Source organism: Scomber scombrus, chromosome 11 (genome assembly GCF_963691925.1).
Source record: "Scomber scombrus chromosome 11, fScoSco1.1, whole genome shotgun sequence".
Lineage (NCBI taxonomy): Eukaryota > Metazoa > Chordata > Actinopteri > Scombriformes > Scombridae > Scomber > Scomber scombrus.
In genome coordinates, this window is record NC_084980.1 from 195,075 (window position 1) to 771,790 (window position 576,716).

The window sequence follows — 576,716 nt, forward strand, 5'->3', positions numbered from 1 at the left end:
AATTTTCTCAAAACGCCCCAACTGTGCTTGATTTTGCTCATTTCTGACTCAGTCCACCCCCTGGCACCTTTTAGCAAGGTTTGTGAAAATCCCCATTTTTGACTTTTTCGACACTACCGGCCCTGTCGGTTTTTTTCAATTTTTGCCCACTTTGGAAAATCCTTCACAATTTTCACAAAACGCCCCAACTGTGCTTGATTTTGCTCCTTTTTCATCCAGCCCCCCCATCTGGCCTCTTTAAGCAAAGTTTGGGAAAATCCCCATTTTTGACTTTTTCGACACTACCGGCACTGTCGTTTTTTTCAAACTTTGCCCGGTTTGGAAAATCCTTCACAATTTTCCCAAAACGCCCCAACTGTGCTTGATTTTGCTCCTTTCTGACTCAGTCCGCCCCCCTGGCCCCTTTTAGCAAGGTTTGGGAAAATCCCCATTTTTGACTTTTTCGACACTACCGGCCCTGTCTTTTTTTTCAAATTTTACCCGGTTTGGAAAATCCTTCACAATTTTCCCAAAACGCCCCAACTGTGCTTGATTTTGCTCGTTTTTCAATAAGCCCGCCCCCTGGCCCCTTTTAGCAAAGATTTGGGAAAATCCGCATTTTTGACTTTTTCGACACTACCGGCCCTGTCGTTTTTTTCAAATTTTGCCCGGTTTGGAAAATCCTTCACAATTTTCTCAAAACGCCCCAACTGTGCTTGATTTTGCTCATTTCTGACTCAGTCCACCCCCCTGGCCCCTTTTAGAAAGGTTTGGGAAAGTCTGCATTTTTGACTTTTTCGACACTACCGGCCCTGTCGTTTTTTTCAATTTTTGCCCACTTTGGAAAATCCTTCACAATTTTCACACAACGCCCCAACTGTGCTTGATTTTGCTCCTTTCTGACTCAGCCCGCCCCTCTGGCCCCTTTTAGCAAGGTTTGGGAAAATCCCCATTTTTGACTTTTTCGACACTACCGGCCCTGTCGTTTTTTTCAATTTTTGCCCACTATGGAAAATCCTTCACAATTTTCCCAAAACGCCCCAACTGTGCTTGATTTTGCTCGTTTTTCACTCAGCCCCCCCCTCTGGCCTCTTTAAGCAAATTTTGTGAAAATCCCCATTTTTGACTTTTTCGACACTACCGGCCCTGTCGTTTTTTCCAAATTTTGCCCGGTTTGGAAAATCCTTCACAATTTTCCCAAAACGCCCCAACTGTGCTTGATTTTGCTCCGTTCTGACTCAGTCCGCCCCCCTGGCCCCTTTTAGCAAGGTTTGGGAAAATCCCCATTTTTGACTTTTTCGACACTACCGGCCCTGTCTTTTTTTTCAAATTTTACCCGGTTTGGAAAATCCTTCACAATTTTCACAAAACGCCCCAACTGTGCTTGATTTTGCTCGTTTTTCAATAAGCCCGCCCCCTGGCCCCTTTTAGCAAAGATTTGGGAAAATCCGCATTTTTGACTTTTTCGACACTACCGGCCCTGTCGTTTTTTTCAAATTTTGCCCGGTTTGGAAAATCCTTCACAATTTTCCCAAAATGCCCCAACTGTGCTTGATTTTGCTCCTTTCTTACTTAGTCCGCCCCCCTGGCCCCTTTTAGCAAGGTTTTGGAAAATCCCCATTTTTGACTTTTTCGACACTACCGGCCCTGTCGTTTTTTTCAAATTTTGCCCGGTTTGGAAAATCCTTTACAATTTTCTCAAAACGCCCCAACTGTGCTTGATTTTGCTCATTTCTGACTCAGTCCGCCCCCCTGGCCCCTTTTAGCAAGGTTTGGGAAAATCCGCATTTTTGACTTTTTCGACACTACCGGCCCTATCGTTTTTTTCAATTTTTGCCCACTTTGGAAAATCCTTCACAATTTTCACACAACGCCCCAACTGTGCTTGATTTTGCTCCTTTCTAACTCAGCCCGCCCCCCTGGCCCCTTTTAGCAAGGTCTGGGAAAATCCCCATTTTTGACTTTTTCGACACTACCGGCACTGTCGTTTTTTTCAATTTTTGCCCACTATGGAAAATCCTTCACAATTTTCACAAAACGCCCCAACTGTGCTTGATTTTGCTCGTTTTTCACTCAGCCCCCCCCCCTCTGGCCTCTTTAAGCAAATTTTGTGAAAATCCCCATTTTTGACTTTTTCGACACTACCGGCCCTGTCTTTTTTTTCAAATTTTGCCCGGTTTGGAAAATCCTTCACAATTTTCACACAACGCCCCAACTGTGCTTGATTTTGCTCCTTTCTCACTCAGCCCGCCCCCCTGGCCCCTTTTAGCAAGGATTTGGGAAAATCCCCATTTTTGACTTTCCGACACTACCGGCCCTGTCGTTTTTTTCAAATTTTGCCCGGTTTGGAAAATCCTTCACAATTTTCCCAAAACGCCCCAACTGTGCTTGATTTTGCTCCTTTCTGACTCAGTCCGCCCCCCTGGCCCCTTTTAGCAAGGTTTGGGAAAATCCGCATTTTTGACTTTTTCGACACTACCGGCCCTGTCGTTTTTTAAAACTTTTGCCCACTTTGGAAAATCCTTCACAATTTTCACACAACGCCCCAACTGTGCTTGATTTTGCTCCTTTCTTACTTAGTCCGCCCCCCAGGCCCCTTTTAGCAAGGTTTTGGAAAATCCCCATTTTTGACTTTTTCGACACTACCGGACCTGTCGTTTTTTTCAAATTTTGCCCGGTTTGGAAAATCCTTCACAATTTTCTCAAAACGCCCCAACTGTGCTTGATTTTGCTCCTTTCTGACTCAGTCCGCACCCCTGGCCCCTTTTAGCAAGGTTTGGGAAAATCCGCATTTTTGACTTTTTCGACACTACCGGCCCTGTCGTTTTTTTCAATTTTTGCCCACGTTGGAAAATCCTTCACAATTTTCACACAACGCCCCAACTGTGCTTGATTTTGCTCGTTTTTCAATCAGCCCGCCCCCTGGCCCCTTTTAGCAAAAATTTGGGAAAATCCCAATTTTTGACTTTTTCGACACTACCGGACCTGTCGTTTTTTTCAAATTTTACCCGGTTTGGAAAATCCTTCACAATTTTCTCAAAACGCCCCAACTGTGCTTGATTTTGCTCCTTTCTGACTCAGTCCGCACCCCTGGCCCCTTTTAGCAAGGTTTGGGAAAATCCGCATTTTTGACTTTTTCGACACTACCGGCCCTGTCTTTTTTTTTTTCAAATTTTACCCGGTTTGGAAAATCCTTCACAATTTTCACAAAACGCCCCAACTGTGCTTGATTTTGCTCGTTTTTCACTCAGCCCCCCCCTCTGGCCTCTTTAAGCAAATTTTGTGAAAATCCCCATTTTTGACTTTTTCGACACTACCGGCCCTGTCGTTTTTTTCAAATTTTGCCCGGTTTGGAAAATCCTTCACAATTTTCACACAACGCCCCAACTGTGCTTGATTTTGCTCCTTTCTCACTCAGCCCGCCCTCCTGGCCCCTTTTAGCAAGGATTTGGGAAAATCCCCATTTTTGACTTTTTCGACACTACCGGCCCTGTCGTTTTTTTCAAATTTTGCCCGGTTTGGAAAATCCTTCACAATTTTCACAAAACGCCCCAACTGTGCTTGATTTTGCTCGTTTTTCAATCAGCCCGCCCCCTGGCCCCTTTTAGCAAAAATTTGGGAAAATCCCACTTTTTGACTTTTTCGACACTACCGGACCTGTCGTTTTTTTCAAATTTTGCCCACTTTGGAAAATCCTTCACAATTTTCTCAAAACGCCCCAACTGTGCTTGATTTTGCTCCTTTCTGACTCAGTCCACCCCCTGGCACCTTTTAGCAAGGTTTGTGAAAATCCCCATTTTTGACTTTTTCGACACTACCGGCCCTGTCGTTTTTTTCAAATTTTGCCCGGTTTGGAAAATCCTTCACAATTTTCTCAAAACGCCCCAACTGTGCTTGATTTTGCTCATTTCTGACTCAGTCCGCCCCCCTGGCCCCTTTTAGCAAGGTTTGGGAAAATCCTCATTTTTGACTTTTTCGACACTACCGGCCCTGTCGTTTTTTTCAATTTTTGCCCACGTTGGAAAATCCTTCACAATTTTCCCAAAACGCCCCAACTGTGCTTGATTTTGCTCCTTTCTGACTCAGTCCGCCCCCCTGGCCCCTTTTAGCAAGGTTTGTGAAAATCCCCATTTTTGACTTTTTCGACACTACCGCCCCTGTCGTTTTTTTCAATTTTTGCCCTCTTTGGAAAATCCTTCACAATTTTCACAAAACGCCCCAACTGTGCTTGATTTTGCTCCTTTTTCACCCAGCCCCCCCCTCTGGCCTCTTTAAGCAAAGTTTGGGAAAATCCCCATTTTTGACTTTTTCGACACTACCGGCACTGTCGTTTTTTTCAAATTTTGCCCGGTTTGGAAAATCCTTCACAATTTTCCCAAAACGCCCCAACTGTGCTTGATTTTGCTCGTTTTTCACTCAGCCCCCCCCTCTGGCCTCTTTAAGCAAATTTTGTGAAAATCCCCATTTTTGACTTTTTCGACACTACCGGCCCTGTCGTTTTTTTCAAATTTTGCCCGGTTTGGAAAATCCTTCACAATTTGATTCAGTCCGCCGGACCTGTCGTTTTTTTCAAATTTTGCCCGGTTTGGAAAATCCTTCACAATTTTCTCAAAACGCCCCAACTGTGATTGATTTTGCTCGTTGTTCACTCAGCCCCCCCCTTTGGCCTCTTTAAGCAAATTTTGGGAAAATCCCCATTTTTGACTTTTTCGACACTACCGGCCCTGTCTTTTTTTTCAAATTTTGCCCGGTTTGGAAAATCCTTCACAATTTTCACACAACGCCCCAACTGTGCTTGATTTTGCTCCTTTCTCACTCAGCCCGCCCCCCTGGCCCCTTTTAGCAAGGATTTGGGAAAATCCCCATTTTTGACTTTTTCGACACTACCGGCCCTGTCGTTTTTTTCAAATTTTGCCCGGTTTGGAAAATCCTTCACAATTTTCCCAAAACACCCCAACTGTGCTTGATTTTGCTCCTTTCTGACTCAGTCCGCCCCCCTGGCCCCTTTTAGCAAGGTTTGGGAAAATCCCCATTTTTGACTTTTTCGACACTACCGGCACTGTCGTTTTTTTCAAATTTTGCCCGGTTTGGAAAATCCTTCACAATTTTCCCAAAACGCCCCAACTGTGCTTGATTTTGCTCCTTTCTGACTCAGTCCGCCCCCCTGGCCCCTTTTAGCAAGGTTTGGGAAAATCCCCATTTTTGACTTTTTCGACACTACCGGCCCTGTCTTTTTTTTCAAATTTTGCCCGGTTTGGAAAATCCTTCACAATTTTCCCAAAACGCCCCAACTGTGCTTGATTTTGCTCCTTTCTTACTTAGTCCGCCCCCCTGGCCCCTTTTAGCAAGGTTTTGGAAAATCCCCATTTTTGACTTTTTCGACACTACCGGACCTGTCGTTTTTTTCAAATTTTGCCCGGTTTGGAAAATCCTTCACAATTTTCTCAAAACGCCCCAACTGTGCTTGATTTTGCTCATTTCTGACTCAGTCCGCCCCCCTGGCCCCTTTTAGCAAGGTTTTGGAAAATCCCCATTTTTTACTTTTTCGACACTACCGGCCCTGTCGTTTTTTTCAATTTTTGCCCACTTTGGAAAATCCTTCACAATTTTCCCAAAACGCCCCAACTGTGCTTGATTTTGCTCATTTCTGACTCAGTCCGCCCCCCTGGCCCCTTTTAGCAAGGTTTGGGAAAATCCGCATTTTTGACTTTTTCGACACTACCGGCCCTGTCTTTTTTTCAAATTTTGCCCGGTTTGGAAAATCCTTCACAATTTTCACAAAACGTCCCAACTGTGCTTGATTTTGCTCGTTTTTCAATCAGCCCGCCCCCTGGCCCCTTTTAGCAATAATTTGGGAAAATCCCCATTTTTGACTTTTTCGACACTACCGGCCCTGTCTTTTTTTTCAAATTTTACCCGGTTTGGAAAATCCTTCACAATTTTCACAAAACGCCCCAACTGTGCTTGATTTTGCTCGTTTTTCAATAAGCCCGCCCCCTGGCCCCTTTTAGCAAAGATTTGGGAAAATCCGCATTTTTTACTTTTTCGACACTACCGGCCCTGTCGTTTTTTTCAAATTTTGCCCGGTTTGGAAAATCCTTCACAATTTTCTCAAAACGCCCCAACTGTGCTTGATTTTGCTCATTTCTGACTCAGTCCGCCCCCCTGGCACCTTTTAGCAAGGTTTGGGAAAATCCCCATTTTTGACTTTTTCGACACTACCGGCCCTGTCTTTTTTTCAAATTTTGCCCGGTTTGGAAAATCCTTCACAATTTTCCCAAAACGCCCCAACTGTGCTTGATTTTGCTCCTTTCTGACTCAGTCCGCCCCCCTGGCCCCTTTTAGCAAGGTTTGGGAAAATCCCCATTTTTGACTTTTTCGACACTACCGGCCCTGTCTTTTTTTTCAAATTTTGCCCGGTTTGGAAAATCCTTCACAATTTTCCCAAAACGCCCCAACTGTGCTTGATTTTGCTCCTTTCTGACTCAGTCCGCCCCCCTGGCCCCTTTTAGCAAGGTTTGGGAAAATCCGCATTTTTGACTTTTTCGACACTACCGGCCCTGTCGTTTTTTTCAATTTTTGCCCACGTTGGAAAATCCTTCACAATTTTCCCAAAACGCCCCAACTGTGCTTGATTTTGCTCATTTCTGACTCAGTCCGCCCCCCTGGCCCCTTTTAGCAAGGTTTGGGAAAATCCCCATTTTTTACTTTTTCGATACTACCGGCCCTGTCTTTTTTTTCAAATTTTGCCCGGTTTGGAAAATCCTTCACAATTTTCCCAAAACGCCCCAACTGTGCTTGATTTTGCTCCTTTCTTACTTAGTTCGCCCCCCTGGCCCCTTTTAGAAAGGTTTTGGAAAATCCCCATTTTTGACTTTTTCGACACTACCGGCCCTGTCTTTTTTTTCAAATTTTGCCCGGTTTGGAAAATCCTTCACAATTTTCCCAAAACGCCCCAACTGTGCTTGATTTTGCTCCTTTCTTACTTAGTCCGCCCCCCTGGCCCCTTTTAGCAAGGTTTTGGAAAATCCCCATTTTTGACTTTTTCGACACTACCGGACCTGTCGTTTGTTTCAAATTTTGCCCGGTTTGGAAAATCCTTCACAATTTTCCCAAAACGCCCCAACTGTGCTTGATTTTGCTCATTTCTGACTCAGTCCGCCCCCCTGGCCCCTTTTAGCAAGGTTTGGGAAAATCCGCATTTTTGACTTTTTCGACACTACCGGCCCTGTCTTTTTTTCAAATTTTGCCCGGTTTGGAAAATCCTTCACAATTTTCACAAAACGTCCCAACTGTGCTTGATTTTGCTCGTTTTTCAATCAGCCCGCCCCCTGGCCCCTTTTAGCAATAATTTGGGAAAATCCCCATTTTTGACTTTTTCGACACTACCGGCCCTGTCTTTTTTTTCAAATTTTACCCGGTTTGGAAAATCCTTCACAATTTTCACAAAACGCCCCAACTGTGCTTGATTTTGCTCGTTTTTCAATAAGCCCGCCCCCTGGCCCCTTTTAGCAAAGATTTGGGAAAATCCGCATTTTTTACTTTTTCGACACTACCGGCCCTGTCGTTTTTTTCAAATTTTGCCCGGTTTGGAAAATCCTTCACAATTTTCTCAAAACGCCCCAACTGTGCTTGATTTTGCTCATTTCTGACTCAGTCCGCCCCCCTGGCACCTTTTAGCAAGGTTTGGGAAAATCCCCATTTTTGACTTTTTCGACACTACCGGCCCTGTCTTTTTTTCAAATTTTGCCCGGTTTGGAAAATCCTTCACAATTTTCACAAAACGTCCCAACTGTGCTTGATTTTGCTCCTTTCTGACTCAGTCCGCGACCCTGGCCCCTTTTAGCAAGGTTTGGGAAAATCCCCTTTTTTGACTTTTTCGACACTACCGGCCCTGTCTTTTTTTTCAAATTTTACCCGGTTTGGAAAATCCTTCACAATTTTCCCAAAACGCCCCAACTGTGCTTGATTTTGCTCGTTTTTCAATAAGCCCGCCCCCTGGCCCCTTTTAGCAAAGATTTGGGAAAATCCGCATTTTTGACTTTTTCGACACTACCGGCCCTGTCGTTTTTTTCAAATTTTGCCCGGTTTGGAAAATCCTTCACAATTTTCTCAAAACGCCCCAACTGTGCTTGATTTTGCTCATTTCTGACTCAGTCCGCCCCCCTGGCCCCTTTTAGCAAGGTTTGGGAAAATCCGCATTTTTTACTTTTTCGACACTACCGGCCCTGTCGTTTTTTTCAATTTTTGCCCACTTTGGAAAATCCTTCACAATTTTCACACAACGCCCCAACTGTGCTTGATTTTGCTCCTTTCTGACTCAGCCCGCCCCCCTGGCCCCTTTTAGCAAGGTTTGGGAAAATCCCCATTTTTGACTTTTTCGACACTACCGGCCCTGTCGTTTTTTTCAATTTTTGCCCACTATGGAAAATCCTTCACAATTTTCACAAAACGCCCCAACTGTGCTTGATTTTGCTCGTTTTTCACTCAGCCCCCCCCTCTGGCCTCTTTAAGCAAATTTTGTGAAAATCCCCATTTTTGACTTTTTCGACACTACCGGCCCTGTCGTTTTTTTCAAATTTTGCCCGGTTTGGAAAATCCTTCACAATTTGATTCAGTCCGCCGGACCTGTCGTTTTTTTCAAATTTTGCCCGGTTTGGAAAATCCTTCACAATTTTCTCAAAACGCCCCAACTGTGCTTGATTTTGCTCGTTTTTCACTCAGCCCCCCCCTTTGGCCTCTTTAAGCAAATTTTGTGAAAATCCCCATTTTTGACTTTTTCGACACTACCGGCCCTGTCTTTTTTTTCAAATTTTGCCCGGTTTGGAAAATCCTTCAAAATTTTCACACAACGCCCCAACTGTGCTTGATTTTGCTCCTTTCTCACTCAGCCCGCCCCCCTGGCCCCTTTTAGCAAGGATTTGGGAAAATCCCCATTTTTGACTTTTTCGACACTACCGGCCCTGTCGTTTTTTTCAAATTTTGCCCGGTTTGGAAAATCCTTCACAATTTTCCCAAAACGCCCCAACTGTGCTTGATTTTGCTCCTTTCTGACTCAGTCCGCCCCCCTGGCCCCTTTTAGCAAGGTTTGGGAAAATCCCCATTTTTGACTTTTTCGACACTACCGGCCCTGTCTTTTTTTTCAATTCATGCCCGGTTTGGAAAATCCTTCACAATTTTCTCAAAACGCCCCAACTGTGCTTGATTTTGCTCATTTCTGACTCAGTCCGCCCCCCTGGCCCCTTTTAGCAAGGTTTGGGAAAATCCGCATTTTTGACTTTTTTCGACACTACCGGCCCTGTCGTTTTTTTCAATTTTTGTCCACGTTGGAAAATCCTTCACAATTTTCCCAAAACGCCCCAACTGTGCTTGATTTTGCTCCTTTCTGACTCAGTCCACCCCCTGGCACCTTTTAGCAAGGTTTGGGAAAATCCCCATTTTTGACTTTTTCGACACTACCGGCACTGTCGTTTTTTTCAAATTTTGCCCGGTTTGGAAAATCCTTCACAATTTTCCCAAAACGCCCCAACTGTGCTTGATTTTGCTCCTTTCTGACTCAGTCCGCCCCCCTGGCCCCTTTTAGCAAGGTTTGGGAAAATCCCCATTTTTGACTTTTTCGACACTACCGGCCCTGTCTTTTTTTTCAAATTTTGCCCGGTTTGGAAAATCCTTCACAATTTTCCCAAAACGCCCCAACTGTGCTTGATTTTGCTCCTTTCTTACTTAGTCCGCCCCCCTGGCCCCTTTTAGCAAGGTTTTGGAAAATCCCCATTTTTGACTTTTTCGACACTACCGGACCTGTCGTTTTTTTCAAATTTTGCCCGGTTTGGAAAATCCTTCACAATTTTCTCAAAACGCCCCAACTGTGCTTGATTTTGCTCATTTCTGACTCAGTCCGCCCCCCTGGCCCCTTTTAGCAAGGTTTTGGAAAATCCGCATTTTTTACTTTTTCGACACTACCGGCCCTGTCGTTTTTTTCAATTTTTGCCCACTTTGGAAAATCCTTCACAATTTTCACACAACGCCCCAACTGTGCTTGATTTTCTTCCTTTCTGACTCAGCCCGCCCCCCTGGCCCCTTTTAGCAAGGTTTGGGAAAATCCCCATTTTTGACTTTTTCGACACTACCGGCCCTGTCGTTTTTTTCAATTTTTGCCCACTATGGAAAATCCTTCACAATTTTCACAAAACGCCCCAACTGTGCTTGATTTTGCTCGTTTTTCACTCAGCCCCCCCCTCTGGCCTCTTTAAGCAAATTTTGTGAAAATCCCCATTTTTGACTTTTTCGACACTACCGGCCCTGTCGTTTTTTTCAAATTTTGCCCGGTTTGGAAAATCCTTCACAATTTGATTCAGTCCGCCGGACCTGTCGTTTTTTTCAAATTTTGCCCGGTTTGGAAAATCCTTCACAATTTTCTCAAAACGCCCCAACTGTGATTGATTTTGCTCGTTTTTCACTCAGCCCCCCCCTTTGGCCTCTTTAAGCAAATTTTGTGAAAATCCCCATTTTTGACTTTTTCGACACTACCGGCCCTGTCTTTTTTTTCAAATTTTGCCCGGTTTGGAAAATCCTTCACAATTTTCACACAACGCCCCAACTGTGCTTGATTTTGCTCCTTTCTCACTCAGCCCGCCCCCCTGGCCCCTTTTAGCAATGATTTGGGAAAATCCGCATTTTTGACTTTTTCGACACTACCGGCCCTGTCGTTTTTTTCAAATTTTGCCCGGTTTGGAAAATCCTTCACAATTTTCCCAAAACGCCCCAACTGTGCTTGATTTTGCTCCTTTCTGACTCAGTCCGCCCCCCTGGCCCCTTTTAGCAAGGTTTGGGAAAATCCCCATTTTTGACTTTTTCGACACTACCGGCCCTGTCTTTTTTTCAAATTTTGCCCGGTTTGGAAAATCCTTCACAATTTTCACAAAACGTCCCAACTGTGCTTGATTTTGCTCGTTTTTCAATCAGCCCGCCCCCTGGCCCCTTTTAGCAATAATTTGGGAAAATCCCAATTTTTGACTTTTTCGACACTACCGGCCCTGTCTTTTTTTTCAAATTTTACCCGGTTTGGAAAATCCTTCACAATTTTCACAAAACGCCCCAACTGTGCTTGATTTTGCTCGTTTTTCAATAAGCCCGCCCCCTGGCCCCTTTTAGCAAAGATTTGGGAAAATCCGCATTTTTGACTTTTTCGACACTACCGGCCCTGTCGTTTTTTTCAAATTTTGCCCGGTTTGGAAAATCCTTCACAATTTTCTCAAAACGCCCCAACTGTGCTTGATTTTGCTCATTTCTGACTCAGTCCGCCCCCCTGGCACCTTTTAGCAAGGTTTGGGAAAATCCCCATTTTTGACTTTTTCGACACTACCGGCCCTGTCTTTTTTTCAAATTTTGCCCGGTTTGGAAAATCCTTCACAATTTTCACAAAACGTCCCAACTGTGCTTGATTTTGCTCCTTTCTGACTCAGTCCGCGACCCTGGCCCCTTTTAGCAAGGTTTGGGAAAATCCCCTTTTTTGACTTTTTCGACACTACCGGCCCTGTCTTTTTTTTCAAATTTTACCCGGTTTGGAAAATCCTTCACAATTTTCCCAAAACGCCCCAACTGTGCTTGATTTTGCTCGTTTTTCAATAAGCCCGCCCCCTGGCCCCTTTTAGCAAAGATTTGGGAAAATCCGCATTTTTGACTTTTTCGACACTACCGGCCCTGTCGTTTTTTTCAAATTTTGCCCGGTTTGGAAAATCCTTCACAATTTTCTCAAAACGCCCCAACTGTGCTTGATTTTGCTCGTTTTTCAATCAGCCCGCCCCCTGGCCCCTTTTAGCAAAAATTTGGGAAAATCCCAATTTTTGACTTTTTCGACACTACCGGACCTGTCGTTTTTTTCAAATTTTGCCCACTTTGGAAAATCCTTCACAATTTTCTCAAAACGCCCCAACTGTGCTTGATTTTGCTCCTTTCTGACTCAGTCCACCCCCTGGCACCTTTTAGCAAGGTTTGTGAAAATCCCCATTTTTGACTTTTTCGACACTACCGGCACTGTCGTTTTTTTCAAATTTTGCCCGGTTTGGAAAATCCTTCACAATTTTCACAAAACGTCCCAACTGTGCTTGATTTTGCTCCTTTCTGACTCAGTCCGCGCCCCTGGCCCCTTTTAGCAAGGTTTGGGAAAATCCCCTTTTTTGACTTTTTCGACACTACCGGCCCTGTCTTTTTTTTCAAATTTTACCCGGTTTGGAAAATCCTTCACAATTTTCAAAAAACGCCCCAACTGTGCTTGATTTTGCTCGTTTTTCAATAAGCCCGCCCCCTGGCCCCTTATAGCAAAGATTTGGGAAAATCCGCATTTTTGACTTTTTCGACACTACCGGCCCTGTCATTTTTTTCAAATTTTGCCCGGTTTGGAAAATCCTTCACAATTTTCTCAAAACGCCCCAACTGTGCTTGATTTTGCTCATTTCTGACTCAGTCCGCCCCCCTGGCACCTTTTAGCAAGGTTTGGGAAAATCCCCATTTTTGACTTTTTCGACACTACCGGCCCTGTCTTTTTTTCAAATTTTGCCCGGTTTGGAAAATCCTTCACAATTTTCACAAAACGTCCCAACTGTGCTTGATTTTGCTCCTTTCTGACTCAGTCCGCGCCCCTGGCCCCTTTTAGCAAGGTTTGGGAAAATCCCCTTTTTTGACTTTTTCGACACTACCGGCCCTGTCTTTTTTTTCAAATTTTACCCGGTTTGGAAAATCCTTCACAATTTTCACAAAACGCCCCAACTGTGCTTGATTTTGCTCGTTTTTCAATAAGCCCGCCCCCTGGCCCCTTTTAGCAAAGATTTGGGAAAATCCGCATTTTTGACTTTTTCGACACTACCGGCCCTGTCTTTTTTTCAAATTTTGCCCGGTTTGGAAAATCCTTCACAATTTTCACAAAACGTCCCAACTGTTCTTGATTTTGCTCGTTTTTCAATCAGCCCGCCCCCTGGCCCCTTTTAGCAATAATTTGGGAAAATCCCAATTTTTGACTTTTTCGACACTACCGGACCTGTCGTTTTTTTCAAATTTTGCCCACTTTGGAAAATCCTTCACAATTTTCTCAAAACGCCCCAACTGTGCTTGATTTTGCTCATTTCTGACTCAGTCCACCCCCTGGCACCTTTTAGCAAGGTTTGTGAAAATCCCCATTTTTGACTTTTTCGACACTACCGGCCCTGTCGTTTTTTTCAATATATGCCCACTTTGGAAAATCATTCACAATTTTCCCAAAACGCCCCAACTGTGCTTGATTTTGCTCCTTTCTGACTCAGTCCGCCCCCCTGGCCCCTTTTAGCAAGGTTTGGGAAAATCCCCATTTTTGACTTTTTCGACACTACCGGCCCTGTCTTTTTTTTCAAATTTTGCCCGGTTTGGAAAATCCTTCACAATTTTCACAAAACGCCCCAACTGTGCTTGATTTTGCTCGTTTTTCAATAAGCCCGCCCCCTGGCCCCTTTTAGCAAATATTTGGGAAAATCCGCATTTTTGACTTTTTCGACACTACCGGCCCTGTCTTTTTTTTTTTCAAATTTTACCCGGTTTGGAAAATCCTTCACAATTTTCACAAAACGCCCCAACTGTGCTTGATTTTGCTCGTTTTTCAATAAGCCCGCCCCCTGGCCCCTTTTAGCAAAAATTTGGGAAAATCCCACTTTTTGACTTTTTCGACACTACCGGCCCTGTCGTTTTTTTCAATTTATGCCCACTTTGGAAAATCATTCACAATTTTCCCAAAACGCCCCAACTGTGCTTGATTTTGCTCCTTTCTGACTCAGTCCGCCCCCCTGGCCCCTTTTAGCAAGGTTTGGGAAAATCCCCATTTTTGACTTTTTCGACACTACCGGCCCTGTCTTTTTTTTCAAATTTTGCCCACGTTGGAAAATCCTTCACAATTTTCCCAAAACGCCCCAACTGTGCTTGATTTTGCTCGTTTTTCAATAAGCCCGCCCCCTGGCCCCTTTTAGCAAAGATTTGGGAAAATCCGCATTTTTGACTTTTTCGACACTACCGGCCCTGTCGTTTTTTTCAAATTTTGCCCGGTTTAGAAAATCCTTCACAATTTTCCCAAAATGCCCCAACTGTGCTTGATTTTGCTCCTTTCTTACTTAGTCCGCCCCCCTGGCCCCTTTTAGCAAGGTTTTGGAAAATCCCCATTTTTGACTTTTTCGACAGTACCGGCCCTGTCGTTTTTTTCAATTTTTGCCCACTTTGGAAAATCCTTCACAATTTTCACACAACGCCCCAACTGTGCTTGATTTTGCTCCTTTCTGACTCAGCCCGCCCCCCTGGCCCCTTTTAGCAAGGTTTGGGAAAATCCCCATTTTTGACTTTTTCGACACTACCGGCCCTGTCGTTTTTTTCAATTTTTGCCCACTTTGGAAAATCCTTCACAATTTTCACACAACGCCCCAACTGTGCTTGATTTTGCTCCTTTCTGACTCAGCCCGCCCCCCTGGCCCCTTTTAGCAAGGTTTGGGAAAATCCCCATTTTTGACTTTTTCGACACTACCGGCCCTGTCGTTTTTTTCAATTTTTGCCCACTTTGGAAAATCCTTCACAATTTTCACACAACGCCCCAACTGTGCTTGATTTTGCTCCTTTCTGACTCAGCCCGCCCCCCTGGCCCCTTTTAGCAAGGTTTGGGAAAATCCCCATTTTTGACTTTTTCGACACTACCGGCCCTGTCGTTTTTTTCAATTTTTGCCCATTATGGAAAATCCTTCACAATTTTCACAAAACGCCCCAACTGTGCTTGATTTTGCTCGTTTTTCACTCAGCCCCCCCCTTTGGCCTCTTTAAGCAAATTTTGTGAAAATCCCCATTTTTGACTTTTTCGACACTACCGGCCCTGTCTTTTTTTTCAAATTTTGCCCGGTTTGGAAAATCCTTCACAATTTTCACACAACGCCCCAACTGTGCTTGATTTTGCTCCTTTCTGACTCAGCCCGCCCCCCTGGCCCCTTTTAGCAAGGTTTGGGAAAATCCCCATTTTTGACTTTTTCGACACTACCGGCCCTGTCGTTTTTTTCAAATTTTGCCCGGTTTGGAAAATCCTTCACAATTTTCACAAAACGCCCCAACTGTGCTTGATTTTGCTCGTTTTTCAATCAGCCCGCCCCCTGGCCCCTTTTAGCAACAATTTGGGAAAATCCCACTTTTTGACTTTTTCGACACTACCGGACCTGTCGTTTTTTTCAAATTTTGCCCACTTTGGAAAATCCTTCACAATTTTCTCAAAACGCCCCAACTGTGCTTGATTTTGCTCCTTTCTGACTCAGTCCGCACCTCTGGCCCCTTTTAGCAAGGTTTGGGAAAATCCGCATTTTTGACTTTTTCGACACTACCGGCCCTGCGCCCCAACTGTGCTTGATTTTGCTCCTTTCTGACTCAGTCCGCCCCCCTGGCCCCTTTTGGCAAGGTTTGGGAAAATCCCCATTTTTGACTTTTTCGACACTACCAGCCCTGTCGTTTTTTTCAATTTTTGCCCACTATGGAAAATCCTTCACAATTTTCACAAAACGCCCCAACTGTGCTTGATTTTGCTCGTTTTTCAATCAGCCCGCCCCCTGGCCCCTTTTAGCAAAAATTTGGGAAAATCCCAATTTTTGACTTTTTCGACACTACCGGACCTGTCGTTTTTTTCAATTTTTGCCCACTTTGGAAAATCCTTCAAAATTTTCACAAAACGCCCCAACTGTGCTTGATTTTGCTCCTTTTTCACCCAGCCCCCCCCCTCTGGCCTCTTTAAGCAAAGATTTGGGAAAATCCGCATTTTTGACTTTTTCGACACTACCGGCCCTGTCGTTTTTTTCAATTTTTGCCCACTTTGGAAAATCCTTCACAATTTTCACACAACGCCCCAACTGTGCTTGATTTTGCTCCTTTCTGACTCAGCCCACCCCCCTGGCCCCTTTTAGCAAGGTTTGGGAAAATCCCCATTTTTGACTTTTTCGACACTACCGGCCCTGTCGTTTTTTTCTATTTTTGCCCACTATGGAAAATCCTTCACAATTTTCACAAAACGCCCCAACTGTGCTTGATTTTGCTCGTTTTTCACTCAGCCCCACCCTCTGGCCTCTTTAAGCAAATTTTGTGAAAATCCCCATTTTTGACTTTTTCGACACTACCGGCCATGTCTTTTTTTTCAAATTTTGCCCGGTTTGGAAAATCCTTCACAATTTTCACAAAACGCCCCAACTGTGCTTGATTTTGCTCGTTTTTCAATCAGCCCGCCCCCTGGCCCCTTTTAGCAACAATTTGGGAAAATCCCACTTTTTGACTTTTTCGACACTACCGGACCTGTCGTTTTTTTCAAATTTTGCCCACTTTGGAAAATCCTTCACAATTTTCTCAAAACGCCCCAACTGTGCTTGATTTTGCTCCTTTCTGACTCAGTCCGCCCCCCTGGCCCCTTTTAGCAAGGTTTTGGAAAATCCCCATTTTTGACTTTTTCGACACTACCGGCCCTGTCGTTTTTTTCAAATTTTGCCCGGTTTGGAAAATCCTTCACAATTTTCCCAAAACGCCCCAACTGTGCTTGATTTTGCTCCTTTCTGACTCAGTCCGCACCCCTGGCCCCTTTTAGCAAGGTTTGGGAAAATCCGCATTTTTGACTTTTTCGACACTACCGGCCCTGCGCCCCAACTGTGCTTGATTTTGCTCCTTTCTGACTCAGTCCGCCCCCCTGGCCCCTTTTGGCAAGGTTTGGGAAAATCCCCATTTTTGACTTTTTCGACACTACCAGCCCTGTCGTTTTTTTCAATTTTTGCCCACTATGGAAAATCCTTCACAATTTTCACAAAACGCCCCAACTGTGCTTGATTTTGCTCATTTCTGACTCAGTCCGCCCCCCTGGCCCCTTTTAGCAAGGTTTGGGAAAATCCGCATTTTTGACTTTTTCGACACTACCGGCCCTGTCGTTTTTTTCAATTTTTGCCCACTTTGGAAAATCCTTCACAATTTTCACACAACGCCCCAACTGTGCTTGATTTTGCTCCTTTCTGACTCAGCCCGCCCCCCTGGCCCCTTTTAGCAAGGTTTGGGAAAATCCCCATTTTTGACTTTTTCGACACTACCGGCCCTGTCGTTTTTTTCAATTTTTGCCCACTATGGAAAATCCTTCACAATTTTCACAAAACGCCCCAACTGTGCTTGATTTTGCTCGTTTTTCACTCAGCCCCCCCCTCTGGCCTCTTTAAGCAAATTTTGTGAAAATCCCCATTTTTGACTTTTTCGACACTACCGGCCCTGTCTTTTTTTTCAAATTTTGCCCGGTTTGGAAAATCCTTCACAATTTTCACACAACGCCCAAACTGTGCTTGATTTTGCTCCTTTCTCACTCAGCCCGCCCCCCTGGCCCCTTTTAGCAAGGATTTGGGAAAATCCCCATTTTTGACTTTTTCGACACTACCGGCCCTGTCGTTTTTTTCAAATTTTGCCCGGTTTGGAAAATCCTTCACAATTTTCCCAAAACGCCCCAACTGTGCTTGATTTTGCTCCTTTCTGACTCAGTCCGCCCCCCTGGCCCCTTTTAGCAAGGTTTGTGAAAATCCCCATTTTTGACTTTTTCGACACTACCGCCCCTGTCGTTTTTTTCAATTTTTGCCCTCTTTGGAAAATCCTTCACAATTTTCACAAAACGCCCCAACTGTGCTTGATTTTGCTCCTTTTTCACCCAGCCCCCCCCTCTGGCCTCTTTAAGCAAAGTTTGGGAAAATCCCCATTTTTGACTTTTTCGACACTACCGGCACTGTCGTTTTTTTCAAATTTTGCCCGGTTTGGAAAATCCTTCACAATTTTCCCAAAACGCCCCAACTGTGCTTGATTTTGCTCCTTTCTGACTCAGTCCGCCCCCCTGGCCCCTTTTAGCAAGGTTTGGGAAAATCCCCATTTTTGACTTTTTCGACACTACCGGCCCTGTCTTTTTTTTCAAATTTTGCCCGGTTTGGAAAATCCTTCACAATTTTCCCAAAACGCCCCAACTGTGCTTGATTTTGCTCCTTTCTTACTTAGTCCGCCCCCCTGGCCCCTTTTAGCAAGGTTTTGGAAAATCCCCATTTTTGACTTTTTCGACACTACCGGACCTGTCGTTTTTTTCAAATTTTGCCCGGTTTGGAAAATCCTTCACAATTTTCTCAAAACGCCCCAACTGTGCTTGATTTTGCTCATTTCTGACTCAGTCCGCCCCCCTGGCCCCTTTTAGCAAGGTTTGGGAAAATCCGCATTTTTTACTTTTTCGACACTACCGGCCCTGTCGTTTTTTTCAATTTTTGCCCACTTTGGAAAATCCTTCACAATTTTCACACAACGCCCCAACTGTGCTTGATTTTGCTCCTTTCTGACTCAGCCCGCCCCCCTGGCCCCTTTTAGCAAGGTTTGGGAAAATCCCCATTTTTGACTTTTTCGACACTACCGGCCCTGTCGTTTTTTTCAATTTTTGCCCACTATGGAAAATCCTTCACAATTTTCACAAAACGCCCCAACTGTGCTTGATTTTGCTCGTTTTTCACTCAGCCCCCCCCTCTGGCCTCTTTAAGCAAATTTTGTGAAAATCCCCATTTTTGACTTTTTCGACACTACCGGCCCTGTCGTTTTTTTCAAATTTTGCCCGGTTTGGAAAATCCTTCACAATTTGATTCAGTCCGCCGGACCTGTCGTTTTTTTCAAATTTTGCCCGGTTTGGAAAATCCTTCACAATTTTCTCAAAACGCCCCAACTGTGATTGATTTTGCTCGTTGTTCACTCAGCCCCCCCCTTTGGCCTCTTTAAGCAAATTTTGGGAAAATCCCCATTTTTGACTTTTTCGACACTACCGGCCCTGTCTTTTTTTTCAAATTTTGCCCGGTTTGGAAAATCCTTCACAATTTTCACACAACGCCCCAACTGTGCTTGATTTTGCTCCTTTCTCACTCAGCCCGCCCCCCTGGCCCCTTTTAGCAAGGATTTGGGAAAATCCCCATTTTTGACTTTTTCGACACTACCGGCCCTGTCGTTTTTTTCAAATTTTGCCCGGTTTGGAAAATCCTTCACAATTTTCCCAAAACACCCCAACTGTGCTTGATTTTGCTCCTTTCTGACTCAGTCCGCCCCCCTGGCCCCTTTTAGCAAGGTTTGGGAAAATCCCCATTTTTGACTTTTTCGACACTACCGGCACTGTCGTTTTTTTCAAATTTTGCCCGGTTTGGAAAATCCTTCACAATTTTCCCAAAACGCCCCAACTGTGCTTGATTTTGCTCCTTTCTGACTCAGTCCGCCCCCCTGGCCCCTTTTAGCAAGGTTTGGGAAAATCCCCATTTTTGACTTTTTCGACACTACCGGCCCTGTCTTTTTTTTCAAATTTTGCCCGGTTTGGAAAATCCTTCACAATTTTCCCAAAACGCCCCAACTGTGCTTGATTTTGCTCCTTTCTGACTCAGTCCGCCCCCCTGGCCCCTTTTAGCAAGGTTTGGGAAAATCCGCATTTTTGACTTTTTCGACACTACCGGCCCTGTCGTTTTTTTCAATTTTTGCCCACGTTGGAAAATCCTTCACAATTTTCCCAAAACGCCCCAACTGTGCTTGATTTTGCTCATTTCTGACTCAGTCCGCCCCCCTGGCCCCTTTTAGCAAGGTTTGGGAAAATCCCCATTTTTTACTTTTTCGATACTACCGGCCCTGTCTTTTTTTTCAAATTTTGCCCGGTTTGGAAAATCCTTCACAATTTTCCCAAAACGCCCCAACTGTGCTTGATTTTGCTCCTTTCTTACTTAGTTCGCCCCCCTGGCCCCTTTTAGAAAGGTTTTGGAAAATCCCCATTTTTGACTTTTTCGACACTACCGGCCCTGTCTTTTTTTTCAAATTTTGCCCGGTTTGGAAAATCCTTCACAATTTTCCCAAAACGCCCCAACTGTGCTTGATTTTGCTCCTTTCTTACTTAGTCCGCCCCCCTGGCCCCTTTTAGCAAGGTTTTGGAAAATCCCCATTTTTGACTTTTTCGACACTACCGGACCTGTCGTTTGTTTCAAATTTTGCCCGGTTTGGAAAATCCTTCACAATTTTCCCAAAACGCCCCAACTGTGCTTGATTTTGCTCATTTCTGACTCAGTCCGCCCCCCTGGCCCCTTTTAGCAAGGTTTGGGAAAATCCGCATTTTTGACTTTTTCGACACTACCGGCCCTGTCTTTTTTTCAAATTTTGCCCGGTTTGGAAAATCCTTCACAATTTTCACAAAACGTCCCAACTGTGCTTGATTTTGCTCGTTTTTCAATCAGCCCGCCCCCTGGCCCCTTTTAGCAATAATTTGGGAAAATCCCCATTTTTGACTTTTTCGACACTACCGGCCCTGTCTTTTTTTTCAAATTTTACCCGGTTTGGAAAATCCTTCACAATTTTCACAAAACGCCCCAACTGTGCTTGATTTTGCTCGTTTTTCAATAAGCCCGCCCCCTGGCCCCTTTTAGCAAAGATTTGGGAAAATCCGCATTTTTTACTTTTTCGACACTACCGGCCCTGTCGTTTTTTTCAAATTTTGCCCGGTTTGGAAAATCCTTCACAATTTTCTCAAAACGCCCCAACTGTGCTTGATTTTGCTCATTTCTGACTCAGTCCGCCCCCCTGGCACCTTTTAGCAAGGTTTGGGAAAATCCCCATTTTTGACTTTTTCGACACTACCGGCCCTGTCTTTTTTTCAAATTTTGCCCGGTTTGGAAAATCCTTCACAATTTTCACAAAACGTCCCAACTGTGCTTGATTTTGCTCCTTTCTGACTCAGTCCGCGACCCTGGCCCCTTTTAGCAAGGTTTGGGAAAATCCCCTTTTTTGACTTTTTCGACACTACCGGCCCTGTCTTTTTTTTCAAATTTTACCCGGTTTGGAAAATCCTTCACAATTTTCCCAAAACGCCCCAACTGTGCTTGATTTTGCTCGTTTTTCAATAAGCCCGCCCCCTGGCCCCTTTTAGCAAAGATTTGGGAAAATCCGCATTTTTGACTTTTTCGACACTACCGGCCCTGTCGTTTTTTTCAAATTTTGCCCGGTTTGGAAAATCCTTCACAATTTTCTCAAAACGCCCCAACTGTGCTTGATTTTGCTCATTTCTGACTCAGTCCGCCCCCCTGGCCCCTTTTAGCAAGGTTTGGGAAAATCCGCATTTTTTACTTTTTCGACACTACCGGCCCTGTCGTTTTTTTCAATTTTTGCCCACTTTGGAAAATCCTTCACAATTTTCACACAACGCCCCAACTGTGCTTGATTTTGCTCCTTTCTGACTCAGCCCGCCCCCCTGGCCCCTTTTAGCAAGGTTTGGGAAAATCCCCATTTTTGACTTTTTCGACACTACCGGCCCTGTCGTTTTTTTCAATTTTTGCCCACTATGGAAAATCCTTCACAATTTTCACAAAACGCCCCAACTGTGCTTGATTTTGCTCGTTTTTCACTCAGCCCCCCCCTCTGGCCTCTTTAAGCAAATTTTGTGAAAATCCCCATTTTTGACTTTTTCGACACTACCGGCCCTGTCGTTTTTTTCAAATTTTGCCCGGTTTGGAAAATCCTTCACAATTTGATTCAGTCCGCCGGACCTGTCGTTTTTTTCAAATTTTGCCCGGTTTGGAAAATCCTTCACAATTTTCTCAAAACGCCCCAACTGTGCTTGATTTTGCTCATTTTTCACTCAGCCCCCCCCTTTGGCCTCTTTAAGCAAATTTTGTGAAAATCCCCATTTTTGACTTTTTCGACACTACCGGCCCTGTCTTTTTTTTCAAATTTTGCCCGGTTTGGAAAATCCTTCAAAATTTTCACACAACGCCCCAACTGTGCTTGATTTTGCTCCTTTCTCACTCAGCCCGCCCCCCTGGCCCCTTTTAGCAAGGATTTGGGAAAATCCCCATTTTTGACTTTTTCGACACTACCGGCCCTGTCGTTTTTTTCAAATTTTGCCCGGTTTGGAAAATCCTTCACAATTTTCCCAAAACGCCCCAACTGTGCTTGATTTTGCTCCTTTCTGACTCAGTCCGCCCCCCTGGCCCCTTTTAGCAAGGTTTGGGAAAATCCCCATTTTTGACTTTTTCGACACTACCGGCCCTGTCTTTTTTTTCAATTCATGCCCGGTTTGGAAAATCCTTCACAATTTTCTCAAAACGCCCCAACTGTGCTTGATTTTGCTCATTTCTGACTCAGTCCGCCCCCCTGGCCCCTTTTAGCAAGGTTTGGGAAAATCCGCATTTTTGACTTTTTTCGACACTACCGGCCCTGTCGTTTTTTTCAATTTTTGTCCACGTTGGAAAATCCTTCACAATTTTCCCAAAACGCCCCAACTGTGCTTGATTTTGCTCCTTTCTGACTCAGTCCACCCCCTGGCACCTTTTAGCAAGGTTTGGGAAAATCCCCATTTTTGACTTTTTCGACACTACCGGCACTGTCGTTTTTTTCAAATTTTGCCCGGTTTGGAAAATCCTTCACAATTTTCCCAAAACGCCCCAACTGTGCTTGATTTTGCTCCTTTCTGACTCAGTCCGCCCCCCTGGCCCCTTTTAGCAAGGTTTGGGAAAATCCCCATTTTTGACTTTTTCGACACTACCGGCCCTGTCTTTTTTTTCAAATTTTGCCCGGTTTGGAAAATCCTTCACAATTTTCCCAAAACGCCCCAACTGTGCTTGATTTTGCTCCTTTCTTACTTAGTCCGCCCCCCTGGCCCCTTTTAGCAAGGTTTTGGAAAATCCCCATTTTTGACTTTTTCGACACTACCGGACCTGTCGTTTTTTTCAAATTTTGCCCGGTTTGGAAAATCCTTCACAATTTTCTCAAAACGCCCCAACTGTGCTTGATTTTGCTCATTTCTGACTCAGTCCGCCCCCCTGGCCCCTTTTAGCAAGGTTTTGGAAAATCCGCATTTTTTACTTTTTCGACACTACCGGCCCTGTCGTTTTTTTCAATTTTTGCCCACTTTGGAAAATCCTTCACAATTTTCACACAACGCCCCAACTGTGCTTGATTTTGCTCCTTTCTGACTCAGCCCGCCCCCCTGGCCCCTTTTAGCAAGGTTTGGGAAAATCCCCATTTTTGACTTTTTCGACACTACCGGCCCTGTCGTTTTTTTCAATTTTTGCCCACTATGGAAAATCCTTCACAATTTTCACAAAACGCCCCAACTGTGCTTGATTTTGCTCGTTTTTCACTCAGCCCCCCCCTCTGGCCTCTTTAAGCAAATTTTGTGAAAATCCCCATTTTTGACTTTTTCGACACTACCGGCCCTGTCGTTTTTTTCAAATTTTGCCCGGTTTGGAAAATCCTTCACAATTTGATTCAGTCCGCCGGACCTGTCGTTTTTTTCAAATTTTGCCCGGTTTGGAAAATCCTTCACAATTTTCTCAAAACGCCCCAACTGTGATTGATTTTGCTCGTTTTTCACTCAGCCCCCCCCTTTGGCCTCTTTAAGCAAATTTTGTGAAAATCCCCATTTTTGACTTTTTCGACACTACCGGCCCTGTCTTTTTTTTCAAATTTTGCCCGGTTTGGAAAATCCTTCACAATTTTCACACAACGCCCCAACTGTGCTTGATTTTGCTCCTTTCTCACTCAGCCCGCCCCCCTGGCCCCTTTTAGCAATGATTTGGGAAAATCCGCATTTTTGACTTTTTCGACACTACCGGCCCTGTCGTTTTTTTCAAATTTTGCCCGGTTTGGAAAATCCTTCACAATTTTCCCAAAACGCCCCAACTGTGCTTGATTTTGCTCCTTTCTGACTCAGTCCGCCCCCCTGGCCCCTTTTAGCAAGGTTTGGGAAAATCCCCATTTTTGACTTTTTCGACACTACCGGCCCTGTCTTTTTTTCAAATTTTGCCCGGTTTGGAAAATCCTTCACAATTTTCACAAAACGTCCCAACTGTGCTTGATTTTGCTCGTTTTTCAATCAGCCCGCCCCCTGGCCCCTTTTAGCAATAATTTGGGAAAATCCCAATTTTTGACTTTTTCGACACTACCGGCCCTGTCTTTTTTTTCAAATTTTACCCGGTTTGGAAAATCCTTCACAATTTTCACAAAACGCCCCAACTGTGCTTGATTTTGCTCGTTTTTCAATAAGCCCGCCCCCTGGCCCCTTTTAGCAAAGATTTGGGAAAATCCGCATTTTTGACTTTTTCGACACTACCGGCCCTGTCGTTTTTTTCAAATTTTGCCCGGTTTGGAAAATCCTTCACAATTTTCTCAAAACGCCCCAACTGTGCTTGATTTTGCTCATTTCTGACTCAGTCCGCCCCCCTGGCACCTTTTAGCAAGGTTTGGGAAAATCCCCATTTTTGACTTTTTCGACACTACCGGCCCTGTCTTTTTTTCAAATTTTGCCCGGTTTGGAAAATCCTTCACAATTTTCACAAAACGTCCCAACTGTGCTTGATTTTGCTCCTTTCTGACTCAGTCCGCGACCCTGGCCCCTTTTAGCAAGGTTTGGGAAAATCCCCTTTTTTGACTTTTTCGACACTACCGGCCCTGTCTTTTTTTTCAAATTTTACCCGGTTTGGAAAATCCTTCACAATTTTCCCAAAACGCCCCAACTGTGCTTGATTTTGCTCGTTTTTCAATAAGCCCGCCCCCTGGCCCCTTTTAGCAAAGATTTGGGAAAATCCGCATTTTTGACTTTTTCGACACTACCGGCCCTGTCGTTTTTTTCAAATTTTGCCCGGTTTGGAAAATCCTTCACAATTTTCTCAAAACGCCCCAACTGTGCTTGATTTTGCTCGTTTTTCAATCAGCCCGCCCCCTGGCCCCTTTTAGCAAAAATTTGGGAAAATCCCAATTTTTGACTTTTTCGACACTACCGGACCTGTCGTTTTTTTCAAATTTTGCCCACTTTGGAAAATCCTTCACAATTTTCTCAAAACGCCCCAACTGTGCTTGATTTTGCTCCTTTCTGACTCAGTCCACCCCCTGGCACCTTTTAGCAAGGTTTGTGAAAATCCCCATTTTTGACTTTTTCGACACTACCGGCACTGTCGTTTTTTTCAAATTTTGCCCGGTTTGGAAAATCCTTCACAATTTTCACAAAACGTCCCAACTGTGCTTGATTTTGCTCCTTTCTGACTCAGTCCGCGCCCCTGGCCCCTTTTAGCAAGGTTTGGGAAAATCCCCTTTTTTGACTTTTTCGACACTACCGGCCCTGTCTTTTTTTTCAAATTTTACCCGGTTTGGAAAATCCTTCACAATTTTCACAAAACGCCCCAACTGTGCTTGATTTTGCTCGTTTTTCAATAAGCCCGCCCCCTGGCCCCTTATAGCAAAGATTTGGGAAAATCCGCATTTTTGACTTTTTCGACACTACCGGCCCTGTCATTTTTTTCAAATTTTGCCCGGTTTGGAAAATCCTTCACAATTTTCTCAAAACGCCCCAACTGTGCTTGATTTTGCTCATTTCTGACTCAGTCCGCCCCCCTGGCACCTTTTAGCAAGGTTTGGGAAAATCCCCATTTTTGACTTTTTCGACACTACCGGCCCTGTCTTTTTTTCAAATTTTGCCCGGTTTGGAAAATCCTTCACAATTTTCACAAAACGTCCCAACTGTGCTTGATTTTGCTCCTTTCTGACTCAGTCCGCGCCCCTGGCCCCTTTTAGCAAGGTTTGGGAAAATCCCCTTTTTTGACTTTTTCGACACTACCGGCCCTGTCTTTTTTTTCAAATTTTACCCGGTTTGGAAAATCCTTCACAATTTTCACAAAACGCCCCAACTGTGCTTGATTTTGCTCGTTTTTCAATAAGCCCGCCCCCTGGCCCCTTTTAGCAAAGATTTGGGAAAATCCGCATTTTTGACTTTTTCGACACTACCGGCCCTGTCTTTTTTTCAAATTTTGCCCGGTTTGGAAAATCCTTCACAATTTTCACAAAACGTCCCAACTGTTCTTGATTTTGCTCGTTTTTCAATCAGCCCGCCCCCTGGCCCCTTTTAGCAATAATTTGGGAAAATCCCAATTTTTGACTTTTTCGACACTACCGGACCTGTCGTTTTTTTCAAATTTTGCCCACTTTGGAAAATCCTTCACAATTTTCTCAAAACGCCCCAACTGTGCTTGATTTTGCTCCTTTCTGACTCAGTCCACCCCCTGGCACCTTTTAGCAAGGTTTGTGAAAATCCCCATTTTTGACTTTTTCGACACTACCGGCCCTGTCGTTTTTTTCAATATATGCCCACTTTGGAAAATCATTCACAATTTTCCCAAAACGCCCCAACTGTGCTTGATTTTGCTCCTTTCTGACTCAGTCCGCCCCCCTGGCCCCTTTTAGCAAGGTTTGGGAAAATCCCCATTTTTGACTTTTTCGACACTACCGGCCCTGTCTTTTTTTTCAAATTTTGCCCGGTTTGGAAAATCCTTCACAATTTTCACAAAACGCCCCAACTGTGCTTGATTTTGCTCGTTTTTCAATAAGCCCGCCCCCTGGCCCCTTTTAGCAAATATTTGGGAAAATCCGCATTTTTGACTTTTTCGACACTACCGGCCCTGTCTTTTTTTTTTTCAAATTTTACCCGGTTTGGAAAATCCTTCACAATTTTCACAAAACGCCCCAACTGTGCTTGATTTTGCTCGTTTTTCAATAAGCCCGCCCCCTGGCCCCTTTTAGCAAAGATTTGGGAAAATCCGCATTTTTGACTTTTTCGACACTACCGGCCCTGTCGTTTTTTTCAAATTTTGCCCGGTTTAGAAAATCCTTCACAATTTTCCCAAAATGCCCCAACTGTGCTTGATTTTGCTCCTTTCTTACTTAGTCCGCCCCCCTGGCCCCTTTTAGCAAGGTTTTGGAAAATCCCCATTTTTGACTTTTTCGACAGTACCGGCCCTGTCGTTTTTTTCAATTTTTGCCCACTTTGGAAAATCCTTCACAATTTTCACACAACGCCCCAACTGTGCTTGATTTTGCTCCTTTCTGACTCAGCCCGCCCCCCTGGCCCCTTTTAGCAAGGTTTGGGAAAATCCCCATTTTTGACTTTTTCGACACTACCGGCCCTGTCGTTTTTTTCAATTTTTGCCCACTTTGGAAAATCCTTCACAATTTTCACACAACGCCCCAACTGTGCTTGATTTTGCTCCTTTCTGACTCAGCCCGCCCCCCTGGCCCCTTTTAGCAAGGTTTGGGAAAATCCCCATTTTTGACTTTTTCGACACTACCGGCCCTGTCGTTTTTTTCAATTTTTGCCCACTTTGGAAAATCCTTCACAATTTTCACACAACGCCCCAACTGTGCTTGATTTTGCTCCTTTCTGACTCAGCCCGCCCCCCTGGCCCCTTTTAGCAAGGTTTGGGAAAATCCCCATTTTTGACTTTTTCGACACTACCGGCCCTGTCGTTTTTTTCAATTTTTGCCCATTATGGAAAATCCTTCACAATTTTCACAAAACGCCCCAACTGTGCTTGATTTTGCTCGTTTTTCACTCAGCCCCCCCCTTTGGCCTCTTTAAGCAAATTTTGTGAAAATCCCCATTTTTGACTTTTTCGACACTACCGGCCCTGTCTTTTTTTTCAAATTTTGCCCGGTTTGGAAAATCCTTCACAATTTTCACACAACGCCCCAACTGTGCTTGATTTTGCTCCTTTCTGACTCAGCCCGCCCCCCTGGCCCCTTTTAGCAAGGTTTGGGAAAATCCCCATTTTTGACTTTTTCGACACTACCGGCCCTGTCGTTTTTTTCAAATTTTGCCCGGTTTGGAAAATCCTTCACAATTTTCACAAAACGCCCCAACTGTGCTTGATTTTGCTCGTTTTTCAATCAGCCCGCCCCCTGGCCCCTTTTAGCAACAATTTGGGAAAATCCCACTTTTTGACTTTTTCGACACTACCGGACCTGTCGTTTTTTTCAAATTTTGCCCACTTTGGAAAATCCTTCACAATTTTCTCAAAACGCCCCAACTGTGCTTGATTTTGCTCCTTTCTGACTCAGTCCGCACCTCTGGCCCCTTTTAGCAAGGTTTGGGAAAATCCGCATTTTTGACTTTTTCGACACTACCGGCCCTGCGCCCCAACTGTGCTTGATTTTGCTCCTTTCTGACTCAGTCCGCCCCCCTGGCCCCTTTTGGCAAGGTTTGGGAAAATCCCCATTTTTGACTTTTTCGACACTACCAGCCCTGTCGTTTTTTTCAATTTTTGCCCACTATGGAAAATCCTTCACAATTTTCACAAAACGCCCCAACTGTGCTTGATTTTGCTCGTTTTTCAATCAGCCCGCCCCCTGGCCCCTTTTAGCAAAAATTTGGGAAAATCCCAATTTTTGACTTTTTCGACACTACCGGACCTGTCGTTTTTTTCAATTTTTGCCCACTTTGGAAAATCCTTCAAAATTTTCACAAAACGCCCCAACTGTGCTTGATTTTGCTCCTTTTTCACCCAGCCCCCCCCCTCTGGCCTCTTTAAGCAAAGATTTGGGAAAATCCGCATTTTTGACTTTTTCGACACTACCGGCCCTGTCGTTTTTTTCAATTTTTGCCCACTTTGGAAAATCCTTCACAATTTTCACACAACGCCCCAACTGTGCTTGATTTTGCTCCTTTCTGACTCAGCCCACCCCCCTGGCCCCTTTTAGCAAGGTTTGGGAAAATCCCCATTTTTGACTTTTTCGACACTACCGGCCCTGTCGTTTTTTTCTATTTTTGCCCACTATGGAAAATCCTTCACAATTTTCACAAAACGCCCCAACTGTGCTTGATTTTGCTCGTTTTTCACTCAGCCCCACCCTCTGGCCTCTTTAAGCAAATTTTGTGAAAATCCCCATTTTTGACTTTTTCGACACTACCGGCCATGTCTTTTTTTTCAAATTTTGCCCGGTTTGGAAAATCCTTCACAATTTTCACAAAACGCCCCAACTGTGCTTGATTTTGCTCGTTTTTCAATCAGCCCGCCCCCTGGCCCCTTTTAGCAACAATTTGGGAAAATCCCACTTTTTGACTTTTTCGACACTACCGGACCTGTCGTTTTTTTCAAATTTTGCCCACTTTGGAAAATCCTTCACAATTTTCTCAAAACGCCCCAACTGTGCTTGATTTTGCTCCTTTCTGACTCAGTCCGCCCCCCTGGCCCCTTTTAGCAAGGTTTTGGAAAATCCCCATTTTTGACTTTTTCGACACTACCGGCCCTGTCGTTTTTTTCAAATTTTGCCCGGTTTGGAAAATCCTTCACAATTTTCCCAAAACGCCCCAACTGTGCTTGATTTTGCTCCTTTCTGACTCAGTCCGCACCCCTGGCCCCTTTTAGCAAGGTTTGGGAAAATCCGCATTTTTGACTTTTTCGACACTACCGGCCCTGCGCCCCAACTGTGCTTGATTTTGCTCCTTTCTGACTCAGTCCGCCCCCCTGGCCCCTTTTGGCAAGGTTTGGGAAAATCCCCATTTTTGACTTTTTCGACACTACCAGCCCTGTCGTTTTTTTCAATTTTTGCCCACTATGGAAAATCCTTCACAATTTTCACAAAACGCCCCAACTGTGCTTGATTTTGCTCATTTCTGACTCAGTCCGCCCCCCTGGCCCCTTTTAGCAAGGTTTGGGAAAATCCGCATTTTTGACTTTTTCGACACTACCGGCCCTGTCGTTTTTTTCAATTTTTGCCCACTTTGGAAAATCCTTCACAATTTTCACACAACGCCCCAACTGTGCTTGATTTTGCTCCTTTCTGACTCAGCCCGCCCCCCTGGCCCCTTTTAGCAAGGTTTGGGAAAATCCCCATTTTTGACTTTTTCGACACTACCGGCCCTGTCGTTTTTTTCAATTTTTGCCCACTATGGAAAATCCTTCACAATTTTCACAAAACGCCCCAACTGTGCTTGATTTTGCTCGTTTTTCACTCAGCCCCCCCCTCTGGCCTCTTTAAGCAAATTTTGTGAAAATCCCCATTTTTGACTTTTTCGACACTACCGGCCCTGTCGTTTTTTTCAAATTTTGCCCGGTTTGGAAAATCCTTCACAATTTTCACAAAACGCCCCAACTGTGCTTGATTTTGCTCGTTTTTCAATCAGCCCGCCCCCTGGCCCCTTTTAGCAACAATTTGGGAAAATCCCACTTTTTGACTTTTTCGACACTACCGGACCTGTCGTTTTTTTCAAATTTTGCCCACTTTGGAAAATCCTTCACAATTTTCTCAAAACGCCCCAACTGTGCTTGATTTTGCTCCTTTCTGACTCAGTCCGCCCCCCTGGCCCCTTTTAGCAAGGTTTTGGAAAATCCCCATTTTTGACTTTTTGACACTACCGGCACTGTCGTTTTTTTCAAATTTTGCCCGGTTTGGAAAATCCTTCACAATTTTCCCAAAACGCCCCAACTGTGCTTGATTTTGCTCCTTTCTGACTCAGTCCGCACCCCTGGCCCCTTTTAGCAAGGTTTGGGAAAATCCGCATTTTTGACTTTTTCGACACTACCGGCCCTGCGCCCCAACTGTGCTTGATTTTGCTCCTTTCTGACTCAGTCCGCCCCCCTGGCCCCTTTTGGCAAGGTTTGGGAAAATCCCCATTTTTGACTTTTTCGACACTACCAGCCCTGTCGTTTTTTTCAATTTTTGCCCACTATGGAAAATCCTTCACAATTTTCACAAAACGCCCCAACTGTGCTTGATTTTGCTCGTTTTTCAATCAGCCCGCCCCCTGGCCCCTTTTAGCAAAAATTTGGGAAAATCCCAATTTTTGACTTTTTCGACACTACCGGACCTGTCGTTTTTTTCAATTTTTGCCCACTTTGGAAAATCCTTCACAATTTTCACACAACGCCCCAACTGTGCTTGATTTTGCTCCTTTCTGACTCAGCCCACCCCCCTGGCCCCTTTTAGCAAGGTTTGGGAAAATCCCCATTTTTGACTTTTTCGACACTACCGGCCCTGTCGTTTTTTTCTATTTTTGCCCACTATGGAAAATCCTTCACAATTTTCACAAAACGCCCCAACTGTGCTTGATTTTGCTCGTTTTTCACTCAGCCCCACCCTCTGGCCTCTTTAAGCAAATTTTGTGAAAATCCCCATTTTTGACTTTTTCGACACTACCGGCCATGTCTTTTTTTTCAAATTTTGCCCGGTTTGGAAAATCCTTCACAATTTTCACACAACGCCCCAACTGTGCTTGATTTTGCTCCTTTCTCACTCAGCCCGCCCCCCTGGCCCCTTTTAGCAAGGATTTGGGAAAATCCCCATTTTTGACTTTTTCGACACTACCGGCCCTGTCGTTTTTTTCAAATTTTGCCCGGTTTGGAAAATCCTTCACAATTTTCTCAAAACGCCCCAACTGTGCTTGATTTTGCTCCTTTCTGACTCAGTCCGCCCCCCTGGCCCCTTTTAGCAAGGTTTGGGAAAATCCCCATTTTTGACTTTTTCGACACTACCGGCCCTGTCTTTTTTTTCCAATTTATGCCCGGTTTGGAAAATCCTTCACAATTTTCCCAAAACGCCCCAACTGTGCTTGATTTTGCTCCTTTCTGACTCAGTCCACCCCCTGGCACCTTTTAGCAAGGTTTGTGAAAATCCCCATTTTTGACTTTTTCGACACTACCGCCCCTGTCGTTTTTTTCAATTTTTGCCCTCTTTGGAAAATCCTTCACAATTTTCACAAAACGCCCCAACTGTGCTTGATTTTGCTCCTTTTTCACCCAGCCCCCCCCTCTGGCCTCTTTAAGCAAAGTTTGGGAAAATCCCCATTTTTGACTTTTTCGACACTACCGGCACTGTCGTTTTTTTCAAATTTTGCCCGGTTTGGAAAATCCTTCACAATTTTCCCAAAACGCCCCAACTGTGCTTGATTTTGCTCCTTTCTGACTCAGTCCGCCCCCCTGGCCCCTTTTAGCAAGGTTTGGGAAAATCCCCATTTTTGACTTTTTCGACACTACCGGCCCTGTCTTTTTTTTCAAATTTTGCCCGGTTTGGAAAATCCTTCACAATTTTCCCAAAACGCCCCAACTGTGCTTGATTTTGCTCCTTTCTTACTTAGTCCGCCCCCCTGGCCCCTTTTAGCAAGGTTTTGGAAAATCCCCATTTTTGACTTTTTCGACACTACCGGACCTGTCGTTTTTTTCAAATTTTGCCCTGTTTGGAAAATCCTTCACAATTTTCTCAAAACGCCCCAACTGTGCTTGATTTTGCTCATTTCTGACTCAGTCCGCCCCCCTGGCCCCTTTTAGCAAGGTTTGGGAAAATCCGCATTTTTTACTTTTTCGACACTACCGGCCCTGTCGTTTTTTTCAATTTTTGCCCACTTTGGAAAATCCTTCACAATTTTCACACAACGCCCCAACTGTGCTTGATTTTGCTCCTTTCTGACTCAGCCCGCCCCCCTGGCCCCTTTTAGCAAGGTTTGGGAAAATCCCCATTTTTGACTTTTTCGACACTACCGGCCCTGTCGTTTTTTTCAATTTTTGCCCACTATGGAAAATCCTTCACAATTTTCACAAAACGCCCCAACTGTGCTTGATTTTGCTCGTTTTTCACTCAGCCCCCCCCTCTGGCCTCTTTAAGCAAATTTTGTGAAAATCCCCATTTTTGACTTTTTCGACACTACCGGCCCTGTCGTTTTTTTCAAATTTTGCCCGGTTTGGAAAATCCTTCACAATTTGATTCAGTCCGCCGGACCTGTCGTTTTTTTCAAATTTTGCCCGGTTTGGAAAATCCTTCACAATTTTCTCAAAACGCCCCAACTGTGCTTGATTTTGCTCGTTTTTCACTCAGCCCCCCCCTTTGGCCTCTTTAAGCAAATTTTGTGAAAATCCCCATTTTTGACTTTTTCGACACTACCGGCCCTGTCTTTTTTTTCAAATTTTGCCCGGTTTGGAAAATCCTTCACAATTTTCACACAACGCCCCAACTGTGCTTGATTTTGCTCCTTTCTCACTCAGCCCGCCCCCCTGGCCCCTTTTAGCAAGGATTTGGGAAAATCCCCATTTTTGACTTTTTCGACACTACCGGCCCTGTCGTTTTTTTCAAATTTTGCCCGGTTTGGAAAATCCTTCACAATTTTCCCAAAACGCCCCAACTGTGCTTGATTTTGCTCCTTTCTGACTCAGTCCGCCCCCCTGGCCCCTTTTAGCAAGGTTTGGGAAAATCCCCATTTTTGACTTTTTCGACACTACCCGGCCCTGTCTTTTTTTTCAATTCATGCCCGGTTTGGAAAATCCTTCACAATTTTCTCAAAACGCCCCAACTGTGCTTGATTTTGCTCATTTCTGACTCAGTCCGCCCCCCTGGCCCCTTTTAGCAAGGTTTGGGAAAATCCGCATTTTTGACTTTTTCGACACTACCGGCCCTGTCGTTTTTTTCAATTTTTGCCCACGTTGGAAAATCCTTCACAATTTTCCCAAAACGCCCCAACTGTGCTTGATTTTGCTCCTTTCTGACTCAGTCCGCCCCCTGGCACCTTTTAGCAAGGTTTGGGAAAATCCCCATTTTTGACTTTTTCGACACTACCGGCACTGTCGTTTTTTTCAAATTTTGCCCGGTTTGGAAAATCCTTCACAATTTTCCCAAAACGCCCCAACTGTGCTTGATTTTGCTCCTTTCTGACTCAGTCCGCCCCCCTGGCCCCTTTTAGCAAGGTTTGGGAAAATCCCCATTTTTGACTTTTTCGACACTACCGGCCCTGTCTTTTTTTTCAAATTTTGCCCGGTTTGGAAAATCCTTCACAATTTTCCCAAAACGCCCCAACTGTGCTTGATTTTGCTCCTTTCTTACTTAGTCCGCCCCCCTGGCCCCTTTTAGCAAGGTTTTGGAAAATCCCCATTTTTGACTTTTTCGACACTACCGGACCTGTCGTTTTTTTCAAATTTTGCCCGGTTTGGAAAATCCTTCACAATTTTCTCAAAACGCCCCAACTGTGCTTGATTTTGCTCATTTCTGACTCAGTCCGCCCCCCTGGCCCCTTTTAGCAAGGTTTGGGAAAATCCGCATTTTTTACTTTTTCGACACTACCGGCCCTGTCGTTTTTTTCAATTTTTGCCCACTTTGGAAAATCCTTCACAATTTTCACACAACGCCCCAACTGTGCTTGATTTTGCTCCTTTCTGACTCAGCCCGCCCCCCTGGCCCCTTTTAGCAAGGTTTGTGAAAATCCCCATTTTTGACTTTTTCGACACTACCGGCCCTGTCGTTTTTTTCAAATTTTGCCCGGTTTGGAAAATCCTTCACAATTTTCCCAAAACGCCCCAACTGTGCTTGATTTTGCTCCTTTCTGACTCAGTCCGCCCCCCTGGCCCCTTTTAGCAAGGTTTGGGAAAATCCCCATTTTTGACTTTTTCGACACTACCGGCCCTGTCTTTTTTTTCAATTCATGCCCGGTTTGGAAAATCCTTCACAATTTTCTCAAAACGCCCCAACTGTGCTTGATTTTGCTCATTTCTGACTCAGTCCGCCCCCCTGGCCCCTTTTAGCAAGGTTTGGGAAAATCCGCATTTTTGACTTTTTTCGACACTACCGGCCCTGTCGTTTTTTTCAATTTTTGTCCACGTTGGAAAATCCTTCACAATTTTCCCAAAACGCCCCAACTGTGCTTGATTTTGCTCCTTTCTGACTCAGTCCACCCCCTGGCACCTTTTAGCAAGGTTTGGGAAAATCCCCATTTTTGACTTTTTCGACACTACCGGCACTGTCGTTTTTTTCAAATTTTGCCCGGTTTGGAAAATCCTTCACAATTTTCTCAAAACGCCCCAACTGTGCTTGATTTTGCTCCTTTCTGACTCAGTCCGCCCCCCTGGCCCCTTTTAGCAAGGTTTGGGAAAATCCCCATTTTTGACTTTTTCGACACTACCGGCCCTGTCTTTTTTTTCAATTCATGCCCGGTTTGGAAAATCCTTCACAATTTTCTCAAAACGCCCCAACTGTGCTTGATTTTGCTCATTTCTGACTCAGTCCGCCCCCCTGGCCCCTTTTAGCAAGGTTTGGGAAAATCCGCATTTTTGACTTTTTCGACACTACCGGCCCTGTCGTTTTTTTCAATTTTTGCCCACGTTGGAAAATCCTTCACAATTTTCCCAAAACGCCCCAACTGTGCTTGATTTTGCTCCTTTCTGACTCAGTCCGCCCCCTGGCACCTTTTAGCAAGGTTTGGGAAAATCCCCATTTTTGACTTTTTCGACACTACCGGCACTGTCGTTTTTTTCAAATTTTGCCCGGTTTGGAAAATCCTTCACAATTTTCCCAAAACGCCCCAACTGTGCTTGATTTTGCTCCTTTCTGACTCAGTCCACCCCCCTGGCCCCTTTTAGCAAGGTTTGGGAAAATCCCCATTTTTGACTTTTTCGACACTACCGGCCCTGTCTTTTTTTTCAATTCATGCCCGGTTTGGAAAATCCTTCACAATTTTCTCAAAACGCCCCAACTGTGCTTGATTTTGCTCATTTCTGACTCAGTCCGCCCCCCTGGCCCCTTTTAGCAAGGTTTGGGAAAATCCGCATTTTTGACTTTTTCGACACTACCGGCCCTGTCGTTTTTTTCAATTTTTGCCCACGTTGGAAAATCCTTCACAATTTTCCCAAAACGCCCCAACTGTGCTTGATTTTGCTCCTTTCTGACTCAGTCCGCCCCCTGGCACCTTTTAGCAAGGTTTGGGAAAATCCCCATTTTTGACTTTTTCGACACTACCGGCACTGTCGTTTTTTTCAAATTTTGCCCGGTTTGGAAAATCCTTCACAATTTTCCCAAAACGCCCCAACTGTGCTTGATTTTGCTCCTTTCTGACTCAGTCCGCCCCCCTGGCCCCTTTTAGCAAGGTTTGGGAAAATCCCCATTTTTGACTTTTTCGACACTACCGGCCCTGTCTTTTTTTTCAAATTTTGCCCGGTTTGGAAAATCCTTCACAATTTTCCCAAAACGCCCCAACTGTGCTTGATTTTGCTCCTTTCTTACTTAGTCCGCCCCCCTGGCCCCTTTTAGCAAGGTTTTGGAAAATCCCCATTTTTGACTTTTTCGACACTACCGGACCTGTCGTTTTTTTCAAATTTTGCCCGGTTTGGAAAATCCTTCACAATTTTCTCAAAACGCCCCAACTGTGCTTGATTTTGCTCATTTCTGACTCAGTCCGCCCCCCTGGCCCCTTTTAGCAAGGTTTGGGAAAATCCGCATTTTTGACTTTTTCGACACTACCGGCCCTGTCGTTTTTTTCAATTTTTGCCCACGTTGGAAAATCCTTCACAATTTTCCCAAAACGCCCCAACTGTGCTTGATTTTGCTCCTTTCTGACTCAGTCCGCCCCCTGGCACCTTTTAGCAAGGTTTGGGAAAATCCCCATTTTTGACTTTTTCGACACTACCGGCCATGTCTTTTTTTTCAAATTTTGCCCGGTTTGGAAAATCCTTCACAATTTTCCCAAAACGCCCCAACTGTGCTTGATTTTGCTCCTTTCTTACTTAGTCCGCCCCCCTGGCCCCTTTTAGAAAGGTTTTGGAAAATCCCCATTTTTGACTTTTTCGACACTACCGGCCCTGTCTTTTTTTTCAAATTTTGCCCGGTTTGGAAAATCCTTCACAATTTTCCCAAAACGCCCCAACTGTGCTTGATTTTGCTCCTTTCTTACTTAGTCCGCCCCCCTGGCCCCTTTTAGCAAGGTTTTGGAAAATCCCCATTTTTGACTTTTTCGACACTACCGGACCTGTCGTTTTTTTCAAATTTTGCCCGGTTTGGAAAATCCTTCACAATTTTCCCAAAACGCCCCAACTGTGCTTGATTTTGCTCATTTCTGACTCAGTCCGCCCCCCTGGCCCCTTTTAGCAAGGTTTGGGAAAATCCCCATTTTTGACTTTTTCGACACTACCGGCCCTGTCGTTTTTTTCAAATTTTGCCCGGTTTGGAAAATCCTTCACAATTTTCCCAAAACGCCCCAACTGTGCTTGATTTTGCTCCTTTCTTACTTAGTCCGCCCCCCTGGCCCCTTTCAGCAAGGTTTTGGAAAATCCCCATTTTTGACTTTTTCGACACTACCGGCCCTGTCGTTTTTCTCAAATTTTACCCGGTTTGGAAAATCCTTCACAATTTTCTCAAAACGCCCCAACTGTGCTTGATTTTGCTCCTTTCTGACTCAGTCCGACCCCCTGGCCCCTTTTAGCAAGGTTTGGGAAAATCCGCATTTTTGACTTTTTCGACACTACCGGCCCTGTCTTTTTTTTCAATTTTTGCCCACTTTGGAAAATCCTTCACAATTTTCACAAAACGCCCCAACTGTGCTTGATTTTGCTCATTTCTTACTCAGTCCGCCCCCCTGGCACCTTTTAGCAAGGTTTGGGAAAATCCCCATTTTTGACTTTTTCGACACTACCGGCCCTGTCGTTTTTTTCAATTTTTGCCCACTATGGAAAATCCTTCACAATTTTCACAAAATGCCCCAACTGTGCTTGATTTTGCTCGTTTTTCACTCAGACCCCCCCTCTGGCCTCTTTAAGCAAATTTTGTGAAAATCCGCATTTTTGACTTTTTCGACACTACCGGCCCTGTCGTTTTTTTCAATTTTTGCCAACTTTGGAAAATCCTTCACAATTTTCACACAACGCCCCAACTGTGCTTGATTTTGCTCCTTTCTGACTCAGCCCGCCCCCCTGGCCCCTTTTAGCAAGGTTTGGGAAAATCCCCATTTTTGACTTTTTCAACACTACCGGCCCTGTCGTTTTTTTCAATTTTTGCCCACGTTGGAAAATCCTTCACAATTTTCCCAAAACGCCCCAACTGTGCTTGATTTTGCTCCTTTCTGACTCAGTCCGCCCCCTGGCACCTTTTAGCAAGGTTTGGGAAAATCCCCATTTTTGACTTTTTCGACACTACCGGCCCTGTCGTTTTTTTCAAATTTTGCCCGGTTTGGAAAATCCTTCACAATTTTCCCAAAACGCCCCAACTGTGCTTGATTTTGCTCCTTTCTTACTTAGTCCGCCCCCCTGGCCCCTTTTAGCAAGGTTTTGGAAAATCCCCATTTTTGACTTTTTCGACACTACCGGCCCTGTCGTTTTTTTCAAATTTTGCCCGGTTTGGAAAATCCTTCACAATTTTCTCAAAACGCCCCAACTGTGCTTGATTTTGCTCATTTCTGACTCAGTCCGCCCCCCTGGCCCCTTTTAGCAAGGTTTGGGAAAATCCCCATTTTTGACTTTTTCGACACTACCGGTCCTGTCTTTTTTTCCATTTTTGCCCACTTTGGAAAATCCTTCACAATTTTCACAAAACGCCCCAACTGTGCTTGATTTTGCTCCTTTCTGACTCAGTCCGCCCCCCTGGCCCCTTTTAGCAAGGTTTGGGAAAATCCCCATTTTTGACTTTTTTGACACTACCGGCCCTGTCGTTTTTTTCAAATTTTGCCCGGTTTGGAAAATCCTTCACAAATTTCACAAAACGCCCCAACTGTGCTTGATTTTGCTCGTTTTTCAATCAGCCCGCCCCCTGGCCCCTTTTAGAAAAAATTTGGGAAAATCCCCATTTTTGACTTTTTCGACACTACCGGCCCTGTCGTTTTTTTCAAATTTTGCCCGGTTTGGAAAATCCTTCACAAATTTCACAAAACGCCCCAACTGTGCTTGATTTTGCTCGTTTTTCAATCAGCCCGCCCCCTGGCCCCTTTTTGAAAAAATTTGGGAAAATCCCCATTTTTGACTTTTTCGACACTACCGGCCCTGTCTTTTTTTTCAATTTATGCCCGGTTTGGAAAATCCTTCACAATTTTCACAAAACGCCCCAACTGTGCTTGATTTTGCTCCTTTCTTACTTAGTCCGCCCCCCTGGCCCCTTTTAGCAAGGTTTTGGAAAATCCCCATTTTTGACTTTTTCGACACTACCGGCCCTGTCGTTTTTTTCAAATTTTGCCCGGTTTGGAAAATCCTTCACAATTTTCTCAAAACGCCCCAACTGTGCTTGATTTTGCTCATTTCTGACTCAGTCCGCCCCCCTGGCCCCTTTTAGCAAGGTTTGGGAAAATCCCCATTTTTGACTTTTTCGACACTACCGGTCCTGTCTTTTTTTCCATTTTTGCCCACTTTGGAAAATCCTTCACAATTTTCACAAAACGCCCCAACTGTGCTTGATTTTGCTCCTTTCTGACTCAGTCCGCCCCCCTGGCCCCTTTTAGCAAGGTTTGGGAAAATCCCCATTTTTGACTTTTTTGACACTACCGGCCCTGTCGTTTTTTTCAAATTTTGCCCGGTTTGGAAAATCCTTCACAAATTTCCCAAAACGCCCCAACTGTGCTTGATTTAGCTCCTTTCTGACTCAGTCCGCCCCCCTGGCCCCTTTTAGCAAGGTTTGGGAAAATCCGCATTTTTGACTTTTTCGACACTACCGGCCCTGTCTTTTTTTCAAATTTTGCCCGGTTTGGAAAATCCTTCACAAATTTCACAAAACGCCCCAGCTCTGCTTGATTTTGCTCGTTTTTCAATCAGCCCGCCCCCTGGCCCCTTTTAGAAAAAAATTTGGGAAAATCCCCATTTTTGACTTTTTCGACACTACCGGCCCTGTCGTTTTTTTCAAATTTTGCCCGGTTTGGAAAATCCTTCACAAATTTTCCCAAAACGCCCCAACTGTGCTTGATTTTGCTCCTTTCTGACTCAGTCCACCCCCTGGCACCTTTTAGCAAGGTTTGTGAAAATCCCCATTTTTGACTTTTTCGACACTACCGGCCCTGTCTTTTTTTTCAATTTTTGCCCACTTTGGAAAATCCTTCACAATTTTCACAAAACGCCCCAACTGTGCTTGATTTTGCTCCTTTTTCACCCAGCCCCCCCCCTCTGGCCTCTTTAAGCAAAGTTTGGGAAAATCCCCATTTTTGACTTTTTCGACACTACCGGCCCTGTCTTTTTTTTGAAATTTTACCCGGTTTGGAAAATCCTTCACAATTTTCACAAAACGCCCCAACTGTGCTTGATTTTGCTCGTTTTTCAATAAGCCCGCCCCCTTGACCCTTTTAGCAAGGTTTGGGAAAATCCCCATTTTTGACTTTTTCGACACTACCGGCCCTGTCGTTTTTTTCAAATTTTGCCCGGTTTGGAAAATCCTTCACAATTTTCCCAAAACGCCCCAACTGTGCTTGATTTTGCTCCTTTCTTACTTAGTCCGCCCCCCTGGCCCCTTTCAGCAAGGTTTTGGAAAATCCCCATTTTTGACTTTTTCGACACTACCGGCCCTGTCGTTTTTTTCAAATTTTGCCCGGTTTGGAAAATCCTTCACAATTTTCTCAAAACGCCCCAACTGTGCTTGATTTTGCTCATTTCTGACTCAGTCCGCCCCCCTGGCCCCTTTTAGCAAGGTTTGGGAAAATCCCCATTTTTGACTTTTTCGACACTACCGGCCCTGTCTTTTTTTTCAATTTTTGCCCACTTTGGAAAATCCTTCACAATTTTCAAAAAACGCCCCAACTGGGCTTGATTTTGCTCCTTTCTGACTCAGTCCGCCCCCCTGGCCCCTTTTAGCAAGGTTTGGGAAAATCCCCATTTTTGACTTTTTCGACACTACCGGCCCTGTCTTTTTTTTCAATTTTTGCCCACTTTGGAAAATCCTTCACAATTTTCAAAAAACGCCCCAACTGTGCTTGATTTTGCTCCTTTTTCACCCAGCCCCCCCCTCTGGCCTCTTTAAGCAAATTTTGTGAAAATCCCCATTTTTTACTTTTTCGACACTACCGGCCCTGTCTTTTTTTTCAAATTTTGCCCGGTTTGGAAAATCCTTCACAATTTTCACACAACGCCCCAACTGTGCTTGATTTTGCTCCTTTCTCACTCAGCCCGCCCCCCTGGCCCCTTTTAGCAAGGATTTGGGAAAATCCCCATTTTTGACTTTTTCGACACTACCAGCCCTGTCGTTTTTTTCAAATTTTGCCCGGTTTGGAAAATCCTTCACAATTTTCCCAAAACGCCCCAACTGTGCTTGATTTTGCTCCTTTCTGACTCAGTCCGCCCCCCTGGCCCCTTTTAGCAAGGTTTGGGAAAATCCCCATTTTTGACTTTTTCGACACTACCGGCCCTGTCTTTTTTTTCAAATTTTACCCGGTTTGGAAAATCCTTCACAATTTTCACAAAACGCCCCAACTGTGCTTGATTTTGCTCCTTTCTTACTTAGTCCGCCCCCCTGGCCCCTTTTAGCAAGGTTTTGGAAAATCCCCATTTTTGACTTTTTCGACACTACCGGACCTGTCGTTTTTTTCAAATTTTGCCCACTTTGGAAAATCCTTCACAATTTTCTCAAAACGCCCCAACTGTGCTTGATTTTGCTCCTTTCTGACTCAGTCCACCCCCCTGGCCCCTTTTAGCAAGGTTTGGGAAAATCCCCATTTTTGACTTTTTCGACACTACCGGCCCTGTCTTTTTTTTCAATTCATGCCCGGTTTGGAAAATCCTTCACAATTTTCTCAAAACGCCCCAACTGTGCTTGATTTTGCTCATTTCTGACTCAGTCCGCCCCCCTGGCCCCTTTTAGCAAGGTTTGGGAAAATCCGCATTTTTGACTTTTTCGACACTACCGGCCCTGTCGTTTTTTTCAATTTTTGCCCACGTTGGAAAATCCTTCACAATTTTCCCAAAACGCCCCAACTGTGCTTGATTTTGCTCCTTTCTGACTCAGTCCGCCCCCTGGCACCTTTTAGCAAGGTTTGGGAAAATCCCCATTTTTGACTTTTTCGACACTACCGGCACTGTCGTTTTTTTCAAATTTTGCCCGGTTTGGAAAATCCTTCACAATTTTCCCAAAACGCCCCAACTGTGCTTGATTTTGCTCCTTTCTGACTCAGTCCGCCCCCCTGGCCCCTTTTAGCAAGGTTTGGGAAAATCCCCATTTTTGACTTTTTCGACACTACCGGCCCTGTCTTTTTTTTCAAATTTTGCCCGGTTTGGAAAATCCTTCACAATTTTCCCAAAACGCCCCAACTGTGCTTGATTTTGCTCCTTTCTTACTTAGTCCGCCCCCCTGGCCCCTTTTAGCAAGGTTTTGGAAAATCCCCATTTTTGACTTTTTCGACACTACCGGACCTGTCGTTTTTTTCAAATTTTGCCCGGTTTGGAAAATCCTTCACAATTTTCTCAAAACGCCCCAACTGTGCTTGATTTTGCTCATTTCTGACTCAGTCCGCCCCCCTGGCCCCTTTTAGCAAGGTTTGGGAAAATCCGCATTTTTTACTTTTTCGACACTACCGGCCCTGTCGTTTTTTTCAATTTTTGCCCACTTTGGAAAATCCTTCACAATTTTCACACAACGCCCCAACTGTGCTTGATTTTGCTCCTTTCTGACTCAGCCCGCCCCCCTGGCCCCTTTTAGCAAGGTTTGTGAAAATCCCCATTTTTGACTTTTTCGACACTACCGGCCCTGTCGTTTTTTTCAATTTTTGCCCACTATGGAAAATCCTTCACAATTTTCACAAAACGCCCCAACTGTGCTTGATTTTGCTCGTTTTTCACTCAGCCCCCCCCTCTGGCCTCTTTAAGCAAATTTTGTGAAAATCCCCATTTTTGACTTTTTCGACACTACCGGCCCTGTCGTTTTTTTCAAATTTTGCCCGGTTTGGAAAATCCTTCACAATTTTCACACAACGCCCCAACTGTGCTTGATTTTGCTCCTTTCTCACTCAGCCCGCCCCCCTGGCCCCTTTTAGCAAGGATTTGGGAAAATCCCCATTTTTGACTTTTTCGACACTACCGGCCCTGTCGTTTTTTTCAAATTTTGCCCGGTTTGGAAAATCCTTCACAATTTTCCCAAAACGCCCCAACTGTGCTTGATTTTGCTCCTTTCTGACTCAGTCCGCCCCCCTGGCCCCTTTTAGCAAGGTTTGGGAAAATCCCCATTTTTGACTTTTTCGACACTACCGGCCCTGTCTTTTTTTTCAATTCATGCCCGGTTTGGAAAATCCTTCACAATTTTCTCAAAACGCCCCAACTGTGCTTGATTTTGCTCATTTCTGACTCAGTCCGCCCCCCTGGCCCCTTTTAGCAAGGTTTGGGAAAATCCGCATTTTTGACTTTTTTCGACACTACCGGCCCTGTCGTTTTTTTCAATTTTTGTCCACGTTGGAAAATCCTTCACAATTTTCCCAAAACGCCCCAACTGTGCTTGATTTTGCTCCTTTCTGACTCAGTCCACCCCCTGGCACCTTTTAGCAAGGTTTGGGAAAATCCCCATTTTTGACTTTTTCGACACTACCGGCACTGTCGTTTTTTTCAAATTTTGCCCGGTTTGGAAAATCCTTCACAATTTTCTCAAAACGCCCCAACTGTGCTTGATTTTGCTCCTTTCTGACTCAGTCCGCCCCCCTGGCCCCTTTTAGCAAGGTTTGGGAAAATCCCCATTTTTGACTTTTTCGACACTACCGGCCCTGTCTTTTTTTTCAATTCATGCCCGGTTTGGAAAATCCTTCACAATTTTCTCAAAACGCCCCAACTGTGCTTGATTTTGCTCATTTCTGACTCAGTCCGCCCCCCTGGCCCCTTTTAGCAAGGTTTGGGAAAATCCGCATTTTTGACTTTTTCGACACTACCGGCCCTGTCGTTTTTTTCAATTTTTGCCCACGTTGGAAAATCCTTCACAATTTTCCCAAAACGCCCCAACTGTGCTTGATTTTGCTCCTTTCTGACTCAGTCCGCCCCCTGGCACCTTTTAGCAAGGTTTGGGAAAATCCCCATTTTTGACTTTTTCGACACTACCGGCACTGTCGTTTTTTTCAAATTTTGCCCGGTTTGGAAAATCCTTCACAATTTTCCCAAAACGCCCCAACTGTGCTTGATTTTGCTCCTTTCTGACTCAGTCCACCCCCCTGGCCCCTTTTAGCAAGGTTTGGGAAAATCCCCATTTTTGACTTTTTCGACACTACCGGCCCTGTCTTTTTTTTCAAATTTTGCCCGGTTTGGAAAATCCTTCACAATTTTCCCAAAACGCCCCAACTGTGCTTGATTTTGCTCCTTTCTTACTTAGTCCGCCCCCCTGGCCCCTTTTAGCAAGGTTTTGGAAAATCCCCATTTTTGACTTTTTCGACACTACCGGACCTGTCGTTTTTTTCAAATTTTGCCCGGTTTGGAAAATCCTTCACAATTTTCTCAAAACGCCCCAACTGTGCTTGATTTTGCTCATTTCTGACTCAGTCCGCCCCCCTGGCCCCTTTTAGCAAGGTTTGGGAAAATCCGCATTTTTTACTTTTTCGACACTACCGGCCCTGTCGTTTTTTTCAATTTTTGCCCACTTTGGAAAATCCTTCACAATTTTCACACAACGCCCCAACTGTGCTTGATTTTGCTCCTTTCTGACTCAGCCCGCCCCCCTGGCCCCTTTTAGCAAGGTTTGTGAAAATCCCCATTTTTGACTTTTTCGACACTACCGGCCCTGTCGTTTTTTTCAATTTTTGCCCACTATGGAAAATCCTTCACAATTTTCACAAAACGCCCCAACTGTGCTTGATTTTGCTCGTTTTTCACTCAGCCCCCCCCTCTGGCCTCTTTAAGCAAATTTTGTGAAAATCCCCATTTTTGACTTTTTCGACACTACCGGCCCTGTCGTTTTTTTCAAATTTTGCCCGGTTTGGAAAATCCTTCACAATTTTCCCAAAACGCCCCAACTGTGCTTGATTTTGCTCCTTTCTGACTCAGTCCGCCCCCCTGGCCCCTTTTAGCAAGGTTTGGGAAAATCCCCATTTTTGACTTTTTCGACACTACCGGCCCTGTCTTTTTTTTCAATTTATGCCCGGTTTGGAAAATCCTTCACAATTTTCACAAAACGCCCCAACTGTGCTTGACTTTGCTCCTTTCTGACTCAGTCCGCACCCCTGGCCCCTTTTAGCAAGGTTTGGGAAAATCCCCATTTTTGACTTTTTCGACACTACCGGCCCCGTCGTTTTTTAAAATTTTTGCCAACTTTGGAAAATCCTTCACAATTTTCACAAAACGCCCCAACTGTGCTTGATTTTGCTCGTTTTTCAATCAGCCCGCCCCCTGGCCCCTTTTAGCAAAAATTTGGGAAAATCCCAATTTTTGAGTTTTTCGACACTACCGGACCTGTCGTTTTTTTCAAATTTTGCCCACTTTGGAAAATCCTTCACAATTTTCTCAAAACGCCCCAACTGTGCTTGATTTTGCTCCTTTCTGACTCAGTCCACCCCCTGGCACCTTTTAGCAAGGTTTGTGAAAATCCCCATTTTTGAGTTTTTCGACACTACCGGCCCTGTCGTTTTTTTCAATTTTTGCCCACTTTGGAAAATCCTTCACAATTTTCACAAAACGCCCCAACTGTGCTTGATTTTGCTCCTTTTTCACCCAGCCCCCCCCTCTGGCCTCTTTAAGCAAAGTTTGGGAAAATCCCCATTTTTGACTTTTTCGACACTACCGGCCCTGTCTTTTTTTTCAAATTTTACCCGGTTTGGAAAATCCTTCACAATTTTCCCAAAACGCCCCAACTGTGCTTGATTTTGCTCCTTTCTTACTTAGTCCGCCCCCCTGGCCCCTTTTAGCAAGGTTTTGGAAAATCCCCATTTTTGACTTTTTCGACAGTACCGGACCTGTCGTTTTTTTCAAATTTTGCCCGGTTTGGAAAATCCTTCACAATTTTCTCAAAACGCCCCAACTGTGCTTGATTTTGCTCATTTCTGACTCAGTCCGCCCCCCTGGCCCCTTTTAGCAAGGTTTGGGAAAATCCGCATTTTTTACTTTTTCGACACTACCGGCCCTGTCGTTTTTTTCAATTTTTGCCCACTTTGGAAAATCCTTCACAATTTTCACACAACGCCCCAACTGTGCTTGATTTTGCTCCTTTCTGACTCAGCCCGCCCCCCTGGCCCCTTTTAGCAAGGTTTGGGAAAATCCCCATTTTTGACTTTTTCGACACTACCGGCCCTGTCGTTTTTTTCAATTTTTGCCCACTATGGAAAATCCTTCACAATTTTCACAAAACGCCCCAACTGTGCTTGATTTTGCTCCTTTCTGACTCAGTCCGCCCCCTGGCACCTTTTAGCAAGGTTTGGGAAAATCCCCATTTTTGACTTTTTCGACACTACCGGCCCTGTCTTTTTTTTCAAATTTTGCCCGGTTTGGAAAATCCTTCACAATTTTCCCAAAACGCCCCAACTGTGCTTGATTTTGCTCCTTTCTTACTTAGTCCGCCCCCCTGGCCCCTTTTAGAAAGGTTTTGGAAAATCCCCATTTTTGACTTTTTCGACACTACCGGCCCTGTCTTTTTTTTCAAATTTTGCCCGGTTTGGAAAATCCTTCACAATTTTCCCAAAACGCCCCAACTGTGCTTGATTTTGCTCCTTTCTTACTTAGTCCGCCCCCCTGGCCCCTTTTAGCAAGGTTTTGGAAAATCCCCATTTTTGACTTTTTCGACACTACCGGACCTGTCGTTTTTTTCAAATTTTGCCCGGTTTGGAAAATCCTTCACAATTTTCCCAAAACGCCCCAACTGTGCTTGATTTTGCTCATTTCTGACTCAGTCCGCCCCCCTGGCCCCTTTTAGCAAGGTTTGGGAAAATCCGCATTTTTGACTTTTTCGACACTACCGGCCCTGTCTTTTTTTCAAATTTTGCCCGGTTTGGAAAATCCTTCACAATTTTCACAAAACGTCCCAACTGTGCTTGATTTTGCTCGTTTTTCAATCAGCCCGCCCCCTGGCCCCTTTTAGCAATAATTTGGGAAAATCCCAATTTTTGACTTTTTCGACACTACCGGCCCTGTCTTTTTTTTCAAATTTTACCCGGTTTGGAAAATCCTTCACAATTTTCACAAAACGCCCCAACTGTGCTTGATTTTGCTCGTTTTTCAATAAGCCCGCCCCCTGGCCCCTTTTAGCAAAGATTTGGGAAAATCCGCATTTTTGACTTTTTCGACACTACCGGCCCTGTCGTTTTTTTCAAATTTTGCCCGGTTTGGAAAATCCTTCACAATTTTCTCAAAACGCCCCAACTGTGCTTGATTTTGATCATTTCTGACTCAGTCCGCCCCCCTGGCACCTTTTAGCAAGGTTTGGGAAAATCCCCATTTTTGACTTTTTCGACACTACCGGCCCTGTCTTTTTTTCAAATTTTGCCCGGTTTGGAAAATCCTTCACAATTTTCACAAAACGTCCCAACTGTGCTTGATTTTGCTCCTTTCTGACTCAGTCCGCGCCCCTGGCCCCTTTTAGCAAGGTTTGGGAAAATCCCCTTTTTTGACTTTTTCGACACTACCGGCCCTGTCTTTTTTTTCAAATTTTACCCGGTTTGGAAAATCCTTCACAATTTTCCCAAAACGCCCCAACTGTGCTTGATTTTGCTCGTTTTTCAATAAGCCCGCCCCCTGGCCCCTTTTAGCAAAGATTTGGGAAAATCCGCATTTTTGACTTTTTCGACACTACCGGCCCTGTCGTTTTTTTCAAATTTTGCCCGGTTTGGAAAATCCTTCACAATTTGATTCAGTCCGCCGGACCTGTCGTTTTTTTCAATTTTTGCCCACTATGGAAAATCCTTCACAATTTTCATAAAACGCCCCAACTGTGCTTGATTTTGCTCGTTTTTCACTCAGCCCCCCCCTCTGGCCTCTTTAAGCAAATTTTGTGAAAATCCCCATTTTTGACTTTATCGACACTACCGGCCCTGTCGTTTTTTTCAAATTTTGCCCGGTTTGGAAAATCCTTCACAATTTGATTCAGTCCGCCGGACCTGTCGTTTTTTTCAAATTTTGCCCGGTTTGGAAAATCCTTCACAATTTTCTCAAAACGCCCCAACTGTGCTTGATTTTGCTCGTTTTTCACTCAGCCCCCCCCTTTGGCCTCTTTAAGCAAATTTTGTGAAAATCCCCATTTTTGACTTTTTCGACACTACCGGCCCTGTCTTTTTTTTCAAATTTTGCCCGGTTTGGAAAATCCTTCACAATTTTCACACAACGCCCCAACTGTGCTTGATTTTGCTCCTTTCTCACTCAGCCCGCCCCCCTGGCCCCTTTTAGCAAGGTTTGGGAAAATCCCCATTTTTGACGTTTTCGACACTACCGGCCCTGTCTTTTTTTTCAATTCATGCCCGGTTTGGAAAATCCTTCACAATTTTCTCAAAACGCCCCAACTGTGCTTGATTTTGCTCATTTCTGACTCAGTCCGCCCCCCTGGCCCCTTTTAGCAAGGTTTGGGAAAATCCGCATTTTTGACTTTTTCGACACTACCGGCCCTGTCGTTTTTTTCAATTTTTGCCCACGTTGGAAAATCCTTCACAATTTTCCCAAAACGCCCCAACTGTGCTTGATTTTGCTCCTTTCTGACTCAGTCCGCCCCCTGGCACCTTTTAGCAAGGTTTGGGAAAATCCCCATTTTTGACTTTTTCGACACTACCGGCCATGTCTTTTTTTTCAAATTTTGCCCGGTTTGGAAAATCCTTCACAATTTTCCCAAAACGCCCCAACTGTGCTTGATTTTGCTCCTTTCTTACTTAGTCCGCCCCCCTGGCCCCTTTTAGAAAGGTTTTGGAAAATCCCCATTTTTGACTTTTTCGACACTACCGGCCCTGTCTTTTTTTTCAAATTTTGCCCGGTTTGGAAAATCCTTCACAATTTTCCCAAAACGCCCCAACTGTGCTTGATTTTGCTCCTTTCTTACTTAGTCCGCCCCCCTGGCCCCTTTTAGCAAGGTTTTGGAAAATCCCCATTTTTGACTTTTTCGACACTACCGGACCTGTCGTTTTTTTCAAATTTTGCCCGGTTTGGAAAATCCTTCACAATTTTCCCAAAACGCCCCAACTGTGCTTGATTTTGCTCATTTCTGACTCAGTCCGCCCCCCTGGCCCCTTTTAGCAAGGTTTGGGAAAATCCCCATTTTTGACTTTTTCGACACTACCGGCCCTGTCGTTTTTTTCAAATTTTGCCCGGTTTGGAAAATCCTTCACAATTTTCCCAAAACGCCCCAACTGTGCTTGATTTTGCTCCTTTCTTACTTAGTCCGCCCCCCTGGCCCCTTTCAGCAAGGTTTTGGAAAATCCCCATTTTTGACTTTTTCGACACTACCGGCCCTGTCGTTTTTCTCAAATTTTACCCGGTTTGGAAAATCCTTCACAATTTTCTCAAAACGCCCCAACTGTGCTTGATTTTGCTCCTTTCTGACTCAGTCCGACCCCCTGGCCCCTTTTAGCAAGGTTTGGGAAAATCCGCATTTTTGACTTTTTCGACACTACCGGCCCTGTCTTTTTTTTCAATTTTTGCCCACTTTGGAAAATCCTTCACAATTTTCACAAAACGCCCCAACTGTGCTTGATTTTGCTCATTTCTTACTCAGTCCGCCCCCCTGGCACCTTTTAGCAAGGTTTGGGAAAATCCCCATTTTTGACTTTTTCGACACTACCGGCCCTGTCGTTTTTTTCAATTTTTGCCCACTATGGAAAATCCTTCACAATTTTCACAAAATGCCCCAACTGTGCTTGATTTTGCTCGTTTTTCACTCAGACCCCCCCTCTGGCCTCTTTAAGCAAATTTTGTGAAAATCCGCATTTTTGACTTTTTCGACACTACCGGCCCTGTCGTTTTTTTCAATTTTTGCCAACTTTGGAAAATCCTTCACAATTTTCACACAACGCCCCAACTGTGCTTGATTTTGCTCCTTTCTGACTCAGCCCGCCCCCCTGGCCCCTTTTAGCAAGGTTTGGGAAAATCCCCATTTTTGACTTTTTCAACACTACCGGCCCTGTCGTTTTTTTCAATTTTTGCCCACGTTGGAAAATCCTTCACAATTTTCCCAAAACGCCCCAACTGTGCTTGATTTTGCTCCTTTCTGACTCAGTCCGCCCCCTGGCACCTTTTAGCAAGGTTTGGGAAAATCCCCATTTTTGACTTTTTCGACACTACCGGCCCTGTCGTTTTTTTCAAATTTTGCCCGGTTTGGAAAATCCTTCACAATTTTCCCAAAACGCCCCAACTGTGCTTGATTTTGCTCCTTTCTTACTTAGTCCGCCCCCCTGGCCCCTTTTAGCAAGGTTTTGGAAAATCCCCATTTTTGACTTTTTCGACACTACCGGCCCTGTCGTTTTTTTCAAATTTTGCCCGGTTTGGAAAATCCTTCACAATTTTCTCAAAACGCCCCAACTGTGCTTGATTTTGCTCATTTCTGACTCAGTCCGCCCCCCTGGCCCCTTTTAGCAAGGTTTGGGAAAATCCCCATTTTTGACTTTTTCGACACTACCGGTCCTGTCTTTTTTTCCATTTTTGCCCACTTTGGAAAATCCTTCACAATTTTCACAAAACGCCCCAACTGTGCTTGATTTTGCTCCTTTCTGACTCAGTCCGCCCCCCTGGCCCCTTTTAGCAAGGTTTGGGAAAATCCCCATTTTTGACTTTTTTGACACTACCGGCCCTGTCGTTTTTTTCAAATTTTGCCCGGTTTGGAAAATCCTTCACAAATTTCACAAAACGCCCCAACTGTGCTTGATTTTGCTCGTTTTTCAATCAGCCCGCCCCCTGGCCCCTTTTAGAAAAAATTTGGGAAAATCCCCATTTTTGACTTTTTCGACACTACCGGCCCTGTCGTTTTTTTCAAATTTTGCCCGGTTTGGAAAATCCTTCACAAATTTCACAAAACGCCCCAACTGTGCTTGATTTTGCTCGTTTTTCAATCAGCCCGCCCCCTGGCCCCTTTTTGAAAAAATTTGGGAAAATCCCCATTTTTGACTTTTTCGACACTACCGGCCCTGTCTTTTTTTTCAATTTATGCCCGGTTTGGAAAATCCTTCACAATTTTCACAAAACGCCCCAACTGTGCTTGATTTTGCTCCTTTCTTACTTAGTCCGCCCCCCTGGCCCCTTTTAGCAAGGTTTTGGAAAATCCCCATTTTTGACTTTTTCGACACTACCGGCCCTGTCGTTTTTTTCAAATTTTGCCCGGTTTGGAAAATCCTTCACAATTTTCTCAAAACGCCCCAACTGTGCTTGATTTTGCTCATTTCTGACTCAGTCCGCCCCCCTGGCCCCTTTTAGCAAGGTTTGGGAAAATCCCCATTTTTGACTTTTTCGACACTACCGGTCCTGTCTTTTTTTCCATTTTTGCCCACTTTGGAAAATCCTTCACAATTTTCACAAAACGCCCCAACTGTGCTTGATTTTGCTCCTTTCTGACTCAGTCCGCCCCCCTGGCCCCTTTTAGCAAGGTTTGGGAAAATCCCCATTTTTGACTTTTTTGACACTACCGGCCCTGTCGTTTTTTTCAAATTTTGCCCGGTTTGGAAAATCCTTCACAAATTTCCCAAAACGCCCCAACTGTGCTTGATTTAGCTCCTTTCTGACTCAGTCCGCCCCCCTGGCCCCTTTTAGCAAGGTTTGGGAAAATCCGCATTTTTGACTTTTTCGACACTACCGGCCCTGTCTTTTTTTCAAATTTTGCCCGGTTTGGAAAATCCTTCACAAATTTCACAAAACGCCCCAGCTCTGCTTGATTTTGCTCGTTTTTCAATCAGCCCGCCCCCTGGCCCCTTTTAGAAAAAAATTTGGGAAAATCCCCATTTTTGACTTTTTCGACACTACCGGCCCTGTCGTTTTTTTCAAATTTTGCCCGGTTTGGAAAATCCTTCACAAATTTTCCCAAAACGCCCCAACTGTGCTTGATTTTGCTCCTTTCTGACTCAGTCCACCCCCTGGCACCTTTTAGCAAGGTTTGTGAAAATCCCCATTTTTGACTTTTTCGACACTACCGGCCCTGTCTTTTTTTTCAATTTTTGCCCACTTTGGAAAATCCTTCACAATTTTCACAAAACGCCCCAACTGTGCTTGATTTTGCTCCTTTTTCACCCAGCCCCCCCCCTCTGGCCTCTTTAAGCAAAGTTTGGGAAAATCCCCATTTTTGACTTTTTCGACACTACCGGCCCTGTCTTTTTTTTGAAATTTTACCCGGTTTGGAAAATCCTTCACAATTTTCACAAAACGCCCCAACTGTGCTTGATTTTGCTCGTTTTTCAATAAGCCCGCCCCCTTGACCCTTTTAGCAAGGTTTGGGAAAATCCCCATTTTTGACTTTTTCGACACTACCGGCCCTGTCGTTTTTTTCAAATTTTGCCCGGTTTGGAAAATCCTTCACAATTTTCCCAAAACGCCCCAACTGTGCTTGATTTTGCTCCTTTCTTACTTAGTCCGCCCCCCTGGCCCCTTTCAGCAAGGTTTTGGAAAATCCCCATTTTTGACTTTTTCGACACTACCGGCCCTGTCGTTTTTTTCAAATTTTGCCCGGTTTGGAAAATCCTTCACAATTTTCTCAAAACGCCCCAACTGTGCTTGATTTTGCTCATTTCTGACTCAGTCCGCCCCCCTGGCCCCTTTTAGCAAGGTTTGGGAAAATCCCCATTTTTGACTTTTTCGACACTACCGGCCCTGTCTTTTTTTTCAATTTTTGCCCACTTTGGAAAATCCTTCACAATTTTCAAAAAACGCCCCAACTGGGCTTGATTTTGCTCCTTTCTGACTCAGTCCGCCCCCCTGGCCCCTTTTAGCAAGGTTTGGGAAAATCCCCATTTTTGACTTTTTCGACACTACCGGCCCTGTCTTTTTTTTCAATTTTTGCCCACTTTGGAAAATCCTTCACAATTTTCAAAAAACGCCCCAACTGTGCTTGATTTTGCTCCTTTTTCACCCAGCCCCCCCCTCTGGCCTCTTTAAGCAAATTTTGTGAAAATCCCCATTTTTTACTTTTTCGACACTACCGGCCCTGTCTTTTTTTTCAAATTTTGCCCGGTTTGGAAAATCCTTCACAATTTTCACACAACGCCCCAACTGTGCTTGATTTTGCTCCTTTCTCACTCAGCCCGCCCCCCTGGCCCCTTTTAGCAAGGATTTGGGAAAATCCCCATTTTTGACTTTTTCGACACTACCAGCCCTGTCGTTTTTTTCAAATTTTGCCCGGTTTGGAAAATCCTTCACAATTTTCCCAAAACGCCCCAACTGTGCTTGATTTTGCTCCTTTCTGACTCAGTCCGCCCCCCTGGCCCCTTTTAGCAAGGTTTGGGAAAATCCCCATTTTTGACTTTTTCGACACTACCGGCCCTGTCTTTTTTTTCAAATTTTACCCGGTTTGGAAAATCCTTCACAATTTTCACAAAACGCCCCAACTGTGCTTGATTTTGCTCCTTTCTTACTTAGTCCGCCCCCCTGGCCCCTTTTAGCAAGGTTTTGGAAAATCCCCATTTTTGACTTTTTCGACACTACCGGACCTGTCGTTTTTTTCAAATTTTGCCCACTTTGGAAAATCCTTCACAATTTTCTCAAAACGCCCCAACTGTGCTTGATTTTGCTCCTTTCTGACTCAGTCCACCCCCTGGCACCTTTTAGCAAGGTTTGTGAAAATCCCCATTTTTGACTTTTTCGACACTACCGGCCCTGTCGTTTTTTTCAATTTTTGCCCTCTTTGGAAAATCCTTCACAATTTTCACAAAACGCCCCAACTGTGCTTGATTTTGCTCCTTTTTCACACAGCCCCCACTCTGGCCTCTTTAAGCAAAGTTTGGGAAAATCCCCATTTTTGACTTTTTCGACACTACCGGCACTGTCGTTTTTTTCAAATTTTGCCCGGTTTGGAAAATCCTTCACAATTTTCCCAAAACGCCCCAACTGTGCTTGATTTTGCTCCTTTCTGACTCAGTCCGCCCCCCTGGCCCCTTTTAGCAAGGTTTGGGAAAATCCCCATTTTTGACTTTTTCGACACTACCGGCCCTGTCTTTTTTTTCAAATTTTACCCGGTTTGGAAAATCCTTCACAATTTTCTCAAAACGCCCCAACTGTGCTTGATTTTGCTCCTTTCTGACTCAGTCCGCCCCCCTGGCCCCTTTTAGCAAGGTTTGGGAAAATCCGCATTTTTGACTTTTTCGACACTACCGGCCCTGTCTTTTTTTTCAATTTTTGCCCACTTTGGAAAATCCTTCACAATTTTCACAAAACGCCCCAACTGTGCTTGATTTTGCTCCTTTCTTACTTAGTCCGCCCCCCTGGCCCCTTTTAGCAAGGTTTTGGAAAATCCCCATTTTTGACTTTTTCGACACTACCGGCCCTGTCGTTTTTTTCAAATTTTGCCCGGTTTGGAAAATCCTTCACAATTTTCTCAAAACGCCCCAACTGTGCTTGATTTTGCTCATTTCTGACTCAGTCCGCCCCCCTGGCCCCTTTTAGCAAGGTTTGGGAAAATCCGCATTTTTGACTTTTTCGACACTACCGGCCCTGTCTTTTTTTTCAATTTTTGCCCACTTTGGAAAATCCTTCACAATTTTCACAAAACGCCCCAACTGTGCTTGATTTTGCTCCTTTCTTACTTAGTCCGCCCCCCTGGCCCCTTTTAGCAAGGTTTTGGAAAATCCCCATTTTTGACTTTTTCGACACTACCGGACCTGTCGTTTTTTTCAAATTTTGCCCACTTTGGAAAATCCTTCACAATTTTCTCAAAACGCCCCAACTGTGCTTGATTTTGCTCCTTTCTGACTCAGTCCACCCCCTGGCACCTTTTAGCAAGGTTTGTGAAAATCCCCATTTTTGACTTTTTCGACACTACCGGCCCTGTCTTTTTTTTCAATTTTTGCCCACTTTGGAAAATCCTTCACAATTTTCACAAAACGCCCCAACTGTGCTTGATTTTGCTCCTTTTTCACCCAGCCCCCCCCCTCTGGCCTCTTTAAGCAAAGTTTGGGAAAATCCCCATTTTTGACTTTTTCGACACTACCGGCCCTGTCTTTTTTTTGAAATTTTACCCGGTTTGGAAAATCCTTCACAATTTTCACAAAACGCCCCAACTGTGCTTGATTTTGCTCGTTTTTCAATAAGCCCGCCCCCTTGACCCTTTTAGCAAGGTTTGGGAAAATCCCCATTTTTGACTTTTTCGACACTACCGGCCCTGTCGTTTTTTTCAATTTTTGCCCACTATGGAAAATCCTTCACAATTTTCACAAAACGCCCCAACTGTGCTTGATTTTGCTCCTTTCTGACTCAGTCCGCCCCCTGGCACCTTTTAGCAAGGTTTGGGAAAATCCCCATTTTTGACTTTTTCGACACTACCGGCCCTGTCTTTTTTTTCAAATTTTGCCCGGTTTGGAAAATCCTTCACAATTTTCCCAAAACGCCCCAACTGTGCTTGATTTTGCTCCTTTCTTACTTAGTCCGCCCCCCTGGCCCCTTTTAGAAAGGTTTTGGAAAATCCCCATTTTTGACTTTTTCGACACTACCGGCCCTGTCTTTTTTTTCAAATTTTGCCCGGTTTGGAAAATCCTTCACAATTTTCCCAAAACGCCCCAACTGTGCTTGATTTTGCTCCTTTCTTACTTAGTCCGCCCCCCTGGCCCCTTTTAGCAAGGTTTTGGAAAATCCCCATTTTTGACTTTTTCGACACTACCGGACCTGTCGTTTTTTTCAAATTTTGCCCGGTTTGGAAAATCCTTCACAATTTTCCCAAAACGCCCCAACTGTGCTTGATTTTGCTCATTTCTGACTCAGTCCGCCCCCCTGGCCCCTTTTAGCAAGGTTTGGGAAAATCCGCATTTTTGACTTTTTCGACACTACCGGCCCTGTCTTTTTTTCAAATTTTGCCCGGTTTGGAAAATCCTTCACAATTTTCACAAAACGTCCCAACTGTGCTTGATTTTGCTCGTTTTTCAATCAGCCCGCCCCCTGGCCCCTTTTAGCAATAATTTGGGAAAATCCCAATTTTTGACTTTTTCGACACTACCGGCCCTGTCTTTTTTTTCAAATTTTACCCGGTTTGGAAAATCCTTCACAATTTTCACAAAACGCCCCAACTGTGCTTGATTTTGCTCGTTTTTCAATAAGCCCGCCCCCTGGCCCCTTTTAGCAAAGATTTGGGAAAATCCGCATTTTTGACTTTTTCGACACTACCGGCCCTGTCGTTTTTTTCAAATTTTGCCCGGTTTGGAAAATCCTTCACAATTTTCTCAAAACGCCCCAACTGTGCTTGATTTTGCTCGTTTTTCAATAAGCCCGCCCCCTGGCCCCTTTTAGCAAAGATTTGGGAAAATCCGCATTTTTGACTTTTTCGACACTACCGGCCCTGTCGTTTTTTTCAAATTTTGCCCGGTTTGGAAAATCCTTCACAATTTTCTCAAAACGCCCCAACTGTGCTTGATTTTGCTCATTTCTGACTCAGTCCGCCCCCCTGGCACCTTTTAGCAAGGTTTGGGAAAATCCCCTTTTTTGACTTTTTCGACACTACCGGCCCTGTCTTTTTTTTCAAATTTTACCCGGTTTGGAAAATCCTTCACAATTTTCACAAAACGCCCCAACTGTGCTTGATTTTGCTCGTTTTTCAATAAGCCCGCCCCCTGGCCCCTTTTAGCAAAGATTTGGGAAAATCCGCATTTTTGACTTTTTCGACACTACCGGCCCTGTCGTTTTTTTCAAATTTTGCCCGGTTTGGAAAATCCTTCACAATTTTCTCAAAACGCCCCAACTGTGCTTGATTTTGCTCATTTCTGACTCAGTCCGCCCCCCAGGCACCTTTTAGCAAGGTTTGGGAAAATCCCCATTTTTGACTTTTTCGACACTACCGGCCCTGTCTTTTTTTCAAATTTTGCCCGGTTTGGAAAATCCTTCACAATTTTCACAAAACGTCCCAACTGTGCTTGATTTTGCTCGTTTTTCAATCAGCCCGCCCCCTGGCCCCTTTTAGCAATAATTTGGGAAAATCCCAATTTTTGACTTTTTCGACACTACCGGACCTGTCGTTTTTTTCAAATTTTGCCCACTTTGGAAAATCCTTCACAATTTTCTCAAAACGCCCCAACTGTGCTTGATTTTGCTCCTTTCTGACTCAGTCCACCCCCTGGCACCTTTTAGCAAGGTTTGTGAAAATCCCCATTTTTGACTTTTTCGACACTACCGGCCCTGTCGTTTTTTTCAAATTTTGCCCGGTTTGGAAAATCCTTCACAATTTTCCCAAAACGCCCCAACTGTGCTTGATTTTGCTCCTTTCTTACTTAGTCCGCCCCCCTGGCCCCTTTCAGCAAGGTTTTGGAAAATCCCCATTTTTGACTTTTTCGACACTACCGGCCCTGTCGTTTTTCTCAAATTTTACCCGGTTTGGAAAATCCTTCACAATTTTCTCAAAACGCCCCAACTGTGCTTGATTTTGCTCCTTTCTGACTCAGTCCGACCCCCTGGACCCTTTTAGCAAGGTTTGGGAAAATCCGCATTTTTGACTTTTTCGACACTACCGGCCCTGTCTTTTTTTTCAATTTTTGCCCACTTTGGAAAATCCTTCACAATTTTCACAAAACGCCCCAACTGTGCTTGATTTTGCTCATTTCTTACTCAGTCCGCCCCCCTGGCACCTTTTAGCAAGGTTTGGGAAAATCCCCATTTTTGACTTTTTCGACACTACCGGCCCTGTCGTTTTTTTCAATTTTTGCCCACTATGGAAAATCCTTCACAATTTTCACAAAATGCCCCAACTGTGCTTGATTTTGCTCGTTTTTCACTCAGACCCCCCCTCTGGCCTCTTTAAGCAAATTTTGTGAAAATCCGCATTTTTGACTTTTTCGACACTACCGGCCCTGTCGTTTTTTTCAATTTTTGCCAACTTTGGAAAATCCTTCACAATTTTCACACAACGCCCCAACTGTGCTTGATTTTGCTCCTTTCTGACTCAGCCCGCCCCCCTGGCCCCTTTTAGCAAGGTTTGGGAAAATCCCCATTTTTGACTTTTTCGACACTACCGGCCCTGTCGTTTTTTTCAAATTTTGCCCGGTTTGGAAAATCCTTCACAATTTTCCCAAAACGCCCCAACTGTGCTTGATTTTGCTCCTTTCTTACTTAGTCCGCCCCCCTGGCCCCTTTTAGCAAGGTTTGGGAAAATCCCCATTTTTGACTTTTTCGACACTACCGGTCCTGTCTTTTTTTCCATTTTTGCCCACTTTGGAAAATCCTTCACAATTTTCACAAAACGCCCCAACTGTGCTTGATTTTGCTCCTTTCTGACTCAGTCCGCCCCCCTGGCCCCTTTTAGCAAGGTTTGGGAAAATCCCCATTTTTGACTTTTTTGACACTACCGGCCCTGTCGTTTTTTTCAAATTTTGCCCGGTTTGGAAAATCCTTCACAAATTTCACAAAACGCCCCAACTGTGCTTGATTTTGCTCGTTTTTCAATCAGCCCGCCCCCTGGCCCCTTTTAGAAAAAATTTGGGAAAATCCCCATTTTTGACTTTTTCGACACTACCGGCCCTGTCGTTTTTTTCAAATTTTGCCCGGTTTGGAAAATCCTTCACAAATTTCACAAAACGCCCCAACTGTGCTTGATTTTGCTCGTTTTTCAATCAGCCCGCCCCCTGGCCCCTTTTTGAAAAAATTTGGGAAAATCCCCATTTTTGACTTTTTCGACACTACCGGCCCTGTCTTTTTTTTCAATTTATGCCCGGTTTGGAAAATCCTTCACAATTTTCACAAAACGCCCCAACTGTGCTTGATTTTGCTCCTTTCTTACTTAGTCCGCCCCCCTGGCCCCTTTTAGCAAGGTTTTGGAAAATCCCCATTTTTGACTTTTTCGACACTACCGGCCCTGTCGTTTTTTTCAAATTTTGCCCGGTTTGGAAAATCCTTCACAATTTTCTCAAAACGCCCCAACTGTGCTTGATTTTGCTCATTTCTGACTCAGTCCGCCCCCCTGGCCCCTTTTAGCAAGGTTTGGGAAAATCCCCATTTTTGACTTTTTCGACACTACCGGTCCTGTCTTTTTTTCCATTTTTGCCCACTTTGGAAAATCCTTCACAATTTTCACAAAACGCCCCAACTGTGCTTGATTTTGCTCCTTTCTGACTCAGTCCGCCCCCCTGGCCCCTTTTAGCAAGGTTTGGGAAAATCCCCATTTTTGACTTTTTTGACACTACCGGCCCTGTCGTTTTTTTCAAATTTTGCCCGGTTTGGAAAATCCTTCACAAATTTCCCAAAACGCCCCAACTGTGCTTGATTTAGCTCCTTTCTGACTCAGTCCGCCCCCCTGGCCCCTTTTAGCAAGGTTTGGGAAAATCCGCATTTTTGACTTTTTCGACACTACCGGCCCTGTCTTTTTTTCAAATTTTGCCCGGTTTGGAAAATCCTTCACAAATTTCACAAAACGCCCCAGCTCTGCTTGATTTTGCTCGTTTTTCAATCAGCCCGCCCCCTGGCCCCTTTTAGAAAAAAATTTGGGAAAATCCCCATTTTTGACTTTTTCGACACTACCGGCCCTGTCGTTTTTTTCAAATTTTGCCCGGTTTGGAAAATCCTTCACAAATTTTCCCAAAACGCCCCAACTGTGCTTGATTTTGCTCCTTTCTGACTCAGTCCACCCCCTGGCACCTTTTAGCAAGGTTTGTGAAAATCCCCATTTTTGACTTTTTCGACACTACCGGCCCTGTCTTTTTTTTCAATTTTTGCCCACTTTGGAAAATCCTTCACAATTTTCACAAAACGCCCCAACTGTGCTTGATTTTGCTCCTTTTTCACCCAGCCCCCCCCCTCTGGCCTCTTTAAGCAAAGTTTGGGAAAATCCCCATTTTTGACTTTTTCGACACTACCGGCCCTGTCTTTTTTTTGAAATTTTACCCGGTTTGGAAAATCCTTCACAATTTTCACAAAACGCCCCAACTGTGCTTGATTTTGCTCGTTTTTCAATAAGCCCGCCCCCTTGACCCTTTTAGCAAGGTTTGGGAAAATCCCCATTTTTGACTTTTTCGACACTACCGGCCCTGTCGTTTTTTTCAAATTTTGCCCGGTTTGGAAAATCCTTCACAATTTTCCCAAAACGCCCCAACTGTGCTTGATTTTGCTCCTTTCTTACTTAGTCCGCCCCCCTGGCCCCTTTCAGCAAGGTTTTGGAAAATCCCCATTTTTGACTTTTTCGACACTACCGGCCCTGTCGTTTTTTTCAAATTTTGCCCGGTTTGGAAAATCCTTCACAATTTTCTCAAAACGCCCCAACTGTGCTTGATTTTGCTCATTTCTGACTCAGTCCGCCCCCCTGGCCCCTTTTAGCAAGGTTTGGGAAAATCCCCATTTTTGACTTTTTCGACACTACCGGCCCTGTCTTTTTTTTCAATTTTTGCCCACTTTGGAAAATCCTTCACAATTTTCAAAAAACGCCCCAACTGTGCTTGATTTTGCTCCTTTTTCACCCAGCCCCCCCCTCTGGCCTCTTTAAGCAAATTTTGTGAAAATCCCCATTTTTTACTTTTTCGACACTACCGGCCCTGTCTTTTTTTTCAAATTTTGCCCGGTTTGGAAAATCCTTCACAATTTTCACACAACGCCCCAACTGTGCTTGATTTTGCTCCTTTCTCACTCAGCCCGCCCCCCTGGCCCCTTTTAGCAAGGATTTGGGAAAATCCCCATTTTTGACTTTTTCGACACTACCAGCCCTGTCGTTTTTTTCAAATTTTGCCCGGTTTGGAAAATCCTTCACAATTTTCCCAAAACGCCCCAACTGTGCTTGATTTTGCTCCTTTCTGACTCAGTCCGCCCCCCTGGCCCCTTTTAGCAAGGTTTGGGAAAATCCCCATTTTTGACTTTTTCGACACTACCGGCCCTGTCTTTTTTTTCAAATTTTACCCGGTTTGGAAAATCCTTCACAATTTTCACAAAACGCCCCAACTGTGCTTGATTTTGCTCCTTTCTTACTTAGTCCGCCCCCCTGGCCCCTTTTAGCAAGGTTTTGGAAAATCCCCATTTTTGACTTTTTCGACACTACCGGACCTGTCGTTTTTTTCAAATTTTGCCCACTTTGGAAAATCCTTCACAATTTTCTCAAAACGCCCCAACTGTGCTTGATTTTGCTCCTTTCTGACTCAGTCCACCCCCTGGCACCTTTTAGCAAGGTTTGTGAAAATCCCCATTTTTGACTTTTTCGACACTACCGCCCCTGTCGTTTTTTTCAATTTTTGCCCTCTTTGGAAAATCCTTCACAATTTTCACAAAACGCCCCAACTGTGCTTGATTTTGCTCCTTTTTCACACAGCCCCCACTCTGGCCTCTTTAAGCAAAGTTTGGGAAAATCCCCATTTTTGACTTTTTCGACACTACCGGCACTGTCGTTTTTTTCAAATTTTGCCCGGTTTGGAAAATCCTTCACAATTTTCCCAAAACGCCCCAACTGTGCTTGATTTTGCTCCTTTCTGACTCAGTCCGCCCCCCTGGCCCCTTTTAGCAAGGTTTGGGAAAATCCCCATTTTTGACTTTTTCGACACTACCGGCCCTGTCTTTTTTTTCAAATTTTACCCGGTTTGGAAAATCCTTCACAATTTTCTCAAAACGCCCCAACTGTGCTTGATTTTGCTCCTTTCTGACTCAGTCCGCCCCCCTGGCCCCTTTTAGCAAGGTTTGGGAAAATCCGCATTTTTGACTTTTTCGACACTACCGGCCCTGTCTTTTTTTTCAATTTTTGCCCACTTTGGAAAATCCTTCACAATTTTCACAAAACGCCCCAACTGTGCTTGATTTTGCTCCTTTCTTACTTAGTCCGCCCCCCTGGCCCCTTTTAGCAAGGTTTTGGAAAATCCCCATTTTTGACTTTTTCGACACTACCGGCCCTGTCGTTTTTTTCAAATTTTGCCCGGTTTGGAAAATCCTTCACAATTTTCTCAAAACGCCCCAACTGTGCTTGATTTTGCTCATTTCTGACTCAGTCCGCCCCCCTGGCCCCTTTTAGCAAGGTTTGGGAAAATCCGCATTTTTGACTTTTTCGACACTACCGGCCCTGTCTTTTTTTTCAATTTTTGCCCACTTTGGAAAATCCTTCACAATTTTCACAAAACGCCCCAACTGTGCTTGATTTTGCTCCTTTCTTACTTAGTCCGCCCCCCTGGCCCCTTTTAGCAAGGTTTTGGAAAATCCCCATTTTTGACTTTTTCGACACTACCGGACCTGTCGTTTTTTTCAAATTTTGCCCACTTTGGAAAATCCTTCACAATTTTCTCAAAACGCCCCAACTGTGCTTGATTTTGCTCCTTTCTGACTCAGTCCACCCCCTGGCACCTTTTAGCAAGGTTTGTGAAAATCCCCATTTTTGACTTTTTCGACACTACCGCCCCTGTCGTTTTTTTCAATTTTTGCCCTCTTTGGAAAATCCTTCACAATTTTCACAAAACGCCCCAACTGTGCTTGATTTTGCTCCTTTTTCACCCAGCCCCCCCCCTCTGGCCTCTTTAAGCAAAGTTTGGGAAAATCCGCATTTTTGACTTTTTCGACACTACCGGCCCTGTCTTTTTTTCAAATTTTTGCCCACTTTGGAAAATCCTTCACAATTTTCACAAAACGCCCCAACTGTGCTTGATTTTGCTCCTTTCTTACTTAGTCCGCCCCCCTGGCCCCTTTTAGCAAGGTTTTGGAAAATTCCCATTTTTGACTTTTTCGACACTACCGGACCTGTCGTTTTTTTCAAATTTTGCCCACTTTGGAAAATCCTTCACAATTTTCTCAAAACGCCCCAACTGTGCTTGATTTTGCTCCTTTCTGACTCAGTCCACCCCCTGGCACCTTTTAGCAAGGTTTGTGAAAATCCCCATTTTTGACTTTTTCGACACTACCGCCCCTGTCGTTTTTTTCAATTTTTGCCCTCTTTGGAAAATCCTTCACAATTTTCACAAAACGCCCCAACTGTGCTTGATTTTGCTCCTTTTTCACACAGCCCCCCCCTCTGGCCTCTTTAAGCAAAGTTTGGGAAAATCCCCATTTTTGACTTTTTCGACACTACCGGCACTGTCGTTTTTTTCAAATTTTGCCCGGTTTGGAAAATCCTTCACAATTTTCCCAAAACGCCCCAACTGTGCTTGATTTTGCTCCTTTCTGACTCAGTCCGCCCCCCTGGCCCCTTTTAGCAAGGTTTGGGAAAATCCCCATTTTTGACTTTTTCGACACTACCGGCCCTGTCTTTTTTTTCAAATTTTACCCGGTTTGGAAAATCCTTCACAATTTTCTCAAAACGCCCCAACTGTGCTTGATTTTGCTCCTTTCTGACTCAGTCCGCCCCCCTGGCCCCTTTTAGCAAGGTTTGGGAAAATCCGCATTTTTGACTTTTTCGACACTACCGGCCCTGTCTTTTTTTTCAATTTTTGCCCACTTTGGAAAATCCTTCACAATTTTCACAAAACGCCCCAACTGTGCTTGATTTTGCTCCTTTCTTACTTAGTCCGCCCCCCTGGCCCCTTTTAGCAAGGTTTTGGAAAATCCCCATTTTTGACTTTTTCGACACTACCGGCCCTGTCGTTTTTTTCAAATTTTGCCCGGTTTGGAAAATCCTTCACAATTTTCTCAAAACGCCCCAACTGTGCTTGATTTTGCTCATTTCTGACTCAGTCCGCCCCCCTGGCCCCTTTTAGCAAGGTTTGGGAAAATCCGCATTTTTGACTTTTTCGACACTACCGGCCCTGTCTTTTTTTTCAATTTTTGCCCACTTTGGAAAATCCTTCACAATTTTCACAAAACGCCCCAACTGTGCTTGATTTTGCTCCTTTCTTACTTAGTCCGCCCCCCTGGCCCCTTTTAGCAAGGTTTTGGAAAATCCCCATTTTTGACTTTTTCGACACTACCGGACCTGTCGTTTTTTTCAAATTTTGCCCACTTTGGAAAATCCTTCACAATTTTCTCAAAACGCCCCAACTGTGCTTGATTTTGCTCCTTTCTGACTCAGTCCACCCCCTGGCACCTTTTAGCAAGGTTTGTGAAAATCCCCATTTTTGACTTTTTCGACACTACCGCCCCTGTCGTTTTTTTCAATTTTTGCCCTCTTTGGAAAATCCTTCACAATTTTCACAAAACGCCCCAACTGTGCTTGATTTTGCTCCTTTTTCACCCAGCCCCCCCCCTCTGGCCTCTTTAAGCAAAGTTTGGGAAAATCCGCATTTTTGACTTTTTCGACACTACCGGCCCTGTCTTTTTTTCAAATTTTTGCCCACTTTGGAAAATCCTTCACAATTTTCACAAAACGCCCCAACTGTGCTTGATTTTGCTCCTTTCTTACTTAGTCCACCCCCCTGGCCCCTTTTAGCAAGGTTTTGGAAAATTCCCATTTTTGACTTTTTCGACACTACCGGACCTGTCGTTTTTTTCAAATTTTGCCCACTTTGGAAAATCCTTCACAATTTTCTCAAAACGCCCCAACTGTGCTTGATTTTGCTCCTTTCTGACTCAGTCCACCCCCTGGCACCTTTTAGCAAGGTTTGTGAAAATCCCCATTTTTGACTTTTTCGACACTACCGCCCCTGTCTTTTTTTTCAAATTTTGCCCGGTTTGGAAAATCCTTCACAATTTTCACACAACGCCCCAACTGTGCTTGATTTTGCTCCTTTCTCACTCAGCCCGCCCCCCTGGCCCCTTTTAGCAAGGATTTGGGAAAATCCCCATTTTTGACTTTTTCGACACTACCAGCCCTGTCGTTTTTTTCAAATTTTGCCCGGTTTGGAAAATCCTTCACAATTTTCCCAAAACGCCCCAACTGTGCTTGATTTTGCTCCTTTCTGACTCAGTCCGCCCCCCTGGCCCCTTTTAGCAAGGTTTGGGAAAATCCCCATTTTTGACTTTTTCGACACTACCGGCCCTGTCTTTTTTTTCAAATTTTACCCGGTTTGGAAAATCCTTCACAATTTTCACAAAACGCCCCAACTGTGCTTGATTTTGCTCCTTTCTTACTTAGTCCGCCCCCCTGGCCCCTTTTAGCAAGGTTTTGGAAAATCCCCATTTTTGACTTTTTCGACACTACCGGACCTGTCGTTTTTTTCAAATTTTGCCCACTTTGGAAAATCCTTCACAATTTTCTCAAAACGCCCCAACTGTGCTTGATTTTGCTCCTTTCTGACTCAGTCCACCCCCTGGCACCTTTTAGCAAGGTTTGTGAAAATCCCCATTTTTGACTTTTTCGACACTACCGCCCCTGTCGTTTTTTTCAATTTTTGCCCTCTTTGGAAAATCCTTCACAATTTTCACAAAACGCCCCAACTGTGCTTGATTTTGCTCCTTTTTCACACAGCCCCCACTCTGGCCTCTTTAAGCAAAGTTTGGGAAAATCCCCATTTTTGACTTTTTCGACACTACCGGCACTGTCGTTTTTTTCAAATTTTGCCCGGTTTGGAAAATCCTTCACAATTTTCACAAAACGCCCCAACTGTGCTTGATTTTGCTCCTTTCTGACTCAGTCCGCCCCCCTGGCCCCTTTTAGCAAGGTTTGGGAAAATCCCCATTTTTGACTTTTTCGACACTACCGGCCCTGTCTTTTTTTTCAAATTTTACCCGGTTTGGAAAATCCTTCACAATTTTCTCAAAACGCCCCAACTGTGCTTGATTTTGCTCCTTTCTGACTCAGTCCGCCCCCCTGGCCCCTTTTAGCAAGGTTTGGGAAAATCCGCATTTTTGACTTTTTCGACACTACCGGCCCTGTCTTTTTTTCAAATTTTTGCCCACTTTGGAAAATCCTTCACAATTTTCACAAAACGCCCCAACTGTGCTTGATTTTGCTCCTTTCTTACTTAGTCCACCCCCCTGGCCCCTTTTAGCAAGGTTTTGGAAAATTCCCATTTTTGACTTTTTCGACACTACCGGACCTGTCGTTTTTTTCAAATTTTGCCCACTTTGGAAAATCCTTCACAATTTTCTCAAAACGCCCCAACTGTGCTTGATTTTGCTCCTTTCTGACTCAGTCCACCCCCTGGCACCTTTTAGCAAGGTTTGTGAAAATCCCCATTTTTGACTTTTTCGACACTACCGCCCCTGTCTTTTTTTTCAAATTTTGCCCGGTTTGGAAAATCCTTCACAATTTTCACACAACGCCCCAACTGTGCTTGATTTTGCTCCTTTCTCACTCAGCCCGCCCCCCTGGCCCCTTTTAGCAAGGATTTGGGAAAATCCCCATTTTTGACTTTTTCGACACTACCAGCCCTGTCGTTTTTTTCAAATTTTGCCCGGTTTGGAAAATCCTTCACAATTTTCCCAAAACGCCCCAACTGTGCTTGATTTTGCTCCTTTCTGACTCAGTCCGCCCCCCTGGCCCCTTTTAGCAAGGTTTGGGAAAATCCCCATTTTTGACTTTTTCGACACTACCGGCCCTGTCTTTTTTTTCAAATTTTACCCGGTTTGGAAAATCCTTCACAATTTTCACAAAACGCCCCAACTGTGCTTGATTTTGCTCCTTTCTTACTTAGTCCGCCCCCCTGGCCCCTTTTAGCAAGGTTTTGGAAAATCCCCATTTTTGACTTTTTCGACACTACCGGACCTGTCGTTTTTTTCAAATTTTGCCCACTTTGGAAAATCCTTCACAATTTTCTCAAAACGCCCCAACTGTGCTTGATTTTGCTCCTTTCTGACTCAGTCCACCCCCTGGCACCTTTTAGCAAGGTTTGTGAAAATCCCCATTTTTGACTTTTTCGACACTACCGCCCCTGTCGTTTTTTTCAATTTTTGCCCTCTTTGGAAAATCCTTCACAATTTTCACAAAACGCCCCAACTGTGCTTGATTTTGCTCCTTTTTCACACAGCCCCCACTCTGGCCTCTTTAAGCAAAGTTTGGGAAAATCCCCATTTTTGACTTTTTCGACACTACCGGCACTGTCGTTTTTTTCAAATTTTGCCCGGTTTGGAAAATCCTTCACAATTTTCACAAAACGCCCCAACTGTGCTTGATTTTGCTCCTTTTTCACACAGCCCCCACTCTGGCCTCTTTAAGCAAAGTTTGGGAAAATCCCCATTTTTGACTTTTTCGACACTACCGGCACTGTCGTTTTTTTCAAATTTTGCCCGGTTTGGAAAATCCTTCACAATTTTCCCAAAACGCCCCAACTGTGCTTGATTTTGCTCCTTTCTGACTCAGTCCGCCCCCCTGGCCCCTTTTAGCAAGGTTTGGGAAAATCCCCATTTTTGACTTTTTCGACACTACCGGCCCTGTCTTTTTTTTCAAATTTTACCCGGTTTGGAAAATCCTTCACAATTTTCTCAAAACGCCCCAACTGTGCTTGATTTTGCTCCTTTCTGACTCAGTCCGCCCCCCTGGCCCCTTTTAGCAAGGTTTGGGAAAATCCGCATTTTTGACTTTTTCGACACTACCGGCCCTGTCTTTTTTTTCAATTTTTGCCCACTTTGGAAAATCCTTCACAATTTTCACAAAACGCCCCAACTGTGCTTGATTTTGCTCCTTTCTTACTTAGTCCGCCCCCCTGGCCCCTTTTAGCAAGGTTTTGGAAAATCCCCATTTTTGACTTTTTCGACACTACCGGCCCTGTCGTTTTTTTCAAATTTTGCCCGGTTTGGAAAATCCTTCACAATTTTCTCAAAACGCCCCAACTGTGCTTGATTTTGCTCATTTCTGACTCAGTCCGCCCCCCTGGCCCCTTTTAGCAAGGTTTGGGAAAATCCGCATTTTTGACTTTTTCGACACTACCGGCCCTGTCTTTTTTTTCAATTTTTGCCCACTTTGGAAAATCCTTCACAATTTTCACAAAACGCCCCAACTGTGCTTGATTTTGCTCCTTTCTTACTTAGTCCGCCCCCCTGGCCCCTTTTAGCAAGGTTTTGGAAAATCCCCATTTTTGACTTTTTCGACACTACCGGACCTGTCGTTTTTTTCAAATTTTGCCCACTTTGGAAAATCCTTCACAATTTTCTCAAAACGCCCCAACTGTGCTTGATTTTGCTCCTTTCTGACTCAGTCCACCCCCTGGCACCTTTTAGCAAGGTTTGTGAAAATCCCCATTTTTGACTTTTTCGACACTACCGCCCCTGTCGTTTTTTTCAATTTTTGCCCTCTTTGGAAAATCCTTCACAATTTTCACAAAACGCCCCAACTGTGCTTGATTTTGCTCCTTTTTCACCCAGCCCCCCCCCTCTGGCCTCTTTAAGCAAAGTTTGGGAAAATCCGCATTTTTGACTTTTTCGACACTACCGGCCCTGTCTTTTTTTCAAATTTTTGCCCACTTTGGAAAATCCTTCACAATTTTCACAAAACGCCCCAACTGTGCTTGATTTTGCTCCTTTCTTACTTAGTCCGCCCCCCTGGCCCCTTTTAGCAAGGTTTTGGAAAATTCCCATTTTTGACTTTTTCGACACTACCGGACCTGTCGTTTTTTTCAAATTTTGCCCACTTTGGAAAATCCTTCACAATTTTCTCAAAACGCCCCAACTGTGCTTGATTTTGCTCCTTTCTGACTCAGTCCACCCCCTGGCACCTTTTAGCAAGGTTTGTGAAAATCCCCATTTTTGACTTTTTCGACACTACCGCCCCTGTCGTTTTTTTCAATTTTTGCCCTCTTTGGAAAATCCTTCACAATTTTCACAAAACGCCCCAACTGTGCTTGATTTTGCTCCTTTTTCACACAGCCCCCCCCTCTGGCCTCTTTAAGCAAAGTTTGGGAAAATCCCCATTTTTGACTTTTTCGACACTACCGGCACTGTCGTTTTTTTCAAATTTTGCCCGGTTTGGAAAATCCTTCACAATTTTCCCAAAACGCCCCAACTGTGCTTGATTTTGCTCCTTTCTGACTCAGTCCGCCCCCCTGGCCCCTTTTAGCAAGGTTTGGGAAAATCCCCATTTTTGACTTTTTCGACACTACCGGCCCTGTCTTTTTTTTCAAATTTTACCCGGTTTGGAAAATCCTTCACAATTTTCTCAAAACGCCCCAACTGTGCTTGATTTTGCTCCTTTCTGACTCAGTCCGCCCCCCTGGCCCCTTTTAGCAAGGTTTGGGAAAATCCGCATTTTTGACTTTTTCGACACTACCGGCCCTGTCTTTTTTTTCAATTTTTGCCCACTTTGGAAAATCCTTCACAATTTTCACAAAACGCCCCAACTGTGCTTGATTTTGCTCCTTTCTTACTTAGTCCGCCCCCCTGGCCCCTTTTAGCAAGGTTTTGGAAAATCCCCATTTTTGACTTTTTCGACACTACCGGCCCTGTCGTTTTTTTCAAATTTTGCCCGGTTTGGAAAATCCTTCACAATTTTCTCAAAACGCCCCAACTGTGCTTGATTTTGCTCATTTCTGACTCAGTCCGCCCCCCTGGCCCCTTTTAGCAAGGTTTGGGAAAATCCGCATTTTTGACTTTTTCGACACTACCGGCCCTGTCTTTTTTTTCAATTTTTGCCCACTTTGGAAAATCCTTCACAATTTTCACAAAACGCCCCAACTGTGCTTGATTTTGCTCCTTTCTTACTTAGTCCGCCCCCCTGGCCCCTTTTAGCAAGGTTTTGGAAAATCCCCATTTTTGACTTTTTCGACACTACCGGACCTGTCGTTTTTTTCAAATTTTGCCCACTTTGGAAAATCCTTCACAATTTTCTCAAAACGCCCCAACTGTGCTTGATTTTGCTCCTTTCTGACTCAGTCCACCCCCTGGCACCTTTTAGCAAGGTTTGTGAAAATCCCCATTTTTGACTTTTTCGACACTACCGCCCCTGTCGTTTTTTTCAATTTTTGCCCTCTTTGGAAAATCCTTCACAATTTTCACAAAACGCCCCAACTGTGCTTGATTTTGCTCCTTTTTCACCCAGCCCCCCCCCTCTGGCCTCTTTAAGCAAAGTTTGGGAAAATCCGCATTTTTGACTTTTTCGACACTACCGGCCCTGTCTTTTTTTCAAATTTTTGCCCACTTTGGAAAATCCTTCACAATTTTCACAAAACGCCCCAACTGTGCTTGATTTTGCTCCTTTCTTACTTAGTCCACCCCCCTGGCCCCTTTTAGCAAGGTTTTGGAAAATTCCCATTTTTGACTTTTTCGACACTACCGGACCTGTCGTTTTTTTCAAATTTTGCCCACTTTGGAAAATCCTTCACAATTTTCTCAAAACGCCCCAACTGTGCTTGATTTTGCTCCTTTCTGACTCAGTCCACCCCCTGGCACCTTTTAGCAAGGTTTGTGAAAATCCCCATTTTTGACTTTTTCGACACTACCGCCCCTGTCGTTTTTTTCAATTTTTGCCCTCTTTGGAAAATCCTTCACAATTTTCACAAAACGCCCCAACTGTGCTTGATTTTGCTCCTTTTTCACACAGCCCCCCCCTCTGGCCTCTTTAAGCAAAGTTTGGGAAAATCCCCATTTTTGACTTTTTCGACACTACCGGCACTGTCGTTTTTTTCAAATTTTGCCCGGTTTGGAAAATCCTTCACAATTTTCCCAAAACGCCCCAACTGTGCTTGATTTTGCTCCTTTCTGACTCAGTCCGCCCCCCTGGCCCCTTTTAGCAAGGTTTTGGAAAATCCCCATTTTTGACTTTTTCGACACTACCGGCCCTGTCTTTTTTTTCAAATTTTACCCGGTTTGGAAAATCCTTCACAATTTTCTCAAAACGCCCCAACTGTGCTTGATTTTGCTCCTTTCTGACTCAGTCCGCCCCCCTGGCCCCTTTTAGCAAGGTTTGGGAAAATCCCCATTTTTGACTTTTTCGACACTACCGGCCCTGTCTTTTTTTTCAATTTTTGCCCACTTTGGAAAATCCTTCACAATTTTCACAAAACGCCCCAACTGTGCTTGATTTTGCTCCTTTCTTACTTAGTCCGCCCCCCTGGCCCCTTTTAGCAAGGTTTTGGAAAATCCCCATTTTTGACTTTTTCGACACTACCGGACCTGTCGTTTTTTTCAAATTTTGCCCACTTTGGAAAATCCTTCACAATTTTCTCAAAACGCCCCAACTGTGCTTGATTTTGCTCCTTTCTGACTCAGTCCACCCCCTGGCACCTTTTAGCAAGGTTTGTGAAAATCCCCATTTTTGACTTTTTCGACACTACCGCCCCTGTCGTTTTTTTCAATTTTTGCCCTCTTTGGAAAATCCTTCACAATTTTCACAAAACGCCCCAACTGTGCTTGATTTTGCTCCTTTTTCACCCAGCCCCCCCCCCCTCTGGCCTCTTTAAGCAAAATTTGGGAAAATCCGCATTTTTGACTTTTTCGACACTACCGGCCCTGTCTTTTTTTCAAATTTTGCCCGGTTTGGAAAATCCTTCACAAATTTCACAAAACGCCCCAACTGTGCTTGATTTTGCTCGTTTTTCAATCAGCCCGCCCCCTGGCCCCTTTTAGAAAAAATTTGGGAAAATCCCCATTTTTGACTTTTTCGACACTACCGGCCCTGTCGTTTTTTTCAAATTTTGCCCGGTTTGGAAAATCCTTCACAAATTTTCCCAAAACGCCCAAACTGTGCTTGATTTTGCTCCTTTCTGACTCAGCCCGCCCCCCTGGCCCCTTTTAGCAAGGTTTGGGAAAATCCCCATTTTTGACTTTTTTGACACTACCAGCCCTGTCGTTTTTTTCAATTTTTGCCCACTATGGAAAATCCTTCACAATTTTCACAAAACGCCCCAACTGTGCTTGATTTTGCTCCTTTCTCACTCAGCCCGCCCCCCTGGCCCCTTTTAGCAAGGATTTGGGAAAATCCCCATTTTTGACTTTTTCGACACTACCGGCCCTGTCGTTTTTTTCAAATTTTGCCCGGTTTGGAAAATCCTTCACAATTTTCCCAAAACGCCCCAACTGTGCTTGATTTTGCTCCTTTCTGACTCAGTCCGCCCCCCTGGCCCCTTTTAGCAAGGTTTGGGAAAATCCCCATTTTTGACTTTTTCGACACTACCGGCCCTGTCTTTTTTTTCAATTTATGCCCGGTTTGGAAAATCCCTCACAATTTTCACAAAACGCCCCAACTGTGCTTGATTTTGCTCCTTTCTCACTCAGCCCGCCCCCCTGGCCCCTTTTAGCAAGGATTTGGGAAAATCCCCATTTTTGACTTTTTCGACACTACCGGCCCTGTCTTTTTTTTCAATTTATGCCCGGTTTGGAAAATCCCTCACAATTTTCACAAAACGCCCCAACTGTGCTTGATTTTGCTCCTTTCTGACTCAGTCCGCACCCCTGGCCCCTTTTAGCAAGGTTTGGGAAAATCCCCATTTTTGACTTTTTCGACACTACCGGCCCCGTCGTTTTTTAAAATTTTTGCCAACTTTGGAAAATCCTTCACAATTTTCACAAAACGCCCCAACTGTGCTTGATTTTGCTCGTTTTTCAATCAGCCCGCCCCCTGGCCCCTTTTAGCAAAAATTTGGGAAAATCCCAATTTTTGAGTTTTTCGACACTACCGGACCTGTCGTTTTTTTTCAAATTTTGCCCACTTTGGAAAATCCTTCACAATTTTCTCAAAACGCCCCAACTGTGCTTGATTTTGCTCCTTTCTGACTCAGTCCACCCCCTGGCACCTTTTAGCAAGGTTTGTGAAAATCCCCATTTTTGAGTTTTTCGACACTACCGGCCCTGACGTTTTTTTCAATTTTTGCCCACTTTGGAAAATCCTTCACAATTTTCACAAAACGCCCCAACTGTGCTTGATTTTGCTCCTTTTTCACCCAGCCCCCCCCTCTGGCCTCTTTAAGCAAAGTTTGGGAAAATCCCCATTTTTGACTTTTTCGACACTACCGGCCCTGTCTTTTTTTTCAAATTTTACCCGGTTTGGAAAATCCTTCACAATTTTCACAAAACGCCCCAACTGTGCTTGATTTTGCTCATTTCTGACTCAGTCCGCCCCCCTGGCCCCTTTTAGCAAAGATTTGGGAAAATCCGCATTTTTGACTTTTTCGACACTACCGGCCCTGTCGTTTTTTTCAAATTTTGCCCGGATTGGAAAATCCTTCACAATTTTCCCAAAACGCCCCAACTGTGCTTGATTTTGCTCCTTTCTTACTTAGTCCGCCCCCCTGGCCCCTTTTAGCAAGGTTTTGGAAAATCCCCATTTTTGACTTTTTCGACACTACCGGCCCTGTCGTTTTTTTCAAATTTTGCCCGGTTTGGAAAATCCTTCACAATTTTCTCAAAACGCCCCAACTGTGCTTGATTTTGCTCATTTCTGACTCAGTCCGCCCCCCTGGCCCCTTTTAGCAAGGTTTTGGAAAATCCCCATTTTTGACTTTTTCGACACTACCGGACCTGTCGTTTTTTTCAAATTTTGCCAACTTTGGAAAATCCTTCACAATTTTCTCAAAACGCCCCAACTGTGCTTGATTTTGCTCCTTTCTGACTCAGTCCACCCCCTGGCACCTTTTAGCAAGGTTTGTGAAAATCCACATTTTTGACTTTTTCGACACTACCGCCCCTGTCGTTTTTTTCAATTTTTGCCCTCTTTGGAAAATCCTTCACAATTTTCACAAAACGCCCCAACTGTGCTTGATTTTGCTCCTTTTTCACACAGCCCCCCCCTCTGGCCTCTTTAAGCAAAGTTTGGGAAAATCCCCATTTTTGACTTTTTCGACACTACCGGCACTGTCGTTTTTTTCAAATTTTGCCCGGTTTGGAAAATCCTTCACAATTTTCTCAAAACGCCCCAACTGTGCTTGATTTTGCTCATTTCTGACTCAGTCTGCCCCCCTGGCCCCTTTTAGCAAGGTTTGGGAAAATCCCCATTTTTGACTTTTTCGACACTACCGGCCCTGTCTTTTTTTTCAATTTTTGCCCACTTTGGAAAATCCTTCACAATTTTCACAAAACGCCCCAACTGTGCTTGATTTTGCTCCTTTCTTACTTAGAACGCCCCCCTGGCCCCTTTTAGCAAGGTTTTGGAAAATCCCCATTTTTGACTTTTTCGACACTACCGGACCTGTCGTTTTTTTCAAATTTTGCCCACTTTGGAAAATCCTTCACAATTTTCTCAAAACGCCCCAACTGTGCTTGATTTTGCTCCTTTCTGACTCAGTCCACCCCCTGGCACCTTTTAGCAAGGTTTGTGAAAATCCCCATTTTTGACTTTTTCGACACTACCGCCCCTGTCGTTTTTTTCAATTTTTGCCCTCTTTGGAAAATCCTTCACAATTTTCACAAAACGCCCCAACTGTGCTTGATTTTGCTCCTTTTTCACCCAGCCCCCCCCTCTGGCCTCTTTAAGCAAAGTTTGGGAAAATCCCCATTTTTGACTTTTTCGACACTACCGGCCCTGTCGTTTTTTTCAATTTATGCCCGGTTTGGAAAATCCTTCACAATTTTCCCAAAACGCCCCAACTGTGCTTGATTTTGCTCGTTTTTCACTCAGCCCGCCCCCCTGGCCCCTTTTAGCAAGGTTTGGGAAAATCCCCATTTTTGACTTTTCGACACTACCGGCCCTGTCGTTTTTTTCAAATTTTGCCCGGTTTGGAAAAATCCTTCACAATTTTCACACAACGCCCCAACTGTGCTTGATTTTGCACCTTTCTCACTCAGCCCGCCCCCTTGGGCCCTTTTAGCAAGGTTTGGGAAAATCCCCATTTTTGACTTTTTTCGACACTACCGGCCCTGTCGTTTTTTTCAATTTTTGCCCACTTTGGAAAATCCTTCACAATTTTCACAAAACGCCCCAACTGTGCTTGATTTTGCTCATTTTTCACTCAGCTCGCCCGTCTGGCCCCTTTTAGCAAGGTTTGGGAAAATCCCCATTTTTTACTTTTTTCGACACTACCGGCCCTGTCGTTTTTTTCAATTTTTGCCCACTTTGGAATATCCTTCACAATTTTCACATTACACACCAACTGTGCTTGATTTTGCTTGTTTTTTAACTCAGCCCGCCCGTCTGGCCCCTTTTAGCAAGGTTTGGGAAAATCCCCTTTTTTAACTTTTTCGACACTACCGGGACTGTCGTTTTTTTAAATTTTTGCCCACTTTGCAAAATCCTTCACAATTTTCACAAAACGCCCCAACTGTGCCTGATTTTGCTCCTTTTTCACTCAGGCCCCCCCCCCTGGCCCCTTTTAGCAAGGTTTGGGAAAATTCCCATTTCTGACTTTTTCGACACTACCGGCCCTGTCGTTTTTTTCAATTTTTGCCCACTTTGGAATATCCTTCACAATTTTCACATTACACACCAACTGTGCTTGATTTTGCTCGTTTTTTAACTCAGCCCGCCCGTCTGGCCCTTTTAGCAAGGTTTGGGAAAATCCCCATTTTTGACTTTTTTCGACACTACCGGCCCTGTCGTTTTTTTCAATTTTTGCCCACTTTGCAAAATCCTTCACAATTTTCACAAAAAACCCCAACTGTGCTTGATTTTGCTCGTTTTTCACTCAGCCCGCCCGTCTGGCCCCTTTTAGCAAGGTTTGGGAAAATCCCCATTTTTGACTTCTTCGACACTACCGGGACTGTCGTTTTTTAAAATTTTTGCCCACTTTGCAAAATCCTTCACAATTTTCACAAAAAACCCCAACTGTGCTTGATTTTGCTCGTTTTTCACTCAGCCCGCCCGTCTGGCCCCTTTTAGCAAGGTTTGGGAAAATCCCCATTTTTAACTTTTTCGACACTACCGGGACTGTCGTTTTTTAATATTTTTCCCCACTTTGCTAAATCCTTCACAATTTTCACAAAACGCCCCAACTGTGCTTGATTTTGCTCATTTCTCACTCAGCTCGCCCGTCTGGCCCCTTTTAGCAAGGTTTGGGAAAATCCCCATTGTTGACTTTTTCGACACTACCGGCCCTGTCGTTTTTTTCAATTTTTTTCCCACTTTGGAAAATCCTTCAAAATTTTCACATTACACACCAACTGTGCTTGATTTTGCTCGTTTTTTAACTCAGCCCGCCCGTCTGGCCCCTTTTAGCAAGGTTTGGGAAAATCCCCATTTTTGACTTTTTCGACACTACCGGGACTGTCGTTTTTTAAAATTTTTGCCCACTTTGGAAAATCCGTCACAATTTTCAAGAAACGCCCCAACTATGCTTGTTTTTGCTCATTTTTCACTCAGCTCGCCCGTCTGGCCCCTTTTAGCAAGGTTTGGGAAAATCCCCATTGTTGACTTTTTCGACACTACCGGGACTGTCGTTTTTTAAAATTTTTGCCCACTTTGGAAAATCCTTCACAATTTTCAAGAAACGCCCCAACTATGCTTGATTTTGCTCATTTTTCACTCAGCTCGCCCGTCTGGCCCCTTTTAGCAAGGTTTGGGAAAATCCCCATTGTTGACTTTTTCGACACTACCGGGACTGTCGTTTTTTTAAATTTTTGCCCACTTTGCAAAATCCTTCACAATTTTCACAAAACGCCCCAACTGTGCTTGATTTTGCACCTTTCTCACTCAGCCCGCCCCCCTGGGCCCTTTTAGCAAGGTTTGGGAAAATCCCCATTTTTGACTTTTTCGACACTACCGGTCCTGTCGTTTCTTTCAATTTTTGCCCGGTTTTTGAAAATCCTTCACAATTTTCACACAACGCCCCAACTGTGCTTGATTTTACTACTTTTTCACTCAGCCCGCCCGTTTGGCCCCTTTTAGCAAGTTTTGGGAAAATCCCCAGTTTTGACTTTTTCGACACTACCGGCCCTGTCGTTTTTTTTTAAATTTTTGCTCACTTTGGAATATCCTTCACAATTTTCACAAAACGCCCCAACTGTGCTTGATTTTGCCCATTTTTCACTCAGCTCGCCCGTCTAGCCCCTTTTAGCAAGGTTTGGGAAAATCCCCATTTTTGACTTTTTCGACACTACCGGGAATGTCGTTTTTTTTTGTTTTTGCCCACTTTGGAAAATCCTTCACAATTTTCACAAAACGCCCCAACTGTGCTTGATTTTGCACCTTTCTCACTCAGTCCGCCCCCTTGGCTCCTTTTAGCAAGGTTTGGGAGAAACCCCATTTTTGACTTTTTCGACACTACTGGCCCTGTCGTTTTTTTCAATTTTTGCCGACTTTGGAAAATCCTTCACAATTTTTACAAAACGCCCCGCCTATGCATGATTTTGCTCCTTTCTCACTCAGCCCGCTCCCCTGGCCCCTTTTAGCAAGGTTTGGGAAAATCCCCATTTTTGACTATTTCGACACTACCGGCCCTGTCGTTTTTTTCAAATTTTGCCCGGTTTGGAAAATTCCCATTTTTGACTTTTTCAACACTACCGGCCCTGTCATTTTTTTCAATTTTTTCCCACTTTGGAAAATCCTTCACAATTTTCACAAAGCGCCCCAACTGTGCTTGATTTTGCTCCTTTCTCACTCAGCCCGCCCCCCTAGCCCCTTTTAGCAAGGTTTGGGAAAATCCCCATTTTTGACTTTTTGACACTACCGGCCCTGTCGTTTTTTTTAATTTTTGTCCACTTTGGAAAATCCTTTACAAATTTCACACAACGCCCCAACTGTGCTTGATTTTGCTCCCAGGACCCAGGACACGCTGGAGAGACTATGTCTCTCGGCTGGCCTGGGAACGCCTCGTGATCCCCCGGGAAGAGCTGGACGAAGTGGCTGGGGAGAGGGAAGTCTGGGTTTCCCTGCTTAGGCTGCTGCCCCCGCGACCCGACCCCGGATAAGCGGAAAGAAGATGGATGGATGGATGGATAAACCGGACTGTGGTCTGACAAGTCCATTATCCCAATTTTACATGACCTTACAAAAAAAACTAAAAAAAATTATCAATCCTTGAATAAGTTTTGTGTGGTGAGGAATAAAAGGTGTAGTCTCTTGTTGTAGGATTGAACTCTCTCCACACGTCACAAATGCCCATCTCTCTTATCACCTTTCTCACCTTTTTGCCTACTGTGTTATACTGAGTCTGAGTTAATCTTGACACATCGCACTTTGGGTTCAGTCTTAGATTAAAGTCACCACCGTCTGAGTTAATCTTGACACATCACACTTTGGTTTCAGTCTCAGATTAAAGTCACCACCACAAATCACCATTCCCTGGGCTTTTGTAATCATTACATTAAAGAATTTTTCTATAGAACCCCCACGTCGCACCTGGAGGTGCATATATATTTAAGAGAGTGATTTCTGATCCTTCTAATGTTCCTATAACCATACTATACCTTCCTTCCTTGTCCATGAATTCTGCTGTCTTTTCAAAAATTACCCTTGTTGATATCAGTGTTGCCACCCCCCTTCTATGTCCTGTTTTATAAGACGCTGAGTGAACCTGGTTAAAGCCCTGCCTTTTGAGTTTAGCATGCTCGGAATTGGTTAAATGGGTCTCTTGCAGGAATATTATATCTACTTTGTCTTTTTTCATTTTGCCCAGAATCTTATTTATTTTTACCGGGTTAAATACACCCTTCACATTGCAAGAAGCCAACCTGCAGTGGGGAGAACAAGTATTTGATACACTGCCGATTTTGCAGGTTTTCCCAGTTACAAAGCATGTAGAAGTCTGTCATTTGAGTGACGGAATCTACAACTAAAATCCAGAAAATCACATTGTATGATTTTTAAGTAATTAATTTGCATTTTATTGCATGACATAAGTATTTGATACGTCAGAAAAACAGAACTTAATATTTGGTACAGAAACCTTTGTTTGCAATTACAGAGATCAGAGGTTTCCTGTAGTTCTTTACCAGGTTTGCACACACTTCAGCAGGGATTTTGGCCCACTCCTCCATACAGATCTTCTCCAAATCCTTCAGGTTTCGGGGCTGTCGCTGGGCAATATGGACTTTCAGCTCCCTCCAAAGATTTTGGGTTCAGGTCTGGAGACTGGCTAGGCCACTCCAGGACCTTGAGATGCTTCTTACGGAGCCACTCCTTGGTTGCACTGCCTGTGTGTTTTGGGTCGTTGTCATGCTGGAAGACCCAGTCACGACCCATCTTCAATGCTCTTACTGAGGGAAGGAGGTTGTTGGTTTCGGTCCCAATGCGCGATGTGCCCGCTCAATCTTGAGGTCGTTGGTGTGAGGCAACAGATTTTCCACGTATGTTATCATCGACGTGGAGTTGTTCTCCGACCCTTCCTCTATTCCGTGAATTCTTACATTCTCCCATCTTGCTCTTCCCTCTTGATCTGTAAGTTTATCCTCCAGTTTAGCCTGTAGCTTAAGCAGTTACCTCGTATCCTCCTCCAGCCCCTGCACTCTTTCCTCTGTCTCTGAAATTCGCATTTTGGCTTCGTATCTGCTAATAGTTGCCTTAATGTCCTCTCATATTTCTTGGAGAGTGTCTGCATTTTCACGCTGAAACTCTCTCAGTTCTTGCATAGCATCAAAAATTGCAACACTATTATTTAGTTAAAATTATTGAGAGTCTAATTTTTTACTTAAAATAAAGAACAGCAGGGGGCAATACATCCCATCATGGAGGTAAATCCCATTTCAGAAGTAGCCTTGCCTTCATATTTCAAATGATCCAGATGGTGATTGTTTGTTTGAGGCAAGTCTCATTCAACACTCGACAGAAATACGCAGATTTTCACTCGGGATCACCGCAAAAAAGAAAATTTTTACCTCAAATACCTTTTGTTTACCAGTAAAATAACATATACTAACTTAATGGGCCCACACACTCACACAAGCCGGCAAAAAATGACAATTAAATAAAATAACCCCCACGTTGCAGGCCTGGATGAATTCGGGATCGTGGTGGCCAAAACAGGTAGCCTCTTCACTCTAGCCGAGTAAAACAATGGCGAATACTCACAATTGGTTCAAGTGTCAGTGTCTGTGGCTGTGTCTCAATTCAGGGGCTGCATCCTTCGAAGGATGCATTTTAAGGCCGATTATGTCACAACGCCGCGCGAATGCTGTCCCAATTCGAAGACTCCTCAAACGCATGCTCAAACGCAGCCTTCAAATGCGGCCTTCTTTTCCCTCTTTTTGAGGATGCACCGCTACTATCCTTCGCGGCCTCACATATCCCAAGATCCTTTGTGCGCCGCTGTTCAGTCCCATAGATATATATAGAACATGTGTTCAATATATATCTATGTTCAGTCCCGCGAAAAGAACAATGCTTGTTATTATTAATAAATGTTTATGTTTTTATATGGTATTGTTATAAAATAAAAAATATTGTTAATTGTTACACGTTGTCTTTTCCATTTAGTATTTTCAACTTAAGTGCAATTTATAACAGGATTAGCAAACGGCATAAAGTGCTACTGTTCAGGAACAACAAGGGATTTAATATTTTCTCTAATATTTTCTTTTATTAGCAAAGGATGAAACTTAACTCTACAAGGGGGCAGTCTTAACATTTAACTATTTACAAAAAAATACATCAGAAATAACAATTTACAGATTATTATTAGAAAATTATGTACAATTATGAACAAACTATTAACAAAATATGTATTATTAAATACAAAACTACTAAAATTCCAAATGATTTACATAATAAAAATAATAAATTAATAAATAATAACAAATTAATAATTAAAGCTGCGAGCAGCGTTGGGCGGGACCTCGCCCCCTTGCGCACGTCGGGCCGCAGCGAAGCGGAAAGATTTCCGTCAGTTGCATTCAGACGCATTCAGACCCGGGCATTTATTGGACACTGCAATAAGTAGATACACGTTACACACACAATCTCTCTCTCTGTCTGTGTAGACATTTAGACTGAGCAACTGAAATGAACTGCCACTTTGATGAGTCAAACACGAGAGGAACTTATTTCCAGTGAAACCTGTAGATAAGTTTGTAGTTCATGCTCATGTTACTCACGATAATTAACATGAGGAAGCATCTCATTAAGATGAAGATGCACCTCATTAACATGAGGAAGCATCTCATTAACATGAGGATGCATTTCATTAACATGAGGATGCACCTCATTAACGTGAGGATGCACCTCATTAACGTGAGGAAGCATCTCATGGGCGCACAGGTGGTTGAGTGGTTAGAGCGCATGCCACGTACGCAGTGGACCCCGGTTCGAATCCCGGCCGGTGGACCTTTACTGCATGTCACACCCCCCTTCTCTCTCCCATGTTTCCTGTCTGGCAACTATCAAATAAAGGTGTCTATGCCTGAAAAAAAATCTTTAAAAAAAAAAGAAAAAGAAAAAAGGAAGCATCTCATTAACGTGAGGATGCACCTCATTAACGTGAGGATGCACCTCATTAACGTGAGGATGCATTTCATTAACATGAGGATGCACCTCATTAACGTCAGGATGCACCTCATTAACATGAGGATGCATCTCATTAACGTGAAAATGCATCTCATTAATGTGCTCATTAACATGAGGATGCATCTCATTAACTTGAGGATGCATCCAATTAGCGTGCTCATTAACATGAGGATGCATCTCATTAACGTGAGGATGCATCTCATTAACATGTGAGGATGCACCTCATTAACGTGAGGATGCATCTAATTAACGTGCTCATTAAGATGAGGATGCATCTCATTAACGTCAGGATGCATCTCATTAACATGAGGATGCATCTCATTAACGTGAGGATGCATCTCATTAACTTGAGGATGCATCTAATTAACGTGCTCATTAACATGAGGATGCATCTCATTAACGTGAGGAAGCATCTCATTAACGTCAGGAAGCATCTCATTAACGTCAGGATGCATCTCATTAACGTGAGGATGCACGTCATTAACGTGAGGAAGCATCTCATTAACGTGAGGATGCATCTAATTAACGTGCTCATTAACGTGAGGATGCATCTCATTAACGTGAGGATGCACCTCATTAACGTGAGGAAGCATCTCATTAACGTGAGGATGCACCTCATTAACGTGAGGATGCATCTCATTAACGTGAGGATGCACCTCATTAACGTGAGGAAGCATCTCATTAATGTGAGGATGCATCTCATTAACGTGAGGATGCATCTCATTAACGTGAGGATGCATCTCATTAACATGTGAGGATGCACCTCATTAACGTGAGGATGCATCTCATTAACGTGAGGATGCACCTCATTAACGTGAGGAAGCATCTCATTAATGTGAGGATGCATCTCATTAACGTGAGGATGCATTTCATTAACGTCAGGAAGCATCTCATTAACGTCAGGATGCATCTCATTAACGTGAGGATGCATTTCATTAACGTGAGGATGCACCTCATTAACGTGAGGAAGCATCTCATTAATGTGAGGATGCATCTCATTAACGTGAGGATGCATCTCATTAACGTGAGGATGCATCTCATTAACATGTGAGGATGCACCTCATTAACGTGAGGATGCATCTCATTAACGTGAGGATGCATCTCATTAACGTGAGGATGCACCTCATTAACGTGAGGAAGCATCTCATTAATGTGAGGATGCATCTCATTAACGTGAGGATGCATCTCATTAACGTGAGGATGCATCTCATTAACATGTGAGGATGCACCTCATTAACGTGAGGATGCATCTAATTAACGTGCTCATTAACGTGAGGATGCATCTCATTAACGTGAGGATGCATCTCATTAACGTGAGGATGCACCTCATTAACGTGAGGAAGCATCTCATTAATGTGAGGATGCATCTCATTAACGTGAGGATGCATCTCATTAACGTGAGGATGCATCTCATTAACGTGAGGATGCACCTCATTAACGTGAGGAAGCATCTCATTAATGTGAGGATGCATCTCATTAACGTGAGGATGCATCTCATTAACGTCAGGAAGCATCTCATTAACGTCAGGATGCATCTCATTAACGTGAGGATGCACGTCATTAACGTGAGGAAGCATCTCATTAACGTGAGGATGCATCTAATTAACGTGCTCATTAACATGAGGATGCATCTCATTAACGTGAGGATGCATCTCATTAACTTGAGGATGCATCTAATTAACGTGCTCATTAACATTAGGATGCATCTCATTAACGTGAGGATGCATCTCATTAACGTGAGGATGCATCTCATTAATGTGCTCATTAACATGAGGATGCATCTCATTAACTTGAGGATGCATCTAATTAGCGTGCTCATTAACATGAGGATGCATCTCATTAATGTGAGGATGCATCTCATTAACATGTGAGGATGCACCTCATTAACGTGAGGATGCATCTAATTAACGTGCTCATTAAGATGAGGATGCATCTAATTAACGTCAGGATGCATCTCATTAACATGAGGATGCATCTCATTAACTTGAGGATGCATCTAATTAACGTGCTCATTAACATGAGGATGCATCTCATTAACGTGAGGATGCATCTCATTAACGTGAGGATGCATCTCATTAACGTGAGGATGCACCTCATTAACGTGAGGAAGCATCTCATTAATGTGAGGATGCATCTCATTAACGTGAGGATGCATCTCATTAACGTGAGGATGCATCTCATTAACATGTGAGGATGCACCTCATTAACGTGAGGATGCATCTAATTAACGTGCTCATTAACATGAGGATGCATCTCATTAACGTGAGGATGCATCTCATTAACTTGAGGATTCATCTAATTAACGTGCTCATTAACGTGAGGATGCATTTCATTAACGTGAGGATGCATCTCATTAACTTGAGGATGCATCAAATTAACGTGCTCATTAACATGAGGATGCATCTCATTTACGTGAGGATGCATATCATTAACGTGAGGATGCATCTCATTAATGTGAGGATGCATCTCATTAACGTGAGGATGCATCTCATTAACGTGAGGATGCACCTCATTAACGTGAGGAAGCATCTCATTAATGTGAGGATGCATCTCATTAACGTGAGGATGCATCTCATTAACGTGAGGATGCATCTCATTAACATGTGAGGATGCACCTCATTAACGTGAGGATGCATCTCATTAACGTGAGGATGCATCTCATTAACGTGAGGATGCACCTCATTAACGTGAGGAAGCATCTCATTAATGTGAGGATGCATCTCATTAACGTGAGGATGCATCTCATTAACGTCAGGAAGCATCTCATTAACGTCAGGATGCATCTCATTAACGTGAGGATGCACGTCATTAACGTGAGGAAGCATCTCATTAACGTGAGGATGCATCTAATTAACGTGCTCATTAACATGAGGATGCATCTCATTAACGTGAGGATGCATCTCATTAACTTGAGGATGCATCTAATTAACGTGCTCATTAACATTAGGATGCATCTCATTAACGTGAGGATGCATCTCATTAACGTGAGGATGCATCTCATTAATGTGCTCATTAACATGAGGATGCATCTCATTAACTTGAGGATGCATCTAATTAGCGTGCTCATTAACATGAGGATGCATCTCATTAATGTGAGGATGCATCTCATTAACATGTGAGGATGCACCTCATTAACGTGAGGATGCATCTAATTAACGTGCTCATTAAGATGAGGATGCATCTAATTAACGTCAGGATGCATCTCATTAACATGAGGATGCATCTCATTAACTTGAGGATGCATCTAATTAACGTGCTCATTAACATGAGGATGCATCTCATTAACGTGAGGATGCATCTCATTAACGTGAGGATGCATCTCATTAACGTGAGGATGCACCTCATTAACGTGAGGAAGCATCTCATTAATGTGAGGATGCATCTCATTAACGTGAGGATGCATCTCATTAACGTGAGGATGCATCTCATTAACATGTGAGGATGCACCTCATTAACGTGAGGATGCATCTAATTAACGTGCTCATTAACATGAGGATGCATCTCATTAACGTGAGGATGCATCTCATTAACTTGAGGATTCATCTAATTAACGTGCTCATTAACGTGAGGATGCATTTCATTAACGTGAGGATGCATCTCATTAACTTGAGGATGCATCAAATTAACGTGCTCATTAACATGAGGATGCATCTCATTTAAATGAGGATGCATATCATTAACGTGAGGATGCATCTCATTAATGTGAGGATGCATCTCATTAACGTGAGGATGCATCTCATTAACGTGAGGATGCACCTCATTAACGTGAGGAAGCATCTCATTAATGTGAGGATGCATCTCATTAACGTGAGGATGCATCTCATTAACGTGAGGATGCATCTCATTAACATGTGAGGATGCACCTCATTAACGTGAGGATGCATCTAATTAACGTGCTCATTAACATGAGGATGCATCTCATTAACGTGAGGATGCATCTCATTAACTTGAGGATTCATCTAATTAACGTGCTCATTAACGTGAGGATGCATTTCATTAACGTGAGGATGCATCTCATTAACTTGAGGATGCATCAAATTAACGTGCTCATTAACATGAGGATGCATCTCATTTACGTGAGGATGCATATCATTAACATGAGGATGCACCTCATTAACATGAGGATGCATCTCATTAACATGTGAGGATGTGTTGGGACTCTCGTTGGACTTTGGGCAACTGTATGTGATGTTGCTGTTGGTGTTTCTATGGTAATGTGTGTGTGTGTGTGTGTGTGTGTGTGTGTGTGTGTGTGTAGGTCCAGCTCACATGTCTCGGATGTCTCGGAGGAGAACCGGTAAGCTGAGTGATGAAGATGATGAAGAAGATGATGACGTGTGTCTAACGTGTTTTTCTGTCTCAGGGTCACATTAATCACATCATGGGCGTCTTATCAGCTGATCACATCATGGGCGTCTGATCAGCTGATCACTCCTCAGGACGAAGACCATGCCTCACAAACCGTCCAGTTTCTTCTTCAGGTGTTTTTTAAAGTGTTCACTCCTATCTGATGATGTCACGGTCAAAGGCCAAGATAAAATCCCACGTCCTCGCATCCGCTCCGTCGTCATGGAGACCATGATGGGGCATTAATGTGAGGATGCATCTCATTAACGTGAGGATGCATCTCATTAACGTGAGGATGCATCTCATTAACATGTGAGGATGCACCTCATTAACGTGAGGATGCATCTAATTAACGTGCTCATTAACATGAGGATGCATCTCATTAACGTGAGGATGCATCTCATTAACTTGAGGATTCATCTAATTAACGTGCTCATTAACGTGAGGATGCATTTCATTAACGTGAGGATGCATCTCATTAACTTGAGGATGCATCAAATTAACGTGCTCATTAACATGAGGATGCATCTCATTTACGTGAGGATGCATATCATTAACATGAGGATGCACCTCATTAACATGAGGATGCATCTCATTAACATGTGAGGATGTGTTGGGACTCTCGTTGGACTTTGGGCAACTGTATGTGATGTTGCTGTTGGTGTTTCTATGGTAATGTGTGTGTGTGTGTGTGTGTGTGTGTGTGTGTGTGTGTGTAGGTCCAGCTCACATGTCTCGGATGTCTCGGAGGAGAACCGGTAAGCTGAGTGATGAAGATGATGAAGAAGATGATGACGTGTGTCTAACGTGTTTTTCTGTCTCAGGGTCACATTAATCACATCATGGGCGTCTTATCAGCTGATCACATCATGGGCGTCTGATCAGCTGATCACTCCTCAGGACGAAGACCATGCCTCACAAACCGTCCAGTTTCTTCTTCAGGTGTTTTTTAAAGTGTTCACTCCTATCTGATGATGTCACGGTCAAAGGTCAAGATAACGTCCCACGTCCTCGCATCCGCTCCGTCGTCATGGAGACCATGATGGGATTAACACGTGAAATGTGATTGGTTTAAAAATGTGTGTCCGGATTCACGTAGAACAGCTTGAAACACAGACCTGCAGGACAGTGAGACGGGTTCAGGGTCAATAACAGATCAATAACAGATCAATAACGGATCAATAACAGATCAATAACGGATCAATAACGGATCAATAACAGATCAATAACAGATCAATAACAGGAAGGACCGACCGGCTCCTCTCAGGTTGATGCCGCTGTTGATGGCGGTCTTCTTAGCGTCGCTGTAGACCGTTAGCTTCCCGTTCAGAGTCACGTCGAACGGAGCCAGAACATCAGAACCATCACTGCACACGATATACAAACCCTGGTGGCTCCGACTGCCCCTGCAACATCATCATCATCACCACCTTCATCATCATCACCACCATCATCATCACCATCATCACCACCATGTAATAATAATAAATCACATGTATATAGCGCTTTATATGGTACTCAAAGTCGCTTTACATATTTCCTTATTAAAACTATGAAAACAAATCTTTATTAATACAAGGGTTAAAAACAAAACAGAGGTTAAAACATGAAGAGTACGGTGGGAGCTAGGAGGGGAAGGCTAGTGGGAGCTAGGTGGGGAAGGCTAGTGGGAGCTACGTGGGGAAGGCTAGTGGGAGGGTTGGGGAGACTTTGATGTGAGGGGGGAGTGATTTCCATCGGGTGGGGGCAGCAGCTGAGGAGGCCCGATCACCCCAAGTCCGGCACTTTGTCCGGGGGACTTGCAGCAAGTTGGCAGAGACGGACCTGAGGGATCGGGAGGGGGCTTGGTGATTTAGTAGTGTAGTTCTGTAGTTGTGTAGTAGTGTAGTAGTGTAGTTGTGTAGTAGTGTAGTTGTGTAGTAGTGTAGTAGTGTAGTTGTGTAGTTGTGTTACCGGCGGGCTCCGTAGTGTCCCTGTCCCCAGGTGTCTGACGTCCTGCGGCGGTTTTCGGGGTTTCCACTGCACAGCTGACCAAACTTCACTGCATCACACACACACACCACAGCTACAATAATACAATCTCTTAACAGAGCTGCTAAAACAGCCGTTTTATGAACAGAAACAGTTCAATGCGGTGAATTCTGCATTATCTGGCTTTTTACTGGATTTCCAGACAGAATAAGTGATTCAGTGTGCATTTGGATGATCTTGGTGAAAAAAGACGATTTAAGCCATAAAAACATATTTGTAATACATTCTTTTAACAGAGCTGCTAAAACAGCCGTTTTATCAACAGAAACAGTTCAATGCGGTGAATTCTGCATTATCTGGATTTTTCCTGGATTTCCAGACAGAATAAGTGATTCAGTGTGCCTTTGGATGATCTTGGTGAGAAAAGACGTTTTAAGCCATGAAAACATATTTGTAAGCCATTCTCTTAACATAACTCCTAGACATGCTGTTTTATCAACAGAAACAGTTCAATGCGGTGAATTCTGCATTATCTGGCTTTTTCCTGGATTTCCAGACAGAATAAGTGATTCAGTGTGCCTTTGGATGATCTTGGTGAGAAAAGACGTTTTAAGCCATGAAAACATATTTGTAAGCCATTCTCTTAACATAACTTCTGGAAACGCTGTTTTATCAACAGAAACAGTTCAATGCGGTGAATTCTGCATTATCTGGCTTTTTACTGGATTTCCAGACAGAATAAGTGATTCAGTCTGCATTTGGATGATCTTGGTGAGAAAAGACGTTTTAAGCCATAAAAACATATTTGTAAGCCATTCTCTTAACAGAACTGCTGGAAATGCTGTTTTATCAACAGAAACAGTTCAATGTGGTGAATTCTGCATTATTAGTGCCACGGGTGCTATGCTCCGAGGCACTCTCTCAGCAGTAACACTGCAGAGAGAATGCATCTATTATTCTTCACCATACTTCTTCTTCTTATTATTAGTGCCACGGGTGCTACGCTCCGAGGCATCTCTTATTCTTCACCATACTTATTAGTGCCACGGGTGCTACGCTCCGAGGCATCTCTTATTCTTCACCATACTTATTAGTGCCACGGGTGCTACGCTCCGAGGCATCTCTTATTCTTCACCATACTTATTATTAGTGCCACGGGTGCTACGCTCCGAGGCATCTCTTATTCTTCACCATACTTATTAGTGCCACGGGTGCTACGCTCCGAGGCATCTCTTATTCTTCGCCATACTTAATTAGTGCCACGGGTGCTACGCTCCGAGGCATCTGTTAATCTTCGCCATACTTATTATTAGTGCCACGGGTGCTACGCTCCGAGGCATCTCTTATTCTTCACCATACTTATTAGTGCCACGGGTGCTACGCTCCGAGGCATCTCTTATTCTTCACCATACTTATTAATTAGTGCCACGGGTGCTACGCTCCGAGGCATCTCTTATTCTTCACCATACTTATTAATTAGTGCCACGGGTGCTACGCTCCGAGGCACTCCCCTCAGCAGTAATACTGCAGAGGGGAGTGCCTCGGGGCAAAGCCCCGAGGCATCTCTTATTCTTCACCATACTTATTATTAGTGCCACGGGTGCTACGCTCCGAGGCACTCCCCTCAGCAGTAATACTGCAGAGGGGAGTGCCTCGGGGCAAAGCCCCGAGGCATCTCTTAATATTGCTCATACTTATTCTTTTTATTCTTCCGCCAAATTTCGGCGCGTAACTCCTCCCACAGCTTTGAGAAAACCCCGACAATATATACATCAGAACGTGCGGCTCGATCAGGAGATGGGTGCTATTATTCAGAATGTCCAGAATCCAAATTTTCCCAGAGTTATTCCCAAATTACCGGAAAATTTCTCCATTGAAAATGAATGGGAATTTTTTTTTAAAACCACAAAATTTCACCTTTTTTCAGAGTCACCTAGCTCTCTCATACCTGTACGTAGAAATGTGATTCAAACTTTAAAACGGAGGAAAACTTGTGCTCTCTCCAAAACACCAAACAGTTTTTACATAACATGTAAACTTTTCAAACTATGAGCAGTCAAACGAGGAGTGGAAATCACTTTTTCTTCAAAGTTTGAGTGGAAGCGTCAGTTAGCTTGAGTGTGAGAAGCAGTAAAATATGAACTTAATTTTTATTTTTAACTCGAGCTCACGGCCAAACCGTGAAAAGGAGACAAATAATTCTTTGTCAAAATGTAGACATAGGTGTTGGGATTCATAAAATGTGACATTGACAGGCGGGGTCTGCACAAAATTTAAACGGGGGGGCCGAGTCCGGCGGCAATACCTGTCTTGCTCCCCATTGACTGTAATGTAATCGTCTGTTTTTTTTCAAAAGAATCTCACTCTGTCTTCGCACTGAGCTTACGCGCTCATTTTAAGGAATATTTGAATAAAATAAACACTGTCAGAATCTGCCGGCTTCTGTGTCTCTCACAGTGTTTTCGGTTTTTGGACAGGAGTTACGGTTTTCTCACAGTTTGCAATTGTTCGGGACCTTGTCAGAAGCCAAATTCTGGGGAATTTTGAGAATTTTTTCCAAGCAGATTCTCAAATCACCGTAGCAACCGTAGAACCTCTGCTGTCCTTGACAGCCTGTTGCTGGGCGGAAACTGACCTACTTTTCTGTGATTGGCTAATTCCTGTCTGTCTATTTTGTCAGTTAACCAAGCTGGCTCTCAGCAATAGCATCCATGTTTAGGGTAGAGGTGGTGACTTTGACTGACAGGTGACACTGGGAAGGGGGCGGGGCTTCAGCGAATTTGGCGGGAACGCCCACAGAGACAGAGGCGGATTTTTACACAACTTTGAAGCCTAATTTCACATATTTAGCCATTTTTTTTAATCATTCACATTTGGCAGGGTGGTTAACAACACACTCTTCTGTGGCATGTCAAACTCAGAACACATATTTATTCTTTCTTTACAGGGACTTTAATTAGTTTAAATAAATATTATTTATGCTTAAATATGATTACCTGGAATATTGGAATTGAAATACTGGAATATTTCCAGTCAATTTCCAAGCAGAATTCCAGTCATAAAAAACTATAATAAAATCTAATTTCTTAATGATAAGATTTACTTATTAATTTCATAACAGTGATGTTCCTGTCTGTGAAAAAAATGAAGTAGACTTTAATTAATTAGTTTAAATACATATTATTTATGCTTAAATATTTTATTTATTGATTTACTTAATATTTTCAGTTATGTTAAGTTGAGAATAAAGTACATTACACTTGATACTGACTAGTAAGATGTACTTAATACTCGAAACCAGAATATGATCAGGGTGACTTTTGAACACTGGAAATAAATCGTGTACTCGTTCCGGCAGCAGTCCCGTGGCACTCAAAATTTCCCTGGAATTTTCTAGTTCTTTTTATTCTTCCGCCAAATTTCGGCGCGTAACTCCTCCCACAGCTTTGAGAAAACCCCGACAATATATATATCAAAACGTGCGGCTCGATCAGGAGATGGGTGCTATTATTCAGAATGTCCAGAATCCAAATTTTCCCAGAGTTATTCCCAAATTACCGGAAAATTTCTCCATTGAAAATGAATGGGAATTTTTTTTTAAAACCACAAATTTTCACCTTTTTTCAGAGTCACCTAGCTCTCTCATACCTGCACGTAGAAATGTGATTCAAACTTTAAAACGGAGGAAAACTTGTGCTCTCTCCAAAACACCAAACAGTTTTTACATAACATGTAAACTTTTCAAACTATGAGCAGTCAAACGAGGAGTGGAAATCACTTTTTCTTCAAAGTTAGAGTGGAAGCGTCAGTTAGCTTGAGTGTGAGAAGCAGTAAAATATGAACTTAATTTTTATTTTTAACTCGAGCTCACGGCCAAACCGTGAAAAGGAGACAAATAATTTTTTGTCTAAATGTAGACATAGGTGTTGGGATTCATAAAATGTTACGTTGACAGGCGGAGTCTGCACAAAATTTAAACGGGGGGGCCGAGACCGGCGGCAATACCTGTCTTGCTCCCCATTGACTGTAATGTAATCGTCTGTTTTTTTTCAAAAGAATCTCACTCTGTCTTCACACTGAGCTTACTCGCTCATTTTAAGGAGTATCTGAATAAAATAAACACTGTCAGAATCTGCCGGCTTCTGTGTCTCTCACGGTGATTTCGGTTTTTGGACAGGAGTTACGGTTTTCTCACAGTTTGCAATTGTTCGGGACCTTGTCAGAAGCCAAATTCTGAGGCATTTTGAGAATTTTTTCCAAGCAGATTCTCAAATCACCACAGCAACCGTAGAACCTCTGCTGTCCTTGACAGCCTGTTGCTGGGCGGAAACTGACCTACTTTTCTGTGATTGGCTAATTCCTGTCTGTCTATTTTGTCAGTTAACCAAGCTAGCTCTCAGCAATAGCATCCATGTTTAGGGTAGAGGTGGTGACTTTGATTAACAGTTGACACTCTGTAGGGGGCGGGGCTTCCGCGGAGTCGGTGGGAACGCCCACAGAGGTGGTGACTTTGATTGACAGGTGACACTGGTTAGTGGGAGGGGCTTCCATGGCTGATTTTTACACAACTTTGAAGCCCAATTTCACATATTTGGCAATTTTTTTAATCATTCACATTTGGCAGGGTGGTTAACAACACACTTTTCTGTGGTATGTCAAACTCAGAATACATATTTATTCTTACTTTACAGGGACTTTAATTAGTTTAAATAAATATTATTTATGCTTAAATATGATTAACTGGAATATTGGAATTGAAATACTGGAATATTTCCAGTCAATTTCCAAGAAAAATTCCAGTCATAAAAAATTATAATAAAATCTACTCTCTTAATGATAAGATTTACTTATTAATTTCATAACAGTGATGTTCCTGTCTGTGAAAAAAATGAAGTAGACTTTAATTAATTAGTTTAAATAAGTATTATTTATGCTTAAATATGATTAACATTTACTTAATATTTTCAGGTATGTTAAGTTGAGAATAAAGTACATTACACTTGATACTGACTAGTAAGATGTACTTAATACTCGAAACCAGAATATGATCAGGGTGACTTTTGAACACTGGAAATAAATCGTGTACTCGTTCCGGCAGCAGTCCCGTGGCACTCAAAATTTCCCTGGAATTTTCTAGTTCTTCTTTTTATTCTTCCGCCAAATTTCGGCGCGTAACTCCTCCCACAGCTTTGAGAAAACCCCGACAATATATAGATCAAAACGTGCGGCTTGATCGGGAGATGGGTGCTATTATTCAGAATGTCCAGAATCCAATTTTTCCCAGAGTTATTCCCAAAATACCGGGAAATTTCTCCATTGAAAATGAATGGGAATTTTTTTTTAAAACCACAAATTTTCACCTTTTTTCAGAGTCACCTAGTTCTCTCATACCTCCACGTAGAAATGTGATTCAAACTTTAAAACGGAGGAAAACTTGTGCTCTCTCCAAAACACCAAACTGCTTTTACATAACATGTAAACTTTTCAAAGTATGAGCAGTCAAACGAGGAGTGGAAATCACTTTTTCTTCAAAGTTAGAGTGGAAGCGTCAGTTAGCTTGAGTGTGAGAAGCAGTAAAATGTGAACTTAATTTTTATTTTTAACTCGAGCTCACGGCCAAACCGTGAAAAGGAGAAAAATAATTTTTTGTCAAAATGTAGACATAGGTGTTGGGATTCATAAAATGTGACGTTGACAAGCGGGGTCTGCACAAAATTTAAACGGGGGGGCCGAGACTGGCTGCAATACCTGTCTCGCTCCCCATTGACCCTAATGTAATCGTCTTTTTTTTTCAAAAGAATCTCACTCTGTCTTCGCACTGAGCTTACGCGCTCATTTTAAGGAGTATCTGAATAAAATAAACACTGTCAGAATCTGCCGGCTTCTGTGTCTCTCACGGTGTTTTCGGTTTTTGGACAGGAGTTACGGTTTTCTCACAGTTTGCAATTGTTCGGGACCTTGTCAGAAGCCAAATTCTGAGTCATTTTGAGAATTTTTTCCAAGCAGATTCTCAAATCACCATAGCAACCGTAGAACCTCTGCTGTCCTTGACAGCCTGTTGCTGGGCGGAAACTGACCTACTTTTCTGTGATTGGCTGATTCCTGTCTGTCTATTTTGTCAGTTAACCAAGCTGGCTCTCAGCAATAGCATCCATGTTTAGGGTAGAGGTGGTGACTTTGACTGACAGGTGACACTTTGTAGGGGGCGGGGCTTCAGCGAACTCGGCGGGAACGCCCACAGAGGTGGTGACTTTGATTGACAGGTGACACTGGTTAGTGGGTGGGGCTTCCATGGCTGATTTTTACACAACTTTGAAGCCCAATTTCACATATTTGGCAATTTTTTTAATCATTCACATTTGGCAGGGTGGTTAACAACACACTTTTCTGTGGCATGTCAAACTCAGAACACATATTTATTCTTTCTTTACAGGGACTTTAATTAGTTTAAATAAATATTATTTATGCTTAAATATGATTACCTGGAATATTGGAATTGAAATACTGGAATATTTCCAGTCAATTTCCAAGAAGAATTCCAGTCATAAAAAAGTATAATAAAATCTACTCTCTTCATGATAAGATTTACTTATTAATTTAATAACAGTGATGTTCCTGTCTGTGAAAAAAATGAAGTAGACTTTAATTAATTAGTTTAAATAAGTATTAGTTATGCTTAAATATGATTAACATTTACTTAATATTTTCAGGTATGTTAAGTTGACAATAAAGTACATTACACTTGATACTGACTAGTAAGATGTACTTAATACTCAAAACCAGAATATGATCAGGGTGACTTTTGAACACTGGAAATAAATCGTGTACTCGTTCCGGCAGCAGTCCCGTGGCACTCAAAATTTCCCTGGAATTTTCTAGTATTCTTATTATTCTTCCGCCAAATTTCGGCGCGTAACTCCTCCCACAGCTTTGAGAAAACCCCGACAATATATACATCAAAACGTGCGGCTCGATTGGGAGATGGGTGCTATTATTCAGAATGTCCAGAATCCAATTTTTCGCAGAGTTATTCCCAAAATACCGGGAAATTTCTCCATTGAAAATGAATGGGAATTTTTTTTTAAAACCACAAAATTTCACCTTTTTTCAGAGTCACCTAGCTCTCTCATACCTGCACGTAGAAATGTGATTCAAACTTTAAAACGGAGGAAAACTTGTGCTGTCTCCAAAACACCAAACTGTTTTTACATGACATGTAAACTTTTCAAACTATGAGCAGTCAAACGAGGAGTGGAAATCACTTTTTCTTCAAAGTTAGAGTGGAAGCGTCAGTTAGCTTGAGTGTGAGAAGCAGTAAAATATGAACTTAATTTTTATTTTTATCTCGAGCTCACGGCCCAACCGTGACAAGGAGACAAATAATTTTTTGTCAAAATGTAGACATAGGTGTTGGGATTCATAAAATGTGACATTGACAGGCGGGGTCTGCACAAAATTTAAACGGGGGGGCCGAGACCTGCGGCAATACCTGTCTTGCTCCCCATTGACTGTAATGTAATCGTCTGTTTTTTTTCAAAAGAATCTCACTCTGTCTTCGCACTGAGCTTACGCACTCATTTTAAGGAGTATCTGAATAAAATAAACACTGTCAGAATCTGCCGGCTTCTGTGTCTCTCAAGGTGTTTTCGGTTTTTGGACAGGAGTTACGGTTTTCTCACAGTTTGCAATTGTTCGGGACCTTGTCAGAAGCCAAATTCTGAGGCATTTTGAAAATTTTTTCCAAGCAGATTCTCAAATCACCATAGCAACTGTAGAACCTCTGCTGACCTTGACAGCCTGTTGCTGGGCGGAAACTGACCTACTTTTCTGTGATTGGCTGATTCCTGTCTGTCTATTTTGTCAGTTAACCAAGCTGGCTCTCAGCAATAGCATCCATGTTTAGGGTAGAGGTGGTGACTTTGATTGACAGGTGACACTCTGTAGGGGGCGGGGCTTCAGCGGAAACGCCCACAGAGGTGGTGACTTTGATTGACAGGTGACACTGGGTAGTGGGCGGGGCTTCCGCGGCTGATTTTTACACAACTTTGAAGCCCAATTTCACATATTTGGCAACTTTTTTAATCATTCACATTTGGCAGGGTGGTTAACAACACACTCTTCTGTGGCATGTCAAACTCAGAACACATATTTATTCTTTCTTTACAGGGACTTTAATTAGTTTAAATAAATATTATTTATGCTTAAATATGATTACCTGGAATATTGGAATTGAAATACTGGAATATTTCCAGTCAATTTCCAAGAAGAATTCCAGTCATAAAAAACTAATAAAATCTACTCTGTTCATGATAAGATTTACTTATTAATTTCATAACAGTGATGTTCCTGTCTGTGAAAAAAATTAAAGTAGACTTTTATTAATTAGTTTAAATAAATATTATTTATGCTTAAATATGATGAACATTTACTTAATATTTCCGGGATGTTAAGTTGAGAATAAAGTACATTACGCTTGATACTGACTAGTAAGATGTACTTAATACTCGAAACCAGAATATGATCAGGGTGACTTTTGAACACTGGAAATAAATCGTGTACTCATTCCGGCAGCAGTCAGTATCAAGCGTAATGTACTTTATTCTCAACTTAACATCCCGGAAATATTAAGTAAATGTTCATCATATTTAAGCATAAATAATATTTATTTAAACTAATTAATAAAAGTCTACTTTAATTTTTTTCACAGACAGGAACATCACTGTTATGAAATTAATAAGTAAATCTTATCATGAACAGAGTAGATTTTATTATAGTTTTTTATGACTGGAATTCTTCTTGGAAATTGACTGGAAATATTCCAGTATTTCAATTCCAATATTCCGCCAAATTTCGGCGCGTAACTCCTCCCACAGCTTTGAGAAAACCCCGACAATATATACATCAAAACGTGCGGCTCGATCGGGAGATGGGTGCTATTATTCAGAATGTCCAGAATCCAATTTTTCCCAGAGTTATTCCCAAAATACCGGGAAATTTCTCCATTGAAAATGAATGGGAATTTTTTTTTAAAACCACAAATTTTCACCTTTTTTCAGAGTCACCTAGCTCTCTCATACCTCCACGTAGAAATGTGATTCAAACTTTAAAACGGAGGAAAACTTGTGCTCTCTCCAAAACACCAAACTGTTTTTACATAACATGTAAACTTTTCAAACTATGAGCAGTCAAACGAGGAGTGGAAATCACTTTTTCTTCAAAGTTAGAGTGGAAGCGTCAGTTAGCTTGAGTGTGAGAAGCAGTAAAATATGAACTTAATTTTTATTTTTATCTCGAGCTCACGGCCCAACCGTGACAAGGAGACAAATAATTTTTTGTCAAAATGTAGACATAGGTGTTGGGATTCATAAAATGTGACGTTGACAGGCGAGGTCTGCACAAAATTTAAACGGGGGGGCCGAGTCCGGCGGCAATACCTGTCTCGCTCCCCATTGACCCTAATGTAATCGTCTTTTTTTTTCAAAAGAATCTCACTCTGTCTTCGCACTGAGCTTACGCGCTCATTTTAAGGAGTATCTGAATAAAATAAACACTTTCAGAATCTGCCGGCTTCTGTGTCTCTCACAGTGTTTTCGGTTTTTGGACAGGAGTTACGGTTTTCTCACAGTTTGCAATTGTTCGGGACCTTGTCAGAAGCCAAATTCTGAGGCATTTTGAGAATTTTTTCCAAGCAGATTCTCAAATCACCGTAGCAACCGTAGAACCTCTGCTGTCCTTGACAGCCTGTTGCTGGGCGGAAACTGACCTACTTTTCTGTGATTGGCTGATTCCTGTCTGTCTATTTTGTCAGTTAACCAAGCTGGCTCTCAGCAATAGCATCCATGTTTAGGGTAGAGGTGGTGACTTTGATTGACAGGTGACACTCTGTAGGGGGGGGGGCTTCCGCAGACTCGGTGGGAACGCCCACAGAGCTGCTGAGGGGAGTGCCTCGGAGCGTAGCACCCGTGGCACTAATAAGTATGGTGAAGATTAATAGAAAACTCCCGGTGGCCCCAATGGCCAGTCCAGGCCTGCTGCTGAGGGGAGTGCCTCGGAGCGTAGCACCCGTGGCACTAATAAGTATGAGTTTGCAAAAGTGATCATTTCTTTATTGAAAACAAACCCATAAATCACATTCATTATAGTCTCATTTCCAAAGACAGGGCTAAACAAAGGCATCAGATATACCAAGCACATACTGTAGAGACATGTCTATCACGTAATTGCCTTATTTCGCTACAAACTACACTTCTTTTGGCCGCAGTTGTGATAATTACGTAACAAACGTTAAACTTTCTAAGACACTTACCTTTGCTATAATTGCGGACGTACACTTGTGTGTATATGCATATTATGACCGTTTAATCCAAAGAAAATCAGACATTTTAGCGCTACTGCTCAACGGGCTGCTGTGCGCGCTCCCGTGACCAGAGATCAGATTCTGGCAGACGATCACTTTTTGGCACCACACCGCCATAGTAGCCACTACATTACCCGAACTGCCGCGCACAGAGCCATTTCCGGGTTACGTAAACCCCACCAATTAAATATTCAAATCTACTCCTGTCCTGGTGCCCGTTTTTCCATTTCGTATTTTTGATCTGAGCCTAAAATTGAAATATGAAGAACCAGGCATTTTTTGAAAAACAAAATAACCACTCAATTTTTCATTATTTGATTTTTGATTGCCAATTAAAAATGGAAAGAACGAGTGATACACGGATTCGTGTATGTTTTGGTCATTGGATTTTCCGTTCAGAAAAGGATTTTAAAAAACAAAAAATGAGTGGTTATTTGATTTTCATTTTAAAATTCAAAAATTGAAATTGAAATTCAAGATATTTTTCTTTATCAGGGTCAAGAAGGGATAAAAAAAACTTTAAAAACCGGTTGATTTTCATTTCCTGTTTCTAAAAACAAAAAATAAAATCGTTAGAAGACAGAAACAAAAAAGCGCCCGTTTTTTAATATTGTGTGACCGGAAGTTGCCGTTTTCAAAGTAAGAACGCATATGAGGACGGTGCTGTGTTTCTGGTAAGAACGCCAAAATATATGACTTCTACCTGTGGTTTCCCATAACCGAGGTATGAACCTGCTATATCTCCCCTTTGCTATGTGTGTGTGTGTGTGTGTGTGTGCGCTTATGGAGAGAGGGGAACCTTAGCAACTTTAACTGGCATTTTTTATGCCCACACAATTGGTGGATCAAGAGGAATTAGACATGGACAACAACCTTGTCAGATACTGTGTGTCCAACCTGACTGTACAGTTATGTCAGATTGGTCTTACCAGGGTGCTGGAGTCGTGGAACGCTCACCGAATACTAGGTGAAATAAACCAGTGTAGTGAAGATTAAAATAATTACAACAGGCATTCATAAGTTTCATACTAAACGACTTGGCTGGCAGTGGTTGTCCCAGAAAAATCCCACAGGAGCTGCTGCCTCATTCATTTGAAGCAGCAGACCTGTACAGGCAACAACTGGGATCCGAACTAACCACACATTCTACTTTTGGAGTTGATCCATTTTCAACCGAACAGGACAAACTTACAGTTGAGAATCAGTTTGCAGAGAAATATCAGACTTGTTCTCTAGAGCAGTGAACAATGACTTTGCTCCATACAAAGAGGCCTTGCTCTATCTCATAACTACAACTCAGCACAATGTGTGAAATGCCATTTGTTCCATTTGAACTTACAGAATGGAAATTAGGAACAGCAACAGGCAGTAGGTGTTTGGTAAAGAAAAAAGGTTAATGAAAAAGTTAATGTCAATGAAATAGTGATGTCAATAAGAACTGTGGTCAAATTTTCAACTTCCTTCTTTATGCTAAGTCAACTCTGAACAACAACTCTAACCCATATTTTCAGTTAATAAAATAAACTCAAATACACCATGGCTTTCTGTGAGTATAAAAGTGCAAAATGTTATTCTTCTTCAAAAAGGGATTTCAGAACAGAAACTGTCTCAGCCAGACCATTAACCTCAAATACATTGCTGTGTGTGGAGTCCCCCCTACATTTTGCACAGTAGTCAGAGGTCTCTGCCACTGTTCCACACAGCCAATGATGCTTTTGCAACACTGCATGAAGACTGGCTCTTCTATGAACTCTAAAATACAAATTGAGAAAAAAACTTGTCAGTCTCTGTATGTGTGTCCCCCAGTGGTGGACAGTAACAAATCAAATTTACTTGAGTACTGTACTTAAGTACAGTTTTTGAGTATCTGTACTTTACTTGAGTATTATTTTTGGAGGATACTTTTACTTTCACTCCACAACATAAAAAACTTTGTACTTTTTACTCCACTACATTTCTATTGATGCTCACGTTACTCGCTACTGTTGAGCTTACGTCAGCTGATGATTTTATTTTATTTTTTTGCAAAATTCTGAGAAAATAAACTGTTTCTGCTGATTTGTCTCAGTCGTATTGCCGTACCTGTACTACGTCATGCCATACGAAGAAATGGAGGAATAAACTGGAGAAACTCCCACAGAGCACCCGTGGCCTTATCTCAAACCCATGTTTGAGATGTTGTTTGTTGTGCTTACCGCAAACAAATTATATCACGGCCTACAAAAACTCGTCTTCCAAGCTGAAAAAGCACGTTGCGGTATATAAAGTAGCTACTAACGTTAACTAGCTTAATGTTTGTTAAATTGCAGATGAACATTTTAGATGTAATTGTATGTGCTTGTAGTATCATAGTTAGTTAGCAAAATATGGAAACTGTTGCAGTGCAGTTGAATGATTAAGTTGACTTTCTGTTCATGTTTTTTATACAATTCATATCAAAGAGTCCAAGGTAGGGGTTAAGTTTATGTGTGTGTGTGTGTGTGCGTGTGTGTGTGAGAGAGAGAGAGAGAGAGAGAGACAGAGACAGAGAGGGAGAGAGCGAGAGCGCGCGTTAATGAGGTGCTGCTGTCTTTGATGTGGGTTATCCGGTTCATATTTGGCTGTGACTATGATGCATGATATAAGTAAAGTAAACTAACCAATAAGTTGTTTATCCATAAATCCACTGAAGATATTCAGTTCATATTTTCTATCTTTTTTTTAATGTAGAATGACAATAAAGCTACTTTCCTTTCCCGTATTTCCTGAGTTATTTTTTAAATACTTTTACTTAAGTACATTTTTAAGCAATTACTTTAGTACTTTTACTTAAGTAATATTTTGACTAAGCTACTCTTACTCGTATTGGAGTAATATTTGACAAGGAGTATCTGTACTTTTACTCAAGTAGTGAAGTTGTGTACTCTGTCCACCGTGGTGTCCCCATTAAATGGTTTGAAGTGTACTAGGTGACGGTGTTTTCTTTTACTCAACTTTAATGCTTTTAAAAATGTCTGTTTTTACATCATACTATTGCCTGTTACACAAGGGTCTCCATTAGCAATTAATTGTAGTAGATGAGACAAAAATGAACTTGATTAGAGAATGTAAGAACATGTATTTGATAATCTCAAATTCTGGCACACACCAAATATAATGGACTCATGCGCTCTTACTTTGAAAACGGCAACTTCCGGTCACACAACTGGGATTTTAAAGTTTTGTTTATCCCTTCTTGATCCTGATAAAGAAAAATATCTTGAATTTCAATTTTAATTTTTGAATTTTAAAATGAAAATCAAATAACCACCCATTTTTGTTTTTTAATATCCATTCTGACCGGAAAATCCAATGACCAAAACATATATGGACCAAAATGCATTTCCATTTGAATAAAGATGCAAGAATACCATGTTGAAAATGGAATTCACATAATTTAATTTGAATTCCTAGTTTTCATTGAGATAAATAAAACTGTATTGAAGATTGCATTATCACTTTGCATATTGAATTGTGAATTGCCAAATGCATTTTCAAATTGCATTACAAAATTGAAGGATGAATTGCCATTTTGCAAAATTTATTTTGAATAAAGGTGCAGATACGCTTCCATCTATTTAAGATATTTTGGCCTGTTATTTAAAGAAGGAGAGAGAAAGAAAGACTCTCCTCATTATTGCCTGATCACAACTCGTATAATGGGTGGATTTGGTAGGACCCAATTATAGTACAAAACACGATAGCTATAGTTGGTAATGACTTTGTGCTGACACACATGACAAAGGTGACAACACAGTAGGAGTCTCTGATGTTGAGTAACCCACAGGAATGGTGGCAGTGAAACTCACACTGTGTAATAGATGCAGGAGAACGCCAGGAGGCCATGGGGACAGGCAGACAAAAAACAGAAAGTACAGAGGCTGAACTCGTGGTGGGGGATAGAAGGCTGAGGCGTTTACCAGGGCAGAGACGAGGCAGGAAGGTCAGAACAGAACAGATTTGTAACTAGAAAGTCAAATCAATAGTGCTGCATGAGGACGAAAACCAATCAGGCAAGGAGTGAGCAGGCAGGACAGGCTTAAATAGTGACTTGATCACAGAGGAATTGCAGCTGAGAGTCCAAGTTAGAGTGATGAACTGACGAAGAGGGAATGGCTGGCAGGCAGAGTGGAGCAGAGGTGGGGTGAATGTGAAGCGTAACAACTCAAACAAATATTGACTTTTCAACTGCTTATTTCAACTATAAAAACATCCTGCCCTGCACATTTCTCGGTCATAATTGTTAAAAAAACAAATGCAAGTGAAAATCTTCATTTATGTAATGTGTTGTGTAATGAAAATAATATTACATTAAAAAATATTGGATGTTTATACATATATCAATATCGGTATCGTCATATCTTTAATAATTACATTTAATATGTTTTACTTATGTAAAAACACAAACATCAGCTGAGAAACTCTTAAGTACTGACATCAGTTTTGGCCTCAGAAAATTCGTTATTGGTCAGATTATATAGTATTAACATAAAATTACAGTACAGTGGTCCATTGTCTATTGCAAATTCTTGATTGGTGTTAAACACTAAAGCAGGGAAGAACAGGGTTATTAACTGGATGTGCTATAGTTAATAACCTGTAAATATATAAAATGTGTATTCATGAATGATTACTTGGTATTTGACGGTGAAGACTGCTGCTCCTGTGCTCACTGGGATATTTATGAATGGTTCAGTCTCTCTCACTGAGTGTGTGTGTGTGTGTGTGTGTGTGTGTGTATGTGTGTGTGTGTGTGTGTGTGTGAGTGTGAGTGTGTGTGAGTGGGATACATACTGCAGTGGCCAGTGATGGAGGGGGAGGAGGATATAGGAGGAGATGAAAGATGTGTGAGCTGTTTGATGGTAGGAGTGAAACAAGGCAGAGGAAGACATTAAGGGAAGAGAATAGATGAGAAGAAATAAATTATCTTATGGATGGATAAGTCTATAGCTCCCCCTCTCTCTGTTTCCATCCTCACATTGGTGCATTTTGCCTCTGCATATTGATCACCATATGTACACACACACACACACACACACACACACAGACACACACACACATACACTGACACGTTCACAGAGACAGCTCCGCCTCCTCTGCAGTGTAGCGACAGCTAGAGAGGGCAGCAATGGAGGAGCCAGCAGTGCAGCAGGAAAAAATAGAGGGATCATGGGAAGGAGGGCATGATGGAGGGAAGGCAGACTGGAAGAATGAGTGCTCCCTCTCCTCCCTACTTAAACACTCCTGTCTCCTCTGCTGGTCATCTCCCAGGGACACTGATGCCATGGAAATGGATGAAAGAGTCCTCACCAAAGCATCCGAGATCAGAGTAAGAAGACCGCAGTACCTAGCGCTGGTGTGTGCGTGTGTGTTTGTGTGTGCATGGTGGGTTATACATCTGTATGAATGTGTTTTACCATAGCATCAAATTCTTTGTTGCATTTTTTAATATTGACAATATAGACATATTGTTTTTATGTGTAGTGTGTAGTGTTTCCACTTTGAGATGCTCACGAGATAAGTGGACATTGCTCATTTAGGGGAGTCTGGAAGGGAAAGTTTATAAATCATATGCTTAAGATGCCATGCAAAATAAAGATTATGATGTGGTAAAGAAAAATGTGCTAGTGGCATATGAGTTATTACCGGAAGCGTACCGCCAGCAGTTCTGGTCCCTAAAAAGGAGAAGCAATGAATCTTTTCTGGGGTTAGCTAAGAGAGTTGGTGTTTGGCAGGTGGCTGGCCTCTACTGGGACCACCAGTAGACCACCAAAAGTGTGTACCCCAGCCTATAGAAATATGTCTTAATGAGCGTGATGAAAAGGATATTAGAAAAGCAGCAACCTCAGCTGACCAGTATGAGCTAACCGCAGCATACCTGATAGAGGAAGATCTTTCAGGCAAGACAGGGAAGCTGAGCAAGATCCTGATGCAGGGAAGAATATGTATGGTTTGAAGAGGTTTTCTGACCAACCCTAGCGGGTCTTGGTTAGGTTTGAGCATGTCAGTCCTCCTCCTGAGTCAAAAAGAGTTTGAGTGACCTCCTTGAATCGAAGTTTATTGCTTCTATTGTAAAAAGCCTGGCCACACAAAGGGTACATCTCAAGTCTCTTAATTGATGTTTTCTGGCTCTTCTTGGCGAAGCATCGAAATTGTCCACGCTGCCACGCCCACCAGGTGAGATTTTGATAAGATTTCATCTCCAATCTCTCAAGATGTTTCTGAGTGAATTTGAAGTCGGTCGGATGAAACCTCTAGGAGGAGTTCGTTAAGTACAATGCTTGGATTTCCTGTGTCCAGTAGGTGGCGCTGTGGATATGACACAGTATTAGTACTGATTAAATCTGTAGGAGGAGTTCGTACGAGGTGCAGAAATGGGGAAATATTGCAACTCTGAATCAAAATGGCCGACTTCCTGTATGACTTAGGTTATGGGTCCAAGAGTCTTTTTTGTGTGTCTTGACATGTTATACAAGTGTACCAAATTTCATTTGTCTACGTCAATCTGGGGCGAGGGGCTCAAGTATGAAAATATTATAGGGGGCGCTATTTAGCCATTTAGGCCATTTCTGCGAGCCATAAAATATCGAATAACATTTTCGCCAGGTCTGTGTGGGCGTTCTCTAGCTTATCAGCTGCAGACAGGATAGCGCTCCAGACGTTCATCACCACAGCCCAAAAGATTATCGGCTGCCCGCTCCCCTTGCTCTCTATATCCTTCAGGGCATTGAAAGTACACAGTAACAGATTAAAAACTGCTTTTATGCTAAAACCATAAATGCACTTAACTGCAGCAAATAATGTGTTTTTGGTATTGGGCATTCTGTATATGGTGGTTGGTTAGTGTTTGTGAACATGGTGCTCTAAAACAAAAAGCAACCACTTGATGTATGTCACCTCTGCCTCATCTTCTCCTCATTGGTCACCTCGGCTTCGTGAGCCAGTTAACACAAGGCATCAGGAACATGACAGAACAGTAACAAGGCAATGGGGCTGGATGGTGTACCAGGTTGGGTATTGAAGGCTTGTGCCGACCAGCTTGCTGTGGTTTTCAGAAACATAATTTCTACAACAAGCTACAGTTCCTTCCTGCCTGAAAACTGCCACCATCATCCCTGTACCCAGAACATTTGCAGTCACAAGCCTAAATGATTACCAGACAGTAATCAAGAAATGCATAGAGAGACATGTGGTGCTGACCCACATCAAGGCTTGCATCCCTCTTGGTGTCGAGCAATACCAGTTTGCATACAGACCCAACAGATCCAAAGACCATTATTCAACAGCATCACTTATTAAATTCCGTACGCAACCTGCTTTAAATAGAACCGAAACCCGACATGCACCCTTATTAAAATCAGTCTACTACATCAGATACAAAAAAACTCTCCACTTGCTATTCTTTTTCTCAACTTCTCACGATCCATTTCAACGACTGTAATTTAAGTGGATGTGATTTTTTAAGCAGAGTTCTAGGAGGACACATGCATGAAAAAACTACATGATTTAAAAAAGCTTTTATCATCTTGAATTGCAAGCATATTGTTGTGGATGTGTTACAAAAAATATATATATTTTCAAAAATTATGTTTTATATACTTTATTGATCCCAAGCTGGGAAATTACAGTGTAGCAGCAGCTCGACGGGAGCTGCGGCTACAGGCAGCCACCTGGACGGCGCCAAATTTGAGCAATTTGGGGTTAAGTGTCTTGCCCAAGGACACATCGACATGTGGACTGGAGGAACCGGGAATCGAACCGCCAATCTTCCAATTGGAAGACGACTGCTCTACCTCCTGAGCCACAGCCCCCCCCCCCCCCCCTCTTTTTTATTTTTTTTATTTTTTTATATACTTTATTGATCCCAAGCTGGGAAATAGCATAGAGCAAAAGACCTGCGGTCTGCATATGTCCAGCCTGGCTCGTACCCGCAAATTACACAGTAGGCTATATTCCATCCATTTAATCAAATTTCATCAATTTGCGGGTCACCCGTTGGGTGCCTGAACCCATGCAGAACTATGCCACAGATAATGTCATTTCTTTCTTCTTTTTTTTTCTCGCTGTAATTGTACCTCCTGTTTTCTGTTGTTCTGCTGTTTTTTAACTTATGGTTTATTAGTTCTCATTTCTACAATACAACAAACAGAGAGAACACAGTAAACCATGGTCTCTATCATGAGGATAGATCCATTCAGTCTTTGTGATGGGCTTTATAGATAGTCCATTTTTTCCATCTGTCTTCACGTGCAGATTGTTGTATTCTGTATGTGTAAGTCTCTCCATAATGTGAATCTCTTCAATAATGTCCAGTCAACTCCTCCGAGTAGGGGGGGCCTCTTTGTGCCATTTCCTTGTGATAGCTTTTCTTGAAGCTGACATTGGGGCTATTGAGAAGGGGAAAAGTGCATGGATTCTACACTGGTATCCGTTATTAAGTCAGAAAATACTATGTGCCCATGTATCGATTTCAGAAAGGTCAATAGTGTGACTAAGACAAATGATTTTCCCATCCCTTAGTTAGAGGATTATATTGATCAAATTGGTCAAGCCAGCTTTGTATCCAAGTTTGATCTTCTAAAAGGATACTGGCAAGGGCCATTAACTCACTTGCTTTTTGTACTGCTGAACAGTTATACCTGTGTCAATGCTACCCTTTGGCATGAAAAACGCCCAAGCAACCTTCCAAAGGTTGATGGTATTCATCACAACAGAGCTAGTCAATGTGGTAACCTACATTGATGATGTTGTTATGTATAGCTTGTCATGGACAGATCACATTATGCATACAAAGGTCAAAGGTCAAAGGTGCTTTATTGGCCAAGTAGTCAAAGACATACAAGGAATTTGCTTTGGTAGTTACATACCATAACGAGGAAGTAAAAAGCTAATACAGAAAAAAAAGACATAAAACCAGACAAGTTAAAAATACAAAGATGACATATAGTAAATACAATACATATTGCTACATTGCAATTAGTGCAATCCATTAAAATGTTCAGTGTTATTAAGAAGGGACACAGCTCTAGGATAAAAAACTGTTTGTGTGTCTGGTCCTGTTGGTCTTGATGGACTGAAGTCTTCTTCCTGATGGGAAGAAGCAGAAGAGACGGTGGCCTGGATGCAAAGGGTCCTTTAAAATCTTATTTGGCCGTCTAGTGACCCTGCTGTTATAGATATCCACCAGTGCTGGCAGACTGCAGCCGATTATCCGTTCCGCGGTCCTAATCACTTGCTGGAGTCTGGACCAGTTCAGCTTGTTAGTTGACCCAAACCAGGAGGTTATAGATGCGGTGAGGACGGGCTCAATGATGGCAGAGTAGAACTGGATCATGAGGGCCTGTGGCAGTTTATGTTTTTTAAGCTGTATACTGATACGCTTTTTGAAAGGTTGGAAGCTGCTGGCCTGGGTGTGAATCTCCCTAAGTGCAACTTTCGGAAGGGCCAAGTTACTTACCTACTTACCAAGTTACTTACCTAGGCCACTTAGTAGGGAGAGTATCAGTAAGACCTAGACTAGGTTAAGGCACAGGTGATTCAGGATCGCCCCTCTCCCACAACAAAGAAGCAGTTAATGTGCTTACTTCGGATGAGTGGATTTTAATGGCATTATACCAAACTTTGCAGATGGGGTGGCTCCCCTAAGTATCTTCTTGAAGAAAGGTGTAAAGTTTGTGTGGACGCCTGAGTGTAAAAGTGCAGAAGAGGAAGTGAAGGCTAGTATGGCATGCTCACCGGTGATAAAGGCCCCTGATTTCTCCATTCAGGTTGGCAACTGATGCCTCAGACCTAGGAGTTTGGGCCATCCGTCTGGATTAGTTTTTGACCATCCTCTTCAGCATACTTAGTAACTCCGCGAGAAACTGTTGTACGTTCAGGAGCAGAAGCTGTGTAGCATCTACACGGCCAGCCCTAGCACCGACATCAATCAAGCCTTGTGCTAATGCAACCTTGTACTGTCTCAAAAGATCTAATATCCTTCCATACAAATGTAACACAGGTCCCATGTAGCTATGTTATATTTATCTTGTGTGTGTAGTACAATGGGACCTGAGTTTGTTGTTGAACTGTTATGATATACTTTATTTATTTAATTAGACTCCAGGTACATTTAAAAGAGACAAACAAACACACACCTAAAAATTACAGGAGACAGTCATACCAGTGTTTCCACATGGCTGACTGATATCTCACATCACTGAGACCAGGATTGGATAACAGCACTATGACAGCATTATGAGAAACATTCAATCAACAAATGAATTTGTACATTAGTTTCCTCAACAGAGCATGAAAAGAATGAACTCGCACTTGACAAAACAGCTCACTCGCACTGCACCACCTAGGTTTTCTCATCAGAATTTGTATACAGTCATTATAGGCAACCTGAAGTGTGCGAATACTAGCCTTTTTAAACTTAACCCACAAGGGGGCAGCATAAAGAGGGGTACAGTAAGCTCTGAAGAGATTAATTTTAACATTGTCTAAACACCAGAAGAATTTACATGCCAGCACATTGGCTTGTGTATCTAACACATGGCGTTGCCTGTACATGTCATCAGCATCAGATAAAGCATCAGTGATATGTGTAAAGATACTTTACATTTTTACAAACAGGTAGCACTTGACCAGACAAATAAAACAATGGGAACATCAATTCTTTACCATTTTTAGGTCTACAAACCATAACAGAGCTCTTTTTGGCGTTATAATTCAAAATTGAATTTTACCCCATAGTCTGAACATATGTTCAGCAGCTCCTGAAACCCAGCACTAGATGGAGTAATGATTGCCAAATCATCAGCATACTTAATATGATTAACAATAGTGTTACCCACCACACATCCTGTTTTACATCTTCTCAGCTGGTCAGATAGATCATCCATATAAATGTTAAACAGGCAAGGTGACAATATCCCTCCCTAACGGACCCTATTACCCCTCAATTCCACCGGGTCCAGATCCGCTCCGGAACAGCTGCGCTGCGTTCTGGCTCCGTCCTCCGCCGTCCGTCAACACCCACGCCTCCGTCTGTGTTGCAGGTCCGCCCGGCGGGTAGCAGGAGCCATGAGGACCCACAAGATCTCACGAATTCACGGATAATCGCAGGATTTACTTTCTATATAGATAACCACAAAACCAACAGTAGGGGTGCCTGAAAACCGTGACTTCAGGTCTGGCTCCGCCCATTATTACATTTTCAAGGTATAGTGATGGGAAATATAATCCGCCGTGAACACGGTGTATTTTATTTTGAAACCGGACGTTTTTTTATTTTGTATTTTCTGCTCGACTTCCTGTCCCGCACGATCTGCTCTGTGCTGAATTGCTGCGCCGTGATCCGCTGTGACCGCATCCGTACCCGGTGGAATTTAGGGGTTACTCTGCCCAAAAGGAGCAGAGACTACATTTCCCCATTTGATTTGCATGCACTGATTAGCATACCAATAGACCAGAATCCTTAGGACACTGTCAGGCACGCCCCTCTGACTCAATTTTAAAAACAATCCATAATGATTTATACGGTCAAATGCCTTGGATGCATCTATAAAACCAATTAAAACAGAAGAATTCTGTCTTCTATATCGATCAACAATTTCCTTTAAAGCATAGATACACTGTAAAAAAAAAAATCCTAAAAAAACGGTAATTTTCCGGCAGCTGGGGCGCCAGAAAAATACTGTGAAATAACGGAAAATTACTTTCTCATAAAAATACATGTTTTTTCCATAATTAAAATACAGTTTTTAGTTGTAATTTTAACAAGATTTTGCCTCATTTTAAAAACATTTTCACATTTTAAAACAATTAAATTACCTAAAAATATGGTAAGTAAATGCTGGATTACGAATAATAATGCTTAAATTTACAGAAATGTGCTGTTTTTAATTGGTTTAATGACATTATTTTATGTAAAGAAGTTGTATAATAATTTGTGTTTGATGTAATAAAACAGTATATGACACAAAAATAATGTGATTCATCTTTCAAAATATATCAAAAAACTGTAGAAAAACTAGATATTGGGTTTAAAATTGCAAGAATTTACCATTTTTAGATCATATCAAATGTTATTTTACGTTGTTTTTAACGTTTAATTACAAACATTTTACGTTTTAAAACAATTAAGTTACCCATAAAGATGGTAAATTAACATTGTAATATGAATAATAATGCTTAAATTTACAGAAATGTGCTGTTATTAGTTGGTTTTAATGGCATTGTTTTATGTAAAAAAAACTGTATATTACTTTATATTAGATGTAATATGACAGAATACAACACAATAATTTGATTAATCTTTCAAAACATGCCAAAAAGACTTAACTCCACGTTGGGTGTACATTTTTTTCCTTTTACATTAATTTCCTGAATATTTAAAAGGACGTTCAACTAAAAATTCCTCACCTAATAACACCAGAATTATTTTTATTTTAAATGGTTTAAACTGTTTTTTGGCCAGTGGGAAAAGGGGCTTAAATGAATTGTTGTACTCAAATGAGAGTAAGCTGAACAAGAACAGCTACAATTTTCCATTTTCAGTATTTTTATTGTAACAGGTAACCATTATTATAGCAATATGGCTCTGAAACAACTGATTTGGAAATGAAAGAAAAGTTAAAAAAAAAAAAGTTGAGTTACCAATTCAGTGTTATTTCTATCCAAGGTATCCATAACTTGGTCAAGTCACTGTACTGTACATCCACAACATGGATTACAAGCCTACATTAAACCTCACTGTAAATTAATCCACACTATCCAAGTCATCCATAACCTGGTCAAGTGACCATACATTCAAAACATTGATAACAATCTTAGTCAAACCTCACTGTAAATGAATACACACTCTATCCAAGTCATCCATAACCTGGTCAAGTGACCATACATTCAAAACATTGATAACAAACTTAGTCAAACCTCACTGTAAAAGAATACACACTCTATCCAAGTCATCCATAACCTGGTCAAGTAACCATAAATCCACAACATTGATTACAGACTTTGTCAAACCTCATTAGAACATTGATAACAAAGCTACATAACAAATAGCTTACATGAAACCTTACTTGACATTAATCCACAATAGTCTGTGACTTAGACAAAGTATCCATAACTTGTGAGCACTTCTTATTCCCTCCACTCGTAGTCTGCAATTTTGGTGATGAGTGTGAGACCCTTTGGACTGACGGCAAGTTGTTTTTTGGTGGCGTTCCGCTCCACTTTTGATCCCTTGTCTGTATTTATCTTGAAGAGGCACCTGTCAAATGAAAAAAAAAAACAACTTTAGTAAGTGTGGACTGTACTGTAATGTAATGTTGTCATACATTTGCAAAAAAGTTACACAACAGTGTAGACAGAGCTTGCTTGTGAAAGAGTATTTGGACATACAGGAACTGTGGAACAGTGATGTAATGAAAAGATTAACATGTGAGTACTGTGTATGTGAATTGTGTATGAATGTGTTTGAATGTGTTTGAATGTTTGAAGGTGGTCAGAGGGGGTTTGGTGTGAAATGGCAGCAACGCTTCCCTCAGTCTGAGGGAAGTCTTGATTTTATTATTTTGTTATTGTGGCCTTTTGATAAATTCAGGAAATGCCTGGAGACTTGTGGAAGTACAGGTGCTTTACTTTCAGCCTACATGCACAGCAGGAAAGCCTGACCGGAGATCTATCTGCCAACTGCAACTACTCATGGCAGGAAACGGGTCTCCCAGACCGGACAGGACCCAGCACCATCTTCAGTAAAGTTCCTCCAGCCTCCTGAGATTAATAACATTATCCAACAGCTGAGCAGAACAGTAAACTAACTTCAGCCCACAGAAATATCCACAACACAGGTCCATCTCGGCAGCTCCACGCTGCTTCTCTCCGCGACCCAACTCCACCTCCTAGTGGGGCCTCCTCAGTGGCAGTGCTGGCTCCTGTCTGGTCTGAGTGATTCCTGGCATGAGTGCTCATGCACAGTCAGGCTTTCCTGCTCTGCATGTAGGCTGAAAGTAAAGCACCTGCACCTCCACAAATCTCTAAGCATTCCCCCAAATAAATATAATATCCAAATAAAATAAATTGATGGGTGGATCATGAACTTAAAGGTGTGAGAATGTACCACATTGTGACCAACAGGTGAGTATTTCAGCATTTCAGCACTTGAGCAGTGCTCAGTTTTACAGTATGTGCATTATATATCTTATTTTGATGTATTGAATTGACTAGTGGTGTCTTACCTCTGTAAGAACTCCAAAGTTGATGCTTGGGCTGCTGGGTAAGATATGTTCATACAGTAGTACGAACCAAACATCAGCAAAAGAGCATCACTGAAGATTCTGATGTGGCCATTCACAATGGTCTGGTCAACAGACAGCATGAAATTCTCTGCCGCCAAAGTCGAGTTTCCTGTTGTGTACAGGGACAAGAGAAAGACAAGAGAAAAATACAATTAAATTATCATCTTACAACTGAGTCCAGTACAACAATAACAAAGTAATAGTACTAATAGTTTTCTGTTTTTTGGTTTTAATTTATTGTGGTGGAGAAAGATAAATATTCATACCGCAAACAACAATACATGGTGTACTTGGAAGTCCAGCACAGTCCACTTCAGAGGGCAGGGTTGTTTGATCCACTTTGTAGAACATCTGTTCTTCTTCTTCATTGAAGTACTTGAGGAGTAGTGGAAGAAACTTCTTGAAATGTGAGATTTTAGGTGACAGAGAAGGTCGATCAACTGTTTCTGACAATGTGGAAGCTGACATAGAAAGGGTGCCTGCAAAGTTTGAGACTGTGACACGGTAGATGACCGCCGATGATGGCGGTAAACATGACATTTAAAAGCATTGTAATTTCTGAACCGAAACTTACAACTTTCCATACAACATGCATACTGATAATGTGGCTCATTTTTATGAAGCCCTTGATGCATCACGTACCCTTTTAGGGTATTCACTGAAGCACCACAACTATGACAGGTGTAATGTTTTGACATCCTTAACTGCAGTGCAGTACTCACTTTTTCAGTTTACTCCATGAAATCAACTCATCATTTATCTGCAGAGAGAAAGAAAAAAATAAAAACACATTTATGAAACATGAAATTTGCCAAAATCAAAATAAATGCTATTGACTGTGAAATAGTTAACCTAAACTGTGTTCGCCAATCTCCCCTCAATTAACTAAAAGATGACCATTAGCTTATCCTTTACATATTTTTCAGTATTGTTTGAATTTCATGTTGACCAGTGACTAGTGTTGCACCAAAATGAAGATTTGAAAAACCTTGAAAAAGGCAAGAGGAAGATCAAAATATTTGTTTTAAGAAAGAGTAACTGGTTGAAATAAACTATTACCAAATCTCAGTATCATTTATAAAATATCTGTTCTCTCTTCTTTGGAAGAAAGTACACTTAAAATTGCTCTGAGCACTCGTGAAAAGAAAGGAACAGGTGGGGGCTAGAAGAGTTTTTTTGTTGTTTTTTTTGCTATAGTGGATTATTGACATTAGAAAAAAATTCAAAACCAGATATTGAAAAGTTACATAAAATTAAGCTTCCTATTCTAGCCAAAAATCATGCCATTTCAAGTCATACAGTGGAAGTTATGGACAAAAAAACTAGTGAAAATGTATCTGTTCATTGTTGCAGCTCTAAACAACTGTTCATCTTTTTCTCCGCCTGTGTCAGTTAGTTCGCAAAAGCAAACGCAATGGCAAGCTAAAGTTAGTAGCTGGTCTGGCTGAATACTACAGTAAATGCAGCTGGCAGACAGCGGCCATGCTTTTTGGTTAGCTAACATTTCAATTGACAACATGCCGGCGTATTCTGTGCCTTTTGCGGAGTGAGTAAACTCAGAGGCACGGTGGTAAATAAAACTAATGCTACTCAGCTTCAGTTTGATACTTGCCGTCTACCGTCGTCCTTCCTCGAGCCTCGACGTTAGCTGCTGTCCGCACAAAGTTCTGTCGGGCGAGCAGGAAGTCTGGAACCGCAACCGCGGCGCGTTGGTTGTTGATCTTGCTCGAGTCAAGTTTCACGTCGAAACAGACAGTTTCTGACCAACCCAAACGGGAACCGCGCTTTTTAAAAAATTTTTTTTTAACTTTATTCACAGAAATGTCCAGAACAATACTGTTGTGCCAGGGAAGAAAAAAAAAATGCTTTATTGAAAGCATTTAATTGCAGCTCACTTAGTGCTGATGCTGCATCAGTTCAAGTCCAACTCTTTATTATTCACCCTCTCAAGCTTTCCCCTTTCCCTGTGTCTCTTTAGATGTCCTTTCAAAATAAATATAATTTATTAATATAATGTTACCATCTAGAAATGAGAATAATTGTATTTATTTTCAATGAAAATATTAGTCAAATAACAAAGAAATTATAGTAAAATTACAAATTTTTACTATTAATTCCTCAGTAATTTTAAATTATTTTTTCCTCTTTTTTAGGGTTTTAAAGTTGAATTTTACAGTTTATTCCCTTAAATAACAGACAAATATTTGTGAATTTACGATACATTTGTGAATGTATTTTAACAATAAATATATGTATTTCTAATGGTTTTTTTTTGTAAAAGAACAGAAATATAGTGTATTTTCACAGTTACAGTTATTTAATGTTATTTTACATTTGACATGTAAAAACACAGTCTATTTTTGTAAATTAAATGTTATTTTAAAAATACAGAAAAAATCTGTAAAATAGACAGTAAAATTCTGTTATATTACAATTTTTTTTTACAGTGTACCCAAATCAGTGCCGTGTTTAGCCTTAAAGCCAAACTGGTTATCAGAAGTGCATATAAAAAAGCCGACAATCTTTCTAATAAAATGCTCTCCAGGACTTTAGACAGTACACTGACTAAAGCAATAGGTCGATAGTTGTCCATGCTGCCCACCTTGCCTGCTTTGACCTTAATGACCGGCACCAGAGTGACAGACAACATTGAATCAAGTAACAATCCATGGGACATAAAAAGAGTAAAACAAATGGCAAGAAGAATTGCTACTTTAGGGCTTGCATATTTAAGATGTTCTGCTGAAATTAATAAAGTCACTTGCCTTATTATCAGCCAACAGTGAAATCGCTTGTAATACTGTGATTTGCACATTATCGCTGCTGGAGATTCTTCCTACGATGTAGGGGTCACTCTTGACACAGTTAAAAAGCTCGGAATAGTGCTGCCTCCATAGTTCAGCTATGTTGTCGCCACCAGAAACCCCCTCTATGGTACAAGGTAATGATGTATTGTTCCTGTTCAGAGCTTTTACCTCTTTCCAAAAAGCAGTGACATCATTATCAAGGAGCTTTTCAGCCATGGAATCTGCTTTCATTCCTTGCTCATGTTTGTTAATATATATCGAACTGCATATTTATATTTAACAGTAGTGAATTTTTTTAGATCAAGAACAAGCCCTTCTCTTGGTCTGCCTGCCTGAATCCAAGCCCTAAATGCACTCTTAGCCTCAGCATGATAATGAGACATGTTTGTTCCACCCGTGCTTAATATTGAGTCTTCTCTCTGAGTTGGTACAGTATGGTTTACTGGCCTTACATAAAGATCCCAGAACACAATCATACAAAGCACATATATAGATGTTATGTGTAATATTACCCTTTAATTGACCTCTTTTGATTATCACCACAATTTTGATTTTGAAACTTCCTCAACAAAATTAATAAGGACACCACACAACTGTACTTTAAATGCAATAATCATTTTACAGATATTTATTTACAAAATGAGATAAACTAAAATTTGGTAACTCTTTCTTTGTGAAATAAAATATAAACAATACACAAAATAGTTACCTATCAAATGCCTCTTAAACGAAAAGTTACCTTTTGAATATGGTTGATATTAACAAAACACAGTTTCAATCACATACAAACTCGATGTATACCTGTGGGCCCACACATACATTCACTCCTTAATCATGAGATGTAATCCTGTTGCAGGCCTAAAAACTTCAATGGTCGCTTCACTCTGACATGAGCAGAAACAAAAAGCACGTGTCCAGTTAGTTCAGTTAGTACTCACGAATCTCAAACGAGTTGTTAGTGGGGATAGCAGTCACAGTTGAGCAGTTAGTACACAGCATCAAAGAATCACAGGAAGAAAACAGTAGAGTCCGTCCACTGGGAAGACCGGGAAAACCGCTCCGACCTCTCTCCACATCTCCTTTAAGCATATTAACTCAGTTGAGCCACAATACCAAACGCTATTTCATGGCCAATTACACAGACTTTAGATCAAACAAACTCCTTTTTTCCTGAATAACAGATTTTTAAAGGAACATAAATCTTTTTACAAATATTTATTTAACTTTTTAAACTGTACATATGATATTTATGTAGCCTGGCTAACACCAGACCGCGTCTCAATCTCATATGAGATTGCGGTAGGGTCTGGTGAGGAGCCGTTCATTTCCTCGTATTTGAGGCGGGATCAACGAATGTCGATCAAATGTTTCTGTACGCTACTGGACAAACTTACAGCCAATCATATCAACGATAGATGATGACGTATTCAGAGCCTTTAGGGAGCAGCGCTAACACATCCTTTTTATGAAGGAAAAATCATGTAGCGCAAGTTTTTGTTCTATTTTCAAAGTGAACCCAGGCTAATATTTATGCATTTTTCATATTTTAACCAGTTTTAGTATTATGAACTTTTGGGTTTTTATACAACAATTTATATGCTGTGTTACTGACTTTATGCACTGTAGTCTGAATGATTTTAGACAGGGCTACACAAAGATCCCAGATAGCTTGGTTATGGTGTCCCTATCTTTTCATCTGGGTACCTTTGTGAGATACTGTTCGATAGAACTGCTTGGTTTGTTACCATCTATCCGTGTGTTTCTTCAATGATAAAGGCCCACATTTGTGGCTATTATAAACTAAAACTTTATGACAGCCTCTGCATACAGCAAATCGTTTAACTATATTGTTCTCATTATCCATGACTACTCCACATTTCTCCCAGACACCAGACTTGATTTTAGATGAGGTGTTGTCGATAACTTTAAAATCTCAATTTGCTATTCCTCTTTTCAGCTTCTCAGGATCCATTTCAACAATTGCTGTGTAAGTGGACGTTTTTTGTTTAAAAAAAAAAAAAGTGCAGAGAGGGTGTCCTGGGAGGACACATGCACGAATGAACTACTTTTTAAAAAAGCTTTTTATCAACTTGAGGGACTTGATGTGTTACTAAAATAGCTTAATGTTTGCACTTTAGACCTGCGGTCCACATGTGTCCGACCCAACCTGTACCCACAAATTACACAGTAGGGGATTTTTCGTCAAATTTGCGGGTCACCCGCGGGTACACAGACCTGTGCAGGCCTCTGAGCTCTGCTTACTTTGTAACATTAGGCTATTCAAACTATTCTACCACTAGGAGGATGTGAATGTTGTACGTTTGTACATCCACATGCCTGATTTTTCATTCTAAAAATGGAGCAAACTTTAATCCTAAACGTGCACATGTGTGTGTGTGTGTGTGTGTGTGTGTCCATAGGAGCTGGAGAATGAAGTGGCAGTGGAGAACATGGAGCTGCAGGAGCAGCAGTCAGACCGCAAAGAGCTGGAGGAAACTCTAATTAAATTGGAGACACACAAAGAGAAGCTAGTACAACAGATAAAGAGCACCAGGCAGCTCTGCTACGATGAGAGTCAACAGGTAATAATAAACTGTTACTATGAGACTAGTTCTCTTCCATCTAAAACTGCATTAGTACTTGTTAAATCAATTAAATTATGCGTCTTCTTACAATGTCTCTGGGTGGGTGGCCGGTTTGGTTGAGAGACAGAGAAGAGGAGGGAGAAAGACAGAGCAAGTGAGAGGAGAGAAGCAGTTCTTTAAATTTGTTTTGAGTGGGCAGGAAGAGTGAACAGTATTAAAATGAACATGCTCCCCAAACTTCTTTATCTGTTTCAATGTATCCCACTTTACCTTCCTAAATATTTCCTTAAATCTATTGATAAGGCCTTCATTTCATTTATATGGGATGGTAAGAAACCTAGAATACGATTAGAACTGCTACAGACGCCTAAATTAAAAGGCAGCTTAGCTCTTCCAAATCTTTGTCATTACTATTGGGTAAATGTTCAAAAAATAATTTATTGGCTCCACATTCCTGATACAGACTGGTGCCACTTTGAAACCACATCTTGAAACCTAACCCTAATCCTCTCAGAGCCCTGGTCACCTCCAGTCTTCCCCTATCTATTTCACAATTTACTAACAATCCAATTGTCATAAATACCCTCAAGATATGGTTAGGCGGAACTTTGGATTTAAAAATGTTCTCAATGTAAGTCCTACAAATAGTAATCAGCTTTTCCCCCCGGCTAGATTAGACTGTGAATTTACTCTTTGGCAAAGACAAGACATTTATAAATTTAAAAATATGTACATGAACTTTATTTTTGCAAGCTTTGATGAATTATTACACACATTTGGCCTCCCTCTGTCTAGCTTATTTCAGTATTTCCAAGTCTGCCACTTTCTTCAGCGTCATGACCCTAACTGCATATCTTCACTCTGCATATCTTCACTGATAGAAATTACTTTCACCTCAAAAAGACTCATTTCAAGAATAAATTAAAGGTGCAGGCAGCGATGAAGCGATGATGAGCTATGACTGTCACTAAATATGACCCTGTACATGTCTTCAGACCGGGACACGGGACCGGGAATGACGAAAAGTCACCATTTCCATAACTTTTCATCTCCCAGGTCTGTACATGATACTGACTGAATTTGAAGTCACTGAGGTCAAATATAAAGGAGGAGTTCGTTAAAGTATGCAGGCTGGAAATGGCCAAAATGGACTCTTGGACTTAAGGTATAGCTCCAACAGACTTTTTGGTGCGTCTGGTCATGATATATATGCATACCAAATTTCATTCTTCTACAACAATCTGTGCCCATAAAATATCACATTTTTCACCGGAATTGATGCGTTTGCCAAGTTTCATCCGTTTTGGGATATGATAAAGTCGTGAAAAAGGCAATTGTTTTGGCGAAATGATAATAATAATATTAATCTTTACAAATACAATAGGGTCTCGCACTGACAAGTCAGTGCTCGGGCCCTAATAACCCCACCGGATATAAGGACTTGTTCGTTTATGGCAACCATCAACTGCCACACCCACCAGGTATAATGCAGGCGAAAGCTTTATACAACTTTTCATCTTCAAGGTCTGAGGATGATACTGACTGAATTTGAAGTCTGTGGAGTCAAATTTCTAGGAGGAGATAGTTAAAGTACGAGGTATGGAAAGGTGGGGTTTCAACTTTTATTGGTCCAGGGGGTGCTGTCGAGCCATCTTGCAACTTAAAAGGCCCAGACCATATCAGAAATCAATATTCTTGACTCTTGATGAGTGTGAAATTTGGCAGGTGTAGGAGTTTGTCAGTACATACAAAATGGGAAAAGGCATTAGGGGGCCCTACTGACATGAAAATATATTGCCCTAATAATAATCCTTACAATCGTAAGGATTATTATTAGGGCAATATATTTTCATTTCAAACAATAGGGCCTTCGCACCACTCAGTGCTCTGGCCCTCATAATTCAATCAGGAACAATAGGGCTTTCGCGCCTGTCAGCGCTCAGGCACTAATAATAATTCTTACGATTACAATAGGGCCACTCAGTGCTCAAACCCTAATAATACTGGGAATAACAATAGGGCCTTTGCACTGGTCAGTGCTCCGGCTCTAATAATAATAATTCACTCAGGAACAACAGGGCCTTCGCGCCTGTCAGCGCTCGGGCCCTAATAACCCACACAGAAACAATAGGTCCTCGTGCCAGTCAGCACTCGGGCCCCAATAATAATCCTTATGATTATCATACCACTTGGTGCTCGGGCCCTAATGACTGTATAACCTCTTTTAAAAAACACAACCCTTGCTAAGATCAGAGCAGACTAGGTGGATGAGCTGGGCGAGGACTTGGAAGAAAACATTTGGAACAGCGCTTTACAAAGAGTGAATGACAATACTTGTAGGTAGGCAGTTATTACTTGTGTGAATACAATTAATAAAACAAGGGAGGAAAATAATAATGATAATAAGTGAGCATTGTTCCAAGGATTTTTCCTATGTTTTATGTATATGTACTTACCTCATATCATTGATGCTCAATAAAAAATATACATGTATATTGTTTTAAGTGGCTGATAAAGGACATCACAGCTGGATTCATTACAGTGGTGCTGGAGGCCAGCATAATGCCATCTAGAGTAGTTATATCATAAGATAATATGTTTCTAATGTGTTAGGGGCCAAACCAGTAACTTTAGTTTTGTCTAAGTTAAGTAATGGGAGTTGCTGGTCATCCGGGCCTTTATGTCCTTATGGCATGCTTGTAGTGTAGTTGACTGATTGGTTTCATCTGACTTCATTGATGAATATAATTGGGTATCATCAGTATAACAACAACATTTCATGTACTGTTTCCAAATAAAATAAAATGAAACAGAATTATTTATTTTTCCTTAATTTATAACTGGATTGATTTACAATCAGCCCTCTTTGTACGTGCAAGATCCTGTATCTGCAGGCTGAGGAGGTGCAAAAGGAGAGCCAAGTGGAGGAGTATGAGAGGGAGCTTGCCAGAGCCAGGTGGAGGCTGAGGAAGCTCAGAGAGGAGGTGAAACAGACCAAGAGAAAAGTGGATGAGGCTGGAGAGAGGAACAGTCCTCTGCAAGACTCCATCAGACAGTCCTATGAAGAGATCCTGCAGGTACGGGAAGTGTATGTCTGTGTATTGGATGTGTGTGTTTGTGTGTAACTGGGATAGCAACCATGGGCCTTTCTAAATCGAAATGAACTTGTGCCATCTCCTGATTATGTAACAATATATGTTTTGTTCCATTTACGGGATACAATTAAAGTAGTCGGATACAAAAGTTCTTCTTTTCATCTATTTTTACAGAGTATATTATTCACTAACAAATGTATCTAAAATAGGTAAAAATGTTTTCAGAGAATGATGATGACTGAGCTCTTATTCTGAAAAAAATGCATTGAAAGAGTTTGTTTAAACCATTTACAATCATAAAATAGTATAAAATCTGTTATGGAAAACACTTTCCTTTGAGGAAGTGGGGCAACATAAAGTCAAAAATGTTCCACTACGCATCTGTTTCTGGGAAACACCCCGGTATTGTTCACTAGGTTTAGGTAAATAAACAGAGAACATGTTGGCATGTTAATTTCTCCAGCAATGGTATAGTTTTTATACTAAAATGAAGGGGTATGAAGATACACTTAGCTCAAGAGACGAGACAAGACACGACATTGGGTTCATGAGATCGAGACGAAACAAGATTTTAACACTTTTTTAAAGAAAACTTCAATGAGGAAATATATGACTGTTCTTTCATTTAAAAGTCACACAAATGCAGTAGCATTTTGATATGTTTTAACTAATCATCTTGTAATGAATGTCACTTTAGTTCTACTTTCCTAAGTATGAATTATCATACACAGTATGCAATATGCAAGCAATTCTGAAAGGTTTCCCCATATAGATAGATATTGGTATTTATTGAAATAACAACCATAAATACCTAAATTATATACAATCACAAATAACAAAAAGTGAATTATAAAAAATAGAAAGAATCCTACTATATAAATATAAATGAGATAAAGAGTCAAGTTATCACAAATGATAACATATTGCTAATAAAAAACACAGAAATAAAAGTAAATTGCACAAATCCTGTATCACACACATACACAAGTAGAAAAACATAAATTGTGTACTTATTTTACTTTTTGCATCATTAGACTCCCATACCTGCACTAGATTCCCCCGCTCCTCCTACATCAGGCTTTCAGTGTAGACCTCAGGTCAACCTACCCCTGCTCCTCTCCTCAACTCCTACTTCTGTGAGATCTTCTCAGCAGGTAGAAGCTGCAACAATGTTAATGATCCACACGTGACATTATAAAAAGAAGACACAACGTGCAAATGAGCGACAGAAAACCGATCGTCTTTTTTGTTTCTTTTTGTCACGAGACAACATTCACCTTGACAAGAAATATCGGCATGTTTTAATCTAGAGGCCCGAAATGTTGTCACACCCCTACTAAAATGTTTGCTGAGATCATGTCATATTTCACTTTACTGCTACGGTCAATGAGATGAGTTAGATGAATTGGAGAGAAAAGAAAATTGATGCATGTGACCGCAGCAAATGCAGTATTGAAATGTTTTAGGATATAACATAACACAGGAAGTGTTATTTGTTAACTTTGGTTTTTATAAAAATAAGGAAATCACCCTAAATCAACCACTGTCTCCTCACTCTTCTCTCTCTTTTAGGAGGAGCACACTCTGTGTTCTCTCTCAGGAGGTGCAGTCACCCCAGAAAGCCAGTTGGAGGAGTCAGCATCTGATGCAAACACCAATGACGATGAGCTACTTCCTATGAGGCCATGGGGAAGGAGCCAATCACTTCCCGCCTATGCTGACCTAGTTATGGTAAATCAGTCATGATGTTTAGTACTAAGAGAAAACATCACTTTACTTACATTTTTTTTAGCAGTTACCACTTTTGGAACTTTGTGTGGTGGTGCTGAAGGTTTGTGAGAGACTAGATATGATAAAGGACCAACTATGCCACCTGGGAATAACCCCCAGTAAATATGGACAACTGAGCAAGCAGTTTTACTAATAACCTTGGGTTCACAACTAAACAGGGAACACAGACTTGTACACTGAAGGGACAGGGGATAGGTTCAAAATAAATATTATCATCAAATTATCAAAGTGAGCAAAAAGTAATTGATTAAAAGACAATATGAAGTTAAAGGGGCTACATACAAAATACAGCTTTATGATCTTTCAGAAAACATTTTTTTGCTATGTAAACAACTAGTGGTGTATTGACGTCTGGAGTAGAGAGTTACATGACATGCCCTCTGTGTGCTTTGTTATGGAGCTTCTGTTTTGGGAGCCGGGTGTGCGTGCACGTTAGTGCATGTGAAACCCTTCCTCCTCTCTCCTCTGAACAGTTAGTCCACATCCCCTATATAACCGATGCAGCGAATGAGGATCAGCGGTGCACATTTTGAAAACGACATGGCAGAGGAAAACCCAAAAAAAGAGACCAAGTTTGTTGGCCAAGAAAATTTCTGATAAAGAGAGGGATAAGACCCGGGTCAAACTTGGTCTTACATTTTCATGGTGGAGTGCCCTGCAAGATGCCAAAGGACTGCAATTTGACTCTGAGTTAGCGCTTCTTCTCTTGGACTAGTAAGTAACTTTATGGGTATATAACGTCACATATCTGTGTTAGTTAGTATTAGACTAATATACTGTGATAGGATGCCACCTGTGCAACAAGTCCAGTTGTGAAATTTCCTCGCTCCTTAATATTCCACAGTCAACTGTCAGTGGTATTATAACATAGTGGAAGCGATTGGGAACGACAGCAACTCAGCCACGAAGTGTTAGGCCACGTAAAATGACGGAGCGTGGTCAGCGGATGCTGATGTAAAAAGCTCAGGCCTGCTAGATAAAAAGAACAATTTCAACTAAAATAACACACAATTAAAAGAAATTAGGCTAAAATTACTAAAAATGGCGGACGCCACCTAGGATTAATGAGCCTAGGACTCTAAAACAGGTTCTTAAAATCAGGAGGAGCAGAGCTTTAATAAAATAACCAAACAGATACCAGCGTGTACAAATAAGTGGGTTTATTACTATAAAAAGTATCTTGTATGCAGCTCCTGGCTCTGTGTAGTCCTCATGCTGCCCACCGTCTTACGGCTGCTGTCTTGGACCGGAATCTGAGGAAGGAAAAAAGGAAAACTCGGAGAGTAGGGTTTCTAAGAGACAGGTACAGACACACTTCTCAACTTTAGCTTCCAGGTACATTAGGCTTGTGCCGCCGCGGATTAGTCAGTGTACTCACATATTTTTTGGGTTGTAGCAGAGCTAACGACCCAGGCCGGAGTAAAACGGCGTTGGTGGACACTATTGTAGCTCTGGTCCTTCCTCAGCTGGCCACTCCTCGTCAAGGGAAACCCCTTCGCCGCGACTCGGATGCTGGCTGTCGACCTTGGGCACCGTGTCCTCTTTCACTGCCGGTTTGTTGCTCCTCCACACCGAGTACCTTGTCCTGCTGCCTGTTCCACGCCAAGTCCTCTCGCTCTCGCTCTCCCTCTCACCTGTCCTTTTCTCCCGTGGCCCTCCCGCAGCCACTGATTGGCTGCAGCAGTCCTGTTGTCTCTCTCAGCGGTTGTTGCAACTGTCCATCAAAACAAGCGCAGCTACGGAGGTGCAGCACATCTTCAACCACAGTAATTAAGGCAAGAGGTAATAAAAAGAATTAAACTCTAGCATGCACAAATAAAATCCAGCAACAATAAAAACATAGCAATCAATAAAACCCAAGTTAAAATTAAAACTGCAAGCAGTGTCGAAGGGCCCTCGCACCCCCCAGCTTTACCCCCAACTGTAACGTGCGCCTTACGTGCACGTCGGTGCGTGCAGCAGTGGCAGGGCTGTCAAAACTGGCATGTAGATGTCTTTGCTCCTGTGCCTTTAAGTGAACATTGTGTAATGGGGTTAATGTCTCCACTAGATGGCAAACTAAGACCACAAATGAGTCTGGGTGACTTCTCAGCACAAAGGAATGTGGGTGAAGGACCAAAAAATCATTAAGATCGAGCACTTTTGCCTGAATAGCCGACTTCCTGTTGGACTTAGGCTATGGGTCCAAGAGGCTTTTTAGTGCGTCTTTACACAATACATGTGTTTCGCGAATGTGGTTTGTCTACGTCAATCTGAGTCAAGGAAGTCGAAGAAGGAATTTTAAAATTTTCTAGGGGGCGCTATTAATCCGTTTTTGCGTCGGCCATTTCCGCGATCCTTAAAATATCAAATTTTTCGCCGGATTGGACATGATTGCAAGAGTTTTGGGGCATGTTTAGGCTGTCAAAAAGGCGTAAAACTATAATAATAATAAATATCATCCAGATTGAACATTTTAGCCTGGATGGCCGACTTCCTGTTGGACGTAGGGTATGGGTCCAAGAGGCTTTTTTGTGCGTCTGGACATAATACATAGGCCTTGGCGATTTAATTTTTCTATGTCAATGTGGAAGGCGGGGCTTAAACTTTGAAGTCTTCCAGGGGGCGCTGTGGAGTCATCTTCTCACTTAAAAATCCCAAACTTTGTCAGTAGTCAATATGTGTGACTGTTGACGTATGTGTACAATTTGGTGAGTGTAGGAGTTTGTGAAAATGTACAAAATGGATAAAGGCATTAGGGGGCGCTATTGAGCTGTTGTGCCACGCCCAGGGGCAGTTATGGTCTCAAATTAAAGTGCTCCTGAGTGTGAACCTATGTGGGCAGTTTGGTGATTCTGTGAAGACGGGAAAATCCTCTAAACTATGTGGGAAAATCGGAAAATGGACGCAGGAAATGCACAATAACTGACTTCCTGTTAGAGCGAAAATTTTGAAAAAATTTAAAATTGGGGGTTTACCCATGAGTGCTATGAGTCCTGTAAGTTTCACGAAGATCAGACAAATTTTTTGGTCACATGACCTGCTGTTAGGGGGCGCTATGGAGACCCCTTGCCACACCTTCCCCCAATGATGTTGAAATTGAAACGGCTTCACCAGGTGTGACATTTCATGCGCTGCATGTATTAACATCCAACAATGTATGGAGGAGTTATAAGGAGTTGTTTGTTTATACAAACAAACGACTGCCACGCCCACCTGGTATAACGTAGGTAAAATCTGTTGTCAAGTTTACATCATCAAGGTCTGAGGATGATACAGTTCCAATCTGAAGTCTGTGGAGTCAAAACTGTAGGAGGAGTTCGTTAAAGTACGAGGCCTGGAAATGGTGTAAATGGCCGAAAAAATGCACCTGTGATCCAACATGGCAGAACTCATGATTTGAAACTTACGTGGCAGGTTTCATGATTCTGTGAACATCGTGAAGTCCTCAAAACAGTGTTGGAAAAATGAAAATCGGTGCACGCCACGCAGCGTGGTCGACTTCCTGTTTGGTAAAAAAATTCCACAAAATTAATTTCCCAATGATCCGATGAGACCTATGACATATTGAAATTTCATGCAGATCCGAGATGATTTGTGGTCACATGACCCGACGTGTGGGGGCGCTAGCGAGTCCCCTTACCACGCTTGCGTCCAATCACGTTAAATTAAATAAATGTTCACCAGATGCGACGTGTGTGCAGAATTTCATGTATGTTCAGGCCGCCAAACATGCGATTCATTTGGCGGCATAAGAGCGTGAAAAATAATAATAAGAATCTTGGCAAAAGCAATAGGTCCCTCACTGACTGGTCAGTGCTCGGGCCCTAATAATAATTATAATTTTGGCAAAAGCAATAGGTCCCTCACTGACTGGTCAGTGCTCGGGCCCTAAAAAATCATGCATAGACACTGCAAAGAATAAAAAACACGCAGTGCGCAGAGGTCGCAAACTTTCTGCAGAGTCAATCGGTACAGACCTCCAAACTTCATGTGGCCTTCAGATTAGCTCAAGAATAGTGCGTAGAGAGCTTCATGGAATGGGTTTCCATGGCCGAGCAGCTTCATCCAAGACATACATCACCAAGTGCAATGCAAAGCGTTGGATGCAGTGGTGTAAAGCACATAGCCATTGGACTCTAGAGCAGTGGAGACGCATTCTCTGGAGTGACGAATCGTGCTTCACCATCTGGCGATCTGATTGAAAAGTCTGGGTTTGGCGGTTGCCAGGAGAACGGTACTTGTCTGACTGCCTCAACCTGGTAGAACACCTTTGGGATGAATTAGTGCAGAGACTGAGAGCCATGCCTTCTTGTACAAAATCAGTGTGTGACCTCACAAATGCGCTTCCGGAAGAATGGTCAGAAATTGCCATAAACACACTCCTAAACCTTGTGGAAAGCCTTCCCAGAAGAGGTGAAGCTGTTATAGCTGCAAAGGGTGGACCGACGTCATATTAAACCCTATGGATTAAGAATGGGATGTCACTTATGTTCATATGCGAGTCAAGGCAGGTGAGCCAATACTTTTGGCAATATAGTGTATGTCCAAGTGCCTTTAACCACAGCAAACAGTCCTCATCCAGGGTGACTAGCCTCCCCCGGAAGAAAATCAAAGACGCAAAAGAACTACAAACCAATTAAACAAAATACAAGTCGGGTCCCAGCACTTCAATATTCAGAGGGCACACAATTATAACTATTCTAAACGAGGAGACGTTGGGTTAATATCTTCCACCTGCATACATAATAAATCACCTCAAAGTGGTCCGGGCCCTACGTTTACCACTGTGGTAGGGAAAATGGGCAGGAGGACCAACTGGAGGCACTAGCAGGGAAGCTTTAAACCATAACCAAAGTTAGCCATCTTAGAGTATAGCTTCTTTCTGTCAATCAAATGTCAGCCTACATATCTATGACCAGGGCAAAAGGCAAGAGCAAGAGGGAGAGCAAAGCAACCACATATCTTATGTAATTAGGGGATGGATGAAAGGAGTCAAGCCTGGGGCTGTGTTCACCACCACTACATATGAATGTACCTACACTAGGGAAACATTCTCCACCACATTTGCATGTTTGAGCTTGCAGTATATATCTTTTTAACAGAAGGGCTCTGTCCCAGCTAATGAGGTTCTAACGAAGTTGTGCTATCAAGTTGAATTATGGGAAATGTAGGGTCCAGTGTTTTGGATCTTGACCCAGGAACTAAAAGTCAGGATATTTCAGCTTTGATTTAGACCATTTTAAAATACTGTATGCATATGCCATATAAAGACAGATTATGTAGACTGTAGTTTTCTCTTGTGTGAATGAACATTATTAAAAGCTTTTTCCATGTTACAACTCTCTGGCTGACTTTGTCTCACTGTCTATGTGGGGGACTCTGCCAGGGGACGAGTGGCTCATCCTTCTGCAATAATCTAGCAGATACCAGAGAGGAAGCTGATGAGAATGGGAGGAGCTCACCAAAGGTACCATCATTATCAGGGAATACTTCCCATTATGTACTCCATGATCTACATGTAACTGCTACAGGAGAATGTATGACAAAAATATCTAAATTGCTTTTTTGAAGAATGGTACCATGATTTTGAATTTATGATCACACATCTAAAGTATGGCTACGAGCCAGAAGAGGGTACTGCTCAACTAACCTGTACTTCTTGGTTTGTGTTGTCTTATTCCACAGATGTACAGATCCAACCTGGAGGATGACCCAGAGGAAGACAGCATCAACAATGGGTGGGAAGAAGACGGAGAGAATGTAGAGTGCACTGTCAACCCAAACCCTTTCAACCAACTGGATTTCTACCAAGATGACCCCTTTGCCCACTGTCAGAGCGACCGTATGTTTCAGACAAGGAGCCTAAGCCATTGCCTGACTAATAATATATCTTACTGGATGCCTTGGCAAAAAGAAAAAAAAAAGAGCTTGGTTGGTGTACTGGTTTGAATGGAATGATTGAATTCATCCACCTCTATATGAGATCTTAGACACTGTCACAGTTCTGTGTTTACAGAGTAACACCCGCTAGAGGTCCAATAACGCAACGTGCAACAGTTAAACATTTAAATCAACATGACCAATCAGATAAGGATTGATAAAGAGGGAGGAACCCTCTTTTTCCAGAAATATTTGTCCAGAAGCTTGTAACTGTGGCTTTTAAAAAAAAATCAAAGATGCATATATTTTCTAACATAGTTGTTCATCTTTTGTACGATGATTCAACCAGGAGAGTTGTCCATCCAAGACCTGACATTCTCAAACTGTGAGTCAGCTAACATTGTCAGTAATGGTACTCTCCATATCACTACTCTACTCTATATCACTACTCTATATCACTTGAAAGCTAGACTGACATCAAATTTGGCACAGATCCTCTCTCACCATCACTGCTCTACAAATGAGTTTACATCTTCAAAAGAGTACTGCACTATGTGTATGCCTGACACATGCTTGATCTGACAGCCGACCATACACTGTATTTATGCTGTAGCTGCTTTATTTTTTCTTATTTTGCCACATTGTGTATTTGGTTATATATATAGCCTGGTCATAAATAATGGGACCAGACAGGGTTTCACAATGAAAACAATATTATTTTTCTCTCGTTTAACATCAGAAAAACCAATAAGGAAGCACATATGTCTCCTATGAACAACTTTTCCGGAAATACCTTTCCCAGTCAATGCTTGACTTTTAGCTCCTAAATGTCAAGTTCTAACAAACATATGTACAGATAGGCCACTGTAATGGTACAGTACACAGGCACTTCACAGTAGACATGCATTAGCACACTGCTTCTACAGAAAACTCAATATAATAAACTCTAGACATCATAAAGTATCTATAGACAAGATTATATAAAGAAAATAGGTAATAAAACATTAATACATTTGTTCAACACCCAATTTACTGTTACCTTACAGTAAATTATATTAGCTCTATTAGTATTAGCTATATTAAGCTATATCTATTCATAAACAAAATATATTTTACAAGCACTCTTACTTTCAAAATACATTTTTTAGAAGAAAATCATGAACTCACTCACACCCTGGTGTGTAGTTAATACATGCGCACATGGAACTCAATTCATGCAGAAATGGCCACAGTTAAATCAAATATTCAACATCCAATGCAATGATTCTATCAATTAGTGTACTTTATTACCACTTACAGTGCCCTCAATGTTTTACATTAAATCTACAAAAATGTGCAAGAAAACTAAATCACTAAAATCTACTAGATTAATTATAATCTCACCTACTAATGCTGCTAATCATTTTTGTGTTTGAACAACATTTATCATGACACTTTTACTGCAGAAAGGCAAAAAACTACATCTCAGCAGTCACTAGTTTAATGGCAAACAACTTCCTGTTGTGTAATGATTCAGGGGAGCTCCGCATTCTCGAGAGATCTACCCTTAAGGTGATCTTAAAGTGACAGTGTTACCTCAACAAAAAGAACAGCAAACAGCCCAGAAACAATCTACCCCATGTTCAGCTGGTTACACATAAGACAATTTTCTAATTTGTTCCCACTTGATTTACAGATGACCTGTTTAATGAGGACCTGTTCCCTAAAACTGACTCATCTGGTGAGTAATTGTTCAGTAGTAACCTACTTTTAATTTTACCTGAAATTTAAAGAGGCTGTTGCCCTAGATATTTATTTGATTCTCACTCTTTCTTTAAACTCTCTGAACTTAAACGAAATTACAGTCTCATTGGTGTTTTATGTAGCACACAAATATCAGCATAAAATATGATCAAATCAAAATAATTTCCAAAAATGTTGTTGTATATGTTATTATAAGTTACTTGTGTCAAGTTGCTTAGTTTCTGATTTTTCTTTTTGCTTTAAATATGACGGAAATAATTAAATTGAATTGTGATGGATATAATATTTTACTGGCATACCAGTAAATCTAAGTGATTGTTAAATTATTTTCTCTCCAGATGGATTTGCTTCAGATCCTTTTAAAGGAAGTGACCCCTTTGCAACAGATATTTTGTTCCCAGAGGTGAAATTCTGTCCTGATGAGGGGGTAGTAAATGTCGTTAATGAGGCAGACACTAGTCTTTCTTGTGCTGAAAATAAAGCCTCAACAGGAACTCAGTGCTTCGAGTCTGAGTTCCAAGATGAAGACAGTGACATAGAGATCAGCTACACCCAAGAGGACCTGGTCGCAATTGCTGGTAATGTTGATTCTCATGGATTTAAACCTATCCAGAGCTCTTCTGAGGATTTGGGTCCACAGGCCTTCCGGGCCTGGAGGTCCCAGGGTCAGTACTCTGTGGAATCAGACCCTGATGGATATGAGCTGGACCTAGGCACTGTCTCCCCTCTAACAAGTGAAGTAACTGCTGAGGCAAAAGCAAGACTGGAACAAGGTAATTTATCTTAAAATCCATTCTCACTTTAAACATTTTACCCTATTTTTACACTTTTTTTCATTTTGTGGACTAATACTGCAGTTTATTTTACATAACTTTCCTATTTAATATACATGTACAGATATCGTTAGGACTCAGGAGCAAGTTTGGATTAATATCAATAGTTAATTATTCAAGATAATTATTAATTATTAAACATCAACACTTATTTATATGAATTAATAATAACGACCCACGCTGAGGTCAGCAACCAAACAGTGAATATCATCTACAGAAGGGGTGTTCACTTAAAAGTGTTGATTAACATTAATAAGATGAACAGTGAAGGTTTGAATTTGAGCACTGAACCTGTTTTTGAGCATACTGAGCTACTATCACAGTATGTATTCAAACAATCACAGAAAACTGAGTTTATTAACTTTAGCAGTATCAATTATCTTCCTGCTCGGTTGCATAGGAAACAGCTGGAAGGTTGAGAGAGAGTGTCAGGTGTTTATACTCTCAATGATGTCATGGCTGGGTAGGGGAATCCTTTGTGTGATCCTGTGGGTCTTGTGCATTGGTAGCTGACAGTTTGACTCTGACCATTTTGGACTTATTTTGCGTTGTTGCGAGTTGGCACTGTTGTTATCAGGCTTCAGTCAGGCTTTAAGAAAATGTGCAGGCCTGACTTTTTCTAATATACAGAGCATATGAGGCCCAACAGAATTGTTGAGTACTACAATGACAGCATCTGAGATATGCCGCAAATATCGACCCTCTTTGACTCAGTTTGTGCCATCCACTTTGAGGTTTTGTCTATTAACTAATACTGTGGTTCCCATTTATGTTAAAATGTTGATTTCAGTAAGACAGCCATTCTAAAATTAGCATCAAATATAGATTTCTTATATGCTTCATTGTCTAAATCCTTATGTACCAGGACACTGTTCACTTTTAAAGTTGCTTTTGACTATAGTGTGTATTTAATTTAATTCACTGTTTAGTTTGCAAGATTAAAATTCTTGGGGCCTGATTTACTAAAGGTTTGCGTGTGTAAAAACTTGACATCACCCGCAAAAAAATTTGCAAGCTGATCTACTAACGAGGTGCACTGAGGCTTGCGTCTTTCAAATGTGCAAGATAATATGCGCTGTCCATTTAGTATGTTTTCCATAATGAATATGTAATATGGGGCGTTTTAACCCCAGTGTGCAAAATACAGGGATGAGAAAATGCAAATATGTTAATTTAACACAGGCATTCTGATTGACCAAACTTTGTTTATGTATGAGCTATTGGATACATGAATTTCTCCTATGGGGATGAATAAAGTCTATCTATCTATCTATCTATCTATCTATCTATCTATCTATCTATCTATCTATCTATCTATCTATCTATCTATCTATCTATCTATCTATCTATCTATCTATCTATCTATCTATCTATCTATCTATATAGTGGGTTTTCTGGTAATATTTTTTTGCTGTAACTCAACAATATGTTTGTCAACCTCTTGCACTAGAAAAACTAATTCCATGGAATCAAATTTCATTTTGCATTTGTGTGCTTTCTGCTCATCCAAACTCTCCATTAAGACAAGCAAATCCTCATTTAAATGCTGCTGTCTGCACCTGCTGTCATTTGCACAGTTATTCTTAGTAGATCACCCGCAAAACACACGCTAACCAAACATGCAATCTGTTGCACTGCACATGCAATTTAGTACTATTCATTTGGGATATTAGGAAATCAGGCCCTCAGTGTATTCTTAGTTATTAGTGTAATTGTATTTTTTCAGGCTCCAGAAAAGTCTTTCCCCTGATGATTTACAGTTTTATCCTTGACCCTTCATTATTTTCTTTCAGCTCAAGCTGTCCCTGAGCTTAGCCACAAAGCCATGTTGGAAGCAGATTGGACAGACAGCAAAGAGCAAACTCTGTCCCTTGGTGTCATCTCCAGTCAGGGGCCGGAATGGGTTAGTAACACTGAAGAGGAACCTCAAAACCCTGTAACTCCCCAAAAGTCACTAGACTCCCAGAACCTCTTCATCCAGCCTGATTCAAATCAGAACAGAGACCTGAGCTTTGACTTGAGTTATGAACTGACCAGTCAGTCTTCATTCGACCCATATGGATTTAAACTCAGTCCAGAACATTCTAGTCATACCCTTTTAGACCCAGATGAAGTTGAACTTAGCCCAGAACCCACTGACCACGATCTGACCCTTGACCCTGAGCCCTCCTTTTCTCAACCAGACCAAGTGAATTTTGATCCCTATGGGTTTGACATCACTTCCTCCAAGATGGTACGGGACTCTGATCCCTACGGCTTTAAACTCAGCCCTGAGGAGAACCAAGAAGTACTGGACCTCTGTCACCATGGTAACCAAGGAGCAATGGACCGTTGTAGCTTTGACAACAAGGAGCAAGTAGAACCCTCAAACTATAGAAACCAGAAAGTACTGGAACCTCATACCCATGAAAACCAAGAGGTGCTTGAACATTGTAGCCACAATAACCATGAACTGCTGTTTTTGTGTAACAATGGAAACCAAGATGTACTTGAAACTTCAAGTTTTGATAACAGGGAAGTCAAGGAAATGGTTAGCAATGCAAACCAGCGCATTCTGGATCTCTGTAGTCATGATACCCAGGAAGTGGTGGAACCATATCGCTTCAGCAGTGATGAAGGACTTGAAGCCTATAACTATGGTAACCAAGACAATTTTAGCCATGGCAATCAGGAACTGTTGGATTTGTCCTGTCAAGAGAATGAGGAAGCGCTGCATTTAGATAACGATGGCAACCAAGAACTACTGGGTATCAGTAGCAAAGAAAATCAGGAAGCTATAATTTTAGGTAGCCACAGCAACGTTAGTAGCAATGAAAATCCGGAATTGCAAGATTTAGGTAAACATGAGGTGCTGGACTTCTTCAGTAAGGATGTTCTACCTGAAGCGAACAACAACCAATGCATCTTGGAACCAGAGCTCCATGTCAGTCCCACCAGTGACAGCTCAGACAGTAATGTGGCATCAGAGGACCTGTTGGGATTAGACTTCAGTAACACCAGTATCTGCACTACCAACACCATAAACACCAATAATGCTGACACCCTCAACATAGCCTACACGAACATCCCTACCAACCAGGACCTCACCAGATTCAATGCTTCCACCAGTCACAACCTGTTAGAAGGTGACCTGGGTTCAGTGTTTGGGGCAGGAGGATACATTGGTTGTCCTGATGTTGCTGATGACCTTGAGCCTCTGGACCGCACACAGGTTAACACAGTAGCAGAGCCAGTACGACCAGTCAGACCAGTAAGACCTCCTCGGCCTTCACTCAAGGTAAGTCGGGAAACCTCCATACACAAGTGCCATACACTGAGGTCATGCTCACAAAGATTACTTCTGAGTGATTTTCAAGGGTGCACAAGGTTCCTATCATAGAAGCCCTGACTTTGAACTAGAGTTGAAGCAGGTCTTATCTAGTTGCATCAGGCCCTGTTGTATTTCAGTCTGAACTTTCTCATTGGGTCTTAAATGGTTTGGGCAAGGCTTATATGGGTCTGTTTCAAGTTGGGTCCTAAATGTCTACTTCTGAGTTTAGCTCCTCTGTAAGTGGAAGTGTTTCAAATGGATTAAAATGAGTTGCTGTGGCATGTCACCTAGAGTGTCGGGGTCTTGCTTATTTTTTTAGCTTGACCTGTGGTTCTCAGCCCAAAACACAGTGAAAATTATCTGTTGATAGTTTCAATGTCTATATCTGTAAAATATATCACAGACATGAACTGTGGGTCAGCCTGCATGGTGCAGCCAGAGTTCCCCGAAGAGAATCGATGACACAAGGAGCTTCTTTATGACTCCTTGCTTTGATATTAGTTAAAAACAGGACTTCTGCCTGTTGTTTTACCTGCTTCCAGACAGAGATTTGGTGTTATTACTTACTTCTTTTATGGTTTTATGGTCCTGAAACTTAGTTAAAGTTTATTGTCTTATAGGTTCTTATGTGTCAGATATTGTCTTATCTGACACAGAAGTAGCTCCAACCAGAGACATGAAAGAAAGCTGCTTTCAACTCATATAGTGTTTATTTTTTCATAACTGACCACACACTGTTTAACCTTATTCTGTCTCACCTAAATACAAAATACATTTACATTAAAATGATATGAAACATTCTATAATTGATGGCCATTATCAAAGTTAAAGTAATGTAGAAAGATAGGGCTGGCAGCTGCAGCAACCAGCAGCAATGCAGCCTGTGTGAAAATAGCACAAGGACACAAACCATTGTTCAGCGATACACATGCACTGCTGATGTAGACTTATCCAGTGTGGACTGTGCCGCCCCTGCAAGATGACGGCTGCTCATGTTGTTCATATATCCAAATCTGCCACTGGTAGTAGGAAATGTACCTACATGAGTGACGTGATAAAGATCATGTAGTGTACAAAAATGGGAGTTCTTCAAATTTAAAATCAGAATATTAGCCATTAAAGAACTAAAAAGTTACAATATCAAAGAAATTGAAACTATTAAAACAAACGTAATACCTTCATAAACAAAGGAACTCTTATAATAGAGGAAATTGACAGGTCTGAAAGAATAGCCCAATTAAATAATAATAATGATAATAATACTGATAATACTACTAATAATCAAAGCCGCAAGCGGTGATGGCGGGCCCTCGCTCACCCATGCCACCGCGGGGCCTGAGGCAAGGCGGGGCTGTGGCGTGAAGCAGAAAGTGAGAAAAAACCTGGAAGGAGGCCAAAAATGCAATGTTTCGTTCATCCAGTAGGGGGCAGTCACAGGTAGTTACACATGGTCTGGTGTGGTCTGGTGTGTTCAGGGCGGCCACTCATCAGTCATGTGAAGTTTGGAGTGAATTGGACAAAGCATGAAGGAGTTATGAGAGGTTGATGGTTCATCCACCAGGGGGTAGTAGAGTGTAACAAAACACAAGCGGTTGCGTTCAGGGTGGGACAGTGATTACACATGTGAAGTTTTGTGGAAATCGCACAAAAAATGTGGTAAAATATGGCACTTCCTGTTTCCACTAGGGGGCGACACGAGTGAGATCGCCTATGAGCGAATGGAGACGTTGAGGTCGGCACCCGGGACCTGTGTACCAATTTTCATGATGATACGAGTTCAATAAAGCCATCAAAAAGCCAAACGTATTTTCATGGCGAGGAATTGATGGTCGCCGCGTCGCCACACGGACGCCATTACTCGTAGCTTCACAGTCTTCATAATGTAGCTTCACCAACTGGTTCTGAATGAAATTGATGGGGCAAAGTATGTAATTTTAATGAATCTTAGTTAACTTCCTGTTACCACCGGGGGGCGCTATGAGTTACGTGGGAAGTTAATATATCGGGACGTTCAGGGCGGAGCCATCATCATGTCCAGCAAGTTTGAAGCAGATTGGATGAAGTATGTGGGCGTGAGAGCCACTCGTATGTACATGGCGAGCACGCCAAAGTTAGTTGAGCCCTGGCAGACACGCCCTTTGACCTACGGATGCGCAGAGCACAACTTAAGCTCAGCTAGGTCTGGAGATGTTGCGTACCTAATTTGAACTTGATCGGGCGAACGCTGTGGGAGGAGTTCATTTTAGGCGGGAAAAATCAAAACCAAAATGGCCGACTTCCTGTTGGGTTGAGGTCATGAGGTCAAGAGGCTTTTTTGCATATGTGGGTATAATACATATGTGTACCGAATTTTGTGAGCATAGGACAAAGTTAGCAAAATTCCCTATGGGCATTTTTGGACTTTGTAGGGGGCACTATTCCGCCATTCTGCGTTGACCATGTGCGACCACCCAACAATATCGAATTTCGGATGAGGCCGGACGTCCGTGCAAAAGTATAAGCATTTTCGCATTTGGGAAAGGGGCGAAATTTGGGCACGAAATGTCGGAAGAATAATAATAATAATAAACATTACAATTTCAATATAGCATTTTTCCCCGGGGGTCTTCCATACCACATGATTACTTGATTACTTGATTACTTTGGGGTCACTTGCACTTTGGGGTGACTTGCACGTTGGGGCATGAACGAATTTCAATAGGGCTTTCGCCAGGCGACTTGCAGTCGCCGCTCGGGCCCTATTAATAAGTGATTTGAGAATGGGGGAGATCGACTTTTGGAAGTTGTAAGGATATAGTGTCCAGTGGGCAAGTGGTGGGTCTGTTTGATAGGATGAGTTTGGAAACGTCAGTCTCTGGGACAGGTGTGAATGAGGAGTGTGTAGCCATGTGGAAGGATAGTCTGATAGTAGAATGTGTGGATAAGGTGTAGAGTACTGGCTAATGATATTTTTTCTTAAATACATCTTACGATGCACCCAGACACATCATCAGTAATGTTTCCCAGCGTTGTTGGTTGTTTCATGTATCAAAGCATCAGATAACCTCTCCTGGGGGACCCAGCCAAGGTGACCAGGCCCCAACTTATGTATGAGTCCATGGCTCACTCGTTCTCAACTCGAGCCATCTTGAGGCCCTAATTTCTGCCTCAGTGCTGTTTTTGATGGCCTGTTTCTTTAGGACACCTGTGATGCATAGGATATGAAATGCCTTGCAGAGGGATCGACCATCAAATCCTCTGCAGCCAATTTATGGGTGGCTGTGGCTCAAAAAATTAAACATAGCAATACAAATAATAGCCAGAGCCCTGTCACATGGATGTTCAGCATATTAAAGGTTTCTTTGCCCTAACTGGCTTCACAACACACAAAGGTGATTCCGGAAAAACAGTCATTCAAAGCTGGCTATCATGACATCACTTATTTAAAAAAACTAAATGAAACAAGCAAATCACACATTCACTTACTTCATACATTTAGCTGGAATGAAAGTAATATGTCTAGAATAATCATTAGCTACTGTTCAACAACTAAAGATGGATCCAATGCTAATCCAATGTTTGTTAAGCTTAGACACAATTGAATTTCAATGTAGATTTAATATTTCTGCCAAAAGTATAAAACAAACACCTCCTGAGGTGAAATGGGGAAAGGCACAATCTCTTTGTAAGTTAAGCTCATTACTGCTCCATGGAATAAATTGCAGTCTTGCAATCTTAAAAGTAAAGTGGAGGACGAACTGCTGTCTCAGGCTGCCACTTGCTGCAGCGCCAGGTTCGCCACATGGGCTGCTAGCCCTTGCTACTCCATGTGCCATCTCTCCAAGCTGTGCACTGTCTCTACCGCTGTCACCACTTGTGGACGTCATCCAGTCTATTTCTGGATACCACTGGCCTAGTCAGATTGTGTAGTTTCCTAAATACATCTTGTGATACACACAGACACAGTGATGTGATCTCCACTACAGTTAAATAAGTTGGGGGTTGGGGTGTGGGTCAGGGAGAGTTGAGAAATCATTCATATTTAATTATTAGAACTGATCAAGAAGGGGAAAGGAGGAAGGCACAAGGGAGGAGTACAATGCACTGAAACACAAGGAGGCGAAAACATGGCAAAATTGTCAAATAATGAGTTAAACATAAATAGAAGTAATCCTTGTGACCAAAGTGCTGAGGCCTTAGCTCTGAACACTTGGTTTCCAACATGTTTTCTATTTTCAGCGTAAACCAACATTGGATAGTGACTTTTTTGCATGGTCATCTGCTCCACAGACAGCACAGGTTGAGTCAGCCAAGAAGGCTGATGTGACTTCTTACCGAGTAACAAATGCTCTCACAGATTGTTTGCAGCAGACACTAGTCAGCGGATTCAGCTGATATATGCCTTTTGGAATCTCACCAACAGTGATTTCACAGTATCATCCCCCCGGAGTGCACCTCTACTTCATGCAAAGAACTGCAGCAGAGGACTGCACAAAACTAAAATCACATCCCATGTATTGACTGGTGAAACACACAGCTAGTGTTTTTTGTGGTCTTTTAAAATTAAAATAGAGGCCTGTCCTAGCAATTTTTTTATTTTTTATACTCACATTTGTATTGAGATTTTGTACATTTAAACAAAGAGATATACATATTTGAATATGTATTCCATTGCAGTCCCAGATTTGAACAGAAAGATGGGACAGATATGTTGAGCAAAAAACAAAAACATAACAGACATGGTTACAGGCATCCATTATCAAAATACATAGTACTTCTTTTTTAGAATATTTTATTTAAGGTTTTTCCAGTATAACATATAAACATGACATATTAAGACATTGACATTAAAACTAGACAAATAAAAACAAAAATAAATAACAAGACAGAAAATATAATTAGGGACAATACATACTTCAAAAGCGACTACACAGACCATTTAAAAAACCCCAGCAACAAACAAAAAAAACAAACAAAAAACCCCACAAAAATCCGCAAAATAGTAATGAGAGATACCGTTAATTAAATTGTGATGCAAGAGATAGATAATACAACCAAACTGACATGAATCTGTACATGGGCAATAAAAGGAGTCAGTCACTCAATCAGGTGTCGGGGGGGGGGAGATTTTCTAAGTGGGTGATAACAGGCTGCCATATTTTATGGAAAGTATGTATTCTGTTCCCTAGTGAGTATGATATCTTCTACAAAGGTATACAATTGATGATTTCTGAGAACCACAGTCCAAGAGGCAATGGGTGGTGAGACTTCCACTTCAATGCAACACATTTCTTAGCTATTGCCAATAGAGTCTCTGTCAGTTTAATAGAGTGTTTGTGTGTAAGATTATATTCTGAAAGGTTGCTCAGAAGGCAAACCCCTGGATCCACTGGGAAAGTGGGTTCCAAAAGTCCTGTAGTTTGCTGCATTGCCAAGTGGAGTGGAGAAAAGTACCCTCCACTGAGCCACACCTGAAACAGAGAGGTGAGATGCTGGGGTTGAACCCGTGCAGCTTGGAGGGAGTTAGGTATGTCTGGTGTAAAAAGTTGAACTGAATTAATCTATATCTTGAATTTAAAGTGCAAGTGACACCGTTTTCACACAGGTCACTCCATAGACTGGGATCAATCTCTATGCCCAAATCCTTCTCCCATTTTAGTCTGGATCTTTCTGATTTGGGAGTTGACAAGGCAGATAACAGGACTGCATAAGCCTTAGAAATTGTTTTCACCATAGGTTGGCTCTGATGAAAAATTAATTCAATAGGGGATAGCTGGAGAGTTTCCCATTGGTTCTTTAAGTTGACTCTTACAAAGTCTCTTATTTGTAAGTACTTAAAAAAGTCCTTATGAGGTAGTAGATATTTCTGTCTCAGCTGATCAAAAGACATAAAGGTTCCTTTTGCAAAGAGATGCTCCAAACGAACAATGCCCTTTTGAGGCCACAATTCAAAGTGCTTATTTTGGTGTAGAATGGGGATCAGTCTGTTTCCCCATAGGGGAGATAGAAGAGATAGAAAACCATTTCGCCCCAACATCTTATGTATTTTAAACCAAGTTTGGACAGAATGAACGATGAAAGGGTTGCGAGTCGTTCTTTTAATTGATTTTTCATCCCATTTATATACAATATCAGACAGAATGGGCTCATTCATTTCAAACATCTCAATGTCTAACCAGGAGGGTGGGCTGTTGTCATCAAAAAGCTGAGCCAGAAATCTTGATTGTGCTGCCATGTAGTACAACCTAAAATTAGGAAGTTTCAAGCCTCCTCTTGCATAGTCAAGGGTGAGGTGGTTTAGGGAGACCCTTGGAGATTTATTTCTCCAGATAAATCGTCTTGTTAATTTTTCCAACGAAGAGAAAAAAACAGAGGGGATCTGAATTGGGAGGGATTGAAATATATATAAAAATGTAGGTAAGACGTTCATTTTTACGACGCTGATGCGGCCTAGTAATGTAAGGGGCAGATTCATCCAATTGTTTAAGTCATCCTCCACTTTTTTTAACAAATTCAATGGGTTCAGTCTATATAAATTCTGTAGATCCTTATCAATGATTATACCCAGGTATTTAAACCCTTTTGGTGACTCTTTAAAGGGGAATTTGTGTTGAATCGAATTGTAACAAAGATTTGACAGAGGTAAAACTTCACTTTTATCGAGATTGATTTTGTAACCAGAAAATGAACTGTAAACTTCTAAAATATTTAGTAATTGTGAAAGGGAGTTTTCCACTTTAGTCAAAAAAAGAATGATATCATCCGCAAAAAGGGATAATTTATGAATATGGGGACCAATTTTGAAGCCACTTATCCCGGGGTCAGCTCTGATGGCCTCAGCCAGTGGTTCAATGGCAATTGCGAAGAGAGCTGGGCTGAGGGGGCAACCCTGCCTATTGCCCCTAAAAATAGGGAAGCAATCCAAACTAATCCCATCAACTGAAATTTTAGCCTGTGGGGACCTATACAGAGATTTAATTAAATCAATAAAATGATTGCCAAAACCGAATTTATCTAGAACTTTAAAAAGATAGGGCCATTCAAGCCTATCAAAGGCCTTTTCGGCATCCAGAGAGAGTGCAATGCTGGGTATGTTGTGTTCTTGAGCAAAATGGATTATGTTTAAAAGCCGTCTTATGTTATTAGAGGAGAGTCTATTAACTATAAACCCAGTTTGGTCAGAATTAATTAGTGAAGGGAGGAGTAATTCCAATCTCTTGGATAATCAGTATTCAGGAGGGAAATCGGCCTATAGGAGGCACACTTCGATGGGTCTTTTCCTGTTTTGTGAATAACTGATATGATAGCCTGAGAGAAAGACTCTGGAAATCGTTTCCTTTCACTAGCCAATTCTAAGACCTCCAATAATAGAGGAACTAAGAGGTCTTTAAATTCTTTGTAGAATTCGGGTGGAAACCCGTTTTCTCCCGGAGATTTGTTTGAAGGTAAGAGTTTAATAGCTTCAAATAATTCAATCGCAGAAAATGGTTTGCTGGAGAATTCCCTATCTTCATCGGACAAACATGGGAGATTGAGTGGAGAAAGGAATGAGTCAATAATTGATGAATCGTCATTTGACTGGGCAGTATACAAATCACTGTAATAATTCTTGAAAGCAGTGGTAATTTCAGCAGGGTTATTAGAGATTTTGCCTGGGGCTATTTCTATTTCATTCACTATCCTCTTGCTTTCTTCTGTTTTCAATTGCCAAGCTAGCACTTTACTTGGTTTTTCTCCTAGCTCGTAGAATGTATGTCTTGATCTTATGATGGATTTTTCAGTCTGATACGTATTTAAGTTGTTATATTCAATCTTTTATAAGTCCTGTATAGTTCTTTGTCCGCTACTCTCTGATACCTTTTTTCTAGTTCCTGAATTTCCAGCTCAAGGGAGTGTAGCTCAGAACAATATTTTTTTTCAGCCCTTTCGTGTATGAAATAATTTGTCCTCGTAAGTAGGCTTTGAGAGTATCCCAAAAGATAAAGGAATTTGGGGCCGTGTCTCTATTAGTTGCCACGAAGAAGTTTATTTGGTTTCTTATAAAGGCACAAAAGTCTGGCCGCTTAAGTAGCAGGGGGTTGAGCCTCCATCTGTATGATAGTTTCACTTTATTAGGAATGGATATGGATAAGGTCAAAGGGGAGTGGTCACTCAACAGGCGAGCTAGGTATTGAGTATCCAACACTCTATGGCACTTCTGTGTAGAGAGTAAAAAGTTGTCGATCCGTGTGTGGGTGCCATGAGGGTGTGAGTAAAAGGAATAGTCCCTTTCTCCTGGGTGAAACCGTCTCCAAACATCTGTTAGGTTGAGATCTTTCATAAAAGAAGTTGTTAGCTTAGCTGCTTTGGTTAGGGAGGCAGAGGATCTATCCAGAACAGTGTCTAGGCAGAAGTTGAAGTCTCCCCCAACTAGAAGCACACCAGACGCCCGCGCCACATGGAGAAAAACATCTTGGATAAATGCAGGCTCGTCAAAATTTGGAGCATAAATATTCAATAGTGACCAACATTCTGAGTACATATGTCCCTGGACTAATACAAACCTACCCCTGGAGTCGACAACTTTATTAGTAGCAACAAAAGGAATGTTTTTGATTGCAGCCCCTCTGGCTTTGGTGTTGAAAGAGGAAGCAAACACTTGGCCAACCCAGTCTCTTTTAAGCTTTATATGTTCCCTGTCTGAGAGGTGTGTTTCTTGCAGAAACACTATATCTGCATTGAGCTTTTTCAGATAAGTGAATACTTGTTTCCTTTTAATTGGGCTATTCAGTCCTTTGGTGTTAAATGTTACAAACTTAATGGGATTCATCATAGGATACTAAACGTTTTGTTGTAGTTTTTGCCCATGCACCACAAAACAAAAGTACACAAAAGTAGTTATGTAAAAAGTCATAAGGAAATGTTGGCATCTCTTGAAATGAAACAAAAACAAAAAACACAGAAGTATACATCACATAAAACATGTAAACAATTACCCTAGAGTCTGCCTCCCCAAATGAGGCAAGCTTCATCCCCCAACTTGACTATTTGTCTTCCAACTAAGCGACCTTGCTGCCAACTTACACATCAGGGTCCCTGTCTCTCCCTTAAATGTTAACATCTTATTATAACTATGCATATATAGCAATATCTGTAACCAAGAACAAGCAACTGGGCAACACACCACCCAAAGTGGTCCAAGATACCCATAACATGAGTACAGGTGAGAAATAAAAAGTTTATGTCAGAAGGAACAATCCGACCTTAACAACAAAGTAGGTGGGAGTCGGGTGTTAGTAGCTACCCTCCACACGAAACTTAGAACAAAGAATCTACTGGATTATAATAACACCTAGTGATTGTTAACTGAGACATCTGTCCAAATAGGCTGAAACATAAGGAGATGAGAAAAAAATAAAATAAAATAAAAAATAATACTAATAATGGTAACATATAAATACCACTCACCCCAAGTCAGTCACGTCAGTTATGAATATTGTTACCTTGATGTTATGGTCCGTGACGACTGATATGAGAAGAAGCAGCCGTGTGTGGTGCAGTGACCATGTCCGTGCACCTCGAGCGCCAAAAAAGGGGGGAGTGGGGGTCACAGTGTCCAAGTTTAGGTCACGCGCGCGGGGAAAGGGCTCCTGCTGCGTCCCCATCATGTCAGTAGTAGTGAAGATAGGTGCGCGTTGTCATCCAGACATCAAACAGATGATTATTTGAATCGATCACTGCAAAACGCTTTGGCTCCGTCAGGAGTGTCAAAAGTTATGTTCTCTCCATCGCCGAGGGTGTTACGGAGGCGGGCCGGGTGCAAGAGTCTGAAGCGTATGCCTTTGTTGTACAGCTGGGCTTTCACTCCATTAAACGCGGCACGTTTCTTTGACAAAGCTGCACTGAAGTCAGGGTAGACTCGCAGGATGTTGTCCCGGTAGCGGAGCTCGTGTTGCCTCGCCCACCGCAGGGCACGCTCCTTATCCTGGTGCCTGTGGAAACACACCAAGATTGTTCTGGGCGCGTTACCTTTTGCGGGCTTGGAGAGGAGTGATCGGTGGGCTCTTTCGAGTTCGGGGGGCTTGGTGAACCCCTCCGGACCCATGACCTCCATCAGCATCTCGGATGCAAACTGGACAGGATCCCGCCCCGATTCACTACCTTCAGGTACGTATATTATCCGTAGGTTATTTCGTCTTGATCGATTTTCTAAGTCGTCCAGTCTTTCCAGGAGGTTTGTGTTATCCACCTCCAGTCTGCGAATGACTGCCTCTGCAGCGGCCAGTTTGTCGAAGTTGTCGCCTGCGGTGGTTTCCACGCGAGCAAGACGATCTTGAAAAGCGTCGACTGTCTGTTGGAGTGTGTCCACGGAGGCTTGAAGGGGTGAGATGGAGCTTTGAATCAGGGCAGACATATCCTCTCTCAGACTTGTGCGCTGTTTGTCCAGCTCTGCTACTAGCTTACTCACGGAGAGTTCGCCGCCGTTGTCATCAGGAGTCGCAGGGTTAGCATTGCTGCTAGCCGTCGCCATCGAGGCTAACTTGCTGCTGATGGAGCTCGCCCTTGTGGAAGGTGGCGGGTGACCGGCTGGGTGTTTCTGTTTCGAGTTGCTCATTTTGTCGTCAAATTTATTCTGATTTGAGTAACCGTACTGCGTAGTGGGATGATGTAAGTAGATAGTCACAAATGTGCAAAACGGGAGAGACCTCAACCTCGCGTCCTTCACCTACGCCGCCATAACCGGAAGTCCATACATAGTACTTCTGAATCAGTTAGTGTTTAAACATCTTTCACTGTTTGTTGTGTTTCGGACATATCATGCCATTCTTCCAGAGTAATGTTGATGTTCAGTTCCCTCTCCCACTTCTCCTTTATGTACAGAGTAGAAGCAGCTTCTGAGTCTCTTAGGCTTCGGTACAGTACTGAGATTGCCTTGAGTTTGGTTCCACTGTATGTCATGGCCATTACATCAAGTACACCATTCAAAATTTCCACAGTTTGTACTTCCTTTATAAAATAATCCCTTAACTGTAGGTGGGTGAATGACGTGACGCCTACATTTTCAGTCTAACTGCATTTTTTTCAGTTAGAAAAAGGTTTACATTGATTAAAAAAATACCATATATATGTAGTACCTTTCCTTTATATGTAATCACTTTAACTTTTCAAAAACCACAAGTTATTAGTAATTTTTCTGTTATTTAAAGTGACAAAATATCATGTGGTGCGACCAATAATACCAATAACTGTATTAAATTCAGAGTAAAATATCAATTTTAATATTAATCACTGATACAGTATACTTAACTAATTGTATTTTTTAAATGTTTTCAATCATTTTTAAGCAATTTACAGGAAAAATAAGTCTTACATACATTTCAGAAGGCAACTGTGACATTATAGAACATAAATATGAGATTATTATTTACAAAAACTTAAAGGAAATGCAAATAATTTGTTTCGAAACACTTAAATTCATTTATTTTAAGATAGATAATGGTCGTACCACATGACTTTTTTAAGGTCAGTTCTAATTCATCGAGATGGAAAAACACATAAAACACCTAATTTACTATATTCATATGTATTTATGTGTACTCAACATTCTTAATGTTTGAATTACTGCAATAGATATTCCCATATTTTTTTATTTTTAAATAAATCCTTATACGTCATTGACCCAGGTATCTAAAGTGTTCCCCTTTATCTAATCCATAACTCGTTTTCAACTCCTGGAAGTTCATTACATATCCTTTCTTTGTTAATGTACACATGGCTGTAAGCCCTTTCTTACTCCAGTCCCTGAAGCGGCGATCACTTAAACCTGGCTTGAATCTTTCATCATATGCAAACCAACTTAACAATTTTATATCCCTTTCTAATTTGTATTGTTTTACAAAATCAAACCAGATATTCAATGTATGTAAAGTTATTGGATCTATCGAGTTTTGTAATGACTTCATCAATTTAGGATTACCAATCAGGGACTGGGTTGGAATACCTGCCACCGCCCTCTCAATGTCTTTCCACTTTGCACAGTAGTCCTTGTCCCACCATTTGACTATCGTTCTGAGTTGTGCTGCACGATAATAGTCTTTCAGGTTTGGAAGTGCCATACCTCCCTTATCTTTTTCCAATTGTAGTGTACAATATTTTATCCGTGGTCTTTTACCGTTCCATACAAATCTGGAAATCATTTTATCCCAGAATTTAAACTTGTCTTGTGGAATCCTAACAGGCAGGGATTGAAAAAAAAATATAGAAGTAGACTTCTGGATTTTAATTACTTCTACTCTTGAGTTGAAATCTTATGGCAGGGTTGACCATTTTTCTATGTCTCTACTAATCTGGAGATGGATATGATCATTATTTGCTTTATAAAGATGAGTGAGCTGTTTTGTTAGAGTCACGCCGAGATATTTAATAGTTTTTGAATGCCATTTTAATTGGTAGGTTTTCTTGATTACTGGGAATGGGGTATAATTAAAGGTCAAAATAGGTGTTTTATTTACATTTATTCTGTATCCTGAGTGTTCACTGAATTTGTTTATGAGATGCATCAGTTGAGTGAAATTTGAATTGGGGCTGTCGAGGTATATAATATTATCATCTATAAATAGGTTTATTATATGTTCCTGTCCATTGATATTAATTCCTTTTATTTCCTCACTCTGTCTGATCGCCTTTGCTAATGGCTCAATATATAGAGCAAAGAGGAGCTGGGATAAGCAGCATCCCTGTCAGGTACCTCTTCCTAACCTTATTCTCTCTGTTAGGCTTCCGTTAACTTTTATTCTGGCTGTAGGGCTTTGATAGATAGTTTTAATACAATTAATTGAGTCTTTATTAAATCTGAATCGTTCTAGTACTAAATATAGGAAGTTCCAATTAACACTATCGAAGGCTTTTTCAGCATCAAGGCTTAACAAAACAGCACTCTTTTTATTAGTTTGTATTGTGTTAATTATCTGTATAGTCCTCCTAATACTGTCTAGTGTTTGGCGTCCTGTAATGAAAACAGTTTGGTTTTCTTCAATTATTATTATTAAAAGTCATACATAATAGGGTTGGGCGGTCTTAAAAGTCAGTTTCAATACAGCCATTTAAAAAAATGCAATGCACTTATACAAGAGACAAGGATTAAATATTAAATATAATTTATTTAATGCCTAAAAATGCTTATGTGTGGTTGTCATCACGTGACAGTGTGGAGGAGAAAGAGAGAGAGAGACGGGGGGGGGGGGGGGGGGGGGGGGGAGATGGCAAGTCGCGCACTGAGTGACCTGGTCTCAAAGAAGAACACAACTTCTGTAGTTTGGCAGTATTTCGGGTTCCGACCTAATGAGAAGGGAGAGGCTTTAAATACTGACGAGGCAATTTGTAAATTGTGCAGTAAAAAGGTGACCGCGAGAGATGGAAACACCTCTAACCTAAGGACGCATCTCTGAAACAACCACCCACTCACTGCTTCGAGGATGCATTTGGCCCCGAGTTCACTCAGTGCAACACTTTCAACGCCTCCCGCTGATACCGATGCAGGACCAACAACAACTAGGTCCATCACCATTTATACGCAGCCGACGATAATGGGGGCCTTCGGGAAAACAACAAAGTACAAAAGCGATAGTGTCCGTTGGAAAACCTGTACTGATGCAGTGACAAAATACTTGGCGAAGGAAATGGTCTCTTTCCACAAGGTGGAAAACATTTCCTTTAAGGACATGGTAAAGGTCCTAGATGCCCAGTACGAGCTGCCTGGATGGAAACATTTCTCACAAACAGCCGTCCCACATTTATATAATAAAGTCAGAGACAAGGTTCAAGTGCTGCTGTCAGAGGCAGACAGTTATTCCTTAACAACTGACATGTGGTCGTCAGTTAACGTGACACCATATATGTCCCTGACTGTCCACACCATTACACCTGAGTGGAAACTTGAATCCAAATGCCTCCAAGCAACAATCTTGCTGCTGCACTCAGAGCTGCACTTCAGGACTGGCAACTTGACGAGAAAAAACGTTCAGCCATAACCACTGACAACGCTGCCAACATTTCTGCCGCAATCAGGTCCCTGCATTGGCCGTGGCTTAGCCGGAGCTGAAAGAACAGCCCGTTATTCAAGGAGACGAGGTCACTTCTCTGGTGGAAATGTGCTGCCGGGTACTTTTCCCCAGATGTCACGAGTGGCCCGAAAGAACCTGTGCGTCTGTGCCACAAGCTCACCATCGGAGCGGGTTTCAGCGTGCCCTGTTAAAGCCGGACAAAGTAAACATGCTAGTTTTTCTGGCGAAAAATCTTGAATAGGTTTGTTGCCACTTGCCACACAGTTCCTATTTGCACTGTGTGTGTGTGTGTGTGTGTGTATTTTTTTAATTTAATTGTTTCACATATTTTTTTTTGGTTTTCGTTAAAAACTATTTTGGAAAGAAGACTGGACTATGTTTTAATTTAGGCCTATTGATTTGCAATAATTGTTATAATATGGATGTTTATGTTAATTCAACTCTGGTTGACTGTTGTGGGTCTATTTGCACTTTTTATAAGCTGCTCTTTGTTATTAAAAGTTGTTCGGGCTGTGATTTAATTTAATTGATTTGTGTGTGCGAAAACTGTTCTGGATGTTTATGTTAATTTAATTCTGTTTGACTGTTGTATTTGCACTTTTTTATAAGCTGCTATTTGTTGCTAATAAAAGTTGTTTATATTGGGCATGTTATGTTGTTATTGTTTCAGTATTAGTGTTTGGTATTCAGTTTCTGAACGGTGTAGGCCCAAGCCAACAGTTTGGTGGCGCCGTCTGAGCCTTACGTCATAATTTTTAACTAGTCACGGTAATGCTGTATACCGCGGTAAAATAGGGAGGAGGTTTGACGGTATCAAAATTTGGATACCGCCCAACTCTAATATATAAATGTCTCATATCTTTGTGCTGTAATAGATGTGTATATGTTGTAATCCACGTTAAGAACCGATATTGGTCTAAAATTGTTACAATATTCTGTGTCTTTTCCTTCTTTGGGAATTATTGAAATGATTGCCTCTTTCCAGGATGGTGGTAAGTGACCTTCTTTGAGAGTCCAATTGAAGGAAGCTGCAAGAAGAGGTTCCAGTTCCTCCTTAAAAGTTCTGTACCACTCCGATGGGAAACCATCGCCTCCAGGGGTTTTATTAGCTTGAAGCTTGGCTACAACACCTTGGATATTTCCTCAGGTGTTAAAGGAGCTGTGAGGTTGTTGTTTTGTAATTCTCCAATTGCTGGTAAATCGAGTGAGCTGAATAACTGTGTTTTCGCCTCCTCACTAGATGAGGGTGGTTGTGTATACAGGTTTTTGTAGTAATCTTTGAATATATTTTCCATTTCTGCAACATTATATTTTAATTGGCCTGATTGGGGATCTCTGATTTTGTGTATTGTATTTAGCGCCTGTCCTAATTCTCCTTGCCAGTAGTCTAGTAGCTTTAGGGCCAGTTTCATAATATTTTGAAGTTGAATGTTTTTGGGTGTTTTGATATTTTATTTCCAGGTTTTTTAATTTTTCAGTCAGATTGAGATAGGCCGCTTGTTTTAGTTTCTTCTGATTTGTTGTTATAGCTATTAATTTTCCTCTAATTACGGCCTTTACAGTGTCCCACAGGATAGCCGGGTTAATTTCATCTGTAGCATTTTCTCCGATAAATCTTTCTATTTCCTTTCTAATTTGCTCAATTGTTGCTTTATTGTTCATTATGCCACTGTTCAGTTCTGGTAGTTTGAGTTCTTCTTTCATTTCTTTTTTGATTTCCTCTTTGAATGTGCTCGTATCACTGCGGTCGCCTCGGTTTCCATGTGTTCTTCCTCACCCTCAATGTTGCGCGCCAAATCGCCTCCGTCTTCGTCGATCAGTTCAGGTTGTTTTATCGGTTTGTTGGTCTTCTTGGTATCATCACCTACAAAATTGTTAGTACTTTTGTGTTGCTCACAATATGTTTTTCTTTCAAACAAAGAATAACATACAGAACATAACTTTTTTAACCCCTTAAAGGTCCTGCATGGAGCTCATAGAAATGCAATAAAATAGCAATTGACAGATTTACAGATAAATTACCTTGATGATGACTCATTATCATCACCTTTAATCATCATATTTTCTTTTGCCTTTTATGTGTTTTAGGCCAAGGAGAATGCTCAGTCCCAGACTCAGGCCATTGATCTGAAGTGACCTTGATGCAGGGTAACCATGTGATCTGGGTTCCTGTAACAGCAACGCAAGAGAAGAGGACGAGTAGAGAAGTAAGAGGATGGGCAATGAAAAAGACGAGGATGGAATGGAGAATGAAGTTGGAATGGAATGGAGTTTAGAAGGGAAATATAAATGAAACGAGGGAAACATGGGAAATAAGTGAGGTGTAAAAAGTGCAAGGTCTGGGAAATCTGATGGGCACATTGTTTCAGTCTATCTTAAGTGATTTACTGTATAGATTGTATGTTTAGGAAACATGAACTACATGAAAATAATGAACATTCCCTGGGATTGATCTTAAAAGAAATGACTCTAGATGATGCTCGTCACTCAAACATCACATTAATATTGTCTCTCATTCATACACAGTATTAGCTGCCAGTACACTCCCATATCCTCTGAGTCTTTTATTTTATTTCCCTACTCTCTTTCACAGGGCCATTTGGTCCTCAGTGAAAATAATCTCCCCCATTTTGATTTGAGCTTGTTGTTGGAACCTGTGTTAGTGAACTTTGTCAGCCAGATAAAATATATATAAATGATATACTCTACAACAGCCTATTGTGATTTTCAGAATATCCAGTGGATTATTAGTTGTAGGTATAATTTGTGCGCTGTAGAGAGTTTGATCCGGTTGTATGGTGAATCCATATCTGTGTTTTTAGTCATAAGATACTTTAAGGTGCTTAAGAGATGAACAAATGGACCATCACTGAGAAAACTGTCACTTGTAACAGGCCTTTATACTTCATTATTCCCAGTTCCATACTATATACTAATATTACACACAAGTATATACTCATACACAAGTATAAACTATTCACTTATATTGACTCTGCTCTACTTTGGCTCAAACTGTATACAAGAAATCATTGTGCTTTACTATTTTGTACTAACAGTAGCTGTGACAGAGAGATAGTCTACACAGACACAGTTAATGTACAAATCACAATACATCATGACTGAAAATGTAAAATATGAAAACAGGACAAACAAGCAAGAATACAGATGTGGAACAATTTGTTGGTGCCCTTACAGCTCTTTGGGCCTCATTCACAAACTGTACGTACGAACATTTGATGCACAAATCTCGGATTCGTAAATATGTTCTTACCTAAATTTGTTCGTACTCTGCAAACAAATTTAGAACTGGCAAGGCTGTAGTGCTATTCGCCTTAACGCAGCATCTTATTACAAAATCTATACTGAATACATTTGTCAAATAATTAACTTTTCCTACGGGTTTATCTTCATTTCTCTAAAGCAAATCACACACACATACACACACACACACACACACACACACACACACACACACACACACACACACACACACACACACACACACACACACACACACATTAAATCATGTACTTATTTATTTGCAAGTACATTCAATAACTGTTCCAGTGTTTCATTAATGTTTTTTGTTGCATCATCCAGGCCTACAAATAATATTCTTAGCCTAACTAATTAACTTTTGCAAGCAGCAATGCTATTTTCATTTAAATAAAATGTTTTCCTGATTGAATAATTACAAATAAAATAGCAAATGTCATCTTAATAATTATGAAATAAGTGTCATCTGGGTGACGATCCTTGGTGATGTCATCACTTTCTCCCTCATTCCTTGAACAAATTCCTATAAATGATAACTGTCCAATAATTGCTGCCTGTCTCTCATACTGGGCTGTCAGATCCGGTGCTCCTTTCCTTTTTTTTTCTGGTCTGCGATTCATTTTTTGACATCAACTTTGATGTCAAATCTTTTTTTTTTACTTGTGCCACCTTCTGAACCCTTTGGAGACACTGTATTCACCGCCTCAGTTATTGCAGCCTAGGCTTAAGGGTTCAGGGTTTTGATCTTTACCTTTTGGGTTATCTCTTATGACTCAACTTCTTTCAACTTCTCTGTTCAGCACAGTGCTCCCTTCATGATACACAAAATGGATGTCCTTATATAAAAAAAATAGAGGCATGGCATTTTGCTGATTGCAGATTGCAGACACACGCCTGTCAGTTTAGAATGATTCTGATTCACAAACATACGCACAGTGGTGAGAACAAAATACATGTCATGAATCCGACTGTGATTTTGCGAAAGCACTTATTTTGTGCAGAAAGAAAGAACATTTCTGCGCACATATTAGTGAATGAGGCCCACTGAAACTGCATTTCTCCTGAAAACTGATCAAGTTAAAAGCAATTGTCTCATTTATACCTGTACGCCTTTGATATGCCACAGAGTAAAGCAAAGAAAGTGTAAAAAGACATCAATTTTTGCTTATTCTACAAAAATATTCAGAAATGGCCTGGACAGATTTGTGGTACCCCCAGAAAAGATTCTAAATAATTGGATTATAATGATACTTCAAACAAACTTTTCTTTGTTTAGTGTCACATATGTCGTCAATCTTCACTCATCACTCATTTAACCTATTTAAATGGAGAAAAGTAAAAATCACACTGCTTGTTTGGTATCATCGTGTGCATCACACTGAACATGGACCAGAGAAAGCAGAGGAAAAAGTTGTCTCAGGACATCAGAAAGAAAATGATAGACAAGCATGTTAAAGGTAAAGGCTATGAGATCATCTCCAAGCAGCGTGATGTTCCTGTGACTCATAGTTGCAAATAGGTGGATGGGACTGTAGTCAACCTTCCTGGACACAGCCACAAAAAGAAAATCAACCCCACATTGAACAGAAGTATAGTGCAAATGGTCTGCAAAGAACCAAAGAAAACTTCCAAAGAGTTTCAGGCTGAACTTCAAGGTCAAGGTACATCAGTGTCTGATCGCACCATCCAATCACTTTTTAAGCAACAGTGGGCTCCATGGAAGAAGACCCAGGAGGACTCAACTGTCGAAAGAAAAGCATAAAAAAGCCAGATTTGAATGAGGTAAAAGGTATATTGACAAGTCACAATGCCACCAATGTCGTTTTGACTGATGAGAGAAAAAACGTGAGCTTTTTGGCAAGTCATATCAGCTGTGTGTTCATAGATGAAAAATTGAGCTTTCAAGGAAAAGAACACCATACCTACTGTGAAACATAGAGGAGGCTCGGTTATATTTTGGGCTGCTGGTACAATGAAATCTCAAGACTATCAAGGTATATTGGAGAGAAATGTACTGCCCAGTGTCAGACAGCTCCATCTCAGTGGCAGATAATGGGTCTTCCAAAAGCATAACAACCCAAAACATACAGCTAAAAGCACTAAAGAATGGCTAAAACCAAAATATTGGAATACTCTGAAGTGGCCTTCTATGAGCCCTGATCTGAATCCTATCAATGGAAAGAGCTGAAACATGCAGTCTGGAGAAGGCAACCTTTAAACCTGAGACAGCTGGAGCAGTTATTTCAGGAAGAGTGGGCCAAATTACCTGCAGACAGGAGCAGAAGTCTCATTGAGGGCTACAGAAATCACTTGTTTGCAGTGATTGCCTCTAAAGGTTGTGCAACAAAATATTAAGTTAAAGGTCCCATCATTTTTGCCCCTGCCATTTTATTTTGCTTTATTATTTAAATATTCTGTTGAATCAAAAATCAAAAGGAATGTCTGATTTCTATTAAATATGGAATAAACAATGATGAATGCCAATTACTTTTGTCAGTGGGAAGTTATTTCAGAGAAAATTGTAGGTCTTTCTATTTTTATGGAAGGGTAGCAACAAATTTGTCCACGTCTCTACAAATCTCCAGGGTTTGTTTTCTCAACTGCCACTTCAATCTTCACGCCACTGTCCATTAACACAGCATTCAAAAATAAATAAATACTAGAGTGCATTTTGGCTTTATACTTCAAGGCAAGGCAAGTTTATTTGTACAGCACATTACACAATTAATCATTAAAAATTAGTGGTTTACAAAATGTATTAAAAAAACCAAATGAAATATGGTATAAAAAGTTAAAAACTGAGAAATTTCACTCTGCTAAGACCATAAATCTAACACAGTTAGAATTAGTGGTTACTAGATCAAAACTGATAATCAGATCAATGTATCAGCAGAAATATCAGCAGATATATTTTAGATAGTCGAAACAGTGTCTCTATTACATCGTTTGTAATGGAATTTTACATTGTGAAATGTCCTGTTCACAATATTGCACAATGCAAAACACTAAGGGAACTAAGCAAATGGGATCTTCATTAAAAATCCTTGTTATGCATTTCTATATAAAAATGATTGGCCTATTCATTATATCTCATTTTAAAACTCTGAATAGCAATATCCATATCAGCCTCACAAATCCAGTATGAGTAGGACTACAGTAAACTATACGCAAATGTATGTATATCATATTTTTTTGCAGCTGGAACACAAGATATTACCAACAGGAAATGATTTAAGAAAATAATTAGCAAATATTATTTGGCTTTCTGGTGTGGGTTTGAATTTTCCTTATTTATTTCTAGCTGTGAGCAGCTGCTCAATTTTCTTTGTGCATTGCATTCTGGGACAACAGTTTACATCACCAGTTCACATACACACATACACTTTTTAGCATAAGTAATGTCTGAACATACTTAATACCCCCAAAGAATTACAATAGTATGCAATATGGATTTGGGACCAGGCTAGAATCAGACACAAGTTAAGATCCTGCAGGAGATCTACTGGATTTCATTTCAACACACCATAGGTTCTGCTGTTCTCCCAGTTCAAACAGGCAGGAGGAATGGATATGCTGGAAAGGATTTTTAATTTTAATTTTATTTTATTTTTTGACTTCCAGCATGTTTATTCTCTCAAATGATTCTCAAATCAAAAACGGAGAGGGTAGTCACTGCAGTGGGGTTTTATTGTAAAGGTGGTCCTAAACTGTACAACCATTTACTAAGTTGACAGTAATATATAGATGTTAAGAAATAACAGTGTACATACAGTAATAATGTCCAACCTGTCTTTATAGGGGGTTTTGGGTTAGGTGAGGAGTGTAGTTGAAACCCGCTGGTTGGAATGATGTAAGCTCAAACTGCATGAAGTGAAACATTCATTTCCATCATTTGTTTGTTAAGAAGATTGTTATCTTATTATACATTTCCCAAAAATAAGGATATATACATATTGAGCGATGATATTCATGGATTATGAATATATCGTAGCATATATATATATATACACAGACATACATACATACACACATGTATATATATATATATATATATATATACACAGACATACATACATATATATAGCATGCACATAGCATGCATAAGCATATAGGGCTTAGTGTGTGTGTGTGTATATATATATATATATACATACTAAGCTCTAATGTAGATTTTTCATAGAATATGTAAGTGAACCAGTTGTCATACCTGTCTTATCTACAAAACTATAAAACATGATATGTAGAGGTAATATATGTAAATAATCGCAATTGATCTCTGACATAATTTTACACATTATCACAATTTTCAGATTTTCAGAATCATATTTGTGTTAAAATACTTTGAATTCAAAGAATTCTAAATGGCTAAATCAGATCACAAAAAAGTATCTACTGTGGTGGAACACAGCCATAGTTTCCAGTTTATTAGATGTACACAGTCACTCTAACTAATGCCTGATGCCTGACTCACATATTGGCATCCACAGTGATTTGGAATTTGTTGTTTTTTGGAGGCAGTGGTGGCCTAAAGGTTAGAGAAATTAGCTTGTGACCGGAGGGTAGCCGGTACAATACTCTGGACCGGCAGGATGAATTTGGGTGGGGAAAAGTGAAGAAGCAGCACTTGTCCCTCCCTCATTACCAACGCTGAGATGCCCTTGAGCAAGGTCCACCTGCTCCAGTGGCCGTCAGATCAGACTGCGGTTGTACTGGGCAGCTTTCAGGTGTAAATATGTGAATTTCAGGAATTTCTGAATAAACAAATTTCAAACATTTTGGCCATCCTTCTTATCCAGTCATCATTCTACTTTGCCTCATTCAGGTTAGAAACAAAACCCGGGGTTCTAATATGTAAATGAAAACAAGTACAATGGTAAAATGATTACTGTCCATTGCAAACATTCAACACAGTTTAATATGAATGAAGGAAACTGAATACTGTGTTCCAAGTGCACAACATTCATTTCTATTTCAAAGGCAAAAAGGTTTGTCGGGCTTTTGTGTTTTTTGGCCCATAGGGCATTAGGCTTCTTTTCTTGCCAAGTTGACCTTCTGCTAACTTCTCACACATGAGAAACAAAAAAATAATTTATTGAGAAAGTTCTATTACATTTTTCAAAATTTGGCCCAACTGTCCCAAATTCTGTTGATAAGATGACATTTCAGGGTATTTGTGATGCTCAGAAAAATTAATTTAGCGTTTTACAGACTTTATCTTTTAATTAATTTTTATAATCTTATTTTAATTGATTATTTTAAAAGATAGGGAAATTTATTTTTGGGACAATATGCGTCACACAACCTCTGACCATTTCTTAAAACTCACCTTCCAGCCTTGAGACACATTTCTGGTTCAACTTTCACCCTTTCAGTGATGTCAGCAAGTATCCTGATGTCTGTAACTACCCATGGTTCAAACCTTCAAAAATACAATGCTGTGTATTTTTCCTGCCACAGTTGAACATGCGGAGAAAGGCTTTACATGCTTACTGATAAATAGTTATGGTTCCTAAGCAATGATTGGGCAATCACTGTTCAAAGGTTTGGTATTGCAAAATGATCATAACTGATAAAATTGTTGCCAATTATGTCATATAGTTTTGTGTACAATACTAATGATGAATACATAATAATTATTCAGTGTTATTAGTCATCAGATGGAGAAAAAACTGTGTCTGTTTTATTTTTGTTGATATTTGGAAATGTTTTTGTGTTTTTGAACCCCCTCTTAAGATGTATTCTATGTAATCTTTTATTTATACAGTAATTAACAAAGTCTTGCCATTGTGATAAACAAATGATATCACTGAGCAAGAAACCTCAAATTTCCTGTTTTACTTGATTTTAAAGTGTGTGTGTTTTCACTACAAATTCTACAGTTCACTTGTCAATCACATAATGTATTCAGTGCTTTGAAATCTTTCATTTGAGCTTATCTGGGACATAGTGTCTATAGATGACGTTGTTAGATGTCATGATAACCAAATGATTATTGTTCTGTTCATTCAAATATTAAAAATAATACTTCCTGTTTGAAGCAGCAAAGTTTTGCTGCATTTCCAATTGTATACTTTTAGTTTTTGCCTTTAGTATTAGGGCTGGGCGATAAAACGATAGCGATATATATCGCAACAGACATAAAATCAATGAAAAATAAATTTGGTAGAACGTTGGTTGCATTGAACAAACCTAGTCGCTCCCTGGTAACCTAGCAACGTAAGGAGTGACAGGCTAAGAGTGAATCATTTAACAGTTTCAGGTTTGGTTGCTATTCTCGTCGCTTCGTGTTTTCATTCACTTGCTATAAAGGTGCGTCTTATACACCAGTGTGTCCTATTCACCAGTAAAATACAGAGAGAGATCGGATCTGGATATGATCATAGGTATGTAAAGGTATGTAAAAGGCTGTCCACACTAAGAATGATAACTACAACTCTAAAGATAACGATGTGAGTGTCCACACATGAACTATGACATCCTATAAACAGCGGTGTTTAAGCACACGCTGCACGCTTAAAAAAAAAGATTGTGTTGATCAGAAGTATTTCAGACACTAGTTGCTGGGGTGCAGTAGTGCACACTGACAGCTCTGATGAAGAGTTTTTGGGACTCGAGTAGCTAGGCACACAGGTACACTCTGTATTGAATAAGTAAAGTTACTGTGTTCTTTTAAAAGGTTTAATTGAAAGCCTAACCCGAACCCGGTCTGAGTTAATATACTGGTCCAGTTCAGTTAAGCAAATCATTACCGGACCATTAACCATTAACCTGACTCACTGTTTCAGGTGTAATATGTGTGTTTGATTGTGTTTCTAATAAAAGTAAATTGAGAAAGTTTTGGAGTATAAAATATGTGTTTATAAATGAATAACTACTGGTGCATTCAAATGAACCAGTCTTTAATAGAAAAGTGTTTTTTCCCAGCATGAGACCCCCCAAAATAGACTGCGTCTTATATACCGTTGCGTATACATTTATTTATTTGAGTGTTTACATGGTTGTGTTGACATTTCTTTTCCCTGCCTTGATTGATAACTGAGGTTATTAAAATCAGAGGAAGTTTACAATAAAAGTGTTTAAATCGCCCAGCCCTATTTAGTATGTACTGCAGGTGCCCTAACAAGGTCATGATGTTGCATGAGGTATGCACACAATTGTCATTGCAGCTTGTGTCACTGCACTGGCCTATGTCATTGCACTGTCATTGGTCGTCGGTCTCCTGCCTGCTCAGTCGAAGTGACATATCTTCCACAGCGCAGAAGTTTGTGGGTCAGATGGACAGGACATTCTGTTACTTTTGGCATTCTGCATTTGACACACTATGTATTTTTATTTTGGACACACTTTTTTTTTTCTGGCATACTAAGTAGTATGGTAGGTATCGGAACACATCCCTTGTCTAAGCAAAAAAGTTACATTTAAATCATATTTAGTATTTATAGGGTGACATTACAGGTACTGTACTTGATTGATCTGTGTGAATAGATTAACAAAGATTTAAGAGAACCCAAATGTACAATTGTTCCATATCTGATTCTAGAAAAATCTACCTGCCACACTCCAAAGCTAGCCAACAGGTTTTTAACTGTGAATTGTATATGTTTTCTTACTTTTAAATTGATGTTGGTATTGTATCACTGTACATAGTAACATGTACTACGCTGTAAAATATAAAGATTAGCAAGCAGTTTTATTATTTAAACGTGGAAGTTAAATCATTTGTTTTTTGCTGACATAACAGGGTTTATTAGGGTCCAAAATTTCGAATGCAGCATTGTGGGACTGAGATATACATCCAAAATATCTTCTCAATCTTTTCCAATCACACATTTTGAGCAATCTTGATGAAACTCACTGGAAAGGTCCTGCACAATGCCCCGAACTAACTGTGCAATTATTGAAATGCCACAGCCTTTCTGATGATAAAACAAGCATGTGATTGGTATCATTCCTTCCTTAAACAGAAAATGATTTTACTGAAGCCTGAAACCCGATTTTTTTTTAATTTTGGAGGATTAGACTGCTTCCTTCTATTGAGTGTTAAAAGGTTTGATCCTACAAATTATCACTTACTGTATGTATTTACAGCCTGTTTATAATTTATTTTATTATATGATGAAGACTTGATCAAAATATCATTGAAAGCAGTTGTAGGAATAGTGTTTGCAGAGAAAAACAGTGAATATAAAATTTTTTCAAGAGTTTTTCATTTTTTGCAGCATGTGTTTTTATGCACTTCAAAAACCATGGTTGAGTAAGACAACTTTATGTTGCGATTGTTTCTTGTGATAATGACTTAATGTGTGATGTTGTATGTGTTGCTGTGTAAATTTGATGTTCTGTGTTGGGGGAAAAAATAGAAATAAAACGTATCCATAATTCCAATATGTGATGTAGCAGTAGTATTTTAGTCTTGTTTCCCCATCAGCTATTTATCAGCAAACTTTGACTGGGCAACTTTGTGCTACAGCATAACCCTTCATTCTTGGGTTACCAGACAACAAGGGTAAAAGTCATGTTCTGATTTGAACAACAAAAATGCACCTCCTTCTCAAAATTATTTGATGATTATTTTCTAACCTAACACCTCAGTACTTCAGGTCTTGTCAAGTCTAGATGTGAAACCAACTTGGTTATGGTTGGGAAGAAATTGTAAAGCCTGAGGGAACAAAAAACAGCATTGCTATTTGAAGGAAATGTTTGATGACACAACCATCCTTGCCTGATGTGTGTTTCTTTTTATTTGTATTGTAGTATTGTGTAAATTTACAACACAGGGGAAGGCTCCTTTGACCAACCAATTTCTACATGGGGTAGAGCACCTCAGTAAGGGGAGGAGCAGACCAACAAAAATGACTAGGCCAATTTATTTAGAGAATTCTGTAACAAGAGACCATAGTAAAATGCACTATTCAGTCGCAACTGTAGCTGGTATGGTGTCCTTCTAATATATAAATAAAATAAAATAAAGAATCAAATGATCACAAATTAAAACATGAAATAAAATGTATTTATAAAGCACATTTTAAACAACAACAGTTGACCAAAGTGCTATACAACCAACTGCGTAAAAGTAACATAGCAAGAATACAAAAAGTGGTGAAACAGACAGAAAGTGAACTCTCATACTGAGTTAAAAGACATAGAATAAAAATGTGTTTTAAGATTTAATTTAAAAACAGGCATTGAGTGGGATGGTCTGGCATGCAGCTTTTTCCAGAGTTTGGGGACTGAAAAAGCCCGGTTTCCCCTGTGCTTCAACCCAGATCTAGGCATAACAAAAAGCAAATGCTCAGCAGACCTGAGAGTTTTTGATGGTATATGTACCAGCAAAAGATCAGATTGGAGCTAACGATTTGTAGGCAAAGATTAAAATTTTAAAAGCCAGTGAAGGGAAGCTCCTGGTTGCCTGTTCCTTTTAAAAGATGAGATGAAAGGGGTTCTGGTTAACACCAACATAAAGGGCATTACAGTAGTCAAGATGGGATGAGATAGAAGCATGTATGACTCACCTTTGATAAAAGCCTCAGTTGGAAAAAGCTTGACCTCACAACTGAATTTATCCGCTTGGGCAATTTAAAATCACTGTCAATAACAGATGTCGACCGATTATTTGGGCCGATTATTGGCATTTTTAAAATAATCGGCCAGGCGGTCAACAGAAGAGTCTCAGCTAAGTTGTTCCTTGGAGAAAATGGTAAGGCTTAAACTTTTTCACTTTCAAAGGAAGCCCTATATATTTGCCCTATAGGTTTGCTATGAAATGTTACTTTCAACTTAGAGACAAAACATGAATGTATAGCCTACCGTAGGCTACTTTGTAACTGTATTGATAGTGAACCTTCAACAAGCTGTAGCTTACAGGTAGGGATGGGTATGGAAACTATCAGCTGTGGGGTTAAGTTATTATCCGACGTCATATCCAACGTTCTCAATTCTTTTGTTGGTGTCTGGGAATTTATCTCCCTCAGAGACTGTGTTCAGGGCAGAGTAGGTTCAGACACACACAGACAGCAATGGAGGGGTCAAAGGAAGGAGATGAGATGTCAACAATAAAACATATTGCTGGGGGTCACGTGACGATGGCTGACTTCAGTGAAGCTTGGCTCCCATCTTTCCTCCTCCCTCACACTCAGCACTGGCTCACCTCAAGGTGTGCTGTGTCCACTCCTATATGCATTGTATACTTATGACTGTACCCCCTCCAATCCCTCCAACACCTTCGTCAAGTTTGCAGATGACACCACTGTGGTCGGGGTCATCACTGATGGAGACGAGACTGACTATAGAGAGGGGGGTCCAGCAACTGGCAGAGTGGTGCTCCAGACTCACTAAGAGTTTCTTTTCCCGGGCCATAATAACTCTAAACAAACAATAATCCTTGGCAATACTCTTGACAGCTGCTTCTATTTGTTCTTTTATTTATTCTTTAATTCTGTCTTTTTTAGTTGCCTGTGTGTCTTGTTTTTATCTGGTTTTAATGTTTTTATTTATTTATTTATTTTTTGAATATTTTATTTTCACTTTTTTACATTTTTTACAAAAAATAGAAGGAAGAAAAAAACAACACAAAAACCTATATACAAAATAGACATACACCACCTGACATTGTTAAATGAAATAAATGAAGTAAAGAAAGAAAAGTAAAGACAAAGGCTATATGAGGATATATACTATAAGCAAAGTCGTCCAGTGCCTTCTGTCTCAAAATACCATCAGGGGTATGAATAGAAAACAAAACCAAACACAAACAAACACCAAAAAAAAAAAGAAAAAAAAACCCTGAGAGGAATATCAAAGCCTTGATCAGTACTGCAACAGTACAGGAAAAATAATTGAATTACAAATACCACATAGCAGCCTGATTCTTCTTATTATTGGTCGTTTAAGTCTCATCCAGTAAAGCCAAAAATGGTTTCCATGTTTTCTCATAATATTTAGGTATATTCCCCCTACTGAGGAGAATCTGTTCCATCCTCGAAACAAAAACCATTTCATTAAGCCACCTCTTAAAGCAAGGGGATGATGGAGATTTCCAGTTAAGTATAATTAATTTTTTGGCTGCTACCATGCCTGTTTTGAGAGCCTGCTTACAGTGGGAAGGGAGGGTCGATGTCCTTTCAGAGGAACCAAAAATCGCCAGGTTACAGTCTGGTTGAATATTTATTTTATATTGCTTAGAGAACCAACTGAATATGTCGCTCCAAAAACTGTCCAGTACTGGGCAATACCAGAATAAATGTGAGAGTGAACCTTCGGCTGTGTTACATCTATCACACATGGGAGATCAAATATTCTATTAAGTTTAATTTTGGAATAATGCAGTCTATGTACGACTTTAAATTGAATCAACCGATATCTTGAATTTATAGAACACTTCTGTATACTGGACAGGCTCTCCTCCCATAGTTCCTCTGAAAGTGGAACTCCCAGTTCTTTTGACCATGTATCCCTAAGATGACTGGAACTCACTGGCGACTCAAAAGCAGTGACAAAGCGAGAAATCAAATGTTTAGAGTTTGGTTGTAAGAGAAATGTATCATAAAAATTATAATTATGTGGTCTTAATGGGAAATCAGAAACATGTTCTCTTACAAAATGTCTGATCTGTAAATACCGATAAAAATGCGACTGAGGGAGGTGATATCTAGCCTGGAGCAAAGGGAAGGAAGCAAAATTGTTATCTATATAAAGATCTGAAATGTAACGTAGGCCTCTCTTCCTCCAGTCCAGAAACACCCCATCAGTCAAGCCTGGTTTAAACAAATGATTACCTGTTATTGGGGCATTTATTGAAACATTTGGTAATCTAAGGACTTTTCTTATTTGTTTCAATATCTTCAAAGAATTACTAAGAACAAAATTGTCACCAAATAACTTGTGGGAAGGCTGTGCAATTGAAAAGAGCAACGCTGGGAGCGAAGTTTGTGATACAGACATGGATTCAATCTTTAGCCAGAGCGGAGAGGAACAGTCATCATGAGGAGATCCCCCCTTCCAGAAAATGAGAGCCCTTGCATTTGCAGCCCAGTAATAATGCCTAAAAACCGGGAGGCCAAGACCCCCGCTTTTTACGTTCTTCTGCAGATGGGCTTTAGAAATGCGAGGGGGTTTATTTGCCCAAACAAATGACAGGACAACTGAATCTAGTTGTTTAAAAAATTGTAACGGCAAATAAATGGGGAGGTTTTGAAAAAGATACAAGAACCTTGAAAGTGCAACCATTTTAATGGCGTTAATACGGCCAATCATTGAGAGAGGGAGCAATTTCCAGTTCTTAATATTAGCTTTAAGTTTATCGACCATATCCAAAAAATTCAATTTCAGTAAGAGTTTGGGGTTTCTGGAAATCTTAAGGCCAAGATAATTAATATGGGTAGTAACTAATTTAAATAGCAAAGATTTCAAGAAAATAGGGCACATGTTAGTCAATGGCATGAACTCACATTTGTCCCAGTTAATTTTGTACCCAGATAATTTACCAAATGATTTTATATAATTCAGGAGGTTGGGAACTGAGACCACTGGGTCTGATAAACATCAATAAATCATCAGCGTACAGATTAACAAGGCTTTCCACATTACCAAACTTTATCCCATGAATACCTGGGTGACACCTTATACCTATTGCAAGTGGTTCCAATGTAATGTCAAAGAGAAGAGGAGAAAGAGGGTCACCCTGCCTTACACCCCGCTGTAACTCAAAGGGTTGGGACCTATCTGAATTAGTGAGAATAGAGGATACTGGTTTAAGATAAATTATTTTCACCCATTCAATGAAATGTTCCCCAAATCCAAATTGCTTTAGCGTCTTCAGCATGTAAGGCCATTCGATCTGATCGAATGCCTTTTGGGCGTCAAGAGATAAAATAGCAGCCTGTGTATTTTTCCCATGTACTGAGTATACTGTGTTTAAAAGCAGACGGACATTACTAAAAGAAAACCGACCTGGAATAAATCCAGTCTGATTAGGGTGTACAATTGTGGAAATATGCCTACCTAATTTTGTAGCCAAAACTTTAGTTATTATTTTCAGATCACAATTTAAGAGAGCAACCGGTCTGTAACTTGCAGGATCCACTGCTTCCCTTCCCCCCTTCAAAAGCAAGGAGATATTCGCCTCATATAATGAGCTGGGGAGCGTCTTATTTCTCATAGAATTGTTCACCATTCTCAGCATGAGTGGAATTATTTTGTCATGAAATGATTTATAAAATTCACAGCCAAAGCCGTCTGGGCCAGATGTTTTTCCCGAGGGGCAGGCTCGAAGAGCATTTAAGAGGTCAGCTTCAGAAAACGGGGCATCTAAGTCATCTCTCGCCACACTATCTAATAGGGGAACATTTAAATTAGCAAAAAAGTTACAGAAATCAGCTTCAGTGGCCTTTACTTTACTAGAATACAGTTCCTTATAGAAGTCCCTGAAGCAATCATTTATCTCTCTCGGATTGGTTAGGAGACTGCCTGATTTGGATTTTATTTTATGAATGGCCTGTTTAGCCCTTGCGCCTTTAAGTTGACTAGCTAGCAGTTTCTCTGGTTTATCTCCAAGTTCAAATTGTTTTTGTTTAATTTTTAATAAAAGATTACCAACATGTTTATTAAGAATGGTGTTATATTCATATTTCAATTTCAAGATCTTGTTGTAATCAGCAGATGAGAGGGAAGATTTATAAGCCTCTTCTAATGCAGGAAGCATTTTTTCAATGACTTTAAGGCGGTTGTTAAGTTCTCTTTTCTTGGCTGATTCAAATGAAATAATGTGGCCCCGCATAACTACTTTGAAGGTCTCCCATAAAACAGTATCCGAGACTTCCCCATTATCATTTGTAACAAGAAATTCGTCTATACGTGCAGTCATATGCTCAATAAAAGACTGGTCCTCAAGAAGAAGAGGGTTGAAGTGCCAGCTGTATTTGGGACTAGATAGGATATTTCTGAAGTTAAGAGAAACTGGACTGTGATCAGATATTAAAATATTATGATACGTAGAATTAGTAACACTAGGTAGTAATTCAGAAGCTATCAGAAAGTAGTCGATCCTAGTGTAAGACTTATGGACATGAGAATAAAAAGAAAACTCCTTATCTGTAGGATGCTGGAGATGCCATATTTCGACCATATTTCTTGTTTTAATTAAATCATTCAGAATTCCCACTGAAGCTATAGTGGGAGGTGGTTTTGTAGAAAACCTGTCTAGGACTGGGTCCAGATAACAATTGAAGTCACCCCCAATAATAACATTCGTGGTAGAGTCTGGTATCATATCAAATACTTTTCGGAAGAAATCAGGATTATCAATATTTGGACCATAGATGTTAAGCATTGTTATTGGAAGGGAGTTTATGTGTCCAGATATCATCAAATACCTGCCATATGGGTCTGCTGTCATACAATCAAGACTAAATGGTATATTTTTTCGGAAAAGAATAGCAACCCCCCTAGACTTGCGGTTAAAAGGTGCTTGATAAACTTGGGAGATCCAATTTGCTCTCAACCTGCGCTGCTCGTTTACACCAATGTGCGTTTCCTGAAGAAAAATTACGTCTGGTTTTAATGACTTGAGATGCGAGAAGACGCGACCCCTCTTAATCACATGACCCAATCCCTTTACATTCCATGAGACCAATGTAAATGTATCATTTATGCTGCTACGTGTTACGTTATCTGATACTGATATTATTCCTGTTATAAAAGCAATCTGTTACCCTCTCAAAAGTGCACAAAACATAATAAAACACAAAGATCATCCATTGTAACCTGAGGTAACACCCTCAAACAAACCCATGAACCTGAGCACCTTGTTGCCTTTGTACTGTAGTTGTCGTTCCCTCCGGAGGCGAAGTATGAGCTCCTTCTCCCGATAGTAGTGGACCCTGGCGATGATGGCGCGAGGCTTGTCTCCAGCTGCAGGCGGCGGCCGCAGGGTCCGGTGCGCCCGGTCGATAACCACCGGTGACTGAAAACTGTCCTTGGAGAAAAGCTTCGGGATTAATGCCTCGATGGATTATGTTGGTTTACCACCCTCTTCCTGCTCAGGAATGCCGATAATCTTAATATTATTGCGGCGCGACCGGCCTTCGAGGTCATCCACTTTTAACTTGAGCGCGTTGTTCTCATCTTTCAGGCCAGAAACGGTCTTCTCCAAGCAGGTTATGCGGCTCTCATGGTCCAGCACTTGTTCTTCCACTGTTTCCACCTTCTCCAATAGTTCCCTCTGGGATCTCTGCACCACTTGAAGTGTTTGCTCTAACTTGTCGAATCTGCCGTTCATGTGTTCCAGTATCTTGTCGGAAACTTTCTCCCAGATTAACGGCAACACATCCGTGTCGCTGTCGCTGGAGTCATGGTCAGGCTGGCTAGCGCTAGCACTGTTAGCATTAGCGTTAGCAGAAGCAAAGGGTGGTTTTTCGACTTCCTCGGCATGTCGTTGCATAAACTTCACTGGTTAGGTCCCTAATGTGTACAGTTGTTCCCGAGGCCGATAAAATGATGTACGAGACTGTCAAAATATAAATTTTACATGTTGGCAGGGAAGAGCCCCTGAAAGCACGTCTACTCCATGCGCTGCTCACTAGCGCCCCCTCTGGTTTTAATGTTTTTATTGTCTTTAATGCACAAATGGAGTGGTACCTGTAATCTCATTACATGTTAAATATAATGACAATAAAGCTTTATATTTGTAAGGCTATGTTTTTGCAGAGCCCATGCAACATTTATGGCAATTATTTAGACACAGTATTATTTTCTAGCCCATATCCTTTTTTTCCTGGTTTCATCCATGATGTTGAAGTCAGTTAGACAACAGCAGACACAAAAATCCTCTAAGCAGAGACACTCTCTGACCACACTTCCAGACTAGCTACGGCTACACAAATAGCTAGCACCATGACCAAGGCAAGTTCGTCGGTTTCTTTCCTGCATCGACATCGTCAAGTTACGGTAAGAGTATGAATTGTTAAGTGTGTAGTCATTAACAGCATCAATTATAGCACAGCTGATATATGTTACGTTAATCTTGTAGGCGGTGTGAACCAAGCAGCAGCCACCACCACAGGTTCGCCGATGCAGACAACCCCATTCACAATCGCCAGATGACAAATGAAGATGACACCAGAAAAAACAGAGGAATGCCACAGGGTCGTTACAAAGTTGAGTGAAGGATCATTCTCTACACATTTTCAATTACAGTAAACTCTAAATCTACCCAGATTAACATTCAAGTGTAACAGAACCCATGTTTCGACCTCAGTTCGCTTGGTCTGTTACCAGTCCCTTTTGTTTACAGTACCAGTCCAATATGTTTTCCCTTACAGTTAATCTCAATCCACTCTGTTTCTCAGTGTCCATTTCACTGTTACCTTTTTTTTTTTGTGTCTTGCTAGAGTGTGACTCACACTCGTTAACTCAGTGTCTGATACCATCCAAGGTCGCCACAGTCTTTTGTAGGCTGGAGACATTGTCACTTGCAGGTTCTCGACACCAACTTCTACCACAGTTGGTTCATCCAGAGCTCCGTAGGTCAGCATCCTCGGTCGGCATCGCTCCCTTTGTGGGTGGTTGACAGCAGGCATTAGCCCTGGATCATCTTCCTCTGATGCTAGTTCCTCTGATGAATCCTGCAAGCTCTCTCCAAGCTCAGCAGTATTGTCCTCACCATCTGCCTCTGATACAATGTCCATGATGTCTGCCTCCACTTCCTCTTGTTCCGGCTCTCTCTCCTGGTTCCTCAGACTTGGTACAAATGTCTCTGCATCGTGGCTCAGTCCCACAGCTCTTTGACTTGGTTGCTTGTAGTGTGGGAATCGGCACACCAGCTCAATGTCCTCATTACTTTCACTGTCTGAACTCTCCACTTGTCTGTTGGTGCCATGTTGTTTTGTTCTTGTATGTGTCCGATTTCTCCTCCGTTCCTGTTTTGCTTCTGTTTCAGATTTGTCCAGAGGCAGGTTATCACATGGGAGTAAGAGGTTCCTATGTAACACACGACTTTTGCCCCCTCCCTCTGGCATAACCTCATACACAGGACTATCACTGCTCCTTCTCTTCATGACCACATGAACTTTTCTCTCCCAATATGATCGCAGTTTACCTGGACCTCCTCTTTCTGACAAGTTGCGAACAAGCACTCGTCCACCAGGTTGAAGGTCAGCCCCTTGAACTCTTTTGTCATATCCTGTTTTTCCTCTAGCAGCTTCTCGGGCAGATGTTTTGGAGGCAATCTTATAGGCTTGCTGCATCCTAGTTTGCCAGTTCAGGACATACTCTGCATAACTTTCCTGTGACTCACTGGGCTGTAGGTTGAAGAGCAGATCTATTGGCAAGCGGGGGGAACGGCCATTGAGCATGTAATATGAGGAAAACCCTGTGGTTGCACTGTGGGAGCAGTTATATGCATTCACCATCTTGGGGAGTGAGCTCTTCCAGTCTGACTTTTGTGTGTCTGTGAGTGTGCGAAGCATTGACAGTAGAGTCCAATTAAAGCGCTCTACCTGCCCGTTGCCTTGTGGGTGATAGCAGGTCGTGTGGGAGCCTCGTACATCACAGCACTTCTGTAACTGGGCCATCAGCTGGTTTTCAAATTCCCTGCCCATGTCGTGGTGAATTCTCTCTGGGAATCCAAAGCGGAGGGCAAAATCATTGAATAGTTTCTCAACAATAGTTTTTGAAGATTTGTTTTTAGTAGCATATGCCTGCGAAAAACGACTGTACTGGTCCATTACTACAAGAATATTCTCAAACCCTTGCTTGCAGGCCTATAAATGCAGAAAGTCTATAGAGACCAGCTCAAATGGATGTGTGGTCAGGATGGAGGTTAGAAGGGGTCTAGTTGTCTTGTGTGGTCGCTTTGCTTTTAGGCACTCACACACTTTGGTCATAAAATGTTCAGTGTCCCTCTGCATACAGGCCCATTAAAACCTGTCCTGAATCACATTTAAAATCTGTTCAACCCCCAGATGTCCCATTTCTCTGTGCAACTCATGAAACACTGTCTGCTGGTGTTCTTTTGGTAGGACCAGCTGGCATTTATCCCCTGCTTTTCTGTAGAGGATCCCCTTATCATTGAGATTCAGTTGTTGCCACTGCCTCAGTAAGGTTCTTACATCTGCAGGCTCAGATTTCAGAGACCTCCTGAAAGGAAGCTGGTTGTTACTTCTGTACCGCAGAACTGGACCAATGACAGGGTCCAGTTCAGACTTAATTGCTTTTTTCATGATGATGATCGTTAGGGAGATGACCAGAGCCCTTAACCCAGGTTACACCCACACTTCCAGAGAAGTGTTGTCAGGCACCCTCCTACCAGCTTGGTACGGAGTTGAAAAGAAAAATCTAATAGCTGAGCTTGCTAACGTGTCAAAAGTGGCCATAACCAGTGATGGGTGGACAAGTATCACACAGGATCACTATGTCACCGTCACACTCCATTATGTAAATGAAGGCCAGTTAAAGCAGAAATTACTCTAAACCCAGGCGGTATATGAGTCACAGAGTGGTCCAGTTGTGGCTGAAGAGATAGGAGAAGTGCTTGTAGAGTTTGGTGTTAGAGCAAAAGTCGTAGCCATGACAGTTGATAACGCAGCTAATATGGAAGTGGCTGCACGTGAGCTCCAAATCAGAAAGCTTGGATGCTGTGCGCACACTCTCAACCTCAGTGCACAAAAGGTCTACACCATCCAAACTATCTCCAAGTGGTCTGCGAGGATCCGGGACTGTGTTGTGTGGATCAAGAGATCTTCCATTGTGAAGAACTTGGTTGCGAAGAAGCAGAGACTTCTGGGTAAGAAAATAAGCCTCAATGTTTCAGTATCATCAGTCAGACAGGAGCCACAGCAGGACTACATATCTAAATTGATTTCAATGGGTCTTTCCATATGTTTCAGGCATGACTGTCCATACTGTTGTCCTGGATGCGAGGACCCGCTGGAACTCGCTATATCTCATGGTTGAACGATTTATTGAGATGTGCCCAGCCATTCAAGCAGCATCCACCAGGAAGAGCCTAACTGCTAAATTCCACCGGGTCCGGCTCTGTCCTCAGCCATCCGTCAACACCCACCGCCTCCGTCTGTGTTGCGTCTCCGCCCGGCTCCGGCGGGCAGCGGGAGGGGTGAGGACCCACGAGATCTCCCGAATTCACGTATAATTGCGCAATATAGCGTGATGTACTTTCTATATAGATAAGCACAAAACCAATATTCAGAGGAGTAGTAGGGGTGACTGAAATGGATTTCTTCAAGAATGAACTCTGCCATCTCCACTGCTAACACTGCCGCACATAACTCCAGCCGGGGAATCTGACTGTGGCGCCAGCTTCGCCTTGCCCCATGATGAATCTTATGTCACTCTGACCTTCTCTATTAGCAGCTCTGAGATAAGCCACTGCACCGATGGCCTTAGTGGATGCATCAGAAAAGATGCACAGCTCTATATGTTCTGTTTGGAAAGAGAGATGGCCGTGTAGGGGCAAGGAATGTGAAGCTGTTTCATGTCCTGGAGTGAATCTATCCATGTTTGCCACTCAGTGAGTCTGTCCTCGGGAAGTGCTTCGTCCCAGTCATGGACGTCTTTTGTCTTTTTCTTTCAACTGAATGAAACTCTCACAGGGAGTGAGGAAGGACGGCCTTCCATTCTCTAGCACGTTTGTCTTAAAAGTGCTCACAACTGGTCTGTGTGCACTTCCGAGGCATACTTCGCCTATCAAAACCCAACCGAGGTCCAGCCGCTAAGCAAAGGGGGCACTGTGGGGTCTGTTGATCTGTTGTCGGACCTTGTGGACCCTAATAATGTCCCTTCCCAGCAGGAGAAGAATCTGGGCCTTGGTGTCTAGATGAGGGATGTGATCCACTACTTTTTTCAAATGAGAGTGATGACAAGCTGCTTTTGGTGTTGGTATTTCATATCTGTTGTTGAGTATTTGGTTGCACTCAATAAGTGGTGGTAGAGGGAGACAAACTGTTTTGTCCACAGACTCAATTTGGAAGTCCTCTGCTTTCCTTGCAGACATGTCAACTTGACCAGCGCAAGTTCTAAGTGAGTAAGAGGATGGAAGACTCTGGATGTGAAAGGTCTCGAAGAAGTCTGACCGAGCTAACGAGCGGTTGCTCTAGTCATCCAGAATGACGTACATGTTCACTGCCTTTTCAGGTTGTCCATGTGGGTATACTCCTACTAAGCATATCTTCGAGCAAGACCTGCCTGTTCGACCTGGACTGCAAACCTCGGTGCACTGAGAGTTTACTGTGGTTGGAGTCTCTTCTTCCTCCCCACCATCATTCGGAGCCAATGAGGATCTCTGAAGTGTGTTTGGAGCTGGACCTGGATGCATTGCTGTAAGGTGCTGTTCGCTTTCACACTCGCCACACTTCACCGTCACCTTACAAGCTCTGGCCAAGTGAAAAGTTGAGGCACAGCACCTGTAGCATATCCCACTCTCCCTGAGAAAGGCCCTCCTCTCTTAAATCGGTTTTGCTCTAAACCCCCGACATTTCCGCAGTGGGTGTGGTTTGTTATGAATTGGACAAGTTTTATCTACTCCAGCACTCTTCTTAGTAGTGGTGTTCCCACTCTGGTCTTCGGCCCCTCAGACTTCTGTTTTATGGGCAGATATGAGAGTCCTGGACTAGAAATACCTGTTGTTGGGTTTTTTCTCCTCTCATAGGAGTACTGCTGTTTATGGGCAACACAAAGCTTGGGTCATTTCTGGTGCGAGCCTCAGAGCAAATGAATTCAGAAAAGTAGGTGAATGGAGGGAAATTACCTCCATGTTCGTCCTTGTATATGACACCCATTTATCTTGGAGACCATAGGGCAACTTTTCCACTATAGGACCGATGCGGCAAGCAGTATCCAGGTAAACTAACCCCGGTAAGTAGCCGTCTTCTTTTGCAGCACTAAGTTCCATCAGAAGATCACCAAATTCCCTGAGCTTATTATAGTCTTTGTTGGAGATTTTGGGAAAACAGTCTAATTTCCTGTACAATGCACATTCAATAACTGCTGATGAGGCGTAGCACTCGTTGAGTCTGGCCCAGGCTTTCCTGAGAGCAGTATCAGGGATATTGATATGGACTGCACGTATCCTTCTGACATGCTCGGCTGATTTTTTGCCTAGCCACTTTACCATCAAGTCTAGCTCTTCACTACATGTAAGCCCCAAGTCTCTGATGGTATTTATGAATGATGACTGCCATGCCCTGTAACTCTCTGGCTGGTCATCGAATTTAACAAGGCCTGAACTGAGCAGCTCGCGGCGAGCTAAATACCTTGCAAAGTCTTCCATACCATGTGTCTGATGTGTTGACCCACCTGAAGCCATAGTTGGTCCGGGAACAAAGGCATAGCTCTGGGGTCCATTGGCTGGCTAGAAAACCTTGGTTCTGTCCAGAGCCTAGGATGGGTGTAGGGAGATAGTTTGACTGCAGTTGGTTCAGGGAAGGAGCATAGACATCAATATCTGATTCCCGTGCTTCAGGCGGCTTGATATGAGGTTATCATCAGCTGAAGAGACCCTGGTGATGGGCCTTTCTTCCTTAGTTTGTGATGCAGGTGGGCTTACCCTCTGAATGTGGGTCTCCGATACTTGAGTATGTAGCTTAGACTGTGCTTCAACGTTCTGACAAGTGTGTTCGACAATTACCTCTTTGGCCGGGGGTTTACTTGTCGTGGGGTTGAGTATTCCAGTCTCCTCTTTTGCTGCGGCTTCTAGAGCCTCTGCCTGAGCGATAGCTGCAGCTGCTTCCCTTTGCAGAGTCAGTGCACCTACCTCAGCATCCAGTTTGGCTTCTTCTAACTGTAATTTAGCTTTTCTCTCTGCTTTTTCCAGTTTTAGTTGCACCTCCTTTTCCGCAAATGCTGCACGTGCCCGTGCTGCTTCGGCCTTGGCTGGGGCTTTTGCTGCCGCACTAGTCGTCGTCGATACATATGAGGAGCTACTCGTCTGGCTGCGTACAGATGATTTGTCATTGTTGGCTCCCTCCATGAAAACGTTTGATGCACCGTACCTCTGATGATGTAGCAGTTGTAGCACCCTCTGATTTAATGTCCTTTCACTATACTGTCCTCCTTAGGTGTAACAACCCAATTCAACAGTTAGCCAAACTCCTTATTCACTGAAGAGTCAGGATGCTCGTTTTAACTCCTTTTATTTATGCATTGCAAATGTGAACATGGAGTGAAAGGACAATGCTTCCTAGGGCGCAAGAACGGCCAGCATCGACTGAAAGTGTCTTTCCTCTGCTGTCATCCTTAGCATGTGTGTGAGTCAACAATTCAGGCTTCACCTGTGCAATCTAATCCAATCCAATGAAACAGCTCTAAATCTACATTTATGAAGCTTATACTACATTTTTTGACAAGAAGGTGAAAATTCTGCTTTATGTTTATTATTTAGTGATTGTGGTGTATTAGGATGCAATGTAATGCACCCAAGTACACCACCACCACTTAGTATGACCTCAGTAATAAACAAAGTAGAATTATCACTTTTTTATAATAGCAGAGCTGTTGTATTGGATTGAATTATATTGCACATGTGTTCCTAATAAAGTTGCAAGTGACTGTAGGTCAGAGAATAAAACTACTAATGTACTAAATAACTAATTACTATATAATATAGTTCAGAGAATAAAACTACTAATGTACTAAATAACTAATTACTATATAATATAGTTCAGAGAATAAAACTACTAATGTACTAAATAATTAATTTAATAAACACATTTCACTATGCCATCTCTTAGCACCTGGTTCTGGTATACTGTGAGTGTGGCACATCGATCATAGAGCTCTGTATATCTCAAAGATTTTACTTTGGGTCTAAGCCCCCCTAAACATAAAATCCTAGTGATGTCCCTGATACAGACTAATAAACAAAATGGAAAGCTTTAATTTGAAATGGGAGCGATACTTGTCCAACATGAAAGAGCCTGATTAGGAGATATGGCAACCAATCTGAACACGACACCTAACATCGCTGAGCATGTAACACGTTATGATTTGTTATTATTTTTTGTCTTCATCCCCATCTTTATCCCTCTTTAATTGTGTTTTTGTTGTGCCGTCCTATTTTATTTTTTTGTTAGATTGTCTTGTCTGTTTCTCTTTGCCACTGTATAATATAGATATTTGTTTATTTTCTGTATACAAGTCTCAACATTGTTACTCAACCAACATTTGCTACATGTAGACTTATGTAATGTAATGTGTGATATTCAAAATCTCAATAAAATATTAATCATACTGAAAGTCAGTATAGAATTTTTCACAGGTTACAGCGTTACAGGTTATAGTGTTATTGACCCTAAGACATCCACTATGTATGAAGTGTAAAAAAGATGTCGGGTCTTACTTTCACTGTATCTGGCAGTGTCCCCTCATTGAGTTATGAGGGGTTTTTATTACATTATTATGAATTATTATATTATCTGGATATTATTACATTTTCAGGTTCTACAAGCTCTGTAGAACCTGATAATGTCATAATTCCCAGATAATGTACCTGATAATGTAATAATTTTCCAATAATGTAAAAAAAAACAACCTCATAACTCAATAAAAAAATGTAATAAAACCTGATAATATAATAACTTCCATATAATGTAATAAGGTGCATTTCCCAATAATGTAATAATCTCTCTGCCAGGAGGTTCTTGTGTCGGACATCGTGCTCATGACTCTTCCAGTGACCACACTCTCTGACCAATCATTGGCCGGCAGTCTGTTGACGTCACATTTTAGTATCGGAGTCGACTCGAGTGGTGCTAGAACTGTATAATGGCAAAGCCCCATTAAACCCTAATTAACATTAAATCTGCTTAGAGCTTAGGACAATAACCTGGTAAACCATGCAGTTTAGGACTCATCACTGCTTGCAGCTATTATGTTTTTTTTTTTTAACATTATTTTTATTGAGCATCTTTTATGATACAGAACAAAGCAGTCCAGCTGCTACAAGCGAGAAAAACAATCAAGTATGTATGTAAAAAACAAACAAAACCAAATAAAAAAATAAAAAACAATCAAACAAACAAAAATCAAAATGTCAAATAAAAAATAAAAAATAATGTGCATTTTTTAAATACACAGTATCTCCTCCAGATACATTTCACATAATCACTGCCATATCAGCACAAAAGGAAAACAAAGAAATTGATAAAAAGAAAGAAAGGAAAGAACATTTTACATGAATGGTGCTGATGGAAACAAAAGTAGTGGTGGTGCAGTACAGGTTTACTATGGAATTAGATATGTGCCAATTATGAAACAAACAAGAAATAAAAATTTGAGAGAACATAAAACTAATTTCAAAAATAAAACTTATAACTTGCAATCAAATAATTTTTCAAAGAGTGTAAAATATTGGTCATTATTTTGTTTACGGTTCCCTCTGCTTCTCTCTCTAAGCTCAGACTTTTGCGCTGACTCTCGGCTTTGCGGTATCTCTGCTGCTCTCTCGTTTGCGCTCCCTGATTTTTTGTTTGCAGTTTTGGCACAAACCTCTCGGGTGGGCGGGCTTCTTCAGCAGAGCGTCCCCATTGGCTAATTAGTTTTTGATAGACAGCCTACTGACAGCTCCGAAGGCTCAGTGGCCTGGAAGTTACGTGTAGGTAGCAAACAGCGCGAAAACGGAGAGAAAAAGAAGAAGAAGAAGAAGAAGAAGAAGGGGGGGGGGTCGGGCAAGATGGCGACCGAGGCAGAAGCTTGTGTCCGTGGCTGAGCAGTGTTTCTGACTTCTATCCCTTACCTTCATCCTTCGACTCTTAATATGCTGCAATAATCACGAACACTGTGTAGACAATCTCCCAGCCTTTAAAATACCGGCCCTTCATTTAATACTGAGTTAATTGCCCTTTCTGCCGGCCGGAACACACAAACATAGCTAGGCTAAAAATAGTTACATCGCTACTGTGCGTGGAGCCTCAACATCCGTCATCATGAAGCCAAATGAACAAGGAAAGAAACGTAAAGAGAAAGAACCTCCTGTCCACAAAGAAGGTATGATTTTTGGAGTACCTATACATATTCACAAGACTCCAGCAAGCTCCTCAGCTACTACTGCATCTACTGCTGCTACTTCAGCCAACAGCGATCACGATTATACACACTCTGAAATTCACGCTTGTGATCAAGATGCTGATCTTATACATCTGCCGGTATCTGCCCCTGATGCACTGGTCAAGCCAAAAGATAAAAAACAAAAAGCTGAGATATCTTTAGCAGACTTACAGAACAACATTGTTGCCGCAATTAATGAGCAAGCAGATAACCTGGAGGGCATGATCACCAGGAACGCAGTGAGCATGGAAGCCCTGAAGAAGTCCATTGATTTCGCCTTTGCAGAAGTTGAGTCGCTAAAGACTGATATGAGAGAGGTCAAAACTGCCAGTGAAAGACATGACCAGCTTATAACAGAACTGCAACTTAAGCTTAATGAGACTGAAAGGTACGGACGGAGATGGAACCTGAGACTCCATGGTGTCCCTGAAGGTAACCCAGAAGATATCAAGGCCAAGGTTATCAACATTTGCTGTGCTATGGTTCCTGGCTCTCAGCAAAAAATTAAGGATGACATTGACATTGTCCATCGCCTAGGAAGATACCAGGGGACATGTACCAGGCCCAGGACAACTATTATCCGCTTCACAAATAGATCTACAAGAGACCTTCTGTGGAGGACGGCAAAAAATAGTGAATACCTCAAAAACAATAAGCTGAGATTCGCTGAAGATTTAACTGCTGATGACAAAGCAATACGAAACAAGCTGTGGACCATGAATGAAGCTGAAAAGAAAGAAGAAAGAAGGCACATTTTGCAGGTACCCGTGTCATCATCGATGGAAAGGAGGTACGTCCAGAGCAGATTGATCGATCCCAAATGGTCACATCATACACTGGTACGGCTTCCCACACTTAAAATTCCCTGTGACTTCCTCCAAGATGACCAGTTAAAGGTTTACTGAAGACATATCCTTCGAGCACATGGTGACGTGATACAGTAATTGAGAGATGACTATTAATGAATGTTGAAGATGCAACTTTTTAGTTCAACGCAACGCAACAGAGTTTTGGAATTGTTTCATGTGGACACATCACCTTTTATTGCACTCCAGACTCAAAACTGTTCATATCCTCCTTCAAGAGGACTATTAAGGGCTACTGAAGATCTAACTTTGAGTTCAAGGTAATGTGATATAGACTGTGGCTTATTACTATAGCGAGGGGGGACAAAGAAAGAAGATAAAAATGAAAAAGTGTATAATTTATTTTTTGTAATTGAAAGATATTTAAGCCTTTTATTTTTTCCCCCTTCTTAATTTTTACGGTCCTTATTATTATTATTATTATTATTTTTAAATATATATACTTATAATTTAAGAGCCCGAGTCAATGAAGCCACTTTTTGCTGGTATTGTCTACCTCATGAGGAGATTGTCTAACACTAGATCATATAGTTTTATTGTTCTCTATCATTAAGGGATAGAGACTGTTCTCTGTATTCTTCTAGTACTTGAGATTTTCTACTTTTTATAGTACTTGTTCCTAGTACTTTTTTGTTACATTGTCTTTTTCAGTTTTGTCTCTTAATGCCAGGGGGTTGAGACAGAATATCAAACGAAAAGCTTTATTTTTATTTGCAAAGCAACAAAAATCTGACTTTTCTTTTTTTCAAGAGACACATTCAGTTAAGAACGATGCACAGTTATGGAAAGCGCAGTGGGGCAATGATATTTGGTGCTCTGCTCTTTCTCAGAAAGAGCAGTAGGAACCGCTATTTTGAAGAACTCCTTCATTGGGGGCATTCTACATTCTGAAGGTGATCCTAAAGGTCATCTCTTTATTTTGATTATTAATATCAATGATACTGTAATCTTGCTAGTTAACTTGTATGGGTATAACTCAAAGTGCGAAAATTATATATTGCTTGATGTTTTAGAATCTTTTTTTCTACATTGGATTTCTAAATATCCAAACGCAATGATAGTGATGGGGGGGGACTTTAATATTGCTCTGGATGGTTTTCAAGATAGGTGGCCTCCGCGAGCCAATTATTCTATGGCCTCTAATTTGATACAATTTATGCATAAATTCAATATAACTGAATTAAGTATGTGAGTTCATATACTTGGAGCAATAAAGCACGTACTTGCTTATCACGCATAGACTTTTGGTTAGTTTCCAATTGTATTGATAGCAATGTTATCAATGTCAATATCCTCGCTACTCCTTTAACAGACCACAAAGCAATTTCAATACAAATCTCTCTAAATCCTAATATTCACCATAGAGGTTCATATTGGAAACTGAACAGCTCTATTCTAACACACAATGTTGTGTCTAAAACTGTCCATTCGTTAATTGAAGACTTTTGGCATGAATCTTTATTAGAAAAATGTTTTTGTAGTAATTTGGAACTCTTAAAATTCGAATTATCAAAATTCTTGAGAACATATGGAAGTTTGGTCGCTAAAGCTAGAAAAGCTGAAGAAGAAAATCTAATCTCAGAAATAACATCAATAACACAAAAAATACCTGGAAATTTAACTGAAAGTGAGCATCGACACTTAATCAGTCTGCAAAACAAATTGGATGACATTTATAGATTGAAAGCTGAGGAGGCCTTTGTGAGAAGTAAGAGAAGATGGTTGGAGGAAGGGGAGCAAAATACTGCTTATTTTTTTCGACTTGAAAAATCGCATGCTAAAAATAACACAATACAAAAACTAAATTTTTTTTCTTCATTATTTTTATTGCAGTTATTGTTTCCATTCAACAAGACAGTGTCTAAACATACACAACAGCTCTTACATGAGAGATAAACATAAGGCATAATACAAGAGGTGGTGAGTCAGTCTTACAGTACCCGAATGTCGTTCAAGTGCGCATCAGTCCTTTTAATAGAGTGGAGGAAAGGTCCGGTCCAATATAGTCCAAAAACGGGCGCCACACTCTGTAGAACTGATCTACGCTGTAATGTATGACGTTGGTAAGATATTCTAGAGGGATCAGTTCAAAATGTATTTTACGCCAACCACAGACAGAGGGAATCTTGTCACTGACCCACTGCAAGAGAATATTTTTCCTAGCTGCAAACATTAGAATATTATACAATCTTTTGTTAACTGCTGTTTTTAGACGGTCACTTGGAAGACCTAGAATCAGGGACATGGGATCCATTTCTATATTGATATGAAAAATTCTCTCCATTTCACTTATAATCTCAACCCACAATCTTTGAAGTTGGCAAGACCAGAAACAATGAGTTAAGGTTCCCACATCAGTTTTACACTTGAGACACAAAGGGGAAAGAGAACGGTTGAAGAGGTGCCTGCGATGAGGGGATATATGTAATCTGTCTAAAATCTTAAATTGTATTGCTCTTGTCCGAGTGCAAATTAAAATCCTTTTAGCAAGAGACCAAATGGTATCCCACTTTTCTTCATCTATGGTGACAGACAGCTCCTTCTCCCACACACCTCTGACCCCCTGCGCATCAGCAGTAGAAAAACCATTAAGTACATGGTAAAATGAGCTCCGAGACACTTTCAACTGTTGTTTAAACAGAATTTTCTCAACAGCAGATATTTCAGGGTGAACAACAAGGGTTGTGTTATGAATGAAAAAATGCCTAATTTGCAAAAAGCGAAAGAAAATCTTGTTTGGCCAATTTGTACCTTTTAGCAAGCTGTTCAAATGACATAAGTTTATCATCTGAGAAAAGGTCACTGAGACATTTAATATTCTAATTACACCATTGTTGAAAACCGGGTTCTGAAGAACCTGGGGGAAAAGCAGGATTATTTATTATTGGGGTAAAGATGGATGTTATATTTGATCTTCCCTCGAGACGGCGGACAAGCCTCCATGCTTTTAGAGTGTTGATTGTTACAGGATTTGTACAAAAGGCTTTAATTTCTTTAAAATTATTACAGAATAAATAGGTCACTTAGTTTGCACTGTGATAATGCTGTCTCAATATCCATCCAGATTGAAGTTCTACCCTCAACCCAGTCGTTTACAAATCTTAAGTGGGCACAGAGTTGATACATTTTAATATTGGGTAAGTCTAAGCCACCCATTGAACTTGGTAAATGTAATACTACCACCTTTAGCCAAGGTCTACACTTGTTCCAAATAAAAGAGCTGAGCCATCCATTTATGTCCTTCAATACCCTTTTAGAAAACAGAATAGGGATCATTTGGATAGGATACAATAGTCTAGGTAACACATTCATTTTGACCAGGGCAATGCGTCCTAACCAGGAAACAGGAAGTGACATCCATCGCACTAGGTCCTGCTTAATTTTATAAAATAAGGGTGTAAAATTGGCTTTGTATAGTTGATCGAAGGATGGGGTGATGAAGATTCCCAGGTACACAAACCCATTGGGTGACCATTTGAAAGGAAAGGAAGGAACAGTAGTTGGTAGTGTTGAAAGAGTACCAAGAGGCATGACCTCTGATTTAGCCAAATTGATTTTATAGCCAGAAAAACAACTAAATCTGTCAATCAGACCTGAATCCATTAGTCAGGACTGCTGCCTGTGGAGTAGTATAAATAATTTTGACCCATTTTATAAAGTTCTCCCCCAAACCAAATTTGCCCAGCGTATATAGTAAGTAAGACCATTCAATTCAGTCAAATGCTTTCTTTGCATCGAGAGAAAGCACCAGACCATTAATAGATTTTTGTTTTAAAGCTAAGATGGCGTTCAACAAACGTCTAACATTAGTGGCTGAATTCCGGCCCCTTTATAAAACCTGTCTGGTCCTCCTTTATCAGTACTGGTAAGAGATTTTCTAAACGAGAGGCTAAGATTTTAGAAAGCAGCTTCCTATCCACATTTAAGAGGGCTATGGGCCTGTAGGATCCGCAAAAGTCAGGACACTTCCCTTTCTTTAGAATTAAGGAAATATTGGCTTCCCTCAGTGTCTATGGGAATTCTCCTGTAGTGAAGGAATGGTTGAACATATCAAGAAAAGGTTCTACAAGAATATTTTGGAACTGTTTATAAAATTCACAACAGAAGCCGTCAGGTCCTGGTGATTTTCCATTTTGTAATGTTTTAATAGCTTTAATCACTTCAGTTTTAGTTATGGGACTATTAAGGGCAGTCTTCTGCTCTTCTGACAAATTTGGTAAATCAAATTGAGCAAAGAAATTGTGCATTAGTTGCTCCCCCTCTGGAGCTTGTTCGGAAGAGTACAGGTTTTTGTAAAAATTCTTAAAACAGTTATTTATCAGTTAATTTTCGTGTACCTTGTGGCCTACTTCATCAGATACAGCTGCGATGGTGATAGATGGTCTTCTCTGCATCTCTAGTGAGAAGGCAGTTCAGCACTGATCTGAGTGCAGTGATTTCTTGCCACAATGGTGGTGACGGAGAAGCAATATATGCTTTTTCTTTATCCATCAATTCACTCTCTAAAGATTTTTGTTTCTCCAGTCCTTGGCGCTTCTTTGTTGCAGAATACGAAATAAGTAACCCTCCTGCATAAGCTTTGCATGTTTCCCATAAAACAGAGGCATTACTAGCTGATGAAGTGGTGATTTTCAGAAATGCTTTAAGTTCAGTAGAAAAGTTGGAAATAAATTCCTCATCTTTAAGAATAATGGTATAAAGTCTCCAGTACGAGACTGATGAAGCACTGTTTTAAGATTAAGGTCCATGATTACTCTAGCGTGATCTGAGAATTATACTGGTTATGTCACATGAAAAAACTGAATACAAGTCAGTTTTTGGGGAGCCAAGAAAAATGTATATTGTTTATCAGAGGGGTGGGTACACCTCCAAGCATCAATGAGCCCAAACTCCTCACATAGAGCATGGAGCGTGTTGGCCTGAGGAGAGGGGGGTGCAATACTATGTGGAAATTTGTCGATAAGCTGATTTAGTATTAAGTTAAAATCACCACCAACAATTACGGTGGAGTTAGAAAGGAATGGAGCTACAGTAAGTCCAGAAACATTTTGGTAAGGAAGGTGGTTGGGTGGGAAGGTGGAAAATACACATTCATCATTACAATATTTTTACCTTGCAAAGTTCCCTTGATTATCACATAGCGGCCCTTCAGATCTTTAACACAGTCAGATATAATAAGAGAAAGATTTTTTCTAATCAACCCAACAACTAACCCTAACCCACTCCCCTACTTCTTGTTGTAAAGGATGAGAAAAATACTTGCCCGAATGGCCCTTGTTGTAGCTTTAAATGCTCTGAGTCATCAAGATGTGTCTCTTGTAACATAGCAACAGCATCTATATTGTCCTTCTTTAGACATGTAAGTATTTTTGTCCTTTTAATAGGGCTGTGGACACCCCATACATTCCAGGTGCATACTCGCAGCTTATTCGTTATTAGTATTATTCATGTATCATACAAAGCGTATTGAGCCAAAAGATTCACCACTCTCTGGGTAAGAATAAAACAAGCATATAAAGAAAGAAAAGGAAAGAGCTGTGTAACAAAACATTCAAAAAACAGTAATTTGGCAACAACCCTACTGAACATGTAGGGAAAAAACGACCTTCTCCTGCCTGCCGGTGAGAACCGACAGGTGCAACATGCGCTTAACTCACGCCTACTCATAGACAAAACCACAGTCTGTCAAGCTCACGATAAAGTGGGACATTTCACCTGGTTGATCATAAGCAGTAGGGGGAAAAAAAGGGGCAGAGTCAAACACCTGAATTTGGCAAATACTGACATAGTTTTATAAAGCACAGTCCAGGCACAATGTTATGGCGCACTCACACTAGGGCCAGTTGTTCCGTACCGTGCTGAAGCACGGATGTCCCCCCTCCCCTGTCCCCCGCTGGCCCGCACTCACATTACTCAAACCCAAGTGTACTCAAGCACAGTTACCTCCGACACATTGCGCAAAAACATATAGACAGTTTACTCTCATAAAACATGCACAGGTGTGTGTTCGCGTGCTGTGCGCCGGTAAAACACAACACAGCCGATCAATTAACACAACACACTATGATTATAAAGTCCAAACTTGTTCTTCTGAGTCATGCCTGTGTAGTATGCAGTACTACAGATACTTGTATAAAAAAGACTCTGTAAAAGCAGACGTCCTGATTCAACTCTTTACTCCAGTAAAAGTAAGACTTAGTTTAATGACTTAGAAGTCGCCAAATGACTTACTTTAACGAACTTCGTTAGTTTATATAATGCAGTTTTGTAAAATATTACTTTTATGGGGGTCACAGTCACAGACAATATTATATATATATATTTCATAATTGTGGTAGCAGCCGTGCACCAAACGCTGGATGCAAACTAATATTAAGCCTTTAGCTTATTCATTATAGTGTCGATGGATATAAATGGATTTCTTTTTCCTTAATAATGATAAAATAATACACAAAAAATGGTCAGATTGGGAACGCATACATACATAATGTAACCGCGTTGCATTTAGTGTTTCTTGAAATGACCAGGGCTCAGCTAGTGTTGCCTTTTAAAAATCGTCGATTTCCCGGGTTTCCCTGGAAAATTGGCTTCTTTTCCCGGGATTTAAAATGTCTTATTTTCGGGAAAAATATGAATCCCTAGTGCGCATGCGTGACCAAGTGTACCGTGCTCAATCACACCTCTTCCAACCGTACCGTGCCAGGGAAGTGTACCGTACTCAAGCACGGTACACTTGCACTCACACTAGCCAAATATTTCGGATTTCAGGGGGCAAACGTGCTTGGGCACGGTACGATTGTGTAACCCACATGGCAGAGTGAGTTCCAGAATGAGAGAGGAAAAAGGGAGAGAAACGGTTTGGAGACTATGGTCAATTTGTTTTTGCTCAGAGTGATGAGTATCACCTGGAAGGGAGGATCTTTGATATTGTTCCATACTACATATGGAACAATAAAGACATCATATATAGAAAATCCTTATTTTACCCTAATTGGTTTACTCACAACATACTCTTGGTTCGTCAGTTGTTTAACTCAGATGGATCATTAATGACATATCAAGAATTTATCTTAAAATATAGTATCGTAATCCCTATTAATTAATTTAATATTGTTATAAATGCAATCCCTGATGGAGTAATTAGGTTATTTAAAAGTACAGCAGGACTGAATCCAACTTCACCCACTGATCCAACCAAACTTGAAATTGGTCAAATTTGTTTCTCTTCAACACGCAATAGTAATCGTCGTATACACTCATTATTTCAGAAAGATGTCGAATCAATTCCATATGTGGTAACTTATTGGAACACCTTTATTAATAACCTTGACTGGAAAAAGATTTGGAACGTGCCAGCTAGATATATGATAAATAATAAAATGAAAGAAGTGTCTTTTAAAATAATTCACAGATTTTACCCATCAAAAGTTTTTTTTAACAACGATTCAAAAAGGTTATAGATGTGAGTTGCTCCTTCTGTGAAGAAAACCCTGAAGATGTTTTTCATTTATTTTTTTCTTGCCCCTCCTCTACCAAATGATGGGAAGATATTTGCAACTTGATTTCTTCTTGTATTTAACCACATTTTTCCTTTTGTTTTGAACATATATTGTTTGGTTTCATTAATTATCCATCTGCGCAAAAAAAACAATTTTATATCATCAATCTTATTATACATTTAGCCAAATGGCATATGCACAAATGTCGATACATTAATCAGAAACCTCTCTTTTCCATCTTTGACAATGAGGCCAAACAATATATTAAAACTATTAGACATTCCACTAATTTGAAAGCCATCAAGACTACTGATTTATGTGCTTTCTTTAATGTATTTGTGTAATTGTAATATGATATTCTGAAATATTGCCTCTGAATGTATGTAGCCCCCTGGCGGTTGTCGTTACATTGTTTTATATTGCACTGTACTGCATTGTATTCTTAATAAAGATTTTGAACAAAAAAAAGAAGAAGAAGAAAAACTAATTAAATGTAAGTATTTATTACGTGCATATATTGTCTTTGAGTTACATTTAGTTGATTTTGCACCCCAGTACAGGAGTGCATGCTGCGGGACTGAATGTCGGAAGAGGGTCTGGAGATGCGGAAGACTCCCGTCTCCCACCGGGACAGCGGGATAAATATACGTTGCTGTTCTCTTCTGTATATCATATAATAATTTCTGTCCGGTGAGATCTATCACTTCCCGGCGTGAAAAAATGTCAGGTGTGGCATTTTAGCGTGAGAGCAGCTTGAAATGCGTGTCTCACGGCCTGAGACTTCAGAGGTCTGAAATTTCTATTTGGTATCCATAGCAACCATAGAATTATCTGTGAAGATTTGATTTCCATCATATAACAACCTGAAGGTTTTAATTCAGATATTTTCGGGTTGTATGAATTTACTTAACAAAGTTATGAAAATGTTGCAGAGTTTTTCCGCTGAAAACATCAATAAGTAACTGCTGCTGCAAAGACTCGAACCCGGGTCTCCTGCACTAATGACGGACATTACGCTACCGCTTCAGTGCTATGTAATGATGTGACAGCCCAATATGTTTGCTAATACGGAAGATAGATATTGGCGACAAATTATTTCTAACTGACAAACTGATGCCTGTATGCATTCACTGAAGAAAGATTATGAAAATATAATACAACTTTGCCCTTTTCTGTTGGCGTGGAAGATGAATGTCTGCCATGTTTTCACATTGTTATACGTCTAGGGTGCAAATAGTTCCGCTGTGTGGCTGAGGCTATTTGTACCAGGGTGCAAATAGACACTCCGTATTACTAATAAACTACCGAATAAGAAGAAGAGTCGGTCGTTACCACGGCAACGTCACGTCACTCTTCTTACCGGGAATCCCAACGCTGTCATTCATTTAAATCACTGCCACTGACGTATCTCAACCCGAGGCATATCAATTTGTTCAAAACTCAAAAATGTAATACTATTATTCCATCCATTGTTGCCCAGTCTCTGTATCATTTCTTCTCTGAAGATTAGGTTGAATCTGTTAATGTTGGCTACCTGCCAACTATTTTTAATGTGCAGTTTTTAGCTGTCATGTCAACTAGCAAATTTGAGTTATTGTTATCTAGGCAGCTAAAAGGACAATCTCAGCTGGCTTTCAAAATCAGTTAAAGGCATGACGTTATTTTTTCAAGTGTTGTATAGACAATCAGAAACAGATTTGTGTGCTTTATTTAGTGCAAGGCAAAGATTACCGCCATCAGGGATGGATTGTAACAAAAAGTGGCCCTGGAATTTCTCCAGAGGATCGGACTGGTCGCTCATCCTGCGGTCAGACCCATAACAATAAATTCATAATCAAATAAAAAGAAGACCCGCAACCAATCTACAGATAGAGTATCCTGCGCACACTATGATGCTATATTTTAATGAAACTCACTTTACTCATCATTTGATAAAATGGAATATACAACAACAGATAAACCATAAAAGCACTACAAGCACTGCAAAAAAAGAAGACATTATGCCAGTTTCCATTATTTTTAGTTACTTGACTGTGTACAGCAATGGTTGTTTTTATTAGATATATAGTAATTTCATTAGATACAGATGTAATCAATAGTTACAATGTTTTGGTAATAGAAATGAAAAAATAATCATTTATTACAAATGCTATAATAATCATGTTTCTCTGCTTCCTGTTTTACAGATTTTTGCAACACTTTCATACCAGACACACTCACAAACACATACCCACACTCACAGCCATTCTCTTGCTCTCTCTCTCATAAATTCCTTTTTCTCAATTATTCACTTTCTCTCTCTCAATCACGCTCGCTCTCTTTCGCTTTCACTCTCACTCTCTTCATTGTTTTGTTTGTATTTGTATATCATGTCTGTCAATCCTGATGTGAGGGTCTTTGAGGATCCAAATGAGGCCAGGATCCATATAGCAGCATTAATTAGTAATGCTCATCTCTGTGAGGCCAAGGTGAGGCTTTTCTTGATGAGCAAATACCCAAGTCTGTAATATAATCATTGCTAAAGCTGTTTATTGATGTAATGTAAAGGTTCAGTTTGACCCCCTAATTGTTGATTAATGCTTGATTATTATATAATTACATATACATATAATGTAAATATACAGTATATGTGTGCATGTGTGTATATACATACATACATCCATCCATCTTCTTTCCGCTTATCCGGGGTCGGGTCGCGGGGGCAGCAGCCTATAGCAGGGAAACCCAGACTTCCCTCTCCCCAGCCACTTCGTCCAGCTCTTCCCGGGGGATCCCGAGGCGTTCCCAGGCCAGCCGAGAGACAGTCTCTCCAGCGTGTCCTGGGTCTTCCCCGGGGTCTCCTACCTGCCAGGGACCTGCCCTGAACACCTCACCCGGGAGGCGTCCGGGAGGCATCCTAATTAGATGCCCGAGCCACCTCATCTGGCTCTTCTCAACGCGGAGGAGCAGCGGGTCTACTCCGAGCTCCTCCCAGATGACTCATCTTCTCACCCTATCTCTAAGGGAGAGCCCAGCCACCCTACGGAGGAAGCTCATTTCGGCCGCTTGTACCCGCGATCTTGTTCTTTCGGTCACTACCCAAAGCTCATGACCATAGGTGAGGGTAGGAACGAAGATCGACTGGTAAATCGAGAGCTTTGCCTTTCGGCTCAGCTCCCTCTTCACCACGACGGATCTGTGCAGAGCCCGCATTACTGCAGACGCCGCACCGATCCGCCTGTCGATCTCCCGCTCCATCCTTCCCTCACTCGTGAACAAGATCCCGAGGTACTTGAACTCCTCCACTTGGGGCAGGATCTCATCCCCGACCCGGAGGGTGCACTCCACCCTTTTCCGGCTGAGGACCATGGACTCGGATTTGGAGGTGCTGATTCTCATCCCGGCCGCTTCACACTCGGCAGCGAACCGATCCAGTGAGAGTTGGAGGTCACGGTCTGATGAAGCCAACAGGACCACATCATCTGCAAAAAGCAGTGACCCAATCCTGAGGTCACCAAACCGGAACCCCTCAATGCCCCGCTGCACAATCCTCATCAACAGAGAATGCGTTTGTGAAGAAAAGACCATTCAATCATTCAATCATTCATTCAGTTGATCATTCATTGTTCATGCATACATGTGACTATTATGTGCAGGATTCATCTGTACTGCTGCCATTGAACTTTATATAAAGCATCTGAACTGTTCTCCGTGTGTCTGCGTCCACTCTTTGACCGGAGTTGTGCCGTACTGGATAAAGTGGTCCCAGCAACATAAACACACAATCTTCAATAGTTACACACCTCTCCTCCAGTGCTTGAATTCACTGGGCTTGCAGCTCGACATGGGATTCTAATGAGTCCATTTGCTGACCATGCTGTTATCGTTGACTGCATTTTTTCAAGTCTCGTTTCCAGAGCAGCAAATGTAGCTTTAAAGTCGACCCAAACCGGAAGTCTTCCAAGAAGCCAATCTTTAAGGAGAAAGGGCTGCGATGCTAGCTGTAAAAGCGAACCCGTCCTGGCAGACAATCCAGACGAAGAGGAAGAGGATGAGGATAAGACTGTCTTCTTTACCCCAGAACTTTTTGAGGGTGATGTAAAGGAAGGCAGCCCGCACAAAGAGACAAAGACAGAGTCAACTACCAGGATGGTTTTAGATGCAGAGAGCCCATGAGTCTAATGTTATCTCATGCACCTCATACACATTTTTTACAGCTTGCCTGAAGTCCTCGGTAAATTAGCTAACATGTTAGCTTGGTATTGTTCATAGATAATGAATTAATTATGTAGTTAAGTTAGGCATGCTGTATTGTGATGGTTTTGTAAATGTATTTTGCTTTTTCAGACTTAGTGTTTGTGTGTGCTCAGGACCTGAAGACAACTTAGAGAAGTATCAATCAATCAATCAATCTTTATTTGTATAGCGCCAAATCACAACAAAGTCATCTCAAGGCACTTTACACATAGAGCAGGTTCTAAACCGTACTCTTCAGGTTTTAATTTTAAAGAGACCCAATATTCTCACATGAGCAAGCATTTAGCGACAATGGCAAGAAAAAACTCCCTTTTAACAGGAAGAAACCTCAGGCAGAACCAGGCTCAAAGTGGGAGAACATCTGCCTCGACCGGTTGGGGTAGAGAGGAGAGAGAGCAAGAATAGGAGAGAGAGAGAGAAGCACATAGTTCATAAACATTGAAGCTAGAAGGTCCGGGACTGGAATCTGTCATCCGGACGTCTACAGGCCCAGATTACCTGTGAGACGAGAAAGCACAGACAACTCCGGGGAAGAAGTTTAGGTTATTGAATGCATTAATAGTACATGAATGTTAATGGATATAAATGGATGGATAGAGAGAGAGAAGAGGAGAGAGGCGCTCAGTGTATCATGGAGGTAGGAGTCCCCCGGCAGTCTAAGCCTATAGCAGCATAAACTAGGAGCTGGCTAACTATAAGCTTTATCAAAAAGGAAAGTTTTAAGCCTACTCTTAAAAGTAGAGAGGTGTCTGCCCTCTGGACCGAATCTGGGAGATGGTTCCACAGGAGAGGAGCCTGATAACTGAAGGCTCTGCCTCCCATTCTACTTTTAGAGATACTAGGTACCACAAGTAGGCCTGCGTTCTGGGAGCGCAGTGTTCTAGTAGGTACATAAGGTACTATAAGCTCTTTAAGGTATGATGGAGCCTGACCATTAAGAGCTTTAAAAGTGAGGAGAAGGATTTTAAATTCTATTCTTGATTTTACGGGAAGCCAATGCAGTGAAGCTACACTGCTGAAGGTGTCTGACAGTATCTGTCACTCAGTAACTGTTACTATGAGGAATAGCATTGTTGTATTAACCTACAGTATTTAGATCATTTTGAAGGAGCACTGTATAGTAGTTGAGTAACGTTACAGTATCACTGTCTTGAATATCAGATATCTAAGATATGGGTATTAGATATCTGTGAAGGCCAGCAAAAGTATTACCTCTGTGTGTAGATTTAAATTATTAGTAGTTTGTTTCCTACTTCTAGGACTGGCTAACAAATCAATTTAAGTGCCATGTCTGCCATTATGATGAGGTGCCATCAGATGGAGACTACACCAGCTTTGATGCCACAGTGCGTGTGGATGTCCGCACTGTGGATCAAGCGAAGCAGTGGATCCAGTTTTTGAAGGGGTCATCGGGGGTGACTATAACTGTATTATAAGCTATTTATCTGCCAGAAAAAAAAAACTTTTTAGTTGTAAAGTTTTTACAACTAAAAAGTTGTGCTTCATAGATTCCTCAGGGAATATGGACAGGGAGGGCTGCAGGGTGTTTCTCCTCCTGACCCACAGCTGTGCTGGTGGCCTCCGACTGGGCATTCTCCTCTGCCAGTCAAAGGATCAGCAAACTATTTTTTAAGGACTGGAGCTTCTAAAAAAAATAGTTGGAGAGAAGGCCTTTGCTGGCAGGGGACAGGCAGGACCACAGACCTTCTTAACCAATGACTGTAGGGCAGAATGGGGAGCTCTGTTGCAGGCATTTCCTGATGCCACATGTCTCCTGTGCTCCTTCCATCTGCTTCAAGCAGTTTGGAGATGGCTATGGAGCAAGGAGAGTGGTGTGGACCACAGACCCAGACCGACTCTGTTTACAGTGGTGAAAGACATGCTGTACTGCAAAGAGATAGCCAGGGTGGATAGGCTTTACACTGAGGCAGGAACAACACAAACAATTTTGCAGTAGCGGCAATGCGTGTCCTCAAGGATAAAGGCCTTCAATCCTCCACAGCTCTTCGACCTCTTGACATCAAGGCTGGAAACCTACTGTGAGACACGCATTGTTGATGTTGCCCTTGGACAGTGGGAATCATTCCAGAGATCCAGATTCCTTCCCCAAGATGGCAACATTGCAGCTTCGCAAATTCAGCAGGTAATGGATCTTAATAAGTGTCTTTTTGTTTTTTAAAGATTTTTTTCTGGCACAGACACCTTTATTTGAAAGTACATAGACAGGAAATCATGGGAGAGAGAGGGGGAGTGACATGCAACAAAGGACCTCTGGCTGGGATTCGAACAGGGTCCGCTGTGTACGTGGCATGCGCTCTTCACCACTCAGCCACCTGCGTGCCTAATAAGTGTAATTTGTTAAAGTCCTACATGTTTGTCAAAGGAATCTATATGCATGTTAAGGGCCGGCCGATTGCGTCTTTTACTGGTATTGGCATCAGCCGATGCGCGGGTGCGTTCGCCGATATATATATTTTTTTTTCGGTCTGAGTTACAGACAGACGCTCCCACAGGCAGCCCTGTGTTGTTGGTTGTTGTTGTCCAATTAAGTAAAATCTTTTCCTTCTAGGGTGAAGGATGGTGCCCCTGATTAAGAGACTTTTAATACCTAATTAGCGAATTAGGATTCATATTCCGCTACAATCCATCAACATTCATGTACTATTATTGCATTCAATAACCTAAACTTCTTCCCCGGAGTTGTCTGTGCTTTTTTCTCACAGGTAATCTGGGCCTGTAGACGTTCGGATGAAAGATTCCAGTCCCGGAAGTACTAGCTTCAATGTTGATTTTCTATGTGCTTCTCTCTCCTATTCTTCCTCTCTCTCCTCTCTACCCCAACCGGTCGAGGCAGATGTTCTCCCACTTTGAGCCTGGTTCTGTCTGAGGTTTCTTCCTGTTAAAAGGGAGTTTTTTCTTGCCACTGTCGCTAAGTGCTTGCTCATGTGGGAATGTTGGGTCTCTTTAAAATGAAATCCTGAAGAGTACGGTTTAGAACCTGCTCTATGAGTAAAGTGCCTTGAGATGACTTTGTTGTGATTTGGTGCTATACAAATACAGATTGATTGATTGATTGATCATGGAAAACCATGTCTGATGTACAATGTACCTGAGCTGTATCACGCACAAGATTATTTGCATCCAGTACAGTATGAAAGAGTGGGGATTGAGGACATTTGTCTGTGGAAAACAGACATTCCCTGCAACCATGAGCTGCATGAGCTCTGTTTGATGGTGATGGAAGAGAACAACATAGCACAGTGTCATAACGCTGCAGAGGCAATACGACTTTACAAAGACCTGAGGCCTTTAATAAGATCACTCCTGCCAGAACCACATCACTGATGTAGTTGTAGCAGACATACAGATGCACTGTCTATGGTTCTATTAATGATGATGATGGCATCTCCAGAAATAAGGCCTTTCCAAAAGTTTACATTTCTCAAGTATCATTGGCCTTTGCATGAGTTGATACTGTGTTGACATGTTTTACTAAGATAATGTGATTTCTGTGTAGTAGGCCAGGTTGATAATGTTGGGTCTTGGGACCAGCAAGGGCACTTTAGGGTTTTTCCAGTCATGGAATTCTGGACAAAATCATATATAGGTTTAATAAAAATATTCTCAGATTTGGGTCCTAAAGACACATTTACATAAAATGAGCGTCTGTGCCCCTTAAGTGTATCAAATGTGGGGTCCATGTTATGAAAATGTTGAAAATCAGTGTAACGTAGGGCTGTCCTAGACTAAAGACATTCTTAGCCAACTAATAGACATAGAATTGATCGACTGATTAGTTGATTTCATCGACAAATCTGTAAAGTTTGAGTTTTCCACATGCAATAATTCAAAAGGACCTCCTTAAATATAATGCTTAACATAGATGTCCTTGTAATCTTCCAGGAAATTACTAATTCAGCATGGTAATAAAGCATTAGAACTGACAGGCGGGGAGTTCTGGTCCTCTGAAATGATGCCAACGTGCAAGTAACTTAAAACTGCATTCTATCAAAAGGCCACCAGGCGGCAACCATTTTGGTGTAAAAAAGGACTTCTGTCTCTATACAAGTCAATGGAGAATTCACCAACTTCTCACTTGATTTCTAACCTCAGTAAACGTTTTCGAAATGTGTTTATGGTCTCAATCGCTAGTTTAAAGCCTTTTTCAATGCAGTATGATGTTCATTTGTGAAATTTTGGCTTCCCTGATTTTATATTTGACGATAAAGCAGGGTATGCATTAGGGCGTGGCTACGTTGTGATTAACAGGTTGATTGGCTCACAGGTTCAGGAGGGCGCCTGATGCCCATATAAGTAGAATCCGTGTTTTTATTTTTCCCGGCATGCACCGGAAATGTTCAAGATGTCGCTGCCCAGATCCGAAACTATTTGCTTCCGAGCAGCAGTCCACAAACCAATGGGTGGCGTCACGGATGTTACGTCCATTTCTTATATACAGTCTATGAGAACTGACTAATTGACTAACAAAATCTTAGTCGACACATTAACACAATTAAAAAAAGACAAACTGTTGAAACTTTTTAATTGCAAACATTGCAAACTCATAAGCCAGTGCTTTCATTTCAATAACATGAACTTGGAAAGTGCAGGGTCCTTTTTTTTGGGGGGGGGGGGGGGGGGGGACTGCAGTAATCTAAATCAAATAAAGCAAAACAAAATCATTTCTCAAATTTGGCATATAAATGAAATGCATATAGGCCAATATATGAGGTGCGTCAGAAAAGAAACAGGACTGGGGTCACAAACAATGTATTTCGAATCTAAACTACAAACTTTCCCCTTCAAAATAATCCCCCTCAAGTCTAACGCACTTTCCCATCCTTCTCTTCCTCCATGCAGTCTAGGAAGGATTCTCCCAGGATTCTCTGCAGCTTCAGTCATGGCCCTCTTGATGCTTCCATGGCCGGAAAACGTGTCCCTTTGATGATACCTTTGAGCTTGGGGAAAAGGGAACAATCCTAAAAAAACCTCCCTAATCACCTGACCTGGCTCCAGGTGATTTTCTCCCCAAGCTCAAAGGTATCATCAAGGGGACACGTTTTCCGGCTGTGGAAGCATCAAGAGGGCCGTGACGATGGAGCTGCTTATTTGTATAACTTTAGATAGAGGTAAGACTGCTGAAACTTGTTCTACTTAAGTCAAATATTCCTATAAGTATGGTTAGAAAAATGTATACATAGCACTTTGAATTTGACACTGACAACATAGAACAGTACTGGCAATATAAACTCTTCCAGGTTTGAAGATCTGCATAGCATTACAAACACTGTAATTTATGAACTATGTTTAGGTTTAATTTTAACAACAATGGAAAAACATTAACCACAAACAGTTGGCCAGTTTTTATATACAACTTTTCCAAGAATACAGTGTCACATTTCTATTTTTTGTAAATAAATTGTCTTTATTGAAATATTAACTCAAGTGTGACTTTTTTTCCACAGTGCCTTCAGCTGTCATATTTGAATTTTAAAGAGATCATAAATTGAAAACAAAAATCTACCTCCTTCTACTACAACGATGCATCTGCCCACCGCATGTAGAACTTGTGGATTATATAAAAGATGTCGCTGCTAAACTTCTGAATGTGTGTGTGTGCGTGTGTTTGTGCAGTTTACATTTGCTGTCTAAGCAAACAAAGCCTTTTAAGGCCAAATCCATTACCCACACTCAACTCTTCAACACAGAGATGAATTCTGTTCTAAAATCTGCAGTCTTTGTAGTTAGATGCCAGTTCCAAAGAACAACTACAGGTGTGAGCCAAAGGCGCCCTTGCGATCTGTGGCTGTTCTGCTGTGAATGTGACTTTAATGGTCTTAGATAGGAGCAAGTCAGACCCTGTGCAGTACCTGAGGAATAGGCCAAGCTCCTTATCATCTCTTTCTGTTACAAATCTCAAGAGATGATTTGAGGTAGTTTGTTCTTCCAGTGACATAGATCCTGGGAACTTGACGGTTTTGGTAATGTTTCTTGCCTTGGGTTTGAGATCATCCAGAATCTTCTTCAGTCCTTCCCAACTCATGGATTGTCCAATAGACCTGATAATTGACTTCCAACACTTTGTGGGCTATTTCCTCCACCAGACGTGGCAGATTTTCTTCAGTTGGGAGCACACAGCAGTTGTGACTGCTGAGTATGCTGAGGAGTTCATCCATATATGCCCCTTTGAAGTTGCTAAGTGCCTCAGTTAGCACATCCTTCTCAGTTGTGCTGATATAGTTGAAGAAAGCCTCCAGTAGATTGTCTGAACAGGAGAGAGATAGAGCCTCTGTAAGGAATGGAGGGGCAAGTTTGACTGGAAAGAACTGAAATTTCGATGCAAGCAACAGCAGTCCACTCTTTGTCCTGGAATTTGTGGTGCAAAAATGGGATCTTGTAGTTGGTTCCACAGGTCTTTGTTGCATAAAACATATCCCAGAAATCAGTGAGGCAGTCTCTGGTGACCCCACTCCCAACTCCAGCCTCATCCTCGCCACGTTCAAGCACAGGCCTGATTGAAATATTAGCATCCAGTATGCAGTTGTCTGTAAATGCTTCTATCATGTCCACAATACAGTGTGCTTTACGGTTCACAATGATTTGCTTCTCCACTATATGGTCTGGATCTGCAAAGAACTCAATGGCCATCGTGCTGGTGGAACTTGAAGCCTGCTCAGAATCCACAATGTGAATAATATCTTCTTCCATCTCAGCTACCACTTCTGCTTCTATTTGATTTTCAAAGACTGTGTTTGCGCCGCTTTCTTGTTGGCTGTTAACTGGCCAGGAATCTGGACTTACTGTGGTCTTGACGTGTAGAGGTGAGTATATCAGAGACCATCGACAAGTTCACAAGGCATGTTGGTGTCATATCCAAGTACAATAACTTCATCATCACTGGATAGATGTATAATAGGCTGGCCTGATGTTTGAGAAGCAGGAGTAGCTTGGAGTGTTGAGGTAGTATTGGGACTGCTCCAAGAGAAAGGCCTACTGCCATACCGAGGACTTTTGACAGGGGTGGGGGAGATCAGTGATGGGCTGGATGAGGATGGAGATCCATGTATACTAACTCAGTTGTCCCTGCTGCTGTTACCAGGACCAACAGATGCATCTTCAAGTTCAACAGCCCTGACCCCTCTTAATAATGAGCCAACCATAATTCCGACTGAAGGAAAAGATGAGCAGCATCATGTTGAATGACATATCACTTAACATTACTGAAGGACGTCCGTGGGAATTAATTTTGATATTATTATGAAAAAAATAATTATTGTTAAATCCTTCTAAGTGGTAAGAATTGCTTGTATACTTAATTGATATGTATACTTGGTTAATAAATCTACTGCTGATTTTATTGCTAATCATTCTATAAAAACAATTTCCCATTTAAGAATTGTAACATTAAGATTACATTAAGATTATAAAAGCTAGCCTTCAGCACATCACTTATAGATGGTGTCAGTATTATATCAAGTAGTGAATTTCACTGTATGCAGAATATTGCATGCATGTCTGCACAGTGTTATATTTTCACAGCTTAATGTCAGTAAATATTGTACAGTTAGTATAAGACTGCAGGAGAGTTACAAGCCTGCACAGGTAGTTACAGAAGGTGGTTACAGCAGTTGCGTATGTTTGGTGTGGCTTATGTGTGTGGTGGTGGGACCAATAATATCTTTTTATGGGGCCCAAAATCCCTGGCGGCACCCCTTGCTACCCCTGGGGCAAATCTTGCGTAAGCACAGCATTGAATGACACCCAATTGTATGTCCCGTTAAAGCCTGGTACCTCCGATGTTTCGTGTGTCATGTCCTGCCTTACCGAAATTAAAAATTGGATGCATAAGAATTAGTTGCAATTAAATGATTCCAAAACAAAAGTCACCCCCTTAGGCCCCAGCACTAGCAGCGTCATCAATCTCCTCCTTTAGTCTGGGTACCTTATCCAATAGCATTCGCACAGAGGCCAGCAACCTGGGTGTTATTTTTGACTCTGTTTAGTCCTTTGATGCTCAGGTGACCAAAGTACTGCAATACTGCTTTGCCCAATTTAGACAGTTGACCAAGATCAGGTCATTTCTTTCATCTGCGGATTTAGAAAAGGATATCACTGCTTTCATTACTTCCAGACAGGCCTGGACTGGGACAAAAATTTGGCCATGGACTTTTTGGTCCAGACGGGCCCACTACAATCCGCGCGCAGATACTGTGCCAACTCGCCCCGTTGATGTAAACACACAAGCCCTTAATAACAGTAGTATACTGAACAATATCCCTTATATTCTGGAGCCTTGAATAAAATAAATGATGTCTACACAGTATGTTGCTCACTTGCTCTTAAGAAGGATACTGGAGACAGGATTTAAGATTCAATAGTGTTTATTTATCACTCACTCATATACTAATACAATACAAAGTGCAACTATATCCAAGGAATAGTGTGGAATAAGTTTGAACAAGATTACATGCAAAAAATGAGTCTGCATGCAATCAGTACTTTGGCTGGCTGGCTAAAGTATGGAAAACAATAGTATAATTAAAGCCGCAAGCGGCGATGGCGGGCCCTCGCTCACCCATGCCACCGCGGGGCCTGAGGCATGGCGGGGCTGTGGCGTGAAGCAGAAAGTGAGAAAAAACCTGGAAGGAGGCCAAACATGCAATGTTTCGTTCATCCAGTAGGGGGCAGTCACAGGTAGTTACACATATGGTCTGGTGTGTTCAGGGCGGCCACTCATCAGTCATGTGAAGTTTGGAGTGAATTGGACAAAGCATGAGGGAGTTATGAGCAGTTAATGGTTCATCCACCAGGGGGCAGTCAGCACGTGTGGTGCGTTCAGGGGCGGCCCCTCATCACTCATGTGAAGTTTGGAGTGAATCGGACAAAGCAAGAGGGAGTTATGAGCATTTGATGGTTCATCCACCAGGGGGCAGTAATGGGATGCATGCAGGTGTGTTCAGGGTCAGTCCCTCATCACACATGTGAAGTTTCGTGGAAATGAGACAAAGCATGAGGGAGTTATGAGCAGTTGATGGTTCATCCACCAGGGGGCAGTAATGGGATGCATGCAGGTGTGTTCAGGGTCAGTCCCTCATCACACATGTGAAGTTTCGTGGAAATCGGACAATGTTGATGCAAAAAATGGCACTTCCTGTTTCCACTAGAGGGCGACATGAGCGACACCCCTATCAGATGGAAGAGGTCTCCACCCTGGACCTGTGTATCAATTTTCATGATGATACGTGTTCAATAAAGCCATCAAAAGCCAAACGTATTTTCATGGCGAGGAATTGATGGTAGCCACGCCCCCACAGGGACGCCATTACTCGTAGCTTCACAGTGTTCATAATTTTTGAAATGTTACGCAGATGAAAATAGGCAGACCTTGAAATTTGTTTTATGTGGGAATTAAAGGACAGATCCTGGTCAAATATAACTCCTAGGTTCCTTACAGTAGTACTGGAGGCCAAAGCAATGCCATCCAGAGTAGTAATATCATTAGATAATGTGTTTCTGAGGTGTTTAGGGCCAAGCACAATAACTTCAGTTTTTTCTGAGTTTAACAGCAGGAAGTTACAGGTCATCCAGGCCTTTATGTCCTTAATACATGTCTGTAGTTTAGTTAACTGGTTGATTTCATTAGGCTTTATTGATAGATATAATTGAGTGTCATCTGCATAACAATGAAAATGTATTGAGTGTTTCCGAATAATGTTTCCTAAAGGAAGCATATATAAGGAGAATAGTATTGGTCCAAGCACTGAACCCTGAGGAACACCATGTCTAACTTTTGTTTGCATGGAGGATTTATCATTAACATTTACAAACTGAAATCTATCTGACAGATAGGATTTAAACCAGTTTAATGCTGTTCCTTTAATACCAATTAAATGTTCAAGTCTCTTTAACAGGATTTGATGATCAATGGTATCGAAGGCAGCACTAAGATCTAACAGGACGAGGACAGAGAGAAGTCCATTATCTGATGAAGTTAAAAGGTCATTTGTAACTTTTACCAGTGCAGTTTCTGTGCTATGATGAGCTCTGAATCCAGACTGAAAATCCTCAAATAAGCTGTTATTATTTAGAAAGTTACAGAGCTGATTAGCAACTGCTTTCTCGAGGATCTTAGAGAGAAAGGGGAGGTTAGATATGGGCCTATAGTTGGATAAAACCTCTGAATCAAGAGTAGGCTTCTTAAGAAGTGGTTTAATTACAGCTACTTTAAAGGACTGTGGTACATATCCTGTCAGTAAAGACAGATTGATCATATTTAATAAGGAAGTACTAACAGAGGGAAGGACTTCCTTAAGCAGCCTAGTTGGAATCAGGTCTAAGAGACAGGTTGATGGTTTAGAGGAAGTGATCATTGAGGTTAGTTCTATAAGGTCGACTGGAGAGAAACAGTCTAAATAAATATCAGGTTTAACAGCAGTTTCTGAGTTTCCTATGTTAAAGGATGAATCAGTGTGTATTGAGGGCAGGAGGTGATTAATTGTGTCCCTAATAGTTAAGATTTTATCATTAAAGAAACTCATGAAGTCATCACTACTGAGAGTTAAAGGAATACATGGATCAGTAGTGTTATGACTCTTTGTCAGTTTAGCCAAAGTGCTGAAAAGAAACCTTGGACTATTTTTATTCTCCTCTATTAGTGATGAGTAGTAGGCAGCTCTGGTGTTACGGAGGGCCTTCTTATGTTTTAAGACTGTCTTGCCAGGTTAGGTGAGATTCTTCTGATTTAGTGGAACGCCATATTCTTTCTATATAAAATATGGGGCCCTTACTTGAACATAATATTGAATTAATTATTAATTAATTAATTAACTGATTGACATTGGTGTAATACAGTTAAGGCTCTTTCTCTTGTTCTTTTGGTGCTTTATTTCCTTCCTGTGAGGCCTGGATGGTGTTTTCTTTGTGATGATGTCTGACCATGTGGGTTTATGCAACTTGTGAATGAGGTCTTATGTGAATAGCGAGGTTTTATAAGGAAAATGTGATATGCATTGCATTTGATGATGATACTGCTTACCCTGTGACTTCTTTTTCTTTTATTTATTTACTTATTCATTTATTTTTTTGTTTGTTTGTTTTTGTTGTTTTTTTAAAACTTACTTTTATTGGTAGGTTCTGTTTTTTCTTTTTCGTCTTTGTGCTATTTCACTTGTATTGTACATTTCTTATCCTATGTTGTATGTCATTGTTTGTACTAAGAAACAATAAATAAGAGAATTACAACAACAAAAAAGAAATGCTGCAACCAGGCTTTTAACAGTGTAGCGAATCATGGATATTATAAGATATTAAAAATATCTCTCGTAATCAGGGGCACCACCTTCACCTAAGGAAAATATTTTACTTAATTGGTTGTTTATTTGATTAGCCAATTAATAAATCAATAAATCATAATTAATAAATCAATACATTTCTGAATCAGTCAAATATCTAAAGTTCATGGCTCTACGGTTCAATAGATCCCCTGTATCACTTCAAAGAATAGACAGACACAATTGATTGAGTTTTATGGATTTGATTAACTACACACTACTAATAGCTGTCCGTCTTTCAGAACCACGCGTACACACACTAAGTGGAAGATCTCAGAGAGCGTCGCAGGTCCGGGCGGGGTGCTGTGAGGATGACTAGGGTCGGCTGGCCGTTTCTCCGACTGCCTGGTCCGGTGGTTGTCTGCCTGCAGACTTTGTCCCTCTCGATTACGATGAGTCGTAGGTTGACAGACGTTTATCTGCCCAAAAAGCTCTCACAGGTTGATGACAGAAGGAAGTAAAAGTCCAATTTAGCTAGTTCACTGTTTAATAACTTTCTGGAGAGATCTCAGCGTTAGCCACACGTCAAAATCCTTTAAAATGTCAAAACAGGCTGAATGCAAAACTTAATGACGTGTTTACTTAAAGGGCCTTTTCTCTGTACGTTTGCTGACAAAAGTTACAAGATTACAAAAATGTAAGATTACTTAGATAAAGAATAAGATAAGGTGACTAAGGTAAGAAGGTGTGAGGTGAAGAAAAGAAAAGTTGGACAAAGCAAAACCTGAAGCAACGCAAAGCCGGTTTCAGATGGGTGCAGCTGGTTTTTGTCCTGGGGAGGGCTCATGTGTCAGCCAATCAGGTTCATCACAGCTACTTTAAGGATCTAATTTCCAGCTTTTTACCGTGAAACTTTTCATCATCATCATTCATTCAGTATTTAATCCTGATTATAAAATGCATACTATAACATAGTAACACAGAACACAGGATGTATCATTCTGGCATTAATATGACATCAGCTTGATTCCTCAAACTGCTATTCATTAAAACCTGAAAAGGATTAATATGATCAAGCATGATCACATTGTTATTCTATTTATTCCATGATAGTTAATTGATTATCACCATATGTGAACATAACATCAATGTAACATTGTACCCATTTATCGGTGATCGCTGTTACAATGGAGGTTTCTTTAGGCAATTTATACTGATATAAGTAATTGGTATTGTTTAAACCCATTGGTGTGCAGTCAGGGGCAGCAAGGCTAGCCCTGTCAAAAGTCAATTTTTTCTGTTTTTTCCATAATTAAAATTAATTCTGAAATGTATCTGGAGTCAATTACTTGTTCATACTGAAAACGAATGGTTATATTTTGTGGAGCTCAAATCTCCTATGTTCTATAAACGCATCACAGCTCCTTTCCTCTGCTGGGGCCAGCAGTAGTTGCATTGCTAGCCTCTGATCGAGCTGGACGCTGCTATTGGTTGCGTAAAGTTGAGTGACCGTATCATCAGCCAATCAAATTTTGATGTGTTATTTGGAGCATGTTTGTGTCTGTTATAGAAATTGATTTTATTTTTGAAGTGATTTAGAAGTTTCCTCTAAGGGTGCAGAGCAGTCGGGCAGTATGTGCTGTTTTTGATGTTGTGTCACATGGTATGTGCATTGTAAAGTGGGCAGTGACCTAAGGGAAGATGATCTGATGGCGATGTTGCACAGTGGTGTCTTGATGTGTTGCGGATGTTGATCAGCTGTCATGTTGGTGTCGATTAAGTACTGTTGCATAATAGTGGCCTTACGATTTTGGTGCTTGCCCTGACTGAAACACCACCGCACGCTACTGTTTAAACCATACTATTTACTAAGATGTTCTTGTCTAAGTTTTTAACACTAATTTTCTCACTTTCATGCTCTGTGTGGTTTCAAGAGACACAGAGGGGGAAGTCAGGAATGTGCAGTGTCTTTAAAATTATGACAGCGGTCTGTGTGACTCTAATCTGATGGTAGAAGTCTCTACGTCACACCACTGCTTATCGAGCTCCACTGGTTACCTGTAGCTGCTCGCATCAAGTTCAAGTCTCTTATGTTTGCCTACAGAGTGATTGTTGGGAATGCTCCCACCTACTTAAATGCTCTTTTAAGATAGGCTGACCAAACGTCCTCTTTTCCCCGGAGACTTTTTACGTCCCGTCCGGGGCGTCCAGGGTTTTTTATTAATTGATGATAAAAACCACCAGAGCAGGGGCCTCCCTCTCTGTCTTTAAGAAGCACTTGAAGACCCAGCTCTTCAGAGAGTACCTCCTCTCTTAACTTACAATTACTTAGCACTCTTAACCAGGCCAGCTGACAGTCTTGCCTGGGCCCGGGACGAGATAATCTTAGATGGGCCCCCACGCACACCCGGATCTCTCCTTTTCCCTTGCTCTTCCTCTCCTCTGCTCTTCCTCTCCTCTCGTCGGTGTTGGGGAAGCTACTTTGCAAGCATAGCTTGTAAAACTACATGTAGTTCAGCCTGACAGTAGTTTGAACAACTTTAGCAACTACTTATACTCATTATACTCATTTAACTCAGCGTTAAATAAATCAACATGTGGTGTATATGAAACTAAATATAATAGCCTACAAAGAATTCACATTCCAGCAGAAATATGCCTCAACTCAGTTTTATTTTTTTAAAGAAAAAAAGCTGGTCAACATACTGTAGGTTCACCATAGACATGTAATCTATAGACATGTTGGGTAATCTATAGACATGTTGGGTAATATAAAGAGAAAATGAAAAGCCTACCCCAATACCCACATGTAAATCAGAAATGTAAATCAGTCAACAAAAAATGTAATAAAAAACCCAAAGAGGTAGATATATTCTAGATCGGTGTGTCTTCAACAACAATGTTGGCTTGTCATGACATGATTATAGGTCTTTTTTTAATAAAAAATATTTCATGTGCAGGTGGTTGAGTGGTTAGAGCACATGCCATATACGCTGCTAAATAAAGGCGTCCATGCCAACAAAATCTTAAAAAAATAAAATAATAATATTTCATGTTATTGACCAAAATTGTAGTTTGTAAATTGAGTTTAACTACAAAAAATGACCCAAAAAGTAGTTGAAATACTTGATGCAGCACAACATATGAATGTAGTTTAACTACCAGCAAGTTAGAGCTAATTGTAGTTAAGCTATGTAGTTCAACTACATGTAGTTTAAGTCTAACCAACACTGCCTCTCCTCTGCTCTTCCTACTCCTACTTTATCAGACTCGGTCATTTTAGTTGGCCATGATGCAGGATCGCTGAAATTAAATGTCTGATCAGTCTCTGATCCATCCTGCTCTGACTCTCTGACGGGGGAGCGGACCCCTCCCGCTCCACTGTGACTCTCTCTCTCTTCTCTCTCACCGGTAGCCTGACTCTGTCCCTCCGTTGCGGGGCAGCTCTCCCGCATCACTCTCTCTGTCACCTGACTGCAGCTGGATCTCTCTCCTCTCTGACGGAGCTACCAAACTCAACTGTTTCTGTCAAAGATAACGTGTTGTGTCAGGCTTTTATACAAGCTAATGGACGTTAGCATTAGCTGACCTGTTAGGTAACGTTACAAGGCTGCCGGTAAACGTTGGCTGCGCTGTTTCTTACCTTGCTCTACGTTGACTTTACTAGTTCCAGCTTCACCGTCACCACCTTTTTTTAAATATTTGTTTAGAAAATCTCTAAGGCCTCTATTTTCTTTTTCTTCTCTTCTTCTCTTTTCTTTACTTTTCTGAGCACCGTACTTGGGCTGACCGGACATTTTTAGCGTACTGAACTTCACATGACAACATCAAATTTTGATCAGTGGCCAAACCATTTTTGTGTTGGGGGTGGGGGGGTTCTTGACCACTATTTCAAGAGCGATTAGGAAGAAAACAATTAAAAGCTTTTATGTAACTCAAATATTACAATTTTTTTCTACAAATAGGCCTATTTTGAAAAAATTATTCCATAATTTAATGTGGGCCCAGTTCTGGGCCCCCCCCTATCGGCGGGCGTGCTCTTAACTTACAACTACTTAGCAGTATTTATTTATTGTCACACTAATGTCTCTGTTGCAATGTAGCTTGAATGTTATTCTCCCTTGTAAGTCGCTTTGGATAAAAGCGTCTGCTAAATGACTAAATGTAAATGTACAATAAGGAGTCCAAAGGAGACACCAAAATTTATTTATGTAGTTCTTGTCACTTTGGGTTGCTCCATGGAATGTTAATGGATCTTTGTTTGTCCAAGAGAGAGACCATGCCAGTCTCTATATCAAACCTGGTTGCATGTTTAACTTGAATTATCTGTTTTTACTGTAAAGCACTTTGTAACTTTGTTTTGCAAGGTGCTATAAAAAATAAAGTTATTATATAGGTTTTGTGCAGCAAGAACTACATTCAAAAAAACTAAACAAAACAAAAACATGTTTACACCTCCAAACATTTGGTGATAAATAATTTATAACTGAAAGCCCATTGATTTTTCAATCACATCAGACCTTCTGCAATATTTCCACTGCCACACTGGAAAAAATCTCACTTTCTCTCAGGAACAGTATACATTATGGCAGAAGATAAAGTACTGATATCATGTAACAAGTCTGAGAATAATGTGAGCAGAAGACCTACAGGTTAAAATCAGCACTCACTGTCTGTTGTGCAAACTGTGCATGGTTGTGATCACTGTCTTAGCACAGCAGATAAAAACTTTAAAGAGTGAAGAAGCAGGTTTAAGATTTGCATTATATCAAATCAGGTCAGTGGTGACTGTTTTCACAAAAGACAATGACAGGGTTTGGTGCTTAAATTTTGTATTTGTGTATTTTATTGCTTTATTGATCAACAAAAGTTTTTTTTATTTACACAAAAGAGAAACAAAATAATCTATCATAAAAAAGTTATATCACATTAGGATACAAATAATAGTATATATTTATGGAAAAGTGTTTGTGGATGTAATTATAGTTAGCCACTAGATGTTACTAAATAGCGTTAACACACACACACACACACACACACACACACACACACACACATACCTGTGCACACACATGCATGCACATACACACACACAAACACACAGTCATAGACTAAACGACTGTAGAGGACTGAGAAGTTTGTAGGGTTTTGTTTCTTTGTCGGCAGCATTTGCAGCAAAGGATGGTCACAGTGACGATGATGATCAGGACTATAAGCAGGATTAATAGTCCACCTACTAATGCTCCAAGATTCATCTCTAGAAGGATAATGAGGGTCAGAGTTAGGCAGAGGGGTTTGGCATATGTTACACTTAAAAGGCATAATTTGTGCGTACCTTGTTCAGGTGTACACTGCAGAATGCTCCAGGCTCCGTGCTGGAAGGTTTTGGGTCTGGAGGGGATGAAAGCTGCCACCATAAAGCAATATCTCACTCCTGGATCCAGTCCTGACACTTTTGCTATACTGGAGTCAGATATGATGTCTCTCTGCTCGGTAGGAATAGAAAATATTACAAACACTCACCTAAACATCTCTACATTTATCTAAGTTACCATTCTGACATTTAGATGCTGAGAAATTCTTGATGTGACTACTGCATTTATATGAAAAAAATAAAATTGAAATGATAGTATGTTTACTATATTAGTTTTTTTTTATATTAGCATTTTAGTATGAACCTTTTTATTTTTTATTTTTCAGTATTTAGCAGCTTTCCATGTGTGTGTTTCCCAAAGGCAATGCTGGATATATACTGTATATCAGTAAGTAGTTACAATGCTACAGTTACTATACATGAATTAACCTAAAAATATTTTCAATAAATGTTTTCAGAATTTAAGCAGGTTAATATGTGAAATTCAGCATTGTTTGCTGCTATTGTTGTTGTTGCTATTGTTCTTTTTATTTCAGAAGTGATTCATGTTTACAATGATGTCAAGAGAGGATCTGTAATTATTAAGAAATAAAAGAGATTAAATGTTAAGTATTTTGGAAAATGAAGTAGAAGTTTGTAGTTTTTAAGACATGGAATATTGTATTTTGGAAAAAATAAGTTGGAATTTGTTTGCAATATATGTTAGCAATATAATATGTTTGCAAAATGACTAAGACTGTAGCCTAATACACGCACTGATATACCCTCTTACAGGTCCTAAGATTCAATTATTAATGTGAAGCTGAGTCACCTTTACATTCATTTTTGGAGGCTGCAGTTTATTCTCCTGTTAAATTGCGTTATACTGAGAGGTGTTTCTAATATTTAGTCTACCCTATATGGGGTGGACAAAAGAAAGAAAGACACCTGTCAGTATTACCTTTATGAAAGGTGGACTTAGACTGCATTAGTTTTAACCAGGTTTGGGGAGTAACAGCGTACATTTAACGGCTTACATAATTAGGATACAAAAAAAGTAACTGTATTCCGTTAAAGTTACAGAAAAAAAAGATGTAATCAGATTACACGTACATTTAGTAAAAATGGGGATTATTTAGCAGGATTACAATTTTAAAATAAATTTGATCTACATCGATACATCGATTTAATGACCCACGAGCATTGATGCAAATTACCCTGGCACGTCTGTGCCCGCCTGAGCGAACAAACAAAATGCCATGGCAACGGACAGAAAAAAAGTCAGTGAAAGTTTTCTTGAGCAGCTTTTTTCCACAAAAACTAAAAACCATAACTGTAAAAGAGCGACAAGTTTCATGTCTGCAGTCGGATTAGAGAGACAGTCTATCATTGGATGCTTCAGACATCACGTTACTGTAAACACACAGAAACACTGAAATGTGCCGCTCGTCTTTTGTCGTAAGAGAAGCATAAATCCTGCTTTAATGTATTAGAATAGTGACTTAATGTTATTTCAGTTTTCTTTTATAAGATGTGAAAAAACTGTGTGGTAGATGCACACATCCACAGCTCCCAATGCAAGTAGATCCCAGTCTACCTGCATTAGGAGCTGCAGTGTGCAGACTTTTTGTCTTGCTTTTACAGATTTAGTTTTTTGGTCCAGCTCCTGCTTTCAGACTGTGGATGTGTGTGTCTACCACTCAATGTTTTTTTTTATAGGATGTGAACATTTTAAAGCTCTATATGAAAATGTGGCACTTTATGGTGAACAGTAGGTATATTTTTTATTGAAAAAGAATTGTTTTCTTTTTAAATGTCTGGTTGATCTCAGAAATAAAAATGTCAAATGATATTTTAGTAGATTTTTGTGATTTGATATGAATGGAAGTAATTGTGTTACATCAGCTATCGGAGCCATCAGATATCGTCTCATATCGATCGCTGCCTCTTGAATCGAATCGAAATCGTATCGTGACAGACTTTGTGATATCGGCAAACATCGAATCGTTGTTCATTGAATCGATATAATATCGTATCGTGAAGAAACTTGTGATTTACACCCCTAGTTGTAAGGTACAGTTAATTTGCAAGAGGTTATCATAGTCTTTTAATGCATTCTCTGGTCCCCCTCAGGGTTCACTTATTTAGGCATCCACATTACCCCTTCTCTACCTGGTCTGTATAAGGCCAATTTTGTTCCGCTTATTAGCCATATTAAACAAGATCTCACTGGTTGGTCCAGTCTCCTGCTCATTTCTGGACAGAATACACTTATTTAAAATGAACATTCTACCACATTTACTTTACCCCTTCCAAATGATCCCTATATTTATGACACGTACATCCTTGTCAGAGTTAAATAGTGCTCTAATAGCCTTTCTGTTGCGAAATAGGGGATCAAGACTGAAACTAGCCCGCCTGCAACTTCCACTACAGAGGGGCGGTCCTAACATTAAATTGGGTTAACTCAGCTGTTAAAGGAGACTTTTTCTTACAAAACACTCTCAAAGTCTGGAGCCTAACAAGAAAATGGGAGGGCCTGGACAATATTACATCCCCACACCCTAACCCTAACACTGTTATATCTGAATCCAGATTTCCCTCCTGGTCTTGAGCAGAACCGCTTCGGCGTGTGGCATGACAAGGGCATTAGGACTCTAGGAGACATGGTGGTAAATGGATCAGTTTTCAGTTTTCAGCTTTGATCAGTTGAAAAGTAGATATGAAATTCCAGCCACCCAATTTTTGAGGTATTTTCAGTTACACAGTTATGCTGCATCTACCCTTAAATGGTCACAATATGGATACACATCTTCTCCGTTAGAAGACATATTACTTGACAATACTGATCCTACCAAACTAGTTACACAAATCTATGCAGCACTCTGTAAGATAATGAAAGAAAACACAACCAACATTAAATCAGATTGGGAAAAGGACCTTGGTGCTGAAATAAAAAATGAGGAGTGTGACGACTTGTGGCTTCATTTGTCTGTTTTGTCACTACTAATAAGGCCAGAGAACTACTATCACAGTTTTGCAATAAGTGTAAGATCGAGGAAGGTTCATATGCCCACTGTCTATTAGACTGCATTCACATTCACAAATGTTGGGAAGATGTACTTAAAGAAACCAATAACATCATGGGACAGACACTGAACATCTCTCCTTTTTTTTGGTCAGTTTTTTATTCGTTTTGAAGCATTTTCTTACATACATCGGATTCACGCCAATATACACTGACAAGCGTATCTCATATCCACATAGATAACAAAACAGGAATAATACAAAACAAAAACAGAAACCAAAAGGCAGCCCATGAACCCCTGCAGCACCCCATCCCCAATACACACGCTTACAATAGTTTAAGTTTCATTTACACCCCTCTCCAGTGTTCACTTATATTCTGTATGCTTTCTACACGTTTGTGTCCATACTGTAGTCAAAATATAACCATGCTTGGCTGGTTTTACTTGAATTACCCTGCACCCTTCCTATCACGAGTTCAAAAGCGGCTATCTCCGACATGAGCTTGAGCCACTCTGCAACTTCTGGACTGTGTGGACTCTTCCACTTGCGTAAAATAATTCTGGCTGCCACCATGAAGCCTGTTATCATCACTCCAGCTTCTGCTTTAGCCAAGCCTGGAGGCAATTGAGATCTGTCCCCTAATAGGCATAAGTGAGGATTCTGGCAAGGGCTGCCTGATCCAGCTTTCAAACTTTCGCAACACCGCCTTCCAAAAAGGCAATACTAAAGGACAATCGCATAGGGCATGTAGAAATGTGCCCACTTCCTTGTTACACTTTCAGCATTTGTTATCTTTGGTTAAACCCATTTTATACAACTTATTAGGAGTACAATAATACCTATGAACAATTTTATAGTGTATGCATTTATTTCTAGCATCTCTGGTTATCCCTCCAACATTTGAAATGACATACTGCCAGATGTCCTCACCAATATTCATAGATCTTTCTGCCATATTATTCTCAAGCCATCACACAGCTTAGTCTCCATGTTAGATATCTTCTTATAAAACATTGAGGCAGATTGTAGGGCCTGTGGAGCATTAAGAAATTCTTGCAACACATTTTCGTTCTCCTCCTCCCTCCTCAATCCAAAACCAGCTCCCACAGTGCTCCTTAGCTGTAAATATCTCCAAAAGTCACCTCTATCAGTTAGATTAAACTGTTCCTTAAAGTCCGCAAATGACATAAATAATTGTTTTATATAGATCTTGAATTACTTTTATGTCTTTGGCCAACCATGATTGCCAATGAATACCTTTTTCCCAATACATACTGAGGGGTTATTCCATATTGAGGAATATCTTTGTTTGTATTGTGAAATTCCCAGTAGTTTATGAGCTCTTGGCCATGCCCACAGAGAGTGGCGTAAGATTAAGTTTCTTTCTACTATTTCTGTATTTTTTTGGGACATTAAATCCCTAACATTAAATGGGTATGCCAGTCCCTCTTCTACCTTAACCCACCAAGAATTAGATGTACAGGTGCTCCAGTGCTTTACTAATTTATGAATTTCAAATGCAATGCTGTAGAGTTCCACATTTGAAAGTGCTAATCCACAACAATCTCGTAAGGCCCATAATTTCTTAAATCTAATTCTGGGCTTTTTCCCATTCCATAGAAACTCTGTGATTAACTTGTTATACTGCTTGAAGATTCCATCCGGAATTGTTACTGGAATCATCATAGATATATAATTGAATTGTGGAGTCACTACCATCTTAATTATATTAATTTTCCCCCACAGAGTTAGAATAATCAGCTTCCATTTGTCCAAATTCAACTTCATTTTCTTATTTAAAGGGAACATGTTAATAGCTATTGTATTCTCCAATTCTGGACACAGACTAATGCCTAAATATTTCATTCCAGTTTGGACCCACCTAAACTGAAATGTGCTTAGTACGGATTGATTGCATTCTTTGGATATTGGCATGCATTCACAGGGGCGGGTCCAGAGAATCTTCTGGTGGGGGGTACAGGGGGTAACAACGATTAATCTGGGAGGGCCGCCCAAAAGTAACAAAAATGAAGGCTACCACTGATTGCCCACTTCAATATTTATAATTATATTGTACAGTTACACACTGTTTATGTTTTCATCTTGCTTTTCTTGACCACATTAAATCTGCTGGGTGTACTCTTACCAAGTGGTAACACACAGAACACTAGGATGTTTGCTGTACAGAGTTAGTCAGAAGTTAGTGCTTCTAGCTCTGTACAGTGAACATAGCAGTGTTTTGTGTAGTAATCAGTTTTAAGCACCACTTAAATTCTTACAATGTAACAACAAAATCCTATAATAATAAAAAATAAATTAAATAAAAATGTAAAATATAACTTTAAAAACAAATAGAATAAAAACCTCAGTGTTCTGTGTAGTTATCAGTTTTAATAAGACTAAGCACAATCATCACAATGAAATTTAGAACAGTAACAACAGTATCTTAACATCAGTAGTGCTCAGCTTTGTACAGTAAACAGTGTAGCAAAAGTAGGATGAACTGGGAGGTTCCTGTTGCTGCTGGAGCTGACCAGGGTCAGTCCTCTCCCTTTGTGCATCTGAAAGTATTGATTGACACAGTCAACACTTCATTAATTCTATTTTTAATTGAACATACATGATTTAATTTAATTTAAAAAAAAAAAATAATATATAGCATGAATTGCAGATATTTAACAAATACACAACTTTAAGTGCATAGTGCCAGTTTGATACTGTGATTAAAAAGGAGGTATTAAAAGGAGGTATTTAAATTCCTTCATTCACTGAATAACTGTAAAATTGTGCAATATACCACATTACACATTTTAAAGCTTTTCCCTAATACCTGCATTTTCACCTGGAGGTCCATGAGTGCTGGTCTGGCCCTGGAAATGTTGGTCTGTTTTAGCTGACTGGCTGCATTCAGCTTGACTCTGACTCTCACACTCCTGCTGGTCACCTGCACTTTCCCTGCTAATTTTCCTCTCAGTGAAGAAATTGGAGATATCTCCTTGCCTCCGTTTCATACTGTAGTCTACATTGAAAAAGTGTCCACAAACACAATGAAAAGCAACATGTTATTTGCACTGTACCAACATCACAGTAGCAACAATGATATGATACTCTGTTGTTGACTGTTAATTCATGTCGCAAAATGCAAAACACACGACAGATGCTAACGTTACTGAAATAGTGGAGATATTTTTATGTTTATCCAGATGGAGAGCTAACTAAAGTAAAATACACCTGCAGTGGTGTTTAAGAACAGATTTCCATGCAAATTGAACCAAATTAGGCCCAAATGGAACAGAGGTTGGCAAAACATTGTTGTGACTGTCTTAAAGAACCTGTAGTGTTCTTTTCTTACCTTAACTCGGCGCACCTAGGAGCATCACGTTGCAAAAAAAAGTCTGTGACTGGTGAACTTACATGAGTTCATTAGCGAAGCCGCGGAGCCACTTCCTTTGTATTTTTTTCAAAATAAACGTTCTTAACACAGTGTAGTCACACAAGGTTTCAGCTTTGCATCCGTTTTAATGTTGGTAAAGAGCTTTACACAATGATTGACATTACCACGAGTCAATGACCATTGGGGGGGCACACGGGGTGGCCAATCCGATTGCGGGGGGGCGGGTGCCCCCCCCGTGCCACAATGGAAGCCCCGCATCTGTGCATTCAGACTTCTGCCAATTTATTTTATAGCCCGACAGCTTTGAAAAGGATTCTATAGTGGCTAGAATATGTGGAATTGACTGGAGGGGGTCTTCAATAACCAATAAAATGTCATCGGCGTAAAGAAACATTTTGTGTTCCTCCTTGCCATAAGAAATCCCCTTAATATTGTGCTCGCCCCTTATTGCAGCGGCTAAGGGTTCCAGAAATAATGTGAAAAGGAGTGGGCTGAGAGGATCTCATTGTTTAGTCCCACGTTTTAAGCCAAAGAAAGGTGATATCATGCCATTTGTCATCACTGCTGCCCTTGGTCAGAATAAATCACATTCACCCACTTAATAAATGCATCTCCACATCCAAATTTCTGCAGAGTGTGATGGAGAAAACCCCATTCCACTCTTATCAAATGCCTTTTGGGCATCTAAAGATATGGCAGCTACTAGCGTATTAGCATTGTTCTTAATCTGCATGAGGTGTAGCAGACGCCTAACATTATCTGTGGATGACCTGCCTTTTATAAAACCTACTTGATCATTGTGTATTATATGTGGTAGTATTTTCTCTAGCCTGGTAGACAGGACTTTTGTTAGGATCTTGCAATCCACGTTAATAAGACTGACTGGCCTAAAACTCCCTGGATCAGTAGGGTCCTTATCTTTCTTAAGAATTAGAGATATTAAAGCTTCATTAAAGGTATATGGTAGTTTCCCAACAGAAAATGCTTCCTTATACATCTCTGTTAAGATAGGTGCCAGAATGTCAATATATTTTTTATAGTATTCTTTTTTTTTCCACTTTAATTTTTATTGAGAATTTTTCCTTTACAAAGGTGCAGCAACTCAATCAAAATAATATTAAAACAAGTTAAAAAAAAAAAAACATTAAAAAAACACATGGGAGTCACTTTCAAAGCAATCTGTCCATATTCCATTTTCTTTTCCTCAATCAAGTTTTTTGTTTTGTCGTTGTTCAGTCATAAATATTGTCCATCTCATCCATTTCTCTTTGAACTGAGCTTCCTGTAGCCTTAATCGGTGTATAATTTTTTCCATTGTGTAGATTTCCTCTACCAGGTGAGTCCATTGTTCTTGTGTAGGGATGTCTTCCCTTCCCCATTTCTTCGTGATAGCTTTCTTAGCTGCTGTTAGTAATATTTTTACCATGTATCTGTCCTTCGTTCTTATATTTTCTTCACATAGGTTACACAAATACAATACCATACAAGACATTGAAATCTTATATCCAAGTATTTTCAACAATGCATTGTGTAACATTTTCCAGAACCGTCTGATTTTATCACATTTCCAGAAAATGTGCGAGTGATCCACATTCATTATTCCACAGTCTCTCCAACAAGGCATATTTTTGTTCAACTGTTTACTCTTGATTTTGGGTGAAATAAAAAAACGTATCAGATTTTTCCAGGAGAACTCCCTCCAGATCTGTGAATTAGTGGATGTGTGGTGTATTTTCCACATGTTTAGCCACTCTTCATCTGTGATTTTTATCTTAAATTCTGATTCCAATCTTTCTTTTATGTATTTAGTTGAGTGTTTATTTGATATTAATTTTTTATATAACCCGGAAACAATTCTAACTTTGTTTTCTTTGTATGTATTGATTATGAGTTGGATCACACCATTCACTTCTCTGGAGGGGTCCATCCTGATCTCTTTCAGAAAGTAATCTCTAAGTTGTAGGTACCTATAGAATTCCTGTTTATCCAAATCAAATTTTTCTTTTATATTTTGGAAACTCTCCAGCTGCCCGTTCTTCACACACCACGCTGTGATTCCCTTGGTTGTCCACTGCTTAAACCCTTTATCATATCTAGCTGGTTTGAATTTGCTATCATATGCTACCCATTTTAATGAATTAGCGTCTTTTTGGATCTTATATTTTTTTATTATGCTGAACTTTAATTTTAGTGTGAACATCGTTATTGGGTTTATTTGGTTTTTAATCACCTTGTATGTGTTTTCATCTCCTATAATACTCTGTACTGGGTATTCACCAAGCTGTGTTTCCAACTCTTTCCACTTTGCAGTGTAATCTGCTGGGCTGCATGGAAGTATGCTTTCAAATTGGGAAGTCCCATCCCACCTTCTTCTTTTGGCAGCTGGAGAGTCTCCAATCTTATTCTAGGTCTTTTTCCACCCCAAACAAACCTTGAAATTATTCTATTCCAGCTCATAAACTGAGACTGTGGGACCTCTACTGGTAGGGATTGGAACAGGTACAAAAGCCTTGGTAAAACATTCATCCGGATTATCTGAATTCGTGAGCTGAGATCTAGTGTTAGTGTAGACCATCTTTCAATATCTTTTTGTATTTCCTGATTTATCTTACCATAGTTTGATTCATATAATTTAGATAATTCTTTTGTGATTGTGACCCCCAAATATTCAATTCCCTTAAGTTTCCAATTAAGTTTAAATCATTCTTGGATCTCTTTTGGTGGACTATAGTTAAGCGCTAATATTTGTGTCTTTGCGACATTTATTTTATATCCTGATAAGTGTCCAAATGCTTCCAAAAGTTTCATCAATGCAGGTAATGATTCATTTGGGTGTTCGAGGTAGTTTATGACGTCATCTGCGAAAAGTCCTATTTTTTGTTCTACGTCATTTACCACCACTCCTTTGATCTCTTGTTCCTGTCTTATAGCCTACGCAAGCGGCTCTATAAAAAGGGCAAATAGAGTGGGTGATAGACAGCATCCTTGCCTCGTTGATCTCTGTAATTTAATTTTGTCTGTCAGGCTCCCATTGACTTTAATTCTTGCAGTTGGTTGTTGATAGAGTGTCTTTATGCACTGTATTGATTTATTACTAAAGCCAAATCTCTCTAACACTTTATATAGAAATTTCCAATTAACACAATCGAAAGCTTTCTCTGCGTCAATACTTACTAATACAGTGCTCTTTTTGTCTTTTCTTATTGTTAAATAGAGTGGGTTATGGTCTGACACATCTGCGCCCCCTATCCTGCACTCTCGTACCATATGGTTATCTTCTACATTCATGAAAAAGTAATCTATCCTTGAATGGACTTTATGTGCTGCAGAGTAATGCGTGAAGTCTTTTTCTAGGGGGTGTAGATTCCTCCAAACATCAATCATCCCCATCTCCTCCAAGGATATGTTTATGAATCTTGTCAAATGCATTTTATTCTTTTTGAGACTAGTTGTATCTATTTTTTGGTCTCTAATAACATTTAGGTCTCCCCCACAGACCAAAATACCTCCTGTTTCTGCTATGATGTCATCAAATAGACATTTAAAAAAGGATTTTTCACTTTCTGGAGGTGCATATATGTTTACTAGTGTTACTAGTTCATTCTCTACTCTTTCTTTTATTATAACGTATCTTCCTTCCTTATCCCTGCATTCCTTCTCAAGGTCAAACTTAGTTGTATTTGGTATCAGTATCACTACTGCTCTTCTACATCCTCCTTTAAATGAACTATGGTATAAGTTCCTGTAGCCATATTTTTTAAGTTTATTATGTTCTGATTGTGACAGGTGGGTCTCCTGAAGAAAAATTATTTGTGCTTTTTCTTTTTTAAGTTTTGTCATGACCTTTTGTCTTTTAATTGGACTATTTAGACCATTTACATTCAACGACATTATTTTGATATGATTAGTCATCAGTTTGTTTTGCTATTAATTTGTAAGTATACTCCCAAACATTTCTGAACAAAACACTCATGAACAGTAAATATAACAACATGAACCAAAACAATTGTGACTTCAGACAATGGGGTGAACTGTGCCCCGAGTCCCCGTTGGTGGGTGAAGGGGAAATCCTCATCTCTCATGGGGGCCCCTTCCTAGACTTGATTAGTTCCTAATTGAACTCAATAAGGTCTAGATGTGTCCAACTATAGAAAAGAAAACTAAACATCTCCTGGTCGGATATGAATATTATCAGTGTTGAAGTCTATGTTTTACTGCTACCTTTCTCCAGTGCATGTTCATGTTTTCCTGTGGTATTCCTGTAGCTTCTCTCTGGCACGGTGCGCTGCTTCAAGTGTCGTATCCTTTCCTCTGACCCGCTGCCATTCCGGTGTTACTCGTGTCTTCTCCCTCACCGCCGGTGTGCTGTCATCGCCCGGTGGGTCTGTGATGAATCCCCTCTCTCTCATAGCCCGTGCGGCTTCCACGGCGCTGTCGTATGTTTTCACTACGTTGCTCCAGTGTATCCGTATTCTAGTCAGCGGCGTCTGGAAACGTATTTGTTTTTCTTTGAGCACCTTTTTAATGCCCACATATGACCTCCGTTTCTGGACGACTTCAGCAGGATAATCGTGATCAAAAAAGATCTGCTTATTTCCTACTATTTTTTTCTTCCATGCCGTCTGCAGGATCATTTCTTTTGTCTCAAACTTGAGAAAGTTGACTATAATGGACCTGGGTGGTGCATTCGGGCTTGGTTTCTGTGCCAGAGCGCGGTGTGCTCTCTGGATGTGGAACTCTTCAGGTAGCTGTAGCTCTGTTTTTAGCAGCTGGTCTACGTACTTGCTAGTGGAGTTCTCCTCCGTCTCCTCTGGAACGCCGAAAATACGGATATTGTTCCTTCTTGACCTCCCCTCGAGGTCGGTTACCTTTTCCTGCATCTTGCGTGTCTGCTCCTGCATTTCCATCATCACTTCTCCCGCGTCTATTTTCCACTCTTCCAGCTCTGCTATGCGCTCCTGGGCCTCGGCCATAGTCGCCTTCTGTGTCTGTAGCTCGTTTATATTATCTGTTAGCTTGCTCTCGATTTCTTGTTGAAGAGTGGTGATTTCTTCTTTCATTTCTTTTTTCAACTCGTCTTTTAGCGTGTTCAGTTCGTGTCGTATCTCTTGTTTAAGGTCTTTCATATCTTTGCTAATTGTAGCCAGCCCTTTCAGAGGTCGTCTCGGGTAGCTTCTCAGTTTCGGGTAGTTTCTCAGCTTTTTCTTGCTTCTGGTTAGTTTTTCCTGTCCTTCGGTTACCTTTCCCACCCATAATATACCTTTCAGTCGTCGAGTTAAACCTTATGGTGGGTTTTTTTATGTCCGACTTGGGAGAGTAGTTGACTACACGTCTGCTCACTCGGCCATCTTCCCGGAAGTCTTTTATAGTATTCTGATGGAAAACCATCCAAGCCAGGAGATTTTCCAGCTCTCATAGATACTATAGCCCTTTTAACCTCTTCAACTGATATTTGATGGTCTAGTGATTCTCTCTGGTCATCTGATATCTCAGGCAGTTTAATTTTGGAGAAAAAAGCATCATATTCACTCCTCTCTGGGTTAACCTCAGACTCATACATTTGTTTGTAAAAATCAGCAAACACTTTGTTAATCTCTCTTGTGCTCGTCTTCAATTCTCCATCACCACTTTTGACAGCTGGACTCTCTTTGGTGTAACTGTCTGGCTAATAATTTACCATATTTTTCCCCCACTCTCATAGAAATTGCCTTTTAGTCTAAATAGGGCATACTCTGCCTTTTTATCATATATTTCATTCAGCTGAAATTTCAGTTCACATATCTGTTTCAGCAGAGGGTGGCTATGTGTCTTACCGCTAAATTCCACCGGGTCCGGATCCGCTCCGGAACGGCTGCGCTGCATTCCGGCTCCGTCCTCCGCCGTCCGTCAACACCCACCGCCTCCGTCTGTGTTGCGTCTCTGCCCGGCTCCGGCAGGCAGCAGGAGGGTTGAGGACCCACGACATCTCGCGAATTCACGGATAATTGCGCGATATAGCGGGACGTACTTTCTATATAGATAACCACAAAACCAACACATCCATTCGGAGGAGTAGTAGGGGTGGCCTGAAAACCGTGACTTCAGGTCTGGCTCCGCCCGTTATGATACGTTTTTAAGGTATAGTGCTGTGAAATATGATCCGCCGTGAACACAGTGTATTTTATTTTGAAACCGGACGTTTTTTATTTTGTATTTGTGCTTGACTTCCTGTCCAGCACGATCTGCTCTGTGCTGAATTGCTGCGCCGTGATCCGGCGGAGGCCTCCGGACTGCCGGAGCTGTTCCGCAACCATGACGGAGCCGTTCCGCAGCCGGTGGAAGTACACACATTGACTAGAATGGAAACTGATCGGATCCGCCGCCGTGCCGGAGCAGAGCCAGACCGGTTCCGGACCCGGTGGAATTTAGGGGTTATCCAAAGCATTCTCCAAGTCTTTAAGTTGAGACTCTAGCTTTTTTATTAATAGTTGTGTTTGCTCCTTTTTCTTCTTACTGGAGTATGCTATGAACCTTCGCCTAATATAAGCTTTAGCAGCTTCCCAGACGGTGCCTACTCTATCTGTTGTACCAGTATTCTCCAAGAAGAAATATTTAAGCTCTTCCTCTATTTGACTACTAAATACAGGGTCCTGGAGCAGAGATACATTCATCCTCACCTACTTCCCTTGCCGCCACCTTGTCCCAATACTAGGCCTAGATGCACTATTGCATGATCAAGTCTCTGCTAATCAAGAAATAGTCTATCCTACTATGTGATTTATGTTTATGAGAATAAAATCTATATTGTCTGTCTTTTGGATTAACCAGCCTCCATATATCAGTCAACCCTACATCCTCCATAAGCATGTCAATGGCTAATCTATCCTTAGGTATATTACTACAGAAAGTGGTTTTATCTAATGCTCTATCTAGTACTTGATTCAAATCTCCAGCTATAATTGTATACCCATTAATCGTATTCCCAATCACTTTGTTAATTATGAAAGAAACCCGGGTCCTCTACGTTTGGAGCATAGATATTGCATAGATTAATCTTAACCCTGTTAATCTTTGCTTCCACATATATTACTCTCCCCTCTTCATCCTTTTGCTCATTTAAAAGAAGAAAATTGAGCTATGACAGATCTGACCAACCCAGTCTCTTTTTAATTTAGCAGCCTCAGACTCAATCAAATGAGTCTCCTCTATACACGCAATGTGGACTTGTTGAGACTTAAGGTATGATAAACATTTATTTTTCTTAATGGGGTTTTGTTATCCATTAACATTCCAGGACACTATCCTTATGCAATTACTCATATTTTAAGATAAAGATGGATTTGGCATATGGCCATTCTCCACACATGTTCAAGGCTAGACCCATAGGCCAAAAGGTTATTCACAGAATGCAGGTGATTAACACAAAACAGAAGAAAATAAAAGGGGGGTGCTGCCCAGCTGCCATACAAATGCAATAACATGTAATAAACTACACAAAGAACATCTTTAGAACAAGGAAAACCAAAAATAATCCCATACCCGACCCCTCCAACCCCTCTCTCTTCTTTGAGAGACCCTCCACAAAAACGGTCCATGAGGCACACTGAATTGGTCAACATCAGAACCTCACCCTACCCGTCAAAGCATTCATTTCTTAAAAGCAAAAGAAACATGCACTTCATAAACCCCTATTTAACTAGGCCTATCTGTTTACTGATTTGATCAAGAAATAAGGAATATCCATGGCCGTAGTAGCCTAAAACATTTAACTCACTGTCCTTGGCAGAATATCCATTTGTCGAAGAAAAAAGAACAAAAAAAGAGAGAGAAACAAATGGGCCTGAAGGACAAGAAAAAAAGGGGAAACGGGTAGCCTCTCCTAGCGTCACTGTCCACTGTTAATTCCCGCTTTCCTGCAAATAAACTCACATCCCTGGTCAGTCCCCATCTGTAGCTGTTGGCTCCTGCTCATCCAACCTGCCCCGTGAATTCCACTCCTCTGAGTTTTCGTTGAGAAAAACCATGGCCTCTCTGTTGTCGGTGAACTTCATCCTTTTCCCTCGCCATGTAAAGCGCAGCTCCGCTGGATATGCTAGTGTGAAGCGCACGTCGAGTTCCTGTAGCCGGCCCCGCACCTCCTTAAACTTTCTTCTCTTCTCTGCCGTCTCTCTCGTCATGTCTGGGAAGAATGACAGCTTGCAACCTTTCCAAATGACTTCTTCTTATTCCTGTACTTCTGCATTGCAGCCGCCAGCACCTTTTCCTGCTCCAGGAAACTCAGAAAACGAATTATGATTGGTCTTGGTGGTTGATTTTCTCCCGGTATTGGAGCAGGGGCACGATGTACTCGTTGTAGCTGTGACCCATCAAGTTCGACCCCCAGAGCTTCGGAAATAAAGGTCTTGATACATACTGACGGGCAGTTTTATCCACTTGTATGTGGAGGTCCTGATTTTCATCCTCCAGCTGAGAGATTCGGCTTTCTGCTTTCTGTTCGTAGACCAACATTGGCGCTCTTAATTTCCAAAATATCGGCTTGCAATTTTGTCAGGAGCTTCCCAACTCTTCCCATCTCTTCCATGGCTTTCTGCAAGGACTGTTGCATAGATGTTAGCGCATTGTCACTCTCTCCTTTGCTAGCCCCCGCATTGGCCGTTAGCTTGCCAGTAGCCCTTTCAGTATTTATCTTAGACGACGCCATAATGCTCAACTTCCGGTCAATTATATGTTAAAACCGTGTTATTATGACTTTAAGACAAAAAGTATGCTCACAGATAGTTAGCGAATTTCGGGTAGTTTTGGTGGGTATATGGGTGAGCTCCCACCATGCGACCATCTTGCTCTGTGATCTCACGTGACTCCCATCTCTCCCTTTTTTGTATTCTTGGTAAGAACATCCTCCAGATATTGCTTTTAATCAGCTAAAACTTCTTAAGATCCTGCTCTTCTGTGCTAGAAGATGTATTTTATTAAAGTGGGTGTCAGAGGAACCCCCTAGCATTGCACAGTGGATAAGCAGTGTAATGGAATTCATGTCCCTCGAAGCCCTTAGCTTTTATTTGAGAGAGGAACCGTTTCAGTTTCATAAAGTATGGGGTCCATTAAGAACTTCCTATGGGCCTGATTGTCTGCGTACAATAACAGGAGAGCTGTATAGGTTGGCTTGGGGAGAACAGATCTTTGGTGTGTAATTTTATGTGTGTGCATTCCTGATTTGTATTGTATAATGAACGATTGTACCTTCATGTGGAACTGTCATACTCTGTAAATCTGTCAATGTTCAATAAAAGAAAGAAAGGAGATTTCATGGCAAACCGCAACAAACCTCTGACCATCACAGCCCTTGGAGGGCAAGCTGCTCGCAACTCTGACAAAAGCTGTCACGTGGCTACCCACGATGTACAGTAGTGAAGAACATTGATACTTTTAGCTTTAGCTAGAGCTTAGTGACATGCAGTCTACCTGCAAAAGTGAGAAGATGAACAATTGTCACTGGACAATATAGGTTAGCTGGGGTCACAGTTGACTTTGTTATCATAAAAACTTGACCTGCGCATGCGCAAGATGGAGACATTCAGTGCTTCAAGCACCGACTCTGGCCGTCAGGAAGGATGAAATATAAATCATGTTTACTTTAAACACAGTTTAAACACAAATTATGCACTTTAATATTATGATTAATGAATTAAAATGTGCCATACACTCTTCCTTGCCTCATTGTCAGCCATGCTTTCTGAAAAAAGGGTGTGGCTCAACTGCAGCCCACTTTAGACTACGTTGAACACTGTGATTGACTTGTACATCCAATTAAATAAGTTGACATTAACCATAGGTGCAGACATCCTAGAAAAGTTACATCCATTGGAATGGTTGGGGGATTTGAATGGGCTACACCTTCAATCAATCCTATAAGTAAACCAAAGTTCTGCTAAGCTTTATAGATTTTCAAAGCATAATTATAATAATTAAAATGTTTAATTAGGGAATTAGGACCCAAGCCACGGAAAATGCGAGGCCAGGGTCCTAGCAATTTCAGTACCCAAGCATGAAAGTGCCATTATTGTTATTATTAGGGCCCGAGCACTGACAAGTCAGTGAGGGACCTATTGCTTTTGCCAAAATTATTATTATTATTATTATTAGGGCCCGAGCGGCGACTGCAAGCCGCCTGGCGAAAGCCCTATTGAATTTCTTTCCTGCCCCAACGTGCAAGTGACCCCAAAGTGCAAGTGACCCCAAAGTAATCAAGTAATCAAGTAATCATGTGGTATGGAAGACCCCCGGGGAAAAATGTTATATTGAAATTGTAATGTTTATTATTAGGGCCCGAGCGGCGACTGCAAGTCTCCTGGCGAAAGCCCTATTGAAATTCGTTCATGCCCCAACGTGCAAGTGACCCCAAAGTAATCAAGTAATCAAGTAATCATGTGGTATGGAAGACCCCCGGGGAAAAATGCTAAATTGAAATTGTAATGTTTATTATTATTATTATTATTCTTCCGACATTTCGTGCCCCAATTTCGCCCCTTTCCCAAATGCGAAAATGCTTATACTTTTGCACGGACGTCCGGCCTCATCCGAAATTCGATATTTTTGGGTGGTCGCACATGGTCGACGCAGAATGGCGGAATAGCGCCCCCTACAAAGTCCAAAAATGCCCATAGGGAATTTTGCTAACTTTGTCCTATGCTCACAAAATTCGGTACACATATGTATTATACCCACATATGCAAAAAAGCCTCTTGACCTCATGACCTCAACCCAACAGGAAGTCGGCCATTTTGGTTTTGATTTTTCCCGCCTAAAATTAACTCCTCCCACAGCGTTCGCCCGATCAAGTTCAAATTAGGTACGCAACATATCCAGACCTAGCTGAGCTTATGTTGTGCTCTGCGCATCCGTCGGTCAAAGGGTGTGTCTTCCAGGGCTCAACTAACTTTGGCGTGCTCGCCATGTACATACGAGTGGCTCTCACGCCCACATACTTCATCCAATCAGCTTCAAACTTGCTGGACATGATGATGGCTCCGCCCTGAACGTCCCGATATATTAACTTCCCACGTAACTCATAGCGCCCCCTGGTGGTAACAGGAAGTTAACTAAGATTCATTAAAATTACATACTTTGCCCCATCAACTTCATTCAGAACCAGTTGGTGAAGCTACATTATGAAGACTGTGAAGCTAAGTAATGGCATCCGAGTGGCGACGCGGCGACCATCAATTCCTCGCCATGAAAATACGTTTGGCTTTTTGATGGCTTTATTGAACTCGTATCATCATGAAAATTGGTACACAGGTCCAGGGTGCCGACCTCAACCTCTCCATTCGCTCATGGGCTTTCTCACTCGTGTCGCCCCCTAGTGGAAACAGGAAGTGCCATATTTTACATCATCATTGTGCGATTTCCACAAAACTTCACATGTGTAATCACTGTCCCACCCTGAACGCAACCGCTTGTGTTTTGTTACACTCTACTGCCCCCTGGTGGATGAACCATCAACCTCTCATAACTCCTTCATGCTTTGTCCAATTCACTCCAAACTTCACATGACTGATGAGTGGCCACCCTGAACACACCAGACCATATGTGTAACTACCTGTGACTGCCCCCTACTGGATGAACGAAACATTGCATTTTTGGCCTCCTTCCAGGTTTTTTCTCACTTTCTGCTTCACGCCACAGCCCCGCCATGCCTCAGGCCCCGCGGTGGCATGGGTGAGCGAGGGCCCGCCATCGCCGCTTGCGGCTTTAATTATTATTATTATTTTTCACGTTCTTATGCTGCGTAATGAATCGCATTTTTGGCGGCTTGAACATACATGAAATTCTGCACACACGTCACAGCTGGTGAAAATGTATTTAATTCGACGTGATTGGACGCAATCGTGGTAAGGGGACTCGCTAGCGCCCCCAAACGTCGGGTCATGTGACCTCTCGGATCTGCATGAAATTGCAATATGTCATAGCTGTCTTGGGGAAATTCATTTTGTGGAATTTTTTTACCAAACAGGAAGTCGACCACGCTGCGTGGCGTGCACCGATTTTCATATTTCCAACGCCGTTTTGAGGACATTATGATGTTCACAGAATCATGAAACCTGCCACGTAGGTTTCAAATCATGAGCTCTTTCATCTGATACCACATTTGCCCAACATTTTGCCCCAACAGCTCAGTAGCGCCCCCTAATGCCTTTTCCCACTTAGTATGTACTGACAAACTCTAAAACTCACCAAATTGGACACACTCGTCGAGGCTCACCAATAGTGTTTTTTGGTATAAGCGCAACCTTTTCAGAGCCAAGATGACTCTACCATCTAGAACATTAAAAGTTGAAGCCCCGCCTTCTACATGCACGTACATGAACGAAAATTTAGGATTCATATATATCATGACCAGACGCACAAAAAAGCCTCTTGGACCCATACCCTAAGTCCAACAGGAAGTCGGCCATGTTGGATCACAGGTGCATTTTCTCTGCCATTTTCCCCATTTCCAGGCCTCGAACTTTAACAACCTCCTCCTACAGTTTTGACTCCAGAGACTTCAGATTGGAACTGTATCATCCTCAGACCTTGATGATGTAAACTTGACAACAGATTTTACCTACGTTATACCAGGTGGGCGTGGCAGTCGTTTGTTTGTATAAACAAACAACTCCTTATAACTCCTCCATACATTGTCGGATGTTAATACATGCAGTGCGTGAAATGTCACGCCTGGTGAAGCCATTTCAATTTCAACATCATCGGCCGTGGATGTGGCAAGAGGTCTCCATAGCGCCCCCTAACAGCAGGTCATGTGACCACAAACTTTGTCTGATCTCCAGGAAATTTACAGGACTCATAGCACTCATGGGTAAACCCCCAAATTAATTTTTTCAACATTTTCGCTCTAACAGGAAGTCGGTTATTGTGCGTTTCCTGCGTCACCTTTCCGTTTTTCCCACATAGTTTAGAGGACTTTCCCGTCTTAACAGAATCACCAAATTGCCCACATAGGTTCAAACTCAGGAGCACTTTAATTTGAGACCATAACTGCCCTTGGGCTTGGCACAACAGCTCAATAGCGCCCCCTAATGCCTTTATCCATTTTGTACATTTTCACAAACTCCTACACTCACCAAATTGTACACATACGTCAACAGTCACACATATTGACTACTGACAAAGTTTGGGATTTTTAAGTGCAAAGATGACTCCACAGCGCCCCCTGGAAGATTTCAAAGTTTAAGCCCTTTGAGCCTTCCACATTGACATAGAGAAATGAAATCGACAAGGCCTATGTATTATGTCCAGACCCACAAAAAAGCCACTTGGAACCATACCCTAAGTCCAACAGGAAGTCGGCCATCCAGGCAAAAATGTTCAATCTGGATGATTTTTATTATTATTATTATAGTTTTACGCCTTTTTGACAGCCTAAACATGCCCCAAAACTCACCAAAACTTGCAATCATGTCCGATCCGGCAAAAAATTTGATATTTTAAGGATCGCGGAAATGGCCGATGCAAAATGGATTAATAGCGCCCCCTAGAAAATTTAAAAAATCAAGCCCCTCGACTCAGATTGACGTATACAAACAAAATTCGGTAAACACATGTATCGTGTCCAGACGCACAAAAGAGCCTCTTGGACCCATTTCCTAAGTCCAACAGGAAGTCGGCCATCCAAGCAAAAATGCTCAATCTTGCTGATTTTTTGGCCCTTCACCCACATTCCTTTGTGCTGAGAAGTCACCCACACTCATTTGTGGTCTTAGTTTGCCATCTAGTGGAGACGTTAACCCCATCACACAATGTTCACTTAAAGGCACAGGAGCAAAGACATCTACATGTCACTTTTCACAGCCCTGCGACTGCCGCACGCGCCGACGTGCACGTACAGCGTTACAGTTGGGGGGGTAAACTGGGGGGTGCGAGGGCCCTTCGAAACTGCTTGCAGTTTTAATTATTATTATAATTATTATTATTATTATCATAATTATCATTGTTATTATAGTACGCCATTGCATTTTTGAGGAGCTCAAATTGTTTGAATAGTTTTGCACTTTTAGTTTTTGGGATTCAAACATTCCTCTCCATTGATTTTCCATTTTCCATTTTAATTTAAAAGAAAATATATAAAAACACTATGAAAGAAAGAAGAAACATAAATGTTCTTAAACATTTGTTGATGTTGGAATGTGTCGGTGAAAGTATGGATGAGTAAAAATAAATAGAAAAATGCAGTTTCTGCAGAAACTGCATTTTCATAAAAATGTCTGATTAACAATAGTATGCTTTTAATAATTTTTCCTTGAAACTTTAATGTGGATAATAGACTTGTATGTCATGGTGACTGTTGGCAGTGGAGTACCTTTCTTGTGCTTCCAGACTTGTAGTAGCTGATCTTGTACTTGAGGTCATCTTTGAGAATATCTCTGATTGTGAGTTGCCTCCCTTGTTTATGGATACTGGTCACAGGATCACTGATCATCACAGTCACATTGCTCTCCTCTACAACCTCCACACTGAACTTGACTGCACTGATCTTACCTGACAGAGAAGAAAACACAGTGGAGTTCAAACTACGTGGCAAGATTATTATTTATAAAAACTGAAAGTGTTTTATTCATAAAGCTGAAAGATGTGAGTTGGTTTTTAGTGGCACCATTAAACAGATTGTGGTGCTGTGTGGGTATATCCCAAACTGCTTTTAAATGGATTTCCTCATGTTGTAATTGTGGTACATGATTTTGGACGCACATCATTCATAAAATTGCATCTCTTCCACAAAGATGCAGATGATACTCAGTTGTACCTCTATGTTATGCCCGCCAACTATTAGATGCCTTTTAGACTATATCTAAAAATGTCCCTTATGACGCATTAATACATTTTTGGGGCATTTGTGGGCAGCAGGCCATCTTGTAAACACATATAACATACTGTCATTTTATGAAGTAATTATGACAAATATTTTAGCATACTATTGTCTTATTGCGTAGTGACATTAGCATCCATCTGGAGTTGTGTTTCTGGCCACCAGACAAATGTAAGTCATCTTCTAACTCTGGTTTAGTCTTCATCAACTCCTGAGAAAGATATATGTCTTATTGTAACTGTTAAATGCTCCATCATGTTCACCAGCTGCAGTTTAATGTTGGGTAAGTAGTGTACAACGTTATGTGCTTAATAAAAAATGTTTTTAAATAAATTTAAAAAACTGAAAAAAACTAAAAATGCTATGTAGGGCAGAGGTGAACTATGTAAATAACTATGTGGATTCATCACTATATAGGCAACAGTTTTCACATTACACGTGGTCATTTGATCATGTTTTAATAGAAAAATATTAATTAATTATGAATTAATTTAAAACTTAATACTACTAGGGCAGAAATCTGGGTTATTGGCAAAAATCTTTGTTATGGGGTCTCTATATCAATCAATTTGTGTGTGTGTGTGTGTGTATGTGTGTGTTACCTACTCTCTTCATAAGGGTTGATGTGTGGGGAATAAGTGTGAGGGGACTCGTCTTGGTAATCGTCATAGTCCATGGTAGCAGCTTCTGTTTTGATGTCAGCAGAGTACAGCCTGTCAAAATAGGAATACATCAATATGGATTGGAGAGCAAGCAATATGATACACATATACTTTTTAAAGACGTTAGAGTCATTGGTATAAAATGAGGACAAAAAATTAAATCAAAGTTCTTTGGTCAAAATGGAAATCAGACAGTGTGTTTTGTGTGAACGCCATTCATGAGAGTCCATTTTGTTGTGGTTTCTTCCTGTTGTTTTGCACTTTCCCAGACCACCAAGCCAAACCAGTCAGCCTACTGAAACTAAAAATATTTATAAAGACAATAAATGGATAATGGATAAAATATTGAAGTGCTCCAAATATTTTTTTCTGATGTTTGAGCATGATAATACCATTAATGATTATACATCACAGAGAAACTAAAGTCAATTGCCCATATTCTATAAGACCTTACAAATAAAATTTCATGGTCATTCCAGATGTCTTAATATTGAACAAAAGATAATCAACTGTGCCATAACAGGAAGTGTAAATGAGGCAAAGCAAGGTAAAAACAAGTTTTGGGAGAATGAACCTCCTCTATGACACAGGGATTAATTACACAAATACCAAATCCAGCATTCACTTTGACTGTTATCAGCCTATTGAATAGGTGTTACCATAACACATCTGTGCCAAATGTATGTTCTACTGGGGACCTAAGTCTTTCAGTGAACCGATGCTGGTGGAGCCCAGTAGGTGCAGATTAGGCCTGTTATCAGGTATGTGCTGTCATGTGACTGTCAAGATTCTCTGTAAAAACAAACACAACATCTGTCATTCCTTTTATTCTCAGTTGAAATTGCAAAATGTTATTTTTTAGTCTTGCCATTAAAATGGATTTTGATAATTACTTTGCAAACCGAAAGAAGTGCAACTATGGTGGTAGGTTAATTTAGTGATATGAGGAGTAAAGTTCACACAGGCACTTTGGGCAGCTGAGGCAGAGTCCTGCACGGTTTTGTAAACCCGCCCATACCCACTGTGCTTAAAACCACACCCAACCCGTTATCAGAAAAGCATCACAAATTATATTCACTTAAAATCAGTCTACTGGTAGGGATACAAAAAAAACCTCTACTATTCTCTTTCGCAACTCCATTTCAACGACAACAGGGTAAGTGGATGTGATTTTTTAAATGAAAGCAAGAGTTCTTGCAATTGATTTACTGATCACTGTTTCCCAACCTGATTTAAATTGATCTAAACTACTGTCCTGTTTGAAAACATTTAGTTATGTAACGTAAATAATCTCAAACAATTATACACCTGCAGCACAAATACGTAAACTTTGTGACTTTAACTGCGAGAACAATATTATAAATTACAAAGACTTATTCAATTTTTATGCTATGAATTACTTACCAGCTACTAAACAAGTAAGGTGGACCTTATTACCATTGGGCCTGTTTAATCAAATTGACATAATTAAAATGAACATTTTACCACAATTATCTTTTCTCTTTCAGTACCTATAGAAATATCCTCAAAACTATTTACTGAGTCAATGAGAATGTTTTCTGGATAAACGGAAAAAATTTGATTTAAACCAACTGGACCCTTCAGACATTACTAGGTGTGTGGTGGCTGCTTCAGTTGGTTAGTAATTTTGGTTACTCTTTCTTTACAGACATTTTCATATAAATACATATATATATATTATATATATTTATATATTATATATATATAATATATATATATATATTTATATATTATATATATATATATTCATATATTACACTTTATTTCATTAGACAGGTTTTTGTTTTGTAATTTGGGTGCACACAATTTAGTTAACGGTCTTCTTGCTGTGAGTAATTACTTTCTTGGTTCTCCTGAGCTCCTGGCAAAGGGCCGGAAAGGGAGCCTCCTATGGACTGTCTGTGGGAAGTGGGAAGCACCCATCTTGAAGATGGGGAACAGGGGAAGGCTGGAAAAACACCAGAGCCTAAAGTTTTGTTTGCTTTGTTAATGGACTATTTATTTTGAAATATTATTTAATTTCTTGGTGAGTTAACTTAGTTAGTTAGTTAGTTTAGTTTATTATAGATTATGTGATGGTTTAATTGTTAGTCAGTGTCCCCCTTTCGTGTCTGTGTTGGACTAGTCCACTTGTGTTTGTGTGTATATAACCCCTTAGTTAGGTTAGTTTTGATTGTGTTGCCTTACGTTGAAGCCTTAGTTTCATTCTTGTTTATTTGACCTCAGGTTTTTGGGTCCAGTTTTGTTCTTTCTCTAGTTGTTTGATAAGTACTTTTGTAACCTTTTTGGATTTTTGGTATACTTTAATTAAAAATGTTTATTGCTTGGACAAGGTGACAGAAATCAATATTCACTGCAAAAAGACAACCTAAATTGCTGGACAAAAATACCCTTAGATATTTGGGTTGGTGAATGTTACAAATTGAAATTGGAAAGATTGTAAACCTGCCCAGATGGATCGGAGATATAAACATTTGTCCTATAAAGGTATCACAACATACTGTCTCATCTCTGATAAAGGGGGATAGCATAGTTTAAAAAAAAAAAAAAAAAAAAAAAAAAAACATTACTTAGAAAAACAAGACTTCTTCAGATACCTTCAGGTTAGAGCCCACTTTAATAGTAAAATAAACAACAGAGTACAAACAAAGTATATAACATAGATCTGATTAATATCTTGATCGATGCATATAATTCTAAGCTCAACAGAAAACTGATTGCTGGAATTTATTCATGTTTAGTGAATAATGGGATTTCTACACTTTATTTACTTTACTTCAATCTTAATGGGAGAAAAGTTACCATCTCAGAAGAGGATTGGCTGAATATTTGTAAAACCCAACTGAACACTTCAAGTTCAGGTCATTGGAGGTAATTTACATGGATTCATCACCCCGAAAATAAAACAACTTCAGAATGGTCAGCCAAGATTAGGACAATGCTGGAGGGAATGTGGAAATACCCTGGCAGATCACTTCCACATCTTCTGGGACTGCCCAACTATCCAACGTTACTGGCTGGAATATGGAGCCATGACGCAAGAAATAAAAGAAAAAACTTTGAAACTTTGTTTGAAAGCGTACAAAAGATTTGAAACTTTGAAACTAAGTTTTGAAGGTGTATATAGTGTTTTGATAGACTGAAAAAAATTCAAATCTCTGAAAACATTATTTTGTATTTGAATTTTCATTTCAAATCTCTGCAACTTTTCTTTTTTTTTTTCTTTTCATTCTTCACAACTACAGCACTGTTTTTACAGTGTTTCCACCACACATTTTCAGAGTTTCAAATGTGGCACTGTTCTCCCACAGTATAATTTTGTTATCCAATTTTGAAACCTTATAAATGGTGAGTTTCAGATCTGCTTTTCAGAGTTTCAAATCTTTTTTTTTTCAGAGTTTCAGATCTGTTTTTCAGAGTTTCAGATCTGTTTTTCAGAGTTTCAAATCTTTTTTGCAGAGTTAAATTTTTTTTTCTCCAGAGTTACAGATCTATTTTTTCAGTTTCAGATTTTGTTTCAGTTTCAGATCTGTTTTTTCAGAGTTTCATATATTTTTTTCAGTTTCATTTCTGTTTTTCAGAGTTTTAGATCTTTTTTTTACAGAGTTTCAGATCTTTTTTTCAGTTTCTAATCTTTTCAGAGTTTTTTTTTTCAGATCACCATTTACAAGGTTTCAAAACTGGATAACAAAATTAGATAAGATAACAAATTTGAAACTCTGAAAATGTGTGGTTTAAACACTGTAAAAACAGCTAACTTAATCACTGAACGTATGTATGGACACATTTTCCAGTTATTGGAGGAAATGGACAACTCTCTTTGATGCAGTGGCTCCTCAACATGATAACTTGTAATTAATAGAGATGTATGAATGTATGTATAGATATGGCTGTACATAAGAATGTACGTAATGTAATGTGTATGTATACATGTATGTGCCTAGATAGATATGTATGTATGTATGTATGTATGTATGTATGTATATATATATTTATAGTATAAGAGGAAATGTTTTTTTTGTGAACAACTTTTTTTATTGAACCACTGCAGGAGAGATATACAGTTGCATCCATACAATTGTTATAAACACCCCCCCCCCCCCCCCCCCCTCCCAGCAAGAGATTGGATCGCATGTAATGGCGGTGTAATACCCGGCCCCAAAAGGCCTGAACAGAGGGACATTCCCACATCATGTGTCTGTAACATCCTATTGTGTTAGGTTGGCACATACTACAGTTTGGACTTGGTATCAGTTTCATGCGAAACCTAGTGACAGATGTATAATAAAGTCTGTGACATACGAAGCCCCTGGAGGTAAGAGAGTGTATCCAGTCTATCAGAGGGTGTATGGGAAGCCTCGCCCCCAGTGGCACACCATGTGCTTTAAGTGCTGATCTTATTTGCAAATAAAAAAAGAAGGAAGAGTCCTGTAGGTCAAAGCGGTCCTTCAGATCCTGATAACTAAGCATGCCCTTGCAATCATACAAGTCCACAACAACATTAATACCTTTCAAAGACCATGGTTTAAAGTCCAGTGGCTTGTTTCCAATCAGTACATTCATGTTGTGCCACAAGGGGGCATCATTGTGCCACTTCAAGTTCTCCTTCAAGTCTTTCTCAACAACCCTGAAATTCCTGATTGTGTTGGCAATAACGGGGCCACAGTGCAACATACAGTGTTTATCTTTTATGCCAGAAAATAAAATGAGATTCTTCTCTAAAGATTTCCATGAGACACATGAGCGGCCGTCGAACCAAGCCATGACAGGACGTAGCTGAAAGGATTGATGATACACTTTGAAATTTGGGAGGGTGAGCCCATCCTGATCTTTGGGTCTCTGTAGCACAGAAAAGTTTTGGATGGCCGTTATTCCAAATATATCTACGTAGCAGTTTATTGATTTTAACCAGGTAGTCTGGAGACGGAGAGCGCGGAATCATCATACTCAAGAAGTTAAGGCGAGGCAAAACATTCATTTTAATAACAGATAGACGCATAGGCATGAAGCCTGGTCCAATTTGCAAGATCACGTTCAACTTCCTTAAAACAAATTTCATAATTGCTCTTAACTATTTTCTGGAGCAAAGGGTGTATCTGTATGCCCAAGTATGTGATTTGAGTTACTATGGGGATCTGGCTTGATATTTTGATCTTAAAGCCTGACTGCTGTTTGAAATCCTAAAAAGCCGCTAATAGAGAGCTAACAGAGTTTTCTATGTCCGTCATGTATATGAGGACGTCGTCCGCAAAGGCCGACAGGGTGTGAGATGTCTGTCTAATTTGGATAGGGGACATGACAGAATTTTGCCTCAGGTGCTGTGTAAGCGGTTCAAGAGAAATGTGAACAGACTCCAGAGAACAGAGACCGCAGCCCTGTCTCGTACCACGGAAAATGGGAAAGGGGTTAGAGTTCAATCCGTTTGTGTTGACCATGGCCGAGGGGTTAGCATACAGAACCTGTATTCTTGATAAAAGCTTCACCTAGTTGAAATTTTCGCAATACAGCCCATAAATATTGCCACTCAACTCTATCAAAAGCTTTGGCAGCGTCGAGTGACAGAATCACGCATGACACCTGAAGCTGTTTAGATTCTTTGATTACGTGCATTAAACGCCTAATATTGTCAGCAGCAAGATGACCCTTCATAAACCCAGCTTGGTCAGTGTGAATTAGTTTATCCATATAACACTCCAGGCATAACTAGCAACTTTCAGATCCGAATTTATCAGAGATGTAATTAGAGCATTGTAATGGGTCCTTGCCCTTCTTTGGGAACAGTGAAATTAAAGCTACATTGGTGTGTTTGTGAAAGGCACCCTTTTCTAAGGCAGTCTGAATGGAGCTCAGAAGAACCGGTCCAAGGAGGAGAGGAGGAGATTTCCCTCTTAATATTTTACCCAGTGCAATTTTCAATTCCTGCAAAGTTACCTGGTGGCCCAAGTCTGCTGCCTCTTCTCCCTGTAGGGTGGGCAGATCCACCCGTTGCAGAAAATTGTTATACACTTCTGAGTCGAAAATGCCAGGCGACTTGTATAAGTTCTCATAGTACGCCTGGAAGGTGTTATTTATATCTGCTGGACCAAAAAAATCCTAACAAGCAGAGTGAATATTTCATTACTAACTCCATTACTAATTATTCTATCAATATTTAGTGCAATGGTGTTCCTTACCTCTAACAGGATTCACTCGTTTTTCATTAAAAAAATACATGTTCAAAAAGATCTCAGTCCAGATGACACAAATGCATTGTAGGCTGATACATCTATCATGTTATAAAAGATGACCAATGGCCAGCACGCAGTCACGCCCCCCCCCCCCCCCCCCTTGTAGCATTGTAATCAAGGATCATGCTTGGTTTCTGGTCCTCTCTTTTGCTGATTTCAGCATTTTTGTGCAGAGTGCTCATAAGCACAACATGTTTTCCCTTTTTGGGGCAGTAAGACATCAGGGCTGTGGTGTCTGTGAAGGCAAACATTGAAGATTGAGGGGCCCTGTCCTTGATTACCAGCAGCTCAGCAGGGAGTTCAGCCCTGTTCTTTCGGACAGTTCCGACCATTGTGAGCTTTCTCTTTAGAAGCTCCTGACCCAAATTGTAGTTTTGAAAAAATTGTCACAGGTTATGTTGTGCCCCCTGAGACCTTGTGCCATGTCGAGCACAACCCTTGTGCCCTGATTCTTCTCTGGGGCTCCTCCAACCGGCTTCCCAGTGTAAACCTGCTTGTTCAGTGCATAGCTGGTGTTTGCATCACATGCTGCCCAGATTTTTATCCCATATTTAGCTGGTTTGGAGGGCATGTATTACCTAAATGGGCAGCTACCTCTGAATGCCACCAGCCTTTCATACACTGTGATATTAGGGCCTGGGTTGTAGAGTAGTGGAAGTTGCTCTACCCACTTGTCCCACACTGTCCTAATAGCTGCCAGCTTGTCTCTCTCCCATCTACCAGCCCTTGTCTCTCAATTATCAAATCGGATTACTCTGGAGAAAATGTGAAAAGTCTCCAGAGACATTGTGGCTCGAAATATAGCCCTGCCTGTCTCTGCATCCCACAGACTGGCTGTCGATTCATCCTTCGACTTATAAACCCCAGCCAGGATGAGGAGCCCCAAATACGCATCTAAATGTGTTTCCAGCTCCTTCCACTTCTCCCCAAAAACACGCCTCCCTTCTAGATTAGTCATTTCCAGAATGATTTTCTGTACTGAATCTGGCATGACCAGCTCAAAAGCTGACTTGGTGTCAGTCACATGACTCACTGCCATCCTAGTGGGCCCTGGCACTGTCTTTATTATGTTTTCTGCAGACAGTTTTGCCTGACGCATATTTGGGGATGAAGACCACTGTATTTCACCATTTTTTGACATGAATGTCTTGCTTGGAGGAATAGGAATAGCAATTCCCTCATCTGGTTCAAAATCAGAATCATTAGATTCAGAATTAAGCTCAAGATAGTCTTCGTTTTCAGACACATCCTCCTCTATTTCACTGTCCGTAACATATCAGGAGGGTTAAGAGCCCTCTCCAGACATAAGCATTTTCCCTCCAATTCTTTGATCTTAAGATTCCTAACCTTTTTTTCACAGATAAAACCCTTGCCATCCACACTAGCCTAGCATCCTCAACAGAGCCTGTATTGTCTTGGAGAAATGTGGACAATTTAGTTCTAAACTCAGAGATAAATGCAGTGTCATTTAGAAGAGAGGTGTTGAAGCGCCATGTCTGAGATTTGAAGCCCATGTGGCTGGGAGAAATCTAACAGGTATTGTGCAATCTTTCAAACCACTTGAAATCCTATATGGTTCGCACAACAAAATAAAACACTGCTGAGGTCCTAGAAATCAAATTATCAGTAAAAGTGTGGATACCACAAGGGAGCTCTAGAGTCTTCCGACCATTGTGCTTGCTGTTCACATGACCCCTTTTTGAAGTACAGCCCCCTGTGCACTGTGGACTTCTGTTTTGGATTTGTAATTATGCATTCTCAATGGTCACACAAGAGGAACTATTTCTTGAATATAAGGACACAAACAGGTGTGTATAAAAGTCTGTCAGTGAAGTCCAAAATGGCTCGTCCAGTGCATGGTCCTGGCTAGGGCTGCACGATTTGGTGACACAGCCATATTGCACTTATTGTGGGAAATATTGTGATTACGATTTCAGTTGGGATATAATAAACAAAATGATATGAAGAGTGTATCATTACTGATGATTTTGAGAATCTAAGCACCACTAGCAAGGTGAAGTCCAAAACACTGGAACCAAGTCCATTGATTAAGCTCCACAGCTTTCACAAGGTTAGTGTTGTGATAATTACTTTATGCTCCTCTCACAGGTCCTGCAAACACATTTGTAATTATGCTTTGTTTACAGACTGGTCTTCACTTGTCATCTCTTTATTAGTTAGCATTTTCACTGCAATGTGTTCATCACATCTTTTTCTTTGTGCTGTTTAAGGTTCTGATTGCCACGTGACATAGAGAGTTTCAGTTGCGATGTTTTACAGAGTATCTCTTTCTGCTCGATGTCACTGAGCTGATCCAAAATATTTCCATATAGCAGAGGTTGCTTTCTTTTTTTTTTTGGGGCCACCACTTCAGTGTCGTCCTACTCATTAGCATCCATTTGCATCTGGTCTGTGGTCTGCACTCTGGCAAGTCATGTGACCATGCACTGCATGCGCTTCAGTGACTAGACAGAGAGGAGGGCAGTCTGTGAAGTATCTCCGCTCATAGTGCGTAGATGACCAAACTTTCTCATGGACACATTTTGTAAATGTACGTAAATCGCAGTCTGTTTTGCTGTTACATAATTGCACAGGCTGACATCGCGATTGCGATTACATTAATCATGCAGCACTAGTCCTGGCTGTGCCATCCTCGTTCCTGAAGGGTTGCGGTCGCTGGTTTATTGATTGGCAATGGAGTCAACTCTGTCAGAAAGCAGCGGGGCACAAAAGTTATCCGCTCCTCCCTGAGGAAATCCTTCCTGCTTCAGGCAACATTGAGATTTATGGGTTGCAACAGAGATCTCTCTCTGGGATCCAGTGATTGTGTTTGGCTGAACAGTGAGCGGAGTCTCCAAACTCATTGGGGAAAAGTACACAATCACAGTTTTCTCGTCAGTAATTTCTTTTTTTAATATGGGCAATTTCTGCCCATATGTCTTGGTTTATTTCTACATGACGTCCTGTCACTGAGGTTGGTTGTGGAATGATTCTGAGGACATCTTCAAAGATATACCACAAAGTATCCTCACGGTTTGGCCAGAAAAGCAGTTTTGCCCCACTTTGTGTGACTTTTGCATGTCCATTGACCTCAATAATAGTCCCAGGATAAATGTCATCATCATATTTGATGACACACCACTGTCTAATGATTATACATGTCCATTCATTCCTAGTTGATTTCATCTTAATTTAAAACAATGGGCCAGATGCAAGAACCACTCGTACGCACAGATTCGTTCTTAAACCATGCGTACGAGTGATTTACGAGGATTTGCCGCATTCACCAATTTCCTTGTATTTTGGATTTTCTCTTAGGTAAGAAAATGTACGAGTGGTGCAGACCTGTCGTACCTCTCACGCACAACCAACCTGCAGTCCTCCAAAGCAATAAAACACGACTGTTACTGTCTAATTGTCTAATGGCAGTGTGCCAACGATATCATGTCTTTTGGGGGAACTCCATTTCTTTCGGGGGGGGGGGGGGGGTTTGACATCATATACTATAAGCAAGATATGATAATCACTTAATGAACACATAACACCTCCACACGGGTACCCTCATCTCCAGCTTCTTCTGCCTGCTTGCCCTGCGTTGTCATCCTGGGTGTTAGCAGGTCTGTGCTGACAGCAGTCCAGCAGCAGGTGTAACATCAGCAGTTGAGCTTCAGAATCAACTGACTTGGATTTTCTTTTTAACATGCTGACTACCACTTCACATAGAAATGAATAATGACGATCTGCAGGCTGAGCGATTATTATATTGTCAGTATTTTAGAGACCTCTGAGTAATGGGTGTGAACTACAGGGGATGTAGAGAAGGGGGGGAAAGTGTATACTATGTCCCGTTCATTAAATTGCACTTCTTAATCCATAATCATGATGACATTACTCTGTTTGTAAAGTTATTAGGCTATTTAGTATAAAGAAGTAGGTTATTTAACAATTTAGGCAGATATATCAGTCATTTAAATTGACAATAGAAACTATGATATAATGCAAGCGTACAATATAAATATTAGCGGCCGAAACTACAAAGCGACTTGTCCACAGTTACTTTTCCACAATATAAACTGACTATTTATTAATAACTGTTATTCATTTAATTGAAATATTGCTTATCTTAGTAATAGTTTAACTCCCTGGCTGATGACATCCTCTGGTATAATTCATGTTCAGTCATTTTTGTTTTTATTTCTGTAACGGTGCAACAGCTGAGACAGCGTTCACAGCACGGGTCATTTTTCCTCATTCTTTGTCTTTCTCAGGACCTTTAATTCCACTAACACTAAATAATAATCGGTGTTTCTGTTGATCTATTTCTGAGAGTAGGACCTCAGTCTGAGAGTTCGTAAAGTTCTTATTCTTAGTCTTTAGTGCCATTTTCATGAATGGAGCTTCTCCACAACCTGCCGGTCGTCTGACCTTATATGGTATTTTGGGGGCGTCATTCATGTTAATTTACTATTCTCGGGAACGCGCGTTCATTTAGAACAGGTGGGATTCATCATGTTTACGAAGGTCATTTACGACTGTTTCCTGGTGATACGAGTGTTTGGTGAATCAGACGTGGCTCACTCGTAAATTCCACCTCACGAGAAAAGTACGACAGATTTAAGAAGAAAAATACGAACATATTCTTGCATCTGGCCCATTGTGTGTTGTGGAATGTACACTCAAAAATCTGCTTAGTTGAGCAGAGACAGCTGATATCTCTGTAAATTACTTTTCCTGGTGTAAGAGTGATTATCCGATACAGACGCATTGTTGAGGGAACCACCAGGAGTCGTTTTGGCATCCTCTGTACAGCTTTGTCCACAGCTTCCTCGTCAACACAGAACAGCTGTACAGAGGTCCGGACATTCAGTAGATGGTCGTACAATTGCTTGGCATTTGCAATGTCTTTTCCCTCACTCACCAATCTGTCTGCTGTTCTTTTTTAAACACCACCCAACGCATCTGTAGGACCTTTATCATGTCCAGCTTCAAAAAAGCTCCACGTGCCAGAGTTACCTGCTGCTGAGAGGATGCGAAATGAACAGCCTGAATTTCTTTTCTTTTTCATGAGCTCACAGTAGTGGATGTATTACATTTGAATGTTGAATTGATTCATTGTGAAAACTCTCAGCTCATTCTGGAACATGTCAATCATATCTCCTAGAGAGCACGTTGTATATATTCTTATGCAATGACAATAATCTTACTCTTACTCCATCTCCTTTTTCACAGGCATACGGACTGGTTGTGATTCTTTCTCACTTTCTTTGTTTTTCTTCCTCTTTTTTCCCAGTTCAGTTGTCCACTAAACAAATTTCACTGGAGCCTCAGGATTATCGTTAGAGTTGAGCTGAAAGGCATTACTGCTGCATTCACCCAACATCACTTCTAGTCCTGGTGACTAGAAGTGATGTTATATATATATATATATATATATATATATATATATATATATATATATATATATATATATATATATATATATATATATATATATAATGTGTAGGAAGTAGCTTCATAAATTCCTGTAGTACAGTTAACAGTAACAAAAAATAGCAAAAAAAGAACAGTCAGTGAATAGCAGCAATTTCAGTCTGTATGGTATGTAGTGATAGTAATAATAATAGTGCTGGGGGGGGTTGGGGCAGTGGTGTAGTCCAGGGTATACGCGGGTATATGGCGTATACCCCTTTTATTTTTCAGTCAGCATTGCGTATACCCACTTCTAAATCTCCCCTGATGCGCACCATTCAGTAGTATCTGCGAGCCAAATTGCCCATATTTTTCCTAGGATGGTCAAGCCATGACCCACGCTACTCTGCCTCTAATTGGCTAGTACTCGCTGTCAATCTAATCAGTAAACTGATGAGCCAATCGGATGCAGGGAAGCGTGGGCCATGCCGAGGTAAATATTGCTAACAGACAAGTTTACTTTTACAAGTTTACTTGCATTTAGGATATGCAATGAACTGGTAAGTTTAGGTAGATTGCTAGTTTGGGTAACTTCTGAAACAGTGGACACAGAGAACAGTGCAATACAAATAATACAACATGTTGCCGGTGAGATGCAGAGCAAAATCGTCAGTAGCATTATAGCATCATCCTTAAATTAGCTGTCCTAATTGACGAGGCATCTTCTTTAAGTCACAAAGCAGTCATGACAGTTTCTATTAAAGCATCAATTCAAAAAGAAAGCACTTTTAAGTTTATCTGATTGATTTTGATGTGTGGAAGAGAATGATATGTGTGGTTTTTTTAATCTAAGGTGAAATATGAACAAGGATGCATTGTCAAATTCAGATCTGAAGTATTTTATTTAAATAAATGTTCAAAAAATAACTGAAACACCATGTTTGCATTCATGCAGGCTTGCCTGTGTGACCATTAATACCTATAAATTGCTCCTGATCAAGTCATGTTAATTTTATGATAGTGGCACATCTGGCCCACACTATCTGTTGCAAATCAGCTGTTCAAAGAGACAGTTTATAAAAGAAACTACTGACTTGCCAAATGAGAGAATAGGTGTCATTCCTTATTCCACAGTGTAGATGGACTAATAGTTCACTCAAAATGCATAGTGCTTCCGGTAACGTCATGACCAAGGCAACAGCCTGACTTCAAAGCTCCTGAGGAGAGTCTTTAAAAAACTAGCCAAAACGTAATTTTACTTTTCTTTTTAATTAAAAACAATCACACCAAGTAATCATTATGGCGAACCTTTGAAAAGAATCGGAAAAGAAGGCCAACAAACCACTGAAGGCGTCTAAATACCATCAAACTGATTCTGGGCTAAGTGAGGAAAGCGTGGCGGCAGTGCTAGCCAAGCTGCGCACGTTAAGGAAGGAGCACACTGAAGCTTCTAAGGATACCAAAGAATCCTTAACGAGGGTAGAAACTGCTCTTAGTGAGGTGGCGGACAGGACAACACAACTTGAACAACGAATGACAGACTATGAAGAGAGACTGGTGGACACGGAGGAATAAACTCGACGAAATGAAAGAGCCCTCCACCACCTGCTCCATCAAGAAGCTAGCGTGGCTGCCAATTGTGAGGATCTCGAATCGAGAGCGAGAAGGAACAACCTACGCATCTATGGAGTGAAAGAGAATGAAGAAAACAACAGCAACATGTTGGATTTCATAACCAACGCTCTCTAACCATGAAGCCGAAAGCTGAGGACCCCATCGTCCATCATCGTCCGACTTTTGGACTACAGGGATAAGGAGATGGTTATTCAAGAAGCGTGGAAACGTTGTGGAGGAGTGCCATATAAAGGTCAGAAAATATTCTTCGACCAAGACTACACTGCTGACACTCAGAAGAAACGCAAAAAAGTCAGGGACATAATAAAGCAACTGAAAGAGAAGAACATTAAAGCGCAATCGCCATTTCCAGCATCTAGATTCCCGCGTGAAGACCTTCGCAACCCTCGGGGATGCAGCTGAAACTCTCAAGGTCCTGGGTATCCATGTTGAATGTGATGAACGGGAAACTCTTCTCACTGAACTTTTACAGAACAACTGGACGAATACAGCACACAGGCATAACTTGATGACCAACGCAGACCTTAAAAGTTTTCTTCACAAAGACTAACACCTGTAAAGATATCAAGTGCAGTAAGTAGGTCTTGGTTAATTCAGGCAGGGTATGATTCATATCCTAGCTGTAAGATGGACACATTTTGGCTAGTGTATTCATAGAAAGCTATGGTAATATGTGTAAAAACAGACTCTCCTCATTGGAGGAGTTCTTGTGTCCACCCCCCCCCCCCCCTCCTGCAGCCTATAGGCCATAGCAAAGACGTTTGATTTGCGTATAGCCTCTCGCACATAGTGCACACCCCCGGAGAGACAGGTCACAACTCTCCGTCCTTGTTGAGACAGATGCGTTTTGAATCAGTCGGGCTTTTGGAAGTCAGTTCTTTCTTCCTGTTGATTGTGTGTTCTTGTTCTTTATATTGTTTGATTTTACATGTAAACGGTATATCTGTTTAGTCATATAAGGTGCATTATGTTTATATAGAAGAAAGGGTGTTTATTTTAAAAGTTATGAAGGGGTACAGACGTCTATATGAATAAGTTAAATATAGTCAGCTATAATGTCCATGGTTTGAACCATCCTATAAAACGGGAAAAAAATATTCAATCAGTTGAAAAAAACACATTGTTCAATTGCTCTGCTGCAAGAGACTCATTTAAATGAAAATGAACATGTGAAACTAAGAAGAGAATGGGTTAGTCTAGTGTACAGTGCTTCCCATGGAAAGAAAAGAGGGGTGGCCATTTTAATAAATAGATCTTTGGCTTTCAGTACTGAAAAGGTGGTACAGGACAAATTAGGAAGATTTGTAATGGTGGTGGGAAGTGTGGGGGAGCTTGAATTCTTGATTCTAAATGTTTATGCTCCAAATGAGCACGACCCAAGTTTTTTCAAAGAGCTGGCAAATACAATAACAGACAGCTCCAGAGGAATGTTGATAATAGGAGGAGACTTTAATGCAGTACAAGATGGAAAGATGGATAGGACGCCAATGGAAAAGGGACCTCCAAGCCCTAAAACACATACATTAAATAATTTCATTTCTGAATTAGGTCTTGTGTCTACAAGGAGACATGGAGCCCCAAGGGGAAAGACTTCAGTTTTTTCTCCAATGTGCATAACAGTTATTCTAGAATTGACTTTTTCTGTATTCCCCCACAATATATGTATAAGGTAATTGATTGTCATATTGAACCTATAACCTTAAGTGACCATGCTCCAGTAATGCTGAAACTACACTTAGGAACGCACCCTTTCTTCAAGTACTGGAGAATGAATTTATCAATACTGAATAACACTGAAAATGTTGAGGAGTTGAGGCAACATTTAAATGAATATCTTGAAACAAATGATAATGGATAAGTCAACCCTACAATACTATGGGAGGGAGCAATAGTAGTTATGAGAGGGAAAATAATACAGGTTTCATCCAAACTGAAGAGAAAGCGACTGGAGGAACAGCTGAGGCTAGAAAATAAAATAAAGTTGTTAGAGAAGCAACACAAGGGCACAGGTTCAAGCAATGTTATAACTGAACTTAAAGAAGCAAGAAAAACCTTAGATAAACTGTTATCACTGAAGGCAGAAGGAGCTCTAAGATTCACTAAACAGAGGTATTACGAGACTGGGAACAGAGCTAGCCGTCTTTTAGCTTTTCAACTTCGCAAAGCCCAAGCTAACCGAACTGTCGCTGAAGTAGTTCATCCAACAAAGGGTACAACAGTATCACACCCCAAAGAAGTGGTAGAGGCATTGGCAACATTCTATCACAATTTATATAAGGAACCCAGGTCACAAATGACAACCGATAACACCAACGTCTTCCTTAAAAATGTAAAGCTCGACACATTATCAGAGGAAGCATCATCACAAATGATATCACCCATAACAGATGTAGAAATAAGACATGCAATAAAGAGATTAAAAAATAATAAATCCCCAGGAGTTGGCGGCCTCTCTGGAGAATATTATAAGTGCTTAATTAACGACCTAACACCAGTGTTAACTGAGGTGTTTAGTTATGCCTCTCTGAGGGTAACCCTCCTGAGACCTGGTCACAGGCCATCATATCGGTGATACACAAGGAAGGAAAAGATCCAACACTATGTGAAGGATATAGACCAATTAGCCTGTTATGTAATGACCAGAAATTGTTGACAAGCATCTTAGCACAAAGAGTTCAGAGACATATTGGATCACTTATTAAGTCAGACCAAACAGGGTTTATTCCATGCAGACAGGGTGCTAATAATATAAGGAGAGCTTTAAACATAATTACCTATGCAAAGAAAAATAAACAGACGTCAATGCTTATAAGCTTTGATGCACAGAAGGCATTTGACGCTGTGAATTGGGAGTTTTTGTTTGAGACATTGTCTGGGATGGGCTTTCATTCAAAATGTATAAGGTGGGTAACAACTATATATAAACAGCCAAAAGCAAGAGTCAGAGTGAATGGATGCTGCTCGAAGTTCTTTGACCTGCAGCGAGGGGTGAGACAGGGAGATTGTCTTAGCCCCCTGCTTTTTGCCATAAACATTGAACCCTTGGCAGCATCTATAAGACAGAATAAGAATATAAAAGGGATAATGGATATGGGAAATACAGAACATAAAATATTATTATATGCGGATGACATTTTAACCTGCATAAGTGATGCTATTGTTTCTGTACCTGCTCTAATGAACACTCTTAAAGAGTATATACTCTGGATATCAGATTAACGAGTCCAAGTCTGAAGCTATGATGTTAAAGGGGCAGTGGCCTACACAATTAACAGGAAGACTTAATTTTCGCTGGTCACAAAGATTCAGATACTTGGGAATATTTCTCACTACTGATCTATCAAAAATGTTCACAGTCAATTATGAGAAGTTGATGAATTGTATAAAAGCAGATCTTATTAGATGGGAAATATTACCACTCTCTTTGATGGGAAGAGTGGAGACTATTCGAATGAATATCCTCCCCAGACTGCTTTTTCTTTTCCAATTTTTGCCTATTCTTGTCCCCTCAGCTACTTTCACCACTATAGAGAGATGGTTTTCTAAATTCATATGGCAAAGCAAACCCCCTAGACTTAAACTCAGAAGATTACTATGTACAAAAATCAATGGAGGCCTGAATTTACCTAATTTGAAACATTATTACTGGGCAGCCCAATTATGATCCATGGTTTCCTGGGTATCTCAAGAAAAAGATACTGTTTGGGTAGGAATGGAACAGTCCGAATGTCTAGATCAGTGGTCTCCAACCCTGCTCCTGGAGAGCTACTGCCCTGCATGTTTTAGGTATCTCCTCACTCTAACACACCTGATTCTAATAATCAACTCGTTATCAAGCCCTTTGACGAGCCTCAGCTGCTTGATAACGAGTTAGAGTGAGGAGATACCTAAAACATGCAGGGCAGTAGCTCTCCAGGAGCAGGGTTGGAGACCACTGGTCTAGATGTTCCATTGAACTCCCTTCCATTCCTTAACTTAGACACCGATAGGATGAAAAAGCTTACAAACATATGGGTTAAAAATAGTCTGAGAGTTTGGTCTACTGTAAGAAAAAAAATACAATCACCTATGACCATATCCAGAGCCATTAGCATAGCTAAAAATATAGAATTCACTCCAGCAAGACTAGATAAGGGTATTGAAAGATGGAAAGACAAGGGTTTGAAGGTCTTGGACCAATTATTTGAGCGAATTGTATTAAAGTCATTTGAACAAATTAAAGAAAAGTATGATTTAGCAACTGAAGACTTTTTCAGGTTCTTACAAATAAGAGACTATCTAAAGAAACATAAAGAATGGGAAGAGCTTTGTTCCCTACCATCTAAAACAGAGTATATTTTCATTTCAACTATACAGGGAACAGTGACAAAAAACATTCATAATCACATTTATATAAGGCACTACAAGAAAATCTGGGAGAAAATAACCTGGATATTAGAGAAAAATGGGAATTGGAGATGAATACAATAATATCTGACAAACAGTGGGAAACTTCATTTGAACAGGGGCATAAGGTAACAAATAGCCTCAATTGGAGGGAATATGGTTGGAAGCTGAGAATGAGATATTTTAGAACACCTCTGGTTACATCAAAGTGGAGTAATACTTCACCTGAGTGTTGGAGGGGTTGTGGCTTACTGGGGGACCACACACATATTATGGGATTGTCCAAAAGTATTAGAATATTGGAAAAATATACAAAGAGAAATAAAGCAATGCTTATCTGTAGACCTACCGATGGATCCAATACATTTTTTATTGGGCATAGTACCTGAGGACTTTCTGGAATATAGCCATACAAAACTGTTAAGGACAATTCTGCTAATTGCAAATAAAGTCATAACGGCCTCCTGGTTGAAGCCACAGCCCCCCACGATAGTCGATAGACTATCTAGACGATAGTTTTACAGCTAAAGTCAGAAGCATTCCTCAATAACTGGACCTCTATTGTGTTGCATCTCCACTTAATATAGCCTTATATATATATATATATATATACCTTTATCTTTGTTTTTGTTTTTGTGTCTTCTCTGCTGGAACCGGAAGACAGGTCCAGGAATAACAATGTATTAACCTATTGAAGGATGTCGATCAGTCTTTAAGTATTTGACCCTCGTGGGCTATGCCTTCAAACCATGGACTACCCGTCTGAACCCCCTAAGACTGACATAATTGGTATTCATCTTTATGCCATATAAGAATTTGTTTTGATGCACTGTATGACTGATGTGAAAACAAAATAAAAAGAAGTTCAAAAAAAAAAAAAAGTGCATGTCTCTCACTAGTCTGTGGGTCAGTATTGGTTTAGTAATTTCATAATCCTTCCTCCCTGAGATCAAGCAGGAGAAATTATGTGACAATGAGCAAATACTACTGACGGATTTTTGGGTAAACTAAATAGAGTAGTCTTACATGTCACTGTTACTAAAACAGGGCATTTTTCTGGGCTGCGTTAGAGAATTTAGCTTCCTGACAGCTTGGTGGATGAAGCTGTTTGTCTCATCGTTCTTGGTGATGAGACCCACCAGAGTTGTATCATCCGCAAACTTCACCATGTGATTGGTGCTGTAGGTTGGTGTGCAGTCGTGAGTAGGCATGGGCTGATAAAAAATTCTGACGGTATGATAACTAGGGCTGTAATCAACCAAAGAAAATCTTGGTCGACTGAAGTCCTGAAATTTCGACTAAAAGTAGACTGGGGGGGGGGGGGGGGGGGGGGGGGGGGATTAATTAGCTGCGCAGTACTTGGTAGCCTTGTCCGCCTAAATGAATTATTAAAAAAAAAAACATAAAAAACTAGTAGGCTATTTTGCAGTATATTAAATTGTTTTTGACCTAATTATTTTGCACTGAAATGACACACTCGTGTCTGTCGGCTCTGACAGCGTTGCATCACGTGCAACTGCTCAATATCATAACCTATGATTTCCGAAAATAGTACTATGTCAACTAGTCATATTAGCACAAGAACTGTTGAGGAATATGCAACATCATTTAGACAATTGTTTTTGTCATATGTTATAATAACTGACAGACACTATCATTTCAGCCGTTGGAGAGGCTGAACATAGGAGCTCAGCTTCATCTGTCTGGGGATGCTACTGTCGTTGTGGGCGGGTGCGCCTGCAGTTCTAAAACGATTATTAGAATAAAACATTGAAATATGCCGATTCTGATATGTTCATATAGCCTACTCAAAACAGACGGGTCAACATAACGCAGACAAGTTAGCATACCGTTTTTAGGTGATATGCCATGTTCAGACATCCCAACCTGCAGAAAGTCATTTCAGGGAGGTCCATTCCGGGGGGTGGGGTTACACTAGGTGTCTGTCCGGGGGCGGGAGCGGGGGGGGGGGTGCGATTGGTCTAATCAGCGGCAACACACAAGTTATTAGAACGCTTTGCTCTCACTCGCTGCATTTATAGTCACACAAACACACACACGCGCGCTGTCACTCACTGGTGCCCACTCTTGCTCGTTCACTCCACATTCCGGGAGAATACGTCTCATTTGCAGGCGTCAGTTATCTATTTTTGTAAAATGCTGCCACACTGCCGATGTGTTTGACATGGTAGAGGAGGACGCTCACAATTAAATAAATATTCAGCAAACCACCAGACCAAGGCCTTCTAGTACTTTCTTCAATCTGTCTCCATTGGGTTGGGCTTATCCAAAAAAAGTGAAAACAAGGGGGTTGTTCTGAAGACAGACTGTTACCTGTGAAACAGGGGTGCTCTGAAAACACCCCCATTAGCAATTGGTGCTTTCTAACCTGATGAAATTAACACAGAAAAAAATCGACCAATCAGAATTTTGGTTGACACAACTCTTGATATCATCTGACGCACTCCTCTGGAGGGACTTAATTTTTTTCTATTTGTTTCCACGTTTTTGATCGAGGGGATTCAGATGCATGGGTCAGGAGGCTGGGTCTCTGGATGCGTTTCTGGTATTCCTTTTTTTTTTTTTTTTGTGGGGTGTGACATGCAGCAAAGGACCTCTGGCTGGGATTCAAATCAGGGTCGGCTGCCTATGTGGCATGCGCTCTAACCACTCGCCCACCTGCGCGCCTGGTATTTCTTTTTTAGCAAAATCTTTTAATATTTGAATTTTCTGTATAATTTGGAATTTGCCTGTTTTATTTTTCTTTGTCCTGACCTCCATTGTCTGAAACAATCAAATCTGCTTGTCTGCCCTGCATTTCTCCTTTTGTACCACCTATTTCTGTTTTTCTGGAAATTTTCTGCCCTTTTCATAGGGTGGGCATCTCGCCGTGCCCTGTATTGCCGTTGCCTGTCTGCTGCTAACAGCTTCATCCTCCTAAAACAGAAATGATTAAATATACTTAACCTATCTGTCTAAAAACAGAATTTCATGTATTTTCCTCATATTATTATTATTATTATTTTTTAATTGAAATAGAGATTCCCTTCAATATCACAAAAACAGATTTGACCCATAATGAATCTGCTGTCCGTGTATTCTCAGCATTTTTACTAAATAATGACAGAAGAAAGCTTGCGTACTCCAGAAGTTTCCTGCCAAAGGAAGTGACATCACTTGGTGCAGGTCATACGTGTTTTTTGAAAGTCTTTGCAGTTTTTTATGCAGTTTTATAACAGAGGTAACAGAGTTGACAAGAACATTGGGACAGATACAAAAAAATGTATTACTGAAATTTGATATTATACCGAAAAAAGATATTCTAAACAACTGATTTTATAAATACAAGAAAACCTAAAAATTAGCCTGAATTATTTTATGTTAATTCAAATTGAATATGTGAATCAAGAGTCGAAGACAGTCAATAATGTGTGGGGTACTGTAAGAGTCATTTAGTTAATATTTGATGTATAAATTGTCCTTAAAATATTATATATTATTATTATTATACATTATTATCAGTGAAAGGTTAATGTAATTAGGGCCCGAGCGGCGACTGCAAGTCGCCTGGCGAAAGCCCTATTGAAATTCGTTCATGCCCCAACGTGCAAGTGACCCCAAAGTGCAAGTGACCCCAAAGTAATCAAGTAATCATGTGGTATGGAAGACCCCCGGGGAAAAATGCTATATTGAAATTGTAATGTTTATTATTATTATTATTATTATTATTATTATTAGGGCCCGAGCGGCGACTGCAAATCGCCTGGCGAAAGCCCTATTGAAATTCGTTCATGCCCCAACGTGCAAGTGACCCCAAAGTAATCAAGTAATCAAGTAATCATGTGGTATGGAAGACCCCCGGGGAAAAATGCTATATTGAAATTGTAATGTTTATTATTATTATTATTATTCTTCCGACATTTCGTGCCCCAATTTCGCCCCTTTCCCAAATGCGAAAATGCTAATACTTTTGCACGGACGTCCGGCCTCATCCGAAATTCGATATTTTTGGGTGGTCGCACATGGTCGACGCAGAATGGCGGAATAGCGCCCCCTACAAAGTCCAAAAATGCCCATAGGGAATTTTGCTAACTTTGTCCTATGCTCACAAAATTCGGTACACATATGTATTATACCCACATATGCAAAAAAGCCTCTTGACTTCATGACCTCAACCCAACAGGAACATTACATTAACTAGTCTACCCCCCCAAACTAAACTGGTCTTCTGGAACTTTTTAACTTTTTTGTTGTGATGTCTGTTCATAGTCAGATTATTGAACAGTCACACTGCAAGTTGATGTTAGTATGCTCCAAATATTTTACATCCAGTAACTAGGCCATGCATGGAACTAATCTGTTCTTAACCTGGCACCTCATCCTACACAAATGAGCCTTTTACATAGACACACATCTACACACTATTTGTCTTGACCAACATGTGTTCAACACACCAAGGCAGAACAGTGAGGTCACACTCTCTTTGGCCTTTGGCTCTTTTGTCTTACCTTGTTCATAGAACAAAGGAACATGTTGTTCCAGCACCACCTCTCCCTCAACCCCAACCGGTAACTATTAATCAGATATCCAAATTGACTTAATCAATCTTTTTCCCTGAATCCAAGGTGGTGCCCCACTATTATTCTAAATAATTTCTATTGGTTTTACTTAGGGCTGTCATTGGAAAAAAAATTAAATTGCGATTTATGCATGATTGTCATGAGTTAACTCACGATTAATCGCAAATTTTAATCTGTAATTGTATTTAAATAAATAAATGTACTTCAAAGGTATATTTTTCAAGTTTTTAATACTCTTATTAACCTGGGAGTGGATACATATGTTTGTTTATGCAAATGTATATTTATTATTATTGAAACATCCAGAACAATGAAATACTGCATGCTCCAAAAATCTGCTGTCAGGTATGATATCTGTTAGGAACTAGTTACATTCACTCACCCATTTACACACACAGGGCCCTATTGTTAGTTTCAGACGTATTGGTCTCAAAATGAGGTGGTTTGGTGCGTTGTAGGCACATTGCTATTTTAAGGCAGAGGAAATCGATTGCACTACTAACCAAAAAAAAAAAAAAAAAAGGTCTGAAGTCACTGTTGTATATTTCACTGTTATTTTAAGGGTGCATTGACAAGATTTTAATAGGCTGTTAAAAGGAATTTGCGTTAATGCGTTATTAACTTTGACAGCCCTAGATAAGTATTACTGACAGCAAAACCTGTAACCAAAGCCCAACAATAGAGAAATGGCTTTATGATGGCTCATAAAAAACATACCCTAGTTCACGTCGCTTCATTATAGATTGTTACAATGAAATTGATAATAGTTGACTGCTTAAACTGGATAATCTGTTTTAAGGTTATTCAGTATAACAACACTGTTGCTCATCTGCATGTAGATGGTATAGGCCTCTATTTTCATAGTAGTAAATTGAAACCTGCTGAGTGTGGTCACCCTGGTCTCATTACCACTGGTCCACACTACTGAGCTAGGTGTGATGATCCTGATATGGGTGTGATATGAATAATTTATCTACTCTCCATTTTTTTTCTGAAGAGGCTGGACAAAACACAGTCCATAGAATATTATACTTTATCATTATTGAACTATCAAAAAATAATAATTTAATAGTTATAACCCAACATGTGACTATATGATTTGATAAGTAAGAACTAAGAAAAAGTTGTGAAGTCAAGATGCATAAATATGCTTAAGTGTTTAAATTGAATAAGATTAGATTTAATAAGAAGACTTTAATCAGTATTTTCTGATTTTTTTTCATTCGAAATCAATAAAATGTGCATACAATTTAAAGTGAGTTATGTCAATGGGGATTTAAGTCACTAATACTACCACATAGTAATATTATATAGGACTATAAATGATGAACAAAGAACAAGAACAAACAACTTGACTAAAACAGTGTAATTTTCCTACCTGTTGAGGGGATCAAGGCAGTTGGTCAGATCACATTCTGATTCTGATACTCGGATGCAGTCAGGACTCTCCTCCCAGTTACTGTCATCCCTGAGAGTCACATGACAAACCAGACAAAACATAATAATAATACTTTAAATAAAAATTAGTTAAAAAAAACTAAGGACGGCTGACATTCTAAAATGTTCTATCCCTGACATACTGACATGACTTGACACCTTTAAAGATAAATACAGTTTTTAAAAAAAAGATTAAATGTCACTGGACACAATGACACACTGTGATATTCAGTGTAGGAGCACACTAAAAATAAAAATATAGATTAATATAAAAAAAGGTAAGAGTATGTCATAACTGTGTTCTTTATAAGACAAATGTGTGCAAACACATTCCAGACTACTTTGTAATTAAAATGTGCATCATGTAGGAATATACTGATTATTGTCTAGAATGAGCAGAAAATAATGTACAATACAAGTTAAAGGACACACCTCCTGAATGGGAAAGTGAACTACTCTCAATTTGGTTTCTTCCTTAATTAGTCCACTTCTCCAGTAACACATACAGGAATGCATATGAACTCACCAAGAGTACAGGACAGTGTATGTGTCGTTAGATGAAGTGGTAGTCCAGGTGAGGATTGTTTTAAAGTCCAGAGACACCCAAAGTACGTTCTCTGCTTTGGGCAGAGAGACACCATCTATGAATGACAGTAGGACATTTGAAGGATAGGTCTGAGTTAGACAAATCAAGTAGGTATTTTCCAAGGTAGCTGTGTTTTTTAGAACAAAACATCCCTTCCCCCTTTTTTTCCCTGGAGGTTCCTTGATTTGTGTATGTTAGACTGCTGGAGCTTCACATAAGCTTCAGCTAAACTTTAGTCATTCTTACACATAATCAGGTCTGTAAGTTTAGTCCATGATCACTTACATCAAAATCATTTTAAAAGGAGATCTCTTTGCAGCTTTCTTGTATGAACATGAAGAACAAATACAACTACCATCAGTGGTTTCAATGCACATGTGAATATGTGAGCATTGTATTAGGACAGTTCAAAAGATGTGAACTTGCCCTTTAACACCAGGGCTAATGGGTCACATTTTAAATGGTGGTCGAGTGGTTAGAGCACATGCCACGTACGCAGCCGACCCCGGTTCGAATCCCAGCCGGAGGTCCTTTGCTGCATGTAACAACCATGTTTCCTATCTGTCAACTTCTGAATAAAGCATCATCTGTGAGTATCTATGTTATGTACTGTTACATTTTCATTACATTTCATGATATTTGTGATTAGGATGCTTTAGTGAACTTTGTTAGATATGTGTCGAAATGACTTGTGCTAACCTGGTTTGTAATGGTAATTGGTATTGACTAAAATGAAGTGCAAGTGCATAATTATAATCTAATAGACATTTATAATAACATTTCATACATTTTGGTTAATTTAAAATGTATATGATAAGCTATGTAGCAGTAAGCCATAGTTACTTTGTCATAGTACCTCTTATGTTTTTGTTTTGAAGGATGGGGCTTTTTGTATTCCACATGTATCTCCTTTATTGCATGACAGACTTGTTTACATCATGCAGACCTGCCAACCTGTACACATTTTTGCGTACCAGGCCCGCATTTTGACATCAAAGTACATTTGTTATTTTAAAAGTAAGCAAAAAGCTCGACAATGCCCTGTGAAATATGTTCACAGAAATATGTGACAATGTCAATACGTGACTTGTGTACAAACTCTTAAGGTCAAATTCCATGGTGGGGACACGTAATGTGTCTAATTTATGCCCCCCCATGGAAACAATACCAATGTAAAATAAACAAGTTGGTTGGATTCATCTGGCTTTTTTGACAGATATAATTGAGTATCGTCCGCATAACAATGCAAATCCGAATAATATTAATGGAAGCATATTTAAGGTGAATAGTATTGGTCCAAGCACTGAACCCTGAGGAACACCTTGTCTAACTTTTGTTTGGATGGAGGATTTATCATTAACATGTACAAACTAAAATCAATCTGATAGATAGGACTTAAACCAGTTTAATGCAGTTCCTTAATTGCCAATTAAATGTCCAAGTCTCTGTAACAGGATTTAATGATCAATAGTGTCGAAGGCAGCACTAAGATCTAACAGGACGAGGACAGAGAGAAGTCCATTGTCGGATGAAGGTAATTTGTAACTTTCACCAGTGCTGTCTCTGTGCTGTGATGAGCTCTAAATCCAGACTGAAAATCCTCAATTAAACTATTACTATATAGAAAGTCACACAGCTGATTGTTCTCAAGGATCTTAGAGAGAAAGGAGAGGTTAGATATACTGTAGGTATACAGTAGTTGGCTACATCCTCCGAATCAAGAGTAGGCTTTTTAAGAAGAGGTTTAATTACAGCTACCTTAAAGGACTGTGGTACATATCCTGTTACTGAAGACAGATTGATCATATCTAATAAGGAAGTGCTAACTGAGGGAAAGACTTCCTTAAGCAGCCTAGTTGGAATCGAGTCTAAGGTTTGGATGAAGTAATCATTGAAGTTAATTCTGTAAGGTCGACTGGAGAAAAACAGTTTAAATAAATATTGGGTTTAAAAACAGTTTCTAAGTTTCCTATGTTACAGGATAAATCAGTGTCTATTGAGCAGGATGTGATTCATTTTGTCCATAATAGTTAGAATTGTATCGTCTAGTTTGGTGGAATGCCATATTCTTTCAAATTTTCGTGAAGTTTGCTTTTATTGTCGAGTTTGAACAATATAGTCGATCTGGGAGGGACTAAAATCAGAATAAGAAATCTCTGTTCTATTGAGACATGGTATTGAATTCAGTACTGATGGAATTATTTCCTTAAATTTAGTGACAACACTATCAGACAGACATCTAGTAAGAACATTGTTTGTCTAATGGCGGTCTGATAAAAAAGGATTTTGAGGGAAAAATATTAAATGTTCAACTTTAATACCATATGTCAGGACAAGGGCGAGGGTGTGGTTATGACAGTGAGTGGATTCATTCACATTTTGAGAGAAGCCAATTGAATCTAATAATGAAATAAATTCAGTGTTAAGGCTATCATTATCCATGTCCACATGAATATTAAAATCACTTACTATAATTACTTTATCAGTACTGAGGACTAAATTTGATAAAAACTCTGAGAAGTCAGATAAAAATTGGGCAAACGGGCCAAGAGGACGGTAGATTACAACAAATAAAACTGGCTGTAAGGTTTTCCAGGTTGGGTGCGAAAGGCTGAGAACAATACTTTCAAATGATTTATAATATATTTGTATTGAGCATCAATGATACAAGGAATGTACACAAGAATAAAACATAGGAAAAATCCTTGGAACAATGCTCACATATTATTTTCATTATTTTCTACCCTTGTTTCTACCCTTTGTATAACAACTCCGCTGCCCGTCCGTCCCACCCACCTGGAACATGTAGGACACCCACCCAGATGAGAGGAGAAAACATATATATTAGTCCGGTTCAATATATGTTTTTGTGGGATTTTTCTAGGGGATTTGCTAAACTATACATTTTTGGAAAGGTTATGGTATAAGGAGTCAGAAAATCAATGTTTGCATTTGCACAGATGTTTATGTGGCGGCCATATTGAATTTTTAAAAAATGGCCGACATAAAACTTTAAATATTAATATCTCGGCTTCTGAATAAGCTGAACTGTTGATTTTAACTGCTATACCCACATTTTCAGGGTCAGGGAATCCAAATGGTACTAGTTACAAAGATTCAAGACTTTACCAAATTAACCCATAGATGCATAAGTGGGTCAAAAATGAGCCGGTGTGGTTGTTTTCTTCATTGTAATGAAAGGTTGTTCACATTTAATATTCCATGTTCCTCCAAAACCATGTTTTTTTAATCATCCCATTGAAATACATACACAATATGACTAAAACAAACTATACACATCACAAGCAGTTGGTCAGATAACTCAGAGATCCTTTTATCGAAGAGTTTAAAATTAGCTAACATAAAACTTAGAAGTTGGATGTCGACGTGCACATTTAGACCACAGTATGATTACAAAACCTTTTTAATTAGACAGTTTCTATACATCATCTTAATCATCATCATTGCTTTCATACATCACAGCTTGGGAATCATCATCATTGTGGCACTGGCTGCTGCACTGACACATGTCAGTACAGGCAAAGTCCTTAGCTCTGCAGGAGCACCTCCCAGAAGAGCAGTCAGATTTAATCTTGCATTGGACCAACCCAAGGATGGCGTTTGGGGCTGGGAGGACCTCTGTGGTCACTGGTTTGAGTATGCCATCCGAGTGTTGGTAGTATCCATTTTGCAGAGGATCCAGCTGTGGATCCTGCAGAGCAATGGCTGCCTGTGCCCATACTGTTGTTTGGACATGGACTCTCAAGATGTGCTGCTTCAGAGCTCCAAGTGTTGGAGGGAGCTTGTCACTTTCTGCCCTATGTGTGCAGAAGAGATGCCATCGCAGTTGAGGGATGCCTTGATGTTGATCCCCGTGGGTGAGTAAGCTGCACATACAAGGGATTCCAGGGCTGACAGCATTCCTTCGGTCACATCTGCTTCATCCAAAAGCATCTGCAGAGCTTTGACAATATATTCATCTGCTTTGAGGTAGACCTGCAAGCCAGGTTGCCTTCCTGTGTTGTCAGCCCCAGTAAATGCATGAAAGCCTTTGCTCTTTCTTTACCTAGAGCTAGCCACAGTGGTTCAATTTGCACAACAACAGAGGCCATAGAAATGGACGTGTTCTTCAACTTGAGATCATAGTTTGCTGTGACTAGCACCAAAACATCTGTATCTGGTGAGAAAAACACCAACTGTGCATCATGTGGGTTTCGCTGTGAAGCCAGCACAGCCTGGTAGATCAGCAGTGCGTCTGCTTCTTCGTGGTTGTTTTCCTCAAAGACAAGGTCTTCTTTGCTCCTAGTGAGCCCAGAAGCAGATGTGATGATCAGCTTGGAGGATCCCTGGTTGTACTCCAGAATTTTTTTAGCAAGATATTTAGTCAGATCACTCTCTTGTGATGAGAGAGGAATCTGCTCAATGGGATGTGCTTGATGTTGGTGTCATCGCTGACTTGATACTGAATAGAAGCTTGTCCTTGTCTTCTTTTATCTCTAGTTGCACTCTTCAGAGAATCTGCCCTATATGTATCAAACACGAGGATGATTTTATCATAATCTCTTGTAGTTGCATCAGTCTGTTATTGAAGCAGTCACTCAGATCCTTGACTGTCTATACAGTCGCTAGTTTTTTGCTCAGCTTCTGCACAAGCACCATACCGTCCACCAGTGCTATCTTCCGGCTGGGTTGATCAGTAGATGTGAGGTCTTGAGTTCCTGTATCTCCTGCATCTTGGTGAGTAGAACTTCCAATTTGAGGCGGCTGATGGTCTTCATGGGGCATGTCTTCTTTTGTCGGCTTCCCAAGTAGATGGATTAACTTTGACTTGTCGTGGCATTCATATTTTCCTATGGCCTCTTTGTAGTTGATGTCTCGGTTTGACCTGGCAAGTACCATCAGCCTTGCAAACAGGTCCTTGGTCTCCTTCAGATCCATAGTATTGCTTCTGAGCTTCACTGTAATCGTCTTGTTCCCAGACAGGAACATCGTTCTCTTTCTTCGCAGGGGCCCAGAGGCTGACATCTCCATATATATACCCTCTGATACATAGTCTTCAAACAACTTCTGGCCAGTGACATCAGCATTCAAGATATGTTGTACATACTCATCTGGGATGTAGGCTTGTGTGATCACATTGTGCAGTTTGTCACCTTCAGTGATAAAGGGGTTTCCATGGCTGAGTATGGCTGCCTTGATTTTGTCGATTGTGTCATGTGCCCTCTTGACTTCACTTGGCCCAAGCTCATGATGCTCTGTGATTCTGTCAGCTTCCATGTCAAACTGACTCTTGAACTCTTTCGCCAAATGAGATAGTTCTGGTGTGACCATGAAAAATCACTGTCTGGCATTGGCATTGTTGGAGATGCCAATGATCCCAGAGCTAATCTTCATTAGTTTGTTCAGGTGTTCGCATGCATGGTCTGCCCCAACAGACACAAAGGGAATGACACTCTTGGTGACTGATATATTGCCTGTTCGTAGTTCCTCCCATGTCCGAGGGTGATTGGTCCTCAAGTCATGCATGTCTGCGATGTATCTTGGCCAGAGTCGCTTGTACTTGATGCGGTCCATGGCAAAGAACAGCTTGCTCAGTGCTTCTCCAGCTTGTAGATGGAGTTCCAGGTCAGCATTCCGAGTGGCCGCTATAAAGGATAGGATTGTTTCCACACAATGTAGGTAATTAATCATGGCCTTGAACATTGCATTCCGGGATTTCTGTTCCTTCCATTTCTGAAATGCTGTGATGACCTCAGCTGTCAAGGCTTCCAGGAGGGTTAGGGTTAGGAGGGTGCTGTTTGCTTGCTTGGTGGATTCAGCCTTTGTGTCCTTGCCTTCAGAACATGTAGCTTCTACTCCCTCTGTAGCCTTTAGGCATACATCTTTCAGTTGTGAGTTTTCCTTGAAGAACTCTTCCAGAGCCATTTCATAGAGTGCTACATATGAGTAGAAATGGGCATGGAGAGCTCGCTTATAGTGTGTGCATTTCAGGATTTGCCTTGTCGTGGCAGGACCATACACATCAGCTTTTATCCAGGCATCATCTATGCCCGAGTTCTCCATGGAGGCACCAAGAGCTCTGAGGGCTGCCATGACAACATGCAACTCACCCAGTCTGGGAACAACCATTTGTTTCAAGTCTATATACAGTAGCCTAATGTCAGCTAGCTAGTTAGTTAGTGTTCTCTAACTATAAAGTAGGCAAGGCTAGTTTGTATGGGAAAAATACTCTTTCAAATAATCATCATTTATGACACTGATGGCATACGTACTGCACAGTAATGTTAGTGACCTGTTAGCAGCAGTCATACATGTATATATTGTTGAAATATAACATTCTGAGGTAAAAGTTAAGATAATAGGCTACTTACTATACTGTAAAGGTACTAGATGCTTTGTAAAACAATATTCTCGAGGGATGACACCGCTATTACACCGATAATATGGTGTGTGTTCCACATCAACTATCTCAGTAGGCCAATATCAGAAGTCTGAGGAGCAAAAGTCATATGATGCACACTATACAGTAATATTATCTAGCTTAGTTAGCTGTAGTGATTAATGTATAAATATGTTGTTGAAATGTATAACACATTTAATACTTACTGTGCATGTGTTAGATGCTCTGTAGAACACTGCTCTTAAAGCTGAAGTCGGTAACTTTGAGGAGAGAGGGGACTTAGCGTCAAATTTGAAGAAGTACAACTTTCAGATCCCTCCCCCTCCCTCTCCGCTGCACTCCTGCTCTGCCTCCAAAGTCCCTCCCGCAGAGGAGGCTGACGTGCGCGGGACGGCACGCAACCGTGTATGCTGTTGTGGGTAACGGAGGTATCGGTAGTTTTGTCCTCGCTGATTGTTGTTGCTGCGCCATTTCTTTCTCTACGCTCCTGAAGCCGCTGTCCTGAGCTGAGGAGGAAGGGGGAGGGGCTGTGTGCGCGTGAGCAGTGATTGACAGCTGTCAGACACTCCATCAGACACCATCCTTGATCTGGTTGGTTCTTGTTGTCCGGTCGCGTTGGATTCTGGCAATTTGCCAATTTGCAGTAGGAGCAATAGATGGGGCTAAATGAGCCGGTTTTTTTTTTTTTTTTTTTACAGATTACTAGTTTCATGTAATGCTGTCTTTACATAGTGACAGTCTTAGCAAATATGACAAAAAGTTACTTTTATAAGACCAACTGCAGCTATAAGGGATGACACTTCTGATATAGCAAGTCAGAGGAAGAGCCATTGGCTCAAAACATCACTGTAAATAAAATCTTTCAACTGGAATTACTTTGTGTGTGGATAACTCAGCACCAATTATAGTAGGCTTGCAATGTTGCAATCATTCCCACAATAAATATTAAATGTTTTAGTGAATGTTATCAAAAATCTTTATTTTTTGAAGAACAATTGGAATATGAAATGATAACTTTTCATTACAAAGATATTGCCAGAAAACAACCACACGGGGTAATTTTTTACCTACTCATGCATTGAAGGGTTAATATGGTGAAGTGTAACTAACACCATTGGATTCCCTAACCCTGAAAATGTGGGTTTAGCAGTTAAAATCATCACTCAAGCTTATTCAGAAGCCGAGATATTAAAATGTTAAGTTTTAGGTCAGCCATTTTTTAAAATTCAATATGGCCGCCACATAGACATCTGGGCAAATGCAAACATTGATTTTCTGACTCCTTACACCATAACCTTTCCAAAAATGTATAGTTTAGCAAATCCCCCAAAAATTCCCACTGAGGTTACAATTTGACAATTAAAGCTGCAAGCAGCGATGAACGGGCCCTCGCCCCCCCATGCATGTCGGGGCTGTGGTGCAGACGGAGGGCGCGCATGTAGAAGTCTTCATACGCAGGCTTTTATTTGACGTTGCATGATGTGGTGAAATATCACTGCCTGTTTCCACTAAGTGGCACTAGAGAGCACCCACCAATTATATGTCATGTTGTAGTATGTGATGTGGAGAAGACATCCTGTAAATTTCATATAAATCGGATGTTTGTCATATGAGGCTGACTTCCTGTGTCCAGTAGGTGGCGCTAGAGGTCACCCACCAATTATATGTCATGTTGTAGTATGTGATGTGGAGAACACATCCTGTACATTTCATATGAATCGGGTAATGTTTGTCATATGAGGCTGACTTCCTGTGTCCAGTAGGTGGCGCTGTGTATATGACACAGTATTGATGCATAGACGTGTACAGGGCAGGACCCTCTACATGCGTGATCAATTTGGTGTAGATCGGACGATGTCTGTAGTAGTTATAAGGATTTCCTGCTTTTTGGCGAAGGATCGAATGGCGAAGGAAATTGTCGGCACCGCCACGCCCAAACCGAATCCCTAATCAGAAAGTTTTTGATAACTTTTCATCTCCAATGTCTCAAGATGATTCTGTGCAAATTTGAAGTTGGTCGGATTAAATCCCTAGGACAAGTTCGTTAAAGTACGAGGCGTGGAAATCGCACATATTTTTCAAAATGGCCGACTTCCTGTTGGAGTGACGTCATGGGTACCCTAGACTTTTTTGTGCGTCTTTACACGATACATATGTATACCGAATTTCGTTTGTCTACGTCAATCTGAGTCGAGGGGCTCTATTTTTAAAATTTTCTAGGGGGTGCTATTGAGCCATTTTGCCACGCCCATTTCCGCAATCCTTAAAATATAAAATTTTAAAAAACGTGCAAAATTTGGTGAGTTTTAGGGAACCTTTAAGGGGGGAAAAAGGCCGTCGAACTCGTAGAAAAAGTATAATAATAATCTGTACAGATACAATAGGGCCTCGCACTTTTAGTGCTCGGGCCCTAATAAGGGACCGGACTATATAGGTTTATCATTATTGAAGCTGTACACCGTGAACAAATTATCATAAATGGAAAAATGTTGCTATGTGGTACTAAGTGGGCATGGTTTTAAGTCCGCTTAAGTATGTCAACACAGGATCCCAGATAGAGAAGAATTTGTCCCTGGACCCCCTGAGTGTGTATTTTACCTTCTCTGAATTGCATCAAGTCACTCAGCCACACAGACACATTAATGGTAAATGGTAAAAGGCCTGTACTTATATAGCGCCTTTCTAGTCTTTTCGACCACTCAAAGTGCTTTACACTACAACTCATTCACCCCATTCACACACATTCATACACTGATGGCAGGAGCTACCACGCAGGGTGCCAACCTGCACATCAGGGGAAGCTAATCATTCATACACCGTTGGCACAGCAACGGGAGCAATTTGGGGTTAAGTGTCTTGCCCAAGGACACATCGACATGTGGGCGGAGGAGCCGGGAATCGAAGCGCCAATCTTCCAATTGGTGGACGACCGCTCTACCTCCTGAGCCACAGCCGCCCCATTAGTGGCCACCATTAGGAGGATTTTTAGATTTCCAATGTAGTAATATTCTTCTGCGTGCAAGCAGTGTTGTGAAAGCGATGATGTTTTTATGTCTTTTCCTTATTACAGAATGTCTTCTATCTGTGATACCAAATATGGCAGATGCTGCATTTGGTTGGAGATCAATATTAAGTACTGTACCTCTGATAGTGTTTTAAAGATCACAGACCAGTAAGTTGTCAGGGCTGGGCATGACCAAAACATATGGGTTAAGTTAGCAGGGATGTTTCGACACCTGTCGCAGCTTGCATCTGTGTTAGGGTATATTTTAGCCAGTCTTGCTTTAGAATAGTGAGTGTGATGTAAAACCTTGAATTGTATTATACTTAGTTTCACACAGGAAGTACTGTCATTCAGTAGAGCACTGTTCCAAGTATCCTCTTCCAAGTCTTCCCCCAGCTCATCCACCCAGTCTGCCCTGATCTCTGCAAGGGTTGTGGTTTTAAAAGAGGTTATACAGTCACTGATTCTTGTATTTAGTCTTTTGGAATTGAAAGGAATTTCTAACAGACCAGAGAGTGAAGATATGTGTGGAAAGTTGGGGTCATGATGCTGAAGAAAGTGGCGGACTTGGATATACCTAAATAAACTAGACCGAGGGAGACCGAATTTGTGTGATAAATAATCAAAGCTTGCAAAAATACAGTTTATGTACATATCTTTAAATTTAAAAATGCCATGTCTTTGCCAAAGAGAATATTCAGAGTAAAATCTAGCCGGGGGGAAAAGGTGATTATTATGTATAGGACTTGCATGGAGAAAATGTTTAAACCCAAAGTTCCACCTAAGTTGAAACCATATCTTGAGGGTATTTATGACGATTGGATTGTTAGTCAATTGTGAGATAGAGAGGGGGAGACTGTAGGTGACCAGGGCTCTGAGAGACGTTGAGATGCAAGATGTGGCTTCAAAGTGGCACCAGTCTGTATCAGGAGTGTGGAGCCAGTATAAGTATTTTTTGAACATTTGTGGCCCAGTGGTAATGACAGAGATTTGGAAGAGCTAAGCCACCCTGTAATTTAGACCTCTGTAGCAGTTCTAATCGTGCTCTAGGTTTCTTAACATCCCATATAAATGAAATAAAAGCCCTATCAATAGATATGAAGAAAGATTTAGGAAGATAAAGTGGGATACGTTGAAACAGATAAAGAAATTTGGGGAGCACATTCATTTTAATACAGTTCACATTTCCTGCCAAGGAGAAGTGAAGTGTTTTCCATTTCTTCAGATCTAATTTGACTTTCTCAAATAGTGGACAGAAGTTTTTCCTGATAAAGCTTCTGCATGTCACTTGTAATATTAATGCCCAAATATTTAAAGCAATTTCTAGACAATTGGAACGGTAAGGCATTGTCCTGTATTTAAAGAGCAAGGTCATTAACAGGGTAGCATTCACTTTTACTAAAGTTCAGTTTGTACCCAGAAAATTTGCCAAACCTCCTCAAAGCATGGATAATATGAGGTGCACTTGAAACAGGGTCTGATACAAACATTAATAAATCGTCTGCATATAGAGATACTGTATGCTCCTTTCCCCCTCTATGAATTCCATTTATTGATGGCAATGATTTGAGTGTAATGGATAAGGGCTCCATGGCCAAGGCAAATAGTAGTGGACTGATAGGGAATCCCTGACGGGTCCCCCTTGACAGCTGAAAGTAATGTGATTGCTTGCCATTTGTAATTACAGAGGCTTTGGCTGAGACATATAAGAGGTTTATCCATGAAATAATATTAGGACCATATCCAAATATCTTGCATGCAAATAAATATCCCCATTCAATCCTATCGAAAGCTTTCTCTGCATCCAGTGCGATAACCACCTCGGGTACCACACCGGATGCAGGAGAGTGAATAACATTCAGGAGCTGGCGGATATTTGTAAACGAATGACGTTTCTAGGCATTCAGTGTTAACTTTACCTGGCTTAAGCAGAAGGATAGTTGATGCTTCAGTCAGTGTATGTGGAAGTGAGTCATGGGACAAAGAGTGATTGAACATATCAAGTAAAATTGTGGATAATTTATTGGAAAACTTTTTAAAGAACTCTATAGGGTACCCATCAGGGCCAGGCGTCTTGCCATTCTGCATTGCCTTTATTGCATTAATGATTTCTATACGTCTTAATGGAAGTTGTATCAACTTCCATTAAGAAGTTGATACAAAATTGTATTTATAGAAGGAGCCTGGAGATTACTGAAGAAATGTTCCATGTCTGCATTGTCATTTGTCATTTCTGACATATGCAGATTGGAGTAAAATGAGGTAAATGTTTCATTAATTTCTTCTGGGTCAAGAGTTAATTCTCTTTCCTTATTTGTGGGATTTGTTGACTGAGTGGCATTTAAGTTGGTGTGCTAGCAGACGGCCAGCTTTATCGCCATGTTCATAGACGTACCCCGTGATTTTAACAGGAGACGTTCCGTTTTTTCAGTTGATAACAAATTATACTGAGTTTGAAGGTCCAGCGTCATTTCAGGGGAGGCGGAGATAGAGTACTGAGCATCCACTATAGTTATTGATTTAGTGAGCTCCTCTTGTTTAATTCTCTTCATCTTATTTATTTTTTCGGAATACGATATAATCTCACCCTTAATCACAGCTTTTAGTGTTTCCCAAAGAAGGGAAGGGGAAATGTTATCTTTTTTGTTGGATTCTATAAAGTCATCAATTTTTTGGGATATTAGTTCACAAAAGACATTATCAGCCATTAAATTCCTGTCTAATTTCCAAGGGGGCGTTTCAATTTGTAAAGAGGAAATGCAAGATCTAATAATACAGGGGAGTGATCTGATTCAGTTATAGTTAAGTATTCAGCTTTTGTGACAAAGAGAAGAAGGGTCCTGTCAATAAAAAAGTAATCAATTCTACTATATGAGTGATGTACAGGGGAAAAGAAAGAAAATGATTTACTTTGTGGAAATAAAGAATGCCAATGGTCAACACTTCCTATCTTTTCATAAAAACTGATAGTAACTTGGCCTTTTTTGAAAGGTTTGCAGATTTAGGATTGGAACGGTCTAGTGCCGGATTAATTACACAGTTTGGATCTCCTCCAAAAATAAATTGTTGTGAGTTCAAATATGGAATTAATGAGATCATTTTTCTTATGAATTTATCCTCATCCCAATTTGGGGCATAAATATTAACCAGAATAAAAATAAAGATAAAGAAGCTTTATTGTCATTGCACACAGGATACGATGAAATTTCGTTTGGCAGCAATCCTTGTAGCAGCTACAATCAGTATAAATATAAATAAATATGTATTAAATAAATAACCATGTATCTAAAAATATGTATAAAATCAAGAACAACAAGAACAAATTAAAGTGCAGGTAAAATTGCAGTATGTTCATGGTTCCTGCAGCAGTGTTTTCACCGCCATGGGGAAGAAGCTGTGTTTGAATCTGTTTGTACGGGCTTGCATTACTCTGAGCCTGCCAGACGGGAGTCTGGTGAACAGAGAATGACCTGGGTGAGTGGGATCATTCTGTATCTTTTTGGCCCGTCAGAGGAGACGTCTCGACTAGATCTCATCTAGGCTAGGGAGTGGGGAGCCAACGATCCACTGAGCTGTCTTGATGACTTTATTCAGCTGTCTCCTCTCTGCTGCAGTGCAGCTGGCGTACCATACCGTGCATCCGAAAGTAAGGACACTCTATTGTGCAGTGATAGAAGTTCCTCAGTAAAGGTGGAGGGAGTTTGCTCCTCCTCAGCGTTCTCAGGAAGAAGAGACGCTGCTGGGCTTTTTTGATGATGTGGGTGGTGTTCACAGTCCAGCCCAGGTCCTTTGAGATGTGCAGGCCGAGGAACTTGAAATCCGTGACACACTTCACCTCCTCCCCGTTGATGCTCAGGCCTGAGTGCAGTGTGGTCCTTGACTTCCAGAAATCAATGATGATTTCTTTAGTCTTCCTGGTGTTGAGGTTGAGGTGGTTATCACTGCACCAGGCGGCCAGCGTCTGGACCTCCTCTCTGTATGGTGCCTCATCATTGTTGCTGATCAGTCCCACAACGGTCGAGTCATCCGCAAATTTGATAAGGGTGTTGGAGCCGTGGATGGCGACACAGTCGTGGGTGTACAGCATGAACAGGACACAGTCCTGAGGAACACCAGTGTTGAGGAGGATGGTGGAGGATGTGGAGGTGCCCATCCTGACGTGCTGGCGTCTGTTCGTCAGAAAGTCCTTGATCCACAGACAGAGGGGGGTTCCGAGTTGCAATATCTGCAGTTTGTTGACTGTCGGCTGGGGCTGATGGAGTTGAATGCCGAGCTGAAGTCAACAAACATCATCCTGATGTATGTGTTAGGGCTTTCCAGGTGGCTGAGGGCAGTGTGGAGGGCGATGGAGATTTTGTTGTCTGTCGATCTGTTGGACCTGTAGGCAAACTGATGTTGGTAAAGGCTGGGAGGGATATGGGCCTTAATATGCTGCAACACCAGTCTCTCCATGCATTTCATGATCACCGGCTTCAGGGCCACAGGCCGGTTGTCATTCAACCCTGTGATGGCAGAGGTTTTGGGCACAGGGATTATGGGGGCAGTTTTCAGGCAGGTGGGGACTGTGGCTTGCTGCAGCGAGTGGTTGAAAATGTTAGTGAATACTGCAGCAAGCTGATAAGCGCATGATTTCAGCACCCTCCCTCGTACTCCTCTCTCCTAATCAGACCAGTTCTTCCCCAGTAAGTCTGCCAATTAATGATTATTATGAAGCCCACATCGTTAGCTGGACACCACCTTCACAACCAGCGGTTGAACGATGACATGCGGCTATACATGTCATCACTGGTCAAATTAGGCAGGGGCCCAGAGAAAACTCTGACATTGTCTTTGCAAATGTGTACACCGACTCAATATTAATTTTTGTGACCTCTGATTGCCGTAATCTGGTGTCATTTCCACCGGCATGTATCATAATCTTACTTTACCTACGTTTATCCTTAGCCAGCAGTTTTAAATTTGACTCTATATCGCCCGCACCTGCCCCAGGAATACATTTGAGTATGGTCCCTGGTGTCGCCAACTTTCTGACTACGGAGCTGCCAATAATCAGAGTCTGTTTCTCATCAGGTGTGTTGCTAAGTGGGGGTTGGCTCACACCGGCATTGGCAAATCACTGGAGCTGACTGGCTTTTCATGGTGCAGAGCTGCGCTTCTAACTTAATAAGCCTCACCTCCAAGGCTACAAACAAACTACACTTAGTACAAGTATCATTATCGTCAAAAGAGGCAGAGGAGTAGCTAAACATGAGACACACCGAGCAAGACAGAGCAGGAGAGTGAGAAGGAGAGAGAAGCCATGGCTAACCAAGACTCACTGTGAAGCTAACAAAGGAGCGAAAATAGCAAGTAGATTTTGAATTAGCGGGAGATCACTAAAATAACGGGAAAGCAAGAAGTGCTTTAATCCAAACTAGCGTATACTTAAGTGCACAATGGATAAATATCCACAGGAATGAAGAATACATCAAGATGAGTAGAGAGCAACAGAACAGTAGAAAACCGGAATGAAGGAATACGCTTACCGCAACAACGTCACACAGTGGCTCTATGTGTAAAGTGCCTTGAGATAACTTTGTTGTGATTTGGCGCTATACAAATAAAGATTGATTGATTGATTGATTGAGTGGGTGGTGATTCATATTGTTTTCTAATCTATAAATCTTTTATTTTATCATTATTTTTACACGTGATTTGACAGAATTTATTATAGTGCATTAAACACGATTTTTTGTTGTCTATAAAACATTAAGTTGTGTGTGATATATATGTGATTTTGGTGTAATGACGTAGTTATTATAGTCATTGCTGCTGGATATTTTGTTTTACGTTATTAAGCCATGAAAATTGTCCTTGATAACTAAAAACTATTCAAAAACTACTGAAAACTACCTCCTTTTTGTCCATTCAAGTCCTTATTTTTTCAGAAACCTGTGTTACTGATTTTGCTACTTTTATTTTGCCTATTTACTTAATATTTTTTATTTATTTATTCATGACCCATTTTACCTTAGTTGACATTTTACTTTATAAAGAGTCACTTTTACTTTATTATGAGTCACTTTGCATTGAAGCACTGTTGTTCTGACTGTTCAGTTACCAGTTTCGTCCAGTTATTCTGATATGACAATAAATCAGTTGGATATTCAAAATATATTGGGTTATGTCCATTTTTGCTGCACATTTGTTGGGTTTTTTCGGGCATTACACTAGGTGTCTGTGCGGGGGAGGGGGGGTGCGATCGGTCTAATCAGCGGCAACACAGAGTTATAAGGACGCTTTGCTCTCACACGCGCTGCATTTATAGTCACACAAACACACACACACATGCGCTGTCACTCTCTAGTGCGCGCTCTTGCTTGTTCACTCCAGATTCCGGGAGAATGCAATGTTCCTAGCTGCAGCTCAGTGGCAACTGGCAACCTGGATGCTGAAATGCTACTGACTTCGTGATTGGTAGATAGGTGGTGGGTCGCACATCAGGCCAAAACACAAAATGACAACATAAACATTACAAATGTGAATATTCTGGCTGGACTACTACTGTCAGTGATATCAGTGTTTGAAATTAACATGATTCCTTAATGTCTGCTGACATATTAGGGCCATTTTATGATTACTTGGAATATATTTCTTACATACGGCTACTTTAACTTACCTCACTTAAAATTGTAGCATACAGGTGAAAAAGTGGTGTAATGTATTTGGAAGCAGCTAAAAATGAAATAAAAAAACATAATTCAGAAAAGTAAGGAACATTTTGCTGGGCTATGATTGTACCTCACTTTGATCTCATCTAATATCCTGCTTAGTAGATTAACATTTTACACAATTTAAACACTTTTATTTAACACAGTTTTACAAATTATGCATATTGGAGTCATTGATTTTAAGACTTAAATGTGACGATGTGTACATGAATATTAAATAAAATACTTCCTAAAAATAAGATGAACAAAAAGGCAGATATGGCCGGACAATGTTAAGAAATGATTGAGTGTAATGAACAGTGATACCGTTCTAACAGATATTCATCTCGGAATGAAAGCACATCCAATTGAGCGCTGAATACATCTCCCGACATAAGGCATTTCAAATTTATTCTGCCTTGATATCTATCAGATTGTGAAGAACGGACAACCCATGTCTGGCAGCTTGCTTCAGGTAGGAGGAGACAGGTTTCTTATAGAAACCTGTTTGCGACAAAATGAAGAAAAGAAAAACCGGAGCGGGTGGTTAGATAGACTGCATGGTGCATATGACGCTAGGTCAAAATTACGCCGAACCATCGCTTTAATTTACTCTGAGTTTTCACATAACCCGCTTTCTGGAATACCCCCCAGCTCTAACATTAAATGGTAAATGGACTGTACTTATATAGCGCCTTTCTAGTCTTTTCGACCACTCAAAGCGCTTTACACTACAACTCATTCACCCCATTCACACACATTCATACACTGATGGCAGGCAGCTACCATGCAGGGTGCAAACCTGCACATCAGGAGGAAGCTAACCATTCACTCGTATTCATACACCGTTGGCACAGCAACGGGAGCAATTAGGGGTTAAGTGTCTTGCCCAAGGACACATCAACATGTAGACTGGAGGAGCCGGGAATCGAACCGCCAATCTTCCAATTGGAGGACGACCGCTCTACCTCCTGAGCCACAGCCACCCATTATTGCATTGTTTATGGTTTTTTTGTTGTTGTTTTTTCTGGCATAGTCGCCTTTATTTGACAGTAGAGATACAGGAAATTATGGGAGAGAGAGGGGGGTGTGACATACAGAAAGGTCCACCGGCCGGGACGCGAATCGAATAATTAGGATGAATTATTGATTAAAAACAATTACATTTATTTGTGGCAGTAAGGTGCACCCTCCTCCTTCCTCAGGTGTTGAGGGCGGGGCTTAACCTTTAAGTTTTGAAGTTTGAGAGGAGACGCGGGATTGGCAGCCGGAAGCAACAATACTGTCATTGACTGCAGTATCATCAGATGAATGGAGTCAAAATAAGCATCATATTTTGATTTAAAGACTGTGTAAAGTGAATTCAGACATTTTCTTCTAAACACATTAAAAAGGTCATAAATGTATTTCTAAAAAAGGTGTAAAAAGCATTTCAACCATTTAGATTTGAATTGTGGAGCTAGGCTTCACAAACTGTGTTTCAAGATTTGTGTGTCTGGATTTAATGGGCGGGTCTGAAAATGTGATTGGCATAAACCCGCCCCTGCTGCTGTAGAGGTATAAATACATTCAGCGCACACTACTACTACAGTCTACAGTTAGCCAGTTAGCTAAGTTAGCCGCCAAGCAAGGAGCCGAGTTAGCCGCCGAGCTAGCCGCTGAGTTAGCAGCAGAAAGCTCTCAGAAGATGTTTCTAGTAGAGGTGGTGACTTTGATTGACAGGTGACACTTGGCTGGGGGCGGGGTTTCAGCAAACTCGGCAGGCACTCCCACAGCGTTTGGGAGCAGAGAAAGAAGCCGAATTTCATATATTTGGCGATTTTTTTTTAATCATTCAAATTTGGCAGGGTGGTTAACAACACACTTTTCTGTAGTATGTCAAACTCAAAACACATATGTATTCTTACTTTACACAGCGTCAGACACACTGCTCATTCCACTTTGGTAAAAGTTAAATAAGAGAGGAGTTAAAGGACACACACATCTGGAGGTTTTTTGGCCACTACACTGACTCTCATTTATTGGACAGAGTTTGCCTTGCTGTTAAATTGTATTGCCACACAATGAGAACAGTACAATCAGTATAGGTATATCATTTTTCCACACTTCTATAATCTCTGAATATTCTCCCTTCCTGGGATTGTATTTTGTTTTGTTTTGTTTTCAGTGAATCTTTCTTTGAAATAGATCAAAGAAGGTCTAGTTACCTGTGAGTACTGTAACAATTAGGGAGGCCTATGTGAAGCCAAACTTCCAGCAAGAAGCCCCCGCAAAGTCCCATTGTTGAAAAAACGACATGTACTGAAGAGGCTGCAATTCGCCAAAGAACACATTGACTGTCCTAAAGAAAAATGGTGCCACATTCTGTGGACTGATGAAAGCAAGATTGTTCTTTTTGGGTCCAGGGGCCGCAGCCAGTTTGTCAGACTACCCCCAAAAACTGAATTCAAGCCACAGTACACTGTGATGACAGTGAAGCATGGTGGCGCAAGCATCATGATATACGGATGTTTCTCATACTATAGCGTCGGGCCTATGTATTGCATAACAGGGATCATGGATCAGTTTATATACATCAAAATACTTGAATGACCCCAAACACACCAGTAAGCGAGCAGCATCTTGGTTCAACACCAACAAGATTAACGTTATGGAGTGGCCAGCACAATTTTCAGATAATGACAGTTTATACAGTAAATGTTTGAGTTTGTAAAGAAAAATGCAGACACTGCTATTTTTTTGAACAGCATATTATTTCCTTTTTCTTCACTTCCTGTAAAGGAATGACAAATTTGATCATTTTTTGGTCATGTTTTGATTTGGAATAGAATGTGCAGTGTTCCCAATGCATTTGCATGTATGGAAATAAATGCTTTTATAAGAATTATGAGCTTTTCTCACTTTTTTACACACACTGCTATTATTTTGAACGCAACTGTATACCCAGCAATCACCCCACATTAGTTGTTGTATTAATAGTGGATATTATCATTTTAATCATTTTATGGCATTTGACTGTATTTCAAAGTTATCTGTATACTGTAGACATCTTAAACATCTTGTCCTGATTTTTAGACCGTTTTTAACTTTTAAAAAAAATACTGGTGCTGCTGCAGATAATTGCTCATAGGATCATTATTGTTGTTGCTAAAGGAAACACATTTAATTAATATTTTGGGCCATTTTGATATGTGTCATTCGGTGTAACGAAATATTGTCATACAGTGTAACACCAATATCTTATATTTAAATACAGTAATTTGTCTTTTTTGACTCACAGTGACAAAAAAAAAAATCTTAAAGGATGTAGTAAAAGGTATTTATATTATTATTTTTTTTAAATTCAGTGCAAGGCAGTAAATGTTTGTTAAAAACCTTCAACAAATTCAGAGTTGTACCAATGACACCTCAAATATGTGATGTTCAAAATGAAATAAAGTAATTTTATTTGAGAAAAATATAGTTTTCATGTGTGTACCACTGTTCAGAACTGTTATAACTAACCATGTGCTGTCTAGCATCTGTGAGATAGACTCAAAAATATATATAAAATTGTCACAACTGAAACAGTCACACCCGAAACATATGGTGAAATTTCGGGCTGTGACATGGTTGTTTTTGAAGTGACAAACGGGAACACTTCATGCATTAATTGTGGGATATAATTAAAAGTTTAGTGCAGTTATGCAAATCAAAAGTTCTTTAGTCTAAACTCCATGTAGTTCCAATTCTGTGAAGTGACATAGTTTGAATACCTGCTGAAATATAACTTCAAGGTGAAGTCCGCAATTCTAGTAGGAGGTTGTTGATTTGAGCTCAACAGCCAATCAAATGATCACCCCTCCATTCTGTGCTCCTGGAACAGTTTATGTTTCAGTCTGGGCTGCTTTTGTCATGTTTACAGAGCCAGGACTGTGTATGAACACCAGTGTTTCTGAGCACACACTAGAGCAGAGGTTCCCAACCTTTTTTGTCTTGTGTACCCCCTGAGCCTTTTTTTGTCATACCATGAGTACTCCCTCACTCATGCGTGTTGATGATTCTCCAAAAGTGGTCATATGGAACGTTACACAACTGATTATTAAATGAAAATCTTTTTATTTCATCTCCTTAATTTGAACATTTAATTTTCCAGAATTTTCTTCTTTTTAACTAAAATTAAACATAAAAATAAATAATATGTTTGCCTTGAAAATAAATAAGTAATATAAATAAACAGATAAGAAATCTAAATAAATAATAAACTTGCCTTTGTTATATAAAACTCTTAACATTTACCACAAAAAACTGAAACTCCGTTGAATAAGTCCCCTTTAAACAGGCATTTAATAAAAATCAGGAACAAAACCCCTGGTTGGAACCCACTGCACTAGAGGATCAGACTATCAGAAAAGTTTAACATCGGCCACGTTGTGTTTCCAGAAGATGAGCTGTGAATCAAACACTGAAAATATCATGCTTGTCTTTTACACTTAAAATGACTTACAATAAAATAATGTATCCATTAATCTGTTTATTATATGGATAATCTACTAAAAAAATAAACCTGAAAGCAGTGGCGGTTATAGCTTGAATGACGCCCTGGGCGAGGCCCCCCTCGAGCACCCCCCCCCCCCAGGAATTTTATTTAATATATATATTATATGTCCACAAGGACATCTAAAAATATGTTAAATATACAAAAAATGTACAAGATCTGTGGAAAAAAATAGAAACGAAATAAGAATGAAAGTAATATTTCTCAATTGCACAAATCCTTCATCAGAACAATGGAAAAACACACTTAAGAGAATCCAGTTATTACACTATTGCACTTACAACAGGAAACAGACTATTTAAAGTGCACAATCACCACCTCCAACATTGCTACAAGACAACGAACACAATTCTGCACAAACTATGACTGTATACGTTATCAGAACTTAGAGAACCCCAAGGACAATTTTTTAAATATTCTTGTAGGGGGGGTCACGTGGCAAGGAAGATGGCAGCGCAGTAGGAGAGCTCCCCACGACCATCAGCTAATTAAGTAAATTTGAAGACATACACTTCGTCCCTAATCTGAAAAGTGAGACCCTGTGTTCGGGAAAATAACTACTACTAGTTTCCGACCAGAAATTTGTACTTCCTCGGCGAAATGTCAAACAACAGCAAAGCTAACTTTTTAAAGGTGTGGCTACGAGAAGTAAGCTAGCCTCAAAAACTAGATCAACACGTGAACGCACCTCCACGTCGCCAACAGCGGCATGCGACAGCAACCGTACACCTGGAGAGTCTGACGAGAAAACGTGTTGGAGGAAATACGGAATATGAGTGCTACTCTTCAGCTGGTGGCGACGGATGTTGTCTCAATTAAGGAGACAACGAAAGAGCTTAAAGATGCGGTGCAGAGCATACAAGTGAGACTGGGAGAGGCAGAACAACGGATATCGGATGTGGAGGACGTAAACAAACAAATGGAGAAAAGTATGGAGAAATGTGACAAGAGACTGGAAACACTGTGGACGCGCGTGGAGGACCTGGAAAACCGCAGCAGGAGAAATAATGTAAGAATGGTGGGCTTGAAAGAGGGCAAGGAGGAGACGGGCAAAGTTATTCAATATGTGGAAAAGATCATCTCTCAGGGGCTCGGGCTGTCCGGCAGTGAGTTTGAAATTGAACGTGCCCACCGCTCTTTGGCGCCCATACCGGACCCGAACCATCCGCCCAGGACCATACTGATGCACTGTTGGAGTAAGGTAATTTTGATGATGGTTTGTGGGAGGCAGGAAAGGCTGTGCTGTCACGAGCTGACAGGATGCGCCTCACGGACACGGTTAATTTAGATCAGGTTAATCGGGGGGCGGGGTGGGGGTTAGTTAGAAGCACCGAGTTCTGGGTTGCTTTAACCGGGGTTATATTTGGGTTTTTCATGTTTTATCTCAGCACCAAGATAGTATATCTGAGAACACACAACGTTTTGAACAGCCTTTTGAATATGTGTTTAGTTATTATTGAAACCATGTTGAGAGAACTGAGGACTAAGAGCATTTACATGTTGAGAAATGATGGCTAACAGATACATTAATATAATATCGTGGAACATAAATGGATGTGGGAACCCCACTAAAAGGAGGAAGGTTTTGGCATATTTGAAATCTAAAAATACAGATATAGCATTTATTCAGGAGTCTCATATAATGGGAGATGAAGAGGCAGGAAAACTTAAAAGAGGCTGGGTGGGGAAGGTTTTTCATAGTTCATATTCTAGTAAACAGAATGGGGGGATGATACTCATTAATAAAACTTAAGCTGTATTATATTGAAACAACACAATGATAAGGAGGGTAGAATTATTTGTATTGAAGCCTTGATCAATGGAATTAGGACAGTATTATGTAACATATACGCCCCAAACAAGGAGGACCCTGATTTCTTCCATGAAGTTAATAGAGTGATAGGAGACATGCAGGGACGGGTCATACTGGCCGGGGATTTCAACCAGGTATTGGATGGACTACTTGATAAAAGTAAACCCAGTGGTAGATCTTCGCCCAGGGACAGAGCTGCGATTCATATGCTGGCAGAGGACCTGAGTTTGGTGGACATATGGAGATGGTAAATCCACGTGAGAGGGAGTATACCTTTTACTCCCACTGTCACAAATCCCATTCAAGGATTGATTTTTTTCTGATATCTGACTCATTAATAGACTCAATAGTAGAATGTGAGATAGGGGCTATTGCTCTTAGTGATCACGCCACAGTAGAGCTACATGTTGACCTGAACACAGATAAGGTGAAAAGAGGACGTTGGAGGCTTAACACTATGTGGCTACAGGATGTGTCATTTAGCAATACGTTATCAGAAGATATTAAATCTTTTTTTGAAATTAATATTGGTTCTACAGAAACAATTTCCTCAGTTTGGGAAGCATCGAAGGCTTATGTAAGAGGGAAAATTATTGCTCACGCCTCGAAAATGAAAAAGGAAAATATGAAGAAAGAAAAAACATTGGACAAAGAGATCCGAAAATTAGAGAAAGAATTGGCAAGTCACTATACAGACAATTTATACAAAACAATTTGTAATATGAAATATCAACTACATGATATATATATATATATAACAAAAAGGCGGAGTATGCCTTATTTAGGCTGAAAATTAATTTCTATGAGGGGGGCGAAAAGAATGGCAGAATATTAGCAATACAATTAAGACAACAGGACAATTCCAACAATATCCCAATGATTAAGAAGGATAATGGGGTAGTAACCTCATCAAAAGAAATTAATCAGGTTTTTAAACGTTTTTATGAAAATCTTTACACATCCTCCTGTGCTCCTAACCCAGGAGAAATAACAACTTTTCTTTCAGGTATCCATCTGCCTTCCATATCTAATGGGCAAAAAGACATGTTGGATGCTCCAATAACAGAGGAAGAGATTAGGGCTGCTATTTCATCCATGAAAACCGGGAGGTCATCTGGTTTGTATGGCTTCCCGGTTGAATATTATAAGAAATATATCGATATCTTGGCCCCTATATTGCATAAGGTGTACATGGAAGCATTTGAGAGGGGTTCGCTACCTGGTACGTTTAATGATGCTTTAATCTCTCTTATCCCGAAAAAGGACAGAGATACCTCTGATCCGTCTAATTTCAGGCCTGTGAGTCTACTTGGGGTGGATTGTAAGATTTTGACAAAGACATTGGCGTCACGTTTAGAGAAAATATTGCCAGACATTATACATGGGGATCAAGTAGGTTTTATTAAAAAAAGGTCCTTGGTGGATAACATGCGAAGGCTCATACATCTGATGCATATGAATCGATCTAACCCAGTACCAGTAGCATAGGGTGACCAGACGTCCCCGATTTCCGGGGACAGTCCCCGTTTTGAGTGACCTGTCCCCGTTCAAAGCTGTACCCGAAAATGTCCCCGATTTTGACACTGAATGGGTGCAAAATGCGCGCAGACTCAAACACCAGTTATTACGGTAGCCATTTAACGCATCGCCAGAGAAGACGTCGTATGACGTACAGACGTTATCAGGACGTACGACCAGACGCGTCAGCGTCAACAACAACAATCTAGAGGTGGCAAAAGGAAAGAAAAGAAGACCAGCGGTCATTAATGGTATGTTGTGTATGAACTTATTTATTTTGTGTGAATTGGCAGTAGATTTGGCTGTGTGTGTGTGTGTGTGTGTGTGTGCGTGAGTGAGAGTGAGAGAGAGAGAGAAGTGATGTAACGTTAAAGTAAGTTGTTTATCTGAATTGAAGACCTAACGTAACTTTATAAAAGTCAGTGGACGTTAACATTATGACAATGTTTTCATATCTGTCATTAGTGACGCTGTAACGTTAACATTAGCATGAGATTACCAGGTGATGACATTGTATGTGGCCCTGTTTTGGAAGAGGGGGAGGTGGAAGACTGCTTTGGTAACATATGATTTTCCTGTAGGCATAGGAACATGAGACTCTGTTAAAAATAATAAATTAATTAATAATAAATCAATGGTTGATAGTTGTGTGTGTTAGGCTAACTTCTGTATTTTGTGTCGGGCTGTGTGGGTAACTAATGACTGTAGTAGTTATAAATACAGACCATCTGATTAGCTGATGCCCTGAGTCATGTATAAAATTAATATACTCATATGTTTTGACTTGGTAATTATTATTAATAACATCTTGATGATATTTACTAGCTACTGGTCTGGCAGCTGTCTTTGCACATGACACTTAACTTTGGAAGAGAGATGTTTTTTCTAAAGTATTCTACATTTGTGTTTTTGACACTGCTGCGCGCTACTGATACATGATATTTGTGGGTGCTGATATTTTGATTTATTAACCAGGTCCTTTTGTGTGAAAAAGTACTTTTCCCCATTTTTTATTTCATGATGATAATATTTAATGATTTTTCACCGCCGCATTGAAAATGTCCCCGATTTTCATTTCAGAAATCTGGTCACCTCACAGTAGCAGCTTTTTCACTTGACGCTGAGAAGGCTTTTGACCGGGTGGAATGGGAGTTCCTCAGGTTGACGCTTTCAAAATTTGGGTTGGGTCCTGGCTTTTGTAACTGGGTGAAGATAATTTACTCTGGCCCGAGAGCAGCTGTTCTAACAAATGGGCTGATATCAGATTTTTTCTGTCTTTCCAGAGGGACGAGACAGGGGTGTTCTCTCTCCCCATTGCTCTTTACTATGGTACTTGAGCCATTAGCTGTAGCAATCAGAGCTGATGTGAGGATTAAGGGTGTGAGGGCAGGGGGTGGAGAGCACAAGCTATTTATGTATGCCGATGACATCTTAGCAGTGTTAGAAGATCCTGGGGAATCCCTGCCAGTGTTACTTGAATGTATTGAATCGTATTCTAGATTATCAGGTTACAAAATAAATTGGAATAAATCCGAATGTAGGCCAATATCACATACATGTCACTCTGGGGTTATCACTTCATATGGCTTTAAGTTTCTACCTTCAGATATGAAATATCTAGGCATTCAACTAAACCCTAATCTTGATGAAATAATGCTCTCAAATATGGAACCACTCCTCCAGAAAATAAAAATGAACCTGGATAAATGGGGGAAATTGAAGCTCACATTATCGGGAAAAATTAATGTAATTAAAATGGTGGTTGCACCACAATTCAATTATGTTTCCATGATGTTACCAGTCAATATAGCACCAGTTGTTTAAACATTATGATAGAATCATTAAAGATTTTTTATGGGATAAAAAGAGACCAAGGATTAATATAAAGAAGATGTGGTCGCCTAGGGAGATAGGAGGTATGGGTCTACCCAATGTAAGATTATATAATATATCATTTGAAATGTCTAGATTGATAAAACATTGGAAGGGGATAGATCAGGAACTGAGTTGGATCAAAATTGAAAGGGAACTAACTAGCCCATTTGAACCTCTGGAGGTTCTCTCACATGGTGTAACAACTTCTGGACATAGTTATTTTTCAAACCCAGTGTTGTCCTATTCTAAAACAGTTTGGAGAGAAATTCATAAAATGTATAGTATCTCCCACTTGAGACAACCTTACGCCTCTCTATGGCATAATCCGGCCATCCGTATTGGGAAGAAATCTGTTTATTGGAATCAATGGCTTGTAAGGGGGATACGCAAACTGAGGGACCTGTGTGTGGATGGAGTATTAATGTCGTTTACTGATATTATGCAAAAATATAATCTGGAATATAAAGGTAATTTTTGGAAGTACTTGCAAATGAGGGACTGTATCACAAAGGGTAAATTTAGTCACAATAAGAATACATTGATGGAAGTTTTGGACCTACCCAGTATTACACACAGAACAGCCATATTTTACAAAACATTTAATGGTTTACGAGGAGATGCATGTCAAACTCTTAGGATCATTTGGCAGACAGACCTAGGGTGTGATTTAAGTGAGCAGGACTGGTTAAATATATTATCAAACACAGGGAAACAAATGAGAGAGGCGAAAGGGAAATTTATTCAGTATAAGATAATCCATAGATTTTATTTTACTCCTTCAAAGCTACATCGAATGGGCTTAATAGGAAATAATTTATGTTGGAAATGTCAGAGTGAAATAGGGACTTTTTTACATGTGATTTGGGGATGTAAACTAGTGTACCCGTTTTGGGAGAAGGTACTGAGCCATGTCAGTAAGTGGCTGGGTGTGGCGGTACCTGCATCACCAAGATTGTGTCTGTTAGGGGACCAAACAGAAATGCTAAATATACCTAAATATGAAAGAGGGGTTTTAAAAGTTGGAATGGTAACAGCTGCTCGAACAATCCTCAGAGTATGGAAGAGTACAGTCGCCCCAGATGTTAAAAAGTGGATGGAAATGATGTCAGATTGAAATTGTAATGTTTATTATTATTATTATTATTCCGACATTTCGTGCCCTGATTTCGCCCCTTTCCCAAATGCGAAAATGCTTATACTTTTGCACGGACGTCCGGCCTCATCCGAAATTCGATATTTTTGGGTGGTCGCACATGGTCGACGCAGAATGGCGGAATAGCGCCCCCTACAAAGTCCAAAAATGCCCATAAGGAATTTTGCTAACTTTGTCCTATGCTCACAAAATTCGGTACACATATGTATTATACCCACATATGCAAAAAAGCCTCTTGACCTCATGACCTCAACCCAACATGAAGTCGGCCATTTTGGTTTTGATTTTTCCCGCCTAAAATTAACTCCTCCCACAGCGTTCGCCCGATCAAGTTCAAATTAGGTACGCAACATCTCCAGACCTAGCTGAGCTTAAGTTGTGCTCTGCGCATCCGTAGGTCAAAGGGCGTGTCTGCCAGGGCTCAACTAACTTTGGCGTGCTCGCCATGTACATACGAGTGGCTCTCACGCCCACATACTTCATCCAATCAGCTTCAAACTTGCTGGACATGATGATGGCTCCGCCCTGAACGTCACGATATATTAACTTCCCACGTAACTCATAGCGCCCCCCGGTGGTAACAGGAAGTTAACCAAGATTCATTAAAATTACATACTTTGCCCCATCAACTTCATTCAGAACCAGTTGGTGAAGCTACATTATGAAGACTGTGAAGCTACGAGTAATGGCGTCCGTGTGGCGACGCGGCGACCATCAATTCCTCGCCATGAAAATACGTTTGGCTTTTTGATGGCTTTATTGAACTCGTATCATCATGAAAATTGGTACACAGGTCCAGGGTGCCGACCTCAACGTCTCCATTCGCTCATAGGCGATCTCACTCGTGTCGCCCCCTAGTGGAAACAGGAAGTGCCATATTTTACATCATCATTGTCCGATTTCCACAAAACTTCACATGTGTAATAAATGTCCCACCCTGAACGCAACCGCTTGTGTTTTGTTACACTCTACTGCCCCTGGTGGATGAACCATCAACCTCTCATAACTCCTTCATGCTTTGTCCAATTCACTCCAAACTTCACATGACTGATGAGTGGCCGCCCTGAACACACCAGACCACACCAGACCATATGTGTAACTACCTGTGACTGCCCCCTACTGGATGAACGAAACATTGCATTTTTGGCCTCCTTCCAGGTATTTTCTCACTTTCTGCTTCACGCCACAGCCCCGCCATGCCTCAGGCCCCGCGGTGGCATGGGTGAGCGAGGGCCCGCCATCTACGCTTGCGGCTTTAATTATTATTATTATTGGGGGTTTTTTGGAAGGTTTTTTTTTTTTTTGGAGGAAATATCGATGTGCAGAAGATCTTTGTGTGCATGTCTGTAAGCTGGTTATACTGTCTGTTGATGTTGGTGTCTGTTTGTTTTGTTTTCTAGTTTGAATGTATGTTTAGGTGTGTATTAAACCTTTAAATAAAATAAATAAATCCATAAATAAACACTATATACATATATATGCCAAAAATATATACAATCAGAAATGTAAGAAGAGCAGAAAGCAACAATAATAATATAATACAAATAAGATAGAGAATAAACATTCTTAATAGCACAAATCCTTCTTACACAAATGGGAAAACACACTGAAGAGAATCTAATTATTACACTATTGCACTTAGAACAGCAAACACACTGTTTAAATGGTACAACAGCCAACTAAAACCTGACTCTTCTGGCCTTCCTTGATGCAAAATTGTCAATGATGTCATCATATGAAATCTGCTCCCCTATTTCATGATTGATACTAAGACTAGACCAATTCACCTTGGAGGTGCACAGATTCATTTTGTAGTAACTTTTTATTTTTAGCCATTTCACACAACCCAGAAAAATAAAAATGTGCATGAACTATAGGCCTGTATTTATAATACTATGAATGAAATGTGCGTTATTTGGGAGAAAGTCGAGGTGTGACTGACTTTAGCCCACTAATTCCATTAGAGTATTGCTCTATCAAGTGGATCCCCCGTTCCCCCTGCCTGTTCCAGTAGGGAGACCCAGAGGTGACCTGCCCCCCTCTCCCCTTCTCTCACAGCTTCTGTGCGCGCAGCACCATCTCAGCAAGCATGGGCGCGTGCACAACAGAGTGATAGATTGACTTGACGTGCAAATACGCCTCGCAGTGTAAAGGATTTTAAAAAAAATACAATTTCTGGCCTTTATTTGAGAGACAGGAAATTACGGGAGAGAGAGGGGTGTGTGACATGCAGAAAGGCCCACTGGCCGGGACCCGAACCGGGTCCACTGCATATGGCATGCGCTCTCAACCACTCGACCACCTGCGCAGTGATCACCAGGATTTTTGTCAAGCTCTTGCTGCGCCCCCCATGAGTCATGACAAAATGCTGGGGGACCGCTACTGCCTGAAAGGGATTCTGAAACTGTCCAAATTTTTTTATGTAGAATAATCAATGTGTGGGTACACCCCTCCTCACTTACACCCTCCTCAAGACCCAAACTATCCATTAGAACATCAGTGAGGTGTAATCTGAAATCTAAGTATAATTACTAAGGCCGGGACTCGATTAAAAAAAATAATTAATCTAATTAATTAGAGGCTTTATAATTAATTAATCGAAATTAATCGTATTTTAACCGCATATAAATATTTGACCTGAGAACAGTGAGAAGTAATTTTTTTCACATGGATTTTTAGTATCATTGAATAATGACTGAATACATAAGCTTAAGCAACACAAATATTGTTTATTTTTGTTCAAGTCCAACAGACCAGTGCAATTTTTGCCATTAAGTGTAGCAATAGCATATTTAGAAATATAGTACATTACTAGCTACCACACTAGCGTCCGTGCTAGCTGCTATATGTTTTGCATTGAGGTGATACTTGAGGCTCGATGTGCTGCGGTGATATGCGAATTCCTTGTTGCATAGCTTGCACACAACCATGCTCTTATCCACACTCCCATCCACAGGTCCAACCAAAGCGGTCTCATCAGCTACTTTCATGTTCACTGTGGTTTGTTGTTGTCTGAACTACGCTTGTTAGAAAGCCCACATTGTTTTGAGTGATATTTACCTGTTTATAGTCTGTTTGCATTATAGGTTTCATTTGTCCTACGTTATTGAATGCAGCTGAGTTTTACCGACGTTCTTGAACGCACCACACCTGTGCAATTCTCCTTCTCCATGCTCTAGACTCTAGAGCATGGAGTCTAGAGAGCTGACGTTTTTTCCTTTGCCTTTTTGCATCTTGCATCCTTATTGCCCTGATTTCCTGCTGTGTGTGAATGTATAAGGACCACAGCTGTAATAAAGCTGATAACTCCGTACATCTGTATCCGTGTTCTTTAATCGGGACACACTCACCATACCTTGCCACTCTAAACCAGTTAACTTCCTGGAGACCCCCACTATCTCCTTTTTAACGCTAGTTGGTGCTCCAGTATAATCGGTCCGCCTGAAACTCATCCAGTTAGAAACGTTCCGCGGTGCAAAAATAAGTGTGATTAAAATGCGTCCATTTTTTAACGCGGTAATTATTGTGTAATTAATTCATCTTAATTAACGCGTTAAAGTCCCGGCCCTAATAATTACATATTCTTTTGAGATATTTACTGTAAGATGTGTGTCTGCTATACTTGCAGGCTGTATATTTGCAACATTTATTAGTTACTATTCATCATTTTTATTAAAATTACATGGTCTGTCACCACCGAAACATGGGATGTTTTGTCAAAAATAAAGTACATTGAGTTATCAACTAAGATATTATGGTAGGGTTTGGTGTATTAAAACTAATGGATCCTGAAGTTTGAAATCAGTATGATCAACTTTATGCTCTTTACAAAGAAAAAACATAATAAATCCAATGAATTAAAAAAATTACATTCAAAATATTGTTAAAATAATAATTATTGTTTGACCTCTGAAACCTTTTAATAAAATTGCAAAAATTGACATTAATAAGATAAATGTTGATGTTTCCAACCCTGACTTTGCACCAATTTGGTAGAATGGCCCATATATGTACATTTATTTTTAAAAATCTAAACTGTATGTATCAGTCAGATTCCTTACCTGTAACATTTAATAGATTTTTCATTTAATAGACAAACATGAAAATGAATAGCATCTTCTCTCTATCTAATTCTATGAAAACTTTACAGAGTGGGGTGTGTGGACAGAATTCATCGACATTGTATTGAGGTGGAGACAAAAATCTCAAAACCTGGACAAATAAAATTAAACCCTGCAGCATGTTAAGGCAGAGCTGTCTGCCTTTTCTTACACAGGCCTGAAATACTGTCATATTATCATAACCAGTGGTGGAAGAAGTATTCAGATCCTTTACTTAAGTAAAAATAGAAATACAGATTCCATCACAAGCAACAAAAGAATGAAAACTATTAGTCTATCTATTGTATGTTTTTACCTGCAGTAGTTATAATCCAAGCAGACAAGCAGACTCCCAAGTAAAATGCAGTTTTCAGAGACCCCATGTTAGTAGAAAGCCAAAATCCTTTCTGCTTGCTGTAGATAAGATTTTTCTCTGGGTTTAGGCTGCAGTTTCTGTTCAACAGGACAAAGAGTGTGAGAGCTGCAGATGGGGAACTGGGGGTTACGCCTGTGTTCCGCTGGCTGATCCCTCCCACATGCCTGCCTGGAAGGTTCCACAACAATTTGCTCATCTTGAACTCTGCCTTCCACCAAAACATGGATTAAGACTGTCTATGGGCCAACACCACACTCCCCTTTAAAACTTGGAATGTTTCCTTCTATAACTGCCCAGTGTTAGACAGAAACATGAGTCATTACTTAGAAATAGTTACACCCACCCTGACAGGAACCAAATAGTGGAGTCTTTCTGGGAATGAGATTCTCAGCATCAAGATGTTCACTGACTCAACTGTGTTTTTGTGAAAAGCAAACAGTTTGATGTCCTGTTGTCTTGGTGGCAATGGGCATCATTCCAAGTGGTCAAGTTCAAATTCTGTAGCTCAACAGGGAACCTTTTCATCACTTTCCAATCTCACACACAACACTGGTGAAAGTGTTGTCACATTTTAATCGAATGAGGATAATACTTTGGAGAATGTCATTTACAGCAATATATGTACACATATGTCAACGATTTGGTGCAAGCTGCAGTCACCCAACAAAAAAACAAATTTAAAAAGCATTTAAGTATACCAATCTTAAATGTTTACAAAGAGCCTGCTATTATGTATTGAAACCCAAAATAATAGTTGAGATAGCCGTAAGTTTAATATATATAAAATCATCATTTTTAGGGTACTTTCTTTTTTTTCTTAAAAAAAAAACACAACATGATTTAATCACGATCATCATGGAAACATGAAATTATATTGTACAAAATACATGTTACACTAGTGAATGTAACAGATAGCCAATTTCCATTTTTTTCCAATGATGCCTGTACACAGTGTAATTCCCATGCTCTGTCTTCTGTCAGTTAGTCCCCTGAGAGAGAGGAGAAAAAAAAAAAAAAGCTAAAGAATGTGGGACTGGAGAAAAGTAAAAACTCGAGATCACAGCTAAAGCAGGGTTTTTTGAATGAATGTGGGAAAGAGAGATACCAGTATTTTTAAAGTAATGGCATTTGGCTCCATCACAGTACAGCCGTAAATGTTTGAGGCTTGTTTAGACAGATATCAAGGCATTGAGCAACTATGGGAACATTGCAGAGTTTGAGCATGTGGCAACCCTCTGGTAGTAATTACAAACCATCTGACTAGAGGACACACATGATCATGTAAGACCACTCCCCTCCATATACACAGACTCTCAGAGAAACACACAGACATCCACAGAGAGCAACTGAGAAAGTAAGTTTGTATAACGCAAACCTGCTTCCTAAAAAATTACATTCATATGCAACTAATTTGCATTTACAAATATGTTTTGCATTACAAATAATGCTGCCCAGATCATGTTTTTAACAACATAATGAGAAAATGTTTTGAGCCTACAAATCTTCATTGTTTGAAGTACAGTGTTTACATTGAATCAACAAATCCTCCAAATGACTAAGGAGTGCATGGAATGACCATGTGACTCTAGAATGACACACAGGAGAAGTTTTAAAATCTGGCTTTAGGAGGATTGGGAGTAATCAGCAGGATAATATCATTTGTCTGTGCTTTCTAAAACCATTACAAACTTCTGTTAAATTTTTTTTAATGATATAACAAGGCTATGGTTAAGGTTAAGGTTATAGAAACACTTGGTGTTGGTTACAACTTCCTCAAAGTTAGGCCACCTTCATTTTCATGGCTGCAGTAATAAGCACAGGGTTAAAGTTAAGGGACAGTTTTTTAAAAACAGCAAACAGCAAAACTGTTTGCTGTTGAAAATGTGACACTCACAGCTGTAAACTGGAAACGAACAAGCAGTCTCCTGCTGCAAAGTCCAATGTTGGGTTTACTGTCATGTCAACAGTGAAAACCGCGATAAATTGACAGTCAATTAGTTTTTAAATGTCGGCTTCGATTATATTTCTATTACTTGCCCAGCCATAGTGCTTTGTATAGTATTGTTTATTTCCATAAACATATATCTTTACTTTTTTTGTAGGTGCAGTGCGATTCCTGCAGTAATGGGCACATGATTTTATTTTTTTATTAACGTGTCATGCACCAGAAGTGCCCAACCCCACCAAACAAAAGAAGAAAGGAACACATAATATATTAATATATTAATTGTTTTATACTTTTATTTAAAAAAAAAAATCTCTAATATTATTTTATTTTTATTTTCCTATTTTGTCTTGTTGTTTTTTTTATCTTCTGTAACTGGCATTTTGTTGTTGTTTGTGTCTTTACTTTTATTTATTATTATTATTATTATTATTATTATTATTATTATAGGTATTGTTATTATTATTATTATTATTATTTTATACATATCAATCCAAATGTTCATCTGAAGTTTTACAAATCTGTCTATCTATCTCTATCAATCTATGTTTGAAAAATTGAATTAAAATAAATCTCTAATATTATTTTAATTTTATTTTCCTATTTTGTCTTGTTGTTTTTTTATCTTCTGTAACTGGCATTTTGTTGTTGTTTATGTCTTAACTTTTATTTATTTATTATTATTATTATAGGTATTGTTATTATTAATATTATTATTATTATTATTTTATACATATCAATCCAAATGTTCATCTGAAGTTTTACAAATCTGTCTATCTATCTCTATCAATCTATGTTTGAAAAATTGAATTAAAATAAATCATTTAAAAAAATGAAAACTGTGAAGAACTGCTGGAGCCCTGGATTCTGGATGTAGTATGTGGTTTAGCAAATTGGTATTTTATGAATGCATTGAGTAGCGGGAGCATTATTTGATTGGATTTTGTTGGACTATCAAAATATGCTACCCCTGAAATATTAATTAAAAAATGTTAAAGAGATATGTCTAAATAGATAGATAGATAGATAGATAGATAGATAGATAGATAGATAGATAGATAGATAGATAGATAGATGTAAACTTTATTGATCCCCTTGGGGAAATTTAGGGTCCAGCAGCTTAATACACAAAGACATCAAAGAACAATATACTAAAACATTAAATACTAAATACTAAATAAGAAGAAAAACTAAATACAAAATAGTAAAAACTAAAATACTAAAATAAGAACAACAAGGTCTGAGGATGAGGCTGTGTGATAAAGTGCAGAAATAAAATAAAAGTAAAAATAAAAATAAACCTAAAAATAAAGTGCAATATACAATTTAAAGTGAATTTAGTGAATATACTTTTTACTACATTCACGTACGGTCTTGTACGGTCTCCAGCTGATCGTGCTATTCTGCTGGATGATGGTGTTGTGAAGTGGATGACCTTCATTGTCCATGATGGTGAGCAGTTTGTTCAGGGTCCTTTTGTCTGTTACTGAAGTGAAGCTCTCCAGTTCAGCTCCCACAACAGAGCCAGCTTTCTTTACCAGCCTATCCAGTCGCCCGGCATCCCTCTTATTAGTGCTTCCTCCCCAGTACACCACCGCATAGAAGAGGACGCTGGCGACCACAGAATGGTAAAACATCCCGAGGAGTTTGCTGCATACATTGAAGGACCGCAGCCTCGTCAGGAAGTACAGCCGGCTCTGTCCTTTTTTGTAGATGGCGTCAGTATTGGCTGACATGTCAAGTTTATTGTCCAGATGTACCCCCAGGTACTTATATGTGCTTACCACCTCCACATTGACTCCCTCAATGGAGACTGGTAGCAGCGCGGGCTTAGACCTACGGAAATACACCACCATCTCCTTGGTCTTAGCAGTGTTAAGTTGTAGGTGGTTGAGTTTGCACCATTGCACAAAGTCCTCCACCAGGCTCCTGTACTCCCCCTCCTGGCCATCTCTGATACACCCCACAATTGCAGTATCGTCTGAAAACTTCTGCATGTGGCATGACTCTTTGTTGTATCCGAAGTCAGACGTGTACAGAGTGAACAGGAAAGGAGAGAGCACAGTTCCCTGTGGTGCTCCGGTGCTGCATACCACAGTGTCAGAGAGGCAGTCCTTTAGTCTGACGAACTGTGGCCGCCCTGTCAGGTAGTCAGTAATCCAGGATACCAGGTGAGCGTCCACACTCATCTGCAAGAGCTTGTCTCCTAGCATGAGGAGTTGAATGGTGTTGAAAGCGCTGGAAAAATCAAAGAACATGATTCTCACAGCGCTTTTCCCCTTGTCCAGGTGTGATGATGGGGGGTGTTGGGAGATGGGGGTGTGTGTGAGAGAGGGGATAGGTGGTATGGGTGCTGAATGGATCTGCACGCCAACAGAGACTGGAGAGGGGGTGGGGTAGGCCGCCGCAGATGGGCAGTCGAACCGGTTGTAGAACTTATTCAGCTCATTTGCCCTGTCCCGACCTCCTTCAACGCATCTGCTGCTCTTCCTCATGCCAGTCATCGTCTTCATCCCATCCCACGCCTCTCGCACGTTGTTCTGCTGCAACTTCCTCTCTACCTTCCTATATATGCAGCCATTCATCCTACAGTGGCAGTGAGGTGATTAGTAGTCTTACTTGAATGCATTGAAGTAGCGGGAGCATTATTTGATAGGATGTTGTTGGACTATCAAAATATGCTACCCCTGAAATATTAATTAAAACATGTTAAAGAGATATGTCTAAATATGCAGCCATTCATCCTACAGTGGCAGTGAGGTGATTAGTAGTCTTACTTGAATGCATTGAGTAGAGGGAGCAGTTTTTAATGCTAAGTATTTGATCCATCAAAATACACTACCCATGACATACATTTCATTACACTTTTTGTACATTAGACAAATGAGAGAAGAAAACACTTACATTATGCCTTTATTTGATATACAGAGGTAGACAACCATAAAGTAGCATTTTTTGATAGAGTAGCGTGAATCGATAGACAGACCTATCGGTTTATGCGGCGGTAGCAATTTTCGACAAAGCAGCAGAAATTGACAGAACACCGGCGGGGGCTCTTGGGCTTAAGAGGATAAATAAATAAACTGTAAACCTCCCTACCTCCATTTAAAAAGCCGTACCGATGAGGTCAGGATTGTACCGGCGCAAAATTTTAGTCTTTTCGGGGGGGTCGGCACCACTTCTGTCTTAATTTTTTTGTTTAAAAACATTTCTCCATCACTTTTGCTACAGGTGAGCGGCTAGTTTTCTTTTTTTTTTTTTTTTAAACTTTTTATTTATCTACGTACATGAACAAAGAACATGAGATCATCATGGGAGGTACAGTTAAAAACAAAATATTCTATTACACATACATACACACACATACATCATAGTCAAATGTCACACTATTCAAGGTGCATATTCAATCCATTTTTCCCAGCGTTCCATACACTTCTCCAACTGAGGTCTTAAAACAAAAGTGAGTCTCTCCATACAGTAAATTTCGTGAATGATCCCGTGCCACTGGATCAGTGTTGGAGGATCTAGTTGCAACCACTTTCTGGTTATGGCTTTCCTACCACTTGCCAGAAGAATCTTAAACAGGTACCTGTCCGTATGCAAGACTGTTTTTGGAATTTTACCGAGATATAAAATAACAAACGAAAAATCTAAATCCACCCCTATTATTTTATTTATCTCGGTTGACACCTCCTTCCAAAATAGCTGGATTTTCGGACAGGCCCAAAAAACATGAAAATGGTTAGCCATAGGGGTTCCACATAGTCTCCAACAAAAGCCTCGGCTCTGTGTGCCTGTTCGTAGTGCTGTTAATTTAGGAGTTATGAAAAATCTCACTACATTCTTCCAGCCGAACTCTCTCAAAGATCTCGAATTTGCAGTGGTCGCTTGTGTCTCACATATTTCTATCCAGGTCTCTTCTGATATTTGTGTTTCTGACTCCTTCTCCCATTTTTGTTTAATGGATAACGTAGAGTGATTCTTAGAAGCTTGTATACTTCTGTATATTCTTGAGACCAACTTTTTATTATCTTTCTTTTCATATGCCTCATGAAATATAGAAATTAAATTGTATTCCTTCTCCTCCTTGATTTGTAATTTTTTATTATAATAGTCTCTGACTTGCAGGTATCTATGAAAGTCCTGCTTCTCCAGTCCAAATGTGGCTGAAATTGACTCATAACTCTGAAATGTACTGTTTGAGATGAGGGAACAAAAGGACGTGATCCCTCTCCTAACCCACTGTTTAAAGCCCCCGTCCAATCTAGCAGGTTCAAATACTGGATCATACGCTATCCAATTCAAGACTCTAGCCTGTTTCTCTATTTGTAACTTCCTCAAAACCTTAAACCATAGTTTCAGAGTGAACACAGTCCACTGATTCAAACTGTTATAATATTTTTCTGCTTGGTTTTTGTTTCCTATTATAGATTGTATTGGAATTTTTAACTGTGTAGTTTCCAAGCATTTCCATTTAGATTCATAATTTGGAGAGCACCAGTATACTAAGGGTTTCAACTGTGCAGCATAATAATAATCCTGTAAACATGGTAAAGCTCTCCCTCCCTTCTCTTTTTTTAGCTGCAGAGTCTTGAACTGAACCCTAGGTCTTCTACTGTTCCAAATGAACCTGGAGATCCAGGCATTCCACTCATCAAATTGTTTTTGGGGTACCTCTAGAGGCAGAGACTGGAAGAGATAAAGAAGCCGTGGCAACACGTTCATTTTAATGATTTCTATTCTATTACTCATATCCAGTGGAAGGAGGGTCCATCTAGAAATATCAGATTTGATCTCTTTATTAATGGGGCCGTAGTTATTTTCAAAAAGTTTTGACATATCTTTAGTAAGGTTTATTCCTAAATATTTTATTTTGGACGAGTCCCATTTAAAATTGTATTTCCCTGTAATATCTGGGTGGGGAATATAGTTAAATGTGAGGGTTTGGGTTTTTTGAATATTAAGCTTATACCCAGAGTATAAATTATATTTTTTTAGCAGGGACATCAATTTAGGGATGCTTGAGTCTGGGCTTGTAATAAAAAGCAAAACATCATCCGCGAACATACAAATCTTATGTTCTTCTCCTTTAATCATAGTCCCCTTTATCCCAGAGTCCTCTCTAATTGCTTGAGCGAGGGGCTCAATAAATAACGCGAATAGGGTCGGACTCAGGGGACAGCCTTGGCGTGTCCCTCTTTCCAAATGAATAGTTCGTGACAGGTGTCCATTTACCCTGATCCTGGCCGTTGGAGTAAAGTATAGCGCTCTAATACATTTAATAAAACCATCTTTGAAGCCAAATCTTGCAAGTACCCTGTATAAATATTCCCAACCCACTGAGTCAAATGCCTTTTCAGCATCTAGGCTGACTAACATTGCACTGATATTTTCTGATGTAATATGACTCACCACCTGTAGTGTTCTCCTTAAATTATCCTGTGTCTGTCTGTTTAATACAAAGCCTGTTTGGTCCAAATCAACCAGCTCAGGGACAATGGACTCCAGTCTCCTAGATAGGATTGAAGCAAATAATTTATAGTCTACATTTAAGACTGATATTGGTCTGTATGAGCTGCATTCATTTTTATCTTTTCCTTCTTTCAGGATGATAGAGATAACTGCTTCCTTCCATGATTGGGGGGCTTCTCCTGTTCTCAGTGTATGATTGAAACAATTAAGCAGAACAGGTGTTATCTGTTGTTTAAATGTTTTATACCACTCAGACGGATAGCCGTCCGAACCTGGAGCCTTATTAGCTTTCAATCTCGAAATGGCTTTGCTCAGTTCTTCTGCTGTTATCTCAGCCATAATTTCTTTATTTTGTTGTTCTCCTATAGATGGTAAATCTAGTGAACTTAGAAAAGTATCTATTGTTGTAATATCTACCATGGCCGGTTGGTTATATAGTTCTTTATAATATAGTTCGAAAGCATGTTCTATGTCCTCTGATTCATTGCAAACCTTTTGTGTCTTGGGGTTTCTAATCTTATAAATCATATTTTTCCCACGTTGTTTTCGAATCCTCCAGGAAAGTAGTTTCATTGCCCTATGCCCTGTCTCGTAATACTTTTGTTTGGTAAATTTAAGTTGTTTTTCAATTTCTTCATCATATATGCCATTTATATCCTGTTTAATTTTGTTTATTTTAATTAATATTTGTGGATCTCTTTGTTCCATGTGTCTAGTTTCTAATGACTTCATTTCCGCTTGTAGTTCCACAAGTCTTCTCTGTTTTTCCTTTTTACGAAAAGCTGTGAGGGCAATAATTTTGCCTCTAACAACTGCCTTTGCTGCGTCCCATAAAGTATTTGGAGACACCTCCCCATTATCATTATTTTGTAAATATGTTTCAAATTCCTGTTGAATCTGTTTCTGCACCGTTTTGTCATTTAAAATGCTCGTATTAAGTCTCCAAAGTGTATTTTTCCGTTGCTTAGTTAGGTGCAGGGTTAGGTACACCCCTGAGTGATCAGATACATCTTTAATCCCTATTTTACAATCCCTGACTCTGTGCCAGTCTGATTTATACATAAACAAATAATCAAGTCGTGAATATACCGAGTGACACGGGGAATAATATGTGAATTGTTTTTCTCCTGGATGAGACTCTCTCCACACGTCAATCAGACCCAGCTCCGTAAGCATCCTCTGGACTAGAACGGCATTAGGACTTTTCTTTTGGCGCTGATTAGATGTATCTAATTTTGGTTGCAGGTGGACATTAAGATCACCACCACAAATTAGAATTCCTTGTGTTTCCAAAACTATCAATTCAAATAATTTTTTGAAAAACATTTTTTTGCTCCCTGGGGGGGCATACACATTAAGTAGAGTTACTTCTTCATTGTCTAATTTACCCTTTACTAAAACAAATCTCCCTTCCTTGTCTTTCACTTCTGAAATAAATTCAAAATTTACTGCATTAGGGATCAGTATAGCCACTCCCCTCCTACGGGCTGATTTATGAGATGAGTAATAGGTATTTTGAAATCCCAGTTTTTTAAATTTTTCATGTTCTAAAGAGGACAGATGAGTCTCTTGCCAAAAAACTACCTGCAGCTTTTCTCGTTTCATTTTAGCTATAATTTTACTCCTTTTAATCGGGTTATGCAGCCCATTGACATTTAGTGTGACTATCTTATATTCCTGATGATGCATATACTCTTTTCAACCTGTGTACAACTGTGTAACATTACCCATGATATCCCGAACAAGAACAGTGAACCAAAAAACAGAAAAACAAAAATCAAAGACTTCCAAGTCCGAAGTTCAAATAAAACTTCAAGTTGAGAGGAAATCCTCGTGCTCGTCGAGGGCCTCTCATCAGTATCAGAGGAGATACTGTGTACCGGTGACATTCTTTCTGAGTCAGTTTCTCCAAAACCGGTATAAAGTTTCATCTTGTCAAGTACAGTAAATAATAATATGTATTCTCTTTGTAAATTGGCAGAGAGTTGAGAAACACAGGAATTATCTTCTCAGGTAAAAGGATATAATGAAAACTTTTAGCAAAGAAAAATCTAATTCCTTAGAAGATTGAAAATTAAGTTGTAAAGGCATTTACTTTCGGGTGTTAAAATTCAAAATAAGTGGGTTTGGGTAATTTCTTAAACTCTCCTTATGTAAGTAAACAAAAATTAAAGGCTCAGAAGCCCAAATGTTGCCATCTTACGTAGGCTATATAATTCAAATATAGGTAAATTTAAGTAGAAATGGCAAACTGTAGTATTTAACTCTTAAATATAAGGTTCGGCCTAAACAAATCTGGGTAATTATTATAGTCTTACCTCACCTCGTAAACTGACTAATGATAAGTCATCCACTTTACATGGGGGCTAATAACACTTTTGTTTTGAAGCCCAGTGTAATTCAAAAATAAAATAAAATAAAATAATAAAAATAAAGGGGATGGGGGGGTGGAAGAGGGGGTCCAAACGAGGAGGTCGGACCCAGATCATCACAGGATGATATTTCAATTAACAGTCACTGGGCTCAACTTCTGTACAGGCACATGGCTCCAGTCACTCACCCCACAATGTGTGAATATGTTTACCCTCAGGTGTTTTCACTGGCCAGCAGCAGTTGCTCCAGGTGGAATACGCTGAAAGCTCCGTAGTCTCTCTTTGATCCGCCCTTGGTCCACTACCTGTCTGCGGCGATCTGCACCTGCTCTCTCCCACGTCGCCAATCTCCGCTGCTTCAGCGCTGTAGAGTCAGGCTCCTTGACGTTCTCCATAGGAAATCCTCTCCTCTTCAGGTCTTTAGCCGCCTCTGCTGCGCTCTCGTAGATCTGTGTGCCGCTGTCAAAAAACACCTTCAACTTGGCTGGATGTGGCGTTTGGAAGCGGACCCCTTTAGCTTTAAGCTCTCTCAGTATCCCCACATATGCCTTTCTTTTCTTCAATATTTCGGGGGGGTAATCTTGATCAAAATAGATCCTTTTTCCCTCGTAACGAACATCTTTCTTTCTCCACGCCGTACGCAGTACCTGTTCTTTCACTCTGAACTCGAGGAAGCAAATCACCAGTGATCTCGGCGGTGCGTCTGGGGGAGGCTTTGGGGCGAGCGCCCGGTGGCAGCGCTGTATTCCGAGGTCCATGTCCGCGGCCGGCGGGCCGACTTCTGATTTTATTAGCTTCGTTATAAACTCCGACACATTGGACCCCTCTGATCCCTCCGGTACTCCGTAAATACGGAGATTGTTGCGGCGCGAGCGTGCTTCTAGCTCGGTTAGCTTAGCCTGCAGGGCCTCTTGGCTCTCCAGCGCCTGGGTGAGAGCCTCCTTCGCTGCCGCGTCCCAGTCTTCAATGTCAGATATGCGCTGTTCGGCCTCGCCCACTCTTGCTATGGCAGCTTGTAGCCCACCTGTAGCTTCTTCGAGTTTTCGGTTGATTTCTCCTCTAAACTCGTTCAACTCCTTCTTCATGTCGTTACGAAAGGAAAGTCGAAATTCACTCATTTCACTTTTAACATCCGCCCTGAGCGCACGAATTTCGTTGTAGATGGCCTGCATGACGGGGTTAGCTTCTTCCTCGCCAGCGCCGCCATTGTTCTCGTAGCTGTCCTCGTCGCTGTAGTATTTTTCTTCGACATTCTCTCCTCTATCACGTCTTGAGCCTTGTTTACTTTCAGTCTTTTTTTGCTTATCCCCTTCCATGTTAACTTTCTGTGCAGTTTTTTTAAATCTAATGTTCTTCAAAAGGGGATAAATATCCAACCGGTTGGGAGCGGGGTGTTTAGGCTGCCATTCGCTTCAGCGTCACCACCGGAAGTCCGAGCGGCTAGTTTTCTTATGTTCTTCTGTGAGCTTGTTAAACAACTGACTGACGCATTACCGCCACCATGTGGTCGGAAGATGCATTGTAGCGTCTCATGAATAACATAACCTATCTCTGGTATCTTCAGTTGATAACCTATGCAGTCCCGTGGCCCACAGGTGCAAAACTGAAAGTTTTCTGCTGCCCTCTAGGTTGCACTTGCGGCCCAAATTTGGTTGAGAATCACTGCTCTAAACGATGTGGGAAAAACAGCAAATTGACACAGGAAATGCACGATAACAGACTTCCTGTTTGAGCGAAAATGTCAAAAAAATTAATTTGGGGTTTACCAATGAGTGCTATGAGTCCTGTAAATTTGACGAAGATCAGACAAAGTTTTTGGTCACATGACCTGCTGTTAGGGGGCGCTTTGGAGCCCCCTTGCCACACCCACGCTCAATGATGTTAAAATTGAAACGGCTTCACCAGGTGTGACATTTCATGCGCTGCATGTATTAACATCTGACAAAGTATGGAGGGGTTATAAGGAGTTGTTTGTTTATATAAACAAACGACTGCCATGCCCACCAGGTATAACGCAGGCAAATGCATAGTACAAGTTTTCATCGTCAAGGTCTGAAGATGATACAGATCGAATCTGAAGTCTCTGGAGTCAAAGCTGTAGGAGGAGTTCGTTAAAGTGCGAGGCCTGGAAATGAGGAAAATGGCACCTGTGAATCAACATGGCCGACTTCCTGTTGGACTTAGGGTATGGGTTCAAGAGGCTTTTATTGTGCGTCTGGTCATGATATATATGCACCTTAAATCTCGTTCATGTAAGTGCATGTAGAAAGCGGGGCTTCAACTTTTAATGTTCCAGGGGGCACTGTAGAGTCATCTAGGCACTCAAAAGGTTGCACTTATTCCAAAAAAAACAATATTTGTGACTCTTGACGACTGTGCCCAATTTGGCGTGTGTCAGAGTTTGTCAATACGTACTATATGGGAATAGGCATAAGGGGGCAATACTGAGCTGTTGGGGCAAACTTCGGGGAAAATGTGGCATTAAATTAAAGAACTCATTAGTTGAAACCAGTGTGGCCGGTTTCATGACTCTGTGAACATCGTAAAGTCCTGAAAACAGTGTTGGAAAAGCTATGACATATTGAAATTTCATGCAGATCCGAGAGGATTTTTGGTCACATGACCCGATGTTTGGGGGCGCTATTGAGTCCCCTTACCACACTTGCATCCAATCACGTTGAATTATAAAAATTTTCACCAGATGTGACGTGTTTGCACAATTTCATGAGTTTTCATGTATGTTCAGGCCACTAAAAAAGCGATCCTTTTGGCTGAAAATAATAATAAAAGAGAAGTCTTGGCAATAACAATAGGAGAATTCACCAACTTCTCACTTGATTCCTAACCTCAGTAAACGTTTTCAAAATGTGTTTATGGTCTCAATCGCTAGTTTAAAGCCTTCTTCAATGCAGTATGATGTTCATTTGTGAAATTTTGGCCTCCCTGATTTTATATTTGACGATAAAGCAGGGTATGCATTAGGGCGTGGCTACGTCGTGATTGACAGGTTGATTGGTTCACAGGTTCAGGAGGGCGCCTCATGCCCCTCCTGATGCCCATATAAGTAGAATCCATGTCTTTATTTTTCCCAGCATGCACCAGAAATTTTCAAGATGGCGCTGCTCAGATCCGAAACTATTGGCTTCCAAGCAGCAGTCCACAAACCAATGGGTGACATCACTGATGTTACGTCCATTTCTTATATACAGTCTTTGGAATTAACTTAGCATTAGCTACCTCAGAGACAGTTGATGAATCAGACTTCAGGCTACATTACACTAGCAACACATGTCTTGGTCAATATTTTTACAATTGCACGAAAACCCAAATGTCACAGCCGTTTGCCAGCAGTGCTCACAGAATCCAACAGAAATTATCAATGTGAAGTTGTTAGCTTGGCTACTATGTTCAGCTTGTTAATTTTCAACTACTAGCAGTTAGCTAACGTTAGCATCGGAACGCTAGAAAGCTAATAACAACTGTTACACTACATTACAAATACGTTACTGATGTTACATTATGTACTTACTTCGTTACTTGACATCACAACGGTCCGTTGTTTCCTCAGTCAGCTGTTTCGTCAGTGGATGGAAAGTGCTTCACTGAAAACAGGCAGGTAGAGGGGGAGGAGCGGACGGAGATGGAGGGGAAGGCGAGCGGAAAGGGGGGGGTGTGCCCCTGAGCCAGTTTTGTTTTGGTTACATGCAGTCCAGAGCTGCGATGTCTAGCGGTGAAATTGAAATCGCATTTAGCCCCTTTAAAGACACCACCCTAATGACTAATAACACCTCTTCGTGTGTGAAAAAATCCCTGTCTCTACAGATTAGTAAGAAATGCATTACTGTTTTTTATAGAGCCCTGAACTCCAAGTCTCCTCTTACCTCTCAAACCACCAAGCAAGCTTGGGAGAAAGATTTAGGTGTTGCTATAGATGACTGGCAGGAGGTCTGGTCTCAGGCTATGAACATTTCTGTGTGTAACTGAACCAAATCCACACAGTTTAGAATTGTACATCGCACGCATATAACACCTGTTGTCAAGAACAAAATGGATGCTACTGGAAATGTAATTCTGAGACTGGTAATTATGTTCACTGCCTCTGGTCATGTATGAAGTTACAAAGGTATTGGTATGGTATTGTGAATGAACTGTCTGATACTTTTGGTTTCTCAATACGGATGGACCCTACGCGCCTTATACTTGGTCTCCCGGATGGTCAGAGCACTGACAGTAATCACAGGAGACTTTTCAATATACTGACTTTTGCTGCTAGAAAGAACATTCTGCTCTTCTGGATCAAGGATGCTGCCCCAACAAAAAAATCATGGCACAACATTATTATGGACTGCATTCCTAGTGAATACATCACATGCATGCTTCACTCCAAAATAGATGTTTTCATTAAGGTCTGGGACCCTTACTGGCAGCATATTGGGCCCTTGCTGTCATCTTCTTTGCTACGTGGATTCCCCAGATCAGCTTAGCCTGTCTTTTTGACTTTGTTATAATGTGATCACTATCTAACAACAAGCACCTTGTAGCCTTGCTATGTTTGTATGCTCTGTATTGGTTGTCATCTGGATACTGCCTTGTTCTGCTGCGGGAGATTGAAAGGGAGGAGGCAGGATGGTAATTATGCCGACTGTTATTTATTTATTTTTTATTTTATACTTACTGTACCTACATGCCCACATTCTGCTGTTTTTCTTTTTCTGTCGTGTCTGAGCAGTTCTGTGTTTTTTATGAAAAATGTAAATAAAAATATTTTTCAAAAAACAACAACAAAAAAACCCAAAAGACAGTCAACTTCACCAACAACAATATACTGAGCAAGAATGAGTTGCCGGCAGGCCTGGACTGGGACAAAAATTTGGCCCTGGAGTTTTTGGTCCAGACCGGCATTCGCACCATTGATGTACATATAAACACAAAAGCCCTTAATAACAGTAGTATACTGAACAATATCCCTTATATTCTGGAGCCTTGAATGAAATAAATGATGTCTACACAGTATGTTGCTCACTTGCTCTTAAGAAGGATACTGGAGAAAGGATTTAAGATTCAATAGTGTTTATTTATCACTCACTCATATAATAATACAATACAAAGTGCAACTATATCCAAGAGTATTGAACAGATTGTTTAATAATGGATAGTACTTGTAAGAGACAGTTGGATTTTAGAATTAAATGTGTCTGTATATGGCTCAGTGTGACCACAAGGGTGCAGTATTTAGGTTCTGTTTACATGGTTTTAGCCAGCACAACAGGTGTTTTAAACGGTTTTGCAAATATTCACCTTGTTCCAATGAATGGGTACACCACCCAAAAAAGAACAGTCTTTGACATTGTTTGGTGGAGAGTCTTCCTCAACCTGCTCCTGCACCACCATAGCAGCGGGAGCCTCACTTGACTCACTGTCGGACTGGTTTGCCGAAACCTGCTGCTGAGAGGGAGCCACTGCTGAAGCAGCAACATCACTGCTGCTAGCTCCGGCCACGCTAGCCCCCGCAGGAAACATTTCTGAAATGTTTTGCTCTTAGCAGCGTCGGTCGCGAGATTCTCCATTTTGTAATTCTCGCTTTGTTTTTTGTGTGGTGGTGTGTTGTTGTTTCTCTTACTCTCTCTCTCATCATGACTGCTTGTCATCAAAGGTGATTGGACGATGGGGGGGGGGGGGTCTAGAACATGCGTGGGTTGGACTCCTGGGCCTCTGTAGCCTATCATAGGGCCATTGGGCCAGGTATTCTTTAGACAGACAAGCCAATGGGCCTCGGCTGTGTCTGCAGACTGCAGCGCAGCTCTGTGGGCCGGTGCATGTCTCTGCCCCCTGGGCCTGGAGAGATACCATGGCAAGGCGCAGCAAAAAATAAATAAACAAATAAAAAATAAAAAACGGGCAGCCATCGGCTCATTATTGATCGGCCCACCGGGAAAAATCTGGGTACTCCCAATGGCCACCGATCAAATCCACTTATCTGGCTTATGTAATCACACCACTCGGCGACGCACAGCAATCAAAACTATTACAGCTCCGCTGTCTTAAATCTGCTCTGTCATTCAAGTTGCGAGAAATGGAGGGACAGAAGAAAAGGAAAGGTGGAGCAGAGAGGGAGAGGGACAGAAAACACAAAGCCCTGCCACTGATGCAGCTAATTATTGTAAAATGAGTGACATGTTCAACAGGAGGGCAGGTCATTAAAGAAGGTTATAGCTTCTAGTCAGGGCATATTGCGAAAATCTGGGAATAAATTCCTTACCAAGAAATGTTTTCACCAATGTGTTTGTAAAGGTGTCTAGTAACACCAGTAGCGTGCGGTGGTGTTTCAGTCAGGGCCAGCACCAAAATCCAACCCCCCCCCAAAAGAAAGTATTGTATGCCGATAGAGCCAACAGAGCTGCCGCACACATATAGGCCTATGTCCTATAATATATACACATTGCGAATCCAATGTAAGGCCCCTATTATGCAACAGTACTTAATCAACACCAACATAACAGCAGATCAACATCCGCAACGCATCAAGACACCACTGTGCAGCATCGCCATCAGATCATCTTTCCTTAGGTCACTGCCCACTTTACAATGTACATACCATGTGACACAACATCAAAAACAGCACATACTGCCCGACTGCTCTTAGAGGAAACTTCTAAATCACTTCAAAAATAAAATAAATTTCTATAACAGACACAAACATGCTCCAAAAACGGTTCTAAATTTACTTCACAAAGAGAGAGAGAAAGAGAGAGAGAGAGAGAGAGAGAGAGAGGAAGAGAGAGAGATATTAGCCCCATAGCAGCGCCAATCTGGTCCAGAGAAAGTAAAAAAAAAAAACTAGCACTCACTTAAATCCATCCTGCACCCGAAGCAGGTCCGCAACCATATCTTTATCTACCGATCTTGCTGTTATATCAACCGCCATCACCTTTCCAGAATAACAGCCAGTGCGTCATCACGCACCTGCCCATGGGCCAATCAGACAAGCTCATTTGAATGAGGACACCCAGACCAGCACTAGAAACTCTGCTAGGCTTAGGGCGTTCTGTCAATAACACATCACATTTTTTATTGGCTGATGATACGGTCACTCAACGTGACACATCCAATAGCAGCGTCCAGCTCGATCAGAGGCTAGCAATGCAACTACTGCTGGCCCCAGCAGAGGAAAGGAGCTGTGATGCGTTCATAGGACATAGGAGATTTGAGCTCCACAAAATATAACCATTCGTTTTCTGGATAAAGTTGCATACTGAACAAGTAATTAACTCCAGATACATTTCAGAATGACCTTTTAATTATGGAACAAACTGAAAAAATACATTTTTGACAGGGCTAGCCTTGCTGCCCCTGACTGCACACCACTGAGTAACACATATAAAATATTTAAACTCAACTCCTGTGGCAAAATCTGTGACAGCTGCTGAAAGTTGGGGTACCTGGAACCTTATCGGTGAAAAACTGAAAAAAATTGAAAATGTTTACCTCTGCCTTAAATTCAGGATCCTGAATTGATTGGAAGCATTTGTTTTGCACTTAAAACAGCCACACCCACTTTCTCCACTCATCAATTTTTTTTGTGTGTGTTTTTTTGGCTTTTTTTTGTAAATATAAATATTGCCGTGTGCATATGAATTAAAAAGTTGCTTTATGGTTTTATTTGTTAATTTATTTGCCATGGTAAATACTTATTGTTTACTGGTAACTGATGTAGTTGCTTGGCATTCACAGTCACTGAGTAAGTTTGGAATGGCAGGTGCCAGTCGAGCTACTGTGTGGCTCATGGACATTATAGATTCCACACATGTCAAATAACGACGTTCACCACTCAACAAGATACTACAAGACTATTCTTGCATCCAAAATTCAAGTATTATCTACTTTTTTTTTTTTTTTTTTACAACTGGAAATATTTCATGTTACTTCATTGATAATATGCATAAATCATTTACAGTGCCTATAAAAAGTATTTATCCCCTTGGATGTTTTCCCCTTTTATTGCTTTTATATACTGAATCATGGTCAATATAATTTAAAAAAAATAATTACAAAAATTAGCTCTTTAATGTTAAAGTGAACACACATTTCTACAAAGTAATGTCAATTAATTAAAAATATATAATGTAAAATAAGTGACTATCTAGTACAGTGGATCTCTAACCTCTTAATATTGACTTGATTGTGGTCGCAGCTTATATGTTAATGAAATGCATAGAGACATTAAATATGTGGCATGTTTTTGTTTGCTATCAACAGAGATAGCAGATGTTATTCCAGGAAGGCTGGATGCACAAATCAAAACATATATTGGATATACTGCCTATTTTTAAATCCCATTTTAAATGTAGTTTCTAAATACATTTTAGTTGAGTATATACCATGTTATATTTGTAAAGTAACAGCATTATAGGAGGGTAGCCATTTACTGAACTTAGGAGTGGCAGTTTTCTCAGTTACTGGCGTTTTGTTGTTGTTGCACGAATCACACTCTTTACTGCAATCATTTTCGTCATTATGAGTTTGCCCATATTTTGCGCGGATTCTCCCTGATGCTTCCCGTTTCTCCCTGTTTACGTTGCTAGCTAACCTCAGTGTATGCTGCAGGAGGGATGTTCCCATTACACACACCCTTATCCTCACGATATATATTAACACATTAAAATGATTACACCCCTTAAAATCAAGAGGGCGTTCCCCCCGTTGGGAATCACTGATCTAGTAGATGCACCTTGGACCGCAATCACAGCACAGCATAGAGTCTGTGTGGATAAATCTCAATCATGTTTGCACATCTGGACACTTCAATTTTACTCCATTCTTCTTTGCAAAACTGCTCAAACTCTGTCAGGTTGTAAGAGGATCAAACGTGAACAGCATTTTTCAAGTCCAGTCACTTTATTTTCTACACACAGTTACACACATCGCACATTAACTTTGCACTAAAATCAACACTGCCATTCTGTTGTATATACTTTTGTACATTACATTTTATTTACTATTGCTATTTTGCTATTTTATTATGTACAGTTTGTTTTTTTATATTCTTATTCTTTATATCCTTATACTATATGTTGTTATCGTCACTGTATCGTCACTATGTGTCTGTGTAATGCTACTGCTACACTGTAATTTCCCAGCTTGGGATCAATAAAGTATATCTATCTATCTATCTATCTATCTATCTATCTATCTATCTATCTATCTATCTATCTATCTATCTATCTATCTATCTATCTATCTATCTATCTATCTATCTATCTATCTAAATAATCTATTGGATTGAGGTCTGGCTCTGTCTTGGCCACCCTAGAACATTCACCTTGTCTTTAAACCATTTCTGTGTAGCTTTCGCTGTTTGCTTCAGGTCATTGTCTTTCTGGAAAATAAATCTTCTCCCATGCCGTAGTTCTCTTGCAGACTGAATCAGATTGTCATCCAGGATTTCTCTATATTTTGTTATATTAATTTTACCTTCTACCTTTACAAGCCTTCCAGGGCCTGCTGCTGAGAAGCATCCCCACAGCATGATGCTGCCACCACCATGCTTCATGGTGGGGATGGTGTGTTTGTACTGGTGTGCAGTGTTTGGTGTCTGCCAAACAAAGCGTCTAGTCTGATGGCCTAAAAGCTCCATTTTGGTCTCATCAGACAGTCTCCTACACGCCTGTGGATGAACTCTAGTTAAGATTTAATATGAGTTTTCTTCAACAGTGTTTTTTTTGGACGCTCTCCCATAAAGCAACAGTTGTTGTATGCAGAGTCTCTCCCACCTCAGCTGCTGAAGCTTTTAACTCCTGCAGAGTAGTCATTGTAGTCCCTCACCAGTCTCCTTCTTGCATGGTTTCTCAGTTTGTGAGGACGGCTCTAGGCAGATTTACACATGTGCCATATTCCTTCCATTTCTTAATGATGGATTTAACTGAACTGAAGGGGATGTTCAGTGACTTATTATTTTTGTATCCATCCTCTGACTTCTACTTTTCAATAAGTGTGAGTGAGTTTCTTGGAGTTTTCTTTTGTCTTCATGGTGTAATTATAGCAGGAATACTGATGATTAACCACTGACTGGACCGTCCAGACACAGATGTTTTATACTATAATCACATGAGACACATTTTCTGTACTCAGGTGATCTCTATTTCACTATTTGTGAGAATACTAGCAAGAATTGGCTGGACCTGTATTATTTATCCAATCACCTATTTTACATTATATATTTTTAATCACTTGACATTACTTTGTAGAAATATGTCTTCACTTTGACATTAAAGAGTTGTTTTTTGTAAAAAAAAATTTTTTTATAAAAGCCAAATTGTATTGACCTTGATTCAGTTTATAACAGCAATAAAAGGGGAAAACGTCCAAAGGGGTGAATACTTTTTATAGGCACTGTATAAGGAATGAACTATCATCAGATTAGCTTACTTGCTAGACAGCTTGCTAACACTAGGTGACCTGGTTAGTTAGCTAACTCCCACTTGTGTATTACACACCGTAGTATGTGGAAGTATGGAAGTGTATCTGCACCTTTATTCAAATGGCAATTCAAGGTGCAATTCAATCATGCAGTTTGGAAAAATATTGCAGTATGTATTTCAATATGCAAAGGGGCAATGTAATCCTCAGTACAATCCTCAGTTTTAATTATCTCAATAAAAATTATGAATGGAAATTTAATTAATTAAATTCCATATTGCAATGGTATTATTGCACCTTTATTCAAATGGCAATTCATTTTGCAAAATGGCAATTCAATGTTCAATTTAGTCATGCAAAGTGACAATGCAATCCTCACATCACCACGATTTCTATCAACCAATCATCGGTCATTTGTGTAAGCACTGTGCCTGTTGAGTGACCTTCCCTATAAGCATACTGATAATGACTAATCAAATTGTTAACAGAGAAATAGCATTGTATCTGGTCGAATGCAATTTTTTCAAATAACTTACTATGAACAGGGGACAAACGTATTGGTCAATTGTTAGTGCCAGTAAATGCAGCCCTATTGTTCTTGGGTAATGGGATGACTTTAGCTGCTCTTCATGTTTGAGGAAAACATTACTTAATGAGACTGAGATAAAAAATATAACAAATAGGAGTAGCAATGGTCTGCAGCCATCCTCAATGAAATAAAATTAGTCAAATTAACTTTTTTTTTTTTTTTTCACATGTGGAAAAAGTTTTTTTTCACATGTGGAAAATATTTCACATGGGAATTTCACGTTTTTCACATGTGAAATTTGCATGGCTTTTCTGTAAGGGTAGGAAATCTTGTTGAGAAACAGTTTTGTTATCCGTTTTAATTGTCTTACATTCCCATAAAAACTGAGAGTTCATGTGCTCTGAAAGAAAAAGAGAAAATAATCCAATATCTCTGGCTTCAGATATGACTATAACAAGACAACCAATCATTTGATTCAGTCCACATTGAATGATTGGTTGATCAAAGGAGGGGGTTGGATTTTTTCTTACTTTCAAAACTTTTTTCCAAAACTGCCTGTCATGGCTTTAAAGACATCCTTTGTCATGTGGACAAATATCTTGTCTCTAATGTGTTGTATTTTGGAGAAAGGTAGGGGGTCAGATTTACATTAACTGCAAAAAGCCCTAGGGAAACCAAGACAAACCACTGTAAGCTAGATAGATATATAGTTAACATTAGTATGAGGCAGTTAGCTAGCACTGAAGAAAGTAAATAAACAAGTGGGAGTTAGCTAACTAACCAGGTTACCTAGTGTTAGGAAGCTGTCTATAGCAAATAGTATCTCTAAGAGTAGAATGGGAGGCAGAGCCTTCAGTTATCAGGTTCCTCTCCTGTGGAACCATCTCCCAGATTCGGTCCGGAGGGCAGACACCCTCTCTACGTTTAAGAGTAGGCTTAAAACTTTCCTTTTTGATAAAGCTTATAGTTAGCCAGCTCCTAGTTTATGCTGCTATAGGCTTAGACTGCCGGGGGACTCCCACTCCCATGATGCACTGAGCTCCTCTCTCTTCCTCTCTCTCTCTCTATCCATCCATCTATATCCAATAACATTCATGTACTATTAATGCATTCAATAACCTAAACTTCTTCCCCAGAGTTGTCTGTGCTTTCTCGTCTCACAGGTAATCTGGGCCTGTAGACGTCCGGATGACAGATTCCAGTCCCGGACCTTCTAGCTTCAGTGTTGATTTTCAATGTGCTTCTCTCTCTCTCCTATTCTTCCTCTCTCTCCCCTCTACCCCAACCGGTCGAGGCAGATGTTCTCCCACTTTGAGCCTGGTTCTGTCTGAGGTTTCTTCCTGTTAAAAGGGAGTTTTTTCTTGCCATTGTCGCTAAGTGCTGCTCATGTGGGAATGTTGGGTCTCTTTAAAATTAAAACCTGAAGAGTACAGTTTAGAACCTGCTCTATGTGTAAAGTGCCTTGAGATAACTTTGTTGTGATTTGGCGCTATATAAATAAAGATTGATTGATTGAGATTGATTCCTTGACTATTTCGTTTATATCATTCAATCACATCCTTTACAGTATTTTTTGTCATTTGAAGTCTTTATGTTTTTAAATGACAAGTAAGAAATGAGTTAAGTTGCTGACAACTCTCCACCACTGCCTGTCTGTGTCTCAGGTGTACACACGGAGGGCTCAGCTCTGCTCCCACTGAGAGAGAGGAAAGGAGCAGTTAAAATTAGTCTCCGCTGTAGTTTGCTGTCATTAATAGTCATTTTATTCATTTTCCACATATACAGGGAGGACTGAAATAGGCCTGCATATAGCTCTGTTTGATTTATTTTAGGGTTCACCCATTGCTATAACATACAGGGTTTTCAATCAAAATACTGTATTCAAATAAAGAATTTATTGGTCACTCCCAAATATATTTTAACCGTTATATCAACAAATAGGGTTAGAATACAAAATTAGAAGTCTGCATGAAAAGGGTGGCCTGGAATGGCGTCAAATTCCCGGCCTGAATTATTGTCCCATTCCGCTCCTGCCCCCCTCTAACAACATGAGATGATGATACATCTGGTCACAAATGCACCAGCACTTTAATACTTAGCATTACCTGTCCTCCATAGACACTTTAGCACATTATTTTCAAGGTTGCTCCTTTTATGATTTTATGTTTTTATGTTGTAAATATGTCCTTTGTCTGTCTTTATGTGGAAATGACTGATCGCTTCTTTGTATGCTCAGAGTATATTTGGAAGTGACAATAAAATTGATTCTGATTCTGATTCTGAAATGGTGTTTTGGATAGATTGGATATAGTTTTGAAGGCAGACTTGAAGTAGTTATCGCAACTAACGATTATTTTAACAATCAATTAATCGGTCAATTATTTTTTCGATTAATCGATGAATAACTAAATGTTGATGTCAGATAGCTTAAAAAATGTAAGCCCCCCCCTCCACCATTTTTTAAATTCATAAACAGTACTTAGAAAATGTCATTGGGCCAGCATATTCAGTGTCATTTCATGTTGTATTCTGATCGGTTCGTAACACAATTACTGGAATACTCTTCTACTTACCGGTTTAAAAAATCCTTTATGTAGGTGTCTTCTCAGCTGTTATTTTCAATGGAATGATCCACCTCTTTTGCTATGATAAAAGAAAAGCTGCCAATGTGGACTGGTGAGCTGTCAATGATAAGACAGGCACTGGCCCTTTAATGACTGGACCACTCCATTCATATTGACAGGGGATAACTGACTGGCTAACAATTAGATCTTCTTAAATTTCACAAAAAATGTATAGAGTCATGAGGAAGTCCCAAAGGGAATTCGATTGAAAGTTTATATATCCGAGTGATAATGCATGAGGTGGATGTAAAATGCGGTACAGGAATTGTCAGTCCCTGTCTCCTCTCCCGTTTAGCTGCAACTATCTGTCTGTTTGCAGAGACTAGGCTGCTGGCAGCTACATAAAGCTAGCGTGTGTTGGGACGATAACATCCGGAAATAGATGAACTCATTGAAATGCTGTACTGCTGTTGTATGCTTGTATTCACTACAGATACAGCTGACAACTCTCCCACGATACGAAGCTTTTATTCCTATTATATACCCCATTAAGATATAATGAAATAATAACATTTGATAAATATTTCACATTTTTAGTTGGATGTTTTCACATTGCTTTCTCTCTCTCTTTTTTTTTTCTTGTTGGTATTTAGAAGTTGATGTCAAAAAGTTACTTTTTTTTTAATCTAACGGGAGAATTCATTAGGACTACACAATTATCAAAAAGATACTTTTTAAAATTCGTTTAAAATTAATATTTATAGATAGATAGATAGATAGATAGATAGATAGATAGATAGATATATAGATAGATAGATAGATAGATAGATAGATAGATAGATAGATAGATAGATAGATAGATATATAGATAGATAAAACATATGCTTAATATATATATAAAAAAACAACCCACCTCTACCTTGTTATTCTGTTTTCTGTATTCTGGTCAGCAAAGTAAATGTTATTGTAAGCGAGTATTCCAGACAAATTCGACCGTTATTGTGGACGCTGTGAGCGGAAGCGTCTGTCTGTATGCAATACGACTTGAAAGTGCTGCTGCTGGCTAGGAACAGGATGCTGTCAGGCCGAACAGACGCACTGATCTAACGGATAGGAATTGCAGCAGCATCTTTTTTTTTTTTTTTTTAGCTGGACATCAAGGTAAGAACAGCAAAGTAGCTCATGTATGATGCTAACCTTGCTGTCTGTCTACAGTTACTGGTCAATTATGCGGTTGACAATACGCTTGTCTTTTTGATTCATTTCCAGCTATGTCGAAAACATGGCTATTGTTCGACATACTGTCTCAGAGGCAAGAGCAAACTCACATGTATTTAATGCAGCTGTTGTCACTTTAGCTAGAGAGGTAATGGGAGTGGTTGGTGTATGCTATCGTGTTGAATAAAGAGCTGTTTTAGTGTTAGCTTGGTGGTACAGAGCTAGCTTCTAGATGAGGAACGCACAGACATAGTCCGTGCTGTAATAACGCTTCATCCATGGCTGTTTACTTTATTGGTGGGGGTTTAGCACTGCACCACCAACAGCGCACTCACGCAGACATGTATGCACGCACGCACGCAGTTATACAGTAGTTGATATTTGTGTCAGCCGCTCACGTGCAGCTCCTGACACGTCCATCCTGCACTCATCATGTAGACACTGTGTTTTGGTGGTGTAGTGTGGGTGTAGGTAGCAGTAATCTTATGTAATCAACGGATTCTTCATTTACATTTTCAGGGAATGTACTATTAAGTGCTTAGTTGACTTTTGCATCCAGTCTCTTCTAGTTTATAATTGATCTTCCATGTGGCTGTTACTAGGCCAGGTGAACAACATCTGACATACTGTTACCAATACACGTGCTTCATGTGAAATAAGGCCTCCCTATAGACCATCAGTTGTGTGTCAAATTATTTGCTTGTATCTTCTTTAGTTTATATAATGTGGATGCTTTAAAAGGGGCATGGCCTGCCAAGGGTTAGGGTTAGTTTAGGTTCATTGGTTACTCTAAAATGCCCATAGGTGTGACTGTGAGTGTCAATGGTTGTCTTTCTTTATACTATACATTAGCCCTGTGATTGACTATTGACCTGTCCAGGGCGTACCCCGCCTCTCGTCTAGTGTCAGCTGAGATTGGCTCCAGCTATACTGTGACCCTCAAGAGGATGAGCCGTAAAAGAAACGGATGGATGGATAGAAATATGCTATTACTGATTTTGCCACTTGAACGAACCTTAGAAGCATTTGGTACAGCCCTAGTTATAAATTACATCATAAAAACAAAAAAATTAAGCTAAAACATATTTAATGTTAGCCTAATTTAATGTAACACAGCAGTTCAAGCATTTCAAAAGTTGATCCTATTATAAAGACTCATCCCGACTCACTGTTGTGAAGTTTTTTATATCTGAATTCAGAGAGTATTCAGACCCCTTAACTTTTTAGGCCTTCATGACAGATTGGTTAGGCTGAAATCAATACGACCTACATTTTGTGAAAGGTTCTAGATAGGAATTAGAAATTCTGTCTTATTAGTAACACAGGTGTAGGGCTGGGCGATATGACCAAAATCTCATATCCTAATACATCTCATTTTATATGCTGATAACGATATCTATCCTAATATAGCACATTTTAATTAATTGAATAAATAGTTTGTCTGTGTGCAGCACACACACATAGAGGGTTCAGCTCTGTCCAAGCGATCCAGGACTCTATATATAGAGATAGCCTCATGGCCATACAGAAGATATTTCTGAAGCCACCTTTGCTTTTTTACACTGCATACAGCATTAAATTCGGCCCCCACATAACGTCAGTAAGCACATTATAGAAATCTGCATTAAACTGGTTAGGTGCATAAACTGATACTAAGGCAATTTTCCTGTTAGAATATTCAACTTTGGCAATAGTTATCATTCCCAGCGAGTCTGCCCATATGTCCAAAACTTTAATATTTAAATTACACTTAGCCACTATGGCCACACCTCGTACCTTGGTACCAGCAGAGGAGGATGCTATGACATGATAGAATTTGTCGGCCAGTCTCCTAACATCAGCCTTCAGGAGGTGAGTTTCACTCAGTAGTGCTAAATCCACCTTTTTTCTCCTCAATAAGCCAAGTACACTAGTGAGTTTATGTGGAGCGTTAAGGCTGCCAGTGTTCCAAACCAGTGTATTTAACTCAGCCATAAATTAATGCCATGAATGATTGTGTATCTGGATAGTAATAAACATGAATATGCAGCAAGGTTCTGATGGAGCCCATCCCCATCCACCCACAATAAACCGGAAACAGGAGAAAAAACAAAACACTCAAAGCAACATCAACATTAACCCCCCTCCCCAACAAACAAAACAGTCTGCAACCACAATCAATTAAGAAGTCAGTGCCAGAAATTCCAGAAACAAACAAACAAACAAAAACAAAACAAATCTTACTGCAGGATTTGGTAATCCAGCTATAAAGTCAAACTAAAAAACAGATTAATCGGGTGCTCACGCTGCACAATGAGAGCAAAGCACTGTGAAAGCACCAAAAGGGCGAGGTACATAAGACTGACGAATAGTAATATATGGTCGTCAGGACATGCATAAAACTAAGTTATTTAATATAAACTGAACAGCTTGCATATAGTAAACATAACATTACGCTGAGATGATTCTGCAATGACGACAATGTTAGTTATAATCGCCCGTACTAGACAGATGAGGCAAAATGAGCTTATAGCGCCAGGACTCTAAACTTAGAGTCCCAAAACAGTAACCCAATTACAGTAAGCTGGGCTTGCCAGCCGGGAGGGTTACACCTGTTAAACGTCGCCACACATATGAGGTTAAATGTCTGTAGAGGGCGAAGCCGCCAGAGATTGCTCAACCATGGGCTGGTCCTCCACTGCATCACTGGTGCGGTCCATAGAAGTATGCTGGTCCAAAAACTTCTGCTCTGCGTCAGCCAGTGAAGAAAAAAGATGAGTAGCGTGTCCAGTTTTTATCTTTTTTTTTTCCCCCATTATACTTTTATTTTTATTGTTTCCTTTTAAAGCAGTGACAAATCAAATGATAATTACCAGCACTGTGTACATCTGATATCATAACGAAAGTTACATACAAATATTATGAAAGAGATATTCAAAACATGGACATAAAAAGGCATAAGCAGGTATAACCAAGGACTTAAAAAAAAAATAAAAAAATAAATAAATACATATATATATAAAAAATTAAATAAGTAAATAAATGAATAAATTACACACATACATATATGCATACAAATGCATACACACACATATATACATGTATATAGAATACTAAAATAAATAAATGAAATAAAATAAAGATAAGTAAATGGATAGAGAAAAAAATATACATATAGACATGTATAAATAATAATACAAAATAAGAAAATAAAAACTCAAAAGGTCCATATGGACAATATGCTTAATGCAAAAATCAACATTAGATTGAGATTTAACAAAGCCATAAAGGAGACAATGTTTTATAATTACAGCCCCCCCCCCCCTTAACCTGAACCAGTACCACCTGTCTGAACCACTGGGCTGTAACTAAAGAAAGAAAAAAACCCAACTAGCTAGACGCTAATCTTGTGTTTATATATAAGTTTGATAATGTCCAGGAACCAACTACCAAAGCTGAATGTTTCAAGAGTGTAGTTCAAATAGTCCCAACCAACTCGGTCGAACGCCTTTTCGGCATCGAGGGACAGGGCCGCGACCGAGATTGGAAGATCCTTGGCATTCCACATTATATGTAAAAGGCGTCTAAGGTTATCGGATGATTTGTGACCTTTTACAAATCCTGCTTGGTCCGGCTGGACAATAGATTTTATAATGCAGTTGACTCTTATCGCCAATAATTTTGTGAGCAATTTTCCATCACCGCATTCCTGTGGGTCTTTCCCCTTTTTTAGAATTACTGAAGTCCCGTTTTTATCTTAAGGGCACTGACGCTTTCCTACTGTATCCTGCCACATACAGTAGGAAAGCGTCTGTGCCCTTTTCATGTGCAATAGCCATTGCCTGTGAGAATGATCTGCTATGTTTAGCTGTGTAATCACTGAAGTCAGCGGCGAACCGGAGCACTTGGAACCTTCTCCGCTGCCTCAGGCATAGCATAAACCCGAATGTTACATCTCCTACTCCGGTCCTCCAAATCCTCAATCTTTCAATTGAAATTCTGCAGCTTATCTAGCATGTTGGAGAGGACGGCAGAGACTTTCTTGGTGTCCTTTTTCAGGGTAGTAAGCTCATCTTCAGCCAAAATAATCCTCATGTTCAGTGATGTTAGCTGTCTGCACAGCATCAAGCCTGTTAGCCATGCTAGCTTCCAGCTCCTCACGTAGCAAAGCTCTGACGACTTCAGCGATGGATTTAATACATTTGTCTTTCAGAGTTTTAGCTGCCTTTCCCCTTTTGAATCTGGCATTGTAACCGACCGTTGATGCATTTACCACAAAACGGTTCTTGCTTGGCGTGAAATTACTTAATATTCAGCAATAATGGGATGTTGCCGGAGAGCTCAGAACTCAGGCAGCCTTCAGGTCCACGCGGTTTCCGGAAGTCCGGGAAGTTAGATTCTCAAAATCTTCAGTAATTCAGATAATGGGGTGGTGAGTTCTCAGCCCAACCCTCTAGGGGGGTCCGGGTGAGCCAAAAGAAAAGTTTGTACATTTTTAAGTCAAATGGTGCACTCTGAGAGCAACATTAAGAGGTTATGTGCGGAATTTTTTTGTGCTTTGGTAATTTAACTGCTGTTTGAACTACTGGTATGAATGGTGATGACACACCCACAAAGCACAAGAAAGACATTTTACCAGTTAATTTAATGTTCCAATCAAACAATCTAAAAAGACCAATGCCCATATTTCAGCTCTGAAACAAAGAAAGCAGAAGTGATTATCTATGTTCAACTACTTAATTACTTATGAATATATTAAAATATTATTTCAGTAAATATATTTTTCTACATTGTGTTTCTTCAAATAACTAAATTAACTGTCCGCTGATCAATAAAAGACTTCCAGATGACTTAGAAGTGGATCAGGATCAGAGTTGATTTATTTTACAGATGGAAATAAAGAAGATCTTTCATTAAAGCTGCAGTCTGTAACTATTTTTGTGTTATATTTGCTAAATTTGTCATTATGATTTGACAGTAGAAAAAGATACAGATAAGCTGTGACCAAATCCACTGTCTCTGGGCCCACCCAGTGGTCGTAATGTGATTTACAAGAATCCACCCTTCCCGAATCAAAACAACCAATCAGAGCCTGGAGGAGGGTCAATGAGCTGTACACACGTTGCTGGCAGCCCCCCTCCCCCCTACCTCCCCTGCACAGCACGTGCTCACACTCGACAGCGCTCCTCCTCCGTTCAGCGTCTGCTTTGCTTTAACTCGGTCAAACATGCTTCCTCTCTAAAGGTGCGTTCAGACCAAGCGCGATGCGGCGCGTCGAGATTACATGTTAAGTCAATGCAAACACGCGATTGGACGCGAATTGTCACCGGGCGATGCAATACACGTGACGCGATGCTGCGAAACTTGCGTCACGATGCCGCGAAAACTTGCGTCCATCGCGTCTATCAATCAATCAATCTTTATTTGTATAGCGCCAAATCACAACAAAGTTATCTCAAGGCACTTTACACATAGAGCAGGTTCTAAACCGAACTCTTCAGGTTTTAATTTATAAAGAGACCCAACATTCCCACATGAGCAGCACTTAGTGACAATGGCAAGAAAAAACTCCCTTTTAACAGGAAGAAACCTCAGACAGAACCAGGCTCAAAGTGGGCGGTCATCTGCCTCGACCGGTTGGGGTAGAGAGGAGAGAGAGGAAGAATAGGAGAGAGAGAGAAGCACATTGAAAATCAACACTGAAGCTAGAAGGTCCGGGACTGGAATCTGTCATCCGGACGTCTACAGGCCCAGATTACCTGTGAGACGAGAAAGCACAGACAACTCTGGGGAAGAAGTTTAGCTTATTGAATGCATTAATAGTACATGAATGTTAATGGATATAGATGGATGGATAGAGAGAGAGAGAGGAGGAGAGAGGAGCTCAGTGCATCATGGAGGTAGGAGTCCCCCTGCAGTCTAAGCCTATAGCAGCATAAACTAGGAGCTGGCTAACTATAAGCTTTTTCAAAAAGGAAAGTTTTAAGCCTACTCTTAAAAGTAGAGAGGGTGTCTGCCCTACGGACCGAATCTGGGAGATGGTTCCACAGGAGAGGAGCCTGAAAACTGAAGGCTCTGCCTCCCATTCTACTTTTAGAGATACTAGGTACCACAAGTAGGCCTGCGTTCTGGGAGCGCAGTGTTCTAGTAGGTACATAAGGTACTATAAGCTCTTTAAGATATGATGGAGCCTGACCATTAAGAGCTTTAAAAGTGAGGAGAAGGATTTTAAATTCTATTCTTGATTTTATGGGAAGCCAGTGCAGTGAAGCTAAAATAGGAGTAATATGATCTCTCTTTCTAGTTTTTGTCAGAACGCGTGCAGCTGCATTCTGGACCAGTTGGAGAGTCTTTAGAGACTTGTTAGGGCAGTCAGATAATAATGAATTACAATAATCCAGCCTAGAAGTAACACATGCATGGATTAGTTTTTCAGCATCATTTTGAGACAGGATGTGTCTGATTTTTGAAATGTTACGCAGATGAAAATAGGCAGTCCTTGAAATTTGTTTTATATGGGAATTAAAGGACAGATCCTGGTCAAATATAACTCCTAGGTTCCTTACAGTAGTACTGGAGGCCAGAGTAATGCCATCCAGAGTAGTTATATCATTGGATAATGTGTTTCTGAGGTGTTTAGGGCCAAGCACAATAACTTCAGTTTTTGAGTTTAACAACAGGAAGTTACAGGTCATCCAGGCCTTTATGTCCTTAATGCATGTTTGTAGTTTAGTTAACTGGTTGATTTCATTAGGCTTTATTGATAGATATAATTGAGTGTCGTCTGCATAACAATGAAAATGTATTGAGTGTTTCCGAATAATATTTCCTAAAGGAAGCATACAGTTGCAAGAAAAAGTATGTGAACCCTTTGGGATTACTTGGATTTCTGCATAAATTGGGCATAAAATGTGTTCTGATCTTCATCTAAGTCACAACAATAGACAAACACAGTCTGCTTAATCTAATACTGCACAAAAAATTATATGTTTTCATTTTTTATTGAACACAACATGTAAACATTCACAGTGCAGGGTGGGAAAAGTATGTGAACCCCTACGCTAATGACTTCTCCAAGAGGTAATTGGAGCCAGGAGTCAGCCAACCTTGAGTCCAATCAATGTGATGAGATTGCAGGTGTTGGTTAAAGCTGCCCTGCCCTATAAAAACACACACCAGTTTTGAGTTAGCTGTTCTCAAGAAGCATTGCCTGATGTGAACCATGCCTCGCACAAAAGAGCTCTCAGAAGACCTACGAACAAGAATTGTTGACTTACATGAAGCTGGAAAGGGTTACAAAAGTATCTCTAAAAGCCTTGATGTTCATGTGTCTACGGTAAGACAGATTGTCTACAAATGGAGAAAGTTCAGCACTGTTGCTACTCTCCCTAGGCGTGGTCGTCCTGTAAAGATGACAGCAAGAGCACAGCGCAGAATGCTCAATGAGGTGAAAAAGAATCCTAGAGTGTCAGCTAAAGACTTACAAAGATCTCTGGCACATGCTAACATTTTTGTCGACGAATCTACAATAAGGAAAACATTAAACAAGAATGGAGTTCATGGGAGGACACCACGGAGGAAGCCACTGCTGTCAAAGAAAAACATTGCTGGACGTTTGAAGTTTGCAAAAGAGCACCTGGATGTTCCACAGCACTACTGGCAAAATATTCTGTGGACAGATGAATCCAAAATTTAGTTGTTTGGAAGGAACACACAACGCTATGTGTGGAGAAAAAAAGGCACAGCACACCAACATCAAAACCTCATCCCAACTGTGAAATATGGTGGAGGGGGCATCATGGTTTGGGCATCTGCTTTGCTGCCTCAGGGCCTGGACGGATTGCTGTCATCAATGGAAAAATGAATTCCCAATTGTATCAAAACATTTTGCAGGAAAACTTAAGACCATCTGTCCGCCAACTGAAGCTCGATAGAGCATGGAGGATTTATCATTAACATTTACAAACTGAAATCTATCTGACAGATAGGATTTAAACCAGTTTAATGCTGTTCCTTTAATACCAATTAAATGTTCAAGTCTCTTTAACAGGATTTGATGATCAATAGTATCGAAGGCAGCACTAAGATCTAACAGGACGAGGACAGAGAGAAGTCCATTATCTGATGAAGTTAAAAGGTCATTTGTAACTTTTACCAGTGCAGTTTCTGTGCTATGATGAGCTCTAAATCCAGACTGAAAATCCTCAAATAAGCTGTTATTATTTAGAAAGTTACACAGCTGAATAGCAACTGCTTTCTCGAGGATCTTAGAGAGAAAGGGGAGGTTAGATATGGGTCTATAGTTAGCTAGAACCTCTGAATCAAGAGTAGGCTTCTTAAGAAGTGGTTTAATGACAGCTACTTTAAAAGACTGTGGTACATATCCTGTCACTAAAGACAGATTGATCATATTTAATAATGAAGTGCTAACAGAGGGAAGGACTTCCTTAAGCAGCCTAGTTGGAATCAGGTCTAAGAGACAGGTTGATGGTTTAGAGGAAGTAATCATTGAGGTTAATTCTATAGAACTAACCTCCAGGTCGACTGGAGAGAAACAGTCTAGATAAATATCAGGTTTAACAGCAGTTTCTGAGTTTCCTATGTTAAAGGATGAATCAGTGTGTATTGAGGGCAGGAGGTGATTAATTGTGTCCCTAATAGTTAAGATTTTATCATTAAAGAAACTAAAAAGTCATCACTACTGAGAGTTAAAGGAATACATGGATCAGTAGTGTTATGACTCTTTGTCAGTTTAGCCAAAGTACTGAAAAGAAACCTTGGACTGTTTTTATTCTCCTCTATTAGAGATGAGTAGTAGGCAGCTCTGGTGTTACGGAGGGCCTTCTTATATGTTTTAAGACTGTCTTGCCAGGTTAGGTGAGATTCTTCTGATTTGGTGGAGCGCCATATTCTTTCTAGTTTTCGTAAAATTTGTTTTAATTGTCGAGTTTGGGAATTATACCAAGGAGCTGTTTTCTGTTGTTTAATTATCTTCTTTTTTAAAGGAGCGATGGAGTCCAGAGTTGTTCTCAGTAAGTCTGCAGCGCTATCAACAATACAGTCAATCTGGGGGGGACTGAAATCAGAATAAGTCATCTCTGTTGTATTGATACATGGCATTGAGTTCAACATTGATGGAATTTTTTCTTTAAATTTAGTGACAGCACCATCAGTCAGACATCTAGTAAGAACATGTCTCTCCAATGGTGTATAGTCCAGTAATAAAAATTCAAATGTTATTAAGTAGTGGTCTGATAAAGAAGGATTATGAGGGAAAACTATTAAATGTTCAACTTCAATACCATATGTCAGAACAAGGTCGAGGGTGTGGTTATAACAGTGAGTTGGCTCATTCACATTTTGAGAGAAGCCAATTGAATCTAATAATGCAATAAATGCAGTGTTAAGGCTATCATTCTCAACATCCACATGAATGTTAAAGTCACCTACTATAATTATGTAATCAGTACTAAGGACTAAATTTGATAAAAGCTCTGAGAAGTCAGATAAAAATTGGGCGTACGGGCCAGGAGGACGGTAGATTACAACAAATAAGACAGGCTGTAAAGTTTTCCAGGCTGGGTGAGAAAGGCTGAGAACAAGACTTTCAAATGATTTATAATTAAGTTTAGGTCTAGGGTTGATTGTTAAGTCTGAGTTAAAAATGGCTGCAACTCCACCTCCTCGGCCGGTGTCTCGAGGGATGTGAGTATTGATATGACTGGGAGGAGTAGATTCATTTAGACTGACATATTCATCCTGACGCAGCCAAGTTTCAGTAAGACAGAATAAGTCAATATGATGATCTGATATTATATCATTGATTAATACACCTTTAGAGGAGAGAGATCTAGTGTTTAGCGTGTCTGTGTTATGCTAGCGGGAGGTGCAGAGAGAGCTACAGGTGTGTTCAGGGTCGAAGACAGTCGGACACAGCGGTTCCGGCCAGTCGTCCTGCAGTAAGCACCGCTGCTTTGGTTGAACATTAATATACATCGCTGTAAATGTGTGTGGGAATTTAAGAATTTATTTATTTTTTATTTTGTTTTGGTTTGGTTTTTTTGAAGACGTTAGTTAAGGCGGCAGGCGTTTGTTGCTGTAAAGTGCTGTGGGAAACCCTGGCGTGCAGCTGCATTCTGGACCAAGCAGCTTATGTATATGCAAAAGATTTTGGGAACCATTGTAATTTGAAAAGAAGGTCAAACAGATTTGTTGTGCTTGTCCATGGAATTTTGTGGCAATATTATGGCAATTCCTTATTTAAAAATGTATAAAATATAAGCAACTGCACAGTAATAAACCCACAATAATTTTAAGTCAGGTGTCAGGTGACCAAGACCAAGATGGCAGCTTAGCGGGAAAGCTCTGAACAACCTTGCACGATTTTGATCATCACCATTCATATATTCTGCTAATTTGTCAAACAAGACCTCAGCGTTGATAATAATAACTGCGCCAAGTCCACCGCGTAGCACAACAGCTAGCATCGTAGCTAACATGGCAGACACGGCGGCAGTTTTAAGCGAGCTGAAATTACTCCGGCCGGAGTTCGGGACAAAGTTCCAAATCATTTTTTGAAAGGCTATTTCTTACAGTGTCTGCCTTTGAGGGACTATATATTGTTGGAGGAGATTTTAACTGTGTCCTGGACCCAGTGTTGGATAGATCTACCCAAACTGATACAACGCATGTACAAACTAGACAAACACTTAACTACATGAAAGATCTTGGATTACTTGAAGTCTGGAGGGCACAGAATCCTAATAAAAGGGAATACTCATGTTATTCAAGTTCATATAAAACTCATTCACGAATTGACTACTTTTTAATTTCTATGGAACTGTTAGGTAATGTAAAAACTCGCTGGTACAATAGTATAGTGATTAGTGACCATGCAACAGTATCCATGAAAATCTATCTAGGCAGGCTGAGCATTGCTCAAGGTGGAGGCTGCATGTTTATCTGTTACAAGATCCAGCCTTTATTAAATTTGTAGGAAAGTGTATTGATAAATATTTTGAACTAAATACAACAAAACCACGACCAGCGTCAGATGCGAAGCCTCTAAAGCCTATATAAGAGGAGAAATGATTAGTTACACAAGTTCTATAACTAGACAGCACAGCCAAGATTTACAAACATTAAAAAGTCAAATTAAAAAATCTGAGACTGAAATTTACAATGACTACAACCCAGAAAAATTACTAAATCTATCTGTTATGAGAGCTAACTATGATACATTGACAACTGACAAAGTGGCTAAAAGTTTAATGTGGACTAAACAATCATACTATAATCAAGGAGAAAAAGCTGGAAAAATATTTGCCTGGAGGGTAAAGAAAATGCAAACTGAAAGAACAATGAATGCTATAGAGTCAATATCTGGCAACATAACTGTGGACCCATTAGGGATAAAAAATATTTTCAACGATTTTTATGAATCGCTGTACAAATCAGAATATACAGAAAATAGAAATGCTCAGAGGATATTTCTCGGTCACTTGCAATTTCTGACTTTTATCAGATGATGAAAGAATAACACTAGATAACCCATTGACAACAAAAGAACTATGTGAAGTTATTGGAGACATTAACAGTGGTAAAGCACCTTGACCAGACGGGTTACCAATAGAATTTTACAAAATATTTAAAAAACAACTGGTAAGGCCGCTTCTTGACATGTATGAAGAATCTTTTATTAAAGGAACACTTCCGGATTCATTCAGATTAGATATCATAACTCTAACATTAAGACCAAACAAGCCCCAAACTGAATGCTCATCTTACAGACCGATTAGTTTAATGGGATGTGACACAAAGATACTTTGTAAAGCAATTTCTAGAAGATTAGATAAATACCTCCCTCAGCTGATTATTGATGATCAAAAAGGGTTTGTACAAAAAAGACAAGGTTATCACAATATCAGGAGAGTCCTGAATATACTCTATGAGAAGCAGAATGCAAAAGACAGCACTGTTATCAGTAGATGCAAGTCAAGCATTCGATAGAATAGAATGGGGATATCTTTTCAATGTACTCCCAAGATTTGGATTAGGTCAGACTTTTCTCAAATGGATCCAGTTATTATACACTAACCCAACTGTAGAGATCCTGACTAACAATAACATTTTGAAACCCTTTAGTCTACAGAGATCCACCAGACAAGGCTGCCCTTTGTCTCCACTGCTATTCACGTTAGCAATGAAACCTTTAGCCATGGCAGTAAGGGCACATGCCAGAATATCAGGCATTACAAGCATTTCTTTATATTGTGATGATATCATATTTTATTTGACAAAACTAAAAAATAATATTCCAAATCTGATGAGATTAATTGAAAATGTTGGAGTTCTCTGGATACAAAATTAACAATTCTAAATCAGAATTAATGTTTCTCAATAAGGAAGAAAGACAAATAGTACCTATAGTAAATACTTCATTTGTAACAACTACTGAAGGTTTCAGGTACTTAGGCGTGAAAATCACACCTGAACTCAGTGAGGTTATCTCGGCAAATTACGACCCCTTGGTAGACACAGTAACTGAAGTACTGAACCGTTGGTCAAATCTGCCAATATCTATGATTGGACGAATAAATCTAATAAAAATCTTCCCAAATTCTTATATTATTTTCAAGCACTCCCAGTGCCACTAACAAACACATTTTATGATAGAATTAACGAATTGTTTGGCCATTTCATCTGGAATAATAAGAAAGCCGCCTTAAGCTATTAAGCTATAACTATACCTGCCTTATGAGAGAGGGGGCCTTCAACTTCCTAATCTCACGTGGTATTATATGGCTGCCCAGCTGACTTCAGCATCTTATTATTTCTGTACCACAGCACCCCCAGCCTGGGTAAACATTGAGCAAGAATCTATTCCAGATCTGCCACTAAATCTGTATCTTTACTCTGCAGATATTAAGACATCGAGGAAACGCATAAAAAAAATAATAATAATAATTTTATTAAAAATTTTATTAAAAATACAGTTTCAGTCTGGCATGCTGCACACAAACACATAGGTGACCTGCCCCTATTGTCTCTCTTTACTCCTATTTGGGGTAATGAACAGTTTACACCTGGAAAAAAGGATGGAGGATTTAGGTCATGGAATATAAAAGGCTTTCAGAAAATGATGGACCTTTACGAAGTAAAGTACGAAGTTTTGCTTACTTTTGAACAATTATGTCAAAGATATCAAATCCCTAAAAAACACTTCTTTAAATACTTACAGCTAAAGAACTACATGTCATCAAAATGCAAACAAATAATGAACAGTAAATAAATACAAGATTTAAATTACTCCAATATAAGTGGTTAATTAGAATGTCACTGTCAAGTCACATCATATAAGATAAGAAGCTTTATTGTCATTGCACACGAGATACAATGAAATTTCATTCAGCAGCAATCCTTGTAGCAGCTACAATCAGTATAAATATAAATAAATATGTATTTAAATAAATAACGTATCTAAAAATATGTATAAAAATCAAGTAACAACAAGAACAAGTCAATTTACTACACACTCATTTTAAAATTGTTTCTAGTTTTTTCCTTTGATATATTATTAATGTCTTACCCTATTCATTGTTGAAAAATCCCTCTCACAGTTCACACTCGGTTTTTGGGCCACGGTTTCGGTTTGGTTTGGTACGTGTTTTGTGCGTAAAAAGAACAACTTTTTTTTCTCCCAAAATGATCTCTTTATTTTGCTTGTCAGCAAAAACTGCAACACTTTCAAATGGTAAACTGCCTCTTATTCCTTGACTACTTATATACGCTATACAGTATAAATTATGTATAAAACATTACACTGGGTTGGGGAAGGGGGGCGCGATCGGTGTCGGTCCAGTGGGGGGATTGGTCTAAGAAACTGCAACACACAGCTGTAAGGATGTTGTGCTCTCATACGCGCTGCATTGATAGTCACACAGACACATTCCAGTATTTTTGACAAAATGGGGAGATTCAAGATGGGCCAGAAATTGCTGAGGGTATCCAGGTTGAATCCAGGTCAGGAGTGACGGCAGCCTGTATGAGTGTCAGGGGACTGAATCAGAGCGGAAAGAGGAATTTAATGATTTCTGATGGTATGGAGAGAGCTGGGAGACGGTCCTTAAAATCTAGAACATAATTGGAGCTTCTCATTCCTACCATAAGGTTGAAAAGCTCCGTTAGGGAGAACTGAGACAAGGGCTGAGTAGTAGAGGGGGGAGAGAGAGGTGGGGAGGGGGTCGGGTTGCTGTAAAGGGTAGAGGATTTGGAGGTGTTATCTTTGGATTTGAAAAGTTTGTTTATTGTGGAAAAGAAAGCTGTAGGGTTAGTGGAGACAGAGTGTATGAGGTATGAGTAGAAGTTAGACTGGACTGACAAAAACATTTAACTTTTAACTAACACTAAAGAGCTGAGGGGGAGATTTTTTGTGTATCTTGAAAAAGAAAATATATAGAGAGATTACGTCTAGACCTGCTCTATGTGAAAAGTGCCTTGAGATAACTTTTGTGACTTGTTCCTATATAAATACAAATTTATTTATTCATTTATCTTTTTGGATGGGTCATAGGGATGTCAATGTCCATTGTAATTGTGTCACTAGTCAATGTGACCTAGGTGGTCAGAGATATTGAGGTTGAGGCTGGAAACTTGATGTGTTGTAAGACCAGTGGAGCAGACCAGATCCAGGGATGTGACTGTGGCTGTGAGTGGGGAACTTGATCTGTTGTGTGACGTTGAAGCTTTTTATCAATTCAAGGAATTATGTCCAGCAATGTGGATATGAAAGTCACCCATTAAGAGAAGAGGATGGTAGATAACGGCAGTGACCAAAGGGGTGGAACCAAAAGGTTTTATTTAAATTTGTAGTACAGTTGTACAGTGAAATTCAGTTTTGCACTTTAACCGATCCACCTGGGGCCAACTCCAGATCTATGTTGGTTTCTCAGCAGATATGTCACTGAGTACATAGAACCTGTTACAAACTTGAATTGGTCGGTGGTGAACCATGGGCCCCTGCTAAGAGATATGCTTTGTTTGGACAGTCACCAAGCCACTCTGGTTTCATGGAAGCTCGGGAACTACAAATGGAGTAGGAGCTAAGTTAGGTCAGTGCACACCGGCTATGGGGGGCTGACTAACCGTAGGTAACGATTGGGTTTCCATGGTGCAGAACCGTGCTTCCAGTTCACTGAGCCTTGCTTCCAACACTGCAAATAAACTACATTTATTACATGTGTCATTATCACTAAAGGAGGCAGTGGAATAGTAAAATATGACACACTGAGCAAGAGGGAGAGACATAAACCATTGTTAACTGCTAAGCTAAGTTAGCTGTTAAGTTAACTACTGAGCTAGAGTAATTAACAACTGTGAGATTAGTAAGAAGTTGCCAAAGGAAGGAAAGAGCTAGGAATGCTTGAGCAATGTAATTATCTGCAGAAATGTAGAATATAGCAAAAGTGTGGCAGGGTGCATTATCTTGCTGAAAAAGGGCACTGTCATTAGGGAATATCATTGTCATGGAGGGGTGTTCTCGGTGTGCAACAATGTATAAGTAGGTGGAACATATCAAAGTGACATCCACATGAATGACACGATCGAAGATTTTCCAACCAAATATTGCTCAGAGTATCACACTGCCTCTGTCAGCTTGCCCTTTTCCCACAGTTCATCATGGTGCACACACAGGTAAACAATGCACACACAGAGCGCCCTGGTGGTCGAGTGGTTAGAGCGCATGCCACATCGTCCCTGGTTCGAATTCAGCCAGAGACCTATGCTGCAGGTCATTCCCCTCTCTTCCTCCCTGTTTCCTGCCTGCCTCTCTGCTAGTAACTACCTAAATAAAGGCAGAAAAAAAAGCCCAAAACAAAATGTTTAAAAACATACACCCAGCCATCCACATGATCTAAAAGTAAACCTGATGTATCAAACCAGGCCACCTTCTTTCATTGCTCCATGGTTCAGTTCTGACACTAATGTACATTGTAGGTGCTTCTGGTGGTGCACAGTGGTCAGAATGGGCACTCTGACCGGTCTGCAGTCACACAACAAGCTGCGATGTGCTGTGTGTTCTGACACCTGTCTATCATTGCCAGCATTAACCTTTTCATCAATTTATGCTACGGTAGTTCTTCTGAGGGATGGGACCAGATGGACTTGCCTTCATGTCCTACATGTATCAGTGCTCCTTGGGCCATTGGTTGTCGTTCTGTGTGCCACTTTTGATATGTGGGTCAATGACGTATAAGGATTTTCAACAACTCAATTTTAGAATAAAAAAACAAGCATATCTAATGCAGTAGTTCAAACATTCAGAATGTTGTGTACCTGAAGATCCATATTACAATTTGAAAGTGATTTTAGTGGGTTTTTCAAGATTAATTGGCACTGTCATTTGGTGCGACCATGATTCATCTTGAAATGTCTTATATAAATAAAAGACCATCATTTACAAAACTTTAAAAAAAATGCAAATACTTTGTTTCCAAACACTTTATATTACTGAAAACTTGTAAAAAAAAGATGTGAAGCGTGTTAAGTAAATTAATTTATTTCAAGATGAATCATGGTCGCACCACATGACTCTTTTTAAGGCCAGTACCAATTAATCTTGAAAAACCCACTAAAATCACTTAATTTCAAATGTATAATATGGATCTTCAGGTACACAACATTCTGAATGTTTGAACTACTGCATTAGATATGCTTGTTTTTATTATTCTACAATTGAGTTGTTGCAAATCCTTATACGTCATTGACCCATGTATTGACCACTGCATACTGGGAAGAACGCACAATACTTGCTGTTCTGGAGATGCTCTGATCCAGTCATCTAGCCATCACAATTTGGCCCTTGTCAAAGTTGCTCAGATCCTTAAAGTCTGTGTAAAGTCAATTCATTGATTTACTTCTAAACATATTATACATGTTGGGAAATGGTTACAGAAAACATGTGAAAAGGCTGATAACTATGCAGTACTGAATTGTGGAGATAGAGCCTTAAACTCTTTCTAAGCCTCTCATTTTTCCTGATTTTCTGAGCCTGCAATAAACAGGTATTCCGTGACGTAGTGGCGTACCTGTGTGACCTTGGCTCGTCCCCTACTAAATAAGACCGTGAGTCCGCTCTCCTCAGTGGTTAACCTGCCTAGTGGCAAGTTGTTGTTACTACATCTAACACTACTACTACTACAGTCTACAGTTAGCCAGTTAGCTGAGTTACCCGTCGAGTTAGCCGCTGAGCAAGCGGCAGAAAGCTCTAAGACGTAGCGTCCATGTTTCGGGTAGAGGTGGTGACTCTGATTGACAGGTGACACTTGGTAGGGGGCGGGGTTTCAGCAAACTCGCCGGGCACGCCAACAGCGTTTGGGAGTAGAGACAGAGGCTGATTTTTACACAACTTTGAAGCCTAATTTCATATATTTGCGATTTTTTTAATGATTCAAATTTGGCAGTGTGGTTAACAACACACTCTTCTGTGGTATGTCAAACTCTGAACACATATTTATTCTTACTTTACACAGACTTTAAGCTTGAACATTTTCCCTGCTTCCAACACATCAACTTCAAGAACTGAGTGTTCACTTGCTGTCTAATCTACTGCTCAAAAAATTAAGGGAACACTTGAATCACACATTTGATCTTGATGAACAAATTATTCAAGTGTGAACTCTTTACTGATGTACATTATATAATTTGTTGCAAACAAAATGACGTGAAAATGGTCAGTGGTAACCAAAATCATCAACCCATTGAGGGTTGGATTCAAAATCACACCAAAAATCAAAGTGAAAAATTTAAATCATAGCTGATCCAAGGTGAATATCATCACAGCAGCTCATAATGTGACTCAGTGGTGTATGTGGCCCCCGTGTGCCTGTATGCACTCCTGACAACATTTGGGCATGCTCCTGATTAGTCGGTGGATAGTGTCCTGGAGGATCTCCTCCCAGACCTGGATCAGGGCATCAGTGACCTCCTAGACAGTCTGTGATGGTACTTGGCGGTGTTGGATGCACTGTTACATAACTTCCCATAGGTGCTCAATTGGATTTAATTATTCATTATAAAAGTAATTATTACTTATTAACAGGAAATTTAAAAATGATCTATTTCTAATTATTAATTTGGGGCACCACCGGAAACAACAACCAAACAGTCTAATTAGCCTTGATAAAGAATAAACCATAGAAAATTGAAGGAGTGAGATCTGAGCTCTGACTATTTTGATCAGCCTCTTATCACAATAACAAATACACAATAATCAAAGGAAACTTCTCTTTAAATCTATGACAATTTATTAACAAGAATCAATTGTGTGTGTGTGTGTGTGTTTTAGAGAAGGAGTGTGAGTGTGTGTGTGTAAAGGGGTGAGTGTGTTTGTCAAAAAGGGTGTGTGAGAGATAGGAAGGTTGTGTGTGTGTGTGTGTGTGTGTGTGGGCGAGTGGGCGTGTCCAGGAGTGTGGGAAGTATGGTGGCCGTTTCCGCTACTCAAATTACACAGTGGCACCGAGTAGTGGTCAGTCCTTCAACAACTCCGCAAGACCTCGGCCACGCAGCAACCCACGTGGCCGAGGTCAAGGTTTACTAGGATACAGCATTGCTATACCCCGAGCCTCCTCATCAACAGCCGTGTGATGCGTGTTTATGAATGCATGAGTGTATGTGTGTGGTTAGTAAAAGGACAGGGAAAGATGAGAACAAAGGGAATCCGACCCACGGGGGGGTCTTGGGATCGGAGGGAGTGAAATGGCGGTCTTATCCACAGTTAAAATGCGGTACAGCTAAGTGGCTGTGCCCGCGTTAGCTGATCCTTTAACTTGATAAGCAGCCACACACTGACTCGGATGGCACCAACACACGGTCCTCCTAATCCACAAGCAGCTTGAAAGAATAACCGAGGTAGTGTGCCGGTTCAGCGGTTCACAATTGTAGAGGAGAAGCAGCAGCAACTTTGCTTCCAGATAAGGCACAATACAGTGAAGCTCTGGCGGCTTTATCTACTCAGCAAAGCTGAAGGTTCACCTTCCCCCACGATAGTATAGCACTGAACTAGGCGAAATAACATAGCAGCTTAACATACAATTATGCTGACTCCTCGGAGGACAGCATAGACACGGACACAGTGGTCCCAAAAATACAAATCAAACAGCAGCAAACACAAATTAATACTGAACTAGTATTACATATCCTCAAAACTCGAAACTGATTGTCGGTCCGGGGGGGGAAGGGTTGTGATTGGTCTAATAAGCAGCAACACAGAGCTATCAGGACGCTTTGCTCTCACACGCGCCGCTATCTTTTCCAATAAAAGATGCTCTTGTTTCTCGGTTTACATGCATCCATGTCCGACGTGCTCCAGCGCTGTCAGTGACCAGGAAATCCAAACACTCTTCTCTGGTTCAATATATTTATTTCCAAAAACTTAGGTTGCTTACCGCAGCATGGAGTGACAGACAGATCAACTCAGTTCACTTCTTTCTTTTCCACTCGTTCAAACAAAAACAAAAATCAACACTTAGCAGCGGTCTAAAACTGTATGCGTGCCCAAACCGAGAGCTACGCCGGCCCCATTAGCCAACACTAATATACCCAGGTGCTGCAGTCACCTGTCAATTAAGAATAGTCATGTCAGCCTCAAATAAACAGACTTAACAATAAATCACATAAATCAAGCATATGACTCCAACAGCTGTTTTAATTTAGTTTTAGTTTTATTGTGAACTTGAATATCATCTAATATGAAGACTGAACACTGCAGTTACAAAAGTGTCACTACATGATTCTTTCGTTTACAGTAATTTTCCAATTGACTGCTGAAACAAGTTATTGTTACATTATATTGCTAATAAACTATTTAATTTTGACAGTAAGGCCTTAGTGTGATACATTACAAACAACTGATGGAGATTATATCACTCATGACTAGTCTATAGATGGCATAGGCATCTGTGCTAAAAGGACCAAAAAAAAGGATTGAGAATCGAATTGAATCGTGACCTTAAAATCGAAATACAATCGAATCAAGGATTTGGAGAATCATGACACCCCTAATAATGACCATATATAATTATTTTTCAGTCTCTTAATTAGAATTCAACCAGAAAATACAGGAAATGTATATGCTGTATTAAAAAAACTGATGAAAAGAAAATGGAAAAGAAAACAGCTGCTATTGGCTAAAGTGGCAGGTGTTTAGTGTGACCTCCCCTTACACTTGAGTAATAGCAGGAACCTGGCTCTCTTAAACCTAAATGGAATTTAACCTTAATTAATAATAATATTTAATAATTAATGTTACATTTGGTGTTCATAGTTCCTGTATTTTCTGATTGTATGATGGTGGTGGCCTAAAGCCCAATTTCCACTGGGTCCGTCAGCAGCACGTTACGGCTGCGCCGCGGTCACCGGAGCTGATAGGTACCACTATACTCAATGAGAGTATTTCCACAGGGAGCGTGTCAGCAACGTCTCAGCAACGTCTCAGCAACGTCCCAGCAGCGGCTCTCCGCGCCGCAGCACTATCAATCCGCAGCATTTCTATTTTTCACGGACACGTTTCTAACTCGCGACAAGCTCAACAGAGCAGATTGCACCAGACAGGAAGTCAGACACAGAATCGGCATAATAAAACTTCCGTCCCCTTTCAAAATAAAACACAATGCGCAGATCACAACCTCACATCCACATTACGTCATAACCGGTGGCCCCAGGTCAGCAGTCAATCAATCACAGGGTCTCGTTTCACGTCCGAGAAGCAAAGAAACCTGTTGTTTCTTGTTGTTGACTTTATAGACCCAGTTCGCGGGATCTCGCAGTCTCGCGATTATCGCGTGATCTCGCGGGAATACCGCTGGCTCGCAAGGCACCGCTCCGCTGCTGTAACGCTCCCGGTGTGAGTTGACGCTGGGCAGAGGACGGAGCTGTCAGACACAGAATCGGCATAATAAAACTTCCGTCCCCTTTCAAAATAAAACACAATGCGCAGATCACAACCTCACATCCACATTATGTCATAACCGGTGGCCCCAGGTCAGCAGTCAATCAATCACAGGGTCTCGGAGAATAAAAAAACAGACAAATATAGAAACTGACTAGCAAACTTACCCATGGTAAAAGCAGAAAATTGAGGAAAGATGACAAGATGAACTACTTTCACGTCCGAGAAGCAGAGTAACCAGTTGTTTCTTGTTGTTGACTTTACACACCCAGTTCTCGGGATCTCGCGAATACTGCTGGCTCGCAAGGCACCCTCCGCTGCTGTAACGCTCCCGGTGTGAGTTGACGCTGGGCAGAGGACGGAGCTAAACTGTGGTGCAGCTGTAACGTGCCGCTGACGGACCCGGTGGAAATCCGGCTTAAGACTTTTGCACAGTAATAATAATAATACAGTTTATTTTTAAAGCACTTTACATTTCCAAAACACTGTGTATATACAAAGTAAATATATAAAACATATATAACAAGTGAAAAATGTACATAAAAATATATTCACATGGTTTATTTAGCATTTATTAACCCTTTTTCTTCTATATATATTTATTATGTTGTTAGCACTGTTTTCCTACAATGCATCTGTGTAGTTTTAGCGCTATAATGGAGTTACACATGGTGACATCATGACTTTGGAGTTTAGGAGATATAATGGTCATGAGATTTCTACAACTAAATAAGAATCAGTTAGGAAGGATAAGGAGAGAGCAATTGTCTGTGGACACCACATGTAAAACCATTCCCTTTTGGGGGTTGTTTTGCTTTTGCCTCTCCATTGCTCCTGTTGTTGCTTTCATTTGCACCAAGGCAGGGGAAATTGTTTCACAATCACTTGTGCTTTCTAAGCGGACTGTGATTATTAAGTGTTCCTTTCATTTTTTATTTAGGAGTGTATATCCAACCCTTTGACGGATGAAATTTTAATTAGATAATTAATGTTATTCAATTTTCCTCTGTCAGTTGTTTTAATGTTCCTCTGGAGGATTAAGGGGGTGGGATGGAGATGATGGTGCCGTATCTTGCTCTTTAGTGGAATTAGTATGTGACTGAATGAGCTGCCCATTAGCCACAGTTCACCATAGAGTGGGTGAGAGAAGTTGTCAGAGATGGCATTGATTTTGTCCCTGTCTCTGCCACTACCTCCAGACTATCAACACCAGCCCAACCACAGATTTGGCCTTCCTGACCAACTTATTAAGTTTGCTGGCATCACTATCCTTAATGCCTCCACCCAAGCACGCAACTGCAAAGAGCAGTGCACCCCCTACCATACACTTATAAAACTTGAACAGTTTTACAGGCAAATGCTTTTTGGGTCACAGGAGATTTTGTTTAGTTTTGTTTCAATACCACGAGTGGCCACTGGGAACATTGGCAGGAAGGCTGAGTGGCGCTGCCATATCCAGATCGTGTGTGTGTGTGTGTGTGTGTGTGTGTGTGTGTGTGTGTGTGTGTGTGTGTGTGTGTGTGTGTGTGTGTCTTGCTAGCTATTACTGCTATTGTTGCTACCTGAATGATGTTACAGCCTGACTCTACCCCAATTGGTTGTTTCTTTCTTTCTATTTCAGATAGTGTGCTGAGCTGAAATGAGAGCTGAAGGGATGGTGGAGAAGCTGTGGGGGTTTCCTTTCCCACCATCCTCTGTTTTTTCATCAACCCTATGGAAGTACTGAAAACACTGGTCACTCCCTTACATTCTGTCAGTCCACTCATTCTTTCATTTTCCATCCATATATGTGTTTATTTTGCCTAATGAATTGGTCAGTGGAACATCACAGAGCAGAAGAGACCTCCCAGTAAAGACTAGTGAAGCTAGTTCTTTTAGTGATAGGAATGCTAACAAAAAGAGAGTATTTTACAAGGCAGTAGTGTTATTAAGGTGTTGAGAAGCCCCAGCCCCTGTCCAGAGTCAGACCTAATCACACAGGGCCCCTCAAACAATGTGGAGGGCCAGGTGGTTTCTCTCTTTCTAGGTTTTCTCTTCTTCACCTTGTGTCTTCATGTTTTGGGGGTCCTCCAGTGCCCCCGCCCTCTATCGACCCCCCCACACCCACTGCCACCACGGCCGGCCACCCCAGTCGCCTTGTTGCCATGCCTACAGAGACACTGGCTCCAGCCCTGCCAGATAGCAAGGCTGCTGGCCCTGCAACGCCCTTCAGTTCCACTGTACCCCTCCGCATCCTTAACAAGGGCCCTGACTACTTCAGGAGACAGGTACTGTTCGATCCCTGTATAATCAGCTGTGTGTGCGTGTGTGTGTGTGTGTTTGTATGCATGTACTTGTATGGTTATCATTATAAGAACCAATTTGAGATTTATACCTGGGAAGTGAGGATATTTTGTCTGGTCTTCACTTTTTGAAAAACCTTCAAAGGGCTGTTGGTTTTAAGGTTAGAATTAGATTTAGATTCAATTTAGTGTAAGGATTCGTGTTAGGCATTTAGTTGTGATGGTTAAAGTTAGGCTTAGGGGCTAGGGAATGCATTATTTCAATGAATGTCCTCAGTAAGATAGCTATACAAACATGTGTGTAACTGTGTGCATACTGTACACATTATAGTAGAACTTGAACTGATACAATAAGGGCTGTAAACGAGTCAGAATGTTTTGAATCTTCAGGGACTTTTATTCAGTCAAGGTGAAGCATTTAGGCACATTTTTGAACACTTTACAGCCTGCATTGCTGTTATCCTGTGATGTTAAGTGTACAATGATACAGCAAAAAGGAAAATAAGTAAAACTCAAAATGTAATAGACAAAGACAACTATAAAGTTACTTGAAATTGAATACATTAAAAACATATAGAATAAACTGAAAGTAGAATGTTGTATGGGTCAATGACAAATGAGAGTTGGTAAGATGAGCACTTAAAAATATCTTAAAATTGTCTTAAAAGTAGCATCAGGTTTGTTAAAATGTACATTTTGTATTTTTGTTGGTTTTATGTCATTTGAAATGACGTTTGCACCATTAAAAACAAAAAAAAGACTGAATGCTCCTGAAAATGTCAAATAGTGTAACCACTACAGATTGATACATATTAAATAATTTATTTTTTTTAAACATAGTGTTATAGTGGATTACATTCAATCCATATTATTTCCCTGTATACTATAATCAGATTTTTATGAAAAAGTACTGCTTGCACCAACTGGACACTAGGTTGCATCAATGGATGTAACCAGTATTCTTTCATAAAAATCTGATACACTGCCTGACCATGTTCCTTCTACAGTCAAACACCATTGTTTGTTGACGAAATGGACACTGAAAATCAAATATGGCAGTCAACAAGGCTCAGTGAACTCGGTTTAAAAACATTTTTCATTTCAGTTTCAAAAAAGGAACATCTGACAACAAGAATTTATAGGGTAAACTCTTGTATTATATTGTAAATTCAGTCAAGATACAGAGAGGGAGAGCGAGAGCGAGATAAACTGGTACCAGTTCTCCATCATGAGTTTTGAATGTCGCGAGTTTAGAAGTTCTGTCTTATATTATAAAGGTTGAGGCCAGGTGACAACATTCTTCCCACCCAGTTATTTCATGCAGCAGCATTAGCTTTCACACATGCTCTGTGATGATCGAGTTTTTCCTTGTTAGAAGTTAGCATCTAATTGGGAAAATCCATTTTATTTGTTTAGTTTGTTTGTGTTAGTTTTGTTTATATTTATTATATAATGGTATTGAAATGGCAGAAATGTAAATAATTATATTTTACAGATGTACATTTTAATGTTTGTGTAACATTGCTCCTTTAAATGAATTTTTTATGCATTTTAAAGCAACTGTACATGTTCAAAAGTAGGTTTTTTATAATACATTTTTAATTAGCATAATAAACAGTTGATATCTAACAAAATTAGCAACATAGCTACTGATATTTGACAAAATTGTCCTCAAACTGTTTTAATTGGACTCAAATGGTGTAACCGGTCACACCATTAGACATTTCATTTTAAAATCAACTTTGACAGGCATTACAATGGACACCTGTGTAAGCACATGGCTTTGGTCTCAATATTTCAAGTGTAAAAAGTAACATTTTTATGGTTCTTATGAATTATCAATGTTTTTCTACAGTAATACCACTTGACATGTAAACTGAGCAAACCTGACGAAGTCCTAGAAACATCCATTTATGAGTAATTGTTAAGAGCTTCTAACCGTGTCAGGCAGCAGTTGTGATCATCAGGGGTCCTTGTCTGTAAAACCACTTCCTGTTATATGGCCTTCTTCACAATTTTAACAAAGTGGCCTCTTAAATGGTGGTTACACTACTATTCATGTAGTTGACTTGACTTGACATGATTCCATAGATTACATTTAATATTAGAACAATTGTATTCCATTACCTGTATTTAATATACAGAGTTATAATAAGATAATGTAAGATCATGCCAAAATAGTTGATATGGTGTTTTATCTAGAATTTGAGGGTTTTAAGCAAGTTAGATTATTTGCTGTTTTTATGGTTACACCACTTTGACATTTTTGCCATAATCCTCTCATATATTCTCTCAAAATGGATTAAAAGCAAAAATGTTATACTTGGCCTACAAAAAATGAAGGTGTGCAAGATATTCATGCGTTTATATTCACATTTTAACCCATTTAAATTTTACCATACCACATGACTCCAAAACAAAATGGTGTCATGTCATTGACCCATATACACTATAATATCTATCTATCTATCTGCACTATAAAATTAAACCAGAATTATTGCCTTGCAATTCTGATTAGTTCATCCTTAAGTACAAGTGGACGTTTGTACCAAATGTTTCATTCCTTCAACGGATGGACAGACGAACCACTAAAGACCATAATAAGACTGAGTACAGTATACATTTACTGTAGTACAGGGATGATGTGTAAAATGACAGAAATAACAGATATTCAGTGTGAACAAAGAACAATTGGAGAAATTGTATGTTGTAATTGTCCATAACATTTTGCAGAGCTACTTCCTGGGTAAATTTTACTTGACCCATTTACCAATGCTGTGTGTGCAGGAATATCTGTGTTTTGTTTTTATGATAAATTATTGTTTAAATCAGTTAGTTGGAGACCCCTTCAAGGAGTCACAAGATAAACCACAGAAGTTGTAAGATAATTAACAGGGTAAAAAATACATTTCCTAGGGGGCTGTGGCTCAGGAGGTAGAGCAGTCCTCCACTACTCAGAAGATCAGCAGTAAGATTCCTGCTTCTTCCAGTCGACATGTCGATGTGTGCTTGGGGTTTACCCTAAATTGCATGATGGCTGCGCCAACAGTGTTTGAATGTGTGACTTAGAACGTTAGTCTCCCTCCTGATGAATGTAATGAAATCATGTCTTCTGACTTTTATCCTTTTTTTCTCATGACATAATGGTTAGTTTTACCTCTTCTGGCTTTTGAAAGTTATGCAAATGCCTCTCAAAAGGGAAAATGGCTATTTGTTGTAATGCTTATAGCATATTCTCATGTGCAACATGTGACGGGGGCAGACCTTGCTTAATTTTGTAGGGGAAATGTTGGGAACCACAAGTTTATATAATAAATACAATATGTATTTGTAAATAGCTGAGAGAAATTCTGTTAGATTGGATATGTACAAAGAGCGAGAGGAAAAGTAATAGTGAAGATATTTCACATAATTTTGAACTGTGTATGTTTTAGGTTGAACCTAACCCAAAGCGCCTCAGTGCTGTTGAAAGACTTGAAGCTGACAAGGCAAAGTATGTCAAGAGCCAGGAGGTAATCAACGCCAAGCAAGAGCCAATCAAACCACCTGTTCTGGCCAAGCCTCCCGTTGGTCATACCCTTCTGTCCAAGAGGGGCTCTGGAATTGGTGGAGGCGGAAATGGAAGTGGGATACCTTTCAAACCGTCCAATAACAACGCCAAGTCAGACACGTGTGCAGCGAGCAGCAGCAGCAGCAGTAAACGGGGGAATTTAAATCTAGAGATCCTAAAAAACCTCTTGAACTCATCTTCCTCTTCAGGAGCAGGTTCTGATGGGCTCGGGGGTGGAGCTAAGAGTGCTGTGCTGATGAGGTCATCAGGTGGAATGGCAAGGAGTTGGACACCATCAGGGTAAACTGTTACACTATGTTCAAATCTCTTCAGCTTTGCCTTTTACTTTGTATGTTCGTTTTTCTAATGCCAGAGTGCAGGACATTTCTTTGATCCATTGTTTAGAATGTGGTCTCTCACAATCCTTCCAGCTTAAAGCTATTACTTGTTTGGCTTGTAAAAGACAAACATTTATTAGTTTCCGTTTCTTTGCATTTATGTGGCAATCTTTAAGATATATATGTAGTAGACACTGTTCTGCCTTTATAGAAACAGCAATGCCTGTCAATTCAGAAACCAGGTCAAGAACTTCTCTCCAGTATATTTGGAGCTTTTGACACTCCCACATAGTGGAAGAAGGTACCAGTTTTGTTTTTACAACTAATACAACTGTCGGAAATATTAGGGTTGAACTGGTGCAGTTTGACAGGTGTAATGTATGTCCTAAACCACCACTTATATTGGATGTAATATATTATAGTTTATGGTTGGAGTTTGAGCCAAGAGGCATGCCTTCTCCCACTGTTCAACTGTGTGATGTCTAACTGAAAGCCATTCATCCAGGCAGACAAATAAGAGTGTGAGTTTTCTTTTAAAACCTGTTAAGAGCCTGTTATAAAACATGGACATGTAGATGATTTATTGTATACTGTTCAATGTCAGAAAGTAGCACAGTAGTTTTAATTTGCAAATATATGAAACTCCTAATTTGAAAGGGTTGTTTTTTTTAAATTAATAATTATATTTTCGCACTAGTTGTTGGAATGACATCAAATTGCCTTCACTGAAAACAAATCTCTTTCTTTTTTGAGCCCAAGATCCATTCGGTGTTTTAAGCCTATATCCTGTCTCCCTGGTTTGAAATTGACATATAGGAGCCCCAAATAGGAGTAAAATATGAAAAAGTAATAGTCTGATTGATCAGGACATGAGCCTCATACCAGATTGGTATTGGATTTCTAAGAAAAGGGTTATGTGTGTTTCTCTTAAGTTCCTTTACTGTTTTATATACATTTTAATCTAAATAAAAATGACCAGTAAATTATAAAATGGATGAAATGCAATATATTAATATGGCAGTATGAAAAGAAAAAATTGTGTATGCTACAAAAAGTTATTAAATAGATCAATTTTGAAACACGGTTTTCCTTATTAGATAATCCTTTCTTGTGAACCAAACTTTAAAGAACTGATAGAATATTAAGCCACTGACATGGGAAAATTAATGTCATTATCTTTATTTGAACTTGCATACTTCTTAGCTTATTTAGGCATCGTGTAGCTCAGCACATGCAGTCTGCAAGGGCAGAGTCCATATGATTTGATGAATGTAGAACTTGGACAGCCCTAGGCCCCTGTGGACTTTCAGTTGCTTTTTCAGAACTGACCACTTTGCAAAAGTGTTTGTAGTTGTCTAGAATGGCTACTATCGAAAGGTGGAGTGAAAAGTCAGTCAACATAGAAAGGGAGTGACATCTCTCACAGACAGCCATAGTGCAGCACTCGGTTGTTCACGTAAAACGTGACAGTAATAGTTGTATCAGGAATAAAAAAGGAAGCTAGAGAGGCAAGTTCAAGCCTGGATCCTTTCTTACTTCCACACAGCTGTCCAATCGTGGTACGAAGTGGGTGTAAATGTTAGAGTGTCAGTTTCAGAAAGGTACAGAAATGGTCCTACACAACCTCCCTAATCCAGTGTCAAAAAGAGGTGAGGGGGTCTTGACATTTGGATTCAATTTAATGTTAGTGTAACTCCAAAGTCTCTGAATCAGTCATCACTTTAATTGTTCAGTCTTCCTGCCTTGTCCTACTTCACAGTGTTCATGTATTTATTTTTTTGTCTTCTACTCCTAGGATGCCATTAACCTATCGATCCACAATGACACTTAATGAGCAACCACTAGACTCTGCACAGAGTCCAAGCTCCTCACATTCCCTGCGATCCTTCTCCCATTCCTTGAAGGTCCCTCCAGTCAACAGTGGGGGACGTCGCAGTCCACAGCAGGGAGGAAACCTCAACCTCAGCAGACGAGTGCTGGATGAGAGAGGAAGTGAAGCAGGAGTTAAGGATCATTCCCGCTCCCAGCTGCTGCCTCTGCTCACTTCCCACTCCTCTTCTGACCTCCTGCGACTCTGCAACGGCAAGCCGCTCCGTACGGCCCGATCAAGCAGTTCCTCGGCTCCACCTCTCCCTCCGAAACCAAACCCTGCTTCCCTCCCTCCCCCTGCCCTCTCATTGGCGCGTCCTCCTTGTCCAACTCTGTCCCCCTCAGCCTGTGACAATACTACCCCTCAGTCACTCTTGTGTGATTTTGGAGATCCTTCAACTGATCCCAACCTGGAGCTTGGTTCAATGGTGGCTCGACGCTCCTCACTACATAGGTCTAAATCTGATCTCTCAGACCGGTATGCCCGGGCAGGAGCTGATGTGGAACGCTTCTTTAACTACTGCGGCCTTGACCCAGAGGAACTGGAGGCAGTTGGTCCAGAGAACTTTGCACGGGCCAACTCCGACATTGTCAGCCTGAACTTCCGATCAGCTTCCATGATCTCCTCTGACTGTGACCGGTCACGACGATCCTCTAACGACGGGCTATCAGACGGGGACGAGGGTGAGGACGACGAGGAGGAGGTCGGGGAGCGAGTTCCATATGGTATCTCAGCTGTTGAGCGCAATGCAAGAGTCATTAAGTGGCTGTACAGCATCAAGCAGGCAAGAGAGACGCAAAAAGTCTCGCATGTTTAGGAGAAGCACTACAGTGGATTGAATGTACAATAAATTACAGACCAATTGCCCTAAGTTTCAGAATTGATTGATGGACCAGCATTTCTCACAGGTTTAGAGACTGAGATCTTGAGGCTGAACTGATTACTTGTCAAAATGTATAGATGGATGGAAGAGAAAGTCTGACAGTTTGGTCATGAACTAGATAAGAAAACATTTTCCTAGGTTTAAAACACAAAGAATAGAAAGGAATAAAACTTGTACAGTCATAAACAAACAGGGGACATGTATGAAAACTGTGATTAAAGGTTTCTCTATGGACACTGTATAAATTAACAGACAAAGCCTGTCCACGATTGTCCGAGGACCCATAATGTGACTCACAATGTGAGAAAGGGCCCCCAAGTGAACATTTTCATTTGTCAAACATACATTTGACAAGCACTCCATTTTGGTGTAGCCTGGTTCTAGATCATTGAATCACCTCCCATTTCGTTGATTACTCCAACAATTCAATTTTCCTAGTTGGAGAAACAGCTGACTAATCAAAGCTATGTCGGAATAAAAAATGTGGGCATCATAGCTACTTCTGTTCAAAAAAAAAAGCAACATAAAAATCACAAAAAATGGCAGCAGGTGGCTTCAGATTTGTTGTTGTGGTAATGTAAGCTTTTTAAAAGCATTTTCTTTTCTCTATTTATGGTGTTAAAACCAAAATGTTTCCTTGCATTACTTCTCAGGTGATTTGGTTTTGATTATCTGTTCAGCATGGTTCACTAGTTTTCTCAGTATCATGAGAAATAGCCTGGTAGTTTTCTCATGAGACTACCAATAGCCTACTAGGACAACAAGCTAGCAATCAAACATCAAGTAATTATAAAAATCACAATTATGAATATGATGTTTGACTTAAACTGAATAAAGTGACACGAATTGTTAGTTAGGCTATTAAGGTGTTCTATTTCCATGCATTTGGTATTGTTCATGCTGGCTCACTGGCATGGCTTAATAGCTCACCTAAATGGAGCAGAGCCATCGCTGACATCATTAGTTTGCAGTAGCGTGCGGTGGTGTTTCAGTCAGGGCCAGCACCAAAATCCGAGAGAGAGAGAGATATTAGCCCAACAGCAGCGCCAATCTGGTCCAGAGTAAAAAAAAAAAAAACTAGCACTCACTGATGACTTAGATCCTTCATGATGAAAAAGTCACCCGAAGCAGGTCCGCAATCATATCTTTATCTACAGATCTTGCTGTTAAATCAACCGCCATCACCTTTCCAGAATAACAGACAGTGCGTCATCACGCACCTGCCCATGGGCCAATCAGACAAGCTCATTTGAATGAGGACGCCCAGACCAGCACTAGAAACTCTGCTTGCCTTAGGGCGTTCTGTCAATAACACATCAACATTTGATTGGCTGATGATACGGTCACTCAACGTTACACATCCAATAGCAGCGTCCAGCTCGATCAGAGGCTAGCAATGCAACTACTGCTGGCCCCAGCAGAGGAAAGGAGCTGTGATGCGTTTATAGGACATAGGAGATTTGAGCTCCACAAAATATAACCATCGTTTTCTGGATAAAGTTGCATACTGAACAAGTAATTGACTCCAGATACATTTCAGAATGACCTTTTAATTATGGAACAAACTGAAAAAATACATTTTTGACAGGGCTAGCAGTGCTAGCCTTGCTGCCCCTGACTGCACACCACTGTTAGTTTTCAATTACAAGTGAAAATGCCCACTTTGAGAAAAGCCTATGTCACAGTGTTGATGTCTCTATTTAAAGAAGCATTGAAAAACATCCTGACATCTTGACAAAACTGATACTGAACTAGAATTCACTCTGGAAGGTGCACTGTGCAACCATAATCAGTGAGGAAGTTCACACAATGCTGATCTATCACCGCCAGATACATTTCTCTGTATTTTACATTATACAGAGTTTCTAAATCTCATGTCATGTCCAGACTTTCCAAATGTTAAAAGTCAGAATGGATCATTCTAATAGTGAAACGAGTCATTTCATGGGGCTGTGTGACACTCGAAACATTGTTCTAGTTTTAAAGCCACAACAGTAGGTCATGGCCAGTGGTATACTGGCCATCAGGCATGCTGGGAAAAATCCCATTGGTCTGGTGGATCGTCAAATATAAGCTTTTGATTATGGGATGTCAATTGTAAAATCTGGGTTACAGTTTTATAGCTGATATATTTTGAATATTTAGCTCACATTTAGATCATTTTTCTTTCATTTAAGACAGAAATTTGTGTAAAACAACACGTTATATATAAATGTTAAAAATCTGTATACGTAAAAAAAATGTATCTAAATCTTAAATGTTAATATTAAATATAAATGTAAATGTTAAATATAAATATCAAATATAAATGTTAAATATAAATATTAAATGTAAATATAAATGTTAAATATAAATATGAATATTAAATATAAATGTTAAATATAAATGTTAAATGTAAATTTTAAATATAGATATACATTTTAAATATAAATGTAAATGTTAAATATAAATCTAAACGTTTAATATAAATCTAAATATTAAATATACATCTAGACCAAGGTACGTTTTATCAGTTAGTTTTCTGGGAATAATTGACACAAGAAGAAAACAGAAACAAGTTGTTTTTTGGTTTTCGAAAATCAAGGAAACAGTTTGTTTTTTAGTTTTGGGGCAAAAAATGAAAATCGGAAATTCAGCTCAATTTCTTTTTCTCTGTTCCTATCACCAAAAACAAATGTACCACTCCATGTTTCGTTTCATTGGTGGGCGGCTCCTCTGATTGGCTACTGTGCTTTTTTCCCCGTTACTCTTCAAAATAAAAGTTCTTCCGTTTGACAATGTCGACAGAAATATGACTGTATTATAAACACTTTAGCTTTCAATAATTGATCATTATTGAAAAGACTCTTTGGGGGACTCTTGCGTGATAAATCGGCATTTAACCTTTTGTTTTGATTATGCAACGTTTTATTGTAGGCTATTGTCTGTTCATGTGCAGCTGAGTGACCATAACTCATCAAATGATTATTTTGAAGATGAAAACCTTGAAGTCTTCGGCAGGGTGTACTTTGACAGTCTGTAAACGTCCACTGCACTAGTTATTGGAAAATTAAATGTCATATATAACCATATTATCTCACAGCAAAGACGCCAAAAGTAGTTACAAAAACTGTTTCTGGTTTCTTCTCGTGTCAATTATTCCCAGAAAACAAACTAATAAAACATACCTTGGTCCATCTAAATGTTAAATTTAAAAGTTTGATCTAAATCTAAATGTTAAATCTAAAAGTTTTAATCTAAATCTAAATGTTAAATCTAAAAGTTTTAATCTAAATCTAAATGTTAAATCTAAAAGTTTGATCTAAATCTAAATGTTAAATCTAAAAGTTTTAATCTAAATCTAAATGTTAAATCTAAAAGTTTTAATCTAAATCTAAATGTTAAATCTAAATCTAAATATTAAATCTAAAGATAAATCTAAAAGTTTAATCTAAATCTAAATGTTAAATTTAAATGTTAAACAGGTTGCCAAGTGCAAAGCTAAATATTAAGAAAATATGCAGATTATGTAGGTCAGCGCTCTGGTCCTCGCCCCTTGCAGTAGCCTCAGCTCACACAGCCCCACCCACACTACTGACTGTGGATCAGTAGCTGAGAGCGTAACTCCGCTGTGATTAAGGCAGTCTTCATTTTCTCTCTGGAGCTGTTAATAAGCCACTTTATTAACATTTAATGTTTTTTCAGGTGAGAAAGTAACTATGTAGATTCCCAATATGTGCTCAGTTTATCCAAATAACGCCTGTTTGTAAATCTGCTGCGACGCTTTCGGACATGTGAAAAGCCAGCCGGTCACCTCAGCTGTCTGCAGGACTCTGAGATGATCAACCGGTCATCTGAGAGAAAAAATGTTCTGATGAACTGATCTGTGCAGCTCTTTGGTGTTTTACCGCTAGCTGTGTAGCATTTTGATATATGATATAATTCATTTTGGTGCAGGTGCAGCTGCCACATGTGTTGGTCTGAATGTAAAGTGAAGCTTCATTTTTTTTACTTGACAGAACAACAGCGAGGCTGTATGTGTACAGATATCATAAGCTTTACACAAATATGAATGTATTATTTTATAAGCGTCCTCCGGTGACTCCAGTGAATCATCAGATGATTTTCCAATAGCTGCTGCTCCTTGTTTTCAAACCGTATCATTCGCCAAAAATGAGCAGAGGAGGGAAGTAACAAAGTATCTGTACTTTATTATTGTACTTAAGTAAAGATTTCAGGTATCTGTACTTTACTTGAGTACAGTGACAGACTGGGACAATAATCCAGGCTGGGAATTTGACTTCATTCCAGGGCACTCTTTTCATGCAGATATCATATACATCATGATACAGTTATTTTAATTATTATGACTTATAACATATTGCCAATAAAATAAAAGTAATTTGCAAGAACAACAGAAATAGAGCCACTAACGTCTAATTTTATATTTACACATCCAGTGGCCCAGTGTTTCCCACAGAATTTTGAGATCTCAGTCCAACCCTCTAGAGGAGTCTGGTAGCATGCTCCCCTGGACATTTTTTTGGACATTTTTAAGTCAAATGCATCATTCTGGTGCACTCTGAGAACAAACAAACCATCAAAAAAGACTAATGTCCATATTTAATTTGCATAAGTGATTATCTAAGTTCAACTAGTTCATTTCTGAGGAACATAAAATACTGTTAGATTTTGACATTTTTCCGTAAATATCTTTTTACACATTGTTTCAACTATGCATTGTGTTTCTTTAAAGAACTAAACTGTCTTTACTTAATAAAAGACTTCCAGATGACTTAGAAGTGGATCAGCATCAGAGTTGATTTATTTTACAGATGGAAATAAAGAAGATCTTTCATTAAGACTTTGCTTTTTCTAAACTGAATCAACTAAAGCAGCTTAAAGCTGCTGCTGTGTTTTAAACAGCACACCAGTGTTTCAGATTAAGAAGTTTGAGGCTGAGCTGCAGGGTTTAGTGGAGATGTGTGGGGAAGTTTATTTGTGCTGTTGAATGTAACCGCTGTGAAACAATCAGAAAATAACATTTTATTGATCTGATTCACCAGCTTTCTTACTGTCTCCCTCGCTTCACTCACTCTCTACCTCGCTCGACCACAGCTAACACAACAGCGTCCTGTAGCCACTTACTGACGGAGCAACTCTGTCCGCCATTCAGTGTCCGGACCTTTTATACAGAACACTGAGGAGGAATAAAGTAGTAGTATTCCTGCATTGAACAGACTCTCTGAGAGTAGAGGAGAGCAACGCGACGAGAAGTGACAGCAAACTATAGCAGAGGCTAACGTTAGCTGCTCCTCTCCTCTGTCTCAGCGGGGCGGAGCTGAACCCTCCATGCAGCAGACACAGAGAGAGCATTTTTTGTTTGTTGTTTAAGTCAGGCCAGATTGACTATCAGGCCACCAGGAATTGTCCCGGTGCTCCCGATGTGCAGTCTGCCAGTGCTTGAGTATTTATTAGTCTGATGACTTTTTACTTTTCCTCCTGACATTTGAATACAAATATTTGTACTTTCGTCTCCTTACATTGTCAAAACAGGCTTGTTAGTTGTTTCAACCTCGATGACATTATAAAAAGAAGACATGATGTGCAAATAAACGATAGAAAGGGTATCTTTTTTTTCCTTTTCGGTGTGTGCTCCGTGTCCCCCAGTAAGACGCCGCCCTGGGTGACTTCTCATATCCAAATCTGCTACTGGAAGGAAAGTCTCAGAATGTGCAGACTGCAGGAATATGACAGCAGCAACAAGACTCCTACCATATGAACACATGCTGTGCACTGTGCACAGTTTACAGAGTTCCATTATAACAGCAATCTGAGACAGTTAGTGAGTCAGTGAGGAGGAATTAATAAGATTAACACGTTAACGCTGACAATCCTTATATTTATATTATATAAATATATATATATATGTTCTGTCTGAAATTTGGCTTGCAGCAAAACTACACTATGTCCAGTGTTTTTTTCTTCTTCTGCGCAGGTTAACAAAAGAGGAAAACAAAGAAGATCGTCAGCTCAACTATTACATATTTTGGTTCGTTTAGAAAAAAATATGCATATGTGACACCCAACCATATACCAAAGTCTGTATGCTACATTGTAAGAATTTATTGCCTGCGGACCAAACAATCAAACTACAGGTCTGAACACGCCCTCAGAGTCCTGCAGACAGCTGAGGTGACCGGCTGGCTTTTCACATGTCCGAAAGCGTCGCAGCAGATTTACAAACAGGCGTTATTTGGATAAACTGAGCACATATTGGGAACCTACATAGTTACTTTCTCACCTGAAAAAACATTAAATGTTAATAAAGTGGCTTATTAACAGCTCCAGAGAGAAAATGAAGACTGCCTTAATCACAGCGGAGTTACGCTCTCAGCTACTGATCCACAGTCAGTAGTGTGGGTGGGGCTGTGTGAGCTGAGGCTACTGCAAGGGGCGAGGACCAGAGCGCTGACCTACATAATCTGCATATTTTCTTAATATTTAGCTTTGCACTTGGCAACCTGTTTAACATTTAAATTTAACATTTAGATTTAGATTAAACTTTTAGATTTATCTTTAGATTTAATATTTAGATTTAGATTTAACATTTAGATTTAACATTTAGATTTAAATCAAACTTTTAGATTTAACATTTAGATTTAGATTTAACGTTTATATTAAGAAATAACATTTAGATTTAGATTTAACATTTACACATATATTTAACATGTACATTTATATTTAACATTTATATTTAGATTAATTTTTTTTTTACGTATACACATTTTTAACATTTATATAGAACCTGTTTTTTACTTAAATGAAAGAAAAATTTGCTAAATGTGAGAAAAGTGAGCTAAATATTCAAAATATATCAGATATAAAACTGTAACCGAGATTTTACAATCGGCACCTTATATGTGAGCTGGTGGACCATCACAGCATATCTATTTTTTACTGGCAGGTAATCACAGCTGAGTGCACCCCTTTACTCTCACTGCCAGAAGAGGGAGACACAAGTCCTGTACTCCATCTTTAAGCCGGAGTACAGGAGTAAATTACTAATTGAAGGCCTTGGACTGTGTGATTACTGAATAAAGTGGAGGACACAGTGATTGGGGTAGATGCATACATAAAATATATTCCCTCAAGTATACTCATTCATACAGCATTATGGTTACACTAGCATTTTGCTGATATACTAGATCAATGTTGGCCTATTTGAAGAAATATTTTATCAACCTGTTCATGTCAGCCAACATATACCCTTTCTGTGCTCTGTAATGTTTTAATTCATAGGCTTTTCCATCCAGACAAGAATTTATATTCAAATATCGAATGTCATTGTGGAGGAATAATTTGCATTAAAATAATCAAATTTGGTCAAATCTTCAAAGTTAAAAAATATTGTCATAGAATATTATATTACATATCACGAATGGTGCTGTCTGATAGTGCTTCAACACTTGATTTGTTCAAGCTGTTAACACTGTCTTTAAAACACTGCTACTTCCAAAATTTGATATGAATTCAGAAACTAAACTACTATTACATTTCCATAATACAGTTCACAGCTTAGAGCTATATAAGCATGTTAAGCTTTCTGTTCCTTTGCAACATTCAACATTTGAAAGGTTATGTTTGTATTCCACTTTCTAACTTAAGCATTGATTCCCACTAGATATTACTAAGCATTTTTGTTTTTCAACACCTGCTGAGTCATTGGCAGTCCCTGCACACTCAGGTCTGTATTCGTATAGAAAGCAGGGGTTCTAACTAACATTAGTTTAAGCTGAATTTGTGGTTCCCCTGAAGATGCATGTAAACATGTCTGTGAATGTCCAGTTAAGGGTGTTATGGGTATGGGTACACTTTGCGACTGCAAAGAAACACACAAGTCCAAATGCAAACAATGCATAGTCTAGAGTCTAGACTTATTCGTAATGCTAGCTGGTTGCTGGATTCAGTTTTGTCAGGTGGCTGGACTGAAAAGGAGACAAAAACAAACATAAATGTGCTGCATACAAGTATTAAAGAAACAGCCAAATGTCTCAGAGCAAGTCCGTGTACTTTCATTTATGTGCAGCTCAGAGAAAAATAATTCCACCTTTAGTCCCATTCGTGACCGGAGAACTCTGTATGTTCATCTGTGATTTGGTCATATAAAGTTCTCTATGTAGACCTAAGGGGAAAATATTCCATCATTACACTCAGGCAACAGACATTTGTGAAATCACAAGTTTTTACCATACCCCCAAGGTTTGCCTAATGAACATTTATTTGACAAAATCCTGTAGTGTGAAGTAGTGGATCGAGTGCGATCATAAATAGGGAGTGTTAGGTATCTCTCTTAACTGGGTCCAAATGTGGTGATAGCAAATGACTAAAATTTCAAAAGTAATAACAACGGTTAGTTTGTCCAAGATCATTTGGTAATCATGTGAACACATATTGGGCCTGATTTACTACACATGTGTAAAAATGTGTGCAAACTTGACATCACCCTCAAAAAAATGTGCAAGTTGATCTACTAACACAGAGCACTGAGGCTTGCGTCTTTTAAATGTGCAAAATAATACACACTGTCCATTTAGTACGGTTGCCATAATGAATATGTAATATTTTAACCCCAGTGTGCAAAATACAAAGAGGAGAAAATGAAAATATGAAATTTTAGCACACGCATTGTGATTGACCAAACCTGAAGGTAATTTTGCTGTTAACCAGCTGTGCACTGAGCACAGATGACTTCTGTTACTGTGGTAAAGAGGAAACGAAGGCACAATGACAGGACAGAGTTTTTCCACCCATGTTAATATTTTGGAGTGTAATATTTGTGGTTTTACTAACAGCATTGACTTTGTCACTAATACTCTCCCATATGTGGGTTTTTCTGGTAATATTAGTTTTAGTTATAACTCAATATATGAGTTAACCTCTTCCACTAGAACCTGATCACATTTCATTTTGTTCTTGCAGCTTTCTGCTCGTCCAAACTCTCCATAAAGACACAAAACCCTCATTTAAATACTGCTGTCTCCACCCTGTTGCACCTTGCTAACTAAACGCGCAATCTATTGCACTGTGCACGCCATTTAGTACCCTTTATTTGGGATGTTAGTAAATCAGGCCCATAGACTTAAACATTTGATTGCAAAGATTTACCATAAGTAACATCAGAATAAGGCTTTAAGCTTTAAGTGTCATTCCTCATTAAAGATCTTGTGAAATGTAGCGGTATGTAATATAACAGTAACTTCCTCCACGTACAATTATCGTACAAGACATCTTGTTTTCTACTTGTCCATTACGATTCATGACAGTGTTGACTGTATGTAATATTGAATACTATCAACTAGATAAAGTTGTGCTTACCTTTACGCATCAGCTCTGGCTCAAACTCCTGGAGAGGGGCTGGACTCTTTTCTGTGTGTGGGGATACTTACGAGTCCCCCTGCTATGTGACTGAACCTGAGTGGCATAGAGAATGGCCATGTTTGAGCATAAGGTAGTTCATAAATGTACCTGGTACCAGAACACTTTAGGCCAAAGATAGATGATTGACTTTGTAGTTCTATCACCAGATGTTGGGCTGTATATTTTGTACACTCAACTGATTACCATCTAGTGTTGAGTTGGATCAGGTGGCAGGGAAGTCTGCTGGACAGAGCTGGTAAACCCAAACATGTAGTAACGGTGAACTAGGAACGTGGCAAAGCCCCCTGTCTGCTGGATTTTAAACTCCCACTTCCAGAGGAATATTTCCTGTTTAAACCTTATGGCAGGTGACAGGTGCTCTGCAATCTTGGCAGGAAGTCATACATGTTTGTGTGGGTGTCAGGTTACTGTCGATATGGACGTAACGTATACAGTGTGCTGCCATTGTGACTCAATCCCAGATAAATGGCAGAGAAAACACGACACTAGATCATGCAAGAATACATTTTGTCAGCTGTTTTTTTGGTCAGGCTTCAATTATACACTTGTGTCCAAATGACCCAGAATTCTTGTAAAGTTTCACAAATCCAGCTTCCTTGCAAGGTAAGACCCGCTAAATACATTTTGAAAGTGCCTGCCCTTTTCCAAACAGTTTCCAAGGACAGCTTGGTTCAGGTGGTTCTGTGTAACACCTATAGGATGCAAGTCACCACAAGTATCCAATGAATGAATCAGTCAGTTCACATCTCATCTGTCCATTCATGTTTACACCTAAACGTCATTTTTTCAAGTGCATGGATGACATTGTTAGTGAAGGTCTGCGATTTAATAACACCAGACACAAACCTACACTGAAAGCAATACTAATGAAATTGTTTGTTCACTTTTACAGGACATGTTACAGTGCAGCAGAGGATAGGAACATGAAAGGGAAATTGTGGTTATGTTTTATGTCTGTTTTATGCCAATCATGGATTACAGTCTTTATAGTTGCTTATACTGTATATGACATCCTACAATCACACACACACACACACACACACACACACACACACACACACACACACACACACAGAACGACATAATGCAGAAGCACTACTGGAGTTCAAAGAACACCATAGGCTGTATTCAAGATAAATACCTTGTTGATGCCCTCAGCCCTTACTTTTTCTCTCTCAGCCTGGAGTCAGTCCGAGGAAAAAGTGTGCTTGTGTTTTGTGATAATGATGGGGGAAAGTTCAGCTCCAGTCTTGCCCTCACTCCCTGCCTACATGTCTGCATGTTGCTGACATAAGTCAATGCCCGCAGCCATATTTACAGTAAAGTGTGAATGCAGAGCCCCTTTTTGTTTTTAATTTTTACTAATTTGCACAATAGGCTATGTTAGACAAGACACTACTTTAAAAATGCGTCCACATGTCCAAATGTTGCTACAATTTAGGTTGCTACCTAAATTGTTTTATGCACACCTATTCTCCTTTGACCTACCATGATTTATATCAAAGAGACAGATGTAATCATCAGTCTTTCCGTCTCTTCACAAATTAATGTATGGACCTACAATGGGTCTATGTGGATATGTGCAATCGTAATTATTAAATAGCATTTTTTAGGCGGATATGAGACAAGTGTAAATAGGGTCTAATACAAAACATGAATTGTATATTGTCAGATTATGAGGTGCTTAAAATGTACCCTTTCAGCTTAGAATATGGCCAGAAAAAGTTGCTAAACTTAGCTCTGGGCTCTCACCACTCTTAAAAACTGATAACCAGCAAACCTTTAGTGTGTTGTGTAGCTTTAGTCCATAGTCATAAACCATATTTATTGTTCAATCACTTGAATGTACTGTAGCTACAAACACATAGGAATAACATCATTAAAACAAATATTTTACCCTGGTGGCTTGTTACAGATTTTTAATGGTCAAATGACACAAATTTGACATACCGTCAACACTGACTGTCTCATCGTACACCACTCTCTCCTACATGGTATAGATTTGTAGTTAGATTTACAAACTCAAAGAGAAGAACAATTTGAACAAAACGTATTATTTAGAGGAAATAAGAGTCACTCAGAGGAACTGAAGTAACATACAAAGTGGAGCTGGCATAGCATAAACATGTTCAGCCACATCTCACAGTCTTTTTAAGAGCAGGTTTAGATTTTTATTTGTCAAACTACTATTTCCAAGGTCAAGAATGAATTTTCACACTGAAGCCTTGAAATGTCTTGAATACAGTGATCTCAGACCTGCCACCACTGTTTGGAAAAAAGCGAGCTAGTTAAGTGAAGGAAGAATCTATCGTCTCACAGCTTAACAGCTTTCTGGAAAATGTAAGAAGTTTCAGTTTTTGTAATTTGAGGCAACAGTTCCTCTCTGGAATTGAAGGTACTGAGACATTTCCCCCATCTTCCTGCTCTGAACTCAGGGCTGTGTTAGCATGCTCCAGTCCAATACCCTGATCTGTCTTTCCTATGTGTCTTCCCAGTGAAGTCCCAGAAAACCCTGCTGCTTCTCACTGTCAGCATTAATGAAGACACTATTATATTGTTCTGGCAGTGTTACCATACTTTCATTTCTGTCTACATGGTGTTGATTTTATTTTATTTATTTATTTTTTATTTTATTTTAATCCTTTGATTAACAGAATTCTTCTGTGGTACTTGCTTTGTTTTTTTTTTATGTGTAAATGCTATAAGACAAAAATGTATATATTTGATTTGACTTGAAAGGCAATCTGTTATGGATTATTTTTTTCTCTCTGTCTGAAGGGTTGTGTGTTACAAAAGATTCAGAACATAAAAAATTGTAATTGTTTTGCTTATTGCTCATGGTACATAACTGTCTGATCAAACCCGGACAGGATTGTTTCAGATATTTAGTGTTGACTGTGTTTTTTGATGTGGAAACCGTTACATTTTGCTTGATTGGAAAAAAGTGTCCATGTTTAGTTTCTTTTGCATTATTCCAATAAATGGCTTTTTTTGCCATTTCTTGCCAGTTTTTGTAGTGTTAATGTGTCCACACCAGGGTTATTATAGTTAACTAAAACTAAGACTAGGAGCGAAAGAATAATTTAGTTAACTGAAATTTAAAAAAGATAGTTTTTTTTTTTTTTAAACTCAATAAAAACTACAATGAACAAAGCAAAACTAACTAAAACTAAAGTGAATTGCAGATAAAATCAGTTTAGTTTTAGTTTTCCTTTTATTTTTTCCCTCCATTTTTGCTGTATTCTGTTCAGTTTGACTTCTTGAGATAACAGGCTAGTACCAGTAGGTGGCAGCATAGTGGCTGCTGTGTAACGCACAATAAGAAGATGCTCAACGTGTAATTTATGATTTTTTAGAAAGAAGAAGTTGTTCCAGGCAGGAAACATCACAGCCCAATATGGGAATATTTTGACTATGAACTATGAAGTGTGGTGATGGGAACATTTGTGGGATACAGCTAAAAGGGAAAAATCCCACTAATTTCACATTAGTGGGATTTTTTCACCTTGGAAGTTCTCCCAGAGAAGCAGGAGACCACAATCACAGCAAATGTTGCCTCAGTCACTGAGGCTCAGTGTCAGTATTGTTTCATCCTTTTCAGCTTCTATTAATCAAGATTTAAAAACTATAATAACCTCGGTCCACACTCACTCCCTCATTCAATCATTTACTTTTCCCATAGACCCACAACAGATTACTATTACTATTAATATTATCATAATTATAATTATTATAACAGGGCCATTTGGAACTACCTGGTGGAAGAGTTCTTGCCTGAATCAACCATGGATGACTGGCAGTGTTTCAGTTAGAAGCGGTGGAACTTCCCTATCTATGGGATCCATAGATGGGAAGGACTTGAATTTCCAGGTTCCCCCAAGGTCCAATTCTTAGTTTCACAACTGCAAAGGGAACCTTTCTTTGATCCTTTTTGACAGTGGTGGATCCATCTTTGGTCAGCATTTCACATATTGGCTTCTCTAAAGACTCCCTCCTCCCTGGAGCAGAGTACATGGAACCCCCAACCCAATGTCCTTGTAGGATATAGACGTTTCCTCTGCAGCAGAATGTCGTGCAGCCTTTCCCTGGTCGACTATCCAGGAGGGTCTTCAATTACAGTTGCTCTCCTGTGCAAGTTTGGTAGTGGAGTTTGTTTTCGGGAATCTTACAGGCCAGTGGTGGATGTACCAGTGTGCCAGAATAACTGTTGGCTGAATTAACTGGTGATAGATGCAGATGTTTCGTAGGGGTGGCTTTTGAGGACCCCATGTTGACTTTCCAGGAAATAAACATTCCGCTTACTTCATCTCTCCACCACATTAATTAGTCTGTGTCTCTGACACCTTACTAATGTTACAGAAACAACATTCTGGAACATTTATTTAGGCGTCGAGACAACTACATGAAAATAGTAGACCTCTCACTAAAAACATATCATTTGCTGTCTGGTCATAAAAAAACAACAAAACTATCTGTGTTGGAGTCAAAGCACTGATACTATAACTATAATGACTATGAGTGCCTTTGCCACCACTGTTGTGCCACACAGACATCAAGGAAAGAGAGGATATAGTCACAGAAACACTTCACAGTAACAAATCCTGAATGCATCTAAAACAACAGTGAATTGTGGTATTATTTATTGCAGCCATGTTAAATAAAGTGTCCCAATATTTTTTTTAAATACTGGCTGGCTTTTTTTACATTTCATCATTTACAAATCAAATCTTTAAAATAGGCAACACACCAGCTCTGGTGTTGAAAACACATTGGTGGAGTCTAACAGGTGATATTCCGCTGCATGCTGCGCTGAATAATCTAAAGCATATTGTTGTGATTAGAAAGATAAATGTGTGCAGCCTTAACATAAAATATGATCAATGGTTTATACACACGGCACAAGTTATATCACAAGTTAATCTGGACATATCACACTTTGCCACAGGTGAATCAATGCTGCTTTCCTGTTGGGTGTGAACATATTCCAGACTGTATGTTACACACTGTATGAAAGTATCAACACTTCACACATCGACTTTACACCACATTAATAATGACATTTGATACAAAACACAAGACCGACAACAAAAACATATTATTAGAAATGTATGGACGTTTGAAGTTACTGCCACTGTTCGGCACCTGCAGACACTTATCACTGTTTTGTAGCTGAAACGACATTTCGGGCTGAAGTGGGGCATAGAACCACAGTTCAATACCTGCCGCCACACTTCACTAGACACTGAGCAATCAGCACAGAAAAATGTCAGCTATATGACATATGATATGAAATTAGTGCAACAGAATCCATGATGAAGACTCAAAATAACCCTTTAAACATGGTATAAGCAGGCAGTATCAGCATGAACATGCACAGGGCAGCTGCACAACATTGGTCAGTGTTACATCCGTTACATACATTTTCAAAAAACCTGCAAACCTGTGTCATGTTAACCTCATTTATATGGACTATTGTACCCCCGTAGTGATTTAAGCTTTCCAGACCTGTGCGTAGAATTTATCCAAAATCTGTTAGTTAACAGTCATGTCTTTAATTGATTAATAGATGTGCTGAATCATGTGTAAATATCCATGTGACAACACAACAGGATCATTTTGTAACCAACTTAATGCTACTGATTTTTGCAGTATTTTTAACAGGCATCACCACAGGGAATATCACCAGTAAATTCAGCCCCCAGTTAATCTAAACCATTACTCAACCAACAATATAGAAGTCTACGCAAAGGCCACTCAATGTCCTCCACAACTTCATGAGGGCCAACCAGTAAACAAGGACTGGAAATGGACATGCTGGAGAGCCAGGAATGGACCATTTTATCAGATGAATATTAAATATCCTCCTTGGGTCAAAACACGCAGTGAGGCTCTAACATTCATCTGAAGCAACAACTGATTTTTGAGTGGAGGGCGACTTTAAATTCCTTATCATTGAAATAATTTTAGATATCCAGAAGCACCAATAAGATTTAACAGAACAAGGGTGGATGAACTGTTCCTTGAACAATATTTCTATATTTGTGATCACTTTTCTGTATTAAATATGGTTGAAATATGGGAAGAATATTTTATTTAATTGTATTTTACACCAAAAACAAACAATAGCACACTTTCTAAATACATACACACGTGGCAGTGTTATGACATCTTTATTCAATGTATTTCATTGGCTGAAAGCTTTTCAGCTGTACATTATTAAACCAGCTCTAAGAAAAATGGACTATGAAACAAAAGAAAGAACGCTTATTTTGTTTTTTAGTTCATTTCATTTTGAGTTCAGTTCATTTTCAAAAATTCAACAGGAACTCAACAGGCATTAACGAAAGAGTAATGTTGATGCATTGCAGTAAATGGTGGATTTCTATTAAATAAGTCTATAAAAAAATAAATTCCCACATAAAGTCACGTAAATAATATAAACACAACCCTGAACTGGACAGGCTGGACATTGCAGACATTGAGCACACTAGCCTGTGCTTAACTTGAATTTTAAAGTAAACGAGGAAAATGTTAGTTTTTGAGAACTAAACAGAAATAATACACTACAGTAGGCTGATTATGTTATCAATTCTCTGTCACATTTTCAGTTGCCTACAGCATAGGCTTTGCTTCAGAAACAGTCTGATGAAAATGAAATTTGACCATGGCTTTTATAGCTACTGTTATCATTGTAACTGCAGGCAGTAAGTTCATCTGGGTCAGTGATGGCACAAGACACATGGAGCTTGTGTTGTGAATGACTCTCAGTATCTCCAACTCAAACTCACTCAACTGTGGCTGGTTTGCATGCGTAGTGGCGACGCACTTGCAGAGGAACAGCCATCCTCATTCTCCTCCCCTCCCACCGCTGCTGACTCATCCTGATCATATGCTTCCCCCACCTTCTACCTCCAGGACACCACCAACCATTGCTCCTCTCAACCCAGCTCGCCTCATCCTTGGTCTTCTCCTCAGTAGTCTCCCACCTCCTCTCACTACAGCCCTCATGTTGCTGCTTGACTCTAGCCATTGTGAAAGGCTTCAGAATATTATTAATAATGACATAAATCCCCATTGTTGAGCAGGCAGATGAGCACTGCCAGTCATTCTTCGCTCTGCCTCTTTGGTTTTCTACTTTGAGGTATTTTCACCTCTTCATATATTCATCCGCAAAAACACCAGAAGAAGAAGACAGGGTCCCAACATTGCAAATACACTACACAAGTATAGTTTCTCTGTGAATTTTCCACATTTGTCTTAAATGTCCAAACAAGACCAGCACTTAGTATATATAACCATTGACTGTTATATTGTCAAAAGTTTGGATCGCCACTATATTACTTATTCACATAGTAAACTAATGAATGTGAACAGAAGCCAGGAATCAATCATTACAACTGAAAACGTCACCTCAATCAATGGCAGCTTTATTTATTTTAAACATGTGACTTTTTACTGAATCTCTTGACATTAATGCAATTCTGTCTCCCTTTGGCAACCTCTCACCAACAAAGTTTTTCCCTTGTGTGGACAGTCATGTGTTGTGTCAGATTTCCTCTTTGTGCAAATGTTTCACCACAAACAGGACAACTACACAGTCTTTTCTGTGTGTGAACTATCAGGTGTTTTGTCAGATTGCCCTTCTGAGTAAATCTTTTCCCACAAAGTGTACAACCAAAGGGTCTCTCCCCAGTATGACGTCTCATGTGTGTCTTAAGATGGTGCTTTTGGCCAAATCTTCTACCACATTTACAGCAGCTATATTTAGTGCCAGTATTACATCCTATATTGTTTACAGATGCATTTTTTTTCATAGTATTTATGTCCGTCTGAGATTTCCTGGTCTCCTTCCAATCACCAGCATTATCTTCAGTTTCAGCTACAGATGAGTATGAAGTCTTGTCATCAGATCCAGATAGACATTTAAAACCAGACACTGACATCCTGGCTGTTTCTGGTCCTCCACAGTCCTCTCCATCAGCTTCTGTTATTTTCATCTGTTCAGTTGAGCTGCTGCCTGGGGGCTCTGACTCACTGCTCTCTTCAGTTTGTCTTTGATGAAGCTGTGACAACTGAGATTTCTCTTCATCATCATTCTGCACAGGGAAATGAGTAAGTAGGAACGCTTCCCCCTCCTCTTTAATGTTTGGGTGCTCCTGGACCACACTGGAGCTCAACCCCTGATGCTCTTCTTTTATCACCAGCTCCTGCTGCTGGACATCTGCTGGAAATACAAAAATACAAACACATAATCAAGTTTAACCACTTACTCCTTAGGTCTCTGGCTCAGGGTCCTACTCGAAAATGACATGCTCAACATGAATATAGTATATATCTGCAACTACAAGGTCTATATGAATAATAATGGTATCACAGGGATTAAAGCAAAAAGAAATCTTCTGACTGAAAAATGTTTTCAGTCAGAAGGGGAGGAGGAGGAGGGGCTCTCTCTCACATCCCCACTCTCTACCTTTCCTCTAAAAAATCCAAACGCCAAATGTAAATGTATGGATAAATATTAATTTAACAGTTCAACATAGAGTATATCACCATCAGTGATAGGCTGCCCATGTCTGCTTTGTGTTGTTTTTGTGATAATAATGTAGGTAGGGTATCACATTGTATATAATTATTATTCCTCTGTCATTCTCATCAGATCTGCATTGATCTCATATATGGCCTTTCGGCAGTCCAATTGACGGAAATCAGTCAGCGACCGAGTACTTTAATCACTGTAGTATCATAATAAAGGTAACACTTGTGAGATACCTGTAGAGGTGAAAGCATAAGCATATATGTTACTGGGTCACACTAAATGAAGATTGAACATAGCATAAATGTAATATTTAATCTCCCCTGACAAAAATTAGCATTTTTATAGTAAATAACACCTTCTGAATTATGCTTCTGTAGACAAAAACCTCTACAAACTGTAGCATAACATCTGAACATTATCTGTTCCAAGTGTGCCATCTCCACTCACTCCCTGGCGCTGAAATAGTTACATTACTTATCCCATTTTGGAGCCCTGAACAAGTATGAACTTGTTTGGTCCGCCTCAATAAATAGTTCCAATCTAGTATCATAGACTATAAGAAATGGACGTAACATCCGTGACGTCACCCATTGGTTTGTGGATTGTTGTTGTCACTACCCGATGTGAGTCACACATGCGCAGTAGCGTCCTCCATCGTCCACCATCTTTGACAGTTATGTACGGCAACTCCGCTTGGAAAAAACACATTATTCACCCGACTAAATCGCGATTCGTGAGAAATATGAACTTTTGAGTGCTTATTACATCTCTAAGGTTATAGTTTATCTCGTATTTTATATATTGTTTTGTCAGCTGCAGCACTGTGAGAAGAGTTATTTCTGTGTTTCCTCATGTTTATGTGTATAATCTTAATCTAACAGCAGCAGTAGTGTTGTGTAGTAACTGCAGGGCTCCAGCAGAGGGAGTGTTGTCATAGTAACTGCAGGGCTCAAGCAGAGGGAGTGTAGAGCTGTCAGTCATTACACACGTGACCCGAGGAAAGTTTGTGTCTGTGTATTTTTCACATTAATACTCATAAATACTTCCTTTAAGGGCTTTTAAAAATATATATAGAGTCTAAGTAAAAAGAAAAAAGTCCCAGTCACATCAGCGGCTAACTCCGATCAGGATATATCAATAACGTTTTTTGTTTTTTTTTAAACTAATGAACACTGCGCATGCACGACTCACATTGGCCGCTTGGTCGCACTCACATTGGGTAGCGACATTGCGCATGCGCGAAAAACACGCTTGTGTATTAATACTTCCCCGGTTACATACAGATGTACAAACTTGTGTTGAACTTCTTTTGTTTCTATAATTTCTTCGGACTCGCATCCAACTGCTGAAACATGTATGAAATACATCTATCCAACATATAACAGTAGTTTGTCCAAGTGGTGTTGCCATAAGTAGCTGTCCAAGATGGCCAACGATGTCGGACGCTACTGCGCATGTTAGCTTTACCTAACATCGGTAAGCGACTCACATTGGGTAATGTCAGTTGTCACTGTCACTGCCCGATTTCCGGAGCTTCCTGATTTTCTGTACGGACCGTCCATGCATTCGCGAACGAGCCGCCATCTTGTATGGCAGAGGTCACTAACTGGCGGACCGCGGTCCGGGTCCGGACCCAGAAGCTGTCCCATACGGACTCGGACCTACAACCAAAACAGAAGGTTATGAATTGTTTCGCTTCTATTTTAACCCGGCGCAGCTTCTGTAGTCTTTACGGTAGTGGTTTAGTGGATAAAGAAACGCACAGACCAATTACATGCGAGTTAAGCCATCCCACGTGATACCACTAAGCCAATCAAGTCTGGACATTCAAGGCGGTAAACATTGCGACTCTACAGAACAAACAGATGAGAGAGTTAGAAAGAGTTAAAAAGACGGTAGAAAGAAAAAGAAAGGAAGCGATAGAAAGTTGAGAATAAGGCGAGTGAGACGGAGAAAGGGAGAAGTTCACTTGTAACAGAAGCAAAAAGATGTGTAATATACACTACAGAAAAGAGTATGGGCATCCACAACAAACAGAAACCCTTAAACATACAATAAATAAACAAGTGATAGATGTAAAGTGACCAGAATATAAATAATATTGCATATGATAAACAGTTTGCAATGTGAAAAATATGTTGAGTAGTGGTGAGGACTGAGAGAAGAAACTACAGCATGTTCAGGTTGTGCAGGTGTTGTAGGAATGAAAGATCATAAGCAGCTTATATTTAGTTTTCTTGTGTGGACATTAAATATTAGACTACTAAAATGTGTTAAAACAGTTGTGGCATATCTACAAAATAAATTAAATACTACCAGAACATTTTAATATTGTCACCGTAGTTTCTACAATAGATATTGTCAAAAAGTTTTTGAATTGTACTGAATTAATTTGATTTGACAGTCTGTATTGAACACATGCAGATGTTGATACAACTACTAGGCTACTTAAATATATATCACACTAAATAGTTAGACATTATGATCTTCCGGACCTTTGCTTCAAGACATTTTCTCCAACTGGACCTCTTTAAATTTGAGTTGAATATCCCTGTTGTATGGTAACTCCACTTGGACAAACTTCATTCCGTCTCTGCCCGATTTCTTTGTTGTGATTACTTTATACACACACATAGATATATCTATATATATATATATATATATATATAGATATATATATATATATATATATAGATATATCTATAGATCCATTGACTTGTCCATTGACTTGTATAGAGACAGAAGTCCTTTTGACACCAAAACGGTCGCCCCCTGATGGCCTTTTGATAGAATGCAGTTTTAAGTTACTTCCGCGTTGGTCTCCGCTCAGAGGACCTGAACTCTCCGCCTGTCTAGTATACAGAGTTTAGAACAGTTCGGTTTCACATACGCATATTTCTTAACAAACCAAAATATGTAATGACTACTCCTCATAGGTCACTTTGGGGTTTATCTTCTTCATTTTCCTCTTTTGTTAAAAACCTGGACAGAAAAGAAAAAGCCACTGGACACAGTCTAGTTTAGCTGCGAGCCAAAGTTCAGGCAGAATATATATAAATATATAATATAAATATTAGGGCTGTCAATCTGCAGACCCTCGAATCTCGAGTCAAGTCATAGTAAAGAAGAAAACTAAGAGGACTCAAACAACTATTTATTTGATTTTTTAAAGAATTAGATAAAGCAAATTTGATTGCGATAAAGAAAGTGGGGATTTTTCCCAACAGGGCAACTCAAAAATCATGTTTATGAACGGTTTGCAAATTATTTATTAAGTAATATAATGACTTATAAACCATCAATGAAGCTATTCATTGGTGCTTATCAACGATTTCATCACATTTGATACAGATTAAGTGGTGCAAAAACAGAGAATCAGCCACTAAATATATCATTATTATATAATTATTTATGATATTACATTTCCCCCTAACTCCCAATCAGGAACTGACTTCAGCGTCGTAGAAACCCGAGCAAAAACTAAACCTACATTTTACCCACTGTGGTGGTATATTATTATTATTAATATTATTATGATAAGAGTTTACAGACCTGTTCTGTGTAACTTTATCTCAGGTTTCCAAACGATATCCAGCAGTCTGCGCTGGCGGTTGATCTCTGCTTCGTACTCTGAGATCATAGTTTGAAAATGTCGGAAGATTTCTTCAGCAGCAACAGTTAGTTGCTCGTTGATTAACTCTCTGAAATGTTGAACTGAACTCATTGTTGTCTAATTACCAATCAAATGTCTCCGTGTCCTGCTCAGAGACACACCGAGCAACTACTAGCACGTTTTGCTACCCGATGTGAGTCTTCTTCTTCTTCTTGTTTTATGGGGGTTGGCAAACAACGAATTACCGCCACCTACTGGAATGGAGTGTGGATCAAAGTGGCTATAACACCCTCTCCAAAATAACTAAATAAATACAAAAAAACCCCACATACCTTATATCCTCCCCATTAAACCACTCACTCTAAGAAACTCTAACATTAATTGCCAACACCTACTTCCAGCGTGTTCCTGTAACATGGTTCTGAGGTCATACTGTATCTTATTGTCAGTAAGCTTTCTAATCCACCTCTGTATTTCGGCTTCATACCCCCGACAATGCACCATAACATGCTCTACTGTTTCAGGTTGACCACATTTCTCACATTCCCCCGTGTTATTTTTCCCTATTTTAGCTAGTGTACCATTAAGTGCAGTATGTCCAAACCTAAGTCTCGATATTATGGTTTCCTCTCTTCTGTCCCGTCCTGCACTTTTCATGTCACCCACTTTCCTTTATATTGTGTAGAACCACCGTCCTGTCCTCTCTTCCTCCCATTGCTTTTGCCACCTACTCCTCAATCTTTGTTTGATTATGTTCTTGACTTCCAGCTTACTGAGGCTAACTGCCAAGTCAACAACACTATTCTTTGTTGCCTCCTTCGCAGCCTCATCTGCCGCCTCATTCCCTTTTACCCCAATGTGTGCCGGTACCCATAGAAACACCACTGTATCCCCCATCATTTGAATCCTGTATAGTGTTTGTTGCACCTCAATCAAAATATATGGTCTGCTGTGTGAGTGACTGTACTGAAGACTCTTGAGTGATGAACTTGAATCAGAACAAATAACTGCTCTGAGGGGCCTTACCTCTTCAACCCACTGCACTGCTAATAGTATTGCCACCATTTCCCCTGTGTACGTCACAGACACTTCCCCACTGATCCTTTTCCCTACTGTTACCTGAAACTCAGGAACAATAAAAGCTACTCCTGCCCTTTCTGAATTCTTGGATGCATCTGTATACAGTTGAACGTAAGAATTATATCTATCAATATACAGTATGCCTGTACATTCTGTACATTATACCCTAACTCTCCCTTCTTGCTCTTCTGCATTAGTATTGTAAAATCTACTGTGGCATTTGGCAATACCCAAGGTGGAACGATTGACAATGGTACTGTCGGACTAACATCTAAATTTGCTATTTCAATCTCTTCTGTTTCCTGTGTTATTGTCCAACCAAAACTTTTACTGTCCCTTTTTCCCTTTTCCCAACACGGTTCTAAAGTGCATTTTGTTGGATGATCTGTCACATGACCCTGCAAATTAACCCAATACACCAGCGATAATTGCAACCTCCTCATATCTAATGGCATTTCCCCCATTTCCACCTGTAATGCTGCTGTTGGAGTTGTTTTCAAAGCCCCTGTACATAGCCTCAATGCCTGATATTGAATAATGTCCAGCTTTCTCAGGGATGTGCTTGCCGCCGATCCATACGCCACACATCCATAATCTAAGAGAGACGTAATCAACCCACAATATATGGCTTTTAGCGCACTCCTGTCTGCCCCCCAGGCATACCCCACCAAACACCTCATCACATTTAAGACTTTTTTACATTTATCCACCACATTTTGAATATGCACCGCCCATGTGAGTCTCTCATCAAACCGTATTCCTAAAAACTTAAACTGTTTCACTCTCTCCAGTTCTTGATTGTACAATGTTAATTTAACTGTGTCACCAATTCTTTTCCTTGTAAAGACCATTATCTTTGTCTTATCAACTGAAAATTTGAATCCCCATTTATAGGACCATTCCTCTATTTTTGTGATTGCACTCTGTACATTCTTTATGATAAACTTCAGATTCCTTCCCCTCTTTCAAATTGCCCCATCATCTGCGAGAGAGAGACCCCCATTTCATGTCCTAATCTCATAAACACATCACTTATCATTATAGAAAAACATAATGGACTCACTATGCTCCCTTGAGGTGTTCCATTGTCAATACCCATTTTCCCTGAATATTTAGTCCCTATCCTGACTTGTATACATCTTCCAAATAAAAAATCCTTAATCCATCTGAACATACGACCTTTAACACCTAATTTCCAAAGTTTTATCAATAATCCATCACCCCCCACATCATATCATACGCCTTCTCTACATCTAAAAATACTGCCACTATACTTTCTCGATTTATTTGTGCCTTTCTCACCTCATGTTCTAGACATACAGCTGGATCCATAGTATTCCTCCCTCTTCTAAATCCACTTTGATATTTAGACACATATCCTTTATGTTCTACATAATAGGTAAACCTGTCATTTACCATTTTCTCCATTATTTTACAAACGTTGGATGTTAAAGCAATTGGTCGATCATTTCCTGGATTTGTGCAGTCTTTCCCTGGTTTGCGTATTGGAACTACCACCGCCTCCGTCCGTCTTTGTGGCAACTTCCCACCCTCCCACACTTTATTATATAACTCCAATAAAATGTCCTTGGCCGATTCACTAAGATGCTTCAATTTTATAAACCAAATCTGATCCTTGCCTGGAGCTGACATCTTTGTTTTGTTGAGAGCGCGGTTTAGTTCGGCCTTTGTAAATGTCTCGTTTAATAAGTCATTAGTATCTTCCTCAGACTGCACCACTCCCACATTGTCCACTATTGTAGCTTCCCTTCCTCTTGCCCCTTCCTCAGTGATATTCCCTGAACTGTGTAATTTAAGCCTTCACCAACCTCTCCGCTTTCTCTTCATCTTTTACCGCTGTCACTTCACCATCCTTTAATACTGGATACCCATAGTCTCTTTTAATACCATTCAATCTCTTTATCATACCCCAAATTTTCCCAATTGCTGTTTCCCTCCCCACCGAATCACAAAATGCCCTCCAATATTCCCTTTTTGTACTTTTTATGACCCGCCTTACAAGTGCCTGCATTCTCTTATATTCAATCAGATTCTGAAAACTATGATTTCTTTTCAACATTTTAAAAGCTTTATTTCGAGATTTAACTGCCTTGTCACACTCCTCCGTCCACCATGGAACAATCTTCTTCACATGCTTACCTCCCTTCTTCTGAATGGCCTTCCTTGCTGCCTCTAAAATACCTGCACACACAGACAGATTTAATGTGTCAACATCTGTATTAGTGTCAATTGCTTTCATTCCTATATCACATATATACCCAAACTTTTCCCAATCAGCCCTCCCAAACGCCCACGTCTCCACTCCTTCATTATCACCTCGCTCTAACCCCACATCTAACACCGTTTTAATCGGATAGTGATCACTGCCAATGGTAGAGTCTCTGATCACAGTCCATGAACAAATACCTGCCAATGAATCAGTTACAAGTGTAAGATCTATAGCTGACTCTGACCCCGTTCTAATATTAATTCTTGTTCCACTCCCATCATTTAAGCATACTAAATTTCTACTCTCCATTAGCTCCTCAACCACTATACCATTATCATCATTCCTACCACCCCATAACGTACTATGTGCATTAAAATCCCCACACCATACCACTTTCCCCCCTAAATGTACACTTATTTCATCAAACATCTCTATTGTCATTCTATTACCTGGGTTGTAAAAATTAACTATCTTTATATTCCCAACTTTTGTCCAGATTTCAATTATTAAACACTCCAACCCTGTCCCTTTCCCCAAAACTCTATATTGTAACCCTTGCTTCACAAATCTAACACATCCCCCTCCACTCCCCTCTCCTCTATCTCTACGGATACTATCATAGCCCGTAATTACAAAATCCAATGACGGCTTGAGCCAGGTTTCTTGAACACATATGACTTCTGGTTTCTTTTCTAAGTCTTTAATGAATCCTTTGAATTCTTGGTCATTTGCTATGAGACTTCTTGCATTCCATTGTAGAACAATCAGCTTGCTTTATCACTTGAAGCACCTGGTTTCCCATCTATTTCAAGTCTTTTGTTAATTTGTTCCCAAGACACACCTGTCATGCCCAAAAACTTCTCAGCTCCCCTCACAATTATTTTAATCTTCTCCGTTTTCTGTTTTACTTGGTCAGTGCAGTTAACTACATAAGCCATGAACAATATCAATTTCATTAGTTTCCTCTGTTCGGCCTTCCTCTGCTCTTGGGACAAGGTTCACCATGTCAGCCTTTCTCTTTTGTCCTTGCACCTTCTTCACTGCTTCTACATAGTTTATGTTGTTCACTGCTTTCACTTGCTCAATTTCTACAGCTTCCTTCCTCACTTCACATCCACCGAACGTGACCCTGTGTTGCCCACCAAATCGATCGCGATTTTATTTATATATTTATATTATTTTACATTACATATAATATTACATATTATTTTATATTACATATATACATATATAACATATATATATATATATATATATAAGACAGATATTTAATGCCTCTGTTTGATACACTAGTACAAGACCATTTCAAATGTACTGGAGATAAAATGAATGCTCAAGCCAATACTGAAAGTGTGTGTGTCTTTTATTTAATAACTTTGAAGGACCAAACAATTCCATTTTGAACATGAACCCAACATTTTTATCTAAAAATACAAAAATATCTTTTCATCAAATTGATGTCAGAGCAGGCTATAAATCCATGTTAGCAGTAAAGATGGAGGAAAGGAAGAAGAAAAGTAATGTATTAACAACACAGACAAGATGTTTAAAAGATGGACTCAAACTACTGACATGAGCTTCTTACCAACAGTGGAGACCTTGCTCAGGAATGATTCCTGCACTGTGAGAGTGATGTTTCCTAACATCAGTAGGAATGTCTGGACTGAATTTAACACATTTTTTGTTAAAGAAAGTTAAAGAAATTCATATTAAACTCCTGCATAGATACTATCCCTGTAATGAATTCATTAACAAGTTTAGAACCGATGTGTCACCTTTATGTTCCTTCTGCAAAGAAGAGGTGGAGTCTTGTTCTCATTTATTTTATGGATGTCCACATTCTTCTAATTTTTGGACTCAAATATCTTTATTAATTTGGGAGTTTTAGAGGGTCTTTTTTTTGTGTCGAATCTAACAATAAGAAAATTGATAATGTAATTAAATAGCTGTGTCTGTTGGGTAAATATCATATTCATAAAGCCAGATGTCTTCAGTTTATCCCAAATGAAATTTCGTTTCATGTTGATCTTAAGATTTTTTATGATTCTGTATGTAAATTACCTAAAAACAGAAAAGCTTTCAAGACATCCAGCCTACTAAAAGATATTGTAGAACATACTGCCAGATAAAATATTGTTCCTGCTATCTATTTTTATTCATTTGTTTATTTTTTTGATGTATTAATTATTTACTTTATATGGTAGTTTTTATATAATTTGCAATTATGGTCTGATTGTGTTTTTTTATGTGATATATATATAATTTTTATATTTAACACTGTACTTAAAAAAAGGGTTTTATAACATTACAAACTTTTAAGGCATCATTTGTGAAATCATATTCGAAAATGTTGAATCAGCATGTAAAATAAGAAGTCAATACAATAAAACAAAATAAAAATTAAATAACAATAACAATGTGAGGGTCTCAATCAAGAAGGGTAAATAAGTCCAATAAAGAAAGTAGTTTCTGGGCCTTATTGTTCGACATGTAATACTGTACAAGGATTTCTTGCATAGCTTGAGATCGTTCTTCCCACCGTTGATGTGGGGTTTCATCTGGAGGTATTTACATTTGTGAATAAAATGTTTCCCAAGTGAGATTAGATTGTTCACCAAAAAGTCCAGTTAAAAGGGTGCACTGTTATTTTTGTTTAACAACAGTTTTGAAATGAAAACCAAAATTCCCCAACATGATCACATTCAAAGAAAATATGCTCTACTGTTTCAATGTCACTCACAAAATCCACATAAATTGTTGTCCCAATTAAATCTTACATGTAAGAATTGATTAGATGGAGAGATATCATTTAATATTTTAAATGTCACCTCTTTAGCTTTGTGAGGGATCGGATAAGATAAATATCTTTTTCTTATTTGTCTTGCCTCAACATCATTGTAATCACACAGAACATATTTTCTTTTTAGCTGACAGGGATAGAACTGTGTGTTTAAAACGATTCTAATGAATTTATCAGAGAATTGTGTACTACCTAAATAGACTCCTTCTACACAGAGTGATCTCATTTCCGAAACAGTTGAATGCACCACCAATTGTTGCGTCATTGCTTTAAAGGGAATTGGAATGGCTTTGATTACTTTATTGTACTCTTTTAGTGAGCATTGAAGATTAAACTTAATGCAAAAGTTCTCATTATTTAAGAAATGACCATGGTCATCCATTAGATGTGATACAGCCTAAATTCCATTATCCAACCACGTTCCCAAAAACAATGACTTTCAATTGAACAGATCATATCTGTTATTCCCAAGGGTGAGTTGTGAGGAGTAAAGTTGTGTTTGTATACCAGGTTCCAGTAAAGGAGAACTTGTGGTAGTTGAGCTGGTGATAGTCTGATCATTTCACAGGCAGTTTACATATATCATAGTCACATCGCAACAGAAAATCAATGCCTCCCACTTGTCGATTGCACTGGGGATGCTAAACCAAAAGGAGTCTTTGTGCAGAAAAAACGAATTGAGCCATTTTAATTTTAGCACACCATTCATAACCGAGAAATCTATAGCATTTAACCCACCCTCTTCAATAGTCTTGACCACATCAGCTCTTCTAATATATTGACATTTGTTTTTCCAAATAAATTTAAAATGTATACTGTTGATAAGTTTAGTCATTTTATCTGAAATTTCAAGTGAGAAAGCAGGGTAAAGTAGCTCTTGATATACTTTCCATTTTTGATAGCAGGACCCTTTATCCACATTTTTACAAACATTTTCTCTCTACCTTATTTCTTTATTCTTGGTGATAATAATAACCAGATATTTGACTTGTGTTTTCACCGCAATGTTACAAATTGAGTGTGCCAGCTGGTTATGCAGAGCAAATATTTCACATTTATCAATATTTAGTTTCAAGCCTGCTGCTTTGGAAAATTGGTTAATGGAATCTAAAACTTTAGGAATTTGCCTTTCTTTTTTTTTTTTTTAATAATGTTGTATCATCCGCAAATTGACTTATTATAATATTTCTTTCCAAAATGTTTATGCCTTCGATATCATTATTTTTTATCATAATCGATAATAGCTCAACTACCAGGATAAATAGTAAGGGAGAGCTGTTGCAACCTTGTCTAATACCCCTGCTGACATTAAATCTTGGGCAGGTATGTTGCATGACCATGTCCAAGATAAGTATGATGCAAACACCAAATTACCAATCCACACTGTGTTGAAACCCATGCCAACATTCTCAGATACAACTCACCATATCCCTAAGCCAGATAGTCAGGGGCAGGTTAACAAACGAGCTAAAAGATACCTTCTCGAGTCCATACTTCCATGGACAACAATTAATAAATTAAATTGGATTAATTGCACACATTACAACCAACAGAAATATGTCAACTACACTACTGATGTCTTTAAGCACTTGGGTCAATAACTGCATGAAACCAGTGCCATGGAATGTCAGATAGACAAGTATTTAACTGGATGTTAGCAGAAAAGGGGGGAGTGTGTAAAATGTTTAAGACGCTCTGTCGCACGTATATTTCAAATAACACGGCAGCTGATGGAACATTTTCGGTTGCAATAAGAAAGCTTGAAGTGTTAAAATCTGAAATGACTGACAATGCTGGTAAGGGTGGAAGCATTAAGTGGGATGGGCTAGAGGAAATCTTTGGGTTACAATAACCCTGCACTTGTAAGACCTTGGAAGTGATGGAGGGGACTCTCCAATTATATTCAAAAGAAAAAGGCTATTTAAATTTTTTATTTTTTTAATCTGTGGTACACATTTGAAAATTGTCTGATTTTTAATGACATTATTTAATTGTTGTTAGACGCAAGAACATTTCATTCCCTGGGGAGGAAGATGATGACGACATTAAGAAAATAACAAAGTCCAGAAAAGGGTAAGAAGCATCAATCCCTAATTTAATCATCATGCATTTTGTTATAATGGATATTACTAAGATTTGATTTGTATTTTTTAGCAGATTCATTGCCCGATGCTCCAAAGATCCCTATGCATATCCACCCTGCTGGCAGTCCTGACCTCCATCCAAGCAACCACGAAATATTTTAACAAAGCAGGAAATGATGATGGAGCAACTGAGAATTATCTTCAAGACCCTGCAGGGTTTGAAAACCACTGATGAGGTCGAGATGGGCCTTGATCGAAATCTGTTGCCGCTCAGAGATATAGATTCTCTTCAGAGCCTGGAGGAAGAGCTGCGAAGTAGCCCTGACCTTCAGAAACAGTTGGTATGTTGGCGTATCATATACAGTGACCACATCTCAAGCTGACACTGCTTCTATAAATGCACTTTCTTATCTTAAAATTTTGTTTAACAACCTTTTCAGTGTCTGTATTTATTCCTCTGAAAAAAAAGAAAAAATAATAAAGATGTGATGATATGATTTCAGGTAAACACACTGGCTCTCAAAGGTGGGGTCGATATCTGCGAGTGTGTGTGGAGGATCATGCATGCGATGATCACAAACTCCCTGGCAAAAAATATAAACATGAGAGGGATAAATGGAAAAATTGGCTTCCAGCACCTACAGCTACGAAATATTGTTATTGGTATGTTGGCCTTGATACCTGTTGTGTCATACGTATGTTTAAAGAGTCTGATAGGATGTTCCTAAAAAACTAAATAGAGGCTTATACAAAATAAATCCTGCTTAATCGTCACCTAAGGGGTTGTACTCTGTGTGGTGGTGACTATGTTTGCACATATTTTGATGTTTTGGTGTGTTTTCCCCAGCCAATGACAGAGTGCAGGTGAAGTTGAGTGCATTGAGTGTGTTGAGTGGATACACACTTACCAGTGAAGGAAAGGAAATACAGTTTGAGTGAGCTGCTGGAATGTTTGGCGCCGCTGGGAGCGGGAGCCTGTAAGGGTACACCACCACAAGTAGTAGGGCTGCCACGGTGAGAACAAAAGGGTGCAGGCCCTGCAGTGGCGCCAGTATGGGCCCATCACTCCAGCACTTCACTCAGACTGTATTTCCTTTTCTCCGCTATGAAGAGTGTATCCGCCATTTCTCCCAGCTTGATGGCATCTAGCTGCTATCTTGGTGGCAGCAGCAAATACTGCAACAAGAACTCTGAAAGCCATGTGAACAGCAGTAGAACATGGGTCTGTCCTGACAACTGCTGTCAGGGACAGGGGGCGTGGACAGCTGATCTAGAGAGGAGGAGCTCAGTGTGAATGTTGTGTTTACAAACTACAATGAACAATCATACAGATCTGGGACCTGTTGGACGTTTAGGGCCACTTTTGGCAAAAACGTCATCTTCATTTGGCCACCACTTTGTCTATGTTGGTGATAATGACACACCATTTTGTAATCATGCCTTTCTCATGACACATTTTTGAATTAAAGTTTTCTTTTTTTCAAACAAGGCAGCAGAACACTGTGATCCAAATTGTACATACACTCGTGACCTTTTGAACAATTTTTTTTAAATCCAGTTGTTTTTACAACAAATAATCATGAATTCTGTGATGTAAGGTTTAGATTTGGAGAAAAATAGTAACACTTTTAAATTTTAGTGTTTACCAGAAATGTTCAGTACTTTCCTATTATATAGGCATATGCATAAAATGTTTAGTTTCCACTTCCAATAAACTGCTATTATTAACTATTATTTAGATTTGGATAGGGCAGAAGTGCAAAAAAAGGAGAAAAAAATATGAATCTCTTAGATTTTTATAGCACTTTTCGGAAGTGGACATTTTTGTCCAAAAAGTCACGTCTGTATTTAAAAATAAACAGGTCCCAGACGGTTAAGAATATTCAAGGGTTACTTTATTGATTACATATTGATACTGACTACTCACAAACACCTCGCTAAGCAGCGTTTTGGTCATTTGGAGCGAAAAGGCCAGCCTCAACCATCACAGCAACCAACCAGGGAAAGAGAGATCAATTGGCTGAGGGGTGAAATAACAACTCTCAACAAACTGTTTAAAACTAGCACGCCAGCCGAAAAAGACGGTATTAAGGACCTAACAGGCAAGCTACGGGAACAGTTATGCAGACTGAGGAGGGCAGAATACCTTCGGCAGCAGAGAAAGAAGAAAGAGAAAAGGCGTGCACAGTTTGTCAAAGACCCATACGGCTTCACGAGAACTCTCCTTGGCCAACAAAAATCTGGCACGCTACGCAGCTCCAAGACAGAGGCAGAGGAATTCCTTGTTCCCAATAAACACCAGGGGCTGGGTGAAAACCTAGATATCCCTAGACCAAGGAAGGCGCTGACCGGGCTGAATGAGAGAAAACCCACATGGCAGGAAATCCAGGACACCATCCGGAAAGCCAGAGCATCAGCTGCTCCGGGCCCAAATGGTATACCATACCAGGTAAACAAGAAGTGCCCCAAACTTCTCCGGAGGCTGTGGAAGATCTTGAGGAAGATCCGGGCAAAAGGCTCAATCCCAAGCTGCAAACTGGCAGAGGGCTGTTTTGTTCCCAAAGAAGAAGGATCCTCCACAATCGAACAGTTCAGAACAACCTCCCTCCTGAACATGGAATGTAAAATCTTTTTCTCTGTGCTTGCAAGAAGACTGACCTCCTATATGACAAAAAACCACTACATCAACACATCCATCCAGAAAGGAGGCATCCGTGGATTCTCCGGATGTATCGAACACACCTCTATGATCACCCAGTTGATCCAGGAGGCCAAGCATAGAAAAGGCGACCTCACAGTAGTCTGGCTAGATCTCGCAAACGCTTACGGGTCAGTCCCGCACGACCTCATCCAACAAGGGCTCGACCACTACCACATTCCTGCAGCCATCGAGGACATGATCACCAACTATCTAGGAGGGTTCAAACTGAAATTCACATCTGACTCTTTTACAACCAACTGGCTGGACCTCCAGAAGGGAATCCCCACAGGATGTACTATCTCTCCTGTCCTGTTTCTGATGGGCATGAACCTACTCATATCTGCAGCAGAGGGTGTAACCAGTGGCCCCACACTAGAGTCAGGTGTCATCCAACCAGTACTGCGTTGGTTCATGGATGTCATCCCGATAACAACAGCAACACATGTCCAGACAAGATGTGTGCTGAAAACCTTGGACAACGCAGTCACCTGGGCAAGAATGTTGTTCAAGGCCAGGAAATCCAGAAGCTTGGTGATCAAAAGAGGCCAAGTAACCAGTAAGTTTAGCCTCCATGTCCAGGGAAAAATCATTCCAACCATTGTGGACAACCCAGTAAAGTGCTTGGGGAAGCGGTTAAACAAGAACGTCTTAGTAAATAGAATGCTTTAAACAATACCAATTACTTATATCAGTATCAATTACCAAAAGAAACCTCCATTGTAACAGTTATTAGGGTTATCAAGGGTTGATGTCAGATCGAGTAATTCAAATTTTCTTTAAAAGTAAAACTCAGTAAAACTTAGTAGTAAGTAAAGTAAGTAAAAGTAAAGTTTTCTTAGTTTCCACATAATTACATATCCTTCATTTAAATTCATCATTCACCATCATCTTTCATTCATGTCGCTATATCGAGTAACAATCTGTTGAATTCATATTGTATTGCAAACTCATCATTACCTTTATTTATACATCATTTATTAGTAGTGTGTAGTTAATAAAATCCATGAAACTCAATCAATTGTGTATGTCTATTCTTTGAAGTGATACAGGGGATCTATTGAACCGTAGAGCCATGAACTTTAGATATTTGACTGATTCCGAAATTTCTTGATTTATTAATTATGATTTATTGAATAAAAAGATTTATTGGACACACAAAAGTCCAATCAATCGATTCTTTCCGGAGAGTTTCCGGTGGTGCCCCTGATTAGATTACAAGAGCTAATTTTAATATCATTTCCATAATTTGCCTACAGGAGGTTAGAGCCATATCGCATATCCTTCCTCTTGGGGTCTGTTTATGACACCCTTCCTTCACCATCTCACCTGCACCGGACAGAGAGGGACGCTCGCGCATATATTGTCAGGGTGCAAAATAGCGCTTTCCCAAGGACGGTATAGGTGGCGCCATGATAAAGTTTCTTCTGTCTCTTGCCGACACACTGGAGCGGGAGAGGTGCAAAAAGAAACCGGTCTGCACAACCATAAAAAAAACAATCACTTTCATTAAGGAGGGTGCCAGGCCATCCACCAACAAGAAAACAAAAACAGGCCTGCTACAAACCGCAAATTCCTGGAAGATGGCGGTTGATGTTAGGAAAAGGCTGAAGTTCCCAGAGGTGGTGCACACAACCCTCCGACCAGACATTGTGCTGTGGTCGAGCAAGGACCAGAAGATGATCCTGGTCGAGTTGACGGCCCCATGGGAGGAGGGCTGTGATGAAGCCCACGAGAGGAAGGCCCTCAAGTACCAGTCTTTGGTCCAAGACTGTAGGGACAAGGGCTGGCAGGTGTGGCTCTTCCCGGTGGAGATAGACTGCAGAGGCTTCCCTGCCAAGTCGGCATGTCAGTTGCTGTCAGTACTTGGCCTCGATGGGAGAAGCAAAAAGCAAGCTGCTCGCAGGATGGGGGAGGAGGCCGAGCAAGCCTCCTGCTGGCTGTGGAGCAAAAGGGAGGAGGAAAGCTGGAGGTCAGGAACAGATAGGCCCGCCAACTGGAGAGTGTAGTGGTTGAGGGCAGAAACACTCAATGAAGGTCGGACACCACCTGACGATATCTGTTCCTGACCAAAGGCTACAGTTACCAAAACATTGGTAACAAAAAATGCACTCAGTAGTGTATATCTTAAGTTATGTCAATCCTTATTTTTACATGTGCATAACTTTAGAAAAAAACATTGAAATTTCCTGTACAAGAAAATAGACGTGGGGAAAACACTTGAGATCTAACAGAAAAATATTGTCATCATGGCTTAGGATCAGTTTGAATAGAATTGTTTTTTTTTAATACAGTAGCCATATGTATTAAAGTTACAGTTACAGTATACCTAATGATACAAAGTTAATTTCAAATCATTTGTGCTTTTTTGCATGTATGTTTCAGCTGCTGTGAGGCGTAACCGCTTGACATCTGGGGCCACAGACCAGGAGATTGACGCAACCATCAAAAGATGGTTACATCTGGCTCCAGACAGAGATGGTGGCAGGGAAGAGAGGATGAGGAAAGTGTCAGGTCCAATACTGTTTAGTTTGTTTCGTTTTTTGATTTCCTCTTTTATTTTGTTTGGATTCCCTCACTTCCTGTTTGTGTTCATTCTACATGTCTTGAGTCCCTGTGTGTGTGATTGTCCATTGTCTTCACCTGTGCATCATTATCTCCTCCCCTCATGTGTATAAATGCCTGTTTCCCCCAGTGTGTCTGTCAGATTGTCTGCATCATTTGTGAGTAGCTTCCGGCAGTTTCCTAGTGTATGTTTTTCCTCGTGTTCCTACCTTGTTTTTTCCCTTGATACTAGTTTAGCCTAGCGTTTATGTACCGTAGCCATATTCCACCTTTTGATGGTTTTGACTCTCGCCTGTTTTTAGGACTACCCTTTTGCCCCGTGTTTTTGTACTTCTGCCTGTGTTGACTGCCTTTGTGTACAGAACCTGAGGCCTGTACTACGAAGCTGGATTAACATACCCTGGATATCCCTCCGTTACCTGGGTTGATTTACACAGACATTCACAAATCTGATAATAGGTACTACGAAGCTGGTTATCAACTCGGTAATTCAACCCAGGGTTTTCCAATCTTGATCGGTGCACGCTCACATAAAAGGGTTAAAGGTGTTTGCAGCGTCTGACCAATCACAAACATGGAGAAACCCTGCAGAGCAGCTTACTTTACCATAGAGGAGCAGACAATTATTCTTCAAAAATATGAAGAATTCAAACACATCATCCAGGCCAAAAGCAACACTGTTGCCACAGCAAAAGCCAGGAAGGAATGCTGGCAGAACATTGCAGACTCTCACGATCCGTGCACCAATGTGGACAGGATCTTCTATGAATGGGCAGGCTATTTTCCAAGAGAACTGATTGGTCAGGAGGTGGTGCTTTTATACTCGTTGATCTCTTATCCAGAACATAACCTGCTCCGGAGCAGGTTAGCCATTCAGCATAAGTTACCATGGTGATTTACCCCGGTAAGAAGTGAACCAGCGTCGCAAGACGGAAAACCCAGAGTTAACCCTGAAGTTACCTCGATAAGAGAAAATCCAGCTTCGTAGTACAGGCCTCTGGTTTGGTAATCTGTCACTACAGGACAAAAATTCCCTGAACCAAATCATCAAGTGGGCTGGTCGACTAATTGGGGAGCCTCAACTCACTATGTCAGCACTTTAAGCCAGCTCCATACTTAAGGACTGCTCATATCCTTTGCATGGTGAGTTCCAGCTCATTTGTCGTTTTGTGGTCCCTAAGGGTAGGACAAAACTGTTCAGAAATAGCTTTGTACCTACAGCAATTGTAATGTCATATTAACTTTACTTGTATCTAGTGTTGCTTTCGTCAACGAAAATTATGACTAAATATCGTCGTCAACGAACCTTTATCACGTGACGAAAACGAGACGCAACTTAAATGCTGGTCATGTGACGATAACTATAATTAAATATATAATGCAATATTGTTGACGAATAAAAATGAGACTAAATGTGGTTTACAAAATAAAAACTGCTAAAATGTCTCTTCATTTTCGTTGACTAAAACGAGACGAGACGAAATGTTATAACGTTATTTCGTCTCGTTTAGTCTCGTTGTTGCTATTATTTTGCAGTATTTCTGTTTCCTGTGTCTCACTTCGACGTCACTTCCTCAATCCCCACTCGCGGCATTATTTAGAAGATGCAGCTGCGGTAGGTTAGCGTTAACGACAGACAACTGACACAGAGAACGGGACCGATGGCCGGCCAGCCGCGGTTATTCTTGAGTCTATAAGGTAACAATAATATAATAATAAGACAACCTTGTTTGAATTGTGAAATGGGTTTGGCTAAAAGAACATTTTGGTTTCGTCTATACTACTAGGTACTTATACTATATTGACTGGGTTAAATAGAATTGCATTACTAAAAAGAGACTAAAATACAATTTTCATTGACTAAAACTAGACTAAAATAGTCACAGATAATTCTGACTAAAATAAGACTAAAATGCTCAGACTTTTAGTCGACTGAAACTTGACTAGACTAAAAAGTATGAACGTGACTAAAACTAATAAAAACTAAAATGACAGCTTGACACAAAGACTAGACTAAAACAAAAACAAACAATTAAAACAGGCCGCCAAAAACAACACTACTTGTATCCATGGATATGTTGAAGCACTTTCTATGAATATATATATTTTGGAATGATTGTATTGTTTTTCTATTGTGTGATTTGTCTGTCATGATGTCTGTTTGCGTGGCTGTGAGTTTTATATTGGGATTGCTGAGTTCCTGTCTGCACAACAAATTTACCTTCTGGTACTAATGAAGAAACTTTGAACCTTGAACATAGGGCAGGTAGACCATACACTTTATTTTAAAGAGACCCAACATTCCCCCATGAGAAAGCATTTGGCAACAGTGGCAACTGGGCTCTTAGTAGGCGACCATCTGCCTTGACCGGCTCGCTTGAGAGAGGAAGAAGTAGGGAGAGAGAGACACACACACACATCACCACAATAACAACAACAACAACAACAACAACAGCCCACTGTCCATAACTAGGGGGACCATGACCCTGATCCAAAGGAACCTGTGAGACAAGAGAGCACAAAAACTCCCGGGAAGAAAACATGTTAGTAACATGGATTAGTTAGTTAGTGCATTAGTGCCTACAGATTGGAGATGGAGGAGTAAGAAAGGACTCAGTGCATCAAGTGAAGTCCCCCAGCAGTCTAAGCCTATGGCAACATAACTAGGAGCTGGTTTAGGGCAAGCCTGGCCGGTTTTATCAAAAAGGAAGGTTTTAAGCCTACTCTTAAATGTAGAGAGGGTGTCTGCCCTCCGGACCGAATCTGGAAGATGGTTCCACAGGAGAGGAGCCTGATAACTGAAGGCTCTGCCTCCCATTCTACTTTTAGAGATACTATGAACCATTAAGGGCTTTGTGGGTGAGGAGAAGGATATACAGGATGAGGATAAGATATTTATGTTATGTTTATGTTTGGTATAGATATGTCTCTGAATAATATTACCTAAAGTAGACAAAACTATGTATTATATCTATTTATCTACATCTAGGTTCTTTTATATGACATATAATATGGGGACATAAAACTATGTTATATAATGGTCAACAAAACAAACTCTGTGACCAGAACCTGAGACTACTGAACTTCTTACAAGGATTCAAGGGGGTTTTGTGAATCTTAAGATAAACAGTTATGACTTTTTTTTGTGAATTCTCCCCCCCCCCTCTTTTTTGTACATTCATGAAATAAAAACAACACATGGAAAAATGAGAGAGTATGATAAGTGTGATGATAGCTGTAACCTAAATATCTGCTGGATGCTGGATACCTGCTCTGTATGTCATTTCCAAAAGTCACATTAGTCTACTTTCAGGCACCTGTGTATAAATATGTGCTGAACATGTTAAAATGTTTTATTCAGTTCAATGACTCAGCTTTTAAACACTAATAGTCACAGGAGTGATGAATAAATAACCTGACTCATAATACAGAAACTTAATGGCATGGTGATAAATAAAAAAAAATACATACAAAATTCATGTTTGAATGAGATCAAGATTTATGATGACTTTTATAAATTGTAGACTACTCATTTATCTTTGGCAAAGTTTTTGTATCCTATCTGTCAGTTCCAAGCAGTGTAGGATCCTGATTTTCTCTCTCTTCAGCTCCTCTGCACTCACTTGGCCCACCAACTTGGAGGAAAAGTGGATCAGGTCCTGCATGAAGAGGCCCACAGCCCCTCTGGGTGCCGGAGGGATCTGGGTCAGAGTGCATGAGCCAAAGTGAAAGTTGATGTTCTTGGTCCTGGGGAGACCAGGTCTCCGTTCCTCGATCCATGTAAGAGGTCTAGAGGAGCAAGAGAAATCAGAAATAATGTTTAAATGACTTCAATTCTAAGGTCAATTCTGTGTAATTTACCTTACTCCATATCTGGAGATGACAACCAAGGGTTAGGGTTCAGGACTCGAAGACACCCCCACTGAATGGCTTCTACCATGAATTATATCAAAAACTTTGCAATTGATGAAGGAATTCAACGAAATAGCAAATACATTAGGGGATTAGTCGAAAAAGTTGAACATACAAAAAGTTCCAACCATGGCTGGCTGGGACTAAGAAATGGATGGTTATGAAGAAACCACCACTAATTAAAGCCTGTATGCAAGACATCAATCTCAAACAAAAAAACATGTTCAACTGGCAACTGGAACATTCTAGTTTCAGCAAACGTAACCTCAACCTAGATCTGTTGTGTAGGACTAGATGTTGATATCCCCTATTACAACTTTGACAAAGAGAAACTATTTAATATATTTTAAAATGACTCACTTGTTGTCAGCAGTAAGCAGCTTTGCAGTCATCTTGCAGAAGTTGATACCAGAGTCCTCCTCTATGGTTGCTGCAGTTACTGAGAGTTCACCAAACAACTCCACTAACCAGGTGAGGCGAGCAATGCCACTGAATGCTAATGAACCAAACCCAGGCTTCAGAGCTCCACCTTGAACAAATGACAACATACGGACATTATTAATACATTTCTTCAAAGACATTTAGCTTGAATTCCCACCCTGAAAGAGGTTTCTTTTGGAGTCTTTAGGAGAACTTCAACATCAGTCTGGTGTTAATGTCAAATTAAAACACACTGATGATACGACTGCACCACAGCGTTTTCAACAGATAGTGCAGCGTGGACTTAAACTGGAGAACATCATCACACGAACAATCCATTTTCTAGAACTTAACCAGGAAAATTTTAAATGAGTTGAAATTTGGTTAATACTTAGTGAGACACATTCCTGCCTCTTACCTGTGAAATGAAGAGTTCCTTCCTTCAACATTTTTCCCTCCACCTCTTTCTTCAGTTGTTTGTAGTCTTCTGTCAGCAGCTCTATGTGTTCTTCATGAAGAATCACTCCTGACACACACACACACCACACACACACGTTTACTGAGATAGTAGAATCAGATGCACAAACCGTTTGTTGGGCATGTGTTTTTGCAAAAAATATCACTGACCCCAGAGTTGATCAAGGGTACCAAGTACTGATTACTTTTATTAAGTACACTCAAGGACACTGAATCCTTCACCCCAGACATTTCCCTAATAGTGGAAGATGATGTTCATTATTCTAAAAAGATGTCATCTATACTACTGATCTGAATTCATTAACTTCCACTGCTAAGGAAAAGGATTCATGCTGAATTACCGCACTCATTGAATCCCACCACTGAATGTCCTATGAAAGGCATGTCGATGAAATGTCCCTCCTGACCTACACATAGTACATGGTGCATCCTGTAAATTATTATCACCTTTTTCCTGGGCCAAATCCCAAAGCTCGACAGCAGCCTTGTAGTTCATAGCCATGGGATACTCCACACAGACATGTTTCCCTGCCTGCAGAAAGGTTCTAATGAGAGAGGAAGGGAGTTCAAAATGAAGACAACAAAAATTCTGATAGAAACTTTGAGTTACGCATTTTAAAAATGCACCATGCAAGAGGGGAGGTTATAGTGTCTGGTGTAATAACACAGTGAAAAAAGATGCTCAGCACATCCTAATGATTTTTTGGGCACAACATTTGTGATATTATTACCATATGAAGCTACAAAAACTTTTCTATTTACACACACATAACACATAGAGAAAAATTAGCATTAATTTTGTGTCATGCTTATGTCCACCTAATGAATGTAAGTCATTCACTTTTTTATGGGCTTGATTAAATGCTCAGAAAACAATATCTGGTTCTTTAGCTGCTAAATGCTCCACTATCCTCACAAGCTAGTCGCTAACATTGTCTGCAGTTTTTTACAGGTAGTGTACAGTGGGTCAACTGTGTCTGTTCACTGAAAACTGCTGCGGGACACAAGGATGGTGATATATATCAGTATGGGGGCCAGAAAACCAAAATGAGGAGTTCCATAGAGCTGAATCTCCAGAGATGGTGGTAATTCTCAGTGGCTTCTACCTTGATGATGTGTTGGAGGCATGCCATTTTCAGAAAATGTATTAATGGTGTCGCCTACAGCTCTTCATCAAACATCTGACCGTTGCTGTTACCGCTTGTACTTAAAATGATACAAATACTGATATAAATCCCTCCAAATATCTCAATATTCTGTTGTGTAGACCTGTTTTTATTGAAGAACAGCACCGTTAATGAAACTCTGCCAATCCTGTGAAAAACACATTTAATTTCCCATAACTTCTTCACCCCCATTAGATTGTTAATGAAAAGCTTTTAACATGAAGCAGCAGAAGCAAGAAGTGTTTGGCTGTCATCAGCAGTAAGTTAATATGACTGTGATATGGCTGAAAGCAATCAGGAAACCGGTAAGATGCAGATGAATGAAAGTACACCACAGGGACAACCAAATGACTCAATTCAATGAGATAGATTGCCACCACACTGGCAAACGATGAGCTTTTGCTGGAAAGAGAGAAAAAACTTAGATTGTTCTTCCGGTGATACTCGTTGACTCCCTGCTTATTCACAGATTGTGTTTGTACACCCTTGGGCAATTTGGAGTAAATGGCAATAAACAACATGCTGAGATAAGCTCCTCTGTGCAAGTAGGTTGTGTGGGTTGCATGCCATTAGCGGGGGCCCGCACTGCAGTGAGTGGCGAGTATCAAAGCTTTAGGCAGATTAACCCGCGCTAATGGAAAAACCCTATAGAAAACTGAATAGATGTTCCACATTTCAGCGACATAAGAGAGTCCCACTGAGAAGCTTCTGATGGTCCCCATTAAGCAGTGTGTGCTTTGCTTTGAAATCTACTTTGTGATCTTAACCCATATACAACTACTTGTTATCAAATGACAAATATTCCATGTTTGGGTCTTAACTGGGTTAATAACTCAGTCCATTTACTTGGATTGAAAGCTCCAAAAAAAACAGTAAGTGGACCATGAGTTAAAATTTTGTCAAGAGTAAACTTTCGAAATTAAAAAAAAAAATAAAATTCAAAATTACGTTATTTATCCCCGAGGGGAAATTCAATTAGTCTGTTAGCTCTTCTGTAAATTATTGAAGAATTAGACTATGGCGTCATTTCAGTGCCAAAATCTGCACGCATAAAAACCACTATGCGTACTCGCCTCCACTCTCTGAGCGCTCGTGGTCTCTCTCACTCTCTGTGCCTTCTGCTCGCTCGCCTTTCCTGAGTTTTGGCACTTTGGGGGCCCCGCAACCCCCCCTCCTTTATGATTGGTCACTTTAAACGCCTGGTGGAGGAAGACAGCCTCCATACTACCTTGTAGGAAGTCAGTAAACTATAAATTGGTTTATCCATGCCAATATTTGTATGTTACTTCTCGAAACATTAAGAAAACAAACTCCATAATTTACAATTTTATATGGAAAAATAAAACATTATATTAAAAAGTCACAATTGGTCAAAGATACTAATAAAGGAGGTTTAAAAACACTAGATATAGAATCAATGGTAGGGATGTTTAGAGTAAATTGGATAAAAACATTTTTTTTAAGTAAGAGGGTTTGAATTTTTGTTACAATGTGATTTTGAAACTGTCAACATTTCATGAACAAGTGTTAACATACTGGAAAATGATATTTAGCCACAATTTGAGTCCACATGGATCCACATTGTGGAACAACAGAGCAATTACATCAAATAGAAAAACCTTATACAATCAAAAATGGTGTGATAAGAAAATAATTTTTGTTGCTGACCTGTTGGATGAACATGGTTCAATCTTACAACTCAATTCAATTCAATGAAACATTTAATATGCAGTGCTCTTATAGGGAATACAGCAAAATATGTAAAGCTGTTCCAGTTCCACTAATACAGTTGATAAAACATACTCTCTCTCATTCCAGTGTATAGATAGTCTTACCAGATATAAAAATTGAACAGATATCTTTGGATTGTAAAAATAATGCACGTTTCCTATCGAGAGTTTTTTTTATATATCCGAAATGAAAATAAAGTATAAAGAAAAAAAAGTCAGTAAACTATCACAATTACTCCCAAGCTGTTCAATACATTTACATTTAAATATCTGTCTCTTCCTCAACTTACCTCTTTTTTCTCTGACATCTCGATCCGCAATCAAATTCTGCCACCAAGCAATGATGACCCGCCCTACTCTGCCTCGAATTGGCTCTGACCTGGAGACAGTAGTGACCAATCAGAAAGGAGGGGGGGTTGCGGGGCCCCCAAAGTGCCAAAACTCAGGGAAGGCGAGCGAGCAGAAGGCACAGAGAGTGGAGGCCAGCGTATACACAGAGACCACTAGCGCAGAGAGTGTTGCTGAGCGTGCAGAGAGTGGTCTTTATTCACGCTGATTATGGTTTTTATGCGCGTGGATTTTGGCACTGAAATGACGCCATATTAGACAGCCTGATGGCTGTAGGAGCGGAGGATCTTTTAAATCTCTCCGTCCTGCAACGGAGAGAGAGGAGCCGTCCACTGCTGTTTTTTTGGTCCATAAAGGTGTTGTGTAGCAGATGATCCAGGTAATTCAAGATGGCCTCGAACATCTTGACAGTGCATTTCTCCACCACCTCCTCCAGTGTGTCCAACCTGGCTCCAATCACACAGCCAGCTCTTTTGACTAGTTTGTCCAACCGCCTTGCATCTCTGTGTCTGATGTTGCCTCCCCAGCAGACTGCAGCATAAAACAACACACTTGCCACCACAGACTGATAAAACATCTGCAGCATCTTATTCAACTGAATTTTTCAACCAACAGCCCTGGAGATTGTGTAAGGACTACTCTGTGTGTGTGTGTGTGTGTGTGTGCGTGTGTGTGTGCGTGTAACTGAATTGTGTAAGGACTACTCTGTGTGTGTGTGTGTGTGTGTGTGCGTGTGTGTGTGCGTGTAACTGAATTGTGTAAGGACTACTTACTGACTCGTTGAGTCAACGACTTTAGTATGCTACAAACTTTACGTCGTCAGTCTGCTAATTATGTTGATATTTTGTGAAATAAATGCATAGGAGGATTAGGGTACTGACTGAGGCACATGACGTTTACTAAAATCTACAGCTGTTACCTCAGGATTTGTTGCGCACGTGTGTGTGTGTGAGAGAGAGAGAGAGAGAGAGAGAGGAGAGATGTGGGAGACAGAAACTAAACTTAGGTCACAATGTTGAGTTTTGGAACTATTAAGGCTGTTGTTACCAACTAACTTTACCCAGCGAGCGTCATGCTTATGGCCTCTTTGAACTAAAGCAACTGCTCCCCGAATACAGCTGCCGGTGAGTCAGACTATACCAGAGAGTGGTGGCTGCGTCAGAGGAGAGAATGCATCATAAAAGGAGACTTTAAAAGTTGGCTGGCCAATATAAACATGCCCTGGGGCGGACTGCACATCGGGAGCACCGGGACAATTCCCGGTGGCCTGATAGTCGTTCTGGCCTGACTTGAACAGTCAACTTCACCAGCAATAATATAGTGAGCAGGAATCAGTTGCAGGATGCCCGGACCAATCAAATCCACGTAGCTATGTGGTGAGGACGGGCAACAGCAGGCTACAGTGGAAAATAAGAAAAACACACTTTCTCTCTGTCTCTGCTGCATGGCGGGTTCAGCTCCACCCCCTAAGACAGAGGATAGGAGCAGCTGATGTTAACCTCTGCTGTTGTTTACTGTTACTTCTCATCGCATTGCTCTCCTCTGCTCTGGTCGAGCGAGCTAGAGAGTAAATGAAGAGAGAGAGAGCTGACAGTAAGAAAGCCCGTGAATCAGATCAATAAAATGTTATTTTCTGATTGTTTTACAGCGGTTACGTTCAACAGCACAAATAAACTTCCCCACACACCTCCACTAAAGCCTGCAGCTCAGCCTCAAAGCTCTGAATCTGGACAAACTTACAGCCAATCATATCAACCATAGACGATGTCGGTAGACGATAGTCGCTCTAAGGGTGTCATCGTCTTGAGCCCGCCTCCCCGTTCTGTGATTGGTTCCCTATCTCAGGCGAAGATTTTGTCTTGGTGGTCATGCTAACTTTCAGAGCAAAGTAGAATCTTGCTGGAATGAGAGCATGGGTATACCCAGGCTACCAGAATGATGCATTGGACTTAAAAATGTCTAAACTTGCCAGTGGAAAGCACTCTCACTGTGCTGGTGACATGGTTCTGTAAAACTAACATGAAAACCATGGACACAACTTACATGTAAAGATGTTAGGATGTTTATGTTGGTTTTGCTTTATTTTGCCACACATTTGTCAGTATTTATTTAATGATTAAGTTACTGTACTGACTTATTTAGTGCCAAGACAGATAAACAGCAAAGATATTTTGCAGTTGTTTTTCTTGCATATTACCTGATGTTATCCTCATGTGACAGATTCTCAGTGCAGATGAATGCCACATGAATGTCTTCTGTGTTCACAGCCTCTTCTACTGAGATCTGGCTCACCCCCTGCTGACTGTCCAGGCTTCTCCTGTTGACAAAAACATATTAGGATAGAAGTAAATTCATGATGTCTGACAGTATTTGTAAGTATTTATAAGTGTAACTGTGCATTGTGTGAAACTGCTGCTCCCATTTCACAAGCGTTATGTGGTGAAAAATAGAATCAATTTTGCTGGCCTAGTGGTGTGAGCCTACACTGAAAAAAATGACATTTAAGCTAAAAAGTTATTTAGTGTTTGTCAATATGATCTGCGATGGGTATTGTTACCTGGCTAATTTGACCAGTGATGACATGTATAGCCGCATGTCATCGTTCAACCACTGGTTGTTAAGGTGGTGTCCAGATAATAATGTGGGCTTCATTGATAATTGGCAGACTTTCTGGGGAAGACCTGGTCTGATTAGGAGAGACGGCATACATCCCACTTTGGATGGAGCTGCTCTCATATCTAGAAATATAGCCAAATTTATTAACCCAAACCCATGACAACCCAGAGTCCAGACTAGGAGGCAGAGCTGCACTTAGGACTCCCTCATAATCCTTTTCTATCAGACCATTATTTAATAACTTTTGAATTTTTTTGGGTCTTAACTGGGTTAATAACTCAGTCCGACTACACACCATTAGACAAACGTGTTTTTACTAGATGTCTGTCTGATAGTGTTGTCACTACATTTAAGGAAATAATTCCATCAGTACTGAATTCAATACCATGTCTCAATACAATAGAGATTTCTTATTATGATTTTAGTCCCTCCCAGATCGACCATATTGTTGATAGCGCTGCAGACTCACCGAGAACAACTCTGGACTCCATCGCTCCTTTAAAAACAACAGAGAACAGCTCCGTGGTATAATTCTCAAACTTGACAATTAAAACAAACTTTACGAAAATTTGAAAGAATATGGCGTTCCACCAAACTAAAGAATCTCGCTTAGTCTTAAAACAGACCCTCTGTAACACCAGAGGAGGATAAAAACAGTCCAAGGTTTCTTTTCAGCACTTTGGTTAAAACTGACAAAGAGTCATAACACTACTGATCCATGTATTCCTATAACTCTCAGTAGTGATAACTTTATGAGTTTTTTTAACGAAAAAATTTAAATCAGTCACACTAAAAGAAAATAAGTTCATGTATTTGTTTCCGAGGCACTGAAGCTAAATGCACTGAATGCAATAAATGGGTTTAGTTTTGATTTAAAAAATGTAATATTGAGACCAAATAGCTGTTGTCTAAGTTATAAATCTTAAATATGTCTTGTTTCAAAGTTATTTTCATTTATTTGTTTCAGAAGGTACTTCAGTTAAAATGCAATAAATGGGTTTAGTTTTGATTTTAAAAAGGAATGTCCAGGAATAAAACCCAATTGATTGTTCATTTTCAGAGACGTGTTTTTTGTCCTTTTTCTCATTTTTACTACTGCTATTTAATAAGGCAAAATAATTTATTCGATTACTTCATTAATCAATGAAATAATCGATAGAATAATCGATTACAAAAATAATCGATTACAAAAATAATCGATAGCTGCAGCTCAGCTAACACCAACTCTCTGAACACACTAATATCTCCACCTTAACTGCATTTGGGAATTTGCGGTGGTCCGTCAATTACATGGTTTTTGCAACAAGTTTTATTTGCATAGAAAGTGGCCAATATTGTGTCGAATGTGCACTGTGTCTTTATTATTGCATATTTGGTACTGCCATAATCCTAAAGTAGAGGAAAGTAATCAAGTTACATTACTTTAAAATTGTGATACTTGGATAACTAGTAAATGTACTTTGGAATGCATTTTTAAAGTAACTCTCCCAACCCTGCCTGTGACCCGTGATGTCATCAGGTTCACAAAACCAAAGCAACCACTCTCCTTTTTCTCTTTCTCAACTTTCTTTCTCTCCCACTGCTGCTATAGAAGCAGAAGGCAGCAGTGCTCTGAGCATACATCTAACTAACATATGTAACACATGTTACATCCAGTAACCAGGCCATGCATGGAACTAATCTGTTCTTAACCTGGCGCCTCATCCTACACAAATTAGCCTTTAACATAGACACAAACCTACACACTATTCGTTCCGACCAACTTGCATGAAGGCAGGACAAAGAAGACACACTCTCCTGCCCCTGTCCTCCATTTGCCATCTACACACACACACACACACACACACACACACACACACACACACACACACACACACACACACACACACACACACACACACACACACACACACACACACACACACACACACACACACAGCTGTCTGTCTTCTTTGACTCTGTGGTTGCATCTATGGTCTCATATGCAGTGGTGTGTTGGGTAGGGGGGATATTCTGAGCGGGACAAGAATAGACTCAACAGACTGATAAAAAGAGCCAGTTCAGTCTGTGGCTGACCCCTGGACTCCATAGAGGTGGTGGGAGAGAGGAGGGTTTTGGCCAAACTGTCCTCCATCATGCTGTCAAGATTATTGGAAGGAAAAGGCCTCTAGCATCGATTTAACTCTCTAAGTCCATGAAACGTAAAGTTGATGTGGAAAACCGCCTCTTTAATGATGAATGGACTGATGAATACGCATTCATCATGCCGACTTTTAGAAATGTGACACCTGTATGCCTCATTTGCAGTGAAACAGTTGCTGTTGCTAAAGAATATAATCTGTGGCATCACCACAACACGAAGCATGCAAGTTTCAAGGAGTCATATCCTGAGCAGTCAGAGGCCCGTCAGGGAAAAATTGCAACATTGAAATCTGCCTACTCCCGTGCCAAACGGCTATTCTGATTTAGCTGGTTGAAATCCAGGCCGCAGGCGACATGAAGGCTGCTCTCCATGGTGCTGAAAGCTTGAGCACATTTTGGGTGTCTTATACCTAAGACTATGGCATATTAAAGACTCTGGCTATGTATGTGCTCACCATGTTCGGCTCAACCTACACCTGCGAGGCTGCGTTCTCCAAGATGAACTTGATAAAAACACATGAGAGGAACCGACTGTCAAACCAGTCTTTGGAGGACTCTTTGCGCATCAGTCTGACAGCTGCCAAGCCTGATGTGAAAAAGTTGGTGTCAGAGTGGAAATGTAATTTCTCCCATTAAGCATGTGTGAGTAGCCTATTTCAGCCTTGTGATTTGAAATTGCTAGTCTAGCTTACTCAACCTTTTATTTGATGTGCCGAGCATTATTTGTGACTTGTGTTTTGTTCTGTTACCACAGTATTTACCATGGCCTTTAAGTTATCCCAGTTGGTTTTTCTTCTTTTCTTTTTGTACTGAGAAGTCTGTTAGTTTGAAGCTTGTTGTTGAGACTTTGTAATAAAAACAAATGTTAATAAGGGCATGTGGAAAAATGATGTCAAAGAAGAACAGTAGGTTATGTAAAACAATAAATGTTAAACAGTGCAGCGAGTTTGTCCTCATTTTGGAATGTAAACAGACTATGAGAGTCATAAAAGGTGGGGATTCCTGATAGTTAATTCAGTCTCAGATGTTTTTTTTCTGTTGCTTTAATAGCGGGGATCACACAATATTTTCTCTTTGATCCTCACAATTTTGGAATCAAGTGGTGGGCTGGATCGGAAGGTCCGAGTTGATGATCACTGCTTTATACACTTCATTAACAATATGACAAGACATCAAGGTTGTGTATCTGTGCATTCTAGACAGCATGTGTTACCTGGATATGAATCCTCTGACAGTGAGTTTCTCTGCAGGACTATCAGGCAGTGGAGCTAAAATGTCTCTGATCCTCACACAACCTGCTGTGCCGATGCCAACCACCACTGCTCCAAACATCCTGACTGTGAAAGAAAGAAAATAGACATGAAATATGTTTAAAAATGTGTATATGAACTATTCAATGTTTAGGGTTCACTCAACCACCACCCCACCCTCTTTTTTACCCATTACAAAACAAAAGTACGTCACAGAGTTTCCCAACGTTATGGTCTAAATTTACTCCACTCTGCAATTTCATCTGATGGAAATAGGAGACGAGTAACGTTCATGTTCACTTATTCAACTTAAATTGAACCGTAACTCTTTTCTACAAAATTATCCAATGAAAATATTACGGCCTGTACAGTGTTGTGCCTGTAGTGAAATTACTCAAGAACAGAAATATATCAGTCACACCATATTGAAGCCATTTCCAGGCACAAATGGGGGCCTTTTACTTTGAATACTTGCTTGATGCTTAGTGTGCTTATTCTATGACTGGAGCAGAAATGTATCAGGCCTTGCTTGAAGTTGGACTGATGTGTCTCCAGGTCTCATCAGATTGACCCCATTTCACTTTACAAACGAAATCGGTATTTGACTGTATAAAGAAATTACTAAACAACACAGAAAAGTATTTGAAATTTAAATAAATTGACCTCTTTTTGTCCCCCGAAGTGTTCTAATTATGATCCCAAATTAAAGAATACAGCCCCTTTCTTTTACTTTAGGGTTGGGTACCAAGGTCGGTACTTTTCAGAAATATGTCGGTACTACCGAGTATTGGTTATATATATGGTATATGTTTCTGTGGGTAAACAGTGATAACAACAGGAACATAAGAAGAAATATGTTTAGAAGAAATATGATTAATATAGGCTGAATAACCCATGTGGATATATTTTTATATATATTTTGCACTTGTTATATATGTTTCATATATAATTGTGTGTATATATATATAATTTACACTATTTTTTTCTCATATTTTCTTTCTAATAATTGCACCCTTTATATATTTTATATAATTTTATTTTTAAATGTATCTTTATCTTTCCTTGACAGTTACCACTAACATTTCACTACACATTGTACTGTGTATATAATTATAGTCTATTTTCATACTTTTGTATTGTTTTTTAATAAATCGGCAAAACATTTTAAAGCAAGAATTTTGGAACTTTTTGGGTTGATACTTTCAAATGCTTTATATTTAATTTTCAAATGACTGTGTGAATAATCTGATATATCCCACACGCTTGTATTCATTTTTCATGTTTTTTGTGAATCGTATTTTGAAAACCGGACATCGTCATGTATATGCACGTGCTAACTTCGTCCGCCCCGTCAGCTGGTTGGGTAACGTTTAAATGTCTTTATCTACGGCTGCACTCCTATTTTAGTAGCAGCTGATTAGACTACAGAAAAGCGAACAACGGAACGCTTGATTGCAGTTAATAAATGAATGTGAGGAATGAACACGTTTTGATATGGACTGAATGAATGAGGCAATGAATGGATGTCTCACAGCTGCATCGGGCTCTGCAGGAGACAGAAACTCAGGATTTACTGAAGAGAATCTGCCAGTTAAAAGTTTAGGTTAAACGGGGTCAGTTACCAAGTTAAGTAACCCATAGTTTAAATAGCGTTTCTTTCTGAAATTGAAAACCACGAGTTTCCCTCATCTCCTCATTAGCAAACTCAACAATTTTCACTGAACCCTGGAATAACAGTCCCCCCCCAGGTTGACGACATGGTGTGGGATGGTGGCAACGGGTGGGTGAGCCTTCATTGAATGACTAGAACGTTACATTGATAAAAGTTGTGTTGCATAACGCCAGGTAACCCAGTTATGATAATCGCCTAATTTGTGATATCGAAATGTAAGTAATAATGTCAAAAACCGAGCACAGCTTGCGCACTGTGGTTTCAATTCCCGAATCTAACTTTAATTAAAACGCCAAAACTGTAAGCATTATCCCCGCAAATAACCGTAGGAACCCGTGTGGATATGAATGGGGACAGTTCACACGTTCACATACATTCAGCACCAGAGTCGCTAGTAGAAGAAAATATAATACCGTTTCCTTACCTGCCTGTAATTAATATTCCGTGTAAGCGAGACTGTAGCTGTGCTTCCTTCCACAGATGCAGACCACGCTTCCTTCCACAGATGCAGTCAACAAAGGTCGAACCGAACGTTACGTGACTTTCTAATTACGTCACCAGCTGTTCCCGCCCTCTCGTCATGAGGCACCGCTCCTGTCGCTTAGCAACCTTGATTCCTGCAGTTTACAACCGGGACACAGCTAGTAAAAATGAAGCCAGAAATTTGACTTGTATTATTGTATCAGCCCATCCAGGTCCAGCCTGTGACCAGCAGTGAGTCCTTGCTCAGCTGAACTAAAATATACATAAACATATTCTCTGAGGCTTGATATTTGAATTCAAGAATTAAGGACCCTCTTATTACACTTCTTACTTTATGTTGTTAATAGTTGTAGATATCACCGTAAATGAAATAAACAATGTATTTAACCATTTTTTTCATTCATTAATACAATCATTCATTATCCACCCGCTTCATTATCTATAACATGTAGCTTAATAAAATAAAACAAAATTGAATACATACTGATCTGTTCATTTTAGTAGGCTACTGTTTGTATTGAATGGGGTGATACCTGTACATATAGAGCAGGGCCGTTGTTCTATCCAGTACAATTTATAAGCCTCACTCTACATTTAAAGTATAGCAAAATTCTACATAGACATAAATCCAAGAGCTGCATAGATCATTCCAACATGGCAACAAACGACCATCTCAGGAGTTGGGCTGTTAGCAGCAGAGATGACTGGCTGGTCATCAAAAAACTGACAAACATTGAAAGCGTAGATTACATTTAGGGCCTATGACTTCATATCAGTGATACAATCTGTTTGTATTTTCATCAGTAATGTGGTAGAGTGAGCCATTAGGAACAATAAACAGAGAAATAAGTAAGTTGCAATCTGTAAATATTGTACAGTGATATTTACATTTGCTTCTAAAAGGAGAGAGATATCATTGCATGTCAATAGCATTAATAACTGCTTAGGCTGATTTCTGAGCGTTTATCCATTTCAAAGTGAGTGAGTTATAAAGCATTCTGATAATATTCTAGGAAAATGAAATGAGCAATACTGAAGTCAGAATCTGTTTAAAACACACCCACAGAGTTATCTGGGCTGTAATGCATAGATAAGAAAAAACAGTTGTGTAAGTTAACTGCAAACAAGTGTGTAAGTGACTTAGTAATGAAGTTTATACACACTTTTCAATTACTGAAATTATTTTTTTTCTAAATCTTTCTTTCAGCTACAGAAACCATTGAAGTATCACAATCTTCAGCTCTTGAAGGACATTTGTGCTTGTATTCAGCTTTTTTCTACTATTTATACATTTTAGAATATGTTTTTTAAACGAAATTTCTGTCTTTGTAATGAACGGAAGGAATATTCAAATCCTCTTCAATGCACTCCACTTTGAAATTCAACTACAGGTTAAATTTTATGAACATTTCAGCCCTTCTCAGAGTTTTATATAAGCAGGGAAAATCTTGAATCTTCAGGCCTTCAGATTTTATCAAGAATCTTCAAAACGTTATACAAGCACAAGTTATACAAAACTGAAGCCAAACTTGTCCTCTCTCATTCAATGTTACTTCCATTGAAATAGGACAGGTCCTTTATTTTAAATCTCACAGACACATATCGTATATCAGTATTGCCACTGAAGTCCCGGATCACTCAAACTTTTAGTTTTTGAGTGATAAGAAGTTGTTCAGTACCTACTGTTTGCTTCTTCACTGAAATTTTACAATTCCTGAAATATGTGGAAATCTGTCCTCTACCACAAGGTTGCACTGTCACCACAGCAACCTGGGTGCTGTGCTGTGAAGCCACAGTTAGACCTATTTTAAAAAGGTTTATTCCACCCAAATATTACTTTCTAATTCTAGGTTTAAAGATTTATTCCACCCAAATATTCCTTTCCAAGTAATGATAGATTTAAAGGTGTATTCCACCCAAATAATGTTTGTGTATTCAGAACAGTCTTGACAATGCCCACAAGACATGCAGACGTCAAAAAGTCATGTCTACGATTTGATTGGAAAATGACATGACTAACGTGAAAGCATTTGTTTCCCAAGATGTATTCTCCCAACATGACTGTCAGTCCAGGGCCACTGGACATTTGAAGCCATGAACTTATGGGGATAGTCTATCATTCTAATGTCCAACCATGATGTGAAAAACCTTTATGGTCATTAAAAAATAAATATATTTGTTGATTAATCTCCCTCAAATTATAGTATTTGTATAATATTTTGTCAAAAGCTCTGTTTTGATGAATGTGTCACTCTTATTGGACCTATGGTGTGATTATGGTTTGGTTATGACTCTGGTTTTGCAAGTAACGTTTTCACTGTATGTTATATAAATTAGTTTTTTGGCTATTTGTTTTATTGCTAGCTCTAAAGCGTTTGATAATAAACTTTGACAATCAAAGTTATAGGCGTGATGGATTTTGGTTTTGCAAGTACCATGTTACATGCCGTGTTGTGTTTGGTGCTGTTTCTTTGTTTTTTTCCCCGCCAGATACTGCCCTCCTCCTCCCTCCAGGACTGTGTGCTTAACAGCTCTGTAGTCCCATCGCCAAGTTATTATTTAATTTTATATGGAAAAACAAGACGCATTATGTTAAAAAATCTGTTATTATGAACACTTAGGATTCTGGTGGTCTAAACTTTCTTGACTTTACTACCCTCAACAATACCTTTAAAATGAACTGGATAAAGCAGTTCTTACATAATCCTACATCCACTTGGAATTTTATACCTAAATATATTTTTCTACCATTGGAGGCCTTGAATATATACTTTTATGTGATTATAAAATAGAAAAACGTCCCCTTATTCTGTCAAACTTCCATAAACAAATGCAGTTGGCATGGTCCTTAATCTATAAACAACATAGATGCTTTATTTGGAACAATCAGCACGTCAAATATAAAAATGAATCTCTGTTTCTTAATTCGTGGTTTGATAATAACATAATTTTAGTTACCCAGCTACTCAATGATAATGGAAATCTGCTAAATTATTATGAATATCTTCAAACATATGGTGTTCCTGTTACCCCAAAAGAATTTGCAATTGTAATGGATGCCGTTCCCTCTGGTATCCTAAATCTATTAAGAGGTGCTGGGAAACCAGTTTGTCTTCCTTTAGACCCCACATTAACACCAGTGGGTCATATATGCTTCTCTGTCAAATCTAAAAAAAATTTAAGAAAATCTCATCATGTCATTGTTTCAAACAGATATCACCACTACCCCATCTGTTGTTCAGTACTGGTCTAATATAATTGATGGTTTGAACTGGATCCATGTATGGATCCTCCCATACAGATACTGAATTACAAACAAAGTCTGAGAAGTGTCTTACAAACTGACTCATAGATACTACCCTGCCAAACATTATTTGTTCAAATTTAACAAAGATTTATGTGTGAAATGTTCTCTGTGTGATGCACCTGTTCTGGCACTGTCACTCCACTGCCACCTTCTGGAAAGAAGTAATACGTTATATCACATTTAAGATTGAAAAAGAAAAGTAAAAAACAGAAAGAACTGTATGTCATGAATCTAATAATAATATTAGGTAAAAATAACATATACACAAAGCTAAACTTAGTCACTCAAACCCTGTTTTTTGGCATTTCAAAGGGAAACTGAACAACACATCCAGAGCATCTGTGACTCAAATAATAAGAAAGCTATCAAAACATATAATTTGTGCTCTTTATTTACTGTATTTATTTGAATAACGCCCCTGGCTGCTGTTCATTTGTTTGTATGTACATTAATAACCGCCTTTGTACTGAAATATTATTGTCAATAAAGTTTTATTGAAGGCAGAACAAAAAGGTCTGTGTGTTGTTGTTTTTTTTCTCTCAATAAACGTTATTTTCATTTCCATAATAACTCTCGATAGGATATCAAAAAGATATCTCCATTATAAATAAAAATCTACAAGGCTATAGACATAAAAGGATATAATAAAAAATATATATAAAAAAGAAAATAAAATACAAGGTACTTCATCCATATTATAAAATAAAAACTTAAAAAAAAAAATTACAAATTGGCTTGTATACATTTAACAACTTCAAAGAAGAAAAATATTTATTTAGTTCGTTTTTAAACCAAACTATTATGGGGAGTTTGTTTTTCCATTTGCATGAATGGATGTGATATTTACCCAAAACTATAATAATATAGAGATCGTAGCTGTGTGGTGTGCGCGTGTGTCCAGTAGCTCGGTCCAACGGCGTTGTTCTACTGCCCTTGTTAATTGGATCATAAGTCGACTTCCCTTATTTGGGAGCTTGTTTTGGGTTTGATTCTAATGAATTAACTGCCTTGCAGTTGATCTAGTTTGTTCTCTTGTACTCTTTATTGTCATGCCGTTTAATTGTTTTGATTGTTACCTCCCCCTCCCTTAGGCCTTTTTGGGGTCGTAACAACCGTTGTTAAGGATTTTTGTTTGTTTGTTAAATTTTCAATCCATTCTATTCATTTCATACCTGTTTACTTCAATTGTGTTAAATTCATTTGAATGTGATTTAATCCAGTTTAATGTTATTCATCCCTACTTTGCATAGACTGTGTCACTGTTTAAGTCCTATCCTGTGTAAGGTTGTACTTGGAGGACTGTGAGAGACATCTGGTGGACATTTGGGGAAAAAATAAATAAACACAATCTAATGTTCTACTTTGGTACAACACTAGATTGGGTATGGCAACAACGTGTCACTTATATTGAAATCTTTCCTGCTACATTAATTTATTCCTGTAGCATACACTGTGGTCCTACTACAGACTGAACAATATACACATTAAAACGCAGACAGACTGCCATAAAAAGATCATCATGTGCTGCCTGTTAGTATTTCATTGAAATGAGTTGTTGTGGTTTTTAAAATGTGGACACAGTGTTGAACCATACATGGAACCAAACATAAGGAGCTCTAATTGTTCCCTGTATGTGTAATATATATATCAGTATAGATACAGACTCCAACATGAACTTGAACATGACAGGCATACATACGCTAGTCTTAGGGGAGCGCATGCACACATATGTACACTGTGTAATACAGTTGAACATGCTGAACAAGTATCAATGAACTGTTGCAAATATAACAAAGAGAGGATAAGATTACAACATAGATAGAAGGAATATTGGGAACAAATGGAGAGAAGGTGAGGGAAATTCTTAAAGGAGTTATCAATTCTTAATAAACAGTGGACTGTAATAGAATATAGTAGGATTTTCATTCATGTTTTTAGTTTACTATAATGGAAAATGGATCCCGTTCTACATACTACGATATGGTAGGTGGCGGTATGCACCTAAACGCTGGTATTTCAATCCGCCAAAAATAAACAAAAAACTCGAAGAATAAGAAGAAGAAGAAGAAGAAGAAGAAGAAGAAGAAGAAGAAGAAGAAGAAGAAGAAGAAGAAGAAGAAGAAGAAGAAGAAGAAAAAGAAGAAGAAGAAGAAGAAGAAGAAGAAGAAGAAGAAGAAGAAGAAGAAGAAGAAGACGAAGAAGAATAGCCCACGCACCCGATTGGTGACATCTGTGTCACATTTCCGGAAGTGAGAAGTCAGGACGGAACGGAACATACGGGTGTACTTTGCAAACCATACATTCTTTTAATGTTTGAATGTAACACTACTCGTCTTTTCCTTTTCTCTTACAAGAAGAATTCATCTTTATTAAAGTTACTTCTTATGTGGGGGAAATATTACCATAGCAGATAGCGCTTTATGCGGAATGTGACATAGGCTATAACTAGTCATTCTAGGCAAAGTTACGGTTTGATCTCAGTATTATAAGAGCCTGGTTAGTGTAGGTAATAAACACATGTGAGTGTATTTAACATTGATTTAAGTCAAATAGAAGGTTCTGTTCGTCACTACGTGCAACCACGACACATTCTGTTGAGTCACCAGTTAACAGGAACACCGTCTATAACAAGGTGAGAACGTTTTCATATCTTTTTTCACATAAGCAACAACTTGCTGTGTTGCAAATGTATGAAAAAAGACGAGATGTGAAACCAAAAACATAAGATTTGAAACTGTAAAAAGAAAACGATTTGGATGAAAATAAATAGTTTATTCAAATGTTAATCAATTTTAAAAAACAACAACATTGATTTTTTTTTTTTTAATTCAATATCAAAACTTGGATTTTCAGTTTCCAATCTCTTTTTCGAATGAAGAAAACTAACCAGAGTAAAAGCATGAACTAGATTCAGCTGCAGACAGAGTCATTATGTTGAGTTCCTCACAGAGTGGAATGTAAATGAGCACAGTTGTACACAGCATGTACTGTGTATCTTCAGCCCTCCAGCAACACTTAATGTCAATAATGTATTAAGTTCAAATGAGGGGATACTGTAAATGATGATGATGTGTGGATATTAATGAAAAGAGTTCATTCAGACAAGTGGAAGGTATTGGTCTCTTTGTATCTATAAAACTATTATAGCTAGATAAAGTACTTTATTAATCCCAATGGGAGATTGTTGTATAGCAGCCAAGTGAATATCAGTTGTAGTGAAATTGCTGGAAGGAATTGAAGATTCAGTTCAATCTCAAGCACAAAGGATTTTCAATTTCAGTTGATGTGTAGGTCATATGTTGAACTGGAAATGTTGCTTGAAGTGGAAATATAGGTATAAGTAGGTATTTGTACAATATACACTGTGCAAATACATTCTGCATTAGTGGTAATGAACTTTGATGGATTAATATAGAATCAACTAAACTTTATACAGGCAAAATGATATTATATATTACTATATAACAGATGTGTTGCTAAATGAACTGCATTAGATTTGTACAATATGATAATTAAAGAATTTTGAAGAAAGACTTTAGTCCCTACATGTGGGCCTATATTGTATAAAGTGATTATGTATGATGATAGTGATAGTGTGTATACAGAAGACTGCTAGACATTTAATAGCTAATAGTCAAGACTTGTTTAAGGAAAAAAACAGATATGGAATACAGTTTCTTGCAGAAAACATGGCCCTGTCTAGATTTTGATATCTATCTTCCAGCATGGCAAATTTATACTCCTGTTGATGCTCAGTGAAATAAACTGTATTCTATACTTTACCTATTCATTTTTATTCATTATTCATTTGGACAACAGAATTTTAAAATTATGATATGATATGATTACAAAATGATTTGATTGAAGGTAGGTTAAATATTGAGTCATTGCCTAGCCATAAAAACATTTGGGTTTGTATCAATCTTAACTATAGTGGATCAAAACATATTGGGTGTGGTATTGACCAGCAGATGCGCCGGTTCAAGATGAGACCAAACTTTTCAGTGGATGTCAGCTGTGAGCCAGGATAATAATCCAACATGTGGCCTTCAACAGACTTGTTTTTGCCTAGCCAGTTGCTTTTTTTTTTTTTGTGAATATAACATTTTTCTAATATAATAAAAAGATTTATAATACAATACTGTTTTTATTCTGCACTGCAGACATCATGAAAACCAAAGACCACATCTCTCAAAAACTAACAGTGTAAAGGGCAACTCCAAAACGAGTGTGCAGTTGTTTCATTATCAAGTCCACAGAAGGAGCACCTAATGTCAATGTCATTTTCAGTTTTTGCAAATAGTGTTTTGTTGGACAGCCTCCATGGAGAATTTGAAACACACATCTTGAGGTGTTTCAAAGAAGAACTTTTTCCCGCTAGATATTTGGGACCAACCTTTCCCAGTAATGGATTACATATGGGATGGTTACAATGTCCTTTTAAAAGAGGGTTCTGATCTTTCTGTTCCAAGTTGAAGGGCTGGATAAAACCATTTTTTCCCCCACTACAGTGTCATTCTGTGTTAACAGACAAGGAAAAAAGATGTGGTTCAGTGTTATCCTTACATAATGTACACACTATGGGAATAGCATCCATTACTATAGCCTTTAAGGCAACAAGAATGTAATAATAATAATGATTATGATGATGATAGTGATGATGATGATTATTATTATTATCAATAATAATAATAATATGGGGCAGCTGTTGCTCAGGAGGTAGAGCAGTTGTCCACCAATCGGAAGATAGGCGGTTCGATTCCCGGCTCCTCCAGTCCACATGTTGATGTGTTCCTGGGCAAGATACTTAACCCCAAAATGCTCCCGTTGCTGTGCCAACAGTGTATGAATGGTTAGTCTCCTTCTGATGAGCAGGTTGGCACCCTGCGTGGTAGCTCCTGTCATCAGTGTATGAATGTGTGTCAAAGGGTAAATGATAAATGTAGTGTAAAATAACTTTGAGTGGTCATATGTAATTTGGAATAAAGTTCCAATTTCCCATTCACCGGTGGTTTTGTTACCATAACTGAAGATCCATTTGGTTCATTGTAGAGTTTTAGCATGGTTACCGGCAGTTACCAAGTTTATATGACTTACTCAAAAGCACTTTGTAGATTGCTTTAGCCTGCTTAGTACTACTTTGTTAGTGGGTGTTAAAAATTAGCACCTACCTAGTCACCATTTTGGCAAGAGCCCCTACTCAACTAATATGACTATATGAGCCAATAACCAAGGAGGTGGACACATTACATCTACCTGGCAATAACCTTGTACTGACAGCAGCAGCAGCAACTTTCTGTGTATTTACCAGACTGTTATGTATTTGTGCAGCCTGACTAGGAAGCAGACATGAGGGTTTCCACAAGTAAACTGCAGCAGCTCACCATCTTCACCACTGTGCTGACAGGTGGAGGGATCGGCACCATGTACTATCTGCTGCAGAGTGAGTACAAAAGAGCTGTGTAAGGATGCCCCAGCCAAGTACAGATCTGAGTCTGATCTGATAGCAGAAAAATATATACAGTGTTGATTTAATATGTATCTGGCATATTGAAATAACAGCTGCAGGTTAATGATTTTGGCACATTTTTCACAAGCTACGTTGATCAGTTCAATTGTTGGAAGATGCACTTCTCCAGTGTTCTGTAACATGACCCCAACACTGTCATTTATGGTGTTTGTAAATGTTAAATTGCAAAAAAAAAAAGAGCACAGGTATTTGATTGGTTCTCTTTATCAGCCAAAACCCTGGTTAGTGATCAGGAATGGTGTCAGGTTAAAAAAATGCCAGATTGGTGCATCCCCACAACTACATATAAGTATAAGTACAGTACATATGTAAGTATATACAGTACATTCTTCTTAAGTGCGTCAAATTATGCTTAATTTTTTGCACCTTTCTGTCTTCTGTCCAACAAGAGAATTTCACAGAGTCAGACTACCACAGATTGGCTCTGCAGAAGTTGGAAGCATGTCCGGTTGCCATGGAAAGCCTGGGAGCACCACCTTTAAAAATCCACAACATCCATCTGACTGACAGAAACAATCGTGTTGACCCGCACAGCGCATGGGTACCGTGTTTTCAAAATGTGTTATTCTGTGTTTAACAGTAGTTCTCACCAGACTTTTCATGCAAACATAAGAAACAGATCAGCGGGTTGTTGTGAAGAGCTCTGATACATGTTTATACCGGTCCAGATGGATTTGAATTTGAATTGTGTTGCAGATAAAGATCCCTGTGACTGGGTCAAAAACTGGAGGTTATCTGTATACATCTTCAATTAGAGACCCTAATACCAACAGGTTAGTACATTCTGTTCTTTCCACTGGAGTGAGTTCACTGAAAATGATGGTGACAGCATGTTCCTAATCATTTTAACGTGACATAGTAAAGTGTTACGCAAATGATATAATAGAAATGTCAATTCAATGATAATGCTGACATTCTGCATAGTGACATAACATTGCTGTATTTTGGACCCCCAAGCAGCATTCCAACAGTTTGGTATTTTCCTATGAGTTGTTGGTATTTTGGAAGTTATTATGGAAGTTATGCTGAGAATAGATGTCTGCTGCAATTATGAATTCTTTCTTACAGTCTTAGCAGCATCTAAAGGCACATTTATGTTGAGGTGTTGCCAGAGTGCAATGCTATTACATAATGCCATCCACTGTGCATTACAATGACAATGGGCCACCACAAAATAACCACACACATCATACTCATCAGTTATAACTCACAGGAAATGTCAGGTTAGGGGGGCTCATTAATCCTGTTCATCATAGCCTCCTTTCCAACTTTTTAGCAAAAGCGGCATCTCATGTTTTGTTCTTGATACTAAAGCACTATTGTATCATCAATTGAAATATAATGTGACCATTTACATTGGTTCAGGTGTTTTAGAGTAGATAAGCCAATGGTGTGATTGACTGAGAGTGTATTTAGATCCATCACGCCTTCTAATCCATATTCTACTTCACTTAACCCTTTAGTATCTAGTGATGTACCTGTATACATCACTATGAACCAACATCTAACCAGCAACTGTTCTGCTCTACCATGATGTCCAGAAACACTCAGTATTCTCAGATAGACTTTGAATATGTGGAAATGTGACAGAATCAACTCTTATCTTATTCTTTTTTCTTTTGGAGTTCAAGTTTTACATGATACTCTTAATATAGCATTTCCAGCACTTTGTATGCACCATTTCTGACCTGTGTTTGTCCCTCCCTGCAGCTGGAGTCTGAAGCAGGCAGTTCTGATGCTCAGAGAAGGGCAGACCATCAACCTGCTGAATCCTCCTCCACCAGCTGCGACAGAACACACAGAGGGACTGAATACAGCCTGCTGTCACTGACCAACACCATGAAGTAATGACAACGATAACGACTTTGTCCTGCTCCAACAGGTGTTGCGTAGAGGTCTAATTAACAAAAATCATGCGGAGGAATATTTACCAAATGGGAAATCCTTAATTTTGGCATAATTTTAATGTATGGTTTCCAAAAGGGGTAAGGCTGTATATATCAGATTGTTCTTTTCTTGGCATCTTGTTTTCTCAAAAGGTGTTTGTTGTTTGTTGATCACGATCCCCTGAAATAATAAACTTTATCAAATAGGTATAAATGGAAAATTCTATCAAGATGTTATTTCTTTGTACAGGGCAACTGTGCCTATGTAAAAGTGACTGAATATCTCACAGAGTGATTTTCCACACTCTCTGACATTCTATCACCAACCTTATTTGTTGATTTTGATGAATGATTTGGTAAGGGAGGTAAAGAAGCCAAGGGAAGAGTATTGTGTGACCATATACTTGCATTCTTCTTTACGGTAATGATATTATTTTGCTTACAGAAGAAGTAGAATATTTACAAACAATGTTGTCAAGTGTTGCTGAATGATGTAAAAAGTGAAGCACCAATTTAAAAAAACAAAAAAACACGATTTATGAATTTATGAAAACCATATAGAGGTGAGAAACACCCCTGAAAACTATCCCTGTGGGGACATGAATCTGGTTACGCAGTCACATGTGGAGACTTCCTATAATGTAAATCATGACTTTCTAGGATAAAGACTTGGTTTAAGGTGAAGGGCAGGTTTGGGTAAGAGTTGTTAGATGCTGGAAATCACAAGGTCTGGTGGACATAGCTCAGCAGGGGACACATATGCACAGACGTCTTTTAAAAAAGTATACTTTAAAATGATGCAAATATTTGACATCCAGTTAATCAGCAGGAAATAGATCATGGTAATAATCAGCAGCAGATGGTGGATGGATTAGAAACTGATTTATTAGTGTATTTCTCTGTCTCCCCAGTTATGTTTTCATCTCAGAGATTGACTTATGGTTATCTTATGCCATGTCATATTTATACATATGGGTATATACTGTATATTTTTTATTATATATATTTATTTATTATCTTTAATGAGTTCCAATGTTTAATGATTTATTTTTTTGTTCTGACTATGTGAAGCTAGAGTTACATCGCGATGTATGAAAAGTGCTATACAAATAAAGTTTTATTGATTGATAGATATGTGTTAGTATGAACTTTATATGAGTTCAGTTCAATTTAATTTTTTATTTATATAGCGCCAAATCACAACAGAAGTTATCTCAAGGCATTTTTCACATAGAGGAGACTGTACTCTTTAAATTAAATTAAAGAGACTCAACATTTCCCCAATAGCAAGCACTTGGTGACAGCAGCAAGGAAGAACTCCCAATTAACGGGAAGAAATGTCAAGCAGAACCAGATTTAAGGTGGGGGGCCATCTTGCTTGACCAGTTGGGTTTAGAGGGAAAGAGAGAGAGAAGAGCGAGGGAGAGACACAAAGAAACTCAATAACAATGATGAATGATAATATATGTATTCATGGTAATACTACAACTAATAATAATTATGATAATAAATTATTATTAGTTGAAGGCATGGGTGTCATGCAGGACCAAGGAGTCCAACCAGCCACGGTTGATGGAAGTTAGCGTCCAACTAGTCAACGACTGATCCACAGAAACCTGCGAGACGATGAAGCACAAAAACTCTGGGGAAGAAGCCAAGTTAGTGACATGCATTAATGGTACATGACTGTAAAGATGGAGAAGAAGAGAAGAGAGATGAGCTTAGTGTAGCATGAGAAGTCCCTTAGATAGACTAGGAGCTGGTCCAAGCACAGCCTAGCTACATAGCTACCATTGAGGACACAGAGGTCATGTCCTCGGTATTTTTTTCTTGAAGTTTCGTTTAATTGTGAAGTGAAAATAGCCGATGAGACGATTATCCTTGCATCAACGGACCTTCATGTGACACGTACTTGAAGATTCCGCTGCCATGTCAAAATGAAAGTATCCGGCTATAGCCAGCGGTGGAGTGAAGCCTTGAAATCGCCAGAAATATGTTGACTTGACCCGATTTTGCAAACTGTTCATTCATTGGATGAGCCCTTTTCTCCCTTTCCCAGCAGGCCGTGCTCCATTACACATTTTAAGAACAAAGAAAATAATATATTGCAGTTATAATTTTTAAATATGCAACCATGGAAGTTGTAGAATACTGAAATAGGAGTTGATTTAAGTTGCAAAATTGGAAATGATAAGAAAGAACTGGACTACAAGACTGACCATGACGGAGAAATGCACAACAAGAAAGCAGTATAAATACATCATGGATTAACCCAAACAGTCATATAAATTGTGGTCTTATTTTTGGCCTCGGTATTTGAAAATTCCTGGCTACGGCCTTGCCTAGCTATAAGCTTTATCAAAAAGGAAAGTTTTAAGCTATTCTTAAACAGAGAGGGTGTCTGCCCCCCAGAGTGAATCTGGAAGATGGTTCCACATGAGAGGGTTAGGGTTAGCCTGATCACTGAAGGCTCTGTCTCCCATTTAGGTTCTAGGAACCACAAGTAGGCCTGCATTCTGGGACTGCACTGTTTTAGTGTGGTAATAGGGTCTTGTTAAGGGTTTTGTCCGTGAGGAAAATGATTTTTAAATTTAAATCTAGATTTTACAGGGAGCCAGTGCCACAAAGCTATAATATTAGTTTACTATATATATAGTATGTGTCAAAAACTAAAAATGAGTTTTGAAAAATTCCATTAGTTTTATTTTTATTTAGTTTTTCAGTTTGCTTCTTTATTTCAGTTTAGTTTTAGTTAGTTTAACAAGTGATTTTAACAAGTGATGTTTAGTTTTAGAGTTTTTATATATTTTTGTCTTAGTTTTAGTTGAAAGCCTTGATTAGTAGCAGCTGTAAAGGATGAAATAATGCTGACACTGTGTTTGTGTTCTCTACTGGTACTAGCCTGTTATCTCAACAAGTCAAACTGAACACAATACAGTCACAATGGAGACAATGAAAAGAAAACTAAAACTAAGCTGATTTTATCTGCAATCCACTTTAGTTATAGTTAGTTTTGCATTTTTCATTGTAGTTTTATTTAGCTTTAGTTTAGCTTTTTTTTTTTTTAAATTTTTTTTTTAAACTTTTAATCTTAATTTTAGTTACCTGTAATAACCCTGGTATGCGTGCAGCTACATTCTGGACCAGCTGGTCTCCAGCCTAGAAGGAACAAATGCGTGGATTCGTTTTTCTGAATCTTTTTGAGACAGGATATTCCTGATTCTTGCAGTTATGTAGATGAAAAAAGGCAGTCCTTGAAAAGTGTTTTTATCTGGGAGTCAGAGGACATATCCTGATCAAATATAACTCCTATAGGTTCCCTACAGTGGTACTGGAGGCCAGAGTAATGCCATCCAGAGTAGTTATTTCATTAGATAATGTCACTGACCCTTGAGGAACTCCATACCTAACTTTTGTGTGCATGGAGGGTTCAGCATTAACATGTACAAGCTGAAACTGGTCTAATAAATAGAACTGAAAACAGCTTACTGCAGCTCCAATCTGTGTAACAGAAAGTGAAATTGCATCAAATGCAGCATTAAGAACTGACTAGACAAGTACAGAGAGTCAGAAAGTCTTTTGTCCGATGCAAATAGGAGTTCATTTGTAACGTTCACCAGTGCTGTCTCTGTGCTATGACGAGCTCTAAATCCTGACTAAAAAATTCCTCAAATAAACTATTACTATGTAGAAAATCAAGGACCCAGTACCAAGCGCAGTACCATGAGGGATCGAGCCTTCTGCTCTGCTGTACTGTGCATGTGAAACAGCCTTACTAAGCGCTTACTAAGAGCCTTGATCAGAGGTCACTAATAGGCTAAATGCGGTCCAGACCAGCTATTACGGAGCCCTCAGAAACTCACAGACATCTGTGCATAGCCAATCTTCTCACATGACGCTAATCAGCCAATCAAATCTGTGCATTCAGACACATGGAGAGACTTGACTGTCAGTAAGATACACAATCAAAAGCTTTCTGTAATGCAGTTTATTTTAAAATGCCTTTATCTGATATAAGAAGAGAAAATGTATTTATCTTATTTTTTTAATTCTTATTTTATTTATTTGAATCCCACAAGTTGAGTGTAAATACTAATAAATGTTGTTGCCTTGTTTCTAGAATTCTACTGTATTTATTTGACAATCTACAATCTAGCCACTAGACACAGATGCTGATGGAACTACAACGCTACTTCAAGCTACTGAAAAATAACTAAATAAATAAAATTAATTATGATGTTCTGGACCTTCACTTGAGGAAATGTTTGCAAATTGGACTTCAGTGAATTTTAATTATACCCCTGCCCTAGACTAAACCTTTCTATTCTGGAAGGCTTTTTCACCATAGCTCTTATTTCTTTATGTTGTGATAAATATTACCCCTACCCAATACTACCCCAACCGGTCGAGGCAGATGGCAAAGGCTGTAGCCAGGATTTTTCAAATACCGAGGTCAGTTCTCCAGTCTATAACCGACTACGTTCGTTTTGACATGGCAGCGGTATCTGCAAGTACGTGTCACGTGACGGTCCGTTGATGCAAGGATAATTGTCTCATTGGCTATTTTCACTTCACAATGAAACAAAACCTCAATGGTAGCTACGGCCATGCAGATGGCCGCCCACTTTGAGTCTGGTTCTGCCTGAGGTTTCTTCTTGTTAAAAAGGAGTTTTTAAATCTTTAAATTAAGGAGTTCAGTCTAGACCTGCTCTATGTGTAAAGTGCCTTGAGATGACTTTTGTTGTTGTTGTCATTATGTGCATGTTTTTGAAGATCTTTTCTTATGTTTTTTTATTTATATGTTATTGTTTTTGATACCATTAGAAAGGGCAATCAAATCAAATATAAGTCATAAAAAGTTAGCCAGCAAATGAATGTAAGTCAGTGTAATGTTCTCTGGAGTTTACAGCAACTTCCTGCTTTCTGTGCAGCTGTAGAAAATGCATTCTTTCTGTTGGATAAAAATACACTGATAAACATGTCGGACTTAATTATCCATCGTTAAATTGTTCAAATTAAAAAAGGATTTACAAAACCACTTTCAAATAATCAATAAGTAAATCATCATTAGTAAATATAATCACTAATGATAATGAAGTAATATATAAATATCCATCCATCCATCCATCCATTTTCTGCCGCTTATCCGGGGCTGGGTGGCGGTGGCATCAGGCTAAGCAATGTGACCCAGACATCCTTCTCCCCAGCACCGTTCGTCAGCTCCTCCTGGGGGATTCCGAGGCATTCCCAGGGCCCTGTTCCATAAAGCAGGATTACCAAATAAGCCTGGTTTATTTCATTAGTCTGGATCATTTTCCAGCAGATTCGGTTCCATAAAGCTAACTCAGCATAGTTCAAGCTCAGTTACCACGGCAACTTATGCTGCCAGCAGGTTAGTTTTGCCAAACTAACCTGGGGCCTGTTTCAGAAAGAAGGTTTAGTGAAAACTCTGAGTAAGTTGACTCAGAGTTCCAGGAAACTCTGGTTTTTCGGTTTCACAAAGCCAGTTCAGCTTAACTCTGAGTCAGTTACCATGGCAACATACTGTGTGAACCTAACCTGCTCGCTGGCAGGTTTTCTTCAACTAACCCTGAGTTTATCTTCCTTTTTAGTTGAAGCCTGCAGACTGAAGGAGCTGTCAGACATTTCTTAAAGAGAAATCTCCGTCAGAGGGTGATCAGACCCCGCTGGGATGTTTTATCTCTGATGATGTTCTGTTTGAGTGTTTCCGTTTTTCTGTACAATCGATCATTTATCTGAACAATATTCTCAGCCCTCGTATCGTCTGTACGACACATCGTGGACATGCTCTCAGTTCAGAGCAAGTTCTTTGTGTTGCACTTTGTTTTTTTCTGTCCTGTCGGCGTCTATACCAGCTACTGTTACATTAAGGTGAAAGTGCCCAAACATAAATCTTTAAAAAAAAACTAAATGTGACTCTTGCACTGAATGTGTTGTGTTGCACTTTGTTTATTTCTTTGCCAATGGCAGTTTTATATGTAACGCTGAGCATGTTACCAAGGCAACCGTCTGTCAGGCTGTCAGACACGTAATATTTGAAAGTTATTGATAGCTAAGTGGTTACTGCGCATGCCTCATAATGACACAGGTCTTTCCACTCCTTTTCTCTCCCTGTTTCCTGTCAACCTCTATACCAGCTAATGTTAAATTAAGGTGAAAGTGCCCAAACATAAATCTTTTAAAAAAAAAAGAAAAAAGAAATGTGACTCTTGCACTGAAACGTTTACACTTTGGTAGTGTTGTATGTATAAAGGTATTTAGGCTTTCAAATATACAATATTAAATAGATACTGGTAGTGTTGGGATGGCTGAAAAATTGACTTTCTTTTTTGCTTAGAAGATTTCACTAAGTACTGAAATATATCACATGTTGAATGTAGCCTCTGAATGCTGTTTAATGAGGGCAGGCTAAACAACATCACAATTGCTTGTAATGAAATGAAAGCTGACTTGTTTGAGCTATATTTTTATATTTCATATTCAGTTGTTGCCCAGTAGGCCTGCGTTTTGTACCTGTCGGGGTCTACATGAATATTAAATGTGTCACACACAAACACATACACATAATATACTGTAAATGTTGAATAAGTGGAACACTCGAGACAAAACTTTTTTTCATTAATACTCACACATTGACTCGGTTGGTAATTTTCTGCCAAGTCAGCTCATGTTCTTTTGCTGCTGCTACTGTATTTCTTTTTTTCTTAAGTATACTCATTATCTGCATGCATTCATTAATATTTCTAACTCCACTGGGGAGAAGTAGGAGGACTGAGCCCTTTGTTTCACCTGTTGCCATGGTGAATCATGTTATCTGTGCTCCATTGATGAGGGCTTGGTATCTCCTCATGCACAAACTTCACTCAGAGTTACTTTGACTCAGAGTTGATTGAACCAACTGTTATCACCTGGGGCCCGTTTCAGAAAGCAGGTTTAGTGAAAACTCTGAGTTAGTTAACCCTGAGATGAGGGAAACTCTGGTTTTTCGGTTTCACAAAGCCAGTTCAGCTTAACTCCGAGTCAATTACCCTGGCAACATACTCTGTGAACCTAACCTGCTCGCTGGCAGGTTTTCTTCAACTAACCCTGAGTTTCTCCTCCTTTTTACTGAAGCCTGCAGACTGAAGGAGCTGTCAGACATTTCTTAAAGAGTTAGTTAATATTGAAGCAGAAATCTCCGTCAGAGGGTGATCAGACCCCGCTGGGATGTTTTATCTCTGATGATGTTCTGTTTGAGTGTTTCCGTTTTTCTGTAGGCTACAATCGATCATTTTATCTGAACAATATTCTCAGCCCTCGCATCGTCGGTACGACACATCGTGGACATGCTCTAAGTTCAGAACAAGTGTTTTGTGTTGCACTTTGTTTTTTTCTTTGCCAATGGCAGTTTTATATGTAACATATGTGACGCTGAGCATGTTACCAAGGCAACCGTCTGTCAGGCTGTCAGACACGTAATATTTGAAAGTTATTGATAGCCAAGTGGTTACTGCGCATGCCTCATAATGACAGTATCCCTGGTTCGATTCCAGCGAGCACCATCAATTCCTGCAGGTCTTTCCACTCCTTTTCTCTCCCTGTTCCTGTCAACCTCTATACCAGCTAGTGTTAAATTAAGGTGAAAGTGCCAAAACATAAATCTTTAAAAAAAAAAGAAAAAAGAAATGTGACTCTTGCACTGAAACGTTTACACTTTGGTAGTGTTGTATGTATAAAGGCATTTAGGCTTTCAAATATACAATATTAAATAGATACTGGTAGTGTTGGGATGGCTGAAAAATTGACTCTCTTTTTTGCTTAGAAGATTTCACTAAGTACTGAAATATATCACATGTTGAATGTAGCCTCTGAATGCTGTTTAATGAGGGCAGGCTAAACAACATCACAATTGCTTGTAATGACATTTTACCTGACTTGTTTGAGCTATATTTTTATATATTTCATATTCAGTTGCTGCCAAGTAGGCCTGCGTTGGGGTCTGCATGAATATTAAATGTGGAACACTCGAGACAAAACTTTTTTTCATTAATACTCACACATTGACTTGGTTGGTAATTTTCTGCCAAGTCAGCTCATGTTCTTTTGCTGCTGCTACTGTATTTCTTTTTTTCTTAAGTATACTCATCATCTGCATGCATTCATTAATATTTCTAACTCCACTAGGGAGAAGTAGGAGGACTGAGCCCTTTGTTTCACCTGTTGCCATGGTGAATCATGTTACCTGTGCTCCATTGATGAGGGCTTGGTATCTCCTAATGCACAAGCTTCACTCAGAGTTACTTTGACTCAGAGTTGATTGAACCAACTGTTATCACCTGTTCTGAAACCGAAAACTCTGAGTTTGACAGCTCAGAGTCGGTCAACCTAGTGTTAAGGTTTTATCTCAGAGTTAGTTAAACCTGCTTCCTGAAACAGGCCCCTGTTCTGAAACCGAAAACTCTGAGTTTGACAGCTCAGAGTCGGTCAACCTAGTGTCAAGGTTTTAACTCAGAGTTAGTTAAACCTGCTTCCTGAAACAGGCCCCTGGTCCTGACCAGGCTAATTGTCTGGCTTAGCTTGAGTTGCTGCTTATCCTGAAAGAAAAGAGATGATTTAACATATTATATGGCTTCATTAATCACCATCATTTAAAAAGAAAAGTTCACATAAAGTCGACTTAATAATAGCCTAATCATATAAATATATATACACATATATTGTAGAGATATATGTATGTATATAATACATTTGTCCATCAATAAAGGTAACAAAGTTCTACGGTTGGGCCGAGGTCGCAGGAGTGGAATCGTCCCCATCTTCTCCAGAAGGAGCTGCAGGGAGTACAACCAGCCTGGCAACTGGCCGGGTATAAACCCTCTCTTTCACCTTCACGTCAGCCGACCTGACGTGCCCTTCAGAGCTGGGATGAGTCTTGACTACTCTCCCAATAGGCCATAGGGCTCTGTGAAGTTGTGGATCAACGATCATCACCACACAGTCCTGGACGATGTCAGCTGCTGAGGCCTGCCACTTCTGGCGAGCCTGAAGACTTGGCACGTAGAGACGGATGAAACGGGCCCAGAACTGGTCAGCCAAAACCTGGGAGTGCTTCCACCGGCGGTGACCGATGACCTCGTTCTCCGGGTAGACTACTTGAGGTAAAGACCCATCGGGCCGCCCCATCAAAAGAACATTGGGAGTCACTGGGTCTGGGTCACTAGCATCGGAAGACACATAACCCAAAGGTTTACTGTTGAGGATCCCTTCCACTTCAGTAAGAACAGTGTGCTTACTGTATCTCCCTCTCCCACACCCCTCCGAAGTGGGGGGCTGCCGGGGGGTTAAAATGGAAGGTGATCTTCTGTGGGGCAAGGAGCTGTTGTAGTACGGGAGAGATTCCGTTGAAGGTCTCACAGAGTTCTCTCTCCCCTCCCTTGAAATGTTTCCCCTGGTCAGAGAACAGCTCTGCAGGCGTTCCTCTGCGGGCGATAAACCGGCGAAGAGCCATCAAGAAGGCATCCGTGTCAATAGTTGTCAGGAGCTCCAAGTGCACCGCCCTGGTAGTGAGGCACTTGAAGATTATTCCCCATCTCTTCTCCCGGCGCCGGCCCACCTTGGGTCGAATGGCCCGAAGCAATCCATCCCTGTGGAATAGAAAGCAGGCTTAAATAGGCGCAGATGGGCTGCTGGCAGGTCCGCCATCTTTGGTACAGTGGGTCTGGCCCTCCATCGTCGACAATCAACACAGCTGTACTGATAGCGCCGAACAGCCTCACGCCCCCGCAGGATCCAGAAAGAGCGCCGAAGCTCAGCGAACACTCGCTCGGGGCCTGGGTGGTGGAGGCGGCTATCTTGGATCAAGAGCTTAGTCGCCGGATGGCCTGGGTCTAGGATGACTGGATGAAGAGCTGCAACTCCAACTCTGGTGACCCCACAGAAGGTGGACTTGCGCAGCTCTGATGTATCCTGTGCTGGGTCAACCGCTGGGTCCTCTGGCCAAGAGTCTGGACTATGCAGGAGAAAGGAGGGTCCCTGGCTCCACCGATTTGGCTCAATCAGCTTCCTCAGCTTTTTCCCTCGGGTCACGTCATCCGCAGGGTTCCTTGCCGAATCGACGTATCTCCAGGCATGCCTGTCAGTCAGCTCCTGTATCTCAGCCACACGGGTGCCGACGAAGACCTTAAATCAGCAGGATTCAGACTTCAGCCAGGTCAGCACCGTTGTGGAGTCGGACCACAGGATTGTCTGATCAATGCACACAGTAAGCTCCCTTCCCAACACCTGCGAGAGTTGTGCACCAGTGAGCGCGCCACAGAGTTTCAATCGAGGCATTTAGTGAAATCGCTTGGGAGCGACTCTGGAGCGTGCCATCAGGAATGACAGATACACTCCACCATGTCTGTCAGTGGTTCGGTGGTATGCTACTGAGCCGTACGCTCCTTCTCTCTGTAAAGCCCGGAAGGGTCCACCTCCTTCGGCAAGTATGGTCGGGGCATGGTGACCTGAGGCAGGACTTGAAGCTCCTCTTCCCAGGCTTTCCACTGCTGCAGAAGCTCCTGAGGTAGCAGTGGGTCATCCCATCCCCTCTGTTTGTCCCACAGGTGCCCGACGAGCATCTTAGCCCTGGTGGTGTAGGGCAAGATGAACCCTAAGGGGTCATACTGACTCGCCAGCACTTTGTATATGTTGCGCATCGTGGGAACACTGTATTCCACATGGCGATTCTTGTAGCCCAGGACGTCAGTGTGGAAGAGCCAGCTTAGCCCTAGAGTGGACTCTGGGGCATCTGTCATGTCCTGAGCTAGCCATAGCTCAACACTAGCAGAGCGGCTCTCTTCTGGTAGGTGGCTTATCACCTCTGGTGCATTGCTGGCCCACTGACGCAGCTCAAAGCCTGTGGATGCTAGGAGGGCTCGAAGTTTGTCGACAAGGTGCCTGGCCTCAGTGATGGTGGAGACACTCTGGAGGCAATTATCCACGTAGAAGCATCTCTCGACTGAGATCCTCACCTCCTCATCTGGTTGGCTGTTATCAGTGACGTGACGCTGTAAGGCGAACGTGGCACAGCAGGGGCTACACGTCGTTCCAAATGGTAGCACCTGCCACTCGTACACCACAGGAGGCTACCCTCGACTGACATCCCGCCATACAAACCTCAGCAAGGCACGATCTTCTGGGAGAAGGCGAACTTGGTGGAACATGCCTCTGATGTCTCCACTGACCGCCACTGCATGCTCTCGGAAGCGTAGCAGGACTCCCAAAAGTGATGCTCCTAAGGTCGGCCCAGGCAGCAGGTAGTCATTAAGGTTCTGCCCTCGATACTGGTAGGAGCAGTTGAAGACCAGCCTATTTTTGCCATTATGGCTCACCATGTGGTGAGGTATGTACCATGCCTCACGACCTTTCTCAACTGGTACTTCAGGGCCACACCTGATGACAGAGCCTGCCTTGATCAATTTTTCCATCTCCCCTCTGTAGGCTTCCGCCTGCGCAGGGTCTTTGGCCAGTCGCCGCTCCACGCTCCGTAGACTGGGCAGAACGGCCTCTTTAGTAGCCTGAAGGAGCAGCATATCCTTCCGGCGGAGCAGCAGGGTTGCGTAGCGTAGTATGCCATCGACCTCTACTCTGGTGGTCTTGGTCTCAAGGATGCTGATGGCCTCCTGGTCCTGCCTTGAACGAGTGACTAGTTTCTCGCTCCTGAATGGAACGGTATCGACCTGCCATAGTCTCTCAACATGCTTCATCAGCTCGCTCACCTGGGGCGCTACAGTTGTCAGTAGACACTGCGGTGGTTGGGTGGTAGGTGCTACCATTTGGAACGACGTGTAGCCCCTGCTGTGCCACACTAGCTGGGCCCTGCAGTGTCCAACCCAGTCTGGTGCGAACGGCTGCAGGCCCTCCTGGAGGTCCCAACCTTACGGGTTCGACAGGGGTGATGAGATGGGGGTGATCACTCCCAATGAGAAGCAAGGGCTTAACGTTCATGAGGGTCCGTATGGGAAGGCCAATGAGGTGCTTGTAATTCCTCCGGAGTTGCTCCATCGGGTAAGTATGGCTCGCTAGCCCAATGCGAGCAGCGGTGAAGGCACCAGTAATCTTGAACTGGGTCTTTGACCTTGCAGGAGAGGAAATGGAGAACGACACAGATGCACCGTGGAGGGTCTGCACATCCTGCCTAATGGTGCGTAGTGGTAGGTTCTCTAGGGTCCCCTGCATTCCTAGCTTCTCTGCTGCGTCTGGCAACAGCATAGTTCTCTCAGAACCGTCGTCCAATACTGCGTAGGTGTTGAGTGTTCGGTCGCCATTGGTGAATGCAGACTTTGACAACTTTCAGAAAGACCCGACTGCCTTCTGTAGGTCGATCCAGATAGAGCACCTCTGTGGCGGGCCTTGTGCCATGACTCCCCACCTCAGGTGTTGTTGCTGGCTCCTTAGGGGGCTTCACATTGACCTCGTGCAGCACCTGGAGGTGCCTCCCCTGGCAAAGGTTACATGTCTTTTTCAAGTTGCACTGTGCAGCCTGGTGTGACCGTGCACAGCGCCAACACCTCCTGTTACTCTTTTTTATAATTCAAGTCTTTATTTCTTTTCTCTTTGGTGTTTGACAGTACAACATTGTGAGACAATTCTCGTCATACATACTACATGGACCATCAATGGCATAAAATAAAAAAAATAAAAAATCAAACAAGAATAAAATAAAAATACAGTATAAATAAATAAAAGGGCATGTTGATAGTAACATAACTAAGTAGAATATCCATACAGCAGATTAGTATGTTAAATATACTATGAGGAAGGTAATCACACTACAGGCTCATCAGGCAGTACAATGTGAGTCCAAAACAAGTCCCAGATTGGTGCCTTATTCTTGTTGCTATTGTTCATCCTGTTGAGCATAAATTCGTATGAAACTGTCTTTATCATGATGTTTACCCACTCTTTCATTTCAGGGGGTTTGGATACTTTCCACAATTTAAGTATTGTCCTGGCAGCCGTTGTAATCCCTGCCATGATTATAGCGAATTCTATATTTGTTACATTGTTTATTTGGCTTCTTTCCCCTAGGAGGCACAATCTGGGAGATAATGGTATGGCACTTCCTAGCCAATTACTCAAATTGTCCACCTCAAGAAACCTCCAGAAAGGTTGAATGACAGGACACTCCCAGATGCAGTGTAGCAGAGTACCTACATCCTTCTGACATTTCCAACACAGCTTATTGTTTGTTATACCTGCTCTGTTGAGTCTTTGTGGTGTCCAATAATACCTGTGGGTTATTTTGTATTGTGTGAATTTTCCTTTGGCTTCCCTAATGTATCTCCCATTATTAGATATAATTCTCCGCCATTCCTCGTCAGTCATCAGACATCCCAGGTCTTTCTCCCATATTGTTTTCAGGCTCTGACAGCCATCGCTGAGCTGTTGGTTGGTTGTTCTATAGAATATAGAGGCTCGTTGGCACTCAGCAGGTAACGCAAGATAGTCCATGATGTGGTTACCATCCTTATACTGAATCCTGGAGGTAACACAGTCCCTGATCTGCAGATATTTCCAAAAATGTTCCTTTCCCTCAAGATTGTATTTTCTCTTTACGTCAGCAAATGGCATGAACACCCCTTCTTCATATAAGTCAGCAACATTACATAGTCCATTACGGTGCCATTCCTTCCAGTATACTGATGCCTTTCCAATGCTGATCATAGGGTTATGCCACAGAGAAGAATATATTTATATTATTTACACATTTATAATGTGATAATTTATGCATTTTATGTATTTTAGTCCAGATCTCTTTGGAGTGAGATATAATAGGATTCAGTATATTATGTGAGGATTGGGATAGTCTATCTATAGGAGTAAAAGGAGATGACAGATTATTTTCAATGTTAACCCACTCTAGCTGGTTATCTTTATTCCAGTGTTTGGTTAGTTTGGCCATTTCAAAGGAGACATAATATAATCTCGGGTCTGGCAACCCCAGACCTCCTTTGTTCCTAGGAGAGCACCTTTTAGTGGATTTGATTCTGGGTCTTTTCCTGTCCCATAACAATTATTTAATTATTGTATCATACTGTTTAAAGATTTGAGGAAATATAGTTATTGGCAACATCATGAGCACATAATTAAATTGCGGTGCAACCACCATTTTTATCACATTGACCTTCCCCCATAATGTAAGCCTAAGTTTACCCCATTTATCCAAATTAGTTTTATTTTTTTGCAGCAATGGTTCTAAATTTAAAGTAGGCATTTATTCCAATTGACTGCTTAGTTTGATTCCCAAGCATGTCATACCTTTAGATATCCATTTAAAGCCGAAATCTGTCAGGGAGTTTGAATTGCATAGGCCAGATATAGGCATAGCTTCCGACTTTGTCCAGTTAATTTTGTATCCTGAGAGTTTGGAGTAAGATTGTATCGTGTTCATCAGGTGTGGTATCGAATTTAATGGGTCTTTTATCAGCATCAAAATGTCGTCCGCGTATAATAATAATTTGTGCTCTTTCCCTCCACCTTCCACCCCTCTAATTGCTGCATTTGCTCTGATGGCAATAGCCAATGGTTCCAGTACAATATTAAACAGTAATGGTGACAGAGCGCAGTCCTGTCGAGTAGCTCTGGTGAGGTCAAAAGGAGGTGAGATCACACCGTTAGTTATCACCGCTGCTTTGGGATTCTTGTATATAATTTTAATCCATTTAATAAAGTTTGTTCCAAATCCAAAATGTGATAAGGCTGCAAACAAAAATTCCCACTGAACTCGGTCGAATGCCTTCTCAGCATCTAGTGAGAGAGCAACGACTGAATCTTTTTCTGTCCGATTCAACCAGATCAGGTGTAGTAATCTTCTCATGTTGTCTGTCGAAGACCTATTTTTCATGAATCCGACTTGGTCATTGTGTATAACGCTCGTCAAGGCCTTCTCCAGGCGTGTAGCCAGGATCTTAGTCAATATCTTACAATCCAGGTTTATTAGACTTAGAGGGCGGTAGTTAGCAGGATTAGTAGTATCTCTATCTTTTTTAGGTATCACTGATATTAAGGCCTCATTAAATGTTGGGGGGAGGGTACCTAATGTAAAAGCTTCATTGTATATATCTAGCAATATTGGTGCCAGGGTATCTATATACTGCTTATAATATTCCACAGGGAGTCCATCGAGGCCCGGTGACTTCCCTGATTTCATACCTGAAACCGCAGTCCTGATTTCATTCTCTGTTATTAAATTGTCTAATAATTCCACTTGGTCAGGTGCCAATCTAGGGAGATTAATATTAGAAAAAAATTCCGTCAGTTCTTCTTGTTTGGGATTGATGTCTGATGTATACAGCTCTTTGTAGAATTGATGTAAGACCTCATTTATTTGCTTTGTCGAAGAGACTATTTCATCACATTTCTTAATTGCTGGTATTACACTGTAGGTATTTTGTTGCTTCAGTTGCCTGGCAAGTAACCTGCCTGTCTTCTCTCCCCCTTCAGCCTGAATAAAGCATATTCCACTTTTTTATTATAAATTTCTTGCAGTTGGAACTTAAGCCTACATATATCTTGATATAATTTATCAGAGAAATTTTTTGATAGTTCTATTTACAAATTTCTGATTTCAGATTCCAATTCCCTCATTCTCTTCATGTGTTTTTTCTTTTTAGATGAATGTGCTATCATTTCCCCCCTGATGTACGCTTTTGATGCTTCCCATTCAATCGCTTTTGAGCTTGCACTGCCAGCATTAATTTCAAAAAAGGATATACGGTGTTCTTTCAGCAGTCGGCTGAAGGATTCATCCTGTAATAATGATACATTCATTCTCCATCTACCCTTTTTCTCAGTGTCAGTATTTATGTCAATACTAAGCTCTACTGCTGCTTGATCTGAGAGAGCCATTGCTTTAATTTTACAATTTACAACTTGATTTACTATTGTGTTCGATATCAAAAACATATCAATCCTGGAATAGGATTGGTGGCAGTGAGAAAAACAAGTATATTCCCTGTCGCTGTGATTTATCAGTCGCCATATGTCCACCAATCCCATATCCTCACTGATCATATGTATTGCAGCTCTATCCTTAGACGTTATTGGGCCACTAAATTTGCTACTATCTAAGAAGGGATCTGAAACTTGATTAAAGTCACCAGCCAGTATTATCTGACCCTCCATGTCACCCAATGTCTTATTTACTTCATGGAAAAAATGTGGGTCTCCCTTGTTCGGTGCATAAATGTTGCACAGTATCATCTTAGTCCCATTTATTAGTGCCTGTATGCATACCATTCTGCCCTCATCATCTTTAAACTCCCTCAGTAAAATAAAACTCTAGTTTTTGTTCACCAGTATGACTACCCTGTTCCGCTTGCTAGAGCAGGAACTATGAAAGATATGTCCAACCAAACCTCGTTTCAGTTTGACTGCTTCTTCTTGTATGAAAATGATGTCTGCCTTATTATGCTTCAGATAAGTCAGTACCTTCCCTATTTTTGCAGGGTTTCCGCAACCATTAATATTCCAGCTTATGCATGTAACATAATTCCTAGCCATATTCTACGTATGAAAGAAGAAAAGAAAAATACCTTGTGACATTCTGTTTAAATCAATATTGACTATGTCCCTTATTAGTGTTTCATGTAATCTAAACATCTCACATGTCTCGTTAGTTTTGACTGTCATCACCAAAAGCAACTCTATGCAAACCAGTTTATGAACAGTGGTGTAAACCTTAACACTCTTATAAGAAAAAAAGAAAAAATACAAAAGACTAAACTTAAACAAGCCCCACAAAACATTAGCTGAGGCCCCTGGCTTTTCTCCAGCCATGCTAAAACAAATGAAAAACAAAACAAGAAAGAAAATTAACGGACGTTTTGGTCCATGGGGTATTTCACCTCTAGCCAGCTCTCTCCGGCTTTCCGCTCAGACGGTGAAGAATCAAACCCAAACCCCACCAATGTCTGTTACACATCGTCCACTTTTAAATCAGTCTGATTGTCATTGTCCATGTCACCCTTAATTGTGCAATACCTCTGCTTTTAGATAGCGCATTCCTGCTCCTGCGGTTTTTCTCCTTCCAAGTAAACCGCAGAGTCGCCAGGTGGGCCAGCGTGTATCTCACATTTAGCTGCTGTAGTGTTTTCTTCACGGACGTGAAGGTTTTCCTCTTCTCGGCCAATTCTCTCGAGAGTCTCAGCCCTTCCCATTCAAGCCCTCATTTTTCTCTGACAGCTTTCAAAACTTTCTCCCGCGCTGACTGCCGTAGGAATCTGATCAGCACCCGTCTGGGCGGTTGGTCCTCATTGGGGATGGGAGCTAGTGCTCGGTGTGCCCTCTCCACTTCAAACTCACCCCTGACATCAACTCCGAGCCCGTCGCTCAGTATCTTCTTCACGCAGTCGTCCATTGTGCCGTTCTTCCCGTAGGTTTCTTTCAGTCCCAGTAGCCTCACGTTATTTCTCTTGCTGTGGTTCTCAAGTATTTGACTACGATCCCATAAAATTTCCATCCTCCTTTCACCGTGTTCACCGTTGCACACAAGCCTCTCAGTAGTATCCTCCAGGTGAGAAATCCGCCCCTCCGCCTCCTCCAGCCTTTCTTGTATGCTGTTCACCGTATCTTTTAACTCATTAGTTGTTGCTTTGATAGTTAGTATGTCTGCAGCCACTCCCTGCAACGTGGCGCTCATCTTGGAGATTTCGGCAAACATATTCTCCATGCTTGCAACTTTCCCGGCCTGTTGCTTTTCTAACTGCGCCGGCAGCGGCGAGTTTGAAGTTACCTTTACTTCAGTCGGCGGAGGGTTCTTCCTGGTAGCCATGCGGGCCGCGTCTTTAAAATACTTTGACGTGGTCGCCATTGAGGTCCAAAAAACACTTCGGCCTGCTCAGATATAGGTCATGGACTCTAGGGGAGACTATTTTGCTAAACGTTTGTGGGTTATCATACAGTAAGATAATGTAAATATCGGTGGGTGAGCGGAGCTCGTCTACCGTGCCGCCATCTTGCTCGGTGTACCCACGTGACTCCACCTCCTGTTACTCTTAATCCATTCTGTCGGCTGCTCCTTGGTTAGCCTGGATACCGCTACACACTGGCTGAGATAGTGCTCCTCAGTGTTGCAGTATGGACAGTATGGCTTGCCCTTGTTCCCCTTGACGGAGCTAGCTGGCACTGGAACCTCGGGTTTCCCCATTGTATCCTTCACACCGTGGAGGACAGTGGTCGATCTCTTACCCTGCCGTCCCTCAGGTCTAGACATGGGCTTCTCCTTAGCACCCCTCACGGCTAATTGGCCTTCAGAATCCTGGCACCAGGACTCGTATTTCAGCCACTCTGAAAGATCAGTTAAGTTGTGGGTTTGTGTGCCCTGATGGAACATGCAGCGGCGAAACTCTGCTCTCTGCTCAGGTGGCAGCTTACTTAGCAGACGAGCAACATGTGAGCCACACTGTAGTTCCACTTCTCCTTCGGGCCCTAGTGTTCTTAGCATTCCCACGAGTGACTGGATCTGGAGCGCAAACATCTCAAATGCACCAAGGTCTCCACACCTAATGTCCGGTTCATCCATCACAGCTGCGATACGTTTCAGGGCTATCTGATGTGGTTGGCCGAACTTGTCACTCAGGGCGACCATTGTGTCAGAGAACAGCGTTGGAGAGTTGAGGTAAGCGTCTGCTATTAACTTGGCCTCTACTAGATGCAGGTGATCAATGTTTAACTTGAGCTAATTCTACTTGCTAAATCATACGCTATGTGTTAGCTCAGTCTGTGTGTTCGTTAAATGAAAGGATAGGAGAAGATGAGCGGTCTCACAGGCTATTTTATTTAGCAGTAAATGAATAAAACATACAGAGCTCTGGGTCGAGATCTTCCTGTCCCTGATGAACAACAGTGTGTGTCAGTTCATGAAGTCCGACTGCTCTCCTTTCCCTGACCCCTTTTATACAAAAATACAATCAGATATAATGTGTGAGGTGCTGTCGTCTCCTGATTGGCTGTTGATCTGACTCCATCCTCCATCTTCTCACAGTCCAGGATATGTGATCTTCCTGTGACCTCCTTAAACAGGCGCAATAGTGATTTCCATGTGACCCCCTTCTGAAACTACACAATCACCAGACCTCCTGTGGGGGTTTTATGGTTAGTTCTTCTGAAACTACACAATCACCAGACCTCCTGTGGGGGTTTTATGGTTAGTTCTGCATTGTTTAACAAAGGATGGTCAGGGCTCTGACTGAATGTTTGACCCCGCTCTCCTGTTAATAATAAACCTTTAACCTATGCAAGTGGGACGTGTCAACATCCAGAATCTACCTATTTAATTACACTTCAGGGTAAACTGTCTTCATGCATTCTTATTACACAACAAGCTTACTGCTTTCAGATTGTTACACATAGGACCACATATTTATATGAAACAAACAACAAAGTAATTAATCCCCTTATGTGATATTTTAGCAGTGGCCAATTCATAGCATATATCTACATCAACCAACACTTGGTACTTAAACAGCTGAGGTGCATCATGTGGATGCATAAGAGGTTCTCCAGTGAGATCTTGAGCCGTGCAAATTCACTTGGGTCCCGACTTGAGAAGTTGGGGATTGTTGGGCGTGGCCCATGGTAACTCTGCTCTGAGATGAGGGGACGCTTGCCCTGAGGTGTTCTGGAGGGTGGTGGCTGTGTCCATGACATACATGGAGGCTGCTGTGGGGGCGCTGGGTTGGAGCGAGGCTCACTACTGTGACCTCCATAAGCTGTTTGGGTACTTGGGCTCGGCTGGGGGACAACTGGATAACCACGGCTGAGGCTGGGCAGGCTTAAACCAGGGGGATGAATAAGGGGCCGTGACATTACGTGGCCTCGGACCAGGAGGGCCCCCCCCTGTGGAGTGTTGAACTTGTGGTTGGCCCACAAGCAGCTTAGAAGTTGGGGGTGACATTGCCTCCTCATCGGGTAGGGGCTCTGGCCATGGTGGTGGTGCAGGCCAGTCATCCTCTTCCTCACCGTCAGGCTCACTTCCAACTGGTGGCTGTGGCTGCATCACTTTTAGCTCTGGCTTGCTGGTGTGAAGAGGAGACAGGCTCTGTAAGTTACGGACAGCATCCACTAACTGTCTCATTTCTGTTCGCAGTGCTCTAAGCTCAACTAGATCTGATGACATGCGCCGCTGTGTCTGCTGAATGAGGTGCCTCTCATGACGCATGTCCTCTAGCTCTGCTTTATAATCATGTGAATGTCTCGGGCGCAGCGCTGGAGATAGGGGAGTAGAGTGATCTTGTAACCGTTCCCTGAGCTCTCCGTCTGGAAACAGCAGGGGGGCTAGCTGATTCTCCGGGATGTACTGTTGGCTCTCAGCTCCATAGCACAAGTCCATCTCTTGAAGAATAGCCTCCCGCCTCTGCAAGTGACTTGATGGTGAAGAGTCGTAAGCGGAAGTGAGGGAGGTCATCCTGGCCTTACCCTCCTGGTGAGTTGTCTCTACTTCTTCTCTGTATCTCTGACCGATGTAGTCCAGATGATCCATCTCTATATGCATAGCGTGCTGGGGGACGAATGTATCGTTTAGAGTGTGCACCACGATCCTCATACTCTGGATATGGATCCATCTTTGGTGTAAACCTGGTAATATCTGGCTCGAAGGACCATCAATGTAGGGAAGAGAAGCTCTAGCTGGGTGCTAGTTCCGATTATATTACTAAGTTCACACAGGAGTGTCGGCCAGAAAACCACTTAAGGCCGTTTCCAGAGTATGGAGGAATAAAGAACAGAGAGGCCGATCTGCAGTTTACTCTCTTTACTTCTTCTTTGCAGGTAAGTATACAGAGCTTCCAGAACAGCTGGATCTTACAGTTGTGATTGTGTGGTTTCTTCTTCATTCACGCACAGATCACTGGTACTGAAGCCATTGCACCGCACACCTTTTAACTTAACTGAACTGAAGTGCACACCTCTCCTCAGATACAACCCCACCACTGGGGCTGGCCCACCTCAACAATATCACCACCCTGAATTAACATCAAACAGAACACAAAAGCACACAACAAGAATAAACTCTCAATAACCCTGTAACTTTGAGGCCTTTTCTACATATATAGTCAACTTAATACTTAAAACTAATATATACATTCATACATAGCCCTATATAGTCGAGTACATAGTCAACTTAATTATATATATGTATGTATTTGTGTCTGTGTGTGTGTTCATAATATTGAACATTGAGGCCTGACAGAATAATAGCCTCATAAATATGAACAACTGCAAAAATATTTGGACAAGAGATGTAATATTTAAATCCATATGTCTTTAACTGGTAGGAAGCGCTGTTTTAAAGGTATTGGTTATTGATTAGTACATTTAAAATAATGTCTAAGAAGTAAACTCAGACGTGTTTAGTGGATGCATGTCTAGACGTTTCTCTTTTTCTGTAAATTGATCAAGGTCCAGTCTATATAACGACCTCATCCCATGAACTGTTTCTCAGGTAGTCAAGGCGTGTCCCTTCATTGAGGAGATGAACATGACAGAGCTGCCAAAGTACACAGTGCACTGCAACAAGAACACACCTTCAGAGACAGATCAGACCCATTCAATCCATCAGCAATTTCCTGCCAGCCTTTCTCTTGGATTTTATTTATTGTTTTTTGTGATCTTATGTTTAAATTCTTCATATGTCTCCAGCAGAAGTGTGTGCTGGAGACTGCTGCTGTGTGGCTCTTTTGTGGTGAATTTTGTCATTGTGAATCCGTTTGATCTGTGTTTGACGTCATGGGCTGCTTGTGAATGGCGTGCACACGCAATTAGTCTGAATAATTGAGCCTGTCTTGAATTAGTTTGATTGCGTGAACGTGGATCGGCCTTTATGGAACCGCTTTAGCCTGATCTCATTTGTTAGGCTCATTCAAGTCAGGTGTTCGTCAATAAGTGCCGCTTTTCTGAGCTTGCTTTATGGAACGGACCCCAGGCCAGAAGTACGGTGGCCCTGAAGGGCAAACGACAACAACAACAAAAAAAAATGCAACGACAAAAAGAAAACACAACGACATTAACAAAAACACAATGACAAAATGAAAAACACAACAAAAAAGAAAAACACACTCACAAAAGACAAACACAACAGCATTAACGAAAAAACACAACGACATTAACTCCTAACAGAAAGGGTAGGTACCTGCTATGACAAGGATCATTGCTGAATGGGTGAAAGCACGTCCATCTTTTACAGGTGGGAAAGGCTGCTTTATGCCGTACCAGAGGGCTGTTGCACAAAACCTAGATAGCGGATTAAGCTGGGATTTTCCGGTTATCCTGGTTGAATTTAGCCGGGACTCTGTTGCATGAAACGAGAGAAGAATAAATTACCATGGAGATTTATTCTGTGTAGCTAGTCTGCTCCAGACCAGGCTAACAGCCATGATTAGTTAATCCTGGGGGGTATTCCAGAGGCCTGTACTACGAAGCTGGATTTTCTCTTATGGAGGTAACTTCAGGGTTAACTCTGGGTTTTCCGTCCTACGACGCTGGTTCACTTCTTACCGGGGTAAATCATCATGGTAACCATACTACCATAATATGTTACTGAACCTTCCAAATGTCATACAATCTTGTTGCACTATTCTTAACCCTGCTACACTTCTCTCAACAGAGGGGGATAGCGAACGACATAGGCCTAAAGATCACCATATATATATATATATATATATATATATATATATATATACAGTTGCAATCAAAATTATTCAACTGCAAATTAGGTTTATTGGCAAAACAATACAAACTAGCAGCTGTTTGCAGAACAATTTAAATAGCCCAACACAACTAATATCACAAATGGTTTCTCCAAAGTCAACACAAAATGCCACTTTAAATGACTGCTGCAGTCTCAAAATTATTCAACCCCTTCATGACAAGCATCTTTAGTACTATAGTACAGCACCCTTTTGCTGTTATGAACTGCTGCAAACGTGATGCATAGCCACACACCAGCCTCTGGCAGCGTTTCTGAGGGATCTTGGCCCATTCCTCATGGGCAAAGGCCTTCAGTTCACTAATATTCTTGGGCTTGCGTGCTGCACCTGCCTTTTTCAAATCCCACCAGAGATTTTCAATGGGGTTCAAGTCAGGCGACTGTGATGGCCACTCTAGTATCTTCCAGGACTTCTTCTGAAACCACTTTGCGTGGGATCATTGTCCTGTTGGAAGGTCCAATGACGTCCAAGCTTCAGCTTCCTCACAGACGGCATGACATTTTCTCCCAGGATTTCCTGATACTTGATTGAATCCTTCTTGCCCTCCACACGCTGCAGGTTTCCAGTGCCAGAGGAAGCAAAGCAGCCCCAGAGCATCACTGAGCCACCGCCATGCTTCACTGTAGGCAGGGTGTTCTTTACAGCATCTGCTTCATTCTTCCTCCTCCAGACATAGGCCTGTAAAGTTCCAGTTTTGTTTCATCGCTCCACAGAACAGAATCCCAAAACCTCTTTGACTTATTTATATAGTTTTGAGCAAATTGGAGCCGACTTTTCTTGTGCTTTTGGGTCAGTAGTGGTGTACGGGCATGGAGCCCTTCAGTGTTTAGTATGCGCCTTACTGTGGAAACTGAAACCTCAATGCCTGCTGCCACCAAGTCTTGCTACAGGTATTTTGCAGTCAGTTGAGGGTTTTTGACCACCTGCCTCCTCAGGAATCTGGTAGCTTCCTTTTTCTGCCACGTCCAGGTAGTGTAGCCACTGTTCCTTTAACTTTAAATTTGCAAACTTTTTCGACCACTCAAAGCGCTTTACACTACATCTCATTCACTCATTCACACACATTCATACACTGATGGCAGGCAGATACCACGCAGGGTGCCAACTTGCACATCAGGAGGAAACTACCGATTCACTCAGATTCATACACCGTTGCACAGCAACGGGAGCAATTAGGGGTTAAGTGTTTTGCCCAAGGACACATCAACATGTAGACTGGAGGAGCCAGTCTACATGTATCCTTTTCCTTGTTTGTGCAAGGCAATTATTTTTTTTGGAATGTTTTGGACAATTCTCTTGATTTCTAACATGCAATGAAACGTCACCGTCAATAGTCCAGGTATTTGAGGGGTTCTATATCAAGCACACCTGATGCAACTAATGATATGTTGCATCAGGTGTGCTTTAGACCACACCTAATTTGCAAATGTGTGCTCTTATGAGGAATTCTATTCAGGGGGTTGAATATTTTTGAGACTGCAGTAGTCATTGAAAGTAGGATTTAGTGTTGAATTTGGATAAAATCCTTGTAATATTAGTTTTATTTAACTATTTAAACTGTTCTTGTGTAATTTGTTTATTGCAAACACCTGAAACATTTTAAATTTTGCCAATAAACCTAAAATGCAATGGGGGTTGAATAATTTTGATTGCAACTGTATATATATACATACATACATACATACATACATACATACACATACATACATACATACATACATACACACATACATACATACATACACATACATACATACATACATACATATATACATACACATACATACATACATACATACATACATACATACATACATACATACACATACATACATACATACATACATACATACATACATACATACACATACATACATACATACATACACATACATACATACATACATACATACATACACATACATACATACATACATACATACATACATACATACATACATACATATATACACATACATATACATACATACACATACATACATACATACACATACATGCATACATACATACATACATACATACATACATACACATAGAGTCAGCATTCTAAAGGTTAAAATTATATGGCTCTGCATATACACATACTTCTTACTGGTATAATACCCACATGTAACTGGCAGACAAATTATGCATGAGTCTCTACCTCCTAACCTACTTTACTCCTGCAGGAAGTGGCTGTGTGCAAGTATGAGTCACACATTAAACCACTCAGTGTTAAGAGGAAATGAAAGTGCAGATGCAGCAACAAAGCAGCCATATGAGCTCTGATCCAACCTCACTAACATCTCTTCTCCTTTAATTCCACAACAGACCTGGATGATTTCCATCAGAATGCCTCTCCACTCCAGGAGACTCCAGAGTGTAACCTGTGGAAAGACATTGACTGTACCCTTGATCAAATTGCATCCCGTCTTTGCCAAAATGTTTTTTTCATTACCTTGTTGTGTCTAATGCATGGGAATACCACACGTCTAGAGGTTGATGGTAGAGACAGCAAATGGGTACTGGTACAGACAAGGCTTCTCTAAAAACTCACAAAAACTTTGGCAAATAATGTGTAGTATGCCTGACAAACAATGTTGGTAAAGGCCAGGCAATGCCTCAGTCTAGCCATCCTACTCTAGATACTCCTTTTGATCATTTGATGATGGCCTTTATTGATACTTGAAATTGTTGATATGTTTTCTTAGTGGATTGAAGCTTTTTCTACCACTAAAGCTGGTTCAGCAGCAGTGGTAAAAGTGTTGCTGAGAGCGATCCTGTCCAGTTTCCTAGGCACAACCCACTCCCCACACCCCCAAATTATTGTAAAAATATGATAATTATTGTACATCTGGCAACACTGGTGTGTGTAGAGCTCAGCCCTGCTCTCATGCATACAGGCACACACAGAATGTAGAGGAGAGAGATGCAGAGATAAACATTCAATTTTTTCCCCCACTAGGTCCAGTCAGCTGTTCAAAGTGGAGAAAGCGTGCATGATTTGTGTTTGTCATGATTAGTATGTAGAATGTGAAATTTCAGAAGGTGCATTCATCATTTTGCTTCGATGCTGCACCACACAGTGATGTAAACCTGGCTCTATACTGTCATTCCAAATCATTTATCAGGTGCTTGGCTGACATGACTCTGATTGGCTGTGACAAATCAACTTGTCCTGCATAAACTTTTACATGCTACGCGCAAGTCAAACAAATGAGTTTGAAAGGAAATGGGCTTGTGTTTAACACCTTTTTTCACAGTAACCAGTTCCAGGAAATATAACAAAAAAAGTATACTTTATTTTCACATGTCCTGGACCAGTTGGAGTGCGACAAGTCAAGGAAATGAGTTTAAAAAGGAAATGAGTTTGTGTTTAACACCTTTTTGTCACAGTCATCAGTTCCAAGAAAGCATACATGTTCCCATGCAGCAGGGCGTTCAGACCCTGGTATGTCAAATAAATGAGTTTGAAAGGAAATGCTTCTTTAACACCTTTTTTTTTACAGCCATCAGTTCCAGGAAATTTAACAAAGTGTACATAAATCCATCGGGCTTTTGTCTATGAACTTGATTTGTGTGGAGTTTGTGTTTGTGACTCTCCAGCCACGTATAGTGTGTCGATCAGTTTGAGTCTTAATTTTAAATAGGCTGCCTTGACATTTGTTTCCTCTTGTCCCATGTATTTTGGCTGAAGTAGTGTTATAGTGTTGTGGTGTGCAATGTTGTGCAACATCATCCAAATATGACAACTGAAAGTAGCCATAGGTGTATCATTTCCTATCTCCAGAGATAACAGATGTGTGCTGAATCACCTGCAGGGGTTAAGCAAGGTTGTAATAGACTCAGTGGGGTTATAGAACAGGTGAACCCAGATGCAGACACAGACCAGGAGACAGGAATAAGATAAACAAATGTTTCTACCTGAGCACAGGGAAGATAGGCTGCGGGCGAGGGGAAGCTTGAGCTGGTAGTTGAGAGCCAGGGACTGAAGCTGGTGCAGGGGCAGGTTCAGTGTGGGGTCCGAGGAGACTTGAGTAGATGAAGGACATGGAATAGAGAACAGAGTCAGAGCAGGCAGGACTACAGAGGAAACAGAACTGGATGAGTACAGTCAACAGGAACTTAATGCTGAATAGCAAAACTGGTAATTTGTTGACTTGAAGTGTAGCAAACTAATGGTTAGCAGACTAAGATCTGGCAGAGTGGAAGTGTATTGAGTATTTGTAGAGGTCACACACACATAATAACACAGACTTTTCACATTATAATATCGCTACATCAGCATCACCATCCGCATCCTGTCCACCTGTATGAAGGGGAAGTGCCGTGCTATCAAGCTCATATTCATCATAAGTTTCACATTCTTTGCCTGTTGGACACCCTATAATATCGTCATGACTGGTGTACTGACTCAGAGAGCTTGGACTATGCGTCGTATGTGCTACTTGTTGTATTAGCCCTGTGTTTTACACATTTTTGGGTAACACGTTCCAGAGTCACTTTAGAAGACTGAGATACATCCACCTCAGCAGTCACATCACCAGACAACACACTCTGCTTATGAGTACTAGACAGACACACACACACACACACACACACACACACACACACACACACACACACACACACACACACACACACACACACACACACATACAAAAACAAATTAGTGTGTTCTAAGACAGCCCCTTTAGCAGATGCCAGCATCCTTGTCACCAAAACTGTTGAATTAAGTCAGCTGTGTTGAGAGATATATTTACTTCTTCTTTTTGTTCCTCATTGCTCTTCCTCCACTGCATCTCTACAGAGCTGAACTGGTGAGTTCTTTCAGCCTTTGTTGATAGTGATATCAAGTACAGATTTTTAAAAATTACATTTAAATATTTTGCACTTGATACTTCTTTTAGAAATGTACATGCATATTTGGCTGGTTCATTCTGGTTTGAAACTCTGTATTTATGATCTATCAAATGGAAGGTGAAGTGAAGTTTATGAGTTCTCATCAGATCAAATCAGTGCAGTAGAGGTAAAGCTAAACTTTCAACTTCATAAAAATTTGTTTTTCAACTGTTTTTAATTCCATAAAGCAATAGTCTGGCTCATACTAACCCTACAGTGTATTCGGTGTGCCTCTCTACAAATTGTGATTGAACAGAATCATATCATTTGTGAGGGCTTACGTGTGTTTTACAGCTAGTATATTAGTAGTAGTATTGTTGACCTGTTTTATCACTTTAGTAAGACGCAGCTGGTTTGCTGCTGTGTTGAGAAAATAAATAAATAAAATTGTAATTTTGTGGAGTATGTCGACATCAGTCTGACATCCCGGCCCTGAGTCAACGGTCCAGGTTTCATCAGATAATTATTAAAATAAAAAATAAAAAAATCTGTTATTTGTTTTTTAAAACCATGATAAACCTTGCTAACAACAGGTTAGGGCTTATTTGTGTTCTGACATATTTACAGTTGACTTCTGTTTCCTGTCTGTCCATAATGACAAATGAAAAAGGGAATTTACAAAACACAAAATTGGATGTGGTTTTGAGTTTGGTTTTCTCATTTGTAACCACAAAAAAGACCACATGTTACGTTTTGGTTTGTAATGAATAAAGAAAAAAAAACATGGGCCAAATCCACAAAGGATTGCATGGCTTTTGCAGTCGTTAAGCTGGGGCAAATGAGACAAAAAGATCTCAGATCTTCCTGAGTCACATTAATTGCTGTATTCTGACATTTGAGGTATCAGTAGAGTATGTTATAGATGTGAAATACCAGATAAGTTATATAATCAAAATAATCTTTTTAATTTCTTTTAATTTTTTGTGTGTAATGTGAACATTTTTAGTCACTCTTGAAAAAAGCATGTTGTAAATAATATCATTGTAAACTATGGGTTTGATAGATAATCAGTGCCAAAAAAAAAAACACTTCCTTGGTCCTAACTCACATGTGACTCAATTGACCAATCAGAGGCTTTGGAATTAAAACTTGAAAATATGTAAATAATGAACTGTGTAAACATTATTATGTAAAAAGTTAACTACAGTAAATACATTTTCAGTAAATTAACAAAACATATATGAATTGACCTAACTTCACATCTAATGTCAATCAATCAATCAATCGATTAATCAATCAATCAATCAATCAATTAATCAATCAATTAATCCTTATTTATATATCGCTAAATCACAACAAGTCATCTCAATCCCTTTACATATGGAGCAGGTCTAAACCTTACTGTTTAATTTAAATTACTTCACTTCTGAACCGTACGTAAAGTATTTCTAACAAATGTTATTAGAAATGAAAACTATAAAGCAGCACTTATGCTACTTTGCTTCTCAAGTAAAAATGAATCATTTTCAGGAACAAGAGTTGCAGATCAGTTAAGGGAGAGTCAGGACATTTTTACAACAGCAGTCAGCAGTTTCTGTTCTCTACTTTGACTTCAAGTGACAAGAATAAGGATGTTTCAAATGAATCATTGGGATAACTGTCAGGTATTAGAACAGTTACTCTCAGGGTCAGGGACATATAACTAATATATATATATATTAGCTTTCTGGTAGATGACAACGTTTACATGGTGATTGACAGTTAAAAATTGGGTTTATTTGTATTAAGTTTGGAACCTCATTAATGTTGATCATGGTAAAATCTGCTCTTTCTAGTTTCTACAGGTGAAAACAAATAATCACGTACATTTATGTAACATGCTTGATAACATGCACCATAGTTACCAACCCGGAAATACCCCAACTATCACATCTAATTCACTGACACAAGATAGAAAAACTTACAGTTGATTACAGCCATCCGTGAACTGAATCGTCTATCCAACTCCATCTTCTTCTTCTCCTGTACCATAGCATTATTAAGCTACTTCTTCTGTATAGTGCCATTTCAAACTACTATAGATAACTCATTTAGCCAGCAAACTCATTAGTATTCCCACTCCAACTTATCCAGTTGTGTCACCTCATCCTTGGTTCTCAAAGCACTCACAACCACACATGACCCAGACCACTCACTCTACGAGCACTTTATTTTTATTTAAATCTTGAATCTTTTCCTGCCTTCCCTCTGGCCGTAGATAGACTACTCATGCACAGAAAAGCCTGTTTTTGCAAGAGCTTTATTCCTACAGCCATATGAGCTTTCAATAAATAGTTTCTTCTTTGGTTACAAGAAATCCAGTCTGTGGTGTGTAGAGTCTCAATTCATATCGTCAGCCCTAATATAACACATACTGTATATAAGCACAAGCATAAATACATGTATTTACACATACTGTAAAACAGATAGTCAAATAGAGTAAATAAAGGTACATTACTAGTTTGTAATATACATGCATTTGGTGGAGAATAAAGAAAAGAGAATAGAATCTTTGTTGAGTGAGCTCAGCTTATGTTGAAAAAAAAAGTTAATTGTGTTTTATTTGCAGTTTCTACAACCACCAGCGAATACACTAACACAGGTTTTTACTGCCTCTGTGACACAGGACAAACTCCAGCCATGGATAATGATGACGACCAGTATGGGCTCTTCCAGGAATTACTTAATTATACCGATGACACAACTGATCCAAGCTATGTGGTCAGAAACACTGTCCAGCTCTGCATAAAGGAGAGTGTCAATCACTTTGGTGCAAGATTCATCCCAGTTTTCTACTATGTCAACTTCCTCCTGAGTTACCTTGGCAATGGGCTTGTCCTCTTCATCATCTACAAGTATGAGAAGCTCAACACAGTGACAAACATCTTCCTCCTGAATTTGGTCCTCTCCAACATTCTCTTTGCCTCCAGTCTCCCTTTCTGGGCAACCTACCATCTGTCTGAGTGGATTTTTGGCTTGGCTCTGTGTAAGATAGTCAGCAGCGCCTACTTCATAGGCTTCTACAGCTCCATCCTCTTCCTCACACTCATGACATTCGACCGATACCTTGCAGTGGTGCATGCAGTGGCAGCTGCCAAGAGCAGGAAAAAGTTGTATGCCATTATTGCATCTGTAGCAGTTTGGTGCATCAGTATTGTAGCGAGTGTGAAAGAGCTGGTTCTCCAAAATGTGTGGGAGAGTCCGTATGGAGGACTGATGTGTGAGGAGTCAGGATACGATAGCAACACCATGGATCACTGGCGACTGGTCAGTTATTACAGACAATTCGTGTTCTTCTTCCTTCTCCCTCTCTTCATGGTGATGTACTGCTACATCAGCATCACCATCCGAATCCTGTCCACCCGTATGAAGGGGAAGTGCCATGCTATCAAGCTCATATTCATCATAATTTTCACCTTCTTTGCCTGCTGGACACCCTATAATATCGTCATCCTCCTTCGAGCTTTACAGGTCTCCAGCGCCAGTAAGGAGGATGACCGGTGTACTGACTCAGACAGCTTGGACTATGCGTTTTATGTGACCCGGAACATTGCCTACTTGTATTGTTGCATTAGTCCTGTGTTTTACACATTTTTGGGTAAGAAGTTTCAGAGCCACTTTAGAAGACTGCTGGCTAAGAAGGTCCCCTGTCTCATGAGACACATTAGCCTCAGCAGCCAGAGCACCAGAACTACATCACAGAGGACACCACACTCTGCTTATGAGTACTAGACACACACACACACACACACACACACACACACACACACACACACACACACACACACACACACACACACACACACACACACGTGTGCACACATAACTTTTATTGTTCAGCATGAATAGGAGAAAACCAAAATTCACTCCATGTTCACTTCCTGTGAGACTCCTTGACAATATAACATTAAATAACCAGTTATAAAAAAAATGTAATATTATTTTATCATTAACTTCAACTTTTATTCTAGTTAAAACTTTGGAGAAAGCTTCTTATCTGAACAAGGTTACATAATGAAGGCTTATATGTATGTTTTTTTGTGATCAAATGAAAACTATGCAAACCATTTGACAAAACAATCTTACCAGAAGGTCAATGAGTAGCTGATCTGAAGCTATTGATCAAATCCCATGATGTTCATATTACCATTTGTACTTGAAGGTGGTCTATGTTGGCCTGAACGTTGGCACCTTGAGGTGAGATTGTTGTAGGTTTTTTGTGACCAAATTTGGCTTCCCACCCCAGACCCACTGTAAACACAAATCTTTAGCTCAAATTTTTAAACAAGTATTTTATTTTTGTTTGTTTGGTTTTAGCAAAGGTAATGAAAGGTTCTGTTTTGACTATTTTATGTATCTGCTTTAGACCTGCTCTTGGTCTGGTCTTTATTCTAAGTGTTTCAGTCTTGTTGATTCAGTGTTGGATTTACAGGTGTATGTTTGTAGAGATGTTGTTTATTTGACTGATCTTGTCTTAGTGCTCTAAAAGAACTGTATCTTAACTTTCCAATAAAAACACCACTAAAACTGCTCCCCTGTGATATGTGTCTTTTCATGGAAACTTTAAATTCCATTTATTTCTGTATTTTTGTGAAATTGGATGAACATTTACATCATTTCCCTTTTCTGACAGAACATCTGTAGCAGTTTCCCGTCAACTAACCGCATTTTTCTGATGAAACACTGCTGTTACGCCTACAGAGAAACAATATGAGATACAGTAAGCATTAGTAGTTCTTGAGTCAGTGTCAGTGTTATTGCCAAATACACTTTGGAAAAGCCTAAATGAAAAACATGTTTATTCATGATGAAAGAGACTAGCTAACAGCAGCATCAAAAGTACACACATTTAGTTTGAGGCATTATGCTATAAACACATATTCAAAATTAGTATTAGTTTTTGCTAGTTACAATGTCATATATATAGGTTATATATAGTGTCACATATAAAAGGTTAGAGCAGTCAGTCCTTAGTAGGGGAGACTGGGGACAGTTGCAACCGGGAACGGTTGAAGCATGCTAGAGTGATGGCACTCACACTGCACATGCTCAGTTAGACCCTCTGCCCAACAAGAATATGAGAGGCTCAATATGGCCTCTCATATTGAGCATCTGGTCCTGCTTTTATTAAGAAAAGTTGTTTCGGAGGTATGAAAGTAGCTTTTTTCATGAGCTGTATTTTTGTCATACTGTCCTGACCTTTTGTATGAGTGAATCCAAACTTACCTAGTTTGAATCATTGTTTTGTTGACTATTCAGTGACATGGATGGGATGTGTCAATGTCCGTGGCTAGCTAGCACATGATGTTTTGTCATGACTGATACCATGGGAACAGTTGAAACAGTTGTTGTCCCCATGGTAAGTTGGCTAGTCATATCTAAACAGACCACAAAACAGTATTTTTGAAGATTTTAAGTTCAAAATAGGCACAATTCATGTATTTTATTGTGCCTATGCTCATGATGAACAGAACTGGCAATTATAAGACAATGGACCAAATGCAAGAATATGTTCGTATTTTTCTTCTTAAATCTGTCGTACTTTTTTCCTGAGGTGGAATTTACGAGTGAGCCACGTCGGATTCACCAAACACTCGTATCACCAGGAAACAGTCGTAAATGACCTTCGTAAACATGATGAATCCCACCTGTTCTAAATGAACGCGCGTTCCCGAGAATAGTAAATTAACATGAATGACGCCTCCAAAATACCATATAAGGTCAGACGACCGGCAGGTTGTGGAGAAGCTCCATTCATGAAAATGGCACTAAAGACTAAGAATAAGAACTTTACGAGCTCTCAGACTGAGGTCCTGCTCTCAGAAATAGATCAACAGAAACACAGATTATTATTTAGTGTTAGTGGAATTAAAGGTCCTGAGAAAGACAAAGAATGAGGAAAAATGACCCGTGCTGTGAACGCTGTCTCAGCTGTTGCACCGTTACAGAAATAAAAACAAAAATGACTGAACATGAATTATACCAGAGGATGTCATCAGCCAGGGAGTTAAACTATTACTTCAATAAGCAATATTTCAATTAAATGAATAACAGTTATTAATAAATAGTCAGTTTATATTGTGGAAAAGTAACTGTGGACAAGTCTCTTTGTAGTTTCGGCCGCTAATATTTATATTGTAAGCTTGCATTATATCATAGTTTCAATTGTTAATTTAAATGACTGATATATCTACCTAAATTGTTAAATAGCCTACTTCTTTATACTAAATAGCCTAATAACTTTACAAACAGAGTAATGTCATCATGATTATGGATTCAGAAGAATTTAATGAACGGGACATAGTATACACTTGCTCATTACATCCCCTGTAGTTCACACCCATTACTCAGGGGTCTCTAAAATACTGACAATATAATATACACTCAGCCTGCATATCTATATTATTCATTTCTCTGTTAAGTGGTAGTCAGCATACAGTGATGTTAAAAAGAAAATCCAAGTCAGTTGACTCTGAAGCTCAACTGCTGATGTTACACATGCTGCTGGACTGCTGTCGGTTGGTTGTGTGACAGGTACGACAGGTCTGCATCACTCGTAAATTTTGTTCGTACCTAAGAGAACATCCAAAATACGAGCAAATTGGTGAATGCGGCAAATCCTCGTAAATCACTCGTACGCATGGTTTAAGAACAAATCTGTGCGTACGAGTGGTTCATGCAGCTGGCCCAATGAGAGACTAATGCTACTGATAAACCAAATAATTCCCCAAATATCTAGTTGAGCAAAAATGAGAAATTATTGTTCTATCTGTTGTGCTATGGGACAAACTAGCCACATACATTTTCCTGTGAAAACAGGAGAAAAGTCAATTTATTTGTTGTCCTATAGTGAATAAATCATCTAAAAGTACAAATTGTATTCTGTTTTTTTCAGTATGCCAAGAGTGAGGAAGAGAGTCACTAACAGAGGGGTTCCCCTCCATATTTTGGAACGAGCCTCAGATATTGTAAGAGATGAGGGCAAATCAGTCAGGGCAGTAGCCAAGGCTTTAACATATGCCACACCACATTATTCAGGTTCCACAAAAAAAGAGACTTGCAAGCGGGACATCAAATAAGAAACCGCTTGAAGAAGTATTCTCAGTAACATCTGCACATTGACACAAGGTAGGTCAGTTGCAACATCTGAATTTTTCTATTCAAATCAATGTTGTGATTGATATGTTATATTTAACTATCTTTAAATGGTATGGGTAATTAGCAGACATGTGTAAGTTTAATATGTAAAGGTTTGGTGGGCCTAGTCCAAATAGTCTCTGAGTAACTGAGAGTTATGTAAAAACTGTTGCAACTGTCCCCAGTCTCCCCTATGTGTCAAGCTGCGAAAGCACTAATATACCACTTCCTATAATGGAAATACATTAGCCACACCCCAAACACCCAGATCTTTCAAACTCATTATTTCAACCATAAATGGCCAAAACTATTACAGAGTATGTCTTAAAAAAATCATCACATCCATATGCCATATAAGGTAAGCCCAATAACAACCGTTGCGCAATCATTTCAACAGCTGAATGATGTGAAGATAAACAATAGCACATTGCGATAATATACTGTAGTGTGTGACTTATGAGAAATGATGGTTGTATTGTTCTGTTGTTTTCAGGAATGGAAATTAATGTGAAAACAGAATATTGATTTGATTTTCATTTCAAAATCCACAAATGAAAAGACATTTTAGTTTCCCTGCTCAGAAACGGCTGATACATCTATAGAGAACTTTATTTTCTATCTTGCTTTTGTAACAAACTTAATAAAATGTGAACTAATATGGGAACAGTAGAACTTGGAAGGTGAATACGAAGGTGTATTTATTCCACGCAGGAGAGTGGATTAGTGAAATGGTTGTTCAACATGTTTCATCATCACCAATAAAGAAGAAGTTTAAGTTGACAAAATGCATTAATACTACATGAATGTAAACGGATAGAGAGAGGGAGGAGGAGGAGGGAGGAGTTCAGTGCATCATGGGAAGTCCCCTGGCAGTCTAGGCCTAAAGCAGCATAACTATAGGGGCTGGTCCAAAGCAAGCCCCTTACAGGTTATCTAGGCTCCTGAACGGCACTGTCTTTTTTGGCACAGACACCTTTATTTAACAGTAGACAGACAGGAAACAGGAGAAAGAGGGGGGTGTGAAATGCAGCAAAGGACCTTCGGCCAGGATTCAAACCGGGGTCAGCTGCGTATGTGGCATGCGCGTTAACCACTTGACCACCTGCGCGCCAGTCAAATGCTCTACCACTGAGCTATACCCCCCCCCCCCCCCCACCTATGAACGGCACTGTGTAAAGGCTATTAAAGACTGCTTAGCAAAAAAATGTTTACAGCTCAAGGCTGATTAGACGGAGGTTCTGATTTTTGTTCTAGAAAATTTTGCCCCTGTGCTTATGAACAATGTTGGGCTTCTGCCATCTGCTGCCGACTCCAACCTGTTTAATTTAGAGGTTTGAGGCATTCTTGTTGTTCGAGTCCCATGCTGACTGGATTTTCCACTTATAGATGCGTATGTGCGTTTATCTCTTCTTGCATTGACTAATGTAATGCACTATTTCTTCCTTCTAGGCCTCCACCATAGCTTTGTAACATCATGATATTCATTTATTTTTCAACAGTGATTGTAATGATTTTGGAAAGCACACACAAAGGCCTGTGTGTCTAGGCTGTCAAATATAAAACATAAAGCCTGTACTAATGCACCATGCATTACAGTCACCAACATTTCTGACCCTGTTTATTGATGTCTTTCCTATAGATCTAAATGTAGATGTCACTTTAGTCACTGTTCCTATTGAAAGAGCAGTCAGTTGAACAGTCTTTGTGACTGAAGCTCCTGCCATCTGTGCCCCAATAATCAACCTTCTTTCTAAGTCACTTTCCTCTTACCATCTTGATACAAAAGCAGAATCAACTGGATATTTTTATACATGCCACAGAGTGTTAGGGAATTTTCCATAACTAATATGCACTGGGTCAAACTAGGCTTTGCGGTCATAGCAAGGCCACACTAAATGTTGGGTTTAGACACTGTCCCCCCTTGAGATGGTGGTAAGCAGTGAGTCTGCTCCTTTTGGGGAAAACATTCTGATAGTGTTGCTATAGCAGCCGAGGTCAGATATGTGTTTGACTGTTTTCCCTGAATGGGGTAAAGGTAACTGGAGTCAGAGGTTTGATATAGTGTTAGATGGAGGACAAAGGTCCTGAGTGTCGTTTAAGCAATGTTTTGTCTATAGACCAGTAGACTACATTCTGTATATTGTAGATGTGTTGGTCTGCCCATATTTGGGCATGGCTCAACCTCAATGCAAGACATCCTGGACTCCTGTCTACTCTCTCCATTGACATATGGTCTGCATAATGAAAATTTCTAGCAATTGGTGTCACCGAAGCAGGATCTCAACATAACAACGACTGGGTAAGTGCTAATTTTACATTTTATGCCTTACCATGTCTGTAGTGACCAAAATAAAAGAACCTTTTAATTCTGCAAAATCGCAAAGGCAAAAGTAAGAAAGCCCATAAATTGGCAATGATCAAAATGAAATATCCATTTTACAAAAAAATGGATACTGTATCAGAAACAATGTGATGTGTGTGTGTAATAGCAGAGTGTGTGGTGTTGTAAGGTCAGACTGAGGTCAGACCCTCGTAGGGCCACATTGTGGCTGTTTTGGTTTCTTGAGCAGCTTCGGGCTGCACTCGGCACAGGGGGACCCACTTGAGGTTTAAGCTGTAAAAAAAAAGTTTTTCGGGGATAGTAATTGACTCTACCTCGCTTAAATCAAGATTGCGGACTATCTGCTCTGTGTCCTTTGGGCGCCGGTAATTTTGTGTATACACGTTTATTCTAAGCTTCAAACCAACACTGCTGCTATTGTAAAAGAGGAGTTGGAGTCCTAGATGCAGTTGAAATTGTATGTGTATCTGATGTTGTAAAGTGATAAAAATGGGCAACGACACGTCCAGCGCAGGTAGTAGTTCGGAGTCTAAAACTACACAATTTGATTTAACAAAATTTAGAGGACAGAGAGACTGTCAAGCAGTAAGAAACACCAATGAAAATGTGGAACATACAAATCAACCTGATAATCCACAGACAGAGGCACATACACACACTCTTACAGACACACAACCAGCCAGCCCCACAAAACAGTTTCAAGTTTCCACATGCACCAGTAGGAGTTGTGGGAAGGCTAAAAGGATGGCATTTTGTGTTTCCGTTCTCTTCCCTCATGAATGACTGGACAGAGAGAGAGTGGCCGTATGAGGGGTCGTTTGAGAAAGAGAAACTGCAAATGGCGGAGATGAATGTTAATACTAACATGAGTAATCCATCCTGGAACTTTGCTTACATGAGAGAATGCATGCGGGTGTGGATAACTGTGGCTCATCAGAGATATGGAGTGCATGTGGATGAGAGAAGACCTGAAAGGTGCTCTGCTGAGTTGAAAGCTGCCGTAGAGAAAATTGCTGCCCGTGTGGAGATGCATCATATTCCTATGCTGGAAGCGGCTTTGCAGACAAGAGCTATTGAGTTGACCAACATTAAGCAAAGACATGGTGATAATTTGCGTGCGTTTGCCACAGCTATGATGTACAATTGGGCAAAGCCTCAAGCTAAAATTCCCTCTCAGCAAGAACTGCTAAGTGCTTTGAAAGATGTTGAATTTTTACGACCAGAGCTACAGGAAAGTAAACATACAATCTCCAACTATCCCAAGCTCTCTAAAACATAGTACAGACTGTTAGGTATAAACTTCTGTTTAGCACTGTAAAATCTGGATAAGAAGGAGAGAAATCACAGAAAGGGAAGAAAGGGAAGAATTGGCTTCAGAAGTCAATGTTAGCCCTCATAGCTGAGGCTGGAGACTCAAATGCATCAGATGACAGCTGTGAAGGTGGTGATTCAGAATTTGACACAGACAGAGAATTAGTTGAGAAACCAAGAGGAGTACAGTACTCTCTTCTGATATCTCATAAGAGAGCAATTTACCTCATGGGGCCAGATTTGCTTTGTAATCTCCATGCAACAATTCACTGCATTTTTAACCCTACCTGATGACAGAGCAGCCCTAGCATTTCAGTTTTTGCAAGTTGATTGTTTGTATTTTTGGACATTGCCAAATTCTAATATGTCTTCTATTTTCACAGTGCCCAGCATTCAGGAAATTGACACATCATCACCAGCATGTGCGTCATTGATGTCTGCCATGAGGCCTCTCCTGAATTGTCATTGCACAGCAACCTTTTCTTTTTTTTTCCTTCTCTGGCATAGATGCCCTTATTTGAAAGTAGAGAGACAGGAAATTACGGGAGAGAGATGGGGGTGTGACATGCAGAAAGGTCCGCCGGCCGAGACTCGAACCAGGGTCCGCCGCGTACATGGCATGCGCCCCCAACCACTCGACCCTCGCCCCCTCATTGCACAGCAACCTTTAAACTTTTGAAGCAGTATAAGGTATTGGCTAATGATTTCCTAAACAAACTAAAGGGGTTGGAGAGTGAGCATTGTATGTTTGTTGGTCCACAGGGGTGCGCTATTCCAATTCGACTGTCTGACACACAACATACACTGTTTGATGTTAAAGATTCATTTCCACACATCACTGTAGCTGTAGCGCCTGGAAAAGAGGCAAAACATCTTGGTAAAATGGTGGCTCGATGCCAAGCACTGAGAGGAGCTGTGACAGCCTCTCAAAACCAAACAATAATACACTTGGGCGAGGAACTGTATATATTATCATTAAGTGAGAACACTCAGTTACCAGAGAGCACATTTGTTTTGTTTCAGCCACCTCACCCTACAGAATATGGGCCTCCGTCAGAGCTTTCTTCATCTTTATGGGCAAAACACAAAAATCATGTAGGTTTTGTGAATTCGGCTCCACCTCATAAAGTCACACTCAAACCAAATGTCACATTGCCAGCTATCAGACAGTACAACTTGCCTCACAGAGCCATTACAAACAGTTATTCAATCTCTATTGGATCAAAATGTACTGGTGCAAACTTCCAGTCCATGCAACACACCCATTTTGCCCATCCCAAAACCCAATCGTCCAGATGAATGGAGGTTTGTGCAAGATTTGCAGGCTATTAATAATATTGTTGTGCCCACAGCTCCCATTGCAGCAGACACTAATTCGATTTTAGCCTCATTACCATGCAATTCAAAACACTACACAGTCATTGATCTATGTTCAGCTTTTCTTCTCTATACCGTTGCATCCAGATAGCCAGTATCTGTTTGCATTCACGTTCAAAGGCAAGCAGTATACATGGCGGCATTTGCCACAGGGTTATGTTGAGAGTCCAACAGTGTACGCAGCAGCAGTAAAAAGAGACCTGGATGACCTCCACCTCCCAGGGGGTTCAACACTTTTGCAGTACGCAGATGATCTTTTGATAGCCTCTCCATCAGAGGAAGCTTGTCGAACTGATTCAATCTTGCTCCTGCAGAGGTTGGCTGAGTGTGACATAGAGCATCACTGCCCAAACTGCATTTTGCCGATCTGAGGTTACATATTTGGGTCACCTCCTGAAGGATGGACAGCGCCTCCTAATACCAGAAAGGGTGAAACTGCTGGTCAACATGCCCCCCCCCCCAGAACTAAGAAGGGCATGCTTTCATTCTTAGAATGGCGAACTATTGCAGACACTGGATTTTTGAGTATGTGGCTAAGCTACGCTGCAGTCAGCTCCACTTGTGGTTTAATGGACTGATGATGTGGTACACTCAAAAATATGTGATGACTTAATGAATGTATTTTTTCAGATTACATTAATTAATGTTTTTGTTAAGAGTTTTACTTGAGTGCACAGTCCTTTTATCTGCGTATGGAGGATAAGCAAACGTATCTCGAATCACCTTTAGCCTGGTCTCGGCATATTTATTTTAACATACAAAAAGTACAGACTGACGTGTTGTCATCTCTCTTCTTCATGGCTCATACAGAACAACTGGCGGTAACCGGTAACATGGTGACGTCATGTCCTTACGTACCGTAAATCTTATACAATACAAAACAGTGCAGTATATAAGTTTACCATAATACAGGGAGTAAGGGCGCCATCAAATTACAACACTTAACACCCCCACTCGCTCTTAGCTCTCTGGGTTATCTGAAAATAAAATACAAAAACATGGTTTTCTTTTAGCCATGTAAACAAAAACACTCTGCATGTCTAAGTGCCAAACAAATCCTGAGCAAATGTCTTTAGTTTTAGCTTGGTGGCTGGCTTTGTCATTATATCAGCGATCATTTGCTCCGTAGGACAGTATTCCAAAATTACCCTTCCACTGTTTACAGTTTCTCTTATGAAATGGTACTTAATGTCAATGTGCTTGCACCTTTGCCTGTTTACTGGGTTTTTGGCTAGTGCTATAGTACCTTGATTGTCTTCGTACACCTTTGTTTCTGCATATTGATATTTGTCTATACCCCTGAGTAGTTGCTCTAAGTACATACATTCCTGTATACCTGATGCTAAGGATATGTATTCTGCCTCGCAAGTAGACAGTGCTACTGTCGCCTGTTTTCTTGTCTTCCATGAGATCAGAGAACTTCCCGCACTCAGACTGGCACAATATCCTGATGTACTACGCCTGTCTGTTACATCTGATGCCCAGTCAGCATCACTGTACACTCTGAAACCTAGTTTCCTTGTCCCACTCCTTTTGAAGCATAACTCCTGTTCTGCTGTACCTTTGAGGTATCTGAAAACATGTTTTACTGTGTTCCAGTGTTCTTCTGTTGGTTTATCAAAGTGCTGAGATAATTTACTGACCACAAAAGTGATATCAGGTCTAGTGCATGTGGATAAGTAAATTAAACTTCCCACTGCCTCTCTGTACTTTCTTGACTTTCATCTTTTCAGCATCTTCTATGTACTCTAGTTTTGCTCACATGGGGTCTCTCTGGACTTGCAGTCCTGCATTTCAAATCTCTCCAGTATTTTGGTCACATATCTCTTCTGTGACATTTTTAACTTGACCATCTGTTTGGTTAAAATCTATCCCCAGAAAATGCTTCAATTTTCCAAGATCTTTCATTTTAAACCTTTCACTGAGCATCATCTTTACACTGTTGAGTACACCCTCGTTGCTAACTGCAATGATAAGATCGTCAACCCATACAAGTAACATCACCTTTTCATTTAGTTTTCCCCTTGTATACACACAGTGATCTGCAGGATTCTGTACAAAACCATTCTCAGTCACACATGTATGTAACATAGCATTCCAGTTTCTGCCTGTCTCATAACCTTCTGGTTGCTCTATATAGAGCTCACAGTCAATTGGTGCATGTAAACAGGCAGTTTCAACATCCATCTGGTGTAGGATTAAATCTTCTTGTGCTGCCTTTTGCATGATCACTCTCACACTTGTCATGTCAGCTGTGGGTGAGAATGTCTCCTCGTAGTCGGTTCCTGGTTTTTGACTGTAGCCTTTTGCTACGAATCTCGCTTTGTATTAATCTGATCCATCTATGTCACTCTTTAGTGCGTAGACCCATCTGCCCCCCACTGCTTGCTTGCCTGGTGGCCATTGGGTGAGGCTGAAGGTCTCGTTGTCCTCCAGTGATCGCATCTCCTCGTTCATTGCCTTTTTCCACTGCCTTGACTTGGTTGACGCTATGGCGTCCGGGTAAGTTTGAGGAATGTCACATACTGCTCTATAACAAGAGTCCACGCATGTTTGCAGTTTGTCCACTGTATCCTCAGTCTCAAACTCCTGTAGGTAAGCTGGTTTCTTTCTGATTCTCTGTGGGTTCCTTCTGTTTACAGTCTCAGTGACTCTACCTGGCTGTGTGCTCTCAGTCTGTTCAGGTAAAGTCCCAGAAAAACCACTCTGCATTTCTTGACCTGGTACATTTTGCCTTTTGTCATTAACATTTTCTTCACTGTTATTGACCTTGTGATGTACATCCCTATCACCATATCCTATGCATGAGTCAGATGTTTGTGTTCCTTTTTCATTGGCTGTTTTGGTTGTGAACTTCACCAACCTGTGTTTTTGCACTCTCTCTGTGTCTGGATAGTACACTAGGTAAGCTGGGCTGTTTTTATCATAGCCAACAAATATACCTTGCTCACACCTAGAGTCTAACTTCTCTTTCTCTTGCTTGTAAGCAAAACACATTGATCCAAATTTTTGCAGTTTGGATATGTTTGGTACTTTGTCTGTGAACAGCTCGTATGGCGTTTTCTTTGTGCGCCTGCTGTAGCACCTGTTTCTAACATAGGCTGCTGTCTGCACAGCATAGTTCCATAGCTTATTTGGTAACTTACTATCTAACAGTAAGCATCTGCCCATGTTGTAGAGGGTTCGCCAACCTCTCTCTGCTGTGCCATTTTGGTGGGGTGAATAGGGTGCAGATGTCTCATGTCTGATCCTATTCTTGGTTAACAGTGCCTGGAAGTCTCGGCCTGTAAACTCAGTGCCGTTGCAAATAAAAAACTTTAGACCCAAAATACAAAAAACTAAAAGCATTTTTAATATGTGGCTTCAAAGAGATTTGTCTCTGTTAGGAAGAATTATTTTAAGTAAAGCAGATGGTATTTCTAGATTTGTATATCCAACTCTCTCTCTTTTTGTTCAACAATCTCTTTGCAAAGAAATAAATACCTTAATCAACTTTGTCTGGAAAAAAAAATGCCATCATTTAAAAAAATAACTTAGCAGGGCCGAGAGGCGATGGTGGCATGGAGTTGTTATATTATATGACTATATGGATATAAATTACACCTTTAAGACCAAATGGACCAAATGGATTCCTTTTGGTACTTTATTACACAAAACGTTTTTGAGAAAATCAGAGGACTACATTTTCTTCTGAATTGTGATTATAAAGTTTCAAAGCTTCCACTAAAATTATCTAAATTCCATCAACAAGTTCTTTCAGCAGTGAAACTATGCTTTGTCCAACTATTATCTGGAACAATGAGTTCATATAATATAAAATAAATCACTATACCTGAAACACTGGATTGACAGGGAAATAATTTACCTTGCAGATTTACAAAATGATGAAGGTGTAAATTTTAGTTATGAAGAATTTCTCAGTTCCAAAATCTTCACTATTACCCATAAAGAATATCAAATGATAAATGCTATTCCCAGTGGAATTCTCCAATTGATGAAAGGACATTTTGAGAAACCAGACGAAGAAATTTCACCCTCTTCATTAATGGTATAAACATTATGAGTCGACAATGTAACAATAAGCATATTAGGAATCATTTTTATACGAAAAGAAAAATCACGCCTAGAGGAAAATGTGTATGGACCTCCTCTTTCTCTGATATTAATAGGAAAACAACATGGCTCCTTCCACACACATTTGGTATCTCCAATAAAATCAAAGAGGTTCAATATAAAATTATCCATAACATTTACCCAACTAGCATATATCTGTCAAGATCATTGATGTTTATGTCAAATGTGTATTTTGTAACAATGAAGAAGAAACAATTAAACTAATTAAACTAATTAAATTTTTTAAAGCGCTCATCCACCCTAAATCCAGACACTCTCCTTCCACTGATAGACACAACCAAATATGAGCATGATTGCATTGCTACTATTGATATGTGTACATCACCAAGGCCAGACCTTTTACAGACACCAATACCTAACTCTGAAATTTCTCTCACAAGCTCTGCCGCCTGGCACTTCAGCGCAGGCAGCAGAACTATATGCCCTCACTAGGGCCTGTATTATCACTTCTGGTAAAACTGCCACCATCTACACTGATTCACGATATGCTTTTGGTGTAGCTCATGATGTCGGTCAGTTATGGAAAATGAGAGGGTTTGTGTCATCGTCTGGCAGGCCATTACAACATCATGCGTTGGTAAATGACCTGCTAGACGCCATTATGCGCCCGTTACAGCTTGCAATTGTGAAATGTGCTGCTCACACTCAGGAAAATGATCCTATTTCACAAGGAAATGCAATGGCTGATTTCGCAGCCAAACAAGCAGCGACTTCCTCTTCCTCCATGGTACGTCAGTGTGCCTCCAAACAGCCTGTCCATCCATTTTTGCTACCCTTAGTTAATGATGTCGTGATGCTGCAAAATCACGCTGATGATAGGGAGCGTAGTCTTTGGTTGAGAAAAGGTTGTACAGTTGATGCGGAGTTTAGCTTGTGGCTCCACCCTGATGGTCGACCAGTCTGTCCACGAGCTCTCCTACATGTACTGGCAGGTGTCACACACGAACCAGCGCATGTCGGAAGAGGGGTGATCAATGATGTTATTCGCTCACAATGGTTTGCACCAGGTATCACACAGGTCTCACAAACTCTTGTTGAAAGTTGCTTGATATGCCAACAGATGTGCAGGTCAATGGCAGGTAATCGGACGATTACTCATCTTTTTACTGCTGCTAGATGGGCTGGGCCAAGTTGCTTCTCTGCTTGTGATACGGTCATAGTTACCGAGTCCTCAAAGAGGGGGCGCCCTCTGCGGGACAGCCCTGGAGAAACAAACCAGGTAATAGAATCTGAATGCAAGGACGGAGTAATTAATCTTTTGAAGCTCAGTAGCAATAAAAATCCACATGAAACTGAAAAACAAGGTGATTATGTTGCTAAAATTGAGCCAGAAAATACTGGAGGTCCAGCACCTTCAGCTCTGTCTCGTACAAAACGACCTGTGAACTCGGTTGTTTTTAAGAGTCCCACTGATAGATGTAAAGTAGATGATTGCTATGTTGCAAGACCTGACATCTTTATGAAGAGATAGTGGACGTGGGCCACCTATGATTAGAGGTTGGTGGAGACGGACTTAATTAAGCCAGGAAGGATGAATGTAATATTCACACCCGACTTTCCTCAACATATACCTCTAGAGTTATGGTGTTTCACTAAACAACAACTGGTTTCCTCCCCTGGTTTCTAAACAATGGGATAAAAAAGGGAGAACCTAAATCTTGTAATGCTAATGCATGGTATGAAGATGTAGCCACTTCTACCTATATGTTTTTTTTGTGTTAGCCAAAAACCAAGCTGATGCTAAAACTGAAAAGTAAATTCAGCTATTAGTCTTATGTTTGATTATGCACGTGATTCAGTAATTGCTGGCTGTGTCAAAATATGCCAGTGTCAATCTATTCTCCTATGCTTAGCCCAATTCCATTCAACAAAGCTGACTATGAAAGTCTAATTGGAAGGATCTGAGTTCGAGACTTAACAATGATGCAGATGATTGTTGCAACGCCACCTATCCAATTGACTCTGTTAAATCCACAGAACATGCTGACATTGCACGACATGTTGTACAAAGTATCAATGATCAATATTTGCCAGCTGGATTTAACCACACAATCCTCCTCCGTATTATTCACAACTTGGTTTTGAGTATAGAGTCCAAATTAGTCTGACCCAAACAAATTGTTCGGAACCTCCTGAAGACCAGATGTGTGTTCCTCAACTGTACACCTCCACTATTTTGGCTGAAGCTTTAGTCTATGTGCAACCATGGACTGGTAGTATGTCAATAGGGTCAGTTAAAGTACAGGTGCATAACTGTACAGAGTCTCAGCAAAGTGAGCAGACACCCCTGAGCGACTGTTCAGTTTATTTGCCCCCTGTGCCCACTCATGCACTGCTATATGTTCCATTGTGTTTCTGAGGAGTGGGGTCAGGTCAGGAGGAGTTAGGACAGAGCAGTTGTAAAATGGTATTAAATGTCTCTCTAAAGCAGTCTCCCCTGCCCGAGAAAGTGTATTTAATTTGCGGTGATAAAGCTTATTGCTGCATGCCATGAGAAGAATCACAAGGTATTTGCTATTTGGCTTATTTGATTCCCCTGATCAGGAAAGTAGATGCCTCAGAAATAGCTTTTGCTGTATCCTCCATTGCATAGATACAGGAGGGAGTTAACATCCTCCCAACGTGTCATCAGCATCCTTTTACCCTGGTATGGTGTTTATGTGTCACAACATTGTTTTAATGATTCCAGATTTGATTGTGTGTTCGAAACGGGGTAAAGGTAACTGGAGTCAGAGGTTTGATATAGTGTTGGATGGAGGACAACGTTCCTGAGTGTCGTCTAAGCAATTTTTTGTCTATAGAGCAGTAGACTAAATTCTGTATATTGTAGATGTGTTGGGTCTGCCCATATTTGGGCAGGGCTCAACCTGTGGCATTATCTGTGTGGTTTAAAGTCTATCCCCGGAGGAGAGAATTGAAGGGAGCATCAGAACATAATGCGTACTAATCATTCATTCACTTCTCCTTGATCAAGTAAATAAACTTTATCAATGCAAGACAACCTGGACTCCTGTCTACTCTCTCCATTGACGTATGGGCTGTATAACCAAAATCTCTAACAACAGAGCATAATGGGATGTTAATTGTTTGGTTGTACAATGCACTGCACCTGTGTGGAAGCATCTGCAGTTGTACTGTTTCTCCACACATTCAGGTTTTTCCACTAATTTGCCTTGCTCTCATTTTACTCTGTGAATACAATGAGTAAGCGACTGATTAGGTGATTTTCTGTCAGAGTGGCTATGGACCATATTTTTGAACCAAATGATTTTTGAGAGTTACTCAAACCAGCCTGGGACATTCTTTCACAGCTTAAAAATGTTTCATCTGGTGATGATTTATGATTTTTGTCTTAATATAAGAGCAGTTAAAACAGGCTAGTAAAATCTGACCAATAGCACTTAAATAAGGGGGAGCAATGAACCCAGGAGAAACATTTAAAACCTAGAGTCAATAACAGAAACAGGGCACTGAGGCAGTTTGAATGTTTCTTATTTTAACTATACAGCAAATTGTTGAGTGATATTTTCTAAACAATACAAAAAAATCATAGCCTCCTCCACACAGACAGGATTTAAAAAAAAAAGTGGATATATACAGAGATATGGAGTCCTTTAAATTGCTGAATTTATATTCAGCTACTGAAATTAATTTGGGATTCAGTGTCTTGCCCAACAGCTCTACTTCCTGAGCAACAGCCTTAGTTTATAGTGCTGGGTATCAAACCTCAACACGTGATGAAATTAAATGAAATAATCATCGAAAATTGTACACTATTAAGTGTGGTGCTTGGAGATTTCTTCTTTTTTCACAAAACGGTTGTTTTTTGTTTTCCACTGATGCATTGAGCCGTTTGATATATTTTGTTAAATGATCAGAAAATGTATATTACAAAACGAAATATATACAAACGGAGTTCACATACAGATACCCAGCACAACCGTGAGACTAGGCCCCTCGGAAGGCTCCATGGTCAAACCTGACAATGAATTTGATATGTTTCCTGGAGGTGGTGCTATAGAGCCCAGCCCTCCAAGGAGCTCGACAAACGGTCCTATATTAAAAATGCTTTTAAATTATTGACTCAATGATACTGATTTTGAATTCATGTATTATACCTGCTGCTGGTTGCTAAGTCATGTTTTATGTAATATGTTCTTTTATATCTTTTATACTGAGATAAAGTCTCAGTGGGAGATGAACTCCTTGTATTCTATTTTAAATCATGTACTGAACATGTGACACATCTTGCCTTGTTTTCCGTCGGGGAACTGTGCAGGACCCTCCTGCCCCCTTGTCTCCCTCCTCATTCATTGGGTCCATGTGTTGTTGTGCGGGTCGGACCGTACCAAATGCGGCAGGGACTGGGGGTGTATTGATTAGCCCTGCAGTTCAGCAGTTGGACAGCTACTGTCTGTCTGGCTGACCATGCACCTGCAGCTCGACGTCCCATCACCCAACCGCGCTCTGTTCACTGGCTCTGTTCGGACTTTGTCGGTCAAACCCCGCTGGAGAGCCGCTCTGCGGGTTGATAAAAGAGGAGAGTGGAGAGAAGATAATACGCACAGGGCGTAGCGGGCGGACAGCCATTACTTTTTGCTTTCACTGTTAATAAAGAAAGCAGCTTCTCGGCTGTGAATCACCCAAACAACAGATAACCAAGCGGTGGGAAAACAGCAGAAGGAGCCATCAGTAGCCGCTCTATTGTCTCTGTGATTGTGACTGTGTAGATTCTCAGCGAAGATGTCTGATCTGGCCGTGTTGTTGTTACTGCCTGTCCTGTGTAACATCATCAGGAACTGCGGCGCTGCATCCTCAGTATCCTGTAAGTAGGCTAACACGCACACGCACGCACACACAGACACAGATTAGCAACTGTGGCTAATTTGGTGGTTTGGTCTTGCTGGGGCCAATGCAGCTAGGGGTGTCTACTCCAGGACTCAGCATGAGGCCACACCACCAGCATACACAGCAGTGCTGGGATCATCATTCATAACGTTATTTCAGTAACGATGAAACACACAGTAGCCTATCTCGTTGTATTAAAGACATTAATAATCACAGCATCTGTGTGATGAAGAGCAAATCATCAACCTGAAAGCATCAACATCATTTCAACACAGGGAGGGAATCAGTCATTAAATGTTTGTGTTTATGAAGCCTTCAGTTTGGAGTTAAAACAGTTTTAGTCCATATGACTGTCTAATTTCAATATGTGCTGCCAGGATATGAATAGCATATCAATAACAGTTGTACCAATTTAAAGAATAATCTGAAAATTACATTTATAAATGTCCCACTTATGTATCAAAAAAGATTTTCACACTTACCTTGCTGGGTAACATATTTAACCCCCCATATTAGCAGCTTTAATCACACATTTTATTAATGGTTTGTAACATACAATAATTCAACTGTAGGCAGACAATATTTGATGTGGTTATTAATGTAGGCTATTTGTTGGTTTTTAAACAGTTGAGGACATGGTACACTTTAGATCATGCAATGTGCTCAAAAGTTACAGAACAGCTGCTAAATGTACTACAAGGTGAGATTGTTTTCTCAGCAGTATTAAATAGTTGTAATAATATAAACGGATATATGATTAAAAAGGAACAAATCCTTACAGTGTGTTATAAAGTGTGTATTCATTGTACAAGTTTACATGAGTTGAGTTCAGGTACATGTTAAAACTATTGGTATTACTATAACTGTTTATACATCAGTTGTGGGTGCTGAGTAAGAGTTGGTGAAACCTATCATCAAACACTAACCTGTCCTTATCTCTGCATACAACCAACCAGTGTTTTATGAATCATGTGTTCATTGTTTACATACTGCTCCTAAATGCTACAGTAAATTGGAGGTGTAAAGAAATGTGTGCAACAAAATTATTTTAGAGGGGCACTCCACCACATTTACAGTAAATCTGTCAATTGTTAACATGTGTAGCAACGTGTGGGTAAACAACAACATAGTATGATGAGTATCAGTGTCCTCAGTAAAGTATCACAGGTGAATATGAGTTGGTACCATCAGGACAAAGGTCCTTAGGTTCTACCATGCTCAGAGATTGTTCATACCTTCCAAATCTCTGTTAAACAAATTGTCATATACATCGTTGGTCCATGCATTCCAGAAAAACACTGTCTTCTCATCTGAAGAATGTAATCGGCAGGGCAGCATCATTTTTCTGGTCCATCAAAAAACTGTTACAAATCACTGTTTCAAATCATTTTATGATGTGCCAGCACTAAGATTAGAGTCTGGTTAGGGTTAGGCAACCATGTGCTTTAGGTTAAGAGGAAGATGGCAGTTATGATTAAAAAAAAACAACAATTTTGACTTAATAGCGCATCTAATGATATGTGAACTAAGCACAGATAAATTAAGATAAAGGTATAAATATATTTTTTTATGTTAATAAACTATATTTTTATGTTAATCTCTGGCTTCTTCCGGCTTCATATTATATAATATAATATAATATAATATAATATAATATAATATTATATTATATTAAGTTATCACTATTGATAACTTAATGTGGAAAAAAATAAAATAAAATACAATATTTTTTGCCATATTGCCCAGCCCTGATGTTTAGCTGTGTAATCTTTTTAGTTTAGTTTCTGTGTGTAGTGAATTATTATTCTCATCATTTTTTACAAGAGACAACTGTCTTGTTATTTAAAGGACAAACCTAGAAAACATCAAAATGACCAGCCATTTTTTAAAAAACCGACTGTTCTAGCTGTAGTAGATGTCCCTGTTTAAATTTCAACTTAAGGGTCACAAGGTATCAGGTTATGTTTTTTCCGACAGAACTTTCACTAGGACCTTGCATTGGTTCTCTATGCACTATTACACTAGTACTATTTCCAGGCCAAACTCTCTCTCCCATCTCTCATACATCTCTCCCCCTCTCTCCATTTTTTGATATGAACTGTTGAATACATTTGTTTTGTATTCTGTTGTATAATCATGACATTAGATGTTTGCTATCCTTACTGTATGTATGTTTCTGTTCTATATTGAAGTAGGGTCTGACCTGGAGATATCTGAAGAAAACTTTGTTTAAAGTTTTTAGTATTTGAGAAGTGTTTACATAAACAATGTAGTTGCTGGTCTTATTCATAACCCAGTAGCTCCTGCTTCCAGAGTTAAAGCTGTTTCATTTCTACCCTTACCTCTCATGGTCCCAGTGTCGTCCTGTCCAGAGGTGGTGTTAAGTTTAAAGCTCAAATGGTAGATTTACAGAAACGCCTGCCACAGGGGCGGCACTAGGAAGGGCCTTCCTGATGAAGTCATTTTAATTCTGTAAAATAGCTGATATATCCATAAACACAAATTGTCAGTCATTTAGCCAAGCAAGCCTAAGCCTGTCTAAGAAAACATGCATTGAAGTCACTTTGTCAGACACTAAACTTGTTGTGAAGAACACAGAAGAGCACAGATGTTGCTAGTCATGTTGAACAGTTTCAGCACTGAGAACAGCACCTAGTTGACCAATGACTGAGCTACGGTTCAGGTCAGGTGATCTGTCTCAGTACCATGTACAACAGATTCATAGAACATTCTCACTCATTTCTTTAGAACTACATTTAAAGTAATAAAGACTAATTATGGATTTTTCATTCACCAATTATCATTAATGCTCAGCCTGCTGTAATTTAGTGTAGATGATCTGTGTATTTCACCATCCTCCACAGAACAAAATAATACAAGCAAGTTAACACACTTTGTACATATCACAGTCCCTTTTTAAAACAAACACAAACAGCCTTGAATGACAGACACTTTGTTTTGTGAGTTTCATTCACCACAAACATACGATGACATGAATATCTTTTCAGCAAGTTTAAGCAAAGTTAGTCATAAACTCTAAATCACTTCTTCAGCAGTCCTCACTTCCCACAGAGTTAATGAGTGAACATACCAACAGCACCACTCTACTATTGCAACCCACATTCTGGCTTAAGGGCGATTACACCAGTAGTGATAATCAACCTATCATCGAAAATGAATAGAAAATGTTAATAGAGGTATTTTTCCTGCTCCACTGCCCAGTTGAGTTGCTGGCTACTTCCCCATCTGAGGCTCCTACTGAGCATGGGACCAGGGGTAGTCCTCTGCTCCTGCGCTCACTCTCCTCCTATTCCTGTATTTTTGAACAGCACAACTTTCAACATAAGACTGTCTCTTAAACCCATTACACCACAGAAAATACTTTCACAGACCATCCCAGACCATACTGAAATGTTGTTTCCCTTCATCTATTTGCATATAGAGCACAATTTCACAGATATCTTTTAAGAAAGTGTTTAAGTGTTCTTCTCCTTCTGGACTTTCTCAGTCCTTTACTGTAGGTCAGGGGTCGGCTACCTTAGGCACGCGTGCCACGGTTGGCACGCCACAGCATAGTCATTGGCACACTGGCAGAAGCAGTATCCTCTCTGCAGCATTTAAAATCATGTTAACCATGGCACCTGTTAACCATGGCACCTGTTCTATGCGTGACCTGTCTTCTTTAGTTTAACTGACAACGTGCCCTCCCACCCACATTTCCCACAGCGCTGCGGGCCGCTGTCCTACACACATCTCCCACAGAGGGCCCTGGTTCAGATAGGTAGCTGATGGCAACAGCACTACATGTCTGAACCGGGGCCCTTGGTGTCGGTCCGGGGCGGGGGCGGGGGATGCATTTATAGTCACACAAACACACACACACGTGCAGTCACTCTCTAGTGCACGCTCTTGCTTGCTCACTACAGATTCCAGGAGATTGGATCTTATTTTGGGGCGTCAGGGAGCCGCTATCAATATGCAGTAGAGTTGGGATGTCTGTAACAATGACTAACGATGTGAGCATCTGCACTTGAACTATAGCGTCCTGTAAACAGCTGTGTCAAGCACAAGCTGCACGCTCCAGCTGTCTGCAATTAATTACTGATGAGCTGTTACTGCTGTATGATGAAGAGAGAAAGAAAAAGAAAAGCAGAAAGGTTCACATGCAGGTGGTGATTCAGTGTATTGAACAGATGTATTTCAGACACTAGTTGCTGTGATGTTTCAGTATTTACAGACCAAACTGACCCGCAGCACATGTTGAAGCTGGTGTGTAAAAGTGCACCGCTGCAGCAGTGACACACGTTGTGAGCACAGATCCGATTACTAAGATCTACTAACTTTGTTGTTTTTTACATTATAATAGAGAACAAAGTTCCAGCATCTTTGTAATAATAAGGACCTGTCTAAATAAATCTCCTCTGGGTGTCATCCTGCTCCAGTTTACAGCACGTCAGTCCCTGGTGAGAGAGGATATTCAAATAAATAAATACATAAGTCAGCTTCCAAAATTAAAATGTTGATATTGATGTTTCATGTGGATAGCAGCATTCTGATATAATATAAATGTTTTGTTTGATGCACTGATGCACTGTGGTCTCCGTTTTGACATTTCCTCCCAATGCAATATGTTTTAAATGAGTTACTGAAAGCAGTGTTTTGAAAATGGGATCCATACATAATTCCTAAACCCTTGTTGTAAATAATGGAAAATATATTTAAAATGTTCTTCCATGTGGCCTACAGTATATGGATGTTTTTGTATTTTGTATCATAATTTAACTTATGGTTTTAACTTATTGTTGATTATGGCACACTCATTAACAAGAAAATGAAAACTGGCACTCTATGTCAAAAAGGTTGCCTACCCCTGCTGTAGGTGCTTCAAACAACCATTTTTGAAATGTACACTGTTTCTCGTAGATTAAAAAACATTTTCACCCTATCACCCTGTGTTTATTATCATAGACACAAAATTAGACTGGATGACTGGATTGTGTTGTGGCAGGTGGGCCTGAGGAAGTGTCTCACTTTAAACTACAATCATTTGAAATAGTGTGCAGAGTGGCATCTGTAGAAATATTCAGGTGAACATTGATAGAATCTGAAACTTTGACCTTGGCTTACTGCTAAGTCCTCATTCACACAGGATCTAGTTGACACATCCGCTATACTTAAACTAAACATTATCAGGACGTTGAGCAATAGTGTGCATAAAACTGCATTAAAGTATGGACTGGAATGGAGTGCTGAGCTCACTCAGTCTGTCAGGCACAATGCCTAGCATTTCATGTTTGTGTACAATACATGAAATCAATGTGATCATGTTGAAGTGTGTGTCTCCGTGCAGTATGCATGTCCAAAAATATAATTTTATTTATTTTTACATAAAAAAAGTATAGGCAGCCACCTTAATAAAATGAAGGGGATATATCATCCAAAATCGGTCTTTTGAATACTTATCATTCACACTAGGGCTGTATGAGACTCCCACCCTGCGTGTGAAACAGTCACACTAAAAGGTGGCTGTAAATGTTTGGAGTTTGCTCCAATATGGAGTACAAATGTTTGGGGTGAGCTTAAATTTATGTCACATTATGTCAAGTTGGGAAAAAAGTATATGAGTATAGAAGAAGCATCCAACACTTCTCCACTTTTCATCAGTGTGCTCAGTTTGTTGCAAACACTCCATTGCATATTATTTCAGTAAGAAGTCAGATTCCTAGATGTGTGCCCAATTCATACAATTAATAAACAATACAGTACAATACAACTACAAACTGTGTCTTGCTAATCCGGGATTTTGCAGAAAACTAACAGCATAGGAGGGGCAATATATTTGAAATGATCAAATCATTTTTGTTTCTCAGAAAGACTGGCTATGGGTGAAATGTTGAGGTTGTTTTGCAGGATTATTGTCAAGCAGATCATTTTCTTTCTCCTTTAAAATGATAAATACAAGCCTAGAGCCTTATTTTGTAATGCATATGAGGAGGCAGGCTCATTACCATTTTCTGCACCTGTCACACACACAGTTGAAGCTGTGAACCCTCCCCCCTCCTCTTATCAATGCTGATGAATGTGTGGAGAACAAAGACCACCCTACACACACACACACACACACACACACACACACACACACACACACACACACACACACACACACACACACACACACACACACACACACACACACACACACACACACACACACACACACACACACACACACAATAGGAATCTGTCCAATATAAGGTTAACAAATGACTAATACAAATTATTGATAAACTGATAACTGATAGCTTTGATAGCAAAAACAAAGAAACATTATTATTTTTCTATTTATTTGTTATTGAGACTTTGTGATTTTAAAGAAAGACTTTTTTTTTTATGGATTTCACTCAGTTGTAGTAATATTTTGCCAATAGCAGTGACATTTTCATACACACCAACATTTGTTCAAAAGTATTGAGACAAGCTTTATGGTGCAAAATTACTACAATAGAATGAATTCTTTGTAAAGTAGATCATACTGACCTGGAAGAGAAGATGACGATAGGTTTGAACATTAACACCTCCAAAACTGAGTAGATGTGCATAAATTCAGCACCACAAGCACCATTCAGAGCTCGGGACCTTATTCATTTGAAATAGAATTGAAGTGTGTCGACACTTATTATCAAAACATGTATTTAAATATGCTAACATGAAACTTAATGGTTTCTCAAAATAGCACAGTCAAGCGAGTGTGAAGTTTAGTATATTTGAAATTGAACTAATTATACAGCACCAGTCAATGGTTTGGACACACTTTCTCATTCAAGGGAATGGGAATATGTGTCCAAACTTTTGACTGGTAGTGCATATCATTAATACATTAGTACAGTAGTGCTGCTGGCCTTTACAGACTTTATCACTGATGATGTGCAGCTGACATCTGAGTCTGTTTGTATCTTTTGTGCAGGGAAGTGTGAGGACAGCCTGGCCACTCCTCTCCCCTACAGCTCCTTCACCAGTTCATCAGTGCATGCTCGAGACCATGGAGCTGGTTACGCCAAACTCAATCGGAAACAAGGTTTGCCTTTTGTAATGATATTGTTTGCAAACTGCTGACTGCTGCATGCTTGTTTGGGATGCTTAACTTCCAATATGCAATGCTAGTAGGTACACAAATACAAAAGGTGATGGGTGTATAATGATTTGTAAATGATTTATATAAATAAATGAATATGAATGCTGAGAGTTCCTTTCCCCTCTCACCCTGTCCACCCCTCTAACACCCATAAAACCAGGTGCTGGAGGGTGGTCGCCCTCGGATACAGACCGTTATCAATGGTTACAGGTGGACCTGGGTTCGAGGAAGCAAGTGGTTGCTATAGCGACACAGGGTCGTTACAGTAGCTCTGATTGGACTAGTAAATACATGCTGCTTTACAGTGACACACAGAAAAACTGGCGGCCTTATTTACAGGATGGAAACATCTGGGTAAGGAACATCTTATGTCATGTATAGAAATGTCATCTTATCTCATCTAAACCTTTCATCCTTTAAAACCATATATTACATGAAAAACAATACCAAGACATTATTTTCATACTGCTAGAATCAATGCAACTTAGTCCAGTGACTGTTAGAGATGTGTGTTAGGGATACATGTATGTAATAACTTTGAATGGTATCCTGCATGTGTTTCAATTTATAATTAGATGTTTGAGGGGAACATAAACAGTGATGGTGTGGTTCGCCATGAGCTGCAGCATGCTATTCTGGCTCGGTACATCCGCTTCATCCCTTGGGACTGGAACAGTGAGGGACGCATCGGACTACGTTTGGAACTCTACGGCTGCTCATACTGTGAGTAGGAGTTTACAACATGAATCTACCAAACAACCTATCGTATTTTGTTCTAGAGTATGTTTTATCAGGGCAGTAGGGGTGGTGTGTGTGTGTGTGTGTGTGTGTGTGTGTGTATAAATATTGTGAATACATTTTTAAAGGTCCTTTTACACTCTAACGCACAGTGAGAGATTTGTGTACACATTCACAAATCTTGGTATGTTTGTAAACCTGACAATCTAGTCTTACATCAGAATGTGTGATAGCTAAAGATAGTTAGTGACTGCAACAAATAAATGACTAAAACCGATTGCATGGCTATTGCTGGATTACATGGTAAAATGGTCCCTACTGTATATGCCAGGCCTGACCAACCCGCGGCTCCCGAGCAGCATGCGGCTCTTTGCCTGGTTTCATGCGGCTCTTATGTTCATATCGATCTTGAGTTTGTGTTTTTTTTTTATGTGTAGCCTATGTGTATGTGTATGCATGTTTGCTTGAGTTCAATATTTTCATCTCACGAAAATGCGCGTTTGACCCACATTTTCGGGAGGGAAAACCTTATTGTTGAGTAAACAATTTGTGTCAAGTTCGCTCAAGTCACCAGCGCCGCCCTGAATAAGCAAACAGTCAGATATGCAACACTGCACTGCACCAAAGCTTTGTGACCCGGTTCCGTGGTCTAGTACAACTGAAAAGGCCACAGATTACGTTACTCATCGACCCGTTTAATGCGGAGACGGACTGTTTGAAAGCCCAGCTAGTCACAGATGAGGCTCAGTTGGAGATGATCGATCTCTGTGAGAAGGACCAACTGAAACCTGCTTTAAGGGAAGGGACCAGTGAGTTCTGGAAAAGTGTGCCAATGGAAAAATACCCCAATGTCAAACGGGCTGCGGCCAAGATACTGTCCATGTTTGTGTCAACATACGTCTGCGAGTCTGTGTTTTCTACCCTGAAACACGTGAAATCAAAGCATCGATCTGTTCTGACTGACACACACGTGAAAGAATTGCTTCGAGTGGCAACAACGGAATACAAGCCAGATATGAAGAGGATTGTTCAAGGCAAGGAATGCCAGAAGTCCCACTAACTAAGCAACGTGCATAGTAAGAGAAAAACGCTATTGTAAATTGTTATATTTTTGTTTATGGACTTGGTTGTGTGTGTGAGACAGTGCACACGATGTTCATTGTTGAAAATGACTGGCCTGTGGTCTCAGTACTGTAGGAGTCCATTGCTGTCATTATCATGTTGTGTGTGACATTTACAGTACATTTGGCTGAGCAGAAGTGTGTGTGTGTGTGTGTGTGAGTGAGAGAGAGAGAGAGAGAGAGAGAGAGAGTGAGAGGAAGGGATGGGGGGGTGTTCATTTGTGCCTGTGTGTATGATGTGGCTCTTTGCAGTAACACAGTAAAACATTTGGCTCTTAGTCTCTGACTGGTTGGCCACCCCTGGTATATGCAGAGTTATATCAATTAGTGAAGATCTTTTTCAGGCAACTGTAAAAACAACCTTCTCTGTATCAGCATGTAGATGTTGTTTAATGTTAGATACAATCTACTGGTCAATATTTGACTTTGTTTAATTGATGAAATGTATCTATCCATCCTGTTCTATCTACATAATCATGCTGCTGTGTTGATCATTATTTTACTTAACATTCACTGACACAGCTGTCAACCAATCACTGTGGAGATAATTAGTTCATCAATGAGACATGATGTCATCCTTAGGGACAGGGTCAACTCCGCCCTTTGTCTCAGATCAGGAGTCCTCTCAAGTCCTAACTTAAAGTTGCTCTCAGCATCTTTGTGATTTTGGTCTAAACTTTTAATACTACTTAGAAGGAGTCCTAGTGGAAAGATGAGATTCTTTATGAATATGACTCCTAGTCTATGTTAAGAGTGTGAATCTGCTCAGGAGATCATTTACAGATAAATGAAGGTAGTGTTGAGTTTTCTGGGTGCGGGACAGGTGCAAGTTTGCCAACTGGACTTACTATGCAGTGGACTCTAGTCTCTAACTTTAAAACTTGTTTTTCACTATCATGTTCACATGCTGTTCCATTGGATAGTTGTGTGGTTTTAGCTACTTATAATGTGTGTCTGATGTATGCATACCACACAGAACCCCCCCCCCAAATATGTCAGAGCATATTTCATATACTGCTTATGGATATGATGAGCACTAAACAAATGAAGGGGTACCCTCACTACGGGAAGAAATTAAAGAATAATCAATACTAATTCATTTGGGGCCAAACAGTTAATATAGCCTCAGTTAATCATAAAAATGAGAAAAGTGAAGGAGTAGAATCAGCCCATTATCACAATAACATATGCACAATGATCACAAAACACTTCTCTTTAATTAAGGAATAGTTATAAATTGTTCTACCACTACAACTAACAGACAAACAACAACAGATGTGTATGGAAGACTGTACAAATAAACAGATGTGTGTGTGTGTGTGTGTAGGAGAGAGGAAATTATGCAGAGAGAAAAAGGGGATGTGCGTGTGTGTGTGTGAGAATGTGTGTGTTTAGGAGCGTGGGGAGGCGGATACGGGGGCGTTTCCGCTGGACAAAAATGGCACAATGGAGCCGACTTGTAGTCACTGCTCCCAAACACACCAGTTCAACATGACATTAGTACACTCACGGGACGTCAGCGGGCTGGAGCGACGTCAGGTACCTCACAGCTAATGATGGACGAGAGTCCAAAAGGGGATTATGGGATCCTGAGTTCAGCTTGATTCAAACCCAGACCAGTTAGGGCCGGGGGAAAGGGGCGCTGCTTGCCCCCATGGTGGTTTTCCTTTGTTGAGGGGGCGCAGGTCACGCGAATCAGGCCTTGATCTTTCTTCTAGGCTGCATTTCATGCTTTGTCTTTCAACAGACAAAGAAAAGCCATGTGCTCAGTCCACCATAGCCTTAAGTCTAGGCCTCAACACAGATTTAGGGCACAAAAGAGTTAATTTAACGTGGTCCATGAAGCCAGCACCAGATTTGACGGTCCTGGATCCAAGCTGGATCTACTCTATTGACAGAACGTCTCATTACATTTTTGGTTTGGTTTTGTCTCCCAGGGGCAGATGTGATCAGTTTTGACGGCCATGGCATCATCTCATACCGCCTCAGAAGTAAAAAGATGAAGATTGTGAAGGATGTAATCTCTCTGAAGTTTAAAACCACGGCTAGAGATGGGGTGCTGCTCAATGGAGAGGGACAGCAGGGAGACTACATTTCCCTGGAGCTCCGCAGGGCACGACTGCAGCTCAGCATCAACCTGGGTAGGCATCCATAAAATCTATGTGGTTTTCTGGGGTAGTCTATTCTATTGATTCTAAGAACTAGTATCTACTGCTAAAAATGACATGATAAACATTAACAACCTGCTCCTGTCTGTGATCTGCTCTCCTCTTTCTAGGCAGTAACCAGTATGGTTCCATCCAGGGTCACACCTCTGTGACCAGTGGGAGCTTACTGGATGATGACCACTGGCACTCAGTTGTCATAGAGCGTTACCGTAGGAATGTCAACTTCACCCTGGATCACCACGTTCAGCAGTTCAGGACCAATGGAGAGTTTGACCACCTGGACCTGGACTATGAGGTAAAGACTCCCTGTGGGTCATACTTCATCATCTCAGCCTTATGTCACTGGGACTTTTGTGCTAGTACAAAGGTGAGTTACTTAAAAACACAAATAAAAAAGAAAATGCATTTAATGAAATAGATTAGGATTCCACTTTTAATTGAAAGGTAATTATCTGATTATGTAGAGTTCCTGACAGTGAGTGTGTGTTGCTCACAGTAGTAGGATCAGTGTCACTCCATATTGTCCACTCTGTTGTGTCCTCAGATCAGTTTTGGAGGGCTGCCTATATCAGCGAAGCCAAGCTCAGGAGGCAGAGATAACTTTGTGGGCTGCATGGAGGGAATCACCTACAATGGAGACAACATCACTAGCCTGGTCCGCAGGAACAAGGTGGACACCTCCAGCTTTGTAAGACAACTCTTTATGCCTCTGAGTGTGTGTGTATGAGTGCGTACATAGTTTTTATTCACCAATCTTTGTCTTTAGAGTAGAATACTACCTAAAAGAACCTTATAATCCTCAATAATTCTATTTGTTGACATAATTGTGCAGAGTTAGTTCTTTTCTTATGTGCACTAAAACAATATATTGCTATTGAGGACAAGTAATTACTTGTCTGCCACTTGGTGGAAACTATTTCAAAAAGGTGAATATTTTTCCCATAGTGATCTGTAATGTCAGATACAGGTATTACTTGAGCTTCATAGGGACTGTGAACTTTGCTTCTGTTGGTAAAATAAATGTGCTCCAAATAACCAACTTCTTTATATTTTACATTTTGCACAAATCCACCTAAAACAATGTGGTGCAAATAGTTCTTCCTCTCACACCAAGGATCATTGGTTTGATCCTCCCTCTTGTCGTGTGTGTTTGTATGTGTATGTGTGTGTTTTGTTGACCAATACAATACAATACCAACTTAGCCTGGGAAAATAGTTGTATGATGTCCTCAAAGAAACTATAAAAGAAGGAAGGTTGATTACGTCTGTTGGGACCTTGTAATAATGGGGAAGCCATTATTTAGGGGAGTGGATCTAGTCTCATCACGGGAGCACCATTTGTTAGAACTCATGTAATAGAATTTTTGTATTAGAAGTTTCTCTGAAGAAAAGCACAGATGATGGAGTGATGAATCCTTCTCTTTTACTCAGTACATGCCAGCATGGAGAAGGACACACAGTCAGATGTTATACTGTACCTCCCAGTGGAAGTTGAATAAGACAGGATGACAAAGTAATAAAGTACAACAAATGAAGTCGTAAAGTAACAAAAGACAGAAACCCTTCAAAGACTACTGATATCATGTGCTGACCCCCTACTAGCTCTAAAGATGGTCAGTTGTGCTCTTGATGTCTTATCTAGTATAACAAAAGGCATGAGGCTCAGGTGTTTACAGCTGTTACAGCCCACCTGACACAAACATTCCCTCACACTCATGGTCATAATGGTCTCACTAAGAGAACACTAACATTGTAGGGTTTAGTAATCACTAGAAATAGTGAACTCACTGCTGAGCACCAACATGTAAGAACCAGCTCCACTAAGGAGTGACTCCTATAATGTAGTGATAGCCTTGCTACAAGGCAACCATACATGTAAGAGTAGAAAGGAATGTGTTTGGTTATTATTAATGACTAATAATTATCTTACATAATTATTAATCATTAACAAGAAATTAAAGAATAATCAATTCGAGAAATAACCAAACTGTCTGATTAGCCTCAATCAGTCATAGAATTAAAAAAGGATGAAGGCGTGAAACTCTGAGCTCTGTCTATTGTGATCAGACACTTATCATAATAACATATGATCAATGGTCACAAGAATGCTTCTCTTTAAAGCTATAACAATTAACAAATTACTAATCAACAAGTTAATCAATGAAAAGTTATTACTAAGTTGTACTACCACTATAACTAATAGACAAACAACAACAGATGTGTATGACTGTACAAATAAACAGGTGTGTGTCTATGTGCGTGTGGACACAGGGAGAGAAGGGTGTGTGTGAGGGGGGGCGGGGGGGTGCTCAGGAGCGTGGGGGGTTCGAGCTGATGGACTCCGCAGTCTTGTCACACAAGAACAGGAAGCAGATCCGGGGGACCGTTTCTGCAAAGTGGCGTGAGGGTGCCCAAACACACCGGCTCAACAGCAACACACGTGAGGATGAACGTGGCTAGGATGTAGCTTAGCTTGTATCCTATGCTACCTCACTAACACCTGAGTGGTGTGGGATGTGAACATGTGTAGGTGTGTGTGGTTAGTAAGAGGAACAGAGAAAGAAAGAAACGGAGATTAAGAGACAGAAAGTAGCAAAGCTTGGTACACAGGTAACCTGTGCACAGCACAGAGGCTATGGACACGGGTACCCTGATACTGGCTGACTAAGCTTGTCGTTTCTCTCGCTCAAGATGGCGCTAACCCACTAGCAAGCTAACTTGCTAACACAGGTAGAACGTGATTGTAAAGGAAATACAGTAGCTTGTCTTTCCACACGGCAGGGCCACTGATTTCCCCTTGCAAAAGCACAGTAACACGAGTCCTAGCGGATTAACAGAAACAGTTTAGCATGTCACTATGACAACAACTGTAAACAAAGCACAGCCTTTGATAAACTCTGCCCAGACGAAACCCTTTACTGTCCTTTGGTGGCGAGCGGTGTGTGGCACATCTGTGTTATCTTAGCTGAATTTTAAGGGCACATAGGCTTTATATGGCCTTCTAGTCCACAGAGATAACAAATTGGCTTTTTACCCAAAGGTAAAATACAAGGTACAATATCATCATTTTCAGTTAGCTTTTCCAATCTGGGCTCGTAGTGTGAATGAAACTGACCGGTAGAAGCTATGGTTGGATTTGCAGATATGGAAATGGGCTCAGCTTGAGCCTGAGGATAATGTGGCATGGAACGTAAGGCCTCCAAATCTGATGGGTTAGAGTCTGTTGACAGGGGATCAGGCAGTGGAGATGTTCGGACCCGTGCTTCTAACTACAACAGCTGAAACTGATGTTGAATAGCTTTAAACCGCTGTTCCTGCTTTGCAGTTATCTCATTCTGCCTTGCCTCATGAGCTGCCCAATATGAGCCTGAAGAATGGCAACCAGGTCCAACATGGTTGGCTCTTTACCTTCACCCTCAGTGCTTTCCACCGCTCCAGAAACTCCATTGTCTTCCTCCTCATCACCAGCTGGCTCTGATGCAGGCCCTCCTTGTTTCCCGCCACGTTTTCCTGCACAGTGCATTTTTTAAATTACATTTTTTATGCCGGGGGGAGCAACAAAAAAAGAACATATCCAACAAATTGAAAGGGAAAAAAATAATTCCTGTGTTCCTCAACTGGATGATCCCACCACTGCCACCAATTGTCAGGGATCAAGCAGTGAGGCAATGAGGAGAAAAAAATAGGGTTTTATTTACCCAAAAATGAAATATTTTACAAAAACCAAGACACTTAATAACTAAACCTATAAAAGAGGTCAACAAAAGATAGCTATACTCAATATAACAACAAAGAACTGAGATGTGAACAGAACAGACCTGACGTAACAACATAATGGAACACATATATAGTGGCTTGGCCAAACCAAATAATACACAAGGGGGGGAAAAAATGGATGCCAACTACAACTAAATATAAAGCAAGCTTACTAAATCCAAATCACTCCCATGGTCCAGCCTGATGAGCTTGGCCCAAGATTTAAGAGCCTCCCACCCTTAGCCCCACCTTTTGTTCCACCAGGAAGAGGCTCACAACAAAGAAAGAAATGATATATAGATACAGAAAATTATACAGAACCCTACATTGCTTAAATATGTGCACTCCGACAATGCAAGGCTCAAAGTAAATAAACCACTTCTAAATCAAACAAACTGTGTAGTATCAAATTGTGTAATGTTAATAGTTTGGTGTGGCTGTGTAGAAAATCAAACTAAAGTGGAGAGTGTGTGTGTGTGATGTGACCCTGTGTGGCTGTGGCCATCACACCCTCGGTTGTCCAGAATTACTCAAAACCGGTCCTTACCCCTTCAACTTCTAAAAGCAAATGGTACGGTTGTCTGGACTTACAGCTGATGCAGGTTGAAATTTGTTCCAGTCAGCATTGACTCAGCATGTTACACACTTTTGGACATTTTGAAATGTTAACTTGAAAAGCTGACTGGGCACTTTTATACATATATTTTTTACAAGACAGTATTTCTTGGTGAAAACTAAATGCTCCATTTTCTTCATGTGCTAGTTCTTTTAACTGTGTGCTTACTGTTTGGTGCTGAGCAGGTAGTGTGCAGTGGGTTAATTAGGCTGATGAAAGCAGAGTTTGATCATTGGAAAACCAAAACAATGAGCTGAACATGGCTAAAACACTGATGATCATTACGTGTGGCTTCGTCACTACAAGTTATACCTTTCACATCACATATAATCAGTCAATCCACTGATGATGGGAAGATATTGATTAGTACAGTTATAAAACTGAGATAAATGGTCCAGCCATTCAGATAACTATTTGTCAGAGAGAGGATCAGAAGAGCAAAATAAAAGTTTGGGGTTTGACCAAGACTTTGCACTGTCTAGATTACTGTATGTATAATCTTTGGACAAGAATTGACAAGTTTCACACACAAAATAAAACTCCTGAGTCTGAATAGTAGTCTATGGTTTACGGTCTCACCTATAGTCTATGATTGAGCTCTTCTTGTACTAATTTCATTCCTCGCTGTCTCTTTCTCCCTCTGTAGCGCAATCTGACTTTCTCGTGTGCTGAGTCCAACTCCTTCCCTGTTTTCTTCAACTCCACATCCTTCCTGCGGCTGCCGGGTCAGAGTGACAGCGACACTCTGTCAGTCAGTCTGTCTTTCAGGACGTGGAACCCCAACGGGCTGCTGATGTTCACAACACTGGTTGATGGTTGGGTGGAGGTGGGGCTGACCGAGGGCAAGATCACAGTCTACATGAATGTGACGCAAATGAAGAACATACGTATTGACATCTCATCAGGTGAGCTCAATTAGTTCAGTTACTTTTCACTGCCTAATCTTTTCTGTTATCTGGCCGTTTTCCTCATAACAATATCAGTTATTGTTGTTGTATTAGTTTGATCCTGTTTAAGTTAACTGACTAAAATGTGTATTTCCTCTTAGGTTCAGGTCTGAATGATGGACAGTGGCACAGTGTCCATCTGAATGCACTGGAGAATTATGTTATGCTCACAGTTGATGGAGACGAGGCATCCACAGTCAGAACAGTCATCCCCTTCCAGATCCAGACAGGAGGAACATACTACTTTGGAGGTGATGCACTCAAAAATACAACTAAGCATCCAAATAACTTTGTATGTTTCATTAAGTGGAGGCACGACAGCACATTTTTCTTTTCAGTCAGTGAATCAGGTGACCTATGACATAAGTCTCATAAGTTTCTTTTAGTCAAGTCAAAGTTTATCCAGACATATTTGAAGATGTATATAAAATATTCTGAATAATAATTTGTGTCTGATATGTTTTTCCATAAAAAGTTGTATTGTAAACTTAAATTGCAAACCACAGCCTCTTGGAGCTTATTGCTTTAATTTATGAATATGCAAATATATTTCAAGATGTCTCCTACTTCACTGTAGTAAGAGACAGAGTCCATTCTCACTTTTGTGCACTGGAGGTTTCAAGTTTACACAAGACAATTGTAATCTAAATGAAGACCACGATTGGCTCCAAACTACTTGTAGTGTCACAGATAATGCAGAGATATATTTATGTTTCTCCTATATAATATTCTTAGCAGTGTGGAAAAGGCTTTTAAACAATACTTAGACCTTTATGTTGAAAATGATGTTGAATTTGTTAACTGGATAAATTAAATGTAAATAAAAGTTGGCTACATCAGTGGGGGGGACTGGGAGTGAAAAGAGGATTAACCACTGTCCTTAACCTTCAAGGTCAAGGACAGTAAGAGCTCATTCCGTCAGTATTTCTCCAGTGGTTGAAATACTTACCTTTGATTTCATCTGATTGTCTCCAGGCTACTTCCTGCACACTAACATCCGGTCACATCAGCGCTCCTTCCAGGGCTGCATGCAGATGATCCACATAGACGACCATCTAGCTGACCTCAGGGCTGTGGAGCAGGGCCTCATTGGAACCTTTGAGAATGTCAGCCTGGATATGTGTGCCATTATAGACAGGTATCCAACTGAATCAGATTTAAACACTCATTGGGCCAGATGCAAGAATATGTTAGTATTTTTCTTCTTAAATCTGTCATACTTTTTTCCTGAGGTGGAATTTACGAGTGTGTCACGTCTGATTCACCAAACACTCGTATCACCAGGAAACAGTCGTAAATGACCTTTGTAAACATGATGAATCCCATCTGTTCTAAATGAAGGCACGTTCTCAAGAATAGTAAATTAACATGAATGACGCCCCCAAAATACCATATAAGGTCAGACGACCGGCAGGTTGTGGAGAAGCTCCATTCATGAAAATGGCATAAAGACTAAGAATAAGAACTTTACGAGCTCTCAGACTGAGGTCCCGCTCTCAGAAATAGATAAACAGAAACACAGATTATTATTTAGTGTTAGTGGAATTAAAGGTCCTGAGAAAGACAAAGAATGAGGAAAAATGACCCGTGCTGTGAACGCTGTCTCAGCTGTTGCACCGTCACAGAAATAAAAACAAAAATGATTTAACATGAATTAGATGCCAAAAACATCTCGCTAGGGGATGTCATCAGCCAAGGAGCTAAACTATAACTTCAATCAGCAATATTTCAATTAAATGAATAAAAGTAATTAATAGTCAGTTTATATTGTGGAAAAGTAACTGTGGACAAGTCGCTTTGTAGTTTTGGCCGCTAATATTTATATTGTACGCTTGCATTATATCATAGTTTCAATTGTTAATTTAAATGACTGATATATCTACCTAAATCGTTAAATAGCCTACTTCTTTTGCAAACAGAGTAATGTCATCATGATTATGGATTCAGAAGAATTTAATGAACGGGACATAGTATACACTTGCTCATTACATCCCCTGTAGTTCACACCCATTACTCAGGGGTCTCTAAAATACTGACAATATAATATACGCTCAGCCTGCAGATCTATATTATTCATTTCTCTGTTAAGTGGTAGTCAGCATACAGTGATGTTAAAAAGAAAATCCAAGTCAGTTGACTCTGAAGCTCAACTGCTGATGTTACACCTGCTGCTGGACTGCTGTCAGCACAGACCTGCTAACACCTGGGATGACAACGCAGGACAAGCCGGCAGAAGAAGTTGGAGATGAGGGTAACAGTTCAACAGCTGTGTCCCCCCCCCCCAAAAAAGACATGATATCGTTGGCACACTGCCATTAGACAATTAGACAGTAACAGTCATGTTTTATTGCTTTGAAGGACTGCAGGTTGGTTGTGAGTGAGAGGTACGACAGGTCTGCATCACTCGTAAATTTTGTTCGTACCTAAGAGAAAATCCAAAATACGAGAAAATTGGTGAATGCGGCAAATCCTCGTAAATCACTCGTACGCATGGTTTAAGAAAGAATCTGTGTGTACGAGTGGTTCTTACATCTGGCCCATTGTGTGATAATGAAAGTGAAGCCCCGGGTTAGCAATTCTGTTCCCTCACAGCAAATATCCTGGGTTGGATATGGGTCCCTGCTGTGTTCTCATGAGTTTCCTTCCACTGTCCAACTGTATATCATATCAGGTGTGTCCCTAACCACTGTGAGCATGGTGGTCGCTGTTCACAGACGTGGAATACATTCAGCTGCGACTGTAGCAGCACTGGATACACTGGAGCTACCTGCCATACATGTAAGTGCACACACACACACACACACACACACACACACACACACACACACACACACACACACACACACACACACACACACACACACACACACACACACACTACCTAAAAGTGCTTTGTGTCTGATGAGCTGTGTGTTGTGTCTCCTCTGCAGCAATGTTTCAGCAGTCCTGTGAGGAGTATAAACACCAGGGTAAGAGCTCAGGGAGCTACTGGATCGACCCAGATGGCAGTGGATTGATCAGCCCCTTCAGAGTCAACTGTGACATGACAGGTGAGACATCACAGTGAGAAGGGTGTGAGGTCTACAGTCAGTTTAATTTTGGCTTTCACTCTTCGTATTTCCAAGAATAGCTTTTATTAATGCTTGCTACAGAATGTTGTACTTTCAGCACTTATGTTCAGGAGCTATGCTTATGACACTATGTCACGAAATGTCTTCCTTTCGTATAGAATGATCTGATAACAATGTATATAACCATATATATAACATATAACCGTATCTGCTAACATACTGTATAGTGCAGTTCAATCTAATGAAGGGTTTTACAATATGTTGTCTTTCTTTCTTTTAGAGGAAAACGTTTGGACCACACTGAAGAACAACCTGTCTCCTCAGACATCAGTCACCACTGCAGACAAGGAGGGGAAGGCAGTGCTGCAGATCACTTACAATGTGACTGATGAACAGGTACACCATGACCATGTATTTATTTGATCTTGTTTGCCTGCTGTGCACTTTGCTTGGATGTGTTATGTTTGATACACTGTTAGCGCAGCCATCGTGGGTAATTAAGGATTAAGTAACTTGCCCAAGAACACATCGACATGTGGACTGGAGGAGCCGGGATTCTAACCTCTCATCTTCAGATAAGTGGATGACCCACTCTACCTCCTGAGGCCACAGCCCCCCATAGAGCATTTGATAAGCATGGAGTTAAACAACAGATTAATTGAACAGTCTGACAGATTTTTTCATAACCAAAATTTAAGTTAATAAAGACTAATATGGATGTTTCATTCACCAGTTGTTGTCCCTGCTTAGCCTGTTGTTTAGAGTGGTTTTTAGTTTACAGTGTCAGCCCTCGTGGGCCCCCTCATGCTAGAGGCCCAGACAGGCACTAAGTTCAGGCCAGTCCATTCTGCTAGATGCCACTAAACATACATACATACTGCACATTTAAGTAAAACAGAGTGAATGAAAATGACTTAAGGCCACTTATTCCACATAATGGCTCAAAATTCCATTATCACTAATACAACAAAAGTTTCATGTCATACTCACCAGTCTGCAGTCTGCTTGCCTTCAGGTCAGTACAGCAATACTGTTTGTACTACTACTATTTTTTCTATCTTAAATGATCATCAATCTCTCTAGTCTATTCAGTACTAGATAGGTCTAATCTGTTATTGGGTAAACATGTTTAATTCAACACTGATATGATGGAATAATGTTAAACACAGTACCAATCAAAAGTTAGGACACACATTCTCATTTAAGACAATGGGAAGGTGTGTCCAGACTGTGTGACTGTGCCATTATAACACTGACATAATCAATAATCAAATAGAGAAACAGTAGTTTAGGCCACAGTGAAGCTGGTGGGCCATATGCAGTTGTGCCAGTCGACTGCTGACTGTCAACATGGAGAGGATTATGAAGTGTTGCATGTGAAACTCCTTGTGCCGACAGATCATGTTAAGACAAGGTGTCTTCATATGAGAGAACAACATAGTAGTTGTTATGGCAAGTAAAATGTATCGTTAAAATCATTTTATTGTGTCAGTAATGAGGAAAAATATGACATAACATGAAAAATGAGTTGTAATGGTGTGTGTGTGTGTGTGTGTGTGTGTGTGTGTCCAGGTGCTGTCAGTCACCAGCAGTGCAGAGAAGTGTGAACAGTATGTAGCTTACGCCTGCAGAATGTCTCGTCTGCTCAACTCTCCAGGTAAAGTATTCATCATCACCAGACAGTAGTACATTTACTAAGTACTTTTAACTCCACTACATTTTATTTACAACTGTCTTTACTACGTCATTTTCAGATTAAGGTTGTGTATAAATCATGTATAAAACACATTGTCAAAGATTCAACCAGTTTAGACCTTGACATTTATTAGTAGGGAGAAGCTCATTTCTATCTGCAGTCCTGGGCAGCTAGACCCACACACCCAAACAGATTCTGGATTCTGGATGGAGCAAGTCATCTTGATCATTGCATTTGTATAATTGAATCTTTTTATGCAGAAACCACATCAGGCTCAAATTATTATTCAAGCAGCGTATTTTTCAATGACTTAAAACATGACAGGAGGGGATCTTTAAAGTTCATGTGTGTCATCTAGACCAGCACCTCCCAACCTTTTTCTTGACGGACCCATATTTTTACCATTGTAAACTAAGGTGACCCCCTCTCCCCCCAACAGCAGCATGGAACAATGAAGTAGTGAACCTAACCTCTTAATACCTGCAGGATACCTGTGTAAAATGAGTAATATATAAACTGAGGAACAGTATTTCTTATTTTCTTCTTCTTATTATTATTATTAACAAGATTTATGATTTCCTTTTCCTTTTTGTTTCACTGTCATATATGTGTGTGCTGAAAATGATTGACATGATTATTTTCTCAGCTTATATGTTCGAGGCTGGATGCAGAATTCAAAACATATATTGGATATACTGCCTATTTTTAAATCCCATTTAAGTTGAGTTGAATATGTTATATATGTGACAGAGTTAAACATCAATTTTTTTAAACATGCCATTTTCATTCTCATTTTTCTGTTTCCTATTATGATCTATCATTCATTTTGTTGTTTCACAAATCTCATTCTTTACTGCTGTTGTGCTTGAGAATCAGGGTCTCACTAAGGGGACACCATTTTTGGGACCTTGTAATAATGGGGAAGCCATTATTTAGGGGAGTGGATCTAGTCTCATCACGGGAGCACCATTTGTTATAACTCATGTAATAGAATTTTTGTATTAGAAGTTTCTCTGAAGAAAAGCACAGATGATGGAGTGATGAATCCTTCTCTTTTACTCAGTACATGCCAGCATGGAGAAGGACACACAGTCGTTCTGCAAAGCAACAACCAGTTTCAGATGTTATACTGTACCTCCCAGTGGAAGTTGAATAAGACAGGATGACAAAGTAATAAAGTACAACAAATGAAGTAAAGTAATAAAAGACAGAAACCCTTCAAAGACTACTGATATCATGTGCTGACCCCCTACTAGGTCTAAAGATGGTCAGTTATGCTCTTGATGTCTTATCTAGTATAACAAAAGGCATGAGGCTCAGGTGTTTACAGTTGTTACAGCCCACCTGACACAAACATTCCCTCACACTCATGGTCATAATGGTCTCACTAAGAGAACACTAACATTGTAGGGTTTAGTAATCACTAGAAATAGTGAACTCACTGCTGAGCACCAAAATGTAAGAACCAGCTCCACTAAGGAGTGACTCCTATAATGTAGGTGATAGCCTTGCTACAAGGCAACCATACATGTAAGAGTAGAAAGGAATGTGTTTGGTTATTATTAATGACTAATAATTATCTTACATAATTATTAATCATTAACAAGAAATTAAAGAATAATCAATTCGAGGCACCACTGGGAAACCCCCCCCCCCCCCCTCTCCTGTCATTTCCTGTCTCTCTGTTGTAATAAAGGCGTCTATGCCAGAAAAATCTTTAAAAAAAAGAAAAAGAAATTTGCCACGCTGAACAAAACTGGGAAACACTGATCTAGACTACAGTTGTTTATAAATATGTTGAATAAGTTGAATATGTTAATGCATATAGTATTTCAAACAATTAATCTTAATGATCTAATCGTCATATTATTTATCCTGTTGTTGATAAGAGCATTTAAAACCAATATATTCATCTAATTCAAGTGAAAATAAACTGGCTCTATGTTGTTGATTTGACTCCCAGATGGTGTTCCATTTACCTGGTGGGTAGGAAGAGGCAATGAGAGACATTCTTACTGGGGGGGTTCAGGACCAGGGATACAGAAGTGTTCCTGCGGTATTGAACACAACTGCACTGACCCCAAACATTACTGCAACTGTGATGCTGAACTGCGCACCTGGTGAGTGAACCACTGCTCAGCAGCTCAGCTGAGCAGCTTCTTACTTTTAACTAGATAGGTTTACGGAGTTTGTACACTTATGTTTGTAACCCTTATCTTCACTGATCTCATTAATGCTTTTGCTTTTTAAAGTATGACTCCTGTATCCAATCAATACCAAACCAGAATATCTGTCAAATCAGACATTCTGCCTCTGTTCTGTTCTCCTGTGTATATGCATTCTTCTCTCTTGGGCAGTTTAACTGAGAAGAGTGCATGCCCCAACCTGCTGTAGTGTGGCAGTGTTGACTGAGGGATATCATGTTCTTCTGTCAGTTGCAGCGTAATATAGAGAAAATGTTGTTGTTTTTTAAATGTGGAAGGGCAAAACTGCTTCAGATATTGTCCAATGCAATATGATCTGAACCCGACCTAAACATGTTTGTCTGTGTATGTGTGTGTGTATCTGTGTGCAGGAGGGAGGATGCAGGCCTGCTGGTGTATAAAGACCATTTACCAGTCAGTCAGGTTGTGGTTGGTGATACAAGCAGAGCTGGATCTGAGGCCAAACTGACAATAGGGCCACTCAGATGCCATGGAGACCGTGAGTCAATGTCTCTCTCTCACACACACACACACACACACACACACACACACACACACACACACACACACACACACACACACACACACACACACACACACACACCCACACCCACACCCACACACACACCCACACACACACACACACACACACACACACACACACACAATCACAATCACACAATAAGACCAAGAAAATGTTTATTTTCACTTTGACACCAATCTACCAGAGACTATGAATTATTTCATATGATCAGAGAAACATTATACTTTTCATTCAGTCCTGGTGTTTTTTTCTGAAGGGAACTACTGGAATGCAGCATCCTTCACCAGTCCTGCCTCCTACCTCCACTTCCCTTCCTTTCGAGGAGAAACCAGCACTGACATCTCTTTCTACTTTAAGACTTCCTCCACTCATGGAGTCTTTCTAGAGAACCTGGGAACCACCAACTTCCTTCACATTGAGCTCCAAGGTGTGTCTGTGTGTGAGTGTGTGTGTACACTGCACAAGATGTTAAAATCTTCTTGATGACACTTAAACATGGCTAGATTTTTTTTTTCAATATGCAATCAATGCAAATAAATATGAATCAAAATGATTAAGTCATGCTGTGCTCTCTGCAATGTTAGTGACAATGTTGATACTTCCATTAGAAGTTGAGGCTTTAGTGTCATTAGGTGTACATTAGTGACAGGTGCTCTAATAACACTCCATTTTATTTGAATTAGAAAGTATTGTCATATGACTGTGATAAATGAGTAAGACATGTAACCAGCCTAGTTCACTCAGGATTTAGTTTGACCAGGTTTTTGAAGTGGGAAGTGCTTAGTGATGAAATGCAGGATTTGAGAAAAATGTATTTGTTCGCTTTGTATGTCAGACACTAACTCATAGGTAGGTAGAAGAGAGGAAGTGATTTATAAGTCAAGTCTGTTTGTATTTATATAGCTCATAAATCACAAATGTGCCTCTGGGTGCTTTCTAAGATATTTTTGATTTGGCTTGCCCAAAAGGCGTAGGCAGGAGTTTCAAAGTTGAGGGGCCTGAAAAGGGCATGAAATACTAAAGCTGTTGATAAAATATTGGTTCTTATCATGGCACTCGCAGGAGGCTCCGTGGTCTCCTTCTCCTTCGATGTGGGTAGTGAGCGGGTGGAGCTCAGCGTCCACTCGCCGGTTCCTCTGAATGATAACCAATGGCATCGTGTGGAAGCTGAGAAGAACATCAAGGAGGCGGTGTTGCTGCTTAATAGGCAGTACAGAGAGGTCAGACTCACCCCTTCACAGGGACACACAAAACTGGAATTCTACAGTGAGCTATATGTTGGTAAGACAACCACACACACACACACACACACACACACACTGCAGATGTCACAAGTGATGTCATACACCACTCCAGTGTTACTCTCAGGTGTTTTGTATCTTTAGTTTTTATCAACAGAGATGTGAAGATGCTGAATGCTTTGTGGTAGGTGCTGTGTTGTGACTCTGTCTACATCTCCTGACAGTCCAACCACACATCCTGTTGGTCCCTGTAAAAGTCACTGCAAAAGATAACTACAGTTTTTCTATAACATGTCCAACAAATGCTGTACTTCAGGGTATGCCTTGCTTTACTACTGACTGATGATCACCTGCGCATACAGTAAATTCTTGATATAATCAATGCGGTCATATGATATTTCCTGACTCTGTGGGTTGAGGAGGAGTGTCCAAATACTGGACATAAGTAGTAAAACCCAGAAGACAAGGACAACTAAAGAGCCAGGGGACACAAATGACGATGATGATGATGATGAAGAAGATGATGTTCATCCTGTGTATGCATCATATTTCAGCCTCGTTCAGTTTATGTAGAATTTTGCAATTCTGCCAACTCCTTTCAAATGTCTACACTGCACACCTGCATAAATATGATTGAATATTACAGGCCATGAGGATCACTGAATGACTGACGAGTGATTGTGAAGCACAAATGAAACAGTTGACTTCAGTGCTCTGCCTGGACTAATGCTGTCTTCATGTCTTATTTCCCCAGGGGCTTCGGGTGGTCAGAGGGGGTTTCTGGGCTGCATGAGATCTCTGAAGATCAATGGTGTGACCTATGATCTGGAGGAGAGGGCAAAGGTGACTCCCGGGGTGAATCCAGGCTGCAAGGGCCACTGCAGCAGCTACGGGATGCACTGCAGGAATGGAGGGAAGTGTGTGGAGCAATACAATGGATACTCCTGTGACTGCTCTCTTACTGCATATGATGGACCCTTCTGCACTGACGGTATGGCCTCCAACATGTGATTAAATTAAATTGATGCAAAAACAAAGAGTTGTCAAAATTTTAATAATAATACTAATAATAACTTTATTTGTATAGTACCTTTCACACACAAAACTGCAGCTCAAAGTGCTTTACAACTACATAAATGACATACACCAGGCGCTTCACATCAAAAAGGACATTAAATGAGCATAAAAACATGTAATTGGTACATAAGAGGGAAAATAAAACCCACTTGACAATCTTACTAGACATAAGATGAAATAAAGTAAAAATACGACACATACAATGTGTACTTCAGCTGCTGTTATTTAAGAATGAATAGTTGTAAACTCAGAAGGTATGCATACTTAGCCTATAAATCTTTATATAAGTATAACAGAACCTCCCTTTTTCCAAAAGACAGACTCACCACCAGTCTTGATTAACAGAAATAAGCCTCGTTAAGCTTTCCCCAGAATGTCTTCCCATTGGTTTTACCTCACTGTGGGTCTTATCTGTGTCTGGTGTAATCTGAAGCTGCCCCAGAAAGAAACCAACCTTAGTGGGGCTGTGGGGGATAAAAAAAACACAATCACAAAAAACAGCCTTTTTTCTCAGACCTACCAACCACTGACCTCACCTATGTAATATAAGATAGAAAATGAAAGCCAGTTGATAACACATGAACAACACCTTCAAATGAACCTCTCCAAGACTGAGCTCCTTGTCATCCTGGCCAGTCCCTCTATACAACAAGAAGCAGCTATAGCAAACTAAAAATCTGCCTGAAACCTGGGTGTCATGATTAATGACCAAATAAGGTCCATGTGGCCTCGGTCATGTTAATTTAGCCTGTGGGAAGATCAGAACCAACTTGTCTGAGCATGCATCACAACTGGCAGTAGTACAGGCTCTCAGTATTGAGTCATTGACTGCTGTAACTCCTTACTGGCAGGCCTCCCAGCATGAACCTCTACAGATGATCCAGAACGTGGTGGGGTGTCTGGTCTTTAACCAGCCCAAAACAGCACGTCACCCTGCTGTTCATATCCCTCCTCTGGCTCCCAGTGGCTGCCTGCTTAAAATTCAAAACCCTGACGCTTACAAATCACCAACTAAAACAGCTCCCACATACCTCAACTCCCCCATTCAGGTGTAACCTCTGCCAATGAAAGGGACATGGTGCAACCACCACAACAGGGCCCTAACTCGCTAGCCAGACTCTTCTCCACTGTAGTGTCCTGGTGGTACAACCAGTTATCAAACTCTGTTCAATCCACAGAGCCCTGCTCAATCTTTAAGAAAACACTGAACACGTCTATGTATTTGATGTACTCTATGCATTGCCTCTTATTGGACTCTTACTTGTGTTGTTCTCTCCTGACTAGATCCTTGCTTGTGCTGTTTAAACTCTCAGATGCACATTGCTTTAGATTAAAGCATCTGCTAAATAAAATAGTGAATTGTAATAATAAAATAAGATGAAATACACTAAAGTGAAAGTAGAATACATAATAAAATGTGTAACATAAGATGGAAGATAAAACACTGACATATAAAATACAATACATACTGAATAATAATAGTAATACAAGTTAAAACAAAGTGAAAACATGGAATACATAAAATATATCAAATCAAGTAAAAACATTTTACAAGAAGTGCAGTAGTGCATATGTGCACGAGAACAGTTGTTAAAGGCTGGTGAAGAGATTAGTTTTTAGTTTTCTTTTAAAAATATTTAGTGAGCTAACTAATCTAAAATAACACCAACATTTGTATCCTCAGATATAATGACATTTTTATTTGATAGCATTTCTCTTTTTGTTTTGGGCTGACGTGTAGAGAGCGGGATAGTTGGTCATCTGTTTGCTTATCCACGGTTAGATTTTCAATCTATAAGTGTTTGGTTACAGAGTTCTTCATTAGAATAGTTTCTCCTGGCTCTCATCCTAGCATTGGTTTTTGGGCTATTTTCTGGGTTTTTGTTATCCTTAGTGCTATTATTATTATTATTATTATTATTATTATTATTATTAGTAGTAGTAGTAGTAGTAGTAGTAGTACTGTTGTGTTGTTGTACAGCATTGGCACTGTTAATCAGAGGATCATACCTGTTATGCAATGAGAGCTCAGGTGGTGGAGTGAGTGTTATTTAGATATACTTATTTAATGTCTTGTTGGATATCCAGTGCCTTGCTGGACACTTTTATGTTTATTTTATCTATTTAATACTTACCCTCTCTTCTTCTGCTGCTGCTGCTGCTGTTTGTGTGTGTGTGTGTGTGTGTGTGTGTGTGTGTGTGTGTGTGTGTGTGTGTGTGTGTGTGTGTGCGTGTGTGTGTGTGTGTGTGTGTGTGCGTGTGTGTGTGTGTGTGTGTGTATTAGATGTGGGTGGCTACTTTGAGACAGGAACCTATGTGCGTTATGACTTCTTGCCGGAGGCAGGACCTTTTGCGTCGCAGGAGGTGAAGAGCCTGTCAGGTGTTCCTAGTGAGGCCAACCTTACTCAGGAAGAGCTAGTGTTCAGCTTCAGCACTTCCAGTGCTCCCAGCATCCTGGTCTACATCAGCTCCAGGACTCAGGATTACCTGGCTGTGGTCCTCAGGCACAATGGTGGGCTTATCTACATCATACCTGATCCAGTTTATTTATATAAAAATATAGTTTTTTATGAAATTTGTTACATTTTTATCCTATGTTAAAACATACTCTTTGTCTGTGTGTGTCCAGGCACTCTCCAGATCCGCTACAGCCTTGGGGGACTAACGGAACCGTACATCATAGATGTTGACCACCGCAACGTGGCCAACGGACAGCCACACTCTGTCAACATAACCAGGAACTTAAGGGAGATACGACTACAGGTTAGTGTCCTATTATTTCAGTAATATGTGAGGATCTTCTACCAAATATGCAGAGAAAAGGTGTCAGACTGCATGTAGCTATTAATAATAATACTGATATTCATAATAGTGACGTTAGAAGGTAGATATCAGTCTCATGTCATGTGTTCAGGTTTGGGAAGGTTACTTTGGAAATATAATAGATCATGGGAGAATCCATCTGGTCAGGCTTCAAGGTAGGCACCTGCGCCTGAACCACCAGTGGTTTGGACCAATCAGCAACCTAGAGCTACCACCAGCTACTGGTATTGTATAGGTGTGAGGACCTCTTATAGATGGTTGGATGGTTTATTCTATTTATTCACAGTTCCTGTTATAGCACTACTTCTCAGATGGTTATGTGTAACAAACCGTCTGGAACGTCAGGTTACTTTTAAGGCCCACACTGAAAAATGAATGGTTCTTGGTAACAGATGGTAACAGAGTAGATTTAAGTAATCAGTTGAACTTGTACTGTTTCTTTACTCCGTCCATATTCTCCAGCTGGATCACTACCCAGTGTCCACATACACCCTGCCCGAGGCCTCCGACACCAAGTTCAACTCGGTCAAAAGTATCTTCCTGGGAAAGGTCTTTGGTAAGTATGTAGCTGTGTTGAAGTGTGTGTGCTGAAACCTGTCATATAAGATTTATTTTCTCCTTTTAATCCTGTCCACACGGTGCCTGTGTGTCATTTTAATATTGATATTTTAAGGTGTGAGTCTGTGAGAACTGGACATCCACTGGTGGACTCACATTTTCCCACAGAATTAGATTTTTTTTGTCTTGTAAGAGGAATTCAGTCCCTCAGATGAAGTTGATGTTGCCTTTATCTTGTAGTCTTTATAAAATATGACTATCAAATATAATAATAATAATAATAGTCTTCCAGGAAATAGTTAGTTAAAAGGGGAAAAAAGTATTTTTTTTGGTATTTTCCTGCATTGTTATTTATAGTGACATTAGAGAGCTGACATGAGGTGAGGGGACTCAAACTGGGGGAGCAGCAGGCATAGAATGGACCTCTTCCTTTTTTTCCTTTGCTACATTATAAATTACTTTGCATATAATTGTTATTTCTGATAATGTTAACTATATAAAATGATGTTTAAAGCAATGTATTTCTTTACTCGATCATCTCCAAAATGCTCTTCATTAAGCTTTTAAACAACTGACAATAAGGAGATACAAGGTTTTCTTGTAACAGTAAGTTACAAGAGTTTCAAGAGTTTTGAAATGATGTAAAATGAAGATAAACCCTTCACTGTCTCATCTGCTGTTATATTAGAAACAGGACAGATTGACCCCATCCTGATCACGCAGTATAACACGCCAGGCTTTGTGGGCTGTCTGTCAAGAGTTCAGTTTAACAGCGTGGCACCGCTGAAGGCTGCACTGCGCTCTGGCCTGGCAGCACCCGTTAGCACCCATGGGATCCTGGTCCCATCCAACTGTGGAGCCTCTCCCCTGACCATCTCTCCCATGGCCTCGGCTAGTGACCCCTGGCACATAGAAGCTGGTAGGGACACACACAGACAAATAATACTGTTACTAGAAACATCAAGTCTACAGCAGTCAAAATCCAACTGAAAGATGAATATATCAGAATATATCAGAACATAATGAATTTTGACTTTCCACAGCTGGAGCCGTGTTCCCCTTTAATGAGGACAAGGCCAGTCGGGATGGAGTGGATCGCAACTCTGCCATAATTGGAGGTAAATTTGATCTAACTGCCTGGTACCAAGTATTACAGCTGAAGCTGGGAACAGTCTTAAGACTTTTGACATCTACAAAGACCAGACTCCCTTCACATAATGACTGTTTCCATCTGACTGATTATTGAGTGTTTTATAGTCACAACATATGGTAAATACAACAGACAAAACACTTAGGAAGATTCAAGTAATGTCAAAAATCCCACAAGGGCACAAATGTTTACATGTTTCTATACGAAAACTGAACTTAGCGTCATCAAAGAAGGCAATGACACAAAAGAGCAATGCTAACTGGGTATGATAGTAGTGGAAGAGACAACTGTAAAGTCTACTGCTAGAGGAGAGAGAAATTCCTCAGACTGAGGTAAATTCAGCATTGTTGTTCAATGTAATCCAGATGCATAGCAGTAAGGCCAGTGTTTCCTGGGCTCATTGTGTTGTTACATGCTTCATGTTGATGATCAGCAGCACTGCAGAGGTCTCTGCAGGTTCAGGTTCCCAATCACTTTTAAATGGAGATGTAAAGATATTAGCAAAGCTTCTTGTTACCAAGTTGGACACTACTATGACTGACATCATGTCTGAGGATCAAACAGGCTTTATCAAAGCTTCATTCTTTTACAAATATACACAGGTGTCATCGACTCTGAATTCTGAGGTGATGATCTCTTTGTTATATGGAGAATTAGCTTGTCCAAGCCTTACATGTTTTCTTGTTATATGTTTCATGTAAAGCATCAGTAATAACTAATACATTGTGTTCCAAACCCTTTCCATTGCCAAGGGCTATGTGGCAGGGTTGTCCTCTCAGGCCACTCCTCTTTACGTTGTTCATTAAACAACTGTCTATCATGCTGAAAACCTCACAACACTGGAATGGAATTGGCCCGGTCTAATGTGATGTACTATTACTGAGCCCTTAACCTACAATAAATACTTTATAGGATTCAGGTCACAAATGCTTATTGGTGCCAATCAGTAGGGTCTATCTGCATATCATCATCACTTCCATCATTGGTTACTGCCAAGCTACCTTCGTCACATAAACAACACTCCTCATGCCCTATTGTAACTTTTCAATCTGACAGATTTTTCTATTAATAGAATATATATATGTAGTAACCACATTTCCCTCCTAGCCAAATTAGATCCTGTCTTTGCCCAATGGTAAAGTGCAGGGCTCAATTCAGTTATCTCTCTGTAGATAGCACTTTTGCCAAATGACAACGACCTAGCATTTTTCCCTATTTCCAGGTTCGTCACTTCGTTTAAAGCTGCAGTCTGTAACTATTTTTGTGTTATATTTGCTAAATTTGTCATTATGATTTGACAGTAGAAAAAGATACAGATAAGCTGTGACCAAATCCACTGTCTCTGGGCCCACCCAGTGGTCGTAATGTGATTTACAAGAATCCACCGCTCCCGAATCAAAACAACCAATCAGAGCCCGGAGGAGGGTCAATGAGCTGTACACACGTTGCTGGCAGCCCCCCTCCCCCCTACCTCCCCTGCACAGCACGTGTATGAGGCGCCGAACTGGACAAAAGCCGGGTGAAAAATGCAAGAGGAAATGGTTATACACAGGCGAGAGAGACCGACTTACTGCGCAAAAGAGACTGAGTTACTGAGAGAGAGAGACTGAGTTACTGAGAGAGAGACACTGAGTTACTGAGAGAGAGAGACTGAGTTACTGAGAGAGAGACACTGAGTTACTGAGAGAGAGACACTGAGTTACTGAGAGAGAGAGACTGAGTCACTGAGAGAGAGACACTGAGTTACTGAGAGAGAGACACTGAGTTACTGAGAGAGAGACACTGAGTTACTGAGAGAGAGAGACTGAGTTACTGAGAGAGAGAGACTGAGTCACTGAGAGAGAGACACTGAGTTACTGAGAGAGAGACACTGAGTTACTGAGAGAGAGACACTGAGTTACTGAGAGAGAGAGACTGAGTTACTGAGAGAGAGAGACTGAGTCACTGAGAGAGAGACACTGAGTTACTGAGAGAGAGAGAGACTGAGTTACTGAGAGAGAGAGACTGAGTTACTGAGAGAGAGAGACTGTTACTGAGAGAGAGAGACTGAGTTACTGAGAGAGAGAGACTGTTACTGAGAGAGAGAGACTGAGTCACTGAGAGAGAGACTGTTACTGAGAGAGAGAGACTGAGTTACTGAGAGAGAGACACTGAGTTACTGAGAGAGAGGTTGAACTGCACCTCTGCGTTTATTCTGTACGAGATATTTGATATATTCAGCAGAAATATCATTTCATAACTCCATTTTACAACCCTACTCTTTAGAATGTGTCCTTCTAATTATTAGAAATGATCATTATTGTTATTATTATTATGAAAATAGTATGTTCCCAACATACCAGCATATCAAATGACATATCACTGGAAAGCCCACAATCTCTTCTTTACAGGACAACATACCACATATACAACAATGTATATCTCATTTGGTCATTTTCTGTGAAAGGCTCTGGATCATATTTTTGAAATGTTTTTTGATTAATTATGCATTTTTTTGTGTTACAATAAGAGCAGAGCAGATGGTCAAATTTGACTGAATTTTTAACAGAGTAGATGTCACTTCCTGTGTTCTGGTTCCTTTTAACAGCTGTTTTGACATTTGATCTGACTAAATGATGAGTACATTTTATAATTAAATCCAGAGGAAGTGTTTGGTCCCAGATCACACATTAGAAGTTATTAAAACGCTAAAAGTATAGAAATGGACTATTATAATATTCATATTAAATGAATCTACTGATGTTTATGTATTTAATACACATTTTTGCTAACATTAATTATTATTAAAACAAAAGACAAAAGAACGGGTGTGTAAAATAACTGTTCTACTGTTGATAAACTTCTCATCTGACAACAATTTAACGTCCCTTAACCTTCTCTCTCTCTCTCTCTCTCTCTCTCTCTCCTCTCTCTCTCTCTCTCTCTCTCTCTCTCTCTCTCTCTCTCGCTCTCTCTCTCTCTCTCTCTCTCTCTCTCTCTCTCTCTCTCTCTCTCTCTCTCTCTCTCTCTCTCTCTCTCTCTCTCACACACACACACACACGTTCAATCTCTCGCACGTACTTTCAACGTCTGTCGCACACGTTCAACCTCTCTCTCGCAACTTCAGCCTCGCTCGCGCATACATTCATTTCCTCTCACATTTTTCGCCCAGCTTTTGTCCAGTTCGGCGCCTCATAATAAGCCTTCACGTGCGTGCAGCGTGCACGGCAGGTTCCTCTGTGGGGAGGGGCTTAGAAGGCAGAGCTGCAGCGCAGCAGAGAGGAACAGGGACTTGCATGTGGTACTTGTTCCACTTTTTTCTCATAACTACAGACTGCAGCTCTAATCCATCAGTCCATCTTTTCCCAGTCTACCATCAAGAACAGGACTAGGTTTTAATTTTCATATTCTTCCACACCTTAAGGGTATCATCTCACATATTTATAATAATATCACGTAACACTCGATAAGATCTGAAAGACTTGGTGGAACAGCTTGGAATGGATATTTTGGATGAAATCTGGAATGGTGCATTGAATAGTTTAAGTCATTTAAACTCATTTTATTTGTATTTATGTGTGTGTTTATTTCACGTTACTAATCTATATTATTTAGTTCAGGCAGTATAATGGTGGAGGGTGAGGTGAGGGGGGGAAAAAGAGAAAATGTTTGTTGACAATTTTTCTCATATAAAAATATATTTTCAAAAACCAACAAAAAGAAAGTCTGTGTTGTGGAGTTTGATGCGGGTGCTTATAAGGCAGTGAGAGTTGCATTATGGGGAATATTATTTGGAAGTGCAATACTAAACCACTGGAGTGCAGCTTAAAGAGCATCAGACAGTACATTTCAATCTTCCAGTCTGTTGTGAATAAAGCGCTCCTTTGTTTTGTTTTAGGTATCATCGCCATGGTGATCTTCAGTGTCTTGTGCATCATGGTGTTTGTAATCCGTCACATGTTCCGTCATAAAGGCTCCTACCACACCAATGAGGCCAAGGGAGCAGAGTCGGCAGATTGTGCAGATGCAGCAATCATCGTCAATGACCCAGCCTTCACCGAAACAATCGACGAGAGCAAGAAGGAGTGGTTCATCTGAGCCCCGTAAACAACAGTGACACATGACATTGGATGTATGTTGTTTTCTAAGCATAGGGAGTAGTAGTGAGGTAACCACCTATGGAACCTGATGTGCCGAGCAATTTATTTAAAAACTTGAACAATGAACAATGGACACCATGTCATTATGGCATTGGTATTAAAGCACAAGGCACAGTGCTTCCTGGCAGAGCCCATGTGGACAGGTGTACTTTAACTTAATTTGGACAGTGTGACAGTATAATAGCCTCCAGGTGGTGTAGAGGATGGTGCCATGAAGTTACAGGCCTTGGGTGTGAATGATGACTGTTTAGAGTAAGATGTGAGTGAGTTCACTAGCTTTTATCTTAAAAGTTGTTCTATATCATTTCGCATTTGATTTCAGTTTATTTATTTATTTTTACTTATTTATATTTCAGTCGTATATTTTTTCATAAAAGTTCTAACTATGTTTGCCTTTATTTATTTTTTATAGAGTAATCTCTTTATGCCTTCTTGTAATGTGTTGTTATTCCAGTTTAGCTAATAATGATCATATATGTTGCTGCTGATGGGCATGCAGCCAACCAATAATCCTCCATCTGTAGCAATGCTCACACGTTCCAGTTGTTGTTTTGTTCATATTTAATCTCACGTTTAATTTGCCTTATTTTATATTATGTCTTTAAAGTTTAGTTTTAGCCTTATAACTGTAAACTTAAACATATGTGTGTGTGTAGTGACAGGTTTGCTAGACTATAAAGGAGATGTAGCCATGAGTTAGTCAGCATCATTTGGACTAAGAACAGGGCAAAGGAAATGTCACACTTTTAATTCTTTTTGCATATATGTATCTTACAGTATCTCTTAATGACTTTTGGACACTGATTGTTGAAACTCTTAATTATTGCATCTTTTACTCTACTGTTATCCCTGTCCAATGAGTTCAGGGAGGAGTTCAGCTTTTGAAGAATTAACTCAATGGTTTGTTGGTTGTCTTTTATTAGTAATGCCAGCACATGATAATGAAAAGCAGGAGGAAATAGCCAGTTCATCTTCCAAAAAGTCCACAGCTGGCAGATTTACTCTGTTAGTTAGCAAACTCCATCTAAGAGTCAGCTTTGTTAACAATAGAGTTCAAATCTAACCAAAAAGCCAACAACCTGTGTTTGTTTTGACACCAGAAACACTGCTTGGAGTTGTTAGAAGCTGGGCTCTAGAGTCCAAGTGGTTTTGAGATCAGTTCAAGAAAATGCATGAGTCCAAAAAAATGTGAGTTTAGACAAACAGGCTTGAAATGTGATAAAACAGGAAGCCAACTGGACCAACTCTCAGTAGAACAACTCAATGTTCAAAGCAAACTGTGATGTCTGTAACACGGTGAAGACACTGAAAGCAGTGCCTGCACTTGTAAATCATAGTTTAGAAAAGTGCATGTGACATTACATCATTTTGCATCTCTATGTGGAACTGGTGGTGCTGGTAGATACATAGAAATTGATGAAGAAGAAGAAAAAAGCTGAAGTTGTCATGGTCGAGAACAGGGGCGATTCTAGGATCAGACCTTTAGGGGGGCTCAGCTCCTATTTGACACACAATGCCCTGCAAGTGTTCAAACCTCCTGCTAAATGACTCATTTCACTGGATAACTTAAATTACAACAAGAAATATGAATACATAGTAGAGTGGTCTACTATGATGTATGATGATAATAGTTCAGAATAAACAATCACAGATGTTCTACAGAGAGGACACTGAGATAATGAATGAACCCTGAGGGAAAGAAAATATTAATGACACAACTATCTAAGTACATTAGACCTGTTCAAATAAAACCATCTGGGCCTGTATTAGAAGTGTTTGTCCCATCTCTAACAGACAGGCTCGCAAAATTATTACATTTGTATAAAATAATTTTTAGGAGAAAAAAATGCAATAATGTATTTATTTTTAGGGGTACTGAGATCAAATGTAGGAGTGCTTGAGCACCCCTAAAAAGGGGCTAAAATCGCCACTGGTCGAGAACAAATAGGTGAGATGGGAGACTAAGATGTGGACATGTCCAGATCAGAGCAGGATAATACAGCAAACATCTGCAGGCTACTTGGGAACTATAGCCCTGCTTGAAGGCTGTATTTTTTAGGCTAGCAGTTTACACCTATCAGTCTTTGTGCTAAACTAGACTAAAACACATCCGGACCTCTTTCTGTACTGGATGAGAGATTAATAGATACTGAGATTCTCATCTCAATATGTGCAACATGGCAAACAAGCAGCTGGCCAAGGTATGTTTTTCTCTCCCCTTCTTTAAAGGGGGCATCATCTAAGAAAACCCCCCTTTCCATTTGACATAGTATTTTGTCAAGAGAAATTCACTTGTCATAAGATTGTTTGCTCTGGTTGAGCTTCAGACTCAAGGTTAGGATAGTATGGTAGGTGCTCCTTTATAAACCTGAGCTGTCTTTGACTTTAATTAAGTAGAAAGATTTTTCTGGAAAAGAATGTTGTTCACATACAAAACTATGGCTTACATCCTGACATTTGATTGTATTGCATTTGTATTTATTTGACTGCAGCACAGTGTAATGGCATGCTGTTTTTACTCTGAATGTTTGAGTTTCATAAGCCACTGTAGCATCACGTTGCTTTTTCTTCATGTTATATGTACAAACCTTTGCGTAATTGTTGTTTTTATACTTGATTTCTCTTTCTTCTTCTCAGTGCTTTGATCATTGTCTTGAACATTTTGAAGCTTCCTCTCAGAAAGCCCAGTAAAATATGATTCTAAATCTTACACTGGCTAATATTCGATTCTTTTAGCAATCACAGCTGAATCCAGGTGAGTCACATCTGAAAGAGAACTAACGTGATGTTTATACCAGGTTTACACAGAAAATAACACTGACCTCTGAAAACTGTAATCAATACTGATATCATGAAACATTTGAAAACATGACTTTGGAAAACTCCCAAACCAGAGAACCACACAGACCCTGACACATGGACTGGTTGATGCAATTTAGGCAATTACCAGATTTCATGAAAGAAACTAAATCCATATCAACAAAAGTTATACAGATGCACGCTAAAATTTAGCCGCACTTCAAAAAGCTTTATTTGTTACGATGTAACAGTTGAGAAACGCTGTCTTCTTCTAAGAGGGTGAACCATGCAGTCTGTAACCACTGTGTTCCCATCAGCTGTTGCAAATGTATCATTCAGTCACTGCAGCCAAACAAATAGGCATGAAGTGACATCACACAGCAGACAACCAATAACAAACATAGCTGTGGCCTCTCAGGTTTAACAATCAGCTCTGCACAAACCCAAAACATACAAGATAATAAAATGATTCATTAACAGTGCCTTTGTTAAAGTGAGATTTTAAAGAGGAAACTTTCTTGTTGCCCTGATCTCATAGAATGGCCATTCCAGCAAAGGCACATTGACCTTTGTGGCTAAATATGACTTTGAAATAACCAAGAAGAAAATTAGGTTAAAAGTAAAGACTCAAAATCAATTTAATTCCCTTCTTAGAAGTCCTCAATCAATCTTTATTTGTATAGCGCCAAATCACAACAAAGTTATCTCAAGGCACTTTACACATAGAGCAGGTTCTAAACCGAACTCTTCAGGTTTTAATTTTAAAGAGACCCAACATTCCCACATGAGCAGCACTTAGTGACAATGGCAAGAAAAAACTCCCTTTTAACAGGAAGAAACCTCAGAACCAGAACCAGGCTCAAAGTGGGAGAACATCTGCCTCGACCGGTTGGGGTAGAGAGGAGAGAGAGGAAGAATAGGAGAGCGAGAGAAGCACATTGGAAATCAACACTGAAGCTAGAAGGTCCGGGACTGGAATCTGTCATCCGGACGTCTACAGGCCCAGATTACCTGTGAGACGAGAAAGCACAGACAACTCTGGGGAAGAAGTTTAGGTTATTGAATGCATTAATAACCTAAAGTCCTGTAATATAATATGTAAGTAAGTGTAGCAACCAAATTGTCCAGGCTGTCAACAAGAACAAACAGTAGAGTTATTGCCTGGTTGATTGACACTCACTGAGCACTTTATTAGGAACACCTGTGCAAATTTAATGCAATCCAATACAACAGTTCTGCCATTTATTCTACTTTTATGGAGTTGGTACATTTTCAGTAGTGGTTGCCAAAATATTAGGAACACTATTCAATATAATGCACTCCAGTACACCCCCACCCAGTATGACATCCATACTAAATATAAAGTAGGATCTTTCTGACAATGTCAACAAAAACTGAAAATTTGTAAGATTTGTAAAAGTAGAATTTATGGCAGAGCTGTTGTATTGGATTGTATTAGATTGCACAGGTGTTTGTAATAAAGTGCTCTGTGACTATATGTTGTACTTACCAATCATTTATTATATTCACCAGTGTTTAATCCACCAAACCACCTCTGATCTCCAAATTTGAGCTCAAGTATTAGCTCAGGTAAAACACCAAAAGTCTTAGGTAGGGGTAGGTTGGACCGTGAGCTGTTAGGGTGTTATTTGTTATTAACAATGAATACAACCACAACAATTCTGAAAAAAACATTTATTGGTCGTAATGTACGAGAGGATAAAATACACATTGCTGTAAAACTCTAATCATTCCACTTTTTTCAAGTGTTAATTTGAATAAAACGACTGCATTAACTCAAAGTGGTGCAGGCTTTAACAGGCCAGTTCAAACTCTAACTTGTAATGATCACATTCAGTCTGAAATATTTTTACTTACATAAAACAAACTTTTATCTACAAAAAGTAATGTATCCTTGATGTGAATAAAAGCTGATGTGGTAGCACTCCAGTGGGTCCTGGTAGAAATAGAGTTAAAAAATAGAAATGAGTTTTGATTCATTCTGATTTAGTACAGGAAGAAATCCTTATTGGTCCTTTCAAGGGCTACTAGCTGTCTGACTCTATCAAGTTTCCAAAGTAAGCAGTTAGGGTCTTCAGTTTGTTGTTGAGAAAGTTCTGTTCCACCTCCACTTTCCCTCCTGGACCAGCCAGAGAAGCTATCTGTGGAGACATAGACATAGTGATTATATATTAAGATAAAGATGCTCCAGTTCCACTCACAGATGTTGGTTAATAATGCCAAACCAGACGAGAATATAAAAAGCAGACTTTTGTGTTGTGGTTGCAAATCCATTCAGTAGTTTCAGTAATATTCTCATTAAAATCGAATAATCTGTTTTGCTAAACAAGCCCCTGTAGTGTTAGAACTCATTGTTTTTACTCAAATAATCTATCTATAAATGACAGGAACGTCTCTCTGTTATCCGCATATCTCTCGAACCGTTCATCCGATTGATTTCAAAGGTGACAGGTGTCTAGCTACGGGCACGAGTAAGTGCAGTGCCAAGTTTGACGTTGTTTGGATAAGAAATGTAAAAGATATAGATACAAATATGGGTAAAAGAAGCAGACGTTTGCTATTGCCGCTCTAGCCGCTGGCCACTCCCCCTCTCACACACTGAGCACAGCACAGGACCTGAGTTACCCGGGATTTCCACCAGGTCCGTCAGCGGCGCGAAACGGCTGTGCCAAGGTTTTGCTCCGTCCTCTGCCCGATGTCAACTCACTGATAAGCTGCAACACAGAGCTATCAGGACGCTTTGCTCTCACACGCGCTGCATTAATAATCGCGCACATACACGCATACACGCGCAGTCACTCTCTAGCAAGGCAGTTTTATTTATATAGCGCATTTCCATTGGCTCTTTCTGATCATTTCTGTGTGTTCTTTGACTTACAGATCATTCCAAAAGTTCAGCTAACCTCTGTGTCTGTTAGGAGAAGGTACATAAATGAGAATACCAGTGCAAAGTTTATGGAGGCTATAGCTATGTCATCAACTGTGAGTGCAGAGTCAGTTGATGAACTCCTGGATAATTTTAACTGGAAAATCTCAAATGTCATGGATGCAAGGTGGCGCTGGCCCAGGGGCGTTTCAGGTGGTGCCACGACCAGGTACTGTCCAAGCTGGCAGAGCTTCTGGAAAGATGCAGGGTGGCAGCGAAAGCAGGAAACAGCAAGGCCCGCGCTAGCGGTGTTCGTCAAGCCAGGCAAAACACACAGCATACCAACACAGGAGACCTCCATCCTCAGACCAGGCAAGGAGTGGCAAATGCTGGCAGACCTTAGAAGACGGCTGGCGTTCCCGAGAGGGATCGTGACAACCACTCTCCGACCAGACGTCTTCATGTGGTCAGTGGTTGAGAGATCCGTCTTCCTGATAGAGCTCACCATCCCCCTGGGAAGAAGGCATGACTACAGCCCACGAGAGGAAACGCCTCAAGTACACGGATCTGGCAGCAGAGTGCCGAGAGGCGGGCTGAAAAGCCAGAGTATACCCTGTGGAGGTCGGTACCAGGGGCTTTGTCGGCAAGACAGTAGTCCAGCTACTCCTCTGGTATGTCAGGGACAAGTCTGTGGAAGGCCGTGAAGGACCTGGCAGGGGAGGCTGAGAAGGCGACCTACTGGCTGTGGCAGCTGCAGGGGGTGGCGGGGAGACGTCCCCATAAGCCACTGCCCCCCCGCCGGGAGATGTACTGGTGCAGGGGGGAAAAACATCAGTGAACGGCGGTATCCAGCTGACGACCCTGCAGCTGCCCACACTGGCACTGGAGGAGGTGCGGCAAGCCGGAAGGCTAGAGCAACACCTGACCTGTGCAATGATCTGATTATCACAGAGTTTGGTCATTTTCAATATTGCAGTTCTTTTGTCATTGTTGAAGGGACGATACAGTATATCTCAGCAATATATGACCCCCATCCCTGACCTACTCCAGATGCACCATCCCAATTTTGGTGCAAATCTATCCATAACTGTGCTGTAACTGTGACAATCAACATTAATTTTAATGATCTCCGATTGGTGTAATGGGGAGCCATTCCTGTCGATGTGAATTTTAGGGCGTCTTCACACCAACAGTTTGTTTAGTTAGGTCTGAATCAGTGGATAAGATGCTACTTTGTTGCATTTTGCCTTTGGGTTGGTTTAGTTTCACACAGGCAAAATTTCAAGTGAACAAAAATGTATCAACAAAACTGTGTGGGAGCTGTCACTCCATTCATTGGTCAGAAATCTGGCGGGCGGAGAAAGTAGATTTTGTTTTTCTTCTGGGATAGCTTTCCAAAACGGACCAGTAGAATTGGCATCTCTGTATAGTAGTCATCATTTGAGCCATATTCCAAGACCCAATATGTGAACAACGTGGCACATTTCAACACACTTCAAGGCAATGTCTATCAAACAATGTGTTGCTTCACGCTATGAGAAGACATGCTGCCTTTAGTTGGCTTCTTCTTCGGGCTATGCTTCCAACAGACAGTCATCCTGCCTTCCCAGCTGCTCAGCAGTGTTGTTTTCGTCAACGATGACGATGACGAAATCATTCCGTTGACGCCACTTTTTTTCATGACGATAACGAGACGGTGACGAGATAAACATAGCTCTCTGATGACGAAAACATGACGAGACGTGTGTGAGTTTTAGTTGACGAGACGAGAATGGACGAAAATGTTAGTGTGTGATCTGTCAGACGTTTATAATGCGTGACATTTCTGCTTATTGTGTGTGTCAATTAAAACCTAAAAAGTATCTGCTGCTGCCTACAGTCTATCCTTGTTTGGTCACGCCCACCACCTGGCGTGCAGCGCACAACGTGCTCAACACGTCACACTGTTGTTACTCATCAGACAATGGACCATGATGGCGGCGGCAGTTTCAAAACAGGGGCTCGGTGGTCGCAAACGTAGAGACGACATATGGGTGTATTTTAAATATAACCCAGCAGATAATAAAACAGAGTGTATTGTGAAGGAAGACGGTGACAAATGTGGCCACAAAGTAGGCGGAAAAAATACGACCAACCTTAAGCGGCACCTTAAGGCTCGCCACAAGGATATTTTTTTATATATTTTTAATACACAATCCTTAGATCAGAAATGTGCCGTTGGGTGGAAACCTTATATGTCTAAAACCATTCCTTTATTATTGTTATTATTTGTGAAAATAGCAGATCTGCAAGCTTACAATGTGTTGAACTTATAGATCTGCTGCTATTTTCACAACTTATGTGTGACACTGCCCAACAGCAATCTCCAATACTTATTGACCTAAATTAATTTGTTAAAAGACTATACTTATTTTTTCTTTTTTTTGTGTGACAAAAACTAGACTAAAACCCTTTTGAGTTTTCGTCGACTAAAACGACTAAAATGTGACTAAAACTAATAAGCATTTTAGTCCAAAAGACTAAGACTAAGACTAAATCTAAGATGGTTGTGGAGTAGAAGCTGTGCTAGGTCAGCTCACACTGGCTACAGAGGGCTGGCTAACTACATTAGCTAATGATTGGTTTTCCATGGTGTGGAGCCTCACTGAGCCCCGCCTTGCCTCCAACACTGCAAATAAACTTCATTTACTACAAGTACCATTATCACTAAAAGAGGCAGTGGAACAGCTAAACATATGAAACACCAAGCAAGAGAGAGCAGGAAAGTAGGTGGGAGCACTTTTAAGTTGCATCTTAAAAATTGTGTGCTGTGTGTGTTAACTTTCTGAGTTTTATATGTTAGTGTTGTGCAATAACTAATGGACTGTTCACTACTCTACTAGCATACAGACCTGATCCATGTCAGCATTGCGAGGCAGGAAGTACACAATGTTGTCTGATATCTGTTTGGCCAGATGGAAAATCTGAAACGTGTCTGCTGTTAGGGAAGAAAAGCAATATTTATGAACATATTGTAACTGCCCTTCAGACTAAATGGAAACTTCGATATTATACTTATTGGGTATAAAGTGAGCATTTTGTCTGAGTGCAAAAAGAAATATGGAGGGTTCACCCTCAGTTAAGTGTAATCTCCCCATTACACTAGGATATTTCTTCAAATAGGCATTTTGTCCAGATTCTGTTGCTAAACAAAAGGTCATGTGATTAACAAACACATTAGGATCAATACTGTAGAGATCATGGATATGGAACATTTCATGTACTGCCTGGCCAGTAGTTATCTGCTTCTGAACTAAATAATCCTCATAACGTTTGGGCAAAAGGGAAACAAAACCTTTGAGTCTGACAATGTATTATTTTTACTCACTTTTACCCGAGGGCACACCTCTGACCTGGGAGTGGAGGTGAAAGAGACTTGAATTTTTATCCACAGAGTGCAGAAATATACTGCTGTTCAGACTGGTGCTAGATGACTTACACTACATACCATATACTGAGATTGCAGCATTCTCCATTCAAATATTGCCAGGGACATTTTTCAAACAAACACCGAAATCATGTTCCTCATCCTCATCCTCATCCTCATCCTCACCCGCCCACCCCCGCCCGCCTTCTGCATTAAAGGATATCCATCAGGCTCCATCATGGTCTTGATGTCAAACACCTCAGCAGTCAGGTAGTCTGGTCCTCCCCAAGGAGGTGACAGGAAGACCACATCACCACGGAGATGGGGCGCCAGCTGAAGGAAGTCCCCTTGTAGAAAGTCGATTCGATCGGCAACGCCGTAAACCACAGCATTGTGACGCGCCAAGTCCAACCGAATGGGGTCAATATCAACAGCCAGAACTGAGGGGACGACACAAGACAGAACAAGACAGCAAACAGTCGTCATGACTTCACATCATTTTTGTTAGTCTATACTATTTTGAAATGGATTATAGAGTTCCTCAATGAAGCATTCTGGTCCTTGCTACATTTAAAAAAAGAAATGTTCCCCTTGGTTAACATTCATCACTCATCATAATGTAGAATACTTTTGTTATGACCCTAGTTTTTTGACCTGAGTGATGATTGATACAGACTTTTCAAACTCTTTGCACCTTCCTGGATCAGTTACTGCCTTCCATGTTAAATTCCAGCTGATATATCTATGATATATCATCTAATGTTATCTTTTAACAAGAACAAACCTAAAATGTCAAATCATCAGATCTATCAAATATGAAAAAGCTCCTAAACTCTTGAAGAAATCAGTAACAGACAAAATGACAATGATGATGAAAAAAAGGCGTCAAAATTGATATTATAAAGTCACAGAGGTCAAACCAAGTGCAAGAACACACACACACACACACACACACATTAGCTTTACCTCTCTTTCCAGTTAGTGCAAACTGGATGGAGTTTCCTCCAACTCCACAGAATGCATCTATGACCAGCTGAGAGTCAGAAAAGCTGTGGTCCACTCTGAGGGCGATGTGCTCTGCGATTTTCTCCGGTGTCACAGAGAACCAGCCCTCTGAAACACGACGTCAGCACAGCAATGTTAGTGACTGCAAAACGTCAACGAGTGAGCCAGTCTGTGTTTACTTTGTTCTGGAAAAAGTTGTTCCGAAACTTCAAAGTAATTTTTCTGTTTTGTTTCGTCACTTTCTGACATTAAGTAAAACCACAATCAGTGCTACTACTCATGCAGCTGTGCCTAGTTCAAACATTCACAAGTGCTCAACTGAGTGCCCTGACAACTGGCAGAGCCTTCACGCTTGACACAATGACGCTATTTTTGGCACGTGTCCCCTAACACTGTGGACACTGTGTCGAGCTTAAACCATCAGGAGCATCTCAAGTCCTTTAAATTGCATCCATGTTTCCCTCATTTGCGTCTTTTGCATTTTAGTACCGCCCCCCGGTGGATACACAGAGACATGAGGCACAGAGAGAGGAAAAGAAGGAAATGGGATTTTAGAGACATTACATGAAGCAACGTCTGTTTCTGATGACGGCAACAGCTGATCACAGCTGGATCAGCTGTCAATCTGCTTCAACAGCTGTAGCGACTTTTGACGAGTTTGTGTCTGCACACACGTACACTGTGTTATTACTAATAAAAGGTGCACAGTTATCACTGATGAGCAGTAGTTTTTTGTCTCTGCAGCCTGTTATATTATACCTGTTTGACAAACACCTGCACACAGATAAAAACCTGAATTCTTGCTGTGTAGTCTACTGTGTCCTTCTCAGAAACATATGAACCATTCCTGCTGGCGGAATGTATTTATGTTATTTTATCCATAATAACAGATAATATCCAAAAACAGTTAATGGGGGAAATAACAGATCACGGAAAGACAATCTTTCTAATAAATGAAAAAAGTAGTTTATGGTTCTTTTGTTGATCAGACGTACAATTAGCAGAAAACAGAATAGAACACTTAGGAGTGACACACTTGAGTTCATTCTGTAATCTGGTTCCACTTCAGTGTCAAAATGATTTCAATAGTTTACATATGGCCTACTGTAACAACCAGCATTGCTGCTGTTTGCTGTGTTTGAACCTTTTTATATTGCATATTGCACTTCAATGTTTTATTTATGTCTTAAATTGTTTTTAATTGTCTTAAATGTTGTTATGGCTCAGAGAGTGTTGTTATATGTTGTCTGACCCTCAATATGATGATAATAAAGCTGCTAAACTAAAACTAATGTTGCAATATATCAGATCAGTCTGATCAGCTGCAGCGGCCAATCAATAAATAAGGGGGGGGGGGGGGGGGGGTTGCTCTTGTGCATCCTCACTCATAGCTCCTCAGAGATCCCTCCTTGCTCCTTGATACTGAGACTTGGTGTGCAGATGAGTAGTGTTTTTTGTTTAGGACAGTTCCTAATTGAGAGAATTGACCTGGATGTATTTAAGTGGCAGCCATGATAAGAGCTGGTTGAATTCTCTAAATGTTTAGGAGCAGTGATTCAATGCCTCTTCCCTAAGGATAGGGTACACCTGACCATCCTTTACGTAAGGAAAGGAGATCATTCTGTCCCACAATCCCTTGCAACAGCAATTTTTAACACAAACAGACAATAAACGATTCACGAACTCAAACGTATAAACCCACATTACACATCCACAGCGGTCCATGTACCCTCCATCTAAACTGTTTTCAACATGTTTGATAACAGGATAAACTAATATAAAATGCATTATATGTTTAAAAAACAAATCCATGTTCTTTTTCTGTTTTCCAAAACTGAGGGTTGTTTTAGTTTATAGACATGCATTTAGAGTGCAGACTGACCTCGGTCCAGCCTGATCCCTTCATCAAAACGAGAGAAGAGTCTGTAGCGTTGAGCCCAGTATTTAGCCAGATCCGGTTCTGCTGCCATCTCTGCTGGTACCTGCTGCTTCCTTCCTCGTTTACCCTTCTTCTTTGGCTTCTTTCCATCTTTCACATTCAACACACACACACACACACACACACACACACACATATATCAGATAACAGTCACTTTTGGGGACATTACATAGACAATCATAAGAGATAACTTTAATCTTACCCACTGACCCAAAAATCAGCCTTTTTCCCCAACTGGAAACACACACACGCGCTCAGTTGATGCACACCGGGAAGCTTAAGCTGATCAAACACTGTCACAACTAGGCATGGGCCGGTTACCGGTTTCAAGGTATACCACGGTATGAAAGGGCCACGGTTTATGCCTAGTCACAACTAAATGTTCAGGACATTGTTAACTCACTGAAACTAAATGTTGGTATTTTGTCGCCTTTATGTTTCTTTGACAAAGTCTCTACACAGACTGTTCAGTTAGATAACTGTGAAGAAGTGCTAATGCTACATTATTAAAAAAGTGAAAAGATGAGGAGAGTGGTTAGTTTTTATTTGGTTGTTACTGTAGAGGACTGGTCTGTTTTTGGTTGTTACTGTAGAGGACTGGTCTGTTTTTGGTTGTTACTGTAGAGGACTGGTCTGTTTTTGGTTGTTACTGTAGAGAGGACTGGTCTGTTTTTGGTTGTTACTGTAGAGGACTGGTCTGTTTTTGGTTGTTACTGTAGAGGACTGATCTGTTTTTGGTTGTTACTGTAGAGGACTGGTCTGTTTTTGGTTGTTACTGTAGAGGACTGGTCTGTTTTTGGTTGTTACTGTAGAGGACTGGTCTGTTTTTGGTTGTTACTGTAGAGGACTGGTCTGTTTTTGGTTGTTACTGTAGAGGACTGGTCTGTTTTTGGTTGTTACTGTAGAGGACTGGTCTGTTTTTGGTTGTTACTGTAGAGGACTGGTCTGTTTTTGGTTGTTACTGTAGATGACTGGTCTGTTTTTGGTTGTTACTGTAGAGGACTGATCTGTTTTTGGTTGTTACTGTAGAGGACTGGTCTGTTTTTGGTTGTTACTGTAGAGGACTGATCTGTTTTTGGTTGTTACTGTAGAGGACTGATCTGTTTTTGGTTGTTACTGGTTGTCGTCGACAGTGTTTATGTAATTACGTTCACTGCAAGAAGGAGGAGACAAAATTTCCACACTAACTTTTCAAACAAAAACAACATGTTATCAGAAGCATTTGGCAAATGCTATGCTCACCACTGTTGTCTTCAGATGCATCAGGCAGGAGAAACTCAGGGATTTCCAGAGATGGTAACTGTCTACCAGGCTGCTCCACCTGCTCTTCCTCCTCTCTCTCACTATCGGGCTGAAAACACTTCTTTTCTGCATCAAAACGTGATGGACAATGAGGACTCTCCAATTTCACAGCTTCTTTATGAGCATCCACAGTGTTCTTCCCGTTCCTCTCCTCCTCTTGTCCCGTCACATCTCCCAGAGACAGTGGCTTGTCCTCAGGGTACTGTGTGTTTCCTCCACCCATCTCCTGGTTGCATGGAGTCATCTGTCTCTCTCTCTGGACCTTTTCTAGGAAGCTTTGGACCTGTGGAACAGACACAGTCTTTTATGTTACATTCATACTGATAAATGTCCATTCTGCTACTGCTGTGATGTTTGTCATTGATAATCCACAGTTGTGATTGAACCTATTCCAGGCTCCCATGCTCTACATCTCTAAAAAGCCAGATGCGGATTCAGATATGCTAAACTGAGCTGACACAGATGAGCTAAATATGGCAACTTTATTGTTTTGTAGACATTATAGTGGAACACTGATGTACAGAATGTGTGTTTCTTTAAATCACCAAGCCAAAGTTTGAGTTAAAGTCACTGCATGGTTACAAGTATGGATTATCACCATCATTTTAGAACAGATTATATTATTAACAAATCAAAATAATTGTATTTAAAGTATTAGTATAAATGTTCACTAAGAGACAAAGCAAGAGAGCGACAGAGCAGCAGGTAATGAGGTCAATTCAGTCAAATGCATTCAGAGAGGTACAGGACTCTTTGGTTTCCCCTTTCTCCCCTGCTCAACAAGAGAGTGAGAGAGAGACCAATTGTGGCCAAGTTAGATAGAGAGTGAATGAAGAGTACTTAATACTTAATTACAAAATAATCACACACTGGACCCTATCTTATGTTTACTAGTGTACGACCAGTCAGCACGCTAACCCACTTCTAATAACTGTATGAGGGGTTAACATGATTAAAGCAGTTTATGAACAATATTTGACACATATTCTTGAGATGAAACTGATCAGGTTTAGATATTTCCAACAGTTAAAACCCTGCTGAGATGACCTGTTACTCCATGACTGAACAAAACCTTTTTATACAGAACCAACATTTTAATTAAAAGAAAACAAATGAAAACAAATTTGCAACAAATGAATGAACAGGATGTTGAACTAGTGGTCTTCTTCTTCTCTTTGGGTTCACAGTAGAGAAGCACCTCAACGTGTGTGTGGTACTGTGGTGCGCAGAATGACTATTTATCAGGTTAGCAGCTCATCAGCCTCTATTCCAACTTTCTCCTCAGCAAAAGTAACTGATGCTTTATTTTTTGAAACACATTTCAGTGCAAACTCTGTTGTGCAGAATTAATTACTTAACTACTGTATGCGACCATTTAGGAGGTGAGATAGGCTACATTAGAGTTATGGCTGAAAAAGCATTGGTCACATCACGACTATTACATCATCCAAAGTTGGATGTCTCCCCACTTCACAACTCATTCCTCTGCTGCTGTCAGAGGACATGTCACTTCACTTTCGCTTTCACAGATCCATTTCCTCTGCAGAGAAGCTCCTTCTTACTACTTGGCAAATGCACCATCATAATATCAATCTGCCAAAGTGTAAGTGCACCTGGCTTTCAAAGGGAATGGGAGACGACTATGATGGGTTTACCACGTTACGACCAAAATACATCCATGATTAATTAGGAGAAGTGCAATTAATTAAAAGAAGTACACGCCCTAAATGCTCTTGCGCCACATGCTTCAGACCATGCACTTAGATTGTTAAAATAGGGCCCACTGTCTTCATTATCCTTATTGATCAACTTGGCGCTTGAAAAGTCAAAGAATAGAATCCTCACTGATGCCCCAGATGTGTCCAAATGTGCATGGGCCCTCTGTAGCATGTAGATGAGAGCATCATCCACACCGATGGTATGCAAACTGTAGAGGATCCATGTACATACCCTGGGCCTGATGTAGGCGTCTTTGGTCTTATGAACAGATGATCTAAATGTGACTGGAATAGCTTTTCATTTTTTTTTAAAATCTCACTAAGAAAATGTTCATGCTCCAAACTGTTGATGAAGCTGCTGTTTCATGTTGTTTTACAAAGTTCCATGGCAGTTCCATTCCTTCTGTTTTTACCAAAAAACATGAACACATTTAAACTCTGAAAAATCTTTAAAATCTAAAATAGCTGATGGTGTTGTTTGTAAAGCTTGGGACTCTTAGATTGTTGCAGGATCACAGGCTCAAATTCAGAAACAATTAGCAGGAGCTGTTGCCCAGCTGCTCTGGGAACAGCTAGAAAAGTGACCATGTGCAGATGAAAGTACAGCACCCTACAGCTCTCAGGTAGGAAGTAGTAGTTTCAGACAGTGCAAACCTGTCAACAGTTTACAGACTGTACCTTGTTGAGGGTGTTACTGCTCTGTGGCTCTCTGTTGTCTCCACCCGTCTCTCTGAACCTGGTGTGTTTGTTGATGCTGCTGACTGCTCTCTTAGTCCACTGCTGCCTCTGACGCTTCTGACCTGAACTGCCTTTAAAGCTGAACAAGCTGTCGAACCTGAGATACAAACACAAGTAAAACCTCATCCACAAATGCTCCAGTATGAGTACACACCATGACAAGTCACATACATACATACCTCCCTCTGTTAGAAAATGTCTTTTCAGCAGAGACCAAAATTAAATCTCACTTTTCAATCATTTATAAAGACATTGGGAAGTCATCTGGACCTTACTTCCAGGCTTTCACATTGAAAACCATTTGAATGTTAAAGTAATGTGTATGGTACATTTTCCCTGAAAATGGTATCTTTGAACATGAGCGAAACTGCTGTCCAAAACCAGCATGACCAGTGACCAGTTGTGGAAAAAGTATTCCATCCCTTACTTACAGAAAAGTACCAATACAGCAATGTAAAAATACTCCTTTACAATTAAAAGTCCTGCATGAAAAATCCTACGACACTAAGAATTAGACAAATATTTGCAATAAAATATAGTTAAAGTATTACAGTAAAAGTACATAAGTATTATAAGTGATGTAGTTAAAGTATTACAGTAAAAGTACATAAGTATTATAAGTGATGTAGTTAAAGTATTACAGTAAAAGTACATAAGTATTATAAGTGATGTAGTTAAAGTATTCCAGTAAAAGTACTGCAGTATTATGGAATTATGGAAATAAGTACAAGTAACTCAAAATTGTACAATAAGTATAGTACTTGAGTTAATGTACTTGGTTACTTTCCACAACTGGCAGTGACCCAATGCTGAGGCTTATGAATTTTCCCCTGATGCTGCAGTTAACCCCCGTGGTTACTGAATGGTGTTGTGTCACATAATTCCATTACAACTGCCAGAAATGATCCACTGCTATTCTAGCAGTTAGTTCTTAGCAATTATTTTGATTTTCAGTGGACACTGGAGTCATGGATCAACCAGAAAGCTACACAAACCCACCCATAACAGCAGCATGAACTGGTCAGACTTACAGAGGCTCTGAGTTACGTTTGAGTCCCAGTTTACTCCAGTCTTCCTCCGATGTCAGATGTGGGTTTTCCTCCACATCCAGCTCATGACTGCAGACAAACAGAAATTCGTGCTTCAGAAATGATATAGAAGTATTATTTTCATATCACTAGCTTTCTTTTTTTGTGGTAGTTGAAGGCTGTAGGGATACATATTATATTTTCTTATGAATTTTTTGTGGTCATATTTATGTTTTGCAATCATTTTGGAAGGTTTCAGGTGAAGCAGAAAATCATACAAAGTTCATTTCTTTATCATAAATATGTTAAGAATTTCAATAATATGAAATCATCCAGAAACATGGGGATACTATAACTACCAAGTTCAACACTTTATGCCCTTTATAAGCTGTAAATATCACATAGTGACTGTGTGAGCTGTTGAGGGAATGACTTGAAGAGACACAGTGTCACATTACAATACTTATTTATATACAAAGCTCTCCTTGGCAAACTTCTTGGATACCTGACAAGTCTTATTCATTTTAGTTCTAAGTCACACTGTGCTAGTTTCCAACACGGTTTGGTCCTTGAAAATCAACATGTAAGCACTGAGATTGGGAAACTAGGCTTTTAAATATCACGCTCCACACAAGTACAGTAAATAGTCAAATTAGACGAGCAAATCCCTTTGAATCAATTTAAACATCTTTTAGTTGACATAGGGCAGTATGAATTGAGCTTTAACTTTAATGTGCATATATTGCTTTTTTTGCCTTAATATATTTCATATTGTGTGATTTATTGCTTTTATATATTGCCTTATTGTTTGTTATATTTATATATTGCTTATCTGTTCAGGTTATTGTTACCTATATTTTATATTTGTACTGTAATCATGGCTTCCTTGAAAAAGAGAACTTGCTCTCAAAGGCCCACACTGTATAAAAAAGGTCCGTTTAGTTCAGATCTTTAGTGTCTCACCATAGAAGATTCTACAAATACTGTAAAATACAAGTAGAAAGACTGTCTCTCTGTAGAGGATAAAACAACTGCAACAATTAACAAGAAGGACAAGATGAAGCTGTGCAGGGAAAAGTCAGATTGTTTCTATTGTCTGGATTCTCTACAGGAGACCATTAGACTCTGATAAGACTCAAACAACACACAACACTACAGATGTTTGTGAGGGGGCACAAAGCATAACCACAACTTAACAAGCTGCAGAAGAGATTTAAAAAAAACTGTGTCTTATTAAGAGTAGCTCAGAATTGTTTTAAATGTAACAAATAAATTACAATCTCACCTGCGTTTAACTTTAGCATGTCCTCCTAAAGGGGGTTTGTCATCTTCGTCATCATCTTCTCTATTTGACATTTTATTCCTTGAGCCAAACTGTCCCGCAGCCTGCTGGGAATCAATACCTTGTATGTCAAAACATACAAGATATTCATCAGCATAAATTACATGAATTAGCATCAAATCCAAAGCCATCATTACGTTATGGTAAATGGACTGTACTTATATAGAGCTTTTCTAGTCGTTACGATCACTCAAAGTTCTTATACATTACGTCTCATTCACCCATTCACACACATTCATACACTGATGGCAGGGGCTACTATGCAGGGTGCCAACCTGCACATTAGATGGAGACTAATCATTCATACACCGTTGGCACAGCAACGGGAACAATTTGGGGTTAAGTGTCTTGCCCAAGGACACATCAACATGTGGACTGGAGGAGCCGGGAATCGAACCGCCAATCTTCCAATTGGTGGACGACCGCTACCGTGGCTCAGGAGGTAACTACATATAAATAACTACATTTATGTCTATAACTTAGTTATCAAATTGATGTAATATTATTAAAAGAATGTTCTGAAATTTGAATGATGAAGAGCAGTAGGTACAGCCTGACATGTCTAATCTGACATGTGAACATCAAATGCTGAAATTTAAGTCAAACCAAGATGATGGAACATTTATTTAAACCAAACACCTCTTTCAATTGAACTCTTTGTTGTTTCAGGCTGGTACTGACACGCTACATCTACTTGCGTTTGCATTTTGCTGCAAGTTCCTATCAATGTTTCTTTCCTTGGATGCAGGGTTTGCAACCCCATGTTGTCTCCTTTTGTTTTTGAATTTTGGGTCAAAGATGCCACATTTAAACTTTTAGATAGAAATCAAAACTCAAAACTCAAATACAAAAGAGAGGCGTCTTAGTTTGAAATAGTAAGGATTTTTGCACACAATAAAGTCTTACTGACAGGTGCTTTGGAAGACAATAGAGTACTCAACAGTCTACAAGACTTTTGCTTCCTTCATAGTCAAGAATAGAATTTTGAACAAATGTAATCCTCATGCTGTAATTAACACAATTATGTTTTTGTTTTCATTTTTGGTCATAACCTTGCAAACTTTCAGTTTAGAGACTATAAGAACATTAAGTGACACAAATGTAACACACACACACACACACACACACACACACACACACACACACACACACACACACACACACACACACACACACACACACACACACACACACACACACACACACACACACACTACCTGTATGTTCTGCTGTGTTGTGCTGTGAGGTGGCAGCAGGTCTCTTGCAGCCCTTCCCACCATCAGAAGTATCACCAGCACCACAGACCTGTCCCTCTGGCTGCTCTCTGGTACCAGCCACACTTGCACACTGTCTGTCTGTTCTTGAGTCAGTCACAGTGCTTCCACCTGCCACTAACATGCACTTCTGTTCTAACAGATCCCTCAAAACCTCCACATCATCACAGAGAGCCTTCATTTCTTCTCTCTCTTGGCTCTCATCTCCAGACTCTCCATCCCTCAACTCCTCAGCCATCCCCCCTGCTGTTGCTTCTCCACCAGTGTTCCCATTACAGAAGGACTGCTCACTGGTCCAACCCTGTGCTGCCCAATATGAGTACTGCTCCCAGTAGTAATAGTAGATCTCCGCAGCATGTTGTTCCCAAGTAGCCTTTGAGTCAGGGTCATCCCACGGAGCAGTCACTGTCTGTGGATGTTTCTCCAGCCAGCTACTCCACAACAGAGTTTCACCCTGTTGAGCTTCAGTAGATACAGAGGAATGGATAAAATGGACAAGCTTCAATTATAGCAAAAACGTTATTCGAATGATGAGACCAGAAGAACCAATTTCAGTGACTAAACCAGGAACTAAAATCCAGTTTGAATAGGCAAATAAGACCCATGGTGAATTACAAAGGAAGGCATGCTGCATTCTTTTTAGAACAGTTCTCACAGAAGAACACAACAACAGTCATCCAGTTGTTCTTTGTAATATCCAAATCTGATGTTTGAGTTATGTATAATAAATGAAAAGGAGAAATGCAAAGGAGACAACAGAGACTGAAAACTCCAGAGTGCCTGACTCCACAGTCAACAACATACTGTATCAGTTTGCTCTCCACACGAGGGTACTAATTATTAGACCATTATGTTTTCATTGGGGTTTTAATTAGCTTCATGTTTATTTTGTCACATCTACATAGAATGTTTGAACATGGTTTATGTTGTCCAATGAAGACATTTCAAATGTCATTGGCTCACTGGGTTTCATTGTATAAGCGTACAGTGTGTAATGCATGTTTAAATGTAATCTTTGTGTCCTCTTCCTTACCCCAGTATGTTTCCCAGCCAGCATCATCACTGATCTGTGTCTCTGTCCCTCCATCCACTATCCCAGTCTTCATTCCGTCCTCCAAAGAATCAGACACTTCTTTGTCACTGACTAAGCCTAAAATCACAAGGCAGTGTCAAATTACATCACAGTAATAATATTGCACCTTTCCACACAACAACACTGTTTCAAAGTGCTCTCCAGGAGAAACAACACAGCAAAATACTGATAAAATGACATGGGACAAACAGGTTGTATATTAATACGATTTTTAAAAAACATTTCATGAATAAAGATGGCAGTGAGTTTTAAAAGTGATCTTAAAGATGTCGAGGATCTCGAATAACGCAGATATCTGATGTGTCATCTGCCAGTTTCACCAGTTTCAGGAGCTGAACTGACAGGTCTCTTAAACTGCAGTCAGTGGTGTAGTGAGAGAATAACAGTGGGGAGAGCACATGTCCCTGGGGGGGCTGTCAGTCTGGGTGCTGGAAGTTATTTTCCTTGTGGTGTCTGGACATGCATATCCCAGACATATCACTTCTAAATATATATATATATATATATATATATATATATATATATATATATATATATATATATATATATATATATATATATATATATATATATATATATATATATATATATATATATATATATATATATATATCACTTCTTATGTCCACTATGTTGTGTTACAGAACACGCACTAATCATACATCATGTTTATATCATGTGTGGACGACACTATGTAAGTCACATGATGTTTTTATGATGCTGACTTCCTGTTTTCAGTAGGAGGCACTATAACAGTGACTCAATATTGTAGTTGGCAATATGTAGATGTGTTCAGACCTGGACTCCAATCAAGCATGTGGATCTTGAGGCAGATTGGAGTCTTGAAAGTCTAGGGGAGTTATAACACCTTCTTGTTTAATGGCGAAATATGTGAATATACCAGCACACCATGTCAGGGGCGTTCCATGAAAAGTCAAGATGTACTGTTCATCACAGAGGTTTTAGACGACACAGACCAAATATGAAGTTGGTCTGGTTAAATGTTTTGACTGGAAATTGCAAAAAATCCAAGAGACTTTTTTGTATGCCTGGACATTATGCAGATGCCTCCCAAATTTTGTTCATCTATGTCAAATCTAAAGGTGGGGATGTTGACCCATTTTGCCAAACCCATGCTAAGCCACGACCACTTCTGACACGTGTGTAACATTTTGTGAATTTTCTGACATGTGGGGGCGGCTGTGGCTCAGGAGGTAGAGCGGTCGTCCTCCAACTGGAAGATTGGCGGTTCGATTCCCGGCTCCTCCAGTCTACATGTTGATGTGTCCTTGGGCAAGACACTTAACCCCTAATTACTCCCGTTGCTGTGCCAACGGTGTATGAATGTGTGTAAATGGTTAGCTTCCTCCTGATGTGCAGGTTGGCACCCTGCGTGGTAGCTGCCTGCCATCAGTGTATGAATGTGTGTGAATGGGGTGAATGAGTTGTAGTGTAAAGAGCTTTGAGTGGTCATAAAGACTAGAAAGGCGCTATATAAGTACAGTCCATTTACCATTTGTCAAAAATGCAATTCCTATAATAATTCCTTTTGATACAATAAGGCCTTTGCACCATTCAGTGCTCTGGCCCTAATAACAATAGTATTATTACCTTTGTTAATAACCTGTAGATCTTCCTCCTCTTTAGCTGCTTGTGTCGAGTATGTAGCAGACTTCCTGTTAGACCTCCTCCTCTGACACATGACCAAAAACAGGATCGTATGAAATGGCTCCAAACATTTCATAAAATTAATCATTTCATAAATTTAACTGGCATGACACTACAGACATGGTGCTGAAAGAAACATCCAGCATGTCTGACCTACCTCTCTCCGCTGTTTAGAGGAGCTGACAAAGGCCAGAGGCAGACCCATGCTTTCCATCAGCTGAGCCTCTTCATCCAGCACCACCTCCTCCTCAGCCTCCTCTTCTTCATCATCTACTTCTGTGGACAGGGGGACATTTAACCAAATGATCATCTTTCGTCAAAATGTGAAATGCACTTTTGATTCTATACTCCTTTTAAAACATTTGTGTGTGTGAGAGAGAGAGGGAAAACCTCTGAACCAGCTGGGAGTTTGGAATTATGACAGAGCTGGGCCTCATTTCCCAATAATGATCAATCTTAAAAGTTAAACACTTACATTTCTACACACATTTCCCAAAGTGTTACCTCAGAGCAAGTACAAGTAAAGGTTCTATTTATAAGAATCAGAAAATCCTTCTTATTAATGAGACACATAAGTGTGGCCGTTAAATGAACTGCAGTTAAGGCATGACATTATTGCTGTGCTGTACACTCACACACACACACACATACAAAGAGGGTGCTGTTGTGCTGTGGCTGCTGGCTGGTGAGAGCCAATCTGCGTTTAATCAACCATGTGAACATGACCCGACCTGCCAACCACCAACTGAGTAGTGGCCATGGAGCAACGTGCTGTGTGCGGGGAGCAATGTGAAACAGCTTTGTAGTGAAATGTGTGTTTATTACCACCAAAAGGAAAAACCAAAAGGTGTAAACTGTGTTCAGCTATCGCAAGAAAATCATATTTGATTGTGTGTGCTTGGGGCAACTTGTCATTGCAGGCATGTTTGTGAAATGTGTAGTGGTTAACAGGGGCAGCTAGCCATCTCATTAGCTGGACAGCACCGTTTTTGTTGTGTAGTCTCGTTATGTTGGTCGTTTGTTGACATTAGTGGGGGACAGAAACTCTGGAGCACGCAAAAACGTCACATGGAGGCCAAAGGTTAACAGCTAAAGGTTGTTACAGACAACCAAGAAAGTCAGGTAGGGTCTCTTTTTTTAGCTACATTAGTACCCATTCAGTCCTTGGCACTACAAAAACTATTAATGCATGTAAATTGCTTTACAATTCTACATATGGAACCTTTAAGAACTTATTTACATTGACTGTTTGTCGTGATGAAGAAGATGCTTAATACATTTTAAAGTGACTTTGCTAAATGTATTTAAATATACACATCACCAAGCGGAAATGTTGTATGACACAAATGTTTTATACTTAAAATTGTTCAGTATGAAAATGATGCCTTCAGTCTGTGATTCATGTTCCTGAGTGTACCTGAGTGATTTAGCTGCTGCTGGAGGCAGATGTTACTCTTAAGATCAGTTTAAACTAATATGAAGCAGTTTCATGAATGTGGTTCATTTTGTCATCATTTGTATAAGACCCGCTGTAAGTAAACATGAGAAAGAAATACTCCTCATAAACAGAGAGAAAAGAGAGGATACATAACCTGAAACTATACAAAACTATAGGAGGTTTCAGCCAGAAATAAATATGTCATAAAGAAGACAGAGAGCTGAGACAATGATGACACAGACTGGCAGATCAATAGGCTGAATTAATATTCATTAATCATCATTCATTAAGTTTTCAATCAATGTCAATCATTTTACATCAAATGTCACTTAACAAAGAACAACAGTGATCATCAAACCTAAAGTAAAAGGCGTCTTTCCGCCCACAAATATAAGCTAATAGTGTTTATACATAGAAATAACACTGATTGCTTGTGTTAATAAAGACATACAAACGCAATAAACACAGGTTCTGTTATTCCTTTTTGAAACTATAACTATACAGTCGTGAGACTTGCCATTAACTTTTACAATACAACATTATACAAATAGAAGTCGCTAAATAAAAAGTGAGTTAGTACTACAGTACCTCAGTGGTACGAGCTTTTTGTGAACGCGCGCTTCCTACACCATGTGGACGGGGGCGGGGCTAGGCGGAACACATCCTGACGGTGTCTCTACAACACCACTGATATTAACATGAGGTCCTGAACCTAACCGTGTACAGCTCGATGTATGATGCGTTAAACTCAGCCGTTCTCAGTACAACCACAATGAAACATGGAAGGTAGACATGAACATACCTTGGACTGCAGTTTCTGTCAGGTCAAATGAGAGCAGTCTATTATCAGAGCGATACAGCTCCCGGTCACTGGACAGAGGCAGAGAACAGAGACAGATAGAAGAAGTTCCATACCTAAACCTGTAGTAGTCTACATCTTTCTCACTTTAAAACGGTGTTCATCACATCACCCAAAACGTGTTTGTAGACATACGAGAGATAATAGAGACTCACTTTACGAAGACTCTGGAGCAGCAGCAATGGATTCTCTCCTCCTCAGATGAGAGTTTCCTGCTGAAGATAATATCAGCCACCACCATCACTCTGCTCCTGTCCGGCATCATGACGCTCCGCTCTCTACAGCACACACCACTGCTACTACTGCTGGGTCAATACAAAGAAACACAAGGCAGCCAGTGTTCTGCACGCACTTCCGGTCCGTTTTTCAGAATGAAGTTACTAATCTGCAGCACTCAAAAAGGGATTTTTTTTTTTTGTTGACGAAAAGAAACAATTTAACAACAAAAAGCAAATTATTATGACCTTGTTATATGTTACTAGAAGGAAGTATATATATATATATATATATATATATATATATATATATATATATATATATATATATATATAAAGTATATATGTATGCAGTACTGTGCAAAGTCTTAGGCCATCATTAGATTTGTTGTTTTAGCAATGCCATAATGACCATATATAATTATTTTTCAGTCTCTTTAAGAGAATACAACCAGAAAATACAGAAAATGCGTATGCAGTATTAAAAACAGAAACAATGCTTCTATAGGCTGTAGTGTTTAGTGTGACCTCCCCTTACATGTGAGCAATAGTAGGAATCTGGCTCTCTTAAACCTAAATTCAATGGAACCCTAGTTAAAATAGATGCTAACATCTGTATTTGTCCGACTATTTTATGTCAAAATGACTGCTGTGAAAAAAGTGAATTGCACCAGGTTTCAGAATTTTACATGTTGTTTAACTCATTGGAAGCTTGCTAATATGTATAAGACCAACTTTCAATCACAACATTCCATTTAAAATGCCAAAGATCACAGAATCTCACAGACATAAAATCATCATTTTGCATTAGCAAGGCCACTTTCAAAGGGAAATCAGCTTTGATCGACTTCAGGACAGTCTCCCCTAAATAATTTAAGATATGCTTAATGCCAAGGGACGTCACACTAAATACTGACTTTTGCCTGTAGAAGTAATTTTGTTCTGAAAATTGTATTTTCTGTTTGTATCTTAATAAAGAGGCCATAAAATAATTAAAGCTGCAAGCAGCGATGAACAGGCCCTTGTGCACCACGCACGTCGGGCTGTGGCGCAGTCGGAGGGCTTGCACGTAGACGTCTTCATACGCAGGCTATTATTGGACACTGCACCAAGTGGTAAAATAACACTTCCTGGGTTCGCTATGTTGAGCTACAAAAACAGCTACTAAGTAAAACACACAGCCACTAATCATAAGTCATGTGTATGATGTGCACAATACACCATGTGAAGCTCATGTAAATCTGATTGTTCCAAAGGTTTGAAACAGCAGTTCTTTAATGCAGAATTACAGCCATCACAGGCATCCGATCAAGGATGAAGGAGACAGTAGTTTGATTTGCAACCTTTAATCTCCATGCATCATCGTAGAGTGTGGTCTAAAACCATAATAATAATACAGTCATTAAACTAGAACTAGAAACAGAAAACTGAGGCACCTTTCCTTATCAGGTATGCTGAATCAATAAACGTTTTCTCCACTAGATAGCAAACTAAGACAACAAATGATTGGAACATGTCTGTTAAAGTTACAGCATGGGGAATGAGCAGACTTTGACGTGGCGTCACGGTAAGGGCGTTTGATGCAGGCTTTAGCTTTTAATAGCTTATCATCACAAAGGTCTTAAGATGACACTGAGTTAATTTGAAAACAATCGACTTAAAATGTAGGAGGGGTTGGTTAAAATATCAGGACTGGAAATGGCCAAAAAAACAGCAAAATTGAGCAGTTTTTCCAAGATGGCCAACTTCCTGTTAGAGTTAGGGTATGGCTCCAAGAAGCTTTTTTGTGCGCTGGACGTAACACATACGCCTCCTGATTTTCATTATTCTATGTCAATTTGGAAGGCGGGGCTTCAATTTTGAAGCCCCAGGTTTTGGTACACCTGAAATTGACTAATTACTGTGGGAGTAATTAGTCAAAGAATGACGCATGTTACTTCCTGTCACCATTAGGTGGCGCTATGACTGTCACTAAATATGAACCTGTACATGTCTTCAGATCGGGACTCTGAACAAGCATATGAAATTTGGAAAAGATTAGAGCATGTTAGAGTCAAGTTATAGGGCTTTGAAATTTCATTGCAAGACATCGAAATCAGCCGCGTCGTCAGGGCAACGCCTTACAACAGAGGGTCACCAACTTCAGAATATACAATCTCCAAGGTCTTGAGGCTTTTCTGAGTTAATTTGAAGGGGCTCTGATCAACGTGTCATCTTTGTTGTTGTATTATGCTTAAGTAGCGGTTTGCCTATAACTTTATAGGATATTACTGGTGAACCTTAATATCTTATGCTCATATAGCAGCTTATTTAAAGATGTTTATTTTGATTTAACTGCTGAATAACATGTTGAGCATTGTTGTAATACAGTTTATTTCCTTTCTTTATTTTCAGACCATAGACAAACACACCCACATACGTCGTAAAGCAATGTAAAGTCCAAAACCTCATTAAAAGAAGTCAAATCAGATCTCTCTCTCCAAGTGCCTTGATTCTCTGACTGGAATCATAGTCCATAATCTGCCGCCTCAACCAGCAATCCTTTCACAGAGGCTCGCCCTCAAACAATGATGATGAAATTGAAACCACGGAACATTTATTTTATGATTGCAAGTTTATTATTGTCTTTTGGGAAGATTTACATGACTGGTTATTCCCCAAATTTGTCAATTTCTCTAATTTAACAAAAGATAATATTTTATATGGTATACCTGTAAAAGATCCAACACATGACCTGGGAATTAATACAATCATCACCCTTGCAAAATTCTTTATACATAAGAACAAAACCCCAAATCTATGTTTTTCATAAGGAGTTGTGTCATTATTTCTCATCTTTAAAATGCATGGAGAAAAAGACTGCTGTGAAGCTTCGCGATTTAATAGAGGAGCTTAACCTCACAGAATTATCCTAGCTTTCTCCCCTTATTTCTTATTTCTTAACTTATTAAGTTTCTTTTTTTTAACTTTTTATTTTTTACTTATGTATTTATTTTCCTTACTCTAATTATTTGGGTAAACTTTTACTGTGATATTTGGACTATTTGTACTGTTGAAACCTATCTTGAGGCTTGTCTGTAGCCTATATGGTTGTATAACCAGTATAATATGCCAAATTGTTTTGTTAATTTGTCAATAAAAAAAAACAAAAAAACTTGACATCTCCAAGGTCTGTAGATGATACTGACTGAATTTGAAACTGCGTCAAAATCCAACTTTGACCCAAAATGGCAGACTTCCTGTTGGACTTGAGGTATGGCTCCACTAGACTTTTTGGTGCGTCTGGTCATGATATACTGTATATGCATACCCAATTGTATTCTTCTATGACAATCTGTATCGAGGGGCTCACTTTTCTTAATTTTCAAGGGGGCGCTGTCGAGCCATTTTGCCCCGCCTTTTTGCAGGACCCATAAAATATCGCATTTTTCACCGGACCTGAAGCGCGTGCATAGTCTCGTGCATGCGTTTCTGTGGATGTTGCGACCGCCAAAAATGCGATTTAAAATGGAGAATAATAATAAGAAGATTAATAATACTGTTTCTATAATTGCACTGTTCGATCATATGTTATATCGAATATTTTGTTACCGGTTATCTGGGAGTTGAAAGAGCTGGAAGAAATTGGCATTTTCCCACCCAAAGCTTTCTTTAACTTTCCTCAACAAACAAAACAAAAACCCCAAACTTTTTAATTTTGCACTTTTATTTTGCATATCATGTGTCACACCGGAAGTTTTCTGCTCAGGTTTCATTCAGTTTCGTGACATGCCAGCGAGTGGAACTTTTCTATCGTTGAACTGGTTTCTTTCCAGGGAGATCGAATCACCGGGACACCAATGTGTCACACTCAAAGTGTTCCGGGCTCAGGGTTTAGCTAGCAGACTTGTATGTTATGCTGGTGTAACACACAACACTGTGTGTTATGTGTTTGTAGTGTCTGTGGTCACTGAGTATCGCCTAAGGTAACGTCTCTCTTTATTTATTGTTACTGTATTTATTCTCTGACACTAACTGTTGACTTCAACACCGACGGCTTGCTGTCATGTCTACTTCCTTTAATGTTAGATAGCTCGTTGTTTTACAGCCGCCGCTGCTGTCTTCTGTTCATTTAGCGGCTGCTTGTATACTACATAGCGAGGTTGAAAGGTTGATCCAAACATTAAAGTGTGCTGGATGTGACTGGTTATACTGTTAGGTCCGTAAATATTTCGACAGTGACACAGTTGTCAAAATGTTGGCTCTGTACACCATCACAATGATATAGAATGAAACAATCGAGATGCACTTGCAGACTTTCAGCTTTAATTCAAGTGGCTGAACAAAAGTATCGTGATTTAATGTTAGGAATTGCAGCCATTTTTATACACAATCCCCTCATTTCAGGGGCTCAAATGTAATTGGACATATTAACATAATCATAGATAAAAATATCCATTTGAATACTTTGTCAAGAGTCCTTTTCAGACTATTTCCTTCTTTGTGATGCTTTACCAGGCTGTTACTGCAGCTGTCCTCAGTTGTTTTTTGTGGGTCTCTCCGCCTTAAGTTTTGTGTTCAGCAAGTGAAATGCATGCTCCATCGGATTGAGATCAAATGATTGACTTGGCCTTTTCAGAATATTCCACTTCTTTGCTTTAAAAAACTCCCAGGCTGCTTTCACACTATGTTTTGTATGTATCACAGTATGTTTCAATCTGTACTGAGAAACGCTGATCAACTTTGCTGAATTTGGCTGAGTCTGAGTAGACGGTATATCTCTGTACACTTTAGACTTCATCTGGCTGCTTCTGTCATGGTGACACCATCAATAAACACTAGTGACCTATTGCCATTAGAAGCCATTCATGCCTCCACCTTGTTATACAGATAATGTGGTTGTTTGGTGTGCCTTGGATCGTAGATAGATAGAAAGCTTTTATTTTCATTTCTCTAGTACATGTACATAAGAAACAAAATTGTGTTTCCCTAAAACCAAAAGTGCAGTGCAGAAAAGGCATGTCAATAAGAGATCTAAAAACATCATAAAAACATTTAATAATAATAAATTAGTGAGGTAAAAATAGTTAAGTAGGGATGCCGACAGTCAGTGTGTGTGCTGTTTCATGAGCTGTTTCAAGCCTTCTCCATACTTTTTTCTTGATCTTAGTTTCATCTGTCTTAAGAACCAGTACGTTCATTTTTTCCTCAGAAATGTTGATTTTGCCACTTCTTGTGATCTCTCTGATAGATTTTCTGTTTTTGTGGTTTAAGGGTTAGTGTTGTTGACCTGTTCCACCTGCATTGAGTGCTTGTCTGACAGCTTGTTGTGGGTTCACCGCAGCAGCTTCCTAATACAAACGCCACACCTGGAATCAACTCCAGACTTTTTACCTGTTCAATTGATGATGAAATAAGAAATTGCCCACACCTGTCCATGAAACACTTTTTGAGTTAATTGTTCAATTGGTTTTCATCCCTTTTAAAAAGAGGGGGGTACATGTTAAAAAGCTGTTATCCCTAAATCCTTTCTCTAATTTGGATGCAAATACCCTCAAATTAAAGCAGAGAGTCTGAACTTTAAACCCATATTTATCATATAACTGTATCTTCCTGTTAAAAGCGCGGCTGTGGCTCAGGAGGTAGAGCGGTCGTCCTCCAATTGGAAGATTGGCGGTTCGATTCCCGGTTTCCTCCAGTCCACATGTTGATGTGTCCTTGGGCAAGACACTTAACCCCAGTGTATGAATGTGTGTGAATGAGTGAATGAGTTGTAGTGTAAAGCGCTTTGAGTGGTCGTCCTTGCCGCTGTCGCTAAGTGCTGCTCATGGAGGAATTTTTCAGTCTCTTTAAATTAAATTAAAAGAGTAAAAAAATGAAAAGTTCCTTGAGATCAATCAATCAATCTTTATTTACAACTTTAAAAATTTACTTTTTTCACAACAAAGGTCATCTCAAGGCACTTTTCATTAAGGGCACTAATTTAACAACTTTTGTTGTGATTTGGCATTATAGAAATAAAGATTGATTGATTGATCTTGAATATGTTTTGGTAATCTCTAAACCTTACATACTGCTTACTGTGAAAGGCAGTTTGTTCTGAGAGACTATCAAACCCCTCACATGTACATGGACAGCTGTTGTGTTGCCGTTAGTTTGTGATGTTTTCTTTTCCTCTCCTTTCGCCTACCAGCATGTAGCAGCAGATGATCCTTGCCGCTGAGGCTGTCTGACTGACTGATCCTCATCATCATCAGCTGGTTGAACAACAGCTTCTGTGACTGACACTCAGCACAGCAGGATGTCCGACACTGGGAACCAGTCCTGCCTGATGGGAGCAGAGGATGCCATCTCCTTCCTTGTATGAACCTCTCTCACAATTCACAGCTTGATAGCCGTTTATTCTCTCTGTAAATGTATTTGGCTGGATTCATGTAGTGCTTTTCTTTGTCCTTAGTTTCCACATGTTTGAGCTTTAGAAAAAATCAATGAACGATTACTTTTATTAAACAGAAATACAAAGCAATCCGGTTGCACTTTCTCCAAATTGAAGAAAGTGACGATTTGCTGCTGTTCTTTAGAACATATAAGACTTCTTAGGCTCTGGGAAATAATTCAGATATTTTGGGTATTTTATAGACCAAACAATTTATAGAATACCCATCAGATCAAATGATATGAACACAATGGATTGTTACAGCCCACTGTGTAACCATACAGTAATGTAGCCGCTTGTCTGATGCATCATCAATAATTGACATGTTAATGTTTTTGATTAATATGCATTGTCTTCTTAAATAAATAAATCTACAATCTACAATAAAATACCCCCTCAAATATATGATTATTTCAAAATGCCATAGTATTTTTCTTTTTCCTATTATGATGAAATGGTTTGGAGCTGATTAGTCACTGTATGGTGACTTTGTCAAAAATTCATTACAGAAAACTTGATCCAATCACATCCCTGCAGAGACTGAATTTGAATTTAGGCGTATATTTTGAACATGAGAATACAAACAGATACATAAAGACAACAAACAAAACAAGAATAATAATATTCAAAAAGGAGTAGGAGGAAGTATATACTGATAAATTCCTACCCCTTTCTCACTACTCAATTAACTCATCATTTATAAACAACTATCCAGCGTCAAAAATAAATAAAACCAACTTTTTCAAATATTCTTTAGCATATCTTATTAAACTGATTTATATTAGTACTTTGTTTTGACTACATATCCAGACAATTCCATAAATTCACACCTTATACACATACTCTTCACTGTTGAACACAATGTTTTTTTATTGAAACTCTCCTTTTAAATTATACCCCTCTCTCTGTCACGGAACATTTTTGTATATTATTTCTTGCTTTAAAGATAATTTGTGCAGTCTTAAATCTTACTCAGTTTTACTCCATGAACCTTAAAGCATGTGACCTAAAAATCAGTGTGTTTACATGTTTACAATATCCTACATTGTTTACTATCCTATTTGCTCTTTTTGTGTAGTATGCATAATTGTTGTAAGTTGCTTATATAGGTGTTGGCCCATACTTCCACACAGTAATTCAGATATATTAATATAAGGATATAAGAGTGTCCAGTGATTTATGATACAGTATTGTAGACACAAGGGATGTATTTGGTTGTACGCCTGGCACCTGCTTGTCATTCTGTTTGCTTGTAGCAGAGTGACTGAGTAGGGGGGGGGTGATAATTTCTGTTTGACCGCTGTCGCTACACTTTATTCCTCTTTATAACATCCATGCAAAGCATTTATGTCTAGAAAAGTGTTTTTACCATCGGGTCACATAAAGGGAATCAAAAAGTCTGTAAGATTCATCCTCCAGGGAACATGAATGTCTGTACAAAATTACACAGCAATCTATTCAGCTGTTGTTGAGATATTTGTCTTGTAGTGGAGAATCTAACTATTGACACATTGACTGTCTTGGTCCATAGGTGTGTGTGTTTCATGTGTGGGAGGAATGGGCTGGCCTCGGTCAGGTGGAGGACTACCTGAGTGTTTTGGAGTACCTGCTGTGGGTCTTCACCCCTCTGGCCATTGTCTTCATCTTGCCCTTCCTTATTGTCATCCTCCTCTACCTCTCTATACTCTTCCTTCATGTGTACAAGGTACGCAAACACTCTGTCCATCATCTGCACTGTGTGAAGTGTGAACTAGAGTTTATGTCCGTTAACACATTTTGCCATCAGCCATTCAATCAGTAAAGACTTATCAGCAGTAAATTCTTCAGGTGGACCAGAAAGTACCAAACCAGCCACCTCAGGATGCAAGAATTTCACTAAGAATATCTAACAATTAAGTGTTCTCTACATATAATTAGCTCACTGAGAGGTAATGAGTTCAATATGATCTATTAATGTCCAATATTAACCTATTAAATTAGTATTGTGCATTTGCAAGAAACATATTAGAAGGGTATATAGTTTAAGTCTAACCAGATCTGTTATTTGACAGTTATGTCAGTCGTACAGAAGAATAAGGAGTTATGATCAAAACAATGGAAATATGATCTTTCACTGTTGTACTGCCACTAGACACTCCACACTGTATCTCTCCTGATGTTTTAATCTAACAGAGAAAGAATCAGTTGAGGGAGGCTTACTGCAACAACCTGTGGGATGGAGCCAGGAAGACCCTGGCTATTCTGTGGGATGGACATGGAGCTATATGGCATGGTAAGACAACACTGGCTTGTTTTACTGATGATTTGTGGCAGCTTTTTAGATGCTGTGCATTCAGATAGCATTTAGAGTACTGCTTGAAAGTTTGTGAATCCTTTAGAATTTGCTCTATTTCTCCATAAGTATGACCTGAAACCTCATCAGATTTCCATACAAGTCCTAACACTAGATAGGGACATCAGTTTAACAAATGAGACAAAAACCTTACACTTGTTTGTTTATCATTGAGGAAATGATCCATTATTACATATTTGTGTGTGAATCTCTAGGATTATCAATTCATTTGAAGGGTACTTGAGTGTTTTAATCAATGGGTTGACAATCAAGTGTGAGTCTTGGAGGCCCTGTCTTATTCAAAGAAGAGAAATCTGGATCTTCACGATCAAAGTCTGAGCTTTACAGCAAGGAAAGTGGCTTCAGTCTCTTGCAGTGGCTACAGTCAATGTTCATGAGTCCAACATCAGGAGAACATCCAACATTAATTGATATACATGGCAGAGTTGCAAGGAAAAAAGACACTTCTCTCCAAAAATAACATTGCTGCTGTCTATGGTTTGTTTAAGACCACGTGGATAAGCCAGAAGCCAGGTGGACAAATAATCTGTCGACGGATTAGACCAAAGTCTAACTTTTTGGCTTGAATGAGAAGCATTTTGTTTGGTGATGAGCAAGCACTGCATTCATACATAAAAACCTCATCTGTGAAACGTGGTGGTGGCAGTACGATAGTTTGGGCCTGCTTTGTTGCGTCTGGACCAGGACGGCATTCAATCATTGATGCAGCTATGAGTTCTGAGTTGTATCAGTCGGTTGATGAACTGAAGCTCAACAGAAAGTGGGTCATGAAATAAGACCATAAACACACAAGTTGTTTTACCAAAGAATGATTACAGAAGAAAGTTAATGTTTTGAATGGTTGGGCCAAAGTCATGACCTTAATTCTATAGAAATACTGTGAAAGGATCTGAAGTGGGCAGTTCATGCCAAGAAGCCCACCAACACTTGAGACGGTTCTGTAAGGAGGATTGGGCTAAAATTCCAGAAATAGTTGTTTGAAAGCAGGGGGTCACATACTTTTGCCTCACACAAATATGTAAGATGGATCATTTTCCTCAATAAATAAATACATAGTATTAATATTAGTTTCATTTGTTTAATTGGGTTCTCTAGTTTCAGGACTAGTAAAAAAATCTGATCATGTTTTGGTCACAATTGTGCCAAAACACAGCAAATTCTTAAGGGTTTACAAACTGTTATCAGCACTGTATACAACTGTTAATGACATCTATCTATCTACTAAAGGAAGGTGGACACATGATACATTTAATAATTATAAACTTTGAATAAACCAGAGATCAGAAAGCTGCTCTGCTCTGTGCAGGGGTAGGGTGGACTTTATTTGTGTATTATTTTATTTTTAATGCAGCCCTTTTTTTTAGGCTATTTGAAATGAGAAAAGAACATTTATTTACTATTATGGTTTACTTTCACAATCACTGTATCCATTTTTCTATGCGTTGAAGTAGCGGCTGTTGGACAAGTAATCGGCCCAGTCTGAACAGGCTACTGCAATACTGTTTAAGATCCCGGATGAAATTATGGTCCCAAAGACACTCATTATACAGTACCAGCCAAAAGTCTCTACTGATCTACTGATTCAAGGTTTTTCTCTATTTGAGGGGATTTTTACATTGCAGAACAATTCTGAAGACATTAAAACTATAAAATAACACATATGAATCATGTAGTAGATAAAAAGGACAAAAAACAAATCAACGTGTTATATTTTGGATTCCTTAAAGTAGCCACTGTTTGCTTTGAAGAAAGCTTCGCACAATCTTGGCACTTTTCAGGTATTTTCATGAGGTAGTCACAGCTTTTGTTGGCTGATTGTACTTCATTCAGTGGTCCATATCAATTAGGTTTAAGTCAGGTGATTGAGGAGACCACGTCATCTGATACAGCATTCCATCACTCTTTGTCTTGGTCAGATAGCCTTTACATAGATATGGGTGTTTTGGGTTATTGTCCTTGTTGGAAAACAAGTGATGGTCCTGCTAAGCATAAACCAGATGAGGTGGTGTATTGCAGAATGTTGTGGTAGCCATGCTGATTAAGTGTGCCCTGAAATCTAAATACATCACCAACAGTGTTACCAGCAAAGCCCCCAACACCCACATTTCTCCATGCACAGCTTTTGACATTTTCTATAGTTTTGATGTCCTCAGTATTGTTCTACAATACTGAGGACATCAAATGTCGATGTGTCCTTGGGCAAGACACTTAACCCCTAATTGCTCCCGTTGCTGTACCAACTGTGTACGAATGTGAGTGAATGGTTAGCTTCCTCCTGATGTGCAGGTTGGTATGAATGTGAGTGAATGGGGTGAATGAGATGTAGTGTAAAGCGCTTGGAGTGGTCGAAAAGACTAGAAAGGTGCTATATAAGTACAGTCCATTTACCATTTAGAAAATAGTAAAAATGGTAATGACATTCATGTTCACTTGAGGACGTGTCCTACAGACCTTTGTTATTCCATGGCTTTTCTTACAGCACCACCCACTGTGAGCGTTAGTTCTACGCACAAGATTTAAGCAGCCTAAACAAGGGTTTTAATGGAGTAACATGTATGCTTTGTGTACTTTGACCCGTGTTCCAGGCTATGAAATCTATGGGATGGAGAAGATCCCTGACAAAGGACCAGCGCTGATAGTGTACTATCACGGAGCCATTCCTATCGACTACTACTACTTCCTGGCCAGTCTTATCATCCAGAAGGGACGAACCTGCCACTCTGTTGCTGACCATTTTCTCTTCAAGGTCCCAGGTACTCAACTGTTTCACACATGCACACACAAATACACATTGTAAAGAGTCAGCAAAGTACAGGTTGGGCAGTTCAATCATCCATCTCAACCTCCCCTTAATGGCCACCTGGGCACTTAAAATTACATTCCACTGTAACACATAATCGTGCGTGCCTTCCTTGTAAACAGGAATGGAAGACGTGTGCCGGAGAAATAGCTCTGCAAACTGTGGTAGAGAGAGAAAAGGTCCAGGTAGTTTAATCCTTCATTCAGCTCAATTAAACATAAGACAATGACACTACAATAAAGTGGAAGTGATCAGTGATCAGAGCAGACTATTGCTGCTGGTCCAACTGACTTATGTGACTGTGTTTTTACTGTTAATTCCTCTTAACGTGAGTATATATACTCTCATTTGGTGTTTTGATGAAGGTGGTGGGGAGCACTTTCTAACACATTGGTCCAACATTTCCCATAGGTGTTCAGTTGGGATGATATCTAGTGACCGTGTATATAAACTGACTATTTATAAATATCTTTTATTCATTTAATTGAAATATTGCTTATTGAAGTAATAGTTTAACTCCCTGGCTGATGACATCCTCTGGCATAATTCATGTTAAATCATTTTTGTTTTTATTTCTGTGACGGTGCAACAGCTGAGACAGCGTTCACAGCACGGGTCATTTTTCCTCATTCTTTGTCTTTCTCAGGACCTTTAATTCCACTAACACTAAATAATAATCTGTGTTTCTGTTGATCTATTTCTGAGAGCGGGACCTCAGTCTGAGAGCTCGTAAAGTTCTTATTCTTAGTCTTTAGTGCCATTTTCATGAATGGAGCTTCTCCACAACCTGCCGGTCGTCTGACCTTATATGGTATTTTGGGGGCGTCATTCATGTTAATTTACTATTCTTTGGAACGCACGTTCATTTAGAACAGGTGGGATTCATCATGTTTACAATGGTCATTTACGACTGTTTCCTGGTGATACGAGTGTTTGCTGAATCAGACGTGGCACACTCGTAAATTCCACCTCACGAAAAAAGTACGACAGATTTAAGAAGAAAAATACGAACATGTTCTTGCATCTGGCCCAATGTCTACACCAGAACCAATATCTGTATCACCAACCCTGCATCCATGGATATTACTGTTACCATTGAACATTCAATAAAAATTTCAATGACAAGAATACCTGCAGCTTGGAAGGTCAGTATGCTAAGGCACTTCCTTAGTTTTATTGTAAGTAAATACATTTTTTGTAATATCACATGAGAACTTAATAATGCCACTATCTAGCTTCATGGAAGGGACCTTACCCTGAAAGGAAATTTGAGGCAAGCAAGTTTGCACACATGTAAAAATATACAGTACTTTTTCACATGTAAAAATATACAGTACTTTTTCACATGTAAAAATATACAGTACTTTTTCACATGTAAAAATATACAGTACTTTTTCACATGTAAAAATATACAGTACTTTTTCACACATACAAATAATCTAAAAATACAATTATGACAATGTAGGAAAAGGGTTGAAGCTCACAAGGATTAAAGGCAGTGGCTGGTTAACTGGCCAGCTGGCCAAACATATCTAACACCACTAAGGCAGATCAGAAGTATCAAACGTGTAAGTGCATTAACCTGTCCATACATGAGGTAAACTAACTATTTATTGTACTGTAGCTTCTGGAACAAGACCAAACATCCTTCTGTTTGTTTTATATACAGGTAATCTAAAACGCATTAGATTAAAGTATTCATAGACGACTGTGGGGTCATTGATTATCTTACAGTATATGCCTTTTGAGGACATTAGTAGTTCAGTATTAAGCTATACTTTTAAGGCCTGATTTATTAAGATCCCAAATAGTGGGTACTAAATTGCGTGCACAGTGCAATAGATTGCGCGTTTCGTTTGCGTGCGTTTTGCAGGTGATCTACTAAGAATAACTGTGTAAATGAAAACAGGTGCAACAGGTGCAGACAGCAGTATTTAAATGAGGGTTTTGTGTCTTTATGGAGAGTTTGGACGAGCAGAAAGCTGCAAGAACAAAATGAAATGTGATCAGGTTCTAGTGGAAGAGGTTAACTAATATATTGAGTTATAACAAAAACTAATATTACCAGAGAAACCCACATATGGAGAGTATTAGTGACAAAGTCAATGCTGTTAGTAAAACCACAAATATTCCAAAAATATTAACACAGGTGGAAAAACTCTGTCCTGTGTGTATTCTGTCATTGTGTCTCCGTCTCCTCCTCTCTACAGTAACAGCTGGTTAATATCTGTCCTTCAAAGGTATTATTTATAGACACAGTTAGCATCAGAAATAATACCTTCAGGTTTGGTAAATCACAATGCGTGTGCTAAATAACATATTTACATTTTCTCCTCCCTGTATTTTGCACACTGGGGTTAAAACGTCTCATATTACATATTCATTATGACAAACGTACTAAATGGACAGTGTGTACTATCTTGCACAGCTGAAAGACGCAAACCTCAGTGCGCTGCGTTAGTAGATCAGCTTGCACATTTTTTGCGGGTGATGTCAAGTTTGCACACGTTTCTACACACGCAGACCTTTAGTAAATCAGACCCTTTGTGTTTTGCCAGTATTTAATAATTGATTCTAGGTTTTGTGTCCTTCAACAAAAAGAGTATAATACCGCATTCATGTTATGCAACCAAGACTGTGGAATATACAGAGAACCAATCAATTCTTATTTATGAATCAATGTTTAGCAGAAGAAAATAAAAGTTGTACTGGCCTCAAGTAAACCAACTCCTTATGTCTTCTGTTATAGAATTTAGTAAAGAAGAGAATTCACATCCCACCCAAATATTTCATATTCTCTGGTTTCCAGTACTGTATGATTAACTGTATGGCTGCACTTTCGGGTTGATTTATTTTATAGCCTGAGAAACTGTTAAATTATTTAATAATTTCTAAGGATTTTGGTACAGAGAATGATGGAGTGGACCGAGCATACATGCTTAGTTTGAAAATATGATCACCAATATCTTTGTGTCTTCGAATGGCGTATGCTATGTTAATTCTGTCAGCCATGACTGTACAGTCAATCCCTGGAACCTTATTGATTACCTCTATACATCACACAACTCATGAAAGCTCTGAATGATCAGGGTTCAGTGTGTTGTCTGCCATTAGTCTGTAATTTATGACTCTATGGTCTCCTAATTTGACACAGTGACCATCTCAAAATACTTAATATCCTGTAGTCTGACCCTGGTATCAACCTAAGAATCCTCTACAATAAGAATACCATGTATTTGATGCTAACTTTCAGTATTATTTGACACTGTTACTTAATCATGCTCATGTAATCAATCAATCAAGACTTTTGGGTGGCACATTCATATCCATGGTATACATCTGGGTCTATGTATTCATGTAAATAATTTCTTCGTCACTTATTTTTAAATACCATTTAATATGTTTGATATGTTAATATCGTATCTTGTCTCCCTTACCCTCTGCCTTTTTTTTCTTGTATATCCTTACCCTCTCTCATCTTGTCCGGTTCATCCAGGTTTCAAGTTACTGTTGGAGGTGTTCAGTGTGATCCATGGTCCTCAGGAGGAGTGTGTGCGGGCTCTGAGGAGTGGTCACCTGTTGGGGATCTCTCCAGGAGGAGTGCGGGAGGCTCTGTTCAGTGATGAGACCTACCCTCTCCTGTGGGGCAAACGCAAAGGCTTCGCACAAGTTGCCATTGACTCTAAAGTGGTGCGTTGTTTTTCCTGAAATCTACTGTCACTGTCTGTCAGTACTTTTGTTAAAGTTTCAGCCCGGAATGCATGTCACTGTAGGTTACATGGACATCATCAGATATACTATACTTGTGTGCTTTGCATTTTCCTGGTGGATTACTTTTTGTTCATGCCAAATTCGACTGTTAACAAATGCTAATTTTCCAGTGGTTTAAAATGCTGTGTAGTGTTTCAGCATCTGATAAGCCTTTATATGCATTATTCTGTAGCTCCAACTCAACTTTGTGGATTGTATTTCCTTGTCTCAATGATACTTTAAAGGATAGGTTTACAATTTTTCAAAACGTCAGGTAAGTGACCAGATGAGCACTGCACTGAAAAAGGTTTTCCTCTCCTGTTCATGCTGACCACTCAGTCCAGTCAAGAAGCACTACAGTAACAGACGTAGAAGGAGCCATCCTTTTTAGTTATACTTTGAATAGGTACATGTGCAATTTTGCATTGTATAAAGACTCCCTCTCTAATCTTCTCCATCTCTTTATGTGTTCTCTTTCTTTCAGCCAGTAATTCCCATGTTTACTCAAAATTTGCGGGAAGGCTTCAGATCTCTTGGAACACTCGGTAAGTGTAGAAAAAATTACAATTACTAAGATAACATCAGCTAACTCTCTCTGACACTCAGTGGCGCCAGGCATGACGCGTGTCTTTGCTAGTCTAAGACCAACGTATTTGTCTCAACACGTTGTCTAAATAGCACTTGCACTCATCTGCGTGCCTGTGTGTGTGTTGGTCTCAAAATGAGGTGTGGTCAGGCATTGCGCAATTGACCAACAAAAACCTGGTCTAAGGTCAATGCCACATATTTTACTGTTATTTTGAGGCGCATCATCAAGATTTGAATAGGTGGGTGCACAATGTGCGTACACAAAAAACCCATAGTTTCACTTTGACGGCAGGTTCTTGTGATCCTCAATAAGAAGGATGATGAGCTCAACCTGGTGTTGATGATTCTGATTGTTGTGTTTGTGAACTCTGGGAATGTGAAGTGTTTTGGCTGTGGGAAATAGTGTCATGTAGCCCGAGCCTGCCTGTAGAAAATCCCCTCTGCTAATAAAACACAGCGTGAAGATGCGAGAGGAAACACAAAGGGACAGACTGGACATAAAGGTGAAGGGACAAAAGACACACAGCAGAGTAGGGGAGAACGGGGTTGGTTGTCACATTCATCACATCTCGGTCCCTAGAGGGCGCTGATAAAAAGTTTAGGTACTGAAAGTTTCAGAATTTAGGTGAGATGTTTCTTCAGAGATCATTTCTGGAGTAAACCACTTGACATTGAGGTGAGAAGACGTTGAAAATGTAAATATCCAATTCTTCATTGTTTCTCTTCTGGGCTTTTACACAATGAGTTTATAATAAAACAATTATTATAATTAAAAAGTATGAAGAGAGAGTGAAAAACGCTACGCTAAAATATGTGGTTGTTAGCTTAGCTGGTAGCAAAAAATCCAATTTGGGGATGTTTGTCACTTTCTCTTTGGGGTTGGTTGTCACATGTTGGCATATATACATATATAGTGTGATATATCTAGTTCCTTCTTTCTTTTAAGATAGCAGAATGAACAAGAACGTTGTCAGGAAGACAAACAAGAGCCAGACTCCTCCTGATGTAAAGCTCAGAGCAGTCAGAGAGGTGAAAATAGATATTATTGTAATATAAGGACAAAAAATGCACTTATAGGAATGATTTTTCCTGTTTGTGTTCTCTTGGTGCAGGAGATGTGTTAGGTTGTTGTATTTCAATAAAACTAAACACAAGTGCACAAGATATATTTGATGGCTCATATCTCTTGAACAAAATCAGCTGAAGGAGAGTAAGACCACTCTGTTCCTACCTGATACTTTAGGCTTCCCTTACAAATTCAAAGGGAATCTATTCAGTATATGGTTTGTGAGGAATTCAAAGTAAAGTAAAAAGTGTGACTGCCAACCCCCGTTCTCCCCTACTGAAGGCGTACGTTGACAGTGTGATGGCCCAGCTTCCGGCAACGACTACAAAACTGGACCAAATCAAAGAGGCTCAAAACAAAGATGATACATGCAGACGCCTCAGGGCGCACTCACACTAGGGCCAGTTGTTCCGTACCGTGCTGAAGCACGGATGTCCCCCCTCACCTGTCCCCCGCTGGCCCGCACTCACATTACCTCAAACCCAAGTGTACTCAAGCACGGTTACCTCCAACACGTTGCGCAAAAACATATAGACAGTTTACTCTCATAAAACATGCACAGGTGTGTGTTGGCGTGCTGTGCGCCGGTAAAACACAACACAGCCGATCAATTAACACAACGCACTATGATTATAAAGTCCAAGCTTGTTCTTCTGAGTCATGCCTGTGTAGTATGCAGTACTAGATACTTGTATAAAAAAGACTCTAGTAAAAGCAGACGTCCTGATTCAACTCTTTACTCCAGTAAAAGTAAGACTTAGTTTAATGACTTAGAAGTCGCCAAATGACTTACTTTAACGAACTTCATTAGTTTATATAATGCAGATTTGTAAAATATGACTTTTATGAAGGTCACAGTCACAGACAATAAACTTAGCATTTCATAATTGTGGTAGCAGCGGTGCAGCAGATGTGATGAAGTCCACGCAGCACGCTGGATGCAAACTAATATTAAGCCTATAGCCTTTTCATTATAATGTCGATGGACATAAATTGATTTCTTTTGCCTTAATAATGATACAATAATACACAAAAAATGGTCGGATTGGGAACCCATACATACATAATGTATCCGTGTTGCATTGAGTGTTGCATGCGTGACCAAGTGTACCGTGCCTAAGCACACCTCTTCCAAGCGTACCGTACCAGGGAAGTGTACCGTACTCAAAAACTGTACACTTGCACTCACACTAGCCAAATAATCTGGATTTTAGGGGGCAAACGTGCTTGGGCACGGTACGATTGCCTAGTGTGAGTACGCCATCAGTGGCCTCATAAAAAGGGGGTGGCCGGATCACAGGAGACAAGTCCACGAACTGTTACTTCCCTATTGGCCAGAGTGGTCAGATCTGCATGAGGCTGAAGGACTGATTATGAAAGGTGAGAGGCTGCTTATTCCAGCCCACATGAGACAGGATGTACTGCAGAAACTTCACCAAGAGCATCAAGGAATCAACAAATGCCTTGCCAGAGCAAGAGAATCGGTCTGGTGGCCAGGTATCACATCCCAAATAAAGCAGATGGTGGAACGATGTGACACCTGTGCTATGGAAACCCCAACACCAGTTCAACCACTTATCACGACAAACTTACCGTAGACCAGTAAAGTAGTAGTAGACCATGGCAAAGAGTGGGGGCTGACCTCTTCCAGTGGAGAAATGGAGATTATCTGGTCTTAGTTGACTATTTCTCCAGATATATAGAGGTGTGCAACTTGACCAGCAGCACGTCAGCCAAACAAGTGATTGACAGGTGCAAAGCTGTCTTCGCAAGGTCCGGGTGCCCAGAGGTTCTGATCTCAGATAACGGCCCACAGTTTGCTCAGTTTGCAATCGACTTTGACTTCAAGCATGTGACAAGTAGCCCCAGATATCCACGCAGCAATGGAGAAGCTGAAAGGGCTGTAAACACTATTTAGTTACTTCTCGACAAGGAAGGGGACTTTCACAAGGCTTTGCTGGCGTACAGGGCTATGCCCCTCGCTCAAAGGAGCTCCCCAGCACAACTCATGATGGGGAGGAGGATCCGGACCCCGGTTCCCATCTCATCTGGACAGCTACAGCCACAGTGGCCAGACCTGCAGTCAGTTAGGGAGAAGGATGCAGCCCTGAAAACACAGCAACAGCAAGCCTTCAACCGGTGACACCGTGCACACTCTGCCCACTCTGACTCCTGGGCAGAAGGTTTGGATTATGTCTTCAAAGACGCAAGGTATTGTTGTTCACAACGCGCAGGGAGAGTGGTTAACCCTCCAAATAGACTGGACATTTGGAAAAAGAAAAAAAAGAATAACAGTGTTTCTTATTATGTTCTAAATAAGTCATGCTCCTAGCTGAAAATGCAGTTGTCATAAGTGATAATGATTTTAATTATGCAGCCCATACATCAATGGAGGGAGTAGACAGGAGTCCAGGATGTCTTGCATTGAAAAGGTTTATTTACTTGATCAAGGAGAAATGAGCGAATGATCAGTACATGTTATGTTCTGATGCTCCCTTCAATTCTGAAGTTTCTCTCCTCCGGGGATAGACTTTAAACCACACAGATAATGCCACAGGTTGAGCCATGCCCAAATATGGGCAGACCAACACATCTACAATATACAGAATGTAGTCTACTGGTCTATAGACAAAACATTGCTTAGACGACACTCAGGTCCTTTGTCCTACATCTAACACACCTCTGACTCCAGTTACCTTTACCCCATTCAGGGAAAACAGTCAAAGACATATCTGACCTCGGCTGCTATAGCAACACTATCAGAATGCCTCCTGTTTTCCCCAAAAGGAGCAGACTCACTGCTTACCACTATCTCAAGGGGAGACAGTGTCTAAACCCAATATTTGGTGTGGCCTTGCTATGACCGCAAAGCCTAGTTTGACCCAGTGCATATTAGTTATGGAAAATTCCCTAACAATCCCCTCTTATTGATCATGAGATCAATACTGACTACCCATACTCTAGGCATTACAGTGGCAAGACTATCCACGGAGTACCCCAGAACGGAAACAGCATTTACAGTACAAATCCACAATAGTCACATAAGATAAAATCAAATGGTATTGAAAACATAATATCACACAGTAACATCATTCAGTTACAACCCAGGGAGAAAAATAAAAATGACATTTTTCATTTCATGAAAATCATAACATTCCCCTCTTATGTACCACATATACCTCTTCTGTCACATAACACATGAGTTCCGCCTTCCGGCCAACAAGGACAGTGGAATGAAGAACCCCTGAAACACTGAAGTATTAAAGGAGCTCAGGACGGACATCAGTCACATGCACCTATCTCACAGAAGCTATACTTCCCTAAAGATCCTGAAAAAGCAAACAAGAACCCTGTGCTGACTACTCCTATTCTAGCGAGGGGCTTAAGGCCACGCCTCGATGGTATGGAGGAAACAAGACCTATGCGTTTACCCTATCTCATCTCAAAAGGAAACCTTACACTTTAAAAGGTGGTACATACACATACATGTGATTACAGCAATACAGCAAAATACTCATCTCATCCCTGAAAAGGAAAAAGTTAAATCACAATAACAATTTTAATCATTTCACACATTAATTTTTGCACTGACGAGTCTTCAACCCATGTACTTAACGTACAGTCAAGGGTCACCAACCATGGAGAGGTTACTAGCACTTTCGATGCATGGTGGCATGGAATCCTTCAATTTCATCCTCGTAAATCCTCTTCATCAGTTGTAGTTTTTTCCATTGCATTCAAATACACATTTATGAAATCAAAATCACATACAACATTCTCTATAATCGAAACAAAAGTAATGACTCTGGTTATTCAAATTAGAGAAATGTTTAACTGTACTTCATTAAACAAAAATGATTAAAGTGATTAATAGTGTCATTTTGAATTTTCGAACACACAATAAATCTTGAATCATTAAAACAATGAAACCCTGAAAGGAAAACAAAACAAGGAGTACATGAACACACAGAAGAATCTGAGTTTCATCTGCAGACAGCAGTTGATACGCATCTGCCTCAGTTTAACACTCAGACAAATCACACCTCCCACTATCTGACTCCCTGATTCATTCATCTAAATACTTTTGCTTACAGACCTGAGGTCTCCTCCTCCTCGTCATCATCCTCCAGGGAGACGTCATCCAGCCCAAGACGCTGTATCCACTCCTCAAAGCCTCGAAAATCATAATAGAACATTGTCACATTATTGTTAACATTTGCATCAACAGTTGTACACACTTGGGGTGCTTGAATGACGGATTTAGTGGTTTTCTTCACCATCAGCTTAATCAGCCAACTCATACAGGCAAAGAGGAGGATGATGAGGAGGAGAACGATGACCAGCAGTGTAGTCAAAAGCTTGATCAGGCCGGACCCCCATGGCACGAAGATACCTGAAAAATCTCCAAAATTAAACCGATGGTTAACATGTAATTCCTTTATGCCTAATGCAGTTTCATGAACCATATCCATCACTTCAGCTGTCGCATCAGAAATGTAAGAACAACATTCAGAGCCTATAATTTTACAGGTGCCACCTTGTGATGCAAGCAGGAGGTCAAGAGCCATTCTGTTCTGCAGAACGACAGTTTTGACTTCCTGTAACTCCTTATGTTCAGCCAACATAGCTCTACTAGAGGCATTCAGGTGACTTTCCAAGACCTTAGATAAAGATACAAGTTCCTGTTGTGACACATAAACACCATAACTGTAGAGGTATGTACTGTTGAGGAACTTCGAGTGTGAATTTTACCTTCATCCTTCCAGGCTTAATTAACTCTGTCTCCACCAACCTCTTATCATAGGTGGCTCACGTCCACTTTCTTTTCGTAAAGATGTCAGGTCTTGCAACATAGCAATCATCTACTTTACATCTATCAGTGGGACACTTAAAAACAACCGAGTTCACAGGTCGTTTTGTACGAAACAGAGCTGAAGGTGCTGGACCTCCAGTATTTTCTGGCTCCATTTTAGCAACATAATCACCTTGTTTTTCAGTTCCATGTGCATTTTTGTTGCTAATGAGCTTCAAAAAGTTAATTACTCCGTCCTTACATTCAGAGTCTATTACCTGGTTTGTTTCTCCAGGGCTGTCCCGCAGAGGGCGCCCCCTCTTCGAGGACTCTGTAACTATGACCGTATCACAAGCAGAGAAGCCTCCCTGCTCTCCGTCTCCTGAAACTTCCAGACCTGTAACTTGGCCCAGCCCACCTAGCAGGAGTGAAAATATGAGTAATCGTTTGATTACCTGACATTGACCTGCACATCCTCTCTGGCGGCTGGGGGGGCAAGTCTGCATCTTGTGGCATGAATCCATTCTGCCTTGCTTTCGACCTTTAAAGCTGTCCTGGTTGTCAGCAGCACCTGGTACGGCCCTTTCCACCTAGGACACAAAGACACTTTTTCCAAAGATTTGATTAGTACATAGTCACCCTCCTTAAAAGGATGAATTGGTTCCTCTGATGGTTTGGGGAGCCTCTTGGATACCTGCAAATGATATTTTCTCAAAATCTCTATTTTTACAAATGGACCTGATGGGGGTTCCAAATGGTCATGTCGCACAGTGCTGTTCTGTTTTCTGGTCTGTTGGCATATCAAGCAACTTTCAACATGTGTTTGTGAGACCTGTGTGATACCCGGTGCAAACCATTGTGAGCGAATAACATCATTGATCACCCCTCTTCCGACATGCGCTGGTCCGTGTGTGACACGTGCCAGTACATGTAGGAGAGCTCGAGGACAAACTGGTCGACCATCAGGGTGGAGCCACAAGCTAAACTCCGCATCAACTGTACAACCTTTTCTCAACCAAGGACTACGCTCCCTATCATCAGCGTGATTTTGCAGCATCACGACATCATTAACGGAGGGTAGCGAAAATGGATGGACAGGCTGTGTGGAGGCACACTGACGTACCATGGAGGAAGAGGAAGTCGCTGCTTGTTTGGCTGTGATATCAGCCATTGCATTTCCTTGTGAAATAGGATCATTTTCCTGAGTGTGAGCAGCACATTTCACAATTGCAAGCTGTAACGGGCGCATAATGTGGTCTAGCAGGTCATTTACCAACGCATGATGTTGTAATGGCCTGCCAGACGATGACACAAACCCTCTCATTTTCCATAACTGACCTAGTGAGGGCATATAGTTCTGCTGCCTGTGCTGAAGTGCCAGGCGGCAGAGCTCGTGCTTCTAAAACTTCCCAATCATTTACTACTGCATAGCCAGCTAGGTGAACGTTGTCAGATGGTCTGCTAGCTGAACCATCAGTGTAAAGAATCATTTCAGAGTTAGGTATTGGTGTCTGCAATAGGTCTGGCCTTGGTGATGTACACATATCAATAGTAGCAATGCAATCATGCTCATATTCGGTTGTGTCAATTAGTGGAAGGAGAGTGGCTGGATTTAGGGGGGGTGAGCGCTTTAAAGTTATGTGTGGGCTGGATTATGAAGTATGGTTGCCTCGTAACCTGAACGTCGAGCTGCTGTCATGTGTTGAGTAGCTGATGTGTTTAAAACGTGTAATACTGCATGCGGAACGTGCATGACACAGTCATGAGCCAGTACAATGGGGGCGGACTTATCAAGCAGAATAGCAACAGAGGCCACTGCTCTAAGGCAACCCGGCATACCAAGGACTACAGGTGTCAGTCGAGACGAGTAGTACGCCACAGGTAGTGAGACCCATGTTTCTGTACTAGAATGCCTGTAGCAAAGCCTTCTCTCTCATGTACATGTAGATGGAATGGCTGATGATAGTCTGGCAATCCTAATGCTGGAGCCATGGTGAGAGCATGCTTTAAGTTCTGAAAAGCTTTGTGCATGTCATCAGTCCATTGAACCGCAGGGAGAGCTGACTACAGCGTGGCTGCTCGCAATACAGAGTCCATAGCCGCATACTCAAAAATCCAGTGTCTGCAATAGTTCGTCATCCCTAAGAATGAAAGCATGCCCTTCTTAGTTCTGGGGGGGGGCATATTGACCAGCAGTTTCACCCTTTCTGTTGATAGGAGGCGCTGTCCATCCTTCAGGAGGTGACCCAAATATGTAACCTCAGATCGGCAAAATTGCAGTTTGGGCAGTGATGCTCTATGTCACACTCAGCCAACCTCTGCAGGAGCAAGATTGAATCAGTTCGACAAGCTTCCTCTGATGGAGAGGCTATCAAAAGATCATCTGCGTACTGCAGGAGTGTTGAACCCCCTGGGAGGTGGAGGTCATCCAGGTCTCTTTTTACCGCTGCTGCGTACACTGTTGGACTCTCAACATAACCCTGTGGCAAACGCCGCCATGTATACTGCTTGCCTTTGAACGTGAATGCAAACAGATACTGGCTATCTGGATGCAACGGTATAGAGAAGAAAGCTGAACATAGATCAATGACTGTGTAGTGTTTTGAATTGCATGGTAATGAGGCTAAAATCGAATTAGTGTCTGCCACAATGGGAGCTGTGGGCACAACAATATTATTAATAGCCTGCAAATCTTGCACAAACCTCCATTCATCTGGACGATTGGGTTTTTGGATGGGCAAAATGGGTGTGTTGCATGGACTGGAAGTTTGCACCAGTACATTTTGATCCAATAGAGTTTGAATAACTGTTTCAATTCCAGCAATGGCTCTGTGAGGCAAGTTGTACTGTCTGATAGCTGGCAATGTGACATTTGGTTTGAGTGTGACTTTATGAGGTGGAGCCGAATTCACAAAACCTACATGATTTTTGTGTTTTGCCCATAAAGATGAAGGAACCTCTGACGGAGGCCCATATTCTGCAGGGTGAGGTGGCTGAAACAAAACAAATGTGCTCTCTGTGTATTATTGTTTGGTTTTGAGAGGCTGTCAAAGCTCCTCTCAGTGCTTGGCATCGAGCCACCATTTTACCAAGATGTTTTGCCTCTTTTCCAGGCGCTACAGCTACACGGATGTGTGGAAATGAATCTTTAACATCAAACAGTGTATGTTGTGTGTCAGACAGTCGAATTGGAATAGCGCACCCCTGTGGACCAACAAACAAACAATGCTCACTCTCCAACCCCTCTTGTTTGTTTAGGAAATCGTTTGCCAATACCTTATACTGCTCCAAAGGGTTAAAGGCTGCTGTGCAATGACAATTCAGGAGAGGCCTCATGACAGACATCAATGACGCACATGCTGGTGATGTTGTGGCAATTTTCTGAATGTTGGGCACTGTGAACATAGAAGACATGTTAAAATTTGGCAATGTCCAACAAAACAAACAATCAACAGTGGATTGCAAAAACTGAAATGCTTGGTCTGCTCTATGATCAGGTAGAGTTAAAAACAACCCTTCAGGGGTGCAGTGAATTGTTGCATGGAGTTCACAAAGCAAATCTTGCCCCATGAGGTTAATTGGGCTCTTTTCAGATATCAGAAAAGAGTGCTGTACATTTGTGCCTTCTACGCTTATTTCAGCTTGATGTGATAATGGCTCTTCATTAGGAATGCCGGAGACTCCGACTGTTGTGATAAATATAGAGGTCGGAGTGCACACATGCTCAGAAGTTTTTACTGTGGAGATAGTTGCTCCACTGTCCACCAAAATATCAACATTATTACCATTAACTTGAACTGACATCATTGGATCCTCAGAGGGATTATTGGAAATTTGAATAGTTGCTTAATGTTGGTCAACTTAATAGCTCTTGTCTGCAAAACCATTTCCAGCATAGGAATATGATGCATCTCCACACGGGCAGCAATCTTATCTACGGAAGCTTTCAACTCAGCAGAGCACCTTTCAGGTCTTCTCTCATCCACATGCACTCCATATCTCTGAAGAGCAAAAGTTATCCACACTTGCATGCATTCTGTCATGTAAGCAAAGTTCCAGGATGGATTACTCATGTTAGTATTAACATTCATCTCCGCCATTTGCAGTTTCTCTTTCTCAAACGACCCCTCATACGGCCACTCTCTCTCTGTCCAGTCATTCATGAGGGAAGAGAACGGAAACACAAAATGCCATCCTTTTAGTCTTCCCACAACTCCTATTGGTGCATGTGGAGAAAACATGTCTTCAAACTGTTTAGTGGGGCTGGCTGGTTGTGTGTCTGTAAGAGTGTGTGTATGTGCCTCTGCCTGTGGATTATCAGGTTAATTTGTCTGTTCCACATTTTCATTGGTGTTTCTTACTGCTTGACAGTCTCTCTGTCCTCTAAATTTTGTTAAATCAAATTGTGTAGTTTTAGACTCCGAACTACTACCTACGCTGGACGTGTCGTTGCCCATTTTTATCACTTTACAACATCAGATACACATACAATTTCAACTGCATCTAGGACTCCAACTCCTCTTTTACAATAGCAGCAGTGTTGGTTTGAAGCTTAGAATAAACGTGTATACACAAAATTACCGGCGCCCAGGCTCAAACAGAGCCACGTTTCCCAAAGGACAGAGCAGATAGTCCGCAATCTTGATTTAAGCGAGGTAGAGCCAATTTCTATCCCCGAAAACGTCTTTTCTTACAGCTTAAACCTCATGAGGGTCCCCCTGTGCCGAGTGCAGCCCGAAGCCGCCCCAGAAACCAAAAACAGCCACAATGTGGCCCTACGAGGGGTCGGAAACACCCACTCACAGTCTGACCCTCCAACACCACACACTCTGCTATTACAACCAATCGTTGTCAATCACATTTATTCTGATACAGTATCCATGTTTTAGTAAAATGGATATTTTGTTTTGATCAATGTCAATTTATGGGCTTTCTTATTTTTGCCTTTGCTAATTTGCAAAATTAAAATCAAAAGGTTCTATTATTTTGATCTCGTCAAACACCAACATGGTAAGGCATGACATTTAAAATCAGCACTTACCAGTCGTTGTTATGTTGAGATCCTGTTCGTGACGCCATTTGATAATGATTTTAATTATGCAGCCCATACATCAATGGAGAGAGTAGACAGGAGTCCAGGATGTCTTGCATTGAAAAGGTTTATTTACTTGATCAAGGAGAAATGAGCGAATGATCAGTACACGTTATGTTCTGATGCTCCCTTCAATTCTGAAGTTTCTCTCCTCCGGGGATAGACTTTAAACCACACAGATAACGCCACAGGTTGAGCCATGCCCAAATATGGGCAGACCAACACATCTACAATATACAGAATGTAGTCTACTGGTCTATAGACAAAACATTGCTTAGACCTCACTCAGGTCCTTTGTCCTACATCTAACACTATATCAAACCTCTGACTCCAGTTACCTTTACCCCATTCAGGGAAAACAGTCAAAGACATATCTGACCTCGGCTGCTATAGCAACACTATCAGAATGCCTCCTGTTTTCCCCAAAAGGAGCAGACTCACTGCTTACCACTATCTCAAGGGGAGACAGTGTCTAAACCCAACATTTAGTGTGGCCTTGCTATGACCGCAAAGCCTAGTTTCACCCAGTGCATATTAGTTATGGAAAATTCCCTAACAATAAGTAATCGTGCAACATGTTCTATTTGAGTTATCAGAGGAGGAAAACCCTTAGCTAAAAGGGGGAGATGTAATGGCAGGAGTACACCAGGGAGTGTCGCTGTGGGACTGCTGGGTCAGTGTGTGTTCAGTAATATTAAGCTGACAAAGTGTTAATAAAGTTATGGAGATAACAGCATGTTGTTGTTCTTGTATTATAGAAATAGAGGTCAACAATACACTAGTGGGTGTGATCTGATCACAAGAGACGCATGTTAATGCCAGGTTTAAACAGTAGCAGTGATGAAGACTTGAGGCCTGTACTACGAAGTTGGATTAACATAACCGGGATATCTCTCCGTTACCTGGGTTGACTTACCCAGACATTCGCAATCCTGATAAGCGGTACTACGAAGCTGGTTATCAACTTGGTAATTGAACCCAGGTTTTTCCAATCTTGATCAGTGCGCGTTCACATAAAAGGGTAAAAGGTGTTTGCAGCGTCTGACCAATCACAAACATGGAGAAACCCTGCAGAGCAGCTTACTTTACCATGGAGAAGCAGACAATTATTCTTCACAAATATGAAGAATTCAAACACATCATCCAGGCCAAAAGCAACACTGTTGCCACAGCAAAAGCCAGGAAGGAATGCTGGCAGAAAACTGTCGACTGTTAATGCGTAAATTCGTGAGATTCTACCATATAAATTCATCGGACAATATAAACGGACAGCACTCTGATCACTCAATTTCACTTTATTACGGCACAGACGTTTCGGGCAGAGCGCTTCCTCAGTGCCCTTCCTTTCTTTTATATTTTCCATTGAGTTCTTTTGAGGCTCAGCACCTCCGTGTGAGCGTGTTTTGTGTTGGAATATTAATTCCTCACTGTGATGGCACGAGTAGTTGTGTGTTCCATAAATTCATGTTTCTGCAGTTATGCCATGTGTGACCATTATTATTATTAACTTCATTATTTCAAATGCAACCCTAGTGGAGCTAAACGGACTTGGGAACAAGTCAAGAACAAGTACAAAAACATACTTCAAAGCGGTCAGTGACAAGGCTTTATTTCTTCATACTGTCTCTGTTGTATGGATGAAATCAACAGAATTTATTTGATATTGTTTTTTTGAAAATCTGTACCTTTCGTATAGGATGTCATCAGGGACATCAAAAGGATTGCATCTATCCATAAAAACTCTTTCTCTCCTAGGCACTCCTCTCATGATCCGTGCACCAATGTCGACAGGATCTTCTATGAATGGGCCATTTTCCAAGAGAACTGATTGGTCAGGAGGTGGTGCTTTTATACTTGTTGATCTCTTATCCAGAACATAACCTGCTCCGGAGCAGGTTAGCCGTTCAGCTAAAGTTACCATGGTGATTTACCCCGGTAAGAAGTGAACCAGTGTCGTAGGACGGAAAACCCAGAGTTAACCCTGAAGTTACCTCGATAAGAGAAAATCCAGCTTCGTAGTACAGGCCTCTGATGGTGGAGTTGAATGTTTTTAAAGTCCCTGTTTTCATAAGAAAACAAACAAATTACAACAGTGGCTCTCAGGCCAAGAAAGGAGCAATAAGCAGGATCTGATTGAAGCATGGAGGACTGTGCTGAAGACAGCTAGCCTCACACTGTAAATGGTAAATGGACTGCACTTATATATATCGTCTTTCTAGTCTTTCAACCACTTTCAGTATTTTTTCAGTATCTTGCCCAAGGACACTTCGACATGCAGACTGGAGAAGATGGGAATCAAGTTATCAATGTTGTAATAAGTAGCTCTACTTCCTGAACCACAGCTGCCCCACAAGTGTCTCACCAATGTCAGTAGAAAGAGTATGAATAACGGCACACAATAAAAGATATGAAAAAAGTTAAATGAGCAGAGTTCTTTGCAGACAAAGAATTACTTCAAAACGTCTTAAAAAAGACGTACCTTTGATACACATTTTTTCATTCAAAAGTGGAGTGCATCTTATACAGGTGCATCTCAATAAATTAGAATATTGTGTAAAGGTTAATTAATTTCAGTAATTCAGTTTAAAAAGTGAAACTCATATATTATATAGATTCATCACACACAAAGTGAAATATTTCAAACCTTTATTTGTTTCAATCTTGATGATTATAGCTTACAGCTAAATAAAACTCCAAATTCAGTGTCTCAGAAAATTAGAATAATGTGAAAAGGTTCAATAATGTAGACTCACAGTGTCACATTCTAATCAGCTTATTAGCTCAAAACACCTGCAAAGGTTTCCTGAGCCTTTAGATGATCTCTCAGTCTGGTTCAGTGGACTTCACAATCATAGGGAAGACTGCTGACTTGACAGTTGTCCAGAAGACAGTCATTGACACCCTCCACAAGGAGGGTAAGCCTGAAAAAGTCATTGCTAAAGAAGCTGGATGTTAACAGAGTGCTGTATCTAAGAATATTCATAGAAAGTTGAGTGGAAGGAAAAAGTGTGGTAGGAAAAGGTGCACAAGCAACAGAGATAACTTGAGAGGATTGTCAAGCAAAGGCCATTCAAATATATGGGGAGCTTCACAAGGAGTGGAATGAGGCTGGACTCAGTGCATTAAGACCCACCACATACAGACGTATCCAGGACATGGGCTACAACTGTCGCATTCCTCGTGTCAAGCCACTCCTGAACCAGAGTGTTTAGAAGAAAATGTCTGAATTCACTTTACACGGTCTTTAACACTGCATTGTTATGAGGTGAACCTTTTGGAAAGTCGGCTATGAATCTGATGGAAACCTGCTCCCTGTCTGTGTCTCTTTCTCTCAAGGAGTTTTCCGCTGGGTGTATGAGAGGTTTCGTTTCCCTGCAGCTCCTGTTTATGGTGGATTCCCTGTGAAGTTTCGGACCTTCCTTGGTGATCCAATCCCATATGACCCTAACATAAACGCTGCAGAGCTGGCAGAGAAAGTAAGTGCACTGAAGCTATTCATTCCTTCCTTCCTTCCTTCCTTCCTTCCTTCCGTCCGTCCGTCTGTCTGTGACATGTAGCTCAAAGACAACTAGTAGTGATTTTCTGATATGAATATCTGATATTGATTGCACTCCAACATGGCAGAACTGCAAATACACAAGTGTCTTTACTTTGGAGATAATGGATTTATATCTATATGCATGAAATTTACCACACCAAAAATAACATACCAACACTGAAATTTGAAATTGTGGGGATGTTGCAATAATGTGAACTGTTTGACAAAATACCAATAATTCATATGTAGGGCTAACTAACTGCTGACTAAGTTTTCATTGTTTGCTTTGCAGGTGCAGCAGGCAGTCCAGTCTCTGATAGACCAACACCAGCGGATCCCAGGGAGCATCCTGAGAGCCTTATTGGAGAGATTTCACACCAAGTACAAGTGTCATTAACAGCAGCTGTACAACAACAGAGACGACCTGTCCAGTGTGTGACCAAAATGCCATGTCACATTGGCTCACATGACTACATGGTGCATAGGTTTGGTGGCTTGATGTGTTGGGATATTTGCACAGGTCTATGCACTGCCCTCAAACACTACAGACTGCAGCTGAGGTTCCTTTAACATACATGTTTCACATGTGTTACATGTTTCTTTTCTTCTTCTTCTGCTCATTCCCATGATGAATCTGTTTAAAGCTAGACTTCCTTAAGTTGGGATATTGGAATAGACATATATCGTACCTCAAAATTATAAATGGAAAGATCATTTTTTACATGGCTTTCTTTGGTTATGATATTTTTGTCTTGATTATTTACATCAGGAGCAATTAAATATGGACTTCTCGACTGCAGTGAGCTGAATGGTTCGTTAAACTTGGGTTTTGATGTTTTTGGTCATTTGAGCTGTTTGGATTTCAATACATGGTATTTAGGCAATTTATTTGTTAAAAATACACTAATCATATTTAGGACAACAAGCATTTCATAACATCTAGTAAACTGTCCAAGCCTATGAATTGCAGTTACTATGAAAACACTTGCTTGTAGTGCTATGAGAGACCTTTTATTTTTGCACATTTTCAGTTTCAATTGACTTAGAGAAAACAATGCACTGTTTGCAAAACACAGAAATTTCTATCTGTGGGGCCGAGGAATCAGGCTGCAGGGTTAGATGAGAGTCTTAACTGAAAGACAAGACAGAGCTGAACCCAGTGCTTAATGTTGTCCCACAATTAAAAGGATTTATGGTTTTGTGAGGTTCAAGTAGTGTCATAATTGTTCCAGGAACATACACTGACCTAAAGGAGTATGACAACAGACTGTAGACGAGGTTACCTTGTGTCTTACACCTACAATAGAAAACAACAATTTTAATAATTATACAGATCATAGTGTTATGATTACATAAATTCCAGTGGTTCCTATTTTTCAGTTAATGGTTAAGCTTTATATGTAAAATACACCGACCTACGCTCTTCTATGTAACTACCACATCATTACCTTAACTCTCAAATGAGCAGGTATTTACCAGCTGAACTGAACTTCAACTGTCCAGTTCCCTTTATAATAGTTTAGTTTAATAGCTACATACAAGTTGAGTGCTGTTCCCAGAAAATAAAGGGATCATTAAAATGAAAGATTACCCAAGTAACCTTTAAAAATATGGGTGAATTTTTTTCTTGTAGGCCTTCTTGTCACAATAAAGTACCTTTTAACTGACTGAGTCGTGGTACACTGCCAGAGGATCTTTTTCAATACATTATCCTTTATGTACATAGATGCTGGACAAAATGATCAGTACACATGACACTGAAATTCAATCCAGTAAAACAAAATATAGCTACAGAGGTGTTGATTCATCTCTTGGTAGTTTGTGAAGGTGTAGTTTATGTTTTATGAAATTATATTAGATTATAAGGTGTTTTTATCATGTTGTTCATAGTTGCACAAATATCTGTTGTTTCCAGTATAATACAGCTTCAAAGTGAACCAAATCACAACCAAAGGTACGATTATTTCTGTATAGAAGATACATGGGAATGCTTTATTGTCAGCGAGCCGTCCATTAGATAAGATATTATTTCTAAAATGACAAGGTATACATAAATCCAGATTCTATTCAAATGCCTTTAATATTTATTTTTGTTTTGCTACTGTTGCTAGCAGTGGCTCAGTAAAGACGTAACTATTGAAGTTAATGTTTGTTAGGACATTGTGCTTTTTGCTGTTTCATATCATTGTAAACTGAATACATGTTATTGGACAAAACAAATCATTGGAATGAACATTTGACTTTACCACTCTTGGAACTTATGATTTGCATTTAACCTATTTTCACTTTAATACCACTAATCAATGTAAAACAATGTGTGCTGCGTTTTGGCCTTGAAAGAAACATTCACTTGACTTCACTTGAGCTGTTTTTAAGATAAAGAGCAGATAAGTAAACTCATCTGTATTTGTAAAATTGATTCATTTAGAGCACATTACTATTAATAAGTAAACACATGCCACTGCATATGATCAGTTATGCAAGAGTCCAACACAGATGAAAATAATGTACGGGAAGGAAAAAGAAATGATCTGCAAAAAAGTCCTGAGCTGTATAGAAAATGAAACTAAATGATCGCTGTAGGTAAACTTGGTATGAACTTTAGTTTAATTTCAATATATTTTGTTTGTGTGTGTGTGTGTGTGTGTGTGTGTGTGTGTGTGTGCCAGCAGGCAGGGGTCAGAGCAACCACTTACAGTAGGAGCCTTTCACCTTGCCAGCTGCTATCAGTGAAGGCTCCTAACACTTTCAGTATCCCCTCTCAAAACACATCACATATCTTCTCACTGTCATTTTTGCTATTTCAGTTCAAACACACTTTTTTCCCCAAACATACTGATCTATTTTATCAGCAGTAACATAATCAATTTGTTTAAATTTTGATTGTCCAGTTGTATACAGACCTATTTGCATGTATGACTATGTAATTATTGTGATTCAACCAGTGGTTTTGCACACATAGTCTTCAAAGTCAAAATATCAATGCCAACTCAGATTTTGACATTTTTAAAGAAGCCTTTGTGAGACCAGTTATGTGATTGGTAACGTGGTGTTTGACTGATGCTTCTATTAACTCGTTGCCTTTTTCATATTTATGTTTTTAGTTTTTATCTAAGATGTATTTTTGAATTATGTTAATAAAATATAAATGGTGCACTTTTAATATTGAGATCGACCGCATCCTATTAATAAATCTATTTTATTAAAATGTTTAATTTGATCATTTAATTTGAATTCACTCCATTTGTGATGCTTGTACATCTGGCCAATGAGGATTCAAAATAGCAATGTTGGGATACAGAAGGGTGGTTACTGAATGTGCACATCCAATGCTATGCCAGGTGCATCATAGCAGATACAGTAAATGACAAGGTTAATAGTATCCACACAGTGGATTATAACATGAATTATTTTGGACCAAAATACGTAAAATGGAAAATAAATCATATGACATACAGAAAATGTTCAAAATATATTTCAAATACATTCTCAAACAGGGTATTGCAAAATATGAAAATAATTCCCATTCGCTAGTCAGTACCATTGTATTTTCTATGTATAATTTTCTGTGATCACATGTGATTTCATGAAATATCTGAAAGAAACTTAATTCAGAGATACTGAAACAACAGTGAAAACACTGAGGAAGCTTGTCCTAAAAGTGAAAGGCAGTCATGTTTACTATTGGAGCAGCCAGATACAGGCACAGGTTTCTATAGACAGCTGTATTGTGAAACTCTTAGCTTCACATACAATCCTGCAAATATAAAAATAGTTCCACCTACAGTACCAGTCAAACGTTTGGACCATAGACTGTATATAAGAAAGGTTTGGACACATATTCATTCAAGGGTTTTTCTTTGTTTTTTACTATTTTCTAAATTGTAGAACAATAGTGAACACATCAAAACAATTAAATAACATGGAATCATGTGGAAGATAAAAAAGTTCAAGCAAAATATGTTTCACATTTTAGATTCCTCAAAGTAACCACAGTCCATTACTACTTAAAATAATAGGTTAGTCAATCTGGAAATGTTATTATGTGTTTATCCTTCTGCTGTAGTGATAACAGATTGTCCAGATCTTTGGGTCAGGGCTGTCACTTATCTTCATCATCAGAGCTCTGAGCCAGACACCATACATGACACCCCGCATTATATCCCTTTGTACTTCATCCAAATCAGTCCCACATCTCTTTAAAAATTTTAGCGATACAAAATTAACTAGGCAAAATATGCATTAATGTCAACATGTAAATTGAGTCGACAGATATCTTCTTTTAATATTTCTGTTATTCTCAAATCTCTATCTACTCTTCCATTGACACACTACTAATAATTTCAATAAAGTTTTAAATGATATTGGTGGTGATCTAAAGAGATGGGCATGATCTAAACTTTCAGTCATTAAGATTAATATTTCGCTTTATATACATTTTTTTAGTTCCATGAGACCTTTTGCTCCACAGAATGGCTACTGGAAGAATTAAAGAACAAAACAAAAACAGACTCAAAGCCTCTATGCTGCAAAAATAGAAATCATCAAGAGGTGTCAACCTGCCTAATTTCAAATGGTACTCATGGTGTTTTGCATCCTGCATCCACTTACTGCCTGGTTGAATCCAGAGATTAGTGTGTCGTGGTGCCCCATTAAAGAACTATTAGTAGAGGAATCAGCCACAGTGAGATGTTTGATGAGCAGCACACCTCCAACTGAGAAAATACTTATTTTAGTTTGCCCTGATATGTAGACTCTCACACTTCTTTATGCCATTCATTTTTCTGATCATTCTCCCAATTCTATTACAGCATGTCTCCAGTACGTACGTTTGGCTCATCTAATCATCTTGTGGGCTGCTCTATCTTACACCGTCTCCATCGTTATTACACATTAAACACTTACTATCAATGAACTCCTGTATTATTGTATGTATGATTACTCCCCAACAACGTACCATGAATCCTCCCACCATATTATTTTTTCTTATGAGCATTCAATGTCAGAGCTCAGTCTATTACAGGTATTATAATAATTAACTCTCATGAAGCTGCCCTTTCCTGTCCATATTTTGATTACAATTGTGATTCTTGTTCTTTACCTATATTAATTAAATTATAACTCATCCCATTCTTCAGAAATGTTGCCACACCTCCACCTTTCCTGGTTATCCTATTATTCCTGATTGGAGTATAACCATCAGCCATTTCTACCACTGCTTCTTAGCTTTGTTCTTTGATTCCAAGATATTTCTCAACTGATTTCACTATGATCTTTATCTTTTCAGTCCTCTTGTTGAGATCAAATGTTCACATCTACCATAAAAAACACAAACTAACTCTTGCTCACAATTAGTATATCTTCATTTACAGCAAATATGCACATTCCCCCTACACGATCTGTTTGCTCTTTGCTAGCACTGAATTAGATGCATCTGCTTACCTGGACACAGTAACATTAATAATTACATCTTCACATGATAACATTGGTAATATTAATTGGTAATAACAAAAAATGAAAGTACTGCTCCGTCTCATGTATTTATGACTGACAGCAAAACACTGCATCATTGTCTCTGATGTAGTCGGATTGAAAATGAACTGATTCAGTAAAACAAAGCCAGGCCAGGCCTTATTTGAAACGGGTGCATGAAGTAACTTAGTAACTTAGTAAATAAACAATGTAACTCAGTAATATTTTAAGTGTGAGTTATGTGGGAATTCTGCACCTTACTATCAGAGCTGTCAGACTCTGATCTTTGTAGACTAATAGTGACACAAGACAGAAGAGTTTGTTTGTTTTTACCAAGTTACTGACCTTTTACACTGAAATGTGTAATTTTGTCATGCTTACACCCTAACATTTCATCTTGTCTTTCTCCTGTGTTCTGATGACAGGCTGCAGGGTCAGTAAATCCAGAATGCTTTGGTTACGTTCTCTGTCTGAATTAGTGCATTGTAAGCATTTCTTTTCTTTTTTATTCAGTCAGAGTAAGGTGTGTTTGAGTGGTTTCATTTTCAACAACTGAAATAATGTAGACATGCAAATGAAATTCTTTCAAATCAATCAGTAAATCAATACATCCCTACTTTAACAGGTCGTAATAATGTCAGAATTAACTATATGAGATTAGATGTACAGCTTTATGACAAAGTAAACATGACTTGGAATATCAAATGAAATTGATGAAACTACTTGCTCAATGGACTAAGGAACCAAGGATACCTCCTCAACTGAAATACAAACAGTGAAAGAACTCAGGACTCTCTATGTACTTGTTTCAGCTCCCCAGTTAACACACCTTAATACATTACACTGCTGCCCTCTGGTGGTTACAATGAGACACACTTTTGAACCTTTTACTGCTGCAGCTGCTGTTGCTATCACTGCAATACTGCAACTGCTAGCTGCAACAAAACAGTGATGCAAATTAAGGACCTACTGCTGCTGTCTTTACGGTTTCTTTACGGCTGCTGTCAGGAATGAAACCTTCTCACCACTGCCCTCTGGTGGCTAAAATGACACTGCTTAGAATTCCAGACCTTCCACTGTTGCTGATATGCATCCACTGCTAGCCACTACTACTCAGCTATTACCAACCTGCAAGCATGTACATAAACTAAGAACCAAACAGATTATGAGTGACCACCTTTTAATGGATCAACCAGGTAATAATATCACTTTTATTTATGTAACACTTTTAAAGAAAATGTTTAGAAAGTGCATAACATTCACACTACAAAATCACATATGATATATGCATTTTGAAATGAAAGCTATAAAACAAAATACAATGATGCCCAGAGAAATGAAGTGGAAAAGAAAAAGAGATCAATCAGAAATTAAAACAATGAGTGCTAAAAGATAAATGATGAGATCACATGAAAGCATATCTATAAAGTGTGTACAGGCTGTTGAGCTTAGAAAGCCTGGTCCCCCATTGTTATACATTTGCATTTTGGAATTGCAAGTAAAGACCTGCCAGAGGGTTTAAGGCTTTGCACTGGCTCATAGGATCATTTCTTAAATGGACTGGCAGTCAGTGGAGTGGATGCCAAAAACAGGGTTATGATGTCTGTTAAAACCCAGCCAGGCTGCTGCATTTTGGACAAAGTGAAAACATGAAAGTAATTTTAGGTCTGATTCCTGAGACAATAATCAAGTTTAGAGAAGATTGTGTGAATAACTTTTTCCAGCTCATGATGAGTGAGCATGGTTTTTAGGGTGGAGATCTACCTCAATAAAAGTAAACCGCTTTTGTGACTCTGGAAAACCCAAGTTAAACCCACACAGAGCTTGTTAATGTGAAGATTTCTGCATGACATTAGTGTTCTCTTTGAGGAAACTTGCTTTCATTATTGTCATACTATACAATGACCCCAAGTGGCTGCACATTATGTTTAAATCACAATAAATAAACAAATAAATAATTAATAAATAAAATCCCCAACCTGACAGAATAAATGACAGAACAAATGAACAGAAACTTGAGGCCAGAAAAATGACCACAGTGTACTTTATTAAATGAATTTTGGTAGTTTGTGTTGCATTAGATTCAAATAAAAATTTACAAAAATTCCATATATACAAAAATGTCATTTTGATCCTGTTTATCACTCTTGATTTATTTTTTACAATAAAATGTACTCTTCCCCCATTGAATGCATTTTTAGCAGTTGAGACTTTCATCACACAATGCAACTTACTGAAAAGACCAATATTTTTTGTCTTACATATTTGTATCTTTTTTTAAATACACCACATACACCACATTAATCGTTTTATTCTCTGTAGTTACATCGTCATAGTTACAGCCATCATGGTGGCATCAAACCTCTAAAGACACCCTTCACAGTCAGAACTCAAAAAGAGAGGAATGTTCTTTTTAACATGTACACTTTGCATACATTTATTTACACGTAAGCTTTAAGTTGATCATTTCACTATCTGTGGTACTCCATGTTCAATCAACTCTCTAAACAGACATCTGTACAAAATGATTATAGTGCGACAGGATACAGGACTAGAATCCCATCATGATTCACCTGCTGGTTACTGTGCTTGTACTGAGGCTGAATGATCTCATCTGTATCCCATCCTAATCATCTAAACTGAATCCACATCATTTCTCTAGTTTGATAGTTAAAGTAGACTTTTCTGTTGTGTAGGAATGGTATGTCCACACATCTACAGTAGAGCTTACAGATTAGTGAACAGAGACAGTCTAAGGGCAAAGATGCTCACAAGAAATACAGCCTGTTCACATGTCAGAGAAGCACATAGAAACACCTTACATACAGCTATGTGCTGGCTGTGTGAGTGGGGGCTGTGACTTTGTAATTATTGTTGTCTATTGCACTACATTTGTCCCCTCAAACAAGTCCTCATACCTAAATGACAAAGTTCAGAGCCATTCAAAATGATACATGACAGTTGCAAAATGATTTGTGACGATGCTTTACTGATCTGCCTAAATGTTGGTTAAGTTTATGCAAAGTAAAACTATTTGGCTGAGGTTGGGGAAACAGAGCAATGGGATACTGCATTTTTCATCATTGTGATCCTCGACATGACTTATTTATCTACAGTATGGTGTACAGTATTGTAATGTTTTGAGGTAAAACCAAAGAGAATTAGCAGCCAGTCATGTTTCCTAGAGCTGGACAAAAAGCTTTTCATTAGAGAGAATGATGGAGAACTGAGGTTTATACAAAACCCTCGTTGGATGATGAATCAGTCCTAGTATAAGCACAGTAACTGCTGTTCACACAGATAGTGCTAATAACCCCCCACACCCAACCCACACACACACCTGGCTAACCAGAAAACCAAACTGCGCTTTCAGTACAGCCACTGGGTGATGAGGCTGAAATAAAGAAACAGATTAGAAATATATCTACTTTAAGGCTAACAGAACATAGAAAGCAGCTCATAAGATTTATGACTGAAGTGAGGGAGGGAGTCTGTTGATGCTGTGTCCTATTTATGATACACTTCCTGCAGTGAGCAGGATACCCACCACCAATACAACATTAAGCACCCATGGAACCCTTAAAGGATGTGGCTGTCGATTTTTAAAATATTTTTCTTATTGTCAACAAACCAACAGTGAACTGATCTAAAGGGCCGATGTTGTCCTGTTTAAAGAGCTTCTCCAGTTTGTTGTGTTACATATAACAACATCTTATGTTTGTTCAACATTGTACACTGTAAAGGATTTAGATACTCACATGTGTTGACAATAAGAAACATATAGAAATTGCCAAATCCTTATCCTTGGAGGATTCTTCTTTTTATGACAGCACCTCATTGAGATCAGACAAATCACTGCTTGTATTAAAGAAAGTGAAGGCACACCCAGCTAGTCTTTAATCCAAGGGCTAGATGTAATGTCAACTGAGTGCTGCCATTTCATTATCAATTAACATATGCACGATGTATGTCAAATTACAACAACAACAAAAAAAAGGTGCAGATTTAAAATGAAAATTTTAAATCCAATACATATTTCCAGACCGAATTACTGTAGATTGCAGTTTGGCACATTGTAAATTTAAAAAAGTCCATTTGACATTCAATTTCATTATCCTAATGTCAATGTTATACTTTGGAGTGCACTGAATATCATTTTAATGGAAATGTTGTATTTTCAATCTAATTGAGCAGGAACCTGGGTCTACAGGGTTACAGAGGAAAAGGTATTGGTAATAAGAAGGTGGAGGGTATTCTGTCCATTAAACAAACTGAGGTAGCTTTATGTATAGAGTTAGTTCATAATATGGTGACGAGTAAACAAAGGCTACACTGGATTTAGGTAACACTGCAAATAAACTCATATAACTTCAATGTCTGTTTCAAATAATACTGTAAAAGGCTGCATTTAAACAGAGGTAAAGAGGAAATCTGCTTTTTAAACACTAATGAAACTTCCTTGTCAAGCCATCAGTGATTCTGTCAATTTACTCTTCTTTTAAGAAACTTTGTGGAACCCAGGTATAGTGAAATGATATGTGATTGTGTTAAATAATGACAATCCTTTAAGTCTGTATACATTTAGATAGTGAGTAGACTCTGCCTAGTTTTAAGTGAATTTTAGAGACTTCTTTACAATACAGTGGTGGCAGACAAACCCACAGAGGACCTCTGCTGGTGAATTAGATCAGTGAAAGAGAAGAAAGATGTGCTTATTTGCTGGAGATACTCTATCGATATCTATTTGATACCTCAGCATATACCACAGCATATCAAAATTAAAAATGATAATACATACATTCTGAAAAGATGTCTGCTGATTTGGTGCCCAAACAAAGAACTGAATATGAACTAAATGCAGCCTTGTACAGTGTGTGCCATGTTCAAAGTCTAACAGTATTGTGCCATCCTGAATCCTGTGGCTTTTTATGCTTGTTCGGTTTAGCCAGTGTCTTATTTTTCTGGCATATTCCCTGTCTTTCTATCACAAAATAAACAAACTATGAATCTAACATAAGCAAACCAAATTCTCACAATTAAATGAAAGGCAAAATCATTATTTAAAAAGAGTTGTGGCCTGAACATGTGCAGCAGCTGAAAATGTTCCCTAAACCTGCTTGGTACAGCAAAACACTACACACACTAATGAGACTCTCTCTCACACACACACACACACACACACACACACACACACACACACACACACACACACACACACACACACACACACACACACAGTAGTATGGTGGCACAAAAAAGTGTTTAAAACTATGTATTTAAGTTCTGTTCCATGATCCAAACTGAAAGTATGACTCACTTCTGATAAAAGCAGCAGTAATAAAAACCTTGACAAACAGCAAAGAACCATACCAGACTGTTTGGAGATGTTAGCTCTAACCACACACTATGCATACTCTATGCTGTATATTTTTTAGATTTGTGAATGTATTTACATAGAGTTCCAGGCTTCCAATGGTTTCCATTCACTTATATACAGTGTGAAAGTGTAGATATTGGAGTTTCAGGGCAGACTCATTTCAAAAGTGTCAAATGTCTTTGATTATCATACCATATAGGAGGTGAAAGAAAAAAACAATGGCTTACTGGAACAGTAGATTAAGTACATTCAAAATTCTAAAACAAAGCACCATGGTTTGCAAACTGATTGGCTGTGAAGTAAAATGTGCTGTAGTAAATTGTCTTCAACATGCTGGTATGGTGCTTTATGTAGTGTCTTTATTAGAACACAGTGGATCTGTTCATTAACACTTTGACTTGCACAATCAACAAAATAATTATTATATTACCTAAAACAAGCCGTTTAAACATGTATGTTATTGGAATATGCCAATGTTAGGCCGTAATCTGACCAAATCAGGCGGTGTGGCAAAATGCCAGACCTTCCATTCACTTGAATGGGGGTTGTGTTTAGGCTGCCGGCGTCAAGCGAGCTAGAGTGTGGATGAAGAGGAAGCCGGTGAACCAGATCAATAAAATGTTGGATTCTGATTGTTTTTCAGTGGTTACGTTGTAGACCACAACGTGACACGTCCATACCCCAGCACACCTCAGCTCAACCCTGACACAGTGCCGACTGATTTGGTCTGAATCCTCTCTCTGTGGTCTGTATTATGTTGGGCTTCAAATGTAAAAAGTAAATAAAAGTATTTTAAAGAATTGGTTTAGTGCTGTGTAGACATATTTGTATATCTATAATATAATAATATAAATTGCCATGTTATTCATGTTTTGGACAATCAACTGTAATTACTTACAACAGAATTCAGACTTCATATACAAACTGATAATGCAAGCTGATAGAAGCTGAGGTCAGAACAGCTCAGTATAGCTGGGGCTGGTTCATTAGGATGAACAAGTTTACAGTCTCATGCTATGATTATCCCATTGACTTGTTTTTGTGCTTTTCCTTCTATAATAAAACAGACATTGCACTTGTGACGTAACAAAACATAAAAGACAAGCTGGAACTTTCTTCTGTGAAGACATTTCAGATTTCAAAAGAAACACACACTGCCATGTGGACGGCATTGTGTTGACTTTATGGTGGTAGGTGAAAAGCAGAAATTCCAGAATATGGTGGATTTGATTGGCAGCTCATTTATGTGATGATGTCATTGCCTCTGGCTTCCCAATATGTCCTGTGTGGGGGGAAGATGGTACAGCTCTCCATTGTGTCTGCAGTCTCCAGCTGTCTCTTCACACACTGATTCAGAACATTGGGGAGGATTGAGGATTTAGTTTTCATGTGTACAGTATGTCAAAGGAACACAGTGACAATTTCATAGTATCAGTGGGGCACTGATGGTCAGTCTCTTGGTCTATCAACCAACACTTTGGTTCATAGCAAAGTGACTTAACAACTCCTGGTGTTGACATTCATGAATTTGCTGGCAACCCACTGACGCTTCCTTCAATGGCACCATTTTGTCAAAAATGTTCCTTGACTAGCAATGACAAGATATTGTGATAAGAGACCATCTGCTGAGGAATTGAATGTCTTCACAGGATACATCTCAGCAGTTAGCCCCTGGTCTTATCTCCTGTGTCACCATCTGCAAAACTTAAACTTTCACTACCACTACTAGTTCACTCTGAGAACAGCTGGTGGAGTTTTAAACCTTTTGTCTTGTTTCATCATCACATGCTGTCTAGCCCTGATCCAGTACATCTATGCCACACTCCTGGTTGCTGATCTGATCTGATGGAACCCATACATCTCAGTCACTCACTTATGTAGATTGTGGGGAAGAATGTAGAATATACAGCCTGACTGAATGATAGGCAGTCTGCTTAGTGGTGAGGACACACAACACACCTGTTTAGTCAATTATATGATGTGAGCATGATACTAAGTTTGATGAGCCTGTTCCAGTCTGGGTCAGTTATAGTTGACAGTTATTAAAAGTCATAGAATGTGTGGGGTGAAGTGAGTGGTGTGATCTAGTTGCTGCCTGTTGTTCTTATAACATTGTGTTTGATATTTAAGATTACAATCAGAAATGTTCATTATATGTGTGAGTGGGAAAAATGCTAATAAAAGGAATAATAGACAAAAGACAAAGTAGCGTGGTACTATGACTGAGAGGGAAGCAATGATTTTAATCATATACTCTATCAGAGTAAAGTGGACTTCAGCTAAGGTATGGCTCTCAGCAAAAACTTGATAGTTCTCTCCCCTGCAGGAGTCTCTGTAGAGGTTACCTCAAGTTTTGCGCCTCATCTCTCCATCCATCATTTTTACCAAAGTTACCATTTTCTCCCTGTGCTGATGAGTCAAATAATGAGGTAAACATGTAAAAGTAATCCCTGTGAGCAAAAAACACCAGCTGAACACTAAGCTTCTATTGTTGTTTCTACTCTCAGCATGAGCTGACGTTGGCTTGTGACAGATTTCTTTATATGATCATTTGCTGAATGCAGAACGTGAGTTCACTTCTCTGCTCCAGGGTTGGACACGCCGAGCCATGTCTACATTACACAACAACTCAACAAAGTAAAACAAGTAGTTTACCTATTAGAGGAGTGCTGGTCGTCTGCAGCTCTTCCCAAAACATCATCACTGTGTGTTTCTGTTTGTACTAGTCCTCCCTGCATTATTTCTAACTGATCCGCTCAACTAATAGCTCAGAATGTTGATGTTCTAACTGTTTTTTAATGTGGCTCTGCTAAATCAGCAGAATCCTTCACAATAAAAGTCTCCTGTTAGTAGTAAGGCATTTAAAATATTTTAATTTGAAGCAATAAAGTAGGAAATGTTTGGTTTCACAACTCTGTGTGTAAAGAGACCCAGTGTATACTGAGGGGCTACATTAAGGGTAAATAAGGAGATAAATAAAAGATAAGTAAGGAGTTTTTTGAACTATGAATCATAGTGGAGTCCAAAAATGAAATTTTAGAGCTGGAATTAGCACATTAGATCCTCTTTAACATGATGGGAAAAAAAGCATCTTGGCTAACTCTGGTGTATTAACAGTATTTCTTATCAGTGTGCACTGTCCCTGTTAAATAAACCTATAAATAAATAAAGGTAGAGAGAGTAAATACAAAGCTATACTTTGCAACCTGACTACCGATTACAACAGTTGTGTCATTTTTAAGTATTTTGGCCACCAGTGACACCACTGAGCATTAGTCCATCCGTGAGGAAGAAAGATTGTGCTATCTTTGATTTTACACAGCTTGTAATGAGCTGAGTGAAGGGAGACCTGTATTTGTCAGAGTAAATCCCATCTGCAATTGTTATTTGTTCTTCAGTAGAAGTCATTCACTGAAAATGACTAAATTTCATCAGTTACCCCTCCTACATCCAGATATGTGGTATGGCTGTCCTGGACCAGGAGTAGAACAGATAAAGCTTTCATAGAGGAAGCTTCATCAACACCACCAAAGCCATCACTTTCACGATGTTGGCTTGTGTTGTTGGCTGGGTGAAACAATGTTTAAAACTGTGTCTGGGTTAGCTCGAGGACAAAAACAGGAACAGCCAGACTTCAAGTGAAATTGTCACTGAGTGATTTACAAAGCTGAGGCATCCAAGCAAACTTCCTCCTGAGCTGCTTCTCCTTAAATCACAAACACACTCACCTATGTAAACACATACACACTCAACCACAAAACACAGAATAACAATGACTTCAATACCTTCTAAATGATGTCTAAAGTAAGAAATGCTGCATGTTGTATCAGAGTACTGTACATCCTGGTGGTTGATTTCATTTGGCTGAGATGGCTGCTGTCTGTGTTCTCTCTTCCTTTCCATCCTTGACTCATTTTAATTTTCTTGTCATTTCCTTTTCATTGCTGTCTGGTGCTTGGCTCATCTCTCTACATTCTCCTCCACAGACAAATAAATATCAATATCATTGCACAGCCAAGATTATGAAGCTGGGCTGGTAATAGTTGAGTTTTTTCTTGGCATTGGGGGAGTTTGACTTATTTCCTTATGAAAAAAAGACTGTGAGCCTGTGTCTGTGAAACTTTCATCCCTTCTTTCTCACTCTCTATCCTTCCTCCCAGCCAGGTTTGGTTGATTTTATCCAAACAAAACACAATGACTGAGTATATAGATGCTACTTTGACCATTGTCTTCATGTAGTTCACTTTCTGTCTGAACTTGGCCAGAGAAGATTTTATGGATTACTCAGCCATCTCTAAGGTGTTCCACATCTCCAGAGGCTAGAGGATGTTTCCAAGGAACCATTTTGGCACAAAGAAAACATGAGCAATGAGTGTTATTATGTAGATAATGATGGAAGTAGCCAGTTGGATGAGGATCACATCATCAGAACTTCCTAATAGTATGACACCTGTACAGTAAGACAGATACAACAGTTTCAAGTTTCTAACGATGCTGACTTTAGGATTGTTTCCTTTCCTCATCATATTAGAGGAATGACTGTGTAATTCAGGTGTCATTAACTTTTCAAACCTTAAACAAAACAGTACATCAGCCTCTTAGGGTTTGAGCAGAGTGCTGAAGCACTCTGTTGATTTGCATTTAGTTTGTAATATACAGGATTTCCCTGATGAGCGGAAGTAAAAATAACAGCAACAACCCCACAGAGAACCCAAACACATCCGGCGGCAACTGAACTTGTGCCAAATCTCTACTGTGATCACTACCAACAGGGTTGAATGCTCCTGGGTGGGTGCTGATGCCGAGGATTTGAAAAAGAAAGACTGAAGTGAGAGATGAAAAGTGGAATTGTTGGTAGAAACATATTCTTATTGCCACGGTCTTTGTTGCTGTAAATGCAATAGCAGGATAACCCTTTGACGGCTGAACCCTTCTATGGGTTATGAGAGCAGTTATCTTAGAACTATAATGTAGTTTCATATTCTAACCTCTCCTGCACAAAAGCATCATCTTTGTACTGCAGCCGTGGATGAGTCAGGGAGCTGTCTATGGCCAGGATTGCCTTGCGTATACTGCGGTCAAGGACGTGGCGCTCCCAGGCTGGGTAGTGGTTCCTACAAAGGTCAATTTTAATGACGGTCTCATCAAGGCGTGGAGCACGAGATGACGGTGTGGATGGCACTGTGGGTCGGACCTGAAACACGGGCATGCAGCCATCCCGCTCAGAATACTTCCCCATGTCACGCTCCAGGGTTGTGGCGGCTCCCCGGTTGGATCGCAGTGAGTTGGTGGCACCCTCGGGTGGTAGTGTGGAGAACTGAGCAGTGGGGTCCAAGTCGAGGCCTTGGCCGCTTGGTGAGCGCCCAAAGCGTGGCCCATTGGGATGGAAAAAAGCATAGTACATGAGTAAGAAAACCACGCCGGTGAGGAAACTACTAAAGATGACGCAGAGTGCTGGCACTGCAAAGGAGTCTGTGGTGTGAGGTGTCCGGTAGAGATACCACAATGCACTGAGAGCTGCATTCTCCACTAGTATCACTAGGTAATAGATGAAAAGCCGACACCTGCACAAAGACATTAGACACAAAAAAAAGTTAATCAGATAGAGTGAAGCCAATCAATTAGCAAATCAGGAAGGTGCTCTCTATAATTAGTGGAATAGGCAAATGTGTGGTTGGAATTGCCTATTTTGGATTTTGGCAGTGAGCTGTGAGGATGGCTATACTGGTCATTTGGTCTGACCCACCAACACTTTGGTCAACAGCAAGGATGATTCCTCAGGTTTTTGGTGATTTTCTGATCTTTCTCTTAGTGCTCCTATCAAACATCCAACACTTTCATTAAATATCAAAAATATACTAAAATACTGAGAACCTTCATGCTGCCCAGAGGATGAACCCTTTTCATTTTAGACATTATTTAATTGTCACAGTCCACTTTGCTGTGGATGTTAATGATCCCCTGGTGATGAATTCCATTGACTGAAAACTTCCATGCTCTTTTTTTGAATTTGTTATGCCTGCTCTACACTGCCATTCTGAGGCCAAGAGTTAAGTCAGCAAGGAGATAAATTGTTATATTCAATATTTTGATTGTGTGGTGTGATGAGCACTTCAGCTTGTGGCTGCTAAAAAGGGTTCAAAGCTGCACTAATCAAGTGTTTTTATAAAACTAGGTCAATGGTTTTCTTTCAACAAGTAATTATGGTCTCACTCACTATATCCAGGTCCTCTTAACTGTGCTGGTGGTCATTTTGAAAATGATTACTCTGGTAATAAGATCTGAAGACTTACAGTGGATTTGATGTCTGCTGTGTGGGTGCTGATTGACAGCTGTGATTGACAGTTGGCTCACCTCCTTATCCTAGATCTGGGACTTGCACTGAGTTGGACTATTGTCACAATTTTTCACTAAGTGGAAACACACTTGGGCTAAAGTGTGTTCCCAGTAAGCTGGCAGTCACTTCAGTCTGAGGTAGTGGGGCACCCCACACTCCTTATTTGGAAGGTCCTGACTCGAAATGGAAAAGATGACCATGAGCTGCAGCGCTGGGCTTCTAACCAGCTCCAATGCAAACCAACATATCTCACTACGTCCACACATACAGTTTATGGAAATAACACTTTTTTTTGGCCCCACATTAAAAAACATAGAAAAACACATGAGACATGCCAGCGGCTGTTTCAAAAGTTTTCAAGAGCCATACACTTTGACAATGGTGACTGTGACTTATGTGGTTTCAACTTTTTAATAAGTAAATAGTAGTAGTTATATAGAAGCTATATGAATGAGATGTTAAAAACATAGTGGGTATGTTCCTCCAGAGTTACTGTATTGAATCAGTGTATCAGAGAGTGCCGATATAGCATCGTGGCTCAGAATGAACTCTGACTGTAACTTACATGTAGTACTTGCAGTATTTATATTCACAGTTTTGATAGAAAATGTGAGAATTTATTCTGGAATTTTAACCTGGAGGTAATATTACTATAGACAAGAGAGTGAAAATACATTGTTCCAGAGTTACATACACATGCTTTCATTTAGAAGTTTCAAAGAAATAACCTGCGCTTTGCTGCAGCTTTAGTGATATGTGTGTGAAAGATGAGTGCCAAGTCTGTTGGTGAGAAAATTTTCAGTTTGAATGACACCTGCTGAGCTCAGTGACAGATAACAAATTTGCATCAAAAACATCAAATAGTCTGAAGGTTTTTGCTCCATCCTAGTTGTGCTGTTTAAAAAGCATTCTCAGGCTGTCTATTAAGTCAACAGTGTTAACTCAATAAGTCAATTTCACATAAGCAAACTTTCCATGTATGCTGTATTAATATGAAGCTCTTTTGGCAGATAAAAAAAAAAGAAGAATACATTCAGGCTTGAGTCTTTTAAAGGTTGTAAAATACAACCAAAACCAATGTGATCAAATAAGCTACTGATTGTCAGTGTTTTCATATTAAACTCTCCTGATCCCAGTTGAATCATTTGTCTGTCTGCAAAGACAAATTGCTATGACTCAGACATTGTGAACAGAAGAACAGTGCACATGTTTGTATCTATGAGAGCTGAGGAGAGGCTTCAAGCAATAAGCAGTGTTTGTTGAATCAATGAGCTATAGGCTATATTTGCTTAAGAGTCAATTAATATGGCTCATCAATGTGCTATGTTGACAGAATAAATTGGAACATTCAACCTTTAAATAATACTGCTACGTTGAATCAATATTATATAATATATTACATATATTGTTATATTGTCAATCACTTTACGTGGTGTGTTGACAGATATATATTGCTACATTTAAAGAATTCATAGGATGCTATAATGTTACTATGTCGACAGAATTATTTAGTATACTTTATATCATTGACACAATCAAAATGTATTTGCTGTGACAGCTGGCACTTCTGTGGGCTTTTTTCCCTTAGAGCGGTGGTATCATCCTGTGCATTTTGTTTTATTTTGCTGGCACTTCCTGTCCTGACAATAGAGCTGCCCTGAGACCTGAGCCTCTGCCAGGAACATCCCCACAGAGGAGACCTGCAGACAGACTGTCATGTAAAAGATGCTTCAAAATGAATTTTGAAGTATGCTAATCCTTCCCAGCTCATCGTAGATCTGTTGACAAGTGAATGAATTCCAATTGCCCAGCTGTCTTTGCAATGGGAAATTACAGAATAGTAAAGAGCTTCTATTAAAGAATATTTTTTTGAAAAGTTTAAGAAATGTTCATCACAGTGAATTGAGTTGAGTGTCCTCCTCACCTTGTCCGTCCTTCTTTGACATTGAACCAGGAAAAGATGTAGATGATGCCCACCACCATGTCAAAGACAATCTCTTCCCACTTGCTGATGCAGAAGTCTGTCTCACAGTGGACAATCCAGAAGGTCATGATGCACCAGTGCAGGAAAATAAAGATGCCAAAGTAGAGTTGGAACACAGAGGCAAACAGGGCAAAGGTGATGACCCTTGCTGCAATGGTGAAGAAGTGCCAGCAGAACTGGATCATGACAGCCAGGTAACTGATGGGCTTTTTGTCATCCCGGGACTCTCGCAGGGCCTTCTGATAGGAGGCCAGGGCCCAGGCCAGAGAGACGAGGGAAGCTGCTGCTGTCATACCTGCAACACAGAGGCACAGTGAGTTTGATTTCAGTGCTGCATCATGGGAACATTATATAAACAGAAGGGTGTCCAGTACACAGACTGGTCCAGAATGTGTTTACCCTAGCTTAGGACACACATGGGAAGCATGACTGTTAGCTCAGAATTTGATTTAATAGTTTGCTTCATTAAAGGTGGCTGTTTATTTTTATTTTTCATAGATCCAGTGAGGGTCAGTGAGTTATTTTTGTCAGTTTTGGGTTAGGGTTAGGGTTAGGGTTAGGGTTAGGTTTATCACAATATGAGGTTTTGATAACATGTCAACATGTAGCACTACCACAATCTGAAAATCTGAATCTGACACCACCTGGAATTAACACGCAATCTGTGTATAGTAATGCTATCCAGGTCCAGATGTATACATGATTATAGCATTGGTTTCTGGAGTGGGTAGAGGGTGATACATTCAGGTGAATATGGAAAAAAGGTGAGAGAGAAACTGGAAAAAAAGCATCAATCATTTAGGCTGTCATTGACTGTTTGACACTATAGCATTCAATAAAATGCTGATCAAAGGCTCATTTATAAACTGAGACACATGAGTTCAGCACAAAAGAGTCTGAAAAGAGTTGCATACAATTACTTGTTTATGATCACACAGTTGTAGATGTGGTATGTGTGTGTGTGTGTGTGAGAGAGAAAGAGAGAGAGAGAGAGAGAGAGAGAGAGAGAGAGAGAGAGAGAGAGAGAGAGAGAGAGAGAGAGAGAGAGAGAGAGAGAGAGAGAGAGAGAGAGACTGTTACCTTGTACAGCCTGAAGCTTGTGTGTCTGTATGATGATGCAGAGCTGCAGCACCAGTTGTGGAGCGCTCTCCAGAAAGGTTGCCAGTAGATGCAACATGCTCACATCTGCAAACTCATAGACCATCCTCCAGTAGTAACGCCAGCGCTCTGTCTCAGCACTCTGACGACTCCGAATGCCCAGGTAGATAGTATGGAGATACCTGGATGAAATGAAGGAAAATTACAATCATTATCTCTTTCAGTCACTTTCTGCAGCTGCAGCTGTTGAACCCTCTAACAGTCCGCCATTGCATTCAGATCACTGTTATTGATAGTTTTGACAGTTTGTATCACTTGCATGCAAACTTCACATGAGTGAAGAGCAAATCCCTAACACACACACATTTTGCTTAACACTGTACAACTAAATTTTAACTTAAAGGACAAGTTCACAATTTTTCAACTTTGTCTTAAAACAACAGCCAGGAGCCCAAATGAACATTGAATCATGTTTTTCTTGCCATAATCATTCCTCTTGTTCATACTGACATTAGAGGAATTCTTCATAATATGCTTACACTATAAATGATGGAGGACAAAATCCATAGTCCTCCTCTTGTGTAATTTATTTAAGTTGATCTGAAGTTACTATGAAACTTCAGCCGTCAATGAGTCAAACTAAGTCTTCTATGTTTCAACGTTACAGTGTTTTTAGTAGCAAAGTCTTTGTGTTACTATACTTCCACCACAGCTCAACAGGGAAACACTAAGAGGGAATTTGATGGTAAAAAGACTGTAAATGTGTCAGATATCACTTGATATGATGAAGAAGATCTTTTAATAGTCAGTATGAACAGGAGGAATGATTACAGAGAGGGAAACCTTTCACTGTTCATATGGACACCTGACTGTTGATTTAAGTTTTTAAGAAACACACAAAACTTGTGAACCTATTCTTTAAGTTGTGGCATCCAGCTGGCCTGGTGGTTAAAGCACTCACCATAAACCACTGTGTATCTGGCCTATGATCTTTATTGCATGACATTCCCATGTTGTCTCTGTATAGTCAGCTATCCAATAAAGGCCAGCAAGCAGAGTCTCCCTTTCTGGTTAAGTTTTAAGTCTGTTTGACCTCTGACCTGGCTGTGGATAAGTGTGGTCAGAATTGTGTTGTGTTGCACTTGTAATCACATCCAAAAATGACATTTACAGTGTACTGACAAAGATATGAGTCCCTTGGTTCTGCCACTAATGATTATTGTCATTATCAATTAATCAGTCAATTATTTTCTGGATTCATTGGTTAACTGTTTGGTCCATAAAATGTTCGAAAATGGTAAAAAAACTGTCACTTTTTCTCAAAGCCCAAGACAACATCCTCAAATGTCTTTTTTGCCCACAACCTAAATATATTTAGTTTAGTGAGGACTAAACAAACATTTTAAAAGTTGTAATTGGAGAATTTGGTCATTTTTCTCTAAAAACTACTCAAAAATAATGAATTGACTATCAGAACAGTAGCTGACAGATAGCTGGCAACTAATGGATTAATCTCCTAATCATTTCAGCTCTAGAGCACACTCCTGCTTCGCTGCAGCAAGGTGAGAATTTAAACCACTGGAGGTCTGTTGTTAAAATGCTCTTTAGCTTACTGTAACTCTGTTCAACCTACCTTAACATAACCATACCTCACCTATTTTGAGTTAACAGCTGGGGGGAAATCAGAATACTTATCAAACTAGTTCAGTGCTTACAAAACTTGCTCACACAACTCGTATCTCTTCATAAACGTACTAAGTGGGCAAAGTGCATTTCAAAAGCAGGAAAATATCAACTGTCTTTGTGAGAACACAAAAGTGTATCCTCTGCTATATAACCTAAAGCATAGTTTCACCATGCGGTGTCATCAGAACAGCTCAATTGCAAGATGGACAACACAACACACACACACAGACACACACTCACATACTCTGCATCTACAACTGTGTGACCACAGAAAAGGCTGCTATGTCATTTTGTCTCAATACCTGTACTTCTCCAGACCTAAGGTAAAAGCTGAATGAAGTGAATTCCTTTTTCTTTTTCAGTTTTTTGCCTACAGTTTTAGGTAACTCTCTCTGTCAGTGTCCCTCATTCATTTCCATTATTTCTATCCTTCTATATTACCAACACATGGCAGTCATTAAGCAGCTGGCTAATGGGCTGTGAAATTAAGTTCCACTGTTAGTAAAGAATTTGAAAATGAAATCTGGGCTGAGGGCATTAAAGCTGCAGCCTGTTCATGGACAGGTGCACATCACACATCCCTCACTGTGTTTGTGTGTGTGTGTGTGTGTGTGTGTGTGTGTGTGTGTGTGTGTGTTGGAGCTGGTCTTTGTAAGTTTACAGAACACTGGTGTACCCTCCTCCCACATTCACTTTTGGTATAAAGACTGGGCTCTGCATATTTCTGGTCCTCAACACGGGTATTTTAACATACCAGCGACAGAGGGAGAGTGGCCAGTGCACAGGGGCCCTTGAGCGGAAAGGGGCCCTCAATGGAGAGATAAAAATACAACTCAGGGATTGACCCGTTCTCTTGATGTTGAAAATTATAGCTGCTGTCAGAAACCTAGTATGTCAAAAACAACATATGGAGTTAAAAGGATTCCACCTGATAGCAGCGTTGTCTCATGGTTGACTGTTTTATTTGTCAATTGACAGCTGGGCAAGTAATGATTTGTTATCAGGCCACAATGCACTGTGGGTAGGTTGTATTAATGAGTGTGTGGGAAAAAATATTATTAACAGTAACCAAAAGCCCAGCAAAAATGTCCCACAAATAAGAGCTTCAGTGCCCAGGGGCCCCTGGGGGTACTAATCCAGGCTTGGGTCTAACAGTAATTAATGTTCAGTATTCTGCTACCTATCTACACCATTGACTGTGTATAAGAGGTCAGCTGGTACACAGAGATTCAGGTTTATACAGTGGAATTGTTTATAATAAATTTGCCCTCATGGATAAATCTTAAGCTGTCAGGACATTTTTATTTGAAATAGCTAGATAAGCCCTAGCTGAAAACAGTCAACAATAGCCTACACACAGCTGTGCTGGTGTGGGTGTGTTGTTTAAAGTGTTGGTAAGACAATGATCCAGTAAGTCCAGTTGGAGTAACAGATTTTAATGTTTAACATTTAAACGCTGCATAGTGGTTTGTAATATTTACAACCCTATACCAGCACGCACAGCATATGTATCATTTAACTGTGTCTGTGGACCCCTGAAAATTATGAATGGAACTGTGTGCAAGTCCACAGAGGAAAGGATGAAAAGGCCTTTCATAGGCCACACACACACACACACACGCACACGCACACGCACACGCACACGCACACACACACACGCACACGCACTTACCACAAACAGATCAAACTGTTAAACCACTCATTCTACATTGACACTGTGACTCAAAGTGTCCCAGTTCTGACTGCTTCACTCACATCCACTGAAAAGAAAGCTCAAGTCATTCAGTCTGACATTCAGCCATTAGTACAGCCAGTGTTGCCATGGCAATGCTACTTTTGCACTTTGTACAGTACACATTCCCTACCATGCTAGTTTTCATTGTATTAAGTGATTATTGTAATTGTATCATTCCTGATGATAGGTCATGTTTTATACATGCACACAGATTGCTGTGAATTCACAATTACTGTAACACTATGCAAGTTTGAGCACAGCTTCATGGAGTAGATTTTTGAAACAGACGCTATTTATATTTCCAGAGAGTAAATGAGCAGGCTTCATCTGGCTGCCTGTATGTGTCTCAGTATTAATGGAGGGACCCCCCCACAAGACCCCTATAAAATCTCCAAGGCCTACTGTTTTCAATACGGTTTGCACAGGTAGCCCCTCTGAATAAATATGTTGCACCAGTTTGGACCCATTTTGAATATGTTAAGACTTAGCTTTAGTTAATCCCTGATGCTTTATTTAACAATCAGCTATCAGTCTGCTGTTAGTAATTCATACATGTCTGCCTCTTTATGTCACAGTAATGTTATGTTTTTTTGTTTGCAGCACTTTCCTATCTACTAGATTAGTTTAGCCTTCTAAAAAATATGAACGTCTTAAATGTTTGACTGCGATATACTGTACTCTTGAACAGTTGCTACCCTATCTACATAAAATGTGTAATATTTAAACTTTGGAACATGCTGTTGTTGTTATACTTCTGTCCATCAACAGGTCTGCAGCCTGCAGCAAAGGGACGAGCTGCTGATGAAGACCACAGCAGCAACATGGGACAGCTGAAGAGAGTGAAGCTTGATGCAGGACTGAAGCAGAAGCTGCAGGACATTCAGCTACTGTTCCTGAGATGAATATCATGCTCTCATCATCAGCCAACCAGGACCACTGACCACTGACTGCTGGACAGCTTTTGGAAGCTACATCACAATATTTCTTAAAAACTAACGAGTTAGTTACAGATTAATGGGAGTCAAAGTTTCTGTAAATGATCGACTATATGAACATGAATCTGCAACAATTATCAGGTAGTTTTAAGTTATTTCACTACAGTTTGTTCACCTACAAATGAAACTACTGACTTATGTGTAATTTGGCTTTACAGCTGCAATAAAATGAACTGAGGGAAGATAAGGTCTAGAGACTGCATTAGGATTGGGAACCCATGAGTCTGATGGGACCAAACGCAAATCTCACTTGAGCAGGCAGTTTGAAATTTGCCATGGGTGGGAGTAGACTGTCAAAAAATAAACTGAGGATTGGGGCCTTTAGCTAGCCCTGCAGACCAAGTCTCACAGAGCCAACAGTTTTCTTGGTGCTCATGAGTGCACACCACCAGCTACTGCAACTTCTGACTTCATCTGAAAGAGAAACGAACAGAAACACCAAACAATGCGTGCATACTGCAGGTTATTACTACTGTTGTGCTCTTTTAGAAGGTCACAGAGGAGTTGAAAGCTTGCATGTCATCTACTCCTGATCAGTGTGTTCAGAGACACAGGCAACCGAAACAGAATAAAAAAACCTCAGCAAAACACACAACCACAGCCAACAACATGTGTCCTAAAATAAGTAGGCTAAAATAAATAAATACAATGAAATCTTGCCCTAGAAAAGCCACACTTATTGTATGAGAATAACTGTAATAATTAATTGTATGAATGTAATTGTGCACTAGAATGTAATTTCGCTATGTAATTACCGTAATAACCATAATTACCGCTTTATACACTATACTACATAGTATATTAATGTTTTTTCCTTTCAGGATGGGAGAGATGACACCAAATGTATGCTGGTGTGAATGGTCAGAGTGTTTGTGGGTGCGGGTGGGAGTGGGTACCAGCAAGAGCTGGTTTGAGAAAATAGTCCTGTGCTGGACTCTAGTAGCACCTACCCAGCTTTTAATTGACCTCCCATTTTACAGTTTTAACTGCACCATGACTTGAATGCATTAAAATGCTTTCATTTTTCATTTTTTCATTTTTAATTAACTTTTTAAAATCTGTCTGGATGGGTTGAAAAAGTAACGAGTTGCTGGATAATGGCATTCAATTGAAATCAGAGACAAAGCACCATTCCACAGATTGACAGAGTGACCTCCTGAAGGGGTTGAACATATTAACATGTCACAGACCTCCATACTGGTTTTTGCAGCAGAGCTGAAGTGAAAAGTTGGTGCACTGTATTTAACTGATTCACACACTAAGTGACCTTAATTTGGCTTCTGATAAGCACATCTTGCACCATGGGAAAATGACATCATCTCCTTCCACAAGTTAAGTCCAACTTCATTAGTAAGGCAACACTAAAGCAGGCACATGAAAAGAAACATAGAAACAGGCCTGTTTGTCTTTAACAGAGGGCTGCTGGAGGAATGACTTTCTGTGATGGGATTTAAAGAGATTGCCAAAGTCAGACTATACACAACAATTCAAGTTCAATCAATTACAGACTCATTCATTTGATTGCATCTTCAACCCATTAGAAAGAATATTTCAATGAGTTTATTGCATGATAAGTTACTACAATGAACAAGTCAGTCTTGTTAGCATTACCTTGACAGAGAGTATGAGAGAGCAGAGTCAGCTGTATGAAGCCAGAATACTGATTCTCCATTAACACAGTACACACTACACACACATAATGGTTCCTACTTGTTCTGGAATAAAACATCATTTCCAAAATTGTTCAATTGCTTTCTCACTTAACTATAACTAGCAAGCAGCTTTAGTTGTGATGTTTTTAGTGTGTCTGATGGCAAAACCATAAAACACAATTTCCTTTCATCTAGTAATCATCGCTCTTTAATAATTGGTCGTGGTTGTTCATTGTTGAACTGATAGTTACAACACAAATTTTATGTTGCATCGTACTGTATAAAAAACTGAAAACAAGCTCAAAGAGAACATCTAAATATCCAACAAAGTACACCCATTTAACTTGTTAAAATGTATATTTCCTTCATAAGTATCTAAAACTAGAGAACCATTTGATTACTGTAGCAACAAACTAATAACATTGTAAAATCTCGACTACAAAACTGCAACTTTTGTTTAGACATTAGAATGTTGAATGTTTGGCTTCATTTCCATCAGCACCATGTACACCTGCTCCACTCTGAGCTGCTTTCTCTTTACAGGTAGCGTGTGTGCAATGGTCCCTAATGTATGACTATATGTAAGTGACAGATTACAATAAATGACATCATTTTAAGCAATTTTGTGAGTGCTAGCAGTTTTTCTTACATGGAGCTGAACCACAGATAAAGTATGTTTTCATTTCTCTTGTGTGTTTGATGATCTAACTAAATAAAGCAGTTAAATACTATAACTGTAGTTTCAAGAAGACATTTACAGTAAATGCTGTGTAAATGACAAATGATAAAGAACAGCTTGCATACTCTTTATTCAGGCACAAAGATAAAGGAAGTTAAGGTTTTCCTTCTTGAGTAACCTGGTATTACTCATTAAAGCTTTCTCATGATTTTAAATTGACTGCAGTAGTAAGAATAAAAATAATACTGGTAATATTACCATCATTATTGTTTATTTATGTGTTCCATGTGCCTTGAGTGTCTGTCAACATCACTTTGTATATTCTGTTCTATATCATTGCCCAAGTTTTTCATACTTTCCCTGTTCTCTAAGGCTTTTCATTTATATTCCATTCAGAGGCTTTGTAGTCCACTGATGAACTACTGTGTTGTGTTTGTGAGTTTTGGATTCTGATGATTTATCAACACTGTGCTGTATTTGGGAGGTGAAGTCACTGGACTATAGTGTTCTGTACAGCTATAATACATATTCTCCATAAAGCTTGTTTTGAAATGATGTCGCAAAGCATTTGCTCTTTCATTATTAGTTTAAGTGTAAGGACAGATAAAGACACAGAGGGTAGCAGAGATAGCGAGATTCAATACAGTCTGCTGCTCACTTCACCTCCCTCACTGACTGTCCCACAGTCTCTTTCCTGCTCTGGAAGAAGACTATAAATAATGGAAGAGGTAGATAGAGCCTTTCACACATCTCACACATGCACTATGAAATATTTATTCCAGAAGGGCTTTTCTTTAGGAGTTGCTTTACACACACACACACACACACACACACACACACACACACACACACACACACACACACACACACACACACACACACACGCGGTCACAGTCGCATTTCAACATGAACATAATCCCAGTCCTCTGTGTTTTTCTATTTTTTATGGTTTTCAGAATCCAGGGGAACACTCAAACTTCTCTTGAACTGTCCTGAACATACAGGTCATCCAGTTGCTGGCTCATGACTCATTTTAAATCTGCATTTAAAATAATGTTTGTGCAGCTTTTTCTAGAGGAGGTGAGGCACATTAGCTTCTAATGACTCCCTGTAATGTCTATTTGTTCAGACATCTATGCTGGGAACAGTCTGATGGTCAAACACTGAGCATCTAAGATTGGTCAGACAGGACAATCTGTTTTTATTTATCAGCTGAGATACCATGATGGAAATGATAATACTAATTAAAGTTTTCCACGGACTGGTGAATAATATTACCTTCTAATATATCTTCAATCCATATGAATTCATCCTTAGAATGTTCCATGTAATTCTGTTCTGTTCTGATCTTTGTGGTTGTTCTTACAGATCTGCTAGCACCGAAGGTACAAAGCACAGCTCTTGTTCTTCAAAGCTTTATTTATTATTATCATTGATGTTTTTCAGTCCACAACTACTTCTGCATACTTTCAGCTACAAAAAACATACATATTTTAACATTTTCAGCACTTTAAGGACTTTTATTCTTTCTTGCATATTCCAGTGATTTAAAAAAATGAATCCAGATAATAAATAATCATCATATCCTATTTACCATATATAAGAATTATACAGAAACACTTCTGTAAATGACTGGATTAAATAGACCACAGTATCAAGAAAGCATAATAAAACCATACCAGATAGTACACACTAAGGCTGACTTTCTTTTGTCAGACGATGATTCAATATTGACTTGTAGATGTGTTTGGGTCTGGACTTTTATAGTATGACACATTTTGGGCACACTGGACAGTGTAAAGTGAGGTAAACTATTTCCTGTTCCATTCAAAACATGTTTTGGGCAAAACTGACCAGCATGCCTTAACAAGGCCATTCCATGAATTCCATATATTACATCATAAAAGTCTCTAGATGTCAATTTGAAGTTGCTTGGGTTCATTCTCTAGAAAGCATTTGTTAAATTACAACACCTGTCAATGGCTTCACTTTGTGAATGCAAAGTAGTTTCAAAATGTCTGATTTCCTGTTGGACTTGGGGTATGGCTCTGAGAGACCTTGTATTAGTTTGGAGTTGGGACCTCTGCCTACCAAATTTCATACACAGTGCAGCCGGAAAGTATTCCGGATGCCGTTTCCCCACATTTTGTTATGTTACAGCCTTATTCCAAAATTGATTAAATCCCTTTTGTTCTCATAAATCTACACACAATACCCCATAATGACAAAGCGAAAAAGTTTTTTAGAAATGTTTGCAAACTCCAAGCGGGCTGTCATGTGCCTTTTACTGAGAAGAGGCTTCCGTCTGGCCACTCTAACATAAAGGCCTGATTGGTGGAGTGCTGCAGAGATGGTTATCCTTCTGGGAGGTTCTCTCATCTCCACAGAGGAATGCTGGAGCTCTGTCAGAGTGACCATCAGGTTCTTGGTCACCTCCCTGACCAAGGCCCTTCTCCCCCCATTGCTCAGTTTGGCTGGGCGGCCAGCTCTAGGAAGAGTCCTGGTGGTTCCAAACTTCTTCTATTTACGAATGATGGAGACCACTGTGCTCTTCCGGACCTTCAATACTGCAGACATTGTTTTGTACCCTTCCCCAGATCTGTGCCTTGATACGATCCTGTCTCGGAGGTCTACAGACAATTCCTTTGACTTCATGGCTTGGTTACTGCTCTGACATGCACTGTCAACAGTGGGACCTTATATAGACAGGTGTGTGCCTTTCCATTTATATAAATTACAGGAGAGAGAGGGGGGTGTGACATGCGCACCCAGTTGCAGACATTTTCAACTCAAGTCTAATAATCAACCCTAGACCTAAACTTAATTTGAACTAATTTCACTCAATCATGGTTCTTAGTCTTTCACACCTGACCTGGATAACTTAACAGCCAGTTCTATTTGTTATAGTGCACCATCCTCCGGGCACTCTTTTTTTAATCAAATTTAGTCCTTAGTACTGATAAGATAATTATAGTAGGCGACTTTAATATTCATGTGGATGTTGATAATGATTGCCTTAGCACTGCATTTATTGCATTATTAGATTCAATTGGCTTCTCTCAGAGTGTGAATAAAACCACTCACAGTCACCCTTAATCTTGTTCTGGTATATGACATCGAAATTGAACATATAATAGTTTTTATCAGACCATTACTTAAAAAGGTTTTAATTCTTATAACTGGACTACATGTCATTAGACAAAATTGTCCTCACTAGGTGTCTTTCTGATAGTGCCGTTGCTAAATTTAAGAAAGCACTGAATTCCATACCATGTACTGAATACTGAATACAACTGAGGATTGGTATTCTGATTTAAGTCTCTGCCAAATTGATCATCTTGTTGATAGTGCTGCAGGCTCACTGTGAATGACTCTACACTCCATCTCTCCTTTAAAAAAGAAGATAAAACAAAAGAGATTAGATCTGTTGTCTAACTTTCAAACACAGAAATTAAAGCAAACATTGCAGAAACTTGAATATGATGTTCCACCAAACTAAAGAATCAAAACTAAATTCATCACCTCAGGCCCTCATCAGACACTAATTTACCCACAAACACAGGAATCTTAGACACAACTGTATAACCTGATATATATTTAGTAAGGGTTTGCATCTCTCCAATATAAGATGATATATTAGATAGATCGGATCATATTGTATATATATTTTAACGATTCGGTACAATTCGATATGATATGATATGTTCTTTGTTTAAAGTAGACATTCATTTTACATTAAAAACGAACATAAGTCAATCTTATAAATGTGGCATTGCTTACATTCAAAGATACATTTCCATAAAAAAGCAGGGAACAAGTATTTGTGTTACTTTTGACATGTAAGAGTTCAGAACCATGTCATTGTGTTTATTACTGTAATACATTTAATATTCTGTCTTCACTATTGGCACAAATTAGAACCAAAGAAACTAGTAAAGGAGGTAAAAGAAATAAAACATTTAGAGAGAGTTCTGTGTAGGATCACATAAGAGAACAATGAGCTACTGAGGTTGAACATTAAAATAACCAAATTAAAAAAGGCATCCCTTGTCTCATTTTGTAATGTCATTAGTGCTGAGCCTGATCGGTCTTGGTCTCGAGACCACATTTTTAAGGTCTTGTCTCGGAATTGACCACATTTTTACTTGGTCTTGAGACTCGGTCTCAGACTAGCTGGACTCTGGATTTTTCTCAAGACCAGTCGAGACCACAGCTGCAATGACATCTTTCATTTTTTATTTGTTGAACAGACTTACAGACAGACATAACAGCGTTTCAGATTTAGAGGTTTGAGGCTGAGCTGCAGGGTTTAGTGGAGGTGTGTGGGGAAGTTCATTTGTGCTGTTGAACTTAACAGCTGTTAAACAGTCAGAAAACAACGTGTGATTCACTGGCTTTCTTACTGTCAGTGCTCCCTCTCTTCATTCACTCTCTACCTCGCTTGACCACAGCTAACACAACAGCGTCAGTTAATCCAGTATTCTGAAAATGTAACCTACCTCTCAGAATGACCTACCTACACGATGTGCGCAAGTGTGTTGACAGAGTTCACAGAGGACCCACCCATAATTGTAACCTACCCTGGAGAGTCTATCTTGCCAAAGTGGATCTACAGGTAAATTAAATGAAATTTCTAAAATTTTAAGTGTTACTGTCCATCTCTTGATGTCCTTTTTTATGATTTTTAATAAATCTGGGGCATTAAGCTCAACTATTTTATTGATGGGAGATCGGATTTTAATAGCAAAGTACTTCATTCCGTTAGGCTTCCAACTAAAAGGGCCAGAGCCTAAATGGGATTTAATAAATGGTTCAGTGGAATAGCTTCACTTTTATTGTAATTAACTTTGTAGTCAAATAATTGGCCAAAAGTATTTATAAACTGCAAAACTTGAGGTACTGAGTGACTTTCGAAACATTTACAATTACAATTTTTTAGATAACAAAATATATATACCTACAGTATAAGTGTGTCAAGTGCTAATTATGAACAAATTATTTCCTACCTGACAATGAGCTACCTTAGCTGAATGAATAGATGAGAGGTCCAGTCAGATATTTTGGCAAGGGTAGGTCATTTTGATAGATATTTCCTGCCTGACAGTATGTGCTATCCATGGTTTAAGCACAATCTACCCATGGTTTTAGTACAATATAATGGGTAGTAGGTAATTTTGATAGATATGTCCTGCCTGACAGTATGTGCTATCCATGGTTTAAGCACAATCTACCCATGGTTTTAGTACAATATAATGGGTAGTAGGTCATTTTGATAGATATGTCCTGCCTGACAGGTTGTTCTACCCATGGTTTAAGCATAATATAATGGGTAGTAGGTCATTTTGATAGATATTTCCAGCATGACAGGATGCGCTACCCTACTTGACGGGATGAGCTACCATGATTTCTTTAGGGTAGGTTATCCTAAGCGGGTAGGTCAGTTTATCAGACTTGTCTGAAAGCCTGACCTACTGGTAGGTCATCCTGAGGAGGTAGGTCAACTTTTCAGAACACCGGCTCTGTGACTACCTCTTCCTGAACTTTCATACAGAATAGCGAGACAGAATAAAGTAGCAGCAGAACAGACTCTCTGAGAGCAGTGCCACAAGAAATGACAGCAAAGTGCAGCAGAGGTTAACGTTAGCTGCTCCTCTCCTCTGTCTCAGCGGGGCGGAGCTGAACCCTCAGACAGACAGGTGGAGAGTTGTCACAATTTAACTCAAGTTAATAACATAATCTCCATGAAAAAAGACTCCAACCGTTAGGAGCAGCAAATTATCACTGTTTCCCATTAACCATATAGACTGTGGCGGCAGTCTATATAATCCACATGTGTCTCTAATGTTAGCCTCTCGTCCTCTGCTCTGTCTCAGCGGGGCGGAGCTGAGCCCTCCATGCATCAGAGACAGAGCAGAGGACGAGAGGCTAACATTAGCCTCTGATGTACTTTGCTGCCATTTCTCGTCGCTGCTCTTCGGTTGCTACTTTATTCTGCCTCGCTGTTCTGTGTAAAAGGTCCGGACATTGAACTGGGCTACATAAGCGGCTACAGACCACCAGCTTGCTGTTTAACAGCACACGGCAGCAACATTCTGCTGGTTTGGTTGGTTCAGTTTAAGCAAAGGCTTAATGAGAAATGTTCTTTATTTCCATCTGTACAATAAATAAGTTCTGATCCTGATCCACTTTAAGTTATCTGGAAGTCTTTTATTGATAAGCAAAGACAGTTTAGTAATTTGAAGAAACACAATGTAGAGGATTGGATTGAGGTCCACTCACCATAGTCTCTCAAAAGTCTGTGTGAAACACTGAGCATTGAATTAAATTGCACAGGTGTTCTTATAGTTTTTTTTGTTTTTTTTTGTACTTTATAATTAATTATTTATTGTTTATTCTTTTTCTTATTGCTGCTCTTATATTCTATTATTGTAAACTTGCTGCAGTGACAATGCAAATTTCCCCATTGTGGGACTAATAAAGGAATATCTTATCTTAATGAAGTGGCTGGTGACTGTATATCATCATATCACACAGCCCTGCTGTACATCTATTTATACTTTACTAACATTCCTACATAGATACATACATGATTATGATTACAGTAATGGTCTTGCATTGGTTTGGTCTTGGTCTTGACTCGGTCTCGCCCCCCCTAACCCAGGGGGCAGAGACCTCTATTTTGCTTTTCCAGCTAATGACATAGCTTCTGTCAACCACATCACATTTCAAAACAAAACCCCCCTGCAATAGCAAATCGCCCACTCCAGAGCACAAAACCAAAACTACATTATTTCCTCAACAAAGGAGTAGAAAATATACTTCAGAGTGACAGAATATAGTGTACCCCCTTTGCTTTTACTGTTGCTAGTCAAAAGGTGTTAATAAATACACATTTGGTAAATGAACTGTACTTATATAGTGCTTTTCTAGTTGTTATGACCACTCAAAGCACTTTTATAATACGTCTCTTACACACACACACACACACACACACACACACACACACACACACACACACACACACACACACACAGGGTGCCAACCTGCTCATCAGGAGGAAACTAATCATTCATACACTGTTGGCACAGCAACGGGAGCTAATTTGGGGTTAAGTGTTTTGCCCAAGAACACATCGACATGTGGACTGGAGGAGACGGGAAACGAACCGCTAATCTTCCAATTGGTGGACGACCGCTCTACCTGCTGAGCAACAGCTGCCACGTGGCCAGTGACATTTCACAACAAAACTGCAGTGCATTGCTCCCCGGCCACAGAGCAAACCAGTGCTAAGTTTATGTGGTACTTGAAAAACAAGATGATGGTTTGCGGATCAGGTAAGGTTCAGGTGGTTGACTAACATATTTTTCCAGTTTGGGTGAAACTGATTGCTTCTGTTATTATGAGAAGTATAAGTGAGAAATAGACATCACCTGCAATAGTCTGTGAACATGTGTGCGAACAACAAGAGACTGACTACAGCTCATTTAACAGCAACTGGTGGCACTAATGACAAAGATGATTCTTACATATAGTACCTTTATGTCAAACCATAGTCTTCATATAAACATGCACAATGTGTCTCCACCTCTTGCTGCTATGCAAAAGTGAAGCCAAAATGTTTTCTCTTCAAAATATCTGCTCATTTCTGGGAACTGCAATCTTGCTTGTGTGACATCATTTGCAACCACAGTCTGCACAGTAGAGTCAGGACATCTTTGGGAAAATGTGTGTGTGTGTGTGTATGTGTGTCTGTGTGTGTGGGGGGGGGGGGTTATACTGCAACCAGCCACCAGGGGACGATACAATAATTTTTCTTCACTTTTGGGGAGCTATCATGTCATCCATCTTTAAATACAGAGCAGGTGTCAAACTCATATGTGACAATGATTGTCTGCTACTATCAAGTAATATCTTGGAAAAGTGTCCTACTCGCTTCTGGTCCTCCACTTGGGCTCCAACTGAATTATGGATCTGTCACAGCTGTCAGAAACAGTGCACTGCCATTCTCGCCCATGCCCACAATGCACATGAACTTCCTCTCCCTCTTACTCTTTACACTCCATCTACTTGTACTGGATCATCTTGCATCTCTGAAGCCTGAAAGTAAAAAGTATGGAACTGCATATATTTACTGATATTTGATATTAAAATAATACATACATTTTATTGTCATTGACATTGCCTTTACATACATATACAATCCATATTTCCTTTTCTGTGAAGCAGCAAATGGGAATGCTACACTCTTCCTTCTAGTCAGGAAATATGGATACTAAATTAAAGTAGAGCAGGGTGCTGTGAGAAGTCAACAAAACCACTAACGCACCAATGTATAGCTCAAATCAGCCGCAGCCGTAGTTGCAGTTCTGGTCAGTTTTCAGATGAATATATTTATGAAAAACAACTTTACAAAATATGATGCACTGTTACAGATTTAACCACCTAACAGAAGATATGATTAGCTCACTGGACCAGCTGAATTACTAAAATAATATCATATAACCATATAACACTCACAGGGGACATTTCTGCATGAGGAGTACTTTGGATACTTTAAGGTTTACTGTACATTTGCTGATACTTTTACTAAAGTAAGATTTTACTTGTATTTGTATTTTTACATTACTTGCACTTAAGAAGAGAATATTAATGCTTGTTACAGTAAGTGCACCCCAGTATTATATACCAGCAGCTTTCATGTTTGTCTCAGTACACTGTCAACTGCATACTTTGTTTCCGTAGAGATTTTAAAAATAACGATGGCAGAGATGTGCTTGGACCACCACCATGTGGCCTATATCTTGGTTTACATTTAACGACCCACCCAAAAGCTGTTTGCCCAACCATGGACGCTCTTTCTAGTTGAGAAAATATCCCCAACACCAGCAGCACTCCTTTACATCAGGTGTGACGGCTCCTGTATTTATAATACAAGATGGAAAGTATCATTCCTGTTTAGCTTGCTTTATCTTTCATGACACATTGGTAAGGAGAAGTGAGAGTGACCTGAAAGCCTTCCACAGACAGTATCATGTGTGTCGGCCCTGTAGTGGGAAGCATGCAAAATATAGCAGCTGGTAGCCATGCTGTAGGAGCTGGCATCATTTAAAGGCCATCGTGGTGCCAAGAGTGCCAATTGCTGTCAGAGCATCCCTCTGGTCATTCATTCATGTATTACACACACACACACAAATAAACACATGCACACACGCATACGCACGCACACAGACGCGCGCGCACACACACAAGCATCACCACCGCTACCCATCCCAAGGCCTCCATCCTACCTCCATATCTGTCCCAGCTGGAGGATGTGGATGAGAGACTGGCCGAACCAGACGCAGAAGGAGTATGAGGCTGATGGTTTCCTGCTGCCCGCCGCGGTGCTGACGGTGCTGTTGGTGGTGGTGTTCTTGCTGGCGGTCGACGCCTGTCTCTGCGGCGTGGCCGGGTGGTGTTGAGCGGTAACATCACCGTGTGAGGCCGAGCCGCTCAGCAGCTTATTCCCGTCCATGTGGGAGCAATCAGCCGCGGATTCCGCACTGTCCTCTGTACTGAAGTCGTGGACGAACCATCTGAAGCTGAAGAGCTGGACCGAGAAAGAGCCCAGCACAACGAAGAAGAGCGTGAGGCCGAACCACCAGTAGTCGCGGCGGAGGTAATAGTCGACCGACAACCACACGTCAGTGCCCACATCGGCCAAATACACGGCCACTGCGGCTACTATCCACAGGCAGTCCCACACCGTGTATTTCTGCTGCTCCCTACCCAGACGAAGGCACGTCGAGTTGGAGCTTCTCCCGCCGCAGCAACGCGACTCCCCGTTAGCGAAGTCCCCATCCCTGGTGCCCGCAGAGTCGGGCTGGACGCCCGGGTGGAGTCCCTGCACTGAACCGGAGTGCTCCGAGTTCTGCAGGGGAGTAAAGGCCACGTCGCTCTTCTTCATCTTCAGGACCCCGTCCGATTTAGCCGCCATTATTAGAATCTTGTAATATTACTCTATTATTTCCTCTCCGTTCCTCCCCTCCTCTTCTCCTCTCCCCTGCCTCTCACCGTCGACACCCCTCTGCGTGTCTCTCCTACTCCTCCTCCTTTCTGGGAATGGCTAGCTTCTCTACACTGCCGCCTGGTCATAATACAGAATGAAGACAAAAAGACAGAAGACAGAACGTAGATCTGTGCTTGTTCTGGTGTTTGGGTCCATATCACGTCTTCACTGGACTTCTTGGGTTGATGATCCTCTCACATCCAGCCGACAGGAGGGTTTTTCCGCTTTGGTTCCCCCACTTGCAGACTGCCTACTTGGACGGTTTCTCAATGTGTGGTTTGTCACTCTTTGCCCTGGATGAATGCTGGTGCTGAGGCTGGAGATGGAAGCAGGAGCGAAGGACAAGGAGGAAGGCTGCAGCCATCTGCTTCTTCCATGACACAGACTAAAATGTATGACATCATCCTCCCCCCCCCCCCCCCCCCCCTCTCTCTCTCTCTCTCTCTCTCTCTCTCTCTCTCTCTCTCTCTGTCGCTGACTCTCTTCCTCTCTTTTTCTGTCTATTGGTTGTTTTCATACCTTTTGAGCTCTGTTAAAGCACAAAGTCAAGACTGCTCTTGATAAGCCCTACCGAGGGCAAACACATCTACCTCTCAGTCTAGCTGTCAGCATACAGCCCGTCATGTGAATCAGGATATAAATAACCTGTGATGAAGCTGCATCAAGTGCAACATGCTCAGCACCATGGACAGATCCAGCTGTTACTGTACTGTAGCGTTTAAGCAGTTCTCAAATCCACGGATTCCTTAAGAATAATTCAAAGTAAAGAAAAAAAGAACTCAACTCATATATAACGTTTAATAAACCACAGCCTTTTATACTGTGCAGCACAACAATTTATGTCTTGCAGGAGACTGTCCCTCACTCAAACTGTTTTCACAGAGTTGGACGAATTTGGAAAAGCCAAACATTCTTAGTTATTAATTGCACCTGTGCTTTTCCTGCTCTCACATGTCAAAGTGTTTCCTGTGAAAGCATTGTTTGTGCAAGAATAACTGAATGAAGAATGATGTGAAATGCTTTGAATAAAAGCTATTGTGGTGTAAAATTTGGACGACAATTATTAACAATGAATGATGATGCAGTTGTTAATTGTGTATTTGATTGTTGACTATTATTTGCTAAAGATAATCAAGACTGAGGGTATTATGGTACGAGAGGAGATGTATGTTATTCTGCACTTACTGAATGAATAAGCACTTTGATGATTTGATAAATATACCCTGAATTGTATGTGATTAAATATACTACACTTTTTACTATCATTATCTCTAAAAAGAGAATGCAGTAAAAAAAAGTAATTGAACAGTATTAGAATTGATATGGCCTATAGTGAATACAGCTCAAATTAAGTGGCCATCAGCTGGATGGATTGTGGAAAGCCTTTGTAGAAAACAACAGAAGTCTGAAGGCCACACAAAAAACCTGCTGGTGTGGAAAAAAAGTCCACGCACCCGTCAGGTTGGGCTGAGTGAGTGCACATGAACAGACTTGCCGAATCATGACAGTACTTTTTACTTTTTTTTCTATAATAGTAATAATAACAATAATAATAATAATAGAATTGTGCATTGTTATTAAAGTACAGCATTTGTTCCCTGGTTGTGTAAAGAGCTCTAAAT

At 40.3% G+C, this 576,716-nt stretch overlaps 11 protein-coding genes across 15 annotated transcripts; 5 read left to right on the forward strand and 6 right to left on the reverse strand.

The window, feature by feature from the left end:
* Positions 1–85,919: 85,919 nt before the first annotated feature.
* LOC133990351 (leukocyte cell-derived chemotaxin-2-like) lies at positions 85,920–423,777 on the reverse strand. The gene is made up of 4 exons (XM_062428636.1): positions 423,720–423,777; positions 86,887–86,998; positions 86,188–86,339; positions 85,920–86,051 (listed from the first exon to the last, which is right to left on the reverse strand). Exons 1-4 carry the CDS (start codon positions 423,769–423,771, stop codon positions 86,005–86,007), a joined length of 363 nt encoding a protein of 120 aa, XP_062284620.1. The 5' UTR covers positions 423,772–423,777; the 3' UTR covers positions 85,920–86,004.
* Positions 204,627–282,916, reverse strand: LOC133990347 (tissue factor-like). 2 transcript variants are annotated; one of them, XM_062428632.1, is made up of 7 exons: positions 282,782–282,916; positions 251,317–251,431; positions 250,732–250,821; positions 227,040–227,146; positions 225,927–226,105; positions 205,147–205,297; positions 204,627–205,068 (listed from the first exon to the last, which is right to left on the reverse strand). In XM_062428632.1, the coding sequence occupies exons 1-7, from the start codon at positions 282,846–282,848 to the stop codon at positions 204,923–204,925; spliced, it is 855 nt and encodes a 284-aa protein (XP_062284616.1). In that variant the 5' UTR covers positions 282,849–282,916; the 3' UTR covers positions 204,627–204,922. The 2 variants fall into 2 exon arrangements, with proteins under 2 accessions (XP_062284616.1, XP_062284615.1); XM_062428631.1 differs by having other exon boundaries at positions 204,627–205,297.
* On the forward strand, positions 330,428–337,614 carry fam110b (family with sequence similarity 110 member B). Its single transcript, XM_062428483.1, has 4 exons — positions 330,428–330,550; positions 334,000–334,415; positions 336,249–336,637; positions 336,713–337,614. The coding sequence occupies exons 1-4, from the start codon at positions 330,428–330,430 to the stop codon at positions 337,138–337,140; spliced, it is 1,356 nt and encodes a 451-aa protein (XP_062284467.1). The 3' UTR covers positions 337,141–337,614.
* LOC133990871 (zinc finger protein 568-like) lies at positions 352,960–358,954 on the reverse strand. 2 transcript variants are annotated; one of them, XM_062429287.1, is made up of 2 exons: positions 358,715–358,954; positions 352,960–354,847 (listed from the first exon to the last, which is right to left on the reverse strand). In XM_062429287.1, the coding sequence occupies exons 1-2, from the start codon at positions 358,884–358,886 to the stop codon at positions 354,129–354,131; spliced, it is 891 nt and encodes a 296-aa protein (XP_062285271.1). In that variant the 5' UTR covers positions 358,887–358,954; the 3' UTR covers positions 352,960–354,128. The 2 variants fall into 2 exon arrangements, with proteins under 2 accessions (XP_062285271.1, XP_062285270.1); XM_062429286.1 differs by having other exon boundaries at positions 352,960–354,850.
* On the reverse strand, positions 374,613–388,474 carry blvra (biliverdin reductase A). The gene is made up of 7 exons (XM_062429141.1): positions 388,390–388,474; positions 386,257–386,380; positions 382,483–382,602; positions 377,489–377,586; positions 376,983–377,090; positions 376,505–376,673; positions 374,613–376,021 (listed from the first exon to the last, which is right to left on the reverse strand). The coding sequence occupies exons 2-7, from the start codon at positions 386,373–386,375 to the stop codon at positions 375,766–375,768; spliced, it is 870 nt and encodes a 289-aa protein (XP_062285125.1). The 5' UTR covers positions 386,376–386,380; positions 388,390–388,474; the 3' UTR covers positions 374,613–375,765.
* Positions 394,005–400,295, forward strand: LOC133990688 (cytochrome c oxidase assembly factor 1 homolog). Its single transcript, XM_062429083.1, has 5 exons — positions 394,005–394,387; positions 397,087–397,198; positions 397,675–397,826; positions 397,982–398,058; positions 398,996–400,295. Exons 2-5 carry the CDS (start codon positions 397,105–397,107, stop codon positions 399,114–399,116), a joined length of 444 nt encoding a protein of 147 aa, XP_062285067.1. The 5' UTR covers positions 394,005–394,387; positions 397,087–397,104; the 3' UTR covers positions 399,117–400,295.
* A 2,864-nt stretch (positions 423,778–426,641) lies between the features above and the next one.
* Positions 426,642–431,308, forward strand: ccr12a (chemokine (C-C motif) receptor 12a). The gene is made up of 2 exons (XM_062428978.1): positions 426,642–426,736; positions 429,424–431,308. Exon 2 carries the CDS (start codon positions 429,438–429,440, stop codon positions 430,527–430,529), a length of 1,092 nt encoding a protein of 363 aa, XP_062284962.1. The 5' UTR covers positions 426,642–426,736; positions 429,424–429,437; the 3' UTR covers positions 430,530–431,308.
* Positions 431,309–447,525: 16,217 nt separating this feature from the next.
* On the forward strand, positions 447,526–482,864 carry cntnap2b (contactin associated protein 2b). The gene is made up of 27 exons (XM_062429112.1): positions 447,526–447,668; positions 447,828–447,922; positions 454,853–455,020; positions 455,238–455,431; positions 455,653–455,800; positions 458,874–459,077; positions 459,215–459,399; positions 459,649–459,792; positions 463,659–463,661; positions 464,123–464,381; positions 464,525–464,674; positions 465,399–465,561; positions 467,095–467,201; positions 467,354–467,473; positions 467,775–467,890; positions 469,067–469,151; positions 471,154–471,310; positions 471,766–471,893; positions 472,195–472,365; positions 473,001–473,219; positions 473,934–474,170; positions 476,541–476,768; positions 476,886–477,019; positions 477,542–477,635; positions 478,326–478,556; positions 478,681–478,755; positions 482,665–482,864. Exons 1-27 carry the CDS (start codon positions 447,526–447,528, stop codon positions 482,862–482,864), a joined length of 4,158 nt encoding a protein of 1,385 aa, XP_062285096.1.
* Positions 482,865–487,437: 4,573 nt separating this feature from the next.
* On the reverse strand, positions 487,438–507,703 carry tgs1 (trimethylguanosine synthase 1). 2 transcript variants are annotated; one of them, XM_062428627.1, is made up of 15 exons: positions 507,578–507,703; positions 507,366–507,433; positions 505,283–505,401; positions 505,069–505,150; positions 503,398–503,508; positions 502,308–502,826; positions 501,034–501,151; positions 499,752–499,838; positions 498,661–498,817; positions 496,205–496,547; positions 494,906–495,052; positions 492,985–493,131; positions 492,242–492,458; positions 491,504–491,582; positions 487,438–487,887 (listed from the first exon to the last, which is right to left on the reverse strand). In XM_062428627.1, exons 1-15 carry the CDS (start codon positions 507,685–507,687, stop codon positions 487,774–487,776), a joined length of 2,418 nt encoding a protein of 805 aa, XP_062284611.1. In that variant the 5' UTR covers positions 507,688–507,703; the 3' UTR covers positions 487,438–487,773. The 2 variants fall into 2 exon arrangements, with proteins under 2 accessions (XP_062284611.1, XP_062284612.1); XM_062428628.1 differs by having other exon boundaries at positions 505,283–505,398; positions 507,578–507,688.
* Positions 507,704–511,466: 3,763 nt separating this feature from the next.
* Positions 511,467–541,240, forward strand: tmem68 (transmembrane protein 68). Its single transcript, XM_062428630.1, has 9 exons — positions 511,467–511,602; positions 513,810–513,977; positions 515,584–515,757; positions 516,225–516,324; positions 518,991–519,158; positions 522,702–522,895; positions 523,440–523,500; positions 537,830–537,969; positions 538,324–541,240. Exons 2-9 carry the CDS (start codon positions 513,918–513,920, stop codon positions 538,426–538,428), a joined length of 1,002 nt encoding a protein of 333 aa, XP_062284614.1. The 5' UTR covers positions 511,467–511,602; positions 513,810–513,917; the 3' UTR covers positions 538,429–541,240.
* Positions 541,241–553,843: 12,603 nt separating this feature from the next.
* On the reverse strand, positions 553,844–575,022 carry xkr4 (XK related 4). Of its 2 annotated transcripts, XM_062429138.1 has the most exons (4): positions 574,334–575,022; positions 558,282–558,481; positions 557,142–557,496; positions 553,844–554,444 (listed from the first exon to the last, which is right to left on the reverse strand). In XM_062429138.1, the coding sequence occupies exons 1-4, from the start codon at positions 575,020–575,022 to the stop codon at positions 553,844–553,846; spliced, it is 1,845 nt and encodes a 614-aa protein (XP_062285122.1). The 2 variants fall into 2 exon arrangements, with proteins under 2 accessions (XP_062285122.1, XP_062285123.1); XM_062429139.1 differs by lacking the exon at positions 557,142–557,496 and having other exon boundaries at positions 553,844–554,445.
* Between the last annotated feature and the right edge of the window lie 1,694 nt (positions 575,023–576,716).

Coding starts and splice junctions, on each gene's coding strand:
- LOC133990347 (XM_062428631.1), bottom strand. CDS start 282,848: ATGGGGTCTCTGAAAACTGCATTTTACTTGGGAGTCTGCTTGTCTGCT. Junction 250,822..251,316: donor TACACTGTCCTGTACTCTTG/GTGAGTTCATAT, acceptor TGTGACTCTCAG/GGATGACAGTAACTGGGAGG. Junction 227,147..250,731: donor TGCCTTGATCCCCTCAACAG/GTAGGAAAATTA, acceptor CTATTTTGACAG/GCTGTACTCTGCTGACATCA.
- fam110b (XM_062428483.1), top strand. CDS start 330,428: ATGCCTACAGAGACACTGGCTCCAGCCCTGCCAGATAGCAAGGCTGCT. Junction 330,551..333,999: donor CTGACTACTTCAGGAGACAG/GTACTGTTCGAT, acceptor TGTATGTTTTAG/GTTGAACCTAACCCAAAGCG. Junction 336,638..336,712: donor CCCTGCCCTCTCATTGGCGC/GTCCTCCTTGTC, acceptor GTGATTTTGGAG/ATCCTTCAACTGATCCCAAC.
- LOC133990871 (XM_062429286.1), bottom strand. CDS start 358,886: ATGAGTTCAGTTCAACATTTCAGAGAGTTAATCAACGAGCAACTAACT. Junction 354,851..358,714: donor GATAAAGTTACACAGAACAG/GTCTGTAAACTC, acceptor TTGTATTTCCAG/CAGATGTCCAGCAGCAGGAG.
- blvra (XM_062429141.1), bottom strand. CDS start 386,375: ATGTTTGGAGCAGTGGTGGTTGGCATCGGCACAGCAGGTTGTGTGAGG. Junction 377,587..382,482: donor TCACATGAGGATAACATCAG/GTAATATGCAAG, acceptor CTCTCTCATTAG/AACCTTTCTGCAGGCAGGGA. Junction 376,674..376,982: donor AGGAACTCTTCATTTCACAG/GTAAGAGGCAGG, acceptor CATTTGTTCAAG/GTGGAGCTCTGAAGCCTGGG.
- LOC133990688 (XM_062429083.1), top strand. CDS start 397,105: ATGAGGGTTTCCACAAGTAAACTGCAGCAGCTCACCATCTTCACCACT. Junction 397,199..397,674: donor CATGTACTATCTGCTGCAGA/GTGAGTACAAAA, acceptor CTGTCCAACAAG/AGAATTTCACAGAGTCAGAC. Junction 398,059..398,995: donor AGAGACCCTAATACCAACAG/GTTAGTACATTC, acceptor CCCTCCCTGCAG/CTGGAGTCTGAAGCAGGCAG.
- LOC133990351 (XM_062428636.1), bottom strand. CDS start 423,771: ATGTATGTATGTATGTATGTATGTATGTATGTGTATGTATGTATGTAT. Junction 86,999..423,719: donor GTATGTATGTATGTATGTAT/GTATGTATGTAT, acceptor GTATTATTGTAG/CTGTGGTGTGTGTGTGTGAT. Junction 86,340..86,886: donor GGACACTACGGAGCCCGCCG/GTAACACAACTA, acceptor ATGATGTTGCAG/GGGCAGTCGGAGCCACCAGG.
- ccr12a (XM_062428978.1), top strand. CDS start 429,438: ATGGATAATGATGACGACCAGTATGGGCTCTTCCAGGAATTACTTAAT.
- cntnap2b (XM_062429112.1), top strand. CDS start 447,526: ATGCACCTGCAGCTCGACGTCCCATCACCCAACCGCGCTCTGTTCACT. Junction 465,562..467,094: donor ATGTGTGCCATTATAGACAG/GTATCCAACTGA, acceptor ATATCATATCAG/GTGTGTCCCTAACCACTGTG. Junction 478,756..482,664: donor CAACTCTGCCATAATTGGAG/GTAAATTTGATC, acceptor GTTTTGTTTTAG/GTATCATCGCCATGGTGATC.
- tgs1 (XM_062428627.1), bottom strand. CDS start 507,687: ATGATGCCGGACAGGAGCAGAGTGATGGTGGTGGCTGATATTATCTTC. Junction 493,132..494,905: donor AGGGATCAGGCTGGACCGAG/GTCAGTCTGCAC, acceptor GTCGTGTTTCAG/AGGGCTGGTTCTCTGTGACA. Junction 492,459..492,984: donor TGCACTAACTGGAAAGAGAG/GTAAAGCTAATG, acceptor TCGTCCCCTCAG/TTCTGGCTGTTGATATTGAC.
- tmem68 (XM_062428630.1), top strand. CDS start 513,918: ATGTCCGACACTGGGAACCAGTCCTGCCTGATGGGAGCAGAGGATGCC. Junction 519,159..522,701: donor TTTTCTCTTCAAGGTCCCAG/GTACTCAACTGT, acceptor CGGTTCATCCAG/GTTTCAAGTTACTGTTGGAG. Junction 522,896..523,439: donor TTGCCATTGACTCTAAAGTG/GTGCGTTGTTTT, acceptor TCTTTCTTTCAG/CCAGTAATTCCCATGTTTAC.
- xkr4 (XM_062429138.1), bottom strand. CDS start 575,022: ATGGCGGCTAAATCGGACGGGGTCCTGAAGATGAAGAAGAGCGACGTG. Junction 557,497..558,281: donor CAAGCTTCAGGCTGTACAAG/GTAACAGTCTCT, acceptor TCTGTGTTGCAG/GTATGACAGCAGCAGCTTCC. Junction 554,445..557,141: donor GTCAAAGAAGGACGGACAAG/GTGAGGAGGACA, acceptor GTCTTTGTGCAG/GTGTCGGCTTTTCATCTATT.